General features: G+C 39.8%; 1 protein-coding gene, 1 long non-coding RNA gene, 1 other non-coding gene and 3 pseudogenes across 9 annotated transcripts; 3 read left to right on the top strand and 3 right to left on the bottom strand.

The window, feature by feature from the left end:
• Window positions 1-202,825: 202,825 nt before the first annotated feature.
• On the bottom strand, window positions 202,826-203,005 carry LOC126931942 (uncharacterized; annotated as a pseudogene).
• Window positions 203,006-243,394: 40,389 nt separating this feature from the next.
• Window positions 243,395-275,391, top strand: LOC126930513 (uncharacterized). The gene is made up of 3 exons (XR_007717610.1): window positions 243,395-243,597; window positions 245,169-245,321; window positions 274,531-275,391. It is a non-coding gene; the product is annotated as an uncharacterized LOC126930513 (long non-coding RNA).
• On the bottom strand, window positions 256,460-511,656 carry AEBP2 (AE binding protein 2). 7 transcript variants are annotated; one of them, XR_007717609.1, is made up of 12 exons: window positions 510,779-511,650; window positions 487,458-487,665; window positions 476,860-476,967; window positions 454,324-454,510; window positions 447,751-447,875; window positions 435,654-435,721; window positions 433,261-433,374; window positions 429,620-429,646; window positions 281,418-282,195; window positions 280,453-280,517; window positions 258,977-259,237; window positions 256,465-256,867 (listed from the first exon to the last, which is right to left on the bottom strand). XR_007717609.1 is itself a non-coding variant. In XM_050747605.1 (9 exons), the coding sequence occupies exons 1-9, from the start codon at window positions 511,444-511,446 to the stop codon at window positions 282,168-282,170; spliced, it is 1,533 nt and encodes a 510-aa protein (XP_050603562.1). In that variant the 5' UTR covers window positions 511,447-511,650; the 3' UTR covers window positions 275,383-282,167. The 7 variants fall into 7 exon arrangements, 4 of the variants coding, with proteins under 4 accessions (XP_050603562.1, XP_050603561.1, XP_050603564.1 ...); XR_007717608.1 differs by having other exon boundaries at window positions 256,460-256,867; window positions 280,453-282,195; XR_007717607.1 differs by lacking the exons at window positions 256,465-256,867; window positions 258,977-259,237 and having other exon boundaries at window positions 277,080-281,500; window positions 281,996-282,195.
• On the bottom strand, window positions 436,061-447,740 carry LOC126930512 (60S ribosomal protein L34-like; annotated as a pseudogene).
• On the top strand, window positions 492,596-493,855 carry LOC126930332 (elongation factor 1-alpha 1-like; annotated as a pseudogene).
• Window positions 504,794-504,899, top strand: LOC126931963 (U6 spliceosomal RNA). Its single transcript, XR_007718058.1, has one exon. It is a non-coding gene; the product is annotated as a U6 spliceosomal RNA (small nuclear RNA).
• Window positions 511,657-570,120: the final 58,464 nt, after the last annotated feature.

Raw genomic sequence — 570,120 nt, 5'->3', positions numbered from 1 at the left:
TTTACGGATGAGGAATCGGGAGACTAGGGAGGAGAAGTAACTTGTCCAAAATTCAAGGGCTACTCTAACACTAGAACATAGGTCTTGGTTTATTACCAGTAAGAATCTAATTAATTTATCACTTCCCTAAATTTAAACATTTATGCCACTTGCAATTTTAGTCCAAATAATTTTGACCTCAAACCTCACCCCTCTCCTGACATGGTGACATCCTGCACCATAATTCAAGAATAATCAAGACATCATATGTCTGTGCCCTTTTACAGACACGCATTCAGAAATAACTATTCTAATGACATTTCTAGACTCATAAATAAGAAATGTACCCAAGGAACTGATTGCGGTCTTCTGCCGTATCAATTTCCCAACTATTCAAGTCATATTATTTTCTATTTCTTTTGCAAAGAATAAAAAGTCCACCACAGTCTCCCTTGAAAAATAATCTTCAAAATTATTTTCTTCTAACTTTCACCACAAGCAAACAAATGAAACAATATAGAAACTTTCCAGAATGGTGCAGCTACTATAGAAAGCATTATGAACGTTCCTCGGATTAAAAATAGAACTACCTACTACATTATCCAGCAGTCCTCCTTCAGAGTATTTACCCAAAATAATTGAAATCAAGATCTCAAAGAGATATTTGCACTCCCATGTTCATTGCTATTTACAATAGCCAAGACATGGAAACAACCTAAATGCACATTAACAGATGAAAATAAAGAAAACGTGGCATATGCATACAATGGAATGTTATTCAGCATTAAGGAAGCGGATCACGAGGTCAGGAGATCGAGACTATCCTGGCTAATACGGTGAAACCCCGTCTCTACTAAAAAATACAAAAAACTAGCCGGGCGAGGTGGCGGGCGCCTGTAGTCCCAGCTACTCAGGAGGCTGAGGCAGGAGAATGGTGTGAACCCGGGAGGCGGAGCTTGCAGTGAGCTGAGATCCGGCCACTGCACTCCAGCCTGGGAGACAGAGCGAGACTCTGTCTCAAAAAAAAAAAAAAAAAAAAAGAAGGAAATCTTGCAATATACAACAACATGGATGTATTTTGAGGACATTATGCTACGTGAGATAAGTCAGTCATAGAAGGACAAATATTGCATGATGCTATTTATCAGAGGTATCTAAAACAGTGAAGCTTATAGAGGCAACGAGTAGAATGCTAGTTGCCAAGGGCTAGGAAGCAGAAAAGAGAGAGTTGCTAATCAAACATCAAAATAGATATAAACTTTCGGTTATGCAAGATGAATACATTCTAGAGATCTGCCATACCACATAGTGCCCATAGTTAATAATACTTTCTTGTACACTTAAAAATCTGTGAAGAGGGTAAAGCTCATGTTAAGTGTTCTTATCACAATAAAATAAAATACAGCAAAAAAATTTAATTAAAAATAAAAATATAAAAACTCTTATGGTCAAACTTTAGGATTTAAGGAGAGGACTAGTGGAATCACCTTAGGAGAATTTTACAAAATATACATCCCCATGCTCTGACCAATATATGCTGATGGGTTATTAGAGCCTGGTGAGGAGAGTAGGGAAAATGGATACGAGAATAGGAATTATGAAATTTAAAACTCTCTTCAGATGATGTTATGTTTCCCTAGCAATTGATTCAACTGAACATCTTATTTCTCAGTCCTCTTGTTTATTCTTCCATGAAGATAAAGGGAAATTTTACACATTATTGTTAATTATTCACTTTCTGTGTCACTAACTGGTAAAACAATGTGAAAAGCACATTATGATAAAATAGAAAAAAGTCATCCAAGTCCAACAATGAACAACTGCTGTGAGATGATCTAAGATTATCCTGCCCAGTCTGATTCTAATAGGAAAAGGAGGTATAAATGACAGATTGGAAATCTATCATACAAAAAGGAAATGTTTGTGAACTGGAACTTGGATTAAGGGAGTTGTTTTTGACTGTTTCATTTTGTTGAGATCAGTATGTTGCTCTGCTATCCAAACGACACAGAGGTAGAAAAGCAGTTGCCTAGTGAGAAGATTCCAGGGAACTGCAAGACCTTCAGAAATTTCCAGAGCCCATATCAAACCTGGACAGGCTCTACAACCACATGCTACTAATTGTAGCCACTCATGACTTAACCTGCTAAGTGGCTTTCCATGCTGTTGTAAAAGGGAAACAAAAACAGTTTTCAAACATAAACATTTGTTTCTCAGTTCATTGTCCAGGCTCACGTTCCCAGAGTACATGCTTTCTTGCTTCTTTGACATCACTCCCACCCAACCCAACAACTGTCATAATAAGCATGGCAGCTGCGGCAAAGTAGGACCACTATGAAATTAACACTGGAATGAGTCCCTAGGGGAGGACTGGAGGAGAACAGGATCTATGTGGGAGATGGCACACTTGGATGAAGATAGTTCATCATGAAAATTTCATGATGGAGTCAGTCAGGAGTGGCAGACCTTAAAGGGAGGGCATACATCTCAGAAAAAGTACAAGGTTATTTATGGAGTGCGGAAGAGACATTATGAGAAATTCTATTCAAATTTTGTATTATTCCTTTTTCATTTCTGTTTTCCCTGTATGTTTTAGAGTGAACAATATTTATTAATGTGGAAGCGCATTTTAACACATGCATATATACTCACACGCATATACCGTGGGGTGTACAACTTTTAAATTCTTACCATGAATTGAAAATTAAAAATTAAAAAAATGGACAGTATTGATTTAGAGATTATAACTTTTTTTTTTTTTTTTTTTTTTGAGACGGAGTCTCACCCTGTCGCCCAGGCTGGAGTGCAGTGGCCGGATCTCAGCTCACTGCAAGCTCCGTCTCCCGGGTTCACGCCATTCTCCTGCCTCAGCCTCCCGAGTAGCTGGGACTACAGGCGCCCGCCGCCTCGCCCGGCTAGTTTTTTGTATTTTTTAGTAGAGACGGGGTTTCACCGGGTTAGCCAGGATGGTCTCAATCTCCTGACCTCGTGATCTGCCCGTCTCGGCCTCCCAAAGTGCTGGGATTACAGGCTTGAGCCACCGCGCCCGGCCAGATTATAACTCTTAAATCTTCCACACTTTAGCCTTTAATTTCTTAGGCCAACATAATAAATTACTCAGTTTTAATAAATTGACATCATCTATCACATAAAATTAGTGGTTTAAGTCCCCTGGTATTGGCTCTGTGGTTTTTTTGTATTAAATTTTAAAATACTTTTGGTTTACATTTATATAGGAGCTATAAGCCTAAGAAATTTATACCTAATGTTAGCTTTGTAAACATTTAAATCATACCATAATAAATATTTTGTTAATATTGTTGGTTCATGAGGATTTCTTTCCCGCAAAAGGAGTCTCAACTTCTAAGTTTGAAAACAATGCTCTCAATCCAGACATGAAGCTGAATTTTTCTGTATAATTTAAGGGGAAAATCAAAATTGCAATTTTAATGTAAAATCAACAGAAAGTCAATAATTTCAAAAAAGCGACTTGGAAATGCAAGGACATGAATTTTTAAAAATCTGAAGATGTCAAGAATAAAAAGTATGTGGAAACATAGATAACAATGGGATATGTTAGAAGTATAACATTCTGTAGTCAAAAGTGAGCAGTAACTTTCAAAAATTAATAACCTTGACTATACATAACCATCAGTTATGTGTAAGGTACTATGTGATATGTGAGAGTGAAAGTATATTGCTATTAAATTGATTATAGGAAACCAAATTTACCATCCTGCTGGTTCCTTCACTGAGTTAAATACATCTTTAATGTGCTCATTTTATATTTGCAATAATGTCATGTTTTACTATTTGAAAATTATATTTTGACAGTTTTTGAAAATTCCACCAAGAAGTGCATTCCACCAAATTTTCGAAATTCCACCAAGAAGACCCAGACATGTCTTTTCTTGACTCCCCAAGTGATTCCAGTGGTTATCAAAATTTCCCTTCTTAGGCTCTATTTTTCTGTTTGCTTTGCTTTTCTGTCTCTGGCTTTGTTTCCTTTCCCAGTCCTTGTGCAACTTTGGTTCTGATTCTGGTTTGCTTTCCCAGTTGGTGACAGCAATGAAGAGGAATACAATTTTCTTGTCTGCCCATTCTGTAATCTCTGTCATGTAAAGATCAAGATTTATTCTCTGACAAGTGAGGAATGATAGATCATCTTTTTAACGGTATCTTACTTGTTTGTGATTGGGTTTGTTTTGGTTTTTTGTCTGTCTCACTTTTGCAAGATAAAACAGCCTTTTGAGACCTGGGCTGTCTTCTCATCAATGGGTAATTCATTTTTCTCTTCCTTATCTCTCCTAAAAGTTCTATGAATTGGACTTTCTACAAAGAAGGAAGTTCTCAGAGCCTTGATGGAAAGGATTATACCAAGTGCTTCTACTCATTGATACTTCAAGCAACAGACACATGTATATTCAAGAAGCAGCAGAAAACCAGATTTGAACTGATGAGAGAAACTGATTGTGATTATTTGTTTGGAAAATTTTAGGTATAGTTTTAAGTTTTATGAGAGAAGCATTGTCTCTTTCTTCTTGATACATTGCTATCCCTTCATTTATTAACACTCTTTAAATGATACGTTATTCTCACTAACCCCTCAGAATTCATAAACAAATAAAGTCTCTTTTCTTTTAATGGTTAATGTAGTTTTTGTGCAGAGGATTAATAAGAATCTGTCCTCCATTTTACAAGGATATAATATGACAGAACAATTACACAACCAAATTTGTTGAATTTTCTGGAGTTTTATATATGAAAATATATGTAATTATTCTTATGTAATAAACCTACCATTTTTTAATAAGTGCTGTTATTTGTTTGTTGTACCAGTTTCTACAAAGCCCTCCTAAGAAATTTGTCCATTCTATGACTAAGGGAATTTCTTCAGGCTAGAGAGAGAAATGATATCACATAAAGCCTTATATAAGTGTTACAGCTCTTTTAGAATTTGTCTGTCAGGTATTCCATTTTTTTTTTTTTTTTTTTAACACCAGAAAACTCCTCACAGAAAAAGAAAAATCCTGGATCTTGAGGAAACAATGAAGAGCAAAGAATTAGTAAGCATTGGCAGTAAATAGAAAAGACTACTTTTTCTTCTTATTTATAAATAATGCATATGACTTTAAAGCAAAAGTTATAACGTTGTCTTAAGGGATTTAGATGTATGTGATGTGATACACATGACACTTATGGCATAAAAATAGCAGCCTGGAGAGGAGGGCAAGTGAACCTGTGTAGTTGCAGGGTTCTACATCTTACAAAAAGCAATAAAATATTTATTCTAAATAGACTGCGAAAGTTAAGGACATATTATAAAATCACTAGGAAAATCACTAAACATAAATAATACAAAGAGGTATAGCTTAAAAGCCACAAAATACCTTATATACTGTCTCTGTCCATTTGTATTGCTATAAAGGAATATGTGAGGCTGGGCAATCTGTAAAGAAAAGTGGTTTATATTCAGCTCACATTTCTGCAGGCTGTACAAGAAGCATGGTGCTGGCACCTGCTTAACTTCCAGCGAGGTCCCCAACATGCATCCACTCAAGGCAGAAGGCCAAGGGGAGCTAGCCTGTATATTGATCATATGGCGAGAGAAAAGAAGCGAGAGGCGCAAGGTGCTACGTTCACTTTTAATAACCAGCTCTAGAAGGAACTTTTATAGAAACTAATAGAGTAAGAATTTATTATCAAGAGGATGGCACCAAGCTGTTAATAAGGGATCTGCTCCCATGACTCAGACACCTCCCATCAGGCCCCACCTCCAACACTGGGGATCAAATTTCAACATGAGACTTGGGAGGGGCCAAACAAACCTCATCTAAAACATAGCATACAGAGTTTTGGAAATATTTGAATAATTTTTTAAAAGGTAGGAGAGGAACAATAGTGGAATAAAAAGAACAGCAGCAAACAGAAGAAAAAAAATGCTATGGTAGACATGAATCCAATCATATCAGCAATCTGATTAAATATTAACTATGCAATTCAAATAGAAGGCAGAGGTTCTCAGAATGGATTAAAAAAGCAAGGACAAATATACGCTGCCCAAGAGAAACACAATTTATATATAAAGAAAGACATAAGTTGAAATAAAATGGATTAAAAATATATATACCAAGCAAAAAGAATAAGAAGGTTGAAGTGCCCATACTAATATCAGATAAGTTAGACTTCAAGGCAAATAGTATTATCAGAGTTAATAAAAATAATAAAGGAAGACATAAAATTATAAACATGTATGAATCTACTACCAGAGATTTGAAATATATGAGATATGAAAGCAGAAATTGGCAAAATTAAAGGGAGGATTATACAATTCTATAATCAAAGTTGGAGATGTTACCACCTCACCCACAGCAATTGATGAAAGAACCAGACACAATCTCAGTAAAAACGTAATCTGAAAAATACCATGGACCACCATGACATAATTAACAAAATCAGCAACTGCAGAATTCACATGATTTTCAAGTGTATATGTAGATGATATATTCATTGTATTAGTTTGTTCCCACACTGCTATAAAGAACTACCTGAGACTGGGTAATTTATAAGGAGAAGAGGTTTGATTGGCTCACAGTTCCACAGGCTGTATAGAAAGCAAGGCTGGGGAGGCCTCAGGAAACTTACCATCATGGCGGAAGGCAGAGGGGAAGCAGGCACATCTCACCATAACAGAGCAGGAGAGAGTAAGCAAAAGGGGAAGTGCCACACCCTTTTAAACAACCAGATCTCATGAGAACTCACTCACTATCATGAGAACAGCAAGGGGAAAATCCACCCCCATTATCCAATCAACTCCCACCAGGTCCCTCCTCCAGCATTGGGAATTACAATTTGATACGAGATTTGAGTGGGGACACAGAACCAAACCATATCTTTCACCAATATAGAGCATAGAACCATAAAACAGGTTTCAATAAATTTTAAAAAATCAAAATTCTACAGAGTATGCTCTCTGATTGCAATAGAATTAAGTTGGAAATCAACAATGAAAACATACATATTACTGCAATACCTCTGAGATTTTAGAGCAAGCAAAAATTTCTCAGAACTCAAAGACCACAAATAATTTAAAATTTTATAAATTGGGCTTCCTCAAAATTAAAAATTTTGCTCTTTGAAACACATCATTAAGAAAATGAAAAGGCAAACTACTGGGCAAAATATTTTGCAACACATATGTATGGCAAAAAACTTTGATTCAGAATAGCTAAAGAATTCTCACAACTCAATGAGAAGACAAACACCCAGTTTTAAAAGTGGGTAAAAGTTGTGAACACTTCACAAAAGAAGATACAAAGTATATGAAATATAAAGTACATGCAAAGATGCTCAACATCACTAATCATTAGAGATTTCATATTAAAATTACAGTAAGATACAAGTACACATTCATTAGAATGACTTTTTTTTGACTTTTTTTTTTTTTTTTTTTTTTTTTTGAGACGGAGTCTTGTTCTGTCCCCCAGGCTGGAGTGCAGTGGCACAGTCTCGGCTCACTGTAACCTCTGCCTCCTGGGTTAAAGTGATTCTCCTGCCTCAGACTCCTGAGTAGCTGGGATTACAGGAGCCCGCCACCACTCTCAGCTAATTTTTGTATTTTTAGTAGAGACAGGGTTTCACCATCTTGGACAGGCTGGTCTTGAACTCCTGACATCGTGATCCTCCCACCTTAGCCTCCCCAAAGTGCTGGGATTACAGGCGTGAGCCACCATGCCCATCCAGAATGACTAAATTTTTAAAAATAAAAATAACCTTACGAAGCCTCAGTGAGATATGAAGCAACTAAAAATCTCATTCACTGCTTTGGGTTTGTATTAGTCTGTTCTCACATTGCTATAAAGAACTACCTGAGACTGGGTAATTTATGAAGAAAAGAGGTTGACTCACAATTCCTCAGGCTATACAAAAAGCATGACTAGGGAGTCATCAGGAAATTTACAATCATGACAGAAGGCACAGGGGAAGCAGGCACATCTTACATGGCCAGAGAAAGAGGAAGATAAAGATGAGGGAGGTGCTGCACATTTTTAAACAACCAGATCTCGTGAGAACTCACTCATTATAATGAGAACAGCAAGGGGGAGATCTGCCTCCATGATCCAATCCCTTCCCACCAGACCCTTCCTCCAATCCCCTGTGTATAGGGGATTACAATTCGACATGAGATTTGGGTGGGGACAGAAATTCAAACCATATCAGATTTTGTGGAACAGCATGGCCGCTTTGGAAAACAGTTTGACATTTCACAAAGAGTTAAACAGTTACCTGCCATACAACTTAGCTATTCTACTGCTAGGTATTTACACAAGAGAACCCAAACATGAAAAATTTGTACATGAATGCTCATAACAGCTGTATTTTTTAACAGTTAAAATCTGGAAACAACCCAAATGGCCATCAACAGGTGAATGGATAAACAGAATGTGATATATCCGTATCATGAAATACTAAACTATCGAGACACACAACAAGGATGAATATCAAAATTATTGTGCTTAGTGAGAGAAGCCAAGCAAAGAAGAAGAGTATATACTACATGACTGAATGTAAAAAACATTCCAGAAAATGCCATCTGCAGAGACAGGAAGTAGGTCAGTAGTTGCCTGAAGACAGACGAGAGACAGATTACAAAGAGGAAGAGAAAACTTTTGGCTGTGCTGAAAATGTTTTGTATCTGGATTTTAGAGATGATTTCATGGGTGTATACACACGTCAATGACATTGACATTGCCAGTGTCACTCGATCAAATTACACATTTTAAACATAGGCATTTTATGCACGCTGGACTTAAAACCTGGGTGATGCGTTGACAGGTGTAGCAAACCACCATGGCACATGTTTAGCTAGGTAACAAATCTGCACATCATGCACATGTATCCCAAGACTTAAAATAAACCTCTGAATTTTATTATACTTCAATAGAGATATAGGAAAATTTTAAAATAATTCAGTGTTGAGAGAGCAACTATAGAAAAAATAAGATGAGCCATGGGTTGATACTTTATTGAAGCTGGGAAACAAGTGCAAGGGTATTTATTACAGGCTCATCTTTACTTCTGCATATGCTTAAAATGTTGCTAATAAAATGTTTCTGAACTTCTGTAAAGAGCCTATGCAAAATACAATCTTGGTTTCTTAAGAAATCTGCAGAATTTTCTGGTCTTGGTAGTTGCTTAGCACTCTAATCTCTGTATTTGCTGACCATATTATAAGGTGACATAAACTAAGTATATTAGTTTATACTCTTGCTATACATTTGTAAATGAACCAGGCCAAAGACCAGGGTTTTTTTTTTTTTTTTTTTTTTTTTTTTTTTGGAGATCAAGAATTATTTTTGGAGATTATTTATGATTTTAATGTGGGACTGCTAAGGAAAAAAATATCCAAAATTTGGAAAAAGGCAAAAGGATGACTACATTTTCTTTCAAGTCATGCACGCACACATGTGTAGCACACACATTCAAAGATTATTTAATTCTCTAAATTATTTGCCTCTGTTTGGTTTACAATTTACTATTGATTAGGGTATTTTACCACTCAATCAGGGTAGATGTTAACTTGTAGAAAAACTTATGTTGGTGTAGAGGAATGCTTGTGATTTTTGCACATTGATTTTGTATCCTGAGACTTTGCTGAAGTTGTTTATCAGTTGAAGAAGCTTTCGGACTGAGACAATGGGGTTTTCTAGATATAGGATCATGTCATCTGCAAACAGAGACAGTTTTGACTTTCTCTCTTCATATTTGAATACCCTTTATTTCTTTCTCTTGTCTAATTGTCCTGGCCAGAACTTTCAATACTATGTTGAATAGGACTGGTGAGAGAGGGCATCCTTGTCTTGTGCCGGTTTTCAAAGGGAATTCTTCCACCTTTTGCCCATCCAGTGTGATATTGGCTATGGGTTTGTCATAAAAGCTCTTATTACTTTGAGGTGTGTTCCATCAACACCCAGTTTATTGAGAGTTTTTAACATGAAGGGATGTTGACATTTATCAGAGGCCTTTCCTGCCTCTATTGAGATAATCATGTGGGTTTTGTCCTTAGTTCTGTTTATGTGATGAATTAAGTTTACTGATTTGCATATGTTGAGCCAGACTTTCATCCCTGGAATGAAATCGACTTGATCCTGGCAGATAAGCTTTTGGATGTGCTGCTGAATTCGGTTTGCCATTATTTTATTGAGGATTTTTGCATCAATGTTCATCAGGGATATTGACCTGAAGTTTTTTTGTTGTTTCTCTCCCAGGTTTTAGTATCAGGATGATGCTGGCCTCATAAAATGAGTTAGGGAGAAGTCCTTACTTTTTCAATATACCCAAAGGAAAATAAATCATTCTTTTATAAAGATACATGCATGCATATGTTCATTGCAGCACTATTCACAATAGCAAAGACATGGAATCAACCCAAATGCCCCTCAATGATAGACTGGATAAAGAAAATATACGACATATACACCATGGAATACTATGCAGCCATAAAATGGAACGAGATCATGCCCTTTGCATGGACATAGATGGAGCGCAAAGCCATCATCCTCAGCAAACTAACACAGGAACACAAAATCAAGCACCACGTGTTCTCACTTATAAGTGGGAGCTGAACATTGAGAACACATGGACACAGGAAGGGGAACAACATATACTAGAGCCTGTTGGGGGGCCAAGGGAGGGACAGGATCAGAATACATAGCTAATGTATGCGGGGCTTAATACCTAGGTGACGGGTTGATAGGTACAACAAACCATCATGGCACACGTTTACCTATGTTACCAACCTGCACGTTCTGCACTTGTATCCTGGAACTTAATTTTTTTAAGAAAACTTATAATAATACAAATAATTCTTGGCAAATAACAATGAAAATAAATTTTGCCTCCTAAAGATTAGTAGAGATGTTATTACAGTAAATCCAAATGACTCCTGTCAGGTAAAAAATAAAAAAAGATACTCCCAATATTATATTTAATTGCTCTAGAAGACATTGACTAGATTGTCCCTAACTTAGCAATCTTTCATTCAATTTTTTCAGTGACTACACTTGTTCTCTACTATACTCCTTTGAACCAGATTTATCACACTTAGGGCTAATTAAAAAGGTAAATCTTTAATGTGCTCACTTAAAAAAGAAATTGTGTAGAAATACCGAAATCCTGTATTAGTATCAGGCACACTATCTCTCCTTAAGGATCGAGTGGAGACATAAAGGAGCAAAGGCAAAATCAAACCACACTTTATTGATATTGGCACAGCCTGAAACCCCAGTGTGGAGCTCTATGTTAACGGTTCAAGAACTAAAGAGTGATTTCTCCTTCTTCCTAGCCCCAAAGCTAAATTTTATTATCAAGCAGCTACCCCAGACTTTTAAATGAAGAGAGTAAGGTGGGTGGTCAGACTGCCCTATGGATCAGCCTGCCTGCCACTCGGAAGAAAGAGAGAAGAAAGGGTCATATCCATAGGCAACCTTTTAACCAATATTAACCCTTTGGCAAATGTGGCCTAATCAGCATCCTGAAATTTGATAAATCAAATTAGCCACAAAATTCTTTTTATTGTGGTAGCAAGGATTAGGAGAGTGACTGGGCCTTGAGTTAGCTAATCCCCTAGATAGATGCCTATCTTCTATAGTAAAACGGATGTGAAAATAACGTGGGATGGGTTACAATCTAGTTGGAGAGGTCAGACTTTGGACATTAAGTAGTGTTAAACTAAATTTGGCCTGAGGATGTGAGTCCCTTCCAACTAACTGCAGCCTCACTTAGAACATAAACTAACAGAAGACCTAATTTAGGAGAACTCCTGTAACAATACCTGAGTCTCAGCCAGTGACTAACAGCTGAGCTTCAGTTCATTGCAGGTGGACAACTGATCAGACCTTGTTCAAAAAGGCAAACACCGAGTTGCAACCAAAAGAGCTATCTCTGCATCTTACTTCCTCTTCTGTTCATTAATGCTGCCTGACCACGTTGTGGGCTGGAGTTCTCCAAACTTGTTCTGGTTTTAAGGGTAGTAGGTTCAAGAATTATTCTTTGCTCAATGAAGCTCTGATAAATTTAACTTGATGAAAGTTTTTCTTTTAACAATAGTAAGAGAAGAGCTATTAATACAGATGTTCTAGGGTAAAGGAAGGAAATGTTACTATAGACTGGGGTGTTGTAAATGAACTTTGATGGGTGAAATGCAAGATTTTTTTTTTTGGAAAGAAGCAGTGACAGGAAAATCCAGGAACGCTTTGGGATTCTAGGAAGTGGGAGAGTACAAGTTCTATCCTGAGATACCAATTCTAATTCTTAAGAAAGAAGAGAGACTTTAATACAAATTCATGCATATTTAAAGAAAATATAAAAAGATGATGAGGGGGAGGGGAGAGTCAATGCAGCAGGACCAGAGGCGCAATGCTAAGTTCTAACACACACTGACATCATTGCAATACCCTGGAATAAAGGAAGCCCTAGCTTCCAGCAGTCAGGACTTCTCTCTCTGCAAGCATAGCCTCAAAGCACCTCTGAGGGATGGCTCCCAAGACATTTCATTGCTTGAAGTTTAGCAAGTTTGAATTACCCTCTAGACATCAACATTAACTTCAGAGGTACTCATTGTTAATCTCCTTCTAAAATAAATTGGATTGGATGAAAGAAAATAAATGGTGGAAGAAGGATGTGTTTGGTTGGGAAAAAGAAAAGAGGGTGTTACAGAGGCTCAACCCCAGACTGAGCAAACACTGAAGCTTGGTATGACACAGAACCTGCAGTGGAAAAGCCAGTCCTGGCTATGCCACTAGCTGTCTTGGACAAGCCATTTAACCACTCTGATCTTGTTTCCATATCTGTAAAATCAGAGAATTAAATCAAGAGAAACGATCTCCTAGCTTCCTCCGACTCTAATATTTTAAACTTTAATTGTGAGTACTAGAAATTAAAGTTAACAGTAGACAAACAATAGAAAAGGAAAGGGACTAAATTTCACAGAAGTAAATCAGCAACAATCACTGGTTCTAACCCCTTTACAACACCTTTAAGTTGTTTACTTTCTGAATAGAAACCAAGCATATTAGAGAATGAGACAATCATAGTCCTATTCACAATACTGAAACAAACATAAAAAGAACATCAAGGACAACAACAAAAACACATGGTCATTGTTTTATTAATGAGATGCTGCCTCCTGCAGTACAAGGTCAACATAACACTTAAGCTTCAAATGTTTGCTCACAGCAAAACTATTTTATTTTAGTGGTCTTGCTTTGGGGAGGGTTTTTTTGTACATTTTTTTTTTGTTGTATTTTTAAAATTAGGGTGATGGGAGAAAAATGGGATATCAGCTTTTAAAAATTGCAGTCATTTGAAGGAAAATGCTCTCTAACTCATTATGCAAGTGTCTCTGAGAGTTGGTTGCCTTTACACGTTCTCTGGAGCCTGGCTTTCTTCTCTGTGCTTTGTGCCACCTGGTTTGCAGCTGAACAAAGAACAATCCTCTCCATTTTGCATTAGTCTTGCTTGAAGAGTTCATAAGAAAACAGTGATACCAATTGTGGCAGGCTCTTGAGAAAGTGTAATTACACAGAAACAAATAGGGTATGTGTTAGCCTAAATATGTCTGGAGTGATTTATTATTCTTGTTACAGTTCAATAAGTTTTTGTCTTTGATGTGGGGGTTTTCACTGAAGAAAATGTATGGCAAATTCTAACAGTAAAATCAGCATTACAAGAGCATGAACTCTGGATCCACACTGCCTGGGTTTGAAATCCAGTTCTGGCCCTTACCAGCTATGTGACCTGGGTTAAGTTACTTAACCTCTCTGTGCCTATTTCCTCAGTAATGAAATAGGAATAATAGTAACATTTATATTCCTGTTGAATGAGTTAATATTTATAAAGCCCTTAAAACAATGACCAGCATGTAGTCAGTGCTACATAAGTATTGACTAGCACTGTATAAATATTTGTTCAATAAACTCAGAGGGGGATGAAGACCTAAATTCTTACTTTCTCATATATTAATATTTTTCCTTTCATAATCAGCAATCATGTCTCTTTTCTGCATCTCTATCTTTAATAATTGCTATCTTTTTCCTATCCTTTTTTCTCAGATTTATTCTTTCTTGTTTTCCCACCATTAAAGAAGAGGAGAAAATAAGAATCAAAGTATCATAGAACAGGAAAGTATTTCTAATGGGGTTTAGTCCTTTCATCCACAAGGAAAAGGAACTGAAACCTAAAGAGTTTAACTGACATGCTTAGGGTCAAATAAGCTGATAAATGGCTGCTTCCTATCAGACATTCAAAAACTCCTTCCTCTCAGAGGAAATTATTTCTGATACTGAACTTCCCATTATTGCCCACCTCTCTTCTCTCTCTACCATATCTTACTCCAGCATAGGGCTGGGGACTGAGTATCTTGCTCAACTATATTCTTCATTACCTTTCTAATCTGGTTACTGCAATTCCCTTTTGCTGGCATATATAACATGCCCACAGTTCTGGAACAAAAATGAAGACACAGGATAGGATAAGAGTTTCTTTTTTGTTGTTCATAATATGCAAATTAAGATACATAAAATGAGTTAGGAATTTAATTATATTCCTATATATTTTATATAAATTATATATAAATTATATATAATATATAAATTATATATAAATTATATATAATATATAAATTATATATAATATATAATATATTATATTATAGGAATTTATTATAGGCATAAAATTTAAATCACAGATGATTTTGCATTTAGAGAATTAACTTTATTTAAAAGGTGAAGTTGCATGAAATTCATACTGTTCTAAAATTCAGATGTGTACTATCCTGTACAGGAGGAAAAAGTGGCTTCCCTCCACCCTTCTAGATTCTTTGGGCAAAACGTTAAATTAGCATAAGGCAGATTAACAAGAGAAAAACCATTTTAATTACCTACATAGCATAGGGGAGTTCCACAAAATATGAGACTTGAAGAAGGGTCAGATGATTGAAGCTTATGCAGCATACTGAGCTATAGAAAGTAACAGGAACTTGAAGCTGCTAATGGGGAGGAAGGATGAGGATCACAGAAGTTATGGAAAGATGAGAAGATGAAATGTATAATGAATAAACATTGCCCTATAATGCATAATAATAAATAAAAGGTCTCAGAGCAGCCCTCTTTTAGATATAGATATTTTTGCTAATGTAGATTTCCTTCATGGATATAAATTTATTTATTATCACACAGATTTTCAGTGTTAACAGCTTTTCAGGGATACTCCTCTTGTGTCTGCAGTTCTCACCTTAAAGTATGCCAGAGAAGTATATTTTGGGGTGGCATATGTTTCTTATGGTCATATTTTGGGATGATGTGTCCTGAGCCCCAACTGTCCCATATCTACAAGTGTATACCGCATACAATTTTAAAAACATGCATATTCAAGCCTCTAGAATCTTATTGGTTCCCATGTTGTGTTCTTTCAGTCACTGGGCAATAGGACCTAGGACCACCAAGGTATATACACAGGCACGATTTAATTATTCATCATTGTTTATTGAAGTAACTACTATCTGCAAAGATTTGGTGATACATTAAATTGAAAAAAAAAGAAAAAAGGCCCAGCAGTGTAGCTCACAGTTTAGTGGAGAAAACAAAACAAACAAACAAACAAAGACAATTAAATCAGTTTGTTAGCTGTTAACATGAAGAAAAACATACAAAAGTATCGGGACCTCAGTTAAGAGTTAAATGTAGAGCAAAAGATATAATAGCATAATCCAGTCTGGTTGGAGAGAGATAATTAATAAACAAATACACGTAATTATCAATTGAGACTACCACTGTGAAGGAAATGATCAGGGTATGAAAATGAATGAGAAAAATAAACAGGTGGAGGCCAATCTATTCGGTGTATCTGGGAAGGTTTCTCCTGGAAGTGACCTGCAACTGAAACCTGAACAGTGAGTGGAGTGAAAAGTGCTCTAGGGGGAACAGCATGAGTGCAAAGTCCTGATTCAGTAAAGAGCTCAGTGCTCCTGAGCTTTGGAAGGAGGCCAGCTGTGTTTGCTGGTTCTGAGCAATGAGTGATGGTACACGATGAAGCTGGAGGTCATGCAGTTTGCGGGGGTTGGGGGAGGGCACGGCGGGAGCCAGTGTGAGGTGGAGAGATGTTGGTCAAAGGGTACAAAGTTTCAGTTAGACTGGGTGAATAAGTTCTGGAGATCTATTGTAATGCATGGTAACCACAGTAAATAATAATTTATCTTCTACTTTAAAATTACTAAGAGCTTAGAACATAAATGTACTCATCACACACAAAAAATGGTAAGTGTGAGGTGATGAATATGTTAATTAGCTTTAACCATTTCATAAGGTATACATATATCAAAACATGATGTGGTATACTTTAAATACATGCAATTTTTATTTGTCAATTATACCTTAATTAAAAAGATAAAAATAAGACAAAATGAAAAAGATGAAGCTAGAGGGAGAGGCAGGAGCTGGAGCCTGCAGAGACCCAAAGACAACGTTGAGCTTGTATTCTATCTTAAGTGCAGTTGCGAACCTCTGAAACATAAGCAAGGAAATTACGATTCCATTTACATTTTAAATAAATTACTTACTGATTACTAGTATGGAGAATGAATTGCAAGGGATAATAATAAAAGGGGGAGACCAATTAGAAAGTTCATTCAGTGGTACCGTGAAGAGATGACGATGAATTTGAGCAAAGTTAGAGGGTGGTAAAAACGTGGGAGAAAAATCAACTCAAGACACATTTAGGAGTTGAATGTATATTTGGTTCAGTGTGATAAAGTGGATGTTCATTTAAAGCAGTGGTCCCCAACATTTTTGGCACAACGGACCAGTTTTGTGTAAGACAGTTTGTCCACAGACTAGGTTGGGGTGGTTTCAGGATGATTCAAGCACATTACCTTCATTGTGTACTTTATTTCTATTATTATTACATTGTAATATATAATGAAATAATTATATAACTCACCATAACATAAAATTAGTGGGAGCCCTGAGCTTGTTTTCCTGCCACTAGGCAGTCCCATATGGAGGTGATGGAAGACAGTGACAGATCATCAGGCATTAGATTCTCATAAGAAGTGTGCCAGCTAGATCCTTCGCATGCACAGTTCACAATAGGGTTTGTGCTTCTATGAGAATCTAATGCCACTGCTGATCTGACAGGAGGCAGAGCTCAGGCGGTAATGTCGGCAGTGGGGAGTGGCTATAAATACAGATGATACCTTGCTCGCTAGCCCACCACGTACCTCCTGCTGAATGACCTGGTTCCTAACAGGCCATGAACCAGTACCAGGAATTAGGGACCCCTGGTTTAAAGGATACTTCCAGATTTTTGGCCTAAGTTTTCTTTCTCAATCTCACCTTGTATTTCTTCATGCCCTAGTCATCTTTGTTGTGCTCCTGGCATACTGTGGAGAGATACAAGATAATGAAATCCAGGCTATGCTCTTAAAATTTGCAAGCTCTATCATGTTATTGGCATAAAACAGACACATAGATCAATGCAACAGTTTAAGGAGCCCAGCAACAAAGCCACACATTTACAGCCAGTTGATTTTAATAAAAGTGCCAAGAACCTATAATGGGGAATAGAGGATCTTTTCAATATATGGTGCTTGGAAAACTGGATATCAGTATGTAAAAAAAAAAAAAAAAAAAAGAAAGAAAGAAAGTAAAAAAAGAAATTGGACCCTTATCTCACACTATATGCCAAAATTAACTCAAAATGCATTAAAGATTTAAACATAAGACCTAAAACTATAAAATTACTAAAAGAAAACGTAGGGAAAGTCTCCATGACATTGGTCTTGGCAATGATTTTTTGGATATGACCCCAAAACATTGGCAATAAAAGCAAAAATGGACAAATGAGATTACATCAAACTAAAAAGTTTTTGCCCAGCAAAGGAAACAATCAGCAGAGTGAAGAGACAGCCTATAGAATGGGAAAAAAATATTTGCGAACGATACATCTAATAAGGATAATGCCAAAATATACAAGGAACTCAACAGCAAGAAAACAAATAACCCAATAGAAAAAAATTAAAAATTGGCAAAGGACCTGAATAGACATTTCTCAAAAAGAGACATAAAAATGGCCAACAGATGCATGAAAAAAATGCTTGACTTCACTAATCATCAGGAATATGCAAATAAAAACCACGGTGAGTGGTTAGAATAGTTAATCGCTAATGGCCTGTTAGAATGGCCATTATCAAAAAGATGAAAGATAACAAGTGTTGGTTGGCAAGTATGTGAGGAAAAGAGAACCCATGTACTGTTGGAAGGAATGTAAATTAGTACAGTCGTTATGGAAAACAGTAGGAGCTTCCTCTAAAAATTAAAAATAGAATTATAACATGAACAAATAATCCTACTACTAGATATTTATCCAAAGGAAATGAAATCAGTATGTCAGATATATCTCTGCACTTTTGTGTTCACTGCAGCATTATTCACAGAATCAACCTAATAGATGAATGGAGAAAGAAAACATGGTTATATATACACAATGGAATACTATTTAGCCTTAAAAAAGAAGGAAGTCGTAGGCCGGGCGCGATGGCTCAAGCCTGTAATCCCAGCACTTTGGGAGGCCGAGACGGGCAGATCACTAGGTCAGGAGATGGAGACCATCCTGGCTAACACGGTGAAACCCCGTCTCTACTAAAAATACAAAAAACTAGCTGGGCAAGGTGGCGGACGCCTGTAGTCCCAGATACTCAGGAGGCTGAGGCAGGAGAATGGTGTGAACTCAGGAGGCGGAGCTTGCAGTGAGCTGAGATCTGGCCACTGCACTCCAGCCTAGGCGACAGAGCAAGACTCTGTCTCAAAAAAAAAAAAAAAAAAGAAGAAAGTCCTGTCATTTATTACATGGATGAACCTGGAGGACATTATGTAAATTGTGTCAATAGACAAAATTATAGCAAATTTATTTTAAAGATCTGAATTGGCTTTTATTTGCAATTCTAAAAGTGGACAACACCAACACCTCAATCTATAAAATAAAAAGAGTGGCTGGGCACAGAGGCTCACGTCTGTAATCCCAGCACTTTGGGAGGCTGAGGTGGACAGATCATGAGGTCAAGAGACCATCCTGGTCAGCATGGTGAAACTTCGTCTCTACTAAAAATACAAAAATTAGCTGGGTGTGGTGGTGCACGCCTGTAGTCCCACCTACTCAGGAGGCTGAGGCAGGAGAATTGCTTGAACCCAGGAGGCGGAGGTTGCAGTGAGCCTAGATCACTGCCACTGCACTCCAGCCTGGCGACAGAGCAAGATGCCATAGATTAGATAGATAGATAGATAGATAGATAGATAGATAGATAGATAGATAGATAGATAAGATAGATAGATAAGATAGATAGAAAGATAGATAAGATAGATAAGATAGATAACATAGATAGATAAGATAGATAGATAGATAGATAGACAGACAGATAGACAGAGTTTCAATTAGCTGAACAAAGGAGGTTAGCTTTATCCCCAGAAAAGGAAACAGAGCAGAAACAGAAACAAAAAGTCGATTGTTTGTTTCAAAGTTACATTCCTTGTAAAAGTTAAAGCAGAAGGGAGTCCCTTCTGCAAGTAAAACTAGCCTGTTTGGGGATTTGGCTACTACCTCTCCTGATTTCTGGGAGAATCAGCTAAACAACTTAATTTCAGCTTGGTGGTGTGGAATTTTAGCATGAGTAACTCCATTTAGGTTGTCTGTTGGCCCTAGTGCAGGAGCTGGGTCCAAACCAATGGCTTCTTGTAAATTGTATTTAACAAGTGAAATACAACAGGCACAAAAAGATGAACACATTATCTCATATACATGTGGAATTTTAAAAAGTCAGACTCACAGAAGCAGAGAGTAGAATGGTGGTTATCAAGGGCTGAGGGAAAAGGAAAGTGGGAAAGGGGAAGTAGGATAGGGGAGACATTGGTCAAAGGATTCAAAATTCAGTTGTACAGGAGGAATAAGTTCAAGAGATTGATTGTACAACATGGTGACTATGGTTAATAACTATTATTTACTTGAAAATTGCTAAAAGAGTAGATCTTAAATGTTCTCACCAAAAATAAATGATAGGTATGTGAGGCAATGCATAATTAGCTTGATTTAGCCATTCTACAATGTATGCATCATATTTCAAAACATCATGTTGTCCACCATAAATACGTACAATAAAAATAAAGTTTGCAAGCTTTAGGAGGAAAATGTGGATTGGCTTTCTAAATACATTTTCACTGTGCTTTGAGAGTTCTAGGAAAAGCTTCATATGCCAAGATATCTCCTGGTATCTGTGCCTTAAATTTGACTCCTAGCATATTCATTTGGCCCTGGACAGCATTTCAGCTCTTAGTAATTTCCAATTGAAATGCAAACATCTTTAGCAAGGTCAAAACTATGTATGATTCATCCACGTCAGAAAAAAGCATTTGAGCAGATAGCTGGGAGGAAGTCTTTATCTTGGTTCCATCATTAGGTTGGGAAATGGAAACAAAAAAGAGGAAGGGCACTGAAAGAGGAAGTGGAGGATGCTCACTCTTGGCTTTCTCAGAGTTTGGCAGAAGAGCAGCCTTGGATATCACTTATGATTAGAATGTTATTTTCCTAGGATTTGAGTTTATGCAAATTCAAGTGGATGTTTAGTTGAACCAGATAAGAAAGGTGCATTTAGAATAGATTAGAATATTGCAAAGACTGAGAGGAAACCACACTGTGCTTGCAAACACGACGAATGTAATACTGTGTGATGTTCTTTTTCCGTGCTTGGAAAGATCAATAATGAAAGTAATTATGCTGGGAAAGCACACCCAGCTAGATATTTAGAAAAAGAAGGTGTTTGGAGCAATTAAAGTCAATGTCTTCAAAACAAGAAAATAATTGGAAGCTGAATGAGAGATCAGCAAGGACAGAGAGACCCAAGAAAAATCAGTACCAGATTCATTGTAAATCTAGATCTTGGCTTTTGACATTATATGCATAAAAAATTCTACAGGAAAGACAATTAAGAAAATGCAAAAACAAACCAGAAAGCTTACAAGCAATTATATAGAGAATGCAAATAATATTCCAAATATTTTATTCATTTATTCATAATTCTAAAACTGTTCATTGAAACCTTGCTACATTGATATCTGAGACATTTTAATCCATTTATTGTTTCACTGATACTTTTGGCAACTATTTATTAAGAACCTATCAGAGGATTTTAAACAGTGTAGCCAAAGGGTCCAATTTAGGATTTAGACAGTGTATTCTGAAGGTGTTGTTGAAGCCAAATTTGAGACAAACAAGAATACATACTGAAGGGAAGGTTAGGAAGCTGGTGAAATACTCTAGATAGCAGTTAATCAGAACCTGAATTTAGGTATATTGGTACCAATAGTAGGAGCAATAAACAATAATAATAAAAACAACTTGGCTGGGCACAGTGGCTCACGCCTGTAATCCTAGCACTTTGGGAGGCCGAGGCAGGCAGATCACAAGGTCAGGAGTTCGAGACCAGCCTAGTCAACATAGTGAAACCCCGTCTCTACTAAAAATACAAGCAAAATTAGCTGGGAGTGGTGGCAGGCGCCTGTAGTCCCAGCTACTTGGGAGGCTGAGGCAAGCTGGTTACAGTGAGCCAAGATCATGCCACTGTACTCCAGTCCAGGTGACAGTGTGAGACTCTGTCTCAAAAAAAAAAAAAAAAAAAAAAATTAACATATTGTAGCACCTGCCCTGTTCTGGACACCCTTTTAAGCAATTAACATGTATTAATTCATTTAACATTCACAAAAATCCTATACAGTAAGACCTATCACTATCCCCATTGTACAGATAAGAAAACTTAAGTAGAAAATAGTTAAATAACTTCTCTCAAAGTTATAGACCAAAACAGTAATAGAATAAGTAAGTGGTAAAACTGGGAGTGAAGATGAAGGGAAGAAATTTAAGAGATATTTACATGAAAGTTTTTCAAGTAATAATTAAGGAAAAATTTGGTAACCTTTTGTAAGTAGGAAAAGTTAAGAAAAACCCGATTTCCAGCTTGTGTCTCGGCTGTGGCAGTAATTGAGATGGGATAATAGCAGGTAAGGAGCCAATAGGTCTATTGGGAAGTGGATGGATTCAGTTTGAGATTTTAAAAATTTATTTTGTTCTTATTTTTATAGATTCAGGGGGTGTGCAAATACATGAATATATTGAGGCACCTGTGGAATAACTAAATGAATAGTGAGCAGGAATTTGGAAAAGTAAGTGTAAATCTCAAAAGAGACGTTTACAACAAAAGTATAAAATTGCAAGGCACTGGCATATAAATGGAAATAAAAACCATGAAGAGTTTTCACAGGAAAGCTACATTTATTAATAGCCTAATTAGGGAAGGAAATTATCCAGATTTAGTAGGCATCTGTTTCTTCCCTAAGGACCCAGTAGTCCTCACAGGTCCAGATATGTTCTTAGGTGGGTGAAAAATAAAAATGGGGGGGAGGGGTTATGGTCAATTTAGAGGAAGAATAAGTGCAGTATTTTAACTGCTTATAGTTCTCAAAGAAAACTTCATCTTAATGTCAATATATAATTTAGAGTCAAACAACTAAAATATTTCAAGCAGTAGAGTTTGCTGAAATAATGAAGACTTTTTTTTTTTTTCTCCCTTAGTGACAGGGCCTAGTTTTGTTGCTCAGGCTGCAGTGCAGTGGTGTGATCATAGCTCACTGCAGCCTTGAACTCCTGGGCTCAAGAAACCCTCTCACCTCAACCTCCCAAGTAGATGACTACAAGTATGTGCCAGCACATCTGGCTAATTAAAAAAAAAAAAAAAAATGCTTTTTCTGTAGAGACAGGGTCTTGATATGTTGCTCAGGCTGATCTCGAACTCCTGGATTCTCCCATCTTGAGCCCCCTAAGTATTCAGATTACAGGCATGAGCCACCATGCCTGGCCAAAGAGGAAATTCTTACTGTGGATTTATTTTAAAATGAAAAAAATGGTGGGGAGAATTTTATTTTAAAGGTGTAAAATAAGTAAGAATCATTATTTTTCTGAGAACTGCCAATCATCTAGTCAAAAGTGATAAAACTAAGTCATGACAAGAAACAAAATAAGTCTTTATGTCCACGTGCCACTGAAAATCCAATATAAAATATTTTTTCTTAGGGAGTTTTTTTTTTCTAGAGTATTTGACTTTGGATTCAGCTACAGAAATTATCTATAATATGTTGAAAAACAAAAGGTAGACATGTCCAGGTTAAGCAAGAGTGGAAAACTAAATCAAAATTAAAAGAATGCCATTCCTAGTTTGTCAAGGGACTGAAGTGATCTCTTAAGCATGTTCACTAATCCAAGGTCTCTGTCTCAGCCAGAGAAAAGATAGCACAGAAAAAGTAAAATAATATTTTAGGATATAATGATACATAAATCTACCAGCCTACTCTTATATTTACCAACTCATTTTAGAAAGTCCTGTGGCTGCGAGATGCCTACGTCTTGATGTCCCATTGCCAATCACCAAACAGATTAGATTGACAAATGCATACATGCATACATACATACATACATATGGAGATAAATAAATATCCTAGAATAGATATGCTTTCTAACTACTTGTCAATGAGTTATGAATACAATACTGTTTCTGCCCTAACAGATACTCATAGTCTGGTTAAGGGAACAAGTGAGGTTCTGCTTATCTGTCTTCTTGATAACTATACATTTCCCCTTTCTCTTTTTCTCTTCCTTTTTAACAAAATGGCGGTCATTGAACAACCAGTAATATGCCCAGCTCATACTCTTTCTTAAATTTCCTTAGTTTTCTGTATTACTAAAAATTCAGTGACACTTCCTTGTGTTGCCTTCACAGCGCTTATTGTTTAAACAATATATTTGGCCATTAATTGTTCATCATCTTGTGATTACCTGTATTATCTTTTTATGTCATGTTCAGATTATATCATTTCTATATATCTGCTATCCCCAACTGGATTATAAATAGTTTGAAGTCTGTAATATTGTTTCGTTCTTGCTTTTACCTCTCTATCATGCTAAAAAGAATTATTTGCATCCAGAAAATCTCTATAATTATTTCTTGATCAAACTATTTCGATGAATCAACATACTTGTTTTAAGAAAAGGTTCATTCATTCACTCATTCAGCCAAAAATTATTCATCACCTACTGTATGTCAGCCATTACAGTGAAAATGTTGTAATGAATTTTTAAAAGACCCTCATGTCTTGGAGCTTAGATATCAGAAGGGAGAGTGATGATAATTTAATACCCCAAGAGATAATATAATGTCAGATAGTGTTAAGAGCTCTGAAGAATAATAAGACAGGTAAAGGGAACATAGAGTGGTCAGAATGATCAGGGAAGGTCTCTCTGAACAGAAGTCTACCTGCCCAGGAAAAGGGAGCATTAAGTACAATGATCTGAGAGTGGAATGTCCTAATGAGATGAAGATACAGCAAGCAAGCAGGATGTTTGGGTCAGGGTGTGCTGAGGGAATAGGGGTGAAACAGGCTTGGAAAATGATTCCAGAAATTCATATCTTGGACCTGATCCAGTCATTAGGTAGCCTGTGATGTGGGGCACTATTCTGACCTTAAAATCACCAGTATGGTTAATTTTAACCTTTCTTAATTCACAGATCTGATGATTATTTAAAAAAAAATACATCAGTGCATTTTAAACAATGATAGAGGTTTATGACTATCACTTTAAATTCTCAATCTCGGCTTTAAGTTTTTCCAGGGGGTTCGCTTAGATAACCTCATTTTCTTTTCTTCTACAGTTTTCCTATAATACAACCTCACATATTTAAAGCAAAATTAACAAAGCAAAGAAATATAGATACATCCAAAATTGTAATGAGACATTTTAACATGCTGTTCTCACTAAGTCATAGGGCAAGTGAAACAGGAAAAGTTCCTTTGTCTCCCTCACAGGGTGTGTGATGGGGGTGGGGCTCGCTTCTTCAGTGTCCCGCTGGGCAAACCTCTAGGGGAGCATACAGACCAGCAGGCTGCAGGGCTCCAACCCCAAGGCAGTGTCTAGGGGTGAATGTTTGCAGCTGAAGCCCCAGTGAACGTGTGCTCTTTTAGTTTAGCTGTCCGTAGGTGGCTTGTGTTAACCAGCTCCGTTAGACCCTCTACCTTGTCACAAGGACAAAGGGCTTTCTGACAAAGACCGGGGTTCTTGCCTTGGTGTACTTCTTGCCTTGGTGTATGGAAAGAATTGGATGATATGTGAGCTTGGAGAATGAGTGCAAGGTTTTATTGCGTGGAAGTAGCTCTCAGCAGATGGGGGAGCCAGAAGAGAGATGAAATTTTCCCCTGGAGTCAGGCTGCCTGATGGCCTGGGCTCTCTTCCGACTGCCCCAGCCAAACTCCACGTCATTCTGCCAGTCAGTGGCCTGCTTGCGTGCTGGTGCCTGTCAGTGCATCCCTGTTAATGTCCAGCTACTCGTGCTTCCTCCGCTAACGTGCTCCTCTGAGTGTGTGTTCCTGTTGCCTGTGTGTTCCTCCTGCCTGTGTGTTCCTGCTGGGGTCTGGAGGTTTTTATAGGCACAGGATGGGGGCGTGGCAGGCCAGGGTGGTCTTGGGAAATGCAACATTTGGGGCAGGAAAACAAAAATGCCTGTCCTTACTTAGGTCCGTGGGCGTGGGGGGGCGGGGGGGAGTGGGGGAGGTGGAGGGGTGAGAGGGTGGGCCTCTAGCCAGGGACCAGGGACCCATGCCCTCCTGCACCCAGCACTTCCCTTCAGCACCCCCATCATTTAAAGGGACCACGCTCTCCCCTTCCCTACACGTCCTTTCCATATCATAAGTGGGCATAAAAATTAATGATATGGAACAATAAAACAAGATTTATAAACTTAAGTTTGGACCTATGTAACACTGTATCAATCTACTACAGAATATACCTTCTTTATAAGTTCACATGGAACACTTATTGACCATATAAAGAGTGATAAAGTGAGTATTAACAAATTTCAAAGAAAATCATACAGAGAAAGCTTTATGAATATAATCTATAAATTAGTGTTTTTAAAATACTAGAAAATTTCTCTTGAGTTAGAGCCATGTTACAAATCAGAAAAAGTTTTAAATGAAAAAAATTAAAATGTAAGATACCAAATTAAGAACATCTTCTTATTTTAGAGAAACTTTAGTCTTTAGGCATGCATTGAGAAACAATAAAGGCTAAAAAAAAATGAGCCAGGCCAGGCACCATGGCTCATGCCTGTAATCCCAGCACTTTGGGAGGCCAAGGCGGGCGGATCACGAGGTCAGGAGATTGAGACCATCCTGGCTAACACGGTGAAATCCCATCTCGACTAAAAATACAAAAAATTAGCGGGGCGTGGTGGCAGGCGCCTGTAGTCCCAGCTACTCGGGAGGCTGAGGCAGGAGAATGGCGTGAACCCAGGAGGCGGAACTTGCAGTGAGCCCAGATGGCGTGACTGCCCTCTAGCCTGGGCGACAGAGCGAGACTCCGTCTCAAAAAAAAAAAAAAAAAATTAACTAAACATCTATTTCAATACATTAGATAAAGAACATCAAATTAAACCCCTAAAATGTAGGGGTCGGGCATAGTGGCACATGCCTGTAATCTCAGCACTTTGGGAGGCTGAGGCAGGTGAATCACAAGGTCAGGAGTTCGAAACCAGCCTGGCCAACATGGTGAAACCCCATCTCTACTAAAAATACAAAAATATAGCTGGGTGTAGTGGCAGGCACTGTAATCCCAGCTACTCGGGAGGCTAAGGCAGAATTGCTCAAACCCGGGAGATGGTGGCTGCAGTGAGTCGAGATGGTACCACCGCACTCCAGCCCTCCAGCCCGGGAGACAGAGTAAGACTTTCTCTCAAAAAAAAAAAAAAAAAAAAAAAGGTAGGAAAAAGACTAAGTATTAGTAAAGGAATTTATGAACTGGAAAGTATACACACAATAGAAAGAATCAATGCCAAATGTTAGTTCTTTGAAAAGAATAATAAAACTGATAAACCACTGGTAAACAAGTAAAAGAGAGGGAAGACACAACCATATTAGAAGTGACAAAAGGAACAGCTTGTAGATATTAAAAAGGTTAAGGAATATTATGAACAGTTTATAACAATAAATATAAATTTAGGACAAATGGACAAATTCCCAGAAAAATATGACTCAACAAAGAAAGAGGAAATAGGATTTTACAACCATGAAAGAGACTGATTCAATAAAGAAGTCTTCCCACAACTAAACACCAAGCACAAATGGTTCCATTGGCTAGCTATCCAAACATAATTTATGCTCATTCTAAGAGGATGGCATAACTTTGATACCAAAACCCAAAGAAACAGTAAGAGAAAATTCAGATCAATCTAAGTATAAACAAAGATTCAAAAACTCTTAACAAAATAGTAAACTAAATCCAATAATATGTTTTAAAAATAGTACATTTTAACAAAGGAGAGTTTCTTCCAGGAATATAAGTTCAGTTTAACATGAGAAAGACAATTTAATTCACTATATCATCACCTTACCTCAATGCAGAAAATGTATGAATCTCATTTGACAATATTCAATATTTATGAATGATAAAAGGTATTTAGCAAAAATAGAAAAGAATATTTAATCTGGTAAAACAGGAATTGGCAAACTTTTTCTTGTTAAAGAGCCAAATAATAAATAATTTCAGCTTTGCAGGCCATATAATCTCTGTCACACTAAACAACTGTGCCACTGTGGCATGAAAATGGCCATAGACAATATATACACGAATGAGTGTGGCTGTGTTCTGTAAAACTTCGTTTACAAAAATAGGTGGCAGGCTGTATTTGGCCCACGAACCGTACATAGATTGCCATCTCCTGGGTTAGAGGATATCTAAAAAATGTGGGTTTTTTGGTACTTATAACAATTAATGATGAAATAATTTCCTTTAATATAGGAACAAGACAAAATATCCACTGTTACAATGTTGATTCACATTGTTTTGGGGTTCCAGATAGTACAATAAGACAAGAAAAACAAATAAAAGGTATAAAGATTAAAATAAGCAAATAAAGCTGTCATTATTTGCAGAGGAAATAATTGCATTTATATAAAATCCAAAAAAACCTACAGATAGTTTTTTAGTGATGAAAACTTAGCATTGTTCCTGGATACAAAAATCAATATAAAAACTTATTTCTACAGTTAAAAATAAAATTAAAAGTGGTACTATTTACAATAGTATCAAAAATACAAAGTACCTTAAAATAAATCAATGAACATATGTATAAGACTTCTATAGATAAACTTATGCAACTAATTGAGAAACAGTAAAAAGGACCCAACAAATGGAAATTAAAAACATGTTCAGGGGTTGGTATCTCCCTATTATAGTGATGTCAGTTCTTCCCAGATGAATGGATTCAATTCAATCACAAACAAAACCTCAATAGTCATTTTATAGAGTTTGACGAGGTGATTCTAAAATATACATGAAAGTTCAAAAGTCAAGAATAGCCAAAATAGTTTTGAAGAAGTACAAGGTAGGAGAACTTGCTATAACAGATGTCAAGACTTATTTTAAAACTGAAGTAAATAAAACAGTGTGGTACGAGCCTAGTGACAGAGAGCTCAGAGTCAGGCCACATTGGTATGGGCATCTGTATATGACAGAAATACCATAATCTATTAGTAAAGTCATGGCAGCTTTTTAAGTAAATGGTGCCAGGAAAACTGAATATCCATGTAGGGTAAAATAAATCAGACTGTTATTCACAAAATGTACTAAATCCAATCAGACAAAGACCAATATTAAAACAGCAAAATTATAAGTATTTATAAAATAATAGAGAAACATATCTATATGACTTGAGGGTAGGAAAAGTTTTTTGTTTGTTTGTTTGTTTGTTTTTTGAGATGGAGTTTCACTCTTGTTGCCCAAGCTGGAGTGAAATGGCATGATTTCGGCTCAGTGAAACCTCCGCCTCCCGAGTTCAAGTAACTCTTCTGCCTCAACCTCCCAAGTAGCTGGGGTTACAGATGCGTGCCACCAAGCTCAGCTAATTTTTTGAAATTTTAGTAGAAATGAGGTTTCACCATATTAGCCTGGCTGTTCTTGAACTCCTGACCTCGGTGGTCTACCAGCCTCAGCCTCCTAAAGTGCTGGGATTACAGGCATGAGCCACCACACCCAGCCAAGATTTCTTAAATAAGATGCAAACAAAGTTATTCATGAAGGAGTGATTGATAAATTTTGTATGTAACATTAAGGACATCTTCTTATCTAAAGAACTATGAAGAAAAAAATTACAAAAAAAGAGAAAGATATTTGCAATGCATAAACACACAAAAAACTGGTATATTCAAATCATTTCTATAAATAGATTTTTTAAAGATAATACAGAAGAAAAATGGGCAAAACTGTAACTAGGCAAAATAACAAAAAAAAAAATCATTGAATGTTGAAATGCTGAAATGTATGAAATGTTGCTCAATTTCTTTTTTTTTTTCTTTTTTGAGACGGAGTCTCGCTTTGTCACCCAGGCCGGAGTGCAGTGGCACGATCTCGGCTCACTGCAAGCTCTGCCTCCCAGGTTCACCCCATTCTCCTGTCTCAGCCTCCTGAGTAGCTGGGACTACAGGCACCCGCCACCACGCCCGGCTAATTTTTTGTATTTTTAGTAGAGACAGGGTTTCACAGTGTTAGCCAGGATGGTCTTGATCTCCTGACCTCGTGATCCGCCCGCCTCGGCCTCCCAAAGTGCTGGGATTACAGGCATGAGCCACTGCGCCCGGCGCTCAATTTCATTAGTAATAAGGGACATGCAAATTTCCATAACATTGTATGTTCATCACACTAACAGAAATTTTAAAAATTTATACTAAGTGCTGGTAAGAATGTGGCAATGGGAAATCCCATATATTGCTGGAAAATCATTTGACATTTTTTAGTAAAATTGAAGATTTGCATTCCTTCCACTTAACAATTTCATGTCCAGAGAAAGTAGTATAAATGCACACTTGAATAGAAGTACAAGGACAGTCATAGCTGGAAACAAGTCAAACGTCTTCCAATGGTAGGACAGATATAAATGCGGTATATTCATGCAATGAAATACTATACAGCAACGAAAATAAACTTTATGCTACAGCATATATAACAATGTGAATATGTCTCATAAATGTAATACTGAGATACAGTTGGTAGGCAAAAAGAAATATATGAGGCCATTCAAGCAGAGTTTCTTTTTTAAAGAAACAACTAAACTAAAATGTAGTTTTTAGAGATGGATATGAGGGATTAGTACTCCCTACCTTTCTTTACAGCTTGGCGAGAAAAGAGCACAGAATGAATACCTCTAGGTCAAAGAGATGAGGTTGTGATGAGAGAGGGACAAACACGGTTGGGGACTTCCTGGGAGCTGGCTACATTATATTTCTTGACCTCAGTGGTGACTATACAGTGTTTACCACATAATTATTTGTCCACATGACAAATATTTATTTTATCCATTTTTCTACATACATATTATACTTCATAATAAAGAAAAAACAGCAGAAAACAAAGTAATATATTTTCTAGGTTCTTCTTCACTGAAATCTTGAGTTTTCATTTGTTCTACCAAATAGCTATCATGCAATTTCTTATATTTTATAGGTTACATTTCCCCATTTAAATGTATTCACTGTATTATTGAATTTTGTTCCCTGAAGAACATAAGACTTCTCATCATGTTTAGCTGTATTGTAACAATCTGAATTTATAGACATTTAAAAATGCATACTATGTGGAATGGTAGTCTTCTCCAATGCCCACCTCAAAGCTAAGTAATATGAAAATCTGACCTGACATGGAAAACACAACAATAACATGAATATGCAAAGGATATATCAGGTTTTTTTCTATCAACCAACAGATGAAACTATGTAAGTGGCAAGGCTACTTTTGCACAGATATGACGTAGATTCCAAATACACGTAAAGGCTTAGAGCAATCTAACAAAATTGAATATCCAAAAGATGTTTTATCCTTGTATATAGTTTTCCAAACTTCCACCAAAAATATTATTATACAGAAGATACAAGAAACCTTAGGGTTTCAAATAAATGGTTTTAAGTGCTGGATTTTGGCCTAGGTTTAGAAAATATCAGTCCCACGTATTCTATAAGAGGCAATTACACTCAATCCCATAATATCATCTCAACCCCATACATTAAAAAAATGAAAATGAAAAATGACATTAATGGACACACTAAAAAACACTGAAGTAGTAACACTTTTAGAATACAGTTATCATGTAGCTATATTAGTCTGACATTATCCTGTGCCTAGAATCTGTCTTCTCAATTCTATTTTGAGACTTTTGGTCATTTCTCTGATAGCAATGCCAATAAAGCTGACAGTTGCCATTAATCTCAGTTCTATGAAAGAATAAATCATTCTCACAAGCAATTAAACAATAAACACATTAAAATAAGACCAATTAGAGCTAAGACTAGACATTTACCACATATTTATAACACAGGCTTGTCACAATCATTTCAACTTTAACTGGATGTTTCTTCAATAATTCTTTCCAACAGAAGCAAGATAAGATTGTGCTGTGGGAGTACCCAAATTCAGTAGAGTTGAAATACTTCATCAAGAATTTCAATCATACATCTGCAAAACTTTCCTTTGTACATTAATTTGTATGCCCAGGATTCGTCCTATGCTTTGTTTGCCAATAGTTTACCATGTGCAGTATGCTCTGAGGTTTGTAACTGTGCCAACTCTCTTTCACATTTCCAAGCTTTTAATAAATTGCCTTGCAAAGACAATGAAAGCTCACAGTCAGTGGCCACATGTAATTTTTTTCCTTTAGGTAGTCGTCATTATATAGACAACTGGTTTCAAGTTGTTTTAATAACTTGGCCCTTTGTGGGTATCAAAATGTCTAAGGTCTTCTTGAATTCCTTAGGCAGTCTTTACAAACGTATCAGTTATTGCTTCATATGTGACTTTGTAATACTATAAATATATGAATAAACATAGGCAATTTTCAGAGGAACTATAAATAAATCCTTAAACTAATTTCTCAAGTTTTTATTGTTGCCCAGTTACATATGCCATATTTTATCACCAAAAAAATACTCATTTATCCTCCTAAGGAAATAGAGAAATAGTGTAGCTCTTTATTAAATGGCTTGTAGGCAACAGCAGATTCCAATTTTTTCCACTCAATAATGGAGAAACTGCTTCTCATTAATCTAGCAAAAGGAGAGAGAAGCTATAAATACAGACAGAGAACTCCAGTTTTGTTAAGAGATTAGGGTTTAGGAGAGGGAGTTTGATGAGGCAAAGGGAGCTCTCACTGAAAACTGAAACAAAAATAAAACTGCTTAGGTGTAGCAAGTGCATCTAGGAATTATGAAATGCCAGGGCCAGGAATGGTGGCTCACACCCATAATCTCAACACTTTGGGAGGCGAAGGCAAGAAGATCGCTTAAAGCCAGGAGTTCAAGACCAGCCTTGGCAACATCTCTACGAAAATAAAAAGAGCCAGGTATCGTGGCATGCATGTCCCAGCTACTGGAGGCTGAGGTAGGAGAAGTGCTTGAACCCAGGAGTCAAGTCTGCAGTGAGCTATGATCGCACCACTGCACTCCAGCCTGAATGACAGAGTGAGGCCCTGTCTCGGGGTGGGGGCGGGGGGGAGGAGGAGGAGGAAGAAGAAAGAAAGAGAAGGAGGGAGGAGGAGGAAGGAGGAAGAAGAAGGAGGAAGAAAGAAGAAGAAAGAAGAAGGAAGAAGAAGGAAGGAGAAGGAAGGAGGAAGAAAGAAGAAGGGAAGAGAAGGAGAAGAAGAAGGAGAAGGAGGAGAATGAGAAGGAGAAGAAGGGGAAGGGGAAGGGGAAGGAGAAGGGGAAGAAGAAGGGGAAGTAGAAGGGGAAGAAGGAGGAGGAGGAGAACAAGAGGAAGAGGAGGAGGAGGAGGGAGGAGGAGGACGGAAGAAGACGGAAGAAGAAAGAAGGAAGGAAAAGAAAGAAGAGGAGGAGGAAGGAGGAAATAAATGCCATGTTTTGATGTACTGCCATTGATAAGTTATTTTTCAATAAAGGTGATTACAATGGAGAAAAGTTTTGAGAATTTTCCCTGTGTATAGTGCCAGTGAAGCAGCTTGAGAGAGCAGAGGGGTCTTATACAGGTACAGAGACAGACCAAGAAGAGACCCCACTCCAATAGGGGTTGTGCCAGAACACCAAACAGGTTCCTTATACAGGTCAGCCTTACTGACTTAAAAGTATACTACCCAACATTTCCATAGCAACCTCACAAGTTGCTAATGGATCAATGGTGTCTAATCTGGATCCCTGAATGTGCATAAGAAGGTTCACAAACAACTTGAATTGTAAGCAAAATACCATATATGTGTACATATATATAACAATTTTCTAGGGAGAGAATCTATTGCACATGGAAACGCATTTTTAAAATATATACTACCTAGCATAATGTTAAACATATTTGAGGTTTATGCCTCATTTAGTTCTGGATCCCATCAGAATAACCTGTACCTATGCAGACAGAAGAAAATATTTCATTAGGGCTATGTAACTAAACATTTCAAGGCTTTTCCTTTTATCTTCAAAAAAAAGTTTGAGTGGATTTGTTTTTCATCTAACCATATCAAGTACTATAAACAATATACTGTAAAAATAACTAAGGAAACTATGTCTTCTTGAATTGTGATTTTGCCAACACAAAGAAATAACTCATATTTTCATCTATCATTGCAGGCTGGTTATGAGAATTAAAAGCAAGAATGTAATGAGAGGAACATGAACTTTTAACAATGATTGAATCACACTCTAGCCTTGCTCCAACTCTGCTGTCACCAGCAAGATCTTGTTATGACAGTTTAAAATGTCTTTTCTGATAGCAGCATTTGAGGGATTCATTTAAGATGAAATCTACATTTGCATGTACATGTAATGGTGGGTTAGTATGGAGGTTAATAAATGTATATTTCTCAAGGACTTTAAAAGAGAAGGACAAATTGTTTCTACTGAGGGAAAAAAAACCAGATAAGAGAAAATATATATGTGTCATGAGTATTCAAAAATAACTCAATCCACTCTTGAAAATTAGTCTACGCCTGCTAAAGCAATTCCTAAAAGAAATCAAGTCTGACTAAAATGTCTTAGCCTATAGTCAAAGGAAAAATTCACTAGAAATAAAAAATATAACTTGGCACCGTAATACTTCATGTGTCAAGGCCCCTAGAAATAAAAGCTGGAAAAAATGTGTGTAAAAATATTCTAAGCTCTGTTACTTTTCAGTAATACAGTATTACAAATATACTAAAGTCTAATCCATATTTGTTGAAATATAGTTCACCTTTGTATATCAGCATCAGCGTTAATATTTGATTCTCTTTACATATGAAGGAAATAAATTACACAAAATCAAAATAACTGGACCATCACACTGTTTAACCCTTCTTTAGCATATTTATTACATCAGCAAATATTCTAAATCAAGGCTTACCGCCAATCCTGTGCTACGCCCATGATTACTCTCCTTTACTCATTCTACAGCATTTATTCTTTCTTAAACACCAGCATGTGACAGCAATCTTTGTTCTTTGCAGTGGGGAAAACCCGAGTTCTAGTCTCAGATCCACTGTTTACTTATTTTTTTTTTTTTTTGCACTGGAGTCTCGCTCTTATTGCCCAGGGGCTGGAGGGCAGTGGCTCGGGTCACTGCACCCTCTGCCTCCCGGGTTCAAGCTATTCTACTGCCTCAGCCTCCCCAATAGCTAGGACTACAGGTGCCCCCCACCACGTCCGGCTAATTTTCTAATTTTTTGTATTTTTAGTAGAGGTGGGGTTTCATCGTGTTAGCCAGGATGGTCTCGATCTCCTGACCTCGTGATCCGCCTGCCTCAGCCTCCCAAAGTGCTGGGGTTACAAGCATGAGCCACCATGCCCAGCCTGTTTACTAATCGACTTTAAACAAGTAACTTAACTTGATGACTCAACTTTTCCTTCTTTAAAATAGAAGCAACAACAGCTCCCTTGTAAAGATGCTCTATCAACAGAAACATTATTTCCTTTAACCCATACGTGTCACTCTTCTTTAATCTTCTTAAACGCTGATTCCAAATTTATTGTGAAAAATACTCAGAAAAGTGACTGGCTGACACATATGGCCCCCCATACAACTGATGGTTAGTATAAAATGGGTATAGAACTTATGCCTCTGAACGATATCTTAGTTTTATATTTCATCTTTAAAAACATAAATATCAGGCCAGAAACCATGGCTTATGCCTGAAATCCGAGCACTTTGGGAAGCGGAGGTGGGAGGATCGCTCGAGGCTAGGAGTCCAAGATCAGCCTGGGAAACATAGTGAGCCACTGTCTTTACAAAAAATAAATTAGCCAGGTGTGGTGGGTGAACACCTGAAGCTGCAGTGAACTGTGATGGCACTGCTGCACTTTAGAATAAGGAAATCCCCCCACCGCCACACACACACACACACACACACACACACAGAAATATCCTAAAACTTACACCTGGAGTCCTAAAACTTGGAGGGATTCTATTGCTATACATGAATTGACAGCAATGTAACTCAAAATTAAATCACACCTATGTAACTTCAGATTTTATTCACATGTATTACCATACCCATGGAAGATCTGACTCATCATCTCTTATTTGCAAATTAGTTCAGCTATGTGGGAACAATTTACAACCAATCATACTAAATATTAAAATTTCACAATACCCTGTCATCTGTCCTTGTCATCAAGAAGACCACTTCCTTCATACTGACTTCTGTTGTGTATTTTAGAACTGAGTACACAGTCTTCCAATACATTAAGAATAGAGCCCCTTAAAACAATTTGCTTTTAGATAATAATATAGTGAAAGAGGCTCAGTGTGTAGAATATTATTTCCTCTTAATTGATGTCCTCAATGTTTTCATAGGTTTGACTGAACAGTTATTATCAAAGCTTCAACCCTGCCTTTGTCAAAGTTCTTTCATTATTAATGTACTCCTTACAGTAATATCCTGTAGGACCTTACAAACAAATTGTTGGAAAACTCCTAATTAAGAGCACGCCCCTAATCATAATGAAGGCCTGTGTCTGAAAGAGGCAAAAACAGGGTCTGACAAGGGGGTTTTATCCATTCGTATCTGAAGACTGGAAGTCATAAGTGTATGAACCTGGACTCTGGGACTGCAGACAAAAATCCAAGCTGACTAGTTGAAGCACAAGAGTAAACAGTAGGTGGAGTCTCGTCCCTTCTGGTGTAACCTTACCACTGTGATCAAGATCATGTGCTATGGATTCTTTTGGTTCCATCATCTTCTTTTAGCTGTGCAGTCTTTGGCAAGTGAATTAAGCTTTCCTTCCCTGGCATCACTAAAATGGGGACAGTAATAAAAACCATCTCATGGAACTGTGTTAGGAGGATTACACGATTTAATACACGCAAAGCACTGAAAAATCATCTGGCACATAATAAATGTTCAATAAATTGTATTAAAAGAACAGAGGTGAACCTAATTTTAAGAGAGAACTGAAACCAAAGGACAAATGCCATCAGGACCCACTTACTCTGTTTTCTACCTACATTTAAATATTTCCCAGCTTCAGACGAACAGCTTAGCAACCAGTCTGTAGGAGTCTTTTTTTCTCAGATCAATTTAAAATACTTAAAAAAAAAAAAACTCCTATTGGCCCATTTTAGATCCTGTGCCAATTCCCAGACTAGCTCTTTTGGCTGCAGGTGGGGTTCTATGATTAGCATGGCCAAGCATTCCAGTTCATACCTGTCGTTTCAGCATAATGACTATTAGTGCACCCTCCCCCTCTCTAAAGTTTGACAGTTTCCATAACATTACTTATTTAGTGTTCTTGCCCAAATGTTTAATCTGGAGCTAATTATAAGAAAGAAATTAGAAAAATCCAGATTGTGGGACTTTCTGGATTCACATAATCATCATGGTTTCTTGAAAAATGTCAGATGCATAAATGATATTGAAAGGAGATTTTAAAAGAATACAAAACATAATAACTGAATGAAATACATAATCCTGGGAAGTGGAGGAACACGTACAAAGAATGTTTGGGGAATAGCTGGGTGTGATGGCAATACTGGGCTTATGAAGAAGAATATTATTTGTGTCTGTGAGATAATACATGCTGCAGTATTTAAGGAAAAAGTGTAATAATGTCTGTACCTTGCTTTCAGATGAATTGGAAAAAAGGACATATCGATAGAGAAAGAGCTATAGAGCAAATGTCACAAAATGTTAACAGTTGTAGAATCTAGGTAATACAGCATATTGTATTTATTGTATTATTCTTTTGATACTTCTGGTATGCCTGAAGTTTTTCAAAATAAAAAGTTGAGGAAAAAGTGACCCCATTTGGATACTAAATTGTAATCCTGTCTACGACTAGACTAGCTCAAGTTTGTTGTCTACTCTTGAACAATTACCAATTATTGCCTGGCAGGGAAGCAAAGTCATAGAATAATATGACTAGTCCTTTCACAACATATGTTTAAAATACAGGGAATAAAACCACATTCCCAAAGAATTTGAAACTGGGGAAGAATCATTGCACATCAGGCGGTGACCAATTTATGTACTGTAACATGCAAATTATATCTAATCCAAATGCTCTTGTTCTTCTTTTCCATGTATAAGAAAGAGTAAGCCGAACTACTACCCTTTTAGCAAAGGAAATACCTCTTCCCAATTGCTTCCCTGAAATTGCCACAGTTACTTCCGTGTGCCTAATAATCAGAAAAATTTCACTAAGGGAGGCTTAGGAATTCTTTCAATTATGGTCTTAAAATCTGAGTCCCACCCAACCTGAAAACTATGGGCAGTTATCTCTTATTGGTGCTATTTCTATAGAGCCTCCTCTTCCAACCAAAGCATATTAGGACCTGCAAACTTTCCTGTCACAAAGCTTTTTTTTTTTTTCTTCCCTCCCACCCCCGCACCCTCCACCTCCGAGACGCAGTCGCTGTGTCGCCCAGGCTGGAGTGCAGTGGCGCGATCTCGGCTCACTGTAACTTCCGCCTCCCGGGTTCAAGCAATTCTCAACCTTCAGAGTAGCTTGGATTACAGGCGCCCGCCACTGCGCCCGGCTAATTTCTGTATTTTTTAGCAGAGACGAGGTTTCACCACGTTGGCCAGGCTGGTCTTGAACTCCTGACCTCAGATGATCTGCCCGCCTCTGCCTCCCAAAGTGCTAGGATTACAGACGTGAGCCACCGTGCCCGCTTTTTTTTTTTCTTTCTTAACATTCAATAAACATTTAAACAATGCCTACTATTCTTCATTTTATAATTTTGCAAGATATTTGAGAAGTAAGGCTATCAACAGAAATCCAAGCTTGAATCTCAAATCTTGCATTTCTAAAGTGTCACTATGGAAAAGTTACTTTACATATGTGAGCCTCAGTTACACCATCTGTAAAATGAGAATAATCACCTTAATGCTTTAAAATGATTTAATAATCATTTTAATAATCACCTGCTTTTCAGGGTTGTTGTAAGTATTGGAAACAAATATGGTAAAACATGTAATAGTTGTTTTTCTAAAATATGTAATGGGAATAATGATAATGACAAAACACCTCCTGTCCTTAAGGAGCTCACTGTCTAGTATAGCCCGTCTCTTCTCACTCATGCTTGCTACTTACCCCAACTGTTAGGATTTGTGTCCAAAACAAGTCAGTGTTCCTCTGTGTAGGCAAGTACAGCATAAATATACAGGTTTTTGATGTCTGAGGCAATCTAATTGTACAGCATCCTTTTTTCATTTGCATCTTGCTTTGTTTTTTAAACATACCTCAATCGAAATGTATTATAGTGCATCAAGTTCTTAAACAGGCATTTCAGATCTTTCTATATAAAATGCACTTTCTCTTTGCACAAAGATAAATATTGTTCTATTAAATTAATATAGATTGCCGGGCGCGGTGGCTTACGCCTGTAATCCCTGCACTTTGGGAGGCCGAGGCGGGCGGATCCTGAGGTCAGGAAATCGAGACCATCCTGGCTAATACGGTGAAACTCCGTCTCTACTAAAAATACAAAAAATTAGCCGAGCGTGGTGTCGGGCGCCTGTAGTCCCAGCTATTCGGGAGGCTGCGGCAGGAGAACGGCGTGAACCCGGGAGGCAGAGCTTGCAGGGAGCCGAGATGGCGCCACTGCACTCCAGCCTGGGGGACAGAGCAAGACTCTGCTTCAAAAAAAAAAAAAATTAATATAGATTTTTTTCCATCACTAGATATATCTACATGTTTTTGAGAATAAGTAAGACCTTGCCACAGAGTAATACATCACCAGTAAAACAGAAAACACCCAGCTGGTGTATTATCCGGTGAAAATCCATTTTTTCTCAGATTATAGTCTTTGCTAGCAGTAAATGTGAAACAGATAGAAAGAATGTAGTTAAGTTATCTGATAGGAGGCTTGGATTCACAAAATCTGAAGAAAATTATTTTGGTTAGGAAATTTTTAAAAACCTCAATATCAGTGCATGAAACAATATGCGGTGACTAAAAGTCACTAATTTTTGTTCTGCATTGAATATGGGAATTTCAAATACAGATTGAGAACTAGTCAAGGTTGGAGAACACAATTTATTCATCTTTATACCACAAATATTCTAATCCAGAGGTAAAGCTGGATAAACTAGATGATCAACAAATAAAAGGAAAAGTGCTATAGGATGTCAGAGGATAGAACCAAGAATAGCTCCAGGAAAGAGAGGCTCTTCATACGTGCTTTGGAAGATGCGTAGAATTTTTAGAGTGGAAAATGGGAAGAAAAGGGCATTCCACATGGAGATAATGATGCAAACAATGAAAAATGCAGGACTTTTTCCAGGAACAGAAAGTAGAACAGTTTGGCAAGTATTTATGGTAGGTGAAGAATAATAGTGAAAAATTAAAAGCTGAAAACGTACATGGGACTGTCACTGAAGTGCTAAAGATTTTGGATTCTATTCCAAGGCCTTTAAATATTTTGCTGAAATATTCCTCAAAGAATTTTGAAAAAAGCTGTATACTTCCTTGCACAATTTTTTCTTTGCCATGTTATATTTTATATCATAAATATTTTAAATAGTTGCAAGAATATAATTTCCAGCAATATTATAAATGCTGACTTAAAAAAAAAGCTTGCTACAGCATTCTTTTAATGTATCCATTGGAATTCAAAATCATTTATTTGAAAAATGTATGTTCATGCTCTCTTAGAAATTCTACAGTTTGTTTTTCTTTCTTGAACTTCTGTTTTCATTCCCTTTCCTCCACAGTTTTATCCTAAAATTCCTCTTTTGTCAATCACGCTTTTTTACTTCTATGAAAAAAAAAATGTTTGAGATGTAAAGGAAATTTATTTCCTGTTACCAAAATGTTCTAGGTAAAGTTATCATTACAATGATGATCAGAACACAATTGGTTAAAACATAAATATTTGACAAATTTTGATAAATCATTATTAAATATAAAAGTAAAAATATTATTAGAAATGTATTCCTTAACAAAATAGATGTGTCTTTTTATTCATTTTGTAAATGTTTGAAAATGTCTTTATTGGCACTTGATTTATAACCTGACTAGTTATATAGCCTCATTTAAACATCACTTTCCCTCATTATTTTAAAGGCACTGCACCATTGTCTGCCTTTTCTTTTATATTAAGCCTTTTTAAAAAACTTATTTCATGTATAAGTGGATGAATATTATTTATTACAAAAAGTAGATTCAGCATCAATTCTCTGCCTTAGTTTTGCTTTCATAGATGTTTATAAGCATCATATAAATAAGTATATGAGAGTGAAACGAGTTCTATTATAGAAATAACACGTAATTCTTTGAACCTTTGAGTCATATGGCAGAAATTACAATGATCTATCATAAAAAAATATTTGGGACTACCATCTAACAACTCAATTAGATTCACCTTAATTTTATTCACAGCAAGGAATGAGATACTATATTATCAACAAGAGGATGTTATTAGAGTCCAATTATCACCAGCATTTCAAGCTGCCCCTTTTTTAACACCAGAAATTCTGCAGCCTGGGCTGATGCACAAGATTCAGGATGAGTAGGCTAGGCATTTCTTTTGTCAGGTCGGAGATGGGCAATTGTGTAAGAAATCACTGGAAAGGAAAACTCACAAATTGTATCCCATCTTCACAGCAGGCAGGTCAATTTGAAAAAATTGACAATTTGGATACTAATAATCATAAAATTATCTATGCCTAAGAATCTCTTGAGAAGTCCTTGTGAGCCTCCTGCAACACGTGTACCCCAGTCAGGATACTGCTGCAATAGGGGACAACTGACGGGTTTTGAGCAGGGAAGTAATACAATAATAACTATGCTTTGGAAATATTAAGCTAGAAGCAATATACATACTGGATTGAAAGGGGAAACTATTCAAAGCAGGGAGATAAATGGAGACCTTATTACAGTAGGTCAGGAAGTATTAATATTAAGGAGAGTGTGAACTAAAATATTAACTTTGAAATAGAAAGGAGCAGAAGACATTATAGAATAAGAATCAAAATGATTTAGTAACCATCAATTCTAGTGCTACCCTTTGGGGTTGTAAACCATTGAATATGCTTGCGACCCCTCTCTGCCCTTTAAATATTTGAAAATTACTTTATATTTCTCTTAAACATTTTCTCGTCTATGGGCTAAATATGCCCAGTTCCTTTCACTGTACTTCATATGACACAGATATTAACTCATATTCTTGGTCTCTTTCTTGCCCATGAATGGCTTATCCAAGTGTGACTCCCCCAAAAGAATACAACCCTATACATGTCATACCTGCCAGTGGAGAATACAGCAGGAAACTCACCTTCCCGCTTCTGGATGCCATAACTCAGTGCAGTTGAGACAGTGGGAGCAAAAGGTCAAATAATATGAACATCCTGTTAGTAAAAATAATCCAAGAAAATGGCATGACTTCACTGCACTGTGGCCTTCCATTTACATATACCTTTTACATGCTAAAGTTTCCATCTTACAAAAATTGTTTTGTTTCCGTTTCTCAACAATCTTACCCAGAAATCAAAATCTTAAATTATGACATAAGAAACACTATTGCTTTAAGGAAGTCAGCTCAATTTTATTATCTAAATAATCTGAAGCAAAAACCTTTCAATACTTACACAATCCATTCATTTACTTAAACTCTGAAATGCTAATGAACATCATATGAGATAATCTCATGCGAGATAAGATAGTGTTCCCCTCTCTCTGGGAAAAGTTCAAGCAAAGAAGACAAAAGGAAAGATAATCTCCAAAATAGAAAACACAACAATGTTTTAGATCCAGACAAGTGTTTATACCTTGATACGCTATTTGCAATATTTCAAAGAAAAAAATATGTTTGACAAAAAAGAAAACAAAACTTTCATTTTTTTCTGTCCTTTTCTATTATTAGCAAACCACTGAAGCAGAAGTATATTTTCTAAATTCCTAGAAGGGAGGAATCATATTTAGAGCAGAAGCAGTGAAGTGTTAAAGGCTCTTGCACAGGTCTTAAATGCAATGAACCCCAAACCATGGGTTTAGTTTCTCTCATTGCAAAATGAAATGCTCAAAATCTTAGAAGTCCAGGGATGACTGGCAGAAGCACTGGAAGGTTCCAGTATAAAGTCTGGAAGAATGAGATTACAGTTTCTAACTTTTTAAATGTTTTCATTTCTCAAAAGAACTAAATTTTCATATGGTTTAAACTGGCCTTTCTTTATGATCTCAAATAGGTCCCTTAATTGTCCACAACTAAATGTTCTCCATTCAAACCTTCTAGATATCCAAAAGACACTGAAAACAGATTTGATACAAAGTTTTTTAGTTCCTTGGAGGCAGACAAAACTTGTAATCAGGATATTGCTATTGACCTTACTCCTGCTATGTATTTTAAACAATTCCTGTAAAGGAATTTGTGAAGAATAAAGTCCTACATAGTTTTAAAAAAAAAAAAAAAAGTTTTTAGAGGAATTAGGCCCAATTCTTATTGCCAGCCAAGTTGAATGCCTAATAAAATTTCAGAGCTAAAGTTTCATCTGCTGATTAGGTGACTTCCTCTTAATTATTGTTGATAAAGAATGTACACTTTTAAGTTTAGAGGGTAAAGTGGAAGAGAAAAAATATGGCTACCATGACATTAATGTCTACAGCCAAATAAACATTATAAATATTTAGTGGTGTTACAAAAGACTTTGAGAACATTTTAGCAAGTATTTCCATGAGCAAGCCTACTGGGATGCTAGAAATATTCTTTATCTTGATCTGAAAGGTGGTTGCATGGACGTATACACGTATACAGGTTAGCCACTTACATTTTAGGCACTTCACTCTACGTAAGTTATATCTCAGTAAGGAAGGGGAACATATCTACAAGTTGATGTTGTCTCAGTGACTCTAAAACTCACTTTTTGTTTGTTTTGTTTTGTTTCGAGTTAAGCCCTTCAGAGCACATAGGTCCTCCATGGGTTTTATGCACCAATGACATTTACACTAAAACTCTAAAACATTCTTGAATGTCCCTTCAAGAGTGTTTTAGATATCCCTTCCAGTCTTGTCAAAGTTCAGAAAACAGAAGCCAACACTTGACTTATGAATGGACAGAATAGTCACCTTTGTTGTGACTCATGTTATAACAAATGATTACTGCGCTCAGAAGTCCTTTCAACCACCCTGACAGAACCCTAGAAATTTCCACTCTTAGTCAAGCCTTTGGGTAAATAGCCTGAAGTATTTTGTTAAAATACAATTCTTTTTTCAGTTTTCCAAAGTCACCTAAAAGAGATTTAAAGGAAGAGAACATTGGGCAAGTGTTTACTGGTGTGTTATAAAACACACTTCATGAAGGGTATAGTCCAAATGCCGTATCAGGATGTTGTTAAAATGTTCGCAGAAAAGAGTCACGTGGTAGGGTGGGAGGGAGGAGAGAGAAGCAAAACTCAATTTTTTTCTGCCAATACATGGAGAGATGGTTCAAATATTAGCAATGCCACCAGCCCATCCCCTCATCACCAGGGATACCTGCTGGAATTCTGAGTGTGGAAGGCATGGAGGCAGGGGAGAAAAAATTGTTTCTAAAAATTGTTCAGGCCTACTGAAGAAGACACCACACTGGAATAATAAGCCAGGAAACCCAGCTTCAGTCCCAACTCTGTCACTACTTGGCTGTGCAGCTGTCACTTAATTTCTCCCCTCTGCCATTTTTTCATCTATAAAAGGAAGAGGTGGAATAAAATGATATATAAGCCCAAGGATTCCAAGTGCTCCCGGTCTTACTGAATTATAGTATCTCCTACTGTGTCCTGCTGGGTTCTATAATTTTTCAGTAAGAAGAGAAATGTTTCCACTTGGAATAGGAGGTTCTCGTTGTTTATGTTCATGTCTACCGTAGCAACATTCAAACACGCTGGGATCACAGAAATGTCTGGCTCTCTCCCCACCGTGCTCTTGCTGGCATGTTTTCCAAAGAAGCAGACTTAAAACATGAAGTACAAAATCAGGGGAACTTTCTACATCTCCCCCAAGATTCGGAATTGGCCTACGTTAGTATTTTTGCCAGTGGTACCATTTTTATTCAAGTTTTTTGTATTGGAATTCAAAGGTGAATATTCCCAGGTGATATTCACTGAATTTTACCAAAAGTATGTACTCTGTGCACTTACAATTATGAGCATTATACATTTCAGAGGGTAAATCTGTGAACAGCGTTAAAACTGCACAGCTAGCAAAAAACCAAGGATTTTCAGTATGAGTTCTATTCTGTACATTTCAAAGCAAGTCCTCCAAAAAGTGCTATTCTTAACAGGTTAGAATGCAGCTTGCAATGCGAGAAAGACCTCAGGGAGTTTGAGATATATTCTGTCAATGACGGTAACATCCAATGACAGAGGATGTAAAGTGTTGCAGACCTGTGGATGTGAAAGTCCTGTCACATTATCTCGGACCATACACTATCAAAATTACTCAGACACACAACAAATGCATGGAAAAATAAAAAGTCGGCATTGCTCCTGTTCAGAAAACAAATTTCAGAGATAGGATCAGGACCTTAGGTACTGTAGCATCCATCAAATGATGGACAAAGCATGGTTCTATTTTATTTGGTAAGCACTGCCCAGGAGGGCTGATGTCCATCCACTTCTGCCCTTACAAACACCTGCCCTACCCCTGGACTGGAGTTGAGAGAGGTGGGCAAGAAGGGACTTAAGAGAGTTGGTTTAAAATAAAAATGTTGGCTAAAGATGTGGGATCCAGAAGTAACAGGAAAGAACCCTCAGTTATCTTTATTCTGACACTAGTACCATAAATATGCTCCATGAAATTCTACCAATGCTACTAGAAAAACAAAAGGGCAAAGGTATGCTTAAGTTGGTAGTAGGGTCTGTTTAATATTTTGTTTACCAATTTCATTTGTGTTTTCACAATGAAAATGCAAAACTAAATTTTACTACCCAGCATGTTTGCTAAAAATAAAAGCATAGTTTAATAATAAGCTTACTTTCAACTGCATACCGTTCTTATTTCTGTAAATCCAGTCCTAAGCAACCCTGATTTTAAATTAAAAGGGAAGTTCACTCTCCTTTTTGTGTAATTTCTAAAAATAGTTTGCTTAGCTAAATATGTAGGTCCTGAAGAATTGGCTAGATTTATGAAACATTCTTTAATAAACCAAACAATGACTATATAAAAAGCAGATGCAATACCTTTGTAATTCAATTTTATAGTTTAAAAATATTCTACATGGAAGTGCCAAATTCTGCCCTACAGAGACACAGGGCTCCCACTGACGTCAATGAGAGCCAGGCACCCACGAAGGAGGGCAAAACTATGCCCTGAGCACTTAAATTTAGTAATCCATTAGGCACGGTGAGGAAGAAAAAGATCAGTTCAAATAGCTCTCATCAGCATTTAAATTTGCCAGTGTTAAATGCCGTTGGAAGCATGTTTAAACCTACAGAGCTTATAGATGTAGGAAGAAATACAGGAGCGAAAGGATTTTTTCACATAATAATTTAATTGGAATTTTATGTACACTTCTATTCCCAAGGATAACTATGCCTTTATTCCTTCTCAGACATTTTCTAAACCATTTCAGATGACTGAAGAGTCTGATTTCCTGAAATAAAAGGTAGAACTTGTGGTTGTATATTCAAGGAAAAGCGTCTTTCCTTAAATGAGTAAAAAGAGGATTTACACATAACTAATGACTGCTTCTGATGTAAGCCAGCACTCCTGTATTCGCTTGAATTAGAGAGACAAAGGAAAGACAATGGGAAGAGAGAAATGTTACTAGTTGCAAAATCTGAGTGATATTTCCAGGGAAGCCACTTACTTCCTGTAGAACTTTAGTGCCCCAGCTTACAGCGAGCTATTATCTTAACTGTACAGGGTTGAAATAAAGTGAGGATGCAGTACCACACTTTAAATGTAAAAACACTTTAAAGAATTAAATGTACCCTAGAAAAATGAAGTAGTAGTAGCAAAAACATCGTCTGGATGTCGTCTTGAAATTCAAATACTCTATCATTAATGATGTTATCTTGCCAGACTCTGTCATTAATGGAATTTTCCACAAGAGAGTTAATTCCCTGACTGCTCTGTAAATCTTAAAAAAAAATCTTAGAGTTGTACCAGCTGAGTTTAATTTTAAAGCATGACAAGAGTTAGACAGTCTTTTCCTCAACTACATCTTCCCTCTTCCTAGTCTCTTCCCTTTTTACTTCTTGCTGCCAGAATAATCTTACTGAAAAAAAAAAGTCCTTCTCAGTTAAAATACTTTTACTGCCTCTCCAATTAACCACAGAGAAAGTCTGAATGCCCTAAGCTAAGAACCAAGGTTCTCTTTAATTTGGACCCCAATCTCCAGTAGCCAATCTACACTATTCATAGTCCTCCTACAAAGGCGTCCGTACTCACCGTTCCTGTGCCTTTGCCACTTTGCTCTGTTTGCCCACACCCACATCTCCAGAGGTCACCATTTAGATTTATTTCCAAGTCAGATTCACAAATCACCTTCTCCACAATGTCTCCCATAATCTCTTGCTCCCAGCTAGAAGTGCATTATTCCTCAACTGAACTCCCCCCAGCAGTTAGTTTGTACTTCCCTTACTGCACGAATGACTTTCCTTTCAGTTTTAATTACTAATGTGTGACTTATTTTTCTTATTAGCCTATACACCCCTTATAGACAAGTTGTATATTTAATCTATACTTTTTTAATCATAAAGTACCTAGAATAATAATTTACTAGCATTACAAGAGTCAAAGATATTTGCCAGCAACGAAAAGGATTGGTAGACAATGTTATAATGATTGTTGGGAAAACAATCATTATAACCCAAGTCAAAATAGAGTAAAATGCTGGCTCCATCTCAAGAGTGATCAGAGAGCCAAGGCGGACTATAAAATGTTCTGGCGCAAGTGGCTTCTAGTCTGGCAACAGCTTGCAGTGAGAATTTCCTCCCTGGGATCATGACTTTAACTGTGAAAACATCATTTGTTATATTATTACTGGTGAAAGATAAAAGAGAGAGGTAGCTGAGGAGACATTCGCGCCATCACCATCTAATCCTCACAACTCATCTGAATGCTGCTCTCACTGACTTGGGAAGCACGGTAGTTTTATAAAAGACAGACTCACAATAATGCATACCAGGAAAGCTCTTCTTCTTTTCCCTGACACAAGCACGTCCATGATATAGTGCTCCATCTCTCGTCTCTGTCCCCCAGGGGATCGAGAATCAGAGACCTTGGGCACAAAACCAGGTTGAAAAGACAAGAAATATGATGCCTTGGCCAGATGACTGCTAATTAGTCTAAAGGAAACATTTTTCAGAGGAAGTAATCAATTGAGATGTCATTGGAGATTCCTTAACCATTTGCAGTCCAGTGGGACCCGATCAGCTGATTCACCTGTCACACTTATGGAGCATGCAAATACTGAGACCACCTTTTCGGGTTTCTGGTTTAGTGAAAGAGTCCTAGAGATTGAGCATTTGTACTTTTAAAAAGCACCCAGGACACTATGTTGTATCAACTGGAGATAAAGATTCAAGCTGAGTTTAAAAGCTATTTTCCGTTTCAAATTCCAGTACCCCCATGCAGTAAAACTAGATCATTGTGTCAACAACATAAAGTGTCCAATCATGGCTATGAGGTTCACCAAAGTAAGGCAATCAGAATAAACAGTGGATATATACAAGATAAAAATATTTTATTAAGTGTATTATTGATTAATCACTGATACTCTCGGGCAGAATTTGCAAGGAGGGGGCATGTATATAAAAGTTAAGGAAAGTTTGCTAACTTAAAAGCAAAATTACTTTTTTTTTTGAGACAGAGTCTCTCTCTGTCGCCCAGGCTGGAGTGCAATGGCACGATTTCGGCTCACTGCAACCTCCGCCTCCTGGGTTCAAAACAATTCTCCAGCCGCAGTCGCCCGAGTAGCTGGGACTACAGGCTCATGCCCCCATGTCTGGCTAATTTTTTGTATTTTTAGTAGAGACAGGGTTTCACCGTGTTAGCCAGTATGTTCTCGATCTCCTAACCTCATGATCCGCCCGCCTCACCCTCCCAAAGTGCTGGGATTACAGGCATGAGCCACTGCGCCCGGCCTCTTTAACATTTTGTAAGAGAATCACCTCTCTGGCCATAATGCAATAGAATTTCATTAATATAATCAATACTTTTGCTTTGAAACAACACTGTTTTAAGTAGGTAAAGTATGACATACATATTTATCAGATCACTTAGGATATTTGATGCAGCACACAGCTGCCTAAATCATTTCTCTCTGCTCCATTTTCCAAATTTGCAGTAAAAAGGCATATCTAAGGCTTATTTTTTCCTGCAAATCCTACTGTTTTCTCTCTCCTCCTCTTCTCCAATTATTTCTTTCTTTTCCTTCACTATTAGAAGCAATGACTGAGTCTCATCATTTACATGTTGTTGCTAGAAGAAGCCACTCTGAATTATACATTTGAATCTAATCTACCTATAATCCCTGAGCCTCAAAAAGTGTGGCTGCAGATAGCATTCTCTCAAAAGGTATCTAGTCCTTCCTGCTGCATGTTTTCTGCCGGTTGTATTACTTAAAAGTGAAGCAATGGAAGATAAGATGGTAAAAGTTATTCATAACGAAGAAACTTGCAAGAGGCTATACTTCAGGTTTGTTCTTTATCATGTTGCTATTTGGAACAATGTTCTCTTTTCTTCTTTCAATCAGATCAAAATTTTGTCACAGCTCTGGTTAGATTTTCCATATGTAAAACCTTTCCCTTTTCCCAATCATCACCAATATTGCTGTATTTCACAACTCAACATGTTTTAAAGTTTACTTGAAAAGGAAATTCTTCTCCATTTAGTTGTATTAGATAGGTACCAGAGTGGTTCTACAGTAAAAATAAGAAAAAAGCAATAGTTATAAAAACAGAGAGAAAAGTTAGCCTTGTTTAACAAATTTCTTCTCACTCAGTCTAAGTAAAGGTTATTGTAATATTAGAGGATAGAGGGTGTATAAGCCAAAGAAAAATAAGAACAAAAGGGAAAACAAAGAAAGTATCACCCAGGAGACACCAATTCAAACAGGCGGGTCATGATTCTGAACCATTCCAATATCAAGTTGAGCCTTTCAGCAATTTCTAGCCCATGTAATAGCATCTTAAATATGCTGCCCATGGCTTAGTACAAAGTCAAACACTACTTGGAACTCAAGTCAACTCCAAAAGTTCTGATGTTACAAAAATCCTTCTTCAATTCTTTCTCTGATTACTATCTCTTCCTGACTTGAGGTCCAAAATGACAAAACACAAAAGGGTCACATAGGTGGGGAAAATAAGGAATACTCAGCTCATATGTCGAAAATGAGGCAAGAAAGGAAAGTTGTCTCCTTAAATAAGATTGTGCACCAACTAAAAATGACCAGTGTGGGAGGCCTATAGACCAGGTATATTTTACACACACAAAAAGTTTACCTTCATCTACTGGCTGAGCCTGACCTATACCTGGTTTTTACTTGCTCACATAGGCTTGAAGAATAAAAACACAAACGTCAACTCCAAGAATGCTAATGATTGTGCATTTACCTTTCCCTCAATACTTCCTCCTCAAATGGTTTAGAAAACATATATGCACACACATGTAACTGTTCACACCTAAGCAGGGTATCTTTTAGCTGCAAGAATTTAATAATATTTGGGTGACAAAGAAAAAGAAAAAGGGAAAGGGGGAATAATGTCAAATTATAAAATGTAATGGGTTTTTTGGTGGGGGGAGGTTGTTTTTTGTTTGTTTTCTTAGAGACAAGGTCTTGCTCTGTCACCTAGGCTGAAAGTGCAGTGACACAATTATAGTTCACTGCAGCCTTCAACTCCTAGTCTCAAGTGATCCTCCCACCTCAGCCTCCCAAGAAGCTGGGACTACAGGCATGTACCACCATGCCTTGATGTTTTAAAATTTTTTGTAAAGAAGGGGGTCTCACTATTATTGTCCATGCTGGTCTTGAACTCCTGGGCCAAAGTGATCCTTCCACTTCAGCCTTTCAAAACAATGCAGTGTTAAAAATTGGTTATATTATTAATAATTATATAACATTTTTTATTTTATTAATAATATAATAAATACATGATGTTTCCATTAGACATAGGCACTATGGTTACACATATGTGTTTCAGTCTATGTCTATCTGTGTCTCTGTGTTTACATTGTTTGTCCAGGTATGGATTATCAGCCCTTTTTCTGATGAGTGCAATGTTGAACATTTCTGCTCAAATGGAGTCTTATTTAGAAGGCAAACGTTCTAAAATACAAATCTCCTTATGTGACTTCCCCACTCCTAATACCCAGAGGAAAGAATCCAAACATTCTCCTCTGACTACATCCCATCATTTCTTTTTCTATTTCACAGCAACCTATTAGAAATAGAGCTACAATTACTCCTACTTGAAACTTCTTATGCCAGTCTCAGGCATTCAACCCCTTCATCTGGCCAATTCTTGTTTATCCTTCAAGATAATGCTTTATCCTGGAAGTCTTTCCTGATTGCTTCTTCTCTCAACCCAGATTGGACTGCCCTTCTTTTGTGCATCCAGAATATAAGATGACTTGTTAACACTACCTCATTATTACCTGTTCACTCCTATGTCTTTCAACTAGATTTTAATCTCTGTGATGATATCAACTAATGGTATCATCTCTATTCTTAAGGCCTAAAAATGCCTAGCATGTAGTAGATGATCAACAAACATTTGTTAAATTACTAAATGAAATCTCAGCTGATCCACTTGCAAACAACTTACATACCAAATAGATAAAACAACACGAAATATAGAAAATCATGAGGTCCCAAAACCACTTTACAATTAGATGTATATTAAACTTCAAGTTTAATGACAATATACATATAAAGCTATACATTTATAAATATATCTGACAATAAACCTTTCTAAACTTCAGAGTCCTTATGAATATCTCTCAAATTTGTACCACCATTTACCTTAATTACAATTATTTGAAAAAGTATCCTTTTTTCCCCCAATATGAATGTGTATTAATGACAGGGCTATTTCTTCCTTATTTGTGTGTCTCTATGTCCTAGGTCTGTTCCTACTATATCAGTAATCCTTAATAAGTGATGATAAATTAATGTTTCTCACTTATTCTTGATTCTTAATCTCTTTATTATAACTTCTTATATACATGAGCCTAAATCTCAATTAAGTAGGAAGGCAGATTGCAGTAAAAGAATTTCTAGCCCCCTTATCTCAAAAAGTCCTCTGTGTATACACACTCTGGTTTGAGAAAGCACCATCTTTTTTCTCCTTGGTTTTTAATGTATATACTTCTGTGTATATGTTTACCACATCTCTCAAGGACTTCCAGTCAGTAGCTTACATTATCTTAATAACATCATGAAATATCAAACGGTACAAAGCAGCTATTTCTCTGATCACTGTGTAAGACAGAGCTAGTATAACTTCTTTTCCTACAATATCTTGTATTGTGGTGAACACAGTGCAAATGCTCAATTTAGACTTCTGTATGACAAAGAAAACAGTCAACTTTCAAATTAGTGTCTCAAGTCACATCTTTCTTTCTGCTAATTCAGGCTAACACAAGTTAAGTGTGATGTCGATTTTCTGCCTAAATGGTGCTAACCAACTCTCTGAAAGCTTTGTTCTCATGATTCCCTTTGCCACTTCAACAATGTTTTATGATGGATGACCACATTTTAACTTAGACATATATATCACACGCCCCCACCTTTTGTGAATGAGAGACATGGTGACTTCCAAGTCTTCACCCTTCTCCAACTCCAGTGGTAGCACCATGTGCACCTGCTGTCTGGGAAGAGTCAGCAACAGGTGGCAGAGTGCTTCCATTCACTGTGTTTGGGGAAGGAGCTCAGGCAAGGGGTGCTGGAGGTGGAATCCCTTGCAAGCAATCTGCCACAATTAGAGCAATAGTATTCATATTATCCTAAGAAAAATGCTTAAATGTGGCAGTTTTCCAAGATAGATTCCTTTTCAGAAACCAGAGTGATCTGAGTAGAGTCCTTTTCCAAATTTTAGAAACTCCTCAAGGTTCAGGTAGCTTTTGTCAGAGTCCTTATCCAGACTAAACGAAATCTCAGTTCCTATCCTAAAGTTCCTCAAGGCTTTTTTTTTTTCTGGATCCCACTGAGTTTTCTGTTACAAAACTCATCACCACCTGACAGCTCTTGTTGTCACCCTCATCAAATATGGAAAGGCCACTATTGAAGCTCTTATAAGGAGTTCCAATCTAAAAAAAAAGGCAAAAAATATATAAATAAAAGGTGTAAAGATCAAAAAGAAAGTAAAACTATCTTAATAAGGAGATAACATGATTGTTTACATAGAGAAAGCTAAGGAATAAACACACACACACACATACACGAACAAAGTCATAAACAGAGCTAGATTGCAGGGTATGAGGTCAATCAGTAAAACTAAATTGTGCTTCTATATTATAGCAGCAAACAAATGGAAAATGTAATTAAAAAATAATTCTAGAATAAAAACGAAAATACAACTTTTCAAAATTTGTGTGATCCAGCGAAAGCAGTGCTTAGAGGGAAATTTAAAGTATTCAATGCATATATTGGAAGAAAAGAAAGATCTAAAACCTTCTAAGTGTCTACTTAGGTTTTAGAAAACTAGAAAAAGAAGAGCAAATTAACTCCAAAGTACACAAAAGAAAGAATAAAAATTAGTGCAGAATCAATGAAATCAAATATAGGAAATCAATAGAGAAAATCAACAAAACTAAACGAACCTTTTAAATGATCAAGAAAATTGATAAGCTTATAGTCAGGCTAAGAAAAATGAACAGAAGACACAAATTATTAATATCAGAAATCAAAGTGAGGACATAACTACAGATCACATAAACATCAAAAGGATAACAAAGGAATAGAATACTATGAAGAATTCTGTGCCCACAAATTTGATAACCTAGAGGAAATCAACCAATTTCTTGAAAGACACAGTCTGCCAAAACTCACACAAGAAGAAAGAGATTATCTGAATAGCCTCGTATCTATTAAGGAAATTGAATCAATAGTTAATAACCTTCCAAAACAGAAAGCACCAGGCCTAGATGGATTCCTTGGTGAGTTCTACCAAACACTTAAGGAACAAATTCTGACAATTCTCTACAATCTTTTTCAAAGGACAGAAGCACAGGGAATACTTTCTAATTTATTCTATGAGACCAGAATTACCTCAGTACCAAAATCAGAAAAAGATACTACAAGAAAACTATAGACCAATACATAGATGCTAAATAAACATAGAGGTAGAAATCCTCAACTAAATGTTAGCAAATAGAATTTAACAATTTATGTAAAGTACTATATACCACAACCAAGTAGGAGTTATCCCAGATATGCAACGCTGGTCCAACATCTGAAAATAAATTAATGTAATATAATACATCATATCAATAGGCTAATGAAGAAAAATCATATGATCACATCAATAGGTACAGAAAAAAATATTTGACAAAACCAAACACCCATCCGTGATTTAAAAAACAAACAAAAAAACAAAACAAAAAAAAAAAACTCTGCAAAGTAGGAATAGACAGGAACTTTCTCAACTGGATAAAGAGTACATACAAAAAACATACAGCTAATATCATACTTAATGATGAGAAACTAGCATCTTTCATTCTAGTTTCATTATGAAAGAAATGAAAGAATTTCTTTCATTCAAATCTGATCATTCTAAGATCAGAAACAAGGCAAAAATTTCCCCTCTCACCATTCTCTTTTAACATTGTACTGAAAGTTCTAGTAACGAATACAATGGCAATAAGTATAGTTTGCTGCCATTGCCTTGATTCATAGCAAGCCATCAACAATGTAACCCATTGTTGCTTTTACACAATTAGTACAAATACCAATTTAGGGAAAAAAATAAATTTTATTTTAGTATTCTTATGAAAATAATTTGGCCTCACAACCCTCTGGAAGAATTTCAGAAACCCCCATGGATCTGTGGACCATACTTTGAAAACCACTATGATGGGAAAATACAGCACTAAAACAGAATAAAATTTAAGAAATATATTCACACAAATACATTTAATTGATTTTCATGGCACCAAGGCAATCAATGGAGGAAAACAGTTTTTTCAACAAATAAAACTGGAATAATCACATATACACATTGGGAAAAGTGACCCTTGACCCTACCTCAAGCCATATGTAAATAACTAATTTGAATTAGACCATGAACCTAAATATAAAAGCTGAAACTACAAAACTTCTAGGAGAAGCCTGTAATCCCAGCACTTTGGGGTGCCAAGGTGGGTGGATTGCTCCAGGCCAGGAATTTGAGACCAGCCTAGTCAACATGGCAAAATCCCATCTCTATTAAGTACAAAACAAATAACCAGGCATGGTGGCACATGCCTCTAATCCCAGCTACCTGGGCAGCTGAGGCACAAGAATTGCTTGTACCCAGGAGGTGAAGGTTGCAGTGAGCGGACAGCATGCCACTGTCCTCCAGCCTGAGAGAGATTGTCTCAAAAAAAAAAAAAAAAAAAAAAAAGCTTCTGAGAGAAAAGAGAATATCTTTATAACCTTGGGCTACATAAAGATTTTTTAAAAGAATTAATCATAAAAGAATTATCCAACTAAAAACTTCTGCACAGCAAAGAAAGCAATCAACAGAGTGAAGAAGCAACCTACAGAATGAGAGAAAATAGTTGCAAACTATAGATATGATAAGGGGTTAATATCCAAAATACCTGAAACTCAGAAAAACTCAATAGAAGGGAAACAAATAACCTGATTTCAAAATGGGTAAGAGTTGAATAGATTTTTCTCAAGAGAAAAAAAGACACACAAATGGCCAAGATACGTATATTTAAAAATGCTCAACATCACCAATCATGCTAATTAAAACCACAATGAAATATCACTCATATTTGTTAGAATGGCTATTAACAAAAAGACTAAAGATAACAAACATTGGAGAGTATGTGGCATATCTTCTCAGTATTGCACACTATTGGCAGGAATGTAAATTAGTACATGCATTATGGAAAACAGTATGTAGGTTCCTCAAAATGTTAAAAATAGAAATATCATATGATCCAGGAATTCCACTACTGGGTATATATCCAAAGGAAATGAAATCAATAGTATGTCAAAAAGAGAGCTGCCCTCTCCTATGTATTGCAGTGTTATTCACAATAGCCAAGATGTGGAAACAACCTATGTTCACTGACGGATCAATAGATTTAAAAAACATGGTATACACACACAAAGAAATTCCATTCCGTCATTAAAAAGAAGGAAGTCCTGTCATTTGTGACAACGTGGATGGACCTTAAAGACGTCATTTTAAGTGAAATAAGCAGTCACAGAAAGAAAAATACCACATGATCTCAAATTTATGTGGAATCTAAAAAAGCTGATCTCATAGAAGTAGAGGAGAATGGTTACCAAAGGCTGAGGTGGTTCAGATCAGGGGCGGAGAGATGTGAGTCAAAACCACACAAAATTCCAACTAGACAGGATGAATAAGTTAGAAACCTATTGTGCAAAAATACTGACCATAGTCAACAACATATCATATTCTTTTCTTTTTCTCCTTTATTTTTGAGATGGAATCTCACTCTGTCGCCCAGGCTGGAGTGCAGTGGCGCCATCTCAGCTCACTGCAAGCTCCACCTCCTGGGTTCACGCCATTCTCCTGCCTCAGCCTCCTGAGTAGCTGGGACTACAGGCGCCCGCCACCACGCCTGGCTAATTTTTTGTATTTTTTAGTAGAGAAGGGGTTTCACCGTGTTAGTCAGGATGGTCTCAATCTCCTGACCTTGTGATCCGCATGCCTCGGCCTCCCAAAGTGCTGGGATTACAGGCATGAGCCACTGCGCCCGGCCTCTTTTCTTTTCTTTTCTTTTCAGACAGAGTCTCACTCTGTTGCCCAGGCTGGAGTACAATGGCATGATCTTGGCTTATTGCAACCTCTACTTGCCAGGTTCAAGTGATTCTCCTTCCTAAGCCTCCCAAGTAGCTGGGATTACAGGTGCCTGCCACCACACCCAGCTAATTTTTGTAATTTAGTGGAGAGGGGGTTTCACCAGGTTGGCCAGACTGATCTCAAACTCCTAACTTCAGGTGATCCACCCACCTTAGCCTACCAAAGTGCTGGGATTACAGGTGTGAGCCGCTGAACCCAGCAACATAGTGTATTCTTAAAAACTGCGGAGTGGATGTAAAGTATTCTCATTACTAAACAATAACTATGTTAGGTACTGTCTATGTTAATTAGCTAGATTTGGGCATTCCACAATGTGTATATACTTCAGAACAATCTGTTGTACATAGTAAATACGTGCCATTTTATCCTTAAATTAAAACATTTAATTTATCCTTAAATTAAATAAAAACAAAATATAAAAACTTATTCAGTCTTTTCTATGAAAATGTATAGCCACAGCCTTCCTCCCCCTTAGACACCACTACACAAATTGACTGATATGGACCTAATTGGATAGCCTTAATGTGTCAGCAATTTTTACTAAATTGCCAGTAAGAGGAGGACATCACTTTTCTCCAATGTCATCACCTCATCACATGCTTGCTTGCCTGTCATAGTTGAGTCAGATCAAAAGCATCTACCCATTACATTTAAGGAAAAGTAATTGAAATTTCATTATTAAACTTTGCAGAGGAATCTCTACTTCTAGTTTCGAGCAGATTTCTTTCAGGAATAGATGAATTGCTTAGCCTGCTGCATGGTGATAGTGACGCATTTGAATAACTAATTTGAGAGGGGAGATATGAGGTCACAACAGAGGAAGCTGTAAATAAAATTATCACCAGAAGTATCTTACCATGCACTAACAGCTACAGATACAAAACAATCACGTTTAGTTCCATCTCCTACATTGATGCCAGTGGCACCACCAACAAAGCACAGATGCACACCACATGAGCAGGTGCAAGGATGATTTCATGAGCAGTGTGGCGGCTGTTTGGAAACAGTAGTGGGCCCATCCCACACTGGAATTGTACATCTGTTATATATCCAGCATTTCATAGTAGAAAATCTTTGCATTCATTTAACCCCTTTGATAGAGCGTTCATTTAGCTGGGCTAAAGATTTCATGAATATTCATTAGTGTACCTTATTTACATAGTCACTAAGCTATTAAACACTGCAGCCAATTTTCCAAACCAGAACTCTCTATTAGCCATCACTCATGTGCAACCACAGTACTATGATGATGTTCATAATGACCCTAAAGTATTACATGATTTTTAAATCCTTTCCATATTAAAGGAAGTAAATTCATCTCCAAATTAAATTTCAACTAAAAATTAAAATGGTAATGAGATACTATCTCTGGTCTATTAAATTGGCAAAGATTGAGAGAAATGATGAAAGTATGGGGACATGTGTCCCCTAAAGACTGCTTAAGAAAATGTAAACTAGTACAAACTTTTTGAAGAACAGTTTTTCAAAATATGTTGTCTTTTTTTAAATTTTTTTATTTCCATAGGTTTTTGGGGGAACAGGTGGTGTTTGGTTATATGAGTCAATTCTTTAGTGGTGGTTTGTGAGATTTTGGTCCACCCATCACCTAAGCAGTATACACTGAACCCAATTTGTAGTCTTTTATCCCTCTCCCCTTCCTACCCTTTCCCCACTGAGTCACCAAAGTCCATTCTTACTCCTTTGCATCCTCATAGCTTAGCTCCCACTTATGAGTGAGAACATACAATGTTTGGTTTTCCATTCCTGAGTTACTTTACTTAGATAATAGTCTCCAATCCCATCCAGGTTGCGATAATTGCTGTTAATTCATTCCTTTTTATGGATGAGTAGTATCCATTGTACATATACACCACAGTTTATCTACTCATTGATTGATGGGCATTTGGGTTGGCTCCACATTTTTGCAATTGTGCTACTATAAACATGCTTGTGCATCTTTTTCATATAATGACTTATTTTTCTCTGGGTAAATACCCAGCAGTGGGATTACTGAATCAAATGGTAGCTCTACTTTTAGTTCTTTAAGGAATCTCCACACAGTTTTCCATAGTGGTTGTACTAGTTTATATTCCCAGCAGTGTAGAAGTGTTCCCTTCAAAATATGTTGTCGGCCAGGCACGGTGGCTCATGCCTGTAATCCCAGCACTTCGGGAAGCCAAGGCGGGCAGATCACCTGAGGTCAGGAGTTCGAGACCAGCCTGGCCAACATGGTGAAACCCTGTCTCTACTAAAGACACAAAAATTAGCTGGGTACAGTGGCACCTGCCTGTAATCCCAGCTACTCAGGAGGCTGAGGCAGGAGAATCGCTTGAACCCAGGAAGCAGAGGTTGCAGTGAGCCAAGATTGCTCCACTGCACTCCAGCCTGGGTGACAGAGTGAGACTCCATCCCAAAACAGAAAAAAAAAAAAGTTGTCTTACAAATAACAATAGTTAATATTTATTTGTATGGTAATTATAAATCATATAGTATTATCTGTTTTTGCATTTACTAACTAGTCTTAAAAATTGCTGTATGTTATTATTAGCCTAGTTTTAAAGAGGAAGAAACTGGGTCTCAGAGAGGTTAATTAATTTTCCAAGGCCACACAGCTGGTAAATGGCAAAGCCAAGATTTGAACGTGGAAAATCTGTCCTCAAGAGTCTGCATACTTGAGGGTCACATTATGTTGTATTACATTTCATCTCAAAAATGCAAAGACCTTCAAATGCCAATTCATCTTCCAGGAATTTGTTCAAAGGACATAATAAAAGATATTTACAAAAGTGTTATCTACAAGATGTTTATTATAGCATTAATTATAATAATAATAAATGTTCAAATGACCTAAATATTCCATTGTAAAAGATTACGACATATCCAGGTGGCAAAGTGCTATTAAGCCATTTACAAATGTTCATTTTACTGAAACAGAAAACGATTATGCATAGGAAAACCTTCTGTTGGCTTTTCACCACTTGCACTCCTCCACAATTCTTTGCCCTTCTCTGTGTTCTGAGAGGCTAACCCTGCACCTGGGCTCCCATCAAGACTGGCTTCCCACTAGCTTCTGCCAATAAGAAGACCAAAAGGAGATTAAAATGAGAGGAGGCAGAGAGAGTTGGAGGTCAGGTTATTTCTTTCCAGTCTTGCTCTGTGGCTGTGGCAGTGGTTGCATCCCTTCTAGACTACAGTTCCTGGTGTGAAGCTCCTCCTCCAGTATTCCAGCTTTCACTGGGCTTCAATGACATTATTTTTTGCCAGATCCTCTTAGGCTAGGGAGGTAATAGGCTGCCATCTCAGTTTCCTTATGACCCCAGCCCCCGCTGCTGGTTCCGGCAGCCCTATCCACACTTCGACAAATCATCCCTCCATTGAGGTCTCCTCAACTGAACCATCTGATTGGAATTCTGTTGCTGACAGAGACCCTAACTGTGAGAGGGGGGAGTAGGGTGAGACATCTATTTTAGCTTTTAAAAAAGTATAAATTATATAAGAAAATGCTGCCAGTGTTTGCCTTTGGGTGTGAGATTATGAGTTATTTATTTTCATCTTTTTCTTAGGCTTTGGGGAAGAAAAGGACTTTATTCAAATCCTGATTTAAAAACTTCTTGTTGAACACACTAGACAAATGTCATGTAGCCATTTATAAAATAAAAATAATGTCTACCTCTTCAAGTTATTATGAATATTAACTTAGATAACCCATGTAAAGTCCTCAGTGTACAGTAGGTATTCATAAGGTGGTCTTTTTCACAGCTTCCTAATAAATGATTATCTGGATGGTGAAAATGCATGACATATGATAAAAGTACGTAACCAAAAATGTTGAAATTACTCAAGGCCATGTAAATATATAGTTGGAAATTCTTTAATGAGAGGAAAAAATACTTCCACACAATTAATAATAATTTGAAATACTGTGGGTAGTTTTTTGAAATGCTCATACACTACCCATTATCATATAGAATGCAGGTGTAAAATGAAAGCAAGGGAACGCCATTCTTTGTTTGCATAGATAGCTAAGAGATAGTTCCATAGAGAAGCAAAGAGGATTTTCTTCCAAGTATTCCAAACACCATTTCCTAGAAATGAATGTGTTCTTGACAGGTATGAGTGGGTAAGACTGTCACAATGAGAGTAAAAACCACATTCTAATGTATTCAGAAGAGATATAGTCCCTCTTTTGAAAATAAATGAAATTTTAATTTCTCTTTGGAGCTACTCACAGCCAGACATGCAAGCGTTCATCTTCCTGGTCCTGTAGCCTGTGTATGATTCACAGTATTCTTTCCATCGCTTTCCCCACACACCCCCACCCCAATCAGTGCTGGGTGACGTCATTTAACCCAAAAAGACCAAGGGTATGAATGGTAACTTTTTCCATTGCTTTCACCAACAATGAGCAACTGAATAAAAAAAATTTTTTAATTCACAATAAAAACAAATACAATTTATGAGAAGTCCTCCAAGCTGAAGGTTTGAAAAGAGCCAACACCATTGAAATGTCTGAAACCAGGAGAGTTCACAAGTTCAATCATTATGTGAAACTGAAGGAAATGTGGCCAGATCTGCTGTCAGTTTAAAGAATATCACTGAAGCTTTGCAAAAATGATGTATGTTCCCATTCAAACATACCAGAAGCTATTGAACTTAATTTCCTTTTTAAACATGTACTTTGCTGTCCTCAATTGCTGATGGGTGGGGAAATGCTTTAACCCACAGGGCATTTTTGGTTCACTAACAAATGTGTTCGCAAGCAGTAGACTTTTCCCACAAACATGCATTTATGTGTAAGATCTCAAGTAGACTGCCATTTCAAAGTTCTTACTTCTCTTTATTCATTCCCCTATTCGAGAATCCAGCCATCTTCCCATCCTATCTGTCTCCTTCTTCATCATGTGAGACGTTTGTGCTGCCCTCCTAAAATCTTCTATGATTATCTTGATCATCAAAATTGAGTCCCATTATTTCTCTAGTTGAATCTTTTTATGTGAGTGCTTTGATTTTTAAAGGCATTTTTAGTCTAACATTGTGCAAATGACTTGTTATACTGGCTTCAATTTACTCTGCAATACCAAGCAAACTCAGCTCAGCAGCAGGACATGGGCTTAGCACCCAAGACCTTCATACTTCACTTAATTCACTGTCATGGGACTCTCTCATCCACAAAATAAAAGTCAGAAGTTGCTTCCAGGCTGATTCTAAATAAATCTACCAGGGAAAATCAACTTTTACTCTTCTATCTGGCCATTGGTGAAGACTAAATTCTCCAAAACTCACAGGGTAAAATGGGGAGTCTATTTGCACTGTTTTCCTGCTGCTTTTCTTTTTTCCTTGTTTAAAACTAATGGGAAAAAGGTAGGTTAATGTAGAAAATTTCCAGGCATAATGAAATATATAGTATGAAGTCCTATGCACATTTAAAGATACATACACAATGTCTCTGTGCATTATGACATCTTAATTATGAACTACTGTAGAAGATAGCATAGCTCAGCCTCTAGCAGTTCAATGGCTTATAAGTAACTAAATGTCAGTTGGATGGAACAATTCTTCTCTAATTATCTCTTAATGTGCATTGGAGATTATTAGAATAAAGAAGTTACAGGAGAGAATATGAATATAATTTGATGAATTCTAATTATTGCTGTCATGACTGATTGTTTTTCCTCCAGTTGTGTAAGCTGATTCACAGCTAGTTTCTGTTACTTCTAAACTGCATATTACTAACAGCACGTACTCCAGGAGGCCAGGCATATGCCAACCAACCATAAGTACAAGGAACTCTGGTCCTAGAAAAAAATAATAAAAGCCTTAGTTGCTTGTGCTCAAGGAGAGTTTCCTTTCTAAAAGTTGTAAGCTATAAAATATAAATTTAGCCTTCTTTAATTCCTAATGGAAAAGTAAATACTTAAACTCCAAGACACAGTGATAAAAGGATTACTTTGTCACCGTCAGTCCTCCCTCTCTGTAATGCTAGGTTGCATTGAGCCAAGAAGAAATATTGACTATTTGGTGCCAATTCACTTCTTCTCTCCTGCAATATTTGCTTAGACCATGCTCATGTTCTGTTACCATTACCTGTTCCCCTCAGCTGTTTAATCAGATTTTAAAGGACTTGGGATAGTGCAATATCACAGATAGAAGGTGTTTACATATTTACTCAGTGAATGAATAAATGAACTGATTGCAAATTATTAAATGCAAGAAAATCGGGGTGGAAACTATTTAATACTTCACAGGAAAGTCCAAGGAAAATCCATATAAACATTGCTAGTCTCTCTTTAATATTCAATGTTCAGTTATTAAAACACAGCTCACTCGCTCTTTTATCACTATGTTTTGTATGCTTTCTTAGATCTAATAAAGTTTAGGAATATCCAGCACACTCTAGTTATTTTGTTTTCTACTTGGTATCCCTAAATGTGTTGTGCAGCTTTATCCTAAGGGCCAAGTTGAAAATAGAAACAAAAAAATGACTCAAGGTTTTAGCTACCTTTAATATCCCTATTTTCACACGCTCATGTATATTCATATTCCCTGGAAGCTGCCACCCACACAGGCTTCAGACTCTGACAGCGCTGCTAAGTGAGTAAGTGACTACATGAGACAGAAATTCTTATTCTGAACGTGTTCATTGAAAAAGCTTTCTACTGTGCCATGTTTTATTAACGTTCTGCTTCTAACTTCAGATTGCATTAAAAATCATCTAAAACCCCTACCTTTTATCTTTTCTATCACAGCCAAATATAGAGAAAGCTAGTTGCTACATATATAAGACAACCACAAAAAACAGGGACAAGCTTCAAAAAGCTAGTGGTGAATATGTGCACATATTCAAGCACTAATGATGCTCTCCTGCCATTGTGTCTTTCCTATTAGGGTGCTGCACAGACTGGGCTCTCATACCTGACTGCATTCTGTTATACTCCCTCAACTTGGACTATGTGACCAACTCAAATTTAGATATAAATATTTCCAAATTCCAAAGAGCAGCTCAGACCTGGTTTGAGCCAAAATTGGTCTAGCCTTAGGGAATATTTTGCCAGATCTAAAAGATTATATAGAAGGTTGAGGGACAGGAGGTGCGTACTTGTGTGCATTTGTGCAGAAAGTGCCTCAGGAAAATCGGTGTAGACAAAATGCCACTGGATTTTGCACAAGATTTGAAAACTATATCACAATCAACTTCCACTTGCAAATAACTTATCTAAAATGTTAGATTATTGAAATCTTTTTCTTGTTTACACTCTGTTAGTATATATGTTTTACCCCCATTAATCAATATTCCTCATTCACTCTAAAATGTCCAAGAGTCCTTAGAGTGTCAGAACTGAGAAGCACTTCTGCTCCTTAAAGGACTGATAATAAAAATCTGCTGTATTTGTTCGCATACCTACCCTACTTTATCATAATTATGCAATTTAAATTTATAAGTGATGCAATGTAAATATGAAAAAACATTGAAATATGAGTGTTTTGAAAAATATAAAGATGAGTTGATTTTAAAAATTAGTAATTTCTATTGAACTAAACGTAGGTAAAACAACAATAACTTTTAGGAAAAAAAAAAGAAAGATCCTGAATTCATATTACTCTAAAAATGTATTTAAGAGCTCACTGCACCTTTTAAAAAATAAAATTAGAAACTGCAGACTATGAATAATGACTTTTTCAAAAAATTTGAACTCCAATTAATACATGCATATTGATAGAAGCTTCACAATATAACAAAATATTGCTCAATGAACCAGTGTGCACGTGCACATTTGTGAATGTGTGTGTGATAAAATAAATTGTTGGAAGCATTTACTATCAATTTCGTATATGTAGCTTTTTTTTCAATGAGATAATTTGGGCTTTGATAACAGGGCTCCACCATACATAAAAGACATTTTTAAATTATAAAACATCTATTGGCTTTAATAGCCACTCCCTTTTCACTCCTTTACAATAAAGTTTCCAGACCTAAGACAAGGTATCCTCTGCAATTCTAACCTGGACCAGTCAGATTCAGGACAGTGTTTTCACCTTTGCTTTAGTGAGTGGAGACAACATTAAGTTAGGTTTCTACACTTATCAGAACAACACTTCATTTTTTAGATTGCTTTCCTTCTAGAAGCCCGGGTGACTACAACAAATCCCAGGTCTCACTGACCATCAGAACAATGCCTGTGTCTTTTTCTTACTCTCCCACCCTTCTTGTTCTTCCACTCATGCAGCCAGAATGCTAGTAAGGCCAGTGACAAGGCCTAAGCACCTATTTCTTTGACTTCACTTTCCAATTCTCTTCTTTACATGAGGGTCAGAACTGGTTGAGCCCAAGCTACTCCAAAGACCTGGTCATCTTGCTTTCCTTGAAATCTTTATGCACTCTCTCTCACCGGCTAAGGCTACTCCTATCTTAGGGAAACCCCAGGCCAGCAACCTAGACCATTCCCAGGCTCTAGGCAGATGGTCAAATGCTTTTACTCACTCTGTCTTTGTTTTCTATGGTAGTTGCAAGTGTGTCTTCTTTTCCATTAGGATGATAAGTTTCTTTTTTTGAGACAGAGTCTTACTCTGTCACCCAGGCTGAAGTACAGTGGCACAGTCAAGGCGTACTGCAACCTTCATATTACGGGCTCAAGTTATCCTCCTGCCTCAGCCTCCTGAGTAGCTGGGATTACAGGCATGCATCATCATGCCTGGCTAATTTTTGTATTTTTAGTAGAGACGGTGTTTTGCCATGTTGGCCAGGCTGGTCTCAAACTCCTAACCTCAAGTGATCTGCCTGCCTCGGCCTCCCAAAGTGCTGGGATTACAGGCATGAGCCACCACACCCAGCCCAAGATGATAAGTTTCAAAATTTGTCATCATAAGAGTAAAGGAAAATAGGCAAAGGTCTATTGTCTGGCTTTGTAATACTGTTCTTTAGGCTTACCTGGTATAGAAAACAGAAACCTCCAGTCTTGCTTAATAGAGTCCTACAATGAAGATTAGATCCAACATTAAGCTGATAATAAAATTATTTGACCTTGCACTTTTGAGGCACAAATTTCCCTCAGAGAATTCATACAAAAGTGTAAGCTCAGGGCCGGGAGTGGTGGCTCGTGCCTGTAATCCCAGCACTTTGGGAGGCCGAGGCCGGTGCATCACCTGAGGTCAGGAGTTCAAGACCAGCCTGGCCAACATGGAGAAACCCCGTCTCTACTGAAAATACAAAATTAGCCAGGTGTGGTGGTGCATGCCTGGAATCCCAGCCACTTGGGAGGCTGAGGCAGGAGAATCCCTTGAACTTGGGGGGCAGAGGTTGTGGTGAGCCGAGATTGCGCTATTGCACTCCAGCCTGGGCAACAAGAGTGAAACTCCATCTCAAAGAAAACAAAAAAGTGTAAACTCAGGAAAAGGAAGGATCTGCATGTTACTACGGCCAAACACAATCATAACATACTAATATTATTTCTTAAAACAATGCCAGTGATCATAACCAGTAGTAATACACAGATCATATTTTACGACTTTTAGTTAAGTTAGCAGTACCCTACCAGGGTTTCTAAACTTACCATTGACACATTAAAAACAGCATGCTTAATCATTGATTAATAATGCGTTAGCATGCTAATATTCTAATCCTATTACTTCTTCTGAAAGTGTTGCCACCAGTATAAGGAAGCTAAAATGCAAGCTTTAGAAGAAGTTATTTTTTGTATTTCTTAATGCAACTGTATCTTTATTCACTTTCTATAGTAACAGCTACATGACTGCAATGCTAGCAAATTTTGAACATTACTACAGGGCTGTTTCATAACTTCTAGCACTTTGAAAAAATTTTATAAAATTTACCATTTCAAATATTAGACTAGAACAATTTCTCAAATTGCCTATGTAATATTTTGAGGAGTTCCTGTGTACCAGATACTTTTCTAAGTGCTATATATATATATATATATATATCTCCATTTATTTAATCTAGAGCAAACAAATGACCATTTTAAATATGAATAAAATAAGGCAAAAGATTTCAGCAAGTTGTCCAAGATCTCCAACAGTAAGAGGTAGAGGTGAGAATCAAACCAGGTAATCTGGGTCCCAAAGAGTCTGCTCATACCACTGTAATAATCTAAAGCACAAAATTAACCTAAACAATGTTTTGTTCCCCAAGTGTATGTTCTAGGCAAGGAAATAATTATGCCATCAATAAAATTACAATTTAGTTGTGGAAAAATATAAGTCATAAATGATTGAAAATGAGGTTCAACTTGATTAACTGAAATGGCCTTGAGAAGAAATTTGCTTTGTTTGATTATTGTTGTTTACTCTTGGTCTTTTTTATAAAGTATTTGTAAAAATTTATAGGACCCTATATAAAAAACAAATACTTACACAATAAGAGTTAGAGAACATACCAATCAGAATAAAAGCTCAAGAATAGTTAAGAACAACACAAATAATAGACTTAATACATTTATTATTAAATTTTATTAAAGTGAAACTCCTGGTGGCCCATAAAGAAAAATTATCATTTACATGGCTCCCATTATACAGAAAAAGAAAAAATAACCTCAAAAAGAAAAAATAATCTCACAGAATCTAATGGCATTTGGGATGGTTTTTCTTTAACTTCAGAGAATCACAGAATCCTTAATAAAAGAAGTAGAGTTTGGTATGATTTCAGCAGACAAAAGAAGTATGGGCATGGTCATTCCGGGCAGTGAGGAAAGAAGTTCAATAGCATGAAAGTACGAAATACTTTTGCGCATTTGAGAAATGGTAAATAGACTGACACACGACAGGAGTGTTTCCTAAACGATCTTCTGTGAAATGCTCATCCAATGACCAAAAGAAAAAAAAGTTCCTATTATAAAAATAAGTTGAAGAAATGCCAGGTTAAGAAAACTAATAACTGGAGGTTTCTTTTTTTTTTTTTTTTTTTTTTTTTTTTTTGTGGCTGTGATAAAACAGCTTGTACCAAACTAATCTGCTCCAAAAGAAAAACAATACAAAAAAATATATAAAAAGCACCTTGAAAGCATTGGAAAGCAGCCAAAGCAACCAAGACCTAAAGAGCCAGACTCTTACAGGGAAGGGAGTAAATAGAGAGGAGCCCTACCTTAGCCTACTGCTTTGTTCCTTTGGGACATTTGCCACTTCGCAGTTTAAAAGACAGAATCAAAACAGAGAGGAGTGGCTTAATACTTCTCACTGCATCTCTAAACTGAAGAAACAAAAATAGGGGTTCAGAGATACCAACACAGCCAGGACTTGAGGGGCCAAGTTACTGAAGAAAAGAGAACCATGCAGTAGTGACCTCAAAATTCTATGTGCAACTTCCATTTCAAATTACTTGCTGACTCTTTTTGTTATTTGTATTTTTTTAAAGACTAGTTCTCACTATGTTGCCCTGTCTGGCCTTTAACTCCTGGGCTCAAGGGCTCCTCCTGCCTCAGCCTCCTGAGAGCTGGGACTACAGGAGTGCACCACTGCATCTGGCTATTTGCTGAGTCCTTAACAGTATAGTGCAAGTTGCTGAATAAAATATCAGAAAGAAACTGCTAAAATGTTCAAAAGTAGAGATGTTGGCAGTCTGGGGAAAAATTAATTTGGGTTATGGGTTCTGTCTATAAAGAAAGGCACTGATAAAAACCTCAGGCTTTCTGATGATACCACTGAAAGACTAAACTCTTGGGTAAAGGTGAAGCTGAAATTGGGACCCAATTGCATCAAGGTGATTTTCCTGTGCCTCAACTGCCTTCTAGAAGAAAATTAAAATCTCTCTGAAAGAATAAAGCATAAGCCAGAGCTTCTAGAAATATTTATACAAATGTCCAGCATTCATTTAACAATTACCAAGAAGCCAGAAAACAGAATCATGAGAGTAAAAATTGGGGTGAGTGTGTGGACGATATAAAGGTAACCCAGATAGTGACATTATTAAGAAAAAACTGAAAATATCAATAATTAATATGCTCAAAAAAATAGAAACAAAGATAGAGAATTTGACCAAAGAACTAGAGTTTAGTTTTTTAAAGATAAATTTTTAATTCTAGAAAATAGCCCAAACTAAGAATGGGATAGATGAATGTAATAGCGAATTAGACAACGCAGAGAAAAAGAATTTGAACATAGATGAGTAGAAAATATCAAGATTAAAATATAGAAAGAAAAGAGGACGAAAAATACAGAAAACAATATAAGAAACATACAAAACCTATGTGAAAAGACCTAAAATTTATGCAGTTAGAGTCTCGGAAAAAGAATGAGAGACTAGACCAAAAGCAATATCTAAAGAGGTCCTAAATAACAATTTTGTAAAGCTGATAAAAATATTCAGACTATGAATTCAAAACATATTATGAGATTCAGGCAGTTCAAATATAAAGAAAAGCATACCTAGGCACATCCAACAAGGAAAATTCTTAAAAGTGGCCAAAGGAAAAAGACACACTACTTTTAAAGAAATATTCATAGCACCAGGGCTGATGAATGAGTTTTCAGTAAAAATGATGAAGGTCAGAAGGCAACATAATAACACTTGTAAAGTGCTAAAAGAAAATCATCATCAAGCTCCTACTCTATATCCAGGAAAAAAAATTTCATTAAAATATATGGCAATTATAGCACAAAAGAAGAAAGGTGATGGTAAATGAAATAACATGTGCCATAATTTCAGGATTATTTGGAAATGAAAAATATACTAATTTAAGGTCTCTAAAAGATTAAGGATATATATTGTATATAGGGATTGAAATAGACAATATACTTTTAAATAATCCATGGGTCAATAAAAAAGCAATTTATATAAATAATACTTTCAACTAAATGATAATAAGACATATCAGAATTTGTGGGATACAGCTATTGAAAATGTATGGCCTTGTAAGATTGTTTAATTTAAAAAACAGCACAAGCTGTTACTATGAGGTATGAGAAAAGGAGACATCACTACAGAATCAACATAAAATGTAAAGAAATGTACATTACATGTACATTTACATGTTCTATGGTGTCTATTACCACTTACTTCAAATATGGAATTCTGTATTAAATAAAAGATACAGGAAGTACAGCCTGAGAAGTTTCATAAAGAAGTGCTTAGAAGGGGTAAACTGTTAGAAAAGGGGCCCTTGAGGGCTTGTCTTATGATTATATTTGCATAGTAATGCTCAGTTTTTATTTATGTGAATTTTTGTTTGGGATGGCCTAAACCTACATTTGCAGAGCAAGAATTGTGCTTTTACTTATAACATGTATTTATGTGAATGATGAGAACTTGGAATGTGAAAAGTTTCCCTTCTGGCCACTCCCCTTTTCTCAACATTTAAATTAATTTGTTCATGAGAGAGTTTCAAGCAAAGGCAAAAATAGATTCAAATAAAACAATTCGTAATGTTGTAATAATAACACTTTTGTGAAATCAGCAGTTTTGCATGTTTTGTTATCTGCCACTGAAGTGTCAAAGATAATAGTCATATGTAAATGTTTTTATTCAAATGCCTTTTTAAAAAAATAAGCACAAAAAAGGCAGGTGAATACAACATGAATTAAGCATGACCCCCTGTTATTGAAGCTCATTTACATCTATGGTTTCTACATGAGGTGTTATCATGGGGTCTGTAGTGAACTGAAAATAATAGCTCCCCAAATGTATTCACATCCTAATTCCAGGCACCTGAAAATGTCATTTCATATGGCAAAATGGACTTTGCAGATGTGATTAAGATAAGGATCTTAAAGTGAGAAGATTATCCTGGATTACCTAGGTGGGCTTTAATGTGATCACAATGGTCCTCATAAGAGGTTCACAGAAGTGAGAGTCAAAGGGTGATGTGATGACACAACAGAAACCGGAGTGACGCATTTTGAAGATGGCAAAAAGAGGCCACAAACCAAGGAGTATAAGCAGCCATTAGAAGCGAAAAGGGCAAGAAAACAGATCCTCCCTTCAGAACATCCAGAAGTAATCAGCCCTGCTGACACCTTGATGTTAGCCCAATGAAACTAATTTTGAACTTCTGACCTTCAGAAATGCATAAGAATAAATTTGTGTTGTTTTAGGCCATTACATTTGTGGTGATTTTTATAGCAGATATAGGAAACTAATAGAGCATCCTAGTGAAATGGTTATCAAACCTGGTGCACAGCAGAATCTCACCTAGGCAGTTTGTGAAGAATACAGATCCTTGGATCCTATTCCTAAAAATTCTGATTCTCTATATACCTGTGATGAGCCACAGGAATCCAAAATTTTTAAGTTTCTCAGATGACTGTTGTGCTGCAAACCAGGGTACAAGTCAAAAGAAGGGTGTTTGGGAAGAATTCACTACCTGAATTAGTTGCCTTGGGCTGCTATAACAAATTAACACAAGCTTGAAATCTCAAAACAACAGACAAGTATTCTCTCACAATTCAGGAGACCAGAAGTCTGAAATCAGTTTCACAGAGTGAAAACCAAGGTGACCACAGGGCCATGTTCTCTGCGGAGGCTCCAAGAAAAAATTGTTCCTTTCTTTTCCAGTTTTTGGTGGTTGCCAGCATTCCTTGACTTGTGGCCACATGATGCCAATCTCTGCCTCTGTGGTCCCATTGCCTCCTCTTTGTGTAGCAAATCTCCCTCTGCCTCTCTCTTAAAAAGACACTTGTAATTGGAATTAGGGTACATCCAGTTACCAGGACAATATCCCCATCTCACGATCTTTAGCTATATCAACTCTACAATAACTCTTTTTCTTTATAAGGTAACATTTGCAGGTTCCAGAAGTTGTGATCTGATATCTCAGCTTGACAATTATTCTTCCTAGTGTACTGCCTTACCGCCCTTCAAGGTTATTTAGGAATTAAGACAGCAGAGCTGAGGAAACTTTCTGCAATCTTTTTATATTCATATCCCTTTTGACCCTTTACAAATTATAATTATTCCATTAAAAAAACCAGTCTCACTGGACTATTCTGTTGATTAATGAGGGTGATGATAAGCAGGGAATATGGGGATTATTGGAAGAAGTAGGTTCCTAAAATTCAGTAGCATTTCTATTACAAGTTTATATGCCCCTTTAAAGAACTGGTTTCTCATAAGGGTGTTCTTGAACATAAAAGTACTGCAACAAAGGAACCTTTATTAAAAGTTTATATCCCAGAGGAATGTACTGCACGTGACTACAAACAGACTACACGAAATGTTGGTTGGAAAGTTACTTTTTATGCAAAAGTATATTTCAAATTTAAATAAATCCAAGGTTCCTTTGCCCTTTTTACCTCTAGCCAAGGAAGAAATTTAGTCTCTATGGTTCACTGACATGAGCATTCTTTTCCTGAGTGACTTTTTAAGGCTCTTCAGGTATATAATCCAGGAGAGAGATTAACTAGAAGTCTGAGGAGGATACAACAGAATTCAGACAGTGGCCAAAGAAATGTATATATTGTGGTGATGATCCACAGAAATAATGATAGTATAGATTTTGTTTCCAAAAAAAGTCCTCTTTCTTTCAGAAGGGCCAGTCCCCAATTCTAATATTTTTAACATCTCTAAGAATAGGGCTTAAGGCCTTTCCCAACTGTAAAATGGTACCCTTTTTTCAAACGTACATTTTTATATCTTATTCTCTTTAAAACCATTTATAGTTCCACTCCTTTTACTATTCTCTGCTGAAAATCTAAATAATTGTCCCCCTTAAAATACTTCATGGCATGGCTCTCAACCATCTAATTTTCATTTTAGCAGGCCATTATTCCACCCTGAATAGTTTTTAGAAAGAAAAAAAAAATTCTAATCTGTCCCACCTGACATTGGCCACACTTTTATTCTCTCTCTGTCCCTTTGATATTAAGGTGCCTACCTTTGATATTAAGGCATTTGATAATGTCATGCCTACATGGCATTATTCACTTGTCTTACTTCAGTTGGTAGAATGGGCTTCAAACTGGGCTCTGAGCTGATCTGCCAATCTCCATCCTTTAAAATCCCCACAGCAATAGGGAACAGTGTTGACTAAGAACCAGCTCTGCAGAATGACCTAGGAAGCTTGCAAAAATGCAGATTCCAAAGCACTGCCTCATATCTACTAAATATAATTTCTGGAAAAATAACTTGGGCATTTGTACTTGTGAAAAGTTATTTTTCCGGAAATTATATTTAGTAGATACAATACTTGCTTCATGCACTCTCTTCTGCTCATAAGCACCCAGGTTTTAATGGTTTGATGGCGCTCTTCTGAAGGAATAAATTTGTCTGAGTTGGCGCCTATGAAGTTAAGCAACATCTACAAGCCACTCAGTAACTGTGACATATCATCACTGCACTTTAAATGCCAACTCCATTTTTCATTCTTGAATTCCTATCCAGTTTGATTCCTTCTTTTCAATCACCATAACTTCATCATTTCCCAGAGAAATCCACTTCATCATTTCCTGAAGAAATTCATCCTTACTCTTCACTATTTCAGTGCCCAGTTTCATTTTCTAGAAACTTCTCCCTCATGGACTTACCCCATCTAGTAATCCCTTCCAGAAAAGCTAGGAGGGTGATCAGGCAAAGAAAAACCAAATCTCTAGAGGATATATTATTTGAAAACTTTGTTCTGACAAATGGAACAAGCAAAAGTAGCAATTTACGTGCTGTGAGCATATTTCAGACCAGAGAACTTAGCAGCAGGACCTAATTTCTCCTTGGTTAGCATAATAGAGAAAGCTAATTACAAGAGATTATTCTTAGGAAAAAAAAATCTAGTTCTGTGTTGTGTGACACAGAGAATCTCATTCTATCTGCAGAGATTTTTGGTCTATATAGCAACATGAGAACAATTTAATCTTGTTCTGCTCTACTGAGAAAAAATGGTTTTTTCCAAAAGCAGTTTAATTTGTCCACCACAGACACAACTCTACACAAAATGCCATTGAAAGGAATAATAACTGTCCATGCTCGTCACACAAAAAATACTGTAAACGTCTTGAGCAAGACACTGAGAAAGAAAACCCAGTCATAACTGGGACAGAGAAGACAACTTTGCCTTAACACAAAGTAAAGCTCCTATGTTCAAACTGTCTTGGTAAAGTGTTTCGCGGCAGAATGTTGCTGGCCAATTTACATGCCATTTGGATTTGAAGTTATATGCCATTTGGGGAAGATTACTATAATTAGAAAAATGGCCTAATTACTTTTCTGGCAACAGTGAAGAAGGAGAACAGACTCGTCGGCTTACAGAGACAAGTCCTTGAGAAACCTCAAAAGGTTTTGGGATCCTGTTTGACAGGAAAGAACATCTCATCTGATCTCTTGGATCTGTTGAACAACCAAGCTAGAAAGCCAAAACCACAAGAGAGGAAGAAAGAGCAAGAAGAGAAAAATACTTCTTCCTATTGGATTTTGAAACAGCTGACAGAAATGCTCCTTTCCCTGACATTGCGAAGCTTCATCTGCTGGCCCCTGTAAGACACACGAACAGAAAAGAATGAAGTTGGGAGGAAAGAGTGGATATTCACAGCAATGAGACTTGGAAGAAGGTTTCATGCTAGTGTTGTTTGATGGCTCTGTCTGTTCTAACTGTAAATAATATGACAACATTCGAGATTCAGAGATTGAAAGAGGGCCTCCTGTTATTTGAGGTTTCAAGTTAACATTTATGATATAAAAGGCAAAATCATGCAAAATTCCTCTTTTCCTGTGCTGAGGGAGAGAGACACTGCCACATTGAATCAAACATCCATTCCCCATGCCTCAGCCTCACAGAACATCGTCTTTCACCCAGAAGGAAACTGGGAATGGAGAGAGCTCTGTTAGAGAAAAATGACCCTGGGCTTTCGCTATTTAGGTTCTGTTTCCTGCATTTAGCAATTGGAACAACTGCACTTGATCAAATAGGTCTTCACAAAAGTACAATTTAAATTGGTCACGAATTTTTAAGGATATAAGAGTAAAATCAGGACAACGAAGCAACTTCAAAATGTACGTGGAAGAAAAAAACAAACAACCCCATCAAAAAGTGGGCAAAGGATATGAACAGACATTTCTCAAAAGAAGACATTTATGTGGCCAGCAAACATATGAAAAAAAGCCCAGTGTCACTGATCATCAGAGAAATGCAAATCAAAAGCACAATGAGGTACCATCTCATGCCAGTTAAATGGCAATTATTAAAAAGTCAGGAAACAATAGATGCTGGAGAGACTGTGGAGAAATAGGAACACTTTTACACTGCTGGTGGGAATGTAAATTAGTTCAACCACTGTGGAAGACAATGTGTGATTCCTCAAGGATTTAGAACCAGAAATACCATTTGACCCAGCAATCCCATTAGTGGGTATATACCAAAGGAATATAAATCATCCTACTGTGAAGACACATGCACATGTATGTTTATTACAGCACTACTTACAACAGCAAATCCTAATGCCCATCAATGACAGACTGGATAAAGAAAATGTGGTACCTATACACCATGGAATACTATGCAGCCATAAAAAGGAATGAGATTATTTCCTTTGCAGGGACATGGATGAAGCTGGAAGCCATTATCCTCAGCAAACTAACACAGGAACAGAAAACCAAACACTGCATGTTCTCACTCATAAGTGGGAGTTGAATACTGAGAACACATGGAGACAGGGAGGGGGACAACACACACCAGGACCTGTTGTGGGGAGGGGAGATTAAGAGGACAGAATTTACAGGGTGGGTCAATAGGTACAGCAAACCACCATGGCACACGTACACCTATGTAACAAACCCGCACGTTCTGCACATGTAGCCTGTTTTTTGTTTTGTTTTGCTTTTTAGAAGAAATAAAGAAAAAAAGAATCGTCACTAAAAAAAAAATGTACGTGGAAGTGGGGGCGATGGGGCTGGTGGCTGGAGAGAAGCAGAAAGGGTTATTAAATGATTGCTGCTTTCAAGTCATGAGCTGTCTAATGAAAATGTTCCCTGAGTAAATGTGGCTCTCATTATCCTGTTTCCTATCATTAGTGACTTCTGAAGTGTCCCCTCCCCTTCCTAGGCACTTTATCTAACACAGAGAGGAGAAGCTGGACTTCAAGCTGTGCTAAAAGTGAAACAGCAGCTCCATCCTTCAACACACTTAGACGACTCATCATATTAAGGTCCCTTTGATCTAGAATTCTCAGGGTTTGTTTTTCATTTGACAGCCTAAATGGAAAATGTAAATACATAAAAGCATTACCCCCTCCACCAAAATAGTGATTTTTTTTCAATCTTTTTCCAATTTCAACGTAGCCTTTAAAAATCATTTATTAAATTACTTTTTACTTTGTATCAACCAACTCATGTGACAGTTTCACAGCATGAATATTGTTCCAACCATAGTGTCATTCATTTTATTTGTTTTCCAGGAAAAAAAAAGGATTTGGTATACAATATCAAAGCACTAACCAAGTAAATCTAGTGTTCTTCCTTTGGTGGTAATCAATTCTTCTGGAAGAAAAAGAAAATCTTCTACAATTACACACACCAGGTTAATGTTTCATGTGTGTTAGAGATGTTAACTAATTGATATATAATCTTCCAGTACAATTGGAAGATGTCTACTACAGTGAATGAACTCTATAAAAACACAGGTTAGGCTGGGCATGGTGGCTCACTCCTCTAATCCCAGCACTTTGGGAGGCTGAGGTGGGCAGATCACAAGGTCAGGAGTTCAAGACCAGCCTGACCAATATGGTGAAACCCCATCCCTACTAAAAATACAAAAATTAGCCAGGCGTGGTGGTGTGCACCTGTAGTCCCAGCTACTTGGGAGGCTGAGGCAGGAGAATTGCTTGAACACAGGAGGTGGAGGTTGCAGTGAGCCAAGATCGTGCCACTGCACTCCAGCCTAAGTGACAGAGCGAGACTCTGTCTCAAAAAAAAACAAAAAAAACCCCAAAGGTTAAGAATTATTTTCAATGGAAAGCATATAGGCCTTTTTTATTGCATTGCTGTAAACAGGTTAATCAAAAATGGGTTATCATCCCGGGTCAACAATTTTGAAAGCAAACTGTTTTATTAGTTGAATTGAGTCCCCTCATAATTCATATATTAAAGTCCTAACCCCCAGTACTTCAAAATGAAGTTGTATGCAGAGATAAGACCTGAAAGAAGTGATTAAGTTTAAAATGAGGGTTCTTTTTTTTTTAGGGTAGACCCTAATCCTGTCTAACTGGTACCCTTATAACAGTATATCTGAACACACACAAGAGACCAAGGATATTCACACACAGGGGAAAGACCGTGTGAGAACATGATGAGGAGGCAGACATCTGTAAGCCAAAGAGAGAGGCCTCAGGAGAAACCAATGCTGCCATTGCTTTGACCATGGCCTTCCAGCCTCCAGAACTGTGAGAAAATAAATTTCTGTTGCTTAAGCCCCCCAGTCTGTAGTATTTTGTTATGGCAGCCCAGACTGACTAATACATAAACCATCAAGTAAAAGGAGTGATCTGGAAGCAAGACCCTAATACCAGGTTGAAGTTGACAACAACAAGAGCTGGTGTAGAACAGACAGCAAGGAATGAAGTCAAGATACAGGAGAAAAGAGTCAGGTTGCAGAGTCAAAGCAAGAGACAAAAGAAATATACCCCTTGGCTTCCAGTCCGTGAAGGGACAGGGTGGGAGACATGGCTATTTCTTCCATTAGACAAGGATTCTGTCAAATGCAATGCTAGAGAGTCTCCACTTCATTCTGTGAAATACAGTAGTAGTGTGATCCATTCTGGATTTTATGAGATGTTGGTGAGATAAGAGTATGACCTGTTGGTATGACAAGAGATTAGGCAAAAGATTACTTAAGTCCTAATGAAGGCATGTTTCGAGACATCTCAATGGTTACAACAGGGATGGAGGCTGACAGAATCAACTCAGGGAGGAAAGAGAGAGAGAGAGAAAGAGAGTAGACTAAGAAAGTAAGTGAAATACAAACCTGGGTACACCGAGAAATCCATAAACTTGACTGAGCTTACTTCAAAGTTCCTTGACTACTTCTGTATCAGGAAGGACAGCACTCAGAAATTAAGTTGATTATAGGAATCTAACATTACATTGACTGATGCCTGAGTCTGTGACTGTGAAATTTGTTGATCTCTTTGGCTAGCCCTGGGCATTGCATGAAGCGCTCACTCCACAAACACTGGTTGAGTGGTTGAGTGGGTGCAAGAATGTGGGGAGTATAAGTAAGAAATGCAAAGCCAGCGGCTTTGTCAGTCACAGTGAGTTTCAAAATAAAGAAAAATGAACTCATATGAGTTGACTCTGCTTCTAATGTTATTTCTGTATTATTTGAAAAGCATGTGAATTCAATGAAAGGCAGAAGATGAGATGTGTTTGAAAGTTGAATCCTGGCCCTAGATATATACTTGATATGGTTAACTCCTTGTGTTGACTATGCACATCTTAGGGAAGTAAACCAAGGAAGTCTTTACGTAGACATAAAGGAAAATAAATAAGTGAATTAATTAATTAAAATAAAGTCATGTGGATGTCATTAGCAGAATTGAGACCTTAAAAATAATCTATAAAGAAGCTTTCCATTTCCTATTTTTCTCCCCTTTTTTGTTTTTTCCTCCCAAAGAGTGAACCCCTATTCCTGTAATCCTGGTAGACCCTCCTCAGAGTCACCACGTTTTCTTTGTTAATCTTTGAGGCTGCCCTGAATAACACATTATGTAGCCTGAAAAACAAAAAATCCCCACAGAAAAGATTAATCCATTGATATTATTTCTCATTATTCAAAGAATTAGACGTTATTTCATAAAGTATATCTTCTTTGTTACAAAGAAGACGAGAAACTCATTCACACCTACAGGCAGCCTCAGACGACTAGTAACACCAACTAGATTACTTAGAACCTATGTTTCTGTGATGGGTGAGTTATTCCCAAGCAATTCAACAGCACATCTCCTTTGAGCAAGAAAACTACAGCAGGGACAGTGGGATGTAGAAAGATAAACAAGATATGGCTTTTGACCTGCAGGGGCTGACAATCAAGAGAAAAGACACGTATACAAACACTGCTAAAACCAATCAGATGATGAAAAGCACCATAGTCTAATGCAGGCAAGCGCTGAAGGAGTTTAAGGAGGCAATGATTGATTCTAAATGAGGATGAAGGAGACTCTTCCCTGAGGAAACTGTATTCAACTTTGAGAATTCTAGGGCAAAACTCAATTCCTGATAAGAGACCTATTTTCATATTGGTAGTTTGAGATTCCTGGTCAAGACTGAAAAACCTTCAGTTGCAGAGGAAAAACATGAGTGTCATGTTAACTTGTCTTGATGCCTAATTCTTTTGAAATTAAAAACCCAGAGAGGCATACATATCCAGGTTTATTAAAAATAAAGTCTCAGTGACTCATGAGTAGTTTCATTCCACTTACTTTTTGAAAGTCAATTTTAACGGAAATATTACAAGATAAATATTAAGAGATTGCTTCAGGGCAGCCCGCCTCAGAAATCTGAAGCTGCCGCTCTCAATATGTGACACACTGCCCACTGTGATTTTGGAGCAGCCGTAGACTTTTTTTTTTTTTGCAGCTGTTATGTACTGTACTGACATGGTTCATCGAGTGCCACAGAACACCTTGTACATGTGCGTGTGTGTGTGTGCGCGCTCATGTGCTTGTGTGAGCACACGTGTGTTCTGATACAAGATTTGAAACTGAATGGAAAATGATGAACTTCCATTAATAGCCCTAAGAAAAGATAAGCCTAACAAGGAATAGTCTGGTTCTTTTTGACTTAGAAATTTGCTATAACTGTTAAATTACAAAGGGATCCAGATGAGCCAACTCCTGAAACTAAACACACATATTTGGAATTGTTTTCCGCAGTCTCCATGGCTACCCCTGGGGTTGCCTAGTCTTCTCAGAACCTTGTTTTCACACACATGAAGGAGTGCAACCACACCACCCACAGACTTCAAAATTTACACTGGCTCCTCATTCAGTTAAGGATCTTTCCTAAATTGCCTTCCTTGTTATTTCGAATTTTCTCCCTGACCTTCGTCCAGTTCCCTGAAATGGCTTCACCTCTGTCAGTTTCTCCCTCACTCTGTGGCTTCAATATCAACCATCAAGTCCTGGAGAGGACTGGCTTCCAGTTCCACCAATAAATAACCGTCAACTGAGGCGGGTGCATAGTGAGAACTCTCCTTGCTGCCTTTTTTCCCAGCCCAATTATTCCTGCTCATCCCTACCAAATTGCTTTTCTCCCAGAGAGGTTTTTATGACATCCTTGCTCCAAATCCATTTACAAGATTCAGTCCAAAATCATCAGCTGGATATAATGGACCCCGCACAATCTGGCATCTTAAGCCTTATCTACTGCAATTGCTCTTGCACCTTGATTCCAGTTAGAAATGTCTGTTCTCTGTTTTAAACAACGATTAATTTCTCCAGCTCTATTCGTTTGTTCAAATTACTTTGCTTGCCTACAATAGCCTCCCAATGTGTTTCCACTCAGTGTAAGTACAGTTAATGATTATTTGTGGTAGTTATGTTCTACAAAGTCACCTTGGACACTGAATTAGTGAATACGAAACAATTGCTCTTAGAGGAAATACAGGGTTAGGTTCCTGTCAGCCTCTGGTCACAACATTTTTGTCAATCCATCAATACATAACCTTGTTTTATTTGTGTTTCTGTTTAACAACATCATATTTAACATATATAGTGTTGTTTCATTAACGTTGATCTTACAACCAACAGCACTGTGACTCATTCCTGAATGAAGCTTATCTAACACAACATTTTCTCCACAAGACACATCGCAGCCCCCTTGTGGTTGGGAACACTAGACAGCACTCCAACACTATGGTTGGGGGATGTGTAAACAGAGAAATCATCAACAAAATGTATAAAAATGCAAAAGTCTGGCACTAAGTAGACTGCAAGAAGGACACTTGTTTATAGCATGAGAACAGAAAGAAGGCAGAGTGTCACCTTGTTTGGCCTCAGCCAGGAGTGTGCCCGCTGGGCGAGTGAACTCTTTCACCCCTCTGCATATGACCTCAAATGACTGCAAATGGGTCACAAGTATTGATTTGAGGGTTGCAAATAAACATGAGTAGTTGGCAAATTTCAAATAACGAGGATTAAGCATATTACCTATTTATCAAGGAGGTCCCAGAGCTGCAAAAACAGTCTTGGATATTAAGTGAAAAACTTGGATGTGAAGACTCATTACTACCTGTGTGAAAGTTAGCCAGTATTTCCTCTCTCGAGGCCTACGTTTCCTCAACTTTAAATGGCAGTAAAAACATGAAACTCAAATAAGAGATGATGTATGTAAAATCCACATTTCCATAAAGCACTATATGAATGTGAGGTGGTATGAAAGGCCCCCATCTTCCACAAAAACTTTCCTGATTACTCTAGCCTGTTTGATCTCTACCTCCCTTGAATTCAGAGCAATTATTACTTAAAATGCTAATTTGTCATTTAATTAGTCTTTTTCACATTTTGCACTTCCTCAATTTGGATGATTACATTTTTACTTCTCTAACAGATGATGAGTTTCTTGAGGACAAGGAACTGTTGTTTGCTTGTCTCACCCACACCTGAGCAATTCTATTCATAAATGAATGCATAAATGCAAAGTCCACGTAAACCATTCCACAGACTTCTCTCAGAATCCTGATGGCAAGAGAATGTGGTTTATAAGTAAGCGGCATCCTTCATCATGCCAGACTAGGGCTCTTAGCATCTAACCGGGAAGCAGTCAGACCATCAAACTTTTGAAACCTGCTTGCAAAAGAGCTTATCTTTCCCTGGAGATAATTACCTGGCACTGAACCAAAGCCAGTTATATATAAGTTAAGAAATTTCAGTTAACTTTCTGATAGCTTCTATGCTTCAGCTTTTTATTTTTTAAGAGACAGGGGTCTACGCTATGTCACCCAGGCTGGAGTTGAACTTTTGGGCTCAAGTGATCTTCCCACCTCAGCCTCCCGAGTAGCTGGGACTACAGGCATGCACCATTACACCTGGCTTGCTTCAGCTTTTAGACAGAAACCAACCCCAATTATGCTAACCTCAGAAGAGCAAATCTTCTCATATTGCAGATGACCTAGAAAAACAACTGAGATATTACCCCTCATGAAATTGCTATGCAGTTTTTTTTTCCAGATATTCAACATTCATTAAATAGCCTCTGATTTAAATTAATGTTTGGGTGTTAATTAGAACTCAAACATCCTGATACTCTCCCCTTTCCTAATAATTTATGCCATCTTCAACCCCTTCCAATTCCTATTTACAGCAGCCCACTTTCACGTAATTCCATGATGGAAAAAGCTGGAGAGACGAAAGAGAGAGGTGATATTCAATGGAAAGCCATCAGTCTGGTATAATAGGGGAGGATCACATCACACGGATAGCTCGTGACATGCTCTTGGCTGTTGGTCGATCCTTCTACTTTCTCAGTGATTTACTCAAGGGCTCTGCTTTGTTTCACTTGCAAACTATTTTAACATTGCTGTGGATAAACAGAGTGTCACCAGATTTCCCGTCTTTCCTGGGTCATTTTTCCTGGTTATATAAATGTTTGTCTTAATCCTCCTTCTTCCTTTGCACTTTTCAAAATGTTTTTTTATGCTTCTAGTCTGCACAGGGTCAGTGTGCTAATTACCAAATGAGATGAAGATGAAAGAGTCTCCATATTCACAGGCCAAATAGCTGGCTGTAGTCTTTAGGCAGCATCATATTTTTTAAATAACATTCATAGTTATCCATCCAGGCACCCTTCACCCTCACATGTTGTTTCAAATTGTTAACTGACAGTTCCAAATAGGCTCAGAACAGAAAACTCCACGTCAAGGATTCAATAATGGCAGCTTCTGCTCTTGTGGTTTTCAGAAGTGGGGGAGGTGGCAGGCAGGTATGTTGATTTATCAGCATGTTTTCTTCATCTCTAAACTTATACACTGGGGGAGAAGTCTAGGTTAAATGTGAACGCTTCACAGTTTTCCCACCATCTGAACTGTGTTATATTTGGCAAATAGTTTTCTGGAAGGGGAACAACGCGTTAAGCTCTGGCCATGACATAGTTTGTGATAAGCTTAACTGAATTCAAGAAGAAACGATCTATGCCAACTCTTCTTACACTCTTTCAATTCTCAGGCATCCAGGAAAGAAAAATAAAACTCAAACAAAGCTTGAATATTTCAAAAGAAATTTGACATATTAACTGTATTAATTAATCCTGATACTGTTCTGAAACAACTTTAAAATTATAAACAATCTTGATTATTTCCAGAGAGAAATATTTAGACTAAAATATTCACGATCAAAACAGGTTTAAAAATTCCATTAACTCGGGTTTTTAAAAATATTCAACTCCAAAGTGGACCAAAAAAATAGGCCATTTTCTGCTATAAATTAACATAGCAGAAATAATCACACACATTAAGTTTCCTGTTTCTTTATGAGAACTGCTTATATTTTTGTGAGCTTCACTACCAGAACATTTCTATTTAAAGTGTTGAATGATAGAGACTAAAAATTCTATAACCTAAAATCTAGCAGCTTCCACGTTTTTCTCAACTAAGCACAGCATACCTTTTGCTAAGGGGAATAATTCTAGCTGTAAGGAGATGATTCATTCATGAGCAACCATCCTCCACATTCCATTTTATCTTTAGTGAGGCTGACAGACAACTGATCTTTACTCAACCATGTTTAATACATGGTTCAAAGAGAAAATACCGATAGAAACTTTTCAGACCCATAGCCATGTTATTTCTAATGATTTTAGAGTATCTTAGAAGGCCAGACATCACAAAAATGACACAGGCCAGCTTACATAAATCAATTTTTTTTTTCATTTAGCATTACAGTTGCGCTGTTTGTTGCATAACAAAGAAACTATCTTCTAGGTAGGTAAGTGGAGAGATACCAACTCAGGTAGGACTTCAGAGGTGTAAGATATTGGAAGGGTGGGCATTAAAGTGAGTATGAAGGGAAAATGGCTTTGAGATTCTGATAAAAATTATGAACTTGGTTTCTTAAAAAGATGATTATATGTACAATTTGGCAAATGTGCAGATTTTTTAGTTCATGAAACTCATCTATAGGATTTAAACAGTTTATGGACCTCATAGTAAGACTCCCAGAATAAAGGCATTTTCCTCTAGTAAAAAGCAAATGTCTCTAATATCCAGAATCTACAAGGAACTTAAACAAATTTACAAGAAAAAAACAACCCCATCAAAAAGTGGGCGAAGGATATGAACAGACACTTCTCAAAAGAAGACATGCATGCAGCCAACAAACGTATGAACAAAAGCTCATCATCACTGGTCATTAGAGAAATGCAAATCAAAACCACAATGAGATACCATCTCATGCCAGTTAGAATGGCAATTATTAAGAAGTCAGGAAACAACAGATGCCGGAGAGACTATGGAGAAATAGGAACGCTTTTACACTGTTGGGGGGAGTGTAAATTAGTTCAACCATTGTGGAAGACAGTGTGGCAATTCCTCAAGGATCTGGAACCAGAAATTACCATTTGCCCCAGCAATCTCATTATTGGGTATATAGCCAAAAAATTATAAATCATTCTACTACAAAGACACATGCACAAGTATGTTCATTGCAGCACTATTTACAATAGCAAAGACTTGGAACCAACCCAAATGCCCATCAATGACAGACTGAAGAAAATGTGGCACATATACACCATGGAATACTATGCAGTCATAAAAAAGAATGAGTTCATGTCTTTGCAGGGACATGGATGAAGCTGGAAGCCATCATTTTCAGCATATCAACACAGGAACAGAAAACTGAACACTGTATGTTCTCACTCATTAAGTGGGAGTTGAACAATGAGAACACATGGGCACAGGGAGGGAAACATCACACACCGGGGGGGCAAGGGGAGGGAGAGCATTAGGAGAAATACCTAATGCATGTGGGACTTAAAACTTAGATGACGTGTTGATAGGTGCAGCAAACCACCATGGCACATGTATACCTATGTAACAAACCTGCACGTTCTGTACATGTATCCCAGAACTTAAAGTAAAATTTTTTTTAAAAAAGCAAATGTCACGGAATGAAACAACTTCACATTGTTTGAATTATCTGTACATATTGGTTTTCTTTCAATAAATTCTTATTAAGCACCTACCCTCACATAAAGCACTATACAAAATGCTGTACACCCTTAGGCTGTCTCAGCAGAATCTCAACATCCAAAAGCAGTCTTGGATAAGAGGCACTGTATTGCTTTACAGTAGTAGAATTATTGTAACCAAACGGTTTTGTTGTTGTTTGTTGTTGTTGTTGTTATGCTCAAGTTTAATTTTTATACTTACTTTTTAAAGAAAGATTTCTTCAAGTCCAGAAACCATGTTAACTTTTAATTATGCAATTACTCACTGACTCAGTCAAGGGAGCATTATTATCAGTTATCCTTTTGTATTCGTCAAGGTTCTCCACAGAAACAGAACCAACATAATATATACAGATACATAGAAAGAGAGGTATTACAAGGAGTTGGCTCATGAAATTATGGAGACTGAGAAGTCCTACAAACTGCCATCTGCAAGCCAGAGGCCCAGGAAAGCCAATTGCGTAGTTCTGGTCCAAATTCAAAGGCCTGAGAACCAGAGGAGCCAATGTTCCATGTCCTAGTTTGAGTCCAAAGGCTCAAGAACCAGGAGTACCAATGTCCAAGGCTAGGAGAAGATGGATGTCCCAGCTCAGAGTAAATTCACTCTTTCTCTGCCTTTTTATCTAATCTGGCTCTTGGCAGATTAGATGATCACCACCAGCATTGGTGAGGGTGATCCTTTTTTTCCTTTTCTAATTTTGGGTTAAATTCACAAGGGGATGATCTTTACTCAGTCTCCTGGTTCAAATGCTGATCTCTTCCAGAAACACACTTACGGACATACCAGAAATAATGTTGTATCAGTTATCTGGGCATCCCTTAGCCCAGTCAAGTTTTCACATAAAATTAAGCACCACAAAGTGTCTGCAAAAATTCTCACTGACTCAATACGAGGAACATTATTATCAGTTACCTATTCCAAAGTCTGGGTTCAAACCTCATACAATATTGCCATCAGCTATGCAATAGTACCCATAGTTCTGTTGGAAGCATAGTCAGAAAGAGGTTTTCAGAGTTTCACTTAGATCAGATACTTGACTTCTGGTCCTGAAATACAAGCAATTTCAGACAGCAATGCCTGTAAATGAAGGGACTGAAAAAGTTGCTGATTCCTAACATTAAAACCCTTTAGCTGAGAACTCCCAAGATTCCTTCAGCTGTTTCTACTAACTTTGGAAATGGAATTTCAACATAAAAAAGCATTTTTCAGGTAGGTGGGTTTGAGCCCTGTCTCTACATACTATTTCCTGGCTCTGTAACCCCAGGCCAGGCAGTCAACATTTCAAACCCCATAGGATCCCTATCATGGATGCTCTGGTAAAGACTAAGTCTTCTAAAGGGTTAGTGCAGTACCTGACAAAGAGAAGCATTCTACAGATAGAAGTCTTTTTTTTTTTTTTTTTTTTTTTTTTTGGAGACAGAGTTTCACTCTTGTTGCCCAGGCTGGAGTGCAATGGCGCGGTCTCAGCTCACTGCAACCTCTGTCTCCCAGGTTCAAGCAATTCCCTTGCCTCAGCCTCCCAAGTAGCTGGGATTACAGGCATGCACCGCCATGCCCAGCTAATTTTGTATTTTTAGTAGAAACGGGGTTTCTCCATGTTGAGGCTGGTCTCGAACTCCTGACCTCAGGGGATCTGCCCGCCTTGGCCTCCCAAAATGCTGTGATTACAGTCCTGAGCCACCGTGCCCGGCCTAGAACTCTTTTTCTTGTCTTACATTACTCCCACTGATCTTTCCAACCTCTGAAATTTAGATAGGATCTGGCTCAGAAAAAAATAAAATTTGTTCAAAGTCACATAGCTAACATATCTAGAAGCTCAAACTGGACACTGAGTCTCTTCGTCCTTTATCAGCAAGCACACTACTAAATACAATGCGGGTGCATATAAACATGTGCACAGGCAAACTGTTCTAAACATTGCTGGCACGGTCATAAATAGGACAGGGTCTTTGTTTTCAGGATGGAACAGAGTCCAATAAGAGAAACCTCGGACATGCACGTGTTTATGTGTATAACGTAATTCTTCAGTAGTAAATACAAGTCCATGGGTCTCTAAGAGAAAGAATGTGGAGGATGGGTTGGCAACAGTTTTCCATAAACAGTGACACTTGATCTGAGCATCAAGGTACACGGAACACATCTGAAGTCAGAACACCAGGATAAAATTACTCAGTCACTTATAAGCAATGAAACTTTAAATTCCCTAATATTTTCCAAGTTATAGTTTTTCATTTCAAAAATAAGGGTAATAACATCCACCTCATAGAATTGCTGTGAGGATTAAATTAAGTAATTTTGGCTAAAGCCCTGATCATCATATAATTCATCATCCAAACCAGGATCCGTTTGAGAATATAAGAAGATACTATTAAAAATTACACCAGGACAAGGGGCATACACCTAGCCACATGGTCACCCAGTTTATCATGGTATCTAATACAAAGATAATATTCAAAATGTATCAGTTCTTTTCTTTGTTCCTAAGTCTTCAACAATGTAATTTCTCAGGCAGAGGAGAGGGGTAAAATAGGTAACCGCAGAGGTAACTGAAGGAACAAATGAACATTCCAATATAAAATGTTATTAAAAATTTCACCTCGTTTACATAACCACATAATTATAAAATATTACAGTGGGGAGGAATCGAGATGTTATTAATCCAAACACTTTATCTTAGAGATTAAGGAAATGAATCTCCAAATGGTTAAATGACAGGGAGATTTTGTTCATAGCCAAGAACAGCACCTAGATTTTCTGAATGCTCACCCAGGGACCTCACCATCCCTCATCTCTAAGAAAGATTTCTCCTAAACCAGAGCTGTTATAGAAATGGAAAGCAAATCCATAACTATCCTTAATAGCTTATCTCACAGTTCTTAAATTCTTACTGATTCAATCCAACCAACTGCAATTCCAACTAGTACTGTCTTTGGGGACGATGAGTAAAACTAGCAGCTCCCTTAGCCAAAGAAGAGGAGTGATTTTACTCTCCTATCTGTTATTTATTGCTATGTTATGAATGAACAAATATGTTCTTCCTCATTTATGTAACATATTTCCTTTGAATTTGGAGATGTCATTCATAAGATATATTTTATAGAGCAAACAGTTTAAAAACAGAAGTTCAAAAATAATGCACTTCACATTGAGCTAGTTCTTCCAACTGATGAAATAACTCTCTAGGGCAGAAATTATTAATATTTTTCTGCACAGCATGAGTGAACTAGCAGATACACATCATCATCATTAACAGTGGTTTTCAAAAAGGGATGGAGGATAGAAGAATTTTGGGGAGATGTGTATAATTTTTTTCTCAAAGGTCCCCAAATTGTTCTGATACTCTCCTAATATCCTCCCTACATCCCTCAACACACACACACCCCAAGCCATTTTTCATAATTCTGGAAGTCAGCTGAACATTCAGAATGTTTCCACCTGAAAAGTAAGTTGGAGAGAGAGAGATTTCCATCTGTGTTTTGTTGTATTGTTAAGACCTTGCTCAATAGTTTCCTCTAAAAGTTTCACAGTCTCATCCTCCAAGCAGTTAATTACTCAGTCTCCTGTGATCCAAGAGCATTTGCATTCACCCCTATTACTGCCTCAGCCATCCTATTATAAAAATTGCTCAGGTCTCTCTGTAGATTGCTACCCAGGGATATGTACCAGGCTACATATTGCTCTGTAAACTCGGTCACAGCCTGGCACATAGTAGGAGCCCAAATAATCTCCCATTGAAGGAATTATATGAGGTGCCTAGGAAACAATATACTAATTCAGAATAATACTTAGGAATGTTTTTAGCACAAAAGAGATGGTCTGTGTATAAGCACTGTAACTCCTTTGGAAGATAGCGTAAAACTACAAGATACAATTCTCTACGGTATGGCAAATTGCTACACTGCTTTCTTTAAATGGTACTTAGTGGCCTAGAAGCTAATGTCTCTCCCAAAGTGCCCGGCCCCCAGAGGGTCACTTAATGTAACTAGAAGCATTTGAGCTATTTCATTACATGAAATCATTTTGGTTTTAAAAGTGCTGCATACAAGTATTTCTTATCTTAATGAGCTCATTATTTGTAACCTCAGGGAAATGATAAAAAAAAAAAAACTTGTATGATAGAGAAATGTGTGAGAGAGAGAGAGAGAGAGAGAGAGAATGCTAAGGTCTGTGAAAGAAAATGTTTAGGAAGCAGAGTGGGAATGAGGAACTACCCAAATCCAGCCTATTAAATTAACTACATGAAGATTCTAGGCTCTCAGGCCTTGAAAGAATGCCTGAGATTCAAGAAAAACTTAACTAAATATATGTATTATTGGCTTTCGTAAACATGCTTTCTGGTTGATAGAAGTGACAAATAATCACCAGATGATGTGGACAAAGAAAGGACTATGATATAGACAAAGTTTAAATTTCACTTTACGTGTCAGATTCAGTAAAATAATTGCTGGATTTTAGGTCCTATAGCTGTTTTATTTTCCTTATGGTCAAACTGAGTGGACATAGTCATTCATCTGTTGGTCTACTGATATTAATTTCTTAAAATCCTTTATAACTGTGTTGTACAAAAATAAATAGCAAGCAAACTTCCTTGTGCTATCAGTAGAGGTTTAAATTCAAAAATCTGTTCTTCCAAGTACCAAATGTAGTCACTAATGTCACAAGTTAATAAAAGGATTTTAGTATCATCTCCAATACTACCACCACCTCCAGAAAATAAAAAAATAAAAGCACATTTTCAATCTATTGGTTGAGTCATACACCAACATATTCATTTATCACTAAATGTGTTTGTTCCTAACTGTCTCTCAGTTTTATGAGTTTTAAATGCACATTTCAAGATGTGTAATCTGAATTATAAACATTCAGGCACTGTACTAATATATTATTAATTCCCTTTTTTTTTTTTTTTTTTTTTTTGAGACGGAGTCACTCTGTCATCCAGCTGGAGTGCGGTGACATGATCCCAGCTCACTGCAGCCTCCATCCCCATCTCCCGGGTTCAAGCAATTCTCCTGCCTCAGCCTCCCAAGTAGCTGAGACTACAGGTATGTGCCACCATGCCCGGCTAATTTTTGTATTTTTAGTAGAGACGGGGTTTCATCATGTCGGCCAGGCTGCTCTTGAACTCCTGACTTCAAATGATCTGCCCACGGCCTCCCAAAGTGCTGGGATTTATAGGTGTGAACCACCACACCCAGCCTTATTAATTCCTTATTAAAGAGATACCTGAAGAGCATCCTTATGTTATCAATGACTTCCACTGATATCATCAGCAAGCAATTATTGAGCTGCTATTATATCTAATTGGGCTACTAGCTATAAGTAACTGTGAAACTTGATTTTAGCCTCAAGGAGTTTCCATCACTATATATGTTAAAGAAAGAAATGTAGGGCAGAGGAATTAAAATACTTGAGCCTGTTTGTCCTAAGAAGAAGGAATCTTTTATCTTATGTTAACATTTTAAAATATAGTCAGTCTCCCTATTGATGACCCTATGAGTTTATGTTTTTTTCTCTTTTTTAGTTTAGTGACTATTATACAAACATGAAACTAGTAACCTATTACATACAAATTTCTTTATATAATGATGAACACTCCAGGGAGCTGAAAAATGATACAAACATTTTCAGGCTTTAGAACATAGATCATATGTTCTATTGGCTACAGAGAGATATTTTGCCTTTTGAGTTCTGGATTTTTATTTTTAATTCAACATTGTGTCACGCACCATCTGCCTACTACATTGTTGTAAGCACTGCAGATTTTTTTTTTCTTGAGATGGAGTTTTGCTCTTGTTGCCCAGGCTGGAGTGCAATGGCGCAATCTCAGCTCATCGCAACCTCCACCTCCCATGCATGTTCAAGCAATGCTCCTGCCTCAGCCTCCCGAGTAGCTGAGATTACAGGCATGTGCCACCATGCCCAGCTAATTTTGTATTTTGAGTAGAGATGGGGTTTCTCCATGTTGGTCAGGCTGGTCTTAAACTCCCGACCTCAGGTGATCTGCCCACCTCGGCCTCCCAAAGTGCTGAGATTACAGGCATGAGTCACCACGCCTGGCGAGCACTACAGATTTTTAAAAATATAAGTATGTTCCCTGCCCTGAAGAAATCACAGCCTTCAGAAGGCTAATAAATAATAATAGTCTAAAGAAATTGGCAAAGACCAAACTTCATACCTTTTTATGGTCTTCTATTTCTTTCTCAGAGAATGGCCACATCATCTACTCAGCCATCCTAAGAATTATTATAGACTCATTCCTCTCCTTTAATCTAAACATTTAAACAGAGTGCAAGCTCTATTAAGTCCACCTTTTTAATTCCTCTCAAAGCAATTTCTACTACAACGGCCATGTCTCAGATCTGCTTCTCCATCCACCCAGAATGGTACAATAATCCCTGTATTTATCATAATTGTTTTAGTAGGAAGGAACAGAAACTTAACTCAATATAGCCTAAGGAAACAATGGGGAAGGGAGAAAATTTTCTGAAAGAAGGAAAGTTGGGTACTCCATAAAATGAAAAGAATAACTGTGGAATCCAGTGCAATGAAGCACACAGTGACAAGTAACCAGGACTCTCTCCACCTGCTGTCTGTTTCAATGAGGACTATAGTGTTTTTCTGTCCTACTGCAATCAGTTTACCCGGGCATCAGGAAAGAAGGCTGTCCCAGGCTGCAGAGTCCTCTCTCACACCCTCCGAAATTAATGTCTACCCAGAACCTGTAAATGTAACCTTAATTTGAAATACTGTCTTTGCAGATATAATCAAGTTAAGATGAGATCACACTAACTTAGCATGAGCCCTAATTCAATGACTAGTATCCTCCTAAGAAGAGGGAAATTTGGACAAAGAGACGTCCAGGAGGAAGATGGCCATGTGACAATGGAGGCAGATATTGGAGTGATATATCTAGAAGCCAAGAAATGCCAAATTGAAGGGAACCCACCAAGCTGGAAGACACAAAGAAGAATCCTCTTCTGCAGCCTTCAGAGCACCACCCTGCCGACACCTTCATTTTGAACTTCTAGCCTCCAGAACTGTGAGAGAATAAATTTCCATTTCAGAAGCCACCCAGTTTGTGGCATTTATTTCCCAATGTCATAGAAAAGGAATATAACAGCCAGAGGAAGACCCAGGTTTTCATCATTTCGGTTTAGGAATCCTAAAAGAAAGAGACTGCTTCTGTCTTCCATATAAGCATATTTTAAAATCCTAACCTCAGAATTTGATGGACCTAACTGCAGTCACACACTGTTGCTTGGACAGATCAGAGTGCCAAAGGATGGGACACCATCACTGTCCATGCCTAGGAAATGTGTGCCTCTCTCTGACTGCAGAGTGAGGAGTAGGGAACTGTGACTGCAAGTTTCCCCCCAAAAAAAAAAAAAAAAAAAACATCTGGAATAGGAGAGGAGCAGTTACTAAGCCAAAAAGGGAAGGGTTCTGATGCCAAAACGGGACAGGGATGCCGAGTAAACAAACTGACATCAACTATGGCCTCCTAGGTTCTCTCTCCACATCTTACCTTGTCCCCCCCACTAGTCCACTGTCAAGGCTCTACTAGACTAGTCTTCCCCAAAGGCATCTCTCACCATCTGGCCTCCTCAAAATCTGTTTTAACAGTTCCCTTTAATTTTCAGAGTAACAGATATCATAATCTTCTTGCTCCTTCCTGGAAAGTTCTTTCTACTTTCTCCACTTTGTTCATTCCTGCTCATCCTTTTATTATTATTATTATTATTATACTTTAAGTTCTAGGGTATATGTGCATAATGTACAGGTTTGTTACACAGGTATACATGTACCATGTTGGTTTGCCGCACCCATTAACTCGTCATTTACATTAGGTATATCTCCTAATGCTATCCCTCCCCCTGCCCCCATCCCAGGACAGGCCCCAGGGTGTGATGTTCCCCCAGAACTAGAAATACCATTTGACCCAGCGATCCCATTACTGGGTATATACCCAAAGGATTATAAATCATGCTACTATAAAGACACATGCACACGTATGTTTATTGTGGCACTATTCACAATAGCAAAGACTTGGAACCAACCCAAATGTCCATCAGTGACAGACTAAAGAAAATGTGGCACATAAACAACACGGAATACTACGCAGCCATAAAAAAGGATGAGTTCGTGGCCCTTGCAAGGACGTGGATGCAGCTGGAAACCATCATTCTGAGCAAACTATCACAAGGACACAAAATGAAACATTGCATGTTCTCATTCATAGGTGGGAATTGAACAATGAGAACTGCTGTTCATCCTTTTAACTTAAAGTATAATAATAAAAAAATAATAAAAAGGGGGAAAAAAAAGATTGCACTCAACTACCAATAGTAACTGCTTCTCTACTCATCACCTAGAAAGAGGAAAGATTCCCTTGGAACCCTCGCGGGGCTGCGATGGGGGTGGGGCTCACTTCTTCAGTGCCCCGCTGCTCACACCTCTAGGGGAGTATACAGACGGGCAGGCTGTGCGGCTCCGACCCCCACAGTGTCTAGGGGTGAATGTTTACAGTTCCTGAAGCCCCAGTGCACGTATGTTACAGGGTGCTCTCTTAGTTTAGCCGTTAGTAAGCCCAATTAGACCCTCTGACTCATCACAAGCACAGAGGGTTTTCTGTATCCTGGGTTCTTGCCTTGGTGAACCAGAAGAATCGTATCACACGTGGACTTAGAGGATGGGTGCAAAGTTTTACTGAGTGGAAGGAGCTCTCCCACGATGGGGAAGCCAGAAGGGAGATGGGCTTCCCCTGGAGCTGGGCTCCTCGGCAGCCCCAGGTTCTCCTCTGACTGACCCGGCCGAACTCCGCATCTTCTGCCCGTCGATGGCCTGTTGGCCTGCTGGTGCCTGCCCTGCTCTTCTGCCAGCAGGCTCTCAAGGACCAGCCCCTTGTGTCTTCTTCGGCCGGCGTGTTCCCCTCGACGTCTGGCTGCCTGTGTGTCTGCCTGCTAGGGTCTCGGGTTTTTGTAGGACCAGGATGGGGACATGGCAGGCCACGGTGGGCTTGGGAAATGCAACATTTGGGCAGGAAATGCCTATCCTCACCTAGGTCTGTGGGGGTGGAGCCCTAGCCAGGGACCACGCCCTCCTCTAACCAGCACTTCCCTTCCCCCTTAGGTATCATTTAAAGGCACCGCGCCTTCCTTTCCCAGCACTTCTCTATCAACCTCACCTTCTAGATTCATCTCTCTCCTCTGTAATACAAGAACAGGAATTATTAACTTCCAGGAGAAATCCCTTCAAACCTCAGTGTGCTTCTCCAATAATTGAAGGGTGGATTTCTGATTTCTTTTAGGAGGCCTGGGGGCCTCACAAGAACCACAGAAATACATCAAATGACTTACGGAAAAATTATCTTTCTCTAGCAATAAAATACTGTCTAATTCTGAAATCCCAGACTTGGCTATAAATTAAAAATTTGGAAGCTAGGAAGACTTGTTATGCAGTAGATAAAATAAATGTTGCTATAAATCAAATAAAAGTAAATCAATTATTAATTCAAAAATGAATCAAAAGAGAAAATGAAGATACAATCTACAGATACGATTAGAGAATTATTGTGAAAAGTCTGAGCACCTCTTGGATACCTAACCTCATTCTAAGACCTGGAAATCCCATCTAGCTCATTCCATCAGCAGCATCATAAAATTGAGATCTGATAGGAAAAAATAGCACATTAAGCTAGGATCATTGATTTATACCTCAGCACTTATTGTAATGCTCAATACGGTAATATAGTAAATAATATAAGCTCTAGACTCAAACTAGTTTGGTTCAAATCTATGTTCTGCCATTACAATATGTGGCCCTGGTGAGCTTATTCAAACTCCTAAATGTTTCTCACCTGTAAAAGTGAGACGAAAATACTACCTCTTCATAGAACCCAAGCACTTAAAACAGTAGTTGACATATAGTAGGTGTTTGGTAAATCTTTGGATTACATTCTCTCCAGTCTTTTAGGAGGACCATAAAGAATAAAGGGAAGCCAAGGGGGAAGATACAAAGAGCATGGGGCAGACCTCATGCAACACAGGGGCTGGCAAAATAGTTAGTGAGAAGGAGGGCACAGATGCTGAACCTGGGCTCTGGAGGCATCCTTGTTTTAGCAGGGGCTGGCATTAATTGGAAGCAAGCTGAATGACAGAGGTCTCAGTTATTTATTCAGGGCCAGTCATTTCTCTTGTGGTGGCCTTTCTCAAATTAGAAGTTCCTTTGGATAAGTCTGAAAGTAGAATTTCTACCTTCCGATTTTTCACTATTTCTCCACTCTTCTGGTAGGAAGGGGAAACGTTCAGTGATGCAATTCACAGATGCTCTAGAATCCAGCAAGAGAAAAAAAAGATATTGCTGGGATGTGGCAATTCACCTCACTACCCTGCACAGAATGGTGGGAGGGACAACTAGTTGTGGCTTTAAAGAAATCACTTTTGAGTAGAATGTATATTTTTGTTGTATTTTTTATGGTTTTTTTTTTTTTTTTTTTTTTTTTTTTAGACTCCTCCACAGCAACATACGAGACCACGGAGTTAATGAAACCCAGAGAAATTCATCAATTAATCATACTGTTTGTGAATTTGTATAAATAATAACAAAGATCTTCTTAAAATGTTTATTTCTCACTACCATAAAAGGTTGAACTGATATTTATATAATAAAAGAGGAAATACGAAGTACGTTTTTGGAAGGAAAAAAAACTGCCTTGTATCTGCAAATTATTTTTAAGGCATTGTGTGCTTGGGTACATGCCAAGGTAGGAGGTGCTGTTCGTATACTCTAAAGAGGACACAAGGTAGGGTTTGGTGCATCCAATGTGGTGGGTGACTCAGCTCATGGGTAATATTTTATTCTGTGTAAGGTTTACTACTGACAAATGTTTTGTTTCTAGAAATGTGATTAGACTGGAGATTTATAAATTTTTTGGCTTTAAACTGTCAACAACATGGAAATTTAGAGAAATTGAACAAAATGAAACTTAAAAAAAAGATTTGGATGTAAGTCACAAAAAGAAGTTTTAAATGACAGTTATGAAAACAAAACCACAAAAACTGTTAAGAGATGTCGTTTTAGACATGCTTAGTGTATCAGTCAAGGTTCTCTAGAGAAATGGAACCGTGTGTGCGTGTGTGGTGTGTGTGCGTGTGTGTGTGTGGAGAGATCGATTGATTTTTAAGGAGTTGGCTCTTGCCATTGTAGGAGCCAGCAAGTTCAAACTCTACAGGGTAAACCAGTAGACTGAAGCCCCAGGGGAGAGCTGATATTGCAGTTTGAATTTCAAGGCAGTCTGTTGGCAGAAGTCCTCCTCCCTGGGAGAGGTCAGTCTTTTCCTCTTGAGGCCTTTAAGTGACTGAAAGGGGCCCACATACATTATGGAGGGCCAACTGCTTTACTCAGTCTGCTGATTTAAATGTTAATCTCGTGTAAAAGATACCTTCACAACAACCTCCAGACCGGTGTTTGACCAAATATCTGGGTACTGTGGCCTAGCCGAGTTGACATAAAATTAATCATCACAGTTATTAGTCTTCCTTTCCCAGTTCCCAAGGAAATGTCATCACTTCAACTAACTGGATACTACAGATACTAGTTAGGTTAGATTCCTCTCTTTCTCTCTCTGAAATATATTTATATATGTATATGTGTATATATATTTTTATATATGTATATTTATATGTGTGTATATATATTTATATTTTTATATATTTATATATAATAACTTTTCAACTATAAATTTTTGGGTTTTTTGCACTCTCCTTTGTAAAAATAAGGCCCACAGCCCCAAATTCTCTGAATCCAATGTCACTAGATTTCAGACTCCATGTGCGCCTTAAGACATACTACGGAGAACCATGCCCCAGAGTCATCTTCCGAATGTTGCTGTGGATTTTTATTACTCAGTTACTTAAAATAAAGTCAAAGGATGCAAATGGAATTTGACACTTTATTGCTCTTAACTCATACTGAACTTAATACATTCTGATGTGAAGCACAAATTAATGCAAAACAATATGTACTAAGACCACAGAATGGATTCAGTGAATTTAAAGTCACAGTCAATATAATATTAATGTCAAGGTGAGCAATACACTATATTTGCTTTTATATTGCCTACGGTGTCTTGGATGCCACCAATACAAATTTTAGATTGCCTTCCTAAAAATTCGACTGGAGAATTCGCTCTAAAATCTTTCATATTCCTGGAATATTTTATGTCAGCATCACCAAGCCCTACACTACTGGGTGCCAATTACTTCTCATGTTTGTCTGCATGCTGTGTCTATGCCCTTTTCACAAAGGATTTCAATCATTTTAGAAACACAAGAAAAAAATGTAATTCATTATTCCCTGAATTACTGGAATGTGCATACTGTGCTAGGTCCTAGAACCCACTGATGGATAATAAACATTTTAAAACCTCTACCAGGATTTGGAGAAACAGGAACGTTTTTACACTGTTGGTGGCAGTGTAAATTAGTTCAAGCATTGTGGAAGACAGTGTGGCACTTCCTCAAGGACCTCGAACCAGAAATACCACTTGACCCAGCAATCCCATTACTGGGTATATGACCAAAGGATTATAAATCATTCTACTATAAAGACACATGCACACGTATGTTTACTACAGCACTATTTACAATAGCAAAGACTTGGAACCAACCCAAATGCCCATCAATGACAGACTGGATAAAGAAAATGTGGCACATATACACCATGGAATATTATGCAGTCATAAAAAGAATGAGTTCATGTCCTTTGCGGGGACATGGATGAAGCTAGAAACCATCATTCTCAGCAGACTAACATGGGAACAGAAAACCAAACACCACATGTTCTCACTCATAAGTGGAAGTTGAACAATGAGGACACAGGGAGGGGAACGTCATACACCAGGGTCTCTCGGAGGGTGGGGAGCAAGGGGAGGGAGGGCATTAGGACAAATACCTAATGCATGCAGGGCTTAAAACCTAGATGATGGGTTGATAGGTTCAGCAAACCACCATGGCACATGTATACCTATGTAACAAACCTGCACGTTCTGCACATGTATCCCAGAATTTAAAGTAAAATTTAAAAAAGAAAAGAAAAACAAAAAACCCCTCTACCAGCCCGTAGGATACTGGGGAGAGAAAAGCCCTCCAGAGCTTACAAACTAATATAAAAAGAAAAATAAGTATTTAATTATACCTTGGTGTGTGCTTTTCAGAAAATAGACAAGTACTTATCCTTAAATCTACAGGAGAAATCTATCATGAGAGTGAGCCAAGGAGGAACAACTAGAGCATGGAGTGGAGGATCAGACAAAGCTTACCCAAGAAGGAAGATAAAGGCTGAGAAACTGAGGCTTGAGAAGACTTTAGGCAGGGTAATAGTAAAAGAAGGAGCATTCCTGGGACAAAGAACATAATGGTACAAAGGTCTTTACCTAAGAAGCAGCAGGACAAGTACTAGGGACAGAGAGAGTAGGAGTGAGATAGAGTGTGGCTGGACAAAACAGGGTTCCATCAAGCCAGGCCTCACTGGACCATCTTAACCTAAAAACGCAGCTGAGGCCTGAAAGAGCCATGCAAGCTGGAACATCTAAAAAAGCTTTTTCCCTCCATTCATTTAAGAGGTTTAAGTCATTTGGAAAAAAACATGTATCCTAAAATATCAACAAATTATATGCAACTTCTCTCCCTTTATACTGGAAGTCCTAGATCTATAGATATAATCTAAGTATCTGTGCTTAAATCACTGAAAGCACATTTATAAAACACTATTTCTAGAAAACTAAATATTCTCTCTTAACTGTAGTATAAGTTTGTGGCTATTACCTCTAGCAAATCTTGAGAAACGTAGGAAGAAGGTCATAGAAGCTTTCAAATGCAACAAAACACATTTCAACAAAATACTAAAGTTTGAGTAAAATACAAGACAGAAACAACTTAATCATACTAATGGAGTCAATAATGAATTTTCTGCCGTGATAGCTGAAAGCACGCTTTAGTCTAAAATAAAGAACATTACTTTTTTTCCACTTATTGAAGTTTATTATAGGCATAAAGAAATGAATCTGCAAAGATAATCATAATTCAATAAAAAATGCAAGTGAAATACGGGAGGAATTGCAGACTGTAGTGTCAGTGAGAATATGTGAGGGATGTTAGGAACACTGCAACCCAGATGCCTCTGTACATGAGTTTATGGGTACAGGGCTAAACCATATTGCTGTCAGATGGAACTTAGTACACTGAACATCTGCTTGAATGGTAGCAAATTCAGTGATGTATCTTTAGAAAAGCTATGAAGCCAGATTCCTAAGCCATCTCCCTAATTGTGGTTTTTGCTTTTTGCTCATTTCTTCCCTCTATCATTGAGAATCAAGGAGCCCTATTATCTAAATACAAGTGATTAGTGCTTATTTATTACTCTCTGTTGCCTTGGATGTGAATGTCTTCATTTTTCTATGTTGAGACTAAGAACTGCACCATATACATCAACATATGCATTGAAATTCTGAAACTAGAAGTGGAGAGTGGGGGTTAGTTTCTCACCAGAAAATGACCTCCAAGGTCTCTCTTTGAGTCTTAAGATGCTAGGACATGATCCATTTGTTGTACATCTATCATAAACAAGGGCTAAGGTCAAGGCTGCAATAACAAGAAGCACTGTTCTAGGTCAGACACTAAAATGTTTGGGGTGGGGGGTGGAATCTGTTCTCAGCATCTTAACAGCTGATAAAATTCAACATATGTCTTCTGAGTGAATAATAATACTGAAAGGAAAATTAATTTTAAAACTCAAAATGGAATTGGGACAGGGTAGGGAAAACCCCATTTGGGAGACAAAAAGTCAACCCCAACTGTCAGGAAACCATAAATTAGCAACGGAGAGAGAGAAACAAGTTACTTTTTTTTTTTTTTTTTTTTACTATGAAAGGAAGTTAAATAGCTACATTTCCTTCAAATCAGGAACAGATTTGAGCAGTTATAATTTGCCAGGATGAGTGGGCCACCTAAATTACCTAGTTGGATGAGGGTCATTTGATCAGAGTAACTAACATTGCATTAACTCCATGTAATTCTCCAACCAAAACAAATCAACTCAGAATTTTTCAGTGGTCTTAGCTGATGACAGTATTGTTTGTCTTTAACATACTACTTCTTTGGCACTTGAAAATGTAACCAACAACACAAAAAGTAAAATAAAAAGCACATTTTCTGTAGCATTTTAAAAATACAAAAGATCTTTTAAAGGCCTTGGGTATTCTAAAATAAGTACCAATACATCTGGAAAGAAAAAAAAACACCATAACAAAATTCAGAGCAGTAGCCCAGAAGAATATAGAAAAAAAAAAAAAAAACTATTAGAATTAATAAATGAATGAGGCAAAGTTGCAGGGTACAAGATTAACATGCAAAAATCAGCTGTGCTTCTATACACCAACAATGAACAAAAAAGGGAAATTAAAACAATTCTATTTACAAAGTACAGTGATTACAATCACAAGTTTTGAAGACAAGCTTCTGCCCAACTGCCACTACTAACTGGGAGATTTTCTGGAAATTACCTAATCATTCTGCAGTTTAGTTGCCTTATCTGTATAAATGGAAATAAACCACAACCTATTTCATAGGATTGCTGTGAGAATAAATCAGCTAATGCATGCTAATTGTTTAAAACTCACATGACACGGTGAGCACTCAATACATGTCACATATAGAAAAGAAATTTTCAAATACACAAGCACAAGGAACAATAATTAGAAAAGCTCCAAAGCCTCCATTATTTATCAGTGCTTTGGGAGTTGGATTTGGAGGATTTGTTTTGTTTTTGTTATTTAGCTGTGCTGCTTCAGATCCCAAGGCAGGTGAGAGGTAATGGTGATGGGCAAATGGACCTCAATAAAGATGATTACACAAAAACCACTACATTCTCTACAGAACCCATTCGTCATTTCTGAAACCCTTTGTCTCAATCATCTGCACCTCTCATCTCTCATCAAGTCCTGTGATTCTACCTGTAGTACGGTTTTCTTATTCCCCCCCTTCTACTTTCTCCCTACTCTTGACTACACTGGTTCACATTCTCATGGTCTCTCACCTACAGTACTGCCATGGCCTCCAAACTCATCTTCCTTTCTCTAATCTCATAATCCTCAAATCCCTCATAACCCCTACCTATCCACTAGGGATGATCCATCCATCACGTAATTTCCCTGCTTAAATGTGTCAAAGGCTCTTTGCCGTGCCATATCATACTACATTTCTGCCTTCCACGCCATCCTCATCCATTACATCATCAAACAGTTTTCCTTTTGCACTAGAACTCACAAAAATGATCTAACTTGTCCTGTTCCCATTTGTAGTCTTGCTCCTTCTTCTTCTATCGTTTTGGTTAAGATGGTAAATTTTATGTTGTGTATTTTACCACAATTAGAAAGAAAAGCACACACAATTTTATCTGAAGAAGTTCTGGTGCATATGTCTTTCAGTGCGTCACAGACCGACCTTCCTCATGTGTCCAAGTCACCTTGAGGGGAAAGGCTCTACTTTGGTTTGATCTGAGCCTTTACGTTGATCCTGGGCAAATCATCTCCCTAGAGAGTCTAGTTGCCACTTGAACAGTGATCATGATGGTGGTCGTGGCCTATCTGGAGCAGCTGCTGCAGGGACACAGGCTGTAGCAGGGGAGGCGCAGCTGGGGTTGTTTGCTCTGCAGAGCTGGCAAGCACTGGGAACAGGTGGGAGTCGTACCCCCTACCAAGTTGCGGCTGCAGCTGCCCAGCCACAACTCCAGACCTGGGCATCTCTGCACTCTCAGAAGAATCAATATTAAAATGGTCATATTGCCCAAAGCAATTTACAGATTCAATGCTGTTCCTATCACACTACCAATGACATTCTTCACAGAACCGGAAAAAAACTATTTTAACATTCATATGGAACCCAAAAAGAGCCCGAAGAGCCAAGGCAATTTTAAACAAAAAGAATAAAGCTGAAGCCATCACAATACCAGACTTCAATCTTGCTCCTTCTTACCCCTCTATACTAAAATGTCAGGGTAACATTTTAGTAGTGTTAATCATGATGCTTCCCCTATTGAAAACACACTGATGGCTTTCCATTGCATTTGAATAAAGTCCTCACTCTCATGGTCTACAAAGACCTGCCTGCTCAGGCTACAAGCCCCTCTTGCAAGAAACTGCTTGCAGTGTACTGTGCTCTTCTTGTCGGTTTTCACTTCAAAACCTTTGTTCATGCTATTGTGCCCGGAATTGGTTTCTTCCAGTGGGTTCTTGGTCTCGCTGACTTCAAGAATGAAGCTGCGGACCTTCGCAGTGAGTGTTACATCTCTTAAAGATGGTGTGTCCAGAGTTTGTTCCTTCAGGTGTTCAGATGTGTCCAGAGTTTCTTCCTTCCAGTGGGTTTGTGGTCTTGCTGACTTCAGGAGTGAAGCCATGGACCTTTCCCACAAGTGTTTCAACTCTTAAAGGTGGTGCAGTCCCAAACAGTGAGCAGCAGCAAGACTTACTGTGAACAGTGAAAGAATAAATCTTCCACATTGTAGAAGGGGACCCAGGCAGGTTGCTGCTACCGGCTGGGGGGGGGCGTGGCCAGTTTTTATTCCCTTATTTGGCCCCACCCACATCCTGCTGATTGGTCCATTTTACAGAGTGCTGATTGGTCCACTTTATAGAGTGCTGATTGGTCCATTTTACAGAGTGCTGTTTGGTGCGTTTACAATCCTTTAGCTAGATATAGAGCATTGATTGGTCCATTTACAATCCTTTAGCTAGACACAAAAGTTCTCCAAGTCCCAACTGGACCCAGGAGCCCAGCTGGCTTCACCTCTCACTGTCTTCCCTTCCAAGAATTGCCCTCTCTCCTACTCTCATTCTATTTAATTGTCCAACACCTAATCATTCTTTAAGACTCATATTAGGGGCCATCTTCTCTAGAATCATTAACTTGAACCTAGACTTCCCCAAAAAGATTATCTCAGGCTTTTGTATAACGTCCTCTGAATATCTCCAGCATTTCACTTGCTGGAGATGTTTTATTGTTTTCCTTTATGTATCTCCCCCACCCTGCCATTTCCTTAGAAATAGGACTTGCTTATTTATAATTGTATCCTCCATGCATTGCATAGTTTCTGGTACAACGTGAAAACAAGAATGTGGCTACTCTGGATCACCATATATATCCAGCACCTAGCACAGGGTCTGGCACACAGTAGACACTCAGTAATATCTGAAAAGAAAGGCAGCAAGGAAGGGTAGAAGGTATGAGAATGTTTCCCATAAGAGATGCTAATCCAACCAAGTCATGAAGGACTCAGTCAAATGTATCCAAATGTACCAGGGTATTCCAAGAAAAATGTTGCAAATGCCTAAGCCTGGAGATAAGCAACAATAACCAATTCAGGGAACTACAAATAGTTTGTCATAGGTGGTGACACTAGATAGGTAGCCTAATATCTTTCCATAGTCCACATCACACTTTGCTATAATTATTGGTTAATATCAGTCTTTTCTATTATACCATAAGCTCCATGGGATCAGGGACAAGGTTATTTTGTTCCTTTATGTATCACTTCCTCATCAAACACAGTCTGTGCTCAAAAATTATTTTTTGATTTTTCGGTGGCTTTGCTGCCACTCATGGTACCTACACGCTACCACATAAGCCAATGGAGAGTCACCAAATTGTCATATAAAAACTGACAGGATTATATGTAAGAAAGCCCACCCTGGCAGCAGTAGCAAAAGTGAAGAGGAAGAGGGCTGGACTGGAATAGGGGAGAGACAATGAAATGTGTCCATACAAGCATTTTCATTCTAGTGAGATGATTTCTTTAAGTGCCATAGGTTTGCATGCAATGTCAAATTTTGTAATATTTTTTAAAAATAAATTCTGTCCTCATTAATTCCTCTCATTGCTAACATATACACTATCCAAAAAATCATCCCATTCCTTCATTTAGCATGGCCAAACTACATGTAGAGATACTAAAAGAACTCACTAAGTAGATACTTATTATTCCAATTAATCATATATATGAAAGAGGTCAGGGACCCTGTGCTAGGCACCAACAACTTTTAAAATTATTTAGAATTTCATGAAAAAAGTAGAATATTACAGAGATGCAAGTAGACATACAAATTAGTAGAACGGAATTGAAGTCCAAAAATAAGCCCAAATACATACAGCATCTCATATTAGTGAAGAAAACATAAAATACATGATGTGGTGACAATGAATCATGATCTGGAAAAATATAAAGTTGAATCCAAGAGAATTACAAATTTAAATATAGAAAAATCAAACCATAAAATTACTAAAGCAAACATGGACAAAATGCCTCTGTAACTTTGGACAGAGGAAGGCCTTTCTAACCAGCTGTCAAAATTCAAAAGTCATTAGAAATTGACAAATTTATTATATAAAAAATTTAAAAACTTCTACTAAATACTTTCAGTGAAGCCAAAAAATAAGTAACAAACTGGGGGAAGAAATTGTGATTCACATCACAGACAAAAACCTAATAGAAACAACTACTAGAAATTCAGGGCAAACAGACCCACATCCTTAAACCTGTGCAAAGATACTCAACATCACTCAAACTAAATTAAATCCAAAATTGCACTAATATACCACTTCTTATGTACAAGAGGTCAAAAGCCTATCATTTGATAACATACTTTGTTGGCAAAGCTGAGAAAGAAGAACCTTCTTCCTTGCTGATTGACATGTACGGTGCCCTATGGAAAGCCACTTGGCCATCACTATCAAACGTCAAAGTACGTGATCCCTCCACCTAAGCAATCTCAATTCTAGGAACTTATCCTACAGGTAAACTTCCCACATGCTGGATGACATACATGTAGGTTGGTGCAAAAGTAATGGCAAAAACTGCAATTACATTTGCACCAACCTAATATGATGCTATTCATTATTTGCAGCAGCAAAAAAATGGAAAATAACTCAAATCTATCCAAGACTGATTATATAAACAATGATATTCACTTATCTCTTATCTCTAGATATGAATGGGGAAGATGTCTCTAACATATTGTTAACAAAAGCAAGTTGTGTAACAAATGGATGAAATATGGATATATATTAATCTTTGCTTTTATTTGTATATTTCTAAGATACATACAAATTTAATACAAGAAGATGGGGCAAGTGTACAAAAATGAACTTTAGCAAAAACAAGGAAGAGTGAGACTTTTCAATGCTGCCTCTTTAATATTTATTTTTAAAAGCCATATGAAAATGTCATCTGTTCAAAAAGTTTAAATTCTAAAGTGTTAATGGACAAATAAAATAACTGCCAAATTTTCTTAATCAAAATTAAAATAATTGGCATAAAAATTGAGAACTGAGAACTTAAAAAATATGCTATAGAAGTGAAAGATCCAGTGATAGATTTTGTGTTTCAAACACATCATTTCTCCCTCTGATGTGACTATTTTCATGACAGCAGGTTTCTTGCAAAATTGTCCTTCACACCGTTTTGTCTGGCTAGCAAAAGATGGCTAATAAATTTAGTAATCATTAATGTAGGTAGAGAAGGAGCTTAAAAGCTGATGTGAGCTTGTTTTCACACCTAACAATTCATTTAAAGAAAACTGTATAGTGTTTTCCTTTTAAAAAATTGTATCAATATTATTTACATTTCCTTATTCTTAGAGCAATAATATGCTTTATGCAAGTAACAAAAAGAACCAAAGGAAATTGGCTTGAATTAAGAGCAGCCAGGAAAATAGAGTAGAACTCAACTATTTCAAGAACTGATGCTTACAATCAATTTCAACAATATTAATGTGTCAAAAAGTGGTAACTGAAGCCAGCCTGCCTTCCCCACAAAGGGGTGGAGAGATAGAAATACTTTCTCCCTTGGGGAAACCTTTCAGTGCCAAACCACCCCAAATGATGGCAACCGAGACACCAAATCTGCCAGTAATAAGAAATGAAAGACAAATACAGAAGACATAAGTGATCAAGCATTTGGGAAAAATAAGAAGGAACGAATAAGTTGGTTCTGACCAAATTTAAAATGCTGAAGTAAGTAGACAAACATGGAAATAAAATCATAGAAAACATCACCTACTATGTAGGTTAGATTGAAGACATCTGAATATATAGAATATTTCCTCAAAATTCTTATCCAGATTACAAAGGGACAATATGATACTGTGAAATTTATGGAACTGCTTCAATAACAATATAGATCCCCATTTTACAGGAAAAGAATTGTGGCTTACAGAAGTGATATAGATTGCCTCTCACTGGATAAACCTGTAAATAGTGAAGCCAGGATTTCTGGAGCCTACATTCTTGATCAGTCAACATCAAAAAGTGACAACAGATAATCAACGAGGAAAAGACTATAGATGCATACTCAAAAAAATTAGCAATTTGAGGGCCATTTTTCAGGTGTGCAAATAGTTCTCCACATCACAAACCACTTATAGATTCTCTTTTACATAACAGGGGTAATAAAAAGCAACAACAAAAGTTAATATTTCTTGATGTGCTAAGCTCTTTGCCTACAGTATATCATTTCTTCCTTGCAACACACGGTGATGTTAGTGCCATTATCATCCTCATTTTAAGATAAGAAAATTGGAACTTAGAAAAGTTAAGCAACTTACTCTCTTTCAGCTTCCAAGTAGCAAAGCCAAAATTCAAACTTTACTCTGAACCCGTTCTTATCTTAGAAGCTGTAATGCATGAATGCTGAGAAGTTAGGCTCTGGGAACGAACTGCCTGAAAGTGAATTTTGGCACTACACCCTTAGCTGGGCCACTTTGGTTATGGAACCTTTCCGTGCCTAGGCCTCAGTTGCATCATCTGTACCATGAGAATGATACCAATACTTACTTCACAATGTTCTTATTAGAATTAAATGAGTTAATACAAGTAAGGCCTTGGAAGGATACCTGAGCACAATATCCTATATAATCACAAATATTCTGATGATTGTTATTGTTATAATATCATTCACACTTTGGGCTATCTTCTAGCACCACAAAATAATAAATGCTCATGAGATTTCCCTGAACCATCAGCAAAAGTTGAATTTATTTGTAATAAGCTTACAAATAAATTCAGAAAAGCAAGTTTTCACAATATTTTAGAAAATTTTCTGTAAAAAACAATCATGTGCTTAATGGAGTCTGCCTTAATTATCCCAAAATGTTATGATAAGGAACAATGAAGTTAGATAAATAAGCTACCATTTTTTGTGAGAACATGATTTGACTCACAATAATGAGGGCCATGCACCAACATTTGATTACATTTTTCTGCATACTTTTGATTACCAAAGGGTTGGCAATGAATATTAATTCTTTTTTAAAAATTATAGCAACCGGCCGGGCGCGGTGGCTCAAGCCTGTAATCCCAGCACTTTGGGAGGCCGAGACGGGCGGATCACGAGGTCAGGAGATCGAGTGGAGACCATCCTGGCTAACACGGTGAAACCCCGTCTCTACTAAAATACAAAAAAAAAAAATTAGCCGGGCGAGGTGGCGGGCGCCTGTACTCCCAGCTACTCGGGAGGCTGAGGCAGGAGAATGGCATGAACCCGGGGGGCGGGGCTTGCAGTGAGCTGAGATCCTGCCACTGCACGCCAGCCTGGGCGACAGAGCCAGACTCCGTCTCAAAAAAAAAAAAAAAAAATATAGCAACCTAATTATAGAATATTCTAATTCTTTTAGAGCTTATCTTTGATATTAAAAAAATTCATCCATGCTAACCTGAAAAGTAAAATACCATAGTAAACTAAGGTTTCATCCCTACTGAATGTAGATGCAAAAAAAAAAAAAAAAAAAAAAAGTTTTTGTTTCAGTCTGCAAGTATTATTTCCAAAGCACGGTACACTGCCTTATGTAAATTCTAAACAAAATAATAAATTCTTACCTTGGCAATAATGACAATATTTTTAGAGAAATATCCTATTCCACTTCTACGTAAACATTCAACAACAACAACAAAAATTCTCTAAATTTAGAGACATGCTAGAAACAAGATTTCACTGAATTCCAAATTGGTCCAATTTCCCAGCTGGACCATTTCTTCCTGTTTGCATAGATGGATGTCTTTTAATTAACTGCTTGCCTGACTTCAGATGGCCCTACATCTTCTGCTCATAAAAACAGTTTGTTTTTTTTTTATTTCCTGTTCAATACGTGTCAGACACATTTGTCTGTTTCACCACACTGGAAAATTAAGTTAGAACACATATATTTTCAAAGACATGTAGGGGCCACAAAGAAATGAGGGAGAAAGGAATCACTCCTATTGTCATTGAATGAGAAAGAAATATGAATTTGCTATTTTCCACAGAAGAAAGAACTAAAACACTTATTATTTGCTCATTTTTAAACTAAACTTACTGGGTGGGGGATGGGGGAGGAAACATATCGCTTGTTTAATTATAAAGAAGGAGAAAGGCAGAAGAAACTATTTGAAGGCCCTATCTTATTCCCTGTGACAGGGTCTTCACACTTTATAAGTTAGAAAGTCAAAATATGAGCAAGGTGTGGATAAGCAACGGTCTGCTTTGCCTTTGTCTTGTGTTACATTTTAGGTTTCTCACCACTCTGTCTTCTACCAGCACCTTCTTGCAATGAGAAGACAAGTACAGATGGCCACAACAGGACACAGAATGGGTGAGATACCTAAAATGTAGTGCAAGGCGGTACATGCCATTGAAAGGCTTCTCACTCAATTGATAAACTACATCATTTCAAGGAAGAGTGCTGCCATAAGACTGAAAAAAATGGAAAAAATGAATGAAATAGAAACTGAAAATTTTACAACCCATTAAAGAACTAAAAGTCTGCATAAAATAATATTAAAAGGGTTTTGTTCCAGATGGTTCAGTAAACATTTTGTCTACTATGTGCCTTGCTCTGTGCTAAATAAGCCAACTAACATCCTTTAGTACATTCACACATACACATAGTCTTCTCCCCAAAGAGATTTTCTGCTGTAAAATTCATATTAGAATTTAATGATCGGAAAAAGAATGGAAGAATCTATTTTAAAACTGAGTGGAAACTGGAAAGGACCTGAAATCATCCCAGACAAGAGGATAATGCAATAAACCAGAAGGTCAGGGAGAACAAAGCTCATTCCAGGAACAATGAGTAGATCAGACCAGGTGGAGCTGATGCTCCAGAGGCAATGTAGAAATTGAAAGAGTATGAGAGTCTCAGTAAAGCCAGGTTTCAAGTCCCACCTCTAACCCTGGCTGTATAACTCTAATTAAATTGCTTCTTAGCTTCAGGCCTCAGATTTCTCATGCATAAAGGTGGCAATAATATAAATTGTTAGGTTACCTACCTCAAAAGATTTTTGTGAAAGTTAAATTAGGTAACATATGTAAAAGATTGAGGGCTCTCCCTGGCATGCGGTAGATGCTCAATCAAATATATCATTAAACTGGAGAATAACAGCAGAAATGGGAGAAGTCTGGAAAAGTAGGATGGTATTAGATAATAATCTAATCTCTCAAGCTAGGAAGAAGAGCTAAGAAAGAAACATGCGAAGATGCTCAATACGGCTAGGAATCGTGGAAATGCATGTAGTAACAGTGAGATTACATTTTGCCCCTAAGATTAGGAAAAAATGAAAACTATGTAAGAAAACAGGCATTTTCTTGCACAATCGATAGTTGTGTAGAGTGAGGATAATTTTTAGAACAAACTGACAGTATGCACATGTTGTTTGAACTAGCAATCATACCCAAATACTTTATATGTACAAAAGTATTGCTACTACCCTAGTCCAAACCACCATCATCTACCTTACTGCAATAGATCTCTTTATTAGTCAACTTTGCTGCAGTAATAAACCCTAATATCCTAATGGCTTACAATAACAAACATTTATTTCTCATTATGCTATGTATAAGCTGAAGATTTGCTACAGGCTGTGCTTCTCATTCTAAGATGCAGCATGAAAGAGAATCTCCTGTCTGTTATTCTCATGGCAACAAACAGAGCCAAGGGGTGGAGCTGAACCATGTAATCTAATGGAAGGCTTTTCATAGGTCATGTCTCCACACATTCTATTAAACAAAACATACTATAAACATTCTATTAAACAAGTATTACATGGTCTAAGCTTGACAATTTGATGGGTGGGTGGGTGGCATAGTGGGGGTAATCCTCCAACAGGGTGTCTCTGCATATCACATAGCAACAAATTAGGACACATAATCCTCTTTTAGGAAAGGAATAATTGGGAAAATCCATACCCTCACACCCCATCTGGTGTGCCTGCTTCTACACATCAGCCAGAGCAAGTCAATAAAAACAAGTCTGACTCTGTCCTTCTCAAAACCTTCCAATAGTTCTCCATTTCACTCAGTAAAAACCAGACTTCCCTATGGTTTAAAAGGCCCTACGTGGTTGGACTTTCCTCCCTATCCCACTACCTCTCTAACCTATCACTCTCCACTCCAGAGTTCCTCTTCAGCCTCTCTGGCTTCCCATCTGCCTCAGGGCCTTTGCACTGATGATATATTTACTTCATTCCTGTTTCTACTGGGCTCTCTGCCTGGAGCCCTCTGCATCCAGATATGCCCTGGCTCAGATCCTTATTTCTTTAGGTTTCATCCAAATGGCAACTTAAGAGTAGATAATTTGTGGTTGTATCAATCTACACGCAATAATGTGATAAAACTACATAGAACCACACACACATACACACACACACACACACACACACACACACACACACACAAAAATGTGCTTGTCAGGGCACACACACAAATGTGCTTGTCAAACCTGGTGAAATTTCAATAAGGTCTGTAGACAGTATTGTCCAGTTTGTTTGGATATTTGTATTAGTCCATTCTCACACTGCTATGAAGAAATACCCAAGACTGAGTAATTTATGGAGAAAAGAGGTTTCATTAACTCACAGTTCTGCATGGCTGGGAAGACCTCAGAAAATTTACAATTGTGGAAAGGGAATCAAACACATCCTTCTTCACATAGTGGCAGGAGAGAGAAGAATGAGACCTGAGCAAAGCGGGGAGCCCTTTATAAAACCATCATATCTCATGAGAACTTACTATCACAAGAATAGCATGGGAGAAATCGCCCCATGATTCAATTACCTCCCACTGCATCCCTTCCATCACACATGGGGATTATAGGAACTACAATTCAAGATGAGATTTGGGTGAGGACACAGCCAAACTATATCAATATTGTACTACAGTTATGTAACATGTGACCACTGGAGAAGCTAGACAAAGTGCACATGGGACCTCTTATTATTTTTGCAACTTCTAGTGAGTCTATAATTCCCAAAAAAAAGACATTGTTTTAAATAAGGAAAATACTAATGATCAATCACCTAGTTATACCATATACAATGGCACCCCCATAGCATCTATTCCTTTACTCTATTACTCTTCATTGCCCTATAGATTTACTTGTTTTGCTGTAAATCACACAGTTACTTCATTACTACTTCTACAACTGGAAAATACATCCTATGACATTACAGGCTTTGTCTGTTTTGTTCACTGTTGATTCCTTAACACCTAGAAGAAGGCCTAGCACATTGTAGGTACTCCATAAACCCATCTGTTGAAGGAAATGAATGTGCCCAGCAGTCAGAATTGGAAACTACCTAAATGCTCATATATAGGGACATAATTAAATAACGTTTGATATTCAGTAGAATACAGTAACTTAAAGAATAAAGTAGATCTATATGCAGTCACATAGAAAGATCTCCATGATAGTCGCTAAGAGTCAAAATAAGTTGTAAAAGGTTGGTATAGCATTATCCCAATTAGTGAAGCAGAAAATCATCATAATGCTTAAGAGTGGGGACTCTAAGTGCACATCCTGGTTCCATTTCCCACTTGCAAGGTGGCCTGAGACAAGTTATGAAATCTCGTTTGCCTCAATTTCTTCATCTTTAAAGTCGAAATAAAAATACTACGGGAATTAAATGAGTTAACACATGTAAAGTCCATGACACAGATTAATATATTCCATCTACAGCACTTAGCATATTGTAAACATTTATGTTAGCTAAAACAATTTATGTGTAAAATTCTACAAGTATATATTTATAAATGTTTTAAATTCATAGAAAAGGGTCAAGAATTACATACAAGAAAGTAAGTGTTAACAGCAGTGACCTCTGGGGAGAGATTAAGGGAGGGATGTGGAATAATTTTTTTTAATTAAAAAAAAGTCACACACCCGAGAGCCAAATACAAATTATTTTAATTACACAAACTAATCCTTTCTTCCATGACTATGGATAATCAAAGATTAAGTACATCTGCACCACCTAAATCTGGAGTGGAGTTTACAGGGCCAAGGACCCACACACACAGCTGAGGCAGTCTGCCCCAGGGCCCTGACCTCATGCTTCTAATTGCTGAGAAATCCTGATGTGGGCTCTGGTGCCCAAGGTGTGCTGACGGGCAAGAGTCTATGAGCACACACTTCTCTTTCTCTCTGATCGCTACCCATTAGGGACTCTATTAAATTGACCCTCACTCTACAAAATATTGTTTCCAACTCACAGAATTTTGCTAAGGATTTCTGCCACTGGCTGGCTTTCAGCGGGTTGGTCAATTGATTTCTATTTTACTCAGGTTACACTTTGTCTTTTGAAAAATATCTCTACATCTCAGCATTATTTTAGCTTATTGCCCTACTATGCTACTAAATTTTGTGTGTGTGTTTACCTTCCATCTCATCTTTAAGATTTTTGCTTTTACTTTTTTCTCTTAAATCACACAATTCTGCTTAATCATTTTTGTTTCTTATCAGCCTTTTTCTCATCTTTTTTTCCTATTAATTTTACCTGCCATTATTTTTTGAAAAAATGATCTGGTCATTTCAATTTTTATCTTATTTTTAAGTCTCTTGTCCATTTATTTTTAAATTCAACAAATTCTACAAAAACTTTCACCTTTATTTGAGCTTTTTCTTTGGGTTGTTAAAATACTTTACCTCATTTTTTAATATAATTATGTGTTTTATATTTTGTGAAGGATTTAATCTTTTTTTTCTTGTCCCTCTTAAATGTTAATTAGTTGGTATGTCATGATCTGTCTTGATGATGGCCAGCAGGAGGCATGGGCACCGTGGTGCTTATAGTAGACGTACATACCACACCAACAGGAGAATGTGGAGACCTTTTGTCTTTCAGCTGTCCCTGGAGTCTCCTCCACTCCTATGCTCTCTCGACTTCTACTTAGAAAAAGGCCTCCTTTTATAATGTTTGTTTGTTTTCCAAATATCTTACTCCAGAGTAGTCATAAGAGGATATGTACTGTCCCATCTCCTTGTGAGGTGATCCTTCTTCTAAAATTTAGAGCCCAAACCTAAGGAGTTCAAGTTGGGCAAGAAATTATGGGAAGAGAAGGTTGCTTCATTAACATGGCCAGCCTGACTTTGCCGAAACCACTTATAGCTTTCTATCAAAGGAAGCAAAGTGTCCATAATCAGATTTCCAGTATCACTTCTACACCAGCCTGATTCTGATATACGTATTCGAGTTTAGTCTTCTCTCAACAAACCTGTAGAAGGATTTTCCAATGTATCAGTCTCCTCAGCTATCTTTCCTCATTAGAAGAGACAAGGAGAAATTCCAGAGAATTAAGCTGATCCTCAGTGCAATACGGGAAGTTCATTTCGTTTCATCTTGTGTCAGCTCTGCTTTAACTGAATGACATATAAATGTATGCTATTATTTTTAAGTCTTTAACTCATTAAGTAGGGTGGTTTATTTAGCCTATCAAAATCAAATGAAAAGATAATGCTCCTTAAGCTGAAGAAACTTATAAGATACACAGAAGGTCTCAAGATATAGGAAAAAACTGAGTTTGGGTTTCTCCTTCCCAATGTCACTTCCCCAAGAGAAACATAAAGTTATCCTGAGAAAACAACCTGGTTAGTTCTCTTAGCTTGAGCCAAAATGTTGACCATTCTAATTTCCTGCAGTTTTCTTCCATTATGCCTCCTGTTTATTCTTTTTGGATTCTCTCCTCTCTGTAGACCCAGCCTGCTGTTGTGCAATCTCTACCATTTTATTCCCCCATCAGTCTTAGGAAATGACATTAGTCAACTATCCCGATTTAAGGTCCAAATCATCAAGCCAGTTTTTTTAGCTTTTTTTTTTTTAACAAAGTTTATTTGAGCAAGACAAAGGTTTTTATACTGGGCAGCATTCCAGACCAAAGATGGTTCACAATTCCCCGACCTCCAACTCTGGTGAACTATTTATTTATTTTCATTTTTAAGCACATATATTTATTAAGCACTTCCAATAAATAACTTCTTGCACTTCACACATTAATTAGGAGCTAGTGAACACCACTTTATTAATATGTTTTCATACTGCTATAAAGAACTGCCCAAGACTGGGTTGTTTATAAACGAAAGAGGTTTAATTGACGCACAGTTTAGCATGGCTGGGGAGGCCTCAGGAAACTTACAATCATGGTAGAAGGCAAAGGGGAAGCAAGGCAACTTCTTCACAAGGCGCAGGAAGGAGAACAGCCAAGCGAATGGGACAAGCCCCTTATAAAACCATCAGATCTCATGAGAACTTACTCAGTATCATAAGAAAAGCATGGAGGAAACCATCCCAGGATTCAATTACCTCCGCCTGGTCTTTCCCTTCACACATGGAGATTATGGGGATTACAATTCAAGATGAGATTTGGGTGGGGACACAACGTCTAACCAATCAACCACTTTTTATAAGAGTTGAGTAGATTTCTTTTTTCATTTATTTGCTTCTATAATACTTATGTAATTTTTTAAAATAATTTCAACTTGAATTTTAGATTCAGGGGGTATATGTGTAGATTTGTTACATCGGTATATTGGGTGATGTTGAGGTTTGGGGTATAAATGATCCCATCACCCAGGTAGTGAGCATAGTACCCAATAGTTAGTTTCTCAGCCCTTGCCCCTGACCCCTCTCCTCCCTCTAGTAGTCCCCAGTGTCTATTATTCCCATCTTTATATCCATATGTACCCAATGTTTTGCTCCCACTTATACATGAGAAGGTACAGCATTTAGTTTCCTGTTCCTGTGTTAATTTGCTTAGGACGGTGGCTTCCAGCTGCGTCTGTGTTGCTGCAAAGGACACGATTTTGATTTCTTATGACTGCATAATATTCCATAGTGTATATGTATCACATTAATCTACCATTGATAGGCACCTAGGACCTAGGTTGATTCCATGTCATTGCTATTGTGAATAGTGCTGCAATGAACAGATGAGTCTTTTTGGTAAAATGACTCGTTTACTTTTGGATGATATCCAGTAATGGGATTGCTGAGTCAAATGGTAATTCTGTTTTAAGTTTTTTGGAAAATCTCCAAACTGCTTTCCACAGTGGCTGAACTAATTTATATTCCCACCAACAGTGTATAAGTGTTCCCTTTTCTCCACAGCCTCGCCAGCATCTGCTGTTTTTTGACTTTTTAGTAATAGCCATTCTGACTAATGTGAGATGATATCTCATTGTGGCTTTCATTTGCATTTCTCTGACAATTAGTGATGTGGAACATTTTTCACATGTTTATTGGCTGCTTGTATATCTTCCCTTGCAAAGTGTCTATTCATGCCCTTTGCCTACTTTTTAAAGGGGTTGTTTTTGCTTCTTGAGTTGTATAAGTTTCTTATGAATTCTGAATATTAGATCTTTATCAGATGTATAGTTTGCAAATATGTTATTGCATTCTGTGGCTTGTCAGGCAATTCTTATCTGCCTCCCACACTATTTCATGATGACCCCGTTCATTCAGCTTACTAACAAAGGCCCCTAAGACCAAGTATCTTTTAAGATCTGTCCATTTGTGCTATAACCCAATCCATCTGAGCCAGTCTACTCAACCAGCAACTGCAATTCCAGTTGATGCTAAGCCACATAATGATATTGGTGTTTACATTTCATTATCATCAGGAATGCACTACCTTGTGAATGTGAATCCCCAGGAAGTGGTTGCAAAGGAATTTAACAGTAAGGATCCTTGTGGGTTAATCTGTATTAATAGTAGATGTCTGCTGCAAGAAGTCTGTATTTAGAAATTCATTTGCTCCTACTCAGTGCTTAGGGTCCTCCCTTTTATTCCCTCAAACTAACAGGGAGAGAGATTGGCAGTAAAGCATCTACCTCTGCTAGCTGCCCACCACTTCAGAGATCAACTATTGTGAGTTCATGCCCTAAAAATATGTTCATTTTGCTCATTCTTTCAGTTCCCTGATAAGTTGTGCACACCTGGCCCATCTGTGCCATCACAAAAAACAAAGACCTTTGCCATTATCTTTTCCAATTTTTTGTTTCATTTCAGACTCTGACAAGAAGGCATTTATTAAATAAAAGGTCTGTCTATATTTCAAAATAAGTATAAGTGTTTAGGTTTATGCTGCTAGGTGAACAAATTAAAGAAGGCTAATCAGGGACCTCCACCACGGTTTCCACAAAAGGCATTCACGAAGCTCTCCAAAATTTACCAAGTTGTTGGAATTCAGGGAAGTAACCTTGATCTTGGATCACAGAAAGTGTAAATTGGTTGACATAATTCTGAGATTTTCAGAAAGCTTTTGCCAAAATCCCGGCACCGAAATAAATAAATCACTTGCTGCCAAACCATGAAAATAAAATATTAAATCATAAAAATATTCCACTCAAAATTAGCTTAGAGACATAGCCTAGCTAAAACCAAAAGCAAGAATTTAACATCTCTCCCAGGGTCAGAGTTGATGCCATTTAGAAAAGATAACCAGTACAAAATTACATCTGTATTTAATACAAAATGTTGTCCAAGGTTCTGAGAAACTAAGCTCAGTAACTCCAGCCATCATTCATAAAGTAGTTATTGCTCATACAAATGGAATAATCCAAGATAGAGGGGGGATAATGTATGTCCAATGGTATTCTTCTCAGCATTATTTACAATATTTTTTATCTGAAACCATCTACATGATCCAAAATTATGAAATGATTAAGTAATGATTAATTGTCAAGTGAAATGATCAATATCAAATACACAATGGAATAATTTTCTGCACTGGAAACTATTTTTATAAGCCATTCACAATAGCATGAGGAAATGATTTTAATAATACTTCTAATCTTAAAAACCATGAGAGAAAATTGAATAAGCTGTGTATATAAAATGATAATGACTTTAAAAAGAAGTTGTTTAGTTTTTTTATTTTTTTGCCATTCTTATATTGCTATATAAAAAAAGAATTTTAAATGACAAAATACCCACAACCAGGTATGGAAGCAGGTGACATTTAATTTTTTCTCTATTAAACACAATGTTGAATGATATTTTTTCCATTGCCCTAGAATTAACAACCAGAGCCCCAAATTGAGGACAAATGTACTAAGTGATTAAGTACAGCGTCCTAAAGGAGTCAAAAAATGGGGGCAAACACCATCTCGGGGTTGATTAAAGAGCAGCAAAGCTGGTTCTGCCACCAGATCCTAAACCCAACACAACTCTAATTCAAATAAGCAGACAACAAAGAGAAAGAGAAATGAATGGAAGAGATGACCCAGGTGATAAAGAATAAAGGTAAATGTCCTATGTAATATATACACCCTGTACATGTACCCTAGAACTGAAAGATTAAAATTAAAAACAAAAAAAAAGAATAAAGATAAATGGGGGTTTCTGTATCCTGAAGCCAAGTGAGGCAGACCCCCCAAGGAATCATTCACCTGTAGGAAAGGAGGTCACTCCCTCACTCCCTGGCAGGGTGCTAATGGGGCTAGAGCACCCAAGCAGGTGCTCCTACCATTAGAATAAACTGACGGTCTTCATGAGGGAGCATGATATGCGTTCGGGACGTATATGAACTTAAACCCTTTGGCCTGCTTCTGGACTACATATTTCCAAAGAAAGGAGGCATGCTAGGAGGAGCTGTTCCTACAAGGCAAAAAGGGGCATGTCATAGTGTGTCTGAGATGACGATGGGCAGCAACGCCACACACAGTCCCCTTGCACTCTCTAGGGACACAAAGAACAGCAGAGGGTCCCAGGAGCCCATGTGAAAAAGCACAGAGGTGAAGACATGATCTGTGGAGCGGCCAGTCCCTCCACTAGGAAAGAAGGATGGCACCACAGCCCCCATGAAGCCCAAAGATGTCCTACTCCTTTGAAGCCAAACACTCCCCCAAGAAAACAATGTTCACTATCACCACAGAAAACAGCACATGAATGGAAGCCACCAACAACGGATAGACCAATCTCAGCCCGTGCAAGACCAGGCAGCCTTCCCAACACCAAAGGCAGCGCGTTATATAATTCAAGAATGCAATTGTCCTGTGCTTCCTCCCAGCTCACTCAATACACCTTAGGGACCCATCAAAGACCCCCTGCCCCCCAAAAAAAAGAAGGGGAGGAGGTGACCCAGTGGCAAACTATGTCCCTCCCAATCCTGCCATCTCTCCTCCCAACTGAGAAAAGGATAAAAGGAGTCTTTGAGGCCTAAGCCTGGCTAGTGCTGGGGAAAGGGAAAGAGACATCCATGGAATTGGATATGAGCTCAATGCTTCACACTGGGCCATAGTGTTTAATAACTGAAAGTGCCTGGAAAAATGGGATACATACAAGGTATTATTAAGCCATGTGAGGAAGAGACTCACTGTAACACAGCAGAAGTGACTGGAGTTCACAATGTTCAATAAACTAGTTATACATTTTTAAATGTGTTTCCTGCCACAGGCACGTAGGGGATTTGTATTTGTTTCTTTTTTGTTGGGTTTCAAAGTCTATGACTAATCACTTTTAATTTGGTCATGTCAAATATTTTTGAGGATTCAGCATATAAATGATAAATTCTTAAGTCCCAGGCAAGGCCCTTTATCTGCTCCTCTGTTAGGGCCTTATGTATTTTGTGAACATGTCTAATTTTCCCCCTTAAACTGTAAGCTCTTTGAGTGTGAAGTTTGATGCACGTTTTTATCCCTAAAGGACCAATGTTGTGCTTTGCACATAGAGGGTTATCAGTAAATATTAATAGAACAAATTATTTGTTCATGTATTTGACTGCTATTTCAAAGTAAATATGAGAAAAACTTGCTTACATTTTTGTTAAAGAGGGATCTCAGTGATGGGTCACTTAGTCCCGGAATTATAATTTGGAGACCTGTAGAAGGTCTTGCACCCTGGTAGACCATTGGTTGACTGAAATTGTTGTGTTAAATATTTACAATCCAATCCAACACATAAGGCTTCCAACTTCTTCTAAATTTAGAAAAATGCCTCCAAATTAGCTTTGATTGGGAAAACCTTGGAGTTTAAGGCAATTGTCTCTATTATCAACTTCTCAAAATTCTAATCCATCTAATGCCAAAACATGAAACTGTTACTCATCCTTAGTTACCCTAATGACTAATGATTAACATGAGAAAGTGCTCTTTCTTATAAATTATCATTCTTATTGCATGTATCAAAGTTAAATCTAAAACTTGAGAAAATTGAGGTCAGTGTCCTTATCTCTTAGGAGGGAGGTAAATTACATTTACTCAAGTTGAGCAAGAACAGTTGGCCAAATAAGTTGTATACACATAACAGCCTGAAAGTCATCTGAACATCATGTTATGAAGCTTACATTCAAATTGCTGAATGGAAATTCTACAGGATGTAAGAATTAAGGTCAAATGTTATTTTAGATGCATAGTTAAGAACTGTTTCATAATTCCATATTTTAACAACAAAGGAAATTACTCAGTCTGGATTTTTTAAAAAACAGTCTAGATTTTTCCCAAACCAAAAATCTACCAGGAAAAGTAATACATGCAGCATTAATTTTTTTCCTCATAATTATGTTTACTCCAAATTGCAATTTAAACATCAAATTTTCGGCCAAGCATGATGGCTCATGCCTGTAATCCTAGCACTTTGAGAGGCCAAAGCAGGAGGATCACTTGAGGCCAGGATTTCAAGACCAGCCTGGGCAACATAGTGAGAACTTATGTCTACAAAAAATTTGCTGGGAGTGGTGGTGCATGCCTATAGTCTCAGCTACTCAGGAGGCTAAGGCAGGAGGATCGCTTGAGCCCAGAGATTTGAGGCTTCAGTAAGCTCTGATTGTGCTACTGCACTCCCACCTGGGTGACTGAGCAAGACCCCATCTCAAAAAACAAACAAACAAAAATCAATTTTTAATTATGTAAATATCTTATATGGTTCCTTCCCAGAAACATGTATGTAAAATATGTTGTATGGTTGCGAATGTTATTATATGTATAAACAGACTTGACCTAAAGGAGCATAAGTGATAGTAGATATTTGTGTCATCATATATTTAGTGAATATATCAAAAGTTTAGGATTTAAATTAGGAACTCAACTCATAACTGTAATAGAATGGCACTAAACAAATGGGATTAAATGTAAAATTCAATTTTTGTACCATATTTCTTTTTAAAAATCACTAAATATTCAACAAAATCACTTAAGAAAGGATGAATGCAACTATTTTTTAAGGATGAAAAAAGTTGAAAGGAGAAAATAACGTGAAAAATAAGTCAGCCGATATACAACAGTGGCCTAAACTAAAATCGAGTCATTCTCATTGAGTGTTTCGGAGTTCTGATTATAAGTAAGGCAAAATACATGTCTTTTCCACTGTTGTTTGTTTGTTGTTTTATTTTGTTTACAAAAGGAGAGGTCAGTCAGTCGCTGTGATTGGGCTTAAAATTTTGCTCTAAGCTTTCTGGCACTAAGAAGGAGTGGAAAATTTAAGAGACTGTTACTTAACCTCACAGGTGGAATGATGACCGTACTTTCTTCAAAGAGACATTGTAAGAACACCCTGAGAAAATGTAGGCGAAGTGTTGGGCATAGTGCCCAGCACATGGGAGATGTCTAAGGATGTTATCTAGTATTATTCCATAAAAGGAAAAGACAGGTGATGTTTCTCAAATAAGACACAGTGAATGCTAGTACCAAATCCTAAGAGACATTTCCTACATGGATCGTGTAATAGGGACTTAAATAAGAGTCATATTGTTAAACTTGACTGCAGTAGAGTTTGAATTACAAAGGTGGTTTCTTCCTTCAGAGAATGCTCATTGCATTAGGGCATGCAGTGCCTAGCACATAATAAATAGTCATGTTTCACTGATCTTTTTACAAAGTAATTCTCTTCAATAAATATTCCTGGGTATCAAAGCTTTCTCTTTTTCCTCCAGTCTGTTCTCAGTCTATAAATGTCCAATGAGTTATGGCCAGTTCTCTCCTCCTTAACTCTTCCAACTAAAAGGGGGGAAAAAATCCTAAATTCCTAGTCTCTGCCACCAACCATAAATAGAGCACATCAAGTGATCTAAAGCTAAGAAAGGGAACAGAGTGAGTACAGACGACATCATCCGTATTGTCTTGCAAGCTGAAATCCTATCTTCTCTAAAAAAAAAAAAAGAGAGAGAATTTGAGTGAACCTCAACTTTCTGATTTTCCCTTTACCTCTCATTATCTTTATAATCAGGTTCAAACTTGCTACCCTGTTTCCTCGTTACACCCTTGCACCCACCACAGTCGGCGTTTGTGCCCATCAACTCTCCACTGAAATGGTTCTTGCTTTGCAAGGTCTCACACGACTTCTATCTACCAAACACTATAGACACTTCAATTTCTATATTTTTGACAAACCTGAATATATATACTTTGGACTATATTCTCTTTCTTGAAATTTTCTTTTCTTGTGATTTATAGGACATCACAAATTCATGGTTCTCCTCTTCCTGACAATTTTCTGTCTCTCTTCATTGTCAGGTCCATATTCTCCATCTAACTCTTAAATGTTGATGTTCTCAGGCATAGCATCATTGGCTTCTTCTCTCACTTTTACATTTTTTTCTAGGGAAACTCACCCTAGGATTAGGTTTAGGTTTTACCGTATAGAAAGTTCCAGTTAATAGTAATTAAAATGTTACTATGCATTCATCAACTACTCCCCTCTGCCCAAAAAACAATCCCTGGGTCACCTAGTCTATACCAGTAGGACATGGACTATCCTCAGGGGGTGTATACTTTGATACAGCTGTGGAGGAGAGGAAAGTAAAAATGACTAAATCCCAAAGGTTATAGTCAGACATCACAGAGAACATGGGACTAGGGAATTATCAGAAAGCAAAGCCAGGAGCTACCAGATAAACTAAAAGGTCCTGGGACCTTTTCTAACGCCAGAGAAGAAGTCCATAATTTTCATAATTCCTATCCTGCAGGTTTTGATAATTGCTATGGATAGTGACTCCTATGCATTTCTTGTTTCCTAGAAGTTATTCTACTCCTCCTGTACCATTATATTTTTAGCACTTACGGGGCAGATAGAACATCTTTTAGTTTGTAGGTCACCAAACCACAAAATGCTACATCTGGCCCTGATGGAGAACAACCGGCATACACAAAGGTCAAGGACTTTGAGTAGATGAGTAATTTTATGGTGTTTAGCAGTTGCTTTCTTTATGGAGGGACTAATGTTGTTCTTATATGAACAGAAGTGAGTAGTGTGTTCGTGGAAATTTGGCAATGCACAACTTATCCCGCAATATCCATTCTCCCCTTTTTCAATGGTGATCCAGCCTCCAATTTGGGGCATATGGCTTCCCAGAATGGAAACTACAGCTCCCACTTTCCCTTTGCAGCTAGATATAGCCATATGACTAAATGCAGGTCAATTGGATGGTAAGCAGAAGTGTTGATGTAGCAACTTCTTGAAATCTTTTTGATGAGATAGAGATACATGCTCTTTGCTCTTTTTTCTCTCTTCCTTTAACCTGCTGCCTGGAACTTGGATGCCACCATCCATAAAAGGCAGTAAGATAGGTAGATAGATAGACAGACAGACAGACAGACAGACAATCGATAATTAAAAAGTCCATGTAATAGGGCACCACACAGTCGTCAAGTGCCAATCCAGATTTTTATGCACAGTTAAAGTAAATTTCTATCTCATTTTAGTTACTATTAACTGGAACTTTCTATATGCTAAAACCTAGTCCTAATTGACACAGGTACATGTAATCAAGACAGTTTCCTGCTTGAACAACTAACCAGAAGAATGATGGTACCACTCACTGAGACAGGAAAGGGCAAGTCTGAGTGGAAGACTCAATTTTGTACATGTTGAGTATCGGGTGTCCATGAAAATCCAAGGCGCTACAAGGTCTAAAGTTGTATATAAAATTTAGCAGTCAGCAGAAATGTATCAGAAGAGGAGTTTAGGCAAGAACAAAAAAATCTGAGAATCCATAACGTGCAAATGGTATATAAAATCTCAAGAATGAATAATTTTATCCAAGGAACCTACAGAGCAGATGGGTATCCATAATATGAACTGAAAACATTATTTCAAGCCTGCACATCTCTGTCATTTCTCATATTCTGGCTTTCATTCTCTTGTTGAGTCAGTACATGCAGTATTTGAACTAAGCTGATCTATCAGATCTGACCCTGCCTCTCAGGAATAACCAGTGGAAAACACTGCTCTAATTACGTCAGTGGAAAGTTCATAGACTTGTCCAATCTTATTCATACTATTTATAGTCTAAGAAACAGAACTAGAATACCTAGGGTAAAATAGGCTTTTCTGAAAAACTCTCATCATTCAATTATAACTAAAAAAAAAAAAAAAGCATGAAATGTCTGGATAGAGAGGGCCCTCAGATCTTTCTAAACCAACACACCACCAAAAATGTTACCACTACATAATCCGTATTGTTACCACTACATCATCCGTATTGTCTTGCAAGCTGAAATCCTATCTTCTCTAAAAAAAAAAAAAAAAAGAGAGAGAATTTGAGTGAACCTCAGATCTTTCTAAACCAACACACCACCAAAAATGTTACCACTACATAAGGATTACATATCATAAATGTAACTTATTTAATAAGAATCCTAAATGAATACATATAAGAGCTATTCCTACAATATTGAAATAATTTTTTTTAAAAAAACTGTTTCAGGAAATAATTTAGTAAATGCAAAAGTGTTATTTCAAGTACTTCTCATGTAGTCTCAAGATAAATCTTTTCCATCTCTGGTATTTATAAAAACAAACTCACAGGTGATATTCTGACACCAGCAAAGAGGTTTAGTTTAAATATTAAGAACCGCCTTTGACTGCAAGGTCATTCAAACATTGCTAAAGTTTACTAAAGGAGTTTATGGAATCTCCCTCAGAGGTTTTTAAGAATCAGTTAGACATTCATTTGTAGGAATTAGTTTAAGATAACTTGAACGTACGCCTTTGGCAGCAAAGAGTTGAACCACAAGATTGTTGGTCTATGGCACTATTTCCTGGCAGGAAATTGAAGGTGGGAAAAGAAAATAACAGTGAGTTTGAAGTTTAGGGTTTTATTATTTAAATCATTTCCTCATATTTAATGAGCTGCAAATTTCACCATTTATGGCATTTAAATATATTCAAGACCCTGGGATATTTTTCATGCCCTTGCCAAATGGGATTTACTTAATTTCTGACTAATTTATACTTAGGATTTATCTGAAGCAAGCATAATATCTTGGTTCTGGCTCCAACTTTATAAGTTCCAGTCAAGAAAGAGAACCACAAGAATGAGCCACCGCAGTGAACTGACCTCTATTGTTCAAGGACATCTTGGCTGGCCCGGACACTCTTTGATACTTGAAACTAGTATTTGAAGTCATACAGAGGAGCCACCTCTGTGGTTTGGAAGCAGTTAAATTTCCAGTGGAAAAAATCTATGCAGTCAACTTTTGATGAGTGGATTAATGAGGTGGAGAAAGGTAATGACTAATCCCAAATCACAGATAAATCAAAACTGCAATTAAGCATGGTTAACCCACACCCAAGTCATCACCTTAGTACTCTAATAATGAAAGAATATATACAAAACATTAAGGGGAAACTGACTCAAAGACTCAAAATGCAACCTTGGAAGTCAAGGCTATCAAGTGTAAAGTTTACAGGAGAGTGCAGGACTATGTTCTACATCCTTGTTTTTTATCTGAAGAAGAAATAGAATACAGAATTCTCTACTAAGGGGTGCAGGGGGAAAAGTCACTTTAAATCTCCAACAACATTGTGATTTAGAAACAAATTATTTGTTGAGCAAACTATTAAATGACTGAAAAAAAACACCGCCATGGATGACCGCTACATATGACACCATTTTAAGATTCATAAAGTACCTGGTAAGTGAAATATTTATCTCAGCATTCCTCTTCTAAAAACAGGGGACTACTTGCACTCAGTAACTCTATCCCAAGACCACAGCAAGTAAAAATAAACAATGCTCCTTTGAGCAAAGATGACGAGGCTGCTGCCACAGGCATTTATAACCAATGATTAAAACATACAGGCATTGTGGCCAAAGTATCATGGTCCTCAAAGCTTTCCATCTAGAAAATCAGCAAACAAAATGTAACGTTCATAAGTGGAAAGAGACTAACACTAGACGGGCTTTCTTTTTTTTTTAATTTTTATTTTTGAGACGGAGCTTCACTCTTGTTGCCGAGGTTGGAGTGCAGTGGCGCGATCTCGGCTCACTGCAGCCTCCGCCCTCTAGATTCAAGCTATTCCTCTGCCTCAGCCTCCCAAATAGCTGGGATTACAGGCATCTGCCACTGGCTAATTTTTGTATTTTTAGTAGAAACGGGGTTTCACCATGTTGGCCAGGCTGGTCTCGAACTCCTGACCTTGTGATCCCCCCTCCTCAGCCTCCCGAAGTGTTGGTATTACAGGCGTGAGCCACTGCACCTGGCCTAGACAGTGTTTTTTTATAAAGAAGGGATATGAGGAATGAGTGCATGGGGCTGGCTTATCTTAGACACAGCAAGCAGTAGGGGATAAATTGGAGTCCACATGTAAAAGCCTGTGATCAAGTCCCCAGATCTTCCATTTCCTGTGTGCGTACCTCTGAGCAAGTCCTTTATTCTCCCTAAGACTCAGTCTTCTCATTAAAAAGGAAAAAAAGAAACCGCCATGCTCCACTGCTATCTCATAATTAGTAGGTAGAAAGAGACTAACACCAGACCGTCTTCTTTTATAAAGAAGGGGATTCTTTTTTTTTTTTTTTTTTTTTTTTTTTTGAGACAAAGTCTCGCTCTGTCGCCCAGGCTGGAGTGCAATGGCGCGATCTCATCTCACTGCAAGCTCTGCCTCCCAGGTTCATGCCATTCTCCTGTCCCAGCCTCCCGAGTAGCTGGGACTACAGGTGCCTGCCACCATGCTCGGCTAATTTTTTGTATTTTTTTTAGTAGAGATGGGGTTTCACCATGTTGGCCAGGATGGCCCCGATCTCCTGACCTCGTGATCCGCCTGTCTCGGCCTCCCAGAGTGCTGGGATTATAGGCATGAGCCACCACACCTGGCCAAGAAGGGGATTCTTAATGGATTGTTGTAAGGGTAAAAAAAAAAAAAAATCAATTACGTGAAAGTTCTTTGCAAAGTACAGAATTATATAGAAAACCAGAAATGACCATGTTTATTATTTGATTATTATTACTTGAGTAATTATCAATTTGATGTCCTCTTAAGTACCACCTAGCTCTCTCCCAAAAATTCACATGGAAGTTGGAATAACAAAACACTTTGTAATGCAGAATGAAGACAATACCTAAAAGACAAAGGGAGCTACATACAGATGGTCCTGACTACTGATAATTAGACTGTAAGTGGGTTTATCAGGCATAATCCCATTGTAAGTCAAGAAGCATTTGTATTCACAATCCATAGCTCACATGTATACAGTGTGTGCCGAGTACCAGGCCCAGCACATAGAACACTGTTTATTATATGTACATTATCACATACTGAATCTATAATTAGCCTGACAAACTGTATGAAAATATGAAGTATTTTTATAAAAACTAGATGTGTAGTGGTTACATCAAATAATTTGTCTAACAATTGCCTAAAATTTTTTTTTTTTTTTTTTTTTTTTTTTTTTTGAGACTGAGTCTCACTCTGTTTCCCAGGCTGGAGTGCAGTGGTGTGATCTCGGCTCACTGCAATGTCCACCTCCCAGGTTCACGCCATTCTCCTGCCTCAGGCTCCCAAGTAGCTGGGATTACAGGTGCCTGCCACCACGCCCGGCTAATTCTTTTATTTTTAGTAGAGACAGAGTTTCACTGTGTTAGCCAGGATGGTCTCGATCTCCTGACCTCGTGATCCGCCTGCCTCGACCTCTCAAAGTGCTGGGATTACAGGCGTGAGCCATCGTGCCCAGCCGCCTAAAATATTTTAGGATGGCAGTCAATTCTTTTCTGTCATACTCTATAGAGTAATTATCTCCTTCTCTGAGATTACCAAAACCAAAGTCTCATCTAATAACTGTTATTTAATAATAAAGTGTATTTTAAAAGTAAGATTTATTGCGCCCCTATCATGGGCAAGGCACTTTATATATAACTCTATGGATGCAATAGTGAAGCTTAAAGCTTTCTGAGGAACCACCATGCTCCAGGTACTGTATTAAGTAATTTACATATGCTATCTCATAATTCTGACAGCAGTGATGAAAAAATACCTATTTTTCAGATGAGAAAGGTAAGCCTCAGTAAGATTAAGGCTTGCCCAAATTCATACAATAGGTTGCGAATTTGGGATTTCAGCAAACCAACTTTCTCATTCCAAACTTGTTTATGTATTAACCAGTTAATTAATTTGTATGGAAGAAATGAGATTCACAAGCATTCCTACACCATACAACTCTTTATAGAATAACCACATCAATGGATAGCAGCCTGAAACTTCCCCAAAACTCCAATAACAATGGATAAAACTCAAATACGGCAACAGTATTAAAAGAAAGTAATCATATTTGACTCCGTCTTTGATATTTCTTTCACTTACATTTTCCTTGGGCTTTGAATTGTGGATCATTTCTTAGCTTTGCTAAAAGTAGATGCCTGGCCAGGCGCAGTGGCTCACACCTGTAATCCCAGCACTTTGGGATGCCGAGGCGGGCGGATTGCCTGAGGCCAGGAGTTCGAGACCAGTCTGGGCCACATGGTAAAACCCCATCTCTACTAAAAATACAAAAAAGTTAGCCAGATGTAGTGGTGTGCACCTGTAATCCCAGCTACTCGGGAGCCTGAGGCAGGGGAATTGCTTGAACCATGGAAGTGGAGGTTGCAGTGAGCTGAGATTGTGCCACTGTACTCCAGCCTGGGCAACAGAGCAAGACTTTGTCTCCAAAAAAAAAAAAAATCACAAGAACAGAAAACCAAACACCACTTGTTCTCACTCATAGGTGGGAATTGAACAATGAGAACACTTGGACACAAGGTGGGGAACATCACACACCGAGGCCTGTCGTGTGGTGGGGGTAGCGGGGAGAGAGAGCGTTAGGAGATATACCTAATGTTACTGGGTGCAGCACACCAACATGGCACATGTATACATATGCAACAAACCTGCACATTGTGCACATTACCCTAGAACTTAAAGTATACTTTAAAAAAAAAAAAAAGGAAAAAGAAAAGTAGATGCCTATTCTTTCTAGGCTATTTTGAAAGCCAAGAAAAAAGATTGGGAATTTGACAAGTGAAAACTTCATGAATTAAAAAATTTTCAAAACCCTAAAATCTGTAACGATGCTATTGGCATCCAATCAATCAAAAGTTATTTATTATATAACTATATTACCAGGCTCAGCAAAATGTTACCTTCACAGGAGACTAGGTTCTCTCCTTTATCATTTTACTACATCCTGTCCTTTTCCTTCACAGATGTTTAATGCCTTTCTGCCTCATGATATCACAAGATAGTCTAAATAAGGGTAGTAACTACATATTTGTCTTACTGCCTGTTCCAGTCCCAGGCTTCCAGAGGTTTACACCCACACACACACACAGACACACAGACACACACACACACACACAGACACACACAGCATTTGTTAAACATCTGCTGCACGAGTGAATGAACTAAAGTATTTAGCCATTGGCCACACAATCCATGGTAGAGTACTTTGATTAGTGTTTCCTAGATGGACACTGATATAATTAGGATATTTGTCCCCTCCAAACCTCATGTTGAAAATTGATCCCCAATGTTGGAGGAGGGGCCTAGTGTGAGGTGTTTGAGTCATGGGGGTGGATCCCTCGTGAATGGCTTGGTGCCATTCTCAGGAGACTGAGTGAGTTCTCTCTGTTAGTTCCCATGAGATATGGTTGTTAATAAGAGTCTAGAACCTCTCTCCTCTCTCTCTCTTGCCTCTTTTCTCGCCACGTAATGCATTGGCCTCACTTTGCCTTCTGCTGTGAGTGGAAGCTTCCTGAGGTCCTTACCAGAAGCAGATGCTGGAGCCATGCTTCTTGTATAGCATGCAGAGCCATGAACCAAATAAACCTATTTTCTTTATAAATTTACCCAGTGTCAGGTATTACTTTATAGCAACTCAAAATGGACTAAAACAGATACCAACTCAGTGAATTTTGAGGATAAACAAAAGACCATCTGGCTTCAGTATTTTAAAAATAACATTAATGTACATTCATTTTTTCCTTATCAGAATGTTTCCTATGGCTTTTCTGACTGTAAGATGATTAAAGTCAAACTCTCCAAACTGATCTCATCCAAAACTATGAGAATAATCTGCCATCACACCTACATCAAGCCATTTCTGCTCATTTCCAGGGCCATATTCACTTCCAAAGATAAGATCCTCCTTTGCATTCTCAGGATTTTTTCCAAATTTATTTCTCAACAATCACACCTGCCTGGCTTTATCTCCTGCTAGTTGCTAATCATTAATATGCCAAGTGCAATTCACCTACAAACTGGTCAAAAGTAACTGTCCTGAGACAGAGAATGTAAAAACTATATAACATAAAAAACAAGAAAGATCACTAGTAAGAAAAAACCTTTGTCAGGTTAAAATTTTCAGAGAGCTCTAGGGAAAAAAATATTCCAACCCCTCCCCACTGAGTTATTAACAGTATTTGAATTTTTAAAAAAAAATTTACCTTTGTAAAAGTGAGTTTTTTTAACTAGGTTCATTTTTAAGTCTAGAATCACAGCAAGTGGAGTGGTTTTCTACGTATAGAAATCAACATTTCTATTTCCAAAATGCTCTTTTTCTATAATATCACCTGTATTGGCCTTTATATAAGACTGTCTTCTCTTACATTACTCTCACTAGAGTTGGCAGCTTCCTTTGCAGTCTAAGCCTCCTTTCCTGAAATCATCATGTCCTTTTTCCTGAATTTCATTTCATAAATGAATCTTGATAATAATAACTCATTCAGGAGTTTTCATGTAATGAACTTTACTGCCTCTGTTTAAAATGACAACACACATTCCTTTTCTGCATGGATGGACTAACCAATGATCTATGAAGCATATTTTTTATGAACTCCAGATATAAAAACAAATTGCCCCTTTGTGTAATCTTTGGCCCATGGCTCTGAAAAGTTTTTTCAACGTATTTTGGTAAGACACTCTCAACTAGTAGTATCAACTATTATTCTCCTTTCTTGAGAATTTTCTTCCGATATTTTTGGCCTTTTTTTTCCCACTGTGCAATGGCATCTTTTCTTTTCAATGGATATTGGCAAATCATATTACAAAGATGAAAATAGAAACTTCAAAGATTTGTCAAGATACTGATTTCCAAGTTTAAATTTCTTCTCTTTATTAGTGAGGTTAAACAATGTTATAATTATTATACTTTCTATTTTTTAATGAAAACTACTTTTATTTTTTTCTTTTACACTGTTGCTATGAAATATACCACCTATGTAAAAGGTGGTATATACATTTCAGGGAGAAATAATGAAATGATCACCCTTGTACTTACCCCCCGACCTTAAAAAAATAGAGCTTTTCTGGTAATTATAGTCTCCCTGAGGCCCCTCTTAGTTGCAGCTCTTTCCCTGCCTCCTCGCCTTGTCACCACTCCCCAAGTAACTACTATTCTGAATTGAATGCTAATTATTCCCTTGCTTTCTTTATAGGTTTGCCACATACTTATAAATGCATTAAGTGAATTTTGAGTCTTTTAGAACTTCCTATGAAGGGGATCATACTATATACCTTCTTCCGCAATTTGTTTTACTACACGTTTTGAGATTCAAGCATACTAATATATATAGCTGAGTTCATTAATTTTTACTGCTGTATGATATTCCAGTGTATGAATAGACTGTAATTTATCCAAATTTTTCATACTTGTCAATTTCACAAGCGTTAGCATTTCTCAATTATTAATGAGTTTGAACATCTTTTCAGATGGTTATGAGGCATTAACATTTCCTCTTCTACAAAATTCCTAGGAATTTGTTTGCCTAGTGTTTTTTTTTTAACCTTTCTCATCTTTTTGTTTCTTTTTGTTGATTTCTTCCTACTATTGCTACTATTTATTGCTATATTAGTTCTTTTTTTTTTTTTTTTTTGCTTTCTTTCAATGGATAAGAATACTTGACTTTAGTGTTACTGGATTTGTAAATCTTTGTTTATGGTTTATACATTTTGTGTCTTGCTGAAGAAACCTCCCATACCTTGGGATCATAATGATATTCTCCTATATCTCCTAAAATTTTTATAGTTTTGCCCTTCTCACTTGTCTTTACTAGGTATTATTTGTGTATGACATGATGTAGGGATCTACTTTTTTTACATTATTAAACATTTAGTCCCCCCACAATTTATAGAAAAGTTCATCCTTTCCCACTGACCTGCAATGGCACTACATCATATATTGAGGGTGCATATAACCACTGGTCCCTCTCCATTTCTGACTTCTCTGTTCTGTTTCTATGCCAATACCATATTGCATCAATACCATGCTGTTGTAATCCCTGTAACTTCATAAATAAAAGAATGTTAATTTCTTCACATTAATAATGCCTTGAAACCTGGTAGGACAAATTCATATCTTACTAATTTTCTTTATTAGTGACCTATGATTGGCCCTTTGTTCTTATAGATGAGTTTTAGAATCATTTCCAAGATGCTTTGGGACTTTTATTGAACTTGCATTACATTTATAGGTAAATACAAATGAACTTGGCATCATTACAGTATTGAATTGTGATCTTTGTACATGGTTTATCTAGCCATGTGTTTGAGTAGTTTTAATGTCTTTAAAGAAAGTTAATGATTTTCTTTCATACAAATCTTGAACATTTTTAGTTAGACTTATTCCTAGGAACTTAGCTTTTGCTAATATTACAAATGGCAAAAATATACAATTGATGTCATTTAGAAATACAATTGGCTTTTTAAAATGAAATTTCCATTGAAGTATATAACATACACACACAAAAATACACAAATCATAACTGTATGGCACCATGAATTATCGCAAAGTAAACTTGCCCAGGTGACCACCACCCCTATAAAAACAGGACAATAATAGTACCCAAGAAAACCCCAGTGCCAAAACCACTATCCACTTCCTCTCCAAAAATAACCATTTTCTATCACTAATTTCTGTCACTATTACTTTTGCTTGGTTCTCAAGGTTGTATAAGTAGAATTATATATTCTATATTATTTTGTGTATCTACTTTCTCTCAATCATGATGTTTATAAGATTCATCCATGCCGTTGCATGTTGCTATAGTTCATTCTTTTTCATTTCTTATAGTATTGCTTTGTGTGAACATGTGAATATAATACAATTGATTTATTCATTCTCCTGATAGTGGATATTTAAATCATTTCCAGTTTCTGGTTACTATAAATGACACTGCAATGAACATTGGGGTGTGTGTGTGTGTGTGTGTGTGTATGTCTTTAGGTGAAAATATACTTACATATTTATGTTGGCTATTACAAATAAAGCTGCTGCTATGAACATTCTTGTATATGTCTTTCCATAAACATATGTACCCAGGAGCAGAGCTGCTAAGTCATAGAGTATCTTCCTATTCATCTTTAGTGAATAGTGCCAGTTTTCCAAAACAAGGACAAAAATTTACACTCTCACTATCAATGAGAGAGTTCTATTTCTTCCACATCCTCCTCAACACTTGGGATTATCAGTATTTTTCCTCTTAACCATTCTTGTGGGTGCTTTATGCTATATTATTCTGATTTTAACTTGCATCTCCCTGGTTACTAATGAATTGGCATACTTTTTTATTTATTAGCTAGTTGGATATCTATTTTTTGAAGTGCTTGTTCAAGTCAATTGTCCATTTTTATTCAATTTTCTGTCTGTATCCTGTTGATCTATAGGAGTTCTTAATGCTCTGGCTGAATGCCTTGGCAATTGTGTGCATCGCTGATCTCTTTTCCCATGCTGCGGCATGCCTCTTTGTTTATTAGATCATATCTTTTGATGAACAGAAGCTCATCATTTTAATGTTGGACAACTTACTAATATTTGCCTTTATAGCAAGCACTTTTTGTGTCTTTTTCCAGAAATCACTCCCTACCCCAAGGTCATGAAGATATTCTCCAATGTTACCTTCTAGAAAATTTAGGGTTTTACCATTCACCCCTAGCAACAGATTCTACCTCAAACTGATTTTGAGGTAGCATGTGAAGCAGGTCTTAAATTTTACTTTTTCCCATATGGGGAACCACTTATTTTTAAAATTGTCATATTCCCACTGCTCTTCAGTGTCATATTTGCCATGAATTAGAGGTGGGTCTGTTGTTGAATTTGTGTTTTGTTCACTGATTGATTTGCCTAGGCTTACATAAATAATACACCATAATAATTAATTCAGGATTAAAATCAGTCTTGCTAACTGTTAGTATAAGCCTTCCAACATTTTTGTCCTTCTTCAAGATTGTCTTCTATTTCCCCATAAATTTAATAATCAGCTTGTCAATTTATATACATGCCTTGTTTGGATGGCTTTTCTAAATTCACTTATTAATTATAATAGCTTATCCATAGGTGGTTTTGAATTTTTATGTATACAGTTAAGTCATCTGGGAAAAATTACAGTTGTATTATTTCCTTTCTAATCCTTAAGCTTTTTTTGCCTTATTTGTTGTAATTTTTTTTCCAGTCTTGCCTATGAAACATGTCAAAACGAAAGAAAAAAAAAAAAAAAACAAAGAAAAACTATTTTAAAAGCAGGTTTTCTACTATCAAGTTCTTTGTTCAAAGCCTCCTTTTATCAACCCTTCTCTCGTCCTAATTAAAGGTATCCAACCATATTCTTCTGCTAACGTATTTCAGTCACTTCTCTAGCTTCCTAATCTGGACCATACAATCACTCAACTACTCCTTCCCTCCAATGTAGACTTCCCTCCCTCTTTGGCTTTCTGCTGTATCAGTCTGTAAGTCTAATATTACCAGGAGCTAATATTTATTGCTCATTCATGAAATACACAGCATTGTGCTCAGTTCTACATATTTAATCCTCACAACAAACCAATGAAACTGATACTATTACTAAGTTTAATATATTTGTGATCTTTCTGCAATAAAATGTGTATTTTTCTTCTATAATAAGAAAAATAAGTCTGGGTGCAGTGGCCCATGCTTGTAATTCCAATGCTTTGAGAGGCCAAGGTGAGAGGATCACTTGAGGCCAGGAGTTTGAGAACAGCCTGGGCAACATACAGAGACCCCATCCCTACAAAAAAAAATTTTTTTTTAAGTTAGCCAGGCATGCTGGTGCACACCTGTAGTCCTAGGTACTCGTGAAGTAAGGCAGGAGGATAGCTTGAGCCCAGGAGTTTGAGGTTATAGTAAGCTATGATCATGTCACTGCATTCCAGCCAGGTGACAGACCAGGACCCTGTCTCTAAAGAGAAAGTAAAGGAAAAAGATGAAAACCAGTTTAAAATAAATATTTGTTGATTGAAGACCATATTGGAAAAATCTAAACATTCTTATAAATGTATATACACATACACGCATCCGTCTAGAGTTCAAGGAAAATAATATGGAAAAAGACCAAGACCCTATCTCTAAATAACAATTTTTATATCACTCCAGGATCAAGTCCATTTAAAATATGCATAAATGTATCCAAGCAGGAAAAACTGCACATGCTAATCTGTTATTTACATGAATTCTTTAGAATATCTTAAAATGAGGGAATTTCAACTTTATGCCCTTTCAGTCCTCCTTTTTGCTGCAAACCTATTATAGAGGAGATGTACTTGTGGCATCCATAATTTTTCCCTTTGCTGTAAGAATAGTTTTCTGATAAAAGTTATATTAAGGTCACAAAGACACAGCAAGTAAGATTTTTTTAAAAAGTAAAAATTCCATTTAGGGCTCTGTTAAACCCTAGTTAAATGAATGTGAACAAGAGCATTAGCTCCATTTTCTTCACCTATAATAATTTTACCACCTACCTTAAAGAATTATGTAAATTAATGTGATAAAATAATTTGAGTTCCTTTAAAATAGGTACTTTAAATATAAGTAGTTATTTTACACTATTCCATTAACTTTAGGTCTTCTCATAAAAAATAAAATATAAAAAGAAAAAAAGACAAATGTAGGTTATATACTAACCACTCAAAAAAACAGTAATTTTTATGCATGTCTCTATATTATAATCTATTTCTGCCATTTCTTGAGAAACAACATTAAAGAATTAAAAATGTTTGCCCTTTGACTCAGTAATTCTACTTTTGTGGATATTACCTAACACAAAGCCAAAATATCAAAAACAAGTTTTATACACAAATACATTTACTGCAGTCTTCATGGCATCAAAAATAATAATCCATTAACAAGAGAATGTTTAAATTGTGATTTAACCACATGATGAAACATCATATGTTAAAATATATGTCTTAAAATATATTTAATAATATAGAAAATATTTTAATAATATATTGAAATAAATTGAATTTTATTCATAAAATTTCTTTAATTTTGCTAGAGAGCTAGACATCCAGATATAAAAAGAAATCCTGGGAACACCTGTGAGATACTATACAAAATGCACATCACCAAGGCATATAGTCATCAGACTATCCAAGGTCAACACTAAAGAACAAAATCTTAAAGGGAGCTAGAGTAAAAGATCAGATCACATATAAAGAGAATCCCATCAGGCTAACAGCAGACATCTCAGCAGAAACTTTGCAAGCCATGATAGATTGAGGGCCTATTTTTAGCATTCTTCAAGAAAAGAAATTCCAAGCAAGAATTTCATATCCCACCAAACTAAGCCTCATAAATGGAGAAAACAACAACAACAACAAAAACCTTTTTCAGATAAGCAGGTGCTAAAGGAATTTGTTACCACTAGACCAGCCTTACACAAGATCATTAAGGCAAGTTCTAAACATAGAAATGAAAGAACAATTTTCTGCTACCACAAAATATACTTCAGTACGTAACCTGAAGACCCTATAAAGCAACCACACAATGGAAACTACAAAGCAACATACTAACAACTTCCTAATAGGATCAATACCTCACATATCAATATTAGCCTTAAATGTAAATATCTGGCCGGGTGCAGTGGCTCACGCCCGTAATCCTAGCACTTTGGGAGGCCGAGGTGGACAGATCATGAGGTCAGGAGATCGAGACTATCCTGGCTAACCCAGTGAAACCCAGTCTCTATTAAAAATACAAAAAATCAGCCAGGCATGGTGGCAGGCACCTGTAGTCCCAGTTACTCGGGAAGCTGAGGCAGGATAATGGCCACAACCTGGGAGGCAGAGCTTGCAGTGAGCCAAACTCCAGCCTGGGGGACAGAACGAGACTGTCTCAAATAAAAATAAATAAATAAATAAATAAATAAATAAATAAACAATAAATTTTAAAAAGTAAATGATCTAAACACCTCACTTAAAAGGCACAGAGTGCCAAATTGGAATAAAAAAATAAGACCCACCCCTCTGCTGTCTTCAAGAGAACCATTTCACATATAACGACACTCATAGTCAAAGTAAAGTCTACCATGAAAATGGAAAACAAAAGAGATCGGGGGTTGCTATTCTTATTTCAGACAAAACAGCCTGTAAACAAACAGCAGTTTAAAAAAAGGCAGGGAAGAGCACTACATAATGATAGAGAGTTCAGTTTAACAAGAAGGCTTAACTATTCTAAATATATATGCACCCAACATTGGAACACCAAAATTCATAAAATCAGCAGCTATGAAAAGACTTGGACAGTAACAAAACAATGGCGGAGGACGTAAACACCTTAATAACAGCATTAAACAGACCACTGAGGCAGAAAACGAGCAAAGAAATTCTGGACTGAAACTCGACCACTGACCAACAGGGTCTAATAGACATCTACAGAATATTCCACTTATCAACCACAGAATATACATTCTTCTCATCTGCACATAGAGCACATACTCCAAGATCAACTACATGTTCTGCCATAAAGCAAGCCTCAATAAATTGAAAATATCAAAATTATACAAACTATACTCTCAGACCACAGTGGAATAAAAATAGAAATCAATACCATGAAGATCTATCAAAACCAGACAACTACATGGAAATTAAACAACTTGCTACTGACTGACTTTTGGGTAAACAACAAAATTAAAGCAGAAATCAAAAAAAAAAAAAATTGAAATAAAGGAAAACAAGGACACAACATACAAAAATCTCTGAGATGCAGCAAAAGCAATATTAAGAGGAAAGTTGATAGCACTAACTGCCTGTCTCAAAAAGTTAAGTAGATCCCAAATTAACATCACACCTAGAAGAATTCAAAAAACAAAAATAAACTTCCCCCATACTAGCAGTAGAAAATAAATGACTAAAATCAGAGCAGAACTGAATAAACTTATGACCCAGAAATCCATACAAAGAATCAGTGACTCCAAAACTTTGTTCCTTGAAAGGGTAAACAAGATCCATAGACCACTAGCTAGCTTAACAAAGAAAAAAGAGCAAAGATCCAAATAAACACAATCGGAAATGACAAAGGTGACATTACAACTGATCCTACAGAAATACAAACAATCCTCAAAGACTTTATGAACACCTCTATGCCCACAAACTAGAAAATCCAGAGAAAATGGATAGAAATACAGATAGAAATTGATAGAAATACAGAAATACAAACAATCCTCAGAGACTTTATGAACACCTCTATGCACACAAACTAGAAAATCCAGAGTAAATGGATAAATCCCTGGAAACATAATCTCCCAAGGATGAATTAGGAAGAAATTGAAACCTTGACCAGACCAATATTGAGTCCCAAAATTGAATCAGTAATTAAAAAAAAAAAAAAAAAAAAAAAAGCTACCAACCAGAAAATCCCTGGACCAGATGAATTCACAAGCAAATTCTACCAGATGTACAAAGAAGAGCTGGTATGAAAATTGAGGAGGAGGTACTCCTCCCTAACTACAAAGCTAGCATCACCCTGATGCTAAGACCTGACAAAGATAAAACAAGAAAATTAACTACAGGCCAATAACCTCAATGCAAAAATCCTCAACAAAATACCAGCAAACCAAGTACAGGAGCACAACAAAAAGCTAGTCTATTGTGATTAAGAGTCATTCCTGTGGTGCAAGGTTGGCTTAACATGTGCAAACCAATAAAAGTAATCCACTATATAAACAGAATTAAAAACAAAAACCATAAAATCATCTCAATAGACACAGACAAAGCTTTCAATAAAATCCACCATAGCTTAATGATTAAAAAAAAAAAAAACCCACAAGAAACTAGGCATGTAAGGAACATACTTCAAAATAGTAAGAAGCATCTCTGACAAACCCACAGTCAGCATCATACTTAGTAGGAAAAAACTGTAAGTATTTCTTCTGAGAACTAGAATAAAACAAGTAATAGGCCCATTCTCACCATTTCTATTCAACATAGTACAGGAAGTGCTAGCCAGGGCAATAAGGCAAGAGAAATAAATGAAAGGCATACAAACAGGAAAAATAATAACTTAAACTATCTCTCTCTATGGGTGGTATGATTCCATACCTAGAAAACCCTAAAGACTCAACTAAAAGGCTCTTAGAACCGATAAACAGCTTCAATAAAGTTTTATGATACAAAATCAATGTATAAAATTCAATAGCATTTATATACACTAATTATATTCAAGTTGAGAGTCAAATCAAAAATGCAGTTTTATTAACAATAGCCACAAAAATATACCTAGGAATACGTCTAACCAAAGAGCTAAAAGATGTCTATAAGGAGAACTACAAAACGGAGCTGAAAGAAACATGACAAAACAAATGGAAAAACGTTCCATGCACAAGGATTGGAAGAACCAAATTAAAATATCCTTACTGCCCAAAGCACTCTACAGATTCAACGCTATTCCTATCATCTACCAATGTCATTTTTCACAGAACTAGGAAAAACTATACTAAAATTCATATGCAGCCAAAAAAAAAAAAAGAGCCTGAATAGCCAAAGCAATTTTAAGCAAAATAAACAAAGCTGGAGGTATCACATTACTTGACTTCAAAAAATACTAGAAGGCTACAGTAACCAAAACACCATAGTAGTGATACAAAAACAGACATATAGACCAATGGAATAGAATAGAGAACCCAAAAATAAAGCCATGCACCTACAGTCATCTGGTCTTCAACAAAATTAACAAAAATAAGCAATGGGGAAACAATTCCCTATTCAATAAATGGTACTGGGACAACTGGCTAGCCATATGCAGAAGAATAAAACTGGACCCCTTCCTTGTTACCATATACAAAAATTAACTAAATGATGATGAATTAAAGATGATGATGAATTAAAGATTTAAATGTAAGACATCAAACTATAAGAATACTAGGAGAAAACCTAGAAGACACCATTCTGCACATCAGTCTTGGGAAAGAATTTATGACTAAGTCCTCAAAAGCAGTTGCAACCAAAAAAAAAAAAATTAGCAAGTGGGACCTAATTAAACAAACGAGCTTCTGTTCAGGGAAAGAAACTATCAATAGTAAACAGACAACCTACAGGGTGGGAGACAATATTTGCAAACTATGCGTCCAATAAAGGTCTAATATCTAGAAGCTATAAGGAACCTAAATAAATCAACAACAACAAAAAAACTCCATTGTCCATGGGCAAAAGACACAAATAGACACTCCTCAAAAGAAGACATATGAAAAAATGCTTAACATCACTAATCACTGAAGAAATGCAAATCAAAACCACAATGAGATACCATCTCACACCAGTCAGAATGAACAGCCAAAGTCAAAAAACTGAAAGTCAAAAAACAGATGTTGGCGAGGATGTGGAGAAATGGAACACTTGTACACTGTTGGTGGGAATGCAATTTAGTTCAGCCACTGTGGAAGATTTCTCAAAGAATTGGAGATTTCTCAAAGAATTTAAAACAGAATTACCTTTTGACCCAGCAATCCCATTACTGTGTATGTATCCAAAAGTAAATAAATGATTCTACCAGAAAGACACATGCATTCATATGTACATTTCAGCACCATTCACAATTGCAAAGACATGGAATCAACCTAGGTGCTGATGAACAATAGACTGGCTACACCATGGAATACTATGCAACCATAAAAAAGAATGAAATCTTGTCCTTTGCAGCAACATAGATGCAGCTGGAGACCATTATCCTAAGCAAATTAATGCAGAAAAGAAAACCAAATACCATATGTTCTCACTTATATGTGGGAGCTAAACATTGGGTACATATGGACATAAAAATGGCCACAATCAAAAGTGGAGACTACTAGCAGGGAGAAGGAGGGAGGGGGCAAGGAATAAAACACTACTGTGTACTATGCTCCAGTACCTGGATGAGGGTGTTAAGTGTACCCCAAACCTCAGCATCATGCAATATACCCAGGTAACAAACCTGCACATTTACCACCTGAATCTAAAATAAAAGTTGACTGGAAATCGCTGGTGTGCACCACTTTCATGGAGAGAAGAGAGTGACAAGTAATTACTAGATCTTCAGTGGGACACATTGAAGATCAGGTTATGGACACACTGGGATTTATCAAGGAAACGACCCACGGAGAACGGAGAGGAGACACGACAATCTCACACCGGAGAGTGGCACAGAGTCTGGGGGAGCTTCTTCCCTTCACAGGAGAGGCGGGGAGGATAGTGAGTGAGAGTCCCTGGGGACTCACACTTCTACAGCCTGGTCTCAGGTGATTCCCCTGTGAGCCCACCCCACTGGGACCTCCAGTCTGACATGGAGAACTACGTGGAGCCTGGGCATAGCCCCGACTCAGGCACACGCCACACGTAGAGTCCCGGAAGCCTGGAATCCCCAGGCATCTCTGCATTAGCAGCTGCATCTGGGGCAGCAGAGAAAGTCATGATCGCCATGCACTCCCCCAAGAACGGAGCCTAATCTAGTCGCTGAGAAGCAAATACAGACCTAGCCTCCCCTGCATCTTACAGGGTAAGGCCTACTGGCCTGGATCTCCAGCCACGCCCCGTCTGGACTCTCAGGCCGGTAGCAGCTCTGCACTTCCCTGGAACAAAGCTCCCAGAAGACGTCAGCTGCCAGTTCTGCTGACAGCCCCCGTCACTGATCTCCTGCACAGCGCAGCCATTCCACGGAAAAGCAGCCAGACTATTTTTCACATAGTTCCCCAATCCTGCTCCTCCTCATCGGGCAAGACCTACTCCCCCGCACACACACCCTGGACTGCAGCCACCCCCCAACCAGGGCTCTCAGGTCGGTAGCAGCTTTGCACTTCCCTGGGTCGGAGCTCCCAGAGGAAGAGGCCAGCTGCCATTGAGGCTGTCTTGCAGCCCCCGCTGCTGTCGCATTCTTGCACTGGACAGCAAGCAGCAATTAGGGAGTGCCAAGGAGCCCCTGCACAGTGCAGCTCTCCCACAGAAAAGAGGCCAGACTGGTTTTGTTTCTGGGATTTTTTTTTTCCGTGTGTGTGTGTGTGTGTGTGTGTGTGTGTGTAAACTTTTATTTTAGGTCCACGGGTACATGTGCAGGATTGTTAGGTCACGAAGTTTTGTTGCACAGATTATTTCAACACCCAGGTACTAAGCCTAGTACCCATAGTTATTTATTCTGCTCCTCTTTCTCCTCCCACATTCCACCCTCAAGTAGGCCCCAGTGTCTGTTGTTCCCTTCCTTTCTTCCATGAGTTCTCATCATTTACCTCCCACTTCTAAGTGAAAACATGTGGTATTTGGTTTTCTGTTCCTGTGTTAATTTATTAAGGATAATGGACTCCAACTCCCACAAAAGACATGATCTCCTTCTTTTCTACAGCTGCATGGTATTCGCTGGTGTATATGTACCACATTTTCTTTATCCAATGTGTCACTGATGATCTTTTAGGTTGACTCTGTGTCTTTGCTATTGTGAACAGTGCTGCAATGAACATTTACATGCATGTGTCTTCATGGTACGATGATGTACACTCCTCTGGGTATACACCCAGTAATGGGATTGCTGGATCAAATGGTAATTCAGTTTTTACCTCTTTGAGGAATGGTCACACTGCTTTCCACAATGGATGAACCAATTTTCACGCCTACCAACAGTGTATAAATGTTCCCTTTTCTCCACAACCTCACCAGCATGTTATTTTTTGACTTTGTTTTGTTTTGGTTTTGTTTTTGAGCAGAGTCTTTCTCTGTTGCCCAGGCTAGAGTGCAGTGGCACGATCGCAGCTCACTGCAACCTCCACCTCCCAGGCTCAAGTGATTCTCATGCCTGAGCCTCCTGAGTGGCTGGGATTACAGGCATGTGCCACCATGTCAGACTGATTTTTATATTTTTAGTAGAGACAGGGTTTCACCATGTTGACCAGGCTGGTCTCAAACTCCTGGCCTCAAGTGGTCCATCCCTCTCGTCCTCTCAAAGCACTGGGATTACTGGTGTGAGCCACTTTACCTGGCCTTATTTTTTGACATTTAATAACAGGCATTCTGACTGGTGTGAGATGGTATCTCATTATGGTTTTGATTGGCATTTCTCTACTGATTAGTGACGCTGAGCTTTTTTCATATGCTTGTTGGGTACATGTGGAAAAAAAAAAACTTGTATGTCTTCTTTTGAAAAGTGTCTGTTCATGTCCTTTGTCCACTTTTTAATAGGGTTGTTTCATTCTTGTAAATTTGTTTAAGGTCCTCATAGATAGATGCTGGATTTAGACCTTCGTCAGATGCATAGTTTGCAAATATTTTCTCCCCATCTGTAGGCTGTCCATTACTCTGTTGATAGTTTCTTTGGCTGTGCAGAAGTTCTTAAGTTAATTAGATCCCACGTGTCAGTTTTTGCTTTTGTTGCAATTGCTTTTGGCATCTTTGTCATGAAATGTTTGCCTGTTCAGATGTACAGAATGATATTGCCTAGGTTATCTTCCAGGGTTTTTATAGTTTTAAGTTTTATACTTAAATATTTAATCCATCTTGATTTTTGTATGTGGTTTAATTAAGATAGGAGTCCAATTTCAATCTTTTGCATATGACTAGGCAACTGGCTAGTAACATTTATTGAATGAGAAGTCCTTTCCTCATTGCTTGTTTTTGTTAGTTTTGTCAAATTTCAGACAGTTGTATGTGGCATTATTTTTGTGCTTTCTATTCTGTTCCAGTGGTCTATGTGTCTGTTTTGTACCAGTGCCGTGCTGTTTTAGTATCTGTAGCCCTGTAATAAAGTTTTAAGTTCGGTAATGTGATGCCTCCCACTTTGTTCTTTTTGATTAGGATTGCCTTGGCTATTTAGGCCTTTTTGGATTCTGTATGAATTTTATAATAGTTTTTCCTAGTCCTATACAGTGCTATTCCTATCAAACTACCAATGTCATTGTATCTGGAAATTGTTTTGTGCAGTATGACCATTTTAACCATATTGATTCTTCCTATCCATGAGCATGGAATGTTTTCCATTTGTTTGTGTTGTCTCTGATTTCTTTGAGCAGTTTTATAATTCTCATTGTAGAGATCTTTCACCTCCCTGGTTAGCTGTATTCCTATTTTATTCTTTTTGTGGCAGTTATGAATGGGATTGCATTCTTGACCTGGCTCTCCACTTGGATGTTGTGTGTTTATAGAAATGCTACCCATTTTTCTACGTTGATTTTGTATCCAGAAACTTTACTGAAGTTGTTCATCAGTTCTAAGATTTTTTGGATAGAAACTATGGAGTTTTCTAGGTGTAGAATCATACTGTCTGCAAAGAGAGATAATTTGATTTCCTCTCTTTATATTTGGATGCCTTTTATTTCTTTCTATTGCCTGATTGCTCTGGCCAGGACTTCCAATATTATGTTGAATAGGAGTGGTGAGACAGGACATTGTTGTCTTGTGCTTGTTTTCAAGCAGAATGCTTCCAGATTTTGCCCATTCAATATTATGTTGGCTGCGGTTTTCTCATAGATGGCTCTTATTTTGAAGTATGTTCCTTCATTTTCCAGTTTATTGAGGGCTTTTGACATGAAGATATGTTCAATTTTATCAAAACCTTTTCTGCATCTATTGAGATAATCATGCGGTTTTTGTCTTTTGCTGTTTGTGTGATGAATCACATTTATTGATTTGCCTATGTTGAACCAACCTTGCTTCCCAGGGATGAAGCCTACTTTATTGTGGTGAATTAACTCCCTGTATATACACCATTGATGTGCTGCCGGATTTGTTTTACAAGTATCTTGTTGAGGATTTTTACATCAATGTTCATCAAGGATATTCGGCCAAGCTGTTTTTTATATGTGTCCGGCTTCCTCTCACTGGGTGGGACCCCACAGCCTGGGACTCCAGCCAACCCCAACAAAGACTCTCAGGCTGGTAGCAACTTTGCACTTCCCTAGGATGGACTGTGCAGAGGGAGAGTCCAGCCACCAGTTTTTGCTGCCTTGCAGTCTGTGCTGCTATAGCCTTCAGGCTTTGGAGAGCAAGTGGTGATTAGGGAGTGGCTTGGATCCCCCACACAGCGCAACTGACCCAAGGTAAAGTGGCCAGACTGTTTTTTACATGGGTCCCTGATCCCACTTCTCCTCATTGAGTGGGACCCATCTATCTGGGACTCCAGGCACCCTGCACCCCCCCACGACCAGGGCTCTCAGGCTAGTAGCAGATCTACACTTCCCTGGGACGGAAGCTTGCAGAGGGAGAGGCTGGCCACCATTTTTGCTGTCTCCCAGACCCTGCTGCGATAGCCTTCTGCTCTGGAGAGTACACAGTGATTAGGGAGTGACATGGTTCCCCCAGAACACTGCAGCCCTCCCATGGAAGAGTGACTGGACTGTTCTCCACCTGGGCTTCAGTCTCGGCTTCTCATCACTGGGCAGGGCCACCCAACCTGGGACTCTAGCGAAACTACCCTGCCCCTTCCTGAACGCTTTAGTCCGAGGTGGGAAGAAATCCCAGAAACAACCCACAACCCCTCTGCCTTTGCAGCTACAGTTAATACCTCCCTAACCTCCCACAGGTTGGGGAAGGAACCGAGGGCACAATAGCTACGCTGGCAACTGCAACATACTGCAGCCACCAGACAAAAAGGAATCTAGTCTCTCTTCCTGGTGACGCCCTCCCTCCCCACTATCCCCACAACTCTTCTCCACGCAGGGCCCCTGGCTTGGGACCGCAGAACAGCTGCCTCACCCATGGGTCAGCATACCCACTGGTAGGGACTGTTTTTCCCTGGTGAGGGGCTCCCAGAAGCCCCCCTGCCACTGCCACAGCAATGATTCTGCCTCTGCTGCCCTCAGTCTGGAGAAAAACCAAAGAATCTAAGGGCTTCACCCGAGCTTCCAGCACACCAAGCAGAGAGGAGCCCAGGCTCTCATCCCTGTGAGCCGTGGACTAACCTCTGGCTCTTTAACAAGCAGAGCCCGGCTCAGGCTAGCAGAGCAGCTGCCCCAACCCCTGGCTGAACGTTCCTGGGAGCAGCAGCTTTGCATTTCTCTGAGGAAGAAGCAACCAAAAACCCCCTTGCCACTGCCACTGCAGTGGAACTGCCCTTGCTACCTTCAGACCAGGAAAGAAGCAAAGATCCTGAGCGCTTTAATCACACTTCCAGCAAGCGACAGTTGCCTTAAGGAGAAGAGGCCAGTCTGTCTCCCCCAGGTCCCACCCAAGGCCCCTGCTCATTACCAGGTGGGCCCTCATTAGTGTGGACCCACCGTTCAGCTGCCCCACCCCAAGCTAATTAAACTGATTGACTGCAGCTCTGCATGTTTCTGGGCTGGAGCCCAAAGAGACAGGTCAAAGACCCTCTGCCGCAACCACTGCTAAGGTCCCTTCCCCTGCTGCCTCCAAGCTGGGAAAGTAACATAAAGCCAGAGATCACCCTAGAGATGTGGTGTGCAGCCCAGGACTGCCAAGTGGAGATCTGCAGCCAGTACTCAAGTGGGAGATAAACCCACACTTTCAGAGCACTGAGAGGGAGTACAGCTGCAATTGGGAAGAAATACAGGGGAGCTATGTTAACTGAGCAAGAGCCTACCTACCGGCCATTACACTTATGTGCCACCTACTGGATCACAGCATAAGACATCAATACCAAAAAATACTTTGCTAATACACTCACCCTGTGAAACCAAAAACAAGAATTCAGCTACAAATAAACACCCTGAACAAAGCTTTGGCCCTCTGAAAACATCCAGAAAGGAAGTCAACTGACTGTAGTCAATTAACACCACAGTTAAAAGAACATCAGCTCGCTCACACAGATGAGAAATAACCAGCACAAGAAGTCTGGCAACTAAAAAAGCCAGAGTGCCTTCTTTCCTCCAAATGACCACACTATCTTAACCAGGCTGAAGTGGTTGAAATGATAGAAATAGGATTCAGAATACGGATAGGAACAAAGATCATCGAGATTCAGGAGGACATTGAAATGCAATCCAAGGAATCTAAGAATCACATAATAAGGATCTGATAGATGAAATAGTCATTATTATAAAAAAGGACCAAAGTAATCTGATAGAGCTGAAAAACACACTACAAGAATTGCATAATGTTGGGGGACTGGTCCGAATAGAAAAATAAAAAAAGAATTGCATAATGCAATTGTGCATATTAACAGCAGAATAGACCAAGCTGAGGAAAGAATCTCAGAGCTCAAAGACTGGCTATCTAAAATAACCCAGGCAAACAAAAATAAAGAAAAAAGAATTAAAAAGAACAAAAAATCCCTCCAAGAAATGTGTGATTATGTAAAGAAACCAAACCTATGACTCATTGGCATCCCTGAGAGACAGGAAGAAAGCAAGCAACTTGGAAACATATTTCAGGACATCGTCCATGAAAACTTCCCCAACCTCACTAGAGAGAACTACATTCAAATTCAAGAAATACAGAGAACCTCTGCGAAACACTACACAAGAAGATCATCTCCCAAACACATAATCATCAGATTCTCTGAGGTTGACATCAAAGAAAAACAATTAAGGGCAGCCAGAGAGAAAGGGCAGGTCACCTACAAAGGGAACCCCATCAAGCTAACAGCACACTTTTCAGCAGAAACCCTACAAGCCAGAAGAGACTGGGGGCCTATATTCAACATTCTTAAAAAAAGAATTTCCAACAAGAATTTCATATCCAGCCAAACTAAGTGAAGGAGAAATAAGGTCCTTTTCAGACAAGCAAATGCTGAGAGAATTTATTACTACCAGACCTGTCTTAAAAGTTCAGAAAGGAGCGCTAAATATGCAAAGACCATTACCAGTCACTACATAGACACACTGAAGTACATAGACCAGTGACACTATAAAGCAACTACACAAACATGTGCCAGCATAATAACCAGCTATCAACATGATAACGGCATCAAATCCATAAATATTAATACTAACCTTGAATGTAAATGGGCTAAATGCCTCCAGTTAAAGGCACAGAGTGTCAAGCTAGATCAAGAAGCAACACCCAATGGTATGCTATCTTCAAAAGACCCATCTCACATGCAATGACATGCATAGGCTCAAAATAAAGGCATGGAGAAAAATCTAAGCAAATGGAAAATAGAAAAAAGCAGGGGCTGTGATCCTAATGTCAGACAAAATGGACTATAAGCCAACGAAGGTCAAAAAAGATAAAGGCATTATATAATGGTAAAGGGTTCAATTCAACAAGAAGACATAACTATTCTAAGTATATATGCACCCAACACAGGAGCACCCAGATTAATACAACAAGTTCTTAGATAACTACAAAGAGACTTATATTCCCACACAATAATAGTGGGAGACTTGAACCCCCGACTGACAATATTAGACAAAACAATGAGGCAGAATATTAACAAAGATAGTCAGGACCTGAATTTAACATTTGACCAAATGAGCCTAATAACATCTACAGAACTCCCCACACAACAACAGAATATATATTCATCTCATCTATACATGGCACATATTCTAAAACTGACCACACAATCGAACCTAAAACAATACTCAGCAAATTCAAAAAAACCAACAGTATACCAGCCACGATCTCAGACCACAGGGCAATAAAAATAGAAATCAATGCTAAGGAAATCACTCAAAGCCATACAATTACTTGGACGTTAAACAATCTGCTTCTGAATGACTTTTCAGTAAATAATGAAATTAAGGCAAAAATCAAGAAATTCGTTGAAACTAATGGGAACAAAAATACAACACACCAGAATCTCTGGAACACACCTAAGGCAATGTTAGGAGGAGAGTTTACAGGACTGAATGCCCACATCGAAAACTTTGATCTCAAATTAACAACCGAATATCACAACTGGAAAAACTAAAGCTAGGGCAAACCAACCCTAACACTAGCAGAAGACAAGAAATAACCAAAATCAGAGCGGAACTGAAAAAAACTGAGACATACACACAAAAGACAAAGATTAATGAATCCAGAAATTGGTTCTTTGAAAAAATGAATAAGATTAATAGAGCTAGCTAGACAACTAAAAGAAAAGAAGAAAAGATGCAATTAGGCACGATCAGAAATGACAAAGGGAACGTTACCACTGACGCAACAGAAATATAAAAACAAACTCTCAGAGACTACTATGAACATGACTATGCACACAAACTAGAAAATCTAGAAGAAACTGATAATTCCTAGACACATAACAAGCTCCCAAGACTGAACCAGGAAGAAACTGAATCCCTGAACAAACAAATAACGAATTCCAAAATTCAATCAGTAACAAAAAGCCTACCAATAAAAATAGCTCAAGACCAGATGGATTCTGAGCCAAATTTTACCAGACATCTAAAGAATAGGGAGCAGGGCCAGGCGCTGTGGCTCACGCTTGTAATCCCAACACTGTGGGAGGCTGAGGCGGGCGGATCACAAGGTCAGGAGATCGAGACCATTCTGGCTAAGGCGGGGAAACCCTGTCTCTACTAAAACAAACAAACAAAAAAAATACCAAAAATTACCTGGGTGTGGTGGCACACGCCTATAGTCACAGCTACTCGGGAGGCTGAGGCAGGAGAATTGCTGGAACCCGGGAGGCTGAGCTTGCAGTGAGCCAAGATCGCGCCACTGCACTCCAGCGTGGGTGACAGAGCGAGACTCCCTCTCAAAAAAAAAAAAAAAAAAAAAAAAAAAAAAATGGGGAGAGGAATCATCATGTTGGATGGGAGGCAGGACTAGACTGCAGCTCTGACTCCCACGGACAGAGCAAGGTGCGGAGGCTCGCATCATGAATTTTAGTTCCATATCAATAGTAAGAACAAACTAGGAATCCAGAGAGGCCCCACAGACCCTCTGAAGGAAGCAGACTGCTCCTGCAGGACCCAGGAGACAACCAGATACAATGAGTCTGGCCTTACCTGGAACTGAGTCAATCTCGAGAACCCAGCGAAACACAAAGGTAGAGGAAGCAGCGGGAAAGGCCCTGGGAGCTCGCTAGGTCCCCAAGCAGCCCATTCCTGCCTGGCACCACAGGAATCCTTCAGGAGGGCGGCCAGAGGAGCGGGGAAAAGGCCACAGGGAGAAGGAAGTCTCCAGCTGAGCTCTGTAACAAGTGGAATCCAGCCAGAACCTCCTAGCCAGAACTCCGGGGAGGGCACGAATCCAGTGCATTTTGCTAAGGACTTAAACTTAAGACCTAAAACTATAAACATTATAGAAGATAACACTGGAAAAACCCTTCTAGACATTGGCTTAGGCAAGGATTTCATGACCAAGAACCCAAAACCAAGGGTTAAGGACATGAATAGACAATTCTCAAAAGAAGGTACACAAATGGCCAACAAACATACATAAAAATGCTCAACATCACGAATGATCAGGGAAATGCAAATCAAAACCCACAATGCAATACCACCTTCCTCCTGTAAGAATGGCCATAATCAAAAATTCAGAAAACAGTAGATGTTGGCATGGATGCGATCATCAGTGAACACTTCTACACTGCTGGTGGGAATGTAAACTAGTATAGCCACAATGGAAAACAGTGTGGAGATTCTTTTAAAACTATGAGTAGAAATACCATTTGATCCAGCAATCCCACTACTGGGTATCTACCCAGAGGAAAAGAAGTCGTTATTCAAAGACACACTTGCACATGCATGTTTATAGCAACACAATTCACAATTGCAAAATCGTGGAACCAACCCAAATGCCCATCAAGCAACAAGTAGACAAAGAAACTGTGGTATTTATAGGATGGAATACTACACAGCCATTAAAAGGAATAAATTAACAGCATTTGTAGTGACCTGGATGAGATTCGAGACTATTATTCTAAGTGATGTAACTCAGGAATGGAAAAATCAAACATCGTATATTCTCGCTGATATGTGGGAGCTAAGCTATGACGATGCAAAGGCATAAGAATGATACAATGGACTTTGGGGACTTGGTGGGGAGAGTGGGAGGGGGATGAGGGATAAAAGACTACAAATATGATAAAGTGTATACTGCTTGGGTGATGGGTGTACCATAATCTCACAAATCACCACTAGAAGAACTTACATAACAAATACCACCTGTACCCCCAATAACTTATGGAAAAATAAAATTAAAAAGAGAAAATGTGGTATATATACACTGTAGGATACTATGCAGCCATAAAAAAGAATGAGGTCATGTCTGTTGCAGCAACATGGATGGAGCTGAAGGTCATTATCCTAAACAAACTAATGCAGAACATAAAACCAAATACATATTCTCACTTATAAGTGGGAGCTAAACAATGAGAACACTTGGACACTAAGAGAAGAACAACTGAAACTGGGGCCTACTTGAAGGTGGAGGGTGGGAGGAGGGAGAGGATCACAAAACATACCTATCAGATATTATACTTATTACCTGAGTGACAAAATAATTTTTACTCCAAACCCCCATGACATGTAGTTTACCTATATAATAAATCTGCTCTTATACCCCTGAACCTAAAATAAAAGTTGAAAACAAGACAAAGAAAATATGTACGAAATGATTTAGAAAATCTGAACACTGATTGGATAGTTTATAAAATTAAAGAATTATTAGTTTAAATATATAATTTTAGAACAACAAAAATGGCTTATCTTATGCAGTTAAGTGAAGGAAAAAAGAGACAATAAAATTGTTTATAAACCCTGAGTTCAGCTGTAACTAAGAATTAACATTAAAAAGATTAGTAATTATCACCTTAGAATGACCAAGTTAAAATTATTGTATCTTTTCATTTTTCCAATTATCTATAGTGAATTTTTATTATGTTTACAATGAGGAAATTTGGAAATCATATTAAAAAAAAAAAAAACTTTTGGGATACATTTTAATTTCAATGGATTAAGTTTACCAAGAAATTGAAGCAAGGTAATACATGTATCTCTGCTTACAATACATGGACACTATTATTAGATTTATCAGCAGTTTTATTTTATCAACAAGGGGTAGAATCAGTCAATTCATGGGCCTCAGTACCATGAGGTCCCACAGTGTTCTATCACCAAAAAAATCTCTCTGCAAAGTAATTCTTAGACCTTGCTTAATTGCTGTAGATATATTCATTCCATATCTGCTGAATAAACATTTTCTCTGCAGCTTGAGCTACACAGGTAAAGACCATATATCTGCTTCATCTAGTACACAAGTTCTTTTTCCCCCAGATTAGCCTAATGGGCAATTGCTTCCCAACTCCATGACAGAGAGCTAAATTATTTACTCTTTTGAAGTTTCTAAGTAAATTGTCTTAGTCCTCAGGCCACTAATAATTTGTTTTGTAGAATGAAATTATCAACCAACCTCAGTGGCTGAGTAAATTTTTAAGAACAATCCCTTCTCCTTTTTCCACCTTTTATTCTGTGTTTAGTTTAGGACAGGTACAGTTTTGCCCATCTCAAGAGCCATAAGCTTACAAGAGAATCCCTTAGGCTTCAAACAAGCTTTGGTCACCAAACTTGAGATCTCCATACAAATATTTCACTCCGATTTCAGCAAATGGGAGAGACTTGGAAATCTGACATGGTCAGCAATTGCAACTTTGTTACACATTTTACAGTGGCCCCCAAGTTGCACTCATGAGAATCCTTGTTCTGAGACTGAGAATTGTCTATATGGAAAAAGCATGGGCTATGAAGTCAAAGAATTTTGGGTCTAAATTTTGGCATAGCCATGTATTTGTCCTGCAACATTAGGCAAGTTACTCCATCCCTAGAGACTTGGTTTCCTCATTTGCAAAATGGGGTTAACAATTCTTAACCTTTTTGAGCTTGTAGGAAGATTTCTTGAGATAATGTAAGCAAAAGGCTTATTATGGTATTGGACATTATTATTCACTAGATTGTAGTTAAAATGAATGTACATGATAAAACAAAAATTTCAAACTGAGGCACTTTCTAAAGTGAGAAGCTAAAACAAGACACAAAATTATTCAAAAAAAAAAAGTAAGAACCAGAGAGAAGATACTTCATAAAAACTGTATGAAGGTTGTGAGTTGGAGATTAGGATTTGTTGCATTGCTTTTAGCAACAGATGATATTATTTTGACTAATTTTTTTCTGAATGAGTATTATTGGGGTCTAACATAGAGACAAGTTATAAAATATAAATGTAAATCATAATAAATTATCACTAAATACACACCAATATAGCTGGCACTTGAGTCAAGAAACAACATTGCCAGCACCACAGAAACCCAGAAAGGGATTTTTTTGGAAAGGCTTTTCAGAGAATTGCCCTACCCTTCACCTAAAGCCAGGAAAAAGTAACTGTAAAAGGAGGCAACATCCTCAGCTGCTGGGAACACAGTGGCAAGAACCTGACTGAAGTAGCCGATGCAGGAAAGGAGCTGTTTTCTGGGAATTATCAGTGCCAATGTATTAGTGCTGAGTATGAGTGTTTCTCTTGGACCAAATGTGGTCTCATGTGGGAGAGATAACTGTATGGAGAATTTTAGATGCTAAAAGAACTTACAAGAAAAATGAGCAAGCATCAACAGAAAGAAACAAAGGTTTTTATTCCTTGGAGCAATGTAAGAAGTAAGCAACTAGACTAAATACAAATTGCACTTGCCCGTGTCAGAGGAATTGCAATGGAGGGCTCATCTCTGAAGAACCACATGTGCCCTTGCAGGAAAGAATCGGCTTTAATGTGTGCTATGTGCAGAGTATGGCCCCATCACCTTCACAGTACCAGACAAGTAAAATTTCCTGCCTCTGTCCTCTCCTTCCTCCCCAACCACCAACACGGGAGAGTTCAGAAATAAGGTAGCAAGTGAAGAGAAAAGGAATTGAAGGCTAGGTGGGCATGAGAGTGAAAGTCCATCCCATAGCCAATGAACGCCTCTCATTCTAGGAACTCAGGGTTCTCAGACTATAGCAGGTTTGGATTGCAGGAGGAAGAGGATCTTCCATTTTAAATCAACTTTTATCTTTTAATGAAGATTGATTGCTCTTATGCAGGATGGACTGTTTTTCTTTTTGGATATCGACTCTTTGAATTACTTAAGATTGTCTAGAAAATTCATTTGACTGCACACATTTTCAGGACAAGAAAATAACGAGCTTCACTGAATAAATGTTAAAGAACAATGAAATTTCGAAGAAGTTACTTTCTGACTACATGGTTCAATTTATATGTGTTCAATATGCTGGGAATATCACTAATCTTATCATAACAAGATTTAAGAGAGGTGAACAAAAGAGCTGCATCATATCTAACTCTGGTAGCCTTTGGTGGGATTAGGACCTCCAGACCCACCAGCAGAATATACAACTACAGAAGAATATCTGCCCTGGTGAAGTAGCTATCCATGGAATATAATTTTTAATGGTTTTTAAAAATATCATTACCTATTTCAATGTATTAAATGGGGAAACATCCTCATGCCTTCATGTCATCTACCTGAATACTAGGACACTGTACGTGTATATAGCAATGAGGAAAAACACCTGTAGACCAGGTATCCGGGTTACTGCTCAGACCCAGAGCACATCCATCTGTTCTTTGCTTCAGTGCATTGCTATAATTTAAATATGCAACCTCAATGAAGCATAACAAAAAAGTTCATCCAAGAAAGTGTCTTTCCTGGGCTCTGATATTGCTTGCATTTGTCACAGTGATTCTTGGAGCACTGTATCATATCAAAAAAAGCAGGATCCATAAATGAAAAGTCATTTAAAAATAATCAAAAATGTAACTTTCTTCCTTTGTTTAAAGCCTACAATATAAAATTTGTATCTCAGTGATTATAAAAGAAGGGAAAAATATCAAACACCAGAAATATGTTGTCAATTAACTCCCATAAGCAGATGTAGATTAAAACAGGATTTCTAAATTTAAAAGCTGGTACCTGGCTTATATTTAATAGACCTTTATAGTTATAGAACTTAAAAACTGAATACAACAAAATTACCCTCCAGATTTTTGTATATTGACAAATTAAAATTTAATTTTACCATAACTATAAGCCTTTGACCAAGTTTTATTTTCAATCTAATATGTTGCGTGTCTGTCTTCATTAAAAGGCCTTAGTCCAGAATCTGAAGATATCAGAGTCAGAAATTCTCTTAAAACTCATTTGATTTCACCTCCCCATTTTCTACACACAGAAAACAAAGACCTAGAGAGGTAAAATTTGTTTAAAGCTGCCTAACTAGTTGTAAAGATGAATGTATAACTTCAACTAATGCCTATGCCTATGGAATTGTCCCAAGGGACTTTAACTCCTGTGGAATATAAGGTGTTTAAATCAGATTCCACACACACACCCACCCCCATGTAGATTTCATCTTCTTTCACCTGAGCTATCATTTGGACAGAAAGTAACTCCAGAGGCTAAATTAGCTGTGTTAACTGTTAAAAAGAGTCTTAACGACAGGGAGCACCTAATACCGCCCTGCCAACAAGTTAAGGCTTCCTCCAGGTGGACCGGTGTCAAATGTGGCTATGGTAGTTTTGTGAGCCTGAATGTTTAGTTGAATGTAGAGAACGATTGGTGGATGATGCAGTTCCAGAGAAAAGAACTCAAAGAGATTATGAATGGTTCTCATGGACGCTTACAATTTGAAGAGACCTAATCAAAACTACTATCCTAAATATCAACTTCCTCTACAGGAACACTAGCTACAATTTCCCCCTTTGTCTTCAGAGGAATAGTATCAGTTAGTATAGACTGGGTGAAGCTATGAGAAGAAAACAAGCAAAAATTTAGTAGCTTACAATAACATTTAGCTCTGTTTTTTTTTCTTTTTCAACTTTTATCTTACGTTCAAGGGGTACATGTGCTGGTTTGTTACATGGATGCGTATACTGTATGTTGATGGGGTTTGGTATACAAATGATTTCATCATCCAAATAGTAACATAATACCTGATAGGTAGTTTTTCAATCCTCTCTCCCCTCTCATCCTCCACCCTCAAGTAGGCCCTGGTGTCTATTATCCCTCTCTTTGTGTCCATGTGTATTCAATGTATAGCTCCCACTTACAAGTGAAAACATATGGTATTTGGTTTGCTGTTCCCACATCCATTTGCTTAGGATAATGGCCTCCAGCTGCATACATGTTGCTGCAAAGGACATGATTTCATACACTTTGTGGGTGAGTGGTATTCTATGATGTATATGTATCACAGTTTCTCTATTTAGTTCAGCATTCATGGGCAGCTAGATTGATTCCATGTCTTTGCCATTGTGAATACGGCTGTGATGAACGTATGCATGCATGTGTCTTTATGGCAGAATGATTTATATTCCTTTGGGTATATACCCAGTAATGTGATTGCTGGGTGAAATGGTATTTGTTTTTAGCTCTTTGAGAAATCTCCAAACTGCTTTCCACAGTGGCTGTGCTAATTTACATTCCCACCAGCAGTGTATAAGCATCCCCTTTTCTTGGCAACTTCACCAACATCTATTATTTTCTGACTTTTTAATAATAGGCATTCTGACTGGTGTAAGATAGTATCTCAATGTGGTTTTGATTTGCATTTCTCTAATTAGTAATATTGAGCATTTTTTTCATATGCTTGTTGTCCACATATCTTCTTTTGAGAAGTGTCTATTCATGCCCTTTGCCCATTTTTTAATGGGATTATTTGTTTGTTGCTTGTTGATTTAAGTTCCTTATAGATTCTGGATGTTGGACTTTTTTCTGATGCATAGTTTGCAAATATTTTCTCCCCATTCTGGATGTTGGACTTTTTTCTGATGCATAGTTTGCAAATATTTTCTCCCCATCTGTAGGTTTACTCTGCTCTGTTTTGTTTGCTGTGCAGGAGCTCTTTAGTTTAAATGAATCCCACTTGTCAATTTTTATTTTTGTTGCAACTGATTTTGGAGACTTGAAACTGATTTTGGAGTCATGAAATCTTTACCAAAGCCTATGTCCAGAATAGTATTTCCTAGGTTTTCTTCTAGGATTTTTATAGTTTTAGGTGATACGTTTAAGTCTTTAATCCATTTTGAGTTATTTTTTGTATATGGTAAAAGGAAGGGGTCCTGAGTCAGTCATTTGCATATGGTTAGGATTTTCCCCAGCACCGTTTATTCAATAGGGAGTAATTTCCCCATTGTTTTATTTTTGTAGACTTTGTCAAAGATTGCATGGCTGCAGGTTTGCGGCTTCATTTCTGAGTTCTCTAACCTGTCCCATTGGTTTTTGTGTCTGTTTTTGTACCAGTGCCATGCTATACATAGTATCACATAGTACACAATGTAACTTCATTGTAGAGTTTAATGTCAGGCAGTGTGATGTCTATGGCTTTGTTCTTTTTGCTTAATATCACTTTGGCAGTTTGGGCTCTTTTTGGGCTCCATATGAGGTTTAGAATAGTTTTTTCTAATGCTGTGAATAACAATAACATTGGTAGTTTGAAAAGAATGCCACTGAATCTATAGATTGCTTTGGGCAATATGGCCATTTTAATAATATTGACTCTATACCGTGAGCATGGAATGTTTTTCCACTTGTTTGTGTGATCTCTGATTTCTCTCAACAATGTTTTTTAATTCTTGTGTAGAGACCTTTCACCTCCCTAGTTAGCTGTATTTCTATGTGTGTTATTTTTGTGTGTCTATTGTAAGTGGGATTGCATTTTTTATTTGGCTCTCGCAACTTGGACATTATTGGTTTATGGAATGCTACTGATTTTTCTATATTGATTTTGTATCCTAAAACTTTATTGAAGTTATTTATCAGTTCTAGAAGTCTTTGGATAGAAACTATGTCGTTTTCTAGGTAGAGAATCATACTGTCTGCAAAGAGAGATCATTTGACTTCATCTCTTCCTATTTGGATGCCTTCTATTTCTTTCTCTTTCCTGACTGCTCTGGCTAGGACTTCTAGTACTATATTTAATAGAAGTGGTGAAAGTGGGCATCCTTGTCTTATTCTAGTTCTCAGGGGGAATTCTTCCAGATTTTGCTTGTTCAGTATGATGTTGGCTGTGGGTTTGTGATAGATGGCTCTTAATACTTTGAGGTATGCTCCTATGATGCCTACTTTGTTGAGAGTTTTTAACATGAAAGGATGGTGCATTTTATAGGAAGCCTTTTCTACATTTATTGAGATAATCATGTGGTTTTTGCTTTTAGTTCTGTTTATGTGGTGTATCACATTTATTGATTTGTATTGGTCAAACCAACCTTGAGCCCCAGGGATTAATCCAACTTTATTGTGATGGGTTAGTTTTTTGATGTGCTGGGGGATTGGATTTGCTCGTATTTTGCTGAGGATGTTTGCATCTATGTTCACGAAGGATATTGGCCTGAAGTTTTCTTTTTTTGTTGTGTCTCTGCCAGGTTTTGATATCAGGATGATGCTGGCCTCATAAAATCAGTTAAGGAGGAGTCCCTCTTCCTCCATTTTTTTGGGATGATTTCAGTACGATTGATACCAGCTCTTCTTTATACAACTGATAGAATTTGGCTGTGAATCCATCTGTTCAAGGGCTTTTTCTGGTTGGTAGCTTTTTTTTAATTACTGATTCAAATTTATAATTCTTATTAGCCTATTCAGGGAGTCATTTTCTTCCTGGTTCAATCTTCCAAGGTTGTTTCCAAGAATTTGTTCATTTTTTTCTAGGTTTTGTAGTTTGTATGCATAGAAGTGTTCATAAATATCTCTGAGGATTTTTGGCATTTCTGACGGGTCATAGTAATACCACCTTTGTCATTTCTGATTGTGTTATTTAGATATTCTTAGTTATTTAGATTGTGTTATTTAGATATTCTTTTTCTTTATTAGTCTAGCTGGCAATCAATCAATCTTATTTATTCTTAAAAAAAAAACTTTTGGTTTCATTGATCTTTTATATGGTTTTTTACATCTCAACTTCATTCAGTTCAGCTCTGATTTTAGTGATTTCTCTTCTTCTGCTAGCTTTGGGGTTGGTTTGTTCTTGCTTTTCTAGTTCCTCTAAGTATGATATTAGATTGTTAACTTGAGATCTCTGAAACTTCTTGATGTGGGCATTTAGTGCTATAAACTTTCCTCTTAACACTGTTTTTGCTGTGTCCAGAGATTTTGGTATGTTGTATTTTTGTTTTCATTAGTTTTGAATAATTTCTTGATGTTGGCCTTAATTTCATTCTTCACCCAAAAGTCATTCAGAAACAGATTGTTTAATTTTCGTGTAATTGTATGGCTTTGAGAGATCTTCTTGGTATTAATTTATCTTTTTATTGTGCTGTGACATGACAGTGTGGTTGGTATGATTTCGATTTTTTGGAATTTGCTGAGGATTGTTTTATGGCCAAATGTGTGGTCAATCTTAAGAGTATGTGTTATGTGCAGATTAGAAGAATATATATTCTGTTGTTAGGTGGTGATATGGTTTGACTCTGTGTCGCCAGCCAAATCTCACCTTGAATTGTAATAATCCCCATGTGTCAAAGGTGGGACCAAATGGAGATAATTGAATCATGGGGTCAGTTTTCCCCATGCTGTTCTTACAATAGTGAGTGAGTTCTCATGAGATTTGATGTTTTTAGAAGGGACTTCCTTCTTCACTAGGCACTCATTCTCTCCCCTGCTACCATGTAAAGAGGTGCCTTCCACCATGATCGTAAGCTTCCAGAGGCCTACCCAGCCATATGGAACTGTCAGTCCATTAAGCCTCTTTTCCTTATAAATTACCCTGTCTCAGCTATTTCTTCATAGCAGCATGAGAAAGAATACAGGCGAAGTATTCTGTAGATGTCTGTTTGGTCCATTTTGGTCAAAGTGTTGAGTTTAAGTCTTGAATATCTTTTTTAGTTTTCTGCTTCAATGATCTGCCTTACACTGCCAGTGGGGTGTTGAAGTCTCCCACTATTACTGTATAGTTATCTAAGTCTTTTTGCAGTCTCTAAGAACTTATTTTATGAATCTGGGTTCTTCAGTGTTGGATGCATATATATTTAGGATAGTTAAGTCTTCTTGTTGAATTGAACCCTTCATCATTACATAGTGCCCTTCTTTGTCTTTATTATCATTGTCTGTTATATCCGAAATAAGAATAACAACCCCTGCTCTTTCTTCCATTTGCTTGATACGTCTTTCTCCATACGTTTACTTTGAGCCTATGGGTTGCATGTCAGATAGCCTCTTGAAGACAGCACAGAGTTAGGTCCATGCTTTTTTTATTCAACCTGTCATTCTGTTTTTTAAGTGAGGTATTTAGCCCATTTACATTTAAGGTTAATATTGATATGTGCAAATTTGATCCTGTCATCATGTTGTTATCTGGTTATTATGTAGATTTGCTTCTATAGTTGCTTTATAATGTCAGTGGGCTATGTACTTAAGTGTGTTTTTATAATCACAGCTATTAGTCTTTTGTTTTCATGTTAAGCACTCCCTTAAGGACCTTTTGTAAGGCAGATCTGGTGGTAACATATTCCCTTAGCATTTGCTTGTCTGAAAAGGATTTTCTTTCTCCTTCATTTATGAAATTTATTTTGGCTGGATATGAAATTCTTGATTGGGATTTCTTTTCTTTATGGATGCTGAATGTAGGCCCCTAGTCTTTTCTGGCTTGTAAGGTTTCTGCTGAAAGATCTGCTGTTAGCCTGATGGCTTTGTGGCCTGCTCCTTTTTTCTAGCTGCCTTTAATATTTTTTATTTTTCATTGTCTTTGAAGAATCTGATGAATATGTCTCTTGGGTAGGGTCATCTTGTATAATATCTTATGGAGGTTCTCTGGATTTCCTGAATTTGCATGTTGACCTCTTTAGTGAGGTTGGGAAAATTTTAGTGGACAATATCCCCAAGTATGTTTTCCAGGTGACTTGCTCTGTCTTCGTCTTTTTCAGAAATTCCAATGAGTCATAGGTTTGGTCTCTTTTATGTAATCCCATATTTCTCAGAGGCTTTGTTCTTTATTCTTTTATTTTTGTCTGCCTGCATTGATTCAAAGGAAAGGTCTTAGAGCTCTGAAATTCTGTCCTCAGCTCGGTCTATTCTGTTATTAATGCTTTTAATTGCATTAAAAGTAATTAAATTATTAAATACTTGTAGTAAATTTTTTTATTTCCAGAAGTTCTGTTTGGTTCTTAAAATGGCTATGCTGTCTTTCAACTCTTGGACTGTTTAACTGTGTTCCTTGGATTGGGTTTCAACCTTCTGTATCTCAATGAGCTTTCTGCCATCCAGATTCTGAATTCTGTCATTTCAGCCCTTTCAGTCTGGTTAAGTACCATTGCTGGGGAGCTAGTGCAGTCAGTCAGAAACAAGTAGACATTCTGGCTTTTAGAGTTGCCAGAGTTTCTGCACTGATTCTTTCTCATCTGTGTAGGCAGATGTTTTTTCAGTCTTTGAAGTTGCTGTCTTTTGAGTGGGGCTTTTTGCTTTTATATTCTTTGATGCTCATAAGGGTTTGACTGTGGTATAAGTTGAGTTTTGTCAATGGCTTCCTTTCTGGATGCTTTCATGTTCTCACTTAGCATCCTAGGCTGCATGCTCTAACTCTGGGGAGCTAGGACAAGGCCTGGGGCTTTGTTCTCTGCCCCTTCCAGGTTAAGCACCTGCTGCACTGGAGGGGGTGGGATGTTCCTAGTTCACTGGCAAGAATACTCCAACAGGGGCTGCTGGAGAAAAACACTCTGGCAGGGCAGCAAAGGTCCTAGCATATGTGTGCACCAGTAAGGTGGTGGGAAGGTCCACGTATACATGCATACCAGCAAGGCAGCCCAAGGAGGCTACAGGCAAGAGCTTACAACATTATGAGGTCTTGCATAATGTCTTTTGTGGGGAGAGGCTGTGAGTGGGTGTGTGCCAGTGGGGAGGAGGCTGTAGGTGAGTGTGCACTGGCAGGGGTTCATCTGTAAAAGTACTCTGATAGGTATGGGGAGTCAGTGAAAGATCATGTCACTGGCAAGCTGATGCTGCACTGTAAGTGGATGTGCCCATGCAGGGAGCCTGGGAGAGGCCAGCACACAGAGGCACACTCAGATCAGACTAGCTCTATCCCCCAGGCAAGACTTCCTGTTCTGTCTAGGTCTAGCAACTAACAAAGGATAAAGCCACCTAGGGGAGTATGGTGATCCTTGGGGGATGTACAACCATGGCTTTGTACCACTGCAGCTCTTTTTGCACCAAACCTTCTGGGCTCCACAAAGGCTGGAGATCAGTCCCTACCAACTCTCTAGGCAGTTCTCCCTGCCAGCTCAGATGTCCATGGGTGTCATGGGGTCTCCTACATCTAGGACCCTGGAGGTCTGTGGCAAGAGTAGGCCATTTCATAACTATTTCGCTCGCCTCTTCCCTAGGAGCCACCCAGGGCCAGGAATGAGTCTTGGTGCTTGGCAACGACATGCAGGGTTCCCAGTTTCCTCCTCTTTCAACCTGGGGTCCATGTCCTCACTCAGTCCACTCCCAATGCCTTCATTCCAAAGAACTATCCGGAGTGTTTGGAGTGTGCCAATCTACTTGATGGTCTGGTCTCTTTATTTTTTTTTTTTTCTTACAGCAACACAAATTTATTATTTTATAGTTTTGGAGATCAGAAGTCCAAATAGATCTCAGTGGATTAAAATCAAGGTGTCAGCAGGGCTGGGTTTCTTTCTGAGGAAAGAATCCCTTTCCTTGCATTTTCCAGCTTCTAGAGGATACCTGTGTTCCTGGGCTCGTGGTCTCCTTCCTCTATCTCCATAACCAGAATCAGCAGGTTCTTCTTATACTATAGCACTCAAACTTTGATGATCTGGTGCCTTTCAATGGGAGAACCTCTTCGTATCTAGTCAGCCATCTTGGGTTGTCTCCTGTGTGTCAACATTTATTTCTTGATCACAGTAAAAGTTCGTCATGGATGGGCTTGTATGTACACATCATCTTTACTCTAGGTAGCCTGACAGAGCAGCCTCTATTGGGAACAATGCCAATCATCTTGATAGAGGGAAAAGAGGACAACGAATACCATGGGCTGGATCTTCCACTCACATTTCATTGGCCAGAACAATTCAAGTGGCCAAACCTAATGCCAATGAGAATGGAAAAATATAATCCACACTCAAGGGGGGATGAGGAATATTTTTTAACAATAATCAAGCTACCTCAAGAACTTACAATCTTATGAGATCTTATGTAATGACTTTTGTCCTCATATTCAGACAAAATCTACTACCTTGTAACTTTTATTAGTTGGCTCTCAATCTGTCTTCCAATTTGACACTTAAAGCCTAAGTCTTCTTCCCTTCAATAAATCTACATAACATTGAGATTTATATGAGCACTTCATAGCATCCTAGAGAGCATAAAAAGATAACTATGGAAAACCAAAAACCTTCAGAAATCTAAGGCTTAAATGTACCTAATTTTTCTCTGAACAAAATTATAACAGTCTCACAGTACTATGGAAACAGAGAAGGGGAAGTTGATTACATCAGACTGGCCATCAAGGGAAAGTGTCACATTTCCGACCCAAACTTCCCCACTTCCTTCAACTTTACTCTTATGCTATTATTTCCAGACCCTTTTCTTCCTATAGCCAATATCCTTCGTGTAGTATGTTTACCAGAAACAAAGATAATACTACAGGCTTTTCTGACCTAATAGTGTAGAACAGAATTATAAAGGCAGGTTAAGACTCTGTTGGTCTTTTTTCTTCTCTCATAAGCTGTTCATTCATATTAAGATTATAATAAACCAAAGCTATGAGGTTTTGCACATGTATAAATATTAGCCATATTATCCTTTTTCCTGTGCTATTGGTTTCTTATTAGAGCCAGCATTTCAACCTAGCAAAATCATCTTAGATTCTGGTTCTGGTAGTCAGTATATTTATAATGCCTCCTTATTTCACATCCTCTGAAATGCGGTCAACATGCCATTGATGGCCTTCTTAGCCACATCACTAATTTGGAGAAAAAAAATGCAGTATTAGATAACCTGAACACCAGAAGACTTTCAATAACCAGCTTACTTTCTGGATCATTCAGTCAATTGTTACTATATCATCCAAATTATTTCCCAACCTACAGCATCCTAAATCCTCTCCAGGATATCAAAAAGAAATGTTATCAAAGAATTATGTTCAAAATTATGCCTGTAAATTGCAAGAGATGGGCATTGTCCTCATTGGAATCGTGGAGAAAAGCGAACAAAAACAAAAGTAGAAAGTGTGATTTACTCCCTCTTCAGAATCCCAAAGAGGAAAGGCTCCAACTCAAGGACAGAGGGAACATGGGGACCTCAAGGGAGTAAGAGCAGCCACCAGCTGAGGCAGCATCCACATATGTCGGGGGGATGAGAATCCACATTCTGGTAGAACATGTGAGAATGACTCAGGATGGCACATCTGCTTTAAGGTCTAGAACTACTGAACCCTCTTCAAGTTCTACTGTATGTGCTCTAGAAAAATGCATGCTTATTCTTTTTTAAACAGCTTTATTGAGATATAATTCACATGCCATACAATTTACCTGTTTAAAGTATATAATCAATGGCTTTTAGTATATTCACAGTTGTGCAACAATCACCTAAAGCAATTTTAGAACATTTTTATTACCCCCCAAATTAACCACATGCCCCTTACCTATCACTTGCCCAATCCTCCCCTTTCCATTAGCTTTAGGCAACCACTAATCGACTTTCTGTCTATGTAGATTTACCTATTCTGGACATTTTCTATAAATGGAGTCATACAGTACATGATCATTTATGACTTCCTTCTCCCAGTCAGCCTCATGTTTTCAAGGTTCATCGTGTTGTATCAAGTAACAGTATTTCTCTTCTTTCTTTTCTTCTTTAAATAGCTTTACTGATATATAACTCACACATTGTACAGTTCACCCATTTAAAATGTTCAATTCACTGGACACAGAAGTTCATGTCTGTAATCCCAACACTTTGGGAGGCCAAAACAGTGGAATAGCTTGAAGCCAGGAGTTTGAGACCAGCCTGGGCAGCAAAGTAAGACCCTGTTTCTACAAAATAAATAAATAAATAAATAAATAGGCTCAGCGACATGCACCTGCAATCCCAGCTACTCAAGAGGCTGAGGCAGGAGGATCATTTGAACACAGGAGTTTGGAAGCTGGAATGAGCTACGATCACGCCACTGCACTCCAGCCTAGGGAACACAGACCCCATCTCTAAAAATTAAATTAAAAAAAATAAAATGTTCAATTCAATGGCTTGTAGTATATTCACAAGTACGTGCACCAACCACCATAGTCAATTAAGAACACTTCACCACCTCAGAAGGAAACCCTATACCCTTGAACTATCCCACCTGTATTGGCCTATCTATCCCCCCCAGCCCTAAGCAACCACTAATCTACTTTGTCTACATGGATTTGCCTCTTCTGAACGTTCACGTGAATCGAATAACATAGTATGTGGTCTTTTGTGAGTGGCTTCTTTCACGTGGCATGATGGTTTCAAGGTTCACCCACGTTGTAGCATGTATTAACACTTCATTTGTTTTTATGGTTAAACAATACCCCACTGCATAGATATATTACATTTTGTTTATCCATTTGTCCATTAATGGATGTGTTTCTGCCTTTAGGCTTTTATGAATAATGCTGCTATAAACATTGAAGTGCAAATTTTTATGTTCGCATATGTTTTCATTTCTCTTGGGAATCTAACCAGGCGTAAATCTGCTGAGTCACATAACTCTATGCTTAATCATCAGAGGAACTGCTCGACTTTTCCAAACTGGCTGCACCACCTCACATTCCTAATAGCAGTGTATCGGAATTCTCATTTCTCCACATCCTCTCCAACACTTGTAATTGGACTTCTTTATTCCACATCCAATGATCACTTTCTCCTTCTTTAAAGGACTTACAAACTTCATTAAATAGTATTTTCAACAGTTGTGTCCAGGATATCAAATTCCTCAGCCTTTAGATTGTAGAATTTTATTTCTATTTTTAAGAGACAGTATGGATAATTGTCTTTGTGAGTCTCCTGCAATCACTCCCATTCTCCAAGCTTGCCATTTCTCAAAGATCACTTTGTATTAAGGCAAACAGAAGACTGGGTATGCACTGTGTCTTTTTCTTCAACACTGAGAAGAAAGTTTGCCCAAAAGCCACCTCTGAAACATAGATTATTTTTATTTTTAGATTTTTAAAGTTACACTAATTGTGGTCATTTGACATTAATTTATTTTTTTATGTCCCTATGTTGAGGTATAATAAGTAACATGTCATGAAAGACTAAATCAATATTATAAGAGAAAAGATTAACCACAAAATCAGATAAAATATATCCAATTAATAAATGAATGCCTATTGTAAATACAGGGTCTAATATTTTTTAAATGATCTATTATAATAAAGAATTATTGTCCCAAAAGTTTTTAATCAATTCAGATTTTAAATGGGTTATTATTTATAGTAGCATTGTATTTTACTACTAAAAACATATTGAGTCCAATAATTTCAAAACAGAGTATAAAAAGATATTTATTTTATTGTTATTCCAGTCCAACATTATGACTCCACACAACCTAAAATTGAACAAGAGACATTTTGAATCAAAACATTCAGTTATCTCCTTTTGTAGGTAAACTAAGAGCTAAAAATCATACTTATGAAGAAATTAGCTTGGGTAAATCTATCTTGTCACATTTTTCTGGAAGCTGACATGGTCAATCTTCGTCAAGTATGGAAAACAGTGAAGAGTAATGAAGAAGCTGCGTAAGAGATTTCAACAACTACAAATTTCCTTGAAGATCAATTATTATCTGTATGAGTCTATTACTGAAATTTTCATTCATTCACAGAACACCAAACATTCTCATATTCAAAACATAAATACTATGCAGCCATAAAAAAGAACAAGATCATGTCTTTTGAGAAAATATGGATGGAGCTGGAGGCTATTATACTTAGCAGACTAACGCAGGAACAGAAAACCAAATGCTGCATGTTCTCACTTATAAGTGGGAGCTAAATGATGAGAACTCATGAACACGAAGAAGGGAATGACAGACACTGGGGCCTATTTGAGGATGGGAGGGGGGAGAATAGCAGAGAAGATAACTATTGAGTGCTGGGCTTAATTCCTGGGTGATGAAATAATCTGTACAACAAACCCCTGTGACACAAGTTCACCTATGTAACAAACCTTCACGTGTACCACTGAACCTAAAATTTTAAAAAACATAAATACGAACTATTTTATTACCAAATATAACTTTAAATTATCTGCCATTTTGATTATGTAATTCAAATTCAAGCCCCTACTCATTTTAGCATGTTTAAAATTCTCTGTCAATCTAAACTATACAGCTTCTCACATTTTCTAGGCTGAGTAGTTAATAGATGCATATATTTAGGCCAACGCCTAAACCTAATTTTACTTGCATTGCGCTTAATTCTATTCCTGTCCAGTCCTCAGGAATTAATCCTCTGGAAAGAAGGGGTTCGTATCTGGGAAGTCCCAAGGTGCTAACTTAGAGGAAGGAAAAAGACTTGAAGAGTAGCAAACATCTCTGATTTTGTTAGTTTGTTTTCGAAGAAGCCTCTGAGGTAGAAGGTGCATCAATACAGGGACATCTAGTGGCAAAGATAAATCAATGCAGTGATTGGCTCCTTGACAACATAGGAATCTTACCTTTGGTCTATCTTCATATTTAAGGGAGAAAAAAATTCCTGAACTCTCAATAATGGCCATTCATAGTATTTATAACAGCAACTGAACAACAAAAAAATGCATGAAAAAGCAAAGAATTTGAGGCAAATTTTCTTTTTTACATGATAACATAAAACTAGGCTTATAGCCAAGATGGATTTGTACTTATCAGGCTTCTATATCTTTTCAAGCCATGGTACTATGAAGAAGTAAATTAATCATTATACCAAAATTAATCTTTCTAGAAACATTAAAAGCCACAATAAACCAATTCCCCTTTATGTTGTAGAACATTAGTTTAATAGTATTACACTATAAAGCCATATGGCAATAATAAAAAAACTAATAGAAAACTAATGATCTATATCCCAATTGAAATCAATAAAATAACAGTGACTCTTAATTAAGCCATTCAGCATCCTTAAGATATTTTCATATGTGCCTCTTTTATAGAACTCCTTTTGCTTTTTTCTTTAAAATGAGATGGAAAATTAAGGAAAACTTACTTCAAGGCAAATACTATTTTCCTCATTAGCTTTCTTTCTTGCTGGAATGGAAAAAGCAACTGCTTCTCAGGTATTTAAGTATTGCTGGAGGGTCGTGGAGCCAAAAAAAGAAGAGTGAGCATTTAAATCTGGGTCTTAAAGAGTATATTTTTAAGGAAACTGATACAATGTTTTTATTTTACAAGTTAATAAATAGAAATGACTAACATCAATACATTAGTTATTGGGGTTAGTCATTTCCAAAGACCAGCCTGGGATCTTGCTGGAGGCTGGAATGCAGAAGAGACCTTTAACAGGTATTTTGGTTTCACTTTGCCTTCCACTTGTGAGTTATCCTTCACCAGCAGGGAAAACCCGCCTGCAGCACTGCTGGCACACTGGCTTTTCCTATCTCAATGCAGTTCCTTTTTTCCTAATTACCCTTCACTGTAATTTCTCTTTTTTACTGACGTTACAGTGGACTTTGATATTTTGAAGGTCAATTCACTCACGTGGGTTTATGAAAACACCAAGGTTGTATTTGGAATTGTTACTCAGTCATCAGGCAGAGCTCATATTTTCATTTTTGTGGACATCTTATTTCTGACCTTTCAAATGCTTACTGTCCTCCCACTCAGCTTCTCAGCACTTACCAGTCATGAAATGATTTGTCATTGATTTTTACTGAGGAAGCCTGAAATTGCTAAACATCTCATTTATTTGCCCATTCCCACGTCACAAGTTGATCCTATTTTTATACAACTATTTCATATAGTACATAAATATATAATACAATATATTAAATACCTATAAATAACAAGTAAATAAAGCAATAAAAGGTTTAAAAGTATTGAGCAACTTATTGTAGCTAAAAAAGCAGCAAAAGCATAACCAATGATTACTTGAACCCAGGTGGGGGAGATGGGGAAAGGGTGCAGCATTCTAATGAATGTAAACAAATGGAGTATAATTGTGGAAATGTATTATTATACATGCATTTCAATATTAAGTATACATGTCTCTATCTTTTCCAAGTGTTACCCCAAAATGTCACTTCTGCCAACACTTTTTCTCAGACTTCAATCGATACAATACCCATCATGAATAAGACTTTTTAAATTTGTAATCAAGAGACAGACTAGACTTGGAGTACAGTTAGGCTGACAAAGTCATTACCATGTAAACTCACCTAAAGGGGCATATTAGGATATGGTTAGAGAGGATTAGAACTGGAAGAAATGTGTGAAGTTATGGTTTTCGACACACACACTGTATTTATATGTATACACACACACATACACACATGCACATGCATATATATACACACACGCATACATATGGAAATAAGTAGAGCTATAAATATGTAAATTTTGTGTATGTTTATTCCCTTATCTGCCCATTGGAAGACCTGGAAGCTATGATACCTCAATATCAATGAACATAACTAACGTCCAGACCTTGGCCTTTAATTACCATTCTTCACTAAAAGAAACAAAGTCTTCATAGAGAAACAGCAGACTATAAACAGAATTAAAACAAGGGAAGTATAAAATGAGCCTGGAATGTCTGTTATGCCAAAAATCAAGAAAACACACAAAAAAATGGTAAAGGTATGTCGAAAGGACACAAAAGCCAGCTTGAGCAAATTCCTGGCTAAATTGGGAGGAATTTGAGCATTATATCAAGTAAAGACAGTAACAAAGTATAACCCATTGAAGAATAACATAGAAAACATGCATATTTATATAAATGAATAAACTGAAATTTCGAAGAGAAAAGAGATGTGTCATATAATCTGAAGGGACTGTTCCACAAAATACTATTACGAAAGGAAAAGAGAGTAAGTTTACAGTGGAGATGTCTGGCAGATACCACGTTAATCAAATGATCAAGGTAAATACCATCAGAAACAGGAAAAATTAAAATCAGGTACCACATGATGGGATACAATGAGAACTTAGCATCACATCTATCATGTTCCTCACAATTACAAATTAAAGAACATTCTTCAAAATAATTGGCCTTTTATTTTCAAAAGTGTCAAGGTCGTGAAAGTTAAGATAAGACTAAGGAACCGTTCCAAAATGAAGAAAGATAAAGAGACATGAGACCTAATTACAATGAGTGATTCTACTGGATCCTTTTTGCTATCAGTGGTATCATTGGGACAACTGATGAAACTTCAATGGATTCATAGTAATGTATCATTGGAAATTTCCTGATTTGGTAGTTGGATTTGGTTATGTAGGAGAATGTTCTTGTTAATAAGAAACACACATGAAAGCATTGAGCAACATACCACTAAATGATTCAAGAAAAAAAAAATAGTTCCAGTACTATACTTTCAACTTTTCTATAAGTTTATGCTTATTCCAAAATGTTTAAAATATAATACTGTGTATGAAAGTCTATCCAGGCATTTCAGTAAAACTGTATTCAAAATATTTGTATAAAATATATTCAAAACCAAGTTTCTATGTCCATTTCATGAATGTACTGTTTGGAAAATTTATCACCCTGTAACTATTTAGCAAGTAGTACAATTTTTTTTTCTATTTGACATGATTCACTTAACGAAGAGTCAGTAAGTACATTTCAGAGCAGATATGGTCATAGCAGAGAATAAGGTAGATAATGCCTTCATCTTATTGGGTTTACATTCTTTTGAGGGGATGGGCAATAAACAAGTAAATAATTTCAGGCTGGGAATGATGGCTCACCCCTCTAATCTCATACTTTGGGTGGTGGAGGCAGGAGGATTGCTTGAGCCCGAGAGTTTGAGACCAGCCAATGCAACATAGTGAGACCCCATATCTATAAAAAAAAATTTTTTTTTTTTAATTAGCCAGGCATGGCAGCATAAGTCTGTAGTCCCAGCTACTCAGGAGCCTGAGGTGCAAGGATCACTTGAGCCTGGGAAGTTGAGGCTGCAGTGAGTCATGATTGTGCCACAACACTCCAGCCTGGGTGATAAAGTAAGACCTTGTTTCCAAAAGAAAGAATTTCAGGTGACGTTGTGATATGAAGAAAATAAAACAGGTAATATGAGAGAAAGTAAATAGGGTAGAAGAGAAGTAAATAGGGTAAAGAGGGTGACTTCAGGGAAAGCAGTCAGAGACGGCTTCACTGGGAAGATGATATTCAAATGATGAGAACTAGCCCTGAGAAAATCTGGACAAAGATGGCCCAGACAAGGGAAACATTGTACAAAGACCCTGAACAAGAATGAGCATGGTGCTTTGCAGGAAGAGAAGGGCAGCCATTGTGGCTGGAAAGAACAAACAATGGGAGTTGATAAGAAACGATGTATTAAAACCATCTTCATAAAATTAATAAAAGACCACAAGATCGGAATCATGGTAAGGGCCTAAATTTTGTAAACTATATTCCCTTCTCGCTGACCTTTTCTTCCTCCATATATGATTGCTTGCACAAGTCATTTCAATAAACGGTAGTCACTAATAACTGGTAATCTTCCTATCCTAGCCTCTGGGCAGGCTGCCTGCAAGATTAATGAACTTGTTTTTCTTTTAAAGAACAATGATTCTTGGGTCATGCAGACCCCCTTCATGTCTTCCAGAAGTCAGATTGGCCAAGGAACCAAGCAGCTGTGACCACTAGGGATTTCACCTCTTGCAAACCTCTCTGCTAAACTACAGGCATAGTTAACAATAGCCTGTCATTGTTTCCTACCTTGCTTTTCCATAGTAATCGAGATCACAAACACTACTGTGAAACCTAAGACTGGTCTTTGATATATTTTTCAGATTCTGCATGCAAGTGGACCAACTGACACCAACCAGACCAGTGACTTATAATCCCAACTAAGGAACTAACTCCACTGGTCTCGTGACCACCACCCCAACCCAGGAACTGACTCAGCACATGAAGACAGCTTCAACACTCCTATGATTTCATCCCCAGTCTTCCTGCCAAACCATCCTTTAAAAACCTTAGCCTCTGGATTCTCAGGGAGACACATTTGAGAAATATCTCCTGTTCTCCTCATTCAATTGCCTTGTGACAATTAAACTGTTTCTTTGTTGCAATACCTGCTGTCTCCATGTTTGGCTATATCTGCGTGGGGGGTAAGAACTTTAGTCAGACAACAACAGTCTGAGATAAGATGTAGGGGCAAAATCATACAGGGCCTTGTGGGTCATGTTGAGAAGTTACGGTTTGGTGCTAAGGGCACTGGATAACCATGAAAGGGTTTTAACCTTTAACTATCTCTCCTGCCTTTTAAAAAACCACATTGTCAATACTACTAGACAAATGACTTGAAAGAAAGGTAGCAGGCCGGGCGCGGTGGCTCAAGCCTGTAATCCCAGCACTTTGGGAGGCCGAGGCGGGCGGATCACAAGGTCAGGAGATCGAGACCACAGTGAAACCCCGTCTCTACTAAAAATACAAAAAATTAGCCGGGCGTGGTGGCGGGCGCCTGTAGTCCCAGCTACTCAGGAGGCTGAGGCAGGAGAATGGCGGGAACCCCGGAGGCGGAGCTTGCAGTGAGCCGAGATCGCGCCACTGCACTCCAGCCCGGGCGACAGAGCGAGACTCCGTCTCAAAAAAAAAAAAAAAAAAAAAAAAGAAAGAAAGAAAGAAAGGTAGCAGAGTGATAAATTAGGAAATTATCACAGTACAAATGGAATTTATTTTGTAAAAAACAAAAACAATAGTTGTGACATAAGAAGTAGACAGATTGAGGATATATTTTGGACTTTTATAAGATATATTTTATACTTCTATAAGATATGTATTATCTAAGATATGGATTTTTGGTTGAGAAAATTCTGTGTATTTGAACTAACTTCTTTCTATTTTAGTACTTAACTCTCTAATCTTGGCAAGAATAATGTAATTGGAGCCTGTGAGCCTAGTTAGACCAAAAACAAAAGAAATTAGGACAAAGTAAAAGTGAAAAAAGAAAGGACTTATTTTGATGTGCACTTCTTTCAACAAAAATTATCACTATATGTGGTATAAGAAGTGCTAAGTAGTATTAATTTTTATTCAAAAGACGTATTGGCCAGGCGCAGTAGCTCATGCATATAATCCCAGCACTGTGGGAGGCCAACATGGGTGGATCACTTGAAGTCAGAAGTTCAAGGTCAGCCTAGCCAACATGGTGAAACCCCACCTCTACTAAAAATACAAAAATTGGCCAGGCGCAGTGGTTCACGCCTGTAATCTCAGCATTTTGGGAGGCCAAGGTGGGCAGATCACAAGGTCAGGAGTTTGAGACCAGCCTAGCCAATATAGTGAAACCCCATCTCTACTAAAAATACAAAAATTACCTAGGCATGGTGATGGGCACCTGTAGTCCCAGCTACTTGGGAGGCCGAGGCAGGAGAATCGCTTGAACCCGGGAAGCAGAGGTTGCAGTGAGCCGAGATTGTGCCACTGCATTCCAGCCTGGGCGACAGAGTGAGACTACATCTCTCTTAAAAAAAAAAAAAAAAATAGCCAGGCGTGGTAGCATATGCCTTTGGTCCCAGCTACTCAAGAGGCCAAGACATGAGAATTGCTTGAACCTGGGAGGTGGAGGTTGCAGTGAGTAGAGATCATGTCACGGCACTCCAGTCTGGTTGACAGAGCAAGACTCCATCGCCTCAACAAAAAAGTATCAATTGACACAAAATAAGCACAAATTTGTCATTTGAAAGAAGAAAAAAGAACGCATTTACAGTTGAGGAAAAAACAAAACAGGAAATGAGATGCCAGGAAATACCATAACCCTGAAAGTTTAAATGATGAGTTGGAGACAGAAAGTTTTAAGAAATTAGAATGTCAGCCCAGCACTCTGGAAATTTAATTAGGGAATACATCATTACTAACTAAGAGAAGGATGTGTCAAGCTATTAAATTTAACTAAAATTTAGAGAAATACATTTCTGGAACCCACTCTAACCCACAACCAAATTTTGCAATGTCCAGTGCTTTACCCAGATGAACGTACCCTCCCAAGAGCAGTTTCTTCAGAAATGAAGGTACCCGGAATATACCAGAGTTGGGTTTGCTTGTTTGTTTCCCCTGAACTCCCCTTATCTGCCTAAAAGAAGAACATTCCGCAGAATTTAGCTGTCATAAATGCCCTCCCTGAGGAGTTTCACAACCAGGGAAGATTGACTTCTACAACCACAAATGAGAGAAGCCAGCACAAAGATAAGAACTTGCCTAAACAGACATCGTCACAAACTGTCATATCTCCCATCTAGTCTCCTAAGTGTTCATTTATCTTTCCTAAAAATCATTTGTTTTCCCATAAGTGCCATTCTCCCTCCTTTTTCTCCTGTTAATACTGTATATAGGCCTCTAAATCTAATCTCATCTTTGAGGCACATGATTCTGTGAACTCCAGCATAGGTATAGGAATGAAAATCTGCCTTTTCATTCATTGATTGATTTTGCTAATCAGTTTTGTCAGTTTAATTCACAGGTCCCCAGTAACTAAAATTAAAAGAATAAAGAACAAGATTTTTCTCACTAACAGAAGAAGAAAAGGAATTCCTTTCATAAAAGAAGTCTGGCCTCAAAAATTTATCCAAATAAAGAACAAAACTCATTCCTTACCCGGTTGTTATTCTTGCAGCCAATTAGATTTATAGAGTGTTTTTTACCCCAACCAAATCCTACAAAGAATTTTAAGCAACATGCAACAAAAATGCACATAGCAAAATAATAAAATATCAATAATAATACATTCTTGGAAAGCTTTAAGGCATGAGTAGGCAGGGAAAAAGCAAATATTCAGATCGTAAGTGTCAATATAATTCATTTTTCTCTCTAAGGTAGTCAAAGAGAAATGGAAGTTGTGGTTGATTTATGTTGTTAAAATGAGGAATAAAGATATAATCACTTCTCAGAGAAAGCAGAACTTTTCTTATCTCTTAGAGCTACATGGAAATTTCTCACTTGGGACTTTCCTAATGGAGCACTGAGCCATGCTGTAGGAAACATCCTTGACAGCATTTCTACTGCCAATCGAGCATCAGATTTCGTAAGACTATTTCTTGTAATATTCCTCCAAAAATATAAGAATAACAGCTCAGTGGAGGCAATACTTTACAAGGAAGCAAAGTGGGGTGAATTAGCTAATTAACATTCCCATTTTCAAACCTTTCTCTTTCCTGTCTTGCTAGTGTGACTCGGCTTCTTAATCTTTATCATCCCTGGAGATACTGATCAAGAGTTCAACAGAAACCAGAGCAGGAGTTCCACAGTTCCTGAGAACATAGCAGAACTTATATTTCGTACATTTTCAAATATAGATATAAATGATAAGCCCTCAAAGAGACAGAACACTTCAAAGCACAGTTTTTGCTTGACTAGTATCTACAATGATTAAAGTGCAATTTAGATGAGAGAGGAAGATAAATTTAGCTGGAAGTGGTCTATGCTAAGAAAGTGACTCCAGCTCTGCCTTTCTAAATACATGAGCTTTGAAAAGTCATGTACCTTCTATACATCCTAAGTATCTAAAGCATCTAAAATATGCTATGGGGAAACTTAAATTTACACACAAAAAAATTTCAAAAACTAGAGGAAGTAAACTCTTCTTATCATTAGCCACTACTAATCCACTTTTTGCCCTCTGAGGAGGAGCACAGTTACATTCTAACACAGAGCCCAAGAACAATGAGCAACCAATTGGAACAATTCATTTGAGAATTTGTCACTTCCTAGAGTGTTACAAGTGTGAACTAGAAAAAAAGAATGAATACATTCTTGAGACTCAATGAATTATTTTCTTTTTTTTTTTTTTTTTTTTTTTTTTTTTTTTTTTTGAGACGGAGTCTCACTCTGTAGCCCAGGCTGGAGTGCAGTGGCCGGATCTCAGCTCACTGCAAGCTCCGCCTCCCAGGTTCACGCCATTCTCCGGCCTCAGCCTCCCAAGTAGCTGGGACTACAGGCGCCCGCCACCTCGCCCGGCTAGTTTTTTGTATTTCTTAGTAGAGACGGGGTTTCACCGTGTTAGCCAGGATGGTCTCTATCTCCTGACCTCATGATCCATCCGTCTCGGCCTCCCAAAGTGCTGGGATTACAGGCTTGAACCACCGTGCCCGGCCCAATGAATTATTTTCATAAGAATGCAGTAAGGTAAAAAGTATGGGCTATGTAAAAGCTTCTTAAGCAGATAACCAACTTCAGCAAAGTCCCAGGATACAAAATCAATGTACAAAAATTACCATACACCTGTAAAAAATCCTATACACATACAGGCAAGCCAAGAGCCAAATCATGAATGAACTCCCATTCGCAATGGCCACAAAAAGAATAAAATACCTAGAAACATGGCTAAAAAGGAAAGTGAAGAACCTCTTCAGGGAGAACTACAAGCCACAGCTCAAAGAAATCACAGATGACACAAACAAATGGAAAAATATTCCATGCTCATGGATACGAGGAAACAATATTGTGAAAATGACCATACTGCCCAAAGCAATTTATAGATTCAGTGCTCTTTCCATTAAATTACCATTGACATTCTTCGCAGAATTAGACAAAACTACTTTAAAATTCATATGGAACCAAAAAAAAAGCGCAAATAGCCAAGGCAATCCTAAGCAAAAAGAACAAAGCTGGAGGCTTCACTCTACCTGACTTCAGACTATACTACAGGGCTACAATAACCAAAACAGCATGGTACTGGTACAAGAACAGACACATAGACCAATGGAACAGAATAGAGAATCCAGAAAAATAAGGCCACAAACCTATAACCATTAGATCTACAAAAAAGCTGACAAAAAAAAAAAAAAAAAAAAAAAAACAGAAAAACAAAAAAAACAAGCAATGGGGAAAGGACTCCCTATTTCATAAATGGTGCTGGAAGAACTGACTAGCCATATGCAGAAAATAGAAACTGGACCCCTTCCTTTCACCATATACAGAAATCAACTCAAGATGGATCAAAGACTTAAATATAAAACCAAAAACCATAAAAACCCTAGAAGAAAATCTAAGCAATACCATTCAGGACATAGGCACAGGTAAAGATTGCATGACAAAGATGCCAAAAGCAATTGCAACAAAAGCAAAAATTAACAAATGGAATCTAATTAAACTTAAAAGCTTCTATACCGCAAAAGAGACTATCAACAGAGTAAACAGACAACCTGTAGAATGGTAAAAAAATGTTTGCAATCTCTCTGACAAAGGTCTAACATCCAGTACCTATAAGCAACTTAAACAAATTTACAAGAAAAAAACAACCCCATTAAAAAGTGGAAAAAGAACAAGAACAGACACTTCTTGAAAGAAGACAAACATGCAGCCAACAGGCATATGAAAAAAAGCTCAACATCACTGATCATTAAAGAAATGCAAATCAAAACCACAATGAGATACCATCTCACACCAGTCATAATGGCCATTATTAAAAAGTCAAAAAACTGCAGATACTGGTGAGGTTATGGAGAAAAAGAAATGCTTTATACACTGTTGGTGGGAGTATAAATTAGTTCAACCATTGTAGAAGACAGTGTGGCAACTCCTCAAAGATGTGAAGGCAGAAACACCATTTGACCCAGCAATCCCATTACTGGGTATATACCCAAAGAAATATAAATTCTTCTTCCATAAAGACACATGCACGGGTATGTTCATTGCAGCACTATTCACAATAGCAAAGACATGGAATCAACCTAAATGTCCATCAGCGAGAGACTGGATAAAGAAAACGTGGTGCGTATACACCATGGAATTTTATGCAGCCACAAAAAAATAATGAAATGGCCAGGCGCGGTGGCTCATGCCTATAATCCCAGCACTTTGGGAGGCCGAGGCAGGCGGATCACGAGGTCAGGAGACCGAGACCATCCTGGCGAACACGGTGAAATCCCGTCTCTACTAAAAATACAAAAAAATTAGCCAGGCGTGGTGGCGGGCGCCTGTAGTCCCAGCTGCTCGGCAGGCTGAGGCAGGAGAATGGCGTGAGCCCGGGAGGCGGAGCTTGTAATGAGCCAAGATTGTGCCACTGCACTCCAGCCTGGGCGACAGAACGAGACTCCATCTCAAAAAAAAAAAAGAATGAAATCATGCCCTTTGCAGGAACAAGGATGGAGCTGGATGCCATTATCCTTAGCAAACTAACACAGGAACAGGAAACAAAATTCTGCATGTCCTCACTTATAAGTGAGAGCTAAATGATAAAAACACATGGACACACAGAGAGGAACAACACACACTGGGGACATTTGGGGGAGGGAGAGGATCAGGAATAATAGCTAATGGATGCTGGGATTAATATATGGGTGATGGGATGATCTGTGCTTCAAACCACCATGGCACACGTTTACCTATGTACCAAATCTGCACATCCTGCACATGTACCCCTGAACTTAAAATAAAAGCTGGAAAATTTTTTTAAAGCACGGAATATGGAATTTTCATCAGATGGTTCTATTTTTGAGCACATGCAAAGTGAAAGTGTCTCAACAAACAAGAAATGAAAGAAAAAAATCAACTGTCAATTTGGCCCACATGTTTTAAATAGAGCTACAAAACTTATTTATCTTTCTCTAATTGTTTCCAAGAAATGATTTCTTCTGGTCTGACTTTTGGTAATGAGGTAAGGAAAACAGTCATTGTCATTTGAAGGCTGGTTTACCAGTTGACCAGTTAGTTGTTGACCAGTTAGTAGGTTGATCAGTTAGTGGTTCCGAAAAAGAAGAGGTCACTTAAAGACCAATGAAACGGGTCACTTTCTTTTGAAGGATGGTAATACAGCATCAGGGTTAAAAGTATAGATCCAGAGTAACAAATCCTAGGTTTACATACTAGCTCGCTAGGTGACAACAAGCAATTTGCTCACCTCTCTATACCTTTGTCTCCTTATCCACAAAATGGGATGGTAACTATAAGCACACCATCAGGTCATCTTGAAGGCTAAATAGCGCAACTAATACAAAGCACTTGGAATAGGCTCTGCTTTAACCCAAGTGCTCATAAATGTTCATTGCAATGATTATATCTTCAGCAGAATGACTGGTGGTTACTAAGTTATACACTTACCCAATAGGTCATCTCACTAAGTAACTGCTGAGAAAAACTGGAGGGGAAGCTCCGGTGCCAATACAGCCTAAGCTAGACTCAGAAATTCAATCATTTCTATCTTCAAAGAACACTGTTGATTCTAAATAAATTTTCTCGCCAAAATGGTTCCCCTCAAAAAATTTATTTCATTTCAAATGCAGCATAAATTTATTTTAACTAGCTAAAGAACATGCCATCTTACATAAACACATTTTTTAAAAAAAAATAATTAAAAGAAACAATGAGATTCCATATGGAAAAAGAAGACAATGAAAATGTGTTCACAATCTGAACTTTATAAATTATAGTTGGAATGTTTGTCCAGCTGTGTTATTTAATTGGTTTACTATCTGCCCAGAATTATGAGCAATACAAGGGGACTACTGCTAGACTATTCTTTTTATCCTGTGGGAAGTTTGTGGAAAGCTTGTCGCAGAAGCAGTTTAGCTTGTACATGAAGGTAGTTTGTTTATCTTGAATTTAATGGACTGGGGGAAAGATTAGAAAGCTCCAGAACACAGAAGAACACTTCTGTACATTCAGTGCATATTAAGAATGTGGCTACTGTATCCAGAAAAGGATGCAACAAAATTTCATAAAAACAGACAATAAAAAATATATAGGAATAAAATAGGAGTGTGCCTTCTGCTCCCATAATTAAACCAAATTCCTATTGATGGGTAAACTTAAGCCATTTAACCCATATTAAATCTTCCCAAGCGAGAATTGCTTGGGAAGAAATTAGATTCTAATATCCCAAGACAAAACTTCCCTCCCTTGAACTCAACAATTCACAAACTTCACCTACCTTCAAGATATAAGAACAGAAACCCACAATTCCCAATATAGGTTAGATTGGCATGTATACCAAGTCGCTGTTGCTCCTGGGGATAATACCACATTATCCTCTTCTCAATCCTGTGTCTCTGTAGCCAAGTAAGAAGTAAACAATGAAATTCCAAATCAGAAAGACCATTCACAAATAGAGGTATTTCAAAAAGGACACTGGATTCTGAGCCTGACTCACTGGAATCAACTCCTACTTCTGTTACCAATTGGATAATCCTGGGCAAATAGTAAATTCTATCTAAACGTCAATCTCCTCTATTGTAAAGTAAGAATAATAATAATGCCTTACCTCAGAGTTTTTTGAGAGGATAAAATATATAATAGATGTCAAAATTCTTTGTAAACTCTAACATGCTATAAGAGTTTGTTACAATGATTGTTTGACAAGGTTTCCAAAAACTGCCTAATCTCCCTCAAAGAAATTGTGACTTCTTTGGAAGCATGTATTGCTTTCCCATTTCTTTTTTGCTCACCAATTTCTTTTTTTGTTTGTTTCTATCTATTTTTAATAAATTCTATTGTGCATATTTGAGGTTAACAATATTATATTATGGAAAACACATAAGTAGTAAAACGGTGCATTGATATTGTGGCAAATGGCAGGATCTCAGTTTTCAAGGTTGAATAATATTCAACTTTAAATCTCACTTTTAAGGTTGAATAATAACCTTAAATTCTCATTTTTTAAGATTGAATAATATTCCATTGTGTGTGTATGTATGCACACATCTCACATTTTCTTTATCTGTTCCTCCATCAATGAACACTTAGGTTCTTTTCATATTTTGGCTATTGTGAATCATCCCGCAATGAACATGGGAGCACAAAGAAAGAAAAGGTGTTCAGATCAGAAAGGATGAAGTAAAATTATCTGTTTCCAGATGGCATGATTCTACATGTAGAATATCCTAAAGACTCCATTAAAAAAAACTGTTAAAACTGATAAATTAATTTAGTAAAGTTGCAGAATACAAAATCAACATACAAAAATAGCACTTTTTTTTTTTTTAATGAAAACAAGACTCAGTTCAATCAACAGCATTTCTATACACAAATAACAACATAGATGAAAAAGGAATCAAGAAAACAATCTCATTTTTTTTAAATAAAATTCTTAGGAATAAATTTAACCAGAGAGGTGAAAGACCTATACAGAATAAAATATCGATAAAAGGGCCGGGCATGATGGCTCACACCTGTAATCCCAGCACTTTGGGAGGCCAAGGCGGGTAGATCACAAGGTCAAGAGATCAAGACCATCCTGGCCAACAAGGTGAAACCCCATTTCTACTAAAAATACAAAAATTAGCTGGGCATGGTGGCATGTGCCTGTAGTCCCAGCTACTTGGGAGGCTGAAGCAGGAGAATCGCTTGAACCCAGGAGGCGGAGGTTGCAGTGAGCCAAGATCACGCCACTGCACTCCAGCCTGGCAACAGAGCAAGACTCCATCTCAAAAAAGATAGATAGATGGATGGATGGATAGATGGATGGATGGATGGATGGATGGATGGATGGATGGATAGATAGAGAGAGAGATAGAGAGATAGATGAAAGTTAAGAAAAAACAAATAAAGATATCCTGTGTTCACAGATTAGAAGAATTAATATGGTACAATGTCCATACTATCCAAAGTAATATACAGATTCAATGTAATCTCTATCGAATTGAAACAGCATTCTTCATAGAAACAGACAAAAATAATCCTAAAATTTACATAGAATCCCCAAAACCTAGAATAGCCAAAGCAATATTGAGAAAGAAAAAAATAAACTTAGAGGCCTCATACTTCCTAATTTAAAATTACACCACAATGCTATAGTAATCAAAACAGTATAGTACTGATATAAAACAGAAGCATAGAGCAATGGCAAAAATGGAGACCCCAGAAATAGGTCTAAACACGTACGGTCAACTAGTTTTCAACAAAGGCACCAAGAGGACAAAATGGGGAAAGGATAGTCTTTCAATAAATGGTGCTAGTAGAAAACAATTTTCACATGCAAAAGAATTAAACTGGGCCCTTATCTTACACCAGACAGAAAAATCAACTTAAAATGGATAAAAGACCTAAATGTAAGATCCCAAACTACAAAACTCTTAGAAGAGAACACAGGGGGAAAAAATCCTTGACACTGGCCTTGGCAATGCTTTTTTGGATGTCACATCAAAAACTCAGGTTACAAAAGCAAAAATAAATGGGATTATATCAAACTAAAAAGATTCATCATAGCAAGAAAGCAATCAACAAAATGAAAAGGCAACCTATGAACTGGGAAAAAAATATTTGTAAATCATGTATTTGATAAGGGGTTAATATCCAAAATTTATAAAGATCTCTCTCAACTCAATAGCATAAAAATAAATAATTCAATTAAAAGGACTTGACAGATATTTCTCCAAAGACGACATTAAAAAGGCCAACAGGGGTGAGAATGTAGAATAGGACAGTCATTATGGAAAATAGTGTAGAAATTCCTCAAAAATTAAACATAGAACTACCATACAAGCCAGCAATTCCACTGCTGGGGATCCATCCAAAGGAATTGAAATCAGTATGTCAAAAACATATCTGCACTCCCACATTTACTGCAGCACTATTCACAGTAGCCAAGAGTCAACCTAAATGTCCATCAACAGATGAATATATAAGGAAAATGTGGTATAATTACACAGTGATATACTATTCAGTTATAAAAAGGAATGAAATTCTGTCATTTGTGGCACATGGATGAACCTGAAGGTTATGATGTTAAGTGAAATAAACCAGGCAAAGAAAGACGAATGCTCTATGATCTCATTTATATGTGGAATCTAGGAAAGTGGATCTCATAGAAGCAGACTTGAATGGTGGTTACCAGAGGATAGAGAGAGGTGAAAAGTTAGTCAATGGATACAAACTTACTGTTAGATAGGAAGAATAAATTCTTGTGTTTTATTGCAAAGCAGGGTGACTATAGCTAATAACAATGTATTGCAGGAAGTCCTTGCTAGAGCAGCCAGGCAAAAGAAAGAAATAAAAGGCATCCAAATTGGAAAGGAAGAAGTCAAATTATCCTTGTTGGCAGATGATATGATTTTATATTTGGCAAAACCTAAAGATGCCACCAAAAAGCTATTAGAACTGATAAATTCAGTAAAGTTGAAGGACACAAAATCAACATACAAAACTCAGCAGCATTTCCATATGCCAACAGTGACACATATGAAAAAGAAATCAAGAAAGTAATCCCATTTACAGTAGCTACAAATAAAATAAAATACTAGGAATTAACTTAACCAAAGAAGTGAAAGATCTCTACAATAAAAACAGTAAAACATTGATGCAAGAAATTCAACAGCACATTAAAAAATGGAAAGATATTTTCATGTTCATAAGTTGGAAGAATCAATATTGTTAAGATGACCATACTACCCAAAGCAATCTACAAATGTAATACAATCCCTATCAAAATACCAATGACATTCTTCACAGATATAAGAAAAACTATCCTAAAATTTATAAGGAACCACTATAGAACCACAAAAGACCCAGAATAGCCAAAGCTATCTTGAGCAAAAAGAACAAAACTGGAGGAATCACATTACCTGACTTCAAATTATACTACAGAGATATAGTTACCAAAACAGCATGGTACCAGCATAGAAACAGACACGCAGACCAACAGAAGAGAATAGAGAACCCAGAAGTAAATCCATACATCTACAGGGAACTAACTTTAGACAAACAAGCCAAGAACATATATTGGGGAAAGGACAGTCTCTTCAATAAATAGTGTTGGGAAAATTAGATAACCCTATGCAGAAGAATGAAACTAGAATCTCTCACTGTATACAAAAATCAACTCAAAATAGATTAAACACTTAAGTCTAAGATCTCAAATTATAAAACTCCTAAAACTTTGGGGAAAATCTCAGAGACATTGGACTGGGCAAAGACTTCTTCAGTAATACCCCAGAAGCACAGGCAAACAAAGAAAAAAAATGGACAAATGGGATCACATCAAGTTAAAAAACTTCCACACAGCAAAAGAAACAATTCATGAAATGAAGAGACAGCCCACAGAATGGGAAAAAATATTTGAAAACTACCCATCTGACAAGGGATTAATGACCAGAATATATAAGCAGCTCAAACAACTCCATAGGAAAAAAATCTAATAATCTGATTTAAAAATGGGCAAAAGATCTAAGTAGACATTTCTTAAAAGAAGACATACAAATGGCAAAGTATATGAAAAGGTGCTCAATATCACTGATCATCAGAGAAATGCAAATCAAAACTACAATGAGATATTATCTTACCCCAGTTAGAATATCTTTTATCTAAAAGACAGGCAAAAACAAATGCTGGCAAAGATGTGGAGAAAAGGGCACCCCCATACACTGTTGGTGGTAATGTAAATTAGTACAACCACTATGGAGAACAGTTTGGAGGTTCCTCAGAAAACCAAAAATAGAGCTACCACATGATGCAGCAATCCCATTGCTAGGTATATACCCAAAAGAAAGGAAATCACCGTATTGAATTGATATCTGCAATCCCATGTTTATTACAGCATTATTCACAATAGCCAAGATTTGGAAGCAACCGAAGTGTCCACCAACAGACAAATGGATAAAGAAAATGTGGCACATATACACAATGAAGTACTATTCAGCCATTTAAAAAGAATTATATCCTATCATTTGCAACATCATGAATGAAACTGGAGGACATTATGTTAAGTAAAATGAGCCAGGCACAGAAAGACAAACTTTGCATGTTCTCATTTATGTGTAGGATCTAAAAATCAAAACAATTGAACTCATGAAGATAGAGACTAGAAAGATGGGAAGGGTAGTTGTGAGGGTCTGGGGAAATGGGGATAAGTGGGTAAAAATATGCAGTGAAATAGAATGAATAAGATCTAGTATCTGATAGCACAACAGGGTGACTACAGTCAACAATAATTTATTGTACATTTAAAAATAAGTAAAAGAGTATAATTGGATTGTTTGTAACACACAAAGTATAAATGCTTGAGGTGATGGATACCCCATTTACCCTGATGTGATGATTATGCATTGTATCCCTGTATCAAAATATCTTACCTACCCTACAATATATACACCTACTATGTACTCATAAAAATTAAAAAGAATAAATAAAAATAAAAAGAATGGGGAAAAGCCAATGAATTGTGTATTTCAAGATAGCTAGTAAAAAGGATCTTGAAAGTTTTTACTGCAAAGAAATGATAAAAGGTTTGAGGTGATGGACAGGCTAACTATCCTGATTTAATCTTCGTACAGTGTACACACATATTGAAATGTCACACTGTCCCTCATAAAAATGTACAATTATTGTCAATTATAAATACAATTTTTAAAAATGAAAAATATTTAATTAGTGTATACCATAAAAAAAATGGCCCACAGGCATATTAAAAGGGGCTTAACCTCACTAACCATCAGGTAAATAAAAATTAAAGCCACTATGAGATATTACCTCACACCTGTTTGGATGGCTATTATCAAAAAGATAAGTGGTAACAAAGGTTAGTGAGGATGTGAATAAAAGGGAACTCTAGTATTTTATTGGTAGGAATGTAGAATGTTAATGGCCAGTAAGAAAAACAGTATGGAGGTTCCTAAAGACATGAAAATACAATCACCATATGACTCAGCAATTCCACTTCTGGGTATATACCCAAAGCAGATGAAATCTCACCAATTTTTTTGACAGGTATCTTCATAGACTGCACAGAAACACTGAACTGTAAGACTTAAGTTTTAGTTTCCTCCATGTGTCATTTAATCCCTTTGATCCCAGTTTCTTCAGCTCAGAAATTTATTTTCTTAAATAACAAGAAGTCCAGAGGTAGGGCAAATTTAAAGGTTAATTGATTCAATGGCTAGAGATGTCATCAGAGAGCATTCTTTCTGATTTCTTGTCCAAAGCATCAATTTCTTCTTAAGGATGGTCATGAGATAAGAGTCATCAGCAACTTGGACCACGTATATTCACTTTGCCCTCAAGTGTGAATGTGCATCCTTACTTAAGGAGTAAACCAATCACAGCCAGTAGGGTAATTGTCAGAGTACATTGACAGACTGAGGCATAATGATTCTCCATTACTACTGCACTTTAGAATTGCCTAGGAAGTATTTTTTAAAACACCCAGTTTCCATACCCACAAAGACTCCAATTCAGTATGTCTGGGGTGGGCCTGGAACTTCTTTATGTTTTTAAGGCTCTCCAGATGATCTGAGTGCATAACCACGAATCAAACATACTACTTTAAAGTAGACTGTACCCCAAAAGCTAGAGATTGGGGTGATTAGAAGGCAGCCAAGTAGTAGATGCTGTAGTAGGTGCAGCTACATAGTATATACCCCTTTTAACAGTCAAAGTGTACATCTGCATGTCAAATGTTCAACAGTAAAGAAAGTCAACATTGTTTTTGCTGGCTACTTAACAAAGAAAGACCATAGAAAACAGAATAAAGGGAAGAGCTAATTGCTGAGGGGAGCACCAATGACAAAAGCTCCTTTTAGTAATGCCAGATATTCATCTAGAAATTTCTGAGATAGATTACACACAGATAAGCTACAACCAAGATAAAATGGGGTTGTTTACCATGGTTGTGGCTCATCTATAAAATAGGGTGTTTTATCCTGTTTTAAGGAGCATATAGCCCAGAGGCTAAGGTTAAGGCTGTCATTCAGGAATCTGAACAGACAGGAAAGTCAATACCAGGACCTAGGGGACCATGAGGTGATCTGAGACAGAAGCTATTTCCCTTAAGAAAGTAACCAATTCCAGAAAGTAGGAAGCTCACATCCCATAGAAGAGACCATTGTGGAAATGAAATTAGCTAGAATTGGTAAAACAAAAAAAACTTCAACTGTGGATATTCAAGTCTAACTGGCTGTGTTTATTTTATAGAATAGAAGCACAGAGAAGAAAAGTGATTCTTCCCGACATAACACTGAGGGAGGGAGGTGAACTACATGAGACCTTTGGAGAGACAATATTTCTCTCATTATGGTGCCTTAAACAGAATTTTTCTTGTCAAGGTGCAACGCTTATGACCTGGCATATCAAACATTTGGGTTCTAGCCAGAAGGATTAAAAGTACAGAACACTAACAACTTGTAAAACACCGCATCAAACAAATATGTGGTAAATGAAGGATGTGGGGAAATGTAGAACAGATATTCCAATATGCGTCAAAAACAAGATATAAGAGAAGCAATGATGTAAACGTTTTATCAAAATGGCATTAATGAGGTCACTAATGATGTCTGAATGTTGGCAACTCAGTAAGTCTAGGGTGTGTAATCGGAATCACGCAGAACACAATTCTGGCAAAGTTACAAATAGGAAGCACTTGTGTAAACATTGTGTGACAATGTCCCTTTGGGAAAGGCATGAATGGATTCCAAAAAGGAGTGTATTTGTCCAGTCTAAAGAAGCAGTTAGCTGATTCCTGACCACTTACTTCTACAGACACTTCTTTTAATTCTTTCAGAGTCAAATCATCAGCAGATTCTCTCTGGCAGCCATTGATAGAACGACTATTCAATACATACCACTTAAACACAAATGAAAATCAGAAAGCCCTTCTGTCTAAATTGAACCCTTTGTCTTTCAAGACAGTCCCATCTCCTGTCTTAGAATTGTATCCACTGCAAGTCTTGGAAGGAATAGTTGCTAGTAATGCTTCCTACCAATCTCATTAAGAGCTCAATTTTATATATTTTCCGTGTTTGCAAGGGAAGGGATGGAGGGAGGGAGTTTGGAATGAGGTTTGATTAATGAAAATGAAGTGGCTGTGAAAACAAGAAAGACAATTGTAGACAAAAATGAAACAATCATTAGAATTTATTCAACCAATGTCTATAAGAGCCTCTTGATAAGCCAGACATCATAAGGACTAAGATCATGAAGGTTTTCTGTTAACAGACAGAAGAGGCAACTTATATGGATTTGTAAACCTAAGCTTGGGAAAGTGATGATGGGAAGGTTTTTGAGTTGAAATGACAATTCATGAATATTTTCTCAGTGGTGTTTTGGAGGACTGGAGAGATGAAGGAATGGGAATTGGAGGTAAATTACTTGTGCTGTAAATTTAAGTTAGTACATGTGGCATCTACTCCTTACAAAATTTTAACTGATTTTCAAATTTGTAAATCTATGTACTTTAAATTGTTAATATAATCTATAGCATGGAACCATAGGATCATATGTCAAAATTTGGCTCCAAATGTGCCTTTCAAGAAATCTTTTCTCCTCAGATCATTCTGCAGCTCTTCCATCGGTGCCCGTTTACACTATATTTTGTATAGTGTGACAGTTGTATTGTCGGGGTTAAACCCTGAGACTCAATCCAATTGTACTAATAGGCTGACCCTAAAATTTATAAGATGTGTGATCCTAGATTTTCTTAATGAAAAATCCCTTCAAAGCCCTTATCACAGTTCCCGGCACAGGAAAAGCAGACAGTAAATGTGAGGCACTATTATTTCTAGCTTGTTTGAAATTTTTTTGTTTCATGTACATACATTTGGCCCCAAGAAATGTCTACTGAATAACTCTCCTCATAAATAAACTTCAATGCATGGGCATAGCATAATCATACTTGAGTATCTTCACTTACAAATGATCAAATGTCTAAAATTCAGAGCATTCTTTTCATAGTGTTTCAGAAATCTGGAGCATTTTTAAAATATTGTGTAGGTTTAGTAAGATCAGATTTGAGGGTTATACTGACTATAGCAACGTGTGCCTAATTCCATGAACTTTAATATCTGACATGCAGAGATTCAAATCGAGTCACTCATGTGCCTCTTACCCTCAAACATCGAAAATCTCCCTCCAAATAAGAGATAAGAAATTGAGGGATAACTTCTGTATAACCATTTTAAGGCTAGAAGGCACAAGAATAGAAGACGATGAAGTAGAAACATTATGATAAATTGTCAGTACTCTAGCCAGACTCCATACCAGGCCATCTCTTCCCTAGAGGGTCAGAAGAGGGGATTCAGCCATGTCTGTAGAGGTGTGTGTTTGAGAACCAAATGCAGAGAAATATCTCCCTCTCCGATATTGAAGCTCGGGACCCTAGTTCATCTGTGGTTCGTGATGGATCCTGAGATATCTGACAAAGTCAACATGAGATGCTCCTAAAGTTAGAAGGCTTTATGGCTGACTTCTTGAGGGATTTGGAGGCATTGTTCCGTGATTCTACAGCTGTGTAGTTGACAATCCTTGAAGTGTGAACGTTAGCAACTGCAGAGACAACAGAATCAGCAATGATTCAGGGCTCCTTATCTTAAAGAAAGCCTCCTACCATTCGTACCTTTTTTTTTTTTTTTTTGCTTTTCAAACTAATACTTGATACCTAAGCTTCCTGAAGGCTTAACAGAATCCTTGACTTATATATAAATATATGTTGTTTAACAATCCTGCATTGCAATATGTATGTGACAGCACTATACAAAAAATAATGTCTTTGCTATTCACCATGGTTCTAATGAAAATAAAGTCAGACTTGATACTGATAAAACATTGAGTTATACAAACAGGTTGTTCTTGTTCATGGACATGGTGATTTTGGAGGAAGAAAGGGGCTTTTTCTTCAACAACACATTTTGCAGTCACTAATATATTATTTCATTTAATCTAGTTGCTTCCCTAAGGCTTACCACAACATTCCTTAAAATCTGTGATAATTGTCAAAGTAATTTAGGTTTAACAGGAGTTATCTCTGGCAAAGTTTGGGGTGAAGCAATGAGGGTTAAGGTACAAATAACTTCCTAAAAATATCACCTGCAATAGCATTCAGATGGTATTCTTTATTATCTCTCCACCTACTTCTTTAAACATTAACTCAAAAGACTTTCTTGCTCATTTTCTTATATTTTTCTTTGAAGGGAGCAAAGTTGTGGCATGCTCTAAAGATATGTTATCATTGGTACACAGGCAATTTTTATTAAACAAAAGTGGTGCTGGAATTTTAAAATTATAATTAATATATGCTGAAGCAGAAGGAATGAATAGCCTTCCCATTATGAATCACCCAAACTCTCTCTCTAGGTATTCTCTTCATATAAAGTTGAAATGAAAATCTTTTAGGTCCTTGCAGTTGGTTTTTTTAATAAATTATTCAAAAAGCTGTATCAAATGTGATTTTTTAGGAATAGTGTGCTGGTTTATCAACCAGCTATTATTTGTAGTCTTTGCCCCTCTTTATAAATAATTCCACCATGGCAGATTTCAAGCTACAACATGATGCCGCCAACATGCTGTTGGGGAGAGAGAGTCACCCAATCAGTTCTCATGAGCGGGTATGAACCCATCGGGGCTGAATTAGAAGAGGAAGCACAACTCCAAGTTTCAGCTGTTCTACCACCACGTGGAGAAATGGGCAGGCATGTCAGAAATAACCTTTTTCTTCTGCCTTACAAACCTGACAAGCTTTGCTCACTGTGATATTTTCTAGGAGTTTACAGTTATCTCAGGTCCTAGTCTAGGAGATACATCAAAAACAACTAAAAAAAGGTTGTTGGGTTGGGGGAGGGACTCACTTGTCTAGACGATGCCTTAATAGCCCTGATTAGTATGATTATTGACTAGAATAAAGCACCTAGCATAAATTAACCTAGGGAATTGTCAAGGATCCCTAAGGAGTAAGTAGGCAGTAAGTGTGGATTCTATTTTATAGGAAATTAAGGGTTTCTGAGAAGATAAGAAATCAAGTTTGGCTACAGAACATTAAACAGCAACAAACATTTTTGGCTGCATAGTAGAAGAGGCCTGCTCCTCTGGGGGGGGGGCGGAAAAACGCTGCTCTTTATTCCCCCCATGTACTCCAGTCTTTGTACTTTTAACAGTTGTTCCACTTAAAAGCAACCTACTTTCTACCCAGCAAGAGCTCAGGGACCTGGTTAGGATCAACACTTAGAAGCAGCAGCTTCTGTGAATTTGGATCTTCCTTTCACCTCCTCCTGTATTGTCACTCATCATAAAAACATATTGCTAGAATAAAGTGTAACCTTATGAAATAGGCCACATTATTGAGAAATTAAAATTTGTTCTATCCTTCCTGAAAACTCACTGTCCAAAAAAAAAGAGAGAGAGAGATTTTTTTTTTCTTCTCTCAGACTTCTTTTTGTGTTCAGAATTCCCCAGGAGAAGAGGAACCATTTTTGGCTTCAGACCCGTTGGAACAAATTAAGCAACAGAGTCCCAAAGGGCCTGGAGGGTTTTGCCCCACTAGACCCTGAAATGAGCTGGATATCCAGAGACTGGAAGCTTGGGGTGGTGGACTCTGGAGCAGTGGTGGTACGTTGGGAGTAGAAGACACGCTGATCCTTCACAGCACCTAAGAAGTAGCAGAGCTTTTGTGTGAGTATCTAGAATTCTGCACAGCTTGAAGGTTCTGGGTCAATGCCCCATGGAGGCGGTGAATGGTAAAGGGGAAATGCCTCCAAAGGACCACACAAGCTTAAACAACAAACATCTCAGCGACTATCAACAAAGGCAGAGAATAGAGGCCCTGGTCCAATTTTCCTGGTTCATTTAAGCCCCTTGGGTCTTTTCCCATTCTGAGTGAAGTAGGGAAGTTCTCCTTAAAAAACAAACAAAAAAAAAAAATTGGAATTTGGATGTACGGCTAGCCTGCTAGCCAGGCAAATGGAATAATCCATATTTAATTTGATTCATAACAATAAAGAAATGAGATGCTTTTTGTATACTGATATTCTTGAACACCAACTGGATACCCTATCCTACTAATCCCATACTGCTTATGAATATTCCCTGGTTCCACAAATATCTGCACTGCAAATGAAGTAACTACTCAGTTAACTAATTCAGGGATTGGACATTTTATACCTGCAACATGTAGATTACCCTAGTCTTGGTATGCCCCTTTTTTATTAAATTAAATTTTATTTAAAATGTATGCATCCCTCTTTAAATTTGTAATTACCATGAAAAAAGATTCCTACCATATGTTTTTTGCCTGATTTGGATATTTAGATATATCTGAGGGGCATTTCTGAATTCTTAGCTGCTTTGTGCAGAAGTTTTATGAAAAAAAGCAAAAGCAGAAGAAGCATGACAAATGTATTGATCTCCACCAATAAGTCAAGTGGCCAAAGCTCCCTTGCCTTCCATGCCATCAGAGAATAACAGAGCACGATGCAATTATAAAGCAGAAGGTTCTTGTGCAGCTTTGCTCTGCAGATACTAAGTCCTGTTTTCTGCTTTTAACCAAAAGCAGGTATTTCTACCTTCAAATTGGACAAGTCATTTCACTTCTGTGGGCCTTGGTTTCCTCACCCAAAAGTTTGCATGTTCAACTAAATGATCTCCAAGGCTCTTTATAGCACTAAAATCCTGATTTCAATATATTATATGAAATCCCAGAAACAAAGGACAAGAGGAGCATTGTTCTCATTCTATTGTTCATCCAGCTGGATTTATCAGATTAAGATTCTGAGTTTATAAATAAGAAAGAAAAGACACTGATACAATATAGAACGCATTTGCAGGAATAGCAATTTTCATCCATATGGATCTTAACTATTTCACGTGCTAACAAATAATTGAACAGACTATAGAAATGGTTTTGTCCATTCATCCACTTTTCTCTATAAACATAAAAATAACCTTATTGCTTTGCTATAAAACTTTGTTTGAATAAAAATAGGAAAATGCAATTCTCAACAGTTTCTGAGATCTAGTTATGAGAGAAGTTGCCACAACCCCAAACATCTCTTTAAATGAGGACAAAGGTAAGAGTGCCATCTGCTGGCGTAAATTGTCTAATTGTGTCTTTACAACTTCATACAATAAAATACTTGTAAAACTTATCTACATTCTGCTTTGATGAAAACCCTGAGCTTTTCAATAACTTGATGTGTGGAGCTTAAAAAAAGTAATCATTTTTCCAAGTGTCCAAAATACACAAAGCATATAAGTATACCAAAATATTACTCTACAAACTAAATAAGTACTTACTTTAAATATATCCTACAATATTTACCATATCGAAAAGCTACAAATCTATTGGGTCCAAAGGTAAGTAGATAGTGTCTTTCTTTAAAAGCTTCTGAGAAAACTAGAATATGTGGAGTGTTTGTACAGCAGGAAATGGTGTCAATCATCAAAAGATCCCTCAGTTTAATAGCAGCCACCTAAATGGTAACTCTATAGACAGGGTTTAATTAAGGAAGAAATAACACACAGTTAACTTGGAAAATCATATATCAGATTTAAGCATAACTTCATGCCTCCACACTGACATCAATAGGCAGATGAAGGCCACAATGAAACGCTGACTCTCCTCTATGGGATGTTGTGGTATTAACTTCTGGGCTACTAAGAGCACTGTTATTCTTTTTAACCCTTTCTCCCCCCCAAAATCCCCTTCAGAGAAGATTCTCTTCCAACAGGATCCCCTATAGCAGTGGAGATGCTTAGAGAATGTTTCACACAAAACAAAAATCAATCATATTACTTATTCAAGTAAGTCCAAGGTAATCCCAGAAAAATTTGCTCCATTGCCTGAAATGTTGGATAACTGTATAGGGCAATTCTGAAAAGACATCTAAGGAGGAGTGTGAAACAACTGGAATATTTTTCACTCAAACAAAGTACTGGAAACTTTCCATGTATAAAGCATTTAACTAAAAAGAAAACAATTATTCTAAACAGATGAAGTCCAATATTACCAAGAACCCGAGAGGCAGACAAGCATAGCTCTTAAGGATCCTTGGCATTCCTATTAATTTTCTGTCTTATTTATAAAAACAGTCTCCTAACAATTCAGTGATTCTTGGCTTTAAAGGTGTTTTATTTTCTCACAATGATATACTGTGAAGTTGCATGGAAAAGACAATTATTAAAATATTAAAGTGTGGTGGTTCATGCCTGTAATCCCAGCACTTTGGGAGGCTAAGGCAGGTGGATCATGAGGTCAGGAGTTCAAGATCAGCCTAGCCAAGATGGTGAAACCCTGTCTCTAGTAAAATTACAAAAAAAAAAATAGCCAGGTGTGGTGGTGGGCACCTATAATCTCAGCTACTCAGGAGGCTGAGGCAGAGAATTGCTTAAACCCGGGAAGCAGAGGATGCAGTGAGCCGAGATCACGCCACTGCACTCCAGCCTAGGCGAAAGAGCAAAACTCCGTCTCAAAAAATAATAATATTATTATTATTAAAGCAAGTAACTAGTATACTGTGAACTTACGCATAGGCAAAGACAAGATCTATATGGAAAATAAGAATATGCTTTACTATTCTTTTGTTCAAAGTTGATATCAATTCTGTTGTTTCCTCTATGTATGAACATGAATGACTAATGAGTAAGCCACCCTATACATTACTTGTGGCCTGTATGTTGAATTAAAGCTGTTTCGTGATAAAAGGGCTGTTTCAGTTAGTATTGGTGCTGTATCTTCGTACCTTTTCCATTTCTGTGTCCCAGGATGTGTGAACGCAGTTGCCTGAAACTCACATGCTACTTCTGATCTGAGAGCGTATTTAGATCATTCTGTGTGACTCCACCAATATTGCAAAAGTCCTAATAACAGAGCTTCAAAATCACACCCACAAGAATGCAGGAAACCAGTGAGTTTACAAGTCAATGACACTAGACAACTTGGAGGAAATTAGTTCACATAAAACGTGTCACTCTTCATATTTTCTCAGCATTGAAAAACAAGGCAGGTCAACTGCATTAATGACATTCAGACCAACGAGAGTAATTTATATTTGTATTACACTCCATAATATTATTTCATTTCCCCATATATTATTTTTCCATGTATTAGTTCACCAGGATACCCTTTGAAAGGCAGACCATTTTACAAACCACTTGACATCATTCATTCAATTTTTTACAGTCAGAAAACGGCTACTGGGTTTCTCCACTTGAATAATGTTCACTGTAGGACTACAAATCCAGTAGAGTTTGTCAATGAGATACTAGTAAACACTAAACCATAAACCAGAGGTTGGCATAATCCAGTGAAACACAATGCTGCTGTGTGGTAGAACTACCACATTCTCTGCTGATGAAATTCATCAGTCATCCACATGGCTAATGCTGCCACAGATAGCAAGAGATGACTACAGATAGGTGCCAAAAACAGATGTTTCCTTCTAGACTGAGGGATGCCAGTGAGAGTTAAGACAATGAAATGACAGAATAAAACTTGCTTCTTGAATATATCAAACTGATATCAGTACAAAATACATTTTATATTGTCTATTCATCAAGATCCCACAGTTAGCAGCAGAGTTACTAGCTAGAACCCAATTCTTCTAACATTGAGTACAGAAATTAGGGTTGCACAGTAACATCCAAACTGAGAGCCAAATCAAGAACACAATCCCATTCACAATAGTCACAAAAAAATAAAATACCTAGGAATACAGCTAACTAGGGAGGTAAAAGATCCCTACAATGAGAATTACAAAACTCTGCTGAAAATCAGAGATAACACAAACAAATGGAAAAACATTCCATGCTCATGGATAGGAAGAATCGATATTGTTAAGATGGCCATACTATCCAAAGCAATTTACAGATTCAACGCTATTCCTATGAAACTACCAATGTCATTTTTCACAGAATTAGAAAAAATTATTCTGAAATTCATATGGAACTAAAAAAAGAGCCTGAATAGTCAAAGCAATCCTAAACAAAAAGAATAAAGCCATAGGCATTACACTATCTGCCTTGAAACTATCAGGATACAGTAAGCAAAATAGCATGGTAGTTGTACAAAAACAGATACACAGACCAAAGGAACAGGTTAGAGAACCCAGAAATAAAGCAATACACCTAAAACCACATGATGTTTAACAAAGCTGACAACAACAAGCAATGAGGAAATAATTCCCTGTTTAATATATGGTGCTGTAATAACTAGATAACCATAGGCAGAAAATTGAAACAAGACCACTACCTTTGACTACGTACAAAAAATCAACTGAAGATGGATTAAAAACTTAAATGTAAAACCAAAATTATAAAAATCCTAGAAGAAAACCTAGGAAATACCATTCTGGACATAGGCCCTGGAAAAGATTGCATAACAAAGACTCCAAAAGCAATTGCAGCAAAAACGAAAATTGACAAGTGGCACCTAATTAAACTAAAGAGCTTCTGGACAGCAAAAGAAACTATCAACAGAGTAAACAGACAACCTACAGAATAGGAGAAAATATTTGCAAACTATGCATCTGACAAATGTCTAATATCCAGCATCTATAAGAACTTAAACAACTCAACAAGCAAAAAACAATGAACCTCATTTTTAAAATGAACTAGACATACTTCTCAAAAGATGACATACATACAGCAAACAATCATATGAAGAAACTCTCAACATCACTGTCAGAGAAATGCAAATCACAATGAGATACCGTCTCACACCAGGCAGAAGGCTATTATTAAAAAGACAAAAAGTAACAGATGCTGGCAAGGTTGCAGAGAAAAGTGAACACTTACACACTGCTGATGGGAATGAGAATTTGTTCAGCCACTGTGAAAAAGCAGTGTGGAGATTTCTCAAATAACTTGAAACAGAATTTCAACCCAGTAATCCCATTACTAAGGATATATTCAAAGGAATATAAATCTTTCTACCAAAAAGACACATGCACACATATGTTTATTGCAGCATTATTCATAATAGCAAAGAAATGGAATCAACCTAGATGCCCATCAGCAGTGGACTGGATAAAGAAAATGTGGTACATATACACCATGGTATATCATGCAGCCATAAAAAATAACAAAATCATCTCTTTTACAGCAACATGGATGCAACTGGAGGCTGTTTTTCTAAGCAAGTTAACGCAGGAACAGAAAATCGAACACCACGTGTTCTCCCTTATAAGGGCAAGCTAAACATTCAGTACACATGGAAACAATAGACACTGCAGCCTACTTGGTGGTGGTGGGTGGGAGGAGGGTGAGGATTTAAAAACTGCTTATCGAGTATTATGCTCATTACCTGGGTGACAAAATAGTCTGTACACCAAACCTCAGCAACAAACAATTTACCCATGTAACAAACATGCACATGTACCCCCCACACACACCTAAAAGTTGGAAAGAATAAATAAATAAAAATAAATTGGGGTTCCAGATGGAAACAATGTGAAAGAAAACAGGATGACTCACCTGTAAATGGTAAAAATAAAAATATATATGGCCAATAAATTAGTAAAGAATAAATTTAAACAAAAGTGAAGTACTATATATAATTTACCAGTCTAGCATTGTTGTTGATAATTTAATTATTGAGAACATGAGGAAACAGACTACTCACATAAGCAGCTGGTAGGAAAATAGAGTGATCCAACATTTAGATAGAGATGTAGAAATAGAACTAGACATAGAGACATATATTCTTAAAAATATACAAATATTCATACCATTTCACTCAGCAATCATATTTCCAGGATGAACACAGAAGTATTCATAAGGTTGTTTATCTTAGTTACAGACAAAAAACAAATGTCTACTTACACTGAATTGATAAAATGAAAATAAATTTTTGTCTCTCGATACAATGGAATTTCATGAAGCCAAGATAATTATGTTTATTAATAGAAGTATGGTTTATTGGTTGAGAAAATGCCTTTGATACACTGTTCAGTGAAAAGAAAAGGTAGGTGATAAGTGTGATCCCAATTAAGTCAATATTTGTGAAAATGCATATTTAGCAAGTATACAGTAACTAACAGAGAAAAAGACATGGAAGAAAATGTAATACAATAATAGTTTTCTTTGGAATAGAAATTACTGACTTTTTCATCATACACTTTTCTATATTTTCTGTTGTGAATACACATTCTTTTTATCAGAAAAATAGTTTTACTTAAACACAATGCAAGATGAGTCATTTGAGAATAAAGTAGAACTTATGTTTTGAGAGGATCAAAGGCTGCAGTACTTTCAGGCACCTCAGTTAAACAGGGATTAGTACTTGGGCAATTCATCTGGCTCTCAGTTTCCTGAACATTTAGCCAAAAATGGAGTAACAACTTCCGTTTCTGTCTGCAGAAAACATATTGAGTTACTTACATGTTTTTTTCCCAAGAACTATAGTCAAACAAGAATTATTTGAATCCTTATATAAAAGATCTCATGAAATATATTGAGCTATCACTTCGACAGTGGTCTTAAAAATAGGTCAATTTCAGCCAGGCATGGTGGCTCACACTTGTAATCCTAGTATTTTGGGAGGCCGAGGTGGGAGGATTGCTTGGCCCCAAGGAGTTGGAGACCAGCCTAGGCAACATGGCAAAATCTCGTTTCTACAGAAACATACAAAATTATCTGGGTGGCATGCACCTGTGGTCCCAGCTATTTGGTGGGAGGATGGGTTGAGCCCAGGAGGTTGAGCTTGATCACACCACTGAACTCCAGCCTGGGCAACAGAGCAATACGCTGTCTTTAAAAAAAAAAAAAGTCAATTTCTTTTGGCATCTTTTAGGCATTGACCCTGTAATAAATCATATTCCACTACATGAAATTAAGTATAAATACAATGTTATATGAGATCACTGTAATATACGGCAATAGATGGGTCCTTGTAACATGCATTTGGGTAACAAGTATTTTTAATAAAATCATAATTATCTAATACTACTCTATTCTGAAAGAATCATTTTGGTTGTAACAAAGGCTTAGTTCGAAGCAGAATGTTCCCTTTTACTCAAAGGGTATATTTTAATATCTGAATATCTTAGATTAAAACAAGCACTTCCATTATTTCCCAAAGGAATTACAATGGGTTATCTACGTATTTTTGTGTGTGCTACACATTGGCATTTATAACATGCTTTGATTCACATCAAAACCCATTTGCTTTAAATTTGAAAAAGACCTTATAGAAAGCATCCAGCTGCATTCTTATAAATAGCATAAAAATTCCCTAAAAGGGAGGATTAAGTTGATCATGTCAACTTTATCCTAGCCTTACATACAATAACCATTTCATTAATCGCACAAAGTCAAAACAGAACCAAAGAATGGGTCTTTCTCTTAACCAGTCTAGATATGTCAACCTCTCCTTTGCCTAAATGCTAGTATACAATGTAGTGAACACTCACTTGGCCTTGCTTCCAGTCCATGGACAATTCACTCTCTCATCTATATTTCTCACTATGATACCCTTTCAGTATGTTTAGGAAGAACCTTGCTGGTACCTATGATACCTGTCTCAGAAAAGTTATGAGCATACCCCAGACATCCCTGTTCACATTGATGTTAACTTTTTTCAGATAAAGTTCACTCTGTTGCCCAGGCTGGAGTGTAGTAGCATGATCACCCCTCACGCTGAGAAAATCCTCCCACCTCAGCCTCCCAAGTAGCTGAGACCACAGGCACATACCACCACGCCCAGCTAATTTTTCAAATTTATTTTTTGTAGAAACAAGGTCTCACTATGTTGCCCAGGTTGGTCCTGAACTCCTGGGCTCAAGCAATCTGCCCAACCAGGCCTCCCAAAGTGCTGGGATTACAGGCATGAGCCACCACACCTAGAAGATACTCCTATTTTATTCAGCAAATGTCTTAATATCTTGCCATGTACCAGCACTAAACCCTATATAAAGCAGACTAGAAATACGAGGCAATATGTAGAATAGTGTTACAATTGCTACGATAGCATTAGGTACATGGTTCAACCAAGAGCAAGGGAGAAAACTGTCAAATTTACCAAATACGGGTAGCAAGTTTACTATTGTAAAATACGTATTCATATTTATCCTTCAATGACCTTGAAAGTGTTTTTCATTTTAATATATTGTGATTGAGGGATCAAGTGAATAGTCCAACCATTTTTCTAGCCTTGATTCTCCTTTTACTCCAGCATTTTTTGATATAACATAAAATACAGAACAGACATTCTTATTATGGTGTTTATGTTTAACTAACATGAAATAGCATTAATTAAATGACTGGTATACAAAGCTATCATACCCTTCCTTTATGCCACTTTGGGGGGCGGTCTTGTGAATATTTGTCATGTTTGTGGCAATCCACCATCTTTTAAACACTCTTCTTATGTTGCAACATTTTTGCACATTCTCATTCCTGTCCCTTCAATGAAGAAACCAGAACCGCAGTCTTATTTGCAGCTGTATAAAAGTATGTAATGCACCCACACCCAGGACTTCAGTCTGGAAGTTAGTGACGTTACAAAGCACATGTACTCTCTCTTTCACAGCAACAGAAGTATCTGGGTTTTCAAGATCAGCAGCCCCAGAATTTTGCACTCCAGGCCCCAGTACTATCAGTGGAATTTGCAGTGTCTAGGACAAAATGCAATGTCTGTGCTAAGTGGCAGCAGCATTGGTGTCTGCTGGAGTAGCCACCAAGGTCTGGTTTGGGCACTGTTTCTGGCTTGGTAGTGGCTGAGTCAGATACCCTAAATCTATTGGCAATTCTTTAATGCCAAAGATGTGTATATTTTTAAATTTTATTTACCTTTTTATAATAAAGATTTTTTTTAACTTTCATTTTAGGTTCAGGGGTGCATGTTCAGGTTTGTTATATAAGTAAATTCATGTTACAAAGGTTTTGTTATACAGATTATTTCATCACCCAGATAGTAAGTCTAGTATCCAACAGTTATTTTTTCTGTGCCTCTCCCTCCTCCCACCCTCCCCACTCAAGTAGGCCCCAGTGTCTGCTGTTCTCTTCTTTGCGTTCATGGGTTCTCATCATTTAGCTCCCACTTATAAGTGAGAACATATAATATTTAGTTTTCTGTTCCTGCATTAGTTTGCTAAGGATAATAGCCTCCAACTCCATCCACCTTCCCACAAAAGACATGAATTTGTTCTTTTTTATGGCTGCATAGTATTCCATGGTGTATATGTACCACATTTTCTGTATCCAGTCTGTCACCAATGGGCATTTAAGTCAATTCCATGTCTTTGCTATTGTGAACAGTGCTGAAATGAACATTCACATGCATGTATCTTTGTCATAGAAGGATTTATATTCCTTTGGGTATATACACCCAGTAATGGTGATGGCAGCAGTGGACTGTCTGTGGCTGCCACCACACCAGCTGTAGCAGGGAAGCATGGTCAGGGATGCATGTTCCATGCAGCTACCAGGAACCAGAGAAAACAGGGAGCCTTGCCCCTTCTGAGTTGGGGAGGGAGCTCCCCAGGTACACTGCAGCCACCCAAGCTGTGGCTGTGGACCCTGACATCCCTGTGTTCTCAGGGCCCAGGAGCAGGCGGGAGGCCTACCCTTCTGGGCTCAGCTGTAGCCACCGAAGTCGTGGCTGTATATCCAGGCCTCCCTCTCCACGTAGCAGGCAGAAGCCCTGCCCTCCCCGGTGTAACTGCAGCTGCCTAAGTTGTGGCAGTGGACCTAGGCCTCCCTGTGCTCTTGGCGGGGGCAGAAGCAGGCAGGAGCCTCATGCTTCCATGTGCAGCTGCAGCTACCCAAGTTGTGGCTGCAGACCCAAGCCTCCCACACCATGGAGGAAACAGGAGCCCCACACCCCCAAGGCTTGGCTGCAGTCACCCAAATGGCAGCTGTGAACCCAGGCCTCCCTGTGCTCTTGGGGCCCAGGAAGACCCACCCTGCCCTTGCAGGCTCAGAAGTGCCTTCTCCCACTGCCTGGCTTCTCCCTACTGTTGGCACCCACTCTGATCTTGGAGCAAAGTCAGGACTGAGCCCAGGCACTGTCACAGCCTAGCAAGATGTGCACATGCTCAGGGCAGTTCTGACTCACCAGCTCCCTGCTGCCTTGTCCCGCTCCAGACTTTGGGCACTGACAATCATAGGAGGGAAGCCGAAGTGGGGGCTGAGGGCAGCTCAGCACTGGCCTGTAGGCCTCCCTTGGCACAAAGATCCTGGGCACCATGAAAAGCAGTGGGAGAAAGACAGGCTCCTGGGCAGAAGGAAGTGGGTACCCAGTGAGGCTCCACCTTCAGGCCAGGGTTGGGCCTGAAGGCTGGGAGCTGGGCTGCTAGTCTCACAGACCAGAGTAGAAACTTGTGGTGTCTTTTCCAGGTCTGCCCATGCCCGCCCATGGACCAATCAGTACTCACTTCTTCCCCTTTGAGGCCCATAAAAGCCCTGGGCTCAGCCAGAGGTGAGCAAATGTGGGGACAACCAGCTGCAGAGAGGAGCCACCCAGTCCAGGGCCTCCTCTCTGCTGACAGCTGCAGATGTCAGGCAACCTGCCTGTAGAAAGGAGCAACCCACTCCAGGGCCTCCTCTCTGCTGAGAGCTTCAGAGACGATGGGACAACCTGCCTGCTGGGATGAGCTTCCCACTACAAGGTCTACCCTCTGCTAAGAGCTAAATGCTCATTGGGCCACCCTGACTATGGAAAGGAGCTACTCACTGCTGGTCTCCTCTGAGCTGTTCTATTGCTCAACAGAGCTCCTCTTCATCTTGTTCACCCTCCACTTATCTGTGTACCTCATTCTTCCGGGTCACAGGACAAGAACTCAGGACCTCTCAAATAGTGGGGATAAAAGGGCTATAACACAAACAAAGCTGAAACATGCCCCTTGCTTACCATGTCATGGGTGAAGAGAAGGAGAGAAGAGCTGCGGCCCTTCAGGGAGCCCAGACCTGAGAGCTCCCTGAGCCAGGGCTGTGACTCTCTCTTTAGGGCCCTGTGGTTCCTGGCATCGCCAAGCTTCCAGGTGCCACCATGTTCCCAGTGTCAGCTGTGGAAGTTGCTTGCAGTGCACCTGGTCCAGTAACAGCCTCGCAGAGAGCTGGAGCTGCCCATGCCAGCACCTGGAGTCACCCACCCCACTGCAGCAGCTGGTATGTCTGACTGCACAGTGACCAAAACCCATGCTCACTCACAAACCCCTCACTGCTCCACACCTGGCTTGCCCTTGACAGGGATGGGATCGAGGCCAGTAGCATGAGCCAAGCGCAGCCTGCCAGGCTGAGTGGACAGAACAAGCCCAGTGGGCTCAACAAAACTCAGGCAAAGGCACCACCAGCCACAGAGGTTTCTGGCCAGAAAAGCAGCACCCCAAAGATCCCATGACAATGGGATTGCTGGGTCAAATGGTAGTTCCATTTTTAGCTCTTTGAGGTATCACCATACTGCTTTCTACAATGGCTGAACTAATTTACACTCCCACCAACAGTGTATAAGTGTTCCTTTTTCTCCACATCCATATTTTTTTATTTTTTATTAATAGCCATTCTGACTGGCATGAGATGGAATCTCATTGCGGTTTTGATTTGCATTTCTCTAATGATCAGTGATGTGGAGCTTTTTCTCACATGCTCGTTGGCCACATGTAAGTCTTCTTTTGAAAAGTGTCTGTTCATGTCCTTTGCCCACTTTTTAAAAGGGTCGTTTTTCTCTTGCAAATTTAAGTTTCTTACAGATGCTAGATATTAGACCTTTGTTCAAAGCATAGTTTGCAAATTTTCTCCCATTCTGTAGGTTGTCTGTTCACTCTGCTGACAGTTTCATTTTAACTTTTAAAAATTATGTAACAGTATACACAGGGAAAGCACAAACACAGTCCACCCCGCACCCCCCAGCCCATGACCACAAATTACGTAGTCAAGTTTCTTGCATTTGGGAAAATCACAAGGGCCAGCACACCCAGCGTGCAATAGGTGAGCCTTACTCTGGGAAAACCACCTTTGGGATCACAGTATCTCCCCTGCTAGGTAAGTAAGGTAGTTTCCTTTGCTGTACAGAAGCTCTTAAGTTTAATTAGATCCAATTTTTCAATTTTCACTTTTGTTATAATTGCTTTTGGCATTTTTGTTATGAAATCTCTGTCCGTTCCTATGTCCAGGATGGTATTGCCTAGGTTGTCTCCCGGGGTTTTTATAGTTTTAGGTTTTACATTTAAGTCTTTAACCCTCTTGAGATGATTCTGTATATGGTGTAAGGAAGGGGTCCAGCTTCAATCTTCTACATATGACTAGCCAGTTATCCCGGCACCATTTATTGACTAGGGAGTCTTTTTCCCATTGCTTATTTTTGCCAGCTTTGTTGAAAATCAAATGGTCGTAGGTGTGTGGCCTTATTTTTTGACTCTCTATTCTGTTCCACTGGTCTATGTGCCTGTTTTTGTACCACTAGCATGCTATTTTGGTTGCTGCATAGCTGAGCTAAGGTGGATTTATTGTTGGAAGCACTGACACATTTCCAATGGCTACAGACTATGGAGGGTGACTTCCCCTCAAGGTTATCTAATTCCAAATCCTCCTGATGATCACAGAGCAATACACTTGGAGTACTCCACTTTCTACCCTTCAGGAATACAGACAATGCATGAGTAGTTCCTAGTTCTCTTAGCAGCTTGCCCTCCTACTTCTACAACTGTGAAACACTTAGCTCCAGAAGCACTGAGTCAGCCTTGGAAAAAGAGACTACCTTTCTTTGCTTCTTGATATGTACACTCTTTCATTTCCCTCCCTTTAAATCTAAGCATACCATACTATTAATCATCTAAATTATCTGTTTCTCTCTACTATTTTTCCTCTACCTCTAAGCCAGTTCTCCCTGCAGTATAAGGCATTTTTCAGTTCAACAGTCTCTGTTTTGATAGCCATGGTGTAAAATATTCTCAGAGTTTTAAAAGTCTTAGATATTTAAACTTTCCCTTTTATTTCTTAATAGACCTGATAATTTCATTCAGAGAGAAATTCCCATAGGGAAATTTTATTACATTTCTCCTAATAGATTTATCCTGTTGAAGTGTTTGTTCATGGGGTCTATCCATTATTATAATAGATTCTAGAAGTCTATTTGATATCCATGTGGTTTTCTGTGGAATACTAGCTTTAGTGGTTTACTTTTTGCATGGTATATACATTTTTTTTTGACACTTTAACATTTTCACTTGCAAACAGAAGTCTCTACAGGTTGTCACTTTTTTTGAGATGCAGTCTCACTCTGTTGCCCAGGCTGGAGTGCACTGGCATGATCTCGGCTCAACGCAACCTGTGTTCTTCGGGTTCAAACAATTCTCATGTCTTGGCCTCCTGAGTAGCTGGGACTACAGGCATGCACCACCACACCTGGCTATTTTTTGTATTTTTAATAGAAATGGGGTTTTACCGTGTTGGCCAGGCTGGGTTCAAACTCCTGACCTCAAGTGATCCACCTGCCTCAACCTCCCAAAGTGCTAGGATTACAGGTGTAAGCACCGCACCTGGCCAGCCGTCACTTTTTATAAGCATACGTATGCATGTGCAGAAGCATACATCGTTTTTGCTCTGAACTCTTGAAATTTATAATTCATCAAGACAAGACTGAAATTTGCTTTTTCATACAATACATGAAAGAAGGCATCACTGATCAAAGTGTAGTATAAAGAAAATGGAGGAAAGGGTTATACTAGTTAAGAAAACAAATAAGTCCTTGAACAGCCTTCATTCATATAAAAAATACTACATCAGCTCAAGCCAGTGGCATCTCATACCACATGGAGACTATGTGTGGGATTGAAAGAGCTCATTCTGATACTCTGTATTAGGTATTATAATCTACCCACCACTTCATGGATATTTGGTCCAAAATTCTGTGGGCTGACAAACCTAATTACTTCTGCTTTTTTGTTTGATGTTGCTATACATTCAAATTGAGCGAGTACAATTTAGGGAAAAAAATCAAGTGACACAGAAATTAAGCAGAATAGAAATGAAAGGATACACTCCTTCCTTGGCCATAGACACTCCCTTTCTTAAATGAAAGCTAAAAGTTGGATTTTAGAATGGAGGTAGAGATGACAAATATTAAGAAGCATTAATCAAAGAGTACATAGAGGATCTTGGCACTAACTCTTTATGTTTCTGGTGTGAATTATAAGACAGTGTGATTTCCACTGTACAAGGTAGGTGGGAATGAATATTTTTCATCATCTACAAAAGAAGTCAAAACTGATATTTGACCTCAGAACTATAAATGAATAATAGAATTATGACATATCAAGGATTTTTCTAAGAAATTTACAAGTATGTCACTTAATCCTACAACAACACTAAAATATATCTTTATAACCTCATTTTAAAATGAGGTACATAGGAGGGTAAGTAACTTCCCCAAGGTCATACAGTAACATTGAATTTGGGACTCAAACTTCGATAGCCTGAGCCCGGAGACTGCTTTATTTGATTTATAGTATTATGTCCCTACTTTTCCTCCTAGGTCCTTAAAATTATTTGGCATTACATATCATAGACTTCTAAGTGTATGATTGAAGGAGAGGCAGGAAGAAGAGGGAAGAAGGGGGGAATGCTTAGAAAAATATCTAGCATAAAGAAATTTTCCTCCTCTGGGCTTGAATGAAGCTATTACCCCAAGTACAAAATTGTGAACCAATTGTACTCAAATATTGGTAAATACAGATCCTGGCAAAATCTGCTTCCAGCTGTTCAAGCTAATTGCTTTTTATTTTTTGGACTGGCTTTTTCAGACATAAGTGATATTTTTAGCTGTGTTTTTCATTTGCATCATCAACTTAGATTGAACAAGAGGCTATTCCTTTAATAGTCAGCCAAATCTCAATAATTAACCACGTGCTTCAACATAAAGTGTATTTCACCTGCAGTATATACAATTGAGAATTTCTAAATTGTGCTCCCAAGGCTCATAAACTTCCCTGTGCCCAAATCAAAAACATGCACATGCACTTGACCCTTGGTAACCTCATGTTCTGCATGTGTGTTCTCTGCAGTTAATTTCCTGATGACTAGAGTCCATAAAGCACAACTGTGAAGAAAGCACCTTGGTAAAACATACTTCCTAAAGTAATGAAAACGATCACTTCTAGAAGTGGAGTCCCATAGCATCATTAATTCCACAAGCAGGTATTGAGTGTCTACTTTGTAATACAGGTCATGGAAATACTGCACAAATAAACCCAGAGCCTGTCATCAAGGGGCTCAGTCTACTTTATAAACTAAACAAGAGAGTCAAATGTCATGATATGGTGATAAATATTATAATCAAGAAAGCAAAAGACACTATGAGTCCAAAGGAGGTATTCAGATGAGAGATACAGGGAGTATATGAATCATACCTTGGGGTTAGATAGGGAAAGGCTTTCAAAATAAAGGGCACTTAAACCAGATTTGAAAGAGTAAGAAGAATTTAGCTAGAGTGAAGGGAATTCAAAGCTCAGAGAATGTAATCAACAATAAATAGCCCTTAGAAAACTGTCAAAACAGTAAACTACAGGTAGATTGGTGTATGAAATGATAATGTGCTTATGGAGGTGTGGGGAATGATAGAACCGGAAAGACACACCAAAGCACACAATATTTTAATCGTACCAGAATTAATCCCTTCTCACATTGCTGATAAAGACATACCCATGACTGGGTAATTTATAAAGAAAAAGAGGTTGAATGGGCCCACAGTTTCACATGGCTGAGGAGGCCTCACAATCATGGCAGAAGATGAATGGCATGTCTGACATGGCAGCAGAAAAAAGAGAAGAAAAGAACAAAGTGAAAGGGATTTGCCCTTATAAAACCATCAGATCCCATCAGAATTATTCACTACCATGAGAGGAATATGAGGGAAAGCACCCCCATCATTCAATTATTTCCTACCAGCTCCCTCCCACAACACATGAGAATTAAGGGAGCTACAATTCAAGATGAGATTTGGGTGGGGACACAGTCAAAACATGTCAATACCCAAAGCCATTTGCCCTAATAAATAGAGATTGTGAATTGTTCACTGATACTCTCTGATGGTTGCATATCCCTTCAGTTAAATAAGTATATATCGAAGAGCATAAGTAGAAAACCATGGCACAAGTTTTGATGAAACATGGTAGACCGAAGAAACAGAAAATTGAATAAATGAAACCCTAATATTATAAATGGACCAAAAGAGATTAATAAATAAAAACAAAGTGATCCACAGGACAATAAGAACACAATGGATATAACAGCAAATGAGAAATGTTTACGAAGTTTTAGAAGATAGAAAGCAAATGGAGGGATGGTAACTGATCTAATGGGTCTAAGAGAGCTGAGTGCATTCAGAGGAAGAATGAATCTGACCCAAGATACTGCACTTCAGAATCCCAGAAAAGCCTAGGGAATAGAGGCAGAGTGTCTAGGAAAATGGTAATGAGGGTTGGAACAAGTACTACTCCTATCCTTGGAGAAAAATGGAAAGTCTGCCATGGAAAATGTGAACCGTAAAGGCTCTGAAAAGGCATGCATGCCACCACTCCCAACTCTGTGCTCACTGAAGGAGCTATTAAAGCACTCTCTATTGTTAAGCCCTTATGTGACTGCAGAAACCTCAGTAGTGCTCTCCTAGCATCTGCTACCAACCAACGAGAGTTCACACTTGAGATAAAAATGCATTTGGCTTCCCTGATGTAAACAAGAAAAGACAATCAAGGACTGGATCCTGAGAAACAGGTTCTCAAACATCTCACAAACCATCAGCTCTGTGTGTGTGTAAGTGAACATAGATGTGAACCCGGGATGACAGTATTGTAAATTTATCTTAAACCAACCATAAAGCATGTCCACATCCATAGTCTTTGCTAACATTCCTTCTCATCTGGACATCTACAGGAGCCTCACAACTGCTTTGCCACACACACTCAGGACCCTCTATCATCCATCCTCCAAGTTGCATCCAGAGTAATATTTCCAAAGCAGAGACATGGTTGTATCACCCCTCAACCACCCTCACCCCTACTATTAAAATCATTTCATTGTTCTTAAAATAGACCACAAGATTTTTGCCTGGTCAACAAGCCTCAGGGTTTATCCCCTGATTCACCAGCCTATTTTTGTACCATGCACCCCATTGTGTACTGCTACCCTCCACCATGAACTTAAGATGCTACATGCCATACTTAAGGACTCTTGTTCTTACTCTTTAGCTACATAATTCCTATTCATCCTTTAGATCTCAGCTTTAACAACGTATACATGAGAAGCCTTCCATGAATGTCAGATGCTGTTGTAGCACCATGTCCCTTCCCTGCATAGTACTTCCCAATGTTATCATTTTACATGTGGCCGAGTGACCCATTGCTTCAATGACTGTCTCTACTGCCAGTCATTAAGCTCCATGAGTTCAGAAAAAATAATTAAAGTTAGTTTTTGTTTTCCCAATACCTAGCATCATGCATGGCACCATAGGAGGTACTCATTGTCTATTTATTTAATTTGGTTGGCTTTGGTGATCTGGATTTTGATAATGTATTTTCAGTCCTAGAAAATATGTCTATGGAAAGTATTTACTAAGAGTTTATTTTCATTATAAAATGAATTAATATGGTTAAATAGACAAGAAATAACACTTGGCAAATAGTATGACATATATTTCAATAGCCACTTTAATTTCATGAAAATTATTCCATCATTTCCCAGGAAATTTGCAAAGCATTATTGAATAGTCACATCACTTCCTGAAATTACATCCAGCTGGAAATCCTGCTGACTCCAAAAATAAGAAAACGAGAAATCTTTTCTCCTCTTGAATTGGATTTGCAGGCTGCTTTTCAAAAATATTACAATCCTTATTGTCCTCAGTATTGTTTCAACAGTCATTAAGAATCACATTCTCATTTAGCTAGCTATGTGAAACCCTCTTATTTTCCACCTCTAAGTAGCCCTTCTCTATACTATAATAGGTTTTAAATTAGGACCACAAAAGTACTCTGGCAGTTTAAATGAAGCAAAAACATCATAAAATACGATTTGCTTCATTTATTCCCTTAATTCCTCTTTAGGTGTAAGACGGGCAGTATGAAGAAGTAGCTACTTTTATGAAAATACATGATTGTATTTAGGTAATGAATAACATACAGTACTGGTCTTCTAACATATTGTTGACCCAGTCTAACACAAAAACTATAATGGTATCCCATGAAATGAAAGCACCACATAAATGGTGCAGTCTTTTAAGAGCCAAATCCAAAGAGAAAGGAAGCTTAACTGAGGTGCTGTTTTCTTAGTAGTTACAAATGGCAACTCTCAGATATGAATAGTGCTTCAGGCAAAACTGTGACACGCACACATACACATACACACACACACACACACATATGCAGATACACTTCCCATATATCACCCAAAGCTCCTTAGCACTTTGTCTTTGCCTTCACATACATCTCCACCCCCACTGCCCTAAACATGGTGATTTGCCCTAATTACTTAGACCATACTTGGGTTGCCTTGCAGAAAAAAGAAATAGCCTCAGCCAGAACAAAATATCTGGACTTCTACTTTCTTGGAGTATACTTCAACCTGTGCCCCTCTAGTGAAAACAGTCACTGTTACTTATCGATGAATTCATTTGTGCTGAGATATCAATGACAAGTTCCTAGATTATGGTTTCTTATACCATATTACGTTTGACACTTAGAAGGGGGAACCAGAAATTAGAGAACCTTCAGCTAAATAACCCCTGATGGGAATTTCGGGAGAAGAAAAGTCACTGGAGGAAATCACCTTAGGAGGGGCTATCCATCTCTTCTACCCACGCATATGTATCTACCTTTTCAAACATCCAGTAAGGAGGAAACAACAGGTGGCAGATAAGAATAAATCCTAATTGTCAGAATTTCATTCAGTTCAGTAATTGAATTGATCCAGGCCATGGATATGCTCTCTACTTTCAAGGATGTTATAGTATAGGTTGCTCAATTACATGTCAGTGCTAAAGTCAAAGGCTCTGTGATGTAGATTCCACTAGAACATAAGCTCCATGAAGACAAGAACCTCTTTTTGGCAACCATAAACTCAGTGTCTTAAACTGAGCTCAATAAATATTTGGTGAATGAATGAATGCTGGTAATATGGTTTTTCAAATAATAAGATCTTTCTTAGCTCATTTTCTCCTTTACAAAATGGAAATGACAACACTCACCTCATAAGACTTTTGTGTGGATTAAATTATATAATACATGCAGAAGTTCTTAACAAGTCTTTAGAAAATAGTTAAGTGCTCCCCTTTTTTATTAGGTAGACTATACTAATTACGATAAGAACAAAAGATACAACAAAGGGAGAATATAGTCAACCTTCAGGCATTTATAACAAAGATGGGTTCCTTTGACACAGAGAGCTTGCAACATATAGATCATCTAAAGCCTATGTACAAGTGCATAGAACAGGAAAGGAAAACTGAGTGTGGAAGAGCAGGCTTAGAATCATCTACTTTGAGAGAACTAGAAATCAACTATGCTCTCCCTAAATAGCTAAGCAGAAAAGTGGTAAAAAGTAAAGTTAGTCTTTAACTCTAGAAATCCCACAATAATCTCAACATGGTTATTAGGCACATGCGTATTTGAATATACGTGGTATTCAGTCCCTAAAATGGGCATGATAATGTGGCTGAGGAGCCAGAACATTCTGTTTTGTCTCCAGCTTTCACGATGTCAACAAGTCATTAATCAATTCTGTGTCCAGGTTATCTTTAAAGGGATTCTTACCAATTAAAGCAGTATTTAAGATCAGTAAAGGCCGGGCGCGGTGGCTCAAGCCTGTAATCCCAGCACTTTGGGAGGCCGAGACGGGTGGATCACGAGGTCAGGAGATCGAGACCATCCTGGCTAACACAGTGAAACCCCGTCTCTACTAAAAAATACAAAAAAACTAGCCGGGCGAGGTGGTGGGCGCCTGTAGTCCCAGCTACTCGGGAGGCTGAGGCAGGAGAATGGCCTGAACCCGGGAGGCGGAGCTTGCAGTGAGCTGAGATCCGGCCACTGCACTCCAGCAAGGGGGACAGAGTGAGACTCCCTCTCAAAAAAAAAAAAAAAAAAAAAAAAAAAAAAAAAAAAAAAAAGATCAGTAAATATGGAACACAGAAAATAGAAATTAAATGAAAAATATTTTCCTGGGCTTTGCCTAACTTTGCAAAATGTCTTCATTTCTACACAAAGCGTAAGTATCCCTCCCCATTAAAAATTCAAACAAGAGGGGGGCGGAGCAAGATGGCCGAATAGGAACAACTCCAGTCTCCAACTCCCAGTGCGAGCGACACAGAAGACCGGTGATTTCTGCATTTTCAACTGAGGTACTGGGTTCATCTCACTGGGGAGTGCCGGACGATTGGTGCTGGTCAGCTGCTGCAGCCCGACCAGCGAGAGCTGAAGCAGGGCGAGGCATTGCCTCACCTGGGAAGCGCAAGGGGGAAGGGAATCCATTTTCCTAGCCAGGGGAACTGAGACACACAACACCTGGAAAATCGGGTAACTCCCACCCCAATACTGCACTTTAAGCAAACAGGCACACCAGGAGATCATATCCCACACCTGGCCGGGAGGGTCCCACACCCACGGAGCCTCCCTCATTGCTAGCACAGCAGTCTGTGATCTACCGGCAAGGCAGCAGCGAGGCTGGGGGAGGGGCGCCCGCCATTGCTGAGGCTTAAGTAGGTAAACAAAGCTGCTGGGAAGCTCGAACTGGGTGGAGCTCACAGCAGCTCAAGGAAACCTGCCTGTCTCTCTAGACTCCACCTCTGGGGACAGGGCACAGTAAAAATAACAAAAACAGCAGAAACCTCGGCAGACGCAAACGACTCTGTCTGACAGCTTTGAAGAGAGCAGTGGATCTCCCAACACGGAGGTTGAGATCTGAGAAGGGACAGACTCCCTGCTCAAGTGGGTCCCTGACCCCTGAGTAGCCTAACTGGGAGACATCCCCCACTAGGGGCAGTCTGACACCCCACACCTCACAGGGTGGAGTACACCCCTGAGAGGAAGCTTCCAAAGCAAGAATCAGACAGGTACACTCGCTGTTCAGAAATATTCTATCTTCTGCAGCCTCTGCTTCTGATACCCAGGCAAACAGGGTCTGGAGTGGACCTCAAGCAATCTCCAACAGAACTACAGCTGAGGGTCCTGACTGTTAGAAGGAAAACTATCAAACAGGAAGGACACCTACACCAAAACCCCATCAGTATATCACCATCATCAAAGACCAGAGGCAGATAAAACCACAAAGATGGGGAAAAAGCAGGGCAGAAAAGCTGGAAATTCAAAAAATAAGAGCGCATCTCCCCCAGCAAAGGAGCGCAGCTCATCGCCAGCAACGGATCAAAGCTGGACGGAGAATGACTTTGACGAGATGAGAGAAGAAGGCTTCAGTCCATCAAACTTCTCAGAGCTAAAGGAGGAATTACGTACCCAGCGCAAAGAAACTAAAAATCTTGAAAAAAAAAGTGGAAGAATTGATGGCTAGAGTAATTAATGCAGAGAAGGTCATAAACGAAATGAAAGAGATGAAAACCATGACACGAGAAATACGTGACAAATGCACAAGCTTCAGTAACTGACTCGATCAACTGGAAGAAAGAGTATCAGCGATTGAGGATCAAATGAATGAAATGAAGCGAGAAGAGAAACCAAAAGAAAAAAGAAGAAAAAGAAATGAACAAAGCCTGCAAGAAGTATGGGATTATGTAAAAAGACCAAATCTACGTCTGATTGGGGTGCCTGAAAGTGAGGGGGAAGATGGAACCAAGTTGGAAAACACTCTTCAGGATATCATCCAGGAGAACTTCCCCAACCTAGTAGGGCAGGCCAACATTCAAATCCAGGAAATACAGAGAACGCCACAAAGATACTCCTCGAGAAGAGCAACTCCAAGACACATAATTGCCAGATTCACCAAAGTTGAAATGAAGGAAAAAATCTTAAGGGCAGCCAGAGAGAAAGGTCGGGTTACCCACAAAGGGAAGCCCATCAGACTAACAGCAGATCTCTCGGCAGAAACTCTCCAAGCCAGAAGGGAGTGGGGGCCAATATTCAACATTCTTAAAGAAAAGAATTTTAAACCCAGAATTTCATATCCAGCCAAACTAAGTTTCATAAGTGAAGGAGAAATAAAATCCTTTACAGATAAGCAAATGCTTAGAGATTTTGTCACCACTAGGCCTGCCTTACAAGAGACCCTGAAGGAAGCACTAAACATGGAAAGGAACAACCGGTACCAGCCATTGCAAAAACATGCCAAAATGTAAAGACCATCGAGGCTAGGAAGAAACTGCATCAACTAACGAGCAAAATAACCAGTTAATATCAAAATGGCAGGATCAAGTTCACACATAACAATATTAACCTTAAATGTAAATGGACTAAATGCTCCAATTAAAAGACATAGACTGGCAAACTGGATAAAGAGTCAAGACCCATCAGTCTGCTGTATTCAGGAGACTCATCTCACACGCAGAGACATACATAGGCTCAAAATAAAGGGATGGAGGAAGATTTACCAAGCAAATGGAGAACAAAAAAAAGCAGGGGTTGCAATACTAGTCTCTGATAAAACAGACTTTAAACCATCAAAGATCAAAAGAGACAAAGAAGGCCATTACATAATGGTAAAGGGATCAATTCAACAGGAAGAGCTAACTATCCTAAATATATATGCACCCAATACAGGAGCACCCAGATTCATAAAGCAAGTCCTTAGAGACTTACAAAGAGACTTAGACTCCCATACAATAATAATGGGAGACTTCAACACTCCACTGTCAACATTAGACAGATCAACGAGACAGAAAGTTAACAAGGATATCCAGGAATTGAACTCACCTCTGCAGCAAGCAGACCTAATAGACATCTATAGAACTCTCCACCCCAAATCAACAGAATATACATTCTTCTCAGCACATCGTACTTACTCCAAAATTGACCACGTAATTGGAAGTAAAGCACTCCTCAGCAAATGTACAAGAACAGAAATTATAACAAACTGTCTCTCAGACCACAGTGCAATCAAACTAGAACTCAGGACTAAGAAACTCAATCAAAACCGCTCAACTACATGGAAACTGAACAACCTGCTCCTGAATGACTACTGGGTACATAACGAAATGAAGGCAGAAATAAAGATGTTCTTTGAAACCAATGAGAACAAAGATACAACATACCAGAATCTCTGGGACACATTTAAAGCAGTGTGTAGAGGGAAATTTATAGCACTAAATGCCCACAAGAGAAAGCAGGAAAGATCTAAAATGGACACTCTAACATCGCAATTAAAAGAACTAGAGAAGCAAGAGCAAACACATTCAAAAGCTAGCAGAAGGCAAGAAATAACTAAGATCAGAGCAGAACTGAAGGAGATAGAGACACAAAAAACCCTCCAAAAAATCAATGAATCCAGGAGTTGGTTTTTGGAAAAGATCAACAAAATTGACAGACCGCTAGCAAGACTAATAAAGAAGAAAAGAGAGAAGAATCAAATCGACCCAATTAAAAATGATAAAGGGGATATCACCACCGACCCCACAGAAATACAAACTACCATCAGAGAATACTATAAACACCTCTACGCAAATAAACTGGAAAATCTAGAAGAAATGGATAATTTCCTGGACACTTACACTCTTCCAACACTAAACCAGGAAGAAGTTGAATCCCTGAATAGACCAATAGCAGGCTCTGAAATTGAGGCAATAATTAATAGCCTACCAACCAAAAAAAGTCCAGGACAAGATGGATTCACAGCTGAATTCTACCAGAGGTACAAGGAGGAGTTGGTACCATTCCTTCTGAAACTATTCCAATCAATAGAAAAAGAGGGAATCCTCCCTAACTCATTTTATGAGGCCAACATCATCCTGATACCAAAGCCTGGCAGAGACACAACAAAAAAAGAGAATTTTAGACCAATATCCCTGATGAACATTGATGCAAAAATCCTCAATAAAATACTGGCAAACCGGATTCAGCAACACATCAAAAAGCTTATCCACCATGATCAAGTGGGCTTCATCCCTGGGATGCAAGGCTGGTTCAACATTCGCAAATCAATAAACATAATCCAGCATATAAACAGAACCAAAGACAAGAACCACATGATTATCTCAATAGATGCAGAAAAGGCTTTTGACAAAATTCAACAGCCCTTCATGCTAAAAACGCTCAATAAATTCGGTATTGATGGAACGTACCTCAAAATAATAAGAGCTATTTATGACAAACCCACAGCCAATATCATACTGAATGGGCAAAAACTGGAAAAATTCCCTTTGAAAACTGGCACAAGACAGGGATGCCCTCTCTCACCACTCCTATTCAACATAGTGTTGGAAGTTCTGGCTAGGGCAATTAGGCAAGACAAAGAAATCAAGGGTATTCAGTTAGGAAAAGAAGAAGTCAAATTGTCCCTCTTTGCAGATGACATGATTGTATATTTAGAAAACCCCATTGTCTCAGCCCAAAATCTCCTTAAGCTGATAAGAAACTTCAGCAAAGTCTCAGGATACAAAATTAATGTGCAAAAATCACAAGCATTCTTATACACCAGTAACAGACAAACACAGAGCCAAATCAGGAATGAACTTCCATTCACAATTGCTTCAAAGAGAATCAAATACCTAGGAATCCAACTGACAAGGGATGTAAAGGACCTCTTCAAGGAGAACTACAAACCACTGCTCAGTGAAATAAAAGAGGACACAAACAAATGGAAGAACATACCATGCTCATGGATAGGAAGAATCAATATCGTGAAAATGGCCATACTGCCCAAGGTAATTTATAGATTCAATGCCATCCCCATCAAGCTACCAATGAGTTTCTTCACAGAATTGGAAAAAACTGCTTTAAAGTTCATATGGAACCAAAAAAGAGCCCACATCTCCAAGACAATCCTAAGTCAAAAGAACAAAGCTGGAGGCATCACGCTACCTGACTTCAAACTATACTACAAGGCTACAGTAACCAAAACAGCATGGTACTGGTACCAAAACAGAGATATAGACCAATGGAACAGAACAGAGTCCTCAGAAATAATACCACACATCTACAGCCATCTGATCTTTGACAAACCTGAGAGAAACAAGAAATGGGGAAAGGATTCCCTATTTAATAAATGGTGCTGGGAAAATTGGCTAGCCATAAGTAGAAAGCTGAAACTGGATCCTTTCCTTACTCCTTATACGAAAATTAATTCAAGATGGATTAGAGACTTAAATGTTAGACCTAATACCATAAAAATCCTAGAGGAAAACCTAGGTAGTATCATTCAGGACATAGGCATGGGCAAAGACTTCATGTCTAAAACACCAAAAGCGACGGCAGCAAAAGCCAAAATTGACAAATGGGATCTCATTAAACTAAAGAGCTTCTGCACAGCAAAAGAAACTACCATCAGAGTGAACAGGCAACCTACAGAATGGGAGAAAATTTTTGCAATCTACTCATCTGACAAAGGGCTAATATCCAGAACCTACAAAGAACTCAAACAAATTTACAAGAAAAAAACAAACAACCCCATCCAAAAGTGGGCAAAGGATATGAACAGACATTTCTCAAAAGAAGACATTCATACAGCCAACAGACACATGAAAAAATGCTCATCATCACTGGCCATCAGAGAAATGCAAATCAAAACCACAATGAGATACCATCTCACACCAGTTAGAATGGCGATCATTAAAAAGTCAGGAAACAACAGGTGCTGGAGAGGATGTGGAGAAATAGGAACACTTTTACACTGTTGGTGGGATTGTAAACTAGTTCAACCATTATGGAAAACAGTATGGCGATTCCTCAAGGATCTAGAACTAGATGTACCATATGACCCAGCCATCCCATTACTGGGTATATACCCAAAGGATTATAAATTATGCTGCTATAAAGACACATGCACACATATGTTTATTGCGGCACTATTCACAATAGCAAAGACTTGGAATCAACCCAAATGTCCATCAGTGACAGACTGGATTAAGAAAATGTGGCACATATACACCACGGAATACTATGCAGCCATAAAAAAGGATGAGTTTGTGTCCTTTGTAGGGACATGGATGCAGCTGGAAACCATCATTCTTAGCAAACTATCACAAGAACAGAAAACCAAACACCGCATGTTCTCACTCATAGGTGGGAACTGAACAATGAGATCACTTGGACTCGGGAAGGGGAACATCACACACCAGGGCCTATCATGGGGAGGGGGGAGGGGGGAGGGATTGCATTGGGAGTTATACCTGATGTAAATGACGAGTTGATGGGTGCTGACGAGTTGATGGGTGCAGCACACCAACAAGGCACAAGTATACATATGTAACAAACCTGCACGTTATGCACATGTACCCTAGAACTTAAAGTATAATAATAATAAATTAAAAAAAAAAAAAATTCAAACAAGAATTCCTTTTTAAGATAATTTAATAGTGAGTTATTGAATATATTATTGTATTCAGTACTATGTCAGTTTTGACTATGCTTAACAGGGTACCTAATAAAATCACTAAATCATGTTATAACCATGATTATGACAGAGTACCTAACATAATCACTAAATGACACATGACACCATATCTAACATAATCACTAAATTATGTTATTTTGTTTGAGTCATTATTATATATAATCTAATCCTTTACAAAAAGTCCAACCATCCAAAGTAATATACAAATACTTTAAATTGTTTCTCCAATAGGAGAAAAAGAATGTACTGAGTTATTACCTTCCCTCAAACATACCACAAAATAATCAGAGCTATCTATGACAAACCCACAGCCAACATCAAATTGAATGGGCCGAAGCTGGAAGCATTCCCCTTGAAAACTGGCACAAGACAAGGATGCCCTCTGTCACCACTCCTATTCAACACACTACTGGAAGTCCTGGCTGGAACAATCAGGCAAAAGAAAGAAATAAAAGAGCATCCAATTAGGAAAAGAGGAAGTCAAACAATCCCTGTTTACAGACTATACCATCCTATACCTACAAAATCCCATAGTCTGAGTCCAAAACCTCCTTAAGCCAATAAACAACTTCAACAAATTATCAGGATACAAAATCAATGTACAAAAATCACTAGCATTCCTATACACCAACAGCAGTCAAACCAAGAGCTTAATGAGGAATGTAATCCCATTCACAATTGCAACAAAAAGAGTAAAATACCTAGGATTACAGCTAACCAGAGAGGTGAATGATCTTTGAAATGAGAATTTCAAAACACTGCTGAAAGAAATCAGAGATGACACAAACAAAAGGAAAAACATTCAAGGCTCATGGATAGGAAAAATTAATATCATTAAAATGGCCATACTGTCCAAAGCAATTTATAGATTCATTGCTATTCCTATTAAACTACCAATGACATTCTTCATAAAACTAAGAAAAAATTATTTTAAAATTCATATGGAACCAACAATGAGCCTGAATAGCCAAGGCAATCCTAAGCAAAAAGAACAAAACTGAAGGCATCACACTACCTGACATTAAACTGTACTACAGGAATACAATAACCAAAACAACATGGTACTGGCACAAAAACTGACACATAGACCAATGGAACAGAATAGAGAGCCCAGAAGTAAGGCCACACACCTACAGCTATCGGACGTTTGACAAAGCTGGCAAAAACAAGCAACAGGGAAAGGACTACCTATTCAATAAATGGTGCTGGCATAACTGGATAGCCATATGCAGAAAATTGAAGCTAGACCCCTTCCTTACACCATATACAAAAATCAACTCAAGATGTATTAAAGACTTAAATACAAAATCCCAAACTGTAAAAATCCTGGAAGATAAACTAGGCAATACCATTCTGGACATAGGAATGGGCAAAGATTTCATGATGAAGACACCAAATGCAACTGCAACAAAAGCAAAAATTGACAAATGGGATTTAGTTAAACTTAAGAGCTTCTATACAGTGAAAGAAACTATCAACAGAGTAAATAGACAACTTACAGAATGGGAGAAAATTTTTGTAAACTATGCATCAGTAAAAAGTCTAATATCCAGAATCTACAAGGAACTTAAACAAATTTACAAGAAAAAACCAAACAACCCATTAAAAACTGAGCAAAGGACATGAACAGACACTTTTCAAAAGAAGACTTAAATGTGGCCAACAAGCATATGAAAAAAGGCTTAATATCACTGATCATTAGAGAAATGGAAATCATCACACCTGTAATCCCAGCCGTTTGGGAGGCTGAGGTGGGTGGATCACCAGAGGTCAGGAGTTCGAGACCAGCCTGACCAACATGGTGAAACCTCGTCTCTACTAAACATACAAAAAATTAGCTGGGTGTGGCGGCGCATGCCCATAATTCCAGCTACTCGGGAGGCTGAGGCAGGAGAATTGCTTGAACCCAGGAGGTGGAGGTTGCACTGAGCCAAGATTGTGCCATTGCACTCCAGCCTGGGCAACAAAAGTGAAACTCCATCTCAAAAAAGAAAAAAGAAAAAAAAAAGAGAAACGCAAATCAAAATCACAATGAGATACCATCTCATATCAGTCGGAATGGCTATTATTAAAAAGTCAAAAAATGACAGTTGCTGACAAGGCTGTGGAAAAAAAGGAATGTTTATACACTATTGGTGGCAATTCCTCAAAGAGCTAAAAACAGAAATATCATTTGACTCAGCAATCCCATTACTGGGTATATACCCAAAAGAAAATGGATCATTCTGTCATAAAGACACACGCACGTGTATGTTCACTGCAGCACTACTCACAATAGCAAAGACATGGAATCAACCCAAATGCCCCTCAATAACAGATTGGATAAAGAAAATAAGTTACATATGCAGGATGGAATACTATGCAGCCATAAAAAAAATAATGAGATCATGTTCTATGCAGGAACATGGATAGAGTGGGAGGCTTAGCAAACTAACACAGGAACAGAAATCCAAATACCACGTTCTCACTTGTAAGTGGGAGCTAAAGTATGAGAACACATGGACACATAGAGGGGAACAACAGACACTGGGGCCTACTTGAGGATGGAAGGCAGGAGGAAGGAGAGTATCAGGAAAAATAACTAATGGGTGCTAGACTTAATACCAATGTAACAAACCTGCACATGTACCCTTGAAATTAAAATAAAAGTTTAAAAGAAGAGTTATCACCTTCTTTCAACTAGTTCATTTTAGGAATGTGTAAAATACTGAGCCAGAACTTCGTGGTGCAGTCAATATCCTCGGAAGAGAGTTGTTTTCTCCCAAATGACAGAAAGAACTTTATTAGCACCAGAGTTTAGGCTTGTGATAAGTGGTTGAGTCTAAACATTTGTAACAATGAAACATATCTCTGGTTTTCATCTTGAAAACTGAAAACAAAAGGAATATTTCTTGGCCTAGTACCTGCGGTATTTGACGTTTCACTCTTGCTTCCAATTCTTTAGTTATAGCCCACAGAGAGAAAATGGTAAACAAATCATTAAGCTATCTGGTTCATCATAAAATACATCCATTTGATCATTCAGCACACATTAATTAAGTACCTATTACATCCAGGAACTAGACCGATACAAAGATGAATAAGATAAGATCTTGTAAGAGAGACAGACATGGAAACAACTGCCCTACAGCACACACAATGTGAGCATTGTAGAACAAAATGGAACGGAAATGTGGGACGGTATTCTAGGCAGCAAGACACGTATGCCAAAGACATGGATTGAGATAACCAAACGAATTTGGGGAACTGTGAGCAACTTGTCTAGGTAGACATGTGGAGCTAGGGAAGATGGTTAGGAAAAGTAATTGGAAGTATAGATTAAGGCTGAATCATGTATAACTTTTATTAATTCATGAACGAGTATTACTGGGCACTTACTATATGCTAAAAATCATGCTAGATAATGCAGTCACGGCAGTGAACATAACAGACAAGATCCCTGCCCTAGATTCTGGTATATGCAAGGCTGAGACCTTAGTCTAAAGGCAACAGAGGTAAGCAGGGGAAATAGCACAAGCAGATTTAGAAAGGTAACTCTTTTAAGAATATAAAGAATAACTGAAACAGGAAAAAGTAGACATAGTAAGATGAGTTGGAAGACTACTACAATAGACCATATGAGTCCTGTTTCTAATCTCTTCCATGAAATATTATGGTCTTCTCATACATGAGTCTTCATCAGGAATTTGTAGAAGACTTTAATTCAAAATATCATTTCACTTGACTGAGTTCTCACAAAATGTTAGTCCTCAAACCTTAACAAATGTCTACACCAACAATATATTTTTGTTGGATCTACATCATGTTGCACCACTAGCAACTCTTAGTCATCCTGACTCATTTCCTGAACTTTCAGTTGCTTCAAAGGAACTTCATTTTGTCTAAGAGTTGAGACAGACAGAAGCCACCTATAAGGGCCCAGTGAATTCTCAATATCAGGAGACCTTCCAAAGTAGTAGCTGAGTCAAGACTCCTACCCTTACCAAGATAATTAGAACCTCCAGGATTTATGATCTTCCAAACTCTACTATCCATTTTGTATGTATCACGGAGTCCCCAAAACTGCCCAAAGTCCTGGAATTTGTATGAAAGGGCAGAATTTGTATGAAAGGGCCTAAGAAATTCATTCTTTTTCATATGGAACTTTACACATTTACATCCATTATTTATTTTTTTCCCTGTAACAATCAAAGGAATAAGGCAAATTTGACATAATCAGACCCATTTTAAACATAGAGAAACTAAAACCAAGAGAGATGAAAACTTTGACTCAAAGATGCATTCTGGTAAGAAGCAGAGTAAGAACTAGAATCCAGAGTTTTTGACTCCTAGACCATGTTTTTTGCTCTACCACCATGCCATCTCCTCAGCCGTCAATCATTGTCTCTCTCCTACTGTGCCTGCACAGCTGCATAACAATTCCTTGCTTTCATAAAGGTTAATGAACAACCCCCTCTATGTTAATCTACCTTCCTGAGGCAATTTCTCTTGTTTTGTAATGCTCAGGCAAAGCCATCCATGTCTACCACAAATAAAATCTCTTCTTTCTCTTCCTGACTCCCTTCATCCTCCTCTCCAACCTCCTCAGGGTTCCAGAAACATTGACCTCTAGTCAACCCACACTGACCCTAGTAGGATTCAGGCTATTTTTAGATCAAGACTGACACACTCAGGCAGCAAAGAGAGCCAGTGAGACGCCAAACTCAGTATTCACCCTGGACATGAACAAAAATGGGAAGCAAGCTGGCCAGTTCAGTGTCCCTTCAGATTTATAATAAATTGTCTGAGAGGACTTGGTGAATTAGCAATGACTCCATGCCAGAAATTCTTTGCCTCAGCCAATCCTGGAACGTACTCTGTTAAACCTAGGCCACCTGAGGTTTTTCAAAAATATTACTTTCACATAAAGTTCACATAGCTCAGCCACTGCTGCCAAGAACAAGGCCTAGAGAACATACTGGCAAGCTTGGTGCTGGTCCCACTGGGTAGTCACGTGAGCTGAAAGGCAGCACATAAAAGACAGAAACTCTCCTAAGTAGGCGTCAGAAATCCTAGATTCCTTACCACTTCTGAGCCATGTGACATTGAGAGAGTCACTAGGAAGATCTATGACTACAGCTGTGGAGTGTACAGCCTTTGCTGTCAGCCACTTCTGGGACTGTCTCAGTCTCAGCCATAGAGAACCCTCTCCCCTAAAAGTCATATCCTTCTAGGGGCAGCCCACAGTCAAATGACTGATTAGGGTTAAAAGGATTGGAAATGTTGGCCCAATACAAGACGTCTCTGCCAGGCCTTTTTAGCTCCAGAGCTCCGCATGGAATCAGCTAAGACTGCTGGGCTGGGTCTACATCACAGCTAGACCCCTCTCCATGCCAACCCTGCTGCTTCTACCTGTCTTCCAAGGTTTGATCCTAAGGGTACTCCTTCATGCACGACCTGAAAAATTAACACCATCTCAGAGTATGCTTCCTGGTGAACCAAACATGCAGCACCAATAAATAAATGCCACTGACACTATTAGTGAACTCCAAAAAAAGACACCCCAAATAAGAATCTTCTATAAACAGAGTTCTTTTAATTAGGTTAAAAAATCTCCACAAACCATGCCAAGTCACACTATGTTGGAAGTTAGACAAGATCTCTGCTAAGCTCCTGAAGGACAAAACACAAATAGTAATAATAATAATACAGCCTTCTGCTTCCATTTCTTCACAGTTGAATTCCTAGATGCAATCGTGGAATCAGAGAAGAGTTTCTTCTTTCTCAGCAGTTTTACCTTTCTCTACAATCCTATTAGATGTCCTATACTCCCTCCAATGCCTAATGCCTTCCTGCTCACTAGCTCCCTCTTTCACATGAATAAGAAAAAATTATGCAAAGGTCTGTAACTGCCTCAGACATATCATTGAAATTACATTTGTTAGTGGATAAGTATTAAGTGGGTTCTGTGATGGCTACCCAGATCCCCACTTCAGGACTGAAAGGTTTATATTCCCCAGCAGCTGAAGTGCTGCTGGCAGATAGCCCTCAGATCTCCAAGAACTGCCCTCAGCTGAAGATAGCTGCATCACCCATGAACACAGCTCCATAAAATGAATGGTCAGTGCCCAAGACTAATGATCCCTTCATCCCAATTTAGGACAACTTTGAAAAGCCATCCCACCTTCTGAGCCCCTGTGAAGTTGGCTGAGGCTATGTGAAGACTGAATCATGGCCTAACTTCTCCTTCTGCCCAGTCCTTTTTCCTATCCTTCCACAAAAATTGTTAGCCCTGAAAGTACTCCCAAATAAGTCTCCTACATACTAATCTCTATTCCAGAGTCTGCCTCAGTTGGTAGCAGTGGTCTTCCAGAAAAGCAGATGCTAAGATGGAATATTGGGGTTCAAATATCGTCTGGCTGGCAATGAAAATCTCATCACTGGTGGTGGATTCCTGATAATTCTAGGTCCACCATACACCTCTCACCTACCCAACACATACTGGAAGAAGTCAAAAGAATATGTATGAAACTGGATTCTAAGAAATCTGTATCAAAGTGGACAATACACTTGTCACTTTCACTAGTGCTAAACTAGGATGATAAACCAATAGAAAGAAATGTACTAGGACTTTGAGAATTTGAGGAAAACAAATTCTAAGAAAAATATAATTAGATGGCAATTGCTGGGGACAATTGATGTTCTGGAGAAAAAAGGCAATGAAAAGCTGATGGTTATAAATCACCAATTAAAAGCTAAGTGTGGCCAGGTGCAGTAGATGACACCTGTAATCCCAATGCTTTGAAAGACCAAGGTGGGAGGATTGCTTGAGAACAGGAGTTTGCAACCAGCCTGGGAAACATAGTGAGACCCTATCTATACAAAATATTTAAAAATAAAACTTAGCTGGGCATGGTGGTGCATGCCCATAGTCCTGGCTACTCAGGAGACCAAGGCAGGAGGATCCCATTGAGGCTGCAGTGAGCTATGATTGCGCCACTGCACTACAGCCTGAGTGACAGACCGAGACTCTGTCTCCAAAAAAAAAAAAAAAAAGGTAAGTGTGCAGAGAGTTGACATTTGCAATGGGTATAAAATTTCAGTTATGCAAAACAAATAAGCTCTAGAGATCTGCAACACTGTGCCTGTAATTAACAATATTGTTTTGTATTGTACACTTAAAAATTTAACAGAGCAGATCTCACATTAATTGGTCTTACCACACAATTTTCTTAAACCAATGGGGGAAAAAATCCAAATGTGAAACAAAGAGGACTTACACTTCTCAATTTCAAAACTTACTACAAAGATAAAGTAATCAGGACAATGTAATACAAGATAGATATACAGATCAATGGGGTCCAGAAATAAACCCATACACTTCTAGCCATTGATTTTTGACCATGGTGTCAAGTCCATTCAATGGGGCAAAAATTGTGTCCTCAGCAAGTGGTGTTGGAACAACTGGATAGCCTCATGCAAAAGAATGAAGTAGATCCCCTATACCATAAACAAAAATTAACTCAAAATGGATCAAATACTTAAGTTTAAGAGCTAAAATGTTAAAACCCTTAAAAGAAAACATAGAGGTAAACATTCATAACCTTGGATTTGGAAATGGTTTCTTAAATATGGACCCAAAAGCATAACAAAAGAAAAATCGATAAATTAAACTTGATTAAAATTAAAAACTTTGTGCATCAAAGCACATTATCCAGAGCGCAAAAGGACAATTCACAGAATGAGAGAAAGTATTTGCAAATGAAATATCTGCCAAAGGTTTAATATCCAAAGAATGTCTACAACTCAACAAAAAGACAACCCAAATAAAATATGAGCAAACGACTTGAATAGACGTTTCTCTGAGGAAGATATATAAATAGACAATAAGCACATGTTATTCATCATTAGTCATCAGGGAAATGCAAATCAAAACTCTGATGTAATACTACTTCACATCCACTAGGATGACTATGGTCAGAAAACAGACTATAACAAGTGTTGGCCATTATGTAGAAAGGTTGGAACTCTCTCATATTACTGTTGGGAATACAAAGTCATGCAATCACTTTCTAGAAAAACTGCTAGAAAACATTCTAGCAGTTCCACAAAAAGTCAAACATTAAGTTACCATATGATCCAGCAGTTCTCCTATGTATATGCCCAAGAGACCTGAAAACACGTTCACCAAAACAAAAACAAAAAAAACTTGTACATCACTGTTCATAACATCATCCATAACAGCCAAAGAGTGGAAACAACCTAAATATCCATCAACTGATGAATAAAATGTGGTATGTCCATAAAGTAGAATACTATTCAATCATAAAAATAAGTAGTAATGAGAGGTGAAGCCAGCTGGACTTCCTGGGTCAAGTGGGGACTTGGAGAACTTTTCTGTCTAGCTGGAAGATTGTAAATGCACCAATCAGCACTCTGTGTCTAGCTAAAGGATTGTAAATGCACCAGTCAGCACTCTGTAAAAACGCACCAATAAGCGCTCTGTGTCTAGCTAGAGGATTGTAAATGGACCAATCAGCAGGACATGACGGGGACAAATAAGGGAATAAAAGCTGGCCACCCCAGCCAGCAGCGGCAACCCACTCGGGTCCCCTTCCACACTGTGGAAGCTTTGTTCTTTCACTCTTCACAATAAATCTTGCTGCTGCTCACTCTTTGGGCCCAAGTCACCTTTAAGAGCTGTAACACTCACCACAAAAGTCTGCGGCTTCATTCTTGAAGTCAGCAAGACCAAGAACCCACTGGAACGAACTAACTCTGGACACACTAACACATGCTTCATGGATGAAGCTTGAAATCATTATCCTGAGTGAAAGAAGCCAAACATAAAAGACCACATATTTTATGAATACATGTATATGGAATGTCTAGAATACACAAACACATAGAGACAAAACTAGATTAGTGGTTTCCAGAGACTGGGAGGAGGAGAAAATTACTGATTGCTAATGGGCTCAGGGTTTCTTTCTGGGTTAATGAAAATGTTTTGGAAATGGTTATGATGATTGTACAACTTTGTGAATATACTAAACCACAGAATTTCATACTATGAAGGGTGGGTTTATGACATATGAATTATACCTCAATTTTGTCAAATTTGTCGTTTAGTGGGAAAAATTAACTAAGTGTGAAAGCCAGTGTCTCCTTGGCAGCACATAAAGAAAATCTTTATGGGTACATGTGCAAGTTTGTTATATAGGTAAATTGCCTGTCAAGGAGGTTTGGTATACAAATTATTTGGTATACAGATTTCATCACCCAGGTAATAAGCATAGTACCTGACAGGTGGATTTTTTTTATCATCACCCTCCTCCCACTTTTCACCCTCAAGTAGGCCCAGGTGTCTGTTGTTCCCATCTCTGTGTCCATGTGTACTCAGTATTTAGCTCCCACTTATAAGTGAGAACATGTAGTATTTGGTTTTCTGTTCCTGCATGAGTTCACTTAGGATAATGGCCTCCAGTTCCCACTTATACTTGAGAACATGTGGTATTTCCTTTTCTGTTCCCACATTAGTTCACTTAGGATAATGGCCTCCAAAAAAAATCTATATTGCTGTAAAGGACATGATCTCATTTTTATGGCTGTACAGTATTCCATTGTGCATATATATATATACATGCCTGTGTAATATACCCCATTACTGGGTATATACCCTTTTAAGCTCTTTGAGAAAGGCGTAACTGCTTTCTACAACAACTGAACTACTAATAATTTACATTCCCACCAGCAGTGTATAAGCATTCCCTTTTCTCTACAACCTCACCAGCATCTGTTATTTTTTCACTTTTTAATAACAGCCATTCTCACTGGTATATAACAGTATCTCATTGTGGTTTTGATTTGCATTTTTCTAATGATTAGAGATGTTGAAGATTTTTTCATATGCTTGTTGACCACAGGTATGTCTTCTTTTGAAAAGTGTCTGTTCATGTCTTTGTCTACTTTTCAACGGGGTTGTTTTTTGCTTGCAAATTTGTTTAAGTTTCTTATAGATTCTAGATATAACCCCTTTGTTGAATATGTAGTTTCCAAATATTTTCTCCCATTCTGTAGGTTGCCTGTTTGTTCTGTTGATAGGTTTTGCTTGTTTATTTTTGTTTTGCAGAAGTTAGTTTATTACGTCCCACTTGTCAATTTTTGTTTTTGTTGTAATTATTTTTACCATCTTCATCTCTTCATCATGAAATCTTTGCCAGGGTCTGTGTCCAGAATGGTATTTCCTAGGTTTTCTTCTAGGATTTTTGGTTTTAGATTTTACATTTAAGTCTTCAATAAATCTCAAGTTGATTTTTGTATATGGTATATAAGAAAGGAGTCCAGTTTCAATCTTCTGCATATGGCTAGCCAGTTTCCCCAGTACCATTTATTGAATACAGAGTCCTTCTCCATTGCTTGTTTCTGTAGACTCTGTCAAACATCAGATGTTTGTAGATGTGTACCTCTATTTCTGGGCTTTCTGTTCTATTCCATTGTTCTATGTGTCTATTTTTGTACCAGTACCATGCTATTTTGATTACTGTAGCATTGTGTATCGTTTCAGGTTGAGTAGTGTGATGTCTCCAGCTTTGTTCTTTTTGCTCAGGATTGCTTTGGTTATTCAGGCTCTTTTTTGGTTCCATATTAATTTTAAAATAGTTTTTTTCTAATTCTGTGAAGAATGTCATTAGTAGTTTGATAGGAATAGCACTGAATCTTTAGATTGCTTTGAGCAGTGTGGCTATTTTGACAAGATTGATTCTTCCTATCTCTGAGCATGGAATATTTTTCCATTTGTATCATCTGATTTCTTTCAGCAGTGTTTTGTAATTCTCATTGCAGAGATCTTTCACTTCTCTGGTTAGCTGTATTCCTAGGTATTTTATTCTGTTTGTGGCTTTTGTGAATGGGGTTGCATTCTTGGCTTGGCTCTCAGCTTGGATGTTGTTGGTGTATGGGAATGCTACTGATTTTCAAACATTGATTTCGCATCCTGAAACTTGGCTGAAGTTTAACAGATCAAGGGACTTTTGGGCAGAGACTACGGGGTTTTCCAGGTATAGAATCAGATCATCTGTAAACAGAGAGAGTTTGATTTTTTCTCTTCCTATTTGGATGACTTTTCTTTCTTTCTCTGGCCTGATTACTCTGACTAGGACTTCCAATACTATGTTGAATAGGCATGGTGTCTTGTTCTGATTATTAAGGAGAGTGCTTCCAGCTTTTTTGTTCAGTATGATGTTGGCTGTGGGTTTGTGATGGATGGCTCTTATTTTGAGGTATACTCTTTCCATGCCTAGTTTTTTTTTTTTTTTTTTTTTTGAGAGTTTTTAACATGAAATGGTGTTGAATTTTATCAAAAGTCTTTTCTGCATCTACTGAGATGATGGTTTTTCATTTTTAGTTCTGTTTATGTGATGAATGACATTTATTGATTTACATGTTGAACAAATCTTGCAACAGAGGGATAAAGCCTACTTGACTTTACTGGATAAGCTTTTCTATATGCTTCTGGATTCAGTTTGCTAGTATTTTGTTGAGAATTTTTGCATTGATGTTCACCAAGGATATTTTCTTGAAGTTTTTTTTTTGTTTGGTTGGTTGGTTGGTTGGTTGGTTGTGTCTCTGCCAGGTTTTTGGATCAGAATGATGCTGGCTTCAAACAACGAGTTAGGAAGGAGTCCTCCTCAATTTTTTGAAATAGTTTCAATAGGAATGGCACCAGCTCTTCTTTATATGTCTAGTAGAATTCAGCTGTGAATATGGCTAGGCCTGGACTTTTTCTGGATGGTAGGCTTTTAATTACTGACTCAATTTTGGAACTCAGTATTAATTTGTTCAGAGATTCAGTTTCTTCCTGGTTCAATCATTGGAAGTTGTACTTTTCCAATAATTGATCCATTTCTTTGAGGTTTTGTAGTTTGTGTGCATAGAAGTGCTCATAATAGTCTCTGAGGGTTTTTTGTACTTCTGTGGGATCAATGGTAATGCCCCCTTTGTCATTTCTGATTGCATTTTGGCCGGGGAGATCTTTTTCTTTTTAGTCTAGCTAGCGTCTAAAATCATTGAATTTTTTTTTTTTTTTTAGTTTTAGTGTCCGTATTTCCTTCAGTTCAATTCTGATGTTGGTTATTTCCTGTTTTCTGCTAGCTTTGAGGTTGGTTTGCTCTTTTCTAATTCCTCCAGGTGTGATGTTAGGTTGTTTATACAAAATCTTTCTAACTTTTTGACGTGAGTGCTTATGTGTTATAAACTTTCAACAGTGCTTTAGCTGAGTCCCATAAATTCTGGTATGTTGTATCTTGCTTTCATTATTTTCAAAGAATTTATTTCTGCCTTAATTTCATTGTTTATCTAAAACTTATTCAGGAATAAGTTGTTTAATTTCCATGTAATTGTAAGGTTTTCATAGATCTTCTTAGTACTAATTTTTATTTTCATTGCGCTATGGTCTGAGAGTGTGGTTGATATAATTTCTATTTGCTAAGGCTTGTTTTATGTCTGATTGGGTGGTCAATTGTAGAGTAAGTAGCATGTACAGATAGATGACAACACAAAATTGGTTCTTGCTTCCTTATCAAACTTTCCTCTCCATGTCTTTTAATTGGGGAATTTAGCCATTTACATTCAAGGTTAATATTGATATGTGCAGATTTGATGCTGTCATCTTGTTGTCAACTGGTTATAATACAGACTTGATTGTGTGTTTTGTTGTTGTTGTTTGGTTTTGTTTATTTTAGTGCTCATGTTCTAAAGTGTGTTTTCATGGTGGCCAGTAATGGTCTTTTTGTTATTTAGTACTCCCTTAAGGGCCTCTTGCAAAATAGGTCTGGTGGCAACAAATTTTCTTAGAATTTGCTTGTCTGAAAAGAATCTTATTTCTCTTTTGCTTATGAAGCTTAGTTTGGCTGGATATGAAATTCTTGGTTGGAATCTCTTAGGAATGACCAATCTCTTCTGGCTTGTAGGGTTTCTGTTGAAAGGTTCACTGTTAGCCTGATGGGTTTCCCTCTTTAAGTGACCTGCTGCTTTTCTCTAGCTGCCTTTAACATTTTTTTATCTTTCATTTAGGTCTTGGAGAATCTGATTATGTGTCTTGGGGATGGTCACCTTGTATATATCTTGCAGGGGTTCTCTGCATTTCCTGAATTTAAATGTTGGTCTCTCTAGCAAGATAGGGGAAATTTTCAGAGATAATATCATCAAATATATTTTCCAAGTTAATTTCTCTCTCTTCTTATCTTTCAGGGACACTAAGGGGTCATGGATTTGATCTCTTTACATAATCCCGTATTTCTCTGAAGTTTTGTTTATTCTTCTTTTTGCTTTTTTATCTTTGAGTTATTTCAGAGTAGTCTTCAAGTTCTGAGATTCTTTCCTCACTCAGTAGATTCTGCTTTTAATACTTGCAATTGTATTATGAAATTCTTAAAGTGAGTTTATCAGCTTTATCAGATCAGTTTCTTTCTTAAAATGACCATTTCATCTTTCAGCTTCTGTATCATTTTATGGTATTTCTTAGATTCCTTGGATTTTCAACTCAATGATCTTTTATCTTTTCCATATTCTGAATTCAATTTCAGTCATTTTAGTCATTTCAGCCTGGTTAAGAACAATTGATGAGGAGCTAGTGCGGTTGTTTGAAGGTAAGAAGACACTCTGGCTTCTTGAGTTGCCAGAGTTCTTGAGTTCTCATATTTATGGGCTGGTGTTCCTTCAATATTTGAAGTTATTGTCCTTTGGATGGGGTTTTTGGGGGGTTTTTTGCTTTTATTTTATATCCTTGGCTATTTGATTATGGTATAAGGTGGGTTCATTAGGGTGCCTTCATTTCTGGAAGATTTTAGGAGGCCAAGGCTCAGCTCACCATTCCTGTGCTGTGTGCTCTATCCCTAGGAGGCTGATATTGGGCCCCCAGCTTTGTTCTCCAGCCCCTCAAGGTTAGGAACCTGCTGCACCAAGGGGCAGGGGATGAAGCGTTCATGGCCCCCTGGCCACAAAACTCCAATGAAGGGTGCTGGATAAAGAGCTTCATCAGGATAGTGGCAGCAGGATTTGTGCTCACTTGTACCTGCTAGCAACCACAGCAGTGCAGTGGGGTGCATCCACATTGGCTGGGGCAGGTTACCAGCAGGAGTGGGGCTGTGGCATTCCTATGGGCATTCACGCTGGCAGCAGCAGCATGTGGTGGGAGCAGCACGCTGATGGGGTTCCCAGCATTTATATTCACCCTTGCACCATCAACAGTTGTGGCAGGGGCAGGGTGCTGGTGGGGGCAGAGCTGCTGACATCCATGTACACGTTTGCACCAGTGGCAGTGGTGGTGCGAGGGGGTGCAGGGTTGCCAGCATCAGTGCACACGTTTGCACCTGTGGCAGCAGCATAACCAGGTGCCTGCACATCAGTGGGTGGAGTGGCTGGTATGATGTACCACCACCAGCAGCAGTGATGTGATGGGGTGTGCACATACACCAGCCAGGGAGGGGAGGCAAGGTCTGCCCATGCACCAGCAAAGCAGTAAGTGGTAGCCATGGGCAACTGCATGTTGGCAAAGCAGCAAGGGGAAGCTGCAGTCGGGGGAGGGTGTGTCGGCAGGTGCCACAATGTCAGCAGGTGCCACAATGCTGGAGCTCTCTAATGGTCAGGAAGGTCTGCTGGCAAAGGAGCTATGAGAAGAGACCCAAAGAAGAACCCCAGTCAGGCATCTGAGGCCACGCTGCAAGCAGGCATGGGCAGGTTGGGGCCCCAGGAGAGGTCATCAGACAGTGAGGTGCTCAGATTGGACTGGCCCCATCTCATGAGCCAGGCTACCCTACTCTGTCCAGGTCTGACAGTCATCCTAGGCTAAAGTGTCCTGGAGGAGCATGGTGAGCATTGGATGATGGGCATCCCTGGTCTCACTCTATTGCAGACATTCCCACTTTGCCCCATGAGTGGCAACCGTCTGGGCTTCTTACTGGCTATGGTCCTGCCCCTACCACCTCTCTAAGCAGCTCTCTCTGCCAGCTCAAGTGTCCACAGGAGTCACGGGATCTCCTGCTGCCAGGATTCTGGAGGTCCATGGCAAGAGTGGGTTGCTCCTCGCCTGTTCAACTCATTCCTTCACCAGGAGTTGTGGGGGTCAGGAACAAGTTCCAGCGCTCAGTAGCCTTGTGCAGAATTCCCAGCTCCTCCTCCTCCGGCCCAGCATCTGCATCTTCCCTCCATCTCTTCTCAATGCCTTCCCTCTGAGGACCTGCTCAGAGTGTGCTAGTCTTCCTGAGATGTCCCATCACTTAATGGGAGAGCTTCCCCCTGGCTGTCTCTAGTCAGCCATCTTGGTTCCTTTACTAAAGAGAATTTTATCTCCTGAACCTGGAGGGCAGAGAAAGCTAAGAAACAGGCCCAGTACTCAGCAAAATTCCAAAGAAAGTGAAATTCTCAACCTAGGTAAATCTGCTATGTCAAGGTCAAGACCATGAATAGCAAAAAAAAATGAGCATCTAAGATACAGAATTGGAGTCATCAGGGTTGATGTATTACAAATCTGAAATCTCCAGATTCCTCTGAGTTTTCCAAGACTAGAGAGGCATACACTCTTCCCTCTTAAGGATAAATACTTCTGCCTTGCTCAAAGACAACGTGGAGGCCTCCCTTGTGCAAGAAAACACATGTTCCTACTCCAAGATGTCTCTCCACTTTCCCCGGCTATAAAGTCAACAACTAGGATTAAGTCACAACATTTCTCATCCAGGGAAAAGCCAGACTTGCTAAAGGAGAAAAGAGACTATATCCCAAAGGAACTGTGGAACCTAGCCTACATGTATTGTCAGTAGCAAGGAGAATAAATACAAAAATCCATGGGGGTGGGGCCAGAACATATGGAAGAGATCATCAACATTGGTATGCTTTGCTTAGGATATAGAAGTTAATATTCTGGCAGTGCTCTTGGACATGGTACTACTATGCTGCAAGTATGGTTCTCAGAAGTTTATAGAAAGTGATGACCCACACTCAGTAAAGTAGATTTGTCAGAACTCCCATGTCAGATAGCAGAAGGGGCATGTGGCTCTGAGAAGTGAGGATGCAAGAGGAGATGAAGTCAGAAAACCCACCAAGTAACTATTATCTGTGGAAAGACCCAAGCATTACTCCATTTACCAAAGAAATAAAATATGTACTGGTAAGAGGGACACCAGGGTCACTGAGAAGCACAGTGGTGGCACTCATCCATAGGCCATGGCTGATGGTACAGGAAGATGTTACAAAACTGGGTTCATTGCTAGTAATGGGAATGATATAATCTCAAAATAATAAAGGCCAGGTGGCACCGCTTATTCACCAGAGGTGAATTAGGTAATTTTAATTATTAGTGACAAGCTAGGTGGACACAGAGTTATGGAGATGGTTCATAAAACATGCATCCCTTGAAGCAAAGTAGATAGGGTGCCAAAAAGATCATTGTTCAATCTGTACAAGCAAAAAATATAAACAACTAAGATGAAGGATCAGGACACTGAGGGCAGCCAACTGAATAAAAAGGCACAATCCCTTGTCCTGTTTTCAGACTCACTATATTCACTGGAGTAGAGGCTGGGTTTCCAAGAGGAAGAACCCTGCAACACGACAATTGTAAATGGCAACAATTCTCCTAGCCTTTCTGCAAAGGAGCTTCCACCATTTATCTGGGCAATCATATGTTGAGGAAAAGGAAATACTGGAACATTTTGAGGACTGTAGGATAGAGTCTGAGACAACATCTGTACCCAGGGAATCACAATACTTTAATCGGTTAGAGGATGGTATCTGAGGCCAGGTAATAAATACAATGTTGGCCCGTTCCAGTTTATACAGGTCCAGTGGGTTCACGGATCTGCACAATGGTCATTTCCCTGGTCCTCAAATATATTAAAATACAGTTGGTAGTTTGCAGAAGCCCAATGTTTGTTCCTTGGCCTATGGAGCAAGCACTATTGTAGTGAAAAGGAAGGCCAAGTGAAAGTCTCTGAAACTGCCTTGCCCACTCTCTGGCCAAGATGGCCAGTTAAAATAGTATCATGTCCCTAACAGAATGATAGAGGTTACTGCATTTTTAAAGACCTGCAGGGCTAACGCTCCCCATCCTATAGCTTCATTTAATTTACCAGTGTAGTTTGTACAAATCCTAGAGCGATCCTGAAGGCTGTCTTTGAAGATGCTGTGTCAGATGTGATATCTGACTTTGATGTGATGAATTTATTCTTTTCCATACTTACCTGAAAGGAGAATCAGAAGTTTTACTTCACTGAGAATGGACAACAGTATACATTTGCCACCTTGTCCCAGAGTTAGATGGAAATGGTCCATCCAGGATTAGGAGAAAGCAGGGCTGGTGGAATGTTACTTGTGCCCCAGATGCTCCTTATCATCTGCTACTGTTTACTGGAGTTTCAGCTTACCCAGTGGATGACGATTGATGAAGGAATCAAACTTGAGCTTGGTTCACAGATAGCCAGCTCACTCTGTGACAGACAGTAAAAAATAGACTGCAGCTGCATAACAGGGTGATCTTAAAAGACAGCAGTGAAAGGAAATCCTAATAGACAAAGCTGCAGTCAGTGTGCCTGGTCATATACTTTGTGTGAAAAAGAGAAGTGGGCAGCAGCATATGGCTTGGCCAGTTAGTAAACAGTTACCAGTTGGTAAACAGCTGATTGCAGAAAATTTGAAGGATCAGAAAATCTTTAGAGAGGAAAAGGCATTTGGATATACTTACAGGAATGGGCATTAAGCGTAAATATATTTGCATTATTAATGCCCTCCAAAGAGCATTCAACACAGGAAAGACAATTCAACAACCAAATAGAATCAGTCAACCAGATGGTATCAGCCAGAGTCTGTCACTGGCCCGCCCAGGATTGAATTATGGGTGTATAAATGTAGTAGCAATAGTAGAAGGAGACTATGAAGGCTCCAACAGGATGCCTCCCACTCGCCAAGGGTAACCTACGTTCTGCCACTGCAGAATGTGCAACCCTCCACCAATACTAAACTCCATTTCTCAAAGAAACCAACCAGACATCTGATAGCAAATAGAAACAATGAACCCTTTCCACTTTGAAGAGGACGGTGATTAATTTTGACTACAATAGCCACATAATATGAGTATGAGTTTGACTTCTGTGCCTACAGGGCAAGAGCTAATATCATCATATGAGGGTTTTCAGTGTATATGATCTGCCAACACGTAACTCACAGTAGACTCAGAGACCCACTTCAGAGCAAAAGTGTGGCAGTGGAATTCCCTATACCACTACCAACCATACCATCCAGAAGCTGTTGGCCTAACAGAGCAACCAAGAGGCTGTTAATGTCACAGCTGAGCTTCCGGTTCAGAGACAATACCTTGCAAGGATAGGGCACCATCTGTGAGGACTCCATGTACTCCAAATCAGTGACCCTTATATGGTACTCTGTCTCCTAAAGACAGGGAGGAACTCAGTGATCTGGGAACCAAGGGGTTGAAGTAGGAGTTGTTCCACTTACCTTTAATCCTAATCCCAGTGCCCCATCTGTGGAACTTGTACTTCCCATCCTTGCAATGCTGGTTTCTGTAGGTTTAGAGGTTCCTGGATCCCAAAGGAGACCCAATTTTTTTTTTTTTTTTTTTTTTTTTTTTTTTTTTTTTTTTGAGATGGAGTTTTGCTCTGCTACCTGGGCTAGAGTGCAATGGCACGATCTCAGCTCACTGCAACCTCCTTCTCCCAGGTTCAAGCGATTCTCCTGCTGCAACCTCCTGAGTAGCTGGGATCACAGGCGCCTGCCACCATGCCCAGCTAATTTTTGTAGTTTTCAGTAGAGATGGGGTTTCACCATGTTGGCCAGGCTGGTCTAGAACTCCTGACCTCAGGTGATCCACCCACCTTGGCCTCCCAAAGTGCTGGGATTACAGGCATGAGCCACTGCACCTGGCCAAGACCCAGTAATTTTTAATCTATGGTTGATAATCAGGCACTTTGGAATCTTCATGCCAAGGAAGCAGTATACAAGAAGAACAAACATTGTCCTGTCAAGAATAATTGACTCTGATTATCAGAAAGAGGGTGGGAAGGAATATAATATTTGGCATCCAGCTAATCCATCTGGGCATCTCTGAATGTGTGCTTTGTCCAAATTTGAAGGTAAATTGGTGAGTCCAGCAGCTATTGCTTGAAAGGGGCATCGTAACCAGGAGCTCAGATATCTCAGAGATGAGGACCTAAGTATCCCAAAAGATAAGCCACTAAAACCAAAAGAGATGCAAGCTGAGGACAAGGGGAACCTATCATGGATAACAGAGAAAGGAGTTGATTAAAATCCATTGCCACTCAAACCCAGCTCAGTGAAAGAGACAGCAGTTCCATCCCACTAACTTTCCTCTTGTAAGCTTCTCCCATGGAAAGGAGCCCAGCACAGTCATAGAGGACCTGCTCCCAGAAGTTATATGAAAATAAAACTGGTTTTGAGTGGCAGAAGGGGTGGTCCAAAGTGTATGCTGTGATATGGAACCCAGTCCCTCCGGTGCTCAGATTTATTTTCCCTGATGCAGAAGTGTTGCCAGCTAGCAGCCCTCAACTAAGAAGAGGTTCCTTGCCAAGTCACACTTCCTTACTAGGGGCTGCCTGCATCAATGATAGATCAACATGGCTTTTAACAGCCTGGCCCACTCACGTCAACACAAGAATCTGCAGGACACCCACCCCAACCATTGGCCTGTGTTGAGAATGCATCATAACCTAATCAACTCTTTTTTGCACAATCCTGCTTCCTTCTCTTCCACCACAGGTGTTAATCCTGAGAGTACTCTCCAGTCAACTTCCTGCTTACGAATTTCTATTTCAGAGTTTTGCTCTCTGGGAGACCCGGCCTAAAATATATATAATTATACCATAATAGAAACAAATTTCAGATGACACTGCATTTCAGCTCATCACTTAATTCTGCTAAGTTGTGTTTTAATCATCCCTGATTAACTTATCATCAGACACTCCCAAAGAAAATTAGAGAATGTTTCCTACATTTTTTAAGTATCTAAAAGCCTACTCATGCTATCTTTAATCTCAATAAATGACTTCACTTCACAGAAATCAAGGCTAAATATTATTTCCCTTAACCTTCCTCCTCCCACTCCTAAATTTCTTTGTATGCTCACACATACTTTTCTCCTTTCTTCCTTTCTTAGAAAATAGTGTCTCTTTCCATTAAGATTAATTCATACTACTTAGTACTTTACCCTGTGGTTTCCTGACTTCTCCAAAACAATATTTTATCAAAGTCTTTAATCTCTCCATCTGAAAGCTTCCTTCCTTTTACTTTATAAATATCGAAGACTTTATTTCATTAAAATCTTTAATCTCTCCATTAAAAAAAGTTTCTTTCCTTTTAATCTATAAATACCATTGCCTGTTTCAAAAACAAAAAAACAAAAACAAAACCTTGAGGTCTATTTTTGTCCTTAACGTGCATCTGTTGCTCTCCTACTCTTTACCACTAAACAAGGTGAAGTCTATAATGACTGTATTTCATTTTCAGGCTATATCTCAATAAACTACAATCCGGATTCTATCCAGAGCTCTCTATTAAGACACCTCTCTGAAAAGTCACCAATAACGTCCTAATAGCCAACTTCAATGGCTTTTCCTTCGTCCTTCTCTTTCTCAACTGCTCTATGGTATTACATCATTTGGCCTTGTCTTATTCTTAAAACACTTTCCTCACTACATTTTCCAATAAGCTATACTGCCCAGGTTCTCTCTCACCACAAGCTCTTTCACCACATTTTCTCAGTTTCTACCTACCCATTGCAGGCACTCCCAAAGTTCTGTTCTCCAGTGCTTTCTCTTCCAACTACAACCTTCCTCTCATTTAGTGATTCCATTTTTTCCCATTTTGAGCTACAAAAATTATGATTCTTAAATGAAATCACCAATTTGACATTTTTCTTTAGTTCTAAACCATACCTTACCATGAAGTAATACATTAATTATTGATTTCAAAATAAGTACATTTAATTATGCTGTGAGTGTTTCTACTCCCGGGAACTAAACAATTATGCTAAATGTGTGCTGAATATTCTCAATACCTTTTCTGGAATTATTGAGATAATATAGATTTTTATTAACATGTTGTACTATAATGTTAGATTCCCTGATTATGTTCCTGAAATAAATCCTGTTTAAAGATGTCGTTTGTTTTAATAGATTGGCTGTCACTATGTTGATCAGGCTGAATTCAAATTCCTGGGCTCAAGTGATCCTCTCACCTCAGCCTCCTGAGCAGTTGGGACTATAGGTATACTACCGCACCCAGCCTGATGTTGTATTTATTTTTTAACATATTGCTTGACAGAATTTTGTTCAAGATTTCAAAGTCAATATGCACAAAGGAAATTGACCCAGAAATTTTATTGGAACATCTTCACTGGGTTTTGTGTTAGGATATTCTTTTCCTATGCTCTGGAAAATTTTATAGAACATGAAGAGTATCTGTTTCATAACAATTTTCTAGTACTCACTCAAAATCTTCTGAATCTAGAATTCATTTTTTAAGATAGTTCTTTAAAATATTACATTTCTTCCATGGTTTCTCATCTATTTAGATTTTTTATTTCTTCCATACCAGGTTTATCTAGATAAAATACAAAAACAACTTTTTTAAAAATTTGAAGCATGCGTTTTTAAAATTTTTTTTATTTTGATAGGTTTTTGGGGAACAGGTGGTATTTGATTACATGAATAAGTTCTTTAGTGGTGATTTTGGAGATTTTGGTTCACCCATCATCCAAGCTGTGTACACTATATACCCAATGTGTAGTCTTTTATCCCTCACCACCCCTAATTCTTTCTCCCAAGTCCCCAAAGTCCAATGTATCATTCTTACGCCTTTGCATCCTCATAGCTTAGCTCCCGCCTATGAGTGAGAAAATACAATGTTTGGTTTTCCATTCCTGAGTTACTTCACTCAGAATGAGTCTCCAATTCCATCCAGGTTGTTGTGAATGTCATTGTTTCATTCCTTTTTATGGTTGAGTAGTATCTATCTATCTATCTATCTCACATTTTCTTTACTCATTGATTGATGGGCATTTGGGCAGGTTCCATATTTTTGCAATCACAAATTGTGCTGCTATAAACATGCAGGTGCAAGTATCTTGTTCATCTAATGACTTATTTTCCTCTGGGTAGATATCTAGTAGTGGGATTGCTGGATCAAATGGTAGTTCTACTTTTAGTTCTTTAAGAAATGTCCATACTGTTTTCCATAGTGGTTGTACTAGTTTACATTCCCACCAGTAGTGTAGAAGTGTTCCCTTTTGACCACATCCACACCAACATCTATTATTTTTTTATTACAGCCATTCATGCAGGAGTGACATGGCATCACATTGTCGTTTTGATTTGCATCTCCTCGATCATTAGTGATGTTCAGCATTTTTCCATATGCTCGTTGACCATTTGTACATCATCTTTTGAGAATTACCTATTCATGTCCGTAGCCCACTTTTTGATGGGATTGTCTTTTATTCCTTGCTGATTTCCGTTTTTTGTAGCTTATGAATATTAGTCCTTTGTTGGATGTAGAGATTGTGAAGATTTTCTCCCACTCTGTGGGTTGTCTGTTAACTCTGCTGATTGTTTCTTTTGCTGTGCAGAAGATTTTTAGTTTACTTAAATCCCATCTATTTATCTTTGTTTTTGTTGCATTTGCTTTTGGGTTATTGGTTATGAAGTCTTTGCCTAAGCCAATGTAGAATCTTTATGGTTTCAGCAAAAACAACTTTTAAAACATATGAGTAAGGTGGCAGAACAAAAATAGATTCTAAGAGACCAAAATTTGAAAGTGGGAATTTGAAATTCAAAAAAATGAAATTAGGAATCCAGCTGGATTGATCCCTGGTTGCCTGGAAATTGGGTTTTAATGGAACTTACACACAAGGGGAAAAGGACAACGCCTGAATTTTTTTTTTTTTTAATTTTTTACAAAGTGGAGAATCAGATCATATAATCCTGCCTAAAGGCATAAGTGAGTGAATTAGGTGCAAAGCCTTATAGGAAGATACAATAAGTTTACTGTCATAGCCTTGACTCTGGGAGAAGAGGGATAAAAATTCTCACCTAAGATCTTATAATTACAGGCCTTCCCTTGTATGGGACCAAGAATAGAATTTCTATTGCCTCTGCCATTGGAAAAATTCCAAACTGAAAGTAAGTTTAAAATAGTCCTAGATCAGTAGTGCCCCCCAGGCACCTGGCAAAAGCAAAAGCAAACACATATTATCTCTGGAGAAACACATTTAAACTCACCTCTCAAATAATTTCCAAAAATAAAATTTCAAGGTTAGGAGCTCAACAATAAACAACACAATGGAAAAACAAGCAATCATGACTCAAAATCAGCAGAATCAAGAAGATGTAGGATCATATATGCAGCAATTACATATTTTTGAATAACCAGAGACAGAAAAATACATAAAAAATTATACGAATGTATAAATTAAGGCAGAAGAGACTATCAAAATTGATCATGCAGACTTGAAGACAGAACCAAATAGAACTTCTACAAATGAAAATACAATTGAAAGTAGAAATTTAATGTCAGGTTAAATAGATAAATCTGAAGGGAGAATTAGAGAGCTGGGAAATATTTTTGAAGAAATTATTTAGAAATTTCTCAGATGGAAAATATGAAAAAGAAAAGATGATTAAGAAACAGGAAGAATAGAGAGAAAATAGAGTAAGAAAATGTACAGAGACATCACAGAGAAACCATGAGATGAAAAATCAAAGAATATAATAATTACAATTTCAAGAGAGATTAGAAAGGGGAAAACAATATTTAAATAACGTAAAAGCTAATGATTTCCCAGAATTTTTTTAAGGATATTATAAGTCCTCAGAATCAAGAGACGACAAATCCAAAGAAGGTAAATAAAGGAAGAAATTCACACTATAACACATGTTGTGAATTTGTAAAACTCCAAGACAAAGAAGATTTTACAGGCCACCAGAGAGGAGAAAAAAAATCATATTACCTACAATAGGACAACATACTGAGGACTAATCTCTCAAGAGCAACAACAGAAGCTAAAAGAATAGTGAAATATCTTCAAAATGCCAAGAGAGAAACTTTCAGGTAAAACTATATTTTCCATTAACACTATCTTTCCAAAATTAAGTTGAAATAAGGGCATTTACAAAAGAACAGAAACTCAAAGGGCTTATTATCAACAGATATGACTAGAGGAATGTCTAAAATGCGAACTTCATGAAAAAGAAAACAGCATTTAAGGGAGGTCTGAGATGCAAAATATGCTAGCAATCAAAGAAAATGGTAAACATGAGATGAATCTGAAAAAGCACGTATAAATCAATAGCAATAATATCTAATTTGGGGATTCAAATATTAATATTTTCTTAAGAAAACTAATATTAAAATCTTAGTTCTTAAGAAGTGAAATACAAATGCTAGACTCATTTGTAAGCAGGTTGATCATAATTTAAGCATTCTGTGTCTTTGTAATGTTCAGCAGAAGGGTAACTACAAAAAGAGTACAAGAATATGTATAATATCTTTATTAATAGAGGGGGAAATAATAAAGAAAAAGAGGTTAATCCAAAAGTAGGCAAAAATAGTGAAGAAAACAGAGAAATAAAGCAGGCTATATTAAAAACCCAAAATTAGATGATAGAAATGAATACAAATATATCAGTAATTACAATAAAGACATATGGAATTGATTATTCTGTTAAAAGCCAAAAACAGCCCTTTACTGATTATAAGAGAAATACCTCCAATGTAAGGAAGGTGCAACATTAAAACTATTTTAATAATATAAAATATAATTATTAAAATTATTATAGTAACCAGGTTATGGGGTTAAAATTAAAAGAAAAAGAAAATGTGTCACAAATCAGAGTATAACTCTGAAGGGAGTTGAAAGGCTGAATGATCTTATAATCATTAAAAATATTCAATCAATAGTTAATAGTCTTTCTCATAAAAGAATCAAGTATTCATCCCACCTTTGCTGTAAAAATTATACCTCAGGATAATCAAGTAATTGATGAAGGGCCATTCATTTTTATAAAAATATTCTAGCTAATAAGCAAGAAATAATTTATAGAATTAAAATATCACCAGGGGCACACACGGTTTCTCAAGGCACCTGCTTGGCCCTCTGCCACGTTTCCTTTTCTTCCTTTCCTTTTCTTACTGTTCTAAAGCTTTTTAATAAACTTCCACTTCTGCTCTGAAACTTGCCTCTGTCTCTTTTTCTGCCTATGATCCTCAGCTGAATTCTTTCTTCTGAGGAGGCAAGAATTGAGGTTGCTGCAGACGGATTTGCCACCATGTGACTTGGATACCTTCCACAGGTAAAATATTTAGTGCAACTCAATGTCATTAAACTACCAGAGATTGCCAGCTGGATACATCACACCTGAGTAAGCTGTGGAAAGGGTCCAAAACACCAGTACTGGAAGTGACGCCCTCAGCTCCTGAACACATTTGTGAGGCCCTGGAAGATCTGAGGTTCCTCTTTAAGCAGAAAGTAATGTCTGTTCACCTCAAAGTTGCGTCCATCAAGCTCCAGATGGTCCTCAGTGAGGAATACCGTCCTCTCAATATTCAAGAGTCACCTGCCTACAGGGGGCCTATAGGTTGCCTCTCAATGGGACACGACAGAGGCTCTCCCTTGAACCAATACTGCTTTCACCAACTTCAAGCCACAGAACCACCACCAGCACCCGTCTGTCAACAGAAAGCAGTTATAGAAGCCTGACCTTGGCCCATTTTCCCCCAAAGATTTGGGGTCTTGGAATCCCGAGGGTGGAAATGGTGCAGCGGATAGCTAGTCAGGTATGAGCAGGCCAGGAGAGGGCGCACACGCATGCGCGCACACGCACACGCATACGCATTGACCATCAGGTGATGGTCAGGTAGTTGTTAACTCTCTCTGTAAAGTAATAATTGGTCACAGCCAGTGCCAGAGAAAGTCCGTCTACTAATAGATGTAGATAGGAAACACCTGAAACTGATCAGCAGCTTCCCAGTAAGATCTCAGGAGTGGAGAGGAGGAACGCAAGATCCCGGAAGTATGCCGGCGTATAAAACCCCCAGTCAAAAGGTCAAGCCGCACGCTTGGTTTCTAAAGTCACCCAACGGTGCCTGTGGCTCATGTAATCCCAGCACTTTAGGAGGCTAGACAACATGACAAAAACCCATCTCAACAGGAAAATACCTAGGCAATAATGATCAATGGCTGTGAAGTTCCACTGTATGGTAAGAGAGGACTTCATTGAGAAAATTGCATTTAAGCAAAGACTTGAAAACAGTGAGGGAGGTCACCATATGGATATCTGAGGGACGAATATTCCAAGCAGTGGGAACAACCAGTGCCAAGGTTGTTCAGTGGGAATCTGTCTGAGAGTTAAGAAGTACAAAAAGCAGCCCAGTGAAGCTGGAACATGATGAGGAAAATTACATGAGATGGAGTCAGGTTCAGTTATAGAAGACTGACCTTGGCATCAATTGAATAGAGGAAGACTGGTTGAGGTAGGTGTGATGGGAGAAATGAGTTTTGAATATTTGATGTTTAAGATGTTTATAGTACATCCATGTGAAGTTGTCAGGTAGGCAGTTGGATATATAAACCTGAAGTTCTGGGCCAGAAACCAAATGTGGAAACCATCAACATATAGATAGTACTTACATCCAGGGAACGGGAGTCAGAGCACTAAAACAAGGAAACTGATAGAAAAATGAAGACAACCAGGACTGAGTTTTGGAGAGATATCCAGGAGAAGTTGAATTCTTTCTTCTGAGGAGGCAAGAGTTGAGGTTGCTGCAGACAGATTTGCCACCATGTGACTTGGATACCTTCCACAGGTGAAATATAGTGCAACTCGACCTCATTAAACTAACAGATTGCCAGCTGGATACATCACACCTGAGTAAGCTGTGGAAAGGGTCCAAAACACCAGAGCTGGAAGTGATGCCCTCAGCTCCTGAACACACTTGTGAGGCCCTGGAAGATCTAAGATTCCTTCTCGTTTTAATTGGATTGATTGATTGAGACAGGATCTTGCTCTGTTGCCCAGGCGGGAGAGCATTGGTATGGTCATGGCTCATTGCAGCCTTGATCTTTTAGTAGCTAATTACAGGCACATGCCACTATGCCCAGCTAATTTGTGTATTTTTCATAGAGACAGGGTTTTGCCATGTTGCCCAGGCTGGTCTTAAACTCCTGAGCTCCAGTGATCAGCCCACCCCAGGCTGCCAAAGTACTGGGGTTACAGGTATGAGCCACCACATCTGGCTTCATCTTCTTCTTATATACTATATAATTTATTACATATTATGTTTATTTTTTATAAAGCCTAAGAATAGAAAATTACATGAGGGGAGAGATTTTTGTCTTTTCTGTTTAGTCCCCTGATACATCAAAAGTACATAGAATAGTGTCTGGTTTAGTAGGCATTCAATAAATATTTGTTAGTGAAAATCTATGGATTATGTCTTTTATGTTTGTTTTATAAATTATTCCATATGCTTAAGTCATAAAGGTAGTCCTCTTTTCTTCTAATTGTATTACATTTTTGCCTTTCACATTTAATTCCTAATCCATATGGAATTGATATTGTGTATGAAGTAAGGTAAGAATTTAATTTCATTGTTCGCATCTCTTCATTTCTACAGAATAAAGCCCAAAAATATTAGCATAACATTCAGGGGACTTCGTGATCAAGACCCACTTTATCTCTCCTGTGTTATCTGACTGCCGCCCTGTGAAGCCTTGATTCAACTACACCAAACCACTGACAATTCTGGAGAACATTAAGTTATTAAAAGGTAAAATCTATATTTGGGGACAATATAACTGTAGAAAATTCCAAAAAAGTCATTTGAAAAACAAATAAGCATTTAGAGCAATTGTTAAAATGTTTGCATCTATTAAAATGTATGTAAATATACCAAATTATGTGAGATGTGCTTATACTATTAGTTGATAAAAACAGAATTTTAAATTATATCTACCATATGGTATAATCAAAGTTTTAAAAAACCTAAATATGAAATAAATGTTAAAGAAATATACTAAAATGTTAACATTAATGGCCATTATATTTGGGAGGAAAAATTTTTTCCTACTTCCTAGTTTTATTTTATACATATAAGTTAGGCTTTTTTGTTTCTGTTTTTGTTTTTTGATACAGGGTCTTTCTCTAGAGTAAGGTAATGCGATTGCCCAGGCTAGAGTACAGTAATGCAATCATGGCTCACTGCAGCCTCAACCTCTGTGGCTCAAGCAATCCTCCCACCTCAGCCTCCCAAGGAGCTGGGACTACAAGCACACACTACCATGCCCAGCTAATTTTTGTATTTTTTTGTAGAGACATGATCTTGCTACGTTGCCTAGGCCAGCCTTGAACTCCTGGGCTCAAGCAATCCTCCTGCTTTGGCATCCCAAACTGCTGGCATTATAGGTGTGAGCCACTGCACCTGGCCTTAAGTTAGTTTTACAGTGAAAAAAATTTAACGAAAAACATTTCATATTTGAATATAAATACCAATACAATTTATCCATAAGAGAAGTTCCACTAAATTTCAAATAAAGCCTTGAAGAATAGGGACTTTAGCTTTAATTTTACTACAGTCATAACCACCAAAAAAAACCTGAAATGTTTAATTTGGAATATTAAGTGTTTATGCCTAGAAAGCACCTAGGTTCATTGTCACTGAGGTTATAGAACTAAATAATAAAGAGATTGGGGGGAACATTTATTACACATTTTCTATGCTATACCTAGACACTGTGCTAATTACTCTAAATATATTATCTCATTCTTCATTTTAATGTTCAGAGTAACTCTATGATAGAGATTTCATCATTTGCACAGGTAGTTAAGAGCATGGATTCATGGATTTTCATCTACATGTAATAAGTAGAACCAGGAAAGTAGGTTTGCTGATGAGTCCTAAACTAAATTCTCAGGTAATATCAGGTTCTATTTTACAACTGAAAGTGCCCCTAAAGATTAGCTATCCTAATATTTCACAGATGCAGAATGTATAAGTCCCGTCTCACATTTCTATAAAGATACTACCCAAGGCTGTGTAATTTATAAACAAAGGAGTTTTAATTGACTCACAGTCTTGCATGGCTGGGGAGGCCTCAGGAAACTTACAATTATGGCAGAAGGCAAAGGGGAAACAAAGATCTTCTTCACATGGCAGCAGGAGAGAGAAGTGCAAGCAGGGGAAATGCCAGATCCTTATAAAACCATCAGATCTCATGAGCACTCACTCACTATCACAAGAACAGCATGCGGGAAACCACCCCCCATCCAATAACCTCCTCCCTGAACAGCGGGGGATTCCAATTCAAGATGAGATTTGGGTGGGGACAGAGCCAAACTATATCAAGAAGATTTCAGTATTCAGAGAGAAAAGAGATTAACGATCACACAACTTGTTAAAGGTAATAACACCAATTCCAGAAATATCGTTTCATTATTCTACTACAGCATGCTTTGTTTCCTGATCACCAAGTTTAAATCAAAATGATTGAATATTTGCCTTCAAAAATTACCCTGATAATGTACTTCTTCCCCAAATGGATTCTTTTCAAAAAGGAATTTTAACAAGCTCCTCTGTCCATTCACACAACTTGAACACTGGAGACTTTAAGGACAATACCTGGAGGCCACATACTGATGCCATCTGCTTTTAGGGAATAAACTGGTATAACCTCTTGAGTAAGCATTACAGCTTTCAATATATAAATTCTCTATTAAAATGTTTATGAAGCAATTCTTTTTGTTGCTACTAAATGAAAACACTGTATCTTCTATTAAAAATTCATTAAGGAAAGCCATTCACAAAAAGATTCAATTAAGTATGTGAAACTTACCCCACTGTGACCTGTATTGAGTTGTTCTATAAGACAACATAATCCCATTTTTGTTCTGAGCTCATCTCTGGGGGAAAAACTTGAATTTCATTAAGAAAAACAGCTTTGCTCTCTCAATTAGAGTCCCAGTGGAATTTGACTATGTGAACTGTCCTGGGTAGGGGGTGGGAAAGAGACCACTCACACTCTATCTCACACACACACACACACACACACAGAGCCTTCCTATAGTATCCCTTCCATGTAAGATTAACCAGTGTTAATTTTTTTTGAAGAACTATCACAGCATTCATTCCTTTTTCTCTATAAGCCCAGCAAAGGTCATACATACTCTCTTCCAAGATTGATGTACTAAAAATCATAGCTAAATGCTTTCAAGCCTTACTTAAGCATTCCCACTGAAATTGTCCTCTCTCCTCTCTGATGATATAGATTCCCTATCTGTCTTTTGCATCATAGACTCTTCCAGACAATCTAATCTTCTTTCCCTGTGCAGAAATCCCTGCTGAAGGAACAACAGGCCATCCATATTCTGCTTGAATGGCCTTTAATGATGGAAAACTCACTAGTACTTCCTAAGGCAATCTGTGCATTGCAGGAGCAGCTTTAGTATAAGTTTTTTCCTATATTGGTCATGGAGTCGGCTAATGTTTGTCTAAATGTTCCATGGGTTATTAGACATGACCACCTCCACAAGAGAGGCAATAATTAAACTGTATGAGGATGGCAGGTTTGTTCTCTCATTCATTCCATTTACCCAGCACTTTTTACGTGTCTCCATGTTCAGTAGGACCCTAATCTTCAGTCATTAAAAATACATGTAGCAAAAATAAGGGCTTAGGCACTTGGGGTTGTAATTTTTTCTCACTTATAAACTTTTTATTCCTGGCCAATCATTTTTAAAGTGCTGATCTATAGACTGTTTTCACCAAAATCACCAAGAAATTATATTATTATTATTATTATTTTGAGACAGGGTCTCATTCTGTCACCCAGCCTGGAGTGCAGTGGTGTAATCTCGGCTCACTGCAACCTCCATCTCCCAGGTTCAAGCAATTCTCTGTGCCTCAGCCACCCCAGTAGCTGGGATTACAGGCTTGCGTCACTACCCCCAGGTAATTTTTGTATTTTTAGTAGAGACAGGGTTTCACTATGTTGGGCAGGCTGGTCTCAAACTCCTGACCTCAAGTGATCCACCCACCTCAGCCTCCCAAAGTGCCAGGATTACAGGTGTGAGCCACCACACCTGCCGCAAATTCTTTTTTTAATCTTGGGTCCCACCCCTAAAGATCATGCTTCAGAAAGTCTGGAGTAAAGCTGAGGAAATCATATTTTAAAAACTTAAAAAGAAAAAAAAAAACACTCTGTTGAAGACATTCTGGTACATATCTTGGTACAAGTTTAAGAACTACTGATCTAAATAACTCCTGAATCTCTAGGGTCTCTTTAATAGTCTACAACTGGGAATCGTTACTATGCTTATCAGTATTTAAACCCACTGTGTACACTAATTGTGACTTCCACCCTACAACTATGAAAATATGCCTTCTCAATACCCCATATTGCAGGTTGGATGCCATGGGAAACAGCCTTGGAGTCAGAGGTTAGCACGCAGGAAGTTTGTCTGGGAGTGATTGATAACTATGGGATAAGGAAATGAAGCAGGATTGGGCAGAGTGAGAAACTGGGCAGAGTGAGAAACTGGGCAGAGATGCCATCTCAAGAAAGCCCTCAGCTGACTCACAGGCAGTTCTGAGGCTGGACTAGTTCTGTGACGTTGTTCTGAGTTGGGACGGGTGGTTGGGTCTTTACACCAGATATCAACCTGTCATTGGATGCAGGCTACCTCAGGAAGGGGTCATGACCTTGGCAAAGTGGCCTTCTTCATCAGAGGGCAACCAATGGGGGAATAAAGTCCCTCAGTGCTGAAGGGGAATTTGAGTGCACTTCTCAACATCCACTTCACCCCCCTTCATAGGAAAAAAGATGGCAAGCGTTAAACCCAAGCATTCTTCAGCAGAGAACAGTTTTTAAGTCACCGAAAAGAGCACATTACTATCTCTCACTTCCTCCCAGTTCAAGCACTGGATGTTTATGGAATGACTCACCACTAAAATGAAGCATGAATTTCTATGTGGAATTATTTCTAATGCCTTAAATGGCACTTCTTAGGGTTCTTCATGCCTACAGTTTTGATAAATCAGGATAAGTTGCTTCCAAACAACTGGTCTTTTTTGTTTGTTTAAAAGATTTATAGCTACTTGGGAGGCTGAGGAGGGAGGATCAATTGAGCCCAGTTCAAGGCTGTAGTGAGTTATTGTAGCGCCACTGCACTCCAGCCTAGGCAACAGAGTAAGACCTATCTCAAAGTTAAAAGACAGACTCAAAAATAAATAAAACAAAACAAAATATAAAATAAAATGGTCCCTGAACCCCATCTTCAGAATTGCTTATTCATAGCTCTGGAGAGAAACTAAAAACTCTGCACTTTTAACAAGCACCATGACTGGTTGTGACACAGGTAGTTCCCAGTCATATTTTGAGGAAAAAAAAATGAATTAAAAGATAATCTTAAAACAGTCAGTGAATATATATAATATACACTCAAATGAAACAAATATTGTATATACAAGCTTGCATTTTAAAGACTTCAGTGAGAAAGAGAGGATGTATATGAAAAAGAAATCTGCTTAGATCAAAGGAGGATCATGTGATGAAAATGAAGCTCCTAATCTTTTCTTACTGAGGGAAAAAAAACTGTAGACTTTCTACACAGAAAATAATACCCCAGGCAAAGAGGAAGAGAAGATACAAAAAGGATCTAGGTAGCTACCAAGAGCTGGTCACTGGTCATCATCAATATGGAACAGACAACAGCTAAAAGTTGTAGCAACTTTTAAAGTATCTGGGAAATCATGCACAGATCTAGGGATCTTCTACCATCAATGACGTTTGGAAAGAGGAATTGTTACGCTTCTGCTCAATGGGGAACAAGAATCGTAATCAGACTAGGCAAAGGCTGAGAACAGTTGCGGATTTTAGGTGTTGTTCTAATTGTTACCTTTTGAATATGTATGCCATTAACAGTCAATATTCTATATTAGAAGTAAATATTTGCTCCTTACTAAAGTCTTATTTTAGAAAAAGCATGACTATAGATTATTATATATACTGGCAACAAATAGAAAATATAATTTGAAAAATAGCATTTAAAAAGCATCAAAGAATCACCATGGCGGACGAGAGGCAGGACTAGATTGCATCTCCGATTCAGACGGACAGAGCAGCGTGTGGAGGCTCGCACTGTGAATTTTACCACTGAAACAACTGCAAGAACAAACTAGGAATCCCCAGGACCCACAGACCTCTGAAGGAAGTGGACTGCTGCTCCTGCAGGACCCGGGAGACACCCCAAATACTGTGAGTGCCCAAACTGCAGACGTGGGAAAGGGAGATCCTCCACCCCTGAACACACACGCCCACTGGGGAAACTGAAGATCTAGTTTGCAAGAGAAGTTTCCGACCTTACCTGGAGCTGAGTCAATTTAGAGAGCGGAGCGGAACACAGGGGTAGAGGAAGCAGTGGGAAACGCCCTGGGAGCTTGCTGGACCCCCCAGGCAGCCCATTCCTGCCTGGCACCACAGGGATCCTCTGGGAGGGCGGCCAGAGGCACAGGAGAAAATGGCGAAGAGATGAGGAAGTCTCCAGCTGAACTTTGTAACAATTTGAATCAGGTGAGCAGCCTCCTGGTCAGGGGCGAGAAGCCTCCTGGTCAGCACTTAGGGGATGATGCAAATCCGGTGTGCATACTCCACAGGTGGGGGAGAACCAAAACCTTTTTCTTTCACAGCTGGGAGGCGAGTAGCCTGGGGAAAGTTCTTAAGCCCTGCTCTCCCACTGCCTGGAAACAGACTTGGGGCTGTTAGGGTGCACGGTGGGATTGAGAGCAGCCGGTCAGATTGCGCGGGAGCTGGGTGAAACCTGTGACTGCTGGCTTTCCCCCACTTCCCTGACAACCTGCATGACCTCAGCAGAAGCAGCCATAATCCTCCTAGATACACAAGTCTATTGACCTGGAGAACCTCACGCCCATTCCCCACAGCAGTTACAGCAAAACCCGCCCAGGAAGAGCCTGAGCTCAAACACGCCTAGCCCTGCCCCCACCTGATGGGCCTTCCCTACCCACCTTGGTAGCTGAAGACAAAGGGCATACACTCCTGGGAGTTCTGGGGCCCCCCTTACCTCCAGTTCCTCTCCATACTACCACAGCTGATGCTCTCTGGAAAGTGCCACCTCTTGGCAGGAGGCCAACCAGCACAAAGAATCATAGAGTCAATTTCATCCTCCCCACCCCCCTCCTCCCCACCCACCTCCACCAGAACAGGTGCTGGTATCCACAGCTGAGAGACCCATAGATGGTTCACATCACATGACTCTGTGCAGACAACCCCCAGTACCAGCCTGGAGCCAGGTAGACTTGCTGGGTGGCTAGACCCAGAAGACAGATAATAATCACTGCAGCTCAGCTCACAGGAAGCCATATACACAGGAAAGGGGGAGAGTAATACATCAAGGGAACACCCCATGGGACAAAAGAATCTGAACAACAGTCTTCAGCCTAGACCTTCCCTCTGACAGAGCCTACCCAAATGAGAAGGAACCAGAAAATCAACTCTAGTAATATGACAAAACAAGGCTCTTCAAAACCCTCCAAAAAAATCACACTAGTTCACCAGCAATGGATCCAAACCAAGAAGAAATCCCTAACTCACCTGATAAAGAATTTAGGAGGTTAGTTATTAAGCTAATCAGGGAGGCACCAGAGAAAGGTGAAGCCCAATGTACGGAAATCCAAAAAATGATAGAAGTGAAGGGAAAAATATTCAAGGAAATAGCAAAAACAAAAAACTATCAAAACTTCAGGAAACATTGGACACACTTAGAGAAATGCAAAATGCTCTGGAAAGTCTCAGCTATAGAATTGAACAAGTAGAAGAAAGAAATTCAGAGCTCAAAGACAAGGTCTTCAAATTAACCCAATCCTACAAAGACAAAAAATAATAAGAAAATATAAACAAAGCCTCCAATAAGTCTGAGATTACGTTAAATGACCCAACCTAAGAATAAACGGTGTTCCTGAGGAAGAAAAGAAATCTAAAAGTTTGGAAAACATATTTTGGGGAATAATTGAGGAAAAATTCCCTAGCCTTGCTAGAGACCTAGACATCCAAATACAAGAAGCATAAAGAACACCTGGGAAATTCATCAAAAAAAGATCATTGCCTAGGCACATTGTCATCAGGTTATCTAAAGTTAAGATGAAGGAAAGAACCTTAAGAGCTGTGAGACAAAAATACCAGGTAACCTATAAAAGACAACCTATCAGATTAACAGCAGATTTCTCAGCAGAAACTCTACAAGCTAGAAGGGATTTAGGCCCTGTCTTCAGCCTCCTCAAACAAAACAATTATCAGCCAAGAATTTTTGTATCCAGTGAAACTAAGCATCATATACGAAGGAAAGATACAGTCATTTTCAGACCAACAAATGCTGACAGAATTTGCCACTACCAAGCCACCACTACAAGAACTGTTAAAAGGAACTCTAAATCTTCGAACAAATCCTGGAAACACATCAAAACAGAACCTTTTTAAAGCATAAATCATGCAGGACCTATAAAACAAAAATAGAAGTTAAAAAGCAAAAACGAAACAACCAAGGTACACAGGCAACAAATAGTAAAACGAATGCAACAGTACCTAACATCTCAATACTAATATTGAATGTAAATGGCCTAAACACTCCGTTGAAAAGATACAGAACTGAAGAATGGATAAGAACTCACTAACCAACTATCTGCTGCCTGCAGGAGGCTCACCTAACACATAAGGACTCACATAAACTTAAAGTAAAGGGATGGAAAAAGGCATTTCATGAAAATAGACACCAAAAGCAAGCAGGGGTAGCTATTCTTATATTAGAAAAAAAAAAAAACTTTAAAACATCAGTGGTTAAAAAGAGACATTATAGGCCGGGCGCGGTGGCTCAAGCCTGTAATCCCAGCACTCTGGGAGGCCGAGGCGGGCGGATCACGAGGTCAGGAGATCAAGACCATCCTGGCTAACACAGTGAAACCCCGTCTCTACTAAAAAAAATACAAAAAACTAGCCGGGCGAGGTGGCGGGCGCCTATAGTCCCAGCTATTCGGGAGGCTGAGGCAGGAGAATGACGTAAACCCGGGAGGCGGAGCTTGCAGTGAGCTGAGATCCGGCCACTGCACTCCAGCCCGGGCGACAGAGCGAGACTCCGTCTCAAAAAAAAAAAAAAAAAAAAAAAAAAAAAGAGACATTATATAACAGTAAAAGGCCTTGTCCAACAAGAAAATATCACAATCCTAAACATATATGCACCTAACACTGGAGCTCCCAAATTTATTAAACAATTACTAACAGACCTAAGAAATGAGATAGACAGCAACACAATAATAGTGGGGGACTTCAATACACCACTGACAGCACTAGACAGGTCATCAGGACAGAAAGTCAACAAAGAAACAATGGATTTAAACTATACCTTAGAACGAATGCACTTAACAGGTATACACGAACATTTCTTTCAACAACTACAGAATTCACATTCTATTCAACAGCACATGGAACTTTCTCCAAGATAGACCATATGATAGGCCACAAAATGAGCCTCAATAAAGTTAAGAAAATTGAAATTATATCAAGCATTCTCTCAGACCACCGTGAAATAAAACTGGAAATCAACTCTAAAAAGAACCTGGAAAACCATGCAAATGCATGAAAATTAAATAACCTGATCCTGAATGATCATTGGGTCAAAAACAAAATCAAGATTGAAATTTAAAAATTCTTCAAACTGAATGACAATGACAAAACCTATCAAAACTTCTGGGATACAGCAAAGGCGGTGCTAAAAGGAAAGTTCATAGCCCTAAGGGCCTACATCAAGAAGACTGAAAGAACACAAACTGACACTCTAAGGTTGCACCTCAAGGAACTTGAGAAACAAAAACAAACCAAATCCAAACCCAGCAGAAGAAAGGAAATAACAAAGATCAGAGCAAAATTAAATGAAATTCAAACAAAAAAATACAAAAGATAAATGAAACAAAAAGCTGGTTATTTGAAAAGATAAATAAAATTGATAGACCATTAGCAAGATTAACCAAGAAAAGAAGAGAGAAAATCTGAATAACCTCAATAAGAAACAAAACAGGAGATATTACAACTGATACCATAGAAATACAAAAGATCATTCAAGGCTACTATGAACACCTGTACCCACATAAACTAGAAAATCTGGAACAGGTGGATAAATTCCTAGAAAAATACAACCCTCCTACCTTAAATCAGGAAGAATTAGATACCCTGAACAGACCAATAACAAGCAGCGAGATTGAAATGGTAATTTAAAAATTACCAACAAAAAAAAGTTCGGGACCAGATGGATTCACAGCAGAATTCTACCAGACAATCAAAGAAGAATTGGTTCCAATCCTTTTGACATTATTCCACAAGATAGAGAAAGAGGGAACTCTCCCAATTTCATTATATGAAGCCAGCATCACCCTAATACCAAAACCAGGAAAGGACATAACCAAAAAAGAAAACTACAGACTGATGTCCCTGATTAACATAGATGCTAAAATCCTTCACAAAATACTAGCTAACTAAATTCAATAACATATCGAAAAGATAATGCACCATGATCAAGGGGGTTTCATACCAGAGATGCAGGGATGGTTTAACATATGCAAGTCAATAAATGTGATACACCACATAAACGGAATTAAAAACAAAAATCACATGATCGTCTCAAAGATGCAGAAATAGCATTTGACAACATCCAGCATTCCTTTATGATTAAAACTCTCAGCAAAATTGGCATACAAGGGACATACCTCAGTGTAATAAAAGCCATCTTTTATTACATTTGCAGTGACCTGGTTGAGACTGGAGACTATTATTCTAAGTGAAGTAATTCAGGAATAGAAAATCAAACACCGTATGTTCTCACTCATATGTGGGAGCTAAGCTATGAGGATGCAAAGGCATAGAATCATACTATGGACTTTGGGAACTTGAAGGGAAGGGTGGGAGCGGGACGAGAGATAAAAGACTACAAATAGGGTACGGTGTATACTGCTCAGGTGATGGCTGCACCAAAATCTCACAAAGCACTACTAAAGAACTTATTCATGTAACCGAATACAACCTGTACCCCAATAACCTATGGAAAAATAAATTTCAAAATAAAAAAGATTACCCTACAATCCCTCCTCTTCTGCTTCTGTTGTGAAAACAGAAGGTTGGGAAAAGACACGACTGACATACTCCAAGTTTTTCTGCATTACAGAATTGACTGGGTAACCACACTGCTATATGGAGCTTGACAGCGCATTCATGACAATTTTACTAAATACAAGTCACTTATCACAAAAATGAATAAATAAGTAATTTATCCTGGAATAAATCATCAAGTACTCAGAAATAAATCTAATGAGTGAAGTGTAACATCTCTACTCCAAAAAAATACAGAATGTCGGCTGGGCATGGTGGCTCGTGCCTGTAATCCCAGCACTTTGGGAGGCCAAGGTGAGCAGATTGCTAGAGCCCAGGGGTTTGAGAACAGCCTGGGCAACATGGCGAAACCCCATCTCTCCAAAACAAACAAACAAAAAAATTAGCCGGGCCTAGTGGCACACATTTGTAGTCCTAGCTACTTGGAAGGCTGAGGTAGGAGAATTGATTGAACCCAGGAGGTTAAGATTGCCAGTGAGAGATGATTGTGCCACTGTACTCCAGCCTGGGTGACAGTGCAAGACCCTGTCCCCAAAAAATAAAATAAATAAAATAAAAAATAACAAAAATTATTGGGAGATAGATATTATATTCATCAATTAGAAGACTCAATATTGTAAAAATACCATTTTCTCCCAAATTGATCTATAGATTCAATGCAATCCCAGTCCAAATCCCAGCTAAATATATTTTTAATGAATTTAACAAGCTGGTTCAAATATTTGCATAGTAATACAAAGAACAGTCAGACTTTCACTTTCAGGTATCAAGATTTATTATATTGCTGCAGTAATTAAGAGAATTGGTGAAAGGATAGATATTAGTCAGTGGAAAAGAAAAGAGTCCACTTGATGTATGATAAAAGTAACACACGATTAGTTAGGAAAAGGATATTCTTTTTAGTCAGTGTTCCTGGGTCAACTGGATATGAATCAGTTGGGTAAACACAGGTGAAAATGTGGATCTTGAGCTTCTGCCTCACATCATATGCAAATATCAGTTCCAGATATACTGTAGATCTATCAATATGTGAAAGCTAAAACCACGGAGCTTCTTGGCACAGAAAGACAAATGTCACATGTTCTCATTCATCTGTGGGAGCTAAAAAAGTGGATCCCATGGTGGTAGAGGGTAGAATGCTGGTTACCAGGGGCTGAGAAAGGAAGGGAGAAGGGGGCATGAAAAGAAGTTAGTTAATAGGTACAAAAGTGCAGTTAAACAGTAGGAATAAGTTCTAACATTCAATAGTACAGTAGGGAAATTACAATTAAGAATAATTTATTGTACATTTCAAAATAGCTAGAAGATAATTATAATATTCCCAACACAAAAGATAAATGTTTGAAGTGATGGATATCCCAATTACCCTGATTGTTACACATTGTATACATGTATCAAAATATCACATGTACCAAAATATCACATGTACCCCAAAAATTTGTGTAACTATTTTTGTTGAGACGAGGTCTTGCTCTGTTGCCCAGGCTGTGGTGCAATGGTACGATCTCGGTTCACTGCAGCCTTGACCTCCCAGGCTCCAGCAATCCTCCCATCTCAGCCTCCCAAGTAGCTAGGACTACAGGCACATGCCACCACACTTGGCTAATTTTTGTATTTTTTGTAGAGATGGGGTTTCACCATATTGAACCCCTAGGCCCAAGTAATCTGCCTGCCTCAGCCTCCCAAGGTGCTGGGATTACAGGCATGAACCACCACACCTGACTGTATAATTATTATATATCAATTAAATTTGTTTTTAAAAAAAGGACTTCTAGAATAAATTATAAAATAATATTTTAATAAAATTTATAAAACAAAATATTATAAAATTTATTAAAAAGATTTATTAAACAGAATTTAAAAGGGACTAACCATAAAAGAAACAAAAATTGATCAATTATATTACATTAAAATTAATAATGTCTATTCATCAAAGACATCACTAAGAAGTGAAAAATTAAGCCCCAAAGTGGAAGATGTTTCCATACATCTTACTGACAAAAGACTCCAATTCAGAATACAAGAGAATTCCTAAAATCAATAAGAAATATACAGACAATCCAATAGAAAAACTGGGCAAGAAACTTGAATAACACTTTGCAAAAGAGGATATCCAAAGGGTCCGTAAACATATCTAAAGGCACTCAGCTTCTTCAGTTGAAACAAGAATGAGAAACCATGACCATCTCCCATTAAGGGTAAAAATAAAAATGACAGTACCAAGAGTTGACAAGGATGAAAAGCAAGTGAAATTCACTAAAACTTCTTGGGAAAAATTATTCAGCAGTTTCCACTAGAGATGATTACCATATGCTCCAGCAGTTTCACTCCTTGGTACGTATACACACACACACACACACACACACACACACACAAATGTGTATCTATCTTCCCTAAAAAACATATATAAGAATGTTTATAGAAACACTGTTAATATTAATGAAAAAATTGTGGACTTTTCATACAACAGAATAGTTAGTACTATAGAGCACCGAGGATGACACAGATTTGCTACGTGCAACACCAGGAATAAATCTTACAAACATAATATCCAGCTAACAGAGACAGACCCAAAAAGTACATCCTCTTTGGTTACATTTATATAAATTCCAGAATCAGGCAAAACTATTCCACAGTTTAGAAGTCAAGGTGGGCTGGGCACGGTGGCTTACGCTTGTAATCCCAGCACTTTGGGAGGCTGAGGCGGGCGGATCATCTGAGGTCAGGAGTTTGAGACCAGCCTGACCAACATGGTGAAAACCCGTCTCTACTAAAAATACAAGGTTAGCCAGGCATGGTGGCGCACACCTGTAATCCCAGCTACTCAGGAGGCTGAGGCAGGAGAATCGCTTGAACCCAGGAGGTGGAGGTTGCAATGAGCCGAGATCACATCATTGCATGCCAGCCCGGGCAGCAGAGCAAAACTCCATCTTAAAAAAAAAAAAAAAAAGTGAAGGTGGTGGTTACATTTGGGGCCGTAAAGACTGGATGGTTATACTAGAATGGACTTTGGGCTTCTAATAATAGTGTATTTGTTTTTCAAGGTATTGGTAATTTCCTTTGTGGAAATCAATAAAACTATGCCCTGTGGTCTGAATACTTTTCTGTATATTTGTTATACTTCAATAAACATGTATTTTTCCTCAAACATCCAAAGCATTTCGCAAGAGAGAAACACCGATTTCTCTTTGCCTAAAACAAATGCGGGATCTCAAGCACCCCTAGCTCAGGTATGAGGCCAACTAAACCATTTCACACTCACAAATGACAGATGTCTCCAGCTGCAATTTTCTAAGGCTGATACATTCCCAAGGTTCAACTGCTCCACTTAGGAGGACTTTTTCCACTCGGCTGGTCTTTCTATTTGGCCATCCTCTTAAGCGTGAGTTCTGTTTTCTCCTTCCATACATGGTTCTGATGCTGATAAGATCAGACTTTGTTGGATTTCAGAAATTTATTTTCCATTTCTTAATTGCAATGGCAGCCATAAAACAATTGCAGAAAGACAATTTGCCATCCAAATCTTTTAAAAAAAAAAACAGAAAAGGAAAGAAAGAACAAAGGAAAAAACAACTTAAATGCTAATCGATCTGCATTGTTTGATCCCAGCATCCTCATTTTAAATTCCCATTGAATCTTATTGTGTAATTTTAGTGTTTTGCAAAGAACCAAGTTTGTATGAATTCCTACAGGCTGGAATCATAGATATTTATCCCTTTATTCTTGATATTTCATTTTTAACGTCAAAAACAGCATTAATTCAACTTCACATTTTACCAAATGTTATGTCAATGTTCCAAAACCCCCGGCCCCAACGTTAATTCTTTCCCACTTTTGATTAGTCTATTCCATGAGAACTACAGCAACTGAAATTGCCCCAGAAGAAAAGAGAAAGTAGTAGAATTTAGTTATTGACTTTTCCAAAGGTCATGGTAATGAATATATAAAACAATCAGGTGATAAATAATTGCTGGTACAAAATGAGCAGTGCAAATGACTTCCTACTGCGATTTTTTAACTTTCTCTACGATTAAGCTATGGTAAAGAGCAGTGTCTACCAATTATAATTTCTAATAAAGAATCTGGCCTAAAAGGTTTTTTAATTACTTTTATTGAGCTATCTAGACTTGTCTCTATTTTTTACAATTGGTACAATTAATCTATAAGAGCAAATTTTAGTCATCTTCCTTTAAAGACTATGTAATTCTGATACTAATTTTATCTTATATCAAGATAAAAACCTACATAAGGAGAACAAAGACTAATAAGTCACAACTTGTACTTTCATTCAGAATAATTGACAAGAACATTTCTTATTTAAAGTAGTGGTACATAGTTAGGTTTTCTTCCACTACTAAAAAGTCTTTACCAATAAAAATATGCATACTTGTAATATATTCAGAATGCAATGAAATCATAAAATCACAGGTAAATAAAAAAATATACCTGCCAATATCTGTTTTTATTACTGACAATTGGGTAGGAAAAAAATTTTGCAAGTCTGACCATTCCTTTAGAAATCACAGTGACCCTAAAGTAATATTTTTCTTCCAAGTGTTAGTAATTTCCATGGCAACTCTCCATCTGCTTTTCACTATTTTCACAGACTTTTCAAATTAAGCTTACATATGTCAATGTTCCAAGATTATCTTTGTGTTTGCATAAACCATATGACTCTTTGACAAAGTTCAATGCACCATAACATTAGAGAAATATTTAAATGTCACATCTGTTATGTAAAAAAAAAAAAAAAAAGACTGATGTAAAATAGAAGTGAAGTTGGGATGGGAGCACTATTTCTACAAATTCATTTGTAATCCATTTTTAAGCCAATGACTACAGGCTTCTCCTTAGTTTCTAAATCAGAAAACTGATTTAGATTACAAAGAGAAAGAATTCTATACAGAATATTCTTAAGTTTATCCAATACTTAAAATCTATAGGAAATATCTAATTTCCCAATCTAACCATATATTAGCAGTCTCCATTCCATGAATTACACAAGTTTTACTAAGGATTATATAAAACGGTAAGGTCTCCTTTCCACTGTACTTTCAATGTTTGCCTCTCCAAAACTAATGTTGAAATTTAATTGCTATTATCACAGTTTTAAAGATGTGGGACCATTCAAAGGTGATTAGGCCAGGAGAGTTCCACCCTCATGGGTGGAATTGGTGCCATTATAAAAGGGCAAGTTCAGCCCCCTGTTGCTCTCTCTTATCCTCTCCCCTTCTGCCATGTGATGATGTAGCAAAAAGACCCTTGCAAATAGCCAGCATCTTGATATTGTACTTATATTGTACTTCCCAGCCTCCAAAACTCTGAGCCGATAAATATCTGTTCATTTTAAATTACCAAGTCTCAGGTAGTCTGTTATAGCAGCACAATGGACCAAGACACCTTTAAAAAAATAAATAAATAAAATAAAACTTACTAAAAGCCAGATGGGAGCTATGTGTCAAATAAATTTGGAACATCTTTTCCCACTACCAAATCCCTGTCATAATGTTAATAGAGAATGGCTTCAAAAATAGTTAGGACCATGAGAAGTGTCCTGTTTTGAAAAAAAATTAAACTTTCATCCAAGATTTCTTATTTATTCTTCAGTCATATGTAACAGAAATCCACCACAAGATCTTATAGAGAAGAAAAACCAACAGAACCCTTAACCTTTAACGATTGAGACTTTGGTACTAAGAAGGGCAATTATCTTAATGGCTACATTTCCTACCAAAACAAAAAAAAACATTAATATTAAGAAGACTTTCTTAAAGATGCAAAAAATAATCTTATGTGGCATTGTCCAACGGATTTGTTTTCTTCTTTTTTAAGTAGGTAGATCAGTCTTGCGTATAGAGAAGGCACATGTTTAATGACTTCTTTAGAAGAGTTGAGAAGAACATCACTGTTATAATCTTATCTACCACTCTAACTTGCTCTTGAGCCCCAAATCTCTACTGTTTGCTTTTATCTGTTCAGACCATTGAAATTCCCTGAAGACTCACATCTGAGAAAGACAAACCATGACACGTCGGCTCAGTTTATTTACTCCCTAGCAAAGAGCAGTGCTCTGAGAAAATAGAATAAGTATGTTTCCATAAGATAGGATGCTAGTAGGCGGGTGCAGTGGCTCATGCCTGTAATCCCAGCCCTTTGAGAGGCCAAGGCAGGGGGATTGCAAGGTCAGAAGTTCGAGACCAGCCTGGCCCATATGGTGAAACCCTGTCTATACTAAAAAAATATAAAATTATCTCAGCGTGGTGGCGGGTGCCTGTAGTCCCAGCTACTAGGGAGGCTGAGGCAGAAGAATCGCTTGAACCCGGGAGGCGGAGTTTGCAGTGAGCCAAGATCATGCCACTGCACTCCAGCCTGGGCGACAGAGCAAGAATCAGTCTCAAAAAAAAAAGAGATAGGATGTTAGTGTCTCTGCTGGAACTCTACCTAGCAAGACCAGACTGGAGTAAGCACCTACAGAAAAAGACCTTTTAAAAGCTGGGCAGGGAGAGTGTCATGAGCACATTAATTATCTGGAGCAGGCCCAAACATGGAATGACAAAGTCAGTCAAGTTTAACTTCGTTGAGTTTGTTCAGTGTGTTAGGCATGCCTTAATGCAGTGATGTTTAACTTTGTTTGTATGGCAGATTCCTTCCAGAACGTGATAGAAAGCTAAGTTTTCCCAAAAGTTTTCCCTTCAGGCATGGCTATAATTCATGTGATAGTATGTGACAGGATTTCCTTCTTTGTATGGATGAATAATATTCCATTGTATGCATGTACCAAATTTTCTTTATTCAGTCATCAATCAATAAACATTAAGGTGGTTTCCACCTTTTGGCTATTGTAAGTAATGCTGCAATGAACATGGGAGTTCAAATATCTCTTCCAAATCCTGATTTCAGTTCTTTTGGATAAACACCCAGAAATGGGAATGCTGGGTGGTAGTTCTATTTTTTAATTTTTTGAAGAATCTCCATATTGTTTTCCACAAAAGTGGACATCATGCTACGTGAAATCAGCCAGTCACAGAAGGACAGTACTGCGTGATTTCATTTATATGAGGTTTTTAAAGTAGTCAGACTCATAGAAACAAAAAGTAGAATGGTGGTTGCAAAAGCTGGAGGAAGGTGGAAGTAGGGAGTTGCTGTTCAATGGGTATAAAGTTTCAGTCGTACAAGATGAAAAAGTTCTAAATATCTGCTGTACATTATGCTTATAGTTAAAATTTTGTTAAGAGGGTAGATCTCAAGTTATAAGTATTTTACCACAAAAAAGTGGCTATAATATTTGCATTAACTTTACGGAGTTCAAGGTCTTTCTGATGCACCAGATTAAGAGTCCTTGATCTAGAGGATCCCTAGAACCCAAGGACATTCTCTGTCCCATGATGACTCAGGCAGACAGGACATACCTGAGGAGACAGGACCTCTCCAGAAAGTCAGAATGGTGACACTAATCCTCCATTGTAACCAGCAGGATCTCTTATCTGCTGCAATTCAGAATATCTATTGCTATTACATTTTTTGATTTAAAAAAATCAGAGAATTTGTAATCTTGTCAATTATCAATTCCCATTCTTCGTTCCATGTCATGGTAAAGAAGGTATCTGTATCAGCTGCTTAGAATTATCTAAAGCAACTGTGACATCAGAAATAATATACCTTTGCCCTTACTGATATGAAAGAATTTTTTTTTGTTTTGAGACAGAGTCTTGCTCTGTCACCCAGGCTGGAGTGCAGTGGCATGATCTTGGCTCACTGCAAGCTCCGCCTCCCGGGTTCACACCATTCTCCTGCCTCAGCCTCCCTAGTAGCTGGGACTACAGGCGCCCACTGCCACGCCCAGCTAAGTTTTTGTATTTTTAGTAGAGACAGTGTTTCACTGTGTTAGCCAGGATGATCTCAAACTCCTGACCTCATGATCCGCCTGCCTCGACCTCTCAAAGTGCTGGGATTACAGGCGTGAGCCACTGTGCCTGACCAAGAATATTTTTTTAAAAAGTGGAAGGGAAGGACGAAGGAAGGAAGGAAAAAGGAGAGTTAACATCTTAGTAACGATGTTCTATCTGTACATAATTGGTTGATGTATATATAAATCTATACACATATAGACTATATAATTATAGTCTATTATATATATAAGAATATAGATACACATACTATATATGTATTATACATAGAATGTATGTCCATATGTATATTTCTAATTAGAAAATGTATAACCAGAGAGATCATTGTCAGGTTCGTAGGCAAAACCACTTCTGAAGTTAATTAATAATGGGGACTGTAGGAGTAGATGTAAAGATTCAAAGAAGTAGAAACCAAATCAATATTTTCTGAAACTTTACCCTTCATCTTGAACCTGTCAGTGTGGCAAACTAAGGTTCTTTGTGTGCTTAAGTTACAAAGTCTTACCCTAACACACAATTCCATATGGAATAATCAAACAATCCAAATGTCAGAATTCAGAGAATTCTTAATGGAAACCTAAAAAGAAACATAAAGAAAAGTGGCCTAACCTTCAATTAAAAACAAAATGTGTAAATTTTTCTTAAAGAAAATATTTTCTAACCACCTACTCCCTCTGTCCCAAAATTTCCATTTATTAAAATTCATTTATCCTCTTACCATCCTGGAAAATTCCAGATTATCCACTGCCTTTGACCATGCTGCTCTCTCACTGTTAATAGAACTCTGCCATCTTGAGGTCCTTTCATGCCTTTATCTGGATTAATTAGTGCTATTGATTTGAAAGATTCACAGAACACTTTTTGAGTGATCCTGGAGATTCTTAGTTGTGATACACTGTTTACTGTTGTGTTTTTTTTTTTTAATTCTTTTAAGGTCTCCATATTATTGTTTTTAAACTTTTATTGCTGCTCTCACTCCTTCCCATTCGTCCTATACCCCACCACACTACGCTTAGCCACATCCTTCTCCATCATATTTATGCAGCTCATATATAAATTTATTCTGGCATTTATGGCACCAAACTCTCCCCAAATTTAAATAAATTCTCTCAGATAATTAGTTTCCTAGAATATTACAAGCTAGCATATCTGGTCCTCCAGCCCCACCCACTCTCTACACATACACACACACACACACACAAATGTTTGCATTATCCCCATATAATTTCCAAAAGATAATACAAACTCTTTCAAAATAGGCTTAGATTAACTTATATAGCACCTATTAAGTGTTAGACTCTGTTGGCTTTAAATACCTTTTCATTTCATCAGCTTCCACGGTAGCTTTTACTCCCATTTTGGAGCTCAGGAAACTGACGCACGGAAATCTAGGTAAATTTCCCAAAGTCGCACAACCAATGAGTGACAAAGCCAGGACACAAGCTGGCCATTGGCCTCCATCATAGAGGGACATCTGGCTCTTTCCTCTCATTTGATCCTATGTAGTAGTAGCTTCTACAGAGTCTCCCAAATTGATCCCTTGTCAATTTCCACTGCCCAATCCAGGCTCTCACCATAAAACTAGTCTCCCCACTTAACAGTTCCCATCTCACCCACAACGTGCACCTCCAGAAAAACACTTTACATACACTGTGATCATCACATAGTCCCCTAATAAGGAAGCCCTATTATTTCTCAGATTATGTCCAGATATCCAGGTTTCTCCTGCTAAAAATTGGGCTCTCTGTCCCTTGGGCTTCTACAGCATTTTTGCACCTACTTCACAAGCATCTGTTTCACACTGGGGACACAGAGGGATAGAGACCTTGCCATCAGAGAACTTACAGTCCAGTAAGAGAAAGCAGACACTTAAGAATGTGAAAGAGTATGTGTCTAAGTCCATTTTCTGTCGCTTAGAACAGGATATCTTAAATTGGGTAATTTATAAAGAAAAGAAATTTATTTCTTACAGTTATGGAGTCTAAGTCCAAGGTTGAAGGGCCACATCTGGTGAGGGTTTTCTCGCTGGTAGGAGGGAGCAAAGGGCATTACATGATGATGCCTGCTCAAGTCTCACTGTCTCTTTTTATAAAGTCCTACTGCCCTAATAACCCATGAATTCATTATTCCATTAATCTACTAATGGATTTATCCATACATGAGGGCAGAGCCTTCATGACCCAATTATCTCTTAAAGCCCCCACCTCTCAATGCTGCCACATGGAGGATTAAATTTCAACATGAGTTTTGGATGGGAAAAATACTCAAATCATAGCATTCTTTTACTGGCCCCCCCAAAACTCATGTCCTCCTCCTATACAAATACCTTCATTCCATCCTCATAGTCCCACAGTCTAAACTACTTCCAGCACCAACTCAAAAGTCCAAATTCCAGAGCCTCATCTATGAGCCTATGAAATCAAAACAAGTTATTTACTGCCAGGATACAATGGTGAGACAGGCATAGAGTAAACATTCCCATGGCAAAAGGAAAAAATAGGCCAGGATACAGGAGTCATGGGCCCCGAAAAAGTCCAAATCCCAGCAGGGCAGACCTCAAAGCTGGAAAATAATCTCTTGCTATCATGTGCTACTTCCTGGAGATACTGGGTTGGGGATTAGGCCCCCAAGGCCTAAGGCAGTTCCATCCCTATGTCTTTACTTGGAGCAGTCCACATGGCTGGTCATAAGGGTTAGAGTTCAGTACCTGTAATTTTCCCAGACAGCGATTGCATGCCGCCTGTGGTTCAACAGTTCTGGGGTCCTAATGGCTGTCTGGCTCCCATGGCTCCACTAGGCATTGCCCCAGTGGGGACTTTCTGTACTGGCCTCACTTCCACAGCTGTACTAGACATTGCCCAGGTGAGGACTCTGTGGCAGCTCCAACGTCACATTTTCACTCTGGCATTGCTCTAGTGGGGGCTTTCTGCAGTGGCTCTGCCCCTGCAACAGGTCTCTCCCTGGGCTCCCAGGCTTTAGGAACATGCCTTGAAATCTGGCTGAAAGCTGACAACCTCCACAGCTCTTGCTTTCTGCAAGCCTGCAGAATTAGCACCACATGGACACTGCCAAGGCTTACTTAACACCTCGGGCCATTCGAACTCCAGTTAGAGTGGCCAAGAAACACTGCACCAGAATTTGGGGAGCAGAGTTCCAAGGTGGCCCTGGGCAGCAAGCCTGTGGAGTGTGCATTGGGTCCCTCCCTTGAAATCATTGTGCCCTTATAGGCCTGTGGGCCTGTGATGGCCTGTGATGGGAGGGGCAGACTCAAAGGTCTGTGAAATGCCTTCAGGGTCTGTCTCCCATTGTCTTAAGAAATAGCACCTGGCTCCCTCCTATCCATGCTAGTCTCTTTGGCAAAGGTAGCTGGACTATACCCTTGGTTTCCTCTCCTGAACATGCTTTTTCACCCTTTACATGGCCCGGCTGAGCTTTCCAAATCTTTCTACTTTGCTTCTCTTTTGATCATAAATTACATCTTCAAGTCATATTTTCCCTCTTGCAGCTTAGCATAAGTAATTAAAAGCAGCAAGGCAAAAGCCTGAATGATTTGCTACTTGGGTATTTCTTCTGCCAGCTACCCTAGTTCATCAATCTCAAGTTCAGCCTTCCACAAAGCCCTTGGCCATGGACATAGATCTGCCAAGTTATTTGCCAATTTATAACAAGGACACAAGGATGGTCTTTATTAGTTTTCTTTCTTTTCTTTTTCTTTTTTTTTTTTTTTTTTTTTCTTTTTTGAGACAAGGTCTGGCTCTGTCATCTAGAGTGCAACCTCACTCACTGCAACCCCAGGCTCAAGCCATCCTCCCACCTCAGCCTCCCAAGTAGCTTGGACTACAGGCATGCCCCACCGCACCCAACTAGTTTTTGTATTTTTTGTAGAAACAAGGTTTTGCCATGTTGCCCAGATTGGTCTCAAACTTGTGAGCTCAAGCAATCCACCCACCTTGACCTCCCAAAGTGCTGGAATTATAGGCGTGAGCCACCACACCCAGCTACTACAGTTTTCAATACCTTGTTCCTGAGTTCCATCTGAAACCTCACTAGAATGGCCTTTACTATCCAGATTTCAATCAGGTCATGACCACTGAACCAGTCTCCAAGGAGTTCTAAGCTTTCCCTAGTCTTCTAGGAGCCCACTGAGACCCCAGAACCCATTGAAATTATTCAAACTAGCCAATTCTAAGCCCTTAGCAGAACATAGACTTTTTCTCACCTACTTCTCCTAATTCTTCCAGCCTCTGCCCATTACCTAGTTCAAAAGCCACCTTTACCTTTTCAGGTATTCATTATTAGCACCACCCTACTCTCAATTCCAATTTTCTGTCCTAGTTCATTTCTGTTTCATATAAGAGAGTATCTAAAACTCGATAATTTATAAAGAAAAGGAGTTTATTTCTCACAATTATGGAGCCTGAGAATTCCAAGGTCAAGGGACCACATCTGGTGAGGGTCTTCTTGCTGGTGGGGACTCTGCAGAGTCCCAAGGCAATGCAGGGCATCGCATGGAGGAAGGAGCTGAGTAGCCTCACATGGTTACTCAGGTCTCTCTTCCTCTTCTTACAAAGCCATCAGTCCTGCTCCCATGATACCATATTAATCCATTAACCCATTAATTTATTATTCCATTAATGAATTTATCCATTCATGAGGGCAAAGCCTTCATGACCCAATCACCACTTAAAGTCTCCACCTCTCAATACTGACACACTGGGGATTAAACTTCAGCTTGAGTTTGGGAGGAGACAAATATTCAAACCACAGATTCATGCTACAGGCACCTTTAGTAATATTTGAAAAATACAGTGAAATAGCAAAGAAGGGAGAGTGACCAGTGGGAGGGTTCGAGAGAGACTGAGGTTCTTGGAGTGCTACATCATGGAAGGGGCACTTCCACAGGAGGAAACAACATAAGACACAGCACAGAGAAACATTACATTACAGTCTAGTTCACCCAGCATAATTGAAGTGGAAGTTGCAAGACAGGTAAGCATGAAATAAGAGATAAGGTCTCACACCAGTTAGAATGGTGATCATTAGAGAGTCAGAAAACAACAGATGCAGGAGAGGATGTGGAGAAATAGGAACACTTTTACATTGTTGGTGGGAGTGTAAACTAGTTCAACCATTGTGGAAGACAGTTTGGAGATTCCTCAAGGATCTAGAACTAGAAATACCATTTGACCCAGCCATCCCATTACTGGGTATATACCCAAAGGATTATAAATCGTGCTACTATAAAGACACATGCACATGTATGTTTATTGTGGCACTATTCACAATAGCAAAGACTTGGAACCAACCCAAATGTCCATCAATGATAGACTGGATAAAGAAAATGTGGCACATATACACCATGGAATACTATGCAGCCATAAAAAAAGGATGAGTTCATGTCCTTTGCAGGGACATGGATGAAGCTGGAAACCATCATTCTCAGCAAACTATCGCAAGAACAGAAAACCAAGCACCACATGTTCTCACTCATAAATGGGAGTTGAACAATAGAACACATGGACACAGGGAGGGGAACATCACACACTGGGGCCTGTCGTGGAGTGGGAGGCTAGGGGAGGGATAGCATTAGGAGAAATACCTAATATAGGTGACAGGTTGACGGGTGCAGTAAACCACCATGGCACGTGTATACCTATGTAACAAAACTGCATGCTCTGTACATGTATTAGAGAACTTAAACTATAGTAATAAGAAAAAAAAAAGAAATAAGAGAGAAGGTGTGGGGGAAAGTTTTTGTATGGATATCTAGAGTTTATCCTACACTGTTCTTGTTAGCACTTGCCTCTTTAATACTTACAATAATTGCAACCCATATTTGTTTATTTATAAGTACAAGTCAGGACTTTGCTAATTATTTTACGTGTATTATTTCACTTACATCTCACTACAGTACTGGAAATTAATTATTCTGATTTCACAAATAAGGCAACTAAGGCCCAAAGATATTAAGTAGCTCATTTCAAAGCAATCTAAATTCCTTTATCTAAATTCACATTGCACTTTTAGTCTGTATTATCCAAAGCTTGACATTCATTTATTGTCCTTCTGATCACCATATCTCCCAAATTGGGGAACAAAATAAAGCAATATTTTCTTTAATTTTTTTCTACAGCATCTTGCAAAGAGCTGGGAAAAGCATAAATATGTAAACATTCTAGCATAAAAGTCACTTAAATAAATCCATATAAGGCTCTTTTACAACTGATCTATTAAAGCTTTGCATTGAAATGCAAGTCAAGACTATTATTTTTATAGTGGTCTTCATAACTGAAAAGATCATTGATTCTATTAGCTTTTTGTCCATTATGGCCAGGCTGAGGATGATCACAACGCAGGTCAACCAAAGTCTGCAAAGTTGACTGCAAAGGGGGCAGACCAGCCCCTGCCCCTACCTCAGTATGTGAAGACACACCAAGAACACTGCTGGGACCCAACAAATAGCAAATAATGCTTTAGAGCAGCATTAGAAAGCTTTTTGAACTCTCCGTTCAGTCATACAGGAACACAGTAATAACACTGGAAGGGATTTTAATCCATCTGTCCCTTTTTTTTTTTTTTTTTTTTTTTTTTGAGACAGAGTCTCACTCTGTTGCCCACATTGGAATGCAGTGGTGTGATCTCAGCTCACTGCAACCTCCACCTCCCGAATTCAAGCAATTCCCATGCCTCAGCCTCCCGAGAAGCTGGGACTACAGGCGTGGGCCACCTCCCCTGCAAGTGTGCCTTTCATATGCAACCCAACTAATCCAGAGTCCTTACTTCAAACCGCCTCCTCTCTCTGGCTTTTCCACTCCAGAAGGCATTATTCTTCTGCCCTAAGCATACCAGAGCCACGTACCAGAAAACCAGGGGCAGTCCCTACACACTGGAGCCCGTTGAAATTATTCAAACTAGCCAATCCTAGGCCCATGTACCTTGTTCCTTCCTGTGGACTCACAATAAAGGCTCTTGCTCATGCTTTCGTCCTGTTCCTTCTGCCTCCTGAGTGACCCTGGTGCTTCCCTCATATGGCCCTGTGTGGCATGCTGTGCCTCCTGTGTTTTTGGAACTGTGAGTAAAAATGTCTTCCTCCATGACAGTCATTTCCATGTCTGCATGTCTTACCATACATGATTAAAACAAATCCCAGATACATTTTTAAATTATGATATTGGGGGAGTTTCCTAACCTTCCTGTGAGTCAGTCTCCACATGTTTACAATGAAAATAATATCACCTGCCTCAAACAAACAGTTACGAAAATAATTAATATATAGAAAATATTGAGTTCAGTACTCAATATGTAGGGCACATTTAATAGCTCTTCGGTATTTTTACGAGGATTAATAATAAATCATAAAATAATGTATTCTAAAATTAGCATTCTAGGCTGGGTGCAGTGGCTCACACCTGTAATCCTAGCACTTTGGAAGGTTGAGGCAGGTGGATCACCTGAGCTCATTAGTTCAAGACCAGCCTGGGCAACATGGCAAAACCCCATCTCTCCTAAAAATACAAAAAAATTAGCCAGGCATGGTGGCACATGCCTGTAATCCCAGCTACTCAGGAAGCTGTGGCTCCTGAGTAGCTTAAGCCTGGGAGGTGGAGGTTGCAGTGAGCCGAGATCATGCCACTGCACTCCAGCATGGGCAACAGAGGGAGACTCTGTCTCAGGAAAAAAAAAATATATATAGCATTCTAAACCAGTATACTTTGCAAACTATGGATTACTGCTATGGCTTGAATGTCCCTCCTAAACACATGTTGAGATTTCATTGCCTTTGTAACAGTATTAAGGGGTGAGATCTTAAGAGGTGATTAAGTCATGAGGGCTCTACAGATGGCTGCCGTCTGTGTTCATGAGGGTTCTGCCCTCATGAATGGATTAATACCATTACCACAGGAGTGGATTAGTTTTATTGAGACTGGATTTGTCCTAAAAGTGAGTTTGGCCAAATTTCCTGTCTCCGTCCTGCCATCGCACATGATCACTTGCCCTTGCACCATGTTATGATGCAGCAAGAAGGCCCTCAACAGATGCCAGTACCATGCTCTTGGTCTTCCCAACCTCCAGAACTGTGAGAAATAAATTTCTCTTTGTTATAAATTACCCAGTCTTTGGCGTTCTGTTGCAGTGGCAGAAACAGTCTAAGACAATTACTTTTAGTTTTTACAGTCATACATTTAGCACGCATGGGTTCAGCAATATGTGAGAAACACTAAAGTTTCATACCATCTTAATAATGTCTAGTTTTGCAAAGGAAGGAATTAAATTGAGTACAATATGAGTATGATTTTAGTATGAGTGGCCCTGGACAATGGCCCAAACTCTAGTTTCAACATGGCTTCCAACAGCCTGACCAATGGGTTATTAAGTAATAAAACTTTCTTTGATTCTCTGTGGAAAATACCCTTGCAACCCACTCCCCCTAAAAAAGTTGGCTGTTGATGTAAGAAAATATTAAGTAAATAAATTTAAGAAAGGGATGATTGGAAGCCAGAAAATATAAGTTTTGGATAAATTAAAGGACAAAATATTAAACTCAGCCAAAGCTGGGATGCATGATGTAAAGTTCACCAGATGCTCTATATAAAAACAAGAAAGAGCCATTCTTTAGACTGTTTCAAGGAGTGTTCCAACAAAATGCAAACTTTGCTTCTATATGAGAAATCAAACCATATTTTAAATCAAAAAAGGGCTCAACTTACAAAATAAAGGGATGTATAACAGATGACTCAGGGTAAACGTGATTAGAGGAAAAGTTAGAAGCTTACCTTTTTTTTTTTTTTTGGGAAAAAGCTAGAAGCTTACTATTTTTTTTTTTTTTAAGTTGCAGGGAAACAATAGAGAGTGAGGGCACTGGACTGACCTTTGCTGTGAATAGAAGTAGATTCAAAGCGTGAACAAAGCATTTTTCCCAGAAATACGAAGTGCACATGAGATATATCATTAACTTAGCATATTGCTATAGGAGCATTTTCTTTCATACCAAAGAATACACTGCATTATATATGAACAAATACTCAACGCAGACGAAAAATCACAATCATAGAAAATAAATAATATTTTTAAATATAAAGGCAATATATTTTCTTACACGAATTTCTAGTTCCCAGTTTTCCCAGGGGTCTCCTTCACGTTGAATCAAAGGTATTAATTACTTAAAAGAAATCAATTTTGCCCGGGCACGGTGGCTCACACCTATAATCCTAGCACTTTGGGAGGCCGAGGTGGGTGGATTGCCTGAGCTCAGGCTGGGCAACACGGTGAAACCCCATCTCTAATAAAATACAAAAGAAATTAGCCAGGTGTGGCAGCGTGTGCCTGTAGTCCCAGCTACTCAGGAGGCTGAGGCAGGAGGATTGCTTGAACCTAGGAGGCAGAGGTTGCAGTGAGTCAAGGTTGCGCCACTGCACAATCTATAATCCTAGCACTTTGGGAGGCCGAGGTGGGTGGATTGCCTGAGCTCAGGCTGGGCAACACGGTGAAACCCCATCTCTAATAAAATACAAAAGAAATTAGCCAGGTGTGGCAGCGTGTGCCTGTAGTCCCAGCTACTCAGGAGGCTGAGGCAGGAGGATTGCTTGAACCTAGGAGGCAGAGGTTGCAGTGAGTCAAGATTGCGCCACTGCACTCCAGCCTGGGCAACAGAGCAAGACTCTGTCTCTAAAAAAAAAAAAGAAGTCAATTTTAAGTTTTAGGTTATATTTGAACACAATAGAATCAACAAGTTTTACTTTCAGAGAAATGAATTGTTTTAATCCTAAAATCTTTTATTAAGTTCAGAATGTAGAATTTATGAGACAAGATAGAAAGAATGCAGATTATGACATCAAAGTGGCTTCCTATACATAGAAAAGGATGTAAAAGCTCAAGTAGCAAGGCAAGAAGTAGAAAGAACTGAAAAGTTAAAGCTAGGCCGGGCACAGTGGCTCATGCCTATAATCCCAGCACTTTGGGAGGCCACAGCCGGAGGATCACTTGAGATCGGGAGTTCGAGACCAGCCTGGCCAGTATGGTGAAACCCTGTCTCTACTAAAAATACAAAAATTAGCCGGGCATGGTGAAGCACACCTGTAATCCAAGCTACTTGGGAGGCTGAGACAGGAGAATCGCTTGAATCCAAGAGACAGAGGTTGCAGTGAGCCAAGATCATGCCACTGCACTCCAGCCTGGGTGACAGAGAAAGAAACCTCTCAAAAAATATTAAATATTAAAAATTGAAAAGGTAAAGCTAGAGTAATATAATGCCTGGGACTCCAAGAAAGAAATCAGGGCCTACATACCACCTTCCTGGGCTACAACCTGAGAGAAACACCACCACCACCACTACCACACTCCTGCCAAAAAAAAAATTTCCCAAATCTCCATGCCTGGCTAGCTAGATGAGCTGGAGCTAGCATTTCCAGTAGTCCATTACTTGAGAACAGCATGCAGTAGATCCTGAAATTTCCATATGCTCACATGGGTAACATGGAAATTCTGAGAACAATAGACTTTTTAAAGGATAATTTCATTTTTTAAGGGAAGTATAATAACGACTCCCATACAAATACAAACCGAACACAATTTAAAGATTGTTTTTAACTCATTAATTAATGAAGAGACTGGTAAGATATTACATCTGGCTCTAAAAAGAATTCAAAGAATATATACATAAATGCTGCAACAAATTTACAAATAGATGTAAAATGGAGCTGTCTGCAGGGCAATAAATTACTGCATTCCACTAGATACAATTAATTTGAATTGGACAAGAATCGTATATATCATTTTTAGTTTTCTACAACTTACAGAATTGTAAAATAGCCCAAACACAATGAAAGGAACCAGATAACTAGAAGGATACACTAGACTATGCTTTATTTTCCATTAAAGACTCGCAATAATCTTTTCATTCATTTTACAGTCTTTTGCAATGATTGGAAGATGCCTGTGATCTGGAGAAAAAAATGAGAGTCTACAGAGACCTTGCCTCCCGAGGCAATGGCGTATCTCACAGCCACTAGTGGTGACAGTCAAGAGAATGACCAAAAATAGGATCCAACCAGCCCACTATGAGGAACACCAGCACCGAAGGCCTGGTTACCACGGTGGGATAAGGGTCCAGTTGGTAGAGCCCAGCAAAAGCCCAGAGGGCAAAGGCCTCTTCCACTCTCATCAAGATACTAAGCTTCTCCATGAACCCAGGTACCATCTTAGGAAGGAGGAATGAGGTGAGACCCCTTGAGAGATAGGAAAAGCTTAACTTTTAATGAGTATTTAGCAGAAAGAGATTGATTTGAAACGGAAGAAACTGGGTTACTTTTTATTGACCAGGGACATATGCTGAATTGTGCCCTCACACACACAAATTTGTGTGTTGAAGCCCTAACCCTCAATACCCCAGGATGTAACTGTATTTAGAGACAGCGCCTTTAAAGAGGTGATGAAGTTAAAATGAGGCCCTAAGGGTGGACAGTAATCCAATCTGACCAGTATTATAAGTAAAGGAAATTTGGACATACAAGGAAACACCAGATGCCCACACACAGAGGAAAGACAAGGTGAGAACACAGAGAGAAGGCAGCCATTTGCAAGCTGAGGAGAGAGGCTTCATGAGAAACAAGCACTGCCAACACCCGAATCTTGGATTTCCAGCCCCTAAAACCATAAGAAAATTAATTTCTGTTGTTTAAGCCATCCAGTCCCTAGCATTTCATTACAGCAGCCATAGCAAACTAATACAGCATTTTAAGGGTTGTGGGGTTTTCATTTCATATCAGTAGGAGCAAAAGCAAGATGAAATGTCAGTTAAATAAAATGTAAAAAGCTACTTGTTTGTTTTTTGGTTTTGGACATCCTTGGGCATTTTAATCCTGTCATATAGGATGAGTGCTTCATAGATTTTTGGACACATTCTCAGACCCAAAGTTACGAATAACCTTTACTAGTTAAAGGACTTCAACAGAGCAAAGCCTATGGCCACCAAGGAAACAAGTCTCAAAGAGCTCAAAATCTCCTTCTGGCCACTGCTCAGTGTCAGGCTTCTACAGGATAGAAATGATGAGGGGGAAGCAAAAGGTGTAAGACTGGAAAGATGATATTCTTGAATCAGGTTCTTTCCTAAAATCATGATTGGCAGTTACCTTCATCCATTTGTGCTGCTATAATAAAGTACCTGACGCTGGGCAATTGATAAAGAACGGAAATGTATTTCTCTCAGCTCTAGAGGCTGAGAAGTCCAAGGTCAAGGCGCTGGCAAGTTTGGCGTCTGGTGAGGGCTGCTCCATCAGTGGCATGTTCTTACAGTGGCATCCTCACATGGCAGAAGGAGGAGGAGTAAGGGGACCTTGAGCCACTTCCTTCCAGTCCTTTTATAAGACACTAATCCATTCACAAGTGCAGAGCCCTCATGGCCTAACCACCTGCTAAAGGCACCCCTCCTAATACCACTACATGGGGATTAAGTCTCAACATGAATTTTGGAGGAGACATAAATGTTCAGACCATAGCAGCAGTATTTTTTCTCTTTTTCAAACTGTTATGTGTTTCTGAGCTCTTCTGTTGGGGGAGGGAGATCACAAAGGTTTTCTGGAAAAGCAATTCCAAACAGATATCTGAAGAATATGTTTTTCGTTCAGTGATTGCTAAGAAAAAAAAAAGCTCGTTAGCTTTGACCTGAATATGGATACACCCAGGCATAAGTGTCTGGTGTAGAAACAATGCCATGCTAACTTCAGTGAGAGAGAAAAACACAAATACTACATTTCCAAATTTAGTCAACTAGGGACATTGAGTCAGGCCAATTTAAAACCAGCCCAAAATTTCATCATTCCAAGGAGTTGAGTATTCTCTCTTATCTACTAATCTAAAATTAAATTTCCCGTTTAGCTTTGACATAGAGACTATTTATAGACATTCAAAAAAAGAAGAAAATCAAAAGGCTTAAACCCAGGTCATAGTTCCTAAAACCAAAAGCAGTGAGAAGAAAGCGACATCTAATGGTTGGTTTACTTCAAAACATCTCTGGTTGCCCTCTAAAACTCAAGAGATGAGGAAAGAGAGATTTTGACCTTAGCCATTAGAAAAAGCCTCAAAAATCCTAAAAAGTCAAAAATGTCATCCAGCCCTCTGGGAAACCGGCTCAATGCATTCAAATTAATGTCATGCCGGGCTGTAGAAACTTCTGACCAGAAGACATTCCAAGGACTAACCATAAACAGCTTAAATGATATTAGATGCGTCATAAGATCTTTTTTTACTCTTGTTAAAAAATAACAATAACAAACACTTATGAAGTACAGAGATGTGCCAAATCCTGGCCTAAGTGTCTCATATATACTAACTCATCTAAAGATATTTTTCCACAATATTTATACACACGAATAAACAATAAATTCTACTAAAATTCTTAAGGCTAAAGTAGGAATGAATTAATGTTGTGAAAAGACAGGAATATTAAATGTATGTAATTACTTTCTTAGAACAGAATTGCAAAAGAACTTGAGAGGTCATCGTTCAGGAGCTGTTGAAAAATCCATCCCATGAGAGAAAACGCAGCATTTTCACTTATTTTTATTTATTCCTTCATTCTTTCTATCCTGCTCTTTGCTTTCTTGTCTTCCATCTTGTGAAAATACTTATGACAAACTTTTTATCCTGTCGTTGAATTTTGCTGGTACTTTTTTGGCTTAAAGGTGAACTCCTGAAGTTTATCTCCTTCCAGGCATCATCCCTTCAGTTCTGGAAACAGTTACCAGATAAATGGTGGTAACTAGCTTAAGCATCACAGGACGAATGGCCAGGCTAATATCAAGAATAAGTATATGAATCACAACTATATTTCTGCTATAGCAAAATGTCTTCAAGTAAAAATTAGACCATAAGCATTAACTTAAACCGCCTATTAAAAGAAGATTATTTAAAATATTACATGTTAACTATTCAACCAGTTAAATAGCAACCAATATACTGCTCCTACATTTAAATGTAGTTTCATTTTTTATACAAGTTATGGAAGCCATATGTATTCTTACCTACAGTTTTATCAGTCAATAAATTACACATGGTCTCCTGCCTATATGTAAGTTCTGTCTGAGAGACAGCATCAGGGATTTTATTTTAATAATAACCATTCCTTTGCAATGAATAAAGACATTAATTTATCTCTTATGGACTCATAATTTGTTCTGAAGCATCTTCTGTTGTTATGTGGACTCTCTTTTTCCTTGAAGGCTGGAAGGGAGCAGGGGTCCAGGGCTTCACTAGTCTCCTGCTTTTGGAGCATATCTCTCTGCTATATGTAGAAGCTTTTTTTCCTTTTTCCTTTTTCCTTTTGTAATACTTAGAACAGAAAATGCAAAGACTACATACCCTTACCAGAATATATAAAACTCTTTGCTTACATTTCTTCAATCAAGAAGAGGTTCTATTAAGAACCAAATTTCTACATGGCCCAATCTTCTTTCCTTCAACTTTAAATATCATATACAATGTATTTTACAAAGAATACGTTAGGATTATCTATTAAGCTGGTAATCTCCATTAGAGGAATTGATTATTTTGTACTCCTCAGAACAAAAGGAACACAAATTTCAGACACACAACCCAGAACGAGCATAGGGATTTAATCAGCCCACTGCTGAAAAGACAAAGCCCTGGCCCGTATTATTTATTGGTGACTTCCAGGAGCATGGACATAAGATCTTTTGTTCTTTCTGTTTCTTAAAGAGGAAAATTGCAGGAGAAAAAGAAAATCTATCCTTTTCTCTTTATACCTGTTAAGAGGAAGAAATGTTTCAGTTACATTTCTGACTATGGAAAAAATGACAAGTTACTGATTAAAAAACAAAAATCAAAGATGAACTCCATAATATTCTCCTTTCCTTAGAGTCCTCAAACTCTCACACAGTCCAGGCCCCCGAGCCCCACTCTCAGTTCCTTCCCAAATAAAGTCCTCAACCTTTTAGGAAGCTTCCCTCTCAGCCTCACTCCAGGCATTGTTCCAAGAGGCCCTGGCACATGTTGGGCTCTCATACCTGTGCCCTAAATTAATTAACTGTAAAACGAGCATTGTTATAAGCTTATTTTCAACTCGTCCACAGGTCAGTTTCTCTGGCCAGAATCAGCCTGCAAATACGGTAATTTCAATTTCACAATTGTATTTCTAGAGCAGTTGAGGGGAAGCAATCATGTTAGGCCAAACTAGCAACTGAGCCAGGCCTTGTGTCAGAAAGATGGGGGCTGACAGTGGCTAAGACAATTTCTTCCAAAACACTAGGTATTTAGGTCAGGAGAAGCTTAAACAAAGCAATAGCTCTTCTTGTCATCAGAGGCCTTGGTTTTCACACCTGTAAAACAAAATCCTTGGTCTAAATGACTTCTGACACTCTGACTTAACTTTTGCCACAGAGTTCAAGCTAGAAACAAGAAAGTAGCTATAAAAGCCAGGACCCTTTATGATATAGCCAAGAGAGAAATCTAACTCACCAAAAATTCAGAGAGGGGAGTGCTTCTCATGAGAAAAGAATGAGAGACTAATTCCCAAGGATTTTCTCTTCAAACAGCACGTCGTGGAGAAAGAAAGATAAATGGAGAAACATGGCAGTAAGAAAATTCCATAGATGAGAAAAAAGACAGGGAACTTCTTAGCACCTGCCCTAGTCGTAAATTGTCAATAGAGAGATGCTTTTCTTTTTTTTTTTTTTTTTTTTTTTTTTTTTTTTTTTTTTTTTTTGAGACGGAGTCTCGCTCTGCCGTTCAGGCTGGAGTGCAGTGGCCGGATCTCAGCTCACTGCAAGCTCCGCCTCCCGGGTTGACGCCATTCTCCTGCCTCAGCCTCCCGAGTAGTTGGGACTACAGGCGCCCGCCACCACGCCCGGCTAGTTTTTTGTATTTTTTAGTAGAGATGGGGTTTCACCGTGTTAGTCAGGATGGTCTCGATCTCCTGACCTCGTGATCCGCCCGTCTCGAGATGCTTTTCAAACTATGGTAAACAACCTGTTTTGTTTTTTATTTCTAATCTTGTTATAAGCTGATCTCTGATCTTTGTAAAGGTAGAGAGAGACATCATAACACTTCCTCTCTAAAGTTTGGAAAGAGAGCAAACACTATCTTGAAGGTAATAATTACAGAGTTGCTTAGCCCCGGTCTAGCAAATTGTTAAATAAATTTTGCAGAAGTGCGTCAAAACAAGCACACCATGAAGGGCCTACTTGCAAACTAACAAGTTAGCCTGCTAGAGTTTATGGATGCTGGCAGAAGACATGAGACTCCTGGATTATAGACAAATGAGAGGTTATTACTCACCACGATAGTAGTAGCCAGAGTATCAGCATCTGAGCCAATTCTTCCAAACCCCAGTACCCACAAGGTAATGCAAATAAGGCAAAAAAAAAAAAAAAAAACCTGAACTTAGAAAACCTGAATATTTTATAACAGGAAATAAGCATGCCTGCTTATGCCCTGGAAAGAGATGTCATCCTTATTATATTGTGCAGTAAGCATGCTTATATGTTTGCCCCAGTGGAGGATACTACCTTTACCTGCCAAGGTGAATTAGTCTCCTATTGCTGCCATAACAAATTAGCACAAATTTAGTGGCTTAATGGATACAAATGTATTATCTTGCAGTTCTGGAGTCAGAAGTCCAAATTGGGCCTCACTGCACTAAAATTTCTTTTCCATTTTGTTAACGTTTTAGCTTCTAGAGGTCACCAGCATGCCTTGGACCATAGCCCCATTCTTCCATCTTCAAAACTAACAAAGGCAAATTGAGTCCTTTTCACATCACATCACTCTGAACTCACTCTTCCACTTTAAAGGATGCCTGTGATTACACTGAGCCCACCTGAATAATCCAGGATAACCTTTGTATGTGAAGGTCCTTTAGTTGATCAGCATTCTTAATTTCATCTGTAACATAAATTTTCATTTGTTATGCAAGGTAACATATTCACAGGTTCCTGGGATTAAGCTCTGGACATCTTGGGGGAGCCATTATACTGCCTACCACACAAAACAATAAGAAAATCTGCCCTTTGTTTTAGAGCAAGCTTGTCCAACCTGCAGCCCACGGGCCACACATGGACTAGAATGGCTTTGAATGCAACCCAACACAAATTGGTAAACTTTCTTAAAACATTATGAGGGTTTTTTGCGATTTTTTTTTAGCTCATCAGCTATAGTGAGTATGTTTTTTATATGTGGCACAAGACAATTCTTCTTCCAATGTGGCCCAGGGAAGCCAAAAGATCAGACACCCCTGTTCCAGAGGGAGATACAATCTCTATTGTCCAAAGCCGTTAATTATACTATACAAGCATCCTTCAAAAGATAGTTTAGAACAAGGGGAAGTCGATGCTTTGCTTCACAAAACACACAGACACGTGAAAGAGCCATAGAAGATGGACCCTCACGACCAGTTGCTACTCTTACATATCCGCATAAGAAACTGAGTAAGGATATTTAATTGCTTTAAACTATATGCATATATTTTTTAAATATGACACCTGACCATTTGGATCACAAAGCTATCTTGGTCTATATAGGTTAAAATCACTATATAATTCCATATATTCATGGAAAGAGAAATTATACTGAATCTTTTGAACAGAAGTTTCCTAGTTTAATCACGGACAAAGTGTGTAATCAACCATCATCCACTCACAGAGATCAATGAACACTTACAGGAAACAAAGCGGTTTGAACAACCCAGCAAAGTTTGTTTGGAGGTCAACGTTGGGGAAAGAGTCTTTTGATATTCAATTCCAGGGCTAAAGAATTTTCTGTATCAGGAAATTCTTCATACTTAACCTTAAATCTTGGTATTTGCAGCTTTAACTCATCTCTTCTTAATCTGTCCTCAGGGAGCTCTTTCACATGATCCTTAGTGTCTTCTAGAAAGGACAAAGATAAGACTCTCATGATACTCTCCATCATAAATTGTTCTGAAAGAAATTTTCCCTGCTGCTCTTATACCAAACCCATAAAAGATATGCTTTGGTAAATTTTAGTTTTCTAGTGAAGATTAATTCTATCCGTATTAAATTGTTCTCATTGGAGTAAGTGGAAAGATGTTTAACATCTTTGGAGAAATATTTCCATTTTCTATTTTGTTTGTGATAAGAAGTGAAAACAGAAGTTACAACTGAAACACCAAGGAAAAAAATAGATGATAAAGTATGAGATCATATGCAGAAGTTGCAAAGGAATTAGCCCAAAAGTCCTTAACAATAGCTCTTAAAATCCTTCGTGTACATCAAGGTTATAAAAGGGCATATTGTTAAATATTGGTGAGAATTTGTGAAAATAATTTGAGAACAGCTGTTGCCCCTCTCTGAATCCCAGTGCTGCAACATCGTAAAGGAGTTTAGGGAAAACCTGACCCTTACCTCATGAGGGCAAGAGAGAGCTTCAAGAAGACTACTCTGAGAGTAAGGCAATCCTCCTAACTGATGAAAGCTGGATAAAGAAGAGTTTGCTTCTGTGTTGGAATCAGCCTTCATTTCCAAAGTTCATCTAGGCAAATCATGTGTTTCTTGTATACGATGTGTGAGCCTAGGGTCACCAGGCATGGTGTGCAAGTTGTATGCTGTCAAGGGTACAACATCTAATGTCAACATTTAATCACATGGTAGTCATCATAAGTTTCTATGTTTACTTTCTGGTAGATGGCAATAGAGGTTCTTGTTCTAACAAAACCGGTGTGTATTACAACAATTTCCCCATAGGCAGAAATAAAGTATCTTGAGAAACGGGCACCTCTTTCTAATAAACACAAAGAACGACATGGACAAGCATGGGCACTATGTGAGTTTCGTGTGTGAGAGAAAGAGCCAGCAGAGAGGTTGTTTTTCATCCCATTCAATAGAGCTACCTAGAGAAGCTAATGAAACCTCAGCAAACAGAAGCCAGAGGTAGACCCCCTGATTTTAAGGATCTAAAGATGAAATAAGCAAGAGCATTCCGTTGGAACAAGAGAACTACAGATTAGAAATCCACCATCAGGAGAAGTTGCTGCCTACAGGACAAAAGAAAGCATCCCAGGCCAGGCGCCATGGCTCACACCTATAATCCCACCACTTTGGGAGGCTGAGGTGGGCGGATCACGAGGTCAAGAGCTTGAGACCAGCCTGGCCAACATGGTGTAACCCCATCTCTACTAAAACTACAAAAACTAACCAGGCGTAGTGGTGCGCACCCATAATCCCAGCTACTCAGGAGGCTGAGGCAGGAGAATTGCTTGAACCCGAGAGGCATAGGTTGCAGTGAACCAAGATCGCGCCTCTGCACTCCAGCCTCGGTGACAGAGTAAGACTCTGTCTTGGGAAAAAAAAAAAAGAAAAAAGTTAAAAATTTAAAAAAAAAAGCATCCCAGGAGAGAAAGGGTTCAGGTTAAATATTAGCAAACCACCACCCTTTCTTCCTCCATCCTGTTTCAACCACTGGGGTCAGTAGCATGGTTGACAAGATGGAAGGCATGACAGAAGCACATGTGTAATGTGCCACATCACATCTAGGTTGGAAAGTCCCAGAGGAATGTTGGTTCTCAAATGCTTCTCTCATACCCTTAGAACCCCCAGGCTTAAATAACTTCTGCACAGTCCCAAAATATAGTTCACACACACGCAGGAGTTATGATTTATGGTGTTTCTTCAATCTCAAAATTTTAGTAAATTTTAATATTATTTTTTATAGTTTGATCATACTGGCATTTAGAGGTTAAATCAAGTTTAGCCTAAAGCTGCCTCCTTCCATATTTTAAGTTTCCCCTAAAGGTTTTTCTGCACTTTGTGAACTATAACAAGTGGAGGTATAATCAGACCTTAGCCTACACTGAGTTTTGGCCAATTAATGTAGCCAATTGTTTGAACCGTGTTCAAATAAGGCAAACACTGAGCTGTAACCAATCCAGTTGTTTCTGTACCTCACTTCTGCTTTCTGTATGTCACTTTCCTTTTTCTGCCCATAAATCTTCCACCACATGGCTACGCTGGAGTCTCTGAGCCTACTACCGCTCAGAAGGCTGCCTGATTCACGAATCGTTCATTGCTCAATTAAACGCCTTTAAATTTAATTTGGCTTAAGTTTTTTTGTTTTTGTTTTTGTTTTTTTTATCAAGAGAATCATAAAACAAAGCAATCTAAAGCCAAGGAAGGAAGTACAAAAGCAATTAAGTTTAAAAGGGACAGAAGACCAAAAGGTATATAAAAATAAAGCAGGAAAAATGGAAACAGGTTGAAGCAGACAAAGGGGCCAGATTTCCAAGAAGAACAATGTGATGTTTTTTAATGTAATTGGTCCTTCATTAACTAATCAATAGAAGCAAGATGGCTGACAGACAGATCCAGCCACAGCCTCCAGCAGCTGTCCAGCCCTGCTGAGGTGATTAGATGCAATCGCACCATTCAGGGATGTGAATAACAGAACATCAAGCTGTGAAGGGAAAAAGCTGGGAAACCAAGGAAACTCCCTGAACAGGAGCCTTGAGAACAAATAAGGGAGATGGTCCAGACCCAGCATGGACATGAAACCCAAAGGATGACAATGCACCCAAATTAACAAAGTCAGAAAACAGTCAAAAACCAGAGATTTGCCAAAATTGCTAAATTAAAACCAGGTCCACGACTAGGCTATTTGAGAGAAACAAGGTAACTCTGAAACCCAGAGAAATAAGCAACAGTCTTCCAAGGAGGGCACACTTGCTCTAGAGATGCAAAAAGATTTTAGAATAGTTACTAGGTCCCAGAGGGTTTTAAAGTAATCCATCTTCCTATCCTCTGCTTTTACATGTACTCTTCCTATAACTCTTAACAACCTGATAATACACTCTCCTATTTCTTGGTCACTTTTCTCCCAATTTACAAAAAAAAAAAAAAAAAAAAAAAAAAAACAGGTCCACCTCTCACCCATCTGAAGCCGGTTCTAGAACCAAAGATACAATTTTAAGTTAATTCTTTTAATCAAGCCCCCATAAATAGTTTTACAAACATACCCCTCAGTGAATCTAATTGAGATGTATTTTCTATATATTTCTCCTTTTAAAAATAATTACCAAATGTTTTAATACATTTATACCATTTTGAGTAGCTGCAGACTATTAATAATTACAGTGATAATTTGATGCCAAATAAATATTTTAACACTAATAACCTTACTGTCACAAAAAATTATAGGTAGTTTTTAACTTCAATTTTACATATTTGTTGTTGTTTTGCGTTTCAGTTTACTAGGGTGAATGTATCCAGGGACTCAAGAGAAACAGAAGATAATGGAGAGACAGAAAGAGGGAGAGAGAGAGATTTATTTTTTGTAATTGACTCATTTGATTGTGGAGTCTTGGAATCCTGAAATCTGTTAAAATAATTTTTGGAAGGCCATTAAACCAAGGCAGCTCCAGCACCCTGGGTTCCTATGTAAGCAAACTGAAACCCAACTAGATGTAAGTTCAGGCCTATCAGAAACCACCATCTCACCTCTAGCTAGGGACTTTCCACTGAAATGATTGCTTTGCCTTGCTTCCACATTCACCTTATAAAAGCTCCCCCTTATTCTCCTTTTCTGGATCCCTGAACTGCCTATGGTCTGGAGCTGCCCAACTTCTGATTCATTGTCCACTCAAACTATAGATTTGAATGTGACTTAGTTTATCTTTTAACACATCTGTAGAGTAGGCTGGCAGGCTGGAGACTCAGGTAGGAGTTAATGTTGCAGTCTTGAGTTTTCTTCTTCAGAAAATCTTTCTCAATTTTCGCTCTTAGGGCCTTCACCTAATTAGATGAATCACCACTGATATGGTTTGGATTTGTGTCCCCACCCAACTCTCATGTTAAATAATAATCCCTAATGTTGGAGGTGGGGTTTGATGGGAGGTGATTGTATCATGGCAATGGATTTCCGCCTTTGGTGCTCTTCTCCTGATAGAGTGCTCAGGAGAGCTGGTTGTTTAAAAGTGAGTGGCACCTCCCCCACCTTCCTCTTGCTCAGCCATGTAAGAGGTACATGCTTCCCCTTCGCCTTCCACCATGATTGTAAGTTTCCTGAAGCCTCCCCAGTCATGTTTCCTGTACAGCCTGCAGAACCGTAAGCCAATTAATCCTCTTTTCTTTATAAATTGCCTAGTCTCAGGTATTTCTTTATAGCAGTGCAAGTACAAACTAATTCAACACCCACATTATCAAAGATAGTCTCCTTTAACTAAAGTAAACTGATTGTAGATGTTAACCTTTATTTAAAGTCAACTGATTGTAGATGTTAACAGCCTCTGTAAAATGCCTTCTCAGCAATGCTTAGACAGTGTCGACTGAACAACGGAAAACTATAGCCTAGCCAAGTTGACACAAAAAACTAACCATCGCCGTAAACAACCATAGAAGTGCAAAAAATATGTTACATTATGATAGAATTCTGTAAGAGTAGAGTAAAAATACAATTTCAAGGAGTAAAAAAATACAGTTTTTTAATATCATGAATATCAAATATTTTAAGAGTGTTTTATTTTTAATCTTTTTTGTTTTTTTAGAGACAAGGTCTCCCTCTGTTGCCCAGGTTGGAGTGCAATGAAGCCATGAAAGCTCACTGCAAGCTCAAACTCCTGAGGTCAAGCAATCCTCCCACCTCAGCCTCCCTGGGAGCTGGGACTACAGGTACACACCACCACATCCGGCTAATTTTTGTAAATTTTTTGCAGACATGGGATCTCACTATGTTGCCCAAGCTGTCTCGAACTCCTGCCTCAAGAGATCCTCCCAACTTAGCTTCCCAAAGTGTTGAGATTACAGGCATGAACCACTGTGACCAGCCTTTTAAGAGTGTTTTAAAACACATATTACATCTTTTGTAAGATTTTTGACTTATGATGAAAAACAGTATATGTCAACATAAAAGTACATACAAGTATGCAAGTATTGATTATCAAAATTCCAGTAGGGGTTATGCAAGTGAAACTGAAGACAAGTTCTAGCTACGATAACAGAGTACAGTAAGTCCTCACTTGCCATTATCGATAGGTTCTTGGAAACTGACTTTAAGTGAAATTACATATAACAAAATCAATTTTTTTCTCATCAATGTTGTAACAAAATGAGACATTGAAGGAAACATTATTTGAGGACTTGCTGTACCTCCTTTCACTTAAAAGTTGAAGTTTCCAGGGACATATTGATGTTGTTAGTGAGGCCTTACAGTATTGTTCCTAAATTTATGGACTCAGATTGTACTGTACCTACAAATTAGCTGTGTGAATTTAGGGAAATAAATGAAATTCCTTGGTTCAGGGAATGTTGTTTAATATGCTATATTATTAGTACTTATTGATCAGATTTGGAGGTAGATTAAGTGACATAATATTTGCCAAGCACTTAGCACAATTTCTGGCATAGAATAACTCCTCAACAAATGCCAGGTATTACTATTATTCAGCAAACGTCAGTTGTCGAACATAAATCCACGAAGACCTATAAATGCAAGAACTCACACCAGCCTTGTGTTGCCTGATTAGCTTTTCTCTGATCCTCTCTCCTAGTAAATCCCTGAGGCTCCACGGCTAGACACGAAAAGACTGGTCCTGAATCCCAACCTCAGTTCATAATGTGTATTATCTCCAGTTTTCCTCCATAAAGTGCTCTAGCATCGGAACCCTCAAGTTTCTTCATCTGTCTGTTTCAGCTGTAAGCCTTGCAGACCAGGCATGTTCACTTTGGTAAACATTTTGAGGGTTTTCCTGTCATTTGGCATGTGTGGGCTGTCTTCAAACTCTCCTGTTTGTCAGCCCAAATGCAGTTCTGTGAGCGTCCTGGGGCTGCTCATCCCTCACAGGGCAAACTGTTTCTCTCAAGACTTCTATCTACAGAAATCTGAGGTTATTGAACTATCCAACTATTTTCTGGAATTCTAACTTTTCACCCTAATGGACACATTAAATGGTATTGAATTTGTTCTCCAATTTAAACTTCTGCATTTTTCTTTCAAGCGGAGCCTAGGAAATAGGCCTCTTCAAAGAATGAAAACACAAGATGTCATATTAACCCTTCAATGTAATTGATTTTCAATATGATCAAAGATTTATTTTAATTCGATCTTCACAAGGCATACACTTTTCTGAAACAACCTTGCTCCTACCCACCCCATTTAAATTTAAAAATTAAATCTTTTTTTTTTTTTTTTTTTTTTTTGAGACGGAGTCTCGCTCTGTCGCCCAGGCTGGAGTGCAGTGGCGCAATCTTGGCTCACTGCAAGCTCCGCCTCCCAGGTTCACGCCATTCTCCTGCCTCAGCCTCCCGAGTAGCTGGGACTACAGGTGCCCGCCACCACGCCCGGCTAGTTTTTTGTGTTTTTAGTAGAGACGGGGTTTCACCATGTTAGCCAGGATAGTCTCGATCTCCTGACCTCGTGATCCACCCGCCTCTGCCTCCCAAAGTGCTGGGATTACAGGCGTGAGCCACCGCGCCTGGCCAAAAAATTAAATCATTTTTTAAATCGCCTAAGTAATAATATACTTTGAAGCCACTTCAGAGAAATGAAACAAAGAGGGATAAAATACCACATTTTCATCACCCAAAGACAACCATGTTAACAATCTTTTTAAACTCTTTTTTCTGTGAGGAAAAAAAAAAAAATTCCTTCCCCTACTACACACACACACACACAACCACTAAACATAAAAAAGGGGAGTAAAAGCAGATCCAAATGCGATTTCCTGCCTTTAAATCTGTTGCAGACACTTATGCTAATTACCCAGCAACCTTCATTTCCTTAAGTCACCGAAGAGAACAAGAGCTTTTCTGAGCAGGCTGAGCGGTTCTTACCTGCCTCTCCGCTAATGAAATTCCCAGCTGTGTCTCTGGCTTTTGCTAACTAGGCAAGCCTCCTACCGTTTCTGTCCTTTAGGTGGCAGCATGATCTCTAACACTTTACAGCTTTTTTTCTCAAGTTATGCAATTCTTGTGGGAAAAAAAAGAAAAAAAGGTTTAATTTTCTGAGGGAGTGCTGAGGAGCTGGAACAATTAGGAGGGGAAAGAGAAGCCATTGAGGGTGAAGGTATGAAAAATGGAGGAGCCAGAATTTGTGTGTGGAATTTGAGTGTTTCCAGTTACCACATCTACCACTATCCCATTACAGATGCCAAATAGGTGATGGATAGACATCTATGTGGTAACTGGAAATTTTATTTTTTATATTTTGATATTTATTAACAAAAGTGGTCCTGAAAAGGATTGAGTCAAAATTACAGAGTGATAAGAACTGTATTGTAAATACAAATCGTTCTTAACTGTATTGTCAGCTGTGCACAGTGGCTCCGGCCTGTAATCCCAGCACTTTGGGAGGCCAAGGCAGGCAGATCACTTGAGGCCAGGAATTTGCGACCAGCCTGGCCAACATGGTGAAACCCCATCTTTACTAAAAATACACAAATTAGCCAGGCTTGGTGGTGAGCACCTGTGGTCCCAGCTACTCGGGAGGCTGAGGCACGAGAATCACTTGAACCTGGGAAGCAGAGATTGTAGTGAGCTGAGATCGCAACCCTGCGCTCCAGCCAGGACGACAGGGGGGGACTCCATCTCAAAAAAATAAATTAAATTAACTGTATTGTTTCTGGGGGACTTTAACCAGTCCAGAAAGCTATTTTTATCTCCTGAAACAGGACTTAAATGATACTATTCAGGTGATAGATTGTAATAGAAACTCTTCCTCTTTCCTTCTGTCAAAACAAAATATACTGAAGGTCTTTGTTTTCACCTCAAACCTGCTTTCCAAATAAGTGTGCATACATGTAGCTGGACTGGGATGGGGTGAAGGGAGAAGTTAAACAAAAAGGTTAAAAAAATAAAAAAGATGGGGGGAGGTTGGGCACAGTGCCTCACATCTGTAATCCCAGCACTTTGGGAGGTTAAGGTGGGAGGACTGCCTAAGCCCAAGAGCTCGAGATCTGCCTGGACAACATAGGGAGACACCATCTCTACAAAAAAAAAAAAAAATTTTTTTTAATTAGCCAGGCATGGTGGTGCATGCCTGTGGTCCCAGCTACTCGGGAGGCTGTAGCAGGAGGATCACTTTGGAAGTGAGAAGGTGAATATGCTAGGGGAAAGTCAAGGCTGCAGTCAGCTGTGATGGCATCACTGTACTATAGCCTGGGTGACAGAGCGAAACCCTTTTACAACAGCAACAAAGGCAAAATCTTAAAAACGGGAAATGAAGGCTGTTCATGGGTTATTCCTGTCCTATCCCACTCACTGTTACTCGCAAGATTCTGCACAATAAAATGTGCTAATTTGTTCATTCAGTACATATCTATTGATTTCCTGCTGTGTGCTAGACACAGTAAGAGAGTAGACAGTCCAGACAGCTGCAGGGCTGCAGTCAACACTGGACACAGGTGTAACTAAAGCAGATCGTTCTCCCCTTATTCTGCTCTTGCGGATCTCATGTTCTAGTACTAGAGGCAGACAATTTAAAAGGAAACAGATATAAATTCAGGTAGTGACAAGGACCATGAGGAAAAATCAAACATAACAAAAAGGCTAGAAAGGGTGTAGGGGGTGGCCGTTTTAGACAGGATTATCAAGGCACGCTTCTCTTGGGAGGTGATATTTGAGCAGAGACCCGAGGAAGCAAGTGAGGGAGGGAGCTACTCGGCACCTGGGAGAAAGTAAGACAAAGGGAACAGCAATGCAAAGGCTGTGGCATCCAGGCATCCTTGGTTGTTGGAGGAACAAGAGGAAGCTGGTGTGGCTGGAACGGGATGAGCAAAGTGAGGAGTGGCCAGAGGGAGATGAGGTCAGAAAGAAGAGGGCTACATAGGGCCTTGGAGTCCCCAGAAGGTGTGCCGGGTTTTATCATAAAGGTTATGGAAAACCTTCATGTGAAGTTACATGGCCTAATTTCCATTTGAAAAGGATCACTCTGGCTACGGCACAGAGTAGATCCTAAGTATGGGAAGAGGCAAGAGAAACAGAAAGGCCAGTCCAGAGGCTGTTGCAAAAGCCAATGGAGGGATGGTGTGGTCTGCGGGGGAGGAAGGGAAACTGAGAGCTGGAAGACGGGGAGGGCTTGTGTGCTGGGAGGACTTGGAAGTGGTGCGGCAGGGAGCCAATAGTTCTATTTTGAGCAGTTGGGTTTAAGCTGCTATTAGTCATTCCGTTACAGATGTCAAATAGGTGATGGATACAGAAATCTGAAACTCAATGGAAAGGTCAGAACTGGAGAAAACTTGGAAGTCCTGTGTATGTAGATCCTACACGTAACCAAATAGCTGAATACGATCATGCAGAGAGCAAGTGTGGGTAGAGAACAATCCAGGGACAGAGGCCTGGGGCGCTCCCACATTTTGAGGAGCCAGCTAAGGAAACCACGAAGGAAGGCCAAGCAAGGGAAAGAGGAAACCACAGCAGTTAGGGGTCCCAGAAGTGAGCATTTCAATAGGGGGGAAGTGAACAATTTTGTCAGAAGCTTGTAAGCATTCAGGTAAATGAGTACCAAGAACTGACCACTGGATTTCGCAAGATGAACGTCATTGCGGATGTTGGCAAGGGCACGCTAAGCAGAATGTGAGAAGAGGATTGATTAGTGTGAAATAGAGAACACCAGGCGAAGGCCATTGAGCTGAGAAATCTTGCTGAGGAGTTTTGCTGTCAAGAAGCGATAAAGTGAGGTAGAAACGAGAGGGGCTGGGGTGCTAGGAAGAGCTTTTCAAGATGGGAGATATTTCAGCACACACATGTGATGATAGAGACGATCCAGGAGAGAGGAGGTCACAGTGATGCAGGGGGAACCAGACAAGGAGGACATCATTGCACACATGGAGGCACGGAGGGAGCGTGGACCCCCAGGTAGATGTGGTGGTGGGACGATGAGGTCGTTGTCTCTTTTTTTTTGAGTTGGAGTTTCACTCTTGTTGCCCAGGCTGGAGTTCAATGGCGCAATCTCGGCTCACTGCAACCTCTGCCTCCCAGGTTCAAGCAATTCTCCCGCCTCGGCCTCCCAAGTAGCTGGGATTACAGACACCCGCTACCACGCCTGGTTAATTTTGTATTTTTAGTAGAGACGGGATTTCACCATGTTGGCCAGGCTGATCTCCAACTCCTGACCTCAAGTGATCCACCCACCTCGGCCTCCCAAAGTGCTGGGATTACAGGTGTGAGCCACTGCTTCGGCCCATTTTTCTTAATGACACAAGAAACACGGTCATCGACCAAGAGTAAGGAATGTGAGAGAGTGTTGAAAGCTTAATGAGAGAGGAGGAAGTGTAGAATATTCCTTTTTGGAAGTGGGAAGGTGAATTCACTAGGGAGAATACAGGAGGATTTCAGGAAAGCTCCGCAGGTTCATCTGGGGTTTGAAAGTTTAAACTGATTCCTGGCAGCACATGTTGGTTTTTTTTCTTCTAGTCACATGCCAGCAAGCAAGGCAGGTCTGAGCCACACCCCCAACCCTCCCCTCCATCCCTGTTTTCCCCAGGCCTCTCTTATCACTCCTCTGGCTTCTTCATGTCTTAACTTTCTCTCCCCTCTGCACTAACAAAAGGACCCAAATGTAGTGTGGAAGGTTCTTTCTCTGCCACCCGCTCCTATACCTCTGCACTTACGCCACTCAGAGACCTCATTCACTCCCAGACCTTTAGCTATCTTCTTCTGAATGTCGATCCCAGTCTCTGCCTTCTCTCCAGACCGAAATGTTTGTCTCTTGGGCATCTGCATCTAGATATCCCTCTGGCTCATAAAACCCAGCAGGTGCAGCAGTGAATTACTTGGCACAATCATCATGCTGCTCTTCAAAGCTTGCTTTTCCTATGATATTCTATTTCGTTTAACATCAGCCATCCACCCTTCAAGACAAGAGGCTTCAGATTGGTCTTCAATGTCTCCCTCTTCTTAGTTTTCTCTATTCCCCTACGTATAAGAAGTTGTTGAGAATTTCTATCAATTCTACTACCATAGTATTTTTCAAATTTAACTTCAGAATCACTGCCTCGTTTATGCTGTTTCTCCTTAAATTTATTTCCTGCAGTAACTATTATTTGTGAAGAAGGGTCTAGTATTAATCCCTGCTGAAAAACATTAATATATTCCTATTAACCCTTAAAATCCTCAGCCCCGAGTTCACATTCTTGCTGTAATTATTACAGCTGTTTTTTTCCCAGCTCTTACCTCACATCACCCCCTTCCAGAATTGTCTACACTCCCAACTGAGCAGTGTTCCTCCTACTTTCCCAACATGCTGGTCAGTCTGACGCTCACCAATACCCATGGAAATGTCCCCTCTTCCAGGCCCCTGGACACTAAGAATGGGGCCTTATGACTGGTTCTGCTCATGACAGGCATCATTTCTAGGTGAATGCAGTTGTGAGCCAAGTGCGTTCACCTCTCTCCTCCCCTGCCAGTCACCTTGGAGGCCACATGCTCCAAATGGCATCGCTATATGATGAAGGAGGATTGTCTGACCTGTATGAGGTTTTCCGTAAGTGAAAAATACATGTATTTTATTACATCACTGGAATTCGGGATTTGCCTAATGAAGCAGCTAGCGTTTACCGTCCCAATGCTGCAGCCCTGTATCTTTGTTTATACAGATGCCTTTGCTCAAATGCTTTCTCCTCTTCCTATTCGTGACCTTTGGCTATTGAAATCCTCACTCTTGAAAGTAGACCTTCCCAAATGCTGGTATGTAGGTTGTTTGGTCCATGATTAAATTCCACCTAAGTCAAAGGGGTAAAAGAAAAATTACAACATAACAAGATTCCATAAAAGTAAATATATTCAATTTAAAGCACTGTCTTTGGGCTGAGATAACTCCCTCCATATTCAAGTGAATTCTATCATAAATTAATGGTGATATTTGATGACAAGAGAGAGAGGTTTTGTTTTGTTTTGTTTTGTTTTGTTTGAGATGGAGTCTCACCCTGTCGCCACGCTGGAGTGCAGTGGCGCGACCTCGGCTCACTGCAACCTCCGCCTACTGGGTTCAAGCGATTCCCCTACCTCAGCCTCCTGAGTAGGTGGGATTACAGGTGCCCGCCACCACACTCAGCTAATTTTTGCATTTTTAGTAGAGATGGGGTTTCACATGTTGGCCAGGATGGTCTCGATCCCTTGACCTGGTGATCTTACCATCTTGGCCTCCCCAAGTGCTGGGATTACAGGCATGAGCCACCACGCATGGCCTAGAGAGAAGTTTTAAATTTTGCCCATTATTTAGCAAAATAAAGTTGGACATCTGTATTTCGTTTCCAAAATTGTTTTCTAAATGTTATTACTTTATGTACTCAAGTTCAACAACCCGTGCTGGCACCAAGGTTAGGAAGACTTTGATTATCCTCCCAGACCAAAGTGACCTTTGATGTCTTTTACTTGGCTTTGAGCTCTTGACTTTAATGTTTTATCTCTCCTCCTGGAGAGAAAATTCTTTCAGGCAAGTGATCTTTTCTTATTCCCATACAAGAAGGGCAGGAAAAAGCTATTCTTAAACAAATGAGGGGAAAACCTTCTTACTACCCACACAAGAAGCGCAGGAAAAATTATTCCACAAGTGAGAAAGCTGAGCTCTAAAAAAATTAAATTACTTGGAAATCATAATTTCCAACATTTATCGAGTCCTTAACTATTTGCCAGGCATTGTTCTATGCATTTCACATATATTTACTCATTTTGTTCTTGAAAAATGTCTATCAGGTAGGTTACAATTCCCATGCGCATTTTGCAGAAAAGGAAGGCAACCTACCCTAAGTCACAGGGCTGGGAAGTAGTCCCTTTAAGGCTTAAATTCTGGAGCCCATGAATTTGTGGGCTTTTAAAAACACAAACCAAGTCTCCTGCTTCCTGGCTGGTGTTCTTTTCTAGTACATCACTTTTTCTTCAACCTACTTTTTAAAGCGTTTATAATTTCAAGTAAGCTTATCAGAGAACTCAGCCCCTTTTGTAATGTCTAATCAGTATTTCAGTACAATTATCTTAGATTTCCCAGATTCTGATTTCCTACATACATCTGTTTACCTTTAAGGTCTTCCTCTTTCTGTGTGAATTTCTTTCCTGCCTGTCCCCCAGAAAGAAAGTAAATTAAATTAAGTCATCGAACATTGTTCAGGCAACTGTAACAGAAACTCAATAAAGTGGAAAATAAGCCAATAACATCAAGCTCCTTTTCATTAAGATTTTCAATACCTATTTGGTCAGGCTTAACTAAAGCTGGATTTATTTGAGAGCCCTAGATTTTAAATGCAGCAGGTGCCCCACTGGTCGAATCCTTTGGGTGCAGGTGTGCCATTTCACACTTTAAAAGTCTTAAGAAAATGGTGGACTTCAAACAGTAGGAAAATATTAATGCTAAAAAATAAAATCAAGATCAGAGTGGCCTCTTGTCAAAGACGCCCATGTGATTTTATTTAAGGTGGCTTCATATTTCATTTGCCTGAGGAACCCTTCTAAGAAATTTCAGGACAATTTTACCACTGGACAAGCCACAATAGTATAACATTATTTCCCTAAAATTTTTTTATCACAGTAACCAATATATGTATCAAAAAAGATATCTTACTAGAAAGAAAAATTAACAAACATTTATAGGAGGTCAAAAATTACCTAAATGTACCTACATTCTCAATGTCAATGGGGTAAATATCCCTGTTCTTCCATATTAGTGATAGTACCAAATGAAGATTCTTTGTTTTTTCTTCTTTTTTTTTTTTTTTTTTTTTTTTTTTTTTTTGACACAGAGTCTCACTCTGTCACCCAGGCTGGAGTGCAGTGGCATGATCTCAGGTCACTGCAACCTCTACCTCCCGAGTCTAAGCGATTCTCCTGCCTCAGCCTCCCGAGTAGCTGGGACTACAGGCACCTGCCACCATGCCTGGCTAATTTTTGTATTTTTAGTAGAGAATGGGGTTTCACCATATTGGCGAGGCTAGTCTCAAACTCCTGACCTAGTGATCCACTCGCCTCGGCCTCTCAAAGTGCTAGGGATTACAAGCGTGAGTCACCACACCCAGCTATGAAGATTCTTTTATACCAGAGAGAATGGCACTCCCGTCTCCCAGCAGACTCCTGCTAAAAAGTCTACTTGCCTTCTCTTCCAGGTCCATCTTCTAAGGACCCATTTTGCAGCACCAGCAGCTGGCCCTGCTGGCAGGCAGGAGTGCCTAGGAGCTCTCCTCCTGCTCTGTGCAGAGTATGACCCTGACAGCTGAGCCCATAACTTTAACAATGAAGCGAATTTCTCTTCTTGAGATCCTTTAGCCATGTTCACATATCAAATGCCCCTGAAGGCCAGAGATTCACATGGAATTTGAGAAACGGTGTCTCCTCACTATAGCACACATCCCCTCTCCTTTGAAAGACTCCCGCCCCACCTACAGATGATCCAAAAGTACTCATAATTTGCAGAGGGGATGACATACCTCCCCACAACCCAAGTAGCCTTCGTGTCTCTCAATGAGATTTTCAAATATCCTTTATCTAACAAATATGTTTTTATACCAGGCAAGAATTTGGGGTAAAGTGTCACATATTTTTACAGAAAGAGAAAGATTATATTGCCAAAATCAGATGTTATTCTACCAACATATATTTGTGTTGCCTAGAAATAGACACAATATTCTACACAAACACAAAAAGATACATTCACTAAAAGCAGATAATATGTCACTTTTTAAGCCATCAGGTAGCATTTACAAAAATCAACTATATAGTAAATGAAAAAGAAAACCTCATAAATGCAAAATTCAAAAAATAATCCAGGCCACAGTTGGTGACCATAATGCTGTAAAAGTAGAAAGTAATAAAGTATAAGCCAAAAAGATTTGTCAACTTAAATGCATCTGTCCAAATGACTTTCAGGTGATGATCATATTTTTAACTATAACTTCAGAAAATGTTTTCTTTACATAATAATAAATTTTACATAATAAAAGGTTATTATTTACCAAAAAAAAGTCACTGAAGGAAAAATATTTTTTTTCTTCTACCTGATAGGATGCAGGAAATGCTATCGCAAATCATGGCACCTTGGCATACTGAGTGTTTTCAGATGAAGGAAATTGAGAAAACTGCATAAGCAGAAATGTATCCCTGACCTCCTCTATGCCCCCATCTTCTGAACACCCACATGTGACAGGTGTCCTGCCCTATACCTACAGGGATGGAATGTTACCCAGAGATGACAAGGAGAATCTGAACAAACATGTTTTGCTCAACTCCCCCTAGTTTATTAAGATTAAATCATACCCCCTTTCTGTCCAGTCATTCTTCTACACAAGTGTCCATTGTTCATTGAACCTAAGCACAAAAACAGTTTGTCCTGGGTCTTTGGGTCTTCATTTCTGAAGACTCCCAGGTCATGTGAAACTAATATTTTTTAAATATGCCATGCTTTTATCATGTTAGTCTGTCTTTTGTTATGGTGGTGTCAGCCATGAACCTTGCAATGGAGGAAGAAAGGATATCACTTTTCTCCCCTACTTACCCTTCTATATTCATGGCTGGGGACCTTCTAACAAAAGAAAGACTAACGAGAAAAGTATACAAATGTTTTTCATATAAGTTTTATGTGTCATGAGACTTTTCATGAGGAAACAAAGACCCAAGGAAACAGTTTAATCTGAGTGCTTTTTATTATAGGTTTTTGGTGAAAAATGGAGAGTCATGGGAGAATAATGTAATAGGATAAAGGGTGTAAGTGTAACCACGAAGCAAGCCCAAACTGGGCCTATTCTGTTGATAACAAATTGTCAAGTTACCTTTTGGGTATAACAGAGCCAAAAACTACAAATTCTGTAGCACGTGCATGTGCAATAGAAAAAGCTTTCGCCTCTAACACCCAGAACCAATGATTCCCTTCGCTCAGAACCAAGAAGTTCTAGAACATGACCAGAACCTAAACACACAGCTCTTTCAGAAGCAAGAGGTCTGTTGGCCCCGAAGATCCAGGGCTAAAATCTGCCATAACGTATCTTACTGTAAATGGTCAAATGTGAAGACCTCCAAACAGACCCCTCTGAGCCAACACTCTTCAATCCTTTCCCTTGCCCTCTGATTATTTAAAACTTGCCCCAGACCTCAAATTAGAGAGACAGATTTGAGCCCCCTCCTACCTCCTTTGCTGACTGGTTTTGCAATAAAGGCCTTCTTTTCTCAAAAGCTGGTGCCATCGTTCTTCAATTCTGCATGCATCAGGCAGTAAGCTCATTTGCTCCATAGCATAAGTAAACAAGGCCTGTTCATACAGATTCCTCTCTTGTGACCCTGTGCCTTAGGAAATAAGAATGCTTCTTTCCTCCAGGTACAGGGAAGACGCCTCTCACATGAGGGGCTTACGACCTGCTTCAGAGGAACATCAGAAAATCCTACCTGTGTTTTATAACCTGCTCCATGGGAGAAGAGTCAGAGCAGAATGGGAGGAGACCAGTGTGACCCTCCTACTTCTGCCATTTTCTCCAAGCCCCTCGGTTTAAAATATTCAATACCACAAGGTACCATATTTTGGGGTAGAGTGTCTTGAACCCCATTATCACCATGGCTTTATTTCTGCTAAAATTAGTTTGGTTTCCTTAGAAATCTCAAACTGCTGATCCTTTAGAAAAGCTACAGGAGACATATTGCAGAGTTTAGGGCACGTCCAAGATGAGACTAAAATATAAAATCAGACCCCGTGGTAAGTTCTATTAGAAATTTATGGCCTCTTTAAGGTGTGTGTTTGAAAGATGATGAATCCTCAAATAGAGTAACTTTATATTAACTCATACCATTTCTCCCACAGGGCATTCAAGATCAAGAAAATTGCAGGCTCGCTTCTAACTTATTCTAAGGTAATTTCCCTAAAGCATACTCTTCTAAGAGCAAAGAAACTCAGTTAGGCTGCTAATTAAATCTGTCCCCCAAAGTTGAAGCAAAGAACATGAAGTTACAATTTTACATATACTATGTACCTCCCAGCACCTGAAACGTTTTCACATTTGTCAAAGACATATTTACATAGAATCAACTAAAAATACAGAAGTATTCCTTTTTCTTATTTAGAACAGGCCTCCAGAATTAAAAATAAGACTCTCCCAGGAACCATGACACACCAAAAAAGATGGGAAGGAAACTAAGACTTAAGAGTCAAATCAAATTATTCCATGATCCCTTGAAAACTCAGGCAATTTCAACAGGCTGAGATTGTTTACTACAAAGGGAAACATATGTTATCCATACAAATCTTTTCATTAAACCCCAAAGTCACATCTATCGTATTTGCTGGTTATAAAAATTCTACATATGGAAAGAAAATGTAAAGCCACTGAACTTGCAATTCAATGTATGTGCACATAGACACATGCATATGATTTCCTGGGTGTGTAACTTTAAGCAGCATATAAAATGCCTTTGCATGTCTTGTTCTGGTTTGCTTTGTTCAATGTTAAATGATACCAAGATTCAGAACAACAGTTTCATGCCTGGGTTTATACTTTCACAGGATTTCTTATTTTCTCTAGCCATACACGATAGGAGAAAATTTAACTTGGCCCTCAAATTCTAGGCATGAGGCACTACTGGTTTCGTTTACCTCTCAAATAAACGGCACCACCAAAAAGTTAATTATCTGCCAATCATTCTATAGGAAAGGATTGGGCTTCTTCATACATTCCAAGATAGAAGGGAAAGACCCACAGGACTTAAAGTCCAGTAGCTTCACCACTTAGCAGGCAGCTCTGTGATTTGACTCCTAATGATCCTAAATGATACTTCATCTGTATTAAATGGAAATCAAGATTTCTTGCCTGTCTGTCCTATAGGTTTGTTGTAGGAGAAGAAATGAGAAAATGAATGTTTGACACTCAGGGAGCACAGGATCTCTGCTAGGCACTGGGGAAGCAATGATGAATAAGACACGGCCCTGCCATGTAGATTTGTAAAGACCTTCCGAAACTGCAAAGAACAATATAAATAAACGGCATCATCATAAACCATTTGCCCCTGTGCAAGGATAGCATCCTGCCCCCAGCAGGTCTCTGATGGTACTTTTTCAGTGAAAGCTTCCATGACCCTCAATTGTCTTCTTAATCTGTAACTTTGTAGATTAAGGATTTTTGTCTGTTTTACAGTGGAATCCTATTGTCTTAATTTGGGTGCATGGTTAAGATGTTCTAATTTATATTTTTTAACTTTTTATTATAGAGGTTTCCAAAAACACACAAAAGTAGAGCAACTAGATTAATGAAGCCCCCCTCATACCTGTCACACTAGTTCAACATTTGAGGCAGCCTCCCTGTTTAGGCTTTAACCCCTTTTCCTGGTGCCCCTCCCCCAATTCTGGATTATTATAAACCTCAGACTTTTTTACTATTAATACCTCAGTAGACTTTACCATAATACATCTGCATAAATCTCTGAATGGTAAAGGCTTTTTGTTTTCTTAACAAAATCACATTTATATCAGCACACCCAAATCTGACCACTGAGAAAAGTAAAGAATCTTTATCTGAAGAAGGCTAGTCCTTTTAAATTATCAGGCCTGGCTGGGCACGGTGGCTCATGCCTGTAATCCGGCACTTTGGGAAGCCAAGGAGGGCGGATTGCCTAAGGTCAGGGGTTCGAGACCAGCCTGGCCAACATGGCGAAACCCCCCTCTCTACTAAAAATACAAAAATTAGCTGGCTGTGGTGGTGCGCATCTGTAATCCCAGCTATGCAGGAGGCTGAGGTAGGAGAATTGCTTGAACCCGGGAGGCAGAAGTTGCAGTGAGCCAACATTGCGCCACTGCACTCCAGCCTGGGAGACATAGCAAGACTCCATCTCAAAAATATATATATATGTGTGTGTATGTGTGTGTATCTATATGTACGTATGTATATATCTCAGGCCCAGAAAGACATTAAAATCAGACAGCAATCACACTCTACTTCCCACTTTGAACTGTGTATTCATCTCTTAAAACTGTTTGCTGTTGCCACAAGTAGATATAAATTAGCCTAATAATGCCACACCAGACATTTATAACCCACCCTATAACTTAACCATGGATAGCTAATTACAAACCAATATTATTTCTGTAAACCAGTGATAATTCCTGACAAAAAACTTTGCATCAGTTGTCCACTGATACACTCCCTGTCCCCTTTTGCCCTTAGAAACCTACTTGTAACAAAGGCCAAAGGAAGCTCATGTCCAAGGTTATGTGGCTCTGAGCCTCCTGGGCAACTGTCCTCACTTTGCATCTAGTAGACTATTTCAATTATTATTTGGGCCTCAGCCTTTTCCTTTTAGCCAACACTACTCTATTCAAAATTGCAAGACCCCCAGCATTTCCCTCCCCTCTTTTCCTATCTTTCTCTATTCCTTTATTTCCTTCTGACTTACTATGTATTTCACGTATTTGTTCATTGTCTCTCTCACCCACTACAACATAAGCTCCCTGATGGCAGGTGGTTTTCTCTGTTTTGTTTGTTCCCGGATGTATCCCCAGTATCTAGAATTGTGCACTCAATAGTCCACCTGAATAAATGAATCCATCTAAGTCAAAAGAACAGATTGGATCCATATGATGAAATTAGGGGGCTGGGTGCAGTGGCTCATGCCTGTAATCCCAATAATTTGGAAGGCCGAGGCAGGTGGATCACCTGAGGTCAGGAGTTCAAGACCAGCCTGACCAACATGGTGAAACCCTGTCTCTACTAAAAAATACAAAAAATTAGCCGGGCATGGTGGCACACACCTGTAATCCCAGCTACTCAGGAGGCTAAGGTAGGAGAATCGCTCGAACCCAGGAGGCGGAGGTTGCAGTGAGCCGGGATCTCGCCATTGCACTCCAGCCCAGGTAACAGAGCGAGATTCTGTCAAAAAAAAAGAAGGAAGGAAGGAAGAAAGGAAAGAAGGAAGGAAGGAAGGAAGGAAGGAAGGAAGGAAGGAAGGAAGGAAGGAAGGAAGGAAGGAAGGGAGGGAGGGAGGGAGGGAGGGAGGGAGGGGGAGGGAGGGAGAGAAGGAAGGAGGGAAAGAAGGAAAGAAGGAGGGAAGGAAGGAGGGAAAGAAGGAAGGAAGGAAGGAGAGAGGAAAGAAAGAAGGAAAGAAGGAAAGAAAAGAAAGAAAAGAAGGAAAGAAAAGAAAGAAAGAAAGGAAAGAAAGAAAGAAAGAAAGAAAGAAAGAAAGAAAGAAAGAAAGAAAGAAAGAAATTTAGGAGACGACTCTATCCTATTCATAAACATCATTTTTTCTCAGCCAAGCTTTTGATCAGAGCAAGATATCTGACTATTCAAATTTGCTCTTTACAAGAAAAACTGAAGTTCTTGATTCCTATATAATTGCTCATGGGTGTACTCAGGTGACAGGATAAGCAACAGTAAAAGAAACCTGATAATTATTACCACTTTGACAGAGAGCCAATTTACTTCTGTACAGAAGTTCTTAGTCCCTGGGAACATTGAGGAACAAAGCATAATTTCCACAACCTAAATTTGTACTTTCTATGTACTAATAGTCTAGGAACAGACACACACTAACAGTAAAATTTTCTTTTTTTTTTTTGACAGGGTCTTACTTTGTTGCCCAGGCTGGAGTGCAGTGGCATAATCACTGCTCACTACAGCCTGGATCTCCCAGGCTCAAGTTATTCCTTGGCTTCATCCTTCCAAGTAGCTAGGACTACAGGCACATGCCACCATCTCTAGCTAATTTTTTTTTTTTTTTTTAGAGATGGTATCTCACTATGTTGTCCAGGCTTGTCTCAAATTCCTGTGCTCAAGTGATCCTCCCAAAGGGCTGGGATTACATGTTTGAGCCACTGCACCCAGCAAAATTTTCCAATTCCATCTTGAATGAGTGTAACAATAACAGCTAACATTTATAGAGCATTTATTATGCACTAAGCATTCTTCTAAGCATTTGACCCATATTAACTCATTGTATCTTCATAATGACCCTACACTGTTGTACAATTATTATGCTCAGTTTGCAGGTGAAGTTGACTGAGGCACGGAGCAGGAGCTCTACATAGCAGATCAATTAAGAGGACATTCTGGAGCCAGACACCAGTGCCCCCCAGCTGGGAAGTGAGGGGTCATGACTTGAACCTCAGTGCAGAGCCTGCACCTTTGCATTTTCCTGGAAAAGTCGCACATCTTCATTCTCTGTGAGGAAACCAGTAATGCAGCAGTGAAAAGCAAGCCTCGGGAATCAGTTCCACCTGGATTAGATTCCAGTCCCACCACTCATTGATTAGATGACCTCCAGCAAATTAATTCACTTCCCTGAGATTGTTTCTTCATATAAAATATGGATTATAGTAACACATACCTCATAGAGTTATTAAACGGATTCAGTGAGAGAATCTATGTAAAGCACTTAGCATAATTTCTGGCAGCCAATGATACATAGCAATTTAGAGTCCATTCTGTGGGGTCAGACTGCCCAGACTGGAATCCCAGTTACGCTGTTCAGCTACGCCATCTTGGGCAAGTTAACTAACTCCTCTGTACCTCCCTCCTAATCTATAAAAAAAGCAGGGGAGGGAATATTCAATCAACTCACAGAGTTAGGACCATTTAGATTATTCTTTACAACATGCTTAGAACGGTACCTAACACATTATGAATTCTCAATGACTTCATTGTGTTAACTACCCATGCCATCCTCCCTTTCCCCAACATATTCCAAGCCAGCTTTTTATACTCCACATAGCCAGATTGTTACACACTTAACAGGACATTAAAATTAACATATTCATAGATATCCCAAGAAATAACAATTGTAAAACTTCAAAGAGAGGTGCCATGTGACCATAGCCAAAATTTACAAATGCGAAGTCCCAAAACTGGTTTCCAAACTCTTGACCCCTTCCTCCTTTTCGCCACCCTTAGAAGCCTTCGCCTCTAGAATATAGAAGGACTGAGGTGGAGAAATAGAAAATCTGTAATGAGATATATTTGAAACCCTGTTCACCCTGTGAGGTTCTTCCATCTTCACCTCAAGCCCAATGTGGGGCTTCCAAGGGACCACTCAGAGGGTAGGAAATGTCTTGTGAGCCACCAGAGATGTGTGTCCAACTTGTGTCTTGGGAAATGACGCAGCCTGTAACAGCAGGACAGAGGCGGTTGCACCCAAATAGGAGGGGCCTACATGCCCAGAGTTTGCCAAGGCGAAGATATATATAGGTCTCCTGGGGATCCCTGGGGACCAAGGGCCAGAGAAGGTGGACTTGGAGCCATTTAAATTCCCAAACAAGGGGACCACCTAGGAGGACAAGGCGCTTCCAACAGGGAAAGTCTGTAAGGAATGGTATGCTGTGAGGACCAGCAGCAGAGGGGCATCAGCAAGCCAGAGGAGAAGCATCATCCGCATCTAGCAGGCTACTACGTGCAATGCATGGGCAGTCGCTGGGCTCAGAAAAGTGTCACAAGGAAGAGAGACAGCTTTAAACATCTGTCAAGCCTGGAGAGAGTGATGCCTTCCAGGCACAGAAAGCACTCACCATCTCCTGGGGTCAAAATGGCGTCTAGAGAGTAGAGGAGAAGAATGGAGAGCCACGGAAGAACCTGCCTAGGCCTCCCCTTCAGAGACTCCCGGCTCCCTCGCAGCTGCCCCAGACCATCTAAGGTTGGGGAAGGAACTCGTAAGAACCCCTCCTGGAAGGTGGAGGGGGAGTGGTCTTATCTTTGAATGAAGATTTAAGTGTTAATTAATATATTAAACTGGACATTTTTGTTTTTTGTTTATTCATTTGTTTTTTGAAACAGGGTTTCTCTCTATCACCTAAGTTGGAGTGCAGTGGCATGATTTCTGCTCACTGCAGCCTCGAACTCTTCAGCTCAGGTGATCCTCCCACCTCAGCTGAGACCACAGGCACATGCCACCATGCCCAAATAATTTTTTTATTTTTTGCAAAGACAGGGGTCTCACTATGTTGTCCAAGCTGGTCTCAAACTCCGGGGCTCAAGCAATCCTCCCACCTCTGCCTCCCAAAGTGCTGGGATTATAGGCATGAGCCACCATACCCAGCCTAAACTGGACATTTTTAAATACTAAACTGGGACTGAGTGTATGCGAAGTAATGTCACGGAACCAAACTGGGTTCATTTGCCTAGCCTAATGGAAAGCCAAACATCAAAGCACCAGGCTTTTGCAAAGAGAAAGATTTATTGTGAGTTGACTAGCAAGGAGACAAGAGGAAATGCTGAAATCTGTCTCCCTGAGCTGAGGACTGGGGCAAGTTTTACAGAAGAGGGCAATGAGGTGTGATCCGATTGGATCTTACAATGAGGTGATGCCAGTAGGCATAAGGGACTGGATCCTGCCAGACGATGTCCACTTCTTAATGCAGTCCCCACTCCTCGGTCTGAGCGCTTAGGTTCTACTAGTGGTTACATGCTGGTTTCTCTGGGCATGCTCAGATTATATGACCTTCAACTTGGCGGGGGTGGGGGTGGGCATGGCAACTGAAAAACAACTCACAACTTTGTACATAAAAGTTGAAACAGATTGGTCTGATGCAGTTACACTAAAGCAAGCAGAAAAGTCATGGGCCTGCCTGGGTTTTCCATCCCAAAGCAAGGGGGTCTTATCCCACTGAATAAATTATACAGGGTGATAGAAGACAAAAATAAATTTTTGTTGTGTTGACATCTAACCTATTTTACTTATTCAACATTCAAGCTATTTATAGGCAGCATTTTTGCCTCTTGTGCCCCAGCATTGCCCCCCTTCAGACTGAACCCCCTTCAGACTGAGGAATGCCCCTGTAACTCTCATCCTATCTCCATGCTCCCAACCTCCCATTTTTACCCAACCCCAGGAGATCCTAGACTCACTTCATGCCACCTCTACCTAAAAGCTCTAGTCCCTTAAGCCTTCCACTGTTCCAGCACAAGTCATCTGTGCAAGCATCATTGTCTTTGCTTGCATCCATTCCACTGATTACAATGTCCTTTCCTCTGTTCTACACCTGTTTAAGAAAGGCAACTACCTAAGGGACACTTTTCCAAGCTTCTCCAGATACATTTAGCCCCTGCCTCATCTGCCTCCTAATGGCATGTTGTATGTGACTCCATTCCAGTACTTTTTATACTGCACTGGGTAGTGTGACTGCTTCACTGGGCTTAGGCTCCCTGAGGGCAAGGTCTTATTCTTCTATGAAGACTGACGAACTAGCACCAGTAGGTTTACAGAACAGAAGAAAATACTTGCAAACTATGCACCCCACAAAGGACTAATATCCTGAATCTATAAGAAACTTAAACAATCAAGAGAAAAAAAAAACCCCATTAGAAAGTGGGCAAAGGACATGAACAGACTCTTCACAAAAGAAGACATACAAGCAGCCAACAAATACATGAAAAAGGCTCTTGACCTCACTAGTCATTGGAGAAATGCAAGTCAAAACCACAATGAAATATAATCTCATACCAGTCAAATAACTATTATTTAAAAAATTTTAAAATAACAGATGTTCATAAATCTGTGGAGAAAACGGAATGTTTATATGCTGTCGGTGGGAACATAAAATAATTCAGCCATTATGAAAAGCAGTTTGGAGATTTTTTTTTTTTTTTTTTTTGAGACGGAGTCTTGCTCTGTTGCCCAGGCTGGAGTGCAGTGGCCGGATCTCAGCTCACTGCAAGCTCCGCCTCCCGGGTTCAGGCCATTCTCCTGCCTCAGCCTCCCGAGTAGCTGGGACTACAGGCGCCCGCCGCCTCACCCGGCTAGTTTTTTGTATTTTTTAGTAGAGACGGGGTTTCACCGTTTTAGCCAGGATGGTCTCGATCTCCTGACCTCGTGATCCGCCCGTCTCGGCCTCCCAAAGTGCTAGGATTACAGGCTTGAGCCACCGCGCCCGGCCGGAGATTTTTAAAAGAACTAAAAATAGAACTACCATTTGACCCAGCAATCCCATTACTGGATATATACCCAAAGTAAAATAAACCATTCTACCAAAAAGACACACTCACTCATACATTCACTGCAGCACTATTCACAATAGTAAAGACACGGAATCAACCTAGGTGCCCATTAACGGTACATCAGACAAAGAAAATGTGGCTCATATACATCAATAGAATACTATACAACCAAACAAAAGAATAAAATCATGTCCTTTGCAGGAATAGGAATGCAGCTGGAGGCCATTCTCCTAAGCGATAATGCAGAAACAGAAAACTAAATACCATATGTTTTCACTTATAAGTGGGAGCTAAATTTTGGGTATATATGGACATTAGGATGGTGTATTAGTCCATTTTCATGCTGCTGATAAAGACACACCCAAAACTGGGAAGAAAAAGAGGTTGAATTGGACTTACAGTTCCACGTGGCTGGGGAGACCTCAGAATCATGGCAGGAGGAGAAAGGCACTTCTTACAAGGCAGTGGCAAGAGAAAAATGAGGAAGAAGCGAAAGTGGAAACCCCTGATAAACCCATTAGATCTCATGAGACTTATTCTATCTCACTCTGTCACCCAGGCTGGAGTGCAGTGGAGAGATCTTGCCTTACTGCAACCTCCTCCTCCCGGGTTCAAGCGATTTTCCTGCCTTGCCTCAGTCTCTTGAGTAGCTGGGACTACCGGTGTGTGCCATCACGCCTGCCTAATTCTTGTATTTTCAGTAGAGACAGGGTTTCATTGTGTTAGCAAGGCTGGTCTCGAACTCCTGACCTCAGTTGATCCTCCCGCCTCGGCCTCCCAAAGTGCTGGGATTACAGGCGTGAGCCACCGCACCTGGTCTAAAATGGAATTTTTAAAAAATGCATTGCGTTTTCTCGTAAGGTTTAACTTATACTTTTCATTACCTTTCTAGTTAATTTTACGTTTTTTATATTTCATATTTGATAGAAACCAAATTTTCCAACTACAAATTCACAATAGTTGATTTCTAGATAAAACACAAAGCCCTCCCCGCCCCCAAATTGAAGGTATTTTAGAAGAGGCAGGTAGAAATGAAGAGCTGTAGTTTGTGTTGTTTCCATCTTTACTCATGGCTGGGGAGGGACAAAGGTGTTACCAGGACAGCTCATGCCAACAAGAGTTTTTCACGTCAGCCCTTTCCATTTGGAAGGTGGCAAATGTTTCCCCTCCCACTCAGAGCCTGCTCAGAAGCAATAAAGAAGATTGCCTTTAGATGCAGATACTTTTCTCTGGCTTATGCCGGGGCTCCCTGCACAGATTTCCCTTTCATCTGCCTTCAGAGCGTTTTCTTGTCTGGCCCTGAAAACCCCTGCAGATACTTCATAAGACTCGACAGACGAAAGCGAGGTCAGCACATTCCGAACTGACTGAAGGAAGAGAACAGATGATGAGCACATTTTTTCAAGACCACATGTACCTCTTCTCTGCTTAAGGCGCTACCAACTAGGGAAAGTTGGGCCCTTCCTGAAAGTGGAGTCCTGCTGATAGTCAACCGATTAACTCCAATTTTGAACGGTCCACACGACACTGCTTGTCACATGATATTTATACTCATTTTGTCATTGTGGGCAAAATTAATACCCACTAAGGGCAGCTGTATTGGAGAAGCAAGGATTATTTCAAGAGAATGTTCAATACAACCAAGCAATTTCCACATCCTGAGTATGGCATAACATTTCACGTTTTCTATCTGTTTCTACTAATTCCATGTAAGGCAAATTCTCTCTGGTTGCGCATAGTTAAGTAACTAAGTTCACTTCTTTCCCATCTCTGCCATCTCATTATAGAAGTAGTGTCTCACTGGGTACTGACTGTGAAAATCGTACTAGCGATTTTCCTGCCTTGCCTCAGCCTCTTGAGTAGCTGGGACTACAGGTGTGTGCCATCACGCCTGCCTAATTCTTGTATTTTCAGTAGAGACAGGTTTTCACTGTGTTAGCAAGGCTGGTTTCGAACTCCCGACCTCAGTTGATCCTCCCGCCTCAGCCTCCCAAAGTGCGGGGAAGATAGAAGGCCAGAGTTGGAGGCAGTGGCTTAGGCAGTGACAGACATTGTTAGATGTTTGCTGCGTAGTAAGCACTAGGAAATGTTTCTGAGTCTGTTTTCTGCCTACAGATTCAACAATATGGTGAATTATTACAGAACACCAAAGCCCAAGAGTTTCATTACTGTCAGATACATCAAAATACTGCATAAATGACTATAAACATAAGATGGAGGATAACTCGATTACTAGGACGTCATTTGTTGGCCCACATGTCACCTCCAAGGCCTGGTGCCAAGGCTTTGGAGGCTGATAGTCATTTATGAGTCCCCGACTATGCAGCCAAAATTGCTACATGTTGCAGCACGACCCCTGCACGTTAGTTTTTCTTTTGATAACCAACAGAAGGGGCCACGCAATTCTGTTAGTTATCAAAAGAAAACAACACTACACCTCCTGGCTTAAACCAATATTCAGGGATATTTATTTATTCACTACACTCCCCAGGACTCACCAAGTTTGCAGGATGAAGGGAGAAAGAAGGCTTCTGTGCTAACAGTTACCTGGTTGTCTATTCCAATAGGCAGAGCAGAGGGACAACATTCTATTCCCAAAGTTCCCTCCTGTTGGGAAAGAGGGGTAAGTAGAAAGGTGTTACCTAGATGTTCTACACCAGGACCAGTGGTGATACATTGTTACTGAGATGTGCTTTCAGATATTCTCTCTGGAGTTCATATAAAATGCCCTAACGACAGGCTCCAGCAGCCAGAGAACAAGATTAAAGTGAACCTATGGCCTGAATTGTATTTGTTTTCCTAAAAAGCACACAGTACATCATTAGAGACACTAATTCAGTACAACGCAGACATCAGCTTTGTTTCCCCTCAGTAAATCATTGGCAAGGTGGTTTCTGATACAAATCCCATGGGACAGCTAACTTTTTAAGGACTTTTTCTGAACCTGATAAATGCAATTACCATTTCTCTTGTGCCCAGACACTTTCTCCCTTACTCCTAATCTTGTCTCATTACCCCCATGTATCTATGGCCATGTATGTTTCAAACTCCCATGGCCGTAAGAAACACCCACAGTCCAACTCCCACCACATCTCCAGGGCAGAGTCACACTCTCTCTTCCCTTAGGAAGGGAGATGCCCTTCAGATGCCATCCAGAGCAGATGCCCACCAATGTGGCTGGCACAGGCAAAGACAAGGGATGCAGAAAAAGATGTTGAGATGCTATATTCATGTGATGTTATTGATCTATATTAATAGATCATACAGAAATTCATTTGCAAACATTGGAGTTATATTTACCATAAGGTTTTTTGGGAAGACAGCACATTTCATGCAATGATTGTGAATAGAAGTCCACGCCATTAACTTTAGCCTAAGGCCACTTGGGAAGTGAAGTGAGAGAACACAGACCCAAGAAAAGGAATTCTATTTCCTTTTTCTTTTCCTCTCGATAGTTAAATATAGAGAGTGGAAGAAGAAAGAAAGAAGGTGAGGAGACAGGAAATTAAAAAGAGGAAGGAGAGGTTAAGACAAAGAACAGAGGGAGAGAGAGCAAAAAAAGAATAGCTGTAAAGGCCAACTTAGATTTCTTATATAAATTCTATTTCTATGGCCGGGCGTGGTGGCTCTCGACTGTAATCCCAGCACTTTGGGAGGCTGAGGTGGGTGGATCACGAGGTCAGGGGTTTGAGACCAGCCTGACCAACATGGTGAAACCCCATCTCTACTAAAAATACAAAAATTAGCTTGGCGTGGTGGCGGGCGCCTATAATCCCAGCTACTCAGGAGGCTGAGGCAGTAGAATTGCTTGAACCCGGGAGGAGGAGGTTGCAGTGAGCCGAGATCGCACCACTGCACTCCAGCCTGGGCAAAAGAGCGAGACTCCATCTAAAAAATAAAAAATAAATTATATTTCTAGGAATATCTTTCTGCTTTATAATCTTAACACACAGTAGTCAATGCTCTAAGGTTCCTTCAAAACAAAGGCAAGGTCATTATATGGTTTGGTGGATAGGAGAGAGAAGCCGGTGGTAAGTATCTTTTATCACATTGCATAAAATCCCCTTTATTGAAGACCTTGTGATAAATGCCTTTGCACTCTTAAAAGCAAGGATGCTGATGTTTCTCTTTAAGCAATTGGATTGCTTTTACCTATAGACATTCTAATTTGTGTATCTGATAAAGTTTCTCTCCTTGCGTTTTTTTAATACAGTCAGGGTCTCACTTTGTTGCCCAGACTGGAGTGCAATGGCACGATCACAGCTCACTGTGGCCTCCACATCCCAAGTTCAAGCAATCCTCTCACCTCAGCTTCCCAAGTAGCTGGGACCACAGGCATGCACCACCATGCCTGGCTAATTTCATTTTTTATTTTTTATTTTTTGTAGAGATGGGATCCCACTATGTTGCCCAGGCTGGTCTTGAACTCCTGACCTCAAGCAATCCTCCAGCTTCAGCCTCCCAAAGTGCTGGGATTAGAAGTGTGAGCCATTGCGCCTGGCCTCTGTTTGCATTTTGATTTGATAAAAAGCATAAATTCTTAAGAGAGAAGACAAACCTCAGACTGGGAGAAAATATTTGCAAGACACTTATCTGATAAAGCACTATTATCTAAAATATGCAAAGAACTCTTAAAACTCAACAATCAGAAAACAAACAACTCAATTAAAAATTGGCAAAAGACCAATTTTTGGTCTTTTTTTTGGCAATGAACAGACACATTGCCAAAGAAGATACACAGATGGCAAGTAATCATATGGAAAGATGTTCAACATCATGAGTTACTAGGAAAATGTGAGTTGAAGCAATGAAGTACCACCACACACCAATTAGAATGGCCAAAATCTAAAACACTGACAACACCAAATGCTGGCAAGGATGTGGAGCAGCAGGAATTCTCATTCATTGGTGATGGGAATGTAAAATGTTACGGCCACTTTGGAACAGTGTAGCCGTTTCTTACAAAACTAATCACACTCTTACCATATGATCCAGCAATTGTGCTCCTTGGTGTTTACCCAAGTAAGTTGAAAACTTACATCCACACAAAAGCCTGCATGTTTATAGTAACTTTATTCATAATCGCCAAAACTTAGAAGCAACCAAGATGTCCTTCAGTAAAAAAATGGGTAAATAAACTGCAGTACAACCAGAAAATGGCATATTACTCAGCAATAAAAAAAAGAGTTATCAAACTATGAAAAGACATGGAGGAACCTTAAATGCATAATGCTAAGTGAAAGGAGCCAATCTGAGAAGGCTACATACTGCATGATTCCAACTGCTATATATGACATTCTGGAAAAAGCAAAATCATGAAGACAGTAAAAAGATCAGTGGTTGCCAGGGCTTAGGTGGATGAGAGAGTCAATACAATTAAATTTTATATAAAATGTATATAATTTATATAAAGTAAATATAACTATATTCAATTATAATATATAACTATATATAATTATAATATAATTTTTCAGGTGCACAATGTGATGTAGGGTTTGGGGTTTTTAAAATAAATTTTATTGTGTATATTTAAGGTATATAACATGTTGTTATGAGATACACACATAGTAAAATGGTTACTATAGTGAAAGAAATTAACACATGCATCATCTCATATAGTTACCCATTTTCCCTCCTGTGGCAAGAGCAGCTATAATCAACTCACTTAGCAGTTGTGGAAACTTAAATATATTAGATAATAGCATATGTATGTGATTTTAAAATTCCATATAAAATTTATTTTAGTCTGGTACATACATTCTCTTTATTATAAGAAGAGAACCAAACAACAAGGAAAACACATCAAGAATGCTGAATTATACAGCGAAGAAAGCCCTGACCTGGTTCTTCATGCTTTCTACCAGCTGTTGACCCAGCACAGCTTCTGCTCCACAGCCTGTGCCGTGGCCACCTCTGCAGACTCGCTAATGTAGGACCAAGGGGCACCATGCTGGTGAGATTCTCCTACCTCGACTTTTTATGAAGCAAGTAAGGACTGTACTTCCTCCTCCACTGACTGTGTTGTCTGCCCCAGGTTGTTGAAGGGTGTGGTGTCCTCTGCCCGTCACCCTGAGACAGCACATGCCACAGGGCTTACGCACTGAGTCCACCGCCTGTCTACTCGGACCTGCGCCACACTTATTGTTTCTATAATTTTGATATCATTTCAAATTTCCAAAACAATTCCAAGAAATTCTATGTACCTTTCAGCAGATTCCACAATTACTATTATTTACTTCTGTGTGTGTCTGTGTGTGTTTCATGAATCATCTGAGAATAAGTTGAGACATCATGTTCTTTGCCCCTAAATACTTCAGGGTGTATTTCCTGATAACAAAGATTGTGTCTTTCGTAACCACAGCATAATCATCAAAGTGAGGATTTTAACAGACTCAATACAAATCCCCTCAATGAAGGAACACTCTGCTAATGAGCCTTCATAAAAAGTCCACTGGAGGGTGATTTTCATCCAACCAAATACGACTGGAAAAATTTGTGCAAAAAGATTGAGGGTAAAAACTTAATACATTGAAGGTAGATTTAAGGGAAAAAATAGAAGGGGATAAACTCAGGAGCATAATATGTACGTATTGTATGTTCTGATGACATAGAAATAAATTACTAATTTAATTTAAAATTGAAGGAGAATAGAGAGAAAGGGTAAAAATAGAAATAAGTTCATTGATTGGTATACAAGCAATAGGTGAGAGTCAAAGAAACCATTAAAAACTGGCAAACAAGGCCGGGCGCGGTGGCTCAAGCCTGTAATCCCAGCACTTTGGGAGGCCGAGACAGGCGGATCACGAGGTCAGGAGATCGAGACCATCCTGGCTAACACAGTGAAACCCCGTCTCTACTAAAAAACACAAAAAACTAGCCGGGCGAGGTGACAGGCACCTGTAGTCCCAGCTACTCGGGAGGCCGAGGCAGGAGAATGGCGTAAATCCGGGAGGCGGAGCTTGCAGTGAGCCGAGATCCGGCCACTGCACTCCAGCCTGGGCGGCAGAGCGAGACTCCGCCTCAAAAAAAAAAAAAAAAAAAAAAAAACTGGCAAACCAGCTGCACCAAAGGAAAAGTTTAAAAAGAAACTGGCAAACCAAAGTCAAAGTAGATTTTTAAAACAGGGGACACAGACCCCATCTCATTTAAAAAAAAAATTAATAAAAATAGCCAGGCATGGTGACCCACACCTGCAGTTGCAGCTACTTGGGAAGCTGAGGTAGAAAGATAGCTTGAGGCCAGGTTTGAGGCAACCTAGCAAGAACCCCATCTCATTTAAAATTAAAAGAAAAAAAGAACAAGGGACAAGAGCATTAAAATAATACATAAAAGAATAAAAGACACTAGAAGAAAAAGAAAAAATACTATAAGAAACATAAATTTTTAAAACACTAAAAGAAATTCTAGGCCAGACGCGGTGGCTCACGCCTGTAATCCCAGCACTTTAGGAGGCTGAGGTGGGTGGATCACCTGAGGTTAGAAGTTCAAGACCAGACCGACCAACATGGTGAAACTCCATCTCTACTAAAAATACAAAAATCAGCCAGGCATAGTGGCGCGCACCTGTAGTCCCGGCTACTCAGGAAACTGAGGCAGGAGAATCGCTTGAACCCAGGAGGCGGAGGTTGCAGTGAGCCGAGATCGCACCACTGCACTCTAGCCTGGGCGACAGAACGAGACTTTATCTCAAAAGAAAAAGAAAAGAAAAAAAGAAAAGCATAACCCAAATCTAATCGTAAAGAAATATCATGAATTAGCCCAACATCAGGCAAACCCAAACTGAGGGGCATTCTATGCAATAACTAGCCTGTGTTCTTCAAAAACATGAAGGTCATGAAAGACCAAAAAAAAGACTACAGAGTGGTTGCAGACGAAAGAAAGTCATGAGTGCTAACAGCGATTTGTGACCCGGGACTCCGGATCAGTCTCTCTCATTCAAGTACGTGTATACAGTACTTGAATCCATGCTACGATCCTAATTTTGGCAATTGTACTGAGGTTATGAAAGACAAAATTTTTGTTATTAGTATATGTACCCTCAGGTATTTAGGGCTAAAGCGGCATGATGTCTCAACTTATTCTCCAAATGATTCATGAAAGATATTAATTTCTTACCCTCAGTCCTTTTGCCAAAGTTTTTTCAGTCATAATTTTGGTTGGATGAAAATCATCCTCTAGTGGACTCTTCAAAAATGGCCCATTAGGAGAGTGTTCCTTCATTTCGCCGTGTTTAAAATTGCTTTTCTATAGCCTTGACAGCTAAAGAAGAGCTTAACTGGATATAAAACTTTGGTTCACACTTTATTTCCTTGATTTTTTTGAAAATGCTGTTCAGTTGCCTTGTTTTCTCTGTTGCTTGTGAGAAATCTGATGCCAGTAGAATTCTCTTGTCCTTTGACCTTTTTGCCTAAAAGCCATGAAGATTTTTGTCTCTATCTTGAAATAAATAATTTTACTAGGACATGCCTCAGAGTTTGTTATTCCAGGTCATTGTTCCCAGGTACCTACTAAATTCTTTCAATATAAGGTCAGGCTGGGAGTGGTGGCTCATGCCGGTAATCCCAGCACTTTGGGAGGCCAAGGCAGGAGAATCACTTGAGCCCAAGAGTTTGAGACGAGCCTGGGCAACCTAGCGAGACCCTGTCTTGAAAAAAATATATATATATTTACATATATATGTGTGTGTGTGTGTGTGTGTGTACATATATATTGTCAGTCCTTTTTTTATTTCTAGAAAGTTTTCTAGAATTATGGTTTTAATTATTTTATATGATTCCATTATTTTATTGTTCTTCTTCTGGAATTCCAGTTATGCCTAGAGCAACTTTTTTTTTTTTCTTATCTTCCATTCCAATCATTTACCCTAATCCTTTTTATTTCTTTTATTATTTCATTTTCACTCTCTTGGTTGTTTATCTACTTTTCCTTTTGCTGAATTTTCACTCAAATATATTTTCTCTTAGGTGCCTTTTTATATCTAAGAATTTAGTCTTTCCTTTCTGATATTTGGTATTTTCTTCTTCTTTTTCTTTCCTAGATTCAAGCACCTGTAATTTTATTTCCCTTTTTGTAGAAGAACAGCGTGTTGTATGGTAGAAGTGATGTCACCCTTCTTTTTCTTTCTTTCTTTCTTTCTTTCTTTCTTTCTTTTCTTTCTTTCTTTCTTTCTTTCTTTTTTTTTTTTTTTTTTTTAACAGCCTCACTCTGTTGCCCAGGCTGGAGTGCAGTGGCACGATCTCGGCTCACTGCAACCTCCGCCTCCTGGATTCAAGCGATTCTCCTGCCTCAGCCTCCTGAATAGCTGGGATTACAGGCATGCACCACCACACCCTGCTAATTTTTGTATTTTTTGTAGAAATGGGGTTTCGCCACGTTGGGCAGACTGGTCTCCAACTCTTGACCTCAAGTAATCCGCCCGCCTCGGCCTTTCAAAGTGCTGGGATTACAGGCGTGAGCCACGGTGCCAGGCCAGAGATGCCATCTTGAGGGGACACCACCATGATGACGGACGTTTAACCCGCACCTACTAAGGTGTTCTGCAGCAAGGTCGTCAATGCCTGGAGCATAGATTACTCGTCAGAAAGCTGCTGATCTAATCCACATAGTGGTCACATATCATGGCAAAAAAAAAAAAAAAGTCTGAAGATATAACCAGCTGCACGCGTTTTACCATAAATGCTTTTTCTATAAAGAGTACTTTCTGGAGAGTAGGTACAGGGATCCACCACCTCCCGATTGCCCAGGACATTGCTTCTGTTCTTAAATCCCTATAAAATATTTCTTGTTCAGAAACTGAATTTGTCAGCCTCTTTTCTTCAGCCTCTCGGCTCCCTCACCTTTGGGGGTATGATTTCATGCACCTGCCCACCACAGAACAATTTTTGCTCATTCTTATTCTTAGTTTTTGAATTTCTGTTTCAAGATGCCTTTTAATATCCTGAAGTACATGTTTGGGAATATTTATTTCAGTTTAGAATATATTTTTTGCTTCATGGTTGTTGGTTTTTAGACTTTTTTTCAGGTTTTTAAAAAAAATTTAGGGTGGACTTTCTATTTCTGGAAGTGATTTTATCTAATTTCCTCTTCTGTCTTCTGTGCGATGTTTTAGACCCCTTGCCCCATCCACAACTGTCCACAAGTCTTTCAACAGAGCTTCAGAGAAAACTCTATGGGAAATCGGCGTTCATTTTTGTACACTCAAGTAATCTGAAATTTGTAGTGCCTTCAGTCTTTGAATAATACTGCAAGCTTGGGATATGCATGGATTTCTTTTTTCTCATAAATCTCTATTGTTTTTTGGAGAATTCGTGAAGACATTTGAATTTAGACTGCCGGCATTACCTCAGCTACCCAGAGATTGCTTCAATAACTGATTTCGAATGAATAAAAGCATTCGATGATACTATGACTTTATTTATATGCAGAAAGTAAAAATCTTACACAGAACATAATAGATTTTACAAGATCTTCTGATACCAAAATTACAGCGATTGTCATATATTAATTATAAATTATAAAAATGTCGGTTGTTTTGTTAAGAAAAATAATGTTCTCTAGGAAAAAAAACATTATATTCAAAGCGCTAAATCTTATGTATTAGGCCAGCTTCAATTCTAACACAAATATATGTGTGTTCCTTTTCATTTCGCTGTCATCCCCAACTTAAACTAGACCTAAGATTTTTCTATTCTTTGCCAGGCTTTTAGAAATTAAGTGGAGTACATTTTAAATAAAGTGGTATATTGCTTTTGTCTTTGCCCCATTTTTGCTGAATGCCTGTATAAGAGTTTAATACGTGAGCACTTAGGACCACTCTTTATGTTCTATAACTAAAAGGACCAGTGTATTTGTAAACTGACTGGAGCATGGCAGTCAATCCAGATTTGCAGCAAATCTTCACCCATATTGCAAACCAGATGGAGAACTTAACTATTTCATAGCATCTAGCAGCTGTCTTCTTTTTGTGTTCACATGCATAGAGCCAAACCCACAGCCTGCTGTGTGCCCCTATGAAGTAAGAGGCTTAGAAATCATATTTTTCTAAGTTTTCCCTTGTTTCACTTCTAAAACACTCTGAAAACATTAACCCGTTTGATGGTAAACCAAATGAGCAAACACAAGGACGTCCCATCCAAATGTAGCCTGCTGTCTATGCAATAGGTAACTTCATTTCACCACGTGGTATACTCACAAATATTCTACTACATAGTTTGTACACAAATTGGGACTAGAGATCAGTGAATTGCCCTCTGATACAACTTACTGCTCAATAGAAGACCGTTATTTTTTTAAATGGCAACAAAATCTCACTGGCCAGAAAGACCTGCATATGGTTCATTTCTTGCTGGTATGCACTAAATCAGAGCCTCAAAGAGAAATAGGTAGGGAGGCCCGATGTAATGTTCTCATTACAGAAGATGAATGGCAAAACAGATGGTAGAGTATAAAGCAATTCCAGCTCTTTATCACTTTGGTTCTTCCAGAATTAAACATTTAGACCACAGTGATTTTCAAATATATCCGTGAAAAGGCAGGAAAACAAAAAAGGCATGCCTATATTCCCGGAATTCAAGCCACAGTCATGGAGATGGGATTCATCTGGGCCTCAATAAAATCAGAGTGTGAAGATTAATCTTTAAATGCAAAATTCACATGTGACTCAAAGCTCTCTGGTGCTTTCTGGTTCTTAAATGAAAACTGGTTTTGCAAGTAAGGTATTTTTTTAAGGCTGACTGAACCCTTACCTAAATGGAAATCTTTTATTTTATTTACATCATATAATTGACCCCCTTTTTTTTTTTTTTTTTTTTTTTTTTTTTTTTTTTTTTTTTTTTGAGGCAGAGTTTCACTCTTGTTACCCAGGCTGGAGTGCAATGGTGTGATCTCGGCTCACTGCAACCTCTGCCTCTCGGGTTCAAGCGATTCTCCTGCCTCAGCCTGCCGAGTAGCTGGGATTACAGGTGTGTATGAGCATGCCCAGCTAATTTTTCTATTTTTCGTAGAGATGGGGTTTTGCCATGTTGGCCAGGTTGGTCTGGAACTCCTGACTGCAGGTGTTCTACCCACCTTGGCCTCCCAAAGTCCTGGGATTACAGGCGTGAGCCACCATGCCCAGTCAGTTGACCAATTATTTAAATGTTCATTTTCATAGTAGGAACCAAGAGCAGCTATAGATTAAACAAACTTATGAAACCCTCTGATTTAATTTCACTGTGAAATGTGGTCAGAGATCCATTTGCACAAAGACATTAATAGTATGACTCCAGCCTCAGCTTAAAGACTCAACAAGGGTAGCGGAAAAGGACAGTGCAGAAGGAGAGAATGAATGGAAGAAGCAAAGGGGCAAAGAAAAACACTTGATGTGGGGCACCCTAAATCACTGCTATGAATGAACCTGATAATACCCTCATGGAAAGAATAGAAGGATCATACAAATACCAATCATACCAGCCTAGCATTCCTACACAATTACTGCTGCAACATAATTAATGTGGTATTAAATGATTACTTTAAGAGCAACAAGTGTTTACAAAAATGAGCTGATTTCAAATAAAAAATTATTTCACAGTTCAGTCTTAAGGATCATAAAAGTCAGACATCATAACAAAAGCAAATGTAAGCCTTACATCCCAAATCTGTCATTTCCAAGGGGTTCCTCTCCAGTGGTGTCAATCAATAACAAATAGCATTTCCTCCAAAGACCCAGCTGGATGAGAATGTCCAGCTTTTCTGACACAATGCTGCCCCAATCCTACTGGTTGAAGAAAAAAACAGAGATTCTGAGAGAAACAACTTTTAGGCAATTAGGATGCTATCCCTCCAGAGTTCCAAGAAAAATCAGAGATTAGGATATCCAGAAGAAAATAAGGGTTTAATTTTTATTACACACGTAGAGAAAAGCTAAGATGAGTTACGGAATAGGTGAAGCTTATATTATGGGCCCTGATCCTTTTGTTTCCTTCCTGTGACCAAAACAAAACAGACAGTTTCTTGGGTATGAAAGTGAATTTCATACCCAATCAAAAAGCTGGATTTAGAGATAGAAACATAACTTTGCCACTTATTAAATTACTCACTACATTATCAAATTATAATTCAAGACAGGATATAAAAGTCATTTATTCTGAACTCTGACCTCTAACTACTACTGCGCTAGACACTGAAGTCCAAGAGATCACCGCTATCTCCATTCCCACGTTGGTTGTTGGGTTTGAGACAAGTGCATGTGTGCATGTCAAAAACAAAAATATGTTTTCAACAGAGCTAGGGAGCAATTGTACAGCAATATGGAAACAAATGTGAAACACAAACAATATGTTCCATAGTAAAATTTAAAGAAACTCAAAGTTCAGGTAAGACACATTTAAGAAGGGCAAGACTAAGAGTTCCAAGATAGAAAACAGGTTCTTTTCCATCCCAGAGAGCCTCTCGATCCTCAATGCTGCTCTCAGCTAGCTGTCTACTCTCCTCCCTTAGGTGCGAGTAAAGTCTTTAAGGTATTCCCTACTAGGAACTCACATAGATGTAGTCAAAGTCTTGAACTTTTATTCGGGAAAAAGCCAAGATGGTCAACTAGACACTGCCATGAAGAGCATCGCCTACTACAAGACAAGACCATCAAGCAGATCAGTACACTTCCAGGAGATCATAGGAAATAAGAAAGGCATTGAGGGTGTACCAAGGGAAGACGTAGACCCTGGGCTGAAGGGGAAGGAAGCTGGGAACCCTGCACCAGACTACAGAGTACCAGGACTCATTTCTGACCCCCAGCAGCTCCTGGGGATGGTGTGAGTTAAATAGGCGAGGAGTGGCCCACTCTTACCAGGAACCTCCAGGATCTTAGCTGAAGGAGACTCCATGACCCTTATGGACATTTGAACTGACAAAGAGAGCTGCTTGGAGAGGTGGCAGAGACAGAACTCTAGCTTGTGATGAGGCCAGAAGGTTTGGCACGGAACAGCTGACGTGGAGCACTGGCTAGGGACACCCATCCCCCAAGGCTCACCAAGCTCCTCCAGATGGTTTGGCTGTTGTTGACTGATGGACCTGGACAGAACATGGCTATCTTATCCATGGGATGGGGCCCATCTGATTTGAGTAGCCCACCGTCTGCCTGCCTTTTTCAGGTTCTCTGCTCAGCAGTACCCATTTGCAGGGCGGCCTCAGATACCAGAAGGGAGCACTTCCCATTGGCCCCACCATAGCTCCTTCACAGGCTGACCTCACCTACCACAGTGTATACCCACCCGTGGCCTCCCTCCACCACTTTGGTGGCACACACTCACCTGCAGCCCCCACCTACTGCTAATCCACCACTAGGCACTGAAGAAACATACCTCAAAATAATAAGAGCCATTTATGACAAACCCACAGCCAATATCATACTAAATGGGCAAACACTCGAAGCATTCCCTTGAGAACCAGAACAAGACAAGGATGCCCACTCTCTCCACTCCTGTTCAACATAGTACTGGAAATCCTAGCCAGAGCAATCAGGCAAGAGGAAGAAATAAAAAGCATCCAAATAGAAAGAGAGGAAGTCAAACTATCTATCTCTCTGCAGATGATACAATTCTATACCTAGAAAACACCATACTGTATGCCCAAAAGTTCCTAGATCTGATCAACAACTTCAGCAAAATTTCAGAATACAAAAACAATGTACAAAAATCGGTAGCATTTCTACATACCAACAATATCGAAGCTAAGAGCCAAATCAAGAACACAATCCCATTCACAACAGCCACACAAAAAATAAAATACCTAGGAATAGAGCTAACCAGGGAGGTGAAAGATCTCTACAACAAGAATTACAAAACTCCACTCAAAGAAATCAGAGACAACACAAATGGAAATACTTTCCATGCTCATGGATAGGAAGATTCAATATAGTTAAAGTGGCCATACTGCTCAAAGCAATTTACAGATTCAGTGCTATTCCCATCAAACTTTTACAGAATTAGAAAAATTCTAATTTTTACAGAATTAGAAAAACCTATTCTGAAATCCATGTAGAACCAAAACAGAGCCTAAATAGCCAAAACAATCCTGACCAAAAATAACCAACCTGGAGGCATCATACGACCCAACTTCAAACTACGCTGTAAAGCTACAGTAACCAAAACAGCATGGTAATGGTACAAAAACAGATACATACACCAATAGAACAGGTTAGAGAACTCAGAAATAATACTGCACATCTACAACCATATGATCTTTGACAAAGCTGACAAAAACAAGCAGTGGGGAAAGGAATCTCTATTCAATAAATTGTGCTGGAATAATAGGCTAACCACGTGCAGATGATTGAAGCTAGACTCCTTCCTTTTACCATATACAAAAATCAATCCAAGATGGTTAAAGACTTAAATGTAAAACCTAAAACGATAAAAACCCTGGAAGAAAACCTAGGAGATATCATTCTGGACATCAGCCCTGGAAAAGATTTCATGCCAAAGACTCCAAAAGCAGTTGCAACAAAAACAAAAATTGACAAATGCGACCTAATTAAATGAAAGAGCTTCTGCACAGCAAAAGAAACTATCAACAGAGTAAACAAATAACCTATATTTACAAACTATGCATCCAACAAAGGTCTAATACCCAGCATCTATAAGGAACTTAAACAAATTTAGAAGAAAAAAAAAAAACATTAAAAAATGGGTAAAGACATGTAGAGACACTTTTCAAACGATGACTTACATGTGGCCAACAAGCAGATGAAAAAATGCTCAACATCACTGATCATCAGACAAATACAAATCAAAAGCACCATGAGATACCATCTCATACCAGTCAGAATGGCTATTACTAAAAAGGCAAAAAAATATCAGATGTCAGCAAGGTGGCAGAGAAAAGGGAATGCTTATACACTGCTCATAGGAATGTAAATTAGTTCAACCATTGTGGAATTCAGTTTGGAGATCTCTCAAAGAACTTAAAACTTTGACCCACCAATCCCATTGCTGGGTATGTACCCAAAGGAATATAAATCGTTCTACCATAAAGACACATGCATGTGTATGTTAATTGCAGCACTATTCACAATACCAAAGGCATGGAATCAATCTAAATGCCCATCAACAGTAGACTGCATGAAGAAAATGTGGTTCATATACACTATGGAATTCCATGCAGCCATAAAAAAGAATGAGATAATGCCCCTTGTAGCAATGTGGATGGAGCTGGAGGCCATTATCCTGAGCAAACTAACACAGAAACAGAAAACACCACATGCTCTCACTTGTAAGTGGGAGCTAAACATTGAGTACACATAGGCACAAAGAAGGGAACAACAGAAACCTGTGCCTACTTGAGGGTGGAGACTGGGAGGAGAGTGAAGATTGGAAAACTACCTATCAGATACTAATGCTTGTTACCTGGATAATAAAATAATCTGCACACCAAACCCTTATGTTATGCAATTTGCCCATATAACAAACCTGCACATTTACCCTCTGAACCTAAAATAAAAATTGGAAAGAGAGAAAAAAAAGCCTTGAACTTTAATAGAGCACTCATAAAGTCTAAAAAGCTACTAGATCTCAAAGGAATGAAATCTCTAATTGTAAAAATATTACAAGGCCTTGAGCTTGGGGAACTGGGGACATGGAGCACACATTGTGTGAACATATTCAGAATACCTTTCCTATCATACCTCATGGGTAATTATATGTTTTTAATAATCATAAGACCAGTCCTTAATGAGTTGATTTAGCCTGAAAATCTTCAAAGCAAAGGATTATCTTCACCTAGGCAACTGTTTATTATTTCACTTGCTCCTATCAAGTTTACTAAATCATAAATTATTTTCTGTTTCCAAAAGTCTAACACAGTAGCCCTGTACATATTTATGTCCTTGATAAAAATTTTTAACTTGAGTTTTTATCCGTAAGGTTTTCAAACCAATTCAAGAAACCGATTTCCTCTTCTAACAAATCAATTAAGACACGAAGCATTATGGATAGAACCCAGAAACTTACAAAATGAAGCAACAATAAAATAACCTGAAAAACTGATGAATCACTGACTCACTTTTTATGCAGAACATTCAAGCAGTAATGCCTAAAATGGGACTAATACAGGCTGGGTGCTGTGGCTCACACCCGTAATCCCAACACTTTGGAAGGTCAAGGTGGTTGGATCACTTGAGGTCAGGAGTTCAAGACCAGCCTGACCAACATGGTGAAACCCCGTCTCTACTAAAAATACGAAAAATAGCCAGGTGTGGTGGCTGTAATCCCAGCTACTCGGGAGACTGAAGCAAGAGAATCGCTGGAACCTGGGAGGCAGAGGTTGCAGTGAGCCAAGATCATGCCATTGCACTCCAGCCTGGGCAACAAGAGTGAAACTCCGTCTCAAAAAAAAAAAAAGATAAGTCTCTTGAAACGCTTCCTAGATGGGATGGAACCTCATGAGATAGTAAACTCACAACATATTAGGTAAAGATTTTGTATGAGTTTACCTCTCCTGAACTGTGTAAATTTTCTAAAACCATGGTCTTCTAAGAGAACAAAATAATCGTTCTTGGGGCATCAGCATTAGCAAATGAGGGAGGGAAAGAATGGAACAATTATTTGAACAACATAAACAGAATAAACAGCCAAGCTTCCTTCAGGCCTTCCTTTCATGTTTGTTTCCTGTTCTATTAAAGAGTGTTTTGGAAATAAAAATAGAGTTTCTTTGCCTAAAAAATCTGATTGCCGGGACTCTGTTCACTTAACCTAAAATCATCAATTACCGGAGTTTTTTTTTTTTTTTTAATTCCAAAAACTTTATGCATGGGACCCCAAGGTCATTTTGAAAGAAGTACAGAAAATAGTCCTTTGCCAATGTTCTTTTACTGAAGAATTGGCTTTAATAAAACAGGACTTGGGTTTCCAGACAATCAAAAGGCACTAGGGTAGTTATTTTCCTTAAAAATTAAAAGTAAAACCACCAACTCTTCAACCTCAGCGCAAAAAACGTCTGCTTACTACCAAAAGCAAAAGTTTACCTAAAGGTAAATCAGAATCAATTGCCAGTCTTTTTAGGGAAAAGCAAGAACAAATATGTAAGTTGCTGGCTACAATCCTGTTGTTATAGGATAGTATTTATAAAACATTTTATGCAATGTTTCCTTGCCAATTAAAGGCGAGTGTAGGATTTGCCTTTTAGTTTTATTATCTTTGCCTAACCCTTATAATAGTAACATAAGCCAAAGGGATTAAGGAAACCGCTGGATAACATATATCTGCAAAACTGTCTTCATTGGAAATTACCATCAGGATAAAAGGAAATCGTATTAGGGCCCTGAAATTGGGACAGGTTGGATTCCTTTAAATATAATTGGTAGAACTTGAAATATGTTTGCATTTGTAATGTCAAAGCCTGATTATCTGGTCGTTGCAGAAATTCTGTGAGCTACTTAACATCCTTTAACAAAGCCCTTTCTGTTACAACTAGCAAGAGCGGATTCAAACTAAGAACAGTAAACCGCAGAATAAGGCCAAAGATTCTGCTGTCAACAGATACACAAAGAAGTAAGAATCTTTGACTAACTTTTCTTCCTCAGTTGGATTTGAAAGCAGTGACAATTCTATTACCATTACAGGACTGGTGGTTCATCTTACATGGGACGAAAGTGTTCCTTCATCACCTGCGGTAACCTGGAATGAGGTAACCTTCTATAGGCAAGACTGAGTGACTCCTGCTTCCACACAGGAAAGCTTAAAGAAAGAAAATCTCAAGCTCAATATTAAAGTCATCAGCTCAAGGCACAATCACGATTAAAGGGTTTCTATGACTACCTTAAAAAAGAGTCCTCTATATCTTGCAGTTGTTTGGCCGAGACTATTGAAACTTAGACAGAATTTGCCCAATTGCGAAGTAGGTTGCTTTCACAGCCCTCTGTTAAGCAGCAGTTAAGGAGCTGATTGAGAAACAGTGGGGTCCTAAGAGTTAGAATGGAGTCCACTGATACCCAAAACCCTTAAAACTACTAAGCCTCTCTTGCCAGATGAAATAGTTTCCTCGTCCATTAAGTTAAGTCTGTTCCTGACAATACAGGAGCCTTGACTTTCAAATACCTCACCTAAGGTAGTTGCTTCTCAAGGGGTGCCAATTCCCCCCAAGCCTCTCTCCTCCTTGCTTCCATACTCACGACTAAAGACATATTCCAACATGCCCTTTAAGATAAGTTACAAAGTCAAACCATGGAATATACAACAACAACAAATTACAAGAATTGACTAATTTATATCACCAGAAACCTGGAGAATAAATGTAAAAATTGATTCTGGGAATGATAGATTAGAGGGAACCGAACATAATTTTAGATTTTCTAAACTTATAAACATGAAAACAAATGCCAAAAATTCTGGATCCAATATACGAGTTCTAGGTAACCCACATTGCTTTCAGCTGTTTTCTTGGTTACTTAACTCAAATCTGGAGTCAGTCGTGACCTATGCTAAATGAGGCTGAGTTCCCAGATGGGGTAATGAGAAGGAAAAAAAAAAAAAAAGATCTAGAGAGATGAGAGTAATAAACTAAAATTATCATATGCAACTAACTTACCTGTCCCCAGATTTGTCTCCTAAAAAAGGTCCAGGTCTCCAGGTCTTTACCAGGGCACTGAGAAATATTTAAAGACTAAGAGAAGTACCAGTTCTTTTGAAAAGCACTTTAGGCCGGGCACAGTGGCTCATGTCTGTAATTCTAGCACTTTGGGAGGCCAAGGCAGGCGGACTACCTGAGTTTGGGAGTTCAAGATCAGCCTGGCCAACATGGTGAAACCCCGTCTCTACTAAAAATACAAAAAATTAGCCAGGTGCAGTGGCACGCGCCTGTAGTCCCAACTACTCTGGAGGCTGAGGCAGGAGAATCGCTTGAACCCGGGAGGCAGAGGTTGCGGTGAGCCGAGATCGCACCACTGCACTCCAGCCTGGGCTTCAGAGCGAGACTTAGTCTCAAAAACCAACAAACAAAAAAAACTTTGGTAGTTGAACTCCATGAATCAAGATAAAGTGGGAAAAGCTTGCAATGGGCCTCATTATTTCAATGAAGATATGAAGATTATGGCACCCAGAGTGGAAGGGGCCAAGAGAGTCACTTAAACACAAGAGATAGGGCGGGTCTGCTTACCGTAATAGGCAGTACGGCTAAAGTGGACAAGAATTTAATTTGCTTTATAGAGTTTACTCCAAAAACTGTTTTACTAATGACTTCATCAATGTCTGTATAAGACTGACTAAAATGTTTATAGTCATGCATACAAGGTCAAAATACTGGCAGAGTAAAAACAGCTCTGGAGTTAAAACTGGGGTCAGTGTGACCGGGACAATTGTCCTGAATATGGAAGACAACATAAGAGATTATTCCCCTAAACAAAGAAGATTTGTTCCAAGTGGACTTTCTGTGTCTATTCACACTGAAAACTGGGTTAAGGTTATTTCAAGTATTTATCTAAATTTATCATTGTTATAAATTAACTTTACAATGATTTCCTAAGGGAAAGTTTGGTTCAAGCCACAGAAAGACCTATAGACACACCCAAATCTTTCATAAGAAGCTCTCTGATGTCATCTTTGAATTGGAAATTGTCACTCCAGAACCCTGTTTCAAAATTATAATTGTATCTTGTATATTGTCTCAAAAGTAACAAAAAGGAGGCCAGGCATGGTGGCTCACGCCTGTAATCCCAGCACTCTGTGAGGCAGAGGCGGGTGGATCACTTGAGGTCAGGAGTTCGAGACCAGCCTAACCAACATGGTGAAATCCCGTCTCTACTTAAAATACAAAAAAAAAAAAAAAAAAAATGAGCTAGGCATGGTGATGTACACCTGTAATCCCAGCTACTAGGGAGGCTGAAGCAGGAGAATCATTTGAACCTGGGAGGCAGAGGTTGCAGTGAGCCGAGATCATGCTACTGCACTCCAGCCTGGATGACAGAGAAAGACTCTGTCTCAAAAAAAACAAAAAACAAAAAACAACTAAGTAACAGATAGTCTTCATGCCAAAACCCATGGGCCACAGGTAAAACTATACTCAAATCCAAAATTATACCATTAAATGCCTTAATAACCCATCAATATTAAAAACAAAACCAGTAATAAATGTAAGAAGTTTAAAATATAGCCTCAAAAATAACAAACTAAAATAAAGGAGAGAATTATCAGAGATAAAATGTTAAATTTGTTCAGAAAGCAATTATAAAGAATACATAAAACAGAAAGCTATTTCCCCAGAAATATTTTTTTACACAGATAAACTTGGCAAACCTGATTAGTGGAAAAAGAGAAAAGGCAAAAACATACAACCTTTAAGATAACAAGGTGATAAACACGTGTTTTTAAAAGTTTATTTTTAATCATGATAAAACACATATTTTTAAGTGATTTAACAATCAAAAAAATATACATGCGACTGGGCGCAGTGGCTCACGCCTGTAATCCCAGCACTTTGGGAGGCTGAGGCAGGCGGATCACCTGAGGTCGGGAGTTTGAGACCAGCCTGACCAACATGAAGAAACCCCATCTCTACTAAAAACACAAAATTAGCCAGGCATGGTGGCGCATGCCTGTAATCCCAGCTACTCGGGAGGCTGAGGCAGGAGAATCGCTTGAACCCGGCAGGCGGAGGTTGCAGTGAGTCGAGATCGTGCCATTGCACTCCAGCCTGGGCAACAAGAGCAAAACTCCATCTCAAAAAAAAAAACCAAAAACAAAAAAACAAAAGTATACATGCAAATCTATGGAAATTATTTCCGAGACACGTTATGGTCACCTCAGATTCCCAAAGCTTCACCTGTCTCTCAGCCACACGACTGCCCCTGCTGCCCCGACCCCGCATCTACCGACATCTCTGGCTATCTCGTTCTGTCCTAAGGTGAATGCCAGGCTCTGGAAACATGGCCTTCCTAATGCCTTCCCATCATGTCAGAAGCTGCAGAAGCTCTGGCACCTCTTGGCCCAATTCAATCGGACCCATGTAGGTTCTGATTCCTCCTGCCACTTCTAGACTACAACGCAGACTCCAGAGAATTGGCATTCCACAGGGTGGCACGTGGCCTCCGCAGCAGCTGCCCAAAGACGCCAGGTGATACCGCCTAAAAGTGCATGCACTCAACTCGCCATGAGGCAAACATTGACCAATAGGAGAGAAGTGAGATGGGAGTAAGGTGATGGAGCAATCCACCTCCCCTTCCCCCTCCCATGAATATTAAAGTGGACTATTCCAACATGTCTTTTCTGTATGTACAGCCTGTCTGGTATTGTCCTGTCTGAGTGGGTATCATATTCTTCACAGTTCATGAGGTGGTGGCCAGCTTGGTAACACGCCAATTTCCATTTGTTTTCCATCCTTCTCTCTCTCGTTTCCCTTTTCCCTCTCTCTATATTCCAGGATATCATCTTTCAATAAAACCTTACCACTTATCTTGCTTCAGCCTCTGTTTTTTAGGGACAATAATAAATTTGAAAATTTAGAGGACATGGTTAGTTTTCTACCCAAATAAAAACTACTATATTTTGCCAAGTAAGAGACAGAAAATCTGGCCAGATCAATAATCACAGAAAACACTGGAAAGCTAAGTAAAGGTCTGCCATTTTTAAAAAGATAACAGGCCCAGAAAATATAATAGCTGAATTATATTTAAATGTTAAAGTACAAATAATTCCTAATTTATTTTCTCTATTCTCAACCACATAATTCATTTTATTTGTTGTGTATTATCATGTTATTAACATAGCATAATAAAGATAATTCAAAAAAAGAAAACTATAGGCAAATTTCACTTATGAATAAAGATGCAAACATTTAAAAATGACATCAAATGGGCCAGGTGCTGTGGCTCATGCCTGTAATCCCACTTTGGGAGGCCAAGGCAGGCGGATCACAAGGTCAGAAGATCGAGACCATCCTGGCTAACATGGTGAATCCCCTTTTCCACTAAAAATACAAAACATTTTCCAGGCATGGTGGCGGGCACCTGTAGTCCCAGCTACTCGGGAGGCTGAGGCAGGAGAACGGCATGAACCCGAGAGGCGGAGCTTGCAGTGAGCTGAGATCGGGCCACCACACTCCAGCCTGGGCCACAGAGTGAGACTCCGTCTCAACAAACAAATAAATAAATAAATAAGACATCAAATGAATTTTGACAATGCATTAAAAGAACAATTCATCTGTTTGAGTCCATTCTCACACTGCTATAAAGACATACCTGAGACTGGGTAATTTTATAAAGAAAAGAGGTTTAATCTGCTCATGGTTCTACGGGCTGTACAGGCTTCTGTTTCTGGGGAAGTCTCAGGGAACTTATCATCATGGCAGAAGGCAAAGGGGAAGTAGATACACCTTCACATGATGGGCAGGAGAGAGAGAGCAAAGGAGAAGGCGCTACACACTTTCAAACAACCAGATCTTGTGAGAACTCTCTCACAAGACAGCACGAGGGGGATGGTGCTAAACCAGTAAAAACCAACCCCAAGATCCAGTCACTTCCCACCAGGCCCCTCCTCCAACAATGGAGATTACAATTCAACATGAGATTTAAGTAAGGCCACAAATCCAAACCATATCAACATAATAACTGAATTTTAAATCATGTTAGCAGATCATATAAATGTAAACATGGATGAGAGAATTTAATAATTTTCTCAATATAACACAAGATCCTTCCAAAAGATATTTTTCTTTTTTTTGAGACAGAGTCTCGCTCTGTTGCCAGGCTGGAGTGCAGTGGTGTGATCTCGGCTTACTGCAACCTCTGCCTCCCGGGTTCAAGCGATTCTCCTGCCTCAGCCTCCAGAGTAGCTGGGATTATGGGCACTCGCCACCACGCCCAGCTAATTTTTTTTGTATTTTTAGTAGAGACTGGGTTTCACCATGTTGGCCAGGATGGTCTTGATCTCCTGACCTTGTGATCCACCGCCTCGGCCTCCCAAAGTGCTGGGATTACAGGCATGAGCCACCGTGCCCGGTCAAAAAGATCTCTCTTATACACACACACTCTAACCATATGAATAAAACATTTTAAAGATATATCTAATTTCTTTCCAGAATCTCTTCAAACCTTCTTTATGCTTTTCCCTCATTCCTCAACTGCTGACACCAGAGTGTCTTTGAGGTCGGTAGGGCTAGCTCACAGCGAATTTCAGCAGGGGTGGTATCAGCATTTGAGGAAAGATCATTCTACTTTATGTAAGCCTGACTTAGGCACGGCAGGACGTTTACCTTCTCTGACCCTGGGCATTAAATTTCATAGCATACCCAAGTCATTGGCAACAAAAAAATTCTCCATTCATTTCCAAGTACTTGATAAGGATGACCCATGCCCGGTTAAGAACAATTGAGGGGCTACCCCTTACCTGTTCTGAGTAGTTACTGGGATACAGAGAGCTACCCCGACACCTGTAGCCCAGCAATTACTGGGAACTCTCTCCACCTCCTCAGACAACCCTATTCCCACTTCTTTCCTGCCCCTCCCTTGTAATCTATCTCCTTCCGAAACTGGAGAAGGCACCCATCATTTCACTTCTCTTGGCCTTTCCTATCTGAGTGTGCTAGAACATCGGAACCCAGAAAGCACAAATCACCAGCGAACAAGATGACGTGCACTTCCATACACAGTGCACAGGAAGCAGAAATGTCCATGAGGTGCTTTTAGACAGCTAAGCCATCGATTTGATTGTCACTTGTTGATTGTATGGGCATTGAAACAACAGAATTTCCACAGAGCCAAAATCCACCATGTCCTATCAGGTCAAAGGATTCAGCACTGCAGAGGCTCTTCTTCTCCCCTGAGTCTCACGATAGCAAATGGTTAACAGCACAGGCCCTAGAGATTTGGATATAAATCCAAATTCCACTCTGCCCTTTCTTCTATATTGGAAAAAAGTGTTGGTTTCGACAAAACATAATTTATATTTCTTATCTTCATGCAAGGTTTTTACTAAGTCCTCCATACTTTTCTTCCTGCGTCTTCCACTAATTTGGTTTGCCTCTGTTTGTCTTTTGCCACGTTTCCTATTTAGCCACACTACTAGATTTAGTCCTTTGGAGGGAAAAAATACCCAATTCCTCACTTCAGGAACACTTCTGGCCTTCATTTTTCACTTGAGGAATGACAAGGAAGGATGCATAACCAGGTGTTTGGCAGACTGTCACAGAGAAGAGTCCAGATTTACCATGAGCAGTGTTGAATCCACCCTCACTGGCTGGGCAATCTTGCCCCGGTCACTTAATCTCTCTGAACTTCATTTTTCTTAGCAAAAGAAAAAAAAGGGAAAAAATGTGCCAAAATCACAAAGCTGCGGTAAAGAACAAATAAAACAGTGAGGTTGCAAATACCCTTTGTATGGGGTGAGAAATTATTCGTGTGCTCACTTTCATTCTCCACAAAATTTTAATTCTCATGGTCTCTGGATACTTTCTTTGATGCTGAGTTATGGAAGTCATTTAAACAGTACATGAGAGAAGGCTTTAGATCCTTGTCTTAGTCCACCCGGGCTACCATAATAAAGTACTCTAAATTAGGTGGCTTATGAAAAACAGAGTCCAGGCAGGGCGGCTCACACCTGTAATCCCAGCACTTTGGGAGGCCAAGGCGAGCAGATTGCTTGAGGCCAGGAGTCTGAGACCAGCCTGGCCAACGTGGTAAAACCCCGTCTCTACTAAAAATACAAAAATCAGCTGGGCATGGTGGCACACTGCTGTAATCCCAGCTTCTTGGGAGGCTGAGGCACAAGAATTGCTTGAACCCAGGAGGCAGAAGTAGCAGTGAGCTGAAGTTGTGCCACTGCATTCCAGTCTGTGAGACAGAACATGACTTTGTCTCAGGAAAAAAAAAAAAAAAAAAAAAAAAAAAAACCCAAATTTATTTCTCACAGTTCTAGAGATGAGGATGTCCAGGATCAAGTTGCCGGCAGATTCTGGTGAGGGCTGACTTCCTGGTTCACAGACCACCATCTTTTCATAGTGTCCTCATATGGCAGAGGAGGCCTGGGAGCTTTTAAGGGTTTCTTTTATAAGGGCACAAATCTGATTCATGAGGGTTGTGCCTTCAGGATCAAATCACCTCTCAAAGGCCTCCTCTCCTAATACCATCATATTGGGGGTTAGATTTTGAGTCGCAAACATTGGTGTCACCTAAACATTCAATCTACAGCATTTCATACTTAGCCTCCCAAAATTCATGTTTTTCTCACATGTAACATACACTCACTGCATCCCAAGAGCCCCAAAAGTCTTAACTTGTTCCATCTTTAATTCTAAAGTCTAAAATCCAAAGTCTCCTCTAAATATCATCTAAATCAGATATGGGTGGGAGTCAAGGTACAACCCTGAGGCAATTCATCCTGTCCACTGTGAACCTGCGAACCCAAATGAGTTCTGTGCTTTCAAAATACAGTGGTGTGATAGGCATAGGATAAACAATCCCATTCTAAAAGGGAAAATAATAGGAAAGAAGAAAGGAGTAACAGAGCTTGAGAAGAATCTTTGACCTGATGTTCTGCCCTCCAGGCCCACTGAGGATGGATCCCATGTACCAGACCCATTGAGGCAGCAGTCTGACCCCTGCAGACTTGTTGGGCAGGGGTTGACCCAAAGCTTCAGGCAGCTCTGTACCCATGGCAGTTCTCTGCCTTGACCCTGCAGCTTTCCAGGGCTGGGGTCCCAAGTCCATGACTCTACCAGGAGGCCTCATCCTTTGAAATCTAGGTGGGGACAACCATACCCTGACAGCTGTGCTGAACATAGCTCAGGCCACACTGAGGTCCACCAGAATGCTACCCAGGGTTGCTGAGGAGAACAGAGCTGGAGTGTAGGGAATGGAGTCCTTGATGTGAGGCAAGGTCTGTATGCCGAACTCCTATGCACACCAGGCATCAGCAAGCCTCTTCTTTGAAACCGTTCTATCCCTCTCTGCCCCCAACCCTTGTACTGTGGGCCTATAATGGAAGGGATAACCCTGATGGTCTCTGAATTGCCTCCAGGCGTTCTCCATTCTCTTGGAGAAGAGCTGGTAGCTTCTGTTGAGATGGTTGACAAATCTCCTTATCAAACAGTTGTTTGGCCACCCCCTTAGTTTTCTCTCTTAAACCAGGTTTCTCATTCCAATATGGATAGGCTGAGAATTTTCCAAATCTTTAAGTTCTGCCTCCCTTTTGATGAACCATCCCATCTTTAAATAATTTCTTTTTTCTCATTTTATTATAAGCAATCAGAAGAAACCAGTCCACTCCTTCACGCTTCACTTAGAAATTTCTGCAGCCAAATATCCAGTTTCATTTCTTGCAAGTTCTACTTTACACAAAACACTGGGACAGGAACACAATTCAGCCAAGTTCCTTAAGACTTTACAACAGAGACCACCTTCCTCCAGTTTTCAATAACAAGTTCTTCTTTTCTGTCTGAGACCTCATCAGAACAGCTTTTACTGTTCATATTTCTACCAACCTTCTCTTCAAGATTATTTAGGTGTTCTCTAAGAAGACTGATGCTTTCTCTACAGTTCTCTTTTCTTTCTGAGCCCTCACCAACATTGCTTTTAAAGGACTATTTACAGCAATGTAGGCTTTTTCTAGCATGCACCTCAAAACTTTTCCGGCTTCTAACCATTACCCAGTTTCAAAGACACTTCCACATTTACAGGTCTTTGTTATAGCAACACCCCCACTTCTTGGTACCGATTTCTGTCTTGATCCATTCAGACTACTATAACAAAATACTATAAACTTGTTGGCTTATAAACAACAGAAATTTATTCCTCACAGTTCAGGAGGCTAGAAAGTTCAAGCTCAAGGTGTTGGCAGATTCACTGTCTTGTGAGAGTCCACTTTCTTGTTCATAGATGGCCATCTTCTTTTTTTTTTTGAGACGGAGTCTCACTCTGTCACCCAGGCTGGAGTGCAATGGCACGATCATGGCTCACTGCAACCTCTGCCTCCCAGGTTCAAGCGATCCTCCTGCCTCAGCCTCCTGAGTAGCTGGGATTACAGGTGCGTGCCACCACGCCCAGCTAATTTTTGTATTTTTAGTAGAGACGGGTTTTCAACATGTTGGCCAGGCTGGTGTTGAACTCCTGGCCTCAAGTGATCCACCCGCCTTGGCCTCCCAAAATGTTGGGATTACAGGCGTGAGCCTCCATGCCCAGCCTAGATGGCCACCTTCTTATTCAGGTGGCAGAAGGAGCAAGGGAGGTCTCCAGGTTCTCTTTTATAAAGCACTAGTCCCATTTTTGAGGGCTCTGTCTTCATGACCTACTCATCTCCCAGACTCCACCTATAATATAATCAGATTGAGAGGTAGGTTTCAACATATGAATTTTAAGAGAACATAAACATTCAATCTTATAGTCAGTCTTGGTTATTGGCATATAGCCTCATGCATAGGGACTTTTTCTATATGCTTCTTGTTAAAGTACCTCCAAATTATTAGTTAATATTGATATATTTAGTGTTTTCAAGTTACTTCATTGTAACAATTCTCCCTTCAGAATGAAGCAGGTCTAAAGGCTCTAATTCTTAATATGCATACTTGGAAATCCGTGTTTGATTTGAATTAGTGAAACTGAGTCACAAAAACATGTGACAAGTTTTATATGTTCTTGATAAATACAGTCTGCTATTAATATTTTCTTCATATTTTAGAACAGCAATTTCCAATGTGGGTTGCACATACTCCAGTAAATCAACTGATTTGCTGGAGACATAAAAGAAAATATGAGAAGTGTTATTTATATTTTTAATCTCATTCTTTGGAATTTTTATTCTTGTGTATTGCCCTAATAATATATCAGTACAGTGTGTTTAAATCAGAAAAGTTTAAAAATAGTACATGTGGTGGCCAGGTGCGGTGGCTCACACCTGTAATTCAAGCACTTTGGGAGGCTGAGGCAGGTGGATCACTTGAGGTCAGGAATTTGAGAACAGCCTGGCCAACATGGTGAAACCCTATCTCTACTAAAAACATAAAAATGGTGGCATGCACCTGTAATCCCAGCTACTTAGGAGGCTGAGATAGGAGAATCGTTTGAACCCAGGAAGCTGAGGCTGCAGTGAGCCAAGATTGAGCCACTGCACTCTAGCCTGGGTGACAGAGTAAGACTCAGTCTCAAAAAAGAGAAGAGAAAAGAGAAGAGAAGAGAGGAGAAGAGAGGAGAAGAGAGGAGAGGAGAGGAGAGGAGAGGAGAAAAGAGGGGAGGGGAGGGGAAGGGAAGAGAGGAGAGGAGAGGAGAAGAGAGGAGAGGAGAGGAGAGGAGAGGAGAGGAGAGGAGAGGAGAGGAGTACATGTGGAAGTCCTAAACTTTTGTTTCTTTATTCATAAAATGAAGGTATAATGATAATTAACTTATTGAGTCAAAAAAAATTTAAGTATAGGAAAAAATTTATTTCATTCATTTGGGACAAAGTAGTCAGATTTTCTAACCCATAACTGAGAGAAAGGCTTGTGAAACTCTGGGGTATAACACTTTGCAGGGGTTCTATGGAGAGGAGGATGCTTCCCTTGGAAAAACAAAATCACTTGACAAAAGTTTCAAGGTCACGTAACAAAAAAGCAGTAGAATTGCACCTTGAGCCCTCATTCTCATTCCCAAATCTGTTGTCATCATTTTGATTTTTGCTGTAGCTGCATCTTTGTGGATATCTAAAAATCCATTATAGTGCTGGGCGTGGTGGCTCATGCCTATCATCCTAGCACACTGGGAGGCCAAGGCAAGAGGATTGCTTGAGGCCAGGAGTTCAAGACCAACCTAGCCAACATAGTGAGACTCCATCTCTATTTTTTTAAGGTATAAAAAACAAATTAATTTTAAAAAGCCCCATGATAGCATGACACAATGTGGCATACAACAAATGTGGTTTAATTGGGGGGAAGAAAACCTAGAAAGGATTTGGGACCAGGCACGGTGGCTCTCGCCTATAATCCCAACACTTTAGGAGGCTGAGGTAGGTGAATCATCTGCAGTCAGGAATTTGAGACCAGCCTGGACAACACGGTGAAACTCCATCTCTACTAAAAATACAAAAAAAATTAGCTGGGCATTGTGGTGCATGCCCGTAATCCCAACTACTTGGAAGGCTGAGGCAGGAGAATCGCTTGAACCTGGGAGGTGGACACTGCAGTGAGCTGAGATCTCACCACTGCACTCCAGCCTGGGCAACGGAGTGAGACTCTGTCTCAAAAAAAAAAAAAAGAGGATTCAGAAGCTTGCATTTTAATTCTGTTTCCACCACTTACTGGATGAGTGAACTTGGAAAATTCTTTTAATTTTATTTTCATACCTCAGTTTCCTCGTCCTATCCAGAGGAGACAGTAATCTCTGCCATGCCTACCTCAATTGTTTTAGGATACAATAATAAAAACTATGTTTTCTTGGTCCATTCAAGCTAAGAAAACATTTATTGTTTTTGGACTATATATTTATTGTATTTGGACTATTTTCTTAGTAAGTATAATAAACTGGGTAGATTATAAACAACAAAAATGTATATCTCATAATTCTAGCAGCTGAGACATCCAATATTTAAGCATTGGCAGATTCAGCATCAAAGATCCAGCACGGCTAGAGGCTGTGTCCTCACATGGTGGAAGAAGCTAAGAGTCTCCCCTTGGCCTCTTTTATAAAAGATAATCCCATTCATGAGGGCTCTGTCCCCATGACCTAATTCGTTTCCAAAGGCCCCATCTCCTAATACCATCACTTTGGGGATTTGCGTTCATCATATGAATTAGGGATGGGGGAGCATAAACATTAAGATCTTAGCATATGTCAAGGCATATATGTCAATATATCTTATAAATTGTGAAGAACTCATGAAAGTCAGGCATTGTTTTTGTGCACGCACATTTAGAGCGGTTGCCTTGGGCCAGGATGCATCCAGCGCAGTCCTAGATATTTTCCATCTACGCGGTGAAAGATACTCATCCTCAGCTCCAGTAATTTTTGTCACCATTTAATGTGAAAAGCAGCAGAACCTGCGGCTTTGCTGGCCACCGACACAGGAGAGTGAATTCCTATTCAAATTAGGCTTAATGGTAATCCAAGCAAAGAATTTAAGAAGGGTGCTAAGGGAACGAGGAGAGCCCTGCCCATCTGCAGTTACGGAAGGCAAATCATTATAGGTCCTGAAATCAGAAGGAAAACAGGGACAAGATATGTTCAGTTTCAGTGTTCTTGGGAAAGTGACTGTGTACATAATTCAAAAGGGAAATGAATGCTCCCATTCCAAAATCATCATCTTCTGGAAAGAAAATCAGAGCTGTGTTGCTTCTCTTTAGCCAAACTCACAAACTGTCACAAAGGACCTACTGAAGGAATATTAAAAGCTATTACTTTCCTTAGAATCACTTAATTTTATAGTACACAGATGGAATTTCTATTTTAATAAGCATGTAATGAATATTTCAGACTTTAAAATTTTCCCCTAGCCATTTTTGCAACTCACAATTTCCTACTTAGAACAGTGAAAAAATATGACTGTTAATGCTGACAGTCAAAGAAAACTTTCTCCAGCACTCTTCTCTCGCTGCTTTTTTATTGCTCATCTGGATTGGCCTGAAAGGTTTAATGGCCAAGGAATTAATTAGAAATGTCTGTTCTGGTAGAAAAGTTGCTGCTATTGCTTTGGTTAGTGATTTCTTTCTTAACATAGTTTTAAAAGCTTAATTATCACCAAGTAGTGAAATGCTCTCTCTCAGTACATCTCCCTTCATTATTCTTAAAAATTAGCTGCAATTGCAGAAAAAATTTTGTCCCATTTTTCCATTATGTTGAGTAGGTACATGATCCAGAGGAGCTCTTACTATTTCTAAAAATCTTGCCAAGTCATTCCTTCCAAATCAGAGACCACACACTAAGATGGATATTGAGATTTCTTGGTTCCAAGACCAAAACAAATGAGAAGTGAGCCAAGCAAAATAAGATGAGGTGGCCCTGTTTAGGCCAACTCCTTGCCTAAAACACCTTCCAAGCACAATCACCATTAAGTTGTTTACAGCTCCCCAGACAAGGACCTGGCATTTCTTATTAGAAGAAAACCACTTCAGATTGACACTATTGGAAAAAGCATATGGAGTCCAAGAAATCAATAGGCAGAAAGAGAAAGTCAATGACAATGAACATAGTGACACAAGAAACCAACTAAATTAGAACCTTAATGAAGTGTTCCCCCAAAAATCTACCACTAGATTCAGTGTCTTCAGAATCAATATGACACACCTGACTTAGGCATTCAATAATAATTGAATAAATAAAATGGAAAGCTTAGCCAGTCTGCAAAATTATTCAAGGTTTCTTTTTCTCCAGAAATTTAGTTTTACACCCTTGGCCTTTAGGGCTAGAGAAAGTTGCTGGTATTGCTAAAGAAGTGCAAAAATAACAAGCACCTGGGCCAGCCGCGGTGGCTCCTACCTGTAGTCCGTGCCCTTTGGAGGCTGAGGTGGGAGGATTGCTTGAGGTCAGGAGTTCAAAACCAGCCTCGTCAACATAGCAAGACTCCATCTCAAGGGAAGAAAATTTTTTAAAAATAAGCTGGGCAAGGTGGTGCATGCCAGTAGTTCCAGCTACTGGAGACGCTGAGATGCAAGGATAACTTGAGCCCAGGAGTTTGAGGCTGCAGTGAGCTATGATCGTGCCACTGCACTCCAGGCTGGGTAAAAGAGCAAGACCTTGTCGCAAAAAGAAAAAGAAAAATGAACACAAGCCTCTGACACAGACCATAATTGGCAAGGCCTCCCGAGGACAACATCAACTTACGCTGCTTTGAATGATCCTCAGCACAGTAACATACGCATCTAGAATTTATATACATTTCAATGATACTAAAATATCCCAGATATGGCCGGGCGCAGTGGCTCACGCCTGTAATCCCAGCACTCTGGAAGGCCAACGGGGGCGGATCACGAGGTCAGAAGATCTAGACCATCCTGGCTAACACGGTGAAACCCGTCTCTACTTAAAAAATACAAAAAAATTAGCCGGGCGTGGTGGCGGGCTCCTGTAGTCGCAGCTACTTGGGAGGCTGAGGCAGGAGAATGGTGCGAACCCAGGAGGCGGAGCTTACAGTGAGCTGAGATCTGGCCACTGCACTCAGCCCGGGTGACAGGGTGAGACTCCGTCTCAAAAAAAAAAAAAAAAAAAAGAAAAAGAAAAAAGAAAAAAATCCCAGATATAAGAAATGCTGTATAGAAGTACCTCAAAAATACTGTTTTCAGATCTCTACTTACTGAAATAAACCTGGAAAAAATATAAAGTGACAAAATGTTAATACATACTTTCTGGATCTCATTATCAGTGAATGAAGCAGAGAACTAGAGGGTTAAATGCCCATAAAATTTTTTGTGATGAATCAGAAGGAAATCGTGCTGGAATTTGCTTTTCCTTCTTCAAAACAAGTTTGTATCCCCTTTCCAAATTATGTTATTTGGTCCCATGTGTGCTAGTAATAACTTTTATAGATGACATTATCTTCTCCCTCCTCGATGTTGAATGCTGTCCATTCAAGTCACTTCAGAAATGGAATACAAGAAGAAAGCTAGAACTCCAAACTTAGGCTATCCTACAAGGAAAGTATATGGGAGCTATGAAGCAAAGATAAAAATTTCTCGCTTGAATAGTAGTCAAATAGGGAGAGCTTTTATTCATGATGAAATGTATCCAGTGAGTTTAATATGTGTTTCTAAGGTCAACCACTGAGATCTGCTACTGATCCTGAATTTTTATCTCCAGTCTATTTCTCTACCTGGACATACCTCATTATCTTCCTTTCCTATTCCAGCCCCACCGTATTTCTCCACACTCATGTCCTCTTGAGTAACCAATTGCCATGACCATTTCTGACATTGTTTCTAAGATGTTAATTAATTTGTCCTTCAAACGTAAGTAAAATTTAGGGATGCTAGAACTAATAATAATAGGAAACCTTATATGGTATGTGTTCTGAGCTCTCTGTGTATATTAATTCACTTAATCCTCCCAACCCCACTCCTAAAGTTGATACTGTCGTCCACATTTGCACAGACTATGGAATTAAGGCATAGAGAAGTAAAGCAACTGGCTCAAGAACTCACAGCTAAAATTGGTTGGAATTCAAACCCTCGCAGTCTGGTTGCAGAGCCCACACCCTTAACTCCTGTCCTAGGCTGCTCCTCAAAACCAAGCAAGCAAACAAACAAAAAATGCAAGATACCAAGTGGTCTCTTAATAACCCCTTTCCTATTTTACACTGATTATGTTTGAAATTTTTCAATCCCTTCAGTGTGGTCTCCGCTTGTTAAAGAAGACACACAAAATAGGAGATGAGCAAAACAAAGCCTTCCATGTGGAAACAGTCCATTAAAATGTGCCCAATGAATGAATGAGATACTGGGCCCCTCTGCTTTCTCTCAGCCATCTACCATTATTATTCCCAGCCAGCAGGCCTAATGCTTCCCTATTGATCTCCTTGCTCTGAACACAGGTTTTCTGTGGACTTCTTCCTATCTCTGGCACCTGTCATGTACCTACAGGTCATCTAGCATTCCTCTTTCCTCGTTTGCTCTCCTCTGCAGTACATCTGCAGTTCCAGGTCTGCATTACCCGCAGATTCTCCCATGAAGCCGCAGTGGCGTCAGCTTTTTATAATTTTATTGAAATATCTCAGGCATATCAAAATATAACAAGCCCCAGTTGGCTAAAGAAATAAAAAATAAAAATGCCTGCCTCAGTTGAAGCCCCTGTGAACTCTGCATGATCCTTTGTACTTCTCTCTCCCCTGAATCAACCCCTCCCCTGAATATGGGGTATTCTGTATGCTTTTAATATGACTTCAGAAAGAGTATATGGTTCTACTTGGTTTTAAACTTTACAGAAAGGGTATCATATTGTACATATGCTATTTGCTTAGCATTATAGGTCACTTTAATAAGAGGAAGAAAATAAAAACTTTGTCCCCACGACACAAGTTAAGAAAAAGGGCATTCCTATTGCCATGCAAGTCCCGAGTGAGCGACTCCTGATTCCGTTTCCCCTCACCTCCCAGAGGTAACCACTGTCCTGGCTTTGCCTTGCTTCTCTCCTTTTTTGGGGCTTGGGGGGTTTTTTATCTGTTTGTTTATGGGGGTAGGGAGTTGTTTGTTTGGTTTGGTTTGTTTTTTGGGATTTTTGGTTTGTTTTAGACGAAGTCTTGCTCTGTCACCCAGGCTGGAGTGCAGCAGCGCAATCTCGGCTCACCGCAAACTTCGATTCCCAGGTTCAAGTGATTCTCCTGCCTCAGCCTCCCAAGTAGCTGGGATTATAGGCGTGCACCACCACTCCAGGCTAATTTTTGTATTTTTAGTAAAGACAGGGTTTTACCATATTGGCCAGGCTGGTCTCAAGCTCCTGACCTCAGGTGATCTGCCAACCTCAGCCTCCCAAAGTGCTGGGATTACAGGCATGAGCCATAGTACCCAGCCTGGTTTGAAGACAGGATCTGACTCTGTTGCCCAGGCTGGAGTGCAGTGGTGTGATCTCGGCTCACTGCAGTCTCTACCTTCTGGGCTTGAGTGATCCTCCCACCTCAGCCTCCTGAGTAGTTGGGACTACAGGCATTTGCCACCATGCCTGGCTAATTTTTTTGTATTTTTGGTAGAGACAGGGTTTCACCATGTTGCCCAGACTGGTCTCCAACTCCTGAGCTCAAGCGATCCCCCCACCTCAGCCTCCCAAAGTGCTGAGATTATAGGTGTGAGCCCTCAAGCTTGGCCTCTACTTTTTTTTATAGTTGCTACCACTTACGTATGTATCCCTATATCAAATATTACTCAGCTTTGCCTGCTACCTTATATAATGTTTTCAAATATTGTTTTGGGACTTGCTTCCTCCATTCAATATCTTGGAAATTCTTCCACACTAATGCACATATTTTCACTATGGTATAGTGCTACTTTCTCAGTGATTATGCAAATTACCCACTCTTCCATTGACGGGATTTTATTTTGTTGTTGTTTTTATTATTGTTCTAATCTCTCTGTCTCTCTCCCTCTCTCTTTTTTTTTTTTTGTTTTTACTGCTACAAACAAAGCTGCTGTGAATATGCTTGACTATGCCTACATTACCTATGTACAATAATAACTATTATTGTTTTGTCTGTAACTCAGGTTTTCTGGGGTGTAATTTTAGTCATTTTTGTATTTTCTCTGTTTAGACATAAGCTCAGTGCATCCAGCGTTTTTTGCTCTGATCTTGTCATCCAAAGGGGTCAAATGTACTCCAGGTGGCCCTAGGAGGAGCCATAATTTTGTAATACAAGCAGGCTTCAGGTCCGCCGTCATACTCTGTCTTTCTCGCATCCTTTGGGATGTATGTCATCCTAGTTTTGTTACTGTTATTGTTTTGGTTTTGGTCTGGGCTATTTTCTTTGGTGGCAGCCTCTGAGATTTTATAATTCCCCCTTTTAGCCTTTTCTGTGTCTCTCTCAGAAGCCAAAAAAAAAAAAAAAAAACAGAAACAAAAAGAACCTTCCAGATGCCTCCACACCACTCCGTGGCCATGGAGCAATGGGAGTGCTGCCTTCCGTGCTCTCCCCAGATGCATATTGGCAAAGGAACCTTTCCACAAGTCTCTCTGTCTCCCCTGACTTCATCAGGAAGAGAGGCTTGGAATCTCCCTGGTTGCATGAAGCATTGAGGACACAACAGAATTATCAACAAAGCCTGAGGGTGCAGTGAAATTTCAACCTGTTCTGATGATCTGAGTTAGTTTAATTCCTGGGATTACCTGGAAAGTAAAGACAGTTCTCCCTTGTAGAATAAACCAGTGAGATTATCCAAATGCTCAGTCCCAATACCTTAGAGAAAATCTGTCCAATATGGTAGCCCCTAGCCACATATGGAGATTTCAGTTCAAATTATAAATAATTAAAATTAAATGAAGTTTAAAATACAGTTCCTCAGTTACACTAGACACATTTCAAGTGTCCAATGACCACATGTGGTGGGTGGCTAGGCTATTGGACAACACAGACATAGAACATTTCCATCATCACAGAAAAGTATTGGATGGCACTGTCTTAGAGGATACTTGCATACAAGAGAGCAAAGTGGGCACACTAAAGACATTGTGATTGCAAACAGTAGGATCAGTGGATGACTGATATTGTCACTGGGTATCCAGATTCACAACTGCAGTAACTGGGTTTCATTTCAGTATCCAAGAGAACTAAAGGCCAGAGGGTCTCACAACAGGGGTAATGGGTGGTTTCCGAGAGATTGCATTGTATATCAAACTTTTCTTCCTCTATGTTGCTTCTTTTTTTTTTTTTTTTTAGAGTATCTCTCTGTCACCAGGCTGGAGTGTAATGGCACGATCTCAGCTCACTGCAACCTTTTGGGTTCAAGCGATTCTCATGCCTCAGCCTCCCATACAGCTGGGATTACAGGCGCATGCCACCATGCTCAGCTAACTTTTGTATTTTTAGTAGAGATGGGGTTTCACCATGTTAGCCAGGCTGGTCTCAAACTCTTGACTTCAAGTAATCCACCCACCTTGACCTCCCAAAGTGCTGGGATTACAGACATGAGCCACCACGCTGGGCCTATGTTGCTTCTTTTTATACAGCTTTATTAAAAAGAACTTCGTATCATTCTGTGGTTACTCCGTTCAGTCTCGTATTTTCTTCCCACTCTCTGTACCAACCTGGAGCCCTCAGATGTCTTTCCACCCACTTCCCCGGCCTGCTTTGGGTAGCAGAGTGCTGAGCCATGCGAGCTGCATTTCCAAGGTTCCTTGCAGTTGGAGGATCTGGGATCAGCCAGGAGAAGTACCTAGTGACACTGAAGAAGTAAAGGAGAGGCTAGTGGGTGTCTCCCCCTCCTTCTCTGCCTTCACCAGCATCTCCAGCAGTGGCTCTGTCTCTCTGCAGTGTCAGCTCACACCACCCAGGCCTCATTTTCCATAGAGTGGTCCTGGCCTCTGGACTCCAGCATAACTGACTCCTCTCTCTGTCACCCCCACCTAAGAGTGACATTAGCTTCCTGCCATTGCCAGGGTCTAGGTTGACTCAGCATCTCCTATTTGACTTCTTAGCAATCCCATCACCTTGGTGACCAATTCCTGCATTAAACTTCCTCTGTTCTAAGTCCCCAGAATTTTCTGTGTTCCTGGTGGGCTCTCATACCCCTCTACAAAATCCTCTTTTGTTCACATGGTAAAGCTGGCATGTAGTTCTTAGTTTTTGCAAACTCCCATCCCTTCCAGGAGTATATCAGTCTGTTTACATAGGCCAAGTTCACAGAATTAATTCCTCCCCCTAAATTGCATGCACATATATGTGTGCATGCTGTATCCTGCAGTATTTTATACTGCCAAGCCACCATGTTTACTGGCTGAGGTTGTGCCTGATACAGTGTCCCCTGTATATAAGAGATGACTCCAATCTGGTCCTCCTATGCCCTGACCCACCAAAAGGGATGCCTTCTTCTGACTAGTCTTTGCGGAAGAGCCATGTTTTGCAACTTATCTGTCTAGAAGAGATTTCTCTTTCTGATTTGCAAGAAGGTAACTTTGTGGCAGAGGTAGCTCTGTACTGGTGTCTTTTATTTTCCTATCCAGATACATGTAGTACTATAGATCTGAAGTCATCTAACTGTATAAATTTCTGGTAAGTAGCATTGGAGGTCTGGGGGTCTTACATAGAGAGGGCCTCTCGGCCAGACACGGTGGCTCATACCTGTTATCGCAGCACTTTGGGAGGCTGAGGCAGGTGGATCTCTTGAGATGAAGAGTTCGAGATCAGCCTGGCCAACATCACAAAACCCTGTCTCTACTAAAAACAAACAAAAAAATTAGCCGGGCGTGGTGGTGGGTGCCTATAATCCAAGTTACTCAGGAGGCTGAGGCAGGAGAATTGCTTGAACCCCTGGAGAGTGGAGGTTGCAGTGAGCCAAGATCATGCCACTGCACTACAGCCCAGGCAACATCAACAACAAAAAAGAGGATCTTGGGCCTCTCCATCCTCTATAAGTCCATAGCATCTTTCACATTAAAGATTGCAATGTATTTTAATCTATGGGTTCATCTGCATCCCCACAGAGCTTTCCAAGGGCAAGGACTAAAGGACTATGTCTCTTGCAGCTCTGTATCTGCAAAGCTTAACAAAGTACCTGGCACATAGTAAGTGCTCAATGTATGTTCACTAAATGAACACTGAATGGTACTTTATGAGTTTGCAAAGCACTTTTAAATATATTATCATATTTAATGCTCACAGCAACATTGTGAGGTAATCCAAGTAATTTTGCAAATGAGGAAATGAGACTAAGAGATGCTAAGACCACATTCATGGTTAGTGACCCAGGAAGGACTTAAACTTGCGCCTACATATTTCTAGACCAATGTTCTACTACAGCTATCCCAGGACTCTTCTTGGTCTTTATTAACATTTATGCTACCAACTTAGTGCAAGACTTTTAATGAAATATGAAAAAGCGTCCCCTTTGATGGGATGGATTATAAAAAGTTATTTCCTCTAAGAAAATAAATTGGAAAACAGCCCTCCTTCCTCCTGGCTAAGTCAGTCCCACCAGGGCTCAGGCCATCTGTGCAAAGTCTATCCTACCCAATCATACAGACGTGTACACATCATGCAATCTGTTACAGCCTGTCTGTAAACTTAAGTTCAGGGATTCCTTATGATTTTGTTTTTAAATTATACAGGGCTTTCTTTATTAATTCTATAAGGTATTTATACTGTAAAATGCTTTTCCTGATTGACTTTATAATGTATCTAAACTCAAAACATTACTGAGTAAGCTTTGACGGCAATATTTTTATTCACATCACAATAAAACAGCTACTTTAGTTTCTTATTCTTCCTATCACTATCATCTTCAAATGCTTAAAGAACTGTGCCAGATAAGTCCGGATAGATGTATAATCTTTTTCTCATCAATCTTCTGTCTTGCTGGAAAAGGTAAATTTCCCAGTTCAGGAAATTAAAATAACTTTGCCTCTATTATTTTATTTCAGTTTGGTTGGATTTTAATGAGTTCACTTATAGCTGTTTCTAATAGAGTGAGAAGTAAGCATGTTTTCTTTTGTTGGCTGCCAATTTTCCAAATTTTCTTTTTTCTTTTTTTTTTTAAGACAGGGTCTCACTCTATTGCACAGGTTGGAGTGCAGTCATGCAATCATAGCTCACTGCAGCCTCGAACTCCTGGGCTCAAATGATCCTCCTGCCTCAGCCTCCCAAATAGCTGGGATTACAGGAACAATCCACCACCTTCTTTCTTCATTTTTAATTCTCTTGCTTCAAATAGAGGATGTACCAGACTTAACCATTTAAAAGGCAAACCTAGGCCAGGCACAGTGGCTCACGCCTATAATCCCAGCACTTTGGGAGGCTGACGTGGGTGGATCACCTGAGGTCAGGAGTTCCAGACCAACCTGGCCAACATATAGTGAAATCCCGTCTCTATTAAACAAAAATACAAAAATTAGCTGGGCATGGTGGTGCACACCTGCAGTTCCAGCTACTTGGGAAGCCGAGGCAGGAGAATCACTTGAACATGGGAGGCAGAGGTTGCAGTGAGCCGAGATCACACCATTGCACTCCAGCCTGGGCAACAGAGCAAGACTCTGTCTTTTAAAATAAAATAAATAAAATAAAATAAAATAAAATAAAATAAAAGGCAAACCTTACCTATATTTCACAGATTTATGCCTCCAACCAGGTCTGCACTGTTCTTATTTCAGGATGCTTTGCAGATGTCAGAAACTGCTATTATAGGCTTATGAAAATGGTGGTGATTCTCTTGATATTAAACACACACACACATACACACACACACATGCAGAGCAACTGTGAAAAAATTTTTGTGACTTTTTTTGGTATTCTCTTGAAACTCAAAAAGAACAATAAGTTCATTCTCTGTTTTACATTTTTTTCTCCTCCTTTACAATATCATCTAGGGTCTTTTCCTTTATATCTTTTTAGGGAATTGTTATAGATACTTCTGGAATTTATAAAACTAACTTCCTTCACATTAATGCAAAAATTCCATTGCTTGCCAAGTCATGAGAAATAAAAGTTATGATTCTAAATTTTACTCTTCTCTCTTCTCTTCCAATCTTTACCTCAGGTTCCTTTTATCTCACTCTTTCAAATGCTGAGAATCAAGATCAATCTTTGTCCTTTACTTCTCCATACCACGCTCTAGCACTTGCACAAAATGGAAATTCAGTCATTTCAAACATGCCCACAGGCATGTGCAGCCCTCTTCTCTTTCTCCCTTCCATCAGTCGCTGACACTGCTCTCAATGACCTTGAAGAATTAAACAACACTAACGTCTTTACCAATGGAAGGATATAACCTTGACATTAATCTGATCAGATTTGCATAATTTTAAAAGTTTTAAAATCACTCTAGTCGTCAACTGAAGAACAAACAAAAAGAAAGATAAGATGAGACCACTTGGACGTAACTGCAGTGGTCCACAGGAAATGTAGTCAGGGCCAGATCGAGGCAATCGCAAAGGCAGCTGAGGAGAGAAGACGGAATTAAGAGACTCTGTGAAGTGAAACTGACAAGACTCAGTGACTGGAATGTGGGGGTTGAAGCAGAATAAGTTGTAGAGAATTACCCCCTGAGTTGGGTTTTGGTAGCTGGGCAATGTTGACCTTTTTGGAGACAAGAAGACCGAAGAAGAAGCCAAGTTTTGGTAAACACATGATTCATTCCATTTAGGTAATTATCCTTCCTCTGAAAACAACACTTTGTTTCTGGTTTCTTTTTCTTTTCTTTTCTTTTTTACTTTTATTTTTTATTTCAATAGTTTTGGGGGAACAGGTGGTGTTTGGTCACATGGATAAGTTCTCTAGGGGTGATTTCTTAGATTTTGGTGCATCCATCACCTGAGCAGCATAAACGGTACCCAATGTGTAGTCTCTTATCTCTCACTTCCCTCCCACCCTTCCCCCTGAGTCCCCAAAGTACATTATATCATTCTTATGCCTTTGTGTCCTCATAGCTTAACTCCCACTAATAAGTGAGAAGATAGGACATTTGGTTTTCCATTCCTGAGTTACTTCTCTTAGACTAATAGTCTCCATCTCCATCCAGGTTGCTGTGAATGCCATCATTTCATTCCTTTATAACGCTGAGTAAAATTCCATGGTGTATATATACCACATTTTCTTGATCCACTCATTGGTTGATGGACATTTAGGTTCCATATTTTTGCAGTTGTGAATTGTGCTGCTATAAACATGCATGTGCAAGTACCTTTTTCATATAATGACTTCTTTTCCTCTGGGTAAATACCCAGTAGTGGGATTGCTGGATCAAATGGTAGTTCTACTTTTAGTTCTTTAAGGAATCTCCATACTGCTTGCCACAGTGGTTGTACTAATTTACATTCCCACCATGTTGCTGGTTTCTTCATTTTAAGTTGAAGCATTTGCGGGGTACAGTGCAATGTTGGAAAACTGATTTGTGCTTGGTAACTAATTTTCCATGTTTGCCTTTGATATTGCCAAGGAACAACAAAAAGCAATGACTGACAAATGGTTAGAAATAAAGTCTGGAACTGTTAAGAAAGATTTTGCCTAGAAATATATATATTGTGTTAGATCCTCTGTGCCCTTTTTCAACTATTGTGTCTCAACTCCAAATTCACTCTTCCATACTGGGCTTTGTCATGCTGGGACAGGGACTCTGCAAACTACATTTCCGAGACCCCTTTGCCAGCTGGCTTCCTGTTAAATTCTGGAGAGAGATGGGAAGGCAGGCAGGACAAAGAGACAAGCACCTTCCTTCTTCCTTCTTCTCTTTGCTTAGTGTACCCGTCAGTGGCACTTAGCCCCAGCTGCAATAGCTGGCTTCTGCTTGAACATTTTTGGCAACTCACATCTAGCCTCATCACTGGCCCTCAGAGGTCCCTACAACATCATCACTGGGCCCTAGAGGTACGACTACAACCTGGTCATAACCACTCCTCAGTGGCCTGAGCTCCCACTACATAGGTCCCCTACTCTGAGTTTCTAGAGCTTTTGACAACCGCAGTTTCCCCTGTTTGGTTCCCCCAGGGCTAGGTTGGTAACAGCTTCCTCAGTAATATCTCCAGGTGAACCCAGTGCTCCCTTTTGTCCTTTCTATCCTGTAATACGTGTGTAAACTATTTCCTCTAGTAAATTCTCTCTGGCGAAATCTTCCTTGTGGTTTCTATTTTTCTGGCTGGGCAGTGACTGATATACTTTGGGTATATAAAAATGAATAATAACCTTCCCTACCCTTAAGGAGCTCACAGACTAGTTAGGAGATGAAGATAGGCAAATAAATGTACTAATTTATTTTCGAGGTGGTGGATTGGCCATTTTATTTCCTCTCCCACCCAAAACCATAATAAAATGATAGCAAAGGAATTAAAAACAACAAACCCTAAATGATAGAGAGAATAGGAAAAAAGGAAACACATCAGCAGAGAATCTCAACAAAATTCTGGAAGTTAGACAGTATAAGATGTGTTAGTGATTAAGTAGGGCAGAGGAAACCACATCCTGGAATATACATAGAGAGGGTATATTAGCCTGGGCAATTCATAAAGAAAAGAAGTTTAATTGACTCACAGTTCCACAAAGCTGAGGAAGCCTCAGGAAACTTATAATCACTGAAGAAAGTGAAGGAGAATGTATTAGTTCGTTTTCATGCCGCTGATAAAGACATACTCGAGACTGGGCAATTTACAAAAAGAGGTTTATTGGACTTACAGTTCCACATGACTGGGGAGGCCTCACAATCCTGGTGAAAGGCAAGAAGGAGCAAGTCTCAACTTACGTGGATGGGAGCAGGCAAAAAGAGAGCTTGTGCAGGGAAACTCCCATTTTTAAAGCCATCAGATCTCATGAGACTCATTCACTATTATGAGAAAAACACGGGAAGACCTACCCCCATAATTCAATCACCACCCCCCCCCCACAATTGGGTTCCTCCCACGACACAAGAGAATTGTGGGAGTTAAAATTCAAGATGAGATTTGGGTGGGGACACTGCCAAACCATATCAGAGAAGCAAGCACCTTCTTCACAAGGTGACAGGAGAAGGCAGGGGGCAAGTGCCACACAGTTTTAGACCACCAAATTTCATGAGAACTCACTCACTATTATGAGAAAAGAATTGGGAAGCCAGCCCCATGATCCAATCACCTCCCACCAGGTCCCTCCCACAACACATGGGGATTACAATTTGAGATGAGATTTGGGTGGATACAGAGCCAAACCATATCATTCTGCCTCAGTTCCTCCCAAATCTCATGTCCTCCCATTTTAAAACACAATCATGCCTTTCCAACACTCTCCCAAAGTCTTAACTCATTCCAGCATTAACACAAAAGTCCAAGACCAAAGTCTCATCTGAGCCAAGGTAAATCCCTTCCACTTATGAGCCTATAAAATCAAAAATAAATTGGGTGCTTCCAAGATACAATGGGGTCATGGGCTTTTGGTAAATGTTCTCATTCCAAATGGGAGAAATTGGCCAAAACAAAGGGGCTACAAGCCCCATGCAAGTCCAAAACCCAGCAGGGCAGTCAATGAATCTTAAAGCTCCAAAAAAATCTCCTTTGACTCCATGTCTCACATTGATGGCATGCTGATGCGAGGGGTGGGCTCCCACAGTCTTAGGCAGCTCTGCCTCTGTGGCTCTGCAGGGTACAGCCTCCATGGCTGTTTTCACTGGCTGACATTGAGTGCCTATGGTTTCTCCAGGCACATGGTGCAAGCTGTCAGTGAATCTACAGTTCTTGGGTCTGGAAGATAGTAGCCCTCTTCTCACAGGGCCACTGGGCAGTGCCCAGTGCAGACTCTGTGTGGGGGCTCCAACCCCACATTTCCCCTCTGTGCTTCCCTAGTAGAGGTTCTTCATAAGGGCTCCAGCCCTACAACAGACTTCTGCCTGGACATCCAGGCACTTCCATACATTCTCTAAAATCCAGGCAGAGGCTCCTAAACTCCTGCCTTCTGCACACCCTCAGGTCCAACACCATGTGGAGGCTGTAAAGGCTTGGGGCTTGCACCCTTTGAAGCAACAGCCCAAGCTGTACCTTGGTTATTTTTGCCATGGCTGGAACTGGAGTAGCTGGGACACAGAGTGCCATGTGTCCAGGCTGCACAGAGCAGTGAGGCCCTGGGTCTGGTCCAAGAAACCAATTTTCCCTCCTAGGCCTCTAGGCCTGTGATGGGAGGGGCTAGCACAAAGGTCTCTGACATGCTCTGGAGACATTTTCCCCATTATCTTGGCTATTACCATTCAGCTCCTCATTACTTATGCAAACTTTTGCAGCCAGATGGCTTAAATTTCTCCCCAGAAAAAAAATGGTTTTTTTCCTTCTACCACAAGGTCAGGCTGCAAATTTTCCAAACTTTTATGCTCTGCTTCCCTTTTCAACATAAGTTCCAATTTCAGACCACCACTTTGTGAATGCATATGACTGTGAACTTTCAGAAACAGCCAGGCATCTCCTGAATGCTTTGCCGCTTAGACATTTCTTCTGCCAGATATCCTAAGTCATCGCTTTCAAGTTCAAAGCTTCACAGATCTCCAGGACAGGGGCAAAATACCACCAGTCTCTTTGTCAAAGCAGCAAGAGTGACCTTTTCTCCAGTTCCCAATAAGTTCTTCATTTCCATCTGAGACCACCTCAGCCTGGACTTCATTGTCCATATCACTATCAGCATTTTGGTCAAAACCATTCAACAAGTTTCTAGGAAGTTCCAAACTTTCCCACATCTTCGTGTCTTCTGAGGCCTCCAAACTCTTCCAACATCTGCCCATTACCCAGTTCCAAAGTTGCTTCCACATTTTCAGGTGTCTTTATAGCAGTATCCCATTCCTACTACCAATTTTCTGTATTAGTCTGTTTTTATACTGCTATAAAGAACTACCTGAGGCTAGGTAATTAATAAAGAAAAGAGGTTTAATTGACTCACAGTTCTGCATAACTAGGGAAGCCTCAGGAAATTTACAATCATGATGGAAGGCAAAGAAGCAAGCACCTTCTTCACAAGGCAGCAAGAGAGACAGAAATGGGGGGAACTGACACACATTTTTAAACCATCAGATCTTGTGAGAACTCACCATCATGAGAACAGCATGGGGAAAACCACCCCCATTATCCAATCACCTCCCACTAGGTCCCTCCCCCGACACATGAGGATTACAATTCAAGATGAGATTTGGGTGGGAACACAGAGACAAACCACATCAGAGGGCTAAGGATAAGGATGGAAGGTCTGCCCAGCAAAGCCCCCAGAAGGTCTACAAACTCAGAAACACTGATTACCATGGAGGGTGAGAGAAAGGGACCAGGCTGGACACTGGAATTGGTTGAAAGTGCATACGTTGGTTTTCCCTTTGTCCCTACCTCCTTGACTAGAGTGTTCAGCAGTCACACAACCCCCACACCTCCATCACCAGGAGAAAGACTGACTTATCTCCAATGAAATAAGACTGAACCATCTGAGAAGAACCAGAATAGACAGTGTCAATGTTGTTGCCCCTCAACGAATCTCTTCTGGAACTTAGGGATCCCCCAGCTTAGCACAGGCTCACTGGCCATGCCCTTTAATATGAAACCTACCAGTCAAAAAGCCTCACTCACAGGCACCCAGAACTAATTTTCTATTGCATAAGTCTTCATTTTTAAGAAATCAAATATATGCACATGTTCAGAATTTTAAAATAATATAAAAAGTCAAACTCTCTCTCGCTGTTTCCCACCCACTTCCACCCCAAAGGTAACCCTTCTTATTAATTTCTTGACTATTATTCTAGAATTTTCATGCAAATATAAGAAAATGTTTGCATATCCCATTTTCATTAAAAATTAGTATACAATGCACACTGTTCAGTTTTTATTTTTTCAGTGTTAGCCATTCGAATAGATGTAAAGTGATATCTCATTGTGGCTTTAATTTGCACTTCTCTCAAGAGTAACAATGTTGAGTATCTTTTCATGTATTATTTTGCCATCTATAACAGTTTCCTATGGCTTCTGTAACACATTACCACAATCCTAATGACTTAAAATGATGGAAGTGTATTCTCTCATCGTTCTAGAGGCCCAAAATTTAAAATCAGTATCACTGAGCTAAAATTAGGTCCAGCAAGTGTCTTAATCCATTTTGTGTTGCTATAACAGAATACCTGAGACTAGATAATATATAAAGAAAAAAAGGTGTATTTAGCTTGTGATTCTGCAGCCTGGGAAGTTCAAGGGCATGGCCTTGGTTTCTGACAAAGCCAGAAGTGCTTCTTTTATGCTGCATCATAACGTGGCAGAGAAGGCCAAAGCAGAAGTTGACACATTCAAAGGGAGAGGACCAAACAGGAGGAGGAACCTCACTTTATAATATAACAATCTGCTCCTGAGGGAACTAATCCATTCTCAAGAGAACCAATCTAGTCTCATCAGAACAAGAACTCACTACTGTGAGAACAGCACCAACCCATTCATGGGGCATCCACCCTCATGACCCAAATACCTCCCACTAGGCCCTGCCTCCAATATCACCACATTGGGAATCAAATTTCCATATTAGTTTTGGTGAGGATAAACCATATCCAAATTATAGCACTTTCATAATATGGCCTTCTCTTCTATGGATACTTGTGATTGCCTTGGGCCCACCTGGATAATCCAGGATAATCTCTCCATCTCATAATCCTTAATTTAATCACACCTTTTACTTTATAAGAGAGTAGTCTCTCTTTTGCCATATAAGGTAATATTTATGGGTTCCAGGGATTAAGAATAAACATCTTTGGGTGCCATTATTTAGCCTACCACAATAGTCAATAGAAGAACTGGAAAACAAAGTTGAGAAAATCTTCCATAGAAAAGAACCCAAAAAAATGCATAGAAAAAAACAAGAGACACTACAGATCAATTCAAGAAGTCAAACATCCTATCAGGAGTAGTCACAAGAAAAGAGAACAGAAAACAGAAAGATGAAATAACACTCCACAAGAAGGTACAATAGACTAAGTAATAAAAAAAAAACTATAAGGATACTAAATCAAATCTAGCACAGCAGTAAAAGATAAACCCTCAGACCCATAAGTCAAGAAATAGCAACGTATCTGTAGATTTAAACAACAGCAATGAATCATTTTGCTCATAAATTTGCCATTTAGGCAGGATTTGGCAGGAGCTTATTTCCAGGCATCATCAACTGATATTGATCAAACTCGATCTGGAACAATGCATGTTATAAATGTTTCATGCACAGGTAGACCAGGCGTGGTGGCTCATGCCTGTAATCCCAGCACTTTGGGAGGCCGAGGGGGCAGATCACTTGAGGTCAGGAGTTCAACACCAGTCTGCCCAACATGGCAAAACCCCATCTCTACTAAAAATTAAAAAATTAGCCAGGCATCGGGGTGCATGCCTGTAATCCCAGCTCTTCAGGAGGCTAAGGCACAAGAATTGCTTAAGCCTGGGAGGCAGAGGTTGCAGTGAGCCGAGAACACATCCCTGTACTCCAGCCTGGGTGACAGGGTGAGACTCTGTCTCAAAGAAAAAAATAAAATAAAATGTTTCATGTACATGTATGACAAATTGATGCTCAATGAGAACTGGTAACTCAGTTGGGGCCCCAGAGCTGAGGGCCAAAGGCTCAGTTCCCTCAACCTGGATCACTCTACTTGTGTGTTAGGCTTCCTCACAGCAAGGTGGCTAAGTGCCAAGGACAAAAATCTCAAAAAAAAAAAAAAAATAAGGCAGAAGCTCATAACACTTTTAGGACCTAACCTTGGAAGTCACATAATATCACTTCTCCAATAGTCTATTGGTCAAGACAGTCAAAAAGCCTGTCTCCAAGGTTCAAAGGAAGGACAAATACTCTACCTCTTGATAGGAGAAAAGCCAGTTTCTAGAGAGTTGTGTGGAAAAAGAAGGTATTGTTGTGATGATCTTCAGAAAATATAATCTGTGTCAGTAACCTTAGCATATTATTTGGAGATATAAAGTTAACAAACAGAAGAGCTAAATATAGAGTAAGTTTAAAATAATTAAAAGAAGTCGACCCTAGAGGATGAGACTGTAGCTGGAAAACAGTAGCAGAGAGGGGGTGAGAGGGACTGTGATGTCTTTAATTTCAAGCCTTCTGTAATTTTTTTTTTTTTTTTTTTTTTTTTTTGAGACAGAGTTTTGCTCTCGTTGCCCAGGCTGGAGTGCAATGGCACAGTCTTAGCTCACTGCAACCTCCACCTCCCGGGATCAAGCGATTCTCCTGCCTCAGCCTCCCGAGTAGCTGGTATTACAGGCACCCACCACCAAGCTTAGCTAATTTTTTGTACTTTTAGTAGAGACGGGGTTTCACCATGTTGGCCAGGGTGGTCTCAAACTCATGACCTCAGGTGATCCACCTGTCTCAGCTCCCAAAGTGCTGGGATTACAAGCATGAGCCACCACGCCCGGCCAGACTTCTGTAATTTTTTAAATCAAGAGCATGTACTACTTTGATAATTTTTTTAAGAGGACATTTAGAAAAATACAAATGTGGCTAAGATATTAGCTGCGTTCTTACCTTCACACTTCTGGTCTCACATCAGTCAGTCCTCAGCTCCTTCACTGGTTTTCGTGAAAAAACAATCACTCCAAATTTGATGATTTATTACACCATGCACATGGTTCACATTCCACACAATGAATTGTTACATTTAGGTTTTCCTCAAAGTAATGTTTAAATAATTTATCAAACTACTACATGTACTTGAGTTTTGAAATTCAAAAACTATAAACAGCTTACAGTGAAAAACGACTGCCTCACCCTACCTGCCTTCTATTCCTACTCCATTCTCCAGGGTCAGCTTCTTTTCAACTAATTCTTCTTCTGGTGGTGTTTATTTTTAAATCCTCCATTTGAAAGTTCTCGTGGCCAGGCATAGTGGCTCATACCTGGAATCCCAACACTTTGGGAGGCAAAGGCAGGCAAATCACTTGAGCCCAGGAGTTTAAGACCAGCCTAGGCAATATGGAAAAACCCCATTGCTGCAAAAAAATACAAAAAACATTAACCAGGCTTGGTGATCCATGACTATAGTCCCAGCTACTCAAGAGGCTAAAGTGGGAGGATCCCTTGAGCACAGGAGGTTGAGGCTGCAGTGAGCTGGAATTGTGCCACTACACTCCAGCCTGGGCAATAGTGTAAGACTCCACCTCAAAAAAAAAAAAAAAAAAAAAAATTATCTCCTCCCAAGTCTCCATCTCCTCTGTGTGTTCTTCAATTTTACCTTCCAGCCTCAGTCCACAGCCTCCTGTTCGCCTCCCTAACAGTAACTCATGCAGAGGTTCCTCTGGTTCTCTGAGTCCCAGGACAGCTCCCACCTCAGCCTGGAGGCCTCCACTTCAGCTCCTGAACAAGCTGGTCAAAGCTACTCCCCTTCAAAGGCTTGGATTTCCCCACAAGGAATTTTATACCTGCTGCTCATATAAAAGAAAGTGTCTCCTTATTTTATACAAGTAAGTAAAATATAGAGTCATATAATCGATAATGAAAGTACAGTATGTTGGCCGGGCGCGGTGGCTCAAGCCTGTAATCCCAGCACTTTGGGAGGCCGAGGCGGGCGGACCACAAGGTCAGGAGATCGAGACCACAGTGAAACCCCGTCTCTACTAAAAATACAAAAAATTAGCCGGGCGCGGTGGCGGGCGCCTGTAGTCCCAGCTACTCAGGAGGCTGAGGCAGGAGAATGGCGTGAACCCAGGAGGCGGAGCTTGCAGTGAGCCGAGATCGCGCCACTGCACTCCAGCCTGGGCAACAGCGTGAGACTCCGTCTCAAAAAAAAAAAAAAAAAAAGAAAGTACAGTATGTTTAGTGTCAAAAAATACATACCAAGAAAGAAAGTCTAATGCTAAGGAAATCAGGAAACACATTCAAGAAGGAAGAAACAATTTAGTAACTAGAGAAGCCTTTTCAGATAGAAAGACCTAGAAATGGTAAAAATCATATAGTGTCTAAGAACAACCTTATTTTTGGAGAATAAAATTAAAGAGGAGAAGATGTGAGAAATGAGCCTTAAAACTTAATGTAAACCAGATGGTTCTTACACACAAGTCTAAGGACCTGGACTTGAGCCCAACACTTAAATGCCTGTAAATACCAAATAGATCACGTAAATTAGCAAAATGAGATCATATTAACAAGAAGAAGAATAGAAAGTATAGAATCCTGTGAAAAACAGGGGAAATCATGTCCTTCCAAACGGAACAATGTAATTATTCTTATGCAAAAATGTAAGGCTAGCATTACCAGAGCTTCTGGGTTTTGTGTTTTGTTTTTTCATTTGTTTGTTTGCTTGTTTTTTATAAGAGCAGGCTATCTAGATTTTCTGTCAAATTCCCCACTTGGCAATTACTATTACATGTTTTTCCAGGCTCACAGTGTGTGGAGGAAAAAGTGTCTGTGTGTATTACACACACACACACACACACACACACACACACACGTTCACACACATGTTTTTTAAGTAAACTACACATACATATACACATTTTTTAAGTAAACTAGCTTCAGCTAGTTTTAACCAACAGACCTCAAGTTTTCACCTCTCCCAAAACCAATAGGGAACAAACATTACAACATTTTAATACAGGGAAAGCTATGGTCAGTGTTAAAGATCACTCTGGCAGCAGGCTGTACGATGGATTGATTGTGGGGGGAGCAACTGAGTGTAGACAGACGAGTTGGAAGGCTCTTACAATCTACCATTGGTAGTAGATGTGCAGACAGTCCAAACTGGGACTGCCCATTTTATTTTATAATCATTATTTTTCAGTCCAAAGAGGTAAAATGGCTTTGAGCATTTCTTACTAAAATTCAACCACAAATGATCACTATGAACTTCCTTATTTCTGTAAATGCTGGGTATTACATAGACTTTCAGAGAGAGCATGAATCTATCTCTTTGTTACACTCCATAACTTCCATTTTCTTCTCATAAATGTATGTCAGTAGTAATAAAAAGAAAGATTGTACAACTGGCTGTAGAAAGTCAGTTTGTTGAACCTCTACTCACTGCTTCTGTATTGTATCAGTTTTAGAAGTAAACAGAGACATTTCTACAAATGGTTCCCATGTGCCCACATCTCTGAATGTAAAATAAACAGTGCAGGTCATGAAAACAGAGCGCTTTAAACAGAGAATTCCAACTGGGAAATTTGTCTAAACGTGAACTTTGGTTTTCCAGTCATTTAAAGATGTCTTTAATCTACCTATTAAATTAACTTCTAAAAGGAGAAAATGGGGAAAGAAAAATAGAGGAGAGAGAGAGAGAGGTTATCCATCTATCCATCTGTTTTTCCATAACACTAAATACTTCCATTTCTATGTGCTAAAATACATAAATATGATATATATACGATTTTCAACACATAATTATTGCATCTAAGCAACAGATGCAGAGAAAATTTTAGTTACTATCAGCATATTTGTAAGGTTTTTCTGAACCAAATCTTGCAAGACAGATCAAATGCCATTTTAGTTTTATGTTCCAACCAATTCAATCAGTGAGAAACAATGTCCCTAGTTCCATAGACAAGATCCTTCAGGTGCTAGCCAGGCTTAGCCCAGTCCTATTCCACGAGTTCACAGGGTATCCCTGGGCATCAAGCCAATCCCACTTGTCCCCAGAACGCAAAGGAAATGAGATACTACATTAATATGTCATTTTGTGCCAGTCAGGCTTTGAAGATAGTCCAGGCTTCAGTGATATTATCAGCCATTTGCAGCCCTGACCAGCACAGGAAGAAGTCAAGACTGACATGCAGGACGGGGAGCCGGGGCTTGCTTTCCCACCAAGCCCTGGGCTCTGGGCTCTGTTCCATTTCCAAGCTTTGTTTTTTCCATAAAGATATGTATGGATATGACCTTTCACCAGAGACCCTGCGCTCATTGCTGTAAAATTCCCTTTCTCCATGGGGATAAAAATCAGCACTCCCACCCCCCATCTGTTTTGGGTAAGTTTGTTCCTATTTCTCTCTATGGAGCCTCAAAGAGGGCTCCTTCTTCTGAGATTAAAGGGAAAGCTAAATTCCTGGGAATCCTGCTGGAACTGTGAGAAAGAGAGATATATGTTCCAGATATCCTGAGTTGAAAAGTGAAACACATTTTCTCATAGAAACGATCATTAGCTTCCCAGGCAAGTTCATAAAATCCTATTTAATCCATGGCATTCTGAGAATATTTCAGAAATTCCTATGTAATTCATCTACTCTGTTCTCATTTTTTCCCAGCTTGTTTTTCCTAACTGACTAGTATGAAGATGATCCTACTTTGCCATATTCTCCAACCTTCTCCTTTCAAATTTACCAAATCCTGTATGTGTTTTGTGTAATCTACTAGATACTAAAAACCTACATACGTTCAATTGATGAGTCTTGCAGTTGCTGTACTGCCTACCCCACCTCAGGTCATTGGCAGAGTATGGATATGTTTCACAGCTCTTTCTTTTCCTTCTATTCGAATGACCTTTAGCTTTCATGGGAAGTGTGGAAAAGTTCAGACCCTCTTATTATAAATGGTGAATCTGCCAGAGACAGGCTCATTTCTAAAGGAAATTTTTTATGTGATATAAATTGCTTAATGGGAAAAGAATAGATGGTTTATTAGTTGGGCGTGAGAAAATTGCTCACTACATGGGGAAAAACAAATCACTCTTCTGAATCTTAAGATTACCCTTGGCCGGGCGCGGTGGCTCAAGCCTGTAATCTCAGCACTTTGGGAGGCCGAGACGGGCAGATCACGAGGTCAGGAGATCGAGACCATCCTGGCTAACACGGTGAAACCCCGTCTCTACTAAATAATACAAAAAACTAGCCGGGCGAGGTGGCGGGCGCCTGTAGTCCCAGCTACTCCGGAGGCTGAGGCAGGAGAATGGCGTGAACCCGGGAGGTGGAGCTTGCAGTGAGCTGAGATCCGGCCACTGCACTCCAGCCCGGGCGACAGAGCAAGACTCCGTCTCAAAAAAAAAAAAAAAAAGAAAAAAAAAGATTACCCTTTCCTTGCATTTGAAGAGAAGAGGGGAAAAACAGGAAGAGAAGTACACTGAACTCTTGAAATGTACAGACTGCACAATTTTGATAGAGCTTGTCAATCTCGGTGTGTGGGCAGGTGGTCCACTGCACAAACCACACACGGCGCATGGTCCACTTTTGATGGGTGATGAATTCTCTGTAAGCTTCAGCTTGGCTCCCATTTGCTACCTCAAGACAGCCACCAGTGAAACTCATCAGGTTCCTGATTCCCACCTGATTTCTCTCCACCCTCCAGCAGAGAGCTTATCACCCCATAACTCTAATTTCCTGTAAGTAATACTCTACATCCCATAACCCGGATGTCCTCCTCTCCTCTCCCCAAGGCCACAAATGAGGCAATCTCATTCTTCCTCAAATTTCTTGCTAATTATATAGCTATAGTATAATGTGCCTCGATTCTTTCAGGTCCTTTCTTTTGGCTCTCAAAATACTGTTTGGAAGAAAACATAAGAAAAAAAAGAAAAGAAAAGGTAGGGTGCGCAGTGGCTAATGCCTGTAATCCCAGCACTTAGGCCGAGGCAGGGGAATTGCGTGAGCCCATGAGTTTGAGCCTCACTCTTCACCAGGCAGGGCCACCGGCTTGGGACCACAGAGCAGCCGCCTCACCCCCAGCTGAACACACCCATTTTGCTGGGGGCTCTGAGTTTCCCTGGGGAGGGGGATCCCAAAGGCAACCGACAGCCCCTCTGTCGCAGCCACTGCATCGGTTCTGCCCTTGCTGCCCTTGGACTGGGGAAGGAACCGAGCCTGGGAATTTTACTGGCGCCTCCAGCACGCCACAGTCGCCGCAGAGAGAGGGGCCCAGTCTCCTTTCCTGTGAGCCCTCGGCCCCCACTCTTCACCAAGCAGGGCCGGCTCAGGCCAGCAGCGCAGCCGTCTCACCCACTGGCTGAACATTCCCATTAGCAGCAGCTCTGCGTATCTCCAAGGTAGAGCTCCCAGAGGCGACCAGAAGCCCCTCTCTCACTGCCACCACAGCGGTGCTGCCCCTGCTGCCTTCAGATTGGGAAAGGAACAAAAACCGTGAGTGCTTTACCCACACTTCCAGCACACCACAGCCGTCCTAAGGAAAAGAGGCCAGTCTGTCTCTCCTGTGAGCCACCGGCCCCCCCGTTCATCACCAAGGCCGGGCCCCTTCGCTTAGGCCCACAAGCCAGCCATGTCACCCTGAGCCAAACCCGCTGATTGGGAGCGGCTCGGCATTTCTCTGGGATGGATCCCCAAGAGACAACTGGAAGGACCTCTCCCACAGCCACCGCCAAGATCCCTGCCCCGGCTTCCTCCAAGCTGCGGAGGGAACATAAAGCCCGAGCTCGGTTCAGGACTTCAGGGCGCAGCCCGGGAGTGGCAAAGCCGAGATCTGCAGCCAGAACTCGAGCAGTAGAGGAGCCCAAACATGGGGCGCGCTGAGAGGGAGTACAACTACTAACACAGGGAAACACAGAGTGCCTCCATGGCTGAGCAAGAGCCTACCTAATTGGCCGTTACACTTAAGCGCCATCTGCTGGACCACAGCCCAAATTTCAACACCAAAAACGTTTTGCTAATATATCCTCCTGTGAAACCAAAGACAAGAATTCAGCTATTAATACAAATAAAGACCCTGCACAAAGCCTCGGCCATTCAAAAACATCCAGAAAACTGACTGTACTCAAATTACAGCACAGATAAAAGAATAAAAGAACATCGGCCCAGATGAGAAACAACCAGTGCAAGAACTCTGGCAACTCAAAAAGACAAGTATCTTCTTTCCTCTAAATGATGGCACTGGTTCCCCAGCAAGCGTTCTTAAACAGATTGAAATGGCTGAAATGACAGAGACAGAATTCAGAATATAAATAGGACTGAACATCATCAAGACTCAGGAGAAAGTCAAAACCCAATTCAAGGAATCTAAGGATTGCAGTAAAACAATCCAGAAGCTGAAAGATGAAACGACTATTATAAGAAAAAAACAAACTGATCTACTAGAGCTGAAAAACACATTGTAGAAATTTTATAATACAATCACAAGTATTAACAGAACAGACCAACCTGAGGAAAGAATCTCAGAGCTTGAAGACTGGTTCTCAAAAATAACTGTCAGAAAAAGTATAAAGAAGAATAAACAAAAACTATGAGAAATATGGGATTATGTAAAGAGAGAAAACCTATGACTCGCTTTCCATCCCTGAAAGAGAGGAAGAGAAAACAAACAACTTGGAAAACGTATCTGAGGATATCATCCAGGAAAATTTCCCCAACCTCAATAGAGAGGCCAACATTCAAATTAAGGAAATGCAGAGAAATGACCATTTCCAAGACACATAATCATCAGATTATCCAAGGTAAACATGAAAGAAAAAATATTAAAGGTACCTAGAGAGAAGAGGCAGGTCACCTGCAAAGGGAAATACATCAGGTTAACAGTGGATTTTTCTGCAGAATCTCTGCAAGCCAGAAGAGATTGGGGGTCTATATTCAGCATTCCTTAAAAAAAGAAATTACAACTAAGAATTTCATAAACAGACAAATTAAACTTCATGAGTGAAGGAGAAATAAGATCATTTTCACAGAAGCAAATGTCAAGGGAATTCATTAGCACCAGATTTGCCTTACAAGAGGTACCTGAGAAGGTGCTAAATCTGAAAACAAAAGACCTTTACCAGCCACTACAAAAACTCACTTAAGTATACAGACCATTGACACTATAATGCAACCAAAGCAACCATACAATCAAGTCTGCATAATAACCAGCTAACAATAAGATAGCAGCATCAAATCTACACGTCAATATTAACCTTAAATGTAAATTGGCTAAATGTCCCAGTTAAAAGACACAGAGTGGCACGTTGGATAAAGAAGCAAAACCCAACTCTATGCTGTCTTTAAGAGACCCATCTCACATGCGATGACATCATAGGCTTAAAGTAAAAGGATGGAGAGAAATCTACCAAGCAAACAGAAAAAAGCAGAGGTTGCTATCCTAATTTCAGATTAAACAGACTTTAAACCAATAATGATCAAAAAAGATAAAAACAGCATTACATAATGGTAAAGGGTTCAATTCAATAATAAGACCTAAGTATCCTAAACATACGTGCACCCAGCCTGGGAGTACCCAGAATCATAAAACAAGTTCTTAGAGACCTATGAAGAGATTTAGATAACCATATAATCATAGTGAGAGACTCCAACACCCCACTGACAGTATTAGACAGGTCACTGAGGCAGAAGGCTAAAAAGAAATATGGGACCTCAACTTGACATTTGACCAAATGGGCCAAATAGATATCTACAGAACTCACCACCCAAAGCCAACAAAATATACATTCTTCTCATCTGCATGTGGCATATGCTCTAAAATTGACCACAGAATTGGCCATAAAGTAATCATCAGTAAAATTAAAAAATCATACCAAACACACTCTCAGACCACAGGGCAATAAAAATAGAAATCAACACTAAGAAAATTGGTCAAAACTATATAATTACATGTAAATTAAACAACTTGTTCTTGATTGACTTTTGGACAAAGAAATTAAGGTAAAAATAAACACTGTGAAATTAATGAGAACAAAAACACAGCATACCTGATCCTCTGGGACACAGCTAAAGCCGTATTAAGAGAAAAGTTTATAGTGCTAAACACACAGCGACACATTAGAAAGATCTCATATTTATTGGGGGAAACCCGCCCCCAATATTTCAACATAGGTTCTTTCTATTTTCCATAAGTGTTAGCCAGCTAAGAAATAAAGAGAAAGAGTACAAAGAGAGGAATTTTACAGCTGGGCCACTGGGGGTGACATCACATATCGGGAGGACCATGATGCCCACCTGAGCCGCAAAACCAGCAAGTCTTTATTAAGGATTTCAAAAGAGGAGGGGGTATACGAACAGGGAGTAGGCCACAAAGATCACATGCTTCAAAGGGCAAAAGGCAGAACAAAGATCACATGCTTTTGAGGAAACAGGACAAGGGCAAAATCAGAACTACTGATAAGGGTCTATGTTCAGCTGTGCACGTATTGTCTTGATAAACATCTTAAACAACAGAAAACAGGGTTTGAGAGCAGAGAACCAATCTGACCACAAATTTACCAGGGTGGAGTTTTTTCCCCACCCTAATAAGCCTGAGGGTACTGCAGGAGACCAGGGCGTATTTCAGTCCTTATCTCAACCACATAAGACAGACACTCCCAGAGCAGCCGTTTATAGACCTCCCCCCAGTAATGCATTCCTTCCCCAGGATATTAATTATTAATATTCCTTGCTAGGAACAGAATTTAGTGATATCTTCCCTACTTGCACATCCATTTATAGGCTCTCTGCAAGAAGAAAAATATGGCTCTATTTTGCCTGACCCCTCAGGCAGTCAGACCTTATGGTTGTCTTCCCTTGTTCTCTGAAAATTGCTGATATTCTGTTCTCTTTCAAGGTGCACTGATTTCATATTGTTCAAACACACGTTTTACTATCAATTTGTGCAGTTAACACAATTATTACAGTGGTCCTGAGTTGACATACATTCTCAGCTTACAAAGATAACAGGATTAAGAGATGAAAGTAAAGACAGGCATAAGAAATTATAAAAGTATTATTTGGGAATTGATAAATTCCCAATTAAGATTAAAATGAAATCTTCACAATTTATGTTCAGAGATGGAAGTAAAGACAGGCATAAGAAATTATAAAAGTATTATTTGGGAACTGATATATGTCCATATTAAAATGAAATCTTCACAATTTATGTTCCTCTGCCACGGCTCCAACCGGTCCCTCCATTTGGGGTCCCTGACTTCCTGCAACACATATTAAATACATAACATCATACCTAGAGGAACTAGAAAAACAAGAACAAACAAATCCCAAAGCTAGCAGGAGAAAAGAAATAACCAAATCAGAGCTGAACTGAAGGGAATAGAGATGCAAAAAAAAAAAAAAAGAAAAGAAAAGAAAAGAAAAACATACAAGATGATCAAATTCAGGAGTTTGCTCTTTGGAAAAAAAAAATCAGATTGATAGATGACTGGCTAGACTAATAAAGCAAATAAGAGGCTTCTTCAAATAAACACAATGAGAGATACAAAGGGAACACTGCCAATGACCCCATAGAAATATAAAAACCCCTCAGAGACTACTATGAACACCTCAATGTATACAAACTAAAAAACCTAGAAGAAATGAATGAGTTCCTTGAAACATACAACCTCCCAAGATTGAACCAGGAAGAAACTGAATCCCTCAATAGGCCAATAATGAGTTCCAAAACTGAATCAATAATATAAAGCCCACCAAACAGAAAAAGCACTGGACCAGACAGATTCATAGCTGAATTCTGACAGATGTATAAAGAAGAGCTGGTACCATTCCTACTGAAACTATTCCAAAAAATTGAAGAGGAAAGACTTCTCTGTAACTCATTCTATCAGGCCAGCATCATCCTGATACCAAAATCTGACAAAGACACAACAAAACAAGAAAATTTTAGGCCTTTTTTTTTTTTTTTTTTTTTTTTTTTTTTTTGAGACAGTTTCATTCTTATTGCCCAGGCTGGAGTGCAATAGCTCAATCTCGGCTCACCACGACCTCCACCTCCCGGGTTCATGACTCTCCCAAGTAGCTGGGATTACAGGCATGCGCCACCACATCTGGCTAATTTTATATTTTTAGTAGAGATGAGATTTCTCCGTGTTGGTCAGGCTGGTCTCGAACTCCCGACCTCAGGTGATCCACCTGCCCCGGCCTCCCAAAGTGCAGGGATTATAGGCGTGAGCCACTGCGCCCAGCCCCAATATTCTTGATGAATATAGATGCAAAAGTCCTCAACAAAATACTAGCAAACCAAATCCAGCAGCCCTTTGAAAAGTGAATCCACCACAGTCAAGTAGGCTTTATGCATGGGATGCAAGGTTGCTTCAACATGCACAAATCAATAAATGTGATTTATCACATAAACAGAACTAAAGGCAAAAACACATGATCATCTTAATAGACACAGAAAAAGCTTTCAATAAAATTCAATATATCTTCATATTCAAAATCCTCAACAAACTAGGCATTAAAGGAACATACTTCAAAGTAATAAAAGCCATCTATGACAAATCCACAATCAACATTTTACTGATTGGGAAAAAGCTGGAAGCATTCCCCTTGAAAACTGAAATGAGACAAGGATGCTCACTCTCATCACTCCTATTCAATGCAGTACTGGAAGTGGTACGCAGAACAATCATGCAAAACAAAGAAAAGGCATCCAAATAGGAAGACGGGAAGTAAAACTATCTCTGTTTGCAGTCAAAATAATTCCATATGTAAAAAACCCCATAGTCTCTGCCCAAAAGTTCCTTGGTCTCATAAACAACTTCTGCAAAGTTTCCAGATACAAAACCGATGTACAAAAATCAGTAGTACTTCTATACACCAACAATGACTAAAGTAAGAGCCAAATCAAGAAAACAGCCCCATTCACAATAGCCACAAAAAGAATAAAATACATAGGAGCCCAGCTAACCAGGGAGTTCAAAGACCTCTACAATGAGAATTACAAAACACTGCTAAAAGAAATCAGAGATTACACTAACAAATGGAAAAACATTCCATGCTCAAGGATAGGGAGAATCAATATCATTAAATGGCCATACTGTCTATAGCAAAAATGTTATACCTATCAAACTACCAATGACATTCTTCGCAGAACTAGAAAAAATATACATTTTAAAATTCATATGGAACCAAAAAAAGAGCCTGAATATCCAAGGCAATTCTAAGCAAAAAGAACCAGGCTAAAGGCATTATGTTACCTGACTTCAAACTATGCTACAAACTATAGTAACCAAAACCATATGGTACTGGTACAAAAACAGACACATAGCCCAAAGGGACAAAATAGAGAGCCCAGAAATAATGTTGCACACCTAAAATCATCTGATCTTTGACAAAGTTGACAAAAAGAAGCAATGGGGAAAGGACTCCATATTCAATAAACGCTGCTTGGATAACGGGCTAATCATATGTAGAAGATTGAAATGGGCCCCTTTCTTACTCCATATACAAAATCAATTCTCGATGGAGTAAAGACTTAGAAATAAAATATAAAACTATAAAAACCCTGGAAGATAACCTAGGAAATACTAGTCTGAACATAGACCCTGGCAAAGATTTCATGATGAAGATACCAAAACCAACTGCAATGAAAACAAAAATTGACAAATAGGACCTAATTAAACTTAAAAGCTTCTGCACAGCAAAAGAAACAATCAACAGAGTAAACAGACAACCTACAGAATGACAGAAAATATTTGAAAACTATGCATTTGACAAAGGTCTAATGTCCAGCATCTGTAAGGAACTTAAACAAATTTACAAGAAAAAACAAACAACCATATTAAAACGTGAGCAAAGGACATAAACAGACACTTTTCAAAAGAGGACATAAATGTGGCCAACTAGCATATGAAAAAGAGTTTAATATCACTGATCATTAGAGAAATACAAATCAAAACCACAATGAGATACTGTCTCACACCAGTCAGAATGGCTATTACTCAAAAGTAAAAAATAACAGATGCTGGCAAGGTGGCAGAGAAAAGGGAATGCTTATACATTGTTGGTAGGAGTGTAAATCAGTTCAACCATTGTGGAAAGCAGTGTGGTGAGTCCTCAAAGAGCTAAAAACAGAAATACCATTTGACCCAGCAATCCCATTGCTAGGTATATACCCAAAGGAATATAAATCATTCTATCATGAAGACACATGCGTATGTTCATCGCGTCACTATTCACAATAGCAAAGACATGGAATCACCCTAAATGCCCATCAATGGTAGGCTGGATAAAGAAAATGTGGTACCTATACACCATAGAATACAACCATATACATTATACACCATAGAATATATATATATAATCTATATTATCATATATATTATCAAAACTGAAGGGAGAAATAGGCAGTAATACAATAACAGTGTAAACAGAGGAACTTCAGTACCTCATTTTCAACATTGGATATATTATCCATACCAAAAAAAAAAATCAATAAAGAAACAGCAGACATGACCAACACTATAGACCAACTGAATCTAACAGACATATACAGAACATTCCATTTAATACACATTCTTTGCAAGGGCACATTGAACATTCTCCAGGATAGATTACATATAAGGCCACAAAACAAGTCTTAACAAATTTAAGAAGACTGAAATCACATCAAAGGTGCCAATAATAAACAATGAGGAAAAGATAGTTTTAAAGCTGAATATACATATACGTATGCAAAAGAATAAAATCAAACTCTTAATATTGCACCATACACTAAACTGATAGAGAGGTCTCAGAGGTTCTTCATTCAGGACTACTATGGAACATTTGTGGGTATCAGTTAAAGGGACACCTCTGGGAGGATTATAGGCATGCTATGGTTTAATATGCAAGACAAAGGCTGTACATCAGCCCGCATTCACTGACTAGGCAGGGTGTTATTTTACAGTGAACAATTTATGCAGTTGTAGGCAGAAATCCAGCTCTTATGCCACAAGACATGGCCTGAGTCCAACCACGCCGAAAATTATGTACATTTATTAATTTAATTTCCCCATATCCATTTCATTTTGCAAATTGTACCTTCCTCCTACACTCCATGTGTATCTGTAGTGCTTTTCAATCAAGGGGCCCATGCCTTGGACTACAAAGGAGGTTGTAGGACTCAAGTTGGATAAAGTACCTGATCCTTAATTACAGTAATTGACCAAGGAATAGGCATCTGGTCCCAAAAGTGCCAATAAGTTTCTTTCCTGAAGTGAGATAATTTTCTGCTGATGAGAGTTCTGAGCTGTGGTTTTTGTCTAAAGCAGCAGATCACAACTTGATATACAGGAAGCCTACAAAGTTTTTCAAAAGCTTAGACTAAATGGGTCAATGACAGTTCAAAATGAAAAAGAGATCTCAAAATGAAATCAAGCTGAGAATGCTACTCAGATGCAAGCACAGGCCATTTCTTATGAAAAAGTAAGTGTGACTCAGAAGTTTGACCCAGAACTCTGAAGGAAGACCCCAGAGCCACAGAGAACCACTCCACAGGAGCAAGAATGAGTGAGTATTCCCTCTTCCCAGAGCAAGTAGGAATGGTGACATGTGCCCAGCTTGGTTTAAAATTGCTGTAGACCAACAACAGCTACTTGCCTCCTTTCTTCCACCTTTTAAACAGGATTGCCCATTGTGGTTATCCTACCTCTGTCCCATCAGCCATATGCAGTGTATATGGTTGTCAGACAACTTGCCACTTTTATTTACAGGACCCCTTTCCTAAGAAACCACACCAAAGAATCCCAGCCACCCTGGGATAAAGAGAGAACTTTCTTTACATAAACAATATTTGTTGATAAAACTTTTAACATTATTTTGCTATATACACACACATACACTCACACTCTTTAAAACTATTTTTCTCATGATTGCAAAATAGTTAAATTAGAAAAATGTAAATTGCTTTATTTCCTCCCTTATTACTATAGGTTCTATTCCTATAGTAAATAGAGATTCTAAGATAATCTCTCTAAACATAGCTTATTTTTCCTTGGAATTATAACTACAGGAAAAATTATTAGAATTACGATTACTAGAGGGAAAAAAGCTAAAATTCTGTGGTTCATTATTTATTGCCAAGTCACTTTTGAAAAAGAGTGAAGTAATTTACAGTGCCTCCAGAAAAAGGGAATATTGCCAGTGTCTCCAACATCTTGTCAATATTGAATTCCTCATTTTTGTTTATATTATTCTTAGTTTTTTTTAACCAATTTTTAAATTTTAGATTAATATTTGTAAGTTATTTTATGGAATCTTTCTCTACTACCATAACCATTGCCCATTTTTCCATTAACTTAATGCTTTCCTTAGTATTTTTCTTCATAAATATTTTTATATTAGGTCTTAATCAATCATTTATCACATATATTTGCCATTTTGTTTCTTTCACTTTCATTGCACAGAAGCCTTATCTGTGCACCTAAAGGGAAAAAGATTCTCACATTAGAATAAGCACATCACTTCTAATTTTTTATGAATTGTCTTTAAATACTTAACACTTATCTAATTACAGATGGCCTATTAAAAAGGGGTTAGCATAAATATTAACTAACCTAGTTCTCACTGGATCATTCTTTCAACCGTGTTAGAGAAGCATTCTCCAATTTCTGCCCTGTGGATAAGCTCCTAGCTTCAGGATAACTGTATGTAATAGCGAAATGGAAAAGAGAGAGAATATTCATGTTACATCTTCTCACTGTATTCCTTATGTCTCTTTTTATTCCTTATGTTTCTTTTGTTCATACACATTTTTCTATCTTTTATTCCTTCTGTACATCATTCTGGATAATTGTGTCTGACTTATAATTTACTAACTTCCTCTTCAGCTGTGATTAATTTGTTACTAAACCCATTGATTAAGTTCTTAATTTCGGTTTTTTTATTTCTAGATTTTCTATTTTGTTCTTTTTAAATATTTTTCAGCTTTCTGTCACAGTTCTTGAACTTGTCTTTTACTCTTAGCAGAATTAGCATAGTTTTAAATATGTGTATTAAATATGTATATCCGTTATAGGAATCCTCTGTGAGCCCAGTGATATTGTCTATTGTGTCTCTTGTTTTTCACTCATATTGTCTTGCCTTCGGTGTGTCTACCAGTTATTTGTGATTAAGTGCAAGACATCATATATGTAAAAAACCGCAAAAATTATTTAAGGCTTAAAATAATTTTGTCTTCCCCCAAAGAAAATTTTACATTTGCCATAGACATAAGGCTATAGACAACAGCAATACCTAATCATGTTAATTTATCAGAAATTGAGATTATTAAAACCTGGGCTTCATTCTCTACAAGAATTGTTCCACTTCTGGTTGGACCTTAGTCTTATTGTGTAGCTCTTTAGGCTCTAACTCAAAGCTTGCGGGGCATCCCCCTCAGTGGATCTGGACTGCAATTTGCGTCCCATCAACCTCACAAGAGGGTCAATTCTCTGTTCAGCCTCTCAGCTGTCCCTTCTGGAATCCACTGATGCTTTCAGGGAAAAAATATGTCCCAATGTTGCAATGTTGGGTTCAGCCCTTTGAATTTCCTTTTCCTGAATCTTGGTCCCATAATTCCTTTACTGCCTCATTAGCTCTCCATTGCTATCAAGCATACTTCCTTTTCCTCTTTTTTTTTTTTTTTTTAGACAGAGTCTTACTCCATTGCCCAGTCTGGAGTGCAGTGGCGTGATCTGGGCTCACTGCAACCTCCACCTTCTGGGTTTAACCAATTCTCATGCCTCTGCCTTCCGAGTAGCTGGAAATACAGGCATGCACCACCACACCCAACTAATTTTTGTATTGTTAGTAGACACGGAGTTTCGCCATGTTGGCCAGGCTGGTCTCGAACTCTTGATCTCAAGTGATCTGCCTGCCTCAGCCTCCCAAATTGCTGAGATTAACAGATGTGAGCAAGCAACCACACCCAGTCAGTATACTTTGTTTTTACTCTGTCTAGTTTTCCAGTTATTCTCAAAAAAATAGACTATCTGGTATTACTGAAAGTGGTACCAATAAACTTTTCCTCATTATCTTATTTAATAAAGTTTAATTCATGTTGGATTTTTTCTTAATTTTAGTGCTACAATCTTTTGTTCCCCTTCTATTGCCAGGATTAATATTATATATGCGAGTAAGGCCTTTTTTACCTTGAGCTATGTTTTTCTCAAAATTCTGTATGTTTCCTGTCTCATTAGTAATAGGTTTTATAAGCTTTGTGAGTTTAAATTGTAAGTTCTCATTGTTTTGAAGTGGGGAGGCAAGAGGGCCGGAGCTCTTGTTTTTGTAGTCTTTTTAAGCTACAAATTTTTCATTGATTGGCACACACATTTTTAGCACAGATATATACAATGGAATACTACTCAGCCATAAAAAGGAATGAATTAATGGCATTCACAGCAACCTGGATAGATTGGAGACTATTAATCTAAGTGAAGTAACTTGGGAATGGAAAGCCAAACATTGTACGTTCTCACTCATAAGTGAGAGCTAAGCTATGAGGATGCAAAGGCATAAGAATGACACGTTGGACTTTGGGGACTCAGGGGGAAAGGGTGGAAAGTGGGTGAGGAATAAAAGACTACAAACTGGGTTCAGTGTATACTGCTCAGGTGATGGGTGCACCAAAATCTCACAGATCACCACTTAAGAACTTACTCGTGAAACCAAATACCATATGTTCCCTAAAAACCTATGGAAATAAAAAAAATTGGATAAATAATTAAAAATAAATAAATAAATAGGAAAACCTAGAAGAAATTTATAAATTCCTAGATACTTACAACCTACCAAGATTAAACCATGAAGAAACCCAAAACCTGAACAGACCAATAACAAATAATGAGATTGAAGCAATTCGTAATAAAAGGTCTCCCAGCAAAGAAAAGACCAGGACCCAGTGGATTCACTGCTGAATTTTACCAAACATTTAAAGAGGAATTAACATCTGAGTAGGGCAGGGGATTGGTGAGGGACAGGGAGGGGAGGAAAGAAAAAAAAGAAGAAGAACTAACATCAATCCTACTCAAACTATTCCAAAAAACAAAGGAGGAAGGAATATTTCCAAGCTCATTCCACAAGGCCAGTATTACCCTGATACCAAAACCAGACAATTACACATTTAAAAAGAAAACTATAGGTCAATATCTCTGATAAACATTGATGTGAAAATCCTCAACAAAATACTAATTCAACAACACATTCAAAAGACCATTCATCATTAAAAAGTGCAATTTATTCCAGAGATTTAAGGATAGTTCAACATATAGAAATCAATCAGTGGGACACATCATATCAACAGATTGAAAGACAAAAACCATATGATACTTTCAACTGATGTTGAAAAAGCACTTGATAAAATTCAACATCCCTTCATGATAAAACCCTTATATAACTGGATATGGAAGGAACATATCTCAACATAATGAAAGCCATATATGACAGACCCACAGCTAGTATCATATTGAATGAGGAAAGACTGAAAGCCTTTTCTCTAAGATCTGGAACACGACAAAGATGCCCACTTTCACCACTGTTATTTGACATAGCACTGGAGGCATCAGACAAGAGAAATAAATAAAGATCATCCAAATTGAAAGGAAGAAGTCAAATTATCTTTGTTTGCAGATGATATCTTTATATTTGGAAAAGCCTAAAGACTCAACCAAAAAACTGTTAAATAAATTCAATAAAGTTACAGGAAACAAAATCAACATACCAAAATCAGTAGCATTTCTATATGCCAACAGTGAAATCTGAAAAAGGAATCAAGAAAGTAATCCCATTTACAATAGCCACAAATAAAATTAAATATTTAAACCAAAGAAATGAAAGATCTCTATAATGAAAACTATAAAACACTGATGCAAGAAATTGAAGAGGACATCAAAAAGTGGAAAGATATTCCATGTTCATAGATCAGAAGAATCAATATTGTTAAAAAGTCCATACTACCTGAGCAATCTACAAACTCAGTGCAATCCCTATCAAGATACCAATGACATTCTTCACAGAAAAAGAAAAAACAATTCTAAATTACAATCTGGGCAACATGGAAAAACCTCCTTTCTACTAAAAAAAAAAAAATTACAAAAATTAGCTGGGTATGGTGGCACAGGCCTGTAGTCCCAGATATCTGGAAGGCTGAAGTGGGAGGATCATCTGAGCCCAGGAGACAGAGGTTGCAGTGAGCCGAGATTATGCCACTGCACTTTAGCCTGGGTGACAGAGTGAGACCCTGTCTCAAAAAGAGCAAAAAAAAAAGTAAAACAATCCTAAAATTTATATGGAACCACAAAAAAAAAAAAAAAAAAAAAAAAAAACCCAGAAAATTTTAAGCAAAAAGAAAAAAACTAGAAGAATCATATTACCTGACTTCTACAGAGCTACAGTAACCAAAACAGCATTGTCCTGGCATAAAAACGGACACATAGACCAATAGGACGGAACAGAGAATCCCAAAACAAATCCATACATCTACAGTGAACTCATTTTTGACAAGGTACAAAGAACATACACTGGGGAAAGGGCAAGCTCCTCAATAAATGGTGTGGGGAAAACTGGATTTCTACATGCAGAGGAATGAAACTAGCCCCCTATCTTTCTCCATATACAAAAATGAAATCAAAATGGATTAAAGACTGAAATCTAAGATCTCAAACTATGAAACTACTAAAAGAAAATATTTTAAATACTATGATGTGTAATAATAATAATAATAAAGAGAGAGAGAACATTGGGAAACTCTCCAGGACATCAGTCTGGGCAAAGATTTCTTAAATAATACCTCACAAGTACAGGAAACCAAAGCAGAAATGGGCAAATGGGATCACATCAAGTTAGAAAGCTTCTACACAGCAAAGAAAACAATCAACAAAAAGTGAAGAGACAACCCACAGAATAGAAGAAAATATTTTCAACTACCCATGTGACAAGGGATCAATAACCAGAATATATAAGGAGCTCTAACAACTCTATAAGAAAAAATCTAATAATCCGATTAAAAATGGGCAAAATATCAGAATCAATGTTTCTCAAAAGACATACAAAAAGTATACAGATATATGAAAAAGTGCTCAACATCATTATCACCAGAGAATGCAAAACTACAATGAGATATCATCTCACTCCAGTTAAAATGGCTTTTTTCCAAAAGACAGGCAATAACAAATGCTGACAAAGATGTGGAGAAAGGAGAACCCTTGTACACAGGTGGTGGGAAGGTAAATTAGTACAACAACTGTGGAGAACAGTTTGGAGCCCTCAAAAAACTAACAATAGAGCTACCATATGATCCAGCAAGCCCACTGCTACTTTTCTATCCAAAGGAAAGGAAATCCCATTCGGGCGCAGTGGCTCACGCCTGTAATCCCAAGGCGTGAGCCACTGTAGGAGACCAAAGGAGGAGGATTGCTTGAGCTCAGGAGTTCAAGACCAGTCCGAGCAACATGCCAAAACCTCGTCTCTACAAAAAATATAAAAAATTAGCTGGGCGTGGTGCTGCACACCTATAATCCCATCTACTTGGGAAGCTGAGGCAGGACTGCATGAGACCATAAGGTTGAGGCCTGAGTCAGCCACGATCACACAAGTGCACTCCAGGAGCCTAGGCAGTGGAGCAAGACGCTGTCTCAAAAAGAAAAAAGAAAAAAAAGAGCAAATCAGTATATCAAAGAGATATCTGCATTTGCATGTTTACTGCAGCACTATTCACAAGATTTGGAAACAACCAAAGTGTCTGCGGACAGATGAATGGATAAAGAAAATATGGTACTTACACACAATGGTGTACTCTTCTGCCATAAAATAAGAACAAGATGCTGTCTTTTGCAACAGTACGGATGGAACTGGAGGTCATTATGTGAAGTGAAATGAGCCAGGCACAGAAAGACAGACTCTGCCTTCTCACTTATTTCTGGGAGCTAAAAATTAAAACAATTAAACTCATGGAGATATAGAGTAGAACAGGGTAAATGACGGTTACCACAGGCTAGGAAGGGTAGAGGGGGAAGATTGGGGAGGAAGTGGGAATGGGTAGTAAGTACAAAAAAACAGAAAGAATGAATAAGATCTAGTATTTATTATAGCACAATAGGGTGACTATAGTCAATAATAATTTAATTGTACATTTAAAAATAACTAAAGAGTATAATTAGATTGTTTATAACGAAACAATAAATGTACTGAGGTGATAGATACCTCATTTACATAATCATAATAATGTGATCATTATGCATTGTATGCCTGTATCAAACTATCTCATGTACCCCATACATATGTATCTACTATGTATTCACAAACATTAAAATTGAAAATTTTGTTGTTAAAAGGCCAGGTGCAGTGGCTCACACCTGTAATCCTAACACTTTGGGAGGCTGAGGCAGGAGGATTGTTTGGGCCCAAGAGTTTGAGACCAACCTGGGCAACGTAGCAAGATCCTGTTTTTTTTTTGAAGACGTAGTCTTGCTCTGTCACCCAGGCTGGAGCGCAGTGGCATGATCTTGGGTTTAAGCAATTATCCTGACTCTGACTCAGCCTCCAGAGTAGCTGGGATTACAGGCATGCACCACCAAGCCCAGCTATTTTTTTTTTTTTTTTTTTTTTGTATTTTTAGTGGAGATGGAGTTCCACCATGTTGGCCAGGCTGGTCTCAAACTCCTGACCTCGTGATCCACCCTCTTTGGCCTCCCAAAGTGCTGGGATTACAGGTGTGAGTCACCATGCCCAGCCAGCAAGACCCTGCTTCTACAAAAAATGTAAAAATTAGTCAGGCATGGTGGCACCTGCCTGTAAGTGCCAGCTACTTGGGACTGCAGTGAACTGCACATGACACTACACTCCAGTGAGGTCAAGGGTGCAATGAGCTATAGTCATGCCACTACATTTCAGCCTGGGTGACAGAGCAAGACCCTGTCTCAAAAACAAAAAACAAAAAAATTTTTTTTAAATCAAAGGTTGTGGCACAGGCCTCCTGACATAAGTAAAGGAGGACACAGCTAAATTAGAAGGCTTTCATTTTTGCCAAGGTGTTTGGGGTGAAGCAAAGAAACACAGACAGATTTGCCATTCACTGCCCAATAAAACAAACCAAGGAAAGACCACAGAAGGAAGTGGTCCCTCCTCAGGCGATGGCAAATGTCAATTGTGTCAGCCGTTGGGAATTTAGAACTGGGACCCACGTGAGGGAAAAGGAGAAAATCTTAGGGAGCCATGTCTGGGCTTGGTATTGTTGTGAACTGAAACTGACAGAGCAATTGTAAGATTGGACTGAGGAAAAGAAAAGGATGAAATTGATTAGATCAAGCTGTCTAACATTAGACAGGCTGAGAGTTTAGTCTGGTCAGAAATCAGCCATTATATATTTTAGCTATTTTTTAAGTGTCATTAAAAACACCAACTTTGAACACATTGCAGACTACCAACGTGTTAATTTCCATGCCAGCTTCTTCATGTTTTTGCAGACCTTGAAATATAGCTGCTTTAGCCATCTCTGGCATATATATAATGTATTGAGTAGGTAATAATTCTGCACAAGCCATTTTTTCTTTTTTTTAAATTCAGACTTGCACATGGCCTCTCCCATAAAATTATACAGGGGAGTAGACTCACCATAGCACACATTAATCAAATTCATCAAATGCCAGATGAGGCTCAAGTGCTTCTGCTTAGCAGTTGCTCTTGTCAGAAAGCCAAGGAAGGCTGTACAGCAATAAGCACACAAGTAACACATGTCACGATAATTATTCAAGATTAAGGCTTATCATAAGTTTTAGATACTTTTTGTTTGAATGTTTACATTTTTTTTTCTAGTGAGATAAAGTAATCACCTGTAAAAGCAGAAATGAATCATTGGTTTAAAAATTAAACTTGGCCGGGCAAGGTGGCTCAGGCCTGTAATCCCAGCACTTTGGGAGGCTGAGGCGGGTGGATCACCTGAGGTCGGGAGTTTGAGACCAGCCTGACCAACATGGAGAAACCCAGTCTCTACTAAAAATACAAAATTAGCCAGGCGTGGTGGCGCATGCCTGTAATCCCAGCTACTCAGGAGGCTGAGGCAGAAGAATCGCTTGAACTCAGGAGGCAGAAGTTTCAGTGAGCCAAGATCGTGCCATTGCACTCCAGCCTGGGCAACAAGAGTGACACTCTGTCTCAAAAAACAAAAGAAAAGAAAAAGAAAATTAAACTTAATGAAGAAATATGATGATAAATAAAACAAGACTGCACCTCCTGATGAGAAATGCAATCCGGCATTGTTACTCAATTACTGGCCAACCACACCACTCTAACAAATCATATGCTATGAGAGCAAGTGCCTGTAAGTTTCACAGAAAATCTTTTGAAGGCAAGAAAGTAAATTAGAATGATCTGTCACGCAGTTTCATTTTTAGTGTGACTAAAACTGCTCAACTTGTATTTCATGCAGTGAAATCTTACACAATAGTTCCATAGTCCCCCCAAATTACATGATTTTCAAACAAAACACAGTAAGCTCAAAAGTAAGTAACTCAGATGTTCCTGCCTAATTGAACTACTCAGTGTTATCAACAAAAATTTTATATGAACAAAATTTAAATGTGAAAATGAAAGCTCTTTATTCTATCAAAAAAGCTTATTAAAATCTGGGCTATGTTAAATAAACAGACATTTACAAAAACATAATTACTCTCATTTTCTGATAAAGTCCAAGCTCTGTTGGCATTTAAGGTGGGACAAGTACAAGTCACCCAGCATCCTTGGTGCTAGAAAACTAAGCCCCAGTTGCACTTTTAGGTATTAAGACAACCAAAATTGCCCCCACGTATCTGCAAATATCCTTGAGAGACCATATCATACTGGCTGGTATCACTGATCTAATCCAAAAATACACATCCAAAATAAATATCTGCTGGGTGCAGTGGCTCACATCTGTAATCCCAGCACTTTGGGAGGCTCAGGTGGGTGCATCACTTGAGGTCAGGAGTTCAAGACCAGCCTGACCAACATGGTGAAAAACCGTCTCTACTAAAAATACAGGCCAGGTGCGGTGGCTCATGCCTGTAATCCCTGCACTTTGGGAGGCCGAGGCGGGCGGATCTCCTGAGTTCAGGAGTTCGAGACCAGCCTGATCAATATGGAGAAACCCTGTCTCTATGAAAAATACAAAATTAGCCAGATGTGGTGGTGCATGCCTGTTATCCCAGCTACTCAGGAGACTGAAGCAGGAGAATCGCTTGAACCCAGGAGGCGGAGGTTGCGGTGAGCTATTGTGCCACTGTACTCCAGTGTGGGCAACAAAAGCGAAACTCCATCTCAAACAAAACAAAACAAAACAAAACAAAATTAGCCGAGCATTGTGGCACACACCAGTAATCCCAGCTACTTGGGAGGCTGAGGCAGGAGAATCGCTTGAACCCAGAAGGAAGAGGTTGGAGTGAGCTGAGATTGTGCCATTGCACTCCAGCGTAGGCAACGAGAGTGAAACTCCATCTGAAAACAAAACAAAACAAAAATACGTATCTAATGAATTCCTTTAAAACTTAAATTTTTTCAAAAAATAAAATTTAAATTTCACTTCACCTGGATGAAAATGTGGATTTGCTGATGTCTGTATTTTGCTTGTTTTTATATTTAGCCACACAAATGAGCATAAATAAGTTTTTAAAATACAACTGGAGGGGTAAAAAGTGTTTAGATTCAGTTTTAATATACCATTGAGTAACTTGTTGAAAATGTAACCAAGTCTCTTCTGGTGGAGTGAAAAGACTTGCTCAGATAAAGCAGTTGCTGAAATACGCTCGTGGTCATTGTATTTGTACTGAATAGTTGTCTCTGCAACATTTTTAAAGATGTTGGGTAAAGCTTCATAATTGTTAAATTTATTAAGGCATTGCCTATAAACTGAGCACCTTTCAGAGTTATTTATACTGATAAGGATGGTCAGTTCTAGAATGTATGTTTTAATATTGAAATTTTTAATAGTTTCAAGACAAGGTTCTGGTACAGATATTTCAAATAAAAATATAAATAACATTTTTGTTTTTTTAAAAAAAAACCCAGTAAGTAAACATCTCTGGAACGTAGCTGTACCAGGTGAAGTACCTAGATGCTATTTTTAATTCAGCAGATGGGCTCATTTGGCAGGACATGGTTTCCACATCACTGCTCACAACAGCAGGAATGTGTCGGCAACACAACTGAAACCAAGTTTACACTCAAAATACAAAACTATTATTACTCTTTTGAAATCTCAAGGGAACGTCTGACAGAACATGCCACTAACAAGATGTTTTCAAAAGTCACCATTGAGACTGGGCCCGCTGGCTCACGCCTGTAATCTCAACGCTTTGGGAGGTCGAGGCAGGTGAATCGCTTGAGGCCAAGAGTTTGAGGCCAGCCTGGCCAACATGGTGAAACCGTATCTCTACCAAAAATACAAAAATTAGCAAGGCATGGTGGTGTGTGTCTGTAATCCCAGCTATTCGGGAGGCTGAGGTAGGAGAATTGCTTGAACCCGGGAGGCAGAGGTTGCAGTGAGCCAAGATGACATCACTGCACTCCAGCCTGGGCAACAGAGTGAGACCCTGTCTCAAAAAAAAAGTCACCATTGAATAACTCAGGCTATTATGACATTTGAACACACAGCGTCGGCCAAATACGATGATGATTTAAGCTTCCCCAGGAATCCATTCACCAACTCCTTTTAAAAAGTGAATACTCCCCAGTAAGGAAGGTGAGTGTTTTTAAAGATATTGTCAGTAATTTAACACTGGTATATAAATTCCCTAATGTTGTTCTTTCAGACTTCTGGATCAATTTGACTGAAGGAATTAAAATGGAGATTGCAAAGTGACATGGTTAAATTTAAAAAAAAAAAAAAACAAAACTACCATTTTAAATTATCACTGTGGGCCAAAATTTTTCTCAATATGGTACCACCAAACAAAATACCAAAATAAGTCAGATAATAATGTTAGCATAACACTGCAGTTGTTATCTATAACTCTTACTGTATATTGATTTGTGTTCCCCAAAACAATATGTTGCATTCCTAACTTGAATCAAATATAATCAAGTTAAGATGAGGTGACAGTCAATTAGGATAGGCCCTTAACCCAATATGAGTGGTATCCTTATAAGAAAAGAAAACAGGGCCGAGAGCGGTGGCTCATGTTTGTAATCCCATCACTGTGGGAGGCCAAGGCGGGTGGATCGCTTGAGGTCAGGAGTTGGAGACCAGCCTGGCCAACATGGTGAAACCCCATCTCTACTAAAAATACAAAAATTAGCCGGGTATGGTGACGCACACCTGTAAACCCAGCTACTTGGGAGGCCGAGGCAGGAGAATTGCTTGAACCCAGAAGGTGGAGATTGCAGTGAGCAGAGATCATACCACTGTACTCTAGCCGGGGGAACAGAGTGAGACTCTGCCTCAAAAAAAAAAAAAAAAAAAGAGAAAACAGAGACACAGAGAGAATGCCATGATAACTCAGACACACAGAGAGGGCAGCCATATAAAGGCAGTGATCTGAGTTTTGCTGCCACATGACATGCCTAGTCTGGCACTACCAGATGCTGGAAAAGGCCAGGAAAGATTCCCCGCTAAGACTCTAGATGGCAGATGGCCTGACAACCCTTGATTTTAGACTTTTAGACTCCAGAATGGGTAAAGAACAAACTTCTGTTGCTTAAAGCCACCAGTTTGTGGTAGTTTGTTAGGGCAGTCCTGGGAAATGAATGCAACTTCCATTTCAACTGTTTATGAACATCAAAACAGCCTCTGTTCTCACTGCCTAACTTTTGAATACACAATTTTGAATTCATAAATTATCTAATAAAATATAGTTTTTAATCTGTTACATACTAGAGTTTATGTAAAATTGCATTTGACAAGAGGACACCACAATGAAAACAATGAAATTTAAAAAGAGAGTTTAAGTTCACTGCCTTAGAGCAAGATGGATGCAGCTGGAGGCCACATCCTAAGTCAATTCCCGCAGAAACAGAAAACCAAATACCGCATTCTCTCATTTATAGGTGAGAGCTAAATCTTTGGCATACATGGCCATAAAGATGAGAACTATAGTCACTGGGGACTCTAAAAGGAGGAAGGGAAGGAGGGAGGGGGCCAGGGGCTGAAAATCTTCCTATTGAGTAATATATTCACTATCTCTGAGAAGGGATCAATACAAGTTCAAACCACAGAGGTTCCAAGATGGCCGAATAGGAACAGCTCCAGTCTGCAGTTCCCAGTGTGAGTGATGCAGAAGATGTGTGATTTCTGCATTTCCAACTGAGGTACCAGGTTCATCCCACTGGGGCTTGTCAGATAGCCCACAGAGCAGGGTGGGGCATCGCCTCACCCGGAAAGTGCAAGGGGTCAGGAAATTCCCTTTCCTAGAAAGGGAAGCCATGACAGATGGTACCTGGAAAATCAGGACACTCCCACCCTAATACTGCACTTTTCCAATGGCCTTAGCAAATGGTACACCAGGAGATTATATGCCATGCCTGACTTGGAGGGTCCCACGCCCACAGAGCCTCGCTCACTGCTAGCACAGCAGTCTGAGATTGAACTGCAAGGTGGCAGTGAGGCTGGGGGAAGGACATCCACCATGGCTGAGGCTTGAGTAGGTAAACAAAGCGGCAGGGAAGCTCAAACTGGGTGGAGCCAGCTGCAACTCAAAGAGGCCTGCCTGCTTTTGTAGACTCCACCTCTGGGGGCAGGGCATAGCTGAACAAAAGGCAGCAGAAACTTCTGCAGACTTAAATGTCCCTGTCTGATATCTTTGAAGAGAGTAGTGGTTCTCCCAGCATGGAGTTTGAGATCTGAGAACGAACAGACTGCCTCCTCAAGTGGGTCCCTGACTCCCAAGTAGCCTAACTAGGAGACACCTCCCAGTAGGGGCCAACTGACACCTCATACAGACAGGTGCCCCTCTGAGACGAAGCTTCCAGAGGAAGGATCAGGCAGCAACATCTGCCGTTCTGCAATATTTGCTGTTCTGCAGCCTCCACTGGTGATACCCAGGCAAACAGGGTCCAGGGTGGACCTCCAGCAAACTCCAACAGAACTGCAGCTGAGGGTCTTGACTGTTAGAAGGAAAACTAACAAACAGAAAGGACATCCACACCAAAACCCCATATATACATTACCATCATCAAAGACCAAAGGCAGACAAAACCACAAAGATGGGGAGAAACCAGAGCAGAAAAGCTGAAAATTCCAAAAATCAGAGCACCTCTTCTCCTCCAAAGGAACACAGCTCCTTGCCAGCAACGGAACAAAGTTGGACAGAGAATGACTTTGACGAGTTGAGAGAAGAAGGCTTCAGATGATTGGTAACACCAAACTTCGCCGAGCCAAAGGAGGACGTTTGAACCCATCGCAAAGAAGCTAAAAACCTTGAAAAAAGATTAGATGAATGGCTACCCAGAATAAACAGTGTAGAGAAGTCCTTAAATGACCTGATGGAGCTGAAAACGATGGCACGAGAACTACGTGACGCATGCACAAGCTTCAGCAGCCGATTTGATCAACTGGAAGAAAGGGTATCAGTGATTGAAGATCAAATGAATGACATGAAGCAAGAAGAGAAGTTTAGAGAAAAAGGAGTAAAAAGAAACTAACAAGCCGGGCGCGGTGGCTCAAGCCTGTAATCTTAGCACTTTGGGAGGCCGAGACAGGCAGATCACGAGGTCAGGAGATCGAGACCATTCTGGCTAACACGGTGAAACCCCGTCTCTACTAAAAAATACAAAAAACTAGCCGGGTGAGGTGGTGGGCGCCTGTAGTCCCAGCTACTCGGGAGCCTGAGGCAGGAGAATGGCGTAAACCCAGGAGGCAAAGCTTGCAGTGAGCCGAGATTCGGCCACTGCACTCCAGCCTGGGTGACAGAGCAACACTCCGTCTCAAAAAAAAAAAAAAAAGAAAAAAAAGAAACTAACAAAGCCTCCAAAATACATGGGACTATGTGAAAAGACCAAATCTACATCTGATTGGTGTACCTGAAATTGATGGGGAGAATGGAACCAAGTTGGAAAACACTCTTCAGGATATTATCCAGGAGAACTTCCCCAGCCTAGCAAGGCAGGCCAACATTCAAATTCAGGAAATACAGAGAACGCCACAAAGATACTCCTCAAGAAGAGCAATTCCAAGACATATAATTGTCAGATTCAGCAAAGTTGAAATGAAGGAAAAATGTTAAGGGCAGCCAGAGAGAAAGGTCGGGTTACCCACAAAGGGAAGCCCATCAGACTAACAGCGGATCTCTCGGTAGAAACTCTACAAGCCAGAAGAGAGTGGGGGCCAATGTTCAATGTTCTTAAAGAAAAGAATTTTTTTTTAATTTATTTTATTTTTTATTATACTTTAAGTTCTAGGGTACATGTGCACAATGTGCAGGTTTGTTACATATGTATACTTGTGTCATGTTGGTGTGCTGCACCTATCAACTCGTCAGCACCCATCAACTCGTCAGCACCCATCAACTCATCATTTACATCAGGTATAACTCCCAATGCTATCCCTCCCCCCTCCCCACTCCCCATAATAGGCCCCGGTGTGTGATGTTCCCCTTCCAGAGTCCAAGTGATCTCATTGTTCATTTCCCACCTATGAGTGAGAACATGTGGGGTTTTGTTTTCTGTTCTTGCAATAGTTTGCTGAGAATGATGGTTTCCAGCTTCAACCATGTCCCTGCAAAGGACACAAACTCATCCTTTTTTATGGCTGCATAGCATTCCATGGTGTATATGTGCCACATTTTCTTAATCCAGTCTGTCACTGATGGACATTTGGGTTGATTCCAAGTCTTTGCTATTGTGAATAGTGCCGCAATAAACATACGTGTGCATGTGTCTTTATAGCAGCATGATTTATAATCCTTTGGGTATACACCCAGGAATGGGATGGCTGGGTCATATGGTATTTCTAGTTCTAGATCCTTGAGGAATCGCCATACTGTTTTCCCCAATGGTTGAACCAGTTTACAATCCCACCAACAGTGTAAAAGTGTTCCTGTTTCTCCACATCCTCTCCAGTACCTGTTGTTTCCTGACTTTTTAATGATTGCCATTCTAACTGGTGTGAGATGGTATCTCATTGTGGTTTTGATTTGCATTTCTCTGATGGTCAGTGATTATGAGCATTTTTTCATGTGTCTGTTGACTGTATGCATGTCTTCTTTTGAGAATTTCATACCCAGCCAAACTAAGCTTCATGAGTGAAGGAAAAATAAAATCCTTACAGACAAACAAATGCTGAGAGATTCTGTCACCACCAGGCCTGCCTTACAAGAGCTCCTGAAGGAAGCACTAAACATGGAAAGGAACAGCCAGTACCAGCCACTGCAAAAACATGACAAATTGTAAAGACCATCAATGCTAGGAAGAAACTGCATCAACTAATGAGCAAAATAACCAGCCAACATCATAATGACAGGATCAAATTCACACATAACAATATTAACCTTAAACGTAAATGGGTTAAATGCTCCAATTAAAAGACACAGACTGGCAAACTGGATAAAGAGTCAGCATGCTGACTGAATACCATCAGTGTGCTGTATTCAGGAGACCCAACTCACATGCAGAGACACACACAGGCTCAAAATAAAGGGATGGAGGAAGATCTACCAAGCAAATGGAAAACAAAAAGAAGCAGGGGTTGCAATCCTAGTCTCTGATAAAACAGACTTTAAACCAACAAAGATCAAGAGATGAAGAAGGCCATTACATAATGGTAAAGGGATCAATTCAACAAGAAGAGCTAATTATCCTAAATATATATGCACCCAATACAGGAGCACCCAGGTTCATAAAGCAAGTCCTTAGAGACCTACAAAGAGACTTAAACTCCCACACAATAATAATGGGAGACTTTAACATCCCACTGTCAACATTAGGCAGACCAACGAGACAGAAAGTTAACAAGGATATCCAGGAATTGAACTCAACTATACACCAAGCAGACCTAATAGACATCTACAGAACTCTACACCCCAAATCAACAGAATATACATTCTTCTCAGCACCACATCGCACTTATTCCAAAATTGACCACAGAGTTGGAAGTAAAGCACTCCTCAGCAAATGTGAAAGAACAGAAATTACAACAAACTGTCTCTCAGACCATGGTGCAATCAAACTAGAACTCAGGATTAAGAAACTTACTCAAAACCACTCAACTACATGGAAACTGAACAACCTGCTCCTGAATAACTACTGGGTACATAATGAAATGAAGCAGAAATAAAGATGTTCTTTGAAACCAATGAGAACAAAGACACAACATACCAGAATCTCTGGGACACATTTAAAGCAGTGTGTAGAGGGAAATTTACAGCACTAAATGCCCACAAGAGAAAGCAGGAAAGATCTAAAATTGACACCTTAGCATCACAATTAAAAGAACTAGAGAAGCAAGAGCAAACACATTCAAAAGTTAGCAGAAGGCAAGAAATAACTAAGATCAGAGCAGAACTGAAGGAGACAGAGACAAAAATCCCTTCAAAAAGTCAATGAATCCAGGAGCTGGTTTTTTGAAAAGATCAACAAAATTGATAGACCACTAGCAAGACTAATAAAGAAGAAAAGAGAGAAGAATCAAATAGACACAATAAAAAAATGATAAAGGGGATATCATCACAGATACCACAGAAATAGAAACTACCATCAGAGAATACTATAAACATCTCTATGCAAATAAACTAGAAAATCTAGAAGAAATGGATAAATTCCTGGACTCATACACCCTCCCAAGACTAAACAAGGAAGAAGTTGAATCCCTGAATAGACCGATAACATGTTCTGAAATTGAGGCAATAATTAATACCCTACCAACCAAAAAAAGTCCAGGACCAGACAGATTCACAGCCAAATTCTACCAGAGGTACAAAGAGAAGCTTGTACCATTCCTTCTGAAACTATTGCAATCAATAGAAAAAGAGGGAATCCTCCCTAACTCATTTTATGAGGCTAACATCATCCTGATACCAAAGCCTGGCAGAGACACAACAAAAAAAAGAGAATTTTAGATCAATATCCCTGATGAACATCGATGCAAAAATCCTCAATAAAATACTGGCAAACCAAATCCAGCAGCACATCAAAAAGCTTATCCGCCACGATCAAGTTGGCTTCATCCCTGGGATGCAAGGCTGGTTCAACATATGCAAATCAATACACGTAAGCCATCAAATAAACAGAACCAAAGACAAAAAAAACACGATTATCTCAATAGATGCAGAAAAGGCCTTCAATGAAAATCAACAGCCCTTCATACTAAAAACTCTCAATAAACTAGGTATTGATGGGATGTATCTCAAAATAATAAGAGCTATTTATGACAAACCCACAGCCAATATCATACTGAATGGGCAAAAACTGGAAGCATTCCCTATGAAAACTGGCAAAAGACAGGGATGCCCTCTCTCACTGCTCCTATTCAACATAGTGTTGGACATTCTGGCCAGGGCAATCAGTCAGGAGAAAGAAATAAAAGGTATTCAATTAGGAAAAAAGGAAGTCAAATTGTCCCTGTTTGCAGATGACATGATTGTATATTTAGAAAACCCCATTGTTTCAGCCCCAAATCTCCTTAAGCTGATAAGCAACTTCAGCAAAGTCTCAGGATACAAAATCAATGTGCAAAAATCACAAGCATTCCTATACACCAATAACAGACAGAGCACCAAATCATGAGTGAACTCCCATTCACAACTGCTTCAAAGAGAATAAAATATCAAGGAATCCAATTTGCAAGGGATGTGAAGGACCTCTTCAAGGAGAACTACAAACCACTGCTCAATGAAATAACAAAATAAAAGAGGACACAAACAAATGGAAGAACATTCCATGTTCATGGATAGGAAGAATCAATATTGTGAAAATGGCCATACTGCCCAAGGTAATTTATAGAATCAGTGCTATCTCCATCAAGCTACCAAGGACTTTCTTCACAGAATTGGAAAAAACTACTTTAAAGTTCATATGTAACCAAAACAAAGAGCCCGCATTGCCAAGACAATCCTAAGCCAAAAGAACAAAGCTGGAGGCATCACACTACCTGACTTCAAACTATACTGCCAGGCTACAGTAACCAAAACAGCATGGTACTGGTACCAAAACAGAGCTATAGACCAAGGGAACAGAATAGAGCCCTCTTAAATAATACCACACATCTACAACCATCTGATCTTTGACAAGCTTGACAAAAACAAGAAATGGGGAAAGGATTCCCTATTTCATAAATGGTGCTGGGAAAACTGGCCAGCCATATGTAGAAAGCTGAAACTGGATCCCTTCCTTACACCTTATACAAAAATCAATTCAAGATGGATTAAAGACTTAAATGTTAGACCTAAAACCATAAAAACCCTAGAAGAAAGCCTAGGCAATACCATTCAGGCCATAGGAATGTGCAAGGACTTCATGACTAAAACCCCAAAAGCAATGACAACAGAAGCCAAAATTGACAAATGGGATCTAATTAAACTAGGAGCTTCTGCACAGCAAAAGAAACTACCATCAGAGTGAACAGGCAACCTACAGAATGGGAGGAAATTTTTACAATCTACCCATCTGACAAAGGGCTAATATCCAGAATCTACAAAGAACTTAAACAAATTTACAAGAAAAAAGTCAAACAACCCCATCAAAATGTGGGCAAAGGTTATGAACAGACACTTCTCAAAAGAAGACATTTATGCAGCCAACAGACACATGAAAAAATGCTCATCATCACTGGCCATCAGAGAAATGCAAATCAAAACCACAATGAGATACCATCTCACACCAGTTAGAATGGCGATCATTAAAAAGTCAGGAAACAACAGGTACTGGAGAGGATGTGGGGAAACAGGAATGCTTTTACACTGTTGGTGGGATTGTAAACTAGTTCAACCATTGTGGAAGACAGTGTGGCGATTCCTCAAGGATCTAGAACTAGAAATACCATTTGACCCAGCCATCCCATTACTGGGCATATACCCGAAGGATTATAAATCATGCTGCTATGAAGACACATGCACACTATTTTACTGTGGCACTATTCACAATAGCAAAGTCTTGGAACCAACCCAAATGTCCATCAATGATAGACTGGATTAAGAAAATATGGCACATAGACACCATGGAATACTATGCAGCCATAAAAAAGGATGAGTTTATCCCCTTTGTAGGGACATGGTTGAAGCTGGAAACCATCATTCTCAGCAAACTATCACAAGGATAAAAAACCAAACCCCGCATGTTCTCACTCATAGGTGGGAACTGAACAATGAGATCACTTGGACACAGGGTGGGAAACATCATACACTGGGGCCTGTCGTGGGGTGGGGGGAAGGGGGAGTGATAGCATTAGGAAAAATACCTAATGTAAATGACGAGTTACGGGTGCAGCACACCAACATAGCACATGTATACATACGTAACAAACCTGCATGTTGTGCACATGTAGCCTAGAACTTAAAGTATATATCATTTCACCCAGCCATCCCATTACTGGGTATATACCCAAAGGATTATAAATCATGCTGCTTTAAAGACACATGTACACGTATGTTTATTGCAGCACCATTCACAATAGCAAAGACTTGGAATCAACCCAAATGTCCATCAGTGACAGACTGGATTAAGAAAATATGGCACATAGACACCATGGAATACTATGCAGCCATAAAAAAGGATGAGTTTATCCCCTTTGTAGGGACATGGTTGAAGCTGGAAACCATCATTCTCAGCAAACTATCACAAGGATAAAAAACCAAACCCCGCATGTTCTCACTCATAGGTGGGAACTGAACAATGAGATCACTTGGAAACAGGGTGGGAAACATCATACACTGGGGCCTGTCGTGGGGTGGGGGGAAGGGGGAGTGATAGCATTAGGAAAAATACCTAATGTAAATGACGAGTTACGGGTGCAGCACACCAACATAGCACATGTATACATACGTAACAAACCTGCATGTTGTGCACATGTAGCCTAGAACTTAAAGTATATATCATTTCACCCAGCCATCCCATTACTGGGTATATACCCAAAGGATTATAAATCATGCTGCTTTAAAGACACATGTACACGTATGTTTATTGCAGCACCATTCACAATAGCAAAGACTTGGAATCAACCCAAATGTCCATCAGTGACAGACTGGATTAAGAAAATGTGGCACATATACACCATGGAATACTATGCAACCATGGAATACTATGCAGCCATAAAAAAGGATGAGTTTGTGTCCTTTGCAGGGACATGGTTGAAGCTGGAAACCATCATTCTCAGCAAACTATTGCAAGAACAGAAAACCAAACACCGCATGTTCTCACTCATAGGTGGGAATTGAACAATGAGATCACTTGGACACAGGAAGGGGAACATCACACACCAGGTCCTATTGTGGGGAAGGGAGAGGGCGGAGGGATAGCATTAGGAGATATACCTAATGTAAATGACGAGTTAATGGGTGCGGCACACCAACATGGCACATGTATACAAATGTAACTAACCTCCATGTTGTGCACATGTACCCTAGAACTTAAAGTATAATAATAATAATAATAATAAAGAAGTTCAAACCACAGCATCACACAATATGCCCATGTAACAGACCTGCACATGCACCTTCTGAATCTAAAATAAAAATGGAAATTTCAAAATAAATAAATAAATTCACTGCCTTAGTTACACCACCTCATTTTACCTATTAGTTCACTAAGGTGTAAAGGGAGAGAAAATGACTTGCCCAAGACCACAAAGAAAATTTGTGGTGGCTCACATCTGTAATCTCAATACTTTGGGAGGCCTAGGCAGGCAGATTGTTTGAGGTCAGGATTTTGAGACTAGCCTGGCCAACATGGTAAAACCCCATCTCTACTACAAACAAAAATTAGCTGGGCATGGTGGTGCATGCCTGTACTCTCAGCTACTTGGGAGGCTGAGGCAGGAGAATCACTTGAACCCGGGAAGCAGAGGTTGCCGTGAGCTGAGATCATGTAACTGCACTCCAGCCTGGGTGACAGAGTGAGACTTGGGAAAAAAAAGAAAGAGAGAGAGAAAGAGAGAGAGAGAGAGAGAGAAAGAGAGAGAGAGAGAGAGAGGAAGGGAGGGAGGGAGGGAGGAAGGGAGGAAGGGAGGGAGGGAGGGAGGGAGGGAGGAAGGAAGGAAGGAAGGAAGGAAGGAAGGAAGGAAGGAAGGAAGGAAGGAAGGAAGGAAGGAAGGGAGGAAAGAAGGAAGGAAGGAAGGAAGGGAGAAACAAAGAAAGAAAGAAACAGAAAGAAAAAGAAAAGAAAAGAGAAAAGAAAAGAAAAAAGAAAGAGAAAATTTGCCATTGAGATTGAGGCTAGGACTTTTACAGCTCCTGATTTCTAGTTTAGTATTTTTCTCCTGACCCTGTGACAAGGCTTCACTCTCCAGGGTTGGAAGCTTGGAATTATTTAAGAAGACATTCTTTCCAGCATAAAGATATTTAAATAGCATGGTTCCCACATAATGCTCTCAAGAGATTGCCTTTCATATTTAAATAAAAATACATTTTTCATCCTAGACAGGTCTAGAATTTATCATAAATCTAAAATTATGTATTATTTATTCAGATGAAGAGTTAAAATCTGCCTTTCATGATGGCAAAAACAAACTTCAAACAAAACTGTTCTGTTGCTCCAGGAAAAAAGGGAGAAAGAAGGGAGGGAGGGAGGGAAGAAGGAAGGAAGGAAGGAAGGAAGGAAGGAAGGAAGGAAGGAAGGAAGGAAGGAAGGAAGGAAGGAAGGAAGGAAGAAGGGAGGCAGGCAGAAATGGAGGATTTATGTCTACCACTTTCTATATGAACAAAATAATACTTTTTTTTAGCCTGGGATATTATACTTATTTAAAAGGAAGAAAAAAGTAGTAACACTCCCCCCCCCATATTTCCTATCATGCTTGTGCTGCTGAGGACAGTAAATTTTAGGGGTCATTTTCGTCCTTATTCAGGATGATAGAAGCCCCAGTATAGTGTTTTGGACACTGTTCAGAAGTCTGATCCAACTTAATGCTTGGCCCAGTTCTTGCCTTTGTTGAATTCTCTCCAGAGGTCAAGGTCAAAGGGACCTCACTGAGAAAGGACTGGAATTGGGAAAAGAATGCAGGAGCAGCAATTCCTTTTTTATTTCTCAAATCATCAGTGATATGGAAGGTCAAGTATGCAGGGCTGAGAGGGAAACAGTGTGTTTCCCTTTCAAAGAGGAATGTTAACAGGATGAGAAAACAGACTTGCAAATATGAAGAAGGGTGGAGTTTTACCCAGGCTCAGGGAGTTAAAGGCTGCAAGCTTTTGAGTTTCCAGCAACGTAAAAATATCCTAAGTAAAACATTATTTGCAAATGCGGCCACTACTTAAGAAAAAGGTCTGGAGCCAAATGTGATAAACGAAAAAGTTCAGTCCTTGGTTGTAGGGGGAAGAAACAACTCTGAGAGAGCTTGTTCCCCTCCTTGAACTACATGCCCTTGCAGGTCTGAACTTGAACCTGACTCTGAGAGGCCCTGGTTGTTAACTCCACCCCAGAAGTACTGACGGCTCATTTTGGGGGGCGTGCTGTATCTCTAGTCAGATCTAGAACTTGCTATAAATGTCAAAACCATCACCACCCACTGGAAGCTATTCCAATTAGCCAGATGGTCTTTGTACCATCATTTGGCTGCACAAAAGCAGAACGGCAAGGGCTGAATTAGTTCTTTAGACAGGCTCTGCGAACTCTATATGAAAGGCTGAGGGGTGGTTGCCATGAACACAATTTTAGATTATCTCCTTCTTCATTCAAGCTTTCAGAAAGAGCTTGCCACCAGATTTGTTAAAAGGATCCCAGCTCACGTGAGTGATTTCTTGGCACAAAAAGCCTTCCTTTCCTGTTATATTACAGCTTGTGTGCCGCATTTCTTCAACAGGCAAGTTTTCCTTCGCAAACAGAAAGCAACCTTGTGCAACCGACGGCAATCCTAACGCTACGTTTACATAGCCCAATTCCTCAGCTTTAGCTTTAAAACAATTAGAATTATTTTACCTCAAACATCTTCACCTGAACTAGCCAATATTTTGTAATGGTTTTTACTTTTCTTTCTTTTTTTTTCTTTTTGCTAATAAGAAAACAATCTTCTTGGGTATTTGGTGCTAAAACCATAAATGGTCTCTCTTGCAGCATTGGCAAATGTGACTATAACTGTGAAAACTATGCTTACTGCCCAGCAAACATGCATGTCCCAATACTCTGGAATAGAAATCAAAGGCATTTCATTGTGTGAATGGCCTGTAGCTGGAATCTCTCCAGGCAAACAAGGAGATGAAGACACAGAGCAGGACCTCAGGCAGCGTTCTGAGGATGTGAAGCAAGTTGATGTGTGACTGGTAATAAAAAGTATAATCTTGTCTCACTTCACGGAGATGCATCCAGAGCAGTGTTCTCTATTTACCTCCTAGTGAATGATATGCGCCGAGAGCCAGAGAAATCAGCGACCAGCTCCTAGTCATGCAGATGAATATATGACGTATCACATTGCTCTCTGTTCTGATTTTCACCTGAAATTACCACTGAGATTTTAAGGTCAAACAAAGGATTTTCTGCAAAACATTGAGAAATGCAAAGTTCTCTAGGGACTTTTCAGATGCAATGTTTTGAAATAATTTACTCCTCCACAAAAAGATTGTGAGGCAAATGGGTATTTTGTGCTATTTATTACACTTGATGTGGACACAGAAGTGTTAACATTTTTACATAGGAGTTTCTGTTTTCTCCTCTCTACTTCCTTTCTATTTGAAGCCTTAGCCCGGAACATAAGTAAACAGATCATATTTCATCTTTTTGTGTGTGTGTGTGTGTATATATATATGTGTGTGTGTGTATATATATATACACACATACACACATACCAAAAATGAGCTGTGTGCTTATGAAGGAATTCACCGCATAAGATCTTACAACCTCTGTTTCTAGGACAGAACTGGTAGAAAGACAGGGGTTATGTGAGATGGGACTGGGCTGAAATCATGGCTCCGTCATGCACTTGCTGAGTTATGGGCATGCATACTTAACCCCCAGGAACTTCACCGTAAAATAAAATTAATATCATCTTCCTTTCAAGGTTGGTGTGACAATTAGAAATAATATACTGCGTAAAATGCCTGGCTCATTATATTACTCTCATTGTATTATTCTTGTTATTATTATGACCAGTACTACTAATGCCTAATAAAAATTACATGCTTAAAATATATTTGCTTTGTGGATGAATGAAGGAATGTTTACAAACATTTCTCCTTGGGGACCCTCAATTGCCTGTGAAATATAATCAATATACTAAAAACTTTAAGGGACACATTAATCACTTGGAAATCTTGTTAAAATGCACATTCTGTGGGCAAGGTGGGAGGAGCACTTGAGGCCAGGAATTCGCCTAGGCAACATAGGAAGATCTCATCTCTACTAAAAACTTTTTAAAAAATTAACTGGTCGCAGTAGGGCATGCCTGTAGTCCCAGCTATTCAGGAGGCTGAGGTGGGAGTATCGCTTAAGCCTGGGAGATTGAGGCTGAAGTGAGTGATGATCGTGCCATTGCACTCCAGCCTAGGCAACAGAGTTAGTCCCTGTCTAAAACCAAAAACAAACAAACACAAAGCATATTCTGGGTCAGGAAGTCTGAGGTGGGGTCTGAGATTCTGCATTTCTAATAAGCTCCCAGACCATGCTGACCATACTTTGACTAAATTCCTAGATGATCCCATTATCTAGAAATAGACCAGTTCTTCAGATACTCAGGAGACACCAAAATATATTCTGCCCTAGTAAAACCAGAACACCGGTTAGACACGATTGGTTTTTCTCACCACAGCAACTAATAACAGATTCTCAACAGTGTTATCTTTGCTTAAGTGATCAGGGAGTTGAGCTCCAATAACCTCATCAATGAACTTACCACCTGCAATGAGCTCAGAATCAAATCACAACCCACGCTTGTGAACAAGGCCCAGGTCACACCCATCTCCACCTTTGTCTTATGGGTCAAAAACTATCTGCCATTGTGGTAACTGAAAACTGAGTTTTGAAGGTCTCCATAATAAAAGGCAAGAATACCGGTGAAAATAACATTTATTGGCAACTTCACTTCAGTTTGTTTTATGCCAACTGAGTGCCAGACAACACAAACACTGGAAAGGGGAGGGGAGGACAAGAGAAATAGGCCCTTGGCTTCATGGAACTTACAGTCTAGGGAAGAGGCCGTGCTCACTGTGCCATGCCAGGATGTTGGCCCAAAGCCCAGCGTCCTCCACATTGCCCGGAAAGAGCCATGGTTGTACGTTTCTGCCCAGGGGGGCTTTCTCTTCCACTCAGACTGCTGACACAGATAGAAACAAATATGCTACTTGGGTGCCACAAGACATTAACCTAAAACAGGGGGACTAACCCAGACAAAAGGGCACCAAGGAAGGCTGTTCTGAAGAAGCGACACTCAAGCCAAGATCAGAAGGATGAATGACCAAGGCCATGTTTCCAGAAGGAAAGGCTGTGGAGAGTGGCAGAAGGAAGAGCATGCTCAAAGCTGCAGAAGCATAACAATGTATTTACCATCAACAAATATCATTGTATTTTCTTAAAAATTTTTTTAAAAAAAGCAGAAGGGTAGAAAATGCTGGAAGAACAGAAACAAATCCAATATGGCTTCTCTCCACTAGCTAAATACTCATATAGGGAGGACAAAAGGAGGAAGCAAGAATCCCCACATAACCCATAAGCCCAGATAGATGAAGATTTTCAACTTTATAAGGAGTGTAACAAGTGCTATAAAAGTGCAAATAAGTAAACAAATAAATACCTAAATACATTTCTGGCAGGCATCATTCAGCCAGGAACACTTGCCATCACCTGGCAAATGAATATGACAGACAGCCCCTCTATCAAAAGTTGGATTTCTGGCCTGGCGCGGTGGCTAACGCCTGTAATCCCAACACTTTGGGAGGCTGAGGTGGACGAATCACATGAGGACAGGAGTTTGAGACCAGCCTGGCCAACATGATGAAACCCCGTCTCTACTAAAAATACCAAAATGAGCCAGGCATGGTGGCGCGCACTTGTAATCCCAGCTACTTGGGGGGCTGAGGCGGGATGATTGCTTGAACCCAGAAGGCAGAGGCTGCAGCACACTGAGACAGTGCCACCGCACTCCAGCCTGGGCGACAAAGTGAGATTCTATCTCAAAAAAAAAAAAAAAAGATATATTTCCAAAAAGAGACCAGAATAATCTGGTTTCACTATAAGGCTGAAAATTAATGAACATGTTATATATTTGAGGGTGGGATTTTTTTTCTTAATTAGAGAAGGAATGAGAGAAATTAATCATTTAAAAAAACACTTCAAAAGCAAAGTGCTTTGCAAAGCATCATTTGCAAAGCAGTTTTCATTTGACTCCCGTAGGTTTTAATTATAAAAAGGTGAGTAGGTATGAATTTGCTTCATGATATTTGGTAATAAGACAATGTTTCATTTCTGTATTTTTATTAGTCAAATTAACTTTGGTCCCAACCCTTAGCTAGTAGGGTCAATGGAAAACTCAGTTTAACATGGTGTAGAAGGAGGGGTTCTCCCTCTTGTTATTTGGAGTAAGGTCATCCCATCTGTTTGTCCAGGATCATATAAGAATTCGGGGAGTTCATCATGCTTGGAAAATAGGGGACTGTGGTGCTTGTCATGGTTACCACTGCTTCTTCTGCACCTGAAGATACTACAAGCACTGCCCACCATCACGTCAGGGGCCTCTGAGATGTAGTCCCAGCTGTCCTTTCCTCTTCTCTCAGGCTCTATAGAGAGATATTCAGAAACATCCTCAAAACCAAGGCCCTCCATGTCTAGCCTCCACAGGCTTCCTACAGTCATTCTTACACACACAATCATGGGGGCCGCAGGCCAATGGTTACAGGTTTTCACCACCCTTCCCAACATCAAGGGAGTGTCTTCCTAGAATAAGCCTTCAACCAGCCCTGCCTCCATCCTCTTATTCTCTGAGTCATCACTTTGGACTACATCAGTGGGCTTGAAATACAAAACCCAACACTTTTTCCATTGGGACTGAGGTAAAAACAGGTTGTACAACTACTCAAACCTTTAAGACACAATGCTGTGCCCTTCCTTAGGGATAAGAACGGTAACAGGAGATGCATTCTGCTTCCTAGGTAGAAACAAAGCAGCAAAATTAAAATTTTAAATGTCAGTTACTTATTTTCTTAATTTCCTTAATAATTCACAGCTGTGACAGAGGTATTTCCAACATCTCTTTACAGAAAAATTTCTCCATAAACCAAAAACTATTTCCACAAACATATGGTCACATACTAGTTCAATATAAACATTAACTCGTTTTCATTCCCTCTCCATCGTGGCTCTCCATGCCTATTTGTATTCATTCTTCCCATTCATGCCACATGTAAGCTGACTGAATTAATCCTATGAGACTTATCCAACTCCCTTCAGGAGTTCTACCTGGATGCAAGGGTCTCATTTCTAATTCCCAAACTCATCTAGGCTTTCTTGATCTCCTATGCCCTCAAAGGATGGTAGAAACTAAGACTTCTGGCCAGGCGCGGTGGCTCACGCCTGTAATCCCAGCACTTTGGAAGTCCAAGACAGGCGGATCATGAGGTCGGGAGTTCAAGACCAGCCTGGACAACGTGGTGAAACCCTGTCTCTACTAAAAATACAAAAATTAGCTGGGCGTGGTGGCGTGTGTCTATAATCCCAGCTACTCAGGAGGTTGAGACAGGAGAACTGCTTGAACCCGGGAGGCGGAAGTTGCCGTGAGCTGAGATCATGCCACTGCACTCCAGCCTGGGCTACAGGGCAAGACTGTCTCAAAAAAAAAGAAAGAAAAGAAAAGAAAAGAAAGAGAAAAAAGAAACTAAGATAAGACTTCTGTTCAAATCATCAAGACTGACTCACCATCCCATCACACTCCACCCCCACACAAACACACAGACAAGCATACACACAGCCACGGAAACCATCACCACTGTCATTCTCCAGGGCAACATCAACTTATGCTAAGAAGGACATGCAGGATGGCCTAATTTGTCATATTGCTGGAGCCAAAATTCTCCTTCTATGTTCACTTCCTTAATAGACACATAAGATCCATTTAGTTAGCAGAAAGTGGGCCATCGTGTATTTCTAAAGAAATAACCACTGAGGCAGGAGATAAAAAACCAAATTTAAAAAAAATGAAATACGTTCAACTGTGAAAAGAGAAGAAAGAAAGGAAGAAAACATAGGCACTTAAAAACCACAAATTTTTATGCCGAGAGAGGGCAGCTTTGATTAACCAGGAATAAAAAGATGTTTCTGAGAGTGACTTTTCTTATCAACATGGGCAACCTTGTAAAAACTTCTAGGGAGAGAACTTTAAAGGAAAGGGCTGAGAAGCCTTGTGTGTGTGAGGAGAACCCTGGCTTTTCCTGGTTAGCGCTCACTCGCAATCTCTCCAAATCTTCACACCTTCTCCACTAGTAATAGCTCAGAAATGTTGTCATAAGAGGGACTTAGGACCACCAATGTGAATGATGGAGAGGCTAAAAGAATTATCTTGAGCAGAGTTTGCACAGGAATCACACAATTTGTACAGAGATTGTATGTTACAGACCAACTAAAATAATGCCTTTGAAAGGCATTTTCATTTGTACTTTACGTAAGTTTGAGAATATGTTCATTGCCTTTGTCAAATACGTTTGTGTTTTTTCTTTTTTTTAATTTGAAGAGGTTTTGAGGATGAGGATGGATGGGTTTTGAAAAAGCTATTTCCACTTCACCTCCATCTTCAATCTCAGTAGATGACCTCATCTCCAATTTCTAAGAGAAAAGTGAATTCACCAAGAATTTCTGGCCAGATGTGGTAGCTCATGCCTGTAATCCCAGCACTTTGGGAGGCCAAGGCGGGTGGACCACTTGAGGTCAGGAGTTCGAGACCAACCTGGCCGATAAAGTAAAACCCTGTCTCTACTAAAAAAATATAAAAAATTAGCTGGCGTGGTGGTGCACACCTGTAGTCCCCAGCTACTCAGGAGGTTGAGGCAAGAGAATCGCTTGAACCCAGGAGGCAGAGGTTGCACTGAGCCAAGATCGTGTCACTGCACTCCAGCCTGGGTGACAGAGAGAGAGACTCCATCTCAATCTTTTCCTCTCCATTCACTCCTTACCAGCATGAGAAACTAAACTTTAGGCTCATTTATATTTCACGAATAATAAACCTATATTTTAAATACATACAATTTTCACCTGTTAGACAGACTGTTGCTACTTAATGGTTACTATCCAAAACTGAACTCAAGATCTCCATACCACTGTTCTGAGATTCTTGGTTCAATTTTTCTTTAGGTTATGCTACAGCAACAAATAACCCTTAACTGTCAATTGCTTAAGACAATAGGATTTATTTCTTACTCAACTTATATATCCATTGCATGCTACTGAGGCCTCTGTTCCATGTCTCCTCAATTAGGACCCCAGGCTGACAGAGTCTCTGCCATTTGGAATAGTATTAGTCATAGCAGCAGTGAAAATGAGATGTAGTGAAAGAAAGGAAAAATTTCCACCAGTTCTTAAATGTTTCCATCTGAAAGTATATGTCCCTCCACTCATATTTTGCTGACTGTATTAGTCCACTCTCACATTGCTATAAAGAACTAACTGAGACTGGGTAATTTATGAAGAAAAGACGTTTAATTGACTCAGTTCCACAGGCTGTACAGGAAGCATGGCTAGAAAGCCTCAGGAAACTTACAATCATGGTGGAAGGTGAAAAGGAAGCAAGTATGTCTTCACATATATATATATCATATATTATATATATAATATATAATATATATATCATATATTATATATTTGTATGTTATTTATATATTATATATTATATAAAAATTATACATAATATATAATATACAAAATAGATATATAAAATACTAAAAATATATAATATATAATAAATTATATGTTATATATTTTATATAATTATATATTATAAATTATATAATTATATATTTTGTGAGAATTAAATTATATATTATATAATTATATATTTTATAATATATTTTATTATTTATTTTATTATTTATTATTTATTTTATTAATTATTTATTTAATTAAATAATTATATTATTGTTTATTATATAATAAAATATAATAAATATATAATATAATTATAATATATAATATATGATGTATATAATTATATATTATATTATAAAATTATATAATTGTATATTTTATTATATAATATATAATATATATAATTTATAGTTACATAAATATAATTGTATATTATATAGCAAATTTATAAATTTATATATAAAAATTTATAAATCTATATATAAAAATCTATTATATATAATATACAATTTATATTATATATATATTTGCCACAAAGACGAAAACATAAAATGCATCCAAAACTCCTGTAAGAAATCTCTCTGTCCAGAAATTATGCTCACCTCCTGTATATGTATATGTATACTTTTAAAAGCCTATTATTTGAACCTGTCATATTGGGTCATCACCTCTACCTCAAAGGAGACAGAAAAGGTACCAAACCCTCCCAATGCTTTTTTTTCCAAAGAGCTACATGTTGAGTCCAAACTGTCTACCCTTCAAAATCAAGTGAGCCATGCGAGACCAAGAGTTTCTAGTGTGTTTAAACTTTCAAAGTAAGTCTACCTTCAAAGATTATTACATATAGGCAATGGATGGGAAAGAGGTAGAAAGAAAAAGAATGAAATGGGACCAATTACTACTTTTTAAAATATTAGTTTTGACTGAACAATGTTAAATTTTATATATTCCAAATTAAATAAAAGTAGGTTCTTTTAAAACCCACACAACTGGAAACTGAATTTTTTTTATTTTATTTTATTTTTTTTTTGAGACAAGTTCTCACTCATGGTGGAGTGCAGTGGTGCAATCTCGGCTCACAGCAACCTCTGCCTCCCAGACTCAAGCAATCCTCCCACCTCAGCCTCTGAGTAGCTGGAACTACAGGCTCACGCCACCACACTCAGCATTTTTTTTTTTTTTTTTTTTTTTTTGGAGACGGAGTCTTGCTCTGTCGCCCAACCTGGAGTGCAGTGGTGCGATTTCACCTCACTGCAACCTCTGCCTCTCCAGTTCAAGCGATTCTCCTGCCTCAGCCTCCCAAGTAGCTGGGACTACAGGCGCCTGCCACCATGCCTGGCTAATTTTTTTGTATTTTTAGTAGAGATGGGTTTCACCGTGTTAGCCAGGATGGTCTCAATCTCCTGACCTCGTGATCCACCTGCCTCAGCCTCCCAAAGTGCTGAGATAACAGGTGAGCCACTGCACCTGACGAATTTTTGTATTTTTTTGTAGAAATGGGGTCTCACCATGTTGTCTAGGCTGGTCTCGAACTCCAGAGCTCAAGCAATTCTCCCACCTCAGCCTCGCAAAGTGCTGGGATTACAGGCATGAGCCACCACAGCTGGCCAGAATTTTTAAAAATATTTTTAAAAATTTTAAAATTTTAGTGAATTTTTTAAAATATCACTAACAATAGCACTAGGAAATGCCTAGGGATACATTTAGCCAAATACTTGCATGATCTGTCAGAAGAAACTATAAAGTAGAGCTGAGAGAAATTTTAAAACACCTAAATAAATGGAGAGATATGGTATATACATGGATTGGAAGCCAATAGCGTTAACTGACAACTTTCTCCAAATTAACCTACAGATTCAGGACAACTTCAATCCAACTCTCAGTGTCTATTTATAGAAACTGACAAGCTGATTCTAAAATGTATATGGAAATGCAAAGGAACAAGAGCCAAAAACAATCTTTAAACAAGAGTAACAAAGTTGGAGGACTTATCACCTGATTTCAGGACTTACTTGAAAATTTCAGTAACCAAAACCTGCAGTATTGGAAAAGAGATAGGCATGGAGATCACTGAACAGAATAGACTATACAGAAAGAGATCCACATACAGATGGTCCCCAACTTACACTGGTTCAACTTACAATTTTTCACATTTATGATGGTGCAAAATCTATACACATTTTGGAGAAACTGTACTTTGAGCATCCATACAGCCATTCTGTTTTTCACTTTTAGTATAGTATTCAACAAATGACACAAGATACTCAAAACCTTATTATAAAATAGGCTTTGCGTTAGATAATTTTGCCCAACTGTAGGCTACTATAAGTGTCCTAAGCATATTTAAGGTAGGCTAGGCTAAACTCTGATGTGCAGCAAGTTAGGTGTATTAAATGCATTTTCAATTCACAATATTTTCAACCTACAATGGAAAATAACCCCATCATGTCAAGAAGCATCCGAATATATGATCAATTGATTTTTGACAAAGGTGTTAAGGTAATTCAATGGAGAAAGGATAGCCTTTACAACTAATGGTGCTAGAACAATTGGGTAGACAAATAGAAAAAATAAACCAAAAAATAAAAATAAAAATAAAATTTAAAGGCTGGGCATGGTGGCTCATGCATGTAATCCCAGCACTTTAGGACTCTGGGAGACCAACACGGGAGGACTGCTTGAGCCCAGGAGTTCAAGACCAGCCTGGGCACAACAGGGGAATCCTGTCTCTACAAATAATTTTTTTAAATTAGCCAGGTGTAGTGGCGCACACCTGTAGTCCCAGCTACTCAAAAGGCTGAAGCAAGAGGACCGCCTAAGCCCAGGAAGTAGAAGCTACAGTAAGCCATGATTGCACCACTGCCCTACAGCCTGGGCAACAAAGTGATACCTGGTTTCAAAAAGAAAAAAAAGAAAAGAATGTAGAAACTTCAATCTTTACCTTATGCCACACACAAAAGTTAACTTGAAATGGATCAAAGACCTAAATACAAAAGCTGAAAATTATAAAACTTTACAAGAAAATATAAAAGAAAATCTTTATGATGCTGAGGTAGGCAAAAATATTTTTAGACAAGACACAAAAAATACAAATCATGAAGAAAAAGCCAGACTTCAAAAGAATTGAAAAGTTCTGCCTTTCAAGACACTGTAAAGAAAATGAAAAACCAAACTCAAGATAGATAGATAGATAAAGACAGACAGACAGATAAGACAGACAGACCGACAGACAAACAGATATATAGATAGATCTGACCAAAAAGAAAGTGTATCCAGAATACATGCAGTAAACTTTTACAATATAACTTTTTAAAAGCTAATTTTAAAACAGCAAAAGATTTGAACGTCAACTTCAGAAAGACATGCTAATGGCCAATGAACATGTAAAAAGATGCACTACCTCATTAGTCATTGGGGAAATACAAAATAAATTCACAATGAGACAACAATACACAGTTAGAATGGTTAAATAAAAAATGCAGGCCAGCCAGACATGGTGGCTCATGCCTGTAATCCCAACACTTTGGGAGGCCAAAGCAGGAGAATCACTTGAGCCCAGGAGTTCAAGACCAGCCAAAGTAACATAGTGAGACTCCGTATTTGCAAAAATAAAATTTCTTTTTGCTTAGCCAGGCATAGTGGCATATGCCTGTTGGCCCCGCTACACAGTGAACTAAGGCGGAAGGATTGAGCGAGCCCCGGAGTTCAAGTCTGCAGTGAGCTAGGATTGCACCACTTTACTCCAGCCTGGGTGACAGAGCAAGACCTTATCTCAAAAACAAACAAACAAATAAACAATAACAACAAAATACTTACACTAACCATATGACCCAGCAATTCCACACGTATTTACCCCACAGAAATGAAAACATATGTCCACACAAAGACTTATACACAAATGTTCATGGTAGCTTTATTCATAATAGCCAAAAACTGAAAACCCAAATGTCCACTACATGTGAATTGTGTTTATCCAAACAGAATACTATGCAGCAATATTGATGAAAACAACATAGATGAATATCAGAACATGCTGAACAAAAGAAGTCTGACACAAAAGAGTACACAATACCTGATCCCAATTACACAAAACTCTAGAAATGAGTTTATGGTGACAGGAGATAAGATGTTGTTGGGGATGAGGGGTGAGGGATAGACTGGGAGATAAGAACACTTTTTGGAATGATGGAAATGTTCTACACCCAGACCTAAACACTGGCTTCTAAATACTCTTCTCACTTAAGAAGTCGTCAAGACTCCTCCTTGGAAATCATCAGAGAAAGCATAAAAATGAAGAGGGAAAGTAGACAGTAAGCCTAGAAAAACTTGTGCCACAAAGGAAGTGCTCAAAAAATTAATGGGGATATGTCAGAAAGGGGGAAAGGAAGATGAAAGCACGCCAACAAGTAAGTATAGAAAGATGATAGAAAATCACCATTTATAATCACAAAAATAATAACTGATTCAGGCTATAATTATCAATGGATACTAAAACCATTGGATTTAAGTTTGATGGAGAACAGGATGTAGAGAATCATGGCAGAAAACAGCTTACCAAATCGTCAAACTAGCACCAACAATAACTGGGCAAACTTGATATCATGTGCCTCTTCTTGCATTACACCGAAATGGCTAAAGTATCGCCTATGTACTACTAGCTGAATCATGAGAAAGCTGTTGGACAAAACTAAATTGAGGGATATTCTGTAAAACAACTGGCCTGGATACTTCAAAAACTATCAATGTCATAAAAGACAAATAATTAGTTTAAGGAACTGTCCTAGATAAATCAAAAGAGATTTAAAGAGATACAGTAAGTAAATATACCACTTCCTCCTTGATTGGGTCCTCATTTTGTAAACAGCTATAAGCCAGAGGCAATGGCTCATGCCTATAATCCCAGAACTCTGGGAGGCCAAGGTGGACGGATCACTTGAGGTCAGTTCAAGACCAGCCTGGGCAACATGGTGAAACCCTTCTCTATTGAAAATACAAAAATTAGCTGAGAGTGGTGGCACGCACCTGTAGTCCCAGCTACTTGGGAGACTGAGCCACAAGAATCAGTGGAACCTAGGAGGTGGAGGTTACAGTGAGCCAAGATCATGACACAGTGAGACCCTGTCTCAAAAAAATAAAGGGGGAAACAGCTATAAAGGTCATTAGGATGAGAAAGGGAAATTTGAACATGAGCTACTCACTAGATATGTGTGGTATTCACATTAAATTTTGTGAATGTGATAACTGTATCTTACAAGATACAAACTGGAGCATTTAGGAGGGATATCTACAACTAACACTCATATTATTCAACAAAATATGTGGGAGGGCACGCAGAAGAATGGAATTAGACCCCAATCTCTCACCATACTAAAAAACATTAACTCCTTTGGGTGCGGTGGCTCACGCCTGTAATCCCAGCACTTTGGGAGGCCGAGGCGGGTGGATCACAAGGTCAGGAGATCGAGACCATCCTGGCTAACACAGTGAAACCCTGTCTCTACTAAAAATACAAAAAAGTTAGCCAGGCGTGGTGGCAGGTGCCTGTAGTACCAGCTACTCAGGAGGCTGAGGCAGAAAAATGGCGTGAACCCAGAAGGCGGAACTTGCAGTGAGCCCAGATCTTCCAGCCTGGGCGACAGAGCGAGACGTCATCTCAAAAAAAAAACATTAACTCAAAATGGATTTAAGACATAAATGTAAGACCTAAAACAATAAAACTACTAGAAGAAAACATAAAGGGAAAGCTCTATCACATTGACCAAGGCAAGGGTTTATTTTTATTTTTATTTTTTAGTCCATTTGCAAAAAAGATTTTTTTAAATAAAACCTCAAAGGCATAGGTAACAAAAGCAAATATAGATAAGTGGGATTACATCAAACTAAAAAGTTTCTATACAGTAAAGGAAGGAATCAACAGAGTAAAGGGGCAACCTACAGTATGGGAGAATATATTGGCAAACCATACACCTGATAAGGGGTTAATTATTCAAAATATATAAGGAACTCAAACATCTCAGCAACAAAAAATATATAACCTGATTTAAAATTGGGCAGAAGACCTGAATAGACTTTTCTTAAAAGATATATAAATGGCCAACAGATATGTGAAAAAATGCTCATATTGCTAATCACCAGGGAAATGCAAATCAAAACTACAACTGAGATATTACCTCACTCCAGTTAGAACAGCTACTATCAAAAAGATGAACTATAACAAGTGCTGGTGAGGACATGAAGAAAGGGAACACTTACACCTGCTAGTGGGAATGTCAATTAATACAGCCATTATGGAAAACAAGATGAAGATTCTTCAAAAACTTAGAATTACCACATGATCCAGCAATCCCACTATTGGGTAAATAGCCAAAGGAAATGAAATTAGTATGCAAATATCTGCATTCCTATGTTTACTGCAGCACTATTCACAATAGCCAAGATATTAAATCAGGACTAAATGTCTATTAAGGGATAAATGGATGAAGAAAATAACAATGGGATACAATTCAGTAATAAAAAAAATGAATGAAATCTTGTCATTTGTGACAAGAGGAATGAATCTGGAGGACACTACATTAAGTGAAATAAGTCAGGCACAGAAAGGCAAATACTGTATGATCTCACTCATGTGTGGAATCTTAGAAGTTGTTCTCACAGAAGTACAGAGTAGAATAGTGGTTACCAGAAGCTACGGAGGCACGGGGAAGGTTAGTCCACTGGTATAAAGCTATAGTAAGAGAGGAGGAATAAGTTCTGGAGTTTTATTGCACGGTAGAATAACTAGAGTTAACAATAATGCATGATATATTTCTTTTTTTTTTTTTTTTTTTTGAGACGGAGTCTCGCTCTGTCACCCAGGCTGGAATGCAGTGGCCGGATCTCAGCTCACTGCAAGCTCCGCCTCCCGGGTTTACGCCATTCTCCTGCCTCAGCCTCCTGAGTAGCTGGGACTACAGGCGCCCGCCACCTTGCCCGGCTAGTTTTTTTGTACTTTTTAGTAGAGACGGGGTTTCACCGTGTTAGCCGGGATCGTCTCTCGATCTCCTGACCTCGTGATCCGCCCATCTCGGCCTCCCAAAGTGCTGGGATTACAGGCGTGAGCCACCGCGCCCGGCGCATGATATATTTCAAAACAGCTAGAAGACAGCTATTCAAATGTTTACAAAGAAATAAATGTTTAAGATGAGGGATATGCTAATTACCCTGATTTGTTCATGACACAATGTATACATATATCAAACATCACATTATACCTCACAAATATGTACAATTATTAAGTATCAATCAAATTTTTTTTTTATAATGAGGGGAAGTGAGTCAGAGAGAAAGAAAAAACAAATGGGACAAAAAAAAACACCCACTCTGTAATTCACATACATCTTTGTCAGAGAGCTGAAAAGCAGGTCAGGTAATATCTGCTTGGTGATTAAGGTTCTCTGCCTTAAGTAGAGAACAAAGGGACAATGGAAAAAATCCTCCAACTAGTCTGTCTCTTGGTCGCTGTTTACAAACAATCAATGTAGGCCAAACCTAGGGATTAGTCCTCCAGAGCTTGCTTCCCTATCTCAACACAATGGGACCAAGTCATGCAGTTGCTCAAGCCAGAAACCTCACCTAATCCTAGTGATATATTTCCCAAGTATTTCCTAAATCCATTCATTTCTTTTCATCATTACTGCTACCAGTCTAAGTTAACATCTTCCTTCACTTGGCCCATGGCAATGGCCATCCCACAGGCCTCCTTGTATCCACACACTTCCTCCTATCTATTCTCATAACATTATAAAGTAACATCTGATCATGCCCCACCATACTAAATGCCCTGCAATGGCTGTCTCAGGCTGAAATCCTGTGACCTCTAAGGCCCTGCATGATCTAGCACCTAACTTTCCAGCCAGGCTTTGTGCCACTCTCACTCTTGCCATGGTCACTCCCATCTTTCGCACACACTGTTTTTCCGCCTGGCTAATCCCTTCATCAGAGACTAGGTTATTGTCCTTGCTTTGTAACTCCATAGTTGTTTTTGCTAACTTCCCTTTTGTTCATACTCACCCGACTTTAATTACTTCAATATGTATGTCTTCCTGACAAGACTATTAACTCCAATGAAGGCAGTATGGTGTGTCTTCTTTACTTCCATAACCCTAATGTCTAGCACAAGGCCTGGAATTTAAATACGCAAGAAATTTCTGTCAGTTGTACTTTGAATTTGACTGCAGGCCTAGCCTAAATGGGGAAGAGGCCAAAATCCCGTTCAAGTCCTCCTCCTGCAAAGCAGCACTGTGCTGGCTGATGTATTCATCATGGGAATGAATGAAAGTCTAACGGGATAATTGACACTCCCCAGATGAAGCGAAATGATATGAATCTCTAATTTTGGGGAGGGATATGGGGAAAAGAGATAAATGCATAGCCTATCTAACTGGAAAAATGCCTGGAGATGACTGTAACAGAATTCATTTTAAAAACATCAAGCAGCTACAGTAAGGATCACAGCTGATTATTACAATCCGCCTACCCGTGGTGACTGTTTTTAAGGTTTTTTTTTCTTTTCATAGACTTTAGGAAGTAAAAATCTCTGACCTTCATATTTAACAACAAAAATTTTTTTTAAAGACTGATAATATCCAAGATTGATGAAAGTGTAAAAAAATAAATATTCCCTTTCCTGAGACTACAAATGGGTATTGCCCTTTGGGAGGGTAACTTGCCAGCACTGTATGTATCAATTTTGACCCAGGAATCCCACTTCTAAAATGTATTCTTCAAAATCTCTCTATAGGCTGGGCTCAGTGGCCCACACCTGCAATCCCAGCACTTTGGGAGGTGGAAGGATTGCTTGATCCTAGGAGTTCGAGACCTGCTTGGGCAACAAAATAAGACCCTGTCTTTAAAATTATAAAAAAATTAGCCAAGTGTGGTGGTGCATGCCTGTGGTCCCAGCAACACTGGAGGCTGAGGCAGGAGGACCACTTAAGCCCAGGAGGTAGAGGAGGCAGTGAGCTGTTTGTACCACTGCACTCTAGTCTGTGTGACAGAGTGAGACCCTGTTTATAAACAAACAAACAAAACTCTATACATAGAAACACATAAAGATGGCCAGGTACGGTGGCTCACGCCTGTAATCCTAGCACTTTAGGAGGCGGAGGTTTCAGACAGCAGATGGTGCCTGCTGTCTGATGGTGCACCCCAGCCTGGGCAACAGAGCAAGACTCTGTCTCAAAAAAAAAGTATAATCATAATCACGTTTTAATAATAAATGTTAATATATTAGTATGTGATATATTAGGATATTTCCTTTTATATACAGACAAGATTTTTTCTCCCCGATTGGGTTCATAACATATAATGTATGTGTTGAGCATCCGCACGTCACTGGACTCCTGATATCCATGAGGTGTCCCATTGTGTGTGTGTGCTATAGTTAGCCAGTTACCTATTGTTGAATATTACAGTTTCCAGTGTCTCCCAGTATCAATAAAGATTTAATAAACATCCTTGTATTTGTATTTATTTAATTTCCTACAGTGAAAAATATTTACTCAAAAAGGAGAAACATTTTTTAGACTTTAGTGTCTTTTGTTATTTCCTTTCTAGAAATGTTATGTGGCACTGTTTTAAGTCCCATTTCCAACCCTGAATATTACCACTAAAGAGAAAAATTGACAGGTAAAAAGTGCAGTTCATTTTTTAAATTCATATTTATTTTATTACAACAAAGACTGGATATATTGTTTATTGGCATATATATGTGTGTGTGTGTGTGTGTGTGTGTGTGTGTGTGTGTGTGTGTGTGTGTGTGTGTGTATATATATATTCACTGCTGCCTCTACCTGCTGGGCTTAAGCAATCCTTCCACTTCAACCTCTCGAGTAGCTGGGATTACAGGTGCGTGCCACCACATATGGCTAACTTCTAAAGTTTTTTTTTGTAGAGACAAGATCTCATTATGTTGCCCAGGCTGGTCATGAATGCTCGAGCTCTAGTCATCCTCCTGCCTCAGCCTCCCAAAGTGCTAAGACTACAGGCATGAACCACAGTGCTTGGTTTTACTATTCATCTATGTAAGTGTATTTCTTTTTTTTTTTTTTTTTTTTTTCTTTTTTGAGACAGAGTCTTGCTCTGTTGCCCAGGCTGGAGTACAATGGCACGATCTCAGCTCACTGCAACCTCTGCTTCCCGTGTTCAAACAATTCTCCTGCCTCAGCCTCCTGAGTAGCTGGGATTACAGGCGCCCGCCATCACACCCAGCTAATTTTTGTATTTCTAGTAGAGACTGGGTTTCACCATGTTGGTCAGACTGGTCTCAAACTCCTGACCTCAGGTGATCCACCCGCCTTGGCCTCCCAAAGCGCTGGGATTACAGGCATGAACCACCGTGCCTGGCCCTATGTCAGTGCATTAATCCTTTTTTTCTGTCATATGTTGCAAACGGCATTTGTCTAACTTTTGTTACTTTTATAGTTTTTTTTTCTTTTTTGAGACAGGGTCTCACTCCATTGACCAGGCTGCAGGTCAGTGACGTGATCATGGCTCACTGCATTCTTGACTTTCTGGGCTCAAGCGACACCCCCCCAAGAACACCCAAGATGGGGTCTCACCATATTGGCCAGGCTGGTCTCGAACTCCCAACCTCAGGTGATCCATCTGCCTCAGCCTCCCAAAGTGCTGGGATTACAGGCATGAGTCACCACGCCCAGCTAGAAATCACTTTTTAGAAGCTACTTAAAGGAAGAAATACTTTATATCTGAGATTGTGATATTTTCTAAAGAGTGAAGGACAAATTGCAAAAATCTCATCAGAAATGGATTCATTTTCCCACTATTATATCCTGTTATAAATAAATCTCAGCTAAAACACACACTGCTTGATGAATCGATTACAATATCCTTAACTGAAAGACTTTATAACCATTAGATTTGCATAAAAAATATAGTAAATGCCCCACGCTTTAAGCTTAATATGCAGAATTACTACCACTACTTTCTACTTTCATCATGCCATATTTGCATAAAGGGTGATCAATTCATTCCTAAAAACAGCTATTTTAGGAAGTCTTTTACAGTCACTTAATTTAGTAAAGATCTGCTAAAATATAACAGTAAAGACCAAATAATATAGACAAATTTAACATAGCTGGTTATAACAACAGAAAAGTATTCATGATTTTGGCAAGTAGTCTTTTGACTTCGGTGGTAACTTTGTGACTGTGCCACTGAAGAACATCCTGGATCAGGGTTGATTAAACTGATGCCAGAGGTAAAGCATACGCAGAGGTAATCACAGCACTCAAAGAAAATCCCCCGTCTTTCCCTTCCCAAGCCACTCTTGCTTCCTCCAATACATACTACAGTCCGGGTTTTCAGGTTTAAAAAAATGGGTCTTCACTCATCATTTATACACACAAGGAAACGGACACCTGAGTGGTTAAGTGACTTGGCCTAAAGTCACAAGGCTGCTTGGAATTAGCATTTACAACCATCTTCCTGCTCACTCCCAATCATTCATATTCACTGAAGATTTTACACTTGCTTCCAAGCTTTGTGTGTTGATCTCTACAACTCTTACAATCATTTCTGCTGATTCTGAAATGCACGTTAAGGGGATTAATGCCACACTCTGACCTCTCAGTTACTCAACTCCCTTAAATCCATTGATCACAGGCTCAGCCCCCACCATCACCCATTCTCACGGTCATATGTTGGATCTTTGTGCTGGCAATTGATGTATCATGAGCAAAATCTTAATTCTAAGCATCTCTGACCAAAATTCTGACTTTCCATTTCACTTCCTCTAGTAAGTCCAGCAATTCTTCAATCCCATCAGTATGTAATACCTCTCATTCTTTCAGTCTCACTATCATGACCTCACTTCCTTCCTCATCCAAATTGGTACAAAGCACATATTTTCCTAGGACCTCTTTCCCTTCACTGTATCTGCCTAATAAAACCTCAGTTCCAGTTAAACCCAGCTCTCCACCTACTCCATACCTGTACCCACACAGCTCATTATAACTAGGGGAAAAACATACAATGGTATTTACTCTCATTCTAAATTTGACAGCAAACCTCACGTGTTATTTCAGAACTGTCCAATATTTCAATTAGATTTCTTTATTCCATTCACTCTTCCAGATCATTCTTTTTCATACCTTCTCCTCTTTCTTTGAAAGAGAGGAGACTGGAATACACCCAATTGCATGCTCCCTTTTGTCACTTAGATGCTTAATAGGCATCTCGAACTTAACCAAACTCAATTTCTCCACCAAAGCTCATTCTTGTAAAGTCTTTTCTAAACAAGTAAGATGCACCATCTTTCACTCAGTTGCACTAATCTTAGCATCATATTTAGCTAGCCCATACACAAACACTTCATCTCAAATACATCTACTGTTACCCATTCTTGCCAACTCCATTGTTACTACCTGAGTCCAAGTCACCATGGTCTTTTTCCTAGATTCATATGAAACCTCAAACAGCTTTTCCTCTTTCCATTTGTGTGGAGGATATGTTCTGTTCTCCACAAAGCAACCTGCAATCCTTTGTTGGTTTGGGGCTTTTTGGTGTTGTTTGTTTGTTTTGAGACAGGGTCTCGCTGTCGCCCAGGCTGGAGTCCAGTGGCACAATCATGGCCCACTGCAGTCTCAAACTCCTAGCCTTGGCAGGGCACGGTGGCTCATGTCTGTAATCCCAGCCCTTTGGGAGGCTGAGGCAGGTGGATCACCTGAGATCAGGAGTTCAAGACCAGCTGGCCAACATGGCAAAACCCAGTATTAAAAAAAAAAAAAAAAAAAAAGATACAAAAATTAGCCAGGGGTGGTGGTACGCACCTGTAATCCCAGCTACTCAGGAGGCTCAGGCAGGAGAATTGCTTGAACCCAGGAGGCGGAGGTTGCAGTGAACTGAGATTGCACCACTGCACTCCAGCCTGAAGGACAGAGTGAGTCTCCATCTCAAAAAAAGAAAAAAAAGAAAAAAAGAAACCCTCCTGGCGTCAAGCGATCCTCCTGCCTTGGCCTCCCAAAGCACTGAAATTACAGGTGTGAGCCACTGTGCCTGGCCAATCCTTTCAAAATAAATCCTGTCATTTCACTCACTTGTTCATAACCCTCCAAAAACCTCGATCATATTTAGAATAAAATCCAAGGTGCTTCCCAATGGCTTATGAGCCCCTATAATTGGCCAGCAGATAACCATGGCCAATGTGCCAAATCTAGCTCACTCTCTACTTCTGTAAATATAAGTTTTACTGGAATGCAGCCATGTTCATTTTTCTATATAACATTTATAGCTGCTTTTCCACTATGACAGAAATGAGTACTGGAGACAGACCCCTTTTACAATCTACCTGCCAGCCATACCCGGCCAAAAAAAAACACATTTTTTTTTTTTTTTTTTTTTGAGACGGAGTCTCGCTCTGTCGCCCAGGCTGGAGTGCAGTGGCCGGATCTCAGCTCACTGCAAGCTCCGCCTCCCGGGTTTACGCCATTCTCCTGCCTCAGCCTCCCGAGTAGCTGGGACTACAGGCGCCCGCCACCTCGCCCGGCTAGTTTTTTTGTATTTTTAGTAGAGACGGGGTTTCACCATGTTAGCCAGGATGGTCTCGATCTCCTGACCTTGTGATCCGCCCGTCTCGGCCTCCCAAAGTGCTGGGATTACAGGCTTGAGCCACCGCGCCCGGCCTAAAACACATTTTTACAAAAAAAAGTTTGCAGAGAAATTTCGCCAACCCCTGCCCTTTATGGTGTGCCCCTAGTCGTGCCTCACTGGCTGTGTTCCAGCCACACCACCAGCCACCGCCCCTGCCCCCACCCCCACGCTTCGGGCCTTTGCACTCGCACCACCTGCCTGGAACTCACTCTGGCATGTAGCCCAGGCCTAGCTCCCTCTGCTCTTCAGGTCCCTGCTCTGACATTACCACCTGATTACCATCTAATTTAGATGAGATTTTGGATTTTAGACTTTAGAATTGATGCTGGAATGAGTTAAGACATTTGAGGTTGCTGGGTGGAATTCATGTATTTTGCACACAAGAACATGAATTGGGGGGGTGGGATATTATAGACTGTTTGTGTTCCTCAAAAGCCATGTTGAAATCCTAACCCACAATGTAACAGTAGTAAGATAGGCAGGCCCTCCTGGGGCCTTTGGGAGGCGTCATGAGGGTAAAGCCCTCGTGAATAGGATTAGCGACATGAAAGACACCCCAGAGAGGTCTCCTCCCATAAGGTTTCTAGAATGTGAGACTACAAGATAGCAGTCTGAAGACAGCCTGGAAGAGGACATTCTCTGGAACCCGGGCATACTGACACCCTAATCTCAGAGTTTCAATCTACAGAACTGAGAAATACATTTCTGTTGTTTATAAGCCACCCAGTCTATGCTACTTTGTTATGGCAGCTCAAACTACCTAAGATAATTTGACTTCTCCTTTTTCCTCATTTGATTCCTCCTTCTTCTTCGAGTTCCTGTATTTTAAACAGAGTGGAAAAGAAAACAATCACAAAAACCGAAATACTGTACTTTAATTTTGCCTGAGAATGCTTAATCTGATATAAATTGCATAACATACAGTCTGAAAATACATCCCTGATTCTTGTATCTGCTTAACTCTCATTCACACTAGTGAAGACACAGTAATGGATGTTAACGGACTACTGTTTCTTTCTAATGGTGTGAACTTCCAGCTCCCAGTCCAGCATGTAAGGAGCTTGGAAGTCATCAATCTATCCCGACAAGTAAAAAACTGAACCAAAAATCAACAACTCTTTTTGTGTTTTTTGAGACAAGGCCTGGCTCTATTGCCCAGGCTGGAGCACAGTGGCACAATCTTGGCTCACTGCAACTTCTACCTCCCAGGCTCAAGCCGTCCTCCCACCTCGGCCTCCTGAATAGCTGGGACTACAGGCGCATGACACCACACCTGGCTAATTCTTCTATTTTTTTGTAGACACAGGGTTTCACCATGTTGCCCAGGCTGCTCTGGAACTCGTGAACTCAAGCAACCCACCCACCTCTGCCTCCCAAAGTGCTGGGGATTACATGCATGAACCACCACGTCCAGCAACAACTCTTCTTAAATCTGTCAAATTGCTGGAGGCTCAATGTGGACAAGTCTAAAACATTTAAAAATCCAAAGGGCCCAGTCTTTAGTGCCTACCATCTCCCTCTGCCCACATACTTTTGTGAGTTCATCTCCAGAAGTTCTACCAGGTTCTCACAGTGAAGACAGAAAAAAAAAATCTCACACATTTTCAGCAGAGGGATGGGAAAACCAGCCATTTGGAATATACCCAGAGCATTCTGTTCTTAGTAAGGCCTGCCCTCAAAGAAAAAAAATTCTTTAATTTTAAGGGAAACTATTTAACCAGAGCCTAACTTACTAACGTTAGACCAACCAAATTGGGAAAAGTCCTGAAGATGGGAACACTGAAACTTGGCCATCTAAACCGCAGCCCCCTCGAGTCATCCTATCCCAATTAAAGAGGGGGAAAAACTGAAAAGCACTTGTAAAGGTCACAGCCCGGGGCACAAGTTCACTAAAAGACTGAGACATAATCATAGGACTATAGAATGCTTCCTCACCCCCAACACTTCCCCACCTTAAGGGCCTATTTATGACCACCTTTCAACAAATGTCCACCTTTCAACAAAAAAGTACAAGGCAAACCAAAAGGCAAAAACTACTTTTTTTTTTTTTTTGGCAGAGTGCTGCTCTATTGCCCAGAATGGAGTGCAATGGCAGGATCTCGGCTCACTGCCACCTCTGCCTCCTGGGTTCAAACAATTCTCCCGCCTCAGTCTCCCAAGTAGGTGGGATTACAGGCACCCGCCATCATGCCTGTCTAATTTTTGTATTTTTGTAGAAATGGGGTTCACCATGGTGGTCAGGCTGGTCTTGAACTCCTGACCTCAGGTGATCCACCTGCCTCGATCTACCAAAGTGCTGGAATTACAGGTGTGAGCTACCACATCTAGCCAAAACCACAAATTTTTAAGAAACACAACAAGCACCAGAATCAGACTCAGATATAGCAGAGACGTTGGAATTATCAGATAAGAATTTAAAATAATTATAATTAATATGTTAAGGGCGCTAATGGAGAAAGTGAACAATGTGCAAGAAGAGATGGGTAATATAAGCAGAAAAATGGAAATTCTAAGAAAGAATAAAAAATGCTAGAAAGCAAGAACACTATAACAGAAATAAAGAATGCCTTTCATGGGCTCATTAGGAGACTGGACACAGGTGAGGAAAATCTCTCTGAACTGGAGGTTATGCCAAAAGAAACTTCCAAAACTGAAAAGAAAAAGAAAGCGGCGGGGCGGTGGGGAGGAATGGAAAGGGGAAAAGGAAAAGGAAACAGAATATCCAAGACGTGGGACAACTATTCAAATGGCAAAAACCGCAATTACTTTTGCACCAACCTTTTAAAAAGTGTAAAATACATGTAATGGGAATACAAGGAGGCAGAGGAACAGAGGAAATACATGAAGCAATAATAACTGATAATTTCCTAAAATTAATATCAGACAACAAACCACAAATCTAGGAAGCTCAGAGAACACCAAGCAGGATAAACGCCAAAAACTTGCAAGTAGGCATTTCATCTCCAAACTGCAGAAAATCAAAGATAAAGAAAAATCTCGGAAAAAGCTACAGGAAAAAATCCACCTTATCTATAGAGCACCAGGGATAAGAACATCATCATCCTTTTCAGAAAACATGTAAGCAAGGAGACTGAGATGCTTAAAGTGTTGAGAGAGGGGGGAAAAAATCCCACCAATCTAGAATCCTGTATCTCAGGACATTATCCTTCAAAAATTATGGAGAAATAAAGACCTTCTCAAACAAAATTTGAGGGAATATGTTGCCGGTAGACATGCCATGCAATAAATATTAAAAGAAGTATCTCAGAGAGGAGGATAATGATACAGGTAAGAAACTCAGGTCTGTATAAAGGAAAAAAGAGCAGTAGAGAAGGAATCAGTGAAAGGGAAGTATTTTTAATGATTTTGCAATATATTTATCTTGTCATCAACTAAAAGTCATTTCAATCTCTAGGCAATCAGTTGCATAACAACTGGAAAATTTGAAACATACAGAGAGATGAACAAAGCTTGGTTAAAATGTACATGGCACTGATTAATATATTTTCTTTCAAAGTTGCTTATTCTTTTAACACAGCCTTGCAAAATACATTCAAATAATTAACTATTTATCAAAAAGGCACAATAGTAAGATTTCTGGATTTATAGTCAAGCAGAACTGGTTCAAACTCCGGGCTCAGTCACGTGCTGGCTGTATGTCTTGGACAAGTTACCCAAGTAACTCATTTGTAAAACCAAAAAAATAAAACCCACATTTTATACATTAACTGTAAAGACTAAATTCCCCTAGCCCACTATCCAGCTAATTCTAAATGCTTACTACAGTTATAAATACCATGAATCTTGCAACATCCTCTTGCACTCCTCCATAAATTAGCTTAAAGCTACCAAGTTTATGGCCAACCTCTGAGAAGCATATAAAATTTAAGAGCATGCATTTCATGGAGATCACTCCAGCTGTGCCTTAAATTTTTTCTTCTCTTATTTCATTTTTTAAATTGTTATCTTGCTGTATCATGAAACCTTTTTGAATTGGGGTGGGAGAAGATTAAAAGGTAAGATACCAAACTAATGTTTTAAATTTTCTCCAAGAGCTGGATGAAAGAATCCCAGAAAGAGGCTTCTAGAAGTAGCTCAACATCTAATCTTCATAATCAAGTATCCAATGCAGGCCTGCTAGTCCATATTCCCAGCCACAGGAAGTGCCTGGTACACACATATTTGTTGTATGATTCATTTCTGTACTTTCACTTTTTCCCTTTTCTGACAAAAAAAAAAAAATCAATTATTTCCTATTTGTAAAATCTGCTTGGAATACATGTCTAATGTTCAAATTTCCTTATATCAACTAACTCACTATGCCAAAAGTCATTCTCTGTTTCAGGAAATATCTCCTATGTTGCTAAGTTCCTATGCAATATCTGCACAATGTCACAAAATAAACCATCCATCATGCTGGAGGAAAAAAAATAATTGTTGGCTCAGTCCCACGTTAATGAGCCTGTTTTCCCCCAATTTGGAAATATGTGTAGGCTGGACTTCTCTACCAGTTTGAATATGACATACCACAATGTCATACCATAATTTTTGTATTTTTTAGTGTTTTAAGGATGTTTTTGGTGTTTTATTACTTCTCACAAAGATATAATGGGGAATTTATTCTAGTACTTTATTCTAGTACTTTTACATCCCACATAAAAAGAACACATGTATGGGTACTATAGGACCAATACATAGCTAGAAAGGCTACCACCTTCATGAGTAAGTTAAGGTACCCCCCACCATACCCAAGGAAGTCGGAATTGATTTCATAGGTAACATATTTTATTAAGCACTGTTAAAAAAAATGAATTCCTACAGTAATGAATTCTAATATTTTCAAATCTTGCTCTTCAGTAAGTCTTGAATGTTTTCGAAAAGTGATTTCTGTTTCTCCCTCATGGGGAGCAGGGCAGAACAGCAGCCTTTGGGCCAGTTTCCCCATCGCCACTCACGTAGGTACATCAAAAGTTATCTTACCAGTAAATCTTTCACATAAAGCCCAAGCTCTAGCTTATGGAACACAAGGCCCTCACAACAACTGGTCCTCTCTACCTCTTCAGACCTAGCTCCCACCACTCCTGGCCGTTACCTAGACACAAAGCTGTTGTTCCACTCTACGGCACACAGAAACCCCCATCTTAAATGCCTCCATCTTCCCCTCCATTTGCCATCACTGAGTCCCAGGTATTACTTCAAAGGTAACCTGAGGGGAGCCTGCCTGAATGCTCTAGAGCTGGGTCAAGTGCTCTCTGTGCTTCCACATTACTCCAGGCATACCTCCGACAGGGCACTTCACACTGTATAAAAATTAAGCTAATGTCACTATGCTCTTCCTATGCCCACATCTGCAAAGTGTGAACAAAACACCTTACTCATTTATATCCCAAGAACCAAGTATATGCTGAGTACTAAAATCTCATAAAATTGTAGTAAACGTTTTGTATTTTTTTACACTTGCTGTTTCCTCTTGCAAATTTCACTTTATTCTTCCTATATCTTTTATCACTTCCTGCTAGCCAGGCCGGTGGCTCACGCCTGTAATCCCAGCACTTTGGGAGTCCACGGCAGGCCAATAACCTGAGATTGGGAGTTCGAAACCAGCCTGACCAACATGGAGAAACCCTGTCTCTACTAAAAATACAAAATTAGCCGAGCATGGTGGCGCATGCCTGCAATCCCAGCTACTCGGGAGCCTGAAGCAGGACAATCACTTGAACCCGGGAAGCGGAGGTTGCAGTCAGCCAAGATTGTGCAACTGCACTCTAGCCTGGAAGACAGAGTGAGATTCTGTCTCAAAAAAATAAAACAAATAAAAATAGAAATACAAAAAATTAGCCAGGCATGGCGGCAGGCGCCTGTAAACCACCCAAAGTACGGATCCACCCGCCCCAGCCTCTCAAAGTGCTGGGATTACAGGCTTGAGCCACTGCGCCCAGTTTAATTTTTGTATTTTTTAGGAGAGACGGGGTTTCACCATGTTGGCCAGGCTGATCTCGAACTCCTGATCTCAAGTGATCCACCCATCTCAGCCTCCCAAAGTGTTGGGATTACAGGCATGAGCCACTGTGCCTGGCAGAATGGCTGATTTAAATTGGCATTCAGTACACAGGAAATAAAAGCTCAGCAGTTTTCTTTCCATTCCTAATTTTTTTTTTTTTTAATCACCAGCAACTTGAACCATGGACCAATCATTGCTGACCACCACTTGGCAGTTGATAAGCTTATCAAAAGTATATTTCTCCTAGGTCTTAGGTTAAACCCCTACTGCTTGCAACTCAAGTGTCCAGCGTCCTGCTCTTGCTCAAGCTCACTCCCAAGCAGTTAAAACTGTTCACTGGAGCTGAAATGATAAACTTACCTTTATGCATGTGTAATGACTTACCACTGATTTCAAATATATATATAAATTACATCCTCAGCCTTCCTGACATCATTTCCATTATATATCTCTGACTCATGATACTCCCCACTTGGATGTCTAATAAGCACCCTAATCACAAAACATTCAAAGCTTAATTCCGAAACTCATCCCTCCCCAAACCTGCTCCACACTGTAGTCCTTCCCATCACTATCTCACAGCAGTTCCATCCTACCAGTTAGTTACAGCCAAAAACGCTGGAGTCCACCCTGACTCTCTCATACTATAACCACACTATCAACAAATCTACCTTCAAATGAAAATCCAAATCCCAACCGCTTTTTTTGTTCTTTACAGCAGTTTTACGTTCACAGCAAAACCAACCACTATTTACCACCATCCATTCTGGTTCAAGCCACTGATTTATTTTTAAGAGCCTTTTTACTGCTCTTCCTGTTTCTGCCTTTGCTCCCATTATTAGTTAATTCTTCAGAGTAATCAGTGATCCTTTTAAGATATAATTCAGATCATAACCTTTCTCTCCTCAAAACTCTCCTAAGGCTTTCCATCTCCACAAAGTCTCTTCACATCAACCTCAGCTTTACCAAACACATCAAGCATGATGAAATGTTAAGCTCCAAAAAGGTGGAATTATTTTTTAACGTTTTGTTCAGTGCAGCATCTCCAGTACCTGTAATCATGCTTGGGACAGTACAAGAGAACAGCAAGCATAAAGCATTTTAATAAATGTTCTTGCTTCAAGGGGCTTTATAGTTGCTGTTCTCTTAGCTGAGGGTTCTCTACTCAGATACCTGCATTTACTCTCACTAGGCTCCTTCAGTGCTTTGCTCAGTAAGGCCTTACCAAGTACCCTACTTAAAATTCTATCACAAATTCACTTCCCCTTTCACTGTCCCCGTTTTTTCTTCATAGCATTTACACCATGTATGTTTCACTCACTTGCATATTGTCTGCCATCTCCCATACACACAATTCTAAGGTCCATGAGATCAAGAATGTTTATTTCTTGATGCAACTGCTAAATCTGTAGCATCTAGAGCAGTGCCTTACAATTTGCAGATGCTTGATACTGAATGGGTACATTTTTCTATGTATATTTCAATTTATACCATTTGGGTAGTTTGAGGATTATCTTTCTGGAAAGTCTTCAAATGTATTTCTAAGTCCTGTAAGATTTTTCTATTAATACGATTTTTATTTTGTAGGCTAAAAGTTGACTTAATAACATTGCTGGTACAACAGTTAACAAATTATACTTGTTTTAACATCTCCAGCATATAAAGACCATCATAAGCCACACAAATACCTTAAAAACTGGTAATAAATTGAAACTGATTAAACAGACAAAAATTCATTTTTTAAGCTGCCTTAATGTCTTTAATGCTACCCAGCCATACTCCAGAACAAGAAGTCTTTTTTATTTATTTAGTAAATCTTAAAGGGCAATCTGAAGTCAGAAAAGTTTAGATAATGTTTAGTGTCTCCAGTATCTACTTCAAGTATAAATAACTAAAAGCTACAGAAAAAATATGTTCAATGTCACTGGAGAAATAAAAAATGCAAATTTTTTTACACTATTATTGATGCATTTCAAAATCATTTATGCTGGAAAACATACACAAAGGGGTATACACTGTATTATTCCATTTATATAAAATTCTAGAAAATGCAACCAATCTATAGTGCCACAGAGTAGATCAATGGTTGCCTGGGGCTGAGGATGGAAGGAAGCATGGGGGAACCTATGCAAGGTGATGGAAATGTTCTATATATCTTGTTTGGTGATTACATATACATCTGTCAAAACTTATCTAACTGTACAACTTAAATGGACTGAAAGATACTGATGTCATCTGTCCACCTTAGACTGACTACAGTAATATTAACACAGCATGAGCAACAATATTTACTCACACTCAGTTGATGGAAGTTTATGCTGGTACCACCTTTTAAGGAAAACATTTAGGCAATACCAAAATTATAATGCATCAACTCACAACTTATAATGAAAAAAACTCCTTAAGTCAGTTAACAGTGTCTCCCCTATAATCCCAGCACTTTGGGACGCCAAGGCGGTCACATCATCTGAGGTCAGGAGTTCAAGTCCAGCCTGGCCAACACAGTGAAACCTCATCTCTACCAGAAATACAAAAATCAGCTGGGCATGGTGACACATGCCTGTAATCCCAGCTGAGGCACAGGAGGCTGAAGCACGAGAATCACTTAAATGAGGGAGGTGGGGGTTGCAATGAGTCATATTCACACCACTGCACTCCAGTCTGGGTGACAGTATCTTTAAAAAAAAAAAAAAGGAAAGGAAAGGATGGCAGGGGAGGGGAGTGGAGGGGAGGAAGAAAAGGAAAAGAAACAGAAAGCGAAAGGAAGAAAGACCTATGCCAATGCCCTGAGTAAGCCGTGCCTGTAGTCCCAGCTACTCGGGAGGCTGAGGTATGAGAATTTTGTGAACCCAGGAGGCGGAGGGTACAGTGAGCCGAGATCACGCCACACTCAAGTCAGACAGGGCAACAGAGCAAGACTGTCTCAAAAAAAAAAAAAAAAAAAAAAAAGAAAGAAAAAAAGAAAAAGACCAAAAAAAAAGGCCAAATTATAGAACTGAGTATGTAATGATTTTAAAAAGGACAAAAGAAAAATATTAATCAGGAGACCAGGAAGGTGTGGCTAATTGAAAGTAAAGACTTCCATTTTGTTCCTATTTTCTACATTTATAATTTCTTCAATTTGGTCATTATAAGTTAATATAAAAAGTTACTTTAAAAAATACTGTTGATCCTTAGGACAAATTCTGAAAAAACTGCGGACTTCTGAAATTACATTTAAAAGGAAATCAGATCTTTCAGATTTGGGGCGGCCACATAAGAAGATAGAAGTCTGAAATTTAAATAAGCTAACTTCTACAAATTTGGATTGACATTTACTATGCTGGCATTAAAAAAATAACTAGGCTCTCTTTTCATTTATGAAATTCAAGGGGACAGAAGCTGGGAACTTATGACCCACTCTCCTGCAATGCTCAATGATGTCTATACTAAATTATTTGCACTGAGCCCAGCTCTCAAGAATAAGCTATCACGGTTTTAAATCTATTACTATTACCTAGCTACACACCTTCCTCTAAAAACAGTTTTTCTAACAAAAAAGGCCCCAAAATATAATAATCTTATGTATACACAAGATGCATTAAGCATCCAAATATAAATTCCGTTTTCAACAGATATATGTAAGTCCATTGTAATTTCATAATAAACTTAAAAACTAGTTAAACATAGGTATTCTTGAGCAAAAGCATCTGAACACTGAAGAGGAAAAAAGGTCATCTGAAACCAGCAACACTCTGGGATCAAGACAAAACATTCAAATAAAGAAACCAGGCCAGGCACGGTGGCTCACACCTGTAATCCCAGCACTCTAGGAGGCAGAGGGGCGCAAACCACCTGAGGTAAGGAGTTCAAGACCATCCTGGCAAAACCCAGTCTCTACTAAAAATACAAAAATTAGCCTGGCATGGCAGCACGTGCCTGTACTCCAAGCTACTCGGAGGTGGAGGCAGAATTGCTTGAACCTGGGAAGCAGAGGTTGCAGTGAGCCAAGATTGTGCTACTGCACTCCAGCCTGGTCAAAAGAGTGAGATTCTGTCCAAACAAAAAAAAAAAAAAAAACAGTGGGAGGAGAGAGAAAGAGAAAGAAAGAGAGAAAGAGAGAGAAAGAAAAAAGAGAAAAGAAAGGAAAGAAAGAAAAGAGGGAGGGAGGGAAGGAAGGAAGGAAAGAAAAAGAAGAGAAAGAAAGAAACTGGCCAGACCTGGCGGCTCATGCCTGTAATCCCAGCACTTTGGGAGGCCGAGATGGATGGATCACAAGGTCAGGAGTTCGAGACTAACCTGGTCAACATGGTGAAACCCTGTCTCTACTAAAAGACAAAAGTTAGCCGGGCAATCGCTTGAGACTGAGGCAAGAGAATCGCTTGTATCCGGGAGGCGGAGGCTGCAGTGAGCAGAGATCACGCCACTGCACCCCAGCCTGAGTAACAGACTCCATCTCAAAAAACAAGAAACCAAATACTGGGTAGCTCCTTCAAAATAGTGTTTAAAAAAAATGTTGGGCCAGGTGCAGTGGCTCACATCTGTAATACCAGGAGTTGAAGACCAGCCTGGGCAATACATTAAAAAAGCCAGTGTCGTGGCGCATGCCTGGAGGCCTAGCTGCTTGGGAGGCCAAGGCGACAGGGTCACTTGAGCCCAAGGTGTTTGAAGCTGCACTGAGCTACAATTCTGCCACTGCACTACAGCCTGGGCAACAGAGTAAGAATCTGTCTAAAAAAAAAAAAAAAAAAAAAAAAAGTTATTTATATCATAAAACATGACTCTGACAAAAAGAAACATTTTTAAATAAAATCAAATAAGCCAAAATATTACATCCAAGTATATAAAAACATAACATCAATAACCCTTTACACTAAGAATGTTTAAACAAACTGAAGCATAGTTCCTTTTATAAGGATTTTTGTTGTTGTTTAAAGAGGCAGGGGCCAAGCACAGTGGCTCATGCCTGTAATCCTAGCACTTTGGGAGGCAGAGGTGGGAGAGTCACCTGCAGTAAGGAGTTCAAGCCCAGCCTGGCCAACATGGCAAAACTCTGTCTCTACTAAAAAATACAAAAAGTATCCGGGCATGGTGGCACGCACGTGTAGTCCCAGCTACTTGGGAGGCTGAGCCACAAGAACCACTTGAACCCGGAAGCAGAGGTTGCAGTGAGCTGAGATCATACCACTGCACTCCAGTCTCAGCAACAGAGCAAGACTCCCTAGCGAAAAATAAAGAGGTGGGGTCTCGCTGTGTCACACAGACTGGAGTGCAGTGCTCTGATCATAGCTCACTGTAGCGTGGCACTCCTGGCCTCAAGCAATCCTCCCTTCTTACCCTCCCAAGTAGCTGGGATTACAGGCATGAGCCACTGTATCCGGTATATAAGGTTCTTGTGAAAACATATCTGATATTATCACAGGATGTGGCTTAAGCCAGGTCATTTCAACTCTACTACTGTTTTATCACTATTAATTCTCCAAAGTATTCTACTATAAAAATTACTCACCTATAATACTCATTCAACAAATTTTACAGACTATTTTGTGCCACGAATGATCATGCTAGGGACTGGCCGTGGCAGAAACACCGGACACAACTTCACAGTGGTATCACAATGTACATTCACGTTCTCACACTGAGAGCAGCAGTGTGGTACAGTGAAAAGAATTCTGACCTAGAAAAAAAACACCTGGGTTGCAATTCCTGCTCTAACCTGCTTACAAATCCTTTTTAATTTTTAGATTAACAGAACCATGTGTGAGACCACGCAAACTTGATTCAATAAATAAATTATGCAATGTAAATATTTAGGTTTTTTAAGATAAAAATAAGAATACATTTTACTACTATAACACATTTTAAGGCTACAGAGCCTCATAACCATTAAATTTTAAACATATTCTAATCTTTAAAAAAAAAAAAAACAGCAAATATATTAAAACTGCAGTGTTAGAACTGCTAAATGTCCTACACCAGGTCCCAAGATTCTTAAAACAAACCATGTACACAGGAAATTTTCTAACAATTTCTTCCCTTTTATGAATACATATCCTATTATTTTTTAGAATAGAGAAATATGTTTTAACCAAAATTCCCAAAATGTCCACTTATCTCAAAAAAAATTTTTCAAATGACACGATTTAACTCCTTTTTTAGAAATGAAGTATCTCCTTGTAGACCTGTACCCAACAGGCTTTGTTAAACAGACATACATATCAGTTTTCATATAAACTAAGAAGTTAAGTTCTTTTAGAGAACTTATGCAGAGGTATTAAAGTTTTTTTTTAAGTTGTGACTAAAGAGAAAACCCTCCATCAAGTATTCTTAATACATCCTTTCCCATTTTTATATTTGAATAATCCAACATCTGTTCATCATGAATTAAGAATTCAAAGAAAAAATAAAAATGCTTTAAACAACTGGCAATTTCTACCTTTTTAAGAGTAATACCATATTTAAAACATTTTATTAATGTGTAAAAGGGGAGAAAAGCATTAAGGCCAAAGATTTACTGACATATTAATGTTTTCAATTAGTAAAACAAATCTTAAAATATTCATTGAGAGATAATTACTGTCCATCTTACGTGAAATTCACAAGTAACATGTGTCCACTTTAGGTAACATTTATATATAAAAAGTTTATTAGAAATATAAAAATTTTTAAATTTTACACTATTTTTCACCTTAAGATACTTCTAGATAAAGCAGATGTGCCTTATGGTTCCAACACAATCTGATGTACAAAATCTTACTTAGTTCTTAGTAAAATAAATACAGAAACACAAATGATGAAATGATGGACTACTAATAACTTAAAAAACCCAACGTAAAAGTTTCCAAAAACCACCATTTGTTGTAGGTACCTAATATGGCGATATTTACTGTAAAATACATGAAACAGCTTTCACTAAAATTTAATGTACTGGCTTATTACCAAGATCAACATTATCATATTAAAATGCAAGTTGTGTGGTCTAAGTTTATGTTTCCAAACTTTTTGTCAACTAGACAAAGGAACCAAAAACTTTTTCTTAAAGGACCAGAGACAGGCTGAGTATCCCTTATCCGAAATGCCTGGGACCAGAAGTATTTCAGATTTTTGATTTTTTCAGATTTTTTAGTATCTGCATATACATGAGACTCAGAAATGAGATCCAAGACTAAACATAAAGTTCATTTATATCTCACATACACCTTATACACAGAGACTGAAGGTAATTTTACACAACAGTTTTAATAATTTTGTGCATGAAACAAAGTCTTAATTGTTTTGACTATGACCAGTCACATGAGGTCAGGCGTGGAATTTTCCACTTGCGGCATGATGTCAGCACTCAGTTTTGGACTTTGGAGCATTTTTTATTTCAGATTTTTGGATTAGGGATTGCCAACCTGTAGTAAAAATTGGGGGCTTGCAGGACCTAAGGTCTCACCACTCAATTCTGCCACTGCAGGAGAAAGCAGGCACAGACAACATATAAATGGGTGTGCTTGTGAGCTGCAGTTTGCTTGATGCTGAACAATACATAAATTCTGGACAACAGACTTATTTCAGGTGTCATATTACAAGTATGTCATATTTAAAGGTAGGAGCAACAATACAGATGGGTAGAAATTAATAAATGAAAACCACAAATTAAAATTTTCACACTTATTACCCAGTCATAACTGGATGCTATGTGTATATATGTATACATACAAGTTATAAAGCTAGCTCATTTCAATTCCATATTCTTTTTGGTGTGTTAATCAACAGTATCAAACCAACATCAGATAAGCAGCAAAAGGATTATGATTGATTGAGTACTCAGAAGTTAATCAACGATCACGAAATCTGGTTTTCACATCTAATTATTTCTACACAACGAAAAAACTTATTTACTGTGCTCTACATAGAAAATATCAGATGTATCTTTTCAGATGTAATTTGAAAATTTAATTGAATTGTTACAATTTGAAGCTAAATGTGATTTGCTTTGTTTTATTAGAAAAAATACTCAAGCAAGGTCTACAATCATTGGTCAATTAAGAATGACTTACAAGAACATGAGGCAATAAAATAAAAATACAGGTACAAACTATGTATCTGAAACACTTCTATTTGGCAATTTTATAACAAATCAAATTTTAAAAAGAACAAAAGAGATTGCAGATTACTTCGCAGATACAGAAGAAAGCAATTGATGAAGTGCTTAAGCAAAAGAAAACAACAAAAAAAGAAAACACACTGCTTTTCTTTTTAAAAATAAAATCACATTGCTATAGATCAAATGGATAATACCCTTATTAAACAACCATTCCAGAATGTCTTATAGTAGCAGTGCTTTTATTTGCACTTCACTTAATTTTATAAGACTCATTTCATGTATATAGCTCTTTACCCCATTGTTAACGAATAAAGTCTCTCATAATTTTTACATTTTTAAATTTTTTTAAAGCAAATGAGAAATGATTTATGCATCATGGAACCTTTCCCATTTTGGAACCAAAGGTTTAATTCTATATTTTTGTCTATATTTCTTTAAAAAATTTAGTGTAAAAACTGCTGGTTTTTATATCACTGTAGTAAAGTGAAAACTCCTCAATCAGGAGTATTTTCTGCAGTTTCACTGCATATAACCACATACTTTACAATGTCCTTCCAACAGTAAGGAAGTAATTGATTTCTTGATCACCGTCAGAAAAGAGTGCCATAATTCTATTATGGGTATAGGTCCTCCCTCAAAGACTTTCTGGAAGGATGTTCAATGTGTTTTGTTCTTATAGATATTAACAGTAGTACATAGTCCCTTAAGTCTGTGAAAGACATTTATTGTTAAAGAAGGTGCTTTTATTAACAATTCCTCTGGCAGCACTAGTGAATTACAATATCCTTCAATATTATTTCTACCATAATATATACATTTAACTTTCATGCCTCTAGAAAAACATCTACAGTACATTTCAAAATATAAAAATATATTACAAATCTGCTGAATTATTTACAAGCAATGTTCTATTATCTCTATGCAACATTTGTTTAATACAATACTAACAAGTTACACATATTTCCATTTCTGTAAGTTAAAAAAAATCGATATGGCTTCTTGCTTACCAAGCAAGAAAGTGATTTTATTTTCCTTTCCAAAACCAACTTTGGTGCATAAAAGATTCAGTTTGAAGATACTTGTAAAAAAAATACAATTTTTCTTACATTAAGAAAAAACAACTCAAAAACCAAATGATTTCCTCAGAAAAAAAATTAGAGTCATATAGGTTAAATGAAAATATGAAGATTATTCAAATAATTTGAAAGGTTTTTCAAAAACCGTTAACAGATTAGTTATATAGGTAAATATTAACATACTGTACTCCATGAGAAAGCCCTAGTCCTGAAAAGGGAGCCACCAGACATACTGCAACACTCTTTAACAGTAATTTTCAGCCCTAATTCGATAGACGAATTTTTAGTTGATTGCAAACGTCGTTCACTGTTTGCTTAAATACAAATTGAACACTTTTCTTATCAGAGTTCTGCAAAAGAACACAAATGGCAACCAATCACATCTATTTATCATAATTGAAAGGTAAATTATCTCTTGATAATTTTCATTGTCTAAATATTTCCTAATATGACTTCAGATCAATAAACACTGTCAAGACAAATATCCTTACAGTGCTTTTGGTATTTGTAAGGGCACATGTTGTAATTGTTTTTCTTTCCAATATAAACTACTGAAATCACTAAAGGGAAGAAAAAAAAAAAAAGCAGCTTAAAGCAGCAAGCATGCAAAGCCTTTAAGAAGCTGTTCTACTAAGTTGCCAAAAGAGTGTTTGCTCAGTCTCCCACAGTACCATTCCATGAAAACGTGGATATACAGTAATATATTAATATATTCCACCGAAGAGTCTACTTCATTCACAGAATGTTTACACTAAGCATAAATATTATCCTAAATACTGGATTAAAAAAAAAAAAAAAAAAAGGAAGGGGTTGACTCTAATGTGCAACTTTTCCTAAACCCATTGTCAGTGACTAAGACTGCAGGTGTCCCCGCTTGTTTGCTTTTTATGTATTTATTTATTTTTTACCTCTTCAACCTCTTCTGCGGCATTGTTCTAGAAAAAGAGAAAAAGAAATTCTTTTATTCAACTGAATCAAACACATTTGAGTGCTTCAAGAGACACTGAAAATATTAAGATACAGGCAATGTGATGATCATAGATTATAATAAAAATGTATTTCCAAAACATTTACACATATGGATCTATACTTAGTTACATAATACAGTTGTTTTTAATAAAAGTTTTAAATTTAGCCTGCTAGTGCATTTCTAAGACAGAATTCCATGTGTAATACATATATTTTAGCCAATTAATACTTTAAAACTGATGCTTGGCTGGGTCCCAGAGGCTCATGCCTGTAATTCTCCCAGCACTTTGGGAAGCCAAGGCAGAAAGACTGCTTGAGCCCAGGAGTTCAAGATGAGCCTGGGAACATAGAGAGAAGTGGTCTCAAAAACAACAACAAACCCCAATGCTTAAATCCCAAATAAATACAGTTGTCTCTCAGCATGCACAGTGGGAGTAGGGGATCCCCAGAATCTCCCGCAGATTCCAAAATCCAAGGAAATAGCAGGATTTCCAAATAACCTACATACATCCTTCTGTATGCTTTAAATCATCTCTAGATTACTTATAATATTTAATATAATGTAAATGCTATGTAAATCATTGTTACACTATATTGGTCTCATTTGTATTATTTTTTATTGTTGTATTGCTATCTTTTCCCCCTCAACAGCTTTGATACACAGTTGGTTGAATCCATGGATGTGGAAGCTGCGGATACAGAGGGCCAACTGTATATTCCTTTCAGTCTCATTTTGAAGGAATATGTTTATTTTGCAGAAGGTTTGCCATACTTTCATTATGACATATGCACAAGCAGGAAGTTATTTCTCCTAAAAACAAGTAAGAATAATTGTTTTTCTTCTTTTAATTAATTTCACAAGTTTTCCCAGTCAAAATCCAGCAATTTAAGAAAAGACTGCTATACTAGGACAAATGTAGGGGCTTCTATGACTCTATACCACTCTACAGTACACTCAATTCTGATTTCCAGAATAGTGAAAGCACAGAGGTTTAGAGTCAAAATTGTTGTTTTTTGGGGGAACGGAGTCTCGCTCTGTCGCCCAGGCTGGAGTGCAGTGGCCGGATCTCAGCTCACTGCAAGCTCCGCCTCCCGGGTTTATGCCATTCTCCTGCCTCAGCCTCCCGAGTAGCTGGGACTACAGGCGCCGCCACCTCACCCGGCTAGTTTTTTGTATTTTTTTTTTTTTTAGTAGAGACGGGGTTTCACCGGGTTAGCCAGGATGGTCTCGATCTCCTGACCTCGTGATCTGCCCGTCTCAGCCTCCCAAAGTGCTGGGATTACAAGCTTGAGTCACTGTGCCTGGCCAATAAGTTTTAAGATGGCCTGTTTTTTTTTTTTTTTTTTTTTGGACAGAGTCTTGCTCTGTAGCCAAGGCTGGAGTGTAGGACGTGATCTCGGCTCACTGCAACCTCCGCCTCCTGGGTTCAAGTGATTCTCATGCCTCAGCCTTCCAACTAGCTGAGATTACAGGCGTGCACCACTACATCCGACTGATTTTTGCATTTTTAGTTGAAACAGGGTTTCATCATGTTGGCCAGGCTGGTCTCGAACTCCTGGCCTCAAGTGATCCACCCACCTTGGCCTCCCAAAGTGCTGGGATTACGGGCGTGAGCCACCTCACCAGGCCAAGATGGCATTTTTGACACAGGTAGGGAAAATCAAATCCACAGAAGCACCTAATATATCTTAAGAACATCCTCATTTCAAAGAATAAAATCAGCAAGAATTGTGGAATCACACACATAAATTTGAGAATATGCAACACTGTTCCTTTGCACTTCAGAACATTAGTTCTAAGCTTAAATTTTAAGTCACTTTCATTAAAATATCTAAATTGCTTCCTATATAGCACAGAAACAGAAAAAAAACAAGCTGATGTGGCGAGAAAGCAAGACTCTTGGAAAGAAGGAAACAGGATGCAGGCAGAAAACCAGATTAATCTTAATTTAAGATCTCTAAGAGAGGTTTACAACTAGTCCTAAAAGGCAGAGTGGCTCTCCCAAAATATCACTCTTTTAGGATGCTAATTTTAATTCATCTCTCCAAAGAGTAAACTTAAATAACTCTAAATTAGGTACAAGTAAATAAAGAACACTCAATTATTTTTCTTTATAAAGAGAGAGATAACTTGCAACCTTCCCAAATTTTTGGTAGTAGATTACTCTCAATCTTCTCCTTGATGATCTAGTTCATTCCACAAAGAACAAGTTTTATTGTATTAATTAGCACTTTCACCAAAAGATGTTTGAGAAGAAAAAAATTTTTTTGAAACAGGGTCTCACTGTCAGCCACGCTGGAGTACAGTGGTGCAATCTTGGCTCACTGCAGCCTCGAACTCCCAGCTCAAACAATCCTCCTACCTCAGCCTCCTGAGTAGCTGGGACCACAGGCATGTGCCACCATGCCTGACTAATTTGTGTATTTTTTGTAGAGACAGGGTCTCACTATGTTGCTCAGGCTGGTCTCGAACTCAGACTTCAGCGAACTGCCCACCTCAGCCTCCCAAAATGCTGTGATTATAGGCATGAGCCACTGGGAACAGCCAAAAAAAAACACCTTTTTTGTAATAGGGAAAATTATGCTTCTAGATGGCAATGCCCATTATGTTAGAATTTTACTCACAGAATAATGTCCCAAATTACAGGAAATCTCCAGGTGAATAGCACCCCAAAACGATGCATCGTGGAATGAATATGTCCTTCAAAGTATTTAATTAATGTAAAATTAGCTATCTTTATGATAGCTAAAATTTACAAAGTTTCACTGAAAAAAGATATAAAGTCCTTTCTGTAAGAGTGCCTTTTAAAAGCTGGTTTTAAGCATTTCCACCACTTTTTTAATCACTCTCGTGTACATCATTTGGATAGAGGCACTATGGAGTTCAACCACATTCTGTGGAAACTTGGGTGGATTAACTATTTAACCTCTTGCCTCAGTTTTCCAATCTGTAAAGCAGAGACAGTAAAACCTACTTCACAGAGCAGCCGTGAGGATGACGGATATGCAAAGCACCTAGCAAAGTGACTCAGCGCATAGAAGAGAAATGTTGGTCTCTTCTCCTTCCCCCACATACCTTCGTAAGCACAGCACACTAAAAAAAGCTCAAAACATAAAATTACTAGAAATGTGAACACTCTAAGCTATGTCTTAAAAAACAAATAATATTTGAATTGCTCTTTTGGAAAGTTTGGAGAAAGGGTAAGTTAAAAAAAAAATCAAACAATTTTGGTGTTTCAGACTCATGCAACATATTCTTAGGTCCACAAAAGTCTGTTATTACAAAAAGAATTACTTTGTTAAAGGGCACTTATTTTCAAATTACTAAGTATATTACAATCTAACATACTTAAGATAAATCTGGGATTAAGCATATAAACCTTATTAGCAAAATACTGTTTTTCTGGATTCTACAATTTTTAACTCTTTGTGAGTCCACATACAAAAAACAAGCCAGGAAGTAATGAGATATACTTGGTATCAAAATTCAGCACTTAAAACTAAGTCCTAATTTATCCAAAATTTGGGGAGAGAAAATTACAAATCAAAAAGTAAAACATAAAGGCAAGCATTAAATTACCTGTATATGTTTGGGTCCAAAAGCAAGGCAGTATCTTTGGGTAGCTTTGATAAATGAACTACTTTAGTTTTTAACTGATGTCGTTCACTTTCATTCACCCACACATCAGGCAGACTATGAATTAAAAAACAAGTCAATAATAAAATAACATTAATTTTAGATTTACACTTCATGTGCCTTCACATTCTGGCATTTTCTGCTACTCTGCTCAGTCCACGTTAAGTGAACAAGTTTCCCAGAAGCCAGGGAAGTTCAGCTATCAACCTTAATAGTAGGACGTGGAGTTCCAGATAAGAAATGGCAGTGTTAAATTTTAAACATGAATTCAGGAATAAATTAAACATTTTCAGTGGCAACATCTTATCAAATTAGAAATCTGTCAGAACACACTGGCTAGCTTTTAACTCAATTAGTGAAATTCATACTTGATTTTGACTTGTTGGAAATCTGACAGCAAGTTTCTTTACTAATAGAGAAATAAAAGGGCCCAGTGCAGTGGCTCATTCCTCTAATTCCAGCACTTTGGGAGGCCAAGGGGGGAAGATAACTTAAGCCCAGGAATTCAAGACCACACTGGCCAACATAGTGAAACCCCATCTGTACTAAAAATACAAAAATTAGCTGGGCATGGTGGCACATGTCTGTATTCCCAGCTATTCCAGGGGCCAAGGCACAAGAATCACTTGAACCCAGGAGGCAGAGGTTGCAGTGAGCCGAGAGTGCACCACTGCACTGCAGCGTGGGCGGCAGAGCGAGACTGTCTCTTAAAAACAAAACAAAACAAAAAACCTGTAAGATTAAAGTCCATTAAACAAAATAAATAAAACCTCTGTAAGATTAAACTCCATTAAAAAAAAAAAATGCATGTGGCCATTAACACTGAATTCAAAGAAATTCAACTCTACAATAAAATTCAAATGAATGTGTTTTGATATTTGGATTAATCCATTTCCAGAACATTAGGAATATACACATTTGTACTTTATTTTTTTGAACAGGGTCTCACTCTGTCCCTCAAGCTTGAGTTGCAGTGGTGCAATCATGGCTCACTGCAGCTTCAACCTCCTAGGCTCAATTGATCTTCCCACCTCAGTCTCCTGAGTATCTGGGACTACAGGTGACACCATCACAACCAGCTAATTTTTTTGTTTTTTGTTTTCCTATAGAGACAAGGATTCACTATGCTGCCCAGGCTGATCTCAAACGCCTGCCTTAAAAGCAATCCTTCTGCCTCAGCCTCACAAAGCACTGGGATTACCAGCATAAACCACTGCACCCAGCCATTGGCCACATATGTGAATTAGGCATACATAATAAAATCTCTTTCAACGAAATTTATTATATTCTTGATGCTTATAAATTTTGTCCAATATTTCTATAATATACCCTCCTCATTTCCTTTTATAAAAAGAACATTTTAATAAAAAGAAAATTTTAATAAAAAGATAAAAAGAAAATTACATGAAATATCTGAACTAAGGAACATCTAGGTCAGAAGTGCTCTAAATCGGCACAAAAGCTTAAAGAAAAATGTAATCACTGCTAGAAAATTAGTCAATTGCTTTTTCTATAAAATACCATTCACTATGCACTAGAGAACATTTACAAATTTTTTAAATAAAAGATTCAAACAAAGGCACAGCTATGACTGCTTGCATACTGTTTGGAGGTCACTAAAAATGCTAAAAATGATTTAAAATTTCTATACTTTTTCATTTTTGAGACAGAGTCTCACTGGTGCCCAGGTTGAGACCCTGTCTCAAAAAAACAAACAAACAAACAAACAAAAAAACACCACACAAGATTTAAAAAGCTTAAGATTTTTGTTTTGTTGTTTTTGTTTTTGAGACGGAGTCTGGCTCTGTTGCCCAGGCTAGAGTGCAGTGGCATGATCTTGGCTCACTGCAACCTTTGCCTCCCAGGTTCAAGTGATTCTTGTGCCTCAGCCTCCCGAGCAGCTGGGATTATGGGTGCGCACCACCACACTCAACTCAGCTAATTTTTGTATTTTTAGTAGAGAAGGGGTTTCACCATGTTGGCCAGGCTGGTCTCAAACTGGCGGCCTCTCCCGGCCTCTCCCAGCCTCCCAACTTTCTGATCCCAAAGTGCTATAATCCCAAAGTGTTGGGATTACAGGCGTTTGAGCCACTGCCTCCAGCAAAAAATAAATAAAACTAAAACTAAAAATAAAAAAGGCTTAAGTTTTGAAGCGTAATATACATAAGCCAGATAGTCTAAGACCTTTCAGATTATCTCTTCAATCCTGACAACCTCAAAACGTTGTACAATGTAATTTCTTTTTATTTGAATTTAACAAATAATTTTTGTGCATAAGATTTTAACAAAACTAAAACATGAACTTATTACTTACGCATAGTATTTCAAATACTTACATGTCTTCAGGCATCCAATGAAGCAAAAGTTTGATCTTCCCAGAATCTTCTTTTCTCTTAGCTATTACCTGATAATGACATGAAAAGAAATCATAAAAACAATGTGTAAAACATCATTTTTCATGTATTGTTAAATACTTTTGGGGCCAGGTGCGGTGGCTCACGCCTGTAATCCCAGCACTTTGGGAGGCCAAGGCAGGTGGATCACAAGGTCAGGAGTTTGAGACCAGCCTGGTCAATATGGTGAAACCCTGTCTCTACTAAAAACACAAAAATTAGCTGGGGTGTGGTGGCGGGCGTCTGTAGTCCCAGCTACTCAGGAGACTGAAGCAGGAGAATCACTTGAACCCAGGAGGTGGAAGCTGTAGCCAAGAAGGTGTGGGTGCGAAGGTGTGAGCCAAGATCGCGCCACTGCACTCCAGCCTGGGCGATAGAGCAAGACTCCATCTCAAAAAAAAAAAAAAAAATTTTTACCTCTAATCAAGAACTTAAGTGTTCATACCCTGGAAGAGATAGTACCACCACTACATCCTGTCTGCTTTGTAGTTCTTCCCTGCTTTGTAGCACTCAAACCTCTGTCTTTCCCACAAGACTGAAAACTCAATGACATAGGAATATTTCTTACCCCATGAACCTTTGTGTCATACCACCTATAATAGTGTTTATTATAAAATGAATGAATTAATTAAATGTTTGAAAATCTATCCTAAAAAAAAAATAAACCTAGATTCAGTAAAAGCTCTGTGGCCAAGGATGTTTGTGTTACAGTGAACACCTCTGAGCACTACAGGCCCAAAAAGGGGACAGCAAATATTCCAACACTAAGATCTAGGAACTGTACTCATTAATACCTATTCTCTCCATCCAAGTTGCCATAACCCAAGTTCAGGTCTCCATTCTTCTGGACCTCCTCAGGTCATCAAAGCTACTTTCCACTCATTACGCAGAAGGCTTTATCCAAAGGACAAATTCGGTAGTATCACTTTCCCGACAAACGCTTCAACAGTTTCCCCTAGCACTTAGGAAAGGGTAACTCTTAGTATGGTGCAGAAAACTCTTCAGAATCTGGCCTCTCTAGGCCTCAGCTATTTCATGGTTTTCTGCCTTGAACTCCTTTAGCATTATATTTAGAACAGTTTCCCAAACTATGGAACATATAATAGAAATATTGTCCTGATCTCTAACTTAACAACCAACTCTCTGGGGCTTTCTGTGCACCAGCAGCATTAATGTCTTACAAAAGAACAGTTATCATATTCACATATCGTTTTAGAGTGCTGGGCACACAACAGTAAAACAAAACAAATCCCACCCTACTAAAACTACACACTTATTTAAATGAAAATGGGAGCTCACAGCTTTTGGAAGGCTTACTACAGGTCATTTCCTCAGTGGCTCACGCCTGCAATCCCAGTACTTTGGGAGGCCAAGGTGGGAGGATCACCTGAGCCCAGGAGTTCTAGACCAGCCTAGGCAACATAGGGAGATTCTGTCTCAATACAAAAACTTAGCCAGGTATGGCGGTGCTTGCCTGTGGTCCCAGCTACTTGAGAGGCTGAGGTGACAAGACCACCTGCCCAGGAGCTGTGACTGTGCCAATGCACTCCAGGCTGAGCAACAGAGTGAGGCCCGGTCTCAAAAAAAAAAAAAAAAAAGAGTCACTTCCTTAAAAAGCAATGTACTGCAGAATTACAGTAAAAATTGAGAACAAAAACGGTAACATGTCTCATCAGGGTATCTCTAATAGCTTTTCAATTGTCTACAAGTTCTGGCTCTGCTTTAAATAAATAAAAGCTGCAAACCATTAGATTACGTACACGTTTAAATGTGATTTATTCAAGAAATGTGACTAGAAACCCCAATGAACGTATCTAGACTCCAAAGTATGACTTTGGCTCTATATAAAACAAATTACTGAACATTCATTTATATATTCAGCAAAAATATTTAAGTTACGTATGCTTCATTTTTTGATTACTCATTTTAACTCAGGCAATTAGACCTAGGCAAATATAGGTCTTGGTTAAGTCGAACAAAATTTATACCAAATTTTTACTCCCACAATCCCAACACTTCCTTGCCTGGCATATGCCGTGTTTGCCCATGTGCATACACAATTACACATCTCCTTTTTAGGACACATGCATTATCACCTTTTCCATGTTGCCCCTCCCCGACAACTCCAATAATGGGTGAAAAGTCTCTAGTCCATGTCTTCAAAATGCTGAGTGCTTACTCTACATTAGCATGTATCACACCATATTGTCATTGCTTTATGTGCCTACCTTCCCTCGCCAAGTGTGGAGTGCAGAATATGGTAGACAATTCAGTTTCTACCCTAGGTACTAACCCAAACATTTCCAATAAATGGAGAATGCAATGCAATATAATGGAATACTATGCAGTCATTTAACATTGGGTTTACACACCACTAATAAAAACAAGTAACAGGTAGGCAGAACACTTGAGGTTAGAAATCTGTGACCAGCCTGGCCAACACGGTGAAACCCTACCTTCACTAAAAATATAAAAATTAGCCAGGCGTCATGGTGCACGTCAGTAATCCCAGCTACTCGGGAGGCTGAGGCAGGAGAATTGCGTAAACCAGGGCAGCGGAAGCTGCAGTGAGCCGAGATCATGCCACTGCACTCCAGTCCAAGCAACAAAGTGAGTTAGACTCCGTCTCAAAAAAAAAAAAAGTAGCAATGGTACTGATATCATCAAAGTAAAAGGTTTTTCAACAACCTTGTCTCAATTTCACTTTTATTTTTCAAGATGAAGTCTCACTCTGTCACCCAGGCAGTGCAGTAACATAATCTCGGTTCACTGAAACCTCGGTCTCCTAGGCTTGAGCGTTCTTCCCGCCTCAGCCTTCTGAGTAGCCAGAACCACAGACACGGCCACTAGGTCTGGCTATGTCTTTTTTATTTTTTCTAGAGATAGGGTTTCACCATTTTGCCCAGGCTGGTATCAAACTCCTGAGCTCAGGTGATCTGCCCACCTCAGCCTCCCTCTCAAGTGCTGAGATTACAGGTGTGAGTCACAGCACCTAGCCTCAACTTCACTTTTAATCATGTATTTTCACAAACACATGTGAACTAAAGGAGCTTAAATAATTAAAGAAGCTTTAAATAATCAAGCCAAAGCCATGTTATTATTAATTAAGGGGATGACAATGCCATTTGTTTTACTATCTAAGTATGTGGCTTAGCTCAGCCAATCAAAGGCATTCATAGTGGATGAAATTTTTTTAAGTCTTTTCATTTCTATTACTCAAAAAAGTTGCATTTTTTAATTTAGCTGACTCTGTGCTTGTGCCTTCAACACTTACACACCAATTTTCTGCTCCTCAATAAGGAAAGCATGCTTGATCCTGTCACGAACACATTTAGCACACATGGAACCACCACAGGCCCTGCTGACATGTTCTTTGTTTTGGACAATCTCATGGAGATCTTTAGCTCTTACAGCACGAACCCCTCAATGTCTGTCTGGGCACATGCCACATGCAGATTTTGGTGCTTTCCCAACGTTCTTAATAAAAAGGTAAACAACTCTATTACCAAGGGTCCGGGACAGCCTTGTTTTGTTAGAGGCTGTATCGTAAAAAACCCTACGACATTATGTCAAATGCTGGAGCATTCTGAGTGCCTGCAGACAACACCCCGGAAGAGAAAGAAGAAAGTCTTTGAAATATTTTTAAATGAATAAACAGTAAAGAAAAAATACTAATGAGAGGGAAAAGTCTCTAATTTACGACTTAAGCAAGTGTTATCTTCTGAAGTTTTTTGTTGTAGCTGGTTTTATTTTAAATGAAAGGTAGGCCAATCAGTCTAGGTTTAAGCTTAAGGAATCTATGCAAGTTAACATCAATCTGAACAGAAAGACCTAAAAAAGTATAAGAAAAGCAATACTTTCCTTTCATTACCAAATTCTGAAAATTAAGGTAATGCTTAAATAAAATAAAATCAGGCAAAACAATAATGTCGAACACTTAAAATTTCCATATAAACAAAATTAGAACTTACTAGTTTTAATGATCTCAATCTCAATTTTTTTAAATCAAGTTCCAACCACCCAAACAAAATAATGTTATAATGTCATCCTGAAAACATATTAGGACTGAGTGAAAGCAGAGCTTTAAGCAAAAATAAAACACTGTCTCCACTATATAAAAACCTGTGGTCAGGCCAGGTGCAGTGGCTCACACCTATGATCCTAGCACTCTGGGAGGCTGAGGCAGGAGGACTGCTTGAGTCCAGAAGTTTGAGGCCAGTCTGGACCACATGGTGAATCCCTGATTCTATTTTTTATTTTTTTAAATATGTTTTTAAAAAAAAAAAAAAAAAAGTCTGTAGTCAAATAAATACTCTGATTTTACACTTGGCAACAACATTAAAAAGCCCAAACATAGGTCTAGAGCTGTTAAAACAAAATACCTCTACAATGAAATAATACATAAAAACAATGCAAGCCAACCAAGCACAGCAAGCCAACTGATTGGTAACTAGGATTTTGCTGACCTCTTCTGGAGAAGGCTCGAAAGAATTAATGAAATAAGGCTAATTAGGCAAACCAAACAGTATAGTACCTCACATCCTTCTTTTACCCAATTGTTTCAAATTGTTTCATTATTTGTATTCTTTTCTATAAAAGTTAATTTGATAACAAAGTAACTTAAATTTGCAGTTAGTACTGAATGTTTTTTACTACTAACAGAATTGATTCTGTTTAACATGTACTGCCTCCATTAAAACCTTCCCAGTTATAGAACTTCGGAGAATTTGCTCATCTAGCTCCTTTCCTTTCTATTGTGTCCAATGAAGACCTTATCTCATTATGGATGTCTCTTCCTTCTACTTTCGTTCCCCAGGAAAAAATCATTCTTCGGATTACATTCCACCTTTGTGACTTTTCCTCAGTTAAGGTGCCTCTGCCTCCTCACTGTGACTTAAGGGTGCACATCGCTCATTCCTAGGTTTTTAAGCTTACAATATATGTAAGTTTCAATGTTCTTAAGTCCTCTCAGATGTTTTCTATAGCTCAAAAACTTTTCATTTTCATGGACTACTTTAACTCTGAGCAAATTTTTTATTTTCTTTCTAGACTTCTAATATTATTACCACTATTTTTGGTTCCTTCATTTCCTTTTTTTGGAGCCATCTCTATTCCTCCACGGTGAGGCTAAGGATTTCATCAAAAGGAGCTGCTCTAATGAAAGCGTATGCAAGTTAGTGCTTCCCTTTTACATCACTACTCCCTTATCTGCAGAGACACTAGCTCATTACCAGACCACCAGTTTACCAAATCTATTGCCCTTTAAATCATTAAATGTTTGGTAAGCCCCAAACACTTCAATCCTTATGCTTTCTCTTTATTTACACTTATTTCCTAAGTAATCTCATCCAGTCTAATACCTATAAATACCACAAATACACTAAAAATTCCCATATTTTCTATCGCCTCTTATTCTAAAATCCAATATCTCATCCATCCATAATTCTTGTCCACACTAACTCCAAAAGATAAACAGAATCCAACCCTTATCTCCACTGCAAACATCCCAGTCTAAGCCACTATCATTCTCTCTCGAAATCCTGAAAAGACAAATTCCCCTTTACTCTCACCCTTGACTTTCTAACAATTTGTTCTCAACACAGAAATCAAAGAGAACATGTTAAAGCCTGCATGAGGGAAAGGAACAACAGTAGGTTTTCTAGGGCAGGAGGTGGAGGTAGGAATGTACTACAAAGCTACACCAGAAAACTTCAGAGTGCTGGACTATTCTATTAACTGTGATGGTGCTTGCCTCAGTGAGTACAACTTTCAAAACTCATAGAAATGTATACTTTCAATGGGTACAGTTTATTATATATAAATTATACCTCAATAAAAATTATTGACAGCAAGTTTCTTTACTAAGAGAAATATAAAAGGGCCAGGCACGGTGGCTCATGCCTGTAATCCTAGCACTTTAGGAGGCCAAGGCAAGTGGATCACTAGAGGTCAGGAGTTCGACACCAGCCTGGCTAACATGGCGAAATCCTGTCTCTACTGAAAATACAAAAATTAGCTGGGCATGGGGACGCTAATTTAGTAGCAGTCCCAGCTACTCAAGAAGCTGCAGCACAAGAGTCGCTGGAACCTGGGAGGCAGAGGTTGCAGTGAGATGGCATTGTATCACTGCACTCCAGCCTGGGCGACACAGCAAGGCTCTGTCTCAAAAAAATATTATATATATTATTTTAAAAACCAGGCCAGGCACGGTGGCTCACTCCAGCACTCTGGGAGGCAAAGCCAGGAGGATCACTTGAGCCCAGGAGTTTGAGACCAGCCTGGGCAACCTAGCAAGACATCGTCTCTATAAAAAAAAAAAAAAAAAAAAAAAATCAAAAAATTAGCCAGGCATGGTGGTGTGCTCCTACAGACCAAACTACTTGGGAAACTGAGGAGGGAGGACTGCTTGAGCCCAGGAGTTTGAGGCAACAGTGAGCCATGATCATACCACCACATTCCACTCTGGGAGACAGAGCAAAACTCTGACTCAAAAAAATAAAAACAAACAAACAAAATCAGACCATGCCTATTCAAACCCCTTCAATGGCTTCCCATCTCACACAAAATAAAAGCTAAGGTCTTAGTCCACCAAGGTTCTCCCTAATACCTCTCAAACTTAACTCCTACTCTCTCCTCTTCCCTTGTTCCCTCCAGCTACACTGCCTACTCTGCCTACTCACTGTTGTTCTAATATACCTGACATAGTCCCACTTCAGGAGGTTACGCCTCATCTTCCCTCTGGCTAAAGTACTTATCCCCCACTAATAACTGAATGGTTCATGCTCTCATTACAAGTTTTTACAATTTTACTAATTTATCTTGTTTTATGTCTCTTCCATTACAGAAACTGCATGGTATTTTTTTGTTTGGCTGTTTGATTTTAATCTGTTTTGTTCACTGCTATGTCATTAGTACCTGGCTCACAGTAGGTGCTCAATTTTTAATGAGCACCTTAATATTTAAAACACTTAATAAGTGAATGAACTAGCTCTAATGCCACACTCTGGACATGGTGACATCTTACTGACCTCTTAAAAAAAAAAAATCTAATTACAGACCTACCGTATCATAAAACTATGTTCCCGAATTTCAAAGGAGGATTTCAACCAGCCTTGCTGAGCAAGGCCCTAACCTTGCTGAATCCCCACAAAATCCCCAGAGCAGCCATAACAACTGTTTCTGGTCTCCAAATCCTGTATTTCCCCCCCTCAACTCTTTCATCCTTGTTTAGATAAATGTATTTCCTATGTTCTTTAAAAGAGAATAAGGATACCTTTCCTCAAATTCATGTCTCTCGTGTCTCCCAATCTCAGAAAGGTTCCTTTCCTTTGCATTTAATTTTCCACTTTCTTGCCTTTCACTCCAAATTTTGTTGTATCACTCTCTCCTTTATATCCTTATCTAATTTCCACAATATACAATTCTACCCTTAAATATTCTAAAACTTGTTGTACTGATACCTAACTATTGCTCCATTTTCTATCTTGCCTTTTTTTTAAAGTTATTTAATAGTGTCCATTTAATTGGTATATTTGCTGTCAATAAATTGACAACACAGGAGGAACGAAAGGGTGAGCTCCTAACCAGGCTCCCATGCAAGGATCAAGCAGGACCTATCTTCCCTGTAGTATCACACATATCAATCTAAATACCACAAGAGTTCTCATCCTAGAATCCAAGAATGGCGTGGGGGTAAAGGTCCATAAACCCTATGTATTAACAATATACAACTGGTCGGGCACAGTGGCTCACGCTTGTAATCCCAGCACTTTGGGAGACGGGGGCGGGCGGATCATGAGGTCAGGAGATCGAGACCATCCTGGCTAACACGGTGAAATCCTGTCTCTACTAAAAAAAATACAAAAAAATTTAGCTGGGCATGGTGGCGGGCACCTGTATTCCCAGCTACTTGGGAGACTGAGGCAGGAGAATGGCGTGAACCCGGGAGGCGGAGCTTGCAGTGAGCCGAGATCGCACCACTGCACTCCAGCTTGGGTGACAGAGCGAGACTCCGTCTCAAACAAACAAACAAAAATCAATACACAACTATACTAGATCACACTAGGAAAGGTAATACAACCTTTTTAGTCCCTAGTTTCATTATCTGAAAAATTCAAGTTAGGGGACAACACTGGTTATGTGGTAACTAAAAACATAAATTAATTTACAAGATACGTTTAATAATCTACATTATGTCAAGCATGCCTCCATTTAAATTTAGTCCATAAACAAATTAGCCTGGGCAACATGGTGAGACCCTGCCTCTACCAAAAATAAAAAAAATTAGCCAGGTGTGGTAGCTCATGCCTGTGGTCCCAGCTACTCAGAAGACTGAGGTGAGAGGCTCTCTTGAACACAGGAGATTGAGGCTACAGTGAGCCATATTTGTGCCACTGCACTCCAGCCTGGGTGACAGAGTAAGACCCTGTCTTGGAAAGGGGAAGAAAGACAAAGGATATTAGCAGGGCATGGTGGCTCACACCTGTAATCTTGACATTTTGGGAGGCTAGGACAGGAGGACCGCTTGAGGCAAAGAGTTCAGGACCAGCCTGGGCAACACAGCAAGATCCTGTCTCTATAAAAATAAATGGTTTTAAAAAAAAAACAAACCCAAGGATGTCCCCTCTCACCATTCCTATTCAACACAGTACTGGAAGTCCTAGCCAGAGCAATCAATCAGGTAAGATCAATAAAAGGCATCCAAATAGGAAAAGAGAAAATCAAATTTACTTTCTTCACTGACAATATGATTCTACACCTAGAAAAACCTGAAGATTTCTCCAAAAAGCTCATAAACCTGATAACTTTGGCAAAGTCTCAGGATACAAAAAAAAAAAAAAAAAATCACCGTACAAAAATCAGTAGCATTTCTATACACCAATAACACTCAAGCTGACAACCAAATCAAGAATGCAATCCCATTTACCATAACACACACACACACACACACACACACACCCACACACACACCAAGGAATACATCTAATCAAGGAGGTAAACAATCTCTACAAGGAGAACTACAAAAGGCTGCTAAAAGAAATTATAGATGACACAAAATAGAAAAACATTCCATGCTCACAGACTGAAAGAATCAGTATCATTAAAATGGTGACAACGCCCAAAGGAATTTACAGATTCAATGCTATTCCTATCAAGCTACCAATATTTTTTAATGGAATTAGAAAAAAGTATCCTAAAATTCACATGGAATGAAAAGGAGCCCAAAGAGCCAAGGCAATTCTAAGCAAAAAGAACAAAGCCAGAGACGCCACTTTACCAGCCTTCAAACTACACTATAAGGCTACAGTAACCAAAATAGTGCAATAGTGGTACAAAAACAGACAAACAGCCAGGCGTGGTGGCTCGTGCCTGTTAATCCCAGCACTTTGGGAGGCCGAAGTGGGCAGATCACCTGAGGTTGGGAGTTCGAGACCACCCTGACCAACATGGAGAAACCCTGTCTCTACTAAAAATACAAAAGTAGCCAGGCGTGGTGGTACACGCCTGTAATTCCAGCTACTCAGGAGGCTGAGGCACAAGAATCGCTTGAATTCAGGAGGCAGAGGTTGCAGTGAGCCAAGATCATGCCATTGCACTCCAGCCTGGGTAACAAGAGCAAAAGTACGTCTCAAAAAAAAAAAAAAAAAAAAAAAAAAAAAGAATAGACAAACAGACCAATGGAATAGGATAGAAGCCCCCGAAATAAAACTGCACACCTACAACCAATTGATCTTCAAAAAAGTTGACACAAATAAACAGCGAGGAAAGGACTCCCTAATTCAATAAATGGCACTGGAGAAATTGGCTAACCATATGCCAGAGAATGAAAGTGGACCTCTACCTGAGCTCTCACCATATAAAAAATTAACTCAGGCAGATCATTTGAGGTCAGGAGTTCAATACCAGCCTGGCCAACATGGCAAAACCCCATCTCTAATAAAAATACAAAAAGAAGCTGGGCATGATGGCATACACCTGTAATCTGGCTACTCGGGAGGCTGACGGAGGGGGATCGCTTGAACCTAGGGGGTGGAGGTTGCAGTGAGCCTAGATCATGCCACTGTACTCCAACCTGCACAACAGAGCAAGACTCTGTCTCAAAAGAAAAACAAGTAGGTAGAAATAACAGGAAAGCTATATATAATTGGGAAGTAAGCAAGGACATCTCCAACTGCCTTGAATAGTGAAATCCAAGGATGCTCTAAAAGGTTTTTATATAAAATAACATGGTGTTGCATATGATCTATGCAAAATCTCCCATATAATTAAGTCAATACTATATAAATAGTTGTTACATTGTACTTCTTAATTTGTATGATTTTTATTGTGGTTCTTGTCCCCGCAAATATTATCAATCCGTGGTAGGTTGGAACCATGGTCGCAGAACCTATGGATACGGAGGGATGACTGCATGTAGAAGAAAACACAAAAATGCAAAAAAAAAAAAAAAAAAAAGAAAAAGAAAAGAAAACTCTTTATTATAGGAGATGAAGGAAACAGAGATTCAAACCAAACAAGATACTGATATCAACAAGGACCTTTTTTATTTCAATTCTCATGCATTTTTCAATTGAAATATAAAAAATAAAAGTAACCCAAATTTAGTGTATTTACAATTTTTTTTTTCAGACAGGGTCTCACTTTGTAGCCCAGGCTGCAGTACAGTGCCGCGATCACAGCTCACTGCACTCTTGACCTCCCGGGCTCAGCCAATCCTCCCACCTCAGTCTCCCGGGTAGCTGGGACTACAGGTGCACACCACTAGGCCTGGCTAATTTTCTGCATGTTTTTGTAGAGACAGGGATTTGCCAATACCCAGGCTGGTACTGAATTCCTAGGTTCAAGCAATCTGCCTGCCTTAGCCTCCCAAAGTACTCGGATTATAGGTGTGAGCCACCAAGCCTGGTTGTATTTGTTTGTTTGTTTTGAGACGGAGTTTCGCTCTTGCTGCCCAGGCCGACTGTGAGTGCAGTGGCGCGATTTCGGCTCACCGCGGCCTCCGCCTCCTGGGCTCAAGCAATTCTCCTGCCTCAGCCTTCCGAGTAACTGGGATTACAGGTGCCCACCACACCTGGGTAATTTTTTGTATTTTTTAGTAGAGACAAGGTTTTGCCATGTTGGCCAGGCTGGTCTCGAACTCCTGGCCTCAGGTGATCCGCCTGCCTAGGCCTCCCAAAATGCTGGGATTACAGGTGTGAGTCACCATGCCCAGCCTGTATTTTGTCAGCCAAAATTAAACACATACTTTTCAGAGATTCAAATCACCAAAAGTATGATCTACAATGTACATTTATTAACTTAATTACACCAAACTACACCAATTTAAAAATGACTGAAAAACAAAATGAAAAGAGGCATGGAAGAAAGAACAACTCTCTATTACAACTCCTAATAAAATAAAAAATAAACTGCATTTATTCTTCTTCAAATTTGGTACTTTTCTTCTTCTATATTGACAACATAAGTCATTCAATAACTATATTGAGTGCCTATCATGTGCCAGGCAAACTTCTAGGCACTTGGGCTAGATCAGTGGAACAAAAGAGACTAAAATCCCTTCCCTCATGAAGCTCTGATAGCAAATATAATCTTATTTTCTCTTTAACATAAACTTTGGATGGGTGCATGGGGTAAGGGGTGGCTCCATGCAGTACACAGAAATGTGAATGAAACTTTTTAGAGGTAAAAAGAGTCTCATGTTCTAATTTTGCAAATGAGGAAACCAGGTGAGAAAAGACACCTGGTTTACCTAATGTCAGAGTCCAGTAATGCCTAGTAGCACTATATGATGTGTCACCCCATTATTCCTAAGTAGCTCAAACTAAAGGCTAACATATTCGGTTTAATCACAAATATGTAAAATTGTAGGAAATGTGTGCTTTATAACCAATAATACAATACTTTAAATACTGATAAAACAAAAGGTTTTGTGATTTTTGTTAAATTGTATTTTCTTAGACTTTGAGAGATTTAGAAATGACTGTGGAAATATAATTTGCAAAGCTTTATATTTCATTTGAAAAAATAAAAGAATACTTACAGTACTATGAAAAACAACACTGTGTCCCTTCCCTAAACTTTCTATATGAGCTGAGAGGTTAAAGCATATGGCTCGATGTCTTATCGCATCCAGTGTTTGTGCATCGAAGAAATCATGTGGCCGTGCTAAAAGTCAACATAAAAAAAAGTAAAGAATATTTAGAAAAACATAACAGTAATAATAAAGACTGACACAATTAACAAATATGTACCTATCAATAGTATTTAAATGCAAGATATTATTTGCTGACAAAACATGGACTCTAGATAAGAAGACTAATACGCAAAAGCATTATTTCAACTAATGAGTGAATGTGTGTTAATTCTGACCCTTGCTGAGTTAAGTTCTAACCTTAAACCTCATGATTCACATCTCAGCTACTTCATTTTTCATAAAACTTTATCTTTAGTAGATAAAGATAAACATCTACCCAACATCTCTCCTCAGCATAAGGTCTGTATTTTCAGCAATCTAAAGAACATCATCTACGTATCAGGATCTCAAACTCACCACTGCCAAACATACAAAATAAATTTCATGAACATTCTGTATTACCACGTAATTTCAAGTTGTACAAATCTGACAAGACAATAATATTATTTTGAGTTTTTTTTTTTTTTTTTAAGACAGAGTCTCACTCCTTCACCCAGACTGAAGTGCAGTGGCGCCATCTCAGCTCACTACAACCTCTGCCTCCCAGGTTCAAGCAATTCTCATGCCTCAACCTCCTGAGTAGCTGGGACTACAGGCGCACACCACCAAGCCCGGCTGATTTTTGTATTTTTAGTAGAGCTGGGTTTTCACCATGTTGGCCAGGCTGGTCTTGAACTCCTGGCCTCATGTCATCTGCCTACCTTGGCCTCCAAAAGTGCTGGGTATACAGGCATGAGCCACTGCACTCAGCCTATTTTGAGGTTTTTGACAAGTATTTTCTTGATTATGAACAACTATTCGAACAATGATCTAATAAAATTACAAACAAAATTTTCAGACACCAATCAGTCCACCAAAGCTGCCAATCAACTCCACCAGTTATCAGCTGTGTGACTGCAGACAAACTACTTAACCTGCATTACACTGTGCATTATTTGTAAAATGTAAATTATCGTTAACAATTTTCAATTGTAATTAAATAAAACAAATGCATATAAAAATGCCTTATAAATCATAAGGCCATTTATATTAATAAGTTTATATCACTGGTGTTTTTCTTTTTCTTTTAGACATAGTCTCATTCTGCTGCCCAAGGTGCTAGAGACCAGTGGTGTGATCATGGCTCACTGCAGTCTCTAACTTCTGGGCTCAAGTGATCCTCCTGTCTTAGCCTCTTGAGTAGCTAGGACTACAGGCATGTTCCACCATGGAATTTTTTTTAAAGAATAAATTGTTTCACAAATATACAGTAGGCAATATTTTAGTGTAATCAAAAAAATTATACACTGAAGATTTAATTTGGTAAGAACATTTTTCAAATTTCAACTTTCATCCCACTAATTATTATTATACATTGTTCTATTCTTATTCCTAATAAGAAAGTTGCTCAAAATAAATACGTTGATTATTTTACATTTGTGGAGCCTACTAATACATGTAATTTTTCAAGATCTGTAATTGAAAATTCAATTTTACTAATAAAAGGGTTGGCTTGATTCCCTGGTACAGCATATTGTGAATTACATATATGCTGATTTCCCACACTATGGCTATTCAAAGAGTTCTCAAAACATCTACACAAATTCACCACAGCTTTGATGGGGGAATATTTTCACCAGCTGGCACATTAAATAGAACATACCTAAACAAACAGCTCTTTTCTCTGGGTATTTCCTCAAGAGAAAACAAAACACCAACTAGTAATAAATGAGCAGAACCCAGCGGTCACGGCAGCTCACGCCTGTAAACCCAGCACCTTGGGAGGCTGACGCGGGCGGATCACAAGGTCAGGAGATGGAGACCATCCTGGCTAACACGGTGAAACCCCATCTCTACTAAAAATACAAAAAATTAGCCGGGCGTGGTGGCAGGCGCCTGTAGTCCCAGCTACTCGGAGGCTGAGGCAGGAGAATGGCGTGAACTCGGAGGCTGAGGCAGGAGAATGGCGTGAACCCGGGAGGCAGAGCTCGCAGTGAGCTGAGATCGCGCCACTGCACTCCAGCCTGCGCAAAAGTGTGAGACTCCATCTCAAAAAGAAAAAAAGAAAGAAAAAAACGAGCAGAACCCAAAAGACTAAGAATGCAGTGACAATGGGAAATCAGAAAGAAAAAAGTACTTGACATTTGCAGGGCTGGGCAGGAGAGAGTTCTGAGAAATACATCACTTTCCTGTTAGATCAGTGGCTACTCGAAAAAAAAATGTGTACTTTCTCCAAGCTCTCCAAATACATGCTTTTTCCTAAGAAGAATAAACACTTGGGGAAAATAATAACTCATCACTCTAAATCACTCAAATTGACCACTCCTCACTCAAATTTAAACACTGAAGCCATCACTTAAATTCACAATAATGAAAGGCGCCCTCAATCTTCAGCCTGTGCATTCAGACCTTAACCACACTATCTGCACTGTATATATCAAGAATACCAAACTAGAACAGCAGTCTCCAAAGTAGGTGTGTGTCATGATCCATCAGAGTAACTACAGAATATAACACCTTTGTTAATTTCTTCATCTCATTCTTTTTCAATATTCCTTCTTGGCAATTTTGCATAATGCGCATTAGTAGTATTACCCGTATACAATGTATAAATTACCTATGTTAAGACTGTGTGCTCAGTATTTTTTTAACTAATAAGATATATAATTTAAAACCTTTGATGCTGTACACAGTGGCTCATGCCTGTAATCTCAGCATTTTGGGAGGCCAAGGCAGGCAGATCACTTGATGCCAGGAGTTTGAGACTTGGTGGCCAACATGGTAAAACCCCATCTCTACTAAAAATACAAAAATTAGCTGGGCATGGTAGTGTGTGCCTGTAGTCCCAGCTACTGAGGAGGCTGACACACGAGAACTGATTGCACCTGGGAGGCACTGGTTGCAGTGAACCAAGATTGTACCACTGCACTCCAGCCTGGGCAATAAAGTGAGACCCTGTCTCAAAAAAACAACAACAAAAACGAAACAAAAAGGTTGAAAGATCACAAACTGACAACCTAACATTACAGGTTGCTGTGAGTCAAGATCACACCGCTGCACTCCAGCCTGGGCAGTAAGTGTGAGACTCTGCCTCAAAGAAAAACTTTGGAAACGACAAAAATAGAAACTCTATTTTCCCGTGGTTCAAAATTACGTATATTGTATGATTTATCTTCTCCTTAGGTGCAATGATGATGACGTGGTTATGTAAAAAATATCTTTATGCTTAGGAGATGCATCTTAAGAATTTTGGGTCCATGACCAAAAAAGTATATAGGTAGGAAGATAAAACAAATGTACCATATTGGTAAATCTCTAAGTGAAGAGAAATACAAGTATTTATTATACTATTCTTTCCATTTTAAAGTATATTTTGAAAAGCATTAAAAATACTTTTTAAAGATGTTTTAAAATAATGAAAAAATACATAAAAATTAAATATATATATATATGTGTGTGTGTGTGTGTGTGTGTATATATATATTTAAATTTTATCAGGCCGGGTGCAGTGACTCACACCTGTAATCCCAGCACTTTGGAAGGCTGAGATGGGTGGACCATGTGAGCTCAAGAGCTCTGGTCAACAAGACAAAACCCCATTTCTACCAAAAATGAAATACAAAAATTAGTTGGGTGTGGTGGTGTGTGCCTGTAGCCCAAGCTACCTGGGAGGCTGAGGTGGGAGGATCACCTGAGCCCAGGAGGTCGAGGCTGCAGTGAGTCATGACTACACCACTGCATTCCAGCCTGGGTGACAGAGTGAGACTCTGTCTAAAGGGGAAAAAAAAAAAAAAAAGGTTAAAAAAAATTTTTTATCAAACAGAAAATTACATTTGCTACAGTGCTGCTATTTATAAGGTATATTTTTCACAGTTACATAAAAACTATCTTCTTGAATTACATGAGGAAGATACTAGGTAAAGTTAACTGCTACAGGTATGTATACTTTTAAAGAAAGAGTGAACTGCAGCAGCTACAACCATGCTAATTCAAATCACAGCACTGTCTTAACAATGGCTCCCCACAGTGAAAAGGCCTTGGATCCTTTTTAAAGTTCATAAAGTAATATATCCAGGACTAACCCCATTCTCCTCAATAAAACAGACGACAAAAAGGTATTTTCATCCACCACCTCTCTCTGCCAACTCTCCCTATGCAGCCCGCCTTACAAGCTAAGTTAGTATGAGGAAAAACATCACTGTCAAAAGAAACATATACTTAAGCCGGCACTAGTACTTTGTTTCTAAGCAAGAACTGGGTATTTAACTGAATCTGTCTTCTCTTTACAAGACAAAGCATAGCAAATTGCATAGATATTGCCAAGTATATAATGTGAAAAGTCAGAAAATTTAAATGATTACTGTGTATACACTGAGACTAAAATAATAATGAGGTTAGGTGAAACTGGTGGAGAAGTTATCTGGTTTTTGAGTACCATAATATATATTTAGCAATTTTCTGTGTGCAACTGCAAGATACTCGATATTAACACAAGTAAAATTACAATGTTAAATTTCTGTTTTTATAAAGGAGGTCAAAATGAAAATGGTACCATAAATAGCCAACATTGATTAAAAATAAACATGATTACTTAAACAAAAAAGAAACTTAAGGCCAGGTGTGGTGGCTCATGCCTGTAATCCTAGCACTTTGGGAGGCTGAAGTGGGAAGATCACTTGAGCCCAGGAGTTCAAGACCAGCCTGGAGAACACAGAGAGATCCCCATCCCTTCAAATAAAAAAAACTAGCCAGGTATGGTGTCTCAGGCCTGTAGTCCCAGCTACTTGGAGGCTGAGGTGGGAGAACTGCTTGAGCCCAGGAGTCTGAAGCTGCAGTAAGCCATGATCTTACTACTGCACTCCAGCCTGGGCAAGAGTAAGATCCTGCATCCAAAAAAAAAAAAAAGCAAGAATGAAACTAAGAGTTTTAGGAAAGTTTGCTTTTCTCAGTTAATGAGGTAGAAAAAAAAAAAAAAAAAAAAAAAACAGTTTTCTGGTCTGTTCATTTGTCCACTATAATTCTATAGTAACAAAAAGATTTTCAGTATTTTACACACTAATTTCATAGTCAGGAATTAGTGTCTGGAGTCTTGTCTATACTAATCAATCCCCAGAGAAAGGGTAAAGTACAATCTATTTTTTCTTTCTAATTCACCCTTGGAGTGGACTTCCTTTCAATGACAGCTTCATTCACTCATTCACCCATTGGTAGTTCTTCATTGAGGATATATAGTTAAAATTAACCAGCTGGTCGAGCACAGTGGCTCACACCTGTAATCCCAGCACTTTGGGAGGCCAAAGCGGGTGGATCACAAGGTCAGGGGTTCAAGACCAGCCTGGCCAACATGGTGAAACCCCGCCTCTACTAAAAATACAATAATTAGCCGGGCGTGGTGGCGGGTGCCTGTAATCCCAGCTGCTCTGAAGGCTGAGACAGAGAACTCCTTGAACCCGGGAGGCAGAGGCTGCAAAGAGCCCAGATCACACCACTGCACTCCAGCATGGGCGACAGTGCGAGACTCCATCCAAAAAAAAGCCACAAACTAACCAGCTGACGCAAAGAAGCAGTGACCAGCTACACTCCGAGGTTTCAAAGTCTGTTCCTGCTCCCAGCATTTACAAGCCTTAACATCTAATTATTTTCTATCCTAAACATCAAGGACACATTTTGGCAAATAAGCACATAAACACTGTACATATATGTTACAACAGACTAGGTACTATGACACACATTACATTCAAATTGTTTTGCTATGGGCTGGGTGCGGTGGCTCACGCCTGTAATCCCGGCATTTTGGGAGGCCGAGACAGGTAATCACCTGAGATCAGGAGTTTGAGACCAGGCTGTCCAACATAGTGAAACCCTGTCTCACACCACTGCACTCTAGCCTGATGACAGAATGAGACTCCATCTCAGGAAAAAAATAAAAAAAAATACTGCTTTGTTATCCACACACATTGCTTTGTTGCGGTTTTTGTGTTGTTGGTTTTTTGAGACAGGGTCTCACTCTGTCTCCCAGGTTCAAGTGTGGTGGCGTGATCACGGCTCACTGCAGCCTCTACCTCGTAGCTCAGGTACACACACTACTTTGGAGTAGATAGGTTACTTAACTTTTACTTGATATTTACTTTTAACATGTTCAAATTTTCTAAAATATTTCTAGAAATACCAATGTTACCATATTTTAAATGTTATTTTAGAAGAGAATCAGAGAAGCCCCCAAATCTAATTCTATACAGTTTATATTTGAAGGCCACATATACTCCGTTAGCTACTATAAACATGTGCCACTGAATTCTCCCTCACACTGACAGATGGGCATCCTACCTGTTTATTACTTTTAATAGAAGAGGAGTTGAAGTTCCAAGTGGATTTGCACAAAAGCCCAAGATATCTTTTAAAACCATCAAATACATCAGATTTTCTTAGTGTAACACTTACGTAATGAGCGTCGTCTTTTGTTCTTTAATTTCCTCCTTTTGTTCATTCCAGCTTTAGAAGGAGATTCTTCTTTGGCCTTTGGCTGGCTCGAAACTTTTGAGGAGTTCTGCTGACTGAAGTGTGTGGGTACATGACGAGCTAGCCCTCCCTGAGAAGCAAAGCTGGCATTGCAGCCACCAACAACACACTAAAAGAATATAAAACAGAAATAATGTCAGGCATACTGTGTAGGGCACGAGAAAAATCTAAATGAGTATCTAGTATTTTCAGAAGTAAATAAGTAGTACAATAGAACTAATTCCAGAAAGGAAGCAAAAGGGACTAGTAGTCTTTTCACTTTATGAAGTTGCCAAGTAAGATGACATACATTAGACAAAGCTTGAAAATGCAACAAGTTTCACGACCTCCCAGTTTACTGCTATTTCCACTATATGCAATACAAAAATAGTGGGATCTTCTTCCCAGAAAAATCTGGTTTTGAATTAATCATTTTTATAGCAGGAGCACTAAGCTGTTTTTGCAACAAAGAATTAGATATTCTGACAATGACTGGATTCCTGAATTTTATTTTTATTTTTTTGAGATGGAGTCTTGCTGTTGCCCAGGCTGGGGTGCAGTGGTGCGATCTCCGCTCACTGCAACCTCTGCCTCCTGGGTTCAAGTGATTCTTGTGCCTCAGCCTCCTGTGTAGCTAGGATTACAGGTGTGTGCTACCATGCCTGACTAATTTTTGTATTTTCAGTAGAGATATGGTTTCGCCACGTTGGCCAGGCTGGTCTCAAACTCCCGGTCTCATGTGATCTGTCTGCCTCGGCCTCCCAAAGTGCTGGGATTACAGGTGTGAGCCACCATGCCAAGCTGGATTCCTGGATTTCTGAAGTATTTTTCTTATGATACGTGTTACTTCAAAACCTTCAGTCGACTTCCTAGCGTTATACACTATTAAAACAGGTGACAGAAAAGTTCAATATTGACTTTTTAATGTATTTTTTCTTTTTTTTTGAGACAGGGTCTCAGTCTGTCACCCAGGCTGAAGTGCAGTGGCATGATCTCAGCTCATTGCAGCCTCGACCTCCCAGGCTCAAGCAATCCTCCCACCTCAGCCTTCCAGGTTGCGGTACTATTGGCACATGCCACCACGCTCAACTAATATTTTGTTGTTGTTGCATTTTTTGTAAAGAGGGGGTTTCACTATGTTGGGTAAGCTGGTCCTGAACTCCTGGGCTCAAACCATCCACTTGCCTCGGCCTCCCACAGAGCTAGGAGGTGTGCTCCACCACACCTGCCTTGTCTTTGTAAATTACTTTCTTACAAATTTCTTAAGCTTCAGATGAAAACCCATACGGACTACATTTAATATTTTTAAAATAAATAAAATTAATTTGTTAAACAATTAGATCCAGCCTTTCTCTTAGAAAAGACATGCTCAGTGTTGGTCATATACAGCGCTCTACAATATCCTTCAAATACTGCCTCTTTAGCCTTCTGTACTTGCAATATTAAGAAATCAAAAGGTTAACTACCCGAGTCACCTGACAGATGTGCTATTTTGCCAAAGAATGCAAAATGTTCAGGTAGCACCAGAATTAATATATACAAATTAACCACGGTGTAAGTGTGTGATTTCTAATTATATCTTGGGGGAAAAAAATTTGCAGGTCTTCTAACAAATGAATCCTGGTAATTAAAACAAAACAAAACAGAAACGTCCACAGATGGATGGATGACGACTTTTCTATTAGTCATTTAACCAATTTACTTAGTTTCTGACTTACCAAACTCTAAGCATATAAATTTGTCATGTTAAAAAACAAATATATTCATCATGTTATCCCCAGGCGGTTTATCTTGTAAGAGTTCATGTAGATAACAGCATTAAAAAAATCGGATGCCTCAGCCTCTTTCCTTTAATTGAGGTACCTCTACCAATTGTAAGCTGCTAAAATCACAACACAGCCCTTTATTTGTAAAAATTGTAACTTTCCTCATAAAGTCTCTCTAAATCTGCCCCAAATGGACAAGGGCTAATTCTCCCTTGAGGCTGCCCTCACACTTAACTGCATATCTATATGCTTATCCCAACTCACACTTTCCATTTTGAACACAGAGATGTATATTTCTGAATATTTATATTTCCAGAAGCATCTTGCAAATCATAGATATTACTAAGTATATTAGCAGAACTAAACAGCTATATGTTTACTGATGCTGATAAAAAAAAAAATCACACATTCTTCTTAAATGGTATCCATTAATAATTACTCTCTTTATTTTGACATACAAAATATATTCTGCGGGCTCCTTATGGCTCTCAGCATCTCTATGAAAAATGTTTACTTACTCTATAGTGCATACTAAGTTAAAAAAGAGGTAGAAATGATTCAAGACTTTAGTTCAAATACTTATCTACGTCCAGTATTACACAATATGCTAGAAGTATAAGGATGAGTACGATATAGTTACTATACTAAAGGAGCTTCTATATGTTCAGCAAAACATACATATAAAGCAGTAACTTCAAAGGAGTACAGTAAGGCCTAATTAAAGCACAGGGCTATGGGAAACCCTGAATAGAGGCAATTAGCCATATTCATTGCTCTGAAATTAGTATTTAATTCATACAACAACCTGATGAATGGCATGGTCCTCAAATAGGCTGCAACAAGAATTTTCACCTACGGATTCTGACCATGAGAAGTCAGCATTTAATGATTTCTATATATAAAATTTAAAATTTTACCACACATATTTTGAGTACCAAGAAATAATAACGCTTTTTAGAGTCGCCATCTCTTCTGTGGAATACCAACGTTGCCACAGAACTACATGGTGCACTGCCAAGGTCACTGCAACCCTACGAACCACTAGCCAAATATCTGCTACTCAACACTTTAAATATTGTTACTGTTACTGAGTAAATGAATTTTTAACTTTATTTCATTTAAAGTAATATTAGTCATCCAAGTGAAATTCACATTACATAAAATTAACCATTTGAAAGTGTACAATTCAGTGGAATTTAGTGTATTCACGATGTTGTATAATCACCAGCTCCACATTCTCGCCAACACTATTTTCATTTTTTTATTAAAATCATCCTAGTGAGTGTGAAGTGATATCTTGTGGTTTTCTTTTTTTTTTTATTTTTTATTTTTATTATTATACTTTAAGTTCTAGGGTACATGTGCATAACGTGCAGGTTTGTTACATATGTATACTTGTGCCATGTTGGTGTGCTGCACCCATCAACTCGTCAGCACCCATCAACTCGTCATTTACATCAGGTATAACTCCCAATGCACTCCCTCCCCCATCCCCCCTCCCCATGATAGGCCCCGGTGTGTGATGTTCCCCTTCCCGAGTCCAAGTGATCTCATTGTTCAGTTCCCACCTATGAGTGAGAACATGCAGTGTTGGTTTTTTGTGGTTTTCAACTGCATTTCTGTAATGATCAATTTAACTTTTAATTTAAAGCCTGAGCCGAGCACAGTGGCTCACGCCTGTGATCCCAATACTTTGGGAGGTTGAGGTGGGTGGATCACTTGAGGCCAGGAGTTCAAGACCAGTCTGGTCAACATGGTGAAATCCCATCTCTAATAAAAATACAAAAATTAGCCGGGGAGGCTGCAGTGAGCTGAGATCATGCCAGTGCACTCCAGCCTGGGTAAAAGAGTGAGACTCTGTCTCAAAAAAAAAAAAAAAAAAAAAAATTAGCTGGGATGGGCATGGTGGCGCAAGCCTGTAACCCAGATACTCAGGAAGCTGAGGCACAAGAATCACTTCAGCCTGGGGCGCAGAGTAGCGAGCCAAGACCATGCCACTGCACTCCAGCCTGGGCAACAGCGTGAGACTCAGTCACAATTAAAAAAAAAAAAAAGTAAAAAATAAATACATAAAACCTGATACTCAAAATTGCTTGATACTTGAATTGAGAGTGTTTATTTACCCTGATGGGTTAGTTTTGTACCATCCAATACATATATCCATTAGATACATGTAACTTCCGAGCATTTGAAACATGGCTAGTCTGAATCGAGAAATGTTGTAAGTCTCAAATACACACCATATCTGTAAGACTTAGCATCAAAAAGTACAATTTACTGATTTTGTAAATTGATAAAGCTGAAATAATAATATATTAGGTAAAACCAAAGATAATTATTTTCACCTGTTTTTTTACTTTAATGTGGCATTAGGAAATTTAAAACGACATGTGGTTCACATATATTTCTATTACCCAGTGCTACCACAGAATAAGCCATAAAATACTCACTTTCCTCACTTCACTGTTTTAGAAGTTATTATGCCTGTATTTTCTATCTCCTATTGTATAATTGTATATTAATATAAGAAAATCTTTGCAACCGGGTTCCTAGTTTAGTATTGGTTTATTCAACTAATCTGTTGAAAAAACTCTACATTTCCAATATTAGAATGGCTGACTACAATTAAGGCCGAGGTAACAACAGTTCAGACTTAAACCCTCCAGTATACTATTCAGAGGGATTCTGCGATGACTCCACTCAAGATTATCTGTATATGGTCCCCATAGGGTCTTAGAGTCATTTTGTCCCAGCATCCTTCCAGACACCAAAGAATAGGCCCTAGTAGCACCTAGAACTCAGAGAGTAATCATCAAGAGTTTTAGTCCAAGTGCACACACAATCCCAACACTCTGGGAGGCCAAGGTGGGAAAATCACTTGGAGCCCAGGAGTTTGAGACTAGCCCGGGCAACAAAGGGAGACTCCATCTCTAACCTTCCCCCAACAGAAAAAAGAAAAAGCTTATTTTAATCATCAATCATTCAGTCCCTGGAAACGAAATCAGTAATGAGAATTCTAACAGAAAATTGTTTTATCTTTTATTTTGGTCATTTATCAATCAAAAATCATTTTTAAAAAGAAGTAAAATTTAGAACTAAAGAGTGCTTATATTAAAGAAAAATGTAATAGAATTACACATATTTCACTTAAATACAAACTCTTCTCTGCTAAAGGAAAAAATAATTTTAGGCATCAATTAATCAACATCCTACAGAATATGAAGCAGAGACAAATCTGCTGTTGCTTCAAATAGTCTAGTACCATCCTCTTTACATGAGCATTTCATGTTGCTGAGTATGGTTTTAGTTTTCAAATATGTTTTATATTTTCACTCATAAATATATCAATTATCACTGAACTCAAGCCACTACACATGGTGTTATGATGAAAAAGAAACCGATTTCAATGATGAGGGAAAAGCTGGTTGTTGAACACTGATATGGTCTGGCTCTGTGTCCCCACCCACATCTCATCTTGAATTATAATCCCCATGTGTTGAGTGGGAAACCTCCCAGGTGACTGGATCATGGGGGGTGGTTTCCCCGATGCTGTTCTTGTCATAGTGTGAGAGTTCTCACGCGATCTGACGATTTTAAAAAATGGCAGGTTCCCCTGCACTCTCTCTGCCATCACCTTGTGAAGAAGAGGTACTGCTTTCCCTTTACCTTCCACCATGATTGTAATTTTCCTGAGGTCTCCCCAGCCATGCAGAACTGAGTCAATTAAACCTCTTTTGTTTAAAATTACTAAATCTCAGGTAGTATCTTTATAGCAGTGTGAAAAACAGACTAATACAAACATTGACTGTTTTAAATGTGATCTCCCACTGAAATACCCTATATATTAATGCATGTTGGCCGGGCATGGTGGCTCACACCTGTAATCCCAGCACTTTGGGAGGCCGAGGCAGGTGGATCACCTGAGGTTAGGAGTTCGAGACTAGCCTGGCCAACTTGATGAAACCATGTCCCTACTAAAAATACAAAAATTAGCTGGGCGTGGTGGCAGGTGACTGCAATCCCAGCAACCTTGAGGCTGCAGCAGGAGAATAGTTTGAACCTGGGAGGCGGAGGTTGTGGTGAGTTGCGATCACACCATTGCTCTGGGCGACAGAGCAAGAGTCCGTCTCAAACAACAACAAAAAAATATGTTAGTGGCCAAGCAGCTTTTCTAAAATTTGAAACACAGAATTACTGAATTGGTTTTTTCTTTTTCCAAACAAATTTATTTGGATGAAGCAATCCTAAGACTGTCTTTGTTAGTACTAAGATCATCGTATTCATATTCCCAGAAGTCCTATGAAGATCAACAAGGGGCTATCAGAACACAAATCGGAAAGCACCAGTTTTACAGATAATGAGGTGATCAAAGGAAGAAAAAATTCCAAATAGAAATGTTGATTTATTGGTTTCGACAAATACACCAGAGTAACATAATTAACGACCCCAGATTCTGCCTCTGAAATTCGGAATCTGCCACTGACCATGACCACAAACAATATTTAATATGGCTAGGCGCGATGGCTCACGCCTATAATTCCAACACTTTGGCAGGCCTAGGTGAGTGGATCTTAAGATTAAGCCCAGGAGCTCGAGACCAGCCTAGCCAACATAGCAAAACCCTGTCTTTACAAAAAAAAAAAAAAATATATATATATATATATATATATATATACACACACACACACACATATACAAACTACAAAAATTAGCCAGACGTGTGGCATGTGCCTGTGGTCCCAGCTACTATGGAGACTGAGGTGGGAGGATCACCTGAGCCCAGGAGCCAGAGGTTGCAGTGAGCTGAGATTGCACCACTGCACTCTAGCCTGGGCAACAGAACAAAACTATGCCTCAAAAAAAAAAAAATTTAATCTGTTCTTGCCTCAGTTCCATATCTATAAAATGAGGGCAACAAGAGTAATTAACTCAAAGAATTACTGTAAGAATTTATTTAGTTAAAATATGTAATATAATAATATACATATGCAATGTCAAAGGCTCTGCAATGCATCAATCATTTGCTATAATTCTTTCTGACCCTTTCTTCATCTTGCTCACCACAAAACAAACATGAGAAATTTTTTCACCAACTGAATTAACATTTAACTTCTAGAGAGTCAAAGCTCACTAATCAGAAATATTTGTTTTTAAATATTTTCAAACTGCTACCATAATCGCTTATATATATGAAACTACATGCTCTTCCCTAAATAGTTCACTTTTTAAAATGCTCCCTTTTTTGCTATTTTTTATGTTTTTTGAGGTGGGGTCTCGCTCTCTCATCCAGACCAGTCTCGTGGCGTGACCTCAGTTCACCACAACCTCTGCCTCCCAGCTTCAAGTTATTCTCCTGCCTCAGCCTCCCAAATGCCTGAGATTACAGGTGCGTGCTACCACATTCAGCTAATTTTTATATTTTTAGAAAAAACAGGGTTTCACCATGTTGGTCAGACTGGTCTCGAACTCCTGACCTCAATGATCCACCCGCCTTGGCCTCCCAAAGTGCTCGGATAACAGGCGTGAACCACTGTACCTGGTCCCTTTTTTCTCTTTCAAAAGTCTACATACTTTCTATAACCAGACAGTGGTAATAATTTTACAAAACTGTGAGTATACTAAATAATCACTGAACTGTAGTAACCTTAAAAATGTTAAATTTTATGTGTATAAATTATGTACTTAAAAAAAAATACCTGAAATGATCCCCCTTGTCACCGTAACACAATAGACTCCATTAGAAACAGGGAAGAGGATAACCAAAGACTAGGAGAAGGTTATTTACAATACATATATCTAACAAAAGACATATTCAAAATTTCTGAAGAATTTCTATTAAGTCAATATTAAAAGACAAACCAACCAATTAACACAATTGGCAAAGACTTGAATAGGCACTTCACCCAAAATAGAATATTCAGATACCCATAGCACAAAATGTGGTCAACATCACTGCAAAATGATGAAACAAAAATTAAAGCCACAATGAGATGCCACTATTCATCCACTAGAATGGCCAAAATTAAAAGGATCAGTAGATGCCTGTAATCCCAGCACCTTGAAAGGCCAAGGCAGGTAGATCGCTTGAGGCTGGGAGGTGTGGGTTACATGAACTGAGATCGCACCACTGCACTCCAGCCTGGGTTACAGAAACTTTATCTCAAAAAAAAAGAAAGAAAGAAAGAAAAGAAAGGACTGGTAGTATTAAGATACTATATAGTTAAGAGGAATGAATATGTATGTGTAATCAGACGACATTTAAAAACGAATGTCCATGGGGCAACTTGGTTAATAGTAGCCAAAGATGGTCGAGCATGGTGCCTCATGCCTGTAATCCCAGCATTTTGGGAGGTCACAGCGGGAGGATCGCTTGGGCCTGCGAGTCCGAAACCAGCCTGGGCAACAAGGCAAAATCCCGTCTCTACAAAAAACTAGCTGGATGTGGTAGCACACGTCTGTAATCCCTTGGGAGACTGTGGTGTGAGTAACATCTGAGCCAGGGAGATCGAGGCTGCAGTCAGTAGAGATCAAGCCACTACACTCCAAACTTGGTGACAGAGTGAGACCCCATCTCAAAAAAAAAAAAAAAAAAAAAGCAACCAATGATTGGAAACAATCCAAATGCCCAACAGCAAGTGAATGGATTTATCTGTACAGTGGAATACTACAGAGCAATGTTTTTAAATGACTTCTTCATAAAATCTGTACAAATCTCACTGATATTTTGTTGACTGAACAAAAAGCCAGATACAAGAGTTCACACGACTGAGTTCATAAAGTAAGTATGAAAGAAATTAGAATATAGTCTACGCAGATGGGTGGAGGGCAGGAGAAGAGACAGAGCAGCAAAGGACCTTAGAAATCTTGTCTTACTGAAATATTCTCCATCAGGATGGTAGTTACAAATGTGCACACAAACGTAAGAAACAAATCGTTAAAACTGTTAAACAAGTGTGCATTAGACACAACTATACATTATAACATATCTTTAAACAAAATGAAAAAAAAAAACAGAGACTCACCTCAAACATCACCTTATCACTTCCTCTCTCTATAGTCACCTGCCACTCATCTTCTACTATCCTTTCCCAGCCCCTGTTATAATTTAATTGATCCCTAACCCAGAGAATCTTTCATAGGTCGCTATTAAATAACTTACATTTCATTATTTAAGTTTCTTTAGATCTGTATAAACCCAGAGACTACAAGTTCCCTGAGGATAGAGGCCTGCCCTTTTTTTTTTTTTTTTGAGACAGGGTCTCTCTCTGTCACCCAGGCTGGAGTGCAGTCTCAGCTCACTGCAGCCCCAACCACCCGGACTCAAGCGATCCTTCCACCTCAGTCTCCTGAGCAGGTGGGTCTACAGGTACACGCCAACACACCTGGCTAATTTTTGTATTTTTTTTTTTTGTACAGACAAGGTTTCATCACTTTGCCCAGGCTGGTCTCAAACCCCTGGGCTTAAGCAATCTGCTTGTGTCAGCCCCGCAAAGTGCTGGGATTACAGGCATGAGCCACGGCACCCTGCCTACTCTATTTTTCTCATTACCTCATTTCCATAATGCTCAGCATAGTGCCATGTACTTTATACATCAATGTTTCATTGATTTAAATAATTCCTATGATTCATGTATGGAACAATACCTCACTAAATCATATACCTTAACTTTTTTTCTTTCAAAGACAATTTCTTTCCCCTCTGCAATAGGAAACGTCTACGGTTTCTAAGAAGAGGATTTGGAAAAAACAAAAAACAAAAAACATTTGTACAGGCTTTGAAATTAACCTGCATATACATCATCATCAACTAGCAGAATGGCTGCCTTAAAATACACTTACACACACATACACACATGGAAATACAATGAAGATGTAAATGATTTAAAAGATTCTTTTACTTTAATAAATAACCTCATATTTATTGTGCACACACTGAACAAGAACTTCATGAGGTAACCAGTACTACCAACTACACATTAGACAGGAAGTTAAGAAAGCAGTTCGCAGTCACATTTCTAGCAAATGTCATGGCCAAGATCTGTAGTATGACTACAAGAAACACTGGGGTGTTAAAGTAATAGGACCTGTGCCCCAGAAAATTAATTAGACCATTTATTTACTTATTTATTCATTCATTCATTTACTACCTGCTTCATTTTTTTCTTCAAAGACCACTTATTTTTTAAAAATAAATTGAGGAAAAAAATCTGAATGGTTAAACATATGAAAAGATGTTCAACCTAACCCATAATGAAAGAAATACTAATTAAAACTATTAAGATGGGCCAGGCATGGTGGCTCACACCTGTAATCCCCAGCACTTTGGGAGGCCAAGGCGGGCAGATCACGAGATCAAGAGATCAAGACCATCCTGGCCAACAAGGTGAAACCCCGTTTCCACTAAAAATACAAAAATTAGTTGGGCGTGATGGTGGGTACCTGTAGTCCCAGCTACTCGGGAGGCTGAGGCAGGAGAATCACTTGAACCTGGGAGGCGGAGGTTGCAGTGAGCTGAAATCACACCACTGCACTCCAGCCTGGCAACAGAGTGAGACTCCGTCTCAAAAAAAAAAAAAAAACTATTAAGATGTAATTTCTCTGAGACCAAGGGGGGAGCGGATCACTGGAGGCCAGAAGTCCAAGACCAGTCTGGCCAACGTAGTGAAACACCATCTCTACTAAAAATACCAAAAAAAAACAAAATTGGCTGGGCATTGTGGCGCCTGCCTGTAATCCCAGCTACTCCAGAGGCTGAAGCATGAGAATCAACTGAACTGAGGAGATGGATGTTGCAGTGAGCCAACATCGTGCCACTGCGCTCCATCTAGCCTGGGCAACAGAGCCAAATTCTGTATCCCAACAAAAAACAAAAAACAAACCAACAAAAAAAAGATATAATGTCTCACCCATGAGATTAGCAAAAATCCCAAAGTTTGACAATCCCCTCTCAGCAAAGCCTTGGAGACACTCCAACATTAGGCAGACACTCTAACTTTACTGATGATGGCACTAGCTCTAGGGAATGACAATTTGGCAAGTTATCAAAATTGCCAATGTTTACATTAACCTTTGATCCACCTACTCACATCATTTTAGGGGATATTTCCTACATACATAATTATACATGTACAAAATGACACATATTCAGGATTCATCACTACAGCACTATTTCCAACAGCAAGAAAAGAAGCAACCCAAGTGTATCTACAAAGTTTGGGTACAGTCCTAAAATCACACAATGGAAGGCGACGAAGCTGAAAAAATGAGACTATTCACTATGAACTGATATGAAAAGATCCTAGCATAAAGTACATTCAAAAAGCAAGATACAAACAATCGGGAGGAGGAAGATGGATTTAGAAGAAAGGTCTACCATGCAGCTCCCACTTTGGCAGAGAGAACACCACGTAGAGACGCACACCGTGAACTTTTGCTTCAAGAACCACCCCAGGAATATATCAGGCAAACTGAAAAAATTCACAGATCCTTTGAAAGAAGCGGTACACTGCTGCAAATTTCATGAGACAGATAAAAAATTGTGAGTCCCCAAAACGTAAGAGAAGGAAAACCTGCCTCCAAACACACATCCCCACTGGGGAATCTGAAAATCCAGATCATGGGAGAAGGATTCAACCTTACCTAGGGCTGAAATAGATTTAAGGGAACTGTGCAAAATACAAAAGTAGAAGCAGCAGTGGGAAATGCCTTGTAAGCATTCCCAGCCTCTAGCTAGAGCCCAGGGAAGCCATCCCTGACTGTATCTCACAAGGGTACTAGCAGAAAGACAGCCAGTAGAATTAGGGAAGGGTCACAGGGCAAAAGAAGCTTCAAATGAGATTAGTATCAATTTCAGCTAGACATGGATTTTCTTGAGCAGAAAAGGGAGGTGGGTGGGAACAGTTACCAGCGCAGAGCTGCTCACAGAGCAGGCGGATGGGAAGGGGCGAGGTCTGAAGGCCTTGCTTTCTCAGCAGGGAAGCCTGGGGCAAGGTCTGAGCCGGAAACTAAGGGAGTGAGAGTGGCTTCACCCACTGCGTGGGAGCTGAATGAGGTCTCTCGCAACCAGGTCTCTCACAATCCCCCATTTCGCTGGTAAACTATATGACACAGCAGAGGCAGCGAAAATCCCCTGTGGAACATAACCCGACTGGCCTGAGAACCAACACCCTATCTCCCACAGTGGCTGTGGCAAGCAGAACCCAAGGAGAGTGAGTCTGAGCCTAATTCCACCTAACCCTGCTCCCACCTGATGGTATTTCTCTACCTGCCCCTTTAGCTGAACAGGAAACATAGCCCCACCCATCTCCCAAGAAACCAAAATACTTGCCCAGACCAACTTAGGGCAAGCAATCTCCCTACTTACTACTACTGCAGCTAGTGCTCTCTTCAAAGTGTCACCTCCTGGCTGGAGGCCAACCAACTGAGGCCATTAGAGCAACTCATGACAGAATAACCCAGATCCCAAGAAGGGGAAAACAACAGCTAATTCCACTGCCTGCAACATCCTGGCCAACCAGAGGTCCTGAGTGTGTCCACATTACAAGCTCACTGCTAGCATAACCAGTATTCAAGAAAGCAAGTACACCAAACATATCTACAACCGAAGACTATCAAAGAGTCCACTTCACTCCCCTGTGCCACCTCCACCAGAGCAGGTGCTGGTATCCACAAGCTTGGAGACCTGAAGATGAATCACATCACCGGTCTCCTTGTAGGCATTCCCCAGCACCATCCCAGAGCCTGGTAGCCCTGCTGCTGGATGGCTATACCCAGAAGAGGAATAACAATCACCGCAGTCCAGCTCTCAGGAAGCCCCATCCCTAGAGGAAGTGGGAGACAGCAAGCCCTGAGATCCGGTCTTTTCCACTGAAAGACTCTAAACAAATGAGAAGGCACCAGAAAAGTAATTCTGGTAATACAACAAAACAGGGTTCTATAACCCCAGCAATGCATCCAAACCAAGAAGAAATTTCTGAATTTCCAGATAAAGAATTCAGAAGGTTGATTATTAAGCTACTCAAGGAAATATGAGAGAAAGGTGAAAACTAAATTAAAGACAACAGTACAGGATATGCATGAAAAATTCTCCAGAGAAAAAGACATCATAAAGAAACAGCAATCACAACTGCTAGAAATAAAAGACACACTTAGAGAAACAGAAAATGCACCGGAGGCTGGGCACCATAGCTCATGCCTGTAATCCCAGCACTGCGGGAGGCTGTGGCGGGCAGATCACCTGAGGTCGGGAGTTCAAGGCTAGCCTTGCCACCATGGTGAAACCCCGTCTCTACTAAAAATACAAAAATTAGCCAGGGATGTTGGGGTGCACCGGTAACCCCAGCTACTCAGGAGGATGAGGCACAAGAATCACTTGAACCCAGGAAGTGGAGGCTGCAGGTTGCCATAAGCCAAGATTGTGCCACTGCACTCCAGCCTAGGTGACAGAATGAGACTCTGCCTCAAAAAATAAAAAAAATAAAAAAAAGGACGGACGGACGGAAGAAAGGAAGGAAGGAAGGACAATCACAACTTGCAACTTCTAGAAATAAAAGGCACACTTAGAGAAACAGAAAATGCACTGGAGGCCAGGCATGGTGGCTCATGCCTGTAATTCCAGCACTTTGGGAGGCAGAGGCGGGAGGATCACGTGAAGTCAGGAGTTCAAGACCAGCCTGGCCAAGATGATGAAACCCTGTCTCTACTAAAAAAAAAAAATACAGGCCGGGCGCGGTGGCTCAAGCCTGTAATCCCAGCACTTTGGGAGGCCGAGACGGGCGGATCACGAGGTCAGGAGATCGAGACCATCCTGGCTAACACAGTGAAACCCCGTCTCTACTAAAAATACAAAAACTTAGCCGGGCGAGGTGGCAGGCACCTGTAGTCCCAGCTACTCGGGAGGCTGAGGCAGGAGAATGGCGTGAACCCGGGAGGCGGAGCTTGCAGTGAGCTGAGATCCGGCCACTGCACTCCAGCCTGGGCGACAGAGCGAGACTCCGTCTCAAAAAAAAAAAAAAGATGCACTGGAAAGTTTCAACAACAGGCTAGAACAAGTAGAAGAAAGAATTTCAGAGCTCAAAGACAAGGCTTTCAAAATAACCCAATCAAAGACAAAGACAAAGAAAATATAATTTTAAAAAAAATTAACAAAGTATCCACGAAATGTGGGATTACATCAAACAACCAAACCTAAGAATAACTGGTGTTTCTGAAAAAGAAGAGAAATCTACAAGTTTGGAAAACTTACTTGAGGGGAATAACTGAGGAAAACTTCCCTGGCCTTGCTAAAGATGTAGACATCCAAATACAAGAAGCTCAAAGAACTGCTGAGAAATTCATCGCAAAGCCGGGCACGGTGGCTCAAGCCTGTAATCCCAGCACTTTGGGAGGCTGAGACGGGCGGATCACAAGGTCAGGAGATCGAGACCATCCTGGCTAACACAGTGAAACCCCGTCTCTACTAAAAAATACAAAAAACTAGCCGGGCGAGGTGGCGGGCACCTGTGGTCCCAGCTACTCCGGAGGCTGAGGCAGGAGAATGGCGTAAACCCGGGAGGCGGAGCTTGCAGTGAGCTGAGATCCGGCCACTGCACTCCAGCCTGGGCAACAGAGCCAGACTCAGTCTCAAAAAAAAAAAAAAAAAAAAAAAAAAGAAATTCATCGCAAAAAGATCATCACCTAGGCACACAGTCATCAGGTTATCTGAAGTCAAGATGCAGTAAAGAATATTAAGAGCTATGGGACAAAAGCATCAGATAACCTATAAAGAAAAACCTATCAGATTAACAGCAGATTTCTCAGCAGAAACCTTACAAGCCAGAAGAGACTGGGGTCCCATCTTCAGCTGCCTGAAACAAAATAATTATCAGCCAAGAATACTGTATCCAGCAAAACTAAGCTTCATAAATGAAGGAGAAATCAAGTCTTTTTCAGACAAACAAAGGCTAAGAGAATTTGCCACTACCAAGCCAGCATTACAAGAAATGCTAAAAAAAAGTTCTAAATCTTGAAATAAAAGCTCAAAACACACCAAAATAGAACCTCCTCGGCTGGGCGCAGTGGCTCATGCCTGTAATCCCCGCACTTTGGGAGGCCGAAGTGGGCAGATCACCTGAGGTCAGGAGTTCAAGACCACCCTGGCCAACATGGCAAAACCCTGTCCCTACTAAAAAATACAAAAACGAGCCAGGTGTGGTGGTAGGCACCTATAATCCCAGCTACTTGGGAGGGTGAGGCAGACAGAATTGCTTGAACCCGAGAGGCTGAGGTTGCAGAGAGCCAAGATTGCATCACTGCATTCCAGTCTGGGCAACAGAGCAAGACTCCATGACAAAAACAAGACAAAAAAGAATCTCCTTAAAGCATAAATCTCACAGGACCTATAAAACAATAACACAATGAAGGGAAAAAAAACAGCTATTAAGGCAACAACAAGCATGATGAATACAACACTAGTTCATATCTCAATCCTAATGCCGAATGTAAATAGCCTAAATGCTACATTTAAAAGATAGAGAATGGATAAAATTCCACCAACTAAGTATCTGCTGTCTTCAAGAGACTCACCTAACACATAAGGACTCACATAAACTTAAAGTAAAGGGGTGGAAAAAGATACTCCATGCAAATAGAAACCAAAAGCAAGCAGACGTAGCTATTATTGTATCAGACAAAACAGACTTTAAAGCAACAATAGTAAAAAAAACAAAAAAAAAACCACACACACACACAAAGAGGGACATTAAATAATAAAAGAATTAGTCCAATAGGAAAATAACAATCCTAAATATATATGCATCCAACTGGAGCTCCCAAATTCATAAAACAATTACTAGACCTAAGAAATAAGACAGACAGCAACACAATAAACACAGCAAATAACAATCCTAGCAACATAATAATGTAATAATAACTGTATCTTGACTTTAGATAACCTGATGACTGTGTGCCTAGGTGATGATCTTTTTGCGATAAATTTCTCAGCTGTTCTTTGAGCTTCTTATATTTGGGTGTCTACATCTCTAGCAAGGCCAGGGTAAGTTTTCCTCAGTTATTCCCCTCAAGTAAGTTTTCCAAATAATAGTGGGACACTTCAATACTCCACTGACAGCATTAGACAGGTCATCAAGACCAAAAGTAGGCCGGGCGCGGTGGCTCAAGCCTGTAATCCCAGCACTTTGGGAGGCCGAGACGGGCGGATCACGAGGTCAGGAGATCGAGACCATCCTGGCTAACACAGTGAAACCCCGTCTCTACTAAAAATACAAAAAACTAGCCCGGCGAGGTGGCGGCACCTGTAGTCCCAGCTACTCGGGATGCTGAGGCAGGAGAATGGCGTGAACCCGGGAGGCGGAGCTTGCAGTGAGCTGAGATCCGGCCACTGCACTGGAGCCTGGGCGACAGAGCGAGACTCCGTCTCAAAAAAAAAAAAGAAAAAAGACCAAAAGTAAACAAAGAAATAATGGATTTTAAACTACACCTTGTAACAAATGAACTTAACAAGTATTTACAGAACATTCTACCCAAAAACTGTAGAATATACTTTTTTTTTTTGAGGCCTGTCACCCAGACTAAAGTGCAGTGGCGCAATCTTGGCTCACTGTGATCTCTGCCTCCCAGGCTCAGTCAATCCTCCCACCTCAGCCTCCCGAGTAGCTGGAACTACAAGTATGCACCACCATGTTCAGCTAATCCTTTGTTTTTTGTTGAGACAAGGTTTCACCATGTTGCCCAGGCTGGTCTCAAACTCCTGAGCTAAAGCCATCCACCTGCTTTGGCCTCCCAAAGTGTGAGACCTACCATGCCTGGCCAGGATATACATTATTTTCATCAGGACATGGATAGACCAAGACAGACCATATGACAGGTCACAAAACAAGTCTCTATAAATTTAAGAAAATCTAAATTATATCAAGTATCCTATCAGACCACAGTGGAATGAAACTGGAAATTAACTCCAAAAGGAACCCTGAAAACTATACAAATACATGGAAATTAAATAATCTGCTCTGGAATAATCCTTGAGTCAACAATGAAATCAAGGTGGAAATTAAAAAATTCTTTGAACAATAATATAATGTCACAACTTATCAAAACCACTGGGATACAGCAAAAGCGGTGCTAAGAGGACAAGTTCAAGCATTAAATGCCTACATCAAATGCCAGACAAGGTGGTTCACGCCTGTAATCCCAGCTCTTTAGGAGGCCTAGGCAGGTGGATCACCTGAGGTCAGGAGTTTGAGACCAATCTAGGCCACATGGTGAAATCCTGTAAAAATACCAAACTTAGCTGGGTATGGTGGCCCACACCTGTAATCTCAGCTTACCTGGGAGGCTGAGACAGGAGACTCACTTGAACCCAGGAAGCAGAGGTTGCAGTGAGCCGAGATCATGCCACTGCACTCCAGCCTGGACGATAGAGTGAGACTCTGTCTCAAAAAAAAGAAAAAAAAAAAAAGAAAAGTCTGAAAGGTCACAAATAGGCAATCTAAGGTCATACCTCAAGGAACTAGAGAAACAAGAAAGAACAAACAAAACCCAAACCCAGCAGAAGAAAATAAATAAATAACAAAGATTAGAACAGTGCTAAATGAAACCAAAAGAACAACAAAAATACAAAAGATAAATGAACAAGCTGGTTCTCTGAAAAGATAAAATTGATAGACCATTAATGAGACTAACCAAGAAAGAAGAAAGATACCTAAATAAGCTCAATTAGAAACAAAATGAAAGATATTACAACCGATACCACAGAAATACAAAGATGATTCAAGGCTACTATGAATACCTTTACATGCACAAACTAGAAAATCTAAAGGGAGAGAATAAACTCCGGGAAATATACAACCCTCCTAGATTACATCAGAAGAAATAAAAACTCTGAACAGACCAATAACAAGTAGAGAGATTGAAACAGTATAATAAATTGTCAACAAAAAGTCTGGGACCAGTTGGATTCACAGATGAATTCTATCAGACATTCAAAAAGACTTGGTGCCATTCTTAATGAAACTATTCCAAAAGACAGAGAAAGAGGGAATCCTCCCCTAAATCATTCTATGAAGCCAGTATCACCCTAATACCAAAATCAGGAAAGGACATAACAAAAAAATAAATCTACAGACCAACATCCCTGATAACATAGATGCAAAAATCCTCAACAAAATACTAGCTAACCGAATCCAACAGCCTATCAAAAAGGCAATCCACCATGATCAGCGGGTTTCATACCATGGATGCAGGGATGGTTTAACATCCACAAGTCAGTAAATGTGATGTATCACATAAAAAGAATTTTTTTAAAAATCACGTGATCTCAACAGATGCAGAAAAAGCATATAACAAAAAAATCCAGCATCCCTTTATGACTAAAACCCTCAGCAAAACTGGCATAGAAGTAACATACCTTAACGTAATAAAATGCATATATTACAAACCCACAGCCCATATTCTACTGAACGGGAAAAAGTTGAAAGCATTCACCGTGAGAAATGAGAAGACAAGGATGTCCACTCTTACCACTTCCATTCAACATAAGTACTGGATGTCCTAGCCAGAGCAATCAGAGAAAAGAAACAAAGGACATCCAAATAGGTAAAGAGGAAGTCAAACTGTCGCTGTTTGCTGATGATATGATCGTATATCTAGAAAACCCTAAAGACTCATCCAAAAAGCTTGTAGTCTGACAAACAAATTCAGTAATCTTTCAGGATACAAAACCAACGTAAAGTAGCACTGCTCTACACCAACAATGACGAAGTTGAGAAAAAATCAAGAACTTAACCCCTATTACAACAGCTACAAAAAAATAAAATACTTAGGAATACACCTAACCAAGGAGGTGAAAGATGTCTACAAACAAAACTACAAAACACTGCTGAAAGAAATCATCAACACCACCAACAAATGAAAACACATCCCATGCTCAGGGATGGGTAGAATTAATATTGCAAAAATGACAATACTGCCAAAAGCAATCTACAGATTCAATGCAGTTCCCATCAAAGTACTATCATCAATCTTCACAGAACTAGAAACAATCCTAAAATTCATATGGAACCGGAAGAGAGCCCAGATAGCCAAAGCAAGACTAAGCAAAAAGAATAAATCTGGAGGCATCACATTATCTGACTTTCTATACTGCAAGGCTATGGTTACCAAAACAACACGGTCCTGGAATAAAATAGACACACAGACCAACATAATAGAGATCCCAAAAATTAAAGTCAAATATTGGTGACTCACGTGTGTAATCCCAGCATTTTGGGAGGCCTAAGCAGGTAGATCACTTCAGGTCAGGAGTTCAAGACCAGCCTGACCAACAGGGTAAAACCCTGTTTCTACTAAAAATACAAAAATTAGCTAGACATGGTGGCAGGCACTTGTAATCCCAGCTACTCAGGAGTCTGAGGCAGGAGAATTGCTTGAACTTGGGAGGCAGAGGTTGCAGTGAGTCAAGATCACGCCACTGCACTCTGGTCTGGGTGACAGAGTGAGACTGAGTCTCTAAAAAATAAACACAAAAAACCATCAAGTGGGGAAAGGATACCCTTTGCAACAAATGCTGCTGGGATAACTGCCAAGCCACATGCAGAAGAATGAAACTGGATCCTCATTTCTCACCTTACACAAAAATCAACTCAAGATGGAGCAAAGACTTAAATCTAACACCTTAAACCATAAAAATTCTGGAAGATAACATTGGAAAAACTCTTCCAGACATTGGCTTAGGCAGAGTGTTTATGACCAAGAACCCTAAAGCAAATGCAACAAGAACAAAAATAAACAGATGAAACCTAATTAAACTAAAGCTTCTGCACATAAAAAGAAATAATCAGCAGAATAAACAGACGACCCACAGAATGGGAGAAAATATTTGCAAACTATGCATCCAACAAAAGACTAGTGTCCAGAATCAATAAGGAACTAAAAACAAATCAACAAGAAAAAAAGAATAATAATCCCATCGAAAAGTGGGCAAATGACATGAATAAGCATTTCTCAAAAGAAGATATACAACACAATACCACACAATATCACCTTATTGCTGGAAGCATGGCTACAATTTAAAAGGCAAAAAACAATAGATGTTGGCATGGATATGGTGAAAAGGGAACATTTTTACACGGCTGGTGAAAATATAAACTAATACAACCACTATAGAAAACCGTACAGAGATTTCTTAAATACCTAAAAGTAGAACTACCATTTGATCCTGCAATCCCACCACTGGGTACCTATCCAGAGGGAAAAAAGTCATTATATGAAAAAGACACTTGCACACATGTTTAGAGCAGCACAACTTGCAACTGCAAAACTGGACCCAGTGTAAATGTCCTTCAATCAGTAAGTGGATAAAGAAAATGTGATATAGATACACACACACACACACACACACACACACACACCATGGAATACTATTCAAGCCATAAAAAGGAACAAAATATGGCTTTCACAGAAACCTGGATGGAGTTGGAGACCATTAGTCTAAATGAAGTAATTCAGGAAAGGAAAACCAAGTATCATTTTGTTCTCATTTGTAATTAGGAGCTAAGCTGTGAGTAGGCATAAGAATGATATAATAGACTTTGGGGACTAGGAGGGAGGGTGGGGGTGGTTAGGTATAAAAGACTGCACACTGGGTACAGTGTACGCAGCTCAGGTGACAGGTGCACCAAAATCTCAGAAATCACCACTAAGGAATTTATTCAATGTAACCAAAAACCACCTGTTACCCAAAAACTATTCAAATTAGGGCCAGATGTGGTTAATCCCAGCACTTTGGGAGGCCGAGGTAGGCGGATCACGAGGTCAAGAGTTCAAGATCAGCCTGGCCAACATGGTGAAACCCCATCTCTACTAAGAATACAAAAATTTTCTGGGCGTGATGGCATGTGCCTGTAATCCCAGCTACTCGGGAGGCTGAGGCAGGAGAATCGCTTGAACCCAAGAGGGGGAGGTTGCAGTGAGCCAAGATCATGCCACTGCACTCCAGCCTGAGCGACAGAGCAAGACTCCATCTTGTGGTGGGGGGGAGACTATTCAAATTAAAACAAAAAAGCAAGGTACATATATACCATATAATATTTCAAGAATGGAAGAAACTTGGTTTATAGAAAAACAAGTAATCTGTGTATTTAAAGCTGCTCTAAAATTAAGTTTGTTTCTTTTTAAAGCAAGGTACAGACAGTAATTTACTAGACTTTGGGTAAGAAAGGAGAATGAGACTACGTATTTATCTGCTTGTGGATGCATAATGAAGTACTAGAAAAAATCACAAGAAACAAATAATAATTACATATTTGGGTGGAAGGGGGGAAACAAGAACAAGAGAGAGACAAATAATTCTTACTGTAAACTTTTGTTATAATGTTTTGTTGATTGCTTTTTCCAAAAAAGTTGTTTTTAAAAGCAACTCCACAAGAATTACCTCACTCTCTACAAAACCCAAGGGAAGTTACTGGCACAGTATTCATTCCAGTAAATGTGGTTTTAATAACTATTAAACTCCTTTAAACACAAACTTTTAATCTCTATGGTATATGCTACTTTCCATAAATAGAAACCAAAATATTTAATTTTTCATAAAGATAAATGGAAAAGATTTTTACAGAAACTTGCTCTTTATAAAGATTTCCCAGAATACATCTAATTTGACAAAAGTGATTTACAACTAATTACAACTAAACTCAGTAGTGTGACCTCAAAACTGAGTGAAAGGAATAAAGTCCTTTAATGTCCTACAACTTATTTATTTTATATAATAGTCAATGTTGTTTGCTAATGAAAATGTCAAAACCTTTGACAGTAAGAAAACATAACCAGACCACCAAGTATTAAAAAAAACCAACACGGCTTCCATTCATTAGTCTACCACTAGCTATTTTCAAGACCCTAATCCAACAGCAACACTTCTGTACTTCAAATAGAAAAAAACAGATCAAACGAGCTTAATCTCCATCTACTTTTGAAATTCAATGTATGTACAAGAATGTTAAAACAAATGGTTGTTTTTAAAAAAATTTAGAGGAGCAAAATTATGCCTATTAGGAAACATGTCAGCTTAAGCTAACATTTAAAATAAAACAACAGGCCGGGCGCGGTGGCTCATGCCTGTAATCCCAGCACTTTGGGAGGCCGAGGCAGGCGGATCATGAGGTCAGGAGATTGAAACCATCCTGGCCAACATGATGAAACCCTGTCTCTACTAAAATACAAAAAATTAGGCGGGCGTGGTGGCGGGCACCTGTAGTCCCAGCTACTCGGGAGGCTGAGGCAGGAGAATGGTGTGAACCTGGGAGGCGGAGCTTGCAGTGAGCTGAGATCGCACCACCGCCCTCCAGCCTGGCAAAAGAGCGAGACTCTCTCAAAAAAAAAAAAAAAAAAAAAAAAAGCCAGCCAGGCACAGTGGCTCACGCCTGTAATCCCACCACTCTGGGTGGCCAAGGCGGGAGAATCACCTGAGGTCAAGGGTTTGAGACCAGCCTGGCCAACATGGTGAAACACCATCTCTACTAAAAGTACAAAAATTAGCCAGGTGTGGTGGCATACACCTGTAGTCCCAGCTACTCAGGAGGATGAGGCAGGAAAATCGCTTGAACACAACAGGTGGAGGCTGCAGGGAGCCAAGATGGCACCATTGCACTCCAGCCTGGGCAACAGAGTGAGACTCTGTGTCATAAATAAATAAATAAAATTTATACACATACATCCTTACCTTGAAAGGTTTGTCTCCACTGTGTGTCAGCATATGCCTTTGTAACCAACTTTGACTGGTAGATGGAGTGTTATATACTTTACAACCTTTCCATAGGCAAACAAATACCTGTTAAGAAAAACAAAGCCATATTAATTTTCATGACCTATCTCAAGAAGAGTTTGATTCCTCATACATTCAAATTAACATGTTACAAGTCTTCCACTGACAAGAGCTATAGAATGTACAAGCCAATCAAAATGCTTAATATAAACTGTCAAAACATCCTAGGATGAGCCACCCTTGATGCTACTGACCACACCTTCAGTAAGGAATAGGAACACATGACAGAATACCATTCAGAAGGAAACATATATAACATTAGCAATATATCCCTCGGAACTGAGACCATGGGCCATTATTTACATTTTTGTATTTACTGCACAAAAGAACAAACATCTATTAATTTTAAATAGCAGGAAAATATAAAGGCATAAAAAATTAATGAAATGACCAATAAATATTAATTAGAAGACACTGATATTTTCAACTTCAAAGAATGAATGAAAATTATCAAATTACAATTTTTTACTGGTGATATCCTGGTCTCACAAGCATACTAACAATATTTGTTCTTATATTGTTGTAATCATGAAGAATTATTTCTATCCCGATTATGACATAGAGACATATTCGAGACCCTGTCTGGAATATGAAATTTTGTTATGAAACAAATTGAATACAAAATATTAAGTTAATATAGCAATAAAAACAACAGACATGAGCTACCATACTTTCATCACAGATCCACATTCTAGGTTCAGGGTACTAAGTATAACTAGGTGTGGAAAGCACCAAAACTAACAAACTAATCTTTATCATCTTCCTACCAGTGACATGTCAGTTTCCTAACTGATGATATTTCCATCAAACCAAACACTGAAAACTGCTTCCCAACATCAGGAAAAAAAGGGTCTACCACAATCATTATCTTGAAAGAACCACTTAAAGGCTCTGTTCTTTTCTAAGGTAAGAACAATCATAGAGTCACACTTTGAAGACTGTAATACACTACATACATATAGAACACAAGACAGATATACAATCTTTCTTCAGCCAGCCTAAAATAAAAATTTTTAATAGACTAAAAAAATTGACAGTCTATAAACAAATAATTGAGGTCAATTTTTACTCAAAAACAATATCATCTTATGTCAAATAGGTATAACAAGGTAATACCAACACTGCCATTTGACAAGACTGTTTAGAGAAGTTACTACATATCCTGACTCCACAACGAATTTGCTAGTTTCTTTAAGTATGAGATAAAGGAACTCATAACATTACCTCCTTTATACTCAAAATTCCCAACCCTAGAACATGTTTATAAACTAATGGCCAAGGTTCTCAGAGTTAAAAGTAACTTTTAAAAATAAATCTAGGAACAGAAAAAAATACAAAGCAATACTTATATGCACCCGATGTGGTGGCTCACACCGGCAATTTCAGCACTCTGGGAGGCCGACGGGGAGGGCTTGAGCTCAGGAGTTCGAGACCAGCCTGGGCAACATGGCAAAACCCTGTCTCTGCAAAAGTAACAAAAAATATTGGCTAGGCATAATGGCATATGCACCTGTAGTCCCAGCTACTCAGGGGCGGGGGGGGGGGGGGGGTGCGGTAGCTGAGGCAGGATGATTGATCAAGCCCAAGAGATGAAGGCTGCAGTGAGCCATGATGGCACTACTGCACTCCAGTGCAGGTGACAGAGTGAGATCTTCTCTCCAAAAAAAAAAGGCAAAAAACAAAAAACAAAAACCTTAAATGCTATAGAAATTAATTCAATATTGTTTAATAATCACACATGGGTAATTAATGCTATCAATTTTTGAAATCAAGACTACTAGACTCACCATGCACAGTGGCTCACACCTCTAACCCCAGCACTTCGGAAGGCCAAAGCAGGAGGACTGCTTGAGCCCAGGAATGAGGCCAGCCTGGGCAACATGCCATAACCCTGTCTATACAAAATATACAAAAATTAACCAGGCATGGTGGTGTCCACCTGTAGTCTCAGCTACTTAGAAGGCTGAGGTGGGAGAATTGCTTGAGCCGGAGAGGGCAAAGCTACAGTGAGCTGCTATGATTATGCCATTGCACTCCAACCTGGGCAGTAAGAGATAGATCCTGTCTCAAAAGAAAAAAAAAAAAAAAACTACCACTAGACTCAAAGTCTTATTTTTCAATCCAAGTAATAAAGAGGAGGAATCAGGGGTTGGTTTAAAATTCTCTCAGAAATCATACTATTAGTTTGGTGTGCAAGTAATTGCTGTTTTTGCCATTAATGTAACTGAAAAAAAGGCAATTACTTGTGCACCAACCTAATACGTAAACAGAAATGCCTTAAAGAAAGTATTTGGGAACAATATCAACATCATTCCTGTAACAACTTTTGTGACAGAAGGATTCTCCTTAACGTTAAAAGGATTCTTAAGTGACCCCTCCCCGCCCCACTCTGCAATACTCTTAAAGATAGAATTTAGTTCCTTCGAAATAAGCACTGCCTCTACCTAACAATACTCAATCACTAAATTTGGTGAAAACAGTAGTATCCGGCTTCTATTTTTTTTTCCTATGAGCAAACATGACTATAGAGATAATGGCAGGTCTGAAATTACATCTGATACGGCCTTGGTTAGTAACTATGGTCTAGACTCTACATGGAATAATCTCTAGTAACACAATTAAGACAACACCTTCAGATTCAAAGAAAAACCAAAATCTTCAACCTAGTGAATTTTATACCAAATGAAGTAGGTGTAAAGAGATCAAAGTTAACTGTGTTTAGCTATATTGGGGTGAAATGTTTAGAAAGATCCAAAAAAGGCCTGGTGTAATGGCTCACGCCTGTAATCCCAAAACTTTGGGAGGCCGAGGTGGGTGAATCACTTGAGGCCAGGAGTTCGAGACCGGCCTGACCAACACGGTAAAACCGTGTCTCTAGTAAATATACAAAATTAGCCAAGTGTGGTGGCACATGCCTGCAATCCCAGCTACTCAGGAGGCTGAGGAAGGAGAATCGCTGGAACCCGGGAGGCGGAGGTGACAGTGAGCTGAGATTGCACCATTGCACTCAAACCTGGGAAACGAGCAAAACTCCATCTTAAAAAAGAAAAAAGAAAGATCCACAATAAAAACAACACAAAACTGTTCGAGGCTATTATTTCCTTTCCTAACCTGTATTAGGATGACGTTTTGATAAAAATATTCCCAAATCTGACGAAAGGGTCTTCTTCAAACCTGAGACTTTTTAGATGTATAACATGTGAAACTATTTTTATACTATTTTTAGAAACTCTCCTACTGTTAAGATTAACTCTGAAAAATCAAATACCATAGGATTCCAATTATATCCAAATTTGGAAGGAGTATGTTCAAGAATATAATTTGCCATGGTTCTATTTTAAAATGAATTAAGGTCTGGCTATTTTAACAAAATAAGACACAGGGGTCCAAAGTCTAGTCTCTCATGATACAGCAAATTGTGTCGTATTAGGCTGTATTAGACATAATAGAAATAGAAAACAACCTGCTGAGCATAGTGACTCGTGCCTAGAATCCCAGCTGCTCCGGCGGCTGAGGCAAGATGATGGCTACAAGACAGATTTTTAGACCAGTATGGGCAACACAGCAAGATCCCAACTCTGAAAACGTTTAAAGTAGCCAGACATAGTGATGCATGCCTATAGTCCCAGCTACTACACTGAGGTAAAAGGTCTGCCTGAGTCCAGGAGTTTGAGGCTACGTGAGCTAAGATCATGCCACTGCACTCCGACTGGAGCCAACAGTGGGATCCTAGATAAATATTTTTTTGAAAGAAGATAAACTGAATTCAGTCCAGCTCTTTCACTTTGCAGCTATGTAATCTTGGAAGAATCATCTACTTCCTTTTTCATCAGAAATACTCTGAGCACACATTTGGTAAGTCCAAAACACTATGAAAATAGAAGTTATATTATCTCAGAAAGATCAGTCAATGAAATAACTGGGTTTATATTAGACACCGAAGGTTCCTTCTCAAAATAACTGCCATCAGGTTTTCCTGCCAGAATGTCCAAGAAAAAAAATTTTAAACTCACACAGCCATTAAAAGAATAACTTTGGGCCAGGAGTAGTGGCTCACACCTATAATCCCAGCACTCTGAGAGGCCGAGGTGAGTAGATCACTTGAGGTCAGGATTTCAAGACCAGCCTGACCAACATGGTGAAATCCCACCTCTACTAAAAATACAAAAATTTAACCAGGTGTGATGACACATGCCTGTAATCCCAGCTACTTGGGAGACTGAGGCAGGAGGACTGCTTGAACCTAGGAGGCAGAAGTTGCAGTGAGCTGAGATGGCCCCACTACACCCCAGCCTGGGTGACAGAAAGAGACTCCATCTCAAAAAACATACATATATATTTTGGACTGCCAAAGAAATCTCCAAGTTTATAAGGGCCTTACACATGAGATGTAGATGTCTAAAATTTCAGTGTTACAGGGAGGTTTCGGCTTTCTGTTAAGAACTCTACAAAGTACTGAGTTTCTATCAGAACAGGTTTTACCTTCAGGAATCTTCTCCAAAACACCCAAAGTGAGTAAGGACAGTACAAACCTGGGAGCCAAGAGTTGTCTGAGTCTCCTTCACTTTGGTCAATATCCTTGAACCAGTGTATGAACCAGTGCATCCTTGTACCAGTGTATGTATCTGAATGTATTTGAATGGCCTATACTTAAAATGGCTTGTATGATAGTACAGACAAACGCACAAACACCTATGCACCTGAAGAGCACAAATGAATCCATGAAATCTTTCTGTAAATAAATGAAAAATCCACTGCAAAAAAATGCAATGTTAACCTGCCTGAGTAAGTATGCACAAGGAAATTCAGTTATTACCAGTAAATTAAAATCAGCCAAATATATTCTAAACGCAGAGCAAGTTAACGGAATAATCTACATGCCAAAATAAAGGCCTAATTATACTGAGTAAATGATCTTGTTTTCAGTAAAATGACACAAAAAGAAAAGAGCGACACCATCTAAAGTCAGGTAGGCCAGCTGAGTGTGGTGGTACTTGCCTGGAATCCCAGGAACTCAAGAAGCTGAGGTGGGAGCACTGCTTAAGCCCAGGAGTTGGAAAACATAGTAAGACTCTGTCTCATTAACAAAAAAAAACACAAAAGTCAGGCAGAGGGGGTGGACGGATGATTCCATGATACCATCAAGCCTTATTTTTCTTTTCTTTTTTTTTTTTTTAAATGAGACAGAATCTTGCTCTATCATCCAGGCTGTAAGGCAGAGGCACAATCATAGCTCACTGCAACCTTGACCTCCTGAGCGCTATAGTTAACTGGACTCATTCAAGTCTTCCAATAACATCGTATCATATTCCTCCCTTGCCCAAAATCGCCTCGCTTTGCCTCTCAGCAAAAAAACACACCAAAGAATATATGCAAAAGTAAACCTGAAATGACACAGAAAATAAATCCTGTATCAAGAAATCTAAACAGCTTTCCAGAAATTGTTTTTATGTGAGAAATAGCTGAGAAAGAAAGAGCAGTAATATATTTTACACTGAGCCTCTAAAGTCCTATAAGTTCCCCACTTTCCAAGACTTAGGTGTATATTAAGAGGACACTGGGATTTGAAATTTGATTAGTAAGATAACTCAGAGCCTAATCTTCAGAAATCAGTCACACACAGAAGAACGGACCTAGGCCAGGCACGATGGCTCAGGCCTGTAATCCCAGCACTTTGGGAGCCAGAGGCAGGTGGATCACCTGAGGTCAGGAGTTCGAGACTAGGCTGGCCAACATGGTGAAACCCCATCTCTACTAAAAATACAAAAGTCAGTCAGGTGTGGTGGAGCATACCTGTAGTCCCTGCAACTTAGGAGGCTGACATAGGAGAATCACTCAAACCTGGGAGGTGGAGGTTGCAGTGAGCGGAGATTGCACCACTGCACTCCAGCCTGGGCAACAGTAACAAAATTCTATCATATTTAACACTAAAGATAAGTTTGATTCTCTTTTTGCCTGTTTTGTTTTTATTTTTGAAATTGTAGAAAGCACTCTAATGATTTTTTTTTTTAAAAAGGTGTATTGGTCGGGGCATGGTGGCTCACGCCTGTAATCCTAGCACTTTGGGAAGCCAAGGCAAGACCAGCATGGGCAACACAGTGAGACCTCATCTCTAAGAAAAAAAAAAATGTATTCATAATTTGGTGTTTAAATGATTAGTTTGATTTTAATGTAGAAATCAGGCCAGGAAAATCTAAACTCCACTTGACTTCAGCCTCCAAAGAAGTCCACATGAACATAGCAACATAAACAGCTTAAAAGGGGGAAAAAAACAATGCTAAGTGGTTATATAATGGTTTTGCTTTTCTCCCCAGGGCAAAGATTATAGTGGAATGAGAAAAAGAACATAAATTAATATAGTTTAGATCTTGCTAACTTACTGCTCCAGTAAAATTGTCATCTTTCAATAATCAGAAGCATAAAATCTTCTAGGGTTACCAATTTTTTCCTCATCTGTTTCTGTTCCATGATGACACTTTAACACTTAAGAGAGAAAGAAGAAATAAGAAATCTAAAAAAATAATTAGGCCAACAAAATCAGGTGTTTTCTACTTATATTAGATACCTACAACAGTCAAGCACACAGAGATAGAAAGTAGAACTGTGGTTACCAGGAGCTAGTGTGAGCAGACAGTAAGTTTGTTTAATGGATATACATCTCAATTTGGGATGATAATTTACAAGTTCTGGAGACAGTGGGTGACGATTACACAATAAGGTGAATGTACTTAAAGCCCCTGAACTGTACATTAAAATTGTTTTTTGTTCTTTTTCTTGAGACAGGATCTCACTCTGTCATCCAGGCTGGAGTGCAGTGGCGCGATCTCACAGCACCTCAACCTCCTAGGCTCAAGCAATTCTCCCACCTCATCCCCCTGAGTGGCTAAGACCACAGGTGTGTGCCACCACACCCAGCTAATTTTTGTAGAGACAGGATTTTGTCATGTTGCCCAGGCTGGCCTGAAAACTCCTGAGCTCAAGCGATCTACCTGCCTCAGCTTTCCAAAGTGCTGGGATTACTGTGCCCAGCCGAAAATGTTTTTGTTTTCTTAAAGTTCATTTCAAAGAAAAAAAATCTGATGTTCCAACCAACAATTACTCTTCAAAACACAAAACCTGCTAGGCATGGTGGCTCACGCCTGTAATTCCAGCACCTTGGGAGGCTGAGGAGGATGATCAGGTCCTCCTCAGGAACTCCTTAGGTCAGGAGTTCAAGACCAGCCTGGCCAACATGGTGAAACCCCATCCATACTAAAAATACAAAAATTGGCTGGGCGTGGTGGTGCACACTTGTAATCCCAGCTACTTGAGATGCTGAGGCAGGAGAATTGCTTGAACCCGAGAGGCAGAGGTTGTAGTGAGCTGAGGTCGTGCCACTGCACTCCAGCCGGGGCAACAGAGATTCCATCTCAAAAAAAGAAAATAAAAGAAAAAACAAACACAAAAGTCAATCTCAAAGCACAAAATCAGATCGAGTTTTCTTGTCTTTTATAATAGTACCCTCAATTTCTCATTCATATTTTATCATTCAAAACACATAGTCTATTGTAATCTCAGCACTTTCAGAGACCAAGACGGGCAGATCGCTGGAGTCCAGGAGTTGGAGACCAGCCTGGGCAACATGGTGAAACCTCATCTCTACAAACAAACAAACAAACAAACCATAGTCTATATCCTAATGACTGGTGTGTAGGAAAAAACTGGGATTCATTTTCTACATTATTTGATCCTTCACATTTATAGTTTAGCAAATAATGTCCTTCAAAGATCAGGACTCCTATCTTTGGTCAAAATAGCATTACTCTTTTTATTTTTATTTTTTGAGACAGAGTCTCATTCTGTCACCCAGGCTGGAGTGAAGTGGTGCGATCTCAGCTCACTGCAACCTCCGCCTCCCGGGTTCAAGTGGTTCTTCTGCCTCAGCCTCCCCAGTAGCTGGGACTATAGGGGCGCACAAACATACCCAGCTAATTTCTGTATTTTTAGTAGAGATGGGGTTTCACCATATTGGCCAGGCTGGTCTCAAACTCCTGACCTCGTGATCCGCCTGCCTCAGCCTCCCAAAGAGCTGAGATTACAGGCATGAGCCACCGCGCCTGGCCAAACAGCATTACTCTTAAAATCAGCTACAGAATCTTATTATTGGTAATCAAGTGATATTTTGAATAAGGGTTCAAGAAATGACATGGCAGATTTTTCATTTCAATATTACACTTACGGGACAAATGCCAACATTTCATGTCTAATTCTATAATATCAGCAATGTACATGTATATAGTTACTGTGATTACATGATATATTTATTTTAAAAATCAGTCTTGGCCAGGTGCGGTGGCTCACACTTGTAATCCCAGCATTTTGGGAGGCCAAGGCAGGTGGACCACCTGAGGTCAGGAGTTCGAGACCAGCCTGGCTAACATGGTGAAATCCCGTCTCTACCAAAAATACAAAAAAAATTAGCCAGGCATGGTGGCTCACGCCTGTAATCCCAGATACTCGGAGGCTGAGGCAGGAGAATCACCTGAACCCAGGAGGCAGAGGTTGCAGTGAGCTGAGACCATACCATTGCACTACAGACTGGGCAACGAGAACCAAACTCTGTCTCAAAAAAAAAAAAAAAATTAATTACTTTAAAAAAAAATCAAAATCAGACTGTAATTGCATTTTTTCTAAAAATCTGGAAAGGGGTGAAATTCTCATCAGGTTGTATGCCAACTCGACTTGCGGGATTCCAAGACTCAGAAATGTGAAATTCTCCCGCTCCCACATCTACCACTCCCACATCTCCCACATCAAGAGAAGCCCAGTGATCTTCCAAATAGCTCATGATTCCATATACAGTTGCTAAGTGACAAAAAAGCATCATGCCATGATGCTCAAAAATGGTATATACCAAGTGACATCAAGCACTGGCTTACAAAAAGCAGATCTACAAAAGCCAGAAAACCAACTTGCTAAGATATTTCACTCTAAGTATCTGACATACGGCTTGGGGGAGAAGACTGGGTTACCAAAGTAGCCTAACCACTGAGCTGGGTTTTACACTGAAAATGCCGTATGATGGACACAGTTAATTAACAAATCATAGGTAAGTATAACATTTTACTGGTTACTCAGACATCATACCTATTAACTCTAACAAGAAGACAAATGTACAAGTGTTTACTTATCAAGTTTGAGTAATCAAAAGACTGCTGACACATTATAATATATTGTGACAGGGAAGAATATGTCTTAAAAGAAATTTCGGCCACATATGGTGACTCATGCCTATAATCCCAGCACTCTGGGAGGCCAAGGCGGGCAGATCACTTGAGTTCACGAGTTCGAGACCAGCCTAGCCAACATGGCAAAACCCCATCTCTACTAAAAATACAAACAAAAATTAGCCAGGCATGGTGGCAAGCACCGGTAATCCCAGCTACTCAGGAGGTTGAGGCAGGAGAATCACTTGAACCCAGGAGGCAGAGGCTGTGGTGAGCCAAGATCATGCCACTGCACTCCAGCCTGGGCAACAGAGCAAGACTCCATCTCAAAAAAAAAAAAAAAAAAAAATTCAAGTATGACATCACTGCTTAAAATGTTAGAAATGTTGACTTGGCTGGATGTTTAAAAAAAAAAGATCAATATTATACTCTAAGTATCAACAGAACCTTGGAAACAGTTATCCACTAACTTAAACCATGATGGTTTTTACTATGTTAGTTATCTGTTCTTCAATAGTGATGGAAGGCTGGTAAGAAATGTGTGGCCTAATACTAATAAATTACCTGCCCTTACACTGTGACATTAATTTCTGAAAAATGCACTAAGTGTGATAACTATTCAACAAAAATCTAGGTAAAGCTGAAACAATGTATAAATTAATATTCTGGCACATTACTTTTGGCTTACCCATTTGCTTAGCTCTTTATTCAGTACCTAATAGAAGTTACATGAACTGACACAATTAAATGTATTCCTGAAAGGATATAGGTCAATACTGACGAATCAGAACTTTCCATCTAAATAGTTCTGTCAAGACCTGGGAAAGATTATCAACTCTCACTCACAAATAATGAGTTCAGGTTGTCATTTAATAGAATTGCATATACTAATCCTGGTACCAATAGTCTCCCCAGTTAATTTAAGCATCAGGAATAATTTAGGATCCTCTAACAAAGGAAAACCAAGACAGTGCTAATTCTAAATGTTCTCAACTCAAAACATCAGAACCCTGGAATACACTGTATTCATTTATAATACTGTCACCTACTATATTTTTAAAAGTCTAATTTCTTCAAAATAACGTATCTAAAAGCAAACTAAAATCCAACACATATCCTATTTTTATTTGATTCTATCAAATAATTGGGAAATAATTATTAAAAATTCACTTGAAAAAATTAAGCCTGTGTAAAAATAATCCCAAATTACTTTCAGCAAAAAAGCCTAACTAGCAATTATAATAAAACTAACGAAAACAGGGAGTGAAAAAAAGAAATGACAAAACCAACCCCTCCTCGCTGACCATCTACATGTATGGAACGGATGTGATCTGCCAGATCTGGGCTAGAGTTGAAGCAAGCCTGGCACTGGTCCCAACAACAATTATAGGCAATATTTTTGCTTGAAGAAGTAGTGCTTCCTTGTCCATTCATCATTGCTGGAGTTGAACGCCCACTGGAAATTGTGCTGTCTACATCCATTATAGTACTGCTTATGCTACAAAAGAAGAAAAAAGGCTGTGTTATTCCTAGAAATATACTAACATGAATATGATCTTATAAATACTTAATTAAGATTACCACTTGACATTCTGCTCCATGTGAGCAAAGCATAGTAACCATATTCTCCATTAGAAAACAACAATGCTTTGATATTAATTAGTTGGCAATGAAGTACAAATCAAGACAGAAACACGACAGTACCTCAAAATCAGATATGGAATAATTTAAGCAACTTTTGGCAGGCATGAACTCAATACTATATCTTACAGAAAACAAACCACACCCACACCCACACACAGCTTATCACATCTCATCCCTTCCACAGTTCAAAGCAGCAAGAGAAAGTAAGAGTTTCCAGCTGTAAATAATACATAATCAAAGCATTATCTTTATGGCTCTGCAAATCACTTGTTGACCTGAAATCTCTTCTAATCATTAATCTGAAAATATAACTGCTACCACTCCTACTCCCTTTTCATATCAAAGAATTGGGGAGATTTTGCAGTATTTTCCCTGATAAATAAAAAAGCAGAAGAGAGAAAACTGGTCTCTGATTTTTCTAAAGTCCAAATAAAAAATCTTTTCCTGACCCTAAAATTTTATTTTATTTTTTTAACTCATCTCTAGCCATAAAAACAAGACTGAAAATGTCAACCAATTCCTTTTAATTTTTATTTACTAAAGTATTACATATGGCTGGACGTGGTGGATCACTCCTGCAAACCCAGCACTTTGGGAGGCCGAGGCGGGTAGATTACCTGAGGCCAGGAGTTCGAGACCAGCCTGCTCAACATGGTGAAACCCTATTGCTACTAAAAATACAAAAAATTAGCTGGGTGTGGTGGCAGGTGCCTGTAATCCCAGCTACTCGGGAGGCTGAGGCAGGAGAATCTCTTGAACCTGGGAGGTAGAGGTTGGAGTGAGTGGAGATCGCACCACTGTACTCCAGCCTGGTCAACAAGAGCAAAACTCTGTCTCAAAAAATAAAATAAAATTAAATTAAATTAAATTAAATTAAAGATCACGCCATTGCACTCCAGCCTGGTCAACAAGAGCAAAACTCTGTCTCAAAAAATAAAATAAAGTATTACATAGTAGTAACTCTTTTATTTAAAAAAATTATATTATTAGTGGTCAAAATGCTCAAAAATTCACAGCTTAATAAAATGTACCACACTTTTTCCTTAATTTTAAAAGCAATTCACTTATTTTCTTTTTTCAAAATCTTCTCAATAAATAAATTACATGAAAGTCACTTCAATCATAAGGGTCAAGAGGAAGAATGTTTTCAGACTAAATCTGTGAAAGGGTGTGTATCTGCTTGCAATTTAAGAAATAACACAAGTCAAGTTGTGAAAATTGTATTAACTTTAAAGAGGTATGCTTCCCTCCTGCCAAGTTTTTATCATGGAAAATTTCAAAGACACAAAATATAGCTAAATCTGAATTCAATTAACATTTTTACCGTATTTGCTATCTGTAATCTGTTTCTCTGAATCATTTCAAAGTTGCAGGCATCATGACAGTCAACCACAGCACATACCTTCTTAAAAAAAAGAACATTCAGGCAGGTCACAGTGGCTCATGCCTATAATCCCAGCACTTTGGGAGACTGCAACGGACAGATCACAAGATCAGGAGATTGAGATCATCCTAGCTAACATGGTGAAACCCCGTCTCTACTAAAAATACAAAAAATTAGCCAGGCATGGTGGTATGTGCCTGCAGTCCCAGCTACTCCAGAGGCTGAGGCAGGAGAATGGCGTGAACCCAGGAGGCGGAGATCGTAGTGAGCAGAGATCGTGCCACTGCATTCCAGGCTGGGCGACACAGCTAGACTCCATCTCAAAAAAACAAAAAAAAAAGAACATTCAGGCCAGGTGCGGGGGCTCACGCCTATAATCCCAGCACTCTGGGAGGCTGAGGTGGGTGAATCACAAGGTCAGGAGTTCAAGACCAGCCTGGTCAAGATGGTGAAATCACATCTCTACTAAAAATACAAAAATTAGCAGGGCGTGGTGGCACATGCCTGTAATCCCAGCTACTCAGGAGGCTGAGGCAGAGAATTGCTTGAACCTGGGAGGAGGAGGTTGCAGTGAGCCAAGATAATACCACTGCACTCCAGCCTGGGTGACAGAGCGAGACTCTGTCTCAAAAACTAAAAAGAACATTCACCTATATACCAATACAACCTATTCACTCACACCGGAGAAAATTTACATGGATTTTGTTAGCTTAAGTAAGCTTTATAATGATCTGTGTCTAACATCAAACATACCCACTGTGGGGGGTTAGGGGGATGTTAAGGCAGGATCCTCACCCCGTTGCCACGCCTATAGTGCAGTGGTGCTAACACGGCTCATTGCAGCCTTGACCTACCAGGCTCAAGTGATCCTCCCTCAGCCTCCTGAGTAGCCGGGCCTACAGGTGTGCACCACTATGGTCGACTAAATTTTTTAAATTTCTGTAAACACGAGGTCTCTTTATGTTGCCCAGGCTGGGCTCAAGCAATCCTCCTGCCTTGGCCTCCCAAAGTACTAGGACTACAGGCATAACCCACTGCACCCAGCTAAATTTTTTTTTTTTTTTGTAGAGGCGGAGTCTTGTATTGTAGCCCACGCTAGAAACATATCCATTTTTAAAAGCAGATATTTTTGTAGGATGCTTCAGATATGAAAAATGTCTTGGGTTTTCCTTTAAAGGATATTCTAGTATCTAAGCTCATCTAACTATCTACCTAGTTAGTTAAATGCAATAAATATATATTTACCTGCCTAGTCAACATAAGATTCTAAATTGCATCTCTAAGGCTTCATTCTAAAACTCTGTAATCTCAAATGTGAATCAGTTCTTGAATATCTGAATATGCATATATTGTTTGTTGTTGCAGGAGTAACCTTGGGTATGGTGGTTTTCTACACCGAAATACAAATTTTATTTAAACCCTAGAAATTTCAAGTTTCCCCTGGCCAGGCGGTGGCTCACACCTGTAATCTCAGCACTTTGGGAGGCCAAGGAGGGCGGATCACGAGGTCAGGAGATCAAGACGATCCTGACTGACACGGTAAAACCCCATCTCTACTAAAAATACAAAAAATTAGCCGGGCGTGGTGGCGGGCGCCTGTACTCCCAGCTACTCCGGAGGCTGAGGCAGGAGAATGGTGTGAACCCAGAAGGCGGAGCTTGCAGTGAGCCAAGAAAGCACCACTGCACTCCAGCCTGGGCGACAGAGCGAGAAAATTTCAAGTTTCATGAGGCCCTTAATCCTGAAATGGTTACCTATTTTCCCTACCGCTTGCTTTATATATTTTAAAACATTCAACTATAAAGCACATACTTACATAAACCATACTAATTTAACTCTAAGGCAAATACTAATAATTCTAAGTGAACAACCAATCATAACCAATTTATAAACAATCTCAGGAAAAGTAATAAAAACTCAATGAACTACCATGGAACAATCTGCAAGGTATAGTTAAGTAAAACAAACACAAGTGAAGGGTAGTAATGTTCCAATTTGCATACCTAAGTGGGGGAGGGAGACAGAGATATAGCTAGTCTCCAAGGGCACAGAAAGATAAATGAAACCTAGTGAATATATGGGAGAAGGGATGAGTGGGAGAGAAACTTATCTTTCACTGTATACACCCTTTTTATACCATTTTAACCATGTTGTACCTATACTGCTTTTATTAAAAAGTCCAAAATTAGTTGAAAACCAAATCAATTTTTTTAACTGGACAAAGTAAGGTTAAGAGAGATGTATATACCTGTGAAACATCATTATGGAATCTATCTACATAGTACTTCATGTACTTTTGCTCATTACCTTTACCAAAGAAAAGGAACCGTAAAAAAAAGTCCAAAATCTGGGAAGAGTAAGCATTGTTGAGTCTATGCGTGATATCACATACTTGAAACAATACTTCATGTGCATGTAGCTCCTGATAAAGACAGCATAATACAAATGTTAAGAACATGAGCTTTGCCTACCACTGGGGACTAAGCTGTGAATACAATGGTAGACAAGGTGAGAGGCAGGTCCTGGGACACTCAAGACATCCCACACACAGAGTCTCCCTCAAGCTGATAAGGGCCAACAGAAGTTCTGCTTCACAACCCCTCTTAGGCTCCTCCCACTTCTACAAAATATCCAATCCTAAAACTCCAGGCTCCCTTTTGGCCCCACACCCATGCTGCCACCAGTGGTCCTCTCCATTCTCATGATGAAGGCAACAGACCTGATGCAACAGCAGAGGACAGAAAACACAAACGACAGGTAACTTCTGATTGTGACAGGACCCTGAGGTAGATAGGGATTTCACAGAAAGCAGTGCCTTTCCTCCTATAACACGTTACATAACAAGAGACAACTCACCTAAATTTACAGTATTTCTAGGACCATATAGATGTTAAATTTTTTCACATAGTTAATTCTCCTTTTCAATGAACATCTACTGATTTCATGAAACGTGAAGACCTATACAGCCTGATATTTGGAAGAATACCTAAGCCAGACAATACACTCACACTATGCAGATAGCTTAATCTAAAGCAGTATTTCTCAAACTTTCATGTATATATAAATCAAAAGGGCCCTTATTAACTGCAGATTCTGATTCAGTAGGTTTAGGGTAGGTCCTGAGATAAAGCATGTCTAACAAGTGCCCGCTTGATGCTGCTGTGACATTTTGAGTAGCAGGAACTGAAAAGATCTCTTTGACTAGCTTTTTTTTTTTTCCGCAATGGGGTTGCCGCCAGAACACAGGTGTTGTGATAACTACCCCTAAAAGCCAAAACGGGAAAAGACTCATATCAACATTGATTTCACTGGACACGTAGATTCGGACAAGTTCACCACTACTCGCCATCTGAACTACAAATGTGGTAGCATCGACAAAAGCAGCACTGAAAAATTTGAGAAGGAGGCTGCTGAGATGGGAAAGTGCTCTTTCAAGTAGGCCTGGGTCTTGGATAAACTCAAAGCTGAGTGTGAATGTGGTATCACCATTGATATCTCCCTGCGGAAATTTGAGACCAGCAAGTACTACGTGAGTATCACCGATGCCCCAGAACACAGAGACTTCATCAAAAACATGATTACAGGGACATCTCAGGCTGACCGTGCTGTCCTGATTATTGCTGCTGGTGTTGGTGATTTGCAGCCGGTATCTCCAAGAATGGACAGACCTAGGAGCATGCCCTTCTGGCTTACACACTGGAGGTGAAACAACTCATTGTTAGTGTTAACAAAATGGATTCCACTGAGCCACCCTACAGCCAGAAGAGATATGAGGAAGCTGTTAAGGAAGTCAGCACTTACATTAAGAAAACTGGCTACAACTCCAACACAGCAGCATTTGTGCCAATTTCTGGCTGGAATGGTGACAACATGTGGGAGCCAAATGCTAACATGCCTTGGTTCAAGGGATGGAAAACCACTCGTAAGGATGGCAATACCAGTGGAACCACGCTGCTTGACGCTCTGGACTGCATCCTACCACCAACTCGTCCAACTAACAAGCCCCTTTGCCTGCCTCTCCAGGATGTCTACAGAAAGTGGTGGTATTGGTACTGTTCCTGTCGGCTGAGTGCAGACTGGTGTTCTCAAACCTGGTATGGTGGTCACCTTTGCTCCAGTCAATGTTACAACTGAAGTAAAATCTGTCGAAATGCACCATGAAGCTTTGAGGAAAGCTCTTCCTGGGGACAATGTGGGCTTCAATGTCAAGAATGTGTCTGTGAAGGATGTTCATCACAGCAATGATGCTGGTGACAGCAAAAACGACCCACCAATGGAAGCAGCTGGCTTCCCTGCTCAGGGGATTATCCTGAACCATCCAGGCCAAATAAGTGCTGGCTATGCCCCTGTACTGGATTGCCACACGGCTCACACTGCATGCAAGTTTGCCCAGCTGAAGGAAAAGATTGATCACCATTCTGGTGAAAAGCTGGAAGATGGCCCTAACTTCTTGAACTCTGGTGATGCTGCCATTGTTGATATGGTTCCTGGCAAGCCCATGTATGTTGAGTGCTTCTCAGACTATCCACTTCTGGGTCACTTTGCTGTTCGTGGTATGAGACAGACTGTTGTGGTAGATGTCATCAAAGCAGTGAACAAGAAGGCTGCTGGAGCTGGCAAGGTCACCAAATCTGCCCAGAAAGCTCAAAAGGTTATATGAATATTATCCCTAATATGTGCCACCCTGGTCTTAATCAGCGGTGGAAGAACAGTCCCAAAACTGTTTTGTTTCAATTGGCCATTTAAGTGTAGTAGTAAAAGACTGGTTATAACAATGCATTGTAAAACCTTCAGAGGAAAGGAGAATGTTTTGTGGACCACTTTGGTTTTCTTTTTTGCAAGTGGCAGTTTTAAGTCATTAGTTTTTAAAATCAGTACCTTTTAATGGAAACAACTTGACCAAAAATTTGTCATGGAATTTTGAGACCCATTAAAAAAGTTTAATGAGAAAAAAAAAAAAATCTCTTTGACTAGTGTCGTTACCCAACTGAAACTGACCAAACCATCTAAGAAATTGTTTCATACGGTAAAATGGTAAACCGAATTTTTAAGTTTAAAAAACACGTACACACACGTTGTTGTCAGAGATGCCAGTAGAATATTTAGGGAGCAACCTGAGATATTTTCAACATCAACAACATTCTCTTTTCCTCTTTTCCCTTAGTTTAGAAACTATCTTTTTTTTTTTTTGAGACGGAGTCTCGCTCTGTCGCCGGGGCTGGGAGTCTCGCTCTGTCGCCGGGGCTGGAGCGCAGTGGCCGGATCTCAGCTCACTGCAAGCTCCGCCTCCCGGGTTTACGCCATTCTCCTGCCTCAGCCTCCTATGTAGCTGGGACTACAGGCGCCCGCCACCTCGCCCGGCTAGTTTTTTGTATTTTTTTTTAGTAGAGACGGGGTTTCACCGTGTTCGCCAGGATGGTCTCGATCTCCTGACCTCGTGATCCGCCCGTCTCGGCCTCCCAAAGTGCTGGGATTACAGGCTTGAGCCACCGCGCCCGGCCAGACTGTCTCACTCATACATCCAGAACAGCCCCATCTTTGAGACTCAAATTACTTCCAGGCAAGTATCTCCTTGGTGGACGTGACCAGGGCTGATTCTGAATGTTGCCAATATTGAGAAAGTTATAAAGATCAGTTTGCTAAATGCTAAGGTGCATGAGCATAGGAAACAATACATGGATGCTTATGTTACCATGACTGAGAAGGACAAAACTATGATATTAAAGTAACTGAGAAAAGTTCACTAATATGGTTTCTGATTACACACTGCAAATAATCTTTAAGAAACTACCGCTTCCCAAGTGTTGTCTTATTACCAAATAGCAACACATTTTCTTAAAGGGCTATTGAAATACGACTTCTGCCAGGCGCAGTGGCTCACGCCTACAATCCCAGCAACTTGGGAGGCTGGGGCGGAAGGATTTCTAGAGGCTGGAACTTCAAGAGCAACCTGGGCAACATAACAAGAGCCTGTCTCTAAAAAAAAAAAGAAAAAAATTAGCTGGGCATGTTGGTACGTGCCTGTAATCCCGGCTACACAGGAGGCTAAGGTGGGAGGACTGCTAGAAGTCCGAGGCCGCAGGGAGCTATGAGTGTGCCACTGCACTCCAGCCTGGATGACAGAGCAAAATTCTATCTCAAAAAAAAAAACAACAAAAATCTGAGAACCACCAAAGCTTGAGCATCTCCCTAAAACAGATCAAAAGAATATGTTTCTAAACGGGAATACTTTTATTTTATTCTGAGGTTAACTGCTGAATTTGAAATTCAGTCTGAGGTCAAATGGATAGGGGCAAGCCTTACTGGCAGTCCTCTTTTCAGTTCTATGAGCAAATTTATTTGTGTTGTAGATTTTCCTTGGTAATTTTGGGTCATTCTCCCCCCTCCACCCACCTGTCATACCTTTAGTGAGGTCTAGCCTACTGAAATGTCCAACTTTATTTTTTTTAGCATACGTGCCACCAAAGCAAACACTGAAATGTCTAACTTTAAAGGAAGGTAGAGGACAAGGACTTGAAGGATTGAGAGTGTATAACCTGAAATCAAGCATAATTTATTGACATTCAAAAAAACTAAAATCTACGAATTTCAGAATTTTCTACAAATACATCACTGAATAAAAAGGCTACGGCTCTGCTGCACTGGTGTTTCTACCACCCTAATTTACGCCTTCACTTCTTCATTTACATAAAATCATGCCTGCAAATCATATACCTTATACCTTAACCAATTAAAGGCCTTTCCCCACAATTACTTTGTGAATCGTCCCTTCACTTACAGGTCTAGACAAGTGTGTGTGTGGGGGGGGGGGATAACAATTACAAGTTGACATAAAACAGTATTAAGAGTCTCAGTGTGAGGTTCTAGTCACTTTTGCATTTGTGACAGGAAGTAAAAACAATTAAGGTCATTAAGCAATGTTGTCTTCCAAATAAAATGTCCTTACTACTAATCCCTGTTCCTAAATCAGTAGAACTAATGTGGTCAGCGCAGTTGCTCGCACCTGTTAATCCCAGCACTATGAGAGGCAGAGGCGGCAAACGAATTGAGCTCAGGAATTGGAGATCAGCCTGGCAACATGACGAGACCCCACCCCTATTTTTAAAAAAGAACAAACTAAGATACACATGGAGACTGTCCACATCTCCAAATCAGATTTGCAGGACCAAGCAGCCAAAACAGAATAAAAATATAAATTGGGGGCCAGGCACGGTGGATCAAGACTGTAATCCCAGCACTTTGGGAGGCCGAGGTGGGGTAAATCACTGGAGCCGCGGAGGTGCAGTTTGCAGTGAGCTGTGATCCCACCTCCACCGCACTCCAGCCCCGGTGACAGAGCAAGACTGTCTCAAAAAACAAAGAAAGAAATTGGATGCTAAAACTGACATAAACATGTATCATCCACAAACATCCACTTCAAATTTAAATTCATTTGTTCGGGTGAGGTGGCTCACGCCTATAATCCCAGCACTTTGAGAGGCCACGGCGGGTGGATCACCTGAGGTCAGGAGTTTGAGACCAGCCTGGCCAACATGGCAAAACCCCATCTCTACTAAAAATATAAAAATTAGCCGGGCATGGTGTCACGTGCCTGTAATCCCAGCTACTCAGGAGGCTGAGGCAGAAGAATCATTTGAACCCAGGAAGCGGAGGTTGCAGTGAGCTGAGACTGATCGAGCCACTGCACTCAGCCTGAGAAAAAGAGCAAGACTCCTCAAAAAAAAAAAAAAAAAAAAAAAAAAAAAAAAATATATATATATATATATATATATATATATATATATATATATATATATATAGATCAGGCACAGTGGCTCATGCCTATAATCCCAACACACTGGGAGGCCAAGGTGAAAGGACTGCTTGAGGCCACAAGTTCAAGACCAGACTGGGCAACATGACAAGACCCCATCTCTAAAAAAAAACTTTTAAAAAGGAACGTTAAGTCTATATAGTTTTTCAAAACCTATTTATCCAACTAGGTAAACATTACAACAATACAAAGGAAATCCTATTCTAATCATATTAACAGGTAAACTATCATTCAGCTAACAGGTGATATTCCTTTCATCTATAAAACTGCCACTTATACTAGAAAAATTACACTATGTCTCTCCCGCCCTTATAATCAATTTCTTAAAGGGTAAAATTCAAAACATTGCAAAAACATTTAAGAATCCCCTATATCTTAAGAACTCTGAAATTGTACACCTAATGCACAATTCTAAGAGTAAAAATTCTTTACTTGAGTTACCATTTCTCATCTCCATTCTTGAAACAGATCATAATTATTTGCCCTAATATTTATTCTAAGCTTGACAAAGGGATTAAAAGCTAAAACAACCAAATGAAACAAACATGTACTTCAAGAAGACCATGAACAACAACAAAAAAAAAAAGAAAAAGAAAACCGTGAACAACCTTGCCTCTTACAGGTTATGACTATTAACGAAAAAAAGCAGTTATGTAACCTACTATATAAAATAGCAAAAGGCACTCTAAATCGTGTTTCCACTTTTTATATTAACAGCTAACACTGAGCATTTGCTATATATCCTGAATTGTTCTATGTGCTTGTGTCAGATTGTTGTTTTTTTGTTTTTTGGTTTTTTTTTTTTTGAGACAGAGTCTTGCTCTGTTGCCCAGGCTGGAGTGCAGTGGCGCAATCTCGGCTCACTGCAAGCTCTGCCGCCCGGGTTCATGCCATTCTCCTGCCTCAGCCTCCCGAGTAGCTGGGACTACAGGCGCCTGCCACCACGCCCGGCTAATTTTTTGTATTTTTAGTAGAGACGGGGTTTCACCGTGTTAGCCAGGATGGTCTTGATCTCCTGACCTCGTGATCCGCCCATCTCGACCTCCCAAAGTGCTGGGATTACAGGCGTGAGCCACCGAGCCTGGCCTCAGATTGTATTTTTTTAAAGATGGCCACATTTGGCCAGCAGCAGTGGCTCTTGCCTGTAATCCCAGCACTTTGGAAGGTTGAGGCAGACACATCACTTGAACCCAGGAGTTCAAGACCAGTCTGGGTAATATGGTGAAACTCCATCTCAATAAAAATAAAAATCCCAGCACTTTGGGAGTCTGAGGTGGGTGGATCACCTGAGATCAGGAGTTCGAGACCAGCCTGGTCAACATGGTGAAACCCTACCTCTACTAAAAATACAAAAATTAGCTGGGTGTGGTGGAGTATACCTGTAATCCCAGCTACTTAGGAGGCTGAGGCGGGAGGATCGCTTAAACCCGGGAGGTGGAGGTACAGTGAACCAAGATTGTGCCACTGCACTCCCATCTGGATGACAGAGCAAGTATTTATCTCAAAAATAAATAAAATAAAAGATGGCCACTTTTAGGCCAGGTGCAGTGATGCACAACTGTAGTCCCAGCTACTCAGGAGGTTAAGGTGGTAGGACGGCTTGAGTATCAGAGCTCAACATTGCAGTATGCCATGATTGTGCCTGTGAATAGCCACTGCACTCCAGCCTGGTCAACCCAGCAGGCGAGACCTTGTCTCTCAAAAATAAAAAAAAATTAAAAGATGGTCACTTTTGAAAGACCCCATCCTTATTCCTCTTCTTATTACACAGCACTAATAGGTGTTGTCTGTATTACCTCCCCTTGAATTTGATGAGGCCTAAGACTTCTGCAGAAGTGATGTTGCCAGACTTCCAAGGCTAAGTCAAAAGGGAATACAGTTTCAGCCTGGCTCGCTCTTGGAACACTCAGCTTGGGGGTCCTCAACTACCATTTAAGAAATCTGGCTCCCCTGAAGCCGCAAAGTTGAAGAGATCCCGTGAAGAACATACACAGAGCTAGAGAGGGATGCCTGAGAAGCCCCAGCTGTTTCTAAGTCCCAGCTGTTTTGAGTCTTCCCCGCCCAGGCACCTGACATGTGACAGATACATGACATGAGTCAGTGGGCATTCTGATTCCAGTCCCTAGTCTTTAAGCTGCTTCCACAAGCTGATACCTAGTAGAGCAGAAATGAGCTGACCCTGCAGAACCCGGCCCAAATCACTGATTCGTAAGTTAAATAAATGCTGTAGTTTTAAACCACTAAATGTTGGAAAAGGGCTGCCAGGCAGCCGAAATAACTGGAACAATGTTCGATGTGTATTAACTCTGTAATGCTTACAACTCTAATAAACTGTTATTCATAACCTTTTCTTTCAGATAAACTAAGATTTGCCCATAGTCAAACAAGTGCAAAACAGTAATGCCAAAAAAACTGTCATACTACTATACATTCAAAGGAGAAACTTGAATGAATTGATTTAAGAAATAACTGAAATACAGCCTATAGTATACATCAAAATGGCACTAATACTTCTTTAGTGCAACTAAAAAAAAGACATTTTTTCTTTTCTTTCATTTTCTTTTTTTTTTTTTTGAGACAGTGTCTCACTCTGTCACTCTGTACAGTAGCACAATCATAGTTCACTGGAGCCTCAACTTCCCAGGTTCAAGTGATCCTCCCACCTGAGTAGCTGGGACTACAAGTATGCACCACTATATCTGGCTGTTTTCTTTTTTTTTTTTTTTTGGTAGAGATGGGATCTCACTATGTTGCTTAGGCCGGTCTCTAACTCCTGGGTTGAAGCTATCCTCCCTCCTCAGCCTCCCAAAATGCTGAGATTACAGGCATGAGTCACTGTGCCAGGCTGACATTTTCATCTAGTATGCAAAACTTTCATCTAGTGTAGCACACAAGCAAAAGTTCTTTGGTTTTGTACATTCATAGTGTATAATACAAAAGATATTTAACATCTACATAAAATTTGACCCATTCAGGCAGATAGTTTTACTAACAAGATAAACTATTAAATTTTGATTCCCACAAGTCAATTAGCTTCATAAAAATTCAAGGTCAGTCATAGAAAGCAATACTGAGGGTACAAAGAAATTGTCCCAAATTTAGAACTTAGGTCACTGAAACAGATTTGAGCCTAACAATGACAACATCAAATCCAACTCCAAACATTCCTTCCCAAGGCGATGGGGTAGTCACTTTTTCTATTTACGAAGGACAAAGAGCAAATTATAAAACTGGTCTTAAACAGGATTAAGGAATTTAGACACAACAGATTCTATAAGGCCACCTGATTTTGCTTTCAAAACTGCGGTTGTGCTGTAGGCTTTTTGGTCTATAAACTCAAACAATTAGGAAAAAAAAAGTAAAGACAAGTGCCTATTTTATTACGTGTTTCATGTGTGTGTTACAAATAAGTCAAATTTCCCTAAGGCCCTTCCTATTCATCTAAGGTGGAAGGAATTCTGCTCCCACATGATCCAGTTAATTTGTACTGTCACCTATAAACTTCTATTCAGAGTAAACTCCCAAACCTAGTTAGCGCCTTGCACACAGTAAATGCTCATCATTTTTAGCAAAAAACTTAAGTAGTATTTTTTAAAGCAAGTAAAATATATGGCTTTGTCACACTAAAATAATTCAAAAAAAAATTAACTGGAAGCACACTAAAAATCATTAGCCAAAACCAAGATATTATCACTATTATTACAAGCTATTATCACTGTAATTTAAAAAGCTAGAATGAATTTTTATCATCAAGAAAAAGACTACTTTCTATCCTCACAATTATTTCTCTGGTTAAAGACAAACGATTTTTTTTTTCCTGAAGACCCAGCAGCATCCATTAAATTGGCCAAAAGGGACTTTATGCAACAATGATGAAATATAGTCTATGGAAAACAAGTAGGCTACATTCTTTTATCACACTATGCACTGAGCACATTACTTTAAATTTGTCCTATCAAATCTATCACCCTTTAAGATTACTTCACCCACATTTTTCATCCAGCTTAAAGTATCAGCCAGCCACTGATATCTTTACAAACACTAGAAACATTCCACTTCAACACAATTACACTAAGGAAGTTATCTTTACCTTTTTACAAACATTTCCAGAGAAATGTATATACACAAAGATGGTATGTTTAAAAAAAGAATCCACTATGAAGAACACCCATTTAATAAAGAAGCAATTACATTTGAAGGTTTAATTAGTATTAAATCATAAAAAGAACTTTACTAAGGAAATTCTGAGGAAAAACATCAGATAACTTCAGTATACATTTCTGACAAGAATGACTACTGTCATTCTTGACTCAACACCTCAAAACACATGTTGAAGTAACAATTTCCGAGATTAATTTAAATCACTAAAAAAATCTATGGCCAATTCATCTACTCTTTGTACTTTAAAAAATATTTACGAAAAGTAATGATAGCCAGGTGTGGTGGCTCACATCTGTAATCCCTGCACTTTGGGAGGCCAAGGTGGGAGGACTGCTTGAGCTCAAGGGTTCGAAACCAGCCTGGGCAACACAGGGAGACCCCCATCTGTACAAAAAATGAAAAAATTAGCTGGGCATGGTAGTGCATGCCTGTAGCTCCAGCTATCTGGAAGGCTGAGGCAGGAGAGTCACTTGGGTCCAGGAGTTCAAGACTGCAGTGAGCTGTGATGGTACCACTGCACTCCAGCATGAGTGACAGAGCAAGACCCTGTCTCGAAGTACAAACAAAACAAAAACAACTGTTCTCTTTTTCTTTCATCAGCCACACTAATGAAACTGAGAAAGAAATATGTAATCAGGTATTTCCACATTCAGTTGAATTCAACCAATTACTGAGAATGAATACAGGCAACAACATACTAAGTGAGTGCAGAAGGCAAGTTCTGCAAGTATAAATGAGACCTCATCTTTACTTTTTTTTTGAGATGGGAATCTTGCTCTGTTGCCCAGGCTGGAGTGCAATGGCACGATCTCAGATCATTGCAACCTATACCTCCCAGGTTCAAGCTATTCTCCTGCCTCAGCCCCCCGAGTAGCTGGGATTACAGGCATGCGCCTAATTTTTGTATTTTTATTATGGGTGTGAGCCACCATGTCCAGCCGGATCTTTACTTTTAAAATGTTATAGTCTAGAGGAAATAAACACAAATGGATATTTCAATACAACGCCATAAATATGAAGTAGAAATATGATGACTTCTGGCCAAGAACGGTTGCTCATGCCTGTAATCCCAGCACTTTGGGAGGCCAAGGAGTTGAAAACCAGTCTTGGCAACATAGCAAGACCTAATCTCTATTTTCAAAAATAAAAAAAAATTTTTTTTTTTTTTTTTTTTTTTGAGACGGAGTCTCGCTCTGTCGCCCAGGCTGGAGTGCAGTGGCTGGATCTCAGCTAACTGCAAGCTCCGCTTCCCAGGTTTACGCCATTCTCCTGCCTCAGCCTCCCGAGTAGCTGGGACTACAGGCGCCCGCCACCTCGCCCGGCTAGTTTTTTGTATTTTTAGTAGAGACAGGGTTTCACCATGTTAGCCAGGATGGTCTCGATCTCCTGACCTTGTGATCCGCCCATCTCGGCCTCCCAAAGTGCTGGGATTACAGGCTTGAGCCACCGCGCCCGGCCCAAAAAAAAATTTTTTAAAGAAATATGGTGACTTTTAAACCCAAAAGAACCTACCTAAAATATCCTTGAGATCTGGGATATAACAAAGCCACACACGGCAATATTCCGAGTTTGTCTAAAGAAGATAATACATTACCTATTTGTTTAACTGTATTTAAAGTACTTGCCAACCCTACAGCAGTACCCTCACATTTGAGCTCCAAATTACTTTATACTGTTTTGTCAAAAACCCTCATTTTTAAGAAAAAGAATCAATCTGAGCTTCACAGAAATGAATGATTTGCCACATTTCCTGATGGCAATAAAGTCAAGACTACAATACTGATCACTTATCCTCAGCTGGAGTATTCTTTCCACTGCACCTTCTCTGCATGAGAAATGGGGATATAAATGACTCTATGAAGTAAATACATAACCCCTTTGCATGTCATCTCACTTAATCCTAGCACTACTCCTATTTCACAGATAAAGAAGCAACTTCTGAGAAGTTAGATTACATCCATGCTCTTTCACTACTCAATGTTCCTTTAGTTATTCTAGTGACAGTTGTGTCTGGAAAAACGATGCAAACTATTGTTCAAATTAAATCCTCAAGAAAACGTATTCAGGGCCGGGCGCGGTGGCTCAAGCCTGTAATCCCAGCACTTTGGGAGGCCGAGACGGGCGGATCACGAGGTCAGGAGATCGAGACCATCCTGGCTAACACGGTGAAACCCCGTCTCTAATAAAAAATACAAAAAAAAACTAGCCAGGCGAGGTGGCGGGTGCCTGTAGTCCCAGCTACTCGGGAGGCTGAGGCAGGAGAATGGCGTAAACCCGGGAGGCGGAGCTTGCAGTGAGCCGAGATCTGGCCATTGCACTCCAGCCTGGGTGACACAGCAAGACTCCGTCTCAAAAAAAAAAAAAAAAAAAAAAGAAAACGTATTCAGAAATAAATAACATTTACATAGCCAGGTGCTACAGATAAAGTGCCAATCAAGACAGACATGGTTTTTCTTCTCAGGGAGCACACAACCCAGCAGCGGAGATAAATGGTAAACAATTACCCATATTGGGGTGAGGGTAATAAAGAACTCGGAATGTTGACAATACGTCTAACAAGGAACCAGCCTGTTCAAGGTAAGACTTGAATGTGAACTAGGGAGTCATACAGCAAGAAAGTGAAGAGAATAAAAAGAATTTTTATTCTCCTAAACATGCTATGCTCATTCCTGCCTTTATGTTTCAGTTAGGCTTTCTAGAATTCTCTCATCATTTACCCAAGCCTAAAATCTGTCCCCCTTCCCACACAAAATCCTTAGTCACTGACTATACAACACGTTCCAACTCTACTTTTTTTGCTTTGTTATTTTTGTGTGTGCTTGAGAGAGTCTTGCTCTGTCACCCAGGTTTGACTACAGTGGCACGATCATAGCTCTCTGCAGCCTCAGACTCCTGGGCCCAAGTGATCCTCCTGCCTCAGCCTTTCAAGTACCTGGGACGGAGTCTCGCTCTGTCACCCAGGCTGAAGTGCAGTGGTGCGAACTCTGCTCACTCACTGCCAGCTCTGCCTTCTGGGTTCACGCCATTCTCCTGCCTCAGCCTCCCAAGTAGCTGGGACTACAGATGCCTGCCACCATGCCCGGCTAATTTTTTTCTGTATTTTTAGTAGAGACGGGGTTTCACCGTGTTAGCCAGGATGGTCTTGCTCTCCTGACCTCGTGATCCGCCTGCCTTGGACTCCCAAAGTGTTGGGATTACAGGCGTGAGCCACCATGCCCAGCCTGTAGATAGGATCTTGTTATGTTGTCCTGGCTGGTCTCGAACTCCTAGGCTCAAGGGATCCTCCCACCTTAGCCTTCCAAAGTGCAGGGATGACAGGTGTGAGTAACCATACCTGCCTCCAGTTCTAATTTGAATGCACCATGTCGCAATTTACAGAAAAAACAGAATACAATAATCTCTTTAGCCTGCTCTTTAAACACTAAATATCTGAGGAGATGCCATCACGTTTCTTATCACTAAATGGGGTGCAATGGGTCTTAGTTTTTAAGACCAATATAATTATTACTTTCACAAATGCAAACTATTCATCATAAAAATAAATTAATCATGGATTAGACCACTGCTGTGCATTGCCATTACTAGAAAACTTATTCCAAAACTTTTTACCAATAGATAACAGGCATGCTCATTTCAGCAGCATATATGATAAACTTGGAACAATACAGAGAAAATTAGCATGGCCCTGCACAAGGATGACACGCAAATTCATGAAGCATTCCATTTCTTTTCTAATTGTTTTTAATATGTACGTGCAGCTAGTTATTGCCTAAAAAAAAAAAAAAAACTAGTTATCTTTTTTTATAACTAGCTGCACATACATATTAAAAACAATTTAAAATGAAGGCTTTTAGGCCCACCACAGAACAGTCACAGAAAACTGATTAAAATGTACATGCTGTAATCAAATATTTCAGTCTACCATATCCTTTTGCAAATTTCTGCAACACTCATTTGCAGACTCTTGCCATACATCTAACATCTGATTGATACAGTACTTTTGGGCATTCCAGATCATATAGCACTTCAAAATAATAGACGTTGCTAGCTACTATCAATTCATTTGTGCAGTGATTCTCTCTGCCACACATGAGGTAAGGGCTTCGTTTTATATCCTGCTGCATCCCCAGCATCTAGAAGAGTATCTGGCATGAGGCCGGGCACAGTGGCTCACGCCTGTAATCTCAGCACTTTGGGAGGCCGAGGCAAGCAGATCATTTGAGGTCAAGAGTTCGAAATCAGCCTGGCCAACAAGGTGAAACCCTCTCTACTAAAAATACAAAAAAGAAAAAAATAGGCCGGGCGCGGTGGCTCACGCCTGTAATCCCAGCACTTTCGGAGGCCGAGACGGGCGGATCACGAGGTCAGGAGATCGAGACCATCCTGGCTAACATGGTGAAACCCCGTCTCTACTAAAAAATACAAAAAACTAGCCGGGTGAGGTGGCGGGCGCCTGTAGTCCCAGCTACTCCGGAGGCTGAGGCAGGAGAATGGCGTGGGAGGTGGAGCTTGCAGTGAGTTGAGATCCGGCCACTGCACTCCAGCCTGGGTGACAGAGCGAGACTCCATCTCAAAAAAAAAAAAAAAATAGCAGGGCATAGTGGCATGTGCCTGTAATCTAGCTACTCAGGAGGCTGGGCAGGAGAACTGCTTGAACCCGGGAGGCAGAGGCTGCATTGGGCTGTCACCCAGGCTGCAGTGAGCCAAGATCGCATCACTTCACTCCAGCCTGGGTGACAGAGTGAGACCCTATATCAAAACAAATAAAGCACCTGTCACGTAACAGGGATTCCATATACATCTGTAGAATATACCCATCACATAGTAAACACTTAGTAAATGTGTACCAAATACTCTACAAGTAATTCACATAGCAATCATACAGGATAGGAACCATTACTGTCCCCCTTTCACAGACCTGAAGTAGCAAGACATTAAATAAATACTACTGTTGGGCCAGGTGCCTGTGGTCCCAGCCACTTGCGAGGCAGAGGTTGCAGTGAGCTGAGATCGCGCCACTGCACTCCAGCCTGGGTGACAGAGCAAGACTCTGTCTCAAAATAAACAAATAAATGCATACGTACATACTACTGTTGGTATTTTCAATTTAATGCTAGTAATTAATGGAGTATTCACCACACCCAAGATATGTTAGGTACTTACAAAGATCCTAAAAAAGCAAAAATGTCCCTGCCCTCCAAAATACCATTCTACAACAGAAAAGATGCACACATTCAAGCAACGTGGATGGATTCTTCAAAACAGTTCACAGCACTCTTTAACAAATTATTTCACTTAAACCACGAAACAACACTTCAGAGTAATACCTAACTCTGTTTTGTAGTTGAGGAACTAAAGTTCAAAGATACTACTCAAACATCGAAATATAGGTAGTAATATTAAGATTTAGGCCAGGTGTGGTGGCTCATGCTCAGGCTGGTCTCAAACTCCTGACCTCATGTGATTTGCCCTCCTCGGCCTCCCGAAATGCTGGGATCACAGGTGTGAGCCACATGCCTGGACAAGAGTACTTTCATATATTAACTGATTCAATAGCTAGTATTAATTTGTAAACTAATTCTACGGGCATTTTAAATATTAAAATTCCATTTAAAAGCTAATTTACTACCTGAAATTGAGACTGTCTTCTATTTTCTTGGCATTAACTATTTTAGCATAAATACACATTCAGTAATAAGTGTTGACATTTGATCATTTGTTGGATGACTCATTCATTCAACTATATTTTAAACTATTTTTACATGATACTGTGTTGGAAGAATGAAAATAAAATTATGTTTAAAAATTTTATTATTTTTGTTTTTAAGTTACCATAGCCTCTGAAATTAACCTAAGAGCGTAACTTTTTAAAAAGCACCTCAGTTTCACTGAAGAGAAAAAAAGTTCAAAGTAAAAAAAAAAAAAAAAAAAAAGCTAGGTTTTAGTAGTTTCACATAGCTAAATACTTCTCCCTACTATCTTTAAAACCAAAACACTTCTCCCTCCTATCTTTATAATCAGAGTAAAAATAAAATTATATAAAATTTCAAGATTTTGTAAATTTACCAAAATAAACACGCTATAAACTTACACTGGTTTTGAATAACTTTCTCCTGGGGGGAGAAAAATCAACTTTTTGTACTAAGTGGTATTTAATCATTTCATAAATTAGTCACTTTTTACCACAAAACCTTCCAATACCATAAATGACATCTCAGGTCACAACCTCTAATATCTATGTCTTTATATTTAATTATCTTTTTTTGAGATGGAGTCTTGCTCTGTCACCCAGGCTGGAGTACAGTGGTACAATCTCAGTTCACTGTAACCTCCGCCTCCCAGGTTCAAGCAATTTTCCTGCCCCAACCTCCTGAATAGCTGGGATTACATGCCTGCACCACCACGCCTGGCTTATTTATTTGTATTTTTAGTAGAGATGGGGTTTCACCATGTTGTTCAGGCTGGTCTTGGAATTCCTTGACCTCAAATGATCCACCAGCCTCGGCCTCCCAAAGCGCTGGAATTACAGGGCTGAGCCACCATGCCCAGCCTAATTATCTTTTTAAAAGTAACACTTAAGATATTTAACATGGCCTGTGGTGGTGGCTCACTCCCGTAATCCCAGCACTTTGGAAGTCCGAGGTGGGAGGATCATCTGTGGTCAGGAGTTCGAGACCAGCCTGGCCAACATGGTGAAACCTCATCTCTACTAAAAATAAAAAATTAGCCAGAGGTGGTAGCACTCACCTGTAATCCCAGTTACTCAGGAGGCTGAGGTAGGAGAATCGCTTGAACCCACGAGGCAGAGGCTGCAGTGAGCTGAGATTGTGCCACTGCACTCCAGCCTGGGTGACAGAGTGAGACTCCGTCTCAAAAAAAAAAAAAAAAGAAAAAGATATTTAACAAAGATGTTCAACAAATTCTACGGCATATCAGATAAACTAAAAAGTATAATGTAATCAAAACAATAGGAAGGTAAATGGGCATTATGATAATGGAATCCTTGTAATAGGAATGCCTAAAAATGTTATAGAGCACTTTAAAACTAAGATTATCCTTCCATTAGTTACAAAAATGAAGTTTTCTTACCATGATATCAATCTATAAAATCCACAGATTGATGTAATCTACAGTAATTTATAATAATTATAGATCCTTTCCAAACTCAAAATAACTGGGATAAAAATCTCAAAGGCAACAAAGAGGTGTTTCAGAATTAAGATTATTAAGACCACAAGTCAGTTTCACTAATAAGACTTCTTCATACAAATGACAAATCTATTACCCTGAAATGGTGACATTAAAACAGTATTTTGTAGTCTCTAAAATTAAGCATTAAGAAAACCAAGTTTGCTTGGTTATCAAGTTTTAACTTCAGTTGGATTTGACAGCCATATTTTACTTCTTATTCTGAAATAAGACGTAAAAATTATATACTCAAGTAAATATCTCACAAATGTCAAATAAAAGCCAAAATTCCACTTCCTAAATGTACTTAACCAGTAATTCATTTGTCTCCTGAAGTGATGTAGTAAATAGAAACTAACTAAAAACAAAACTCTGACACATATCATCACTTGGTTTTTTTGAGACAGAGTCTCGCTCTGTCGCCCAGGCTGGAGTGCAGTGGTACCATCTCGGTTCACTGCAACCTCTGCCTCCCGGGTTCAAGCGATTCTCCTGCCTCAGCCTCCCGAGTAGCTGGGACCACAGACGCATGCCACCACTCTCGGATAATTTTTGTATTTTTAACGTAGGTAAGGTTTCACTGTGTTGGCCAGGCTGATCTCAAACTCCCGACTCAGGTGATCCGCCCACCTCGGCCTCCCAAAGTGCCAGGGTTACAGGCCGGCCTCCACTTATTTAAGGTGAATTATTCTAACTCTTAAGTGGAAGTAACAGGGGACTTGAGAACCTTTGTTCATATGCAGCCCACCATTTCCATGCTGTATTTACTGTCCTGAGTAAGACACTCAACTTGCTGCTTCATCTGTTAAACCGAAGTCAAAATAATACCTATCTTGCACCAAAGTTGTGGGAAAGAAATGGAAGACATCGAATTTGTACAGTGGTAGGCAAGTATACGTGTATACTGGGTAAATGAAAAACGCTGATTTTATAAACTAATGTCAACTTTCAGATATGTAATGGTATTAGAGGAGAATAAAATGGTAAAAATAGCACATGCTTCATTGTGCAGTTTACATCAATTTTTAATTCTCTTGAAGACATTCTCCTTCCTACTCATGCCTACACAGTTCAACACAATTTTCCTAAGGTTTGTACAGTCTACTTTACCCCAAGATACTTTCTTAACTAGACGTTAATGTCAAACAGAATCTAATGCTAGATTTTCAAAATCTCCAGGACTCTGTCTTACTTGTAGCATTAAATACTAAGGTGTTCGTTTTTAATCAATTAATCGGAATTCCTAGAACTTCAGAATATTAAACTCTTAAATGAAAATCACTACCGACCACTAAATTTTCCATTGCTATACTTTTCTGGGGAGCATGTTTAAAAAAAAAAATCTTACTGATTGTCAAAACATAAGCAGATGGTCAAAATAAATGCTAATACACTTTAGAAGTGGCATAATACGCATGATGTGATTCTCGTTTTTTTAAAAGTACACTAAAAACCAACCCAAACAGACCAAAAGTAATGACAGGACAACTGAAACATATACTATCACACTTTTTAAATGTTCTGAAAAAATGCGCATTTTTGTCACTCTCCAGTTACTTCTAACAAGCTTTAGTCAGAAAAATAATACTCATTCCTTCCGAGACCTCTCCAATATATGACTTTAAATATTATCATGTAAAATCATGACTCTCACATTGAAGCATTACTATAAAGCCGCAAACTACGTTGCACCTTCCAGACTGTATTTTGTTACGATTCCAACTCTCTGATTCCGCAAAGTTATCTTAAAAGGCCATCAATTCACTATTCTTTTCCACAACCATTTATACGTGTTTAAAACTTTTTCCCAGATATGCTCCCAAAACAGAAAAGATTGTTAAAATCACGTTGGAGACCACATGACTGACTACAAATGAAAGATTTGGAAAGCAATGATTTAATACAAAAGAACAATCCTTTTTTGTTTAAGTAGAGAAAAGTGATAGCTGGGGTCTCCCCCCTGGACAAGGAAGTTCTGTTAAATCCAGGCGAGACCAGCCATATTGGAAACACTTGTCAATTATAGTTCTGACAAGTGTTCCCGAACACGGTTGGATGAAGCTAACCTTGAGTACCGACGTGTGTACATCAAGGCCCTCTTCTGCTCCGCCAGAGGATCTGGGCCCGTTTGGGGACTGTTTCCGAGTTAGAGCCGTCCTGAGGTCCGTGAGGAGCGAAGCGCCGAGGGGAAAGAGGGCGGGGAAAGGAGAGTTGGGGGGGAACGGTTTGAGTTGGAAGCCGCGATGCGCTGCGAGAGGGGCGCGGCGGCGGCGGCGAGAGATTTCCGAGTTGAGAGCCTGGGGGAGGGGCCGAGGATTCGGGGAGCAGGGGGATCGCGGCAAAAAGTCGCCTTGGTCCCCCTTTGAGGGGCTCGGGAGTTCAAGAGGAGGAAGGGAAAGGGAAACGCTTCAGAGCACTGACCTGTCCTCCGAGTCCATGCGGCTCAGGGGTTCCCCATCCGACGACATCTCCAAGCTGCCTCGCCGGCCCCCGGAGGTCGCGCTGCTTCCGCCTCCCCCAGTCCCGTAGCCCTCGTCGCCGCCGCTGGAGACGACGCTGCTGCTACTGCTGCCGCCCCCGCCGCCGCCCTGGCTGCCCCGCGGTCCCTTGGGCTCCTCCAGGCCCTCCTTGCCGTCCCCATCCCCGCTGCTGCTGCTGGCGGCGCCGGGGCTCAGCGACCGGGTCTCATCACTGCTGCTCCCGCCGCTGCTGCCCACCAGGCTCTCGGCGCTACTCTCCTCCTCACCCCCGCCACTGCTGCTGCTCTCATCTTCCTCCTCCTCGTCGTCGTCCTCCTCGTCTTCGTCCTCCCCGGCCTGGCTGGCGCTCTCAGGGCTCGGCTCCGACATCGTCTCCGCCTCGCCGCCCCCCACTCCGCCGCCGCCTCCGCCGCCCCCACCGCTGCCGCCGTTCAGCAGCAGCGCCGCCACCGCCTCTGCCTCTGCCTCCTCTTCCTCCTCCTCCTCTTCCTCCTCCTCCTCGGGGGGCTCAGCCCGGCCCCGCGCCGCCGAACCCGGGCTGCCGGGGGGCAGAGGGCTCAAGCGGGAGAGCTCCTCCAGGTCGGCCATGTCGGTGATAGCGGCGGCCATGGCGGCGCCTGCTCCTCCTCCTCCTCCTCCCTGCCGCCGCCGCCGCCTCCCTCTCTCGACTCTCGCTCTCTCGCCCCCCTCCCAAACGCCCAAAACTCCGCCGACGCCGCTGCAGAGCAGGAGGAGGGCCCGCGAGCTGCGTCAGCCTGCACACGCGCTACGGAGCCCGCGCGGGGACAGGCGCGCGACTACGCGCACTCACACGGAGACGGCTGCGCGCCTGCGCGGCGGCACGAGGCGGCACCTCAGCTGGCTGCGAGTTCTGCGCCCGCGCCCCCGCCCGGAGCCCGCCCCGCTGCCCCGCGCCCGCCCCCGCCCCCGCCTGGCCCCGGCAAGTGCTCAGCGTTTCCTCGGGGCCTTCCCACGCCGTGCTGGGCTTCGAAGCCCAGGGACACGCGGACTGAAAACTCCAACGCTGGCCGGGGATTTTAGCAGCCTTCCGAGTTCTCACGATAAACTCATTCATTCCGGGGGTGTTTGGGGAGTGTCCCCTCTGTACAGGCGCTGAGCCAGGAATAGAACGAGCCTACAGTCTACGAAGAGAGCCGTTTAAAATGGGCAAAAAACACTAGGGTGTAAGGTACTAAATTTATATGCGCAACATAGGGCGACAGGTTTTAATACACCCTATGTTTGAATACCCCTGGGGATGTTGACATCCTGAACCCAGAGCAAACATCTTGGTTCAAGGTCCTCAAACTTTTTAGTTCATGAGCCTTCGAAAACAATTTTGTAAAGCCGTGTATGTTCTTAAACAGTTTAAAATGACAGCTATATTTCTTCCGGCTTATAAATATTTCATCTGTCGCATTTTTTAAAGACTGTATAGCCAATGGATTCTAAATACCGTAGGGATTTAATACCCACTAATATCCATTTTTAAAAAATGCAGTTTGGAAAATACAATTTCCAAACATTGTCTTCTGGAACTCATATTGACGTTCCATATCCCCTCTAGAATTTTATCCTAATAATATATTTTATATTTGAACTCTATTTTGGTTGTCTTACCACATTTCCTTGTAATAAAAATGTGTACATAAATTGAAGTATCTGGGTTGTTTTTTACATTTTCTGTGATCATAAAGCTCTTATTTCAACTGATCAAAACACATCTATTTCAAATGTTTGTAAGTACTAAACACAAAAGCAAAATTTTATTGGCAATGCATCTTGCAGAAATGAACTTTGGTGGACTTTTTTCTAATATACATTATGACCTTCAATGGATGGATTTTTTTTGAGAAACAGTTCAGCATCAGTTCTATTCCAAGTTTACAATTACATGGATGTAAGTATTGAGAAAATTTGTTCGCATAAAAAAGCAGATGAGAATGAATGGAGTTTTGTTATAGTAATGCCACACAATTCTTTGAATGCCTTTCAAATTATATGCCCAAAAATCGCATAAAGATCTAACAAAGAAAAAATACTTTTAATGATCTGTCAGCTGACAACTCTGATTAGGTTCTCTTTCAACTTGTTGAAAGCAAGCAACTGAAAACCACCTGACTTGTGAAAGGATGTGTTACTCATTCTTATTCACCAGTCAATTGTGCCTTTCTTTGGTGTCCTGGAGATTTTTGCATACCCGGGTATTGCACCTTACTAAGATTTAGCATAAGGAAGAATTATGCCTTTCTTTTGTAAAGTAGGGTAGAGGTCATTGGAATAAAGGAGACTGGAAAAGAGTCCACATTACACCCTGACCCAAGGATACATTTTTCGGACAGGTCAATTTTAAGGATGCTTCTACTCCAGGAAAATGAGGATAGAACTGACTGCCTGAAAACAGCCTCCATGCTCACTTCCCATTTGAGAAAGTCCTCATATACCGTGAGACCCAGTATTACATCCTCTGCCTTAGGCCTTTGGACAGCTGTTATATAAAATGTTGCCTCTAAGGGAATGCAAAAATAATAAATTACATGGGACATTATCATTTACAGATACCTTCAGAGGCACGTACAATGTAAGGTATTAACTTTGAACGTTTTAAACCTCAAAGGCAATCTTAGATAAGGAATGTATTAAAGTGAAATACACTGTAAACTGTAAATTTAAAACTATCAGAAGCCCAGCAGGGTGGCTTATACCTATAATCCCAGCACTTTGGGAGGCCAAAGTGAGAGGATCACTTGAGCCCAGGAGTTTGAGACCAGCCTGGGTAAAATAGCGAGACCTGTCTCTACGGCACACCTGCAGTCCCAGCTACTCAGGAGGCTGAAGTGGGAGGTTCACTTGAGCCCCGGAGGTTGAGGTTGCAGTGAGCCATGATCATGCCCCTGCACTCCATACATTTCCTCACCCAACATAAGGGTCATGGCCAACGCTTCTACAACAAAGACAGGTTAACAAGAGAAAAGTGTAACAAATAAATTTAATGGCAGTCTTATGTGACACAGGAGTCTTCAGAAATAAAGACCCAGAGAAAGCTGTCCATTTGTATGCTTAGATTCAACAAAGAGTGGACATCCATGTAGAAATGTGAGTGTACAAAAAGAGAATGAACTAATAGTAATAGACTGAGTGTGGAAACCCAGCAAGGCCTGTCTGTTCAGATTCTTCTTCACCTTTCTGTGTAACATTCCTTCCACCCAGGTATAAAGCAGACTTCTCTGGAATGAGAGTCTTCAAATGAGAAGGGAGAGAGTGACCCTTCTTGGTTTCATGGCTTGCTTTGTGGGGAGAGGAGTTCTGGTTTCTATGACTAGCTTAGGGTGAGTAAGAGGGATGGGAGACAGCAGGACAGAAGTTCAGTGAGATACTTTGCTTCTCAGGCTTTCCAGCCTCCTTTAGTTCAAAGTACTTGGCATGAGGGCCAGGTGCAGCGGCTCACTCCTATAATCCCAGCACTTTGGGAAACTGAAGCAGGGGGATCACTTGAGCCCAGAAGTCTGAGACTAGCCTGGGCAATGTGATGAAACCCCATTCCTACAAAACATTTTTTTGTTTGTTTGTTTGTTAATTAGCCAGGTGTGGTGGTATGCACCTGTAGTCCCAGCTACTTGGGAGGCTGAGGTGGGAAGACAGCTTGAGCCAGGAGATTGCAGCTGCAGTAAACTGTGAGTGATCAAGTCATTGTACTCCAGTTTGGGCAATAGAGTAAGACCTTATCTCAAAAAAAAAAAAAAAAAAAGAAGAAGAAACAAAGAAAACAAAACACAAAGTGGGAATCCAACCCTGGGAGAGGGTTCTCGGACCTCACACAAGAAAAAACTGGGGGTAAGTTCATGGAGTAAAGTGAAAGCAAGTTTATTAAGAAAGTAAAGGAATAAAAGAATGGCTACTCCATAGACAGAGCAGCCCTGAGGGCTTCTGGCTGGCCACTTTTACGTCATCTCCTGATTATATGCTAAACAAGGGGTAGATTATTCATGAGTTTTCCAGGAAAAGGGTGGGCAGTTCCTGGAAATGAGGGTTTCTCCATTTTTTAGACCACAGGGTAACTTCCCAACGTTGCCATGCCCTGTGTAAACTGTCATGGCACTGGTGGGAGTGTCTCTTAGCATGCTAATGTATTATAATTAGCATGTAATGAGTAGTGATGATGACCAGAGGTCACTTTCATCGCATCTTGATTTTGGTGGGTTTTGGTCAACCATATCCTTTTACCAGCAAGGTCTTTGTGACCTGTATCTTGTGCTGACCTCCTATCTCATCCTGACAGAATGCCTAACCTCCCGGGAATGCAGCCCAGTAGGTTGCAGCCTTATTTTACCTACCTGTATTCAAGACGGAGTCGCTCTGGTTTGAACACCTCTGAGAAAAGAACTCAGCATGCCAAAGCACCATACTTTGGGGTATCATTTTCTGAGCCCCAACAAGGGTATGTGCCAGATACTGTGTTAAGCCCTGGAAATTATGGTTTATGTTTGGCCGAGTTAATCAAGGAAAGCTTTATGAAAAATGGAGGATTTCAACAAAGTGTATAGTAAGACATACAATAACTATATCTGGTTTCATTAATTTGAGCTGGATTTTGAAGAGTGAACAGAATTCTGTGTTGGGGAACTCAAACTGAGAAGCAATACCTGGAAAAGCATCAACATTTATTCATGACAAGGTTAATTAACCATAAGAAATCATGGCAAGAAAGCTGAAAATAGTTAAATATTAGATTGAAGAAGGTCATGAATAAAAAGTTGATGTTGGGGACCAGGCACAGTGGCTCATGCCTGTAATCCCAGCACTGTGGAGGGCTGAGACAGACAGATCACTTGAGGTTATGAATTCAAGGCCAGCCTGGCCAACAAGGCGAAACCCTATCTCTATAAAAAATATCAAAATCGGCCGGGCACAGGAGAATCGCTTGAACCCGGGAGACTTAGGTTGCAGTGAGCCAAAATTGCACCACTGCACTCTAGCCTGGGTGACAGAGTGTGACTCCGTCTCAAAAAAAAAAAAAATTAGTCAGACATGGTGGCACACACAGCTATGGAAGGCTGAGGTGGGAGGATCACCTGGGCCTGGGGAGGTCTGGGCTTGCAGTAAGCCAAGCACCACTGCACTCCAGTCTGGGTGACAGAGTGAGACCTTGTCTCCAAAAAAAAAAAAGTTTTGACAGGTATGTACTGAGATATTTTAATAAAGGTGTGATATGCTTAGATTATATTGTACAGCTGTAGAATCTAATGTATAGGAGATAGGCTGAAAAGCGTGAAAAAGTTCTAGTGAAGGATTTATTAAGGAAAAAAAAAGAGTGAAAAGTAAACGGAGATTAGACACATGGAAATGGCAAGTATCAAAGCCACAAAGGAATATTTTAGCTGTGGTATTTATACTTGAAGACGAAAATGAACTATCTGGGAACTGGTATTTTGGAGAAAATTGTGTTTCCCGTCACTGGATTGTTTCCCTGTCTTCCTCTTGGTTTAGTTGCAGACATCACTGCTCTGCATGCATCTCCTTAGAACAAGGCCACTCTCCTCCATAACCACAGTGACAAGGTGTCATTATTTCACTCTCAAATTTTAAGTAACTGAAGTGTTGAACTACAGGCAGAACCTCTGTGTGACAGAGTTTCTTTTGGCAGCATCAGGTGACAGGTTTGATGGTCCAGAGGACCAAACTCGCTCCTCAGCTCAGTACCCGTTCATAAACTGTGCATTCCTGGTTTGTAGTGAGATAAGTACTAAAAGTAGCTTTCATAAACTTTTATAACAACTTGACAGAGTAGTTTTATGTCTGCATAAAATTACTAATCTAAGGGCCGGGCACGGTGGCTCATGACTATAATCCCAGCACCTTGGGAGGCCAAGGCGGGGTGGATCACCTGAGGTCGCGAGTTCAAGAGCAGCCTGACCAACATGGAGAAACCCCATCTCTGCTAAAAATATAAAATTAGCCAGGCATGGTGGCACACGCCTGTAACCCCAGCTATTCAGGAGGCTGAGGCAGGAGAATCGCTTGAACCCGGGAGGTGGAGGTTGTGGTGAGTGAAGAGCACACCATTGCACTCCAGCCTGGGCAACAAGAGGCAGAGCTTGCAGTGAGTGGAGATCACGCCACTGCACTGCAGCCTGGGCGACAGAGCGAGACTCCATCTCAAATAAACAAACAAACAAATAAATAAATAAATAAATAAATATTTAAAAACTAGAGATTATACTTTTTTTTTTTTTAAGACGGAGTTTCACTCTTTCGCCCAGGCTGGAGCAAAGTGGCATGATCTTGGCTCACTGCAACCTCCGCCCGCCACCCCCCACCCCCTCCCACCCTTGGTTCAAGCGATTCTCCTGCCTCAGCCTCCCGAGTAGCTGGGATTACAGGCGCCCGTCATCACGCCCAGCTAATTTATGCATTTTTAATAGAGACAGGGTTTCGTTATGTTGGCCAGGCTGGTCTCGAACTCCTGACCTCACGTGATCCACCCGCCTCAGCCTCCCAAAGTGCTAGGATTACAGGCATCAGCCACCGCGCCTGGCCTTAGAGTTAATAGTTTCTATGTCATCAGTTATTTTATTTTATTCCACTGGTAATTCATTTTTACTGTATTTTACAAAAGTACCGGTCCACCAGAAATTTTTTTTTTTTTTTTTTTTTTGGAAATGGGGTCTCACTCTGTTACCCAGGCTGGCATGCAGTGGTGAGATCTTGGCTCACTGCAACCTCTGCCTCCTGGGTTCAAGCGATTGTCCTCCTCATCCTCCCAAGTAGCTGGGATTACAGGCATGCACCACCACACCTGGCTCCTTTTTTTGTATTTTTAGTAGAGACAAAGTTTCACCATGTTGGCCAGGCTGATCTCGAACTCCTGAACTCAAATCATCTGCCCGCTTCGGCCTCCCAAAGTCCCAAGTTTACAGGCGTGGGCCACTGTGCCCGTTCAGAAATTTTTTTTTTTTTTAAATACTGGTCTTTCACAAGTTAAGAATCACTGTTTTACTGTTCTTTTTTTCCAGCTTGGTGAGTGTGGGATGCTATAGGTAATTGTAAGTTGCCCAATAACACACTATTGCATAAGAGCTATTTGATTAGGAGTCATATTCAAACTCATCAACCACAGCACTAATAGAGTCAAATTAGCAACAATAATTTGAATTTCATTTGTTCTTCTACCTACCAAGCCTACTAAGGTAGTCAGGACACCTCCAGCCTTCTGGGAGTCCCACAAGGGCAAGGGTCTCTCACTAACTCAAATCCTCCTCTCCCAAGACCCCTTCTCCTGCTCTGCTATTCTAGGTACTGCAGACACCTATCAGGATTTGTATGTGTGTGTTTACTTAGTCTTTCGGATTTTTTGAGACAGGATCTTGCTCTATTGCCCAGGCTGGAGTGCAGTGACGTGATCACAGCTCACTGTAGACTCAACCTTCTGGATTCAAGCCATCCTCCCACATCAGCCCCCTGAGTAGCTGGGACTACAGACACATGCCATCATGCCCGGCTAATGTTTGCATTTTTTGTAGAGATGAGATTTTTCCACGTTGCCCAGGCTGGTTTCTAACTCCCAAGTTCAAGCGATCCGCCCGCCTTGGCCTAACGAAACGCTGGGATTACAAGCATGAGCCACCAGCCCCAGCCAAAATTTGGGATACAAACAAACAGCCAAAGTCATAGTACAGTCAGAAGAAATGGAGATCATTGTGTTAGGGGAACCCCGAAGCAGACTGCTTGTGCCCAATATCATATGGTTTTCAGTGAAACAGCCCTTTATGTTTTTACTCAGAGCTCTGTTTCTCTTAGGGATCCAGACATGCTTTGATGGGCCTAGACTGGCGACAGATTTGAGTAACATCTACCCCACGCTGCATTTATTACTCTCCATCCAATGACTAAGACTTTCTTGTAGGGCTCCTCTAATTCTCTCTTCCACTAAAATGAGTTCTGTTCCAGGAAGCAGCTTCAGCCCCCATGGCAGCAGGTTTCTTGTAGTCCTGCCTCGCCAGTTTGCCAGACATGCCCGGACATGCTTGAGCCCAGCAACACACCCAGCTTAGACTGGAGCTGAGATTCCTGCTATACTACAAATGAGATACTTCTGAAAAATTCTCTAAAATTGGCAGCTGTGTTCCATTTTGCACTTTTATTTTAGGCCCCTTTATTTAGGTTCTGTGTGTTGATATTGCCATGGTGAGCAAGATCAATAGCAGCATAATGACCTCATTCTCTGAGTGACTTCGACTTTAAAGAAAGTGTGCATAAAAAGAGATAATGTCTTACAGGATGATGGAAATGATAGTATCTTAAAGCTGGAAAGAACTAGAAATCTGATGCAAGTTTTCCCATTCTGTAGATTATAATCCAACCAAAACGTGACCAAATAATGATTATAGTTTTTGAGTTAAAGTCTATCAGTAGGCCGGGCGCGGTGGCTCACGCCTGTAATCCCAGCACTTTGGGAGGCCGAGGCGGGCGGATCACAAGGTCAGGAGATCGAGACCACGGTGAAACCCCGTCTCTACTAAAAATACAAAAAATTAGCCCGGGCGCGGTGGCGGGCGCCTGTAGTCCCAGCTACTCAGGAGGCTGAGGCAGGAGAATGGCGTAAACCCAGGAGGCGGAGCTTGCAGTGAGCCGAGATCGCGCCACTGCACTCCAGCCTGGGCGACAGAGCGAGACTCCGTCTCAAAAAACAAAACAAAACAAAACAAACAAACAAAAAAAAGTCTATCAGTAGAGCCATTTTGAAACTTAACTGCTTTGGCTGACACCCGTCCACAATAAGGAGGTCATATGCAGGTGTGATATTAGTAGTTCTCACTTTGAATTTAGTAAAATGCCTTTTTTATAAACTGCAGATAAAAAGATAGGCAAAATGTGAAAGGTGAATAGCACAGCCGCCACATTTTTTGTCTTTTCGTGTATTTTATATCTGACTTGCCAAAAAATTTCATTTAATGTTCAAAACTCTCGATTATTTAAAAATTTGAAATTGACAGATTATTTATAACATACAAGTCATAATACCAGTTAGTACTTTATTCATCAAATCCCTAGGAAGGTAGGGAAGAAAAACCTAAACTTGGCCGGGCGCGGTGGCTCAAGCCTGTAATCCCAGCACTTTGGGAGGCCGAGACGGGTGGATCACGAGGTCAGGAGTTCGAGACCATCCTGGCTAACACGGTGAAACCCCGTCTCTACTAAAAAATACAAAAAACTAGCCAGGCGAGGTGGCGGGCGCCTGTAGTCCCGGCTACTCGGGAGGCTGAGGCAGGAGAATGGCGTAAAAACCCGGGAGGCAGAGCTTGCAGTGAGCTGAGATCCGGCCACTGCACTCCAGCCTGGGCGACACAGCGAGAGACTCCGTCTCAAAAAAAAAAAAAAAGAAAAACCTAAACTTAATATTTAATAAGTGAAATATAAAATAAGAAGTCTATCAGCAGTCTGGATAAATTAACTTGGTCTTAAGCCAAAATAAAGCAACCAGCCCTCCTTTCTTAAGTATGTATGGCAGCTATTTTCCTTGCTAGCTTTAGTCATATCCCTATTTTTCCTCCTTTTTCACTTTCTCCCTTATTTCTTTATTTGCCTGTATATCTGTCATGTCTACATCTCGGTAAACTACTTTAAATAATCCTTAAAAAAATATATATATATATTTTGAGACAGGGTCTGGCTCTATTGCTTGGACTGGAGAGCAGAGACTTACTGCAACCTCAACCTCTGGGGCTCAAGCTATCCTCCCCGCAGCCTCCTGAGTAGCTGTAACTACAGGAATGCGCCATCACAGCCAGCTAATGTTAAAAAATATTTTGTAGAGATGGGGTTCTCTCATGTTGCCCAGGTTGGGCTCGAACTCCTGGGCTCAAGCAGTCCTCTCACTTTGGGTTCCCAAAGTGCTGGAATTACAGGCATGTGCCACCAGGCCCCGCCTAAATGACTTTTTAAAGTAAATTTTCTCTTTTTTTTTGAGATGGGAGTTTCGCTTTTGTAGCCTAGGCTGCAGTGCAATGGTGTGATGTCAGCTCACTGTAACCTCCGCCTCCCGGATTCAAGGGATTAGCCTTCCTCACCCTCCCAAGTAGCTGGAGGTGTGCACCTATACACCCAGCTAATTTTTTGTATTTTTAGTAGAGACAGGGTTTCACCATGTTGGCCAGGCTGGCCTCGAACTCCTGACCTCAGGTGATCCGCCCATCTCAGCCTCCTAAAGTGCTGGGATTACAGGCGTGAGCCACTGCACCCAGCCTTTTGTTTCTGTTTTTGCAGAACCTGCTAATCCTCCTTCCTCCTCCCTACCACAGCAGGTATCTGATTCCTATCTCTTTCCTGCTCATGGGCTGGGACACAGACCTGATAGTGAGGGTGAAGCAGCCTCAGGCATGCATACCATGACCACATTAGAGAAGGACAGAACCACAAAAGAAACCTGGACCTCTAGATGACCTCATTTTGCAATGCCATCCACCCCGTGGACTGAAAACTTTGTAAGGAGAAAGAAATCTTTTATCCAGTTTGTCTCTTTTATTTTTTATTTCTTTGACCCAGGGTCTTGATTTTTCGCCCAGGTTGGAGTACAGTGGAACAATCTTGGCTGATTGCAGCCTTGACCTCCCAGGACCCAGGTGATCCTTGCCCCTGTCTCCCAAGTAGCAGGGACTACAGGCACGTGCCACCATTCAAGCTAATTTTTGTATTTTTTTGTGGAGACAAGAGTTTTGCCATGTTGCCCAGGCTGGTCTCGAACTCTTGAGCTCAAGCGATCCACCAGCCTCAGCCTCCAAAAGTGCTAGGATTACAGGAGATCACGCCATTGCACTCCAGCCTGGGCAACAAGAGAAAAACTTCATCTCAAAAAAAAGAAAAAAACATCCTAACTAATGCAGGTAAAATAAGCAAACAAACAAATGTGATTTTTTTTAATTCCTGGAAAACTGAGGCCCTCAGGAGTAAAATCCTTCAATTTCCTGTTGTTCCCACCCCACTATCTATAAACTCATCTCTGTCCTTGCCTATTGTTTCCTTCACTATAAAAGGCAAAGCTGGCCCTGCGCGGTGGCTCAAGCCTGTAATCCCAGCACTTTGGGAGGCCGAGATGGGCGGATCACAAGGTCAGGAGATCGAGACCATCCTGGCTAACCCGGTGAAACCCCATCTCTACTAAAAAAATACAAAAAACTAGCCGGGTGAGGTGGCGGGTGCCTGTAGTCCCAGCTACTCAGGAGGCTGAGGCAGGAGAATGGCTTAAACCCGAAAGGCGGAGCTTGCAGTGAGCTGAGATCCAGCCACTGCACTCCAGTTTGGGCGACAGAGCGAGACTCCATCTCAAAAAAAAAAAAAAAGGCAAAGCTTTATACTATGACAGACTCTTAGGTGTCCTAAAAAAAAAAATAAAAAGATTACATATGTATGTATGTATGGTTTTTTGCCTCCTTGTATTGGGGATTTTTAGAGAAACAAGGTCAATGGGAGATGTTACTTATTATGGAAATTTGCTCATAGAAGTCCAACAACCTACTGTCTACAAGCTGGAGAACCACGAAAGTTGGTTATGTAATTCAGACCAAGTTCAAAGGCTGAGATTTGGATGGGGTCACTGGTATAAGTCCCAGAGTCTAAACCAGAGGTTTCAAACATAGGAGAAGATGCATGTCCCCACCCCAAGAACAGAGAGAGAGAGTTCACCCTTCCTCTGCGTTTTTTTTTTGTTTGTTTGTTTTTTGTTTTTTGTTTTTGAGACAGACTCAGTCTGTTGGCCAAACTGGAAAGTAGTGGCACATTCTCGGCTCACTGCAATCTCTGCCTCCCAGGTTCAAGCGATTCTTCTGCCTCAGCTTCCACAGTAGCTGAGGCTACAGGTGCATGCCAACACACCCGGCTAATTTTTGCATTTTTAGTAGAGACGGGGTTTCACCATGTTGGCCAGGATGGTTTCAAACTCCCGACCTCACGTAATCCACCCGCCTCAGCCTCCCAAAGGGATTAAAGGCAAAAGCCACTGTGCCCAGACTTCCTCTGCCTTTTTGTTCTATTGAATCCTCAATCAATTGGATAATGCTTACCCACATTTATGAGTGTTGATCTTCTTTACTCAGTTTACAGATTCCAACACTAATCTCTTCTGGAAACATCCTCACAGTCTCAGAAATAATATATTTTGGGATTTTTTTGTTTGTTTGTTTTTGAGTCTCATTCTGTTGCCCACGCTGAAGTGCAATGGCACAATCTCGGCTCACTGCAACCTCTGCCTCTTGGGTTCAAGCAATTATCCTGCCTCAGCCTCCTGAGTAGCTGGGATTACAGGTGCACACCACAGCCAGCTAATTTTTGTATTTTTAATAGAGACGGGATTTCACCATGTTGGCCAGGCTGGTCTCGAACTCCTGACCTTAGGTGACCCTTCCTCCTCAGCCTCCCAAAGTGCTGGGACTACAGATGTGAGCCACTGCACCTGGCCAGAAATAATGTTTAACCGGCTATCTGGGCACCCCTTAGTCCATTCAAGGTTGATATATAAAATTAACCATCACACTTTTCTTCGGTACATGGCAGCTGGAGACCACATTTCCCAGACTCTTTAATGCTGTCTTACACCCAGTTAATTAACCTAAGCATGTTTAGTTAACTGGTGGAATATTTAGGTAGATAACAGTAGTTACCAAAGAATTGTGAATATAACCGATTCCTTAAAGTCAGTGGAATTTCAGCTGTCTCCTTTGTCTTTTTAGGTGCTGCTGAATAACAGATGCACTCAAGACAGACAAACACATTTCAGGAGCAGTCTCATGTGCCCTCTAGTCACCACCATGGAATTAGAAATCCCAACATAGGGTCGGGTGCGGTGGCTCATGCCTGTAATCTCAGCACTTTGGGAGGCCGAAGTGGGTGGTCACTTGAGCTCAGGAGTTTGAGATCAGCCTGGGCAACATGGTGAAACCCCGTTTCTACAAAAAATATAAAAATTAGCCAGGTGTGGTGGTGCACACCTGTAGTCCCAGCTACTCGGGAGGCTGAGGTGGGAGGATCGCTTGAGCAGGGAGGCAAAGGTTGCAGTGAGCCATGATGGTGCCACTGCATTCCAGCCTGGGAAACAGAGCAAGACCCCGTCTCAAAAAGAAAAACAGAAATCCCACCACAGGACAGTTTAGGAATCAAGCATCAGAAAGCATCCTAAGATATCAGATAACAAAATTTGCTGTTCATGCAAACATAAGGAAAGTCTTCTGTTATAGATAATCCTCATACCTTGAATACCTTTAATTCCACTATTTTTTTTTCTTTTTTTTTTTTTTGAGACAGAGTCTTACTCTGTCTCGCCCAGGCTGGAGTGCAGTGGCAGGATCTCAGCTCACTACAGCCTACACCTCCCAGGTTCAAGTGATTCTCCTGTCTCAGTCTTCCAAGTAGCTGGGACTACAGGGGTGTGCCATCACACCCGGCTAATTTTGTATTTTTAGTAGAGACGAGGTTTCACCATGTTGGCCAGGCTGGTTTGGAACTCTCAAACTCCTGACCTCAGGTGATCCACCCAGCTTGCCTTCCCAAAGTGCTGGGATTACAGCATGAGCCGCCATGCCTGGCCTAATTCACCTATTTGATCTACCCAGCTCGGCCTCCCAAAGTGCTGCGATTACAGGTGTGAGCCACCGTGCCTGGCCTAATTCCACTGTTTCTAATATTCATCATGCTATTTAACAAATCACTAGCTTCACCAATACAAAACACATTTTTACATTCAAAATACCAGCTAGCATGATGTTATAGAGGTATTGACAGTAGAAGAATTTATTAGCAGTAATCTCTGTGTATGGTCCCTTTCTGATGTAATGCTGGCTTGACTTCCTTTCCCACGTGCTGGAACAGGACTGTGTCATTGACCCACCTTCAACATGCGGAGCTGGTGAAGCAACAATATGGAAGGAAGGTGGGTCCCTGAGTGACTAGTGGTACAAAGTTGCATGCCAGTTTAGTGGCTAGACTGTTACATGTCAGAGAAAAATAAACCTCTATCTTATTTAAGCTACTATATTTTAGGGCCTTGTTTGTTTGTTTGTTTTGAGATGGAGTCTCATACTGTCACCCAGGCTGGAGTGCAGTGGCTCAATCTCAGGTCACTGCAACCTCCACCTCCTTGGTTCAAGTGATTCTCCCGCCTCAGCCTCCTGAGTAGCTGGGACTACAGGTGCGCACAACCATGCCTAACTAATTTTTTGTATTTTTAGTAGAGATGGGGGTGTCACCATGTTGGCCAGGCTGGTCTTGAACTCCTGACCTCAAGTGACCCACCCACCTCGACTTCCCAAAGAGCTGGGATTATAGGTGTGAGCCACTGCATCCAGCTAGGATCCTTTTTTTAAAAATGACATCTTAGCCTTTACTCAACAAACCTTTACTCTGCATCTTGATCCCATCATCTTTCATTTCCTCTACTGTGTGTTCAACACTGCCCTCTGTACTGGCTCCTTCTCTGCCATTCATGAGCATGATCAAGTCTTTTCTGTGTTGCATGCTTTGCCACATTTTCCCCTCTCCTTTTCCCTCCTTGCCACTCTTCTCTTGATTTCTCTGATACCACACTCATTTCGATTATCTATAGCTTTCATGGTTTCTTCTTGATCTCCTTGCTTTTTAAGTATTGATTTCCAGGTCTACCTACTTGGCCCAACTCTCTTCTTATTCTACAAGGTCTTCCTGGTAAAGAACATCTATTCCCATGATTCTGATCTCTACTGAGAGCCTCCCAGATTCATTCTCCTTGCTGCTGTACAATACTGATGCCTCCTTGAGATATGGGACCCTTAATTTATACTGGGACCAATATACAAAATTGTGTGTGTTTCTGTCTCACATAACATGAGGAGGCCTGGACACCTCTCATGTATTTTATTTTTTATTTATTCATTTATTTGTTTGTTTTTGAGACAGAATCTCACTCTGTCGCCCAGGCCGGAGTGCAGGGGTGCAATCTCGGCTCACTGCAGGCTCCATCCCAGGGGTTCAAGCAATTCTCCTGCCTCAGCCTCCCGAGAAGCTGGGATTACAGGCGTAAACTATGGTGCCCAGCCCCTCTCATGTATTGTAAATTAACCTCAGCCTATGTGGCCCTTCAGCAGCTGTCAGATTATTTTGGTAAAGATCAATAGCATCCACTGATTTATGTAAGTGGAAGCTAAATATGTCTGCCCCTGCGACCTTGATATCAGGTAGTAGATTACCATGCAAATTAGTCTTAGTCCAAATTATTCCAAATGTATAAACTTACATTAGCAAGTGGGCCCAAAAAACCTCATCTCATCTGCTCATGTAAGCTTGAGGAAATCCTCACTCTCTCTTCAAGCATGCCTAAAGCATCTTGTATGGGAGCTTCACTCCCATACAAATAGCAGGATCAGCCAATCTTCTATTCAGATCTGTCAGGAGAGGCTTCCAAAAATTGAATTGAAGGCATTGGGAAGGGATGAACAACACAGAATCAAATCGAACTTAGACCTGGAAAGTAGATGGTTGCTGGGTTTTCTAGCAGCTTATTCACCACATATTGAATATACTGAGTGTCTACTATGTATGAGGCACTGCTGTTAGCACTGGGCATATAGGTGTGAATAAAGCCAATTAATAACTCTGCTCTCTTGGCCGGGCGCGGTGGCTCAAGCCTGTAATCCCAGCACTTTGGGAGGCCGAGACGGGCGGATCAAGAGGTCAGAAGATCGAGACCATCCTGGCTAACCCGGTGAAACCCCGTCTCTAGTAAAAAATACAAAAAAATAGCCGGGCGAGGTGGCGGGTGCCTGTAGTCCCAGCTACTCGGGAGGCTGAGGCAGGAGAATGGCGTGAACCCGGGAGGCGGAGCTTGCAGTGAGCCGAGATCCGGCCACTGCACTCCAGTCTCGGCGACAGAGCAAGACTCCGTCTCAAAAAAAAAAAAAAAAAAAAAAAAAAAAAAAAAAAATAACTCTGCTCTCGTGAAACTTATACTCTGGTCAGATGTTCTGTTTGGTTTTTTTTTTGTTTTTTGTTTTTTGTTTTTTTTGAGACAGAGTCTCACTTGGTTGCCCAGCCTGGAGTGCAGTGGCACAATCTCAGCTCACTGCAACCTCTGCCTTCCGAGTTCAAGTGATCCTCCTGCCTCAGCCTCCTCAGTAGCTGGGATTACAGGCGTGCACCACCATGCCCAGCTAATATTTTGCATTTTTAGTAGATACGGGGTCTCAACAAGTTGGCCAGCCTCATCTCGAACTCCTGACCTCAGGTAATCCGCCCGCCTTGGCCTCCCAAAGTGCTGCGATTACAGTCATGAGCCACCATGCCCGGCCTGGGCAGATGTTCTTACACCTCTTTCACACAAGAGTTATCAGACTGTGAAATCTTTCTACCCTCCCATATATCTGGAACACCATACATTTCACCAATGAAAACGGATTTCTACAAAAATTAACCAGGAGTGGTGGTGCATGCCTGTAATCCCAGCTACTCAGGAGGCTGAGGCAGGAGAATCGCTTGAACCTGGGAGGTGGACATTGCAGTGAGCCAATATTGCACCACTGCACTCCAGCCTGGGCAACAAGAGCAAAACTCTGTCTCAAAACAAAAAAAAAAATTATTTCTAACATCTCTTTTGCTAATTACTGAACCTTCCGGTATAAATTTTAATAAAAATCCTTGAAATGCCTAAGTAGCCACCTGGGGAGTATGGATTCCTGATTAGGGCACTTCAAACTATAACCTACCAGCCTCAGGGTGTGAATTCCTAATAGAGTAACTCTAATAATAACTAACCTCCCTTCAAGTGTAGATTAAAGTTAATTTACACACAAGTACATTACAGTGTTTATAAGTAGGTATTTTAAAGTAAATTATAACAAAGGCAATATAACAACATGACAGGAAGTATGGTTGCGGAGATCTCCCAAATATGACATACTGGTTTTATGAAGTTTCTTTTTCTTCCCCCCCCCCCCCGCCCCGGAGTCTAGCTCTATCACCCAGGCCGGAGTGCAGTGGTGCGATCTCAGCTCACTGAAAACTCCGTCTCCCAGTTTCAAGTGATTATCCTGCCTCAGCCTTCCCAAGTAGCTGGGACCACAGGTGCGAGCCACCACGCCCGGCTACTTTTTGTATTTTTAATAGAGGCGGGGTTTCACCATGTTGGCCAAGCTAGTCTCGAACTCCTATTATCTACCTACCAGTCTCGGCCTCCCAAAGTGCTGGGATTACAGGCGAGAGCCACCGCACCTATCCTTGATATACTGTTTTTTAAATACTGAAAGATACTTGTACTGCAGGTAAATTCTCCTGTGTGAGTTCCTGGAACACCCTCCTGATGCCTAAGTAGCTTCCTTAGCCTCCCCACCATCAAACAACTAACTACAGGAATAACAACAGGCACATCAGGGGCCTCCAGGCCCCCCTGCTATGTGACATGGTTTGCATCCATTCTGAATTTTTTTTTTTTTTGAATGTTTCTTTTGTGTTTTGTTTTGCTTTTTTGAGACAGAGTCTCACTCTGTAATCCATGTTGGAGTGCAGTAGCATGATTACAGCTTACTGCAGCCTCAACCTCCTGGGCTCAAGTGACTCTCCCACCTCAGCCTCCCAAATAACTGGGACCACAGGCACATACCACCAGGCCTAGCTAATTTTTCTTTTCTCTTTCTTTCTCTCTTTTCTCTCTCTCTCTCTCTCTCTCTTTCTTTTCTTTCTTTCTTTCTTTTTTTTGTAGAGACAGGGTTTCACTTCACCATGTTACCCAGACTGGTTTCTAACTCCTGGGTTCAAGCAATCGCCCACCTCAGCCTGCCAAAGTGCTGGGTCCTCTCATGCCATTCTCTTTTTTTTTTTTTTTTTTTTTTTTTTTTGAGACAGAGTCTCGCTCTGTCACCCAGGCAGGAGTACAGTAGTGCAATCTTAGCTCACTGCAACTTCCACCTCCCAGGTTCAAGCAATTCTCCTGGCTCAGCATCCTGAGTAGCTGGGATTACAGGCGCACAGCTAATTTTTGTATTTATAGTAGAGACAGGATTTTACCATGTTGGCCAGGCTGGTCTCAAACTCCTGACCTCAGATGATCCTACCACCTCGGCTTTCCAAAATGCTGGGATTACAGATGTGAGTCACCTCGCCCAGCCCCTCTCAAGCCATTCTAATTAGTGAATAGCACTCTTGCTCAAATCTTCAGCCATGGAGAAACTGAGAAGACTTTCTGAATCTCAACCTTAAATACCTTGGGGAAGAAATTTTCAGCATCCCAGGTTGGGCCTGGGACTTATGCCAAAATTTACTGGGATTGGCTGTGCCACAGAACCTTGACATGGGAGGCTGCTTGTGGGGTGGGGTGATGGAGATGCTTGCAGACAATCTGCAGGTGTCCATGGCAGGGTTACTAGATTGCCCCAGTGTCAGCATTTTGCCAGGAAGGTAAATCAAGAGGGCAAAGAACCGAAACAGTTAAAGGTGTAAGCAGGATAGTGGACATGGAACGTAAGTTGCATAGAAAGGGAAGTAAAAACAGGACTTTAGGAGATTGAGACCATCCTTGCTAACATGGTGAAACCCTGTCTCTACTAAAAATACAAAAAACAAATTAGCCGGGCGTGGTGGCGGGCGCCTGTAGCCCCAGCTACTCGGGAGGCTGAGGCAGGAGAATGATGTGAACCTGGGAGGCGGAGCTTGCAGTGAGCGAGATCGCACCACCACACTCCAGCCTGGGCGACAGAGCGAGATTCCGTCTCAAAAAAGAAAATAATAAAATAAAATAAATTATGTGCAACAGACAATTTTACTTACATAAAAAGAGCTATTGGCCGGGCACAGTGGCTCAAGCCTGTAATCCCAGCACTTTGGGAGGCAGAGGCAGGCGGATCACAGGAGTTCGAGACCAGCCTGGCCAACATAGCGAAACCCTGTCTCTACTAGAAATAGAAAAATTAGCCAGGCATGGTGGTGCACACCTGTAATCCCAGCTACTCGGGAGGCTGAGATAGGAGAATCTCTTGAACCCAGGAGGTGGAGATTGTAGTGAGCTGAGATTGCACCACTGTACTCCAGCCTGGGTGACAGAGTGAGACTATGTCTCAAAAAAAAAAAAAAAAACTGGCCAGTGCGGTGGCTCATGCCTGTAATCCCAGCACTTTGGGAGGCCAAGGTGGGTGGATCACCTGAGGTCAGGAGTTCAAGACCAGCCTGGCTAACATGGTGAAATCCCATTTCTACTAAAAATACCAAAAAAAAATTAGCCAGGCAAGGTGTCGGGTGCCTGTAATCCCAGCTACTCGGGAGGCTGAGGCAGGAGAATCAGGCTGAGGCTTGAACCTGGGAGGCGGAAGTTGCCGTGAGTTGAGATCATGCCACTGTACTCCAGCCTGGGCAACAAAAGCAAAACTCCATCTCAAAAAAAAAAAAAAAAAAAAAAAAACATTAATGCACACTTGAAATTATTGTCCCAGGTTATGGTCAGTTTATATGAGTATATAGATACTGTACCAAGGATAATCTGATGTTTTGGGAGGATGGAGTCTCACTCTGTGACCCAGGCTGGAGCACAGTGGCACAATCTCAGCTCACTGCAACCTCCACCTCCCGGGTTCAAATGATTCTTCTGCCTCAGCCTCATGAGTAGCTGGGATTACAGATGCACACCACAAAGCCCAGCTAATTTTTGTAGTTTTAGTAGAGACAGGGTTTCGCCATGTTGGCCAGGCTGGTCTTAAACTCCGGAGCTCAATATATCTGCCCGCCTCAGGCTCCCAAAGTACTGGGTTTACAGGGGTGAGACGCCACGTCCGGCCAACTGCTACTTTAATGCAAAGATGTTTTCCATATCTTTTATTTTTTGAGATGGAGTCTCGCTCTGTCGCCCAGGCTGGAGTGCAGTGACGTGATCTCAGCTCACTGCAACCTCTGCCTCCTGGGTTCAAGTGATTCTCCTGCCTCAGCCTCCTGAGTAGCTGGGACTATAGGCGCCTGCCACTACACCTGGCTAATTTTTGTCTTTTTAGTAGAGACAGGGTTTCACTGTTGTAGCCGGAATGGTCTCAATTTCCTGTCCGCCTGCCTGAGCTTCCCAATGTGCTAGGATTACAGGTATGAGCCATCGCACCTGGCCTATTTTCCACATCTTATCATTACAAGGAAACTGAGGCAGGTGGAAGCGGCGGCGCTGGGAGCTGAGGAGGGGGAGGCTCTGGGTGCTGCTCAGGAACTGGGGACCCACGAGTGCCTGCACCCTGAGTGCTCAGCCCCAGAGGCATGATGGCTGGGTATGGGACCCTCCTCCAGGATCTGACCAACAACTTCGCCCTTAAAGATCTGAAACAGCACAAGTCAGTCTGTAAGAAGGACATCCCCAGTGAAAAGAGTAAGGAGATCACTGCTGGCGATATCTGGTTTAGCTTCCTGGAGAGCCACGAGCCGGACAAAGACAACTTCTCCTACACTGAGCACATCTTGGAGATATTGACGAAAAGTGTCTTGTGCTCAATGTAGGAGAGGTTGGCTCAGAGGCTGGCTCAGAGGCTGTCACCCAGGCTAGAGTGCAGTGGCACTATCATGGCTCACTGCAGCCTCGACCTCCTGGGCTCAAGTGATCCTCCCATGTCAGGATATTTACCGAGGTTTATTATGAGCCAAATACTAGTAACCATGGCCTGAGGCACAGTGCCAAGAGGTCCTGACCGTACATGCCCAACGTGATTGGGTTACAGCTTGGCTTTATACATTTTAGGGATACATACGACATCAACCAATACATGTGATGTATACATTGTTTTGGTCTGGAAAGGCAGGACAACTCAAAGTGGGGGGATTCTTACAGACTCATATGGGGTGGATTCAAATATTTTCTGATTGGCAGTTAGTTGAAAGAGTTAAATTATAAAGATCTGGGGCCAAGTATAGTGGCTCATGCCTATAATCTCAGCATATGGCCAGGCGCGGTGGCTCACGCCTGTAATCCCAGCACTTTGGGAGGCCGAGGCGGGCGGATCACAAGGTTAGAAGATCAAGACCATGGTGAAACCCTGTCTCTACTAAAAATACAAAAAATTAGCCAGGCGCGGTAGTGGGCGCCTGTAGTCCCAGCTACTCGGGAGGCTGAGGCAGGAGAATGGCGTGAACCCGGGAGGCGGAGCTTGCAGTGAGCCAAGATTGCGCCACTGCACTCCAGCCTGGGCGACAGAGCGAGACTCCGTCTCAAAAAAAAAAAAAAAAAAAAAAAAAAAAAAAAAAAAAAAAAAATCTCAGCATATTAGGTGGCCAAGGCAAGAAGACTACTTGAGCCCAGGAGTTCAAGACTAGCCTGGGCAATATGGTGAGACCTCATATCCATGGAAAAAAAAAAACCGGGCACAGTAGCATGCATCTGTAGTCCCAGGTACTCAGGAGGCTGAGGTGGGAGGATCACCTGAGCCCAGGAGGTCGAGGCTGCAGTGAGCCATAATTGTGCCACTGCTCTCTAGCCTGGGCTACAAAGTGAGACCCTGTCTCAAAAAATAAATAAAATAAAGACCTGTAATCTATAGAAACAGGTGTCTCAGTTAAGATAAGGGGTTGTAGAGACCAAGGCTCTTATTATGTAGATGAAGTCTCATAGAGGGTCACTCTTAGACACAATAGATGGTAAATGTTTCCTATTTAGACCTTTAAAACGAAGCTAGACTCTCCGTTCACTTCAGGATTGGGAGGGCCTGAAAGGGAAAGATCTAGTTGTGTTAACAGAGATTCTTAGGCTGGGTGCACTGCCTCACGCCCGTAATCCTGACACTTTGGGAGGCTGAGGCAGGTGGATCAGAGATTGAGACCATCTTGGCCAACATGGTAAAACCCCGTCTCCATTAAAAATCCAAAAATTAGTTGAGTGTGGTGGCACATGCCTATAGTCCCAGCTACTCAGGAGGCTGAGGCAGGAGAATCACTTGAACCCAGGAGGCGGAAATTGCAGTGAGCCAAGATCGTGCCACTGCACTCCAGCCTGAGCAACAAAGTGAGACTCTGTCTCAAAAAAAAAAAAAAAAAAGAGGCTAGGCTCGGTGGCTCACACCTGTTATCCCAGCACTTTGGGAGACTGAGGCAAGAGGATCACGTGAGGCCAGCAGTTCGAGACCAGCCTAGCCAACATGAGAAACCCTGTCTCTACTAAAAATATAAAAATTGGCCAGGCCTCATGGTGCACGCCTATAATCCCAGCTACTCAGGAGGCTGAGGCAGGAGAATGGCTGAGCCCGGGAGGCGGAGGTTGCAGTGAGCCAAGATCACATTACTGTACTCCAGCCTGGGTGACAGATTGAGACTCTGTCTCAATAAAGGAAAGAATCATAAGAAAACTGTAACATGTATCCATGACATCAACTTCTAAGAAATATATACAGAATGGTTCTTTAAGAACATCACAGTAGGCCGGGCGCGGTGGCTCAAGCCTGTAATCCCAGCACTTTGGAAGGCCGAGGCGGGCGGATCACAAGGTCAGGAGATCGAGACCATGGTGAAACCCCGTCTCTACTAAAAATAGAAAAAAATTAGTCGGGCGCAGTGGCGGGCGCCTGTAGTCCCAGCTACTTGGGAGGCTGAGGCCGGAGAATGGCGTGAACCCGGGAGGCGGAGCTTGCAGTGAGACGAGATTGCGCCACTGCACTCCAGCCTGGGCGACAGAGCGAGACTCCGTCTCAAAAAAAAAAAAAAAAAAGAACATCACAGTATTTATTGGTGTTTACTTTATGTCTGATGTTTCAAAGAAAGGAAAGTTGTATGGCATGTATTTAGAAGATCTAGGTAATAGTTTGAATAATCACTTTAGCGGGAGTGTGTGGTAAGTAAAAGGAAACCATGAGGCATTGTTGTCTTGAAAAGATAGGGGCCGGTCGCGGTGGTTCATGCCTGTAATCCCAGCACTTTGGGAGGCAGAGGTGGGAGGATCACGAGGTCAGGAGTTCAAGATCAGCCTGGCAAACATGGTGAAATCCCATCTCTACTAAAAATACAAAAATTAGCCAGGCACGATGGCAGGCGCCTGTAATCCCAGCTACTCCGGAGACTAAGGCAGGAGAATTGCTTGAACCTAGGCGGCAGAGGTGGCAGTGAGCTGAGATGGCAGCGCTGCACTCTAGCCTGGGCGACACAGCGAGACTCCATCTCAAAAAAAAAACTTTGATAAAACAGGTTGCAGTAAGGAAGCCGGCTAAATCCTACCAAAACCAAGATGGCCAGGAGAGTGACCTCTGGTTGTCCTCACTGCTACACACCCAGCACAACATTACAGTTTACAAATGCCATGGCAACATCCAGTAGTTACCCAATATGGTTTAAAAAGGGGAGGCATGAATAATCCACCCATCGTTTAGCATATCATCAATAAATAACCATAAAAATGGACAAACAGCAGCCCTATGGGCTGCTCTGTCTATGGAATAGCCATTCTTTTATTTCTTTTTTTTTTTATTTTGCATAACGTTTATTTTTTTAAAAGGCATATAGACAATAAACCAAGTAAATATTTAATCAGATCTTAACTTCTGTCCTAGAATTGTTCCATTAAGTTCTAGTCTGTGAGCACTTGTAGTTCAATAATCGTCATCTTCATCAGAGTCCGTTACTTTTCTTCTGTCGAATTTCACTGTTGTTGTCTTTTCTGTTTGTTGGCTTACTTTTTTAAGGATTTCTATTAAACCTTGTTCTGACACCTTCTCAGTTGTCCATATCTTGCCATCTGTATAAAATAAATTCTCTACTGCTTTAGTTTTTTCAGGCTTTACAGGTGCTAAGTTACTCTACCTGCCCCAGGCCTACCGATCCAGAACTTGGGTTAAGATGCTGTTTCTCATTTCCGCTTCCCTGTGCTTTGCTTCCTGTTGGGCTGCATTGCCAGGATCCTGTCGGCTACACTTGGGTCAGAACAACTGAATTCCGGAAAAACTGAATTCGGCCCGGCTGCCGCTGGCTCCAAAAGCTAAGACTGTGCTTGGATCCAGGCCGGCCAGGACGAGCCCGCTTCAGGCCAGGGGATCCCATACCCCAATGCCCGGGCAGGTCCTGCATGTGACGGCTCCCGCCGCCAGCCTCCTGGGCCCCTCATGACGGGGAGAGTGGGGAGGCTAGGAGCTGGCCACGAGGCCCCCAGAGCAGTGCCAGGGACCGGGCCCCCAGGGAGGCGCCCAGAGCCTCCCCATTCTTTGATTTCTTTACTGTCTTAATAAACTTGCTTTCACTTTGCACTGCGGACTTTCCCTGAATTCTTTCTTGCAGGAGATCCAAGAACTCTATCTTAGGGTCTGGTTCAGGACCCCTTTCCTATAACATATTTCTCTGTCCTGTAACACCAGCACTTTGGGAGGCTGAGGCAGGAGGATTGTTTGAGGCCAAGAGTTTGAGACTAGCCTGGGCAACAGAGTGAGATTCTGTCTCCATAAATTAAAAAAAATAATAATAACCTTGGGAGGTCAGGTGCGGTAGCTCACGCCTGGAATCCCAGCAGTTTGGGAGGCCAAGGTGGGAGGATCAAGAGGTCAAGACATTGAGACCACCCTGGCCAACACCGTGAAACCCTGTCTCTACTAAAAACACAAAAAAACAAGATTCCAGGGCTTCTGAGAGTCCACAGAACACCTCTGTGTGACTTGGAAAAGGCACTATACTACCTCAGGACAGATACAGCCCTGCTGAGAGCAGCTGCAGAATAAGAAGAACCCAGCTTTGCTGTCTCCACCAGTGCCCTTGTAGTAGAGAACCTGCGCAGCACTTATGGACAGGAATCTGGTGATTCATGCCTTTCACATGGGTGATGTGAATGAGGATCCAATTTAGAGTCAGACACACCTTTTCAATTCTAAGCCAGCCTGATGCCAGGAAATTCTGAGCTTCACCTTACATGGTCTCACTGAGTCTGTTCTCCCACCTCTAAAATGTGCACAATAATTTTTAGAGTTATGAGGAGTAAACGAGTCAATCTGTGTCAAGTGCTTTCTTTCTGTCGTATAGTTGGTGCTCATTAAATGTTAGTTTCCCTGGAAGAGCTTAATAGAAATTTGAATGAATATGTTTCCTTCGGGCAATGTTCCAGCACTATGGAGGTTGTAGATGTGCCAGAACCTGAGATAAGAATAATAACAAGTATGTATTATAAGTCTTTACTTGTGCCAGGCACTGCTCTGAGAACTTTACATGGATTAACTCATTTAATCCTCCCAACTCTAAGAAGCAGGAATTTGTAAAATCCCCTTTTAGAGATGCAAAAAGGCCCTGGCCAGAAAGTCCTGGGGCTCCTCTGGCTCAGTAAGCGCTAAGAACCAAAGACAGAAGAGGAAATTCTGCATTTTCAGTCTGTGTGGCTCTCCGGCAAGGCTGGGTCTCCCCATCAGGACACGGGATGCGGTGGAGGAGGTTCCCAGGCTGAAACAGTGAGCTACATCCTCCCTCCGGACCAAGCTTCCTTTAATACTGTGAATTAGCAAATCAGCTGGATAGTTGTTCTAACACTCCAGCTAAAAGTGAACACTAAATTCTAAGATTATAGATGAGAATAGGCTAATTTGTTTGTTTTACAGAGTTAAATAATTTCAGGAGACCCACTCTCAAATTGTAGTTTAAGCTTCCAAGTGACTTTTGCTAACGGCTTTGTCCTTTTCTTTAGTTTATGTCAGTATAATCGGTGTTGTTCCACATCTGTTAACATCCCTACAAGCTTTGAGATAATTGTTTTTTGCTGTGACCCCCTCACAGCCAGTGAACTTAATCATTGCTGACATCAGCAATTTCTCTGCCATTAATATGGAAGTTAAATTTAGTTTAAGTAAAACTAGTTTACCCAAAAACAATTACACATTTCAGCACTTGCAATGCAAGTTAAGCCCTCCCTCCTTCCTCAAACACAGCTATTTACATTTATTAGCATTTCACTGACAGGTCTCTTCAAGCTCAAGCATTGAACCGTCTTCCAAATGTTTCCTGCTCCAGAATTCTTAGATACTGAGATCCACCTGGGTTGAAACAATCTTGATTATTTCCAGAAGCCTGGAAAACAGGTCCTAGATAGTCATAATTTAGTATTTTAATTTACTCAACAAATAATTATTGAACACCTACTATGTACCAGGATTTTGCAGGGTCTCTGGCAAAGAATATAAAAATCTTTTGGTTGGGGAAGGGAGTAGATGAAGGTCACGAAACAGGAGAGAAGCAGTTCCTAGAGGCACAAGCAAGCTAGGGAGAGCGCAGGGTATTCGAATTGGCTGTCTCAGCTAGAGAAAACATCTATAAAGGGCCAGACACAATGCAGGTTCTGTCTCAAATATTTGAATCCCTTCCATCCACACCATTTGGCAGACAGGAAGTCCCTACTCTCTGTGGATTTACTAATGGGAGAGACAAACCTCTGATGTAATGAAGTGGCAGGAGGTGTGTTTACTCCAGCTTCCCTTGAAGGGAAAGAATAGTGGCAGAAAGCTCTTCGTTGAAACCTGGGGTACCTATATAAGAGTGGGTGCATGTGCTGGTTCGCAGTTTTTGTTAAATCCAATAGGCTTCAGCTCTGTCAGATAGAGTAAATTAATTCACTTCTACTTTCCAACCATAGTGGGGGAGAAAAAGGAGGTTGAGCGGTGAAGGTTAGGGCGCTGGCCCTATCTTAGAGTGAGAAAGGGTCTAATTTTTTTAGACAGAAGCCTTACATGTTGTTTTCTTGCCCTGGTCTGCTCCATTTTTGCACATTTATAACTACTACACAAAAAAGTTACGGGTTAAAATCGGGTCCCTGGAGCATTTTTAGCTATCAGTCAATCTAGGAAAACTCTAGATTTTGGAAGGTTAAATCAGACTGTGATTCAGAGAGTTTGCATTTTAAGGAGAAGCAATGTAATTATTGCTCAGAAGAAAGTTTTAATGCAGTCCCAAGGTAATTAAGTATGAAGCCTAAATGAGATGCTGTACTTGCTAAATTGACTTTCTGTAACTTAGAAAAGAAGATTCATAGGCGAAGCCCACAACATTATAATGAAAAAAGCCTTCTACTAAGCTGGTCTGATTGACTTGGTCAAATGGCATATAAATTAAATCCATCTGAAGAATCTGATCTCCAAATGGGATTTTCATTTCCATACAACTGCAGTTTAAAAATGTATGTGAAGAAAGAAAGACTAAAATCACTTCCCCCCACGGCTGGTGAACTTGGCAGTCCACGTGGAAAATGAGCCAGCTCCTCCCCTGCTGAACAAATCCATTCAAAGTGATTTCATAGTTTTCCTTCCTTATCCTGTGGAATGTGGAAGCCATTTTCCAGTGAGTTTAAAAAATACATGATTCTGAGGTTTTAACCCTTTGGGACAAGATATTCATTCTCTCTTTTTTTATTTTTCCAAGGGTATGTAGGATAATGCAATAGGGATTTTTTTTTTTTTTTAGCACAAATGCCGAAGGCAGAAAGTTGATTCGACCTTATTTAATTAGGACCCAAGGGAAATAGTTACGCCTAATATAATGCGAAGTTCTGTAATTGAACTAATATGATTTTGCAGCCCCGTGCCAGGGAAACACTAATGCAGGTAGATTAACTGATGCAGGAAAAATTTTTTTGTTTTGGTGTTGCAAAATTAAATAAACTAATTAAAATCACCAGTTGAAGGAGGCTGCAAGCTTTTGCAGTCAAGTTGGGTTCTTTTGGGGGTACCTGACTTCCCTTGCCCAATATTTTCCCGATTCTATGCCAAACGCTATTCCAGGTAAAAAAGATATATATGTGTTTGCTTACACTTACATAAAATATATCTTCCAGAAAAGAAACAAAAACTTTTTTTGCTGTTTTTCTTTCTTTATTTATTTTTTGAGACAGAGTCTTGCTCTGTCACCCAGGCTGAAGTGCAGTGGCGAGATCTCGGATCACTACAACCTCTGCCTCCTGGGTTCAAGCGATTCTCCTACCTCAGCCTCCTGAGTAGCTGGAATTACAGGTGTGCACCACCACGCCCAGCTAATTTTCTGCATTTTTTTGGTAGAGACGGGGGTTTCACCATGTTGGTTAGGCTGCCCTCGAACTCCTGACCTCGTGATCCACCTGCCTCAGCCTCCCAAAGTGCTGGGATTACAGGCCTGAGCCACCGTGCCCGGCCTTGCATTTTTTAAATAGGTGATTCATTCACATTAAACTCAGAAAGTGTATACGAGAAAACTCTTTCTTTCTTTTTTGTTTTTTAGACGGAGTCTTGCTCTGTTGCCCAGGCTGGAGCGCATTGGCGCAATCTTGGCCCACCGCAACTTCCACCTCCCAGGTTCAAGTGATTCTCCTGTCTCAGCCTCCTAAGTAGCTGTGCACCACCATGCCCAGCTAATTTTTTGTTGTATTTTTAGTAGAGACAGAGTTTCACTATGTTGGCCAGGCTGGTCTTGAACTCCTGACCTCAGATGATCTGTCCACCTCAGCCTCCCAGAGTGCTGGGATTACAGGCGTGAGCCATCATACCTGGCCAAGAAAAGTCTTTCTACTTCTGCCTCCCAACTGCCCAGTTTCCCTTTCCAGAATAACTAATATTCTAATTTGGTTTTGTATTTTTGTTATGGTGAGGAGTATAACTCTTTCCAAGATATTTTATGTATACTTAAGTAGCTACGCATATGTATTCTCTAAGTCCCAAACTTAATGCTTACAAAAAGAATAGCATAGCTTAACAGAAACATGTTCCTTACGTTTTTAACTTTTTTTTTTTTTTTGAGACAGAGTTTCACTCTTGTTGCCCAGGCTGGAGTACAATGGCACAATCTCGGCTCACCACAACTTATGCTTCCTGGGTTCAACAATTCTCCTGCCTCAGACTCCCAAGTAGCTGGGATTACAGGCATGTATCACCTAGCCCGGCTAAGTTTTTTGTATTTTCAGTAGAGACGTAGTTTCTTCATGTTGGTCAGGCTGGTCTCAAACTCCCAACCTCAGGTGATTTGCCCACCTCGGCCTCCCAAAGTACTGGGATTACAGGAGTGAGCCACCACACCCAGCCATTTTTTACTTTTTTAAGCAATAGGCTCGGCTGGGCTCAGTGGCTCACGCCTGTAATCCCAGCACTTTGGAGGCCAAGGCAGAAGGATTGCTTGAGCCCAGGAGTTCAGGACCAGCCTGGGCAACACAGTAAGACCCTGTCTCTAAAAAGAAAAAAGAGATGGAGGCTGAGCATAGTGGCTCATGCCTGTAATCCCAGCACTTTGGGAGGCCAAGGTTGTTGGATCATGAGGTCAGGAGTTCAAGACCAGCCTGGCCAACATGGTGAAACCCCATCTCTACTAAAAATACAGAAATTAGCTGGGCATGGTTGCGCACGCCTGTAATCCCAGCTACTTGGGAGGCTGAGGCAGGAGAATTGCTTGAACTGGGACCTGGGAGGCGGAGGTTGGAGTGAGCCAAGATTGCGCCACTGTACTCCAGCCTGGGCTACAGACAGAGACTCCGTCTCAAAAAAAAAAAAAAAAAAAAAAAAAAAGAAGAAGAAGAAAAAGAAAAAAGAAAAAAGGAAAAAACAGATGGGGTCTTTCTGTGTCACCCAAGCTGAAGTGCAGTGGTCCCAACAGCTTCCTGCAACCTTGCGTTGAACTTCTGGGCTTAAATAATCTTCCCACCTCAGCCTCCGGAGTAGCTGGGACTACAGGTGTGCACCACCATGCCAGGCTAATTCTCTTTTGTTGTTAGAGATAGAGTCTCGCTATATTGTCCATACTGTTCTCAAATTATTGGGCTTGAGTAATCTTCCTGTCTCAGCCTCCTGAGCAGCTGAGATTACAAGCCCAATCTTTATATTTTTTTAAACATAAAGAATTTATCTTTGACAGAGGAGCAAAGGTAATACAATGGAGTAAAGATAGTCTTTTCAACAAATGGTATTGAACAACTGGACATCCACATGCAAAAAAATGAATCTAGACAGACCTTACATCCTTCATAAAAATTAGCTCAAAATGGATTGTAGACCTAAACGTAAAATGCAAAACTATAAGGCTCACAGAAGATAACCGGAGAAAATCTAGATGTTCTTGAATTTGGTGATGACTTTTTAGACAGAACACCAAAGGCAAGATCCGTGAGATAAATAATGGATAAAACAGACCTCAGTAAAAAAATTTTTTTTTTGAGACCGAGTTTCGCTCTTGCTGCTCAGGCTGGAGTGCAATGGCGCAATCTCAGCTCACTGCAACCTCCGCCTCCCAGGTTCAAGCAAATTGTCCTGTCTCAGCCTCCAGAGTAGCTGGGATTACAGGCGCATGCCACCACGCTCAGCTATTTTCTGTAGTTTTAGTAGAGACAGGGTTCATCATCATTTGTGGTGGAGTGCTGATCTCGCAACTCCTGACCTCAGTAGCTGGGACTACAGGCGCCCCCACCCACCTAGTTTTTTGGTCTTTCACCCCAAAGTATGCGCCTCCCCCATTTATTGAAGATTGTTGAGTGCAATGTCTCCCAAAAACTATTTTGTACTATTTTGTATAATATAATCATGATGCATGTCATTATACATTTTTGTAAACTCATAGAACAAGAGTGAGCCCTAATGTAAACTATGGACTTTGGGTGATAATGATGTATCAATGTAGCCTGGGTGTGGTGGCTCATGCCTATAATCCCAGCACTTTGGGAGGCTGAGGTAGAGGGATCACCTAAGGTCAGGAGTTCAAGATCAGCCTGGCCAACATGGTGAAACCCCATCTCTACTAAAAATGCAAAAATTAGCCAGGCGTGCTGGCGGGTTCCTGTAATCCCAGCTACTTGGGAGGCTAAGGCAGGAGAGTCGTTTGAACTCAGGAGGCAGAGGTTGCAGTGAGCTGAGATTACACCACTGTACTCCAGCCTGGAGTGAGACTCCATCTCAAAAAAAAAAAAAAGGTCGGGCGCAGTGGCTCACGCCTGTAATCCTGGCACTTTGGGAGGCCGAGATGGGCGAATCACAAGGTCAGGAGTTCGAGACCAGCCTGGCCAACATGGTGAAACGCCGACTCTACTAAAAATACAAAAAATTAGCTGGGCTGGTGGCGGGTGCCTGTAATCCCAGCTACTCAGGAGGCTGAGGCAGGAGAATTGCTTGAACCCGGGAGGCGGAGGTTGCAGTGTGCTAAGATCACGCCACTGCACTCCAGCCTGGGTGACAGTGCAACACTCCCTCTCAAAAAAAAAAAAAAAAAAACTAGCCAGGCATGGTGGTGCACATCTGTAGTCCCAACTACTCGGGAGGCTGACGCAGGAGAATCACTTGAACTCAGAAGACAGAGGTTGCAGTGAGCTGAGATGGCCCGCTGCACTCCAGCTTGGGGGGGACACAGACTCCATCTCGAAAAAATAAAAATAAATAAAGTATCAATGTAGGTTTATAGGTTCATTGATTTTAATAAATGTATCACTCTGGTGAGGGATGTTCATAATGGGGGTGTAATATGGAGCAGGCACCCCTGTTAGGGACCTACCAGTCCCCCTCCCTCTCTTCCATCCTGCCACAAGCATGCAAATAGAGGATAATCGTGAATTTCTTTAAGAACAATTCCAGCTGGGAGGCGGTGGCTCACACCTGTAATCCCAGGACTTTGGGAGGCTGAGGCGGGCGGATCACGAGGTCAAGACATGGAGACCATCCTGGCCAACGTGGTGAAACCCCTTCTCTACTAAAAATACAAAAAATTAGCTGGGCATAGTGGCATGTGCCTGTAGTCCCAGCTATTCAGGAGGCTGAGGCAGGAGAATAGCCTGAACCCTCAGGCGGAGGTTGCAGTGAGCCGATATCAGGCCACTGCACTCCAGCCTGGCGACAGAGTAAGACTCCGTCTCAAAATAAATAAATAAAAAATAAAATAAAAATAACAATTCCAGATACCTAGCAAGTGCTGAGAAGTAAACAATTCCATAAGCAAGAAGGTAATAGTAGCCTAAAACAATAGCCAACTGGGCAAGGTGGCTCATGCCTGTAATCCCAGCACTTTGGGAGGCTGAGTTGGACAGATCACTTGAGTTGAGAACAGCCTTGGCAACATGGTGAAACCCCCGTCTCTACTAAAAAGGCAAAAAATTGTCGGGCATGGTGGGGTATGCCTGTAGTCCCAACTACTCAGGAGGCTTGAGGCAGGAGAATCGCTTGAACCCGGGAGGCGGAGGTTGCAGTGAGTCCAGATCTCACCACTGCACTCCAGCCTGGGCAACACAGTGAGACCCTGTCTGAAAAAAAAAAAAAAAAAAACTAGCAAAGAAGTTGGAAACACAAGATGTTTGGTTCCCTATAGAAACTGAAAATAATATCGTAACATATGGCCCTGAGTTTCATAAACCTGGACCCCTAACAAATGGATCCACTGCCACATAGACCTCAGATCCGGGAGAACTGAGAACTCAACTCTCCCTCATGCTTTGTTCTAAATTTCTTCCTGAGCAGCCTGGAGACAGCCACGCCCACGAGCCAGACCCAGCGTTCTTTTCTGCTGAACCCAGTCTTTATAAATGCTTCCCTTCCTTAACCGGTTGCAAATCAGAAAATCTTTGAAACCCTGTTTTTCCAATATGGCAGATAGGAACCAGAGTTACCATGCCTCTCCCACTTGGAAAGACAAAATAGTGTGTAGAGATTCACACTGAATGTTTTTCCGAGAAGCAACACAGGAACTTAACAGAAAACCACAGACCCTTTGAAAGAAGCGGTGGGTAGCAGCCTACGCTGTGAAGTAGAAAACTGTGAGTGTTCACAGCCTGAGAGGAAGAGCGATGGCCGCCATGACACACATGCCCTAAAGGAGCTGGGCAACCCAGGCCACAGTGGACGGCCTTAACCCTACCCAGCTGTTGCTGATTTAGTGAGTGACGGGGAATGTGCGAGAAAGAGCGGCTCTGGGAGGTGCTCTGCATGCACTCCCAGACTCACGCAGGGACAGAGGGAAGCCATTCCTGATCCTACCTCACAAAGGACCTCTCGGAAGTTTGTCAGGTAACTCAGGCGATGGTCAGAAGTTACGAGAAGCTCCCAGCTGAGATCTGCGATATAATCACCTTGACTGGGGACAATCTCCGTTGTCCAGAACCGAGGGTCGAGCAGGAAGTGCGGCAAAGGAGCTGGTTATCCTTGCTTTACAGGTGGACGCTGGGAGGGGCGTGGCCTGAAAGCCTTGGTTGCTGCTGCTGTGTCTCTGGGAAGGCTTATGGCCTGGAGTTGTTTTTTTGTTTTTTTTTGTTTTTTTTTTTTTTTTGAGACGGAGTCTCCTGTCACCCAGGCTGGAGTGCAGTGCCGTGATCTCAGCTCACTGCAGCCTCCGCCTCCCAGGTTCACGCCATTCTCCTGCCTCAGCCTCCAAGTAGCTGGGACTACAGGCGCCCGTCACCACGCCCGGCTAATTTTTTGTATTTTTAGTAGAGACCAGGTTTCACCGTGTTAGCCAGGATGGTCTCGATCTCCTGACCCATGATCCGCCCACCTCGGCCTCCCAAAGTGCTGGGATTACAGGCGTGAGCCACCGCACCCGTCCGGCCTGGAGCATTTTTGAGTTCTGAGTGCAGGCTGCCTGGAACCTACCTAACTGTTGCTAGTGGAACACGGCGGTGGGAGCTGTTTGGGGCTTACTGCCGCCTGCTACCCCCGGTTCCCCATGCAGATTCTTTCGTGCAGCAGAGGCAGCTGTGCTTTTCCCTGGAACGTTACTCCAGCAGCCAGGAAACTGCCCTCTGATCCCCACTGAGGCCACTGCTCGTGCCTGTATCTTGGGAGCCAGAGTGTGGACTTGTCTGACCCACCCCCACCTGGTTTTGCCCATCCACCCGCACAGATAGTGTAACACAAGGGACAGGGACATTTAGGAGTGGAGCGCCATGGCCCTACCCATGGTCTGAGAGGCCAGAGTACTTCTCCTGGGTGACATAAGGCAAGCACAAATTCCATTGCTACCACCACAGCCGGCGCCTTTTGCAAGCACCAATTCCTGGCTGGAGGCCAACCAGCGCAGCCCAGTACATTTGCAGGCACAATAAGGCAGTGTTCAGGAAGGAGAAAACTTTTGAGTGACCTCAGCTATTGCCATTGCCTCTATCACCTTGGCTAACTAGGAGGTCTTGAGTCTGTCCACATGCCCAGTACATTACTACTACGGCTGGCATTTGAGGGGGCCAACAGACTAAGCCATTTGTAACCAAGGAAATCTCGGAGTCTGTGTCACTCTCCTCCTGACCGTGTCAGAGCTGGTGCTGGTACCAGCTGCTGGGAGACTTGAGGACAGGTCACATCGCTGGATCCCTTGCAGGCATTCCCCAGCTCAGTGTGACAGCCCCGCTGAGCAGCTAGACCCAGAGGAGCGGTATTCACAGTAGTCTGGGCCTCAGGGACGGCTACTCCTAGGGGAAAGGGAAGTGTACTACCTTAAGGGAGCACCCTGTGGGACAAAAGAAACCAAGCTGCAGGACTTGAGTCCCTAGTATTTGCACTTGTGGGCAGTTTCTTTCAGCAGAGCCACAGGTTCAGTGGTAGGCTGAGTGGGGAAAGTCTGTGGCCCTAACCCGAGAGTCAAGCATCCCTGGCACTCATGAAGGGTCTTGGAGAAAAGGACTTCTCTCCCTTGCCCTCCACTGCAGACACAGCTGGAGCTTCCCCCATGAGAACCTGGCATAGGTGCATTCGTAGACAGCCTTTCCGGAACAGTACAGGGTGACTGTATCCCCACAGGAGGAGTGCCATCCAGGTTCAGGCTTGCATGACAGGGAGAGTCCCAGTCCCTCTCTGTGTGGAACAACAGCATTCCTGCAGATGAGCAGAGGTGCCTGTCTGATCAGAACCGTCAGAATGCTGGGTCAGAAGTATAACTACGAGGTAGATCCGCTTCCTGCTGACCTGGCAAGGGAGCTGAGGTGGCTCCCTCTCTTCCTCCTGAAAACACAGTGCATTTCGCTGAGAGCTTCCTCAGCTGCCTCTGTCAAGGGTGGGGCCTCTGGCAATCATTGGGGTATTGCATTTACCCACCTGCTTTAGCTGCAGCCAATTTCTACCCGTGAGTAACTCCTACTGGCTTGAAGCCTGAACTGTTCAACGCAGTGAATAAAATACTGAGGGAAAAACTTTTTTAAGTGTGCACATCGGGGAATGAGGTAAGCTTCATGAGACCTCAGCTATTCCAGCCCCACAAGAGACAGTGCAACAACGTACACAGCCTGTACATTGCTACTGCAACCAGCATCTGAGGAAACCATTGCACAAAGATTCTCTCTAACCAAGGAACACATACAGAATCTGCATCACTAAAAGCACCCGGAGCCAAAGGTAGCTGACAGTAAACTGTAAGTATTAAAGTGACATTCTCAAGGGGGAAATAAAAATAAAATTTAAAAACTTGGCTGGGCACAGTTGTTCATGCTTGTAATCCCAACACTTTAGGAGGCTGAGGCAGGTGGATCACTTGATCCCAGTAGTTTGAGATGAGTCTTGGCAACATGGTGAGATCTCATTTTGAAAATTGAAAAAACAAAACCAAACAACACAACAACAGGCCAGGTGCGGTGGCTCACGCCTCTAATCCCAGCACTTTGGGAGGCTGAGGCGGGCAGATCACCTGAGGTCAGGAGTTCGAGACCAGCTTGGCTAATACAGTGAAACCTGGTCTCTACTAAAAATACAAAAATTAGCTGGGCTTGGTGGCAAGCTCCTGTAGTCCCAGCTACTTGGGAGGCTGAGGCAGGAGAATCACTTGAACCCGGGAAGCGGAGGTTGCAGTGAGCTGAGATCACACCATTGCACTCCAGCCTGGGTAACAGCAAGACTCTGTCTCAAAAAAACAAACAAACCAAAAAAAAAAAAAAAAAAAAAAATTATCCTGGTGGCAGGCTCCTGTAGTCCCGACTGAGGCAGGAGAATCATTTGAACCCGGGGGGCGGAATTTGCAGTGAGCCAAGATTGTGCTATTGCCATTGCACTCCAGCCTGGGTGACAAAGCAAGACTCTGTCTCAAAAAAACAAAACAAAAGTAAACAAAAAACACAGTTGGACACAGTGGCTCAAGCATGTCATCTCAATGTAATCTCAGCACTTCAGGAGGCAGAGGCAGGCAGACACTTGAGCCCAGTAGTTGAGACATGCCTGGGCAACATAGAGAAACCCTGACTCTACAAACAATGCAAAGGTTAGCCAGGCATGGGGATGCACACCTGTAGTCCCAGCTACTCGGGAGGCTAAGACGGGAGGATTGTTTGAGACTGGGAGGCAGAGGATGAGGTGAGCTGAGATCATGCCATTTTGAGACAGAGGCCCTGTCTCAAATAAATAAATAAATAATAAAATAAAATTCAGTCAAATAAAAAATAAATTCAAAAATAATTAAAAGAAATAGTTGAAGGCCAGGCATGGTGGCTCACGCCTCTAATTCCAGCACTTTGGGAGGCCAAGGCGGGCAGATCAGGAGGTCAGGAGTTTGAACTAGCCTGGCCAATATGGTGAAACGCCAACTCTACTAAAAATACAAAAAAATTAGCTGGGCGTGGTGGCACACACCTGTAATCCCAGCTACTTGGGAGACTGAGGCAGGAGAATCGCTTGAACCTGGAAGGTGGGGGTTGCAGTGAGCTGAGATCGCGCCACTGCACTCCAGCCTGGGCAACAAGAGCAAAACTCCGTCTCAAAAAAAAAAAAAAAAAAGAAGGAATAATCAAGCTTTCACCAAAAGCTGATGCCATTGCATTATGTGTGATGTTGTCAAGGGAAGAGAGACCTGTGACCTAAAAGGAAATCAGGATTTAAAGCACTTACAAATGTGAGGGTCTTCTGTGTCCAGGTCTCCTTTGGTAAGAGACATACTGCATCTGAACATTAACTTCCATGCTATTCACTTAACATAAGTTTCTCAAGTTTATGTTTTAGGATAGGGCAGTCCCTTGAATATCAAGATGGTACTACTGATCTGACATTAAAAATATATGAAGACACACTTTCCCCAGGAGACTTGAAAACATCCTGTCTACATCACCTCCTTAAAATCCCTTGGGAATGACAGCACTTTAGCGATGACAAATCGGAAGTAGGGATGTTGATGATGGAAGAAATGTTGCCTGTGTTTGAATCTCCTGGCCCCCTGGGGGTAAGCTCCTGGCCTCATTGACATCAGAGTTCAACAAGCTGAGTGAATTGGTACAGACACTACTTAAAGGCAATTATTTCACAGCTGAATGTTTGGTTGTTTTCTTTATGTTGCTGTTTTGTTTTTTGTTTGTTTGTTTTTGGGACAGAGTCTTGCTTTGTCACCTAGGCTGCTATGCAGGGGCCCCATGCGCTGCTCACTGTAGCCCCAACCTCCTAGGCTCAAGTGATCTTTTCTCTTCAGCCTCCTGGGTAGCTGCAACTACAGGTGTGAGCCACCACACCCAGCTAATTTTTAAATGTTTTTAGAGATGGGGTCCCCTTATGTTTCCCTATGTTGGTCTGGAACTCCTGGGCTCAAGCAATTCTCTCTCCTTAGCCTCCCAAAGTGCTGGGATTAGAGCGGGGAGCCACTGTGCCAGGCCACATCTCAATGTTCTAAGTGAGACACATGGTGCAGGGAAAAAAAAATCCCTGTCTCCCCTAATTTTTTTTGTTTTTTGAGATGGTGTCTTGTTCTGTGATCCTCCCGCCTCAGCCTCCAACGTCAGCCTCCCAAGTAGCTGGTACTACAGGTGCACACCACCACACCTAGCTATATATATAGATACACACACACACATATTTTTGTATTTTTAGTAGAAATGGAAACAGGGGTCTCACCACGTTGCCAAGGCTGGCCTTGAACCCTTGAGTTCAAGAGATCCACCCGCCTCGGCCTCCCCAAGTGCTGTGATTATAGGCATGAGCCATGCTGCTGTCCTCCCCTAATTTTTTAATCCATCTGCACATTTATGGGTCTGTTTCCTAGTTATAACAGGAGGTCACCATGGGGACCTGCTGAACAGTTCCAGAGTTTAGAGCCAAGTTATAACCTGTTATCCTTCAGCACAGCTCCAGAGCAAGTTCTCGGATGGAAAGCTTTCTCTTCCAACCTGCCAGCAAGACGGCTTCATTAATGTGTCATTTGTAATCTTTGTAGGCAAGATTCAGCAGGCGGCTGAAACAGCTATCAAAGGCAGACTATCTTAGGTCGGGTGGAGTCCCTGGAGGCGAAATAAGAATTTGATAAAGAGCCGGGCGCGGTGGCTCAAGCCTGTAATCCCAGCACTTTGGGAGGCCGAGACGGGCGGATCACAAGGTCAGGAGATAGAGACCATCCTGGCTAACATGGTGAAACCCCGTCTCTACTAAAAATACAAAAAACTAGCCGGGCGAGGTGGCGGGCGCCTGTAGTCCCAGCTACTCCGGAGGCTACTGAGGCAGGAGAATGGCGTGAACCCGGGAGGCGGAGCTTGCAGTGAGCCGAGATCACGCCACTGCACTCCAGCCTGGGAGACACAGCGAGACTCCGTCTCAAAAAAAAAAAAAAAAAAAAACAAAAAAAAAAAGAATTTGATAAAGAAAGGTTTTTGTTTTGTTTTTTTTTCAGAGACAACATCTTGCTCTGTTTCCTAAGCTGGAGTGCAGTGCCACCCTCATAGCTCACTGCAGCCTAGAACTCCTGGGCTCCAGTGATCCTCCTACCTTAGCCTCCCAAGTAGCTGGGACGACATGGATGTGCCATTATGTCTGGTTCATTTAAAAAAAAATTTTTTTTTGATAAAGAATTTGACTCTTGTCACCCAGGCTGGAATGCAATGGTGAGATCTCAGCTCACTGCAACCTCCACCTCCCGGGTTCAAGAGATTCTCCTGCCTCAGCCTCCTGAGTAGCTGAGACTACAGGTGTGCAACATCACACCCAGGTAATTTTTGTATTTTTTTTTTTTAAATGGAGTTTCGCTCTTGTTGCCCAGGCTGGAGTGCAATGGTGCGATCGCAGCTCATTGCAACCTCTACCTCCCAGGTTCAAGCAATTGTCCTGCCTCAGCCTCCTGAGTAGCTGGGATTACAGGCATGCACCACCACACCTGGCTAATTTTGTATTTTTAGTAGAGATGGGGTTTCTCCATGTTGGTCAGGCTGGTCTCAAACTCCTGACCTCAGGTTATCTGCCTGCCTTGGCCTCCCAAAGTGTTGGGATTACAGGCATGAGCCACTGCATCTGGCCTTGAAAACCATCTTTCTATTTTAGAAAGGCAGGCTGGGTGCAGTGGCTCACACCTGTTCTCAGCACCATGGGAAGTCAAAGCAGGAGGATGACTTAAGAGCAGGAGTTCAAGATAATCATCGGCAACACAGCAAGACTCTGTTTCTATTTTATTAAGAAAAAGAAAAGGTATTATTTTCCTAAGTGACTAATTTCCCTCTTTTTTTTTTATTTGAGACGGAGTCTTGCTCTGTCACCCAGGCTGGAGTGCAGTGGCGCAATCTCGGCTCACTGCAAGCTCCGCCTCCCGGGTTCAAGGGATTCTCCTGCCTCAGCCTCCCGAGTAGCTGGGACTACAGGCGCCCGCCACCACGCCCACCTAATTATTTGTATTTTTAGTAGAGATGGGGTATCACTATATTGGCCAGGATGGTCTCGATCTCTTGACCTCGTGATCCGCCTACCTCTGCCCCACAAAGTGCTGGGATTACAGGCATGACCCACTGCTCCCGGCCAAGTTCCCTTTTTTAAATTTTTTTTTTAAGTGACGGGGACTTGCCATGTTGCCCAATCTGATCTTGAACTCCTGAACTCCTGGCCTCAAGTGATCCTTCCACCTTGATCTCCCAAAATATTGGGACTCCAGGCATGAGTCACCATGCTCGGCTGGTTGTACTTGGAGCTGAACTTTCTGAGCACACAGCCCTTCTTTCACAGCTCTTGGTCAAATGGAGAGGAGGGAAAGGGAAATAGGCTCTTTTGAAAGCATACCTTAGGGCCAGGTTCAGGATCAGGTAACTCTATTTCCTTTGTTTGTTTGTTTGTTTGTTTGTTTGTTTAAACAGGGTCTCACTCTGTCACCCAGGCTGGAGTGCAGTGGCGTGATCTTGGCTCACTGCAACCTCCGCCTTCTGCGTTCAAGCCATTCTCTTGCCTCAGCCTCCCAAGTAGCTGGGATTACAGGCATGTGCCACCATATCCAGCTAATTTTTGCATTTTTTGGTAGAGACAGCGTTTCATTGTGTTGGCCAGGCTGGTCTTGAACTCCTGGCCTCAAGTGATCCGCCCACTTCGGCCTCCCAAAGTGCTGAGATTACAGGCATAAGCCACCGTGCCTGGCCCCTATTTCCTTTTTATATAGACGAGAAAACTCATCTAGGATATCTGAGGATGATGGGTGAGTAAACGGTAAGCAGGGTCGTTAGTCTGGCTCATGCTATTATCCCCAGCACCTCACTGAAGAACTGGTCCCTGGTAGGAAGAGAGAAACAAAAGAAGTGGAGGGATCATTGTTGCACAACTGGAGCAGGGAGGAGAGAAAAGTGAAGTGTGGGTGACCCCATTGCTTGGGCAGTGCTAGTACAGGACCCTTCTGTGTCGTAACTGTGTCTTATGCAACTTAAACCACATGGAGCACAATACTGGAAACATGGTGGGTGCTCAAAGGAGGTTTTTCTAATTAATTAATTCAGATTAGCACCATTTAAAATATAAGTCTAGGCTGAATGCAGGGGCTCACGCCTGTAATCCCAGAACTTTGTGAGGCTGAGGTGGGCAGGTCACAAGGTCAGGAGTTTGAGACCAGCCTGGCCAACATGGTGAAACCTCGTCTCTACTAAAAATACAAAAATTAGCCGGGCGTGGTGGCGGGCGCCTGTAGTCTCAGCTACTCAGGAGGCTGAGGCAGGAGAATGGCGTGAACCCAGGAGGCGGAGCTTGCAGTGAGCTGAGATTGCGCCACTGCACTCCAGCCTGGATGACAGAGCAAGATTCTGTCTCAAAAAAACAAACACAAAAACAAAAAAAATCTATTATTACTGTCACGTTAACAGCTCAGAACTCAGTTAACCTTTTTTTTTTTTTTTTTTTTTTTGAGACAAGTTCTCCTCACTCTGTCGCCCAGGCTGAATTGCAGTGGCCCAGTGCTTGCTCACTGCAGCCTTGATCTCCTGGGCTCAAATCATCCTCCCATCTCAGTCTCCCAAAGTGATGGGATTACAGGCATGAGCCGTAGTGCCCGGCCCTAGTCTCTCTTCCTGTCTGTGAGATTCCAGATCCTTGTAATCTTGGGAGACAGAGAGACAATAATCTTTTTTTAATTAAAAAACAAGATATTTATTACATATGTATTCACTCGGCAAAGATTTACTATGTGCATAAGACTCTGCTAAGTCGTGAGATACCATGGGGATACGGTGGGGGACTCACAAGTTTATTATTGCTACAATAGAGAAGAAGCTAAAGCTGTGAAGTACATGATAGAGGGATGTTTTGCCCCAAGAGGCATGAGGCAGTCAGGAAAGTATTTCTTGAAGTAGTGAGGTCTTAGCTGAAAGGTAGGTAGGATTTCCTAAAGCAAAGGAAAGGGTGTGTGGGTGTGAGTTCATGTGTGCCTGTAGGGAGATGGGCTTAAGCAGGGGGAACACCATGTCCTTTTGGTCAACTTGGATCTCCACATTCTTTTTATGTTTTATTTTTAAATTTTATTTATTCATTTTTGAGACACAGTCTCTAATTTTATTTTTTTATTTTTTATTTATTTATTTTTTTGAGATGGAGTCTCGCTCTGTCACCCAGGCTGGAGTGCGGTGGTGTGACCTCAGCTCACTGTAACCTCCACCTCCCAGGTTCAAGTGATTCTCGTGCCTCAACCTCCCCAGTAGCTAGGATTACCTGCGCCCACCACCATGCCCAGCTAATTTTTGTATTTTTAGTAGAGACGGGATTTCACCATGTTGGCCAGGCTGGTATCAAACTCCTGACCTCAGGTGATCCACCCACCTCGGCCTCCCAAAATGCTGGAATTACAGGCATGAGCCATCGCGCCCGGCCTGGATCTCTACATTCTGTGAAACATGAGCAAGTATATAAAGTCAGATGAGTGTTATGGTTAAGTGCACAAACTGAGCCTCCACATTTTCTTTCCCTTTCAATTGTGGTAAAAAGCACATAACATAAAATTTACCATTTTAACAATTTGAAAGTGTACAATTCGGTGGCATTAAGTGCATATATTCATAACAACCTACCTCATGTGCAGACATCATGACCTCGTTAACAAAACCTTTTCTTCCTCCCAAATGGAAACCCCATGCCCATCAAATAGTCACTTCTCATTTCCCTCTTTCCTAGCACCTGGCAACTACTAATCAGCTTTCTGTCTTTATGAATTTGCCTATGGTGGATATTTCGTATCAATGGAATCATACAATATGTGGCCTTTTGTAAATGCGTTCTTTCACTTAGCATAATCCTTCCTTCCTTCCTTCCTTCCTTCCTTCCTTCCTTCCTTCCTTCCTTCCTTCCTTCCTTCCTTCCTTCCTTCCTTCCTTCCTTCCTTCGGAGTCTCGCTCTGTCACCCACGCTGCAGTACAGTGGCGTGATCTTGGCTCACTGCAACCTCCACCTACTGTGTTCAAGTGATTCTCCTGCCACAGCCTCCTGAGTAGCTGGGACTACTACAGGCATGAGCCACCACACTGGGCTAATTTTTGTATTTTTAGTAGAGATGGGGTTTCGCCATGTTGGCCAGGCTGGTCTCGAACTCCTGACCTCAGCCTCCCAAAGTGCTGGGATTACAGGCGTGAGCAACCGTGCCTAGCCTAGCATTCCTGAGATAACTATATCCTGCTATTGCCATTTATCCTTTTCCACAGGTCTTTATATGTTTCCACAGGTCTTTATATGTTTCCACAGGTCTTTATATGTTTACAATGTTTACGTGTCCATATATGTGTGTGTATATTTTCATGAATATTTTATGCTTATATAGATAAAATTACATTGTACGTATCCTCTGTCACTTGCTCCCCACCCCAGCCCACTCAATCTTACCTCTGTGTGAAATTTTCATGCTGAAACATGTCATCCGAGTCTGTTTATTTTCAGTGCAGCATAGCCTTTTCATTGTATGAATATACAAAAGTGACACAATTATCTATTCAAAAGGCAAATCTGGTCATGTCAATCTCCTACTTAAAATACCTCAGGGCCGGGCGTGGTGGCTCAAGTCTGTAATCCCAGCACTGTGGGAGGCTGAGGCAAATGGATCACCTGAGGTCGGGAGTTAGAGACCAGCCTGATCAACATGGAGAAACCCCATCTTTACTAAAAATACAAAATTAGCCTGGCATGGTAGCACATGTCTGTAATCCCAGCTACTCGGGAGGCTGAGGCAGGAGAATCGTTTGAACCCAGGAGGCAGAGATTGCGGTGAGCTAAGATTGTGCCATTGCACTCCAGCCTGGGCAACAAGAGCGAAACTCTGTCTCAAACAAAACAAAACAAAACAAAACAAAACAAAACAAAACAAGGCAGGGCGCGGTGGCTCACTCCTATAATCCCAGCACTTGGGGAGGCTGAAGGGGGCAGATCGTGATGTCAGGGGATCGTGACCATCCTGGCTAACCCAGTGAAACCCTGTCTCTACTAAAAACAAACAAAAAAAATAGCCGGGTATGGAGGCAGGCTCCTGTAATTCCAGCTACTTGGGAGGCTGAGGCAGGAGAATTGCTTGAACCTGGGAGGCAGATGTTGCTGTGAGCTGAGATCAAGCCATTGCACTCCAGCCTGGGCAACAAGGGCAAAACTCTGTTTAAAAAAAAAAAAAAAAATATATATATATATATATATATGCACACACACACATATTTTTCCAGCTGAAGCTGGAAGATTATTTGAGTTTAGGAGTTTGAGACCAGCCTGGGCAACATAGTGAGACCTTGTCTCTACAAAAAATTTAAAAAATTAGCCGGGTGTAGTGGTGTGAGCCTGTAGTTTACTCAGTTACTCAGCAGGCTGAGGTGGGAGGATTGCTTGATCCTGGGAGGTTGAGGCTGAAGAAAGAAGTAAGCCGAGATCATGCTACTGCACTCCAGCCTGGGTGACGCAGCGAGAACTTGTTCACAAAAAGAGAGAGAGGGAGAGAGAGAGAGAGGGAGAGAGAGGGAGAGAGAGAGAGAGAGAGAGAGAGAGAGAGAGAGAGAGAGAGAGAGAGAGGGAGAGAGAGAGAGAGGGAGAGAGAGGGAGAGAGAGAGAGAGAGAGAGAGAGAGAGAGAGAGAGAGACAGCTGGATGCGGTGGCTCATGCCTGTAATCCCAGCACTTTGGGAGGCCGAGATGGGCGGATCACCTGATGTTGGGAGTTCGAGAGCAGCCTGACCAATGTGGAGAAACCCCGTCTCTACTAAAAATACAAAATTAGCCGAGCATGGTGGTGCATGCCTGTTATCCCAGCTATTCGGGAGGCTGAGGCCGGGGAATTGCTTGAACCCAGGAGGCAGAGGTTGTGGTGAGCCGAGATGGTGCCATTGCACTCCAGCCTGGGTAACAAGAGCGAAACTCCGTCTCAAAAAAAAAAAAAAAAAAAAAAGGAGATACAAATATTAGCTGGGCGTGGTGGCACATGCCTGTAATCCCAGCTACTCAGGAGGCTGAGGTATGAGAATCGCTTGAACCGAGGAGGCAGAGGTTGCAGTGAGCTGAGATCGCATCACTGCACTCCAGCTTGGGCGACATAGCAAGATTCTGTCTCAAAACTAAAGTAAAATAAAATAAAATAAAATTTGATTTTAAACAGTATATTCTTTGGGGGTTTCATCAGGCATTTATGAAGATTCTCAGGGAGTTCTATTGCCGGCTGTGACCTTCATTGTTCTCTTCAGTTCAGCATGATGCACCTTCTGACTCTTGCTCCTTTCTGCCTCCAATCCTCAAGCTTATAGCCTTTTTACTGCTTCCAGATTTCCACTTTCTTTCCTTCCTTTAAATTTATATTTCTTTTACTTTTGTAAAAGGAGGCAAATGTACCACAGATTATATGTTGTTTCCACAAAATGTATCTGCTGAGTCTACTTTTGGTTCATCCACAGTAATCTTATGAGAACTGGTTATTGTCTCTCTGAAAGCAATCACAGTCCTTCCTTGAGTCTCCCAGAACATTTTAGCCCAGAGGGTGTTAAGGACCAAAGCCTAGTGTTTTCTTCAGATCAAGATAGTAGACAAGATAATAGACTTATGCTATGCTGGTATTATTTTTTAGGGCGAGGTTTGATTTTAAAATGTAACTGCGCAAGTTGTCTATTACAATGTTTTAAATCAGCTATGAGTCATTCCAACAAGCAAACAAACCAAATCACTTGAAACTCAAAGGAGAGCCTGTTTTATGTTGATGTTCCTGAGATTTCCTCAGAGATGATACATTCATACTATCAAATTCTTCCAGACCATTTCCTTTTTTTTTTTTTTTTTTTGAGACGGAGTCTCGCTCTATCGCCCAGGCTGGAGTGCAGTGGCTGGATCTCTGCTCACTGCAAGCTCTGCCTCCCAGGTTCACGCCATTCTCCTGCCTCAGCCTCCCGAGTAGCTGGGACTACAGGCGCCCGCCACCTCACCCGGCTAATTTTTTGTATTTTTTTAGTAGAGACGGGGTTTTACCATGTTGGCCAGGATGGTCTCGATCTCCTGACCTCGTGATCTGCCCTCTCGGCCTCCCAAAGTGCTGGGATTACAGGCTTGAGCCACCGCGCCCGGCCTAGACTATTTCACGAATAAGTTCGTTCTTAGCATCCTGACCCATGCCTTTCTTTTTGGCATGCTGATCAGTCTTCCTTCAAAAACAGGTTCTACATGATTGTGTGCTGAGCCTGTTCCTGAGATAATTATCACTTTGTTTTACCAAGTGAACTTTAGTCAGGCAACTGGGGATGTGCTGGAGTTTGTCCTCTTAGAAATACAAGTGAAATGTAACAGATTGCCAATAGCTGTATTTTCCAAAATGGCTTATTTATGGTTTTCCCTTTAAACTTGGCTTTGACTCAACCCAGAAAGTTTTACGGCTAACATTTAGAGGTCACTTGGGGGGCAGAAGTCATCATCAGGTTGATTTTAACTGACTAGTTTATCTCCTGTTTCTGGCCCAATGGGAATCTAAAAATGGAAATTTACTTTCTGCTCTTTATTCTAAAACAAAGCCGTGATTGACTGCCAAAAATACATCATAGAATGTGGAAGTGTTTAAAGAAGATCCAGAGTGAACATTGTCGTGTATATCCAGGCTTTTCTGTGAATGAATGGTATACACGTCTCTTTAACAAAATGGGATCCTGCAGGACATATTGTTTTATAATCTGCCCTTTTTGCTATATATACAGTGAACAGCTTTTCATAGATTAACCACACCATACAATAAGGGACAACATGCACTGGATATTCTCTGGTTTATTTAACCAGTTCCCTGCAGGTGACATTTAGCTTGTGAGGCGGATGTTAGTTTGTGGGGTATTTTTTGCAGCTTGGCTCACTCAACACCCACTTCAACTCTTTTCTCATTGCCTTTCTCTATTCTAAAGTCTGGGAAGAGAAACACTTGTTTTCCCAGACACCCCGATGACTAGGGTGGCCATGCCATTTGGTTCTGGCCAGTGAGAATGTGAGACTGTGTTGAGACCACTCAATAAGACATAACACACCTGCTCATCAAAATGTGTGTGGATTTCTTCCCACCAGCCCACCAAGCAAACCTCCAGTAGATTCTCCAGTGCATACCAGCTAGGCGTCCTCTAATTAAATTATGACACTACATCCCTGGAGATAGTGTCAGTTCCCACAGGTGGAAGGATCAGCCCCACTAAAACTGCCTCCACTTCAGATGCCAATTACAAGTCCGTGCCACCCCAAACTTTCTGACTGGCTACAAACCAGGGTTCCCATGACCCTCTCCTCGGGTTGATTCATTTGCTAGGAGGGCTCACAGAACTCAGGGACACATTTACATTGATGGTTTATAATAAAGGATATCGATGAAGAGATGCATAGGGTGAGGTATGGGGTAAGGGGCACAGAGCTTCCACACCCTCTCCAGGAACCTCCATACATTCAGTCATTTGAAAGCTCATTGGAACCGTGTCCTTTATGGAGGTTTCATGACACAGGCAAGATTGATTCAATTATTGACCATTGGTGATCAACTTAACCTTCCGCCTTTCTCCCTTCCCTGCAGGTCTAGGGATGGGGCTGAGAGGTGCAACCCCTTCGTCATCTAGTTGGTTCCCCTGACAACGAATCCCCAACAAGAGCCTATCTAGGAGCCCCACCTACCAGTCATCTCATTAGCATGCAAAATACACTCTTTGGCTAAAAGTGGTGGCTCACGCCTGTAATCCCGCACTCTGGGAGGCTGAGGCGGGAAGATTGCTCGAGCCCAGGAGTTTGAGACCAACCTGGGTAACATCAGAAGACCTCGTCCCTACAAAACAAACAAACAAACAAACAAACAAAATAAAACCACACGAAGAAGAAGGAGGAGGAGGAGGAGGAAAGAAAGAAAGAAAGAGAAAGAAAAAGAAAGAAAGAAAGAAAGAAAGAAAGAAAGAAAGAAAAAGAAAAAGAAAATAAAAAAAAAATAAGAAAGAGAAAAAAAGGAAAAAAAAACCACACCAAAAGAAACAAAAACCAGGCCGGGCGCGGTGGCTCAAGCCTGTAATCCCAGCACTTTGGGAGGCCGAGGCGGGTGGATCACGAGGTCAGGAGATCGAGACTATCCTGGCTAACATGGTGAAACCCCCCGTCTCTACTAAAAATACAAAAAACTAGCCGGGCGTGGTGGCGGGCGCCTGTAGTCTCAGCTGCTTGGGAGGCTGAGGCAGGAGAATGGCGTGAACCCGGGAGGCGGAGCTTGCAGTGAGCCGAGATCACACCACTGCACTCCAGCCTGGGAGACACAGCGAGACTCCGTCTCAAAAAAAAAAAAAGAAACAAAAACCTAGCCAGGTGAGGCAGCATGCACCTATGGTCCCAGCTACTCAGGAGGCTGAAGTAGGAGGATTGCTTGGACCCAGGAAGTCAGGAAGTCAAGGCTGTAGTCAGCTGCGATTGCTCCACTGCACTCCAGCCTGGGTGATGGAGCAAGATCCTGTCTCAAAAAACACTCATCACTATGGAGATTCCAAGAATTTTAGGAGCAGGAAACCAGATGAAGACCTACTATATATTTCACAACAGCACAGAGACATAAAAGGAGACAGCTGATAATGCCTCTTCGCCTTCCTGTTCTGCACAGGTGGTGATGCCTGAGTTGGAGCAATCACTGCTGATAGAACAGGGAGGGAGGGGCTTGGCTTCTTCACAGCCCCCTGGAGTCTCCAGCAAGCCCTGCGCTCCCTCCGCACGCTGGACTTCTTATAGCGTAAGTAGGTCCTGTATTTATTTACTTATTTTTTATTTATTTATTTTTTTTTGAGGCAGAGTCTCGCTCTGTCGCCCAGGCTGGAGTGCAGTGGTGCAATCTCGGCTCACTGCAACCTCCCGAGTAGCTGGGACTACAGGCGTGTGCCACCACACCTGGCTAATTTTTGTATTTTTTTAAAAAAGACGGGGTTTTGCCATGTTGCCTAGGCTGGTCTTGAACTCCTGACCTCAGGTGATGTGCCTGCCTTGGCCTCCCAAAGTGCTGGGATTACTACAGGCGTGAGCCACTGCACCTGCCAGGCCAGAGATAAGTAGACCCTGTATTTAAACCACATCTAAAACAAACTGCAAAATGCCTCTGGATACTCACCAGGTGATTTCTTGGAGATAAATTCCCAGAAGTAGAATTGCTGGGTCAAAGAGGATACATTTGTAAGGCTTTGGAAAGGTTTTATCAATTACACTCCCACCATTCCCATATGAGTGCATCCCTTTCCCTACATCCTGCTAACTCTGTGCATTATCACTCTTCTTAATCTTTTCCAATCTGTTGGGTAAAAAAGAATATCTCATCATTCTAATTTGCATATCTTTGATTACCACAGATATTGAGCATCTGTTCATATGTTTATCCAATGCTTGTATTTCTTCTTTTGTAAACTTCAAGTTAGGGAATTTGACTAGAAGCAATGGCTTCCCTCATCTTTGCTTGTGGACAGTTTTCGGGGATATGGCTAGAAGCCAACCAGTTTCAAATGTTAGCAACTCCGTTATGTCCCTGCTATTACAGGCAGAGGGTATTACAGGCATTAACTCTGTCTCAGGCCTGCTCTTTGGCCTGCTTTCAGATGCTACACAACCCCCAAAACACTTGGCAAAAATCTAGGTGAGAAAAAAAAAGCTGGGGTTCCTTCAGCATCTGCTACTTAAGGCATACATGCTGAACAAGTTTCTGGACAGCTTTGGTTGCTACTTCAAATACAGTGTAATGAATCTTTCATTTTCTAATGTTGGGTAGACCCAGAGAGCCTAATAAAGCAAAGAACAGTAATTTCTTACAAGCAACACAAATGGCTCCACAGAAATCACACATTTCAAGTAATATTATAATTTGGATAGATAACATGGATTTTTTTCATGGGCGCTACTCCATTTTGACATGGAATAACAAGTCTTCATTTTTTTTTTTTTTTAGACGGAGTCTCGCTCTGTCGCCCAGGCTGGAGTGCAGTGGCGCGATCTCCGCTCACTGTAAGCTCCGCCTCCCGGGTTCACGCCATTCTCCTGCCTCAGCCTCCTGAGTAGCTGGGACTACAGGCGCCCGCCACCACGCCCAGCTAGTTTTTTGTAGTTTTAGTAGAGACGGGGTTTCACCATGTTAGCCAGGATGGTCTCGATCTCCTGACCTTGTGATCCACCTGCCTCGGCCTCCCAAAGTGCTGGGATTACAGGCGTGAGCCACCGCGCCTGGCCGATCCATTTTAACTCGTGTTTTTGTAATCACCCAGGGCTAATAAAAATAAGTTTTGACTGGATATAAGGGCTAGATTCTAAGTCCGTTACACCTGGAGACAGAGGCAGGACCAAAAGTATGTGCTGAAGCTGATACAGAAAAAAGAGAACAGAGTCTAGGGAGACTCTGGCTGTCTAGACCTTTGCATGTATAGTCTCTGCCTTTCCAAATCATTTTCTGTGAGTGATTCTCAGCCTGCAGGGTCCAACGGGAATCTACAGGCTCAGGCTGGCATTCTTAGACACTGGGGTTTTCACTTCAAGAAGCAGACTACCGCCGGGCGCGGTGGCTCATGCCTGTAATCCCAGCACTTTGGGAGGCGGAGGCGGGCGGATCACCTGAGGTCAGAAATTTGAGACCAGCCTGGCCAAAGTGACCAGCCTGGCCAAACCCCATCTCTACTAAAAATACAAAAATTAGCCGGGCATGGTGTCGGGCACTTGTAATCCCAGCTACTCGGGAGGCTGAGGTAGGAGAATCACTTGAAACTGGGAGGCAGAGGTTGCAGTGAGCCGAGATCATGCCATTGCACTCCAGCCTGGGTGACAAGAGCAAAACTCCGTCTCTCTCACACACACACACACACACACACACGCGCACACACACACACACACACACACACGCAGACTACTGCTGATTTGGAAGCAGCAACAGCAAGTGTCTTCTTCCTTGGGAAGATGGGCTAATATATGATTATTTTTTTGTCTTTGTTTTTTGAGACAGGGTCTCACTTTGTCACCCAGGCTGGAGTGCAGTGATGCTATCATGGCTCACTGCAGCCTTGACCTCCCAGGCCCAAGCAATCCTCCTACCTCAGCCTCCCAAGTGAGTGGGATCACAGGCGTCCACCACCATGCCTGGCTAGGTTGTTTTTTAATTATTTATGTTGTAGAGACAGAGTCTCTGTATGTTGCCCAGGCTGGGATGAGCTGGTGTCTTCTATTATTTGCACCTCCAGATCTCACATTTTTCAGCTGTGCCCTGTCACCGGAGGCCAAGCTGTATGGACTATATGGGTGGTTCTCAAACTTTTGGGGTCTCAGGATTCTCACATGCTTAGCAACTATTGAGGATCCTAGATCGCTTGTTTGTGTAGGTTACATCTATGTGTATTCACTGCAGTGGAAGTGAAAACTGAGAAATGTTTAAAATATTTACTCATTTATCTAAAATAACAATAAACCTGCTATAACTTGATATAAATAATATACTTTTTATTAACAATAATAAAAAAAAAAACTCTATGTTCCAAAAGAAAAGTGAGAAGACAGGCACTGTTTTGCACTTTTATAACTTTGCTTAGTATCTGGGTTAATAGAAGACAGATATTCACGTCTGCTTCTGCATTCAGTCTGCTGAGATATCACAGGCCATGCAGCCTTTCGGAAACTCCACTGTTCACTATCGAGAGAATGAGTAAAAGAGGCGAATAACATCTTACCATTACTATGAAAATAGTTGTGACTTCATGGGATTTCCTGAAAAGGTCTTGGAGATCCCCCAGGAGTTCCTGGCAAAACCCAACAGAACTCCTGTGACCTGTGAATCCTACTGGGTTCAGCCAGTGGGAGACCCAGTAAGAAATTGTGATAAGGAAGCAGGCCATCAGAATATTTATTCTCTTGGCTTGATCCTTGTAGAGATGGCTCACACCGAGCCTGGCTGTGTCTCTTGAAAAGAGCGTAAGGGCTTCTCTCAAATGATTGTTTCCTGTGGATTCCAGTTACTCCTCCCCTCTTCCCTTTGGGCCTAGGAGTGAAAACAGCTCTTGGATTATCAATCTTCAGTCCTTCTATGCTCTGTGCATACCTTTGTAAATAAACACTCCTCAATGTATCCCCACAAATAAAACAAAAATCCAAATAAACCACACAGAGACTTACTATATGCCAATTCTCAAAGTGATGTTGGACTATCAGCATTAGTATTACCTGGGAACTTATTAGAAGGCAAATTCTTGGATCTCCCTCCAGAATGACTGAACAAGGTATTTTAGGGATAAGGCCCAGGAATAGCAAAGTTTTAACAGGCCCCTCTGGTGAGTCTGATGCATTTTAAATTGTGACCAGTTTTTTTTTGTTTGTTTGTTTTTTGAGACGGAGTTTTGCTCTTGTTGCCCAGGTTGGAGTGCAATGGCGTGATCTCGGCTCACTACAACCTCCGCCTCCTGGGTTCAAGCAATTCTCCTGCCTCAGACTCCTGAGTAGCTGGGATTACAGGTGCCCGCCACCATGCCTAGTTAATTTTCTTTTTTTTTTTGAGACAGAGTCTCGCTCTGCTGCCCAGGCTGGAGTGCAGTGGTATGACCTCGGCTCACTGCAAGCTCCGCCTCCCGGGTTCACACCATTCTCCTGCCTCAGCCTCCCAAGTAGCTGGGACTACAGGCGCCCACCACCTCGCCTGGTGAATTTTTTGTATTTTTAGTAGAGATGGGGTTTCACCGTGTTAGCCAGGATGGTCTTGATCTCCTGTCTCGTGATCCGCCCACCTCGGCCTCCCAAAGTGCTGGGATTACCACTGCGCCCGGCTAATTTTGTATTTTTAGTAGAGATGGGGTTTTGCCATGTTGGTCAGGCTGGTCTTGAACTCCCAACCTCAGGTAATCCGCCCTCCTCGGCTTCCCAAAGCTGGGATTATAGGCGTGAGCCACCGCTCCTGGCCTGTGACCCAGTTTTAAAATGCTGATTAACTAAGATGATTAATAGCAGTGCCCTGGTAAACTTAGAAACAATTACAGTTAGAGGAGGTTAGCCTTAGTGAATAACAGCTAATCGTAGCAAGTATTTATATGCTGCTAGGCACTATTCTACACCTGATATGTTAACGTATTTAGTAGTCTTTACAACCATATATTGCAATAACTCTTAGTAGGCTGTTATTAGTCTACTCCAAAACTCATGTCGAAATTTAATTCTCAATGTGGCAGGGGCCTTTGAGAGAGATGACTGGGTCATGAGGCCAGGGATTCATTTATTCGTGGGTTGATGAATGAATGGGTTATCACTGGAGAACTGTCAGCGTTGTAAATGGAAGACAGACCTGAGCTAGCGTGTCAGCATGGTGACATGCTCTGCCTCTCATTGTGTGTGATGTCCTGAGCCTCCTTGGGACTCTGTAGTGTACCCACCAGCAACAAAACCCTCGCCAGACACACCCTCTGGACCTTGGACTTCTCAGCCTCCAGAACTGTAAGAAATACATTCCTTTTCTGTATAAGATACCGTTTTAGGTGTTCTGTTATAAGCAACAGAAAACAAACTAAGACATAGACCAATTTTGTGGAAAAACTTAGGCTTAGGGAGGATGAATACCTTGGCCTGAGGACACACAGTAAAAGTGGCAGAGCTCAGTTCCAATTCAGGTAGCCTAGCACCAGCCTCTGTGCTCCTCCCCACTATACAATGAGGCCCCATGATAGCAACAAGGGTGTTCTGCAGGAACTCGGGCTTCCTGGCAACAGAGTTGGTGGACGGTTCCTCCTGCCAAGCTAGAAGAATCGCCTATACTGTTTCCCACACCGGAAGAATGAAGACGAAGCTCCTTCTAGGGAAGGGCTGTAATGAGTGAGCCTTCACTCAAAGAGATTGGGTAGGCTTTTCTGAATCTAGTTAATAGAGGACTTGAGGGACTTTCCAGTAAACTGGTGAGTCACTGAGCCCCGGGACGCAGCTGGGGGTTCTATCTCCTGTACTTAAAACGTGTTGTCTCAGACTTGAATTACATAAAATAATCCTGCCGTATTTTCTCCATGCCTTTCACCCAGCCTTTTACTTTATGTTTTAGGTTGACTTTTCACTGTAAATAATTTTAAAATTAAATAAAAAATTAAAAATTTCTGCTTTTAACATACCAACCGTACACTTCAAAGATTTATTTCCAACTTATCCATGAAGGATTTAATCCATTTTTCAGAAACAGTTCTGGGAAAACTCCTTCCAAATTACTTCAGCATAACAAAAAAATCATTTGTTCCTGCATTAAGTGAATCAGTTTATTCCTTACACATTCATACAGTTGCTCAAAAGTGAGTTTCTTTGCCATATGCTAAATCTATGTAAAACTGTTTTGGGCCAGGCAGTGGCTCATGCCTGTAATCCCAGCACTTTGGGAGGCTGAGGTGAGAAGCTCACTTGAGCCCAGGAGTTTGAGACCGGACTGGGCAACATGGTGAAACCCATCTCTACAAGAAGTATGAAAATTAGCTGGGTGTGGTGGCGCGTGCCTGTAGTCCCGGCTACTCGGAAGGCTGAGGTAAGAGGATCGCTTGGGCCTGGGAGGCAGAGGTTGCAGTGAATGAATATTGTGCCACTGCACTCCAGCCTGGGTGACAGAGCAAAATCATCTCAAAAAACAAAACAAAACAAAACCTTTTTATGGGTAAAGTGAGAAGTATGCACAAATCAATAAACTTACAAATAGTCTGGGATAGCTTTCTTCAAATCAGTACATAGAAACATTTCAAGGGTTTGTGAGCAAGAAAAATTTTCATAATTTTCTTTTTTTTTTTTTTTTTTTTTTTTTTGAGGCGGAGTCTCGCTCTGTCGCCCAGGCTGGAGTGCTGTGGCCGGATCTCAGCTCACTGCAAGCTCCGCCTCCCGGGTTCCCGCCATTCTCCTGCCTCAGCCTCCCGAGTAGCTGGGACTACAGGCGCCCGCCACCTCGCCCGGCTAGTTTTTTGTATTTTTTAGTAGAGACGGGGTTTCACCGTGTTAGCCAGGATGGTCTCGATCTCCCGACCTCGTGATCCGCCCGTCTCGGCCTCCCAAAGTGCTGGGATTACAGGCTTGAGCCACCGCGCCCGGCCTTCATAATTTTCTTGAACTCAGTATCTTACCTTCTCTCTGATTTCCCAACCCAAGGCTCCAGATGTCCCATGCACCTTCAACATGAGCTTTTTTTTTTTTTATTTGAGATGGAGTTTCATTCTTGTTGCTTAGGCTGAAGTGCAATGGCATGATCCTGACTCACTGCAACCTCCACCTCCCAGGTTCAAGCGATTCTCCTGCCTCAGCCTCCCGAGTAGCTGGGATTACAGGCATGTGTCACCACGCCTGGCTAATTTTGTATTTTTAGTAGAGGTGGGGTTTTACCATGTTATTCAGGCTGGTCTCGAACTCCTGACCTCAGGTGATCCACCTGTCTCAGCCTCCCAAAGTGCTGGGATTACCAGCATAAGCCACTGTGTCCAGCCCCACATGAACTCTTCTTTATACATGAAAAACTTACTTCTCTGAATCATACTTACCTCAGGGTGTAAAATCCTCCAGTGCGGTGAGAAGTGAATGACTGTAATGTCCAAGTAACAAGATTTCACAGAAATGGATGCATGGAATTAGAAATAACTAAAGTCATTAAATTTAGCATATCATAATTTATTGTGACAAAGTATAAGAGAAATAAAGTAAAAATAAAAGTTCAAGGAGAAAAAGGAATGATGTAAAATGCCTATTAAAAAAGGTATAGGGCCAGGTGTGGTGGCTCATGCCTGTAATCCCAGCAGTTTGGGAGGCTGAGGCGGGCAGATCACCTGAGGTCAGGAGTTCAAGACCAGCCTGGCCAACATGGTGAAAGCCTGTCTCTACTAACAATACAAAAAAATTAGCCAGGAGTGGTGGCGGGCGCCTGTACTCTCAGCTACTCAGGATGCTGAGGCAGGAGAATCACTTAAACCCGGGAGGCAGAGGTTGCAGTGAGTTGAGACTGTACCATTACACTCCAGCCTGGGCAACAACAGTGAAACTCTGTCTCAAATAAAATATAAAATAAAATAAAATAAAGACCGATGTAACAATTCATTTAAAAAGTCAGTATTGGGCCAGGCACAGTGGCTGATGCCTGTAATTTCAGCACTTTGGGAGGCTGAGGCGGGCGGATCACTTGAGGTCAGGAGTTTAAGACCATCCTGGCTGACACAATGAAACCCCGTCTCTACTAAAAATACAAAAATTAGCCAGGCACCGTGGGCAGGCACCTGTAATCCCAGCTACTTGGGAGGCTGAGGCAGGAGAGTCGCTTGAACCCTAGAGGCAAAGGTTGTAGTAAGCCAGGATTTTGCCATTGCACTCCAGCCCGGGCGACAGAGCAAAACCTCATCTCAAAAAAAAAAAAAGCAGTATTGACAGTAGGTCAGAACTTGCATCTTGTAGTTTTTTTTTGTTGTTGTTGTTTTGTTTTTTTTTTGAGGCTGAGTTTTGCTTTATTGCCCAGGCTGGAGTACTGTGATATCCTGGCTCACTGCCACCTCTGCCTCCCAGATTCAAGCAATTCTCCTGCTGCAGTCTCCGGAGTAGCTGGGATTACAGGCATTCCCAACCATGCCTGGCTAAATTTTGCAGTTTTAGTAGAGACAGGGTTTCATTATGTTGGCCAGGCTGGTCTCGAACTTCTGACCTCAAGTGATCTGCCCACCTTGGCCTCCCAAAGTGTTGGGTTTACAGGCGTGAGCCACCACGCTTGGCCCTTTTCTTCTATTTGAATTTATGAAAAGCTGTAGATGTCAACTTGAAAATGTACAAGGAGGTACAGAGTTGGTTTTTATTTTTCGCTTTTTTTGGAGACAGGGTCTTGCTGTGTCACCCAGACTGGTGTACAGTGATACAAACACATCTCACTGCAGCCTTCATCACCCAGGATCGAGTGATTCTCCTGCTTTGGCCTCCTGAGTAGCTAGGACTACAGGCACGCACCACCCGTACCCAGCTAATTATTTTTATTTTTGTAGAGACTAGTTCTCACTACGTCAGCCAGGCTGGTCTTGAATTCCTGGCCTCAAGCGATCCTCCCATCCGAGCCTCCCAAAGTGCTGGGATTACAGGTGTGAGACACTGCACCCAGCTGAGTTTTTAAAAACAATTTTGAGGGTATGCCAGCAAAAAAAGTTATGTTTCTTTTCTTTTTTTTGAGACGGAGTCTCGCTCTGTCGCCCAGGCTGGAGTGCAGTGGCACAATCTCAGCTCACTGCAAGCTCCGCCTCCTGGGTTTACGCCATTCTCCTGCCTCAGCCTCCCGAGTAACTGGGACTACAGGCACCCACCACCACGCCCGGCTAGTTTTTTTTTATTTTTTAGTAGAGACGGGGTTTTACCATGTTAGCCAGGATGGTCTCGATCTCCTGACCTCGTGATCCGCCTGTCTCGGCCTTCCAAAGTGCTGGGATTACAGGCTTGAGCCACCGCACCCGGCCTATGTTTCATTTTTGATCACCATAGCAGTATGACCCGTCTTTCTATAAACTGGGGGTAGGTGGGTATGAGGGACTTGTAAAGCCATCAACCCAACAGGACGCTGAGCACTAAGAACTTCAGAGCAAGCTTCCAAGCCTCTGGGAAGTAGCTCCCTCATGCTGATTCCCCTACCTGAAGTAAAGGCCCTGCCAACCTGCCTGCCCTCCTTACCATTAGTCTCCACACTTCCCGGGCCGTGTGTGCACCACTCCAGTAAGGGGGAGTTAGATAAGGCGAACTCTAAGTAAGACGGAAGGTACTGATCTAATTAAAATGTTTGAAGAACTAGTATTCCCTTTTGTTATAGCATGTAATAAGCATCTATGCTGACTTACTGTTTGTGTGTTTTTTCTGAGACAGAGTTTCATTGTGTCACCCAAGCTGGCGTGCGGTGATGTGATCTTGTCTCACCACCACCTCGGGTTCAAGTGATTCTCCTGCCTCAGCCTCCCAAGTAGCTGGGATTACAGGCACACACCACCACGCCCAGCTAATTTTTGTATTTTTAGTAGAGACAGGATTTCACCATGTTAGCCAGGCTGGTCTCAAATTCCTGACCTCAGGTGATCTACCAGCCTCAGGCTCCCAGAGTGCTGGAATTACAGGTGTGAGCCACTACGCCCGATGGACTTACTGTTTGTGAATAAACGGTTTTCATCTGGCTTTCTGAAATGTTGACAAGAATCACAACTAGTTCATGCTGCTTTCTCCATATTTTCTAGGCTTCTAAGGATCCCAGTAAGGAATATTTTTCCTTCTTGGAACAGTTAAAAAATGTTGTGCTTAATAAAACCAAAGAGAGACACACACACACACACACTCCCTTCCCACAAAAACCCAAACAAGGCTGGGCACAGTGGCTCATGCCTGTAACCCCAGCACTTTGGGAGGCCAAGGTGGGTGGATCACGAGGTCAGGAATTTGAGACCGGCCTGGCTAACATGGTGAAACCCCATCTCTATTAAAAATACAAAAATTAGGCCGGGCTTGGTGGCTTACACCTGCATTCCCAGCACTTTGAGAGGCTGCAGTGGGCGGATCACGAGGTCAAGAGATCCAGACCATCCTGGCCAACATGGTGAAACCCCATCTCTACTATAAATATAAAAATCGGCTGGGCGCGGTAGTTCATGCCTGTAATCCCAGCACTTTGGGAGGCCAAGGCAGGCGGATCACAAGGTCAGGAGATTGAGACCATCCTGGCTAACATGGTGAAACCCCGTTTCTACTAAAGGATAAAAAAAATTAGCCCAGTGTGGTGGCGGGCGCCTGTAGTCCAAGCTACTCAGGAGGCTGAGGCAGGAGAATGGCGTGAACCCGGGAGGTGGAGCTTGCAGTGAGCAGAGATTGTGCCACTGCACTCCAGCCTGGGCGACAGAGCAAGACTCCGCCTCAAAAAAACAAAACGAAACAAAAACATACAAAAATCAGTTGGGCGTGGTGCTGTGTGCCTGTAGTCCCAGCTACTTGGGAGGCTGAGGCAGGAGAATCCCTTGAACCTAGGAGACAGTTGCAGTGAGGTGAGATCAGGCCACTGCACTCCAGCCTGGCGACAGAGCAAGACTCCGTCCCAAAAAATCCCCCAAAAAACCCGCAAAATGAGCCTGTAATCCCAGCTACTCGCGAGGCTGAAACAAGAGAATTGCTTGAACCCAGGAGGCGGAGGCTGCAGCAGTGAGACGAGATCACACGCTACTACACTCCAGCCTGCGCGACAGAGCAAGACTCCATCTCAAAAGATAAAAAAGAAAAAAAAAACCCAAACAAAAGCAATTGTTCCCCAACACAATGACAAAAGATCTGAAACAATCATTGTATCATGACTAAAGGGAAATAATAATTTGGTGACTGGGCCGGGCGCGGTGGCTCAAGCCTGTAATCCCAGCACTTTGGGAGGCCGAGGCGGGTGGATCACGAGGTCAGGAGATCGAGACTATCCTGGCTAACATGGTGAAACCCCGTCTCTACTAAAAATACAAAAAACTAGCCGGGCGTGGTGGCGGGCGCCTGTAGTCTCAGCTACTTGGGAGGCTGAGGTGGGAGAATGGCGTGAACCCGGGAGGCGGAGCTTGCAGTGAGCCGAGATCACGCCACTGCACTCCAGCCTGGGAGACACAGCGAGACTCCGTCAAAAAAAAAAAAAAAAAAAATAATAATAATAATAATTTGGTGACTGTTTCTTTTGAGAAGACTTTTGTGTGACATCTTTAGAGAAAGGTAGTATGTGTAAACATATTACACACATGTACACGGACACAGAGAGGGGTCCATTTTCACTTCTGTTTTCTTTCATCTCCCAATAT

Source organism: Macaca thibetana, chromosome 11 (assembly GCF_024542745.1).
Source record: "Macaca thibetana thibetana isolate TM-01 chromosome 11, ASM2454274v1, whole genome shotgun sequence".
Taxonomy (NCBI): Eukaryota; Metazoa; Chordata; class Mammalia; order Primates; family Cercopithecidae; genus Macaca; species Macaca thibetana.
Note: the sequence above shows the minus strand (reverse complement) of the source record. Positions and strands in the feature narration are given on the sequence as shown.

Excerpts from the sequence above, each read along its gene's own strand:
- AEBP2 (XM_050747604.1), bottom strand. The coding sequence starts at position 511,446 with ATGGCCGCCGCTATCACCGACATGGCCGACCTGGAGGAGCTCTCCCGC. Across the intron at positions 435,722-447,750 it reads GTGTTGTTTTTCATAGTACT|GTAATAGCTAAGAGAAAAGA; the intron begins GTAAGTATTCTT and ends TGTCATTATCAG. Across the intron at positions 429,647-433,260 it reads TTGGACCCAAACATATACAG|AACAATGCCGCAGAAGAGGT; the intron begins GTAATTTAATGC and ends CTCTTTTTCTAG.